Source organism: Chiroxiphia lanceolata, chromosome 16, assembly GCF_009829145.1.
Source record: "Chiroxiphia lanceolata isolate bChiLan1 chromosome 16, bChiLan1.pri, whole genome shotgun sequence".
Lineage (NCBI taxonomy): Eukaryota > Metazoa > Chordata > Aves > Passeriformes > Pipridae > Chiroxiphia > Chiroxiphia lanceolata.
Genome location: NC_045652.1, coordinates 2,349,703 through 2,837,289, shown reverse-complemented (window position 1 = coordinate 2,837,289; position 487,587 = coordinate 2,349,703). Strand labels below are relative to the sequence as shown.

The 487,587-nt window shown below is 50.9% G+C and overlaps 23 protein-coding genes and 1 long non-coding RNA gene across 59 annotated transcripts; 10 read left to right on the top strand and 14 right to left on the bottom strand.

Moving 5' to 3' along the window:
* The first annotated feature begins 857 nt into the window (after positions 1 to 857).
* Positions 858 to 78,364, top strand: AXIN1 (axin 1). Of its 4 annotated transcripts, none has more exons than XM_032703916.1 (10): positions 858 to 984; positions 9,055 to 10,026; positions 47,176 to 47,316; positions 54,134 to 54,230; positions 61,570 to 61,707; positions 66,603 to 67,156; positions 69,379 to 69,555; positions 70,199 to 70,444; positions 75,651 to 75,821; positions 76,582 to 78,364. In XM_032703916.1, the coding sequence occupies exons 2-10, from the start codon at positions 9,149 to 9,151 to the stop codon at positions 76,706 to 76,708; spliced, it is 2,529 nt and encodes an 842-aa protein (XP_032559807.1). In that variant the 5' UTR covers positions 858 to 984; positions 9,055 to 9,148; the 3' UTR covers positions 76,709 to 78,364. The 4 variants fall into 4 exon arrangements, with proteins under 4 accessions (XP_032559807.1, XP_032559810.1, XP_032559809.1 ...); XM_032703919.1 differs by lacking the exon at positions 858 to 984 and adding an exon at positions 6,910 to 7,060 and having other exon boundaries at positions 75,654 to 75,821; XM_032703918.1 differs by lacking the exon at positions 858 to 984 and adding an exon at positions 7,040 to 7,060.
* A 664-nt stretch (positions 78,365 to 79,028) lies between these two features.
* PDIA2 (protein disulfide isomerase family A member 2) lies at positions 79,029 to 82,363 on the bottom strand. The gene is made up of 11 exons (XM_032704131.1): positions 82,129 to 82,363; positions 81,501 to 81,707; positions 81,102 to 81,235; positions 80,886 to 81,023; positions 80,696 to 80,812; positions 80,494 to 80,619; positions 80,222 to 80,416; positions 79,748 to 79,868; positions 79,440 to 79,621; positions 79,262 to 79,345; positions 79,029 to 79,109 (listed from the first exon to the last, which is right to left on the bottom strand). The coding sequence occupies exons 1-11, from the start codon at positions 82,361 to 82,363 to the stop codon at positions 79,029 to 79,031; spliced, it is 1,620 nt and encodes a 539-aa protein (XP_032560022.1).
* A 259-nt stretch (positions 82,364 to 82,622) lies between these two features.
* Positions 82,623 to 86,857, bottom strand: ARHGDIG (Rho GDP dissociation inhibitor gamma). Its single transcript, XM_032704437.1, has 6 exons — positions 86,553 to 86,857; positions 85,315 to 85,500; positions 84,247 to 84,330; positions 84,094 to 84,170; positions 83,252 to 83,315; positions 82,623 to 83,157 (listed from the first exon to the last, which is right to left on the bottom strand). Exons 1-6 carry the CDS (start codon positions 86,623 to 86,625, stop codon positions 82,958 to 82,960), a joined length of 684 nt encoding a protein of 227 aa, XP_032560328.1. The 5' UTR covers positions 86,626 to 86,857; the 3' UTR covers positions 82,623 to 82,957.
* An 818-nt stretch (positions 86,858 to 87,675) lies between these two features.
* RGS11 (regulator of G protein signaling 11) lies at positions 87,676 to 92,850 on the top strand. 2 transcript variants are annotated; one of them, XM_032704052.1, is made up of 17 exons: positions 87,676 to 87,761; positions 88,541 to 88,637; positions 88,964 to 89,014; positions 89,101 to 89,207; positions 89,311 to 89,362; positions 89,444 to 89,502; positions 89,692 to 89,768; positions 89,876 to 89,957; positions 90,104 to 90,172; positions 90,821 to 90,844; positions 90,928 to 90,989; positions 91,214 to 91,327; positions 91,434 to 91,549; positions 91,925 to 92,012; positions 92,104 to 92,242; positions 92,307 to 92,389; positions 92,460 to 92,850. In XM_032704052.1, the coding sequence occupies exons 1-17, from the start codon at positions 87,702 to 87,704 to the stop codon at positions 92,584 to 92,586; spliced, it is 1,407 nt and encodes a 468-aa protein (XP_032559943.1). In that variant the 5' UTR covers positions 87,676 to 87,701; the 3' UTR covers positions 92,587 to 92,850. The 2 variants fall into 2 exon arrangements, with proteins under 2 accessions (XP_032559943.1, XP_032559942.1); XM_032704051.1 differs by having other exon boundaries at positions 87,679 to 87,761; positions 90,815 to 90,844; positions 92,460 to 92,586.
* Positions 92,851 to 93,955: 1,105 nt separating this feature from the next.
* Positions 93,956 to 113,433, bottom strand: FAM234A (family with sequence similarity 234 member A). 5 transcript variants are annotated; one of them, XM_032703660.1, is made up of 13 exons: positions 109,923 to 110,900; positions 108,422 to 108,525; positions 108,031 to 108,339; positions 106,835 to 106,951; positions 106,451 to 106,639; positions 102,838 to 102,968; positions 99,795 to 99,924; positions 99,193 to 99,331; positions 98,770 to 98,910; positions 98,345 to 98,423; positions 97,770 to 97,922; positions 96,802 to 96,904; positions 93,956 to 96,660 (listed from the first exon to the last, which is right to left on the bottom strand). In XM_032703660.1, exons 3-13 carry the CDS (start codon positions 108,293 to 108,295, stop codon positions 96,449 to 96,451), a joined length of 1,659 nt encoding a protein of 552 aa, XP_032559551.1. In that variant the 5' UTR covers positions 108,296 to 108,339; positions 108,422 to 108,525; positions 109,923 to 110,900; the 3' UTR covers positions 93,956 to 96,448. The 5 variants fall into 5 exon arrangements, with proteins under 5 accessions (XP_032559551.1, XP_032559550.1, XP_032559553.1 ...); XM_032703659.1 differs by lacking the exons at positions 108,422 to 108,525; positions 109,923 to 110,900 and adding an exon at positions 113,395 to 113,433; XM_032703662.1 differs by lacking the exons at positions 108,422 to 108,525; positions 109,923 to 110,900 and adding an exon at positions 112,096 to 112,213.
* Positions 113,434 to 113,548: 115 nt separating this feature from the next.
* Positions 113,549 to 132,377, bottom strand: LUC7L (LUC7 like). Of its 5 annotated transcripts, XM_032703664.1 has the most exons (11): positions 132,173 to 132,309; positions 130,313 to 130,407; positions 125,558 to 125,656; positions 124,739 to 124,849; positions 124,112 to 124,255; positions 123,529 to 123,705; positions 122,759 to 122,847; positions 118,387 to 118,416; positions 117,347 to 117,511; positions 116,283 to 116,344; positions 114,894 to 115,005 (listed from the first exon to the last, which is right to left on the bottom strand). In XM_032703664.1, the coding sequence occupies exons 1-10, from the start codon at positions 132,231 to 132,233 to the stop codon at positions 116,317 to 116,319; spliced, it is 999 nt and encodes a 332-aa protein (XP_032559555.1). In that variant the 5' UTR covers positions 132,234 to 132,309; the 3' UTR covers positions 114,894 to 115,005; positions 116,283 to 116,316. The 5 variants fall into 5 exon arrangements, with proteins under 5 accessions (XP_032559556.1, XP_032559554.1, XP_032559557.1 ...); XM_032703665.1 differs by lacking the exon at positions 116,283 to 116,344 and having other exon boundaries at positions 113,549 to 115,005; positions 130,313 to 131,592; positions 132,173 to 132,377; XM_032703663.1 differs by lacking the exon at positions 116,283 to 116,344 and having other exon boundaries at positions 113,549 to 115,005.
* Positions 132,378 to 135,185: 2,808 nt separating this feature from the next.
* On the top strand, positions 135,186 to 137,552 carry PERCC1 (proline and glutamate rich with coiled coil 1). Of its 2 annotated transcripts, none has more exons than XM_032704126.1 (2): positions 135,186 to 135,379; positions 136,717 to 137,552. In XM_032704126.1, the coding sequence occupies exons 1-2, from the start codon at positions 135,358 to 135,360 to the stop codon at positions 137,406 to 137,408; spliced, it is 714 nt and encodes a 237-aa protein (XP_032560017.1). In that variant the 5' UTR covers positions 135,186 to 135,357; the 3' UTR covers positions 137,409 to 137,552. The 2 variants fall into 2 exon arrangements, with proteins under 2 accessions (XP_032560017.1, XP_032560018.1); XM_032704127.1 differs by having other exon boundaries at positions 136,670 to 137,552.
* A 633-nt stretch (positions 137,553 to 138,185) lies between these two features.
* Positions 138,186 to 157,968, bottom strand: CLCN7 (chloride voltage-gated channel 7). Its single transcript, XM_032704322.1, is given in 25 exon segments — positions 138,186 to 139,345; positions 139,463 to 139,543; positions 139,647 to 139,823; positions 140,183 to 140,242; positions 140,353 to 140,485; positions 140,956 to 141,041; positions 141,205 to 141,332; positions 141,634 to 141,685; positions 142,020 to 142,189; positions 143,483 to 143,576; positions 143,835 to 143,973; positions 144,507 to 144,567; positions 145,060 to 145,114; positions 145,285 to 145,401; positions 145,846 to 145,910; positions 146,337 to 146,430; positions 146,598 to 146,681; positions 147,363 to 147,425; positions 147,779 to 147,859; positions 148,578 to 148,687; positions 149,047 to 149,179; positions 149,723 to 149,788; positions 150,029 to 150,100; positions 150,735 to 150,806; positions 157,783 to 157,968. Coding segments are annotated over 25 exon segments (2,409 nt in total). The 5' UTR covers positions 157,912 to 157,968; the 3' UTR covers positions 138,186 to 139,258.
* An 899-nt stretch (positions 157,969 to 158,867) lies between these two features.
* PTX4 (pentraxin 4) lies at positions 158,868 to 160,384 on the bottom strand. The gene is made up of 2 exons (XM_032704302.1): positions 160,250 to 160,384; positions 158,868 to 160,124 (listed from the first exon to the last, which is right to left on the bottom strand). The coding sequence occupies exons 1-2, from the start codon at positions 160,382 to 160,384 to the stop codon at positions 158,868 to 158,870; spliced, it is 1,392 nt and encodes a 463-aa protein (XP_032560193.1).
* A 919-nt stretch (positions 160,385 to 161,303) lies between these two features.
* Positions 161,304 to 167,398, top strand: ECI1 (enoyl-CoA delta isomerase 1). The gene is made up of 7 exons (XM_032704420.1): positions 161,304 to 161,378; positions 161,768 to 161,896; positions 162,784 to 162,911; positions 163,443 to 163,589; positions 164,458 to 164,579; positions 165,294 to 165,472; positions 166,884 to 167,398. The coding sequence occupies exons 1-7, from the start codon at positions 161,336 to 161,338 to the stop codon at positions 167,048 to 167,050; spliced, it is 915 nt and encodes a 304-aa protein (XP_032560311.1). The 5' UTR covers positions 161,304 to 161,335; the 3' UTR covers positions 167,051 to 167,398.
* Positions 167,399 to 167,656: 258 nt separating this feature from the next.
* Positions 167,657 to 176,370, bottom strand: LOC116795012. The gene is given in 18 exon segments (XM_032704300.1): positions 167,657 to 167,707; positions 168,221 to 168,317; positions 168,446 to 168,600; positions 168,835 to 168,945; positions 168,977 to 169,121; positions 169,238 to 169,321; positions 170,328 to 170,416; positions 170,759 to 170,906; positions 171,019 to 171,086; positions 172,636 to 172,680; positions 172,943 to 173,039; positions 173,115 to 173,269; positions 173,547 to 173,659; positions 174,447 to 174,562; positions 174,703 to 174,786; positions 174,946 to 175,040; positions 175,639 to 175,786; positions 176,333 to 176,370. Coding segments are annotated over 17 exon segments (1,800 nt in total). The 5' UTR covers position 175,786; positions 176,333 to 176,370.
* A 2,558-nt stretch (positions 176,371 to 178,928) lies between these two features.
* C16H7orf26 (chromosome 16 C7orf26 homolog) lies at positions 178,929 to 187,262 on the top strand. The gene is made up of 6 exons (XM_032703623.1): positions 178,929 to 179,191; positions 180,309 to 180,530; positions 181,845 to 182,010; positions 183,734 to 184,261; positions 185,946 to 185,985; positions 186,523 to 187,262. The coding sequence occupies exons 1-6, from the start codon at positions 179,000 to 179,002 to the stop codon at positions 186,728 to 186,730; spliced, it is 1,356 nt and encodes a 451-aa protein (XP_032559514.1). The 5' UTR covers positions 178,929 to 178,999; the 3' UTR covers positions 186,731 to 187,262.
* Positions 187,263 to 188,447: 1,185 nt separating this feature from the next.
* On the top strand, positions 188,448 to 207,371 carry NAA60 (N-alpha-acetyltransferase 60, NatF catalytic subunit). Of its 2 annotated transcripts, none has more exons than XM_032703627.1 (7): positions 188,448 to 188,574; positions 200,293 to 200,408; positions 201,562 to 201,691; positions 202,970 to 203,066; positions 205,186 to 205,420; positions 206,176 to 206,368; positions 206,781 to 207,371. In XM_032703627.1, the coding sequence occupies exons 2-6, from the start codon at positions 200,299 to 200,301 to the stop codon at positions 206,330 to 206,332; spliced, it is 729 nt and encodes a 242-aa protein (XP_032559518.1). In that variant the 5' UTR covers positions 188,448 to 188,574; positions 200,293 to 200,298; the 3' UTR covers positions 206,333 to 206,368; positions 206,781 to 207,371. The 2 variants fall into 2 exon arrangements, with proteins under 2 accessions (XP_032559518.1, XP_032559519.1); XM_032703628.1 differs by lacking the exon at positions 188,448 to 188,574 and adding an exon at positions 188,834 to 188,994.
* A 2,064-nt stretch (positions 207,372 to 209,435) lies between these two features.
* NUDT16L1 (nudix hydrolase 16 like 1) lies at positions 209,436 to 212,315 on the bottom strand. Of its 2 annotated transcripts, XM_032703624.1 has the most exons (3): positions 212,064 to 212,315; positions 211,382 to 211,642; positions 209,436 to 210,431 (listed from the first exon to the last, which is right to left on the bottom strand). In XM_032703624.1, exons 1-3 carry the CDS (start codon positions 212,286 to 212,288, stop codon positions 209,988 to 209,990), a joined length of 930 nt encoding a protein of 309 aa, XP_032559515.1. In that variant the 5' UTR covers positions 212,289 to 212,315; the 3' UTR covers positions 209,436 to 209,987. The 2 variants fall into 2 exon arrangements, with proteins under 2 accessions (XP_032559515.1, XP_032559516.1); XM_032703625.1 differs by lacking the exon at positions 211,382 to 211,642 and having other exon boundaries at positions 212,064 to 212,302.
* Positions 212,316 to 212,780: 465 nt separating this feature from the next.
* MGRN1 (mahogunin ring finger 1) lies at positions 212,781 to 265,844 on the bottom strand. 4 transcript variants are annotated; one of them, XM_032703620.1, is made up of 17 exons: positions 265,670 to 265,823; positions 257,644 to 257,762; positions 254,235 to 254,323; positions 247,007 to 247,153; positions 237,340 to 237,457; positions 233,132 to 233,198; positions 230,879 to 230,931; positions 228,580 to 228,627; positions 224,542 to 224,610; positions 222,319 to 222,478; positions 220,581 to 220,690; positions 216,987 to 217,210; positions 215,846 to 215,969; positions 215,344 to 215,389; positions 214,409 to 214,519; positions 213,800 to 213,844; positions 212,781 to 213,327 (listed from the first exon to the last, which is right to left on the bottom strand). In XM_032703620.1, the coding sequence occupies exons 1-16, from the start codon at positions 265,755 to 265,757 to the stop codon at positions 213,804 to 213,806; spliced, it is 1,614 nt and encodes a 537-aa protein (XP_032559511.1). In that variant the 5' UTR covers positions 265,758 to 265,823; the 3' UTR covers positions 212,781 to 213,327; positions 213,800 to 213,803. The 4 variants fall into 4 exon arrangements, with proteins under 4 accessions (XP_032559511.1, XP_032559513.1, XP_032559510.1 ...); XM_032703622.1 differs by lacking the exon at positions 213,800 to 213,844 and adding an exon at positions 219,638 to 219,709 and having other exon boundaries at positions 265,670 to 265,811; XM_032703621.1 differs by having other exon boundaries at positions 213,227 to 213,327; positions 213,800 to 213,811; positions 265,670 to 265,807.
* A 5,250-nt stretch (positions 265,845 to 271,094) lies between these two features.
* UBALD1 (UBA like domain containing 1) lies at positions 271,095 to 278,992 on the top strand. Of its 2 annotated transcripts, none has more exons than XM_032704403.1 (3): positions 271,095 to 271,365; positions 276,815 to 276,874; positions 277,855 to 278,992. In XM_032704403.1, exons 1-3 carry the CDS (start codon positions 271,258 to 271,260, stop codon positions 278,173 to 278,175), a joined length of 489 nt encoding a protein of 162 aa, XP_032560294.1. In that variant the 5' UTR covers positions 271,095 to 271,257; the 3' UTR covers positions 278,176 to 278,992. The 2 variants fall into 2 exon arrangements, with proteins under 2 accessions (XP_032560294.1, XP_032560295.1); XM_032704404.1 differs by lacking the exon at positions 271,095 to 271,365 and adding an exon at positions 272,487 to 272,670.
* A 22,296-nt stretch (positions 278,993 to 301,288) lies between these two features.
* Positions 301,289 to 304,751, top strand: CDIP1 (cell death inducing p53 target 1). Of its 2 annotated transcripts, none has more exons than XM_032703480.1 (5): positions 301,289 to 301,388; positions 301,986 to 302,084; positions 302,531 to 302,677; positions 302,968 to 303,229; positions 303,473 to 304,751. In XM_032703480.1, exons 2-5 carry the CDS (start codon positions 302,000 to 302,002, stop codon positions 303,582 to 303,584), a joined length of 606 nt encoding a protein of 201 aa, XP_032559371.1. In that variant the 5' UTR covers positions 301,289 to 301,388; positions 301,986 to 301,999; the 3' UTR covers positions 303,585 to 304,751. The 2 variants fall into 2 exon arrangements, with proteins under 2 accessions (XP_032559371.1, XP_032559370.1); XM_032703479.1 differs by having other exon boundaries at positions 302,965 to 303,229.
* Positions 304,752 to 305,040: 289 nt separating this feature from the next.
* HMOX2 (heme oxygenase 2) lies at positions 305,041 to 314,145 on the bottom strand. 2 transcript variants are annotated; one of them, XM_032703476.1, is made up of 6 exons: positions 314,069 to 314,145; positions 308,876 to 308,982; positions 307,694 to 307,811; positions 306,931 to 307,422; positions 305,884 to 306,004; positions 305,041 to 305,805 (listed from the first exon to the last, which is right to left on the bottom strand). In XM_032703476.1, exons 2-6 carry the CDS (start codon positions 308,956 to 308,958, stop codon positions 305,681 to 305,683), a joined length of 939 nt encoding a protein of 312 aa, XP_032559367.1. In that variant the 5' UTR covers positions 308,959 to 308,982; positions 314,069 to 314,145; the 3' UTR covers positions 305,041 to 305,680. The 2 variants fall into 2 exon arrangements, with proteins under 2 accessions (XP_032559367.1, XP_032559366.1); XM_032703475.1 differs by lacking the exon at positions 314,069 to 314,145 and adding an exon at positions 313,007 to 313,104.
* LOC116794657 (zinc finger protein 239-like) lies at positions 313,292 to 318,796 on the bottom strand. Its single transcript, XM_032703474.1, has 4 exons — positions 318,673 to 318,796; positions 318,227 to 318,345; positions 314,286 to 315,005; positions 313,292 to 313,949 (listed from the first exon to the last, which is right to left on the bottom strand). Exons 2-4 carry the CDS (start codon positions 318,321 to 318,323, stop codon positions 313,726 to 313,728), a joined length of 1,041 nt encoding a protein of 346 aa, XP_032559365.1. The 5' UTR covers positions 318,324 to 318,345; positions 318,673 to 318,796; the 3' UTR covers positions 313,292 to 313,725.
* LOC116794659 lies at positions 318,775 to 321,848 on the top strand. Of its 2 annotated transcripts, XM_032703477.1 has the most exons (3): positions 318,775 to 318,919; positions 319,911 to 320,014; positions 321,251 to 321,848. In XM_032703477.1, the coding sequence occupies exons 1-3, from the start codon at positions 318,776 to 318,778 to the stop codon at positions 321,792 to 321,794; spliced, it is 792 nt and encodes a 263-aa protein (XP_032559368.1). In that variant the 5' UTR covers position 318,775; the 3' UTR covers positions 321,795 to 321,848. The 2 variants fall into 2 exon arrangements, with proteins under 2 accessions (XP_032559368.1, XP_032559369.1); XM_032703478.1 differs by lacking the exon at positions 319,911 to 320,014.
* SLX4 (SLX4 structure-specific endonuclease subunit) lies at positions 321,764 to 352,413 on the bottom strand. Of its 7 annotated transcripts, none has more exons than XM_032703466.1 (16): positions 352,299 to 352,386; positions 345,939 to 346,041; positions 343,519 to 344,220; positions 342,420 to 342,683; positions 341,454 to 341,628; positions 339,591 to 339,806; positions 338,432 to 338,646; positions 337,063 to 337,376; positions 335,348 to 335,630; positions 333,983 to 334,071; positions 331,219 to 331,365; positions 329,430 to 329,599; positions 325,788 to 328,228; positions 324,574 to 324,676; positions 323,893 to 324,360; positions 321,764 to 323,298 (listed from the first exon to the last, which is right to left on the bottom strand). In XM_032703466.1, the coding sequence occupies exons 3-16, from the start codon at positions 343,886 to 343,888 to the stop codon at positions 322,938 to 322,940; spliced, it is 5,616 nt and encodes a 1,871-aa protein (XP_032559357.1). In that variant the 5' UTR covers positions 343,889 to 344,220; positions 345,939 to 346,041; positions 352,299 to 352,386; the 3' UTR covers positions 321,764 to 322,937. The 7 variants fall into 7 exon arrangements, with proteins under 7 accessions (XP_032559357.1, XP_032559364.1, XP_032559362.1 ...); XM_032703473.1 differs by having other exon boundaries at positions 333,983 to 334,065; XM_032703471.1 differs by lacking the exon at positions 352,299 to 352,386 and adding an exon at positions 352,023 to 352,041.
* A 96-nt stretch (positions 352,414 to 352,509) lies between these two features.
* LOC116794662 lies at positions 352,510 to 354,693 on the top strand. 2 transcript variants are annotated; one of them, XR_004359843.1, is made up of 4 exons: positions 352,510 to 353,020; positions 353,110 to 353,246; positions 353,359 to 353,512; positions 353,795 to 354,693. It is a non-coding gene; the product is annotated as an uncharacterized LOC116794662 (long non-coding RNA). The 2 variants fall into 2 exon arrangements; XR_004359842.1 differs by having other exon boundaries at positions 352,511 to 353,246.
* A 5,151-nt stretch (positions 354,694 to 359,844) lies between these two features.
* TRAP1 (TNF receptor associated protein 1) lies at positions 359,845 to 384,091 on the bottom strand. The gene is made up of 18 exons (XM_032704121.1): positions 383,987 to 384,091; positions 379,176 to 379,343; positions 377,695 to 377,777; positions 377,156 to 377,296; positions 370,085 to 370,156; positions 369,528 to 369,688; positions 368,599 to 368,708; positions 368,349 to 368,422; positions 365,872 to 366,027; positions 365,380 to 365,500; positions 365,197 to 365,266; positions 364,381 to 364,528; positions 363,676 to 363,861; positions 362,514 to 362,652; positions 361,956 to 362,041; positions 361,309 to 361,454; positions 360,945 to 361,017; positions 359,845 to 360,667 (listed from the first exon to the last, which is right to left on the bottom strand). Exons 1-18 carry the CDS (start codon positions 384,009 to 384,011, stop codon positions 360,566 to 360,568), a joined length of 2,061 nt encoding a protein of 686 aa, XP_032560012.1. The 5' UTR covers positions 384,012 to 384,091; the 3' UTR covers positions 359,845 to 360,565.
* A 2,888-nt stretch (positions 384,092 to 386,979) lies between these two features.
* Positions 386,980 to 481,968, bottom strand: CREBBP (CREB binding protein). 7 transcript variants are annotated; one of them, XM_032703897.1, is made up of 32 exons: positions 481,551 to 481,967; positions 467,173 to 467,708; positions 466,996 to 467,046; positions 444,062 to 444,238; positions 433,732 to 433,981; positions 432,964 to 433,077; positions 426,627 to 426,869; positions 425,941 to 426,040; positions 425,351 to 425,497; positions 424,784 to 424,901; positions 421,992 to 422,184; positions 421,836 to 421,889; positions 420,513 to 420,637; positions 419,741 to 419,929; positions 417,889 to 418,302; positions 417,116 to 417,295; positions 416,700 to 416,886; positions 412,706 to 412,824; positions 412,330 to 412,569; positions 411,774 to 411,862; positions 406,648 to 406,758; positions 405,902 to 405,958; positions 404,576 to 404,653; positions 404,004 to 404,071; positions 399,742 to 399,892; positions 398,797 to 398,943; positions 398,296 to 398,409; positions 397,679 to 397,844; positions 396,632 to 396,799; positions 393,646 to 393,807; positions 393,096 to 393,377; positions 386,980 to 391,386 (listed from the first exon to the last, which is right to left on the bottom strand). In XM_032703897.1, the coding sequence occupies exons 1-32, from the start codon at positions 481,633 to 481,635 to the stop codon at positions 389,215 to 389,217; spliced, it is 7,287 nt and encodes a 2,428-aa protein (XP_032559788.1). In that variant the 5' UTR covers positions 481,636 to 481,967; the 3' UTR covers positions 386,980 to 389,214. The 7 variants fall into 7 exon arrangements, with proteins under 7 accessions (XP_032559788.1, XP_032559782.1, XP_032559783.1 ...); XM_032703891.1 differs by having other exon boundaries at positions 466,996 to 467,708; positions 481,551 to 481,968; XM_032703892.1 differs by having other exon boundaries at positions 417,889 to 418,299; positions 466,996 to 467,708; positions 481,551 to 481,968.
* Between the last annotated feature and the right edge of the window lie 5,619 nt (positions 481,969 to 487,587).

Here is a 487,587-nt window from a genome sequence, read left to right as displayed (position 1 = left end):
GGAGAGCTGACCCTCCAGGCGGGGTTGAGCCAGGAGTGTGGGGACCAGCACTTGCTTTCCAAGCTGATAGGATGGTATTCAAACAGTCAGGCTGGAAGTCTGTGGGGCTGCAGGACAGAGCAGGCACTGCTGAGCACTGAGCTGGCAAGATGTTCACCAGCCAGGCTGGTGAACACATCTGAGCCAGGAGACATAGTCCAGAGTTGCAAAACAGACCTGTGAGAGCAAACCAGCTGATATTTCTGCATTGCACCAGCCTTCCCCTCCCTCCCAGTAGCCTGGGTCGGGGTCACACACGGCTGGATAAAGGAGATCCACTTCTCCTAGCAGAACCAAGCAGGTTGAATCGTCATAGGCTGCTCTGGGATAACCCTGCCACAGGAACCAGCTGTTTCCATGCAGCTGTCAATGATGTGAGGCACCAGTCAGATCCTGTGTTCCAACCCAGGGATGATACCCACCACGCAGCCAACCTCGTCCTGTCCTGCTGTGGGGACACCAGAGAACAGGGTGAGCAAGGAATGGCCTGGGCAGGGGGGTGGGTCCTGGCTCTGCAGCGGGGCTCAGGAACCAGGGACAGGGATGTCCCCCTGACACTGCTGCTCCCCACCAGGACCATTTCAGTAGGGATAACCACTCCAGAACCCCCACATTCAGAGCAGATCAGAGCCCACTCCAGACATCTCCATCTCATGGAGGGCCAATATATGAAGTGTGTCCTTCAGGACCATGGGAGTAGGACCCCCTCCTGTGAGTGGGGGGACAAAAGGGTGTCTCTGCCTGGCCAGGCTCTCCTGCAAACATCTCCTGGGCAGGTGGCCCCAGCAGGGACGAGCTGACATCTCTTTTCTCTGCAGAGTGGCACTGCTGGGACGTGCATGGACAGCATCCCACCCCTGGTCCCTGGAGAAGAGCAGCGAGCCTGGTGGTCCAGAGAATGGAGAGACAGGATTGTGGGGCACAGACCCAGGGCAGACCCCAAAGGTGGGTGCAGGAAGGTGTGTGGGGTGTCACCAAGGGGGGTTCGCCTTCACTGGCTGGGGATGAAGAACATGGAGTATGGACAGTGCTGGTTGAGTGTGTGTGCAGTGGCTTTTGGCAGTCGAAAAGAGGGCTGGTCAAAACCAGGGGAGTCGTGGGGTCTTGGGTGCAGGAGGGTCTCAGATTTTGCAGGGGTCTGGCAGGGTCTCTTTGTTCTGCCAGACGTGGGAACCTTTCCCCAAAAGCAGCTCAGGGGCCAGGTGGGGAGGGCTGGGGGACACAGTGAGGTCCTGGCACCCATGTCAGGTCATACTCTTCTCTTCTGTGCCACAGCCCGGGGCTGGGATGGGGCCCCAGGGGTTATCTGGGGTGGCTGGGACAGAAGGAGTGAGAAGAGAAGCCTGTGTAACAAACTGGGCTCTGCTCAGCCAGGGCAGAGGAACACTGGCTGACATGGTTATTGGCTGGTACTGGTGTTACAGACAGTGCAAGGCAAGCAGAGGAGAGTGGCCATGGACTGCTGTGACTCTCCCTGCCTGGTCAGACAGGAGGAGAAGGAGGATGGGGAAAGCTTTGACCAAAACTCCAGTCCTGAGCCCAAAATATGATGCTAGAGGTGGCTGATAGCCAGGAGAGGAGCTGGGGATGGTCTAAGGGCTGGTGGCAGGAGGGCCACAGGGTGCTGGGAGCGCATCCAGAGCAGCCTCCCAAGGCATGGCATGAGCTTATCCATACTCTTTTTTGGGGGAAACATCAAGTTTGGGGGCTCTGTAACCCACCAAGGAAAGGCAAAGCAGAGCTGGAGGAAGGAGGCTGATGCCAGGGCAGGCACAAGGAGAAACACCAAGTGGGAATGCTCCCAGAGCTGAAGGTAGAACAAGTCCCTAGGCCAGGATGCCAGGACACTGCAGGGGCTCATGGTTATGTGCAGGGGCTTCCCTCTGCCACTTGGACATTTGCAACACTATGGGAAAATGCTGGCAGCTGCAAAAACCAGTTCAGACTGCTGCCTTAACTGATCCAGGCCCTCCTGCCCTTACATTCCTGGAAGGAGGCCACCCCAGCCAAGGGCTGGAGTTTTTGTTATTTTTGATGTGAGCAGCAAAGCCTATGTCCCATCCACTTGATCCAGCCCTGTACCTGGAGGGGTAGAGCAGGGACCCCCAGCACATGCCAGCGAATTGCAAGCAAGCACCCACATGGGAACAGGAGTGAACTGGGAAAATGGGATGCTTTTTCTGGAGGTGAGGGACCTGAGCAGCCACAGCAGCCAGGCCCTGCAGCCTTCCCACTGCCTGGAACAGCAGGCTCCATTGTGGACTTTATTAAAGAGCAGGATCTGAGCAAAAAGACATAAGCTTGGTGTCCAAACAGTGCTTCATCCTTTTTGGCCAGCATTAGAAGCAGATCCAAGGCAAACTGACACGTCTGGGTGTGTTTGTCCCTTGGAGGTGGGGAATCCAAAGAAGGAGGCACACTCAGGCCTCCTGCAGGACCTGCACCACAGGGACTCAGAGAGCTGCTCCTGCTGCTCCGTGGATGCTTTGTGGGGCTGACATAGCCAGGGTGGGGACATATCTTTAGACCTGCAAGAAGGGATGCTGTGATGGTTGAAATCAGCATCACCCACTTCTACTCTTGTCCCAGCCCCTGGCACAGCTGTCTCTGGGCATCCTCACTGCCCACACAGGGATGTGCTCTATCCATCCCTCCTGGTGAGGCAGGAGCTGTCTTCCAGTTCCCAGCCTGGATGTACCCATGACCACTTCTCTGCTTTGTTCTCCTGCCAGCCATGTCCTGTGGCTCTACTTGCTCATTCTCTTGGCAGCAGTGCCATTGAGCTGTGGGTGCCTCATCCCAGCTGAGCCCTTCAAGGATGCCCTTGGTTCCTGGCACCACAACATCAACACTTTTATCATGATTGCTAATACACTTTCTTCCTCCTGTTCTGCAACCATCGTCTTGCCAGCAGTCCAAAAGAGAGCTGTCAGCCTCCTCTTCCACCCTGGGACATTTTTTTCTTGGCAGCCCCTTTGGCCACCGCCGGTCATGTAGTCAAACCCCAGCTCCTGCCTCAGAACTGAGAGTGCTCCCTGTCCAAGGTGGTTGGTGACATGTGTCCCTCTGAGGTGAGATGCCCTTTTCCACCACTGGTGATTGGTGTAGGATCTCATACTTTAGGATATTTCTATTTGTCCTCCTGTTCCAAAAAGGTTTTTGAATATAAAACCCACCAAATTTCAGCACCGCTTATGACCTTGCAGGAGCCTTTTAAATGGCTGCCAAAGGTTGAACAGCACCATCTAGTGCACTCTGTCCTGAATTCACCCATGCTGGAGGGACACTGGCTCACACCCACACATCCCTGCCATTGGAACAGATGCTGACAGCCCACCAGTGGTCACACCTCAACACTGGGTCAGGCCCATCTTGCCTTGGGGGAGTCTGTGAGTCACTACAAAGAGGAGAATTCATTTGGGATGACCATTGTCAGTGCTGAAGCTGATCCAAGTTCTTGCAGCCTCTGCAGAAGTGATCCTGGAAGTCTTGTGGCTCCCAAGCCAACCTGGCAGGGAGCTAATGGTGCTACAGAAAACTCCCCTTTGCAGGGAGGCTCTGGAATTGCACCACACCAGTGCTGCCTGGATGCAGCCCAGACCTTCAGCCCAGAGGCTGAGAGCAGTTCCTCTATCTCCAGCGTTTGCTGGCTCTTCCAGGCAGAAAAGAAGAGTACAGGATCCCATGGGACCACCCTCAGCTGCAGGGTGACACCAGCAGTGCACCAAAACACTGCTGCCATTTCAGCTGTGGGAGTTTTGCGAAGGCTTAAGGCAGGGCCACGTGATTAGCTGATGAAGAAGGGAGAAAGGACCAGGTGAAGAGAGAAATGACCAGGTTTGGTTCACTGGCCTCTATCCTTTGTGTAAAGATCTCACAGGTTTATTCCTCTCCCACAGGCCAGGGGCGCTCAGTTTAGTTTCTAACCTGTTTGATGTCCTTAGGTAAATCTGGAAGTAACTGATGTTGGTCCCTGTGCTTTGCCAAGCTCCTTGCCATGGGGAAACTGATGTGTAAAAGGCAGGGAAAGGGCTCCAGAGGGAGCCAGCCCGCGGTTCTCCCATCCCCAAGCAGCCCTGCTAGAGGACCAGAAAACAGTGAGGCACTGGGAAGGCTTGGAATCGTCCTGCAGGAATTCATCTCTTCCAGCCTACAAGGGGCAGCTGCCTGGCTGCTTTTGCTGGAGCAGGGCAGCACTGGCTCTGCTTTCTCTGGGAGCATGCACAGAGCAATCCTGTGCTACTGGAAGACCCTGTCAGCTGGTCTGGAGCCCCTCTGCCTCCCCAGTGTGCCCGCGGGTGGGATGAGTGCTGGCTACTCACCCTGGGCTGTGTCTCCTGAGCTGGGGGGGTCCAAGAGAGCCCCAGGCACTTTTCCCACTCCCCAGGTCCAGCCTAACCTAAGGAGCAGTAAGGAGAGGTTACAGGGAAGGATGTCAGCATGAGGGAGGGCATGTCAAGCCCAGCCCTTCAGCCACCTGCATCCTGGTGGACCCAAACTCATCACCCACCCCCTCGGTTTCCCCTTTGCCACAGAGAAATCTGGCTCTGGTTTCTCATGTGATCTCAGTTTGGGGTGTGAATCTCGCTGGGCCTTTCTCTGGGAGATGAAAAGCTCTCTAATACCTGATGGTCTCTCACCCATGAAGCGACTGAAGCGCTATAATGTCTCCAGGGCTCCTTTGAACTTGCTGGGGAGGTTGTGGGCCTCAGCCACCCCCCTGAAAAGCAGGGCTCACTTTTAACTCTCCTCCACCTTCTCCTAATTTCTCAGCATTCTCTTCAAAACGCAGATTCTGGAATCCTTCTGCTGTAGCACCCAGCCCTGTCCCAGCCAGACATTCCCTGTGGGGAGCCCGCTGCTCCCGCCTCCTACACTCCCCCCAGTCCATCCTTGCCAGATCCCGGGTTTCCAGCAGAAGGGCCCTGTGCTCAGTGGACAGACTCTTTCACAGCTGCTCGCATTCAACCATGTTTTATTTGCCGGCGACTCAGCCTGTGAAGTTTTCTACAGCTGCCTTGACCTCGTCCGTGTCTCCTGCCCCTCTCATTTCCCTCACCCCCGCGTTTTTCTCAGCAGGGCTTTTTAATCTATTTCTAGACCATTGATGGAAATACTGAATAGCACTGGGCTTCCCATCCAAGCCCGGACACCCACTGAGCGCGCTCCCATTCTGCAGGGATTCCCCATTGATGGCTGTCGGTTTGCCAGCTCCCAGCCCCTTTAAGGTGTCCCTCTTGATGTTGTATTGTGCTAATTTTTAATCAGAATAGTATATGGATTAAGTCACATGCCTGAACAGAGCCCAGGTCTATTATTTCTATGCCATAACCTTTATCAGCCAAACTTGTAATCTCTTCAAAGGATGACATCAGAGTTTGACAAGAGCTATTTTCTGGAAACTAGGCTGATTGCATTAATTATATTCCCATCCTTTAATTCTTTACCAGCTGAATCCCACATCAGCTTTTCTATTATTACGCTTGAGATCAGTATTGCACTGCTACATGTAAATCAGCTCCCACCATCGTTCACATGAAAGGGTGTAAGGAGCCACATCGGCCTGCCGGGCTCTCTACCGGCTTGGGATGGGGAGTGCCACTGCCCAGGGTGGATTTCTGTGCGTTTCAGAAAGCTGGAAAAAAAAAAAGTTACGTTTCCAAAAGCGTTCTCTAAATGCATAGAGGCAGGCACGTGCAACAGTGTAATTGCATAAGAAAGCAGAAACCATCCCTGTTGGAAATCATTCTGAGTAATTTCTGATTTTTAAAGGACTGTCTTGTGGCTTGTTTGCATGTTCAGCTTTTGAGATGGTACCTAGGGTCTGCCTGGCTTGGAGTCTATCGCTGCTTTCCAGGGAGGAAGCAGGCTTTGCGCTTCCCTGTTACTCTACTCTCGTTTGATCTCTGCATCTGGTAATCGCCTTCTTCTCCCTGCAGTGTCCCCCATCACTCTGGGACAGCACCCTCAGAGCTGGGGCACCCTGCTCCCCATAACCAACCACCTCAGGGTGTGACATGCTCCCCAGTGCCGATGTGGGGAGTCTCCACATTGCGTGACCCGTTCCAGTCCATGCAGTGCCACCTCTTGGACAGTCCCTGATTTCTCCCTGCCGCGGAATTGCCCAGCTCAGAGAAGCAGGACACACTTTGCAGGTTTCAAACCAGCTGTAGTGGTTGGTGGAGGCAAGAGTGGCCGGTGGACCGGCCACCACGCTCCTCCATTCCCAGGCCCGTGATGTGCTCTCCAAACCGGGCAGAGCTCGGGTGTGCCATGCCGTTCAACACGGGCAGAGCAGTGGAGACTGGTGGTGCTTTGAGGGCTGCTGCCTTTCCTGGGCCGAGCCCCTCGGCCAGGCCCCGGGGGTCTCCCGAGTGTGACCCTCTCCGGGGCCATCCCTGCCCGGGATGCTCGCGGGGGCTCTGCGGGCTCCCCTCGGCCAGGGCCAGCAAGAGCTCTGGAGCCGCTCAGCCCTTGGGGTGCCCGCCCAGCCGGAGCTCTGCGGGTCCCCAGCGCCCTGCCCGGCCTCTCGGCCATGTGCCGCGCTCTGTCCGGAGCCCAGCCCGGCCCCTCGGCCATGTGCTGCGGCTCCCGGGGCCCGGGGCCTCCCCGGGCCGGCACCTCCGTGCGGCTGCAGCGAGTGCGGGACCCGCAGCCCCCCCGGGCCCCGCGCGTCCCTGCACCGCCTCCCCGGGCCGGGCCGGGCCCGCTCCGCCCCGCTCCGGCCGCCGGTCCCGCAGTACCGGGTGGGGGCGCGGGGGGCGCGGCTGAGCCGCCGTGCCGGGCTGGGAGGCAGCGGCGCAGGCGGAGCGGAGCGGGGCTCGGCTCGGCTGCTGCTGCCGCCGCCGCCGCTGTTGCTGCTCCCGATCGCTCCCCGCCGCCGCCAACCCGCCCGCGGCCGCGGCCATGGGCGTCCCGAGCCGCCCGCTTTGTGCCGCCGCAGCCCCGCCGGGCCGCCGCCGCCGCTGAGCCGCATGGGCCGGGCCCCGCCGCCCCGGGCCGCCGCCGCCGCTCCGCGCGGGTGAGTGAGGCGGCCCCGGCCCAGGCCCTGCGCCGAGGCCGCGCCGAGGCCGCCGCGGGCGGGAGCGCGGGGCCGCGCCGGGGCCGCCGGGCCGGGCTAGGCCGCCCCGGGCGCGGGGGACGGGCGGGCCGGGAGGGCGAGCGCGGCCGGGGGCGGTGGCGGCGGAGGCGCGGGGAGAGGCGCGGGCCGGGTCCCGCGAAGTTGCCCGGGGGGCGGCGGGGGCCCCGCGCGGCGCCCTGACAGCGGCGGGGCCGCCCCGCAGCGCGCCCGGCCCGGCGGCTGCCGCGGGGCGAACGGGGGGTCCCCGCCGGGAGCCGGGAGAGCGGCTCGGCCGGGCGTTCTCCGGGAGGCTCCGCGGGGCTGCCCCGGCCGGGGTGAGGAGCCAGCGCGGCCCCGCCGCAACAATGCCCGGCGTGGCCGTGGGGCTGCGGGGCCGCTGCCCCGGGGGTCCTCGCCGCCCGGCCGGGGGTCACCGGGGACCTGCGGCGCAGAGGTGGGGGCGAGCCCAGCGCTCGCCTCCAGAAACGGGGTGAAAACCATCCGACCCCGCGGCGTGGGGCCGGAGCCCACCGCGTCCCGCGGTGCCAGGGCAGGGGTTTCGTGCTGGGGGGGCTCGGGCCGGGGGCTCGGACGGCGCTGGCTCGTTGCCGCGCTCCACACGGGGCCCAGCCGTCCTCACTGGCCGCCCCTGGGCTCGCTGGGTCGTTTCACGATGGACAGGTGGGCTGTAAGGGCTGGCACGGCATCGTCGGCGGTTCTCGGTTCAGCAGGGATGAGAAAATGGGGGGAAAATGGTATAGCATCCCAAAGACATGTTCCTTGAGGTGGGGTGAGCTTTGAGAGGGAGGGCGAGCTAAAATGTGTCTTTCTTGGTGTGTTTTCACATGCAATTGAGTTAATGCAGCGCAAGGAGTAGTAATTTGTTAGGCAGCTGGTGCTCTGCAGTACTTGGGGCTTCGACTGTTCTGCAGGACAAGAATTTTGCTGCTGCCTTTAAATGATGAAGTTACCTTGTCGAGCAGCAGAAGTAGCAACCCAGGGGTTGCCCTTCCCTGCCTTCCCCTCCTTCCCCACACCTCCCATCCTCCATATTGACTCGTTGCTTTTCTTTAAAAACCTCGTACTTGATCAGGTTTCCTTCTCAAGGTGGTTTTCTCATCTTCCTTTGATGACCTGAAATTTTCCCAGGCTCGTAGAGTGCAATTTTGTTGGCGTTAAATGAACCTTTTCTCAACGGCTTGCCTACAAAAAGCAGTGCCAGAACTGCACTCCTGTGCTAACATGCCCATCTGAAGCAAGAATGCAGTCCAGATGCCCAAAATATTAGGGTCAGCGATGCATCTGGATTCCCCTAGAGCTACTCGAGGCGACGCGGCGTATTTCTGAAACGCAGAGATTTGTGAGGAATGTGGCGCTGGTATGTCACTTGAGCGTACGAAAGCCACCTGTGTTTGATTAAGGTGCAGTCCCGCTTCCAGGACTAGCTGGGTATTCTTTCCAAATAATTTTCACAAGCCTTAAATTCCTGTTTGGGGATGAGAATTTCCTAGATTTATAGCCGGATAAAAACTGCGTTGCCTTAGCGTCACCTGGTGCGTGTGCTGTGCAGAGGACTTGGTGGCAGTGCAGAAAGTGACGTGTGTCCTGTGATACCTGAGTATGGATCTCTTGGGTGTGGGGACTGCCACATCTCAGGGTCTAGTAAAACCATCGGTCTTGGGTAATGGGATTCTGTTTTAGGAGAGCATCAGCTGTATCACTGATGCTGAATTCTGGATGTACGGTTTTGGATGTTCTGTAACTGTCATTTTTAGCCTGTGCCTGGTTTGAGCCCAGTTCTGCGCTCTTGGAAGTCACCAAGAGCTTTGCTGTTGATTCTGCTGAAAAAAAAGAGGTGTTAGTACAGTAATGGTGCAGAGCAAAGCCAGTGGTTTGTAATCTTAGAGTGTTTATTTCCAGTGATACTCGCTTATTTTTTTTCTCCTCTGTTTCAGCCGAACAAACTTGTTTACCTTGGAGCTACAAATAGTGGTGATTTGAGATTTGAGCTCGTCCCCCACTGCTCCCGCGCAAGCAAGGACCAGAAAAATGAATATCCAGGGGAAAGGCTTCCCCTTGGACCTCGGAGGAAGCTTCACTGAAGATGCTCCAAGACCACCAGTTCCTGGCGAGGAGGGGGAACTCGTGTCCACGGATCCAAGGCCAGTTAGCCATGGTTTCTACTCCGGTAAAAGTGACGTGGTTAGAAATGAGATGTCCACAGCAACACCGAGGCGCTCCGATTTGGATTTGGGGTACGAGCCCGAGGGGAGTGCTTCGCCAACTCCACCCTACCTGAAGTGGGCCGAGTCGCTGCACTCCTTGCTGGATGATCAAGATGGAATCAACCTCTTCAGGACTTTCCTGAAACAGGAGGACTGTGCGGATCTGCTGGACTTCTGGTTTGCCTGCAGCGGCTTCAGGAAGCTGGAGCCGTGTGTGTCTAACGAGGAAAAAAGACTCAAGCTGGCAAAAGCCATTTACAAAAAATACATCCTCGACAACAATGGCATTGTGTCCCGGCAGATCAAACCAGCCACAAAGAGCTTCATCAAAGACTGTGTTGTGAAACTGCAGATTGACCCCGACATGTTTGACCAGGCCCAAACGGAGATTCAGTGCATGATAGAAGACAATACCTACCCTTTGTTCCTTAAGTCAGATATTTATTTGGAATACACAAGGACAGGTGGGGAAAGTCCAAAAATTTATAGCGATCCGAGCTCGGGGTCTGGGACAGGTAAAGGACTACCTGGTTATCTGCCGACTCTGAACGAGGACGAGGAGTGGAAGTGTGACCAAGAGGCCGAGCCCGAGGCCAGCCGGGACTCGGCGCCTTCCAGCAGGCTCACGCAGAAGCTGCTCCTGGAGACGGCCACGCAACGCGCGGCCTCGGCTCGGCGCTACAGCGAGGGCAGGGAGTTCAGGTGGGTGAGCGCCGGGGCAGCTCGTGAACGGATTGGGGAGCCACCACGGGGGTGGTGGGAAGCTTTGGAGGACCAGTGGTTGTGGGGAGCATCCGCGTCGGTGCGGGTTGGCGTTGCCGGGTGGTTCGATGGTGTGCAAAGCTTTGTTTGGAAAGCAGTCGCAGGTTGTTTTAAAGGTGTCTCTGGCTGTTCCTGTCTGGTTGCGCCAGATCATCCCTGCAGCACTTTCCTCACCTGGAGGAACTGCTGCTGGATGTGGGCTGGAGGCAGGTAGTGCAGAGCCATGGGCAGCCCCCGTGCACACACAGGCAGCTGAGCCCTTACCTGCACAAGCAGAAGGTCAGTGCTCAGGTACTGTGATGTGGACAGGTACACCTGTGGTAACACTGCTCTGTGTAGAAATTGTTGTCATGAGCTTGCAGGAGATCCCTTGGTACCGTGGACAGGAGTTCACGGTGCATTCACGATGCTCCCTGATAATGGTACTGCTTTGCAAATGGGATTCCCAGCACTGAATTATAGCAGTGTCAAACACAGAATCCCCAAATCCAGTTAAAACCATTCCCTGCTGCAGCTTTTTTCCCTTCATGAAAGTAATTGGTGGGTTTTTTTCAACTAGAGGACTTGCAGTTTTGCAGCCTATTTTTTTTCTGGGTCCCCCACCCACTTCCAGCCAACATGGATTTTGAAACTTGCTGAGAGCTCAGTTAAAATTCCAGACAATTAACTTAGCAGGGAGCTCTCTGGGATCAATAAGCGTGTGTGTGTCTAACCCTTGCTGAATCAACAGAACCCGGCCAGAACACATTCCTACTTTCTTTTTTTTTTTCCCCCCCTTTTTTTAAATAAAATCTCCTTGTTTTAAGACCTGCTTAGGCTAAAATCTGACGCTTTGTGAAGATTATGAAATGAAGTAGTTGAACTGTCCTCTTCAAAGCCTCCTGCCTTATGAAAAGCATTTCTGTGTTTAATCTCCCCCAGCCATCCCTTTAGGCTGGCAGCTGGAAGCGCATCCCGCCCTGCGCGAGGTCTCGGTGCCTTTCAGCTGGAGAAATGTTCTCGGCTTGGTTCTTGTTTCCTTACAGATTTTGAGGAGGGTATGTTACATGTGAAACTCTTTGGGAGCAGGGGGGAGAAAAAAAAAAAAAAAGGAATTCACGTGGACTCCTGCTGTTTTAATCAGTCAGAAAAAGATATCCCAGTGTCTTGGGACTTTCCCATGGAGTTAATAAAAACTTCAGCATGTAGTGAAGTGTGTTTTCACTGAGTGGTTGGGTGCTCACCATAAATGAAGGATTAGAAAAGGCTACAACTTCAGTATCTTTTTATTTAAGCAGTAATGGTGTTAAGATTGAAAATAACTTACTTGAGGGTCAGCGGTTTTTAGTTTCCTTATTACACCAGGTAGCAAATCCTGCATGCGACAGGATTTTAGCTCCAACTTAAGGCAGAAAGTGCACTTTACCCATTACCATTATCTGTGCCAGACTGTAAAATGGTTTAAGGAAGGTGCTGTGAAGTAGAGTAGAGTTCATTGGTCCTGGGCATTTTCATACCAGATTGGAACAACACAAAACATAAATCTTTACCTGGGGGATGGAGGTCAGAGAAAATGTGTGGCTATTAATTTGTAGTGTCGGACAGCCTGTCATTGTGGCTGCTGACACTCTGCTGACCTGTGGGGTAGGGAGGCAAGGAAATGTTTACCATTCTCACCAGAGCAGAAGCATTTCTCAGCTTGGAATATCTGAAGATAAGGGATTTATTTTATTTTTTAAATGTTGGTCTGTCAGCTCCAGTAGCATCCAGAGCATCGCCATGGAAGGTGCTGCTGAACTGCATAATCTCTGCCTTTTTTATTCTAAAAACTGCTGAGATACTAATTAATGAGGTGATTGTTCCTCCTTGTGCAAGACCTTGTGGTTGAATTAACCTTCTTCCTGGATGTTGTATAGCAATAATTGCCTTGAATAAGCTCATTTTTAAGCTGTAGCTTCTCTATCCTGCAGACTTCTTGTTCATTTACTTTCTCACCTGAGGAACTGTGTTGGAAGCCAGTGGAGCTGCTTGCAGCAGGAAGTGATGGTTGTGAGCAGCATTTGAAAAGCTGGGTCCCAATTTATTTTGAAAATTTCCACAAACCTCCTTTTTTTTTTTTTTTTTTTTTTTTGGCATATGTGTGGAAGAATTTCTCATTTCTGCTCTTTGGGGAATGTTGAAATAAGCTGTTTTGCATTATATCTCAGGGCCTGTTTAATCTTCCCAAGACTGAACTTCTATTCCTTGGCTTCCATGGAAACCCTAAATAAAGAGGAATCTAAGCAAATGCAGTAGAAGTATTTCCCTGTTAGCAAATGAGCATCTTGAATCAGCTCCAATTTTTTTTTTTTTTTTTTGCAGCAGAAAGTTCATAAATCTTGATGCGGTAGCTCTGCTCTCGGGAGAGCAAATGCAAAAAAATTCCTCAAAGGGCAGAAAGACAACCCGTTATTAGCGCTGGGTATTCCGAAGGTGTGCAAACGTGCAGGCACATTTGGGAACATCCCGAAGCCAAAAGCATCGCCCGCTGCCCACTGTGTTTTTGTGCGCGTCGGAAAAGGCCAATAGTCATTATAGTTCGGCTCCTGCAAATTAATTGGACATTGGTTATGGATCAGTGAACTTCAAAGAGAGTAACCCCCGAAGATCTCGGGCATTAACTCGCAGCTTCCGAAAGTGACACTAACGTGGTTGTGAGGGCGGCTAAATCGTTCATTAACCTTCTTCCGACGCGCCGGGACAGCGTTCCTCGGAGCTGCAGAGCAGAAATTAAACCTGTGCCTGAGAACTGCCCTGCAGCCTGGTTTTTGACTGCTCCAGGAAAAACACACGCGTCTTAAAGAGTTGGAAATTGGGTGTTTTGTGGTGAACGGTTGTGTCTTTTGCTGGGGTGGGTTTCTTCTGCTGTCTCTTTAGCTCTGCGTGGGAAGGCGCTCCCCTCCCACTCCCAAATTATTGGAGAGCAGCTCTCACAGCCATTGCCTTTGCTTTCCTCCCGTGGTGGGAAGTGAGAAGAGCGTATGGTGTTACCTGCCGGCAGCTCTGTCTCCATCTCTCCTGAAAACAAAGAAAACTGGGAGATTTGAGTTGGTTCTGCCAGTTGTTTTGGGGTTTGACCCATTTCATGAAGCACACGATGCACTGAAAAGGAAACCTGGGCAATGGTGATGAGAGGACACAGTGGTGGTGGGTGAAGTCTGCAGTCGCTTGGTTTTGAGGAGTGTTGTGGTCGAGCTGCTGGGCACGGACGGAGAAATTTCTCAACGGGGTCTTTGATATACACAGGGGGTTGGTTTTTTTAAAGGAAGCTGGCTCCAAGCTCTAATTTCCACAGTGCTGAGCTGACTAAGCTCACGGCATTTCACAAGCGTTGGTGGTTCAAATGGAAAGGGTGGGTGATGTGGTTCTCCACCAGGCCGGTAGAAATCACCAGGAGAGCCCTTGTGCCTGTGCCCACGCACTGGCAGCCTCTCCGGACGTGTGGGAGGGCAGCTCTCCCCAGAACACAGGGCCAGCAATTCTTCATAACAGAGTATGAAGAGGAGGCCAGTGGAGAAGAGCTGATGGAGCTTTAGAGGGACATGACAGCCTCTGATCTGGGAGGACGCAGCCACAAACAGCCGGAGAGGATCGGTGTAGGCTGGCTCAGGGAAGGCGCAGGATCTCCCCATGGCTTAGGCAGCACAAACGGTCCAGCGGTCAGAAGCTGGGGCTGCATCAGGAAGGAGCTGGCTGAAGTTTAGCTAATTTTGAGGTTGGCTGCTTCGTTCATAATTAAATATTAAATTGCACACCTCTGACTCAAGACTGTGCGGTGAAGGAATTGGCGTTAATTGTACCGACCGGTTGGAAAACCGGGGATGCAAAACCAGGAATGCTGGTGCAGGAGCAGTCATGTTTAGAAAGTTTAAAGATGTGTTAATGGTCTTACTGATGCTTCTTTTAGCTGGAGAGGCAGCACGTGCATCTTGGAGTTAGGCTGTTGGAGCTTCACCAGAGCTCGTTTGCAGGAAAAAAGCATCTTCGGAATGTTAGACCCATATGCAAAGGCAGGAAGAAAAGTTTTGGATGCTTATCTTGAATTAAAATTGCTGGGCCTAGAGTATTATTTGTAATCAGTACAGCTCTGTTTGGAATCCATGTAGAGCAGTGGCTATTTCCAATTTTAAAGAAAATAAGTTGCAGAAGAGTAGTTTGGGTTCTGCATTGTTCTTGGAGAAATCAGTGAGTCCAGCAAGGAGGGGGTCTGATGCCAATAGCTCTAAGTGGTAATTTAGTGGCTGGATCACTGTAAGATATACAGGACAGAGACTGATGGTGGTTTTGCACAGAAGTTAAGCCAGCTTTTTTAAATATATTGTTAAGCTGATGAAACTTCTGTGTGGAAGTGCTTACATTACACTAACAGCGTAAAGTATTTATACTGATGGTTGCCAAGTTTTAAAATGGATTTTATTTGAAGAATACCTTTTGTGCCCATAGCTTTGCCTTCACACAAATCAAGATGAAGAAGTGGTGTGTTTGTTGGTTGGTTATGGATCAGTGCTTTGGCTTCTTTTTAAAGACAGGTAGTTAAGCTTTTAGCACTCTCATTTGATAAATGAATAGTGTTTTCTCCCCTCCTCCAGCAAACAAAACCTTGTTTTGTTGTGATTTTTATTTGAGTTACAGAATATTTCCTCTTAAAAGCACAGAAGGGGGATTATATCCCCCTCCTTTTGGTGCTGGGGGGATTCAGGTTGGACATGGGGGAAAAAAGTCTTGGGAGCGTGATGCAGTCCAGGAACGCATCACCAGAGGGAAGGGAATCTCTGTCCTTAGAAGGTTGAGTGAGTTGGACTGAGCCACAGCCTGACTGGTCCAGTGCTGGCAATGGTCCTGTTTTGTTGTGCACTTACAATAATGGCACAGATCATGAAATACTGTATTTTGAGTCTGACTGGTTTGGGTTCTGCCCAGTTTCAGAAGGAATTGGGTGCTAAAAGGCTGAGTGGGAGCTGAACTGCTCCCAGGCCGCTGAGAAGTGCACCCAGGAGGTGGGCCACGGGGTGGGAATACCTTGGGTTTGATCTGCCGTTCAACTTGGCTTTATGTTTTAAGAGTTTCTTTGTTGTTACTATAATGGACTAATCCCTTGAATAATTAGTTGCCATTGGACGTTTTAAAAATGACTGCCTCTTGGATGTTTTCCTTTAATAGTCTGTTGGATCCTGGATTTATTAACTGTTGAGACAGACTGTGAAATCCTGTTATGCCAGACTTTCTTGGTGGAAAAGGGACTGAGAAGGGTGTGGGGGTGCTGGGGAAACACACGCTGGCCCCATGTGAGGGTAGAGCTGTTGACTTCTCTGCCTTCCCAAGCCATGCAAGAAGTCCTTGTTGCCCACTGGGATGGGTCATTGGCTGCCACAGCGTGTTGAGGTCATGGGTCATCCCTAAATCTGGGGCTTCAGAAGGTACTTCAAGAAGTTCAGCACTGTGGCTGCATGGTGCAAGGCCAGTCATGCCATCACCACCCGTTTGAAATAAATCATGGACCTGATTTTATTAAAACTGATGGAAAAACCTGGTTTCAGAAGTGACTGTGTGTAGTGAAGAAACTACTGTGCTTAAAAAAAATCAGAAGAGAGGTGCTGATATCCTAAATCAGTTCCTGGATATATCATTGGATTATTAGGCTCATCCTTAAATCCATTAAGCAAATTACAGTTAATCAGTCAAATAAAAGAAGAAAGATCTTTTGCGAGGCCCCGTCTTTTGAGCTGTGCAGAAGCTGTAGTAATATTTTAATTTTCCATCTGTCAGTGAATGTATTCAGTCACTTTGCTTCCTTATGTGGAGGATTTGAAATTAGAAACTGAGGTTAATTATCTGCATTAAATGAAATATGTGAAGACCACAAAAGCAAAAACCTTCACGATTTGGTATGGTCTGTTAAGCCAGGCAGGCTTCCTTCAGAAGGAGAGGGGTTATTTTTCCCCCGGTTTTGTTCCGATTGAAGGGTTTTAGTCACAGTAATTGAAATGATTAAAAAGTCAAATTGCTGGTGAATATAATTCTGAGCATCTCTCTGAGAAGATTTGACACTTGGTCGAGAGCAGGGGTTTGCTCAGCCTGGCCTTGCTGGGCCGTGTGGAGCACCTCGTGTTGTGCCATCCCGGCGTGGGTGAGGCCGGGTGACCTTGGTGCCACCTTACCCACCTCTGCCATGGCGGTGGGATGGCTGAGCTCTGCTGCAGGGTTAGTGGACGTGATTTGGAAGTGGAACAGTACCAGATGAGAGCTACACTTTTGAGCTTATCAGGTACAAAGTATGTCTGACACCACCCATCCTAATGCCAGAAATCAGCTAATTGATGCCTGCTTCACCTGGAAGTGCAGCTTCGGACTATGCAAAGATGACACACTTGGAAATACAAATTCCCACAGCAGTCAGCTGGGTTTGAGGTGAATTGTGTGTTAAAAGGCTCATTTTTTCCCCATTTTGCAGTACACATGCGGCTCAGGTGTGAGCTGCTCTGAGGACTGCAGCGTCTCTGCTTGTGGGGGGCAAAGCTGCCCCTTCCTTCACTGGTGTAGCCCTGAATGCCCAGCTCAGGCAACTTCGGGAAAGGTCTGACTCTTCTGGACACTCCTCTCATTCCCCTCATGTGTGCCAGAGCGAGCTGCTTTGCCTGAAGTCACGCTCAGAAATTAAATTGTAGCAGGTCACACTTGCGTGTAAAAGCAAAACCATTGCTACTCGTAGCCCTGGTCTGGATCCCTCACTGTTGTAAGGCAGTGATGAATTTAAGTAGAACCGTTGCAGTTTTAAGTCAGATTATCCGAATTCTATAAAACCCACGTGGAAATTGGATTTTACCTTTGAAGACTCCAGAGTACCCTTCTGTGGTAAGACCTGGAGTTTTTTGGTCCCCTGGCTCCCGAGATACAACCTGTCCTTAAAGTATCAGCTTTTTGAAGGTCTTCATCTGATCTAAGTAGCTAATAGATGAAGAGCTTTCATCTATCCTGATGAAAAGCAGTGGAGGGAGGGAAAGCTATAGCTAGAGGAAAAAACCTCTTTGAAATACCCCAGTGAGACCTACTGGTTAGCAGCAGGGCCTCATGTTAGTCCTTGGATCTCCAGAGCTAACGACCAGAACCTACTGGGTTTTATCTGTCAGCCCTCCAACTCCCATGTATTCCCTGTCCTGTTATAGACCAGAAAGTCAATCCCCTCCCTCTCTCCATCTTCACTGTCCTGTTTTTTCCTGGGGGTTTGGTTTTCTGACCTTTGTATCCAGCATGTGTTCAGAGAAATCCTTGTGCTGGAAGGAGGAGAGCAGTAGGCTTGGGGAGGTGGGATTGCCCTTTTTTCGAACACTGCATGTTTAGGGTGGGTTAGCTCTGCTGGAAAACCATACCTTTAGTGTTTAACAGATTTACCCTTTTCAGTCATAAATTTTGGTCTTTTTCTTGGCTGGCAGTCAGCCTCTTGGACTGGGTGAGATTTATGTGAAAGACCTCTGTGGGATTGATTGTTTGGTAGTCAAGGATCAGAGAAGCTGTGGCTGTCCCATCCCCGAAGTGTCCAAGGCCAGGTTGGACAGGGCTTGGAGCAACCTGCTGTGGTGGCAGATGTCCCTGCCCATGGCAGGGGATTGGAACAAGCTAAGCTTTAAGGTCCCTTCCAATCTCAGACCATTCTGTGAATCTATGACCTCTCCAAGCTTTCACAAGCAAAATATGAATCAGAGCCAAGTTGCTGGAGAGCTTCTGGAAATTACAGGTAGGATCCGTGGAGAGAGGTGTGGGGCCTCAGTATCCAGCTGTAGCTACTGCATTTGATTAGCTTTGTCCTGGCCCTGTTCCGTGCCAGTAAAAGCTGTAAAACCATTTGGCACCAGACATGCAAATGAGAGCTGGGATGAAGCGACTGTTACCCTCGAGGATACCAAAAGAGGAGTCAACAAACAGAAATTATTCTATTAGCAGGGGCAAAGTTCACAGGTTAACCATCATGTCAAATCAATGAAATACAGCCTTGATCTCCTGCACAAGGCCTTTATTGTGTATAAATAAGAGTGCCCGGGCAAAGACAGCAAGTTCTTGCACTGTGACATTTGCAGTGTGCTGGAGAAAGGGAAGGTCTGTACAGATGGTGCATGAAATGCCTTCTTCAGACAGAGGCATCATTCCTGCTTCAAAAGATTGTAAAACATGACCTTGGAACCTTCTTGCTCTCCTTATGGCCCTACTCAGATTGGATTTCCAAGGGCATGTATTTTTTATTTGTTTAATAAAATTTGAGGTCTTTGGCTAAGAAGTCTGGTCTTTGTACTTTTAATTCAGTCCATGTGACTGTCATAACATTTATTTCTTAGGAAATGAAAAATGTTCCGTCTTGAGCAAAGCCACAGAAGGAAGTGGTTGGGTAGGCTGGCAACCTCAGGTGTGTGCAGCATGTGTCTTCTGCTGATCCACTGCTGAATGAAGACCATCATCACAAGTCCTTTGTTGCTTGGTCCATGGCTGTACCAGCAAAAGAAACGGCAGAAGCTGCCTTCTTTGTTGTGGAAATACTGATATTTAATGTGTCTCTGAACATCTGCACTTCCAGGGGAACTTGGCTTTCCTCTCTTGGGAAAAGCTACTTTGAAGGGGCTCCTTGAGCCTCTTTTCCTCAAGGCAGGCCAGTGCTGGCAGAACGAGATGGAAATGGGCAGCAAAGGATGTGTGGATGTGTCACTGCAGTGTAGGATTTGTCACATTGTAAAACAGCACAGCAGTTTTCCCCTCCGGATATATCCAGTGAAGTTTGTGACCCAGGGGATTTGAGTGCTGGGGAAATCGGCCCAGCTGGAGGATTTGAGAAGGCAGAGCATCCTCCTGTCCCCAGGAGGATTGGGCCTTCCCCAGATGGGGCTGGCACAGCCTGCTAAAACTGATCCATAAACCTTCCTCCTGAAGAGAGGAAACTTTCCAGATGGGCATGGGAAAAACTTTCCTTTGATAATCCTGGAGATAACAGGTCACACAGCTTCACCCAGTGATTCTTGCACAATAACGTGTGGTCAGGCTGAAGTGTCTATTTTAGAAAGGCATCCAAGTGATGGGAGGGAGGTCATGCAGCATTTTTGTTATCTCTTCCCGTGGTTAGTTACTCACTGTTCCCAGTGTGTTTCTTACTGCTCGCTGCAGTTTTTTCCAGCTTCTGTTTCTAGCTGCTGGGTTTTGGTGTGTTTTTGCTCGCTTTGGAGGCTCCAAATACCTCTGCACGTTTGAAAAAAGCCCTGCTGAATGGGTGTGAATGTTCTCCTTAAGTGGCAGCAGCTTTGTTATGGAAGGCCCTTTGGTTTTATTAGACTTTTCAACCCTCCGGTCGACTGTTAAACAAGCTGGAGCTTGTCATGGTTGACAAACCTTCACTCTGGTCTCAGACCTAACCTACCAGTTTAAAGGCAGTATTCTTTTGTGTGCAGGTTTCTGGGTGGGGACCATCGGGCTTCGAAGGGAAATTAACTTGCGGCCTCTCTTTCCCCCCCCCTCCCCACCTCAAATAAATTAAGTTTTGTACTAACTGTTCTGTCACTTCCAAAGGCCAGAAGGAAATGTCAGCCTTTAGGTTTTCTGCTACCTGAGGTACTCGGCTGCACACTGAGAGTGCAAGTAGGTGGGAATGTGTAATTACATTATAAACAAAACAGCTGCACGATCAGTGTCAGCAGCTGAAGATAAAATGTAGGAAGTTTTTTCAGGTGATTCATCCATAATTATTTAAAAACATGTTGAATTTATTCTTGAGCTTTGGAGGAGAATTCTTGCAAGGCTGGCGTTTGCCGCCCATGATGTTTATACACCTGAGTAAATGCCTGTCTCAGCAGTTTGTCGGTGTTGAGTGCTCCAGATCTAAATCCCTTCAAAGGTAAACCCAGCACACCTTTGTCTCTGCTGCCCTTCCTGTCTCCAGAGCTTTCACTGATGAGGTGGAATCAGTTGTAGCAGTGGCTGGCACTAGGACGGGCTGGGAGACAAGGCTCACACCATTGCAATAACTGTTTGGTGCAGATTTATTCTCTGTAGGCTTAGGTGATGGCAAAGGCTGGATGACACAGTCTGATGGGACTGGTTGGAGAGGTGGTGAGGGAGCAGCTTTGTGTGCCTACAGCCATGACAGCCAGGCTGAGGGCTGCATCTGCTCCCCTCTTGTTGCATCCTTCCAGCAGTACCTCTTGTATGGATTGTAGGGCTCCAGGGAAGAAGGGAGGGAAGTTCCTTTGGACTGTCCCTCTCGGATGCAGCAGGCTGGCCACACCTGGGTTTAGAGGTGCTGGAAGTCGTGGTGCTTTTCCTGTAGTTCATGTCATTGCAGGTGCTGGTGCTTTCTGCCCAGCTGGGCAAAACCGAGTATTTTTTTGGGGGGGAGAGGGGCATTTGTCACGTGCTCCTCTCTCCACGATTGCCAAGAAGTCGGAAGTGTGCTGCCCTGAGCTGGCTGGAAGCTGCTGGGGGCTGTTGTTGTTGTTTTTTTGCTAAGCCAGCACTCTGCCCAGATAACATCCACACAGGGCAGGGCTCGTGCCCGCATGGCCGGGAGGGCACCGGCACCCACAGCAACCAACGCCTTGCCATTTCACAAGGTTCAGAGTGCGCTTTCCTCCAGCAAGAGTCACGGCACGGGTGCCTGCTCCACCACAGCAGAGCAGGGGAAGGGTCTCTGAGACCAGCAGCTTGACTTGTGTCTCTGCTCCAGACATTAGCAGGGCTCCCTCGGTCCCTGGGACACTTTGTCGGTCCCTGGGACACTTCACCACTCCAGCTCCACTGCTCCATCACACTGCTTGCTGGGGGAGATGAGCAAATTTGAGGAAGGCACAGACTCCAGTGCTTGTTCTCGCCCCTCTCCTGCCGAGCCCTGCTGCCAGCAGCTCCAGCTTTAGCTCCAGAAGGCTTTTCTGCTCCTGCAGCATTGGCAGAAAAGTCAGCTGGCCCCATGTTGGTCTGTCTCCTTGACAGTCATCCAAGTCTCCTCTCCTTGAGACCTGACTGTCCCTTCCAAGTATCATAGGCTTGGGCACTCCCTGCCTGGGAGAGGTGGCTTGTTGGAGCTGTAGCGAGCGAGCTGGTATCCCACTGGTTTTATGGTGAAAATGCTGACCCTGCAGTGCCTGCCCGCAGCTCTTCCACGTGCTCAGAAGGGTAGATGCATCCTGCAGCTCACTGGATATGCCTTCCCAGTGGTAGGATACACTTGGGAGGCAGCAGTTGCTTGGACTCAGCGAGGTCATCTGGGTTTGGTCCCTGATGGTGACGCCCTGAGTCAGCTCCGTGTGAATTGCTGTCTTTCTCACCTCCTGTAGTTCCTTTGTCCAGAGCCATCAACCACACTGCCGGCAGCCAAGCTACGAGCAACCCTTTTTCTTTGTTAATTGCCACCTGTGGCTTGGCACCAGCAGTGTCAGAAACCCTCCCAGGTAGCCCATCTTGGGCTGTGGACTTGGGTGTAGTATGTTGCCTCAGGTGGTATGGAGTGGCATCATCCTCTCACTTCCCAGCTTTGGAAATCATCCTGGAAGCCTGAGCTGAAGAAAGAGGGTGGGACTGGAGCCAAACCTCTCGTTCCAGATGGGACAGTAGTGGCAGGAACACCTATTGTCCACAAAGGTGTTGCCAAGCCACAGAAGGCAATTAGCAGGCAAGAAAAATGTGGTTCCTTTAAAATTTGAATTTTAAAAACTGTTTTCCTTTTTAAATTGAACGAACACACATTGATATGCCAAGTAGGCAAAAATCCGGGTTGTAAGAAAATCTGAAATTATCTAACCAGTGTAGTTAGTGACTTAATAAACCAGGCAAACAGGAGTATATTCTGTCCTGAGCGATAGCTGAGTGTGAACAGGATGTATAACGTTGAGTTACTCTGCCTTCAGCACAGAGGACAAGGAAAACAGTCCTGGACTATGGCTGGGAGGTCTCTTTCTAACCATACTGTTACCAAACCAGTTGTGGTGGAGGTAAAGGCTTGAAAATAACTTTTCCTTATTTTTAGGGTCACCTAATAGTGTTGCAGATGTAAACTTTGTACTAAACACTCAACCTCTTTGTGCCATAAAAAGATGTTCACAAGCTCTCCCTTTCCTACAGGGGACCCTTCTGCACCAGGCCCCCTCCATGATTTATGTTTGTCCCAGGCTCTTCAAAGCACATTGTCAGCTTTCCTTGCATTAATCCTTCCTCCTTGCTCTTCCCATGGTCCCTATGATGCAAGATCAGAAAAGGCTGTTTCAGTATCTGGCCACAGCTAATCAGGATTTTACCTCCCTCACATGATTTCTTAAAATACTCTTGCTCTCAGTAAGGACCTCAGCTGTGGCCACCTTACCTGGTGTTGACACTTCAGGCTGGAGGTTGAACTACTCTGCTCCTCCAAAGGTCCTTTCCAACCAACACCTCTGTGATTTTAGTCCTTAATTAATTGCCAAGCGGATCCTCAGGAACTTCATCAGCTTTTATACAGCAACAAGCCCTCCAGAAATTCATGTGCTCATATGGTTGAAGTAATGTCACTAACAGCTGGACTGGTGGCCAGGAGACAGGGAGACTGTAAAGAATTGTGAAATACAATACCAGAGCTCTGCTCTGAGGTGAAACTCCAGTTCCAGCAACCCAAGGCCTGGGTAAGTAAGGAAAAGCATTTTCCCCCCTCCCCCCAAAAAAGGGAGGGATGAAATTGCTGTACTCCATCAGCCACTACACTGGATCATGTCCTTGTCCATCTCTCTCTTCTGCTCCTCTCAGGTTGCTTTTAAACCTCCTGTCTAAAAGGTTGAGCTTTAGAAATGAAAAAGGCATGATTCCTTTGCTCTCAATCATTTAGTGATTTTTAATTTGCTGCTTGATCCTCTTGTATTGACTGTGTGCAAGCTACAGAATTGGCTTGCAAATAAAGCAGGTGACTCAAATGACTGTTCCTTTAAAAACTATAGGGTTTAAATCAAATTATGCACTATTAAAATCAAGAATATTTTTCAAATAACAGAAATAGAAGGAGTAGGTATTTTGTGGGTTTGTTTAGATTTGGTATGCACGCATCCTCCCATTTTTTTAAATACCTGAGCTAAAATGTGTTGTCCTGGCAGTGAATTTCTCCTTGCCCTACGGTGTCCAGAGTCCTGCATCTCACCTTCGAGGCCAGTGAAGGTGGAAATGGGTGAGGACCTGCTTTTAGAAATCATCAGTGATACATTCCGGGAACTCCTGCGGTATTTTTCAGAACTGAGTTTGAAAGTTTTGAGCACAGATAGGGAAATATGTCATCTGTGTAAATTGCTCTAAATTGCCTACAATTTGTTGGGAGTTGCCATTTTTAAGTACTTATTGCAACTCTAGATATTTGAGGAAGCTTTTGATTATCCTGCGCTTGTAAAATGTAATTGGCTATTTCTTAATTGTTGTCCTCTGTGAAGTATAATTACCTGTAATGTAGAGCTTTTTATTTGTCAATGCCGCGAACAGGAAATCAAGAGTGTCTGATTGAGATAAGTCTGGGGACTCCACCATGACTTGTAATTGCATCAGGTGACCTGTTTGTACTGAGACCGGTCTCTCCTGTAAAGTCCTTGAGGCCTTCAAAGAATCTAGAAACCTTAAATATTGTCTTTATGTGCAGAAGTCTGACTTGTACTTTCCTAAAACTCTCTTCAGACAGCTGCTGTCTTCTTAACAAGTTAGTGGCATCTCTTTTTTCAGTCATATTGCATCAAGTTTCAGGAGGAATAGGCGGATTTAGAGTTAATTGCTTAAATGCAGTTAATCAGAAGACATTGTAGAGCTTGCTGACGTTCATGAATACCGTAGAGAAGTCAGTTAATTAAAGCTTAGCAGCCTGAAGGAAGCCAGTAGAGACAGAAAATCCCAATTCTCGTTGGTGTGTGATGGTCCCTGGGAATCCCAGTTCTTGTGGGTGTGTGGTGGTCCCCGGGAATCCCAGTTCTCCTTGGTGTGTGATGGTACTTGGATGTAGAGAATAGGATGATACTGAACTTGGATCTGCTGCAGACTAAAAGCATATCTTATCCCAGTCTGACATCTCTGCACAGGGAGTTGGTCCTCGGGTCCCATCAGCTTCTCAGCCACCCAACCATGCTGGCACTCCTCTAGGACCAGAGCATGTGTGGGAAGGTCTGGGATGCTGGGGTGACTTGACTAGGGGGTATGTTGCATGGCCAAGGTCTAAACTCATGTCTCGTTGGGTCTGTTATGCTCAGTCGTGCTGAAGCTTTTGCTGTTGTCATCTTCTCAAGATGCATGTGTCCTTGGTGGGACATTAAACTTACTACTTAATTGAGCTTAGATATTACCAGGAAATTCTGTGTAGTTCTGGTTGGGGTTTGTGTTTTACAGCAGCAATAGAAGTGTCGGGCCGGGTATGTTCACCTCTCTACCTCCACCCAGGCTTGGCTGTGCTGACCTTGGGAGCGATGGAGGAAGATGTAACAGAGAGTGGCATGGCCAGTCTGGGGCTTTACATTCTGTGTCAGGGGTGGAGAGACGCAAAGGCAAAATGAAAAGCCCTCTAACTGCCCACTTCAGCGCTGGGAGGTGCTGTGCCGAGGCAGGCTGGTTTATGAACAGCTCTGCTTCCATACCTGGGGTTTCCAGAGCTTTTGTGTACGTGTATTTTCCTTACACGCAGTCTGTGGGTTTCAGTATCCTCCTCACTGTACCTTTGGAGCATGACTTAGAAGCAAAAACCACTTGAGCGTGTCCTCCAGGAGCTCCTGGCCAGTTCTGCAGCAGCACAAGCTTTCTTTGGAGGAACCTCCTCAAAACAAAACCTCAGAATAAAACCCCTCTTCTTGCTAAAGTAACTCTCCGCAAACATGGAATTATTCAGTTTTATTTTTGCCCTTTTGATGGCGAACCGGTGCCGAACAGTTCTCAGGGAAAGGGGTGAGTCAGCTCACCCAACAGTGACTCTATTGATAGATGGAAGGAGTGGCACTGAAGTCTGTCTAGTCATTGTTGGTGCTTGGCTGGAGCGCCAGGGGCTCCGAGGGCAGGCTCAAACACCTCTCGCCAGCCCTGGGAGATCAAACACTATGAGTCAGGCCACAGAAAGTCATGATAGGGCCCAAATTAATTAAACTTTTTTTTTTTTTTTTTTTTGGGAACCCTGTTCTGGGAATGGGAAGGGAAGGAAAGGACACACACGCACCAGGGTGTGTGGGACCCACCAGCTCATGTGTCATTGCAAGCTGACTTTTCTTGTGCCTCCCAAGCTGCTCTAATGGAAACTCTGCCTAGTCCCTGCTCTGCTTTGGAGCGATGGGATCTGCCAACTTTCTCCTCTCTTGATAGCCTCTCATTTCTCACCTCTCTGTGTAAGGCCATGAAGCAGAGCTGGAAAATAAACACTGAGCACCAACACACCACTCTTAGGTATCCCAGCTTCTGGTTATTTTTCGATTCAAAATGCACACAAGCCAGAAAATGTTTTAAGAGAGGCTTTAATTAGTTTTATTTTTTTGTGTCATTTTGGTCAAGGTGGGAGAGGCAGGAGATGGCCAGATGGTGGGAAGTGCAGCTGTGCTTCAGACCCACCAACTCCTTTCCCCGGAGTTTTCCCATCTCCTTTCCCAAGCATGTCTTGGTGTCAGAGGTGGGGAACCACATCCATGAAGCCCACAGCTTCCAAGAGAACTTCACCTATAAACCAAACCTTAAAGGTTATGGGCAAGAAGGACCCCATATCCTCTTAATGTCCCAGCTATCCCGTGCCATGCCTTGAGTTGGTGCCATCCCGTGGGTAACAGAAGGTTAAAATGGACACCAACAGCCTCAAACTTCACTTTGGGCTACTAAATGCAAGTGCCACACAGTTTGATACCTCAGGCCACGCTGCCCCGAGCTCTCTTCAGGTGCTCTGAACATGCAGTGTTCGCCTCCCATCTCACAGGCACCAGGAGCAGGCCAATTTTCAGCATAACGCACAATCTCAACTATTTTATTGCTTAATTTAGGCCATAAAGTCCCTTTGATGTGTTGTGTAATGCAACGTTCATTCTGAAAAAGTGGGTGGAGTAGCTTTATGGTATTATAAAAATAAATAAAATGCCTGGCAGGATTTTGAAACCACATGGTCATTCCTCCTCTCTCTGCAGATAAGTTGATTGTTGAGAGAGAAATCTTGCTTAATATCTAACTTTGGGTGATTTATTTCTCCAGAGTCCTTTCATCTCCAGCATGTATTGGGTTATCTGTGACTTCTAATCTGATTGTTTTAAGCGTGATCAAAGAAACCAAGAGAATGCACTTTATTTTCCCACTGTATGAACAGAATGCTGTTTGTACAGTGCATTACATCACCTGTTCCTGCTGCTCCTGAGTCCTGCACCAAATGGCTGCGGTATAAATAGAAAACAGAATGGACTTGTAGGGGGTGATGAAATTTGTTCCACTTGCCGAGTAAAACAGAGTTAACTCAACGAGCGATTTCTTCATGCCCAACTTTACCTCAGCACACAACAACACGGGCTGAAAATGTTTAAAATAACTCACTCCTGTGGGGTATGGAGCTGGCATTCGTGCTGAAAATCCAGGGGAGATGGCGGGCAGGGAGACTGCCATTGTTGACATTGCTGGGATTCTTTCCAGGCTATGCAAAGAAGGAGTTGGGCCTTTCATCGTGTGGTTCTAGCTGGGATGGTCCCCAGGCAGGGTCTGTGGGGAGAGGTGGTCACCGTCCTTGCCCAGGCTTGGTGCTGTAGGATCCCTTCAGGCGGAGGGCTTTGCCATCCCAAAGAAACCCCTCTGTGGAAAGCAGCTTGCTTTTGGAAGGTCTGTAGGAGGAGAGCACAGGCACCAACCCGGCTGTTGCTCCAGAATGCAAACTGTGCATTTCTGGGGGACCAGTGCTAAGGAGCAGCTCTGTTCACATGGAGGCTCTGGAGATGGGCCTGGGAGCTGCATTGGCTTGATCCTAAAAATCCCAAATTCAAGAGAAGATGTTTATTTTCTGGCGTGTCTAAATGTTCACCACCACATAACCTCAGTGCCTCGTGGAGGACAGCTGTCCTCTCTGCAGCTTTGCCATGTCTCTCCCCACTAACCTCTCCCGGCCTCTTCGGGAGCACTGAGCAGCATTTTTACTGCAATTATCTAATTGATTAACGTATTTAACTTGGAACATTTGTTCTCAGCCTGTGTTTGACTTTCAGTTTCTTGCTTCTCTTGTAGACCAGGAGGGTAATCTGAGGGCTTGGAAGTTTCCTTGCAAGCTTTTCCAAGCTGTAGCTGTTGGCCCTAAAAAAAAAATAAATCGAAATTAAAGAAAGCACCCATCCCCTTACTGACCTTGCCTTGACACACCTACAGCCCTCATGAAAATCCCACCCTGGGTAAATAGCTCACGTTTTTATTCAGAGGAGAACTGCCCTGCATCAAAGGGTCAGGGAAATCATTTGGGAGATAAGGGGGTGTTTTATCTTAAGCAATTAGTCCTTAGCACTGGGTTGTTTTTTGAATTTTCTTATTGATTTGGAAGCTGTTCTTGTGCAGCGTGTGGTCACTGTAGGAGTACTGAACTTGAAAAAATGCTTAAAACTTGTGTTCTGCCGCCATATTTGATGGGAAGCAGAAAGCCAGGGGCATTTCTGATGTGCCATTCCAGCAGGATGAGCTCAGGGCCACTATCTCCCCATCAGCCTTGGGGTGGTGATCGTCTGATACACATCAAGGTTTTGCCCATCCATCGCTGAGCTGCCCATGGTTTTCTCTGTCTGTAGGCCCCAGGTTGAAGGAGCAGGAAGCAGGGAGAGGATGGAAGCATGGAGATTTCCCTTGGGATGTTGTCGTGGCTGAGTTAGGGCCATCTGGATGGCCTTGGCAGTGCCAACTGCTTGGCACGACCGGGTCTCCTCCTTGCTGCGTTGGGGAATTGTCCTTCTCCAAGCAAACCAAGCCACTTTGCAGCTTCTTTCTAGTGAATTATAGGAACATTACTTTGTCATTGCACCAGCAGGGGATTGACCAAATCTTTCCCAGTTTCCCTGTGGGGAATGACTGCACAGTTACCTGGCCTTGCCCTGCTGATGGGTCTGTCACCTCTGGCTGAAGCAGCGATGCCAAGCTCGCTCTCCGCAGATCTGCTGGCAGCGGTGTGTTCCTTGCCTCAAGGTCACACTGCAAAGGTTGCCATAGCCAAAGCACTTCTAACACTTCTCATTTATTGTTTGCACAGTGGTGGTGTTTGGAGGTCCTTGGCTTGGTAGTGGAAATGTTAGGACTTGTGTCAGAATCGGGGATTTTCCAGCCCTCAAGGAACGGCATCTTCCTTGGTGACATTTCAGCTTTTCTTTGGTGTGGCTGGATGGTGGGCAGGGATGTCCCTCAGCAGCAGCTGGGAAGCTCCTGTGTCTCCAAGCCTTTCTGGGGGACAAGGACTGAATTCTAAGGTCCAAACTGATGAAATGATGAGCTGAGATCTCCTTATGGCTGTTACATTGCTGCTGTTGCAGATCTAAGAGGTGTCAGATTGGACTCTTTGAGTTGATAGACAGGGATGTGTGCTGAAACAAACCTTGTCTACTTGAATTCACCAGTTGGGATATCAGGGTTTAATCTGTGTAGTATTCCTTTTGCAACAGAAATCTTTAGTTCAGTGTGATACACTACTAGATATTTTTTTTTCCTCAACTGCCTTATGCAAAAGAACTTAACGAGTAGCTTCAAACTCGTCCAGAGGTGTGAATTACAGCTGATGTAATTAATTTGTGTTTGTGGGCCTGGCCCCCTGCAGTCTAGTGGAGCTAGGCTGGCAGTTAAGGGGAACAAAAATCTAATCTTGGAGAAGATTAGGAATTCTATGACAAAGGTTAAACCAGGGCGATGCTGCCTTATCATTTGTACTGGTGTCCTGTGGCAAATCTGTAATTTAAGATAGGAACAAACAGTAAGGCTGGCTGTTCCTAAACCAGCAGCATCTCTGCTCACCTACCTTGTTGTTTTGCAGAGCACAGGTCTTAATAAATGGTTAGGCATAAAACCCAGACCAAGGCATCTCCAGATCCTGAAGGCACTGCAGGGGTGCCCATCGCAAGGACAGCCAGAGCCGGAGCCTGCTGCGTGACTTCTGAAGTCTCTCCTTCTCAAACCCATCTCCAGGCTGCCCCAGCTCTTCTCATTCCACCCACCCTGGGGTGAGTGAGCAGCACAAATACCATGAATCGAGTGGGCAGTGCAAGGAGAGCTGGAGGATGAGCAGGGAGGGAGGCAGACGGGCCAGCAGGCAGCTCCGAACGGGGAAGCCAGCCCTGCCTTTCCTGCAGGCTCCCTTGGTGTGCTGAGCCCCAGCCCGGCTGCAGCAGGATTTAGTCCCAGCACACTTCCAGCCAGCATGTCATGGCAAGCTTCCCCAAGCAGCAGTTTCCACTTTTCCTCTTTGGTGTCTATTGTTTTGTTATTTGGGGAACTGGAATCCATGATCGAATTTGAAACGTGGTTAGCATTAGCCCGCTGACGCAAGGGGGTGGGTTTTTTTCCCTTTCAGAGCACATCTTCCTGAGCACATCTTCCCCTGGACAACTCGAGGGGTGCACAGCTCTCCTCTGACCCACACACTTGGGCAGTGTTCAGTGCTGAAAGACAATCCTATTTAGTCTCAGGAGAGCTGCAAAGTGCTGGTTTGGGCTAAATCGGGCAAATAGTCACTTGGTCACAAGTGAGTTTCCAAAAGGAGGAGGCTGACTGAGTGCTGCTGGTTTAGATTTAGTCATTTAATGAACAGCATCAGGAATAGGTTACATTCTCCATTATTTTGATTTTAATCTAATGTGTTAATAACGTGAGTCTCTTCGGATGAACATGTATTTCCAAGTTGCTCTAAGTATTTGCTAGCGCAGTAAGTTGAAGACATATGTGAAAGAAAGGGCCATCTGATGAACTGCTATTGTTCTCTTAATTCAACCCACCCCATTTGGGCCACTCTGCATGAATGGCTTTGTGTTGGCTAATAAAATCATGCTATGTTCCCTGCAACACATGTTCTGCATGTCCCAGCTAGTCAGCAGCAGTAAAACCTTATTTTTATAGGTCTATAATGTTACTTTTTCGACTGTGGCTTCTTTTAGAGACAGCAGCCAGTGAGTGTGTGTACCTCCTCACCTGAAGGGTGCTGTGGTAGCAGTGGTTGGAAGAGAAATTGGAATGTGCTCCTTGAACTGCATCCTCTTCTCCCCAAAATGTTTGGAGGAGCCTGAGTTGCTTCTCAGACTGTCTCAGGGAGGGTCCAAGAGTGGCTGCAGGCTCCACAGCCTTTTTATCTGCTGGGCTTAGGAGACCCAGAAGTGATGTGGGAAGAGCTCTGCTGCTGATCCTAGGAGAGCTGCAGCCAGCCCCAAGGTTTCTTTGGGCACTCCCTGAGACAGAGGGTTGAAAAGCAACCTCTGCCTTAGCACAGCAGCTCAGAGGGGGCTGCTCTTAGCCGTTGGCTGGCAGTGGTCCTCCACGAGCCACATCCAAGCTGGGGGGAATCAGTATGCATAGCAGTTACTCCCTTTCCTTGGCACATTGTTTTTTAAGGACTCTAGGGTAGAGGGGATTAGACCAAGTTCTTAGGGGAGGAGAATAGCCAGCAGGGGATGGCTGGTCATTTTTGTTCCTTTTGTGGCACAAACAATCTCTCCCTTACTACTCATAGGGGCTCATGAGCCTTTGTGATGTTTATTTGGCTGAAAGATTTGGAGACCTCTGGTCTAGATAGCTCTCCAACTGAGAAGGGGAATTTAGGCACTTGTGATAGTGTGGCCAAAGAAATTACAATAAATATTTGGGAGATTTTAGTGTTTGGCATTCGTCAAGAATGGTTTAGCAGAATGAAATCTTTAGTGGAAAGGATGGAAGTCCAGCTGAAATGACAAAGATGTGCCTGGGTTGGCGTTGGCACATCTTCCACACTTCAGGGATTAGAAGGAATTGTGTAATAGCAACATAATGATCTGCAGAATTGGCTCATTTAAACTTCAGCTGCTTTTGTTTAGGAGATGGACTTAAAATCTGAAACTGGGTCAAAATCTTTACTTGCTCTAGAACTAACAGTTCCACACGTTTCAGACTTCTGTTTGAAGAGCCCTGTCTCTTACCACTGTTCAGTCATCCCTCCTGGGCTGCATTTCAGCCAGGCAGGTGACCTTGGCCTGCTAGTTCTTGTCACTTGGGAAAGTGGTGTTGATCAGGATCAGAAGGGATTTTCTAGTGATCCCCAGCACATCCTCTCCTGCTGATTGAATCATGGCCCTTGGTGTCCTCTTTAGGACTGATAGAAATGTCTCCTCTCTAAGACTTGCAGGCACCATTCTGGGGGTATATTCACCAGTGGGGATTCTTACCACATTTTCACTGAAAGGTCAGTGTCAGAGTTTTATCACTTAGTGAACTTGCCCTAAACTACCAGGGGGACAGAAGGCTTCCTCAGCAACGGTGTTCTCCCCAAAAATGAAGTCCAAGTCTTTCTGAGCAGTGTCCTGAGAACTGTTGTGTCCCTGTATCTCTTCTGTTTGCAGTAGAAAATAAAATCCCCAAACCCTTTTTTTTTTGGGTGCAGCTGCATTTGCAACATGAGGATTCTTCTTGCTGGTCCCAGGACAGCTTCTTGCAGACATTCATGGCCTCCTGATCTCCTGGGGTTGGCCCCAGTCAAGGAATTGTGCAGATACTTTTTTGTCTTAATCTGTTCTCTAACTTTTCCTGGATAATACACCCTCTGAGGTGGTGGGGGGATTTGCAAGGTTAGTGTTGGGAAGTAGCTGCTTGGGAAAGCCCTCTTCCTTACTTCTGGAGAAAACAGCCTGATTAATTGATTGCTCACCTGGACTGAGGTAGACTTCCAGTGGTGAGCCTGAGGAGTTGTGAGGTTGAAGACTTGGAGGTCGGGCATTATCGCCCTTCAGCAGGCAATCCCACAGGCAAGGAACAGAGTGATCCTGCACGTGGAGAGTCCATGTCACCAAGTCACCAGCAGTAAAATTCCTAAATTCCTTTATTATTTGCTTAAAGCTGCAAACACATCTGCAGAATACATAGACATCTGTTCTTATCTTGGGCAAGAAGAGGATGCCATTGAGCATTAGCAACATGCACACACACAACAGAGGAGTCTCCTCACTGCCTTACTCAGAGTGTGAGTTTTACATCACACTGGTGGATGTACACATAGCCCAGAAAGATCACTCCCAGAATAAGAACTGCTGGCAAATACTGTTCTCTCTTCCCTGGATGTGGCAAGGTACCGGCAGCAAAGCTTGGCAGCCAAGTCTCTCTGCTGTCACATCGTGTCACACAGGAGTCTCACCACTGCAGCTGCAGATGTGCAGGCTCAGGCATTGGTGTCACAAGCTCCTGCGTGTTTTGATTAATTCATCCACAGTTTTCACACACGGGTTCAGGGACGGGTGCTTTCATCAACTCCGCGATCAAAATGTGTGCCAAGGATATTATGAGTCATGTTACAGACTCGCTCAGAGTTTTGGAGAGGGGGTTAGCAGAGTGTTAAAACACTGCTCATTTACTCTATAGGCAGAGCTGGCAGAGGTGGCTGTAGTCATGGTTGCCCAACATTTCCCATTATATAAGACTTTGTTGTAGTTGCTCATATCCTTATCAGACTGTGTTGTTTGGTGTTCTTCCACGCTGAGATTCTGCCTAAGGCTGAATTATTTTGGCAAATTTTAGTAAAAACAGAGGGGGAGGAAATTACATTGTTTTGCTCATGTCAGAGTCTTACAATTTACTTTATGTTGATAACCTTCCAGTTTTCCCACTTTGAAGCAGGGATGTATCATTTGGCAAGTCGGTTGCTGGAGGTGGGAGGGATGTTGGCAGCTTGAACATACATTTTGCTGTCCGTGTGAGAATCCATCCAATATGATTGAGTTATAAGCTTGTGACAACAGCACAGGCTCTATAGTGGATGGTTTAAAATTTTGGCAGTTACAGTATCTGAAAAGTGTATTTGTTCTGATGGTGCTCACGGCTAAGACTTCGGGAACTGGAAACTGCAATTCCTGTTGCTGCTGCTTCTGTCTGTGGAGTCTCCACCACTCATGGTTAGGTGAGCCAGCTCTCTCCTCTCATCCTCCAGAAAAGGCATTCAGCAAAAAAAAAAAGAGGTTTTGGGCAGAGACAGGGTAGGAGGTGAGGAGGGTGAGCTCCTCCAACGGTGACAGGTAGTGTTGGGAGCTAGCAAGAGATGAGGCTTGTGAGAGACTGGATTTGTGTCTCACTGGATTGTTTGACTGTTGTGTTGAATCAAAGCTTTACAAGGCTGTACAGGATTTGGAAACTGGAAAGGTGTTTTCCAGTGCTTCCTGGAGTTTTCAGGTGCTGTAGCTGAAAACTTCCTTAGTTCGGCCTTAGTTCAAGCCTGTTAGGCTGGAGGAAGTTACTTCTGACCCACATAGCTCAGCTAGTTCTGGTAACAGGGTAAAATTCCCTTTTGTACACAAAAATGGCAGGTTGGAGAAGAAAACCCCTGTTTGCCTCCGAGGTGACCCTGACTATGGTGACCCCACAATGCTGATCTGAGAGAGGGGCTGGGGACTTTGCCCATGTAGACACAGAATAGTGTGATCTGATGCACGGTGCTATCATGTGGCATTTCATAACTTTCTCTACTCTTGTTGATGTATGAACACAGAGCCTTTTCCTCAGCCCTCTTGCTTGTCCAGTGCATGGGTGGTTCATGCTGGAGGAGCCAACAGAGCAGGTAGGAAGGGAAGGGCACAGGGCACCTGCATTACCCCTTGCAACATTAAAAGGCCTTGCAGTGGAAGAGGCAGAAGGTGCAGACAGGAAAACAGAGGTGCTTCTGTGCTGGTTTCTGCTGAAGCCAAGCTGGGAGGCAGCTCTTCTCCCTGGGAGAGAGTCGTCCTCAGCTTTCTGTCTGCTACTTAAGACCCAGATCAGACTTGCTGATGTGCTGAGCATGCATCAAGGCAGAAGTCTTTAAAAAATGCTGAGTATTAGGCCCAGAGCATTTCAAATTGAGCACCCACGTTTTGAGAGTTCTGACAATTTCAGCATTGCAGTTGGCTTTTTGTGCATAAGAGGATAATGGGTTTTCCTTCCTCTAGAATAGCAACACAAATAAATATAAGATTCACTCATGGGAATCTCCAACAAAGTGAATAATGCTGCATTCAACATGAGATTTGGGTGATGGAAAACTATAAGGGGGGGGGAGGGAGAATAAGGATATCAATCTATTTATCCTGTACCCTGAACAGATGAAGTTCTGCAGAGGACTGCAGGGTCAGTAACAGAGAGTGTGTGATACGTGAGCACTGGAGAGGTGACTGGAAGATAATTTTTTTTCAAAATTGTAAATTGCTTTTCTGTGCTGTCTCAAGGAGGAAACATCTAAAGCACTGAGGCATTTTTGTAGTACCTACTTGGTCACTGCAATCCTGTCTGCGTGGTATGGCCCAGATGCACCCTGTAACAGATGGTGTGTTTGTGTCACACAGATGGGCTCTGGTGTTTCACAGCTCTTGTGCTCCAGGCCATACACAGAAAACAGCCTTTTCCTTCATCCATGGGACTTCATTTCTCGTTGGGATGATTACAGGGTGTGGCAGTGGGTCAGACTAGCTCTAGTGCTCTGCTGTGCTATAGAAGAAGAAAATGGTAGCAGCAGCACATTGTGTCAACTGGAGGTGATTTCAGGCTCACCCACTGCCATCCAAAATGCAGAATAAAACCAGTTCTCCACCACTGGGGCTCCCAAAACACGGCTTTTGCAATGGGCCTGTGCTGTATTCAGTGTCAGGGAAGCTGTGAGCTGGAGCTGGAGCGTTTGAGGTGCTTGTAAGATCTTCTCTCCATGTAGGTTTGCCACTGAGATCTGTTGTTCAGAGCACTTAAGAGTCTCTCCTCACCTCCCCAGTTTCACTAATTATCACAGTGTCTTTGGGGCCTCCCTCCCCTGTTGAATTTACTTGGGTGTCAGCAAGTACCTTGTACTCAGAATTTCTGGAGTAAAGAGATATCAACAGAAACACCCAGAGTTTGGTCACCTAGCCTTCTGTCTTTAAGAAACTGAGGGGAAAAAACTAAATACCAATCTTTTATCTGAACAGTGGATAATTTATTTAGAACAAAAAGCACATTGCTTGCATTTTCACTTATTTTTCCTATGTGTGGAGCTGTCACCCGGGTTTAATTGTATAAAGATACATAGGGATGGAACAAGAGTTCAAACAGCTCCTTTATAGCACTTTAAATGGACATGGTACTTCATATGCATGCCCTCAGTAATGCATACCAGATGAAAAGATACTGGGGAATTTGCGTAATAAAGGTGAAAGCCCATATATCTGCCTGTCCTAATGGATGAGAACCAAACCAGAAGAAATCTACGAGGCAAAAATAACAGCAAACCCCAGCACAGTCCTTGAAGTCAAGTTTCACTTGCTGTGAAGTGCCCCAAGAAAAATCAAGCACAGGATTTGCCTGAGTGATGGTCAAACCTGGTAGTGGTAATGACATATATAAGCCTCCCAAACACTGCCCTAATGTTCTTATGCCACAGTAAAAAGTGTTTCATCCTTCTGGTCTGGAGTTCTGGAAGCTGGACCTTCTGGTATTGCCATGTCCCAGGAACAGCCTTGTGAGTTCCTGTGCAATTTGTCTGTGAGGTACTCGTTGTTTTTTTTTTTTCCCCTTCCTTACCTCCTTTAGCTGTTTTTCTCTACATTTTTCTCTGCCTGTTTCAATGAGGTGAACTGGTTCTTGCCCTTTGGACTGTTTAGTGAGTGCCTCTGGAGATGTGTCACCCTCAGGAGCAGAGGATGCCCAGCGTGATCCTTCTAGTCACAGTCAAGGTGTTTGCAGTAAACAGGGATTGCTGACCCACCTGCCTTCAGATGCTGGTCTCCATCTTTCTTACTGCTGAATTCTTTGCTCTTTGTTTGCCAGTCAGCCACCAAATTTAGATCCATTTGTAAAGGAACAGCCACAAGAAATGGGAAACTGAATCCGCTGATTTCATTCATCCTTTTTAAATATGACTTTATGTGACCTCAATGCAGCGATTGATGGTTTGACTTCCAGGTCTGGCTGGAGATGCAAGGTTTGGTAAGTGTCCCAAAACTAGGATTGTGAAAGAATACTTCATTCTCACCATCTAAGGAAAAGTTACTTTAATCTTTATTTAAAAGGAGGGCTGTCTGTAGCAGCTTCACAAGACTGACTTCCCTCTGTATGCCTATTTTCTGAGGACAGCAGCAAGTTACTTCCTTTTAATCTTCTAAACTCCTAAAAGAGGAAGAAAATAAGTATCTCTAGAAAAGGAAAGATCAGGTGTCTGCCTCCCTCAGACGCATTTTCTGCGTTTTACATTCCTTCTGGTGGTTGTTATTACAGTTCTTCTGAGGATTTGTCATTGCTGTCAACCTCTAATGGACCTTGTCAGGACAACATGACTCAGTCCACCCTCCTCTTGCCCCAACCCCTGCATTGTATTGGCCAGGTCGGCTTGAGCTGAGAAGGGAATGTCGGATTATGAGCTCCCAGTAGAGACCAGGAGACTGAGTTAGGATTTGTACTTCTGCTGTGATGCTGACATCTCTTCAGAGCTGAGCAATAAATAATAGAGCAAGTTTAAAAGCTTTTTGCAGCTTGCCAGTATGTTGTTGTTGATACAGCCTGCCGTTTGTTAACATGATCCAACAAGTATCCTTTAATGACCCCATTTGGGGAGCCTGTGAGACTCCAGAGGACTGCTAGAGAAGCTCTGTTTCATGGTGCTGTACTTCTGAGACCTACTTATCTGTCATGGTTGCAGTCAGCTGATGCTTATGAACTCCTGCTCATTATAAAGTACTGATTGGAGACAGAAGTCTTCTGCAGAGGCACTTCTTTTCTGTCCTGATCTAATGGTCTCTTGACTTCAAACTTGAGTGTGTTCCCTAGATAGAGGTAAAGTTAAATAAGGCTTTGCAGGAATTTTTAATGCGAAGGTATGAAACGTCTTTGTGAAGGTCTTTTGCTCAACTGGGTTGTTTTTTCATGTGCTGCCAATATCTGATCCCACTTCTTGACCTTTAATATACACAGAGACAGAAGATTAGGATGTTTCTAATCAGCTGAATCTCCCCTCTGGGAGCACTATTAAATCCTGACTATCAGCTTTATCTCTGCCAGGTCTTGCCAGCCCTCCATGTTTTTGGTTTTGTTACCAGCTGAGGTCGGAGTTCATTCACCTCAAAGGTTTTTGTTCAATGGGGGAAATTTCTTGGATCATTTCTGTAGGAATTAAGACACCTGCGAGGGTCTCTGCTTGGAGGCAGACCTCTTCTCTTCATGTACCTTGTGAGCCAGACCTTAATCAGTGAAATAAAGTCTTCTATTTTGTGCAGGATTACTGCTAATTCTGCCCACCTCATCATTAGTTGGGCTTCGTCAAAGGTCTTCCTGAGCAAACCTGAGTCGTTTTGAGGCGCTAAGTCAGGTGCCTCATAGGTGTTCAAAATAATACATCAACTGGTTTCTTCTGCCACCCAAATTTGTAATTTCATTAAAATACCAAGTTTGTTGGCAGTAAGTTGGTAACGAGTATCGAGTTTCATACCATTGTTTCAAAGGGGATTTAAGCAAGACTAGCGAGTCCGTGGTCATGCAGCTCAGCTTATGTTACACGGCCCAGTGGTGCAGGCAAGTGGTCTCATGTCAAAGCTGCAAGTAGTTTTTGTAAAACACAGCCCCCCCTGAGTTGCATATCTTCCCCTTCCAGGCATCAGCAACACCACTGTTGTGATTTAACTGTTAGGAAATTTATCCCTGAGAGCAATGCAGGAGTGGGTTGAGGTGCTGGGTTGGTGCCCTTTGGTGATATAAGGAAGGACTGATCCCCTATTGTCTTATTTAGCCCTTGGATTCCAGTGGCTCTCATTCCCCAGTGTGACTCAAGTACCTGTAGCACCCTGTCCCACGTTTTTGAACACTCCAGAGGCTCTGTAGGTATTTAGGAAGGAAGGGAATGATCTGGAGTCGTTGGCCAAAGCTGGATGCTTTGTTTCCGTCCAAAAACTTACTCATTATGCAGGCCCTGGTCTTAAGTTACTGAGCTTGCAGAGAAATCTGCTCGTAATTTCTTTCTTGTAAGCCCTTTCTTGTAGAGCAGAAATTTTGGCAAAGAAGAGGCGAGTCACTGGAGAATCCCCAGTTCTGCCTGGTTATACCAGGCCTCCTCAGATCTTTCCTTGGAACGAAGCAGGCAAGAGGAAATACTTTCCATTTCAGAGAAGCGTGGACAAACAACGTTGCTTCAGACAGAGAAGAAAAGCGGCAGACGGGAGTTACAGCGCTGAGTCCTGCTGGCCAAAAGCATGCTCTTGCCTTTATTCAGTCATTCCTGGAACACAGTGTTCTTATTGTATTCCTCCTCACCCCGCTCAGCGCCTCTCCTCGGGCTCAGGGCTCGGAGATGCCCCGACCACGGTGCTGGCAGGTTTGGGGGAGTTAAAAAAAGCATCAAACGCATCTCGGCAGCAGAGCCTCTCCCTCGCCTGACGTCAGGTAAACGTGTGTTCTGAAAACCTGGATCCCGTTAGAAACGTTCCTGCCGTCTGGAAAACAAAGTACTCGCTCGCCTGGTTTAGTCATTAAGTAAATTTGTGGTTTGGTTGAGACAAAAAATAATGAAGAAAAGCTGTTGAAATCCTGGGATTAATTTGATAGTTTGCAGGCAGTGGTGTTTTTAAGTGGAGCTGCTGCCTCCTTCTTAAGGTTGTGAGCAGACCCAGGTACAAACCTGGGCTTCCCTCTCTCCCTGTGCCTCCGAGCCAGGCATTTGGAAGTAATTTGTTCCACGAAGGCCCTCTCCGTGCGGGCGAGGGGGTTGCTCCGGGCTGGGAGCCGTGTTGTGTGGGTGTCGGCAGGGCCGGCCCGCGGCTGGAACGCCGGGACATGCTTTTGGCTGCGTGTGTCATCCCCCTGGGCCGCGGGCAGGGACGGATGGTCCCTCGCTCGGCGTGACATGGAAGGCTCTGAACTGTCAGGAGGGTGACTGGTGTTACTCCATCTGTGACATGGAAGTTGGATATGACTCCTTCTGGGAAGAACCGTTTCCTCTGGGCCTCCTTTATGCTCCCGGCTGTCCTGCCTGCCTTCCCAGGGAAGGCAGACCATGGGGCAGAGAAGCCCATGTGGAGACCCACATTTTGCAAAGTGTTTTCCCTCTCCATCAACCCAAATTCACTTGGGCCAGTCACCAAGGAAAGCAGAGGACTGGGAGCTGGCACTGCTACGTGCTGTCTGAAATGGCTACTCCGTGTGTTCGTCCACTTAACCACACACATATATATGTATATATATATAAAATCACTTCTATTAAACATAGATGTCATTTCAGTCTGAGAAGCCAATTAGCAGAGTGGAAAGCTCTTGCCAATCAGCCTCTTGCTGAATTTTCCCCAGCATTCAGTTTAAGCAGGGGAAGGAGACTGCGTTATCAGCCCTCTGTACCTGTGTCCATGCTGGCAATCCCAGTGCCTGAGGGAGAGCACATTTGGAGGGTCAGAGAGTCAGGGATGAGAACATGGATCCCACTCATTTCGAGGGTTAACATGTGTGGATGTTCAGCACATCCCTGCACAAGCTTGATTCTGTCCCTTCCAATAAAATATTAAAAATAGGTCTCCTATGGCCTATCGTCTGACAGAGGCCAGGACGTGGAGGCAAATGTGGCTTATGGATGGGAGCAGTGTGCCCTGGATATCCCAAATGCACACAGGCTGCTGGGTTTGCCCTGGTCTTGGAGCTTCTTAAGTCACTACAGCAGCTTTTGGATGGCTGATGGAGCCTGGCAGTGCCAGAGCAGTGACATTCAGTCACAATGAATGCAACCAAATATCATGTGTATTTTATAGAAAATGTCCCTATTTAATGTCAGCCTTTCATGATGGATAAGGATTAATATGATTGGTGTCATCATTTAAAAAAACAAACAAAACCTACTATATTATGGTATAAATTCAGTCTAATGAATTGAAATTAACGTAGGCTGATACCTGTTATTCTTAGATATGCAACAAAATGTTGTGCAACATTCATTTGACTTCAGGAAAATGATCCAAGTGTCCTGTTAATTGATGTGCAGACATTGTGTTGCCCACATTTTCTTTTTTATTTTAATTAATTTCTTGTGCTTTGAGCTATTAAATAAATGAGGTTTGTGGTCTTATTCTAGGGAAGATGTGCATTGTTTTTAGGAAGAACTTGACTTTATTGTTGGTCAGATTTTTGCAGTTTTGATTTTAAACCTGTAACTAGTGGGCAAAATCCAGTGTTACACTGGGGCTGTGAGTGAGCACGGCCTCGCCTCCGTTGGGAAGGAGGAGCCGGGAGGGCTGGTTTGGAGATCCACAGTGAGATCAAATCTTGAGGGACTTGTTCTGCAGTTTCCTTGGAACACAGTGGTTTCATCCTGTTGTCTGAAAGCCTTTCTTGAGAAGTGTAGGGTGGTGATAGGGCAATACAGCCACAATATTTAGCCTATCTAGTCTTTATTTGCCTCCTAAGGCAAACATTTTATTTCCTGTATTTCAACTTCCTTCCTAGATTTTCTCCCCCACCTTGCTGTATCCTGTGATCTAAATTACTGGTTGCAATTAAAGCGTCCTCTGTACCTTAGTCCTGCCTGAGAAGTAGCATGTCCTTGGTAAATGCAAAGGAGTGAGAAACTGGAAACTCAGACTGGTAAATCTTGGATTTGGCTTTTGTAACTGTACTTTAATACTTCACAATAATTGCTGAAGCTCCCCATAAAATAATCTCTGCATAGTCCCTAAAATGGAATTGAATGCCTTAGAAGAAAAGAGAAGAAGAGCCCTTATCTGTACTTTTAGTTACATTTTTATTTATTTCCCTTCTTCCCCTGGCGTGGGAGGATGAATATGCAGGGAAGAAGATACAGATTTGCAAAGGCAAGGAGTGCTAAAGAGCGTCGTTTTTTTCATCAGCTTTTAAAAGCCAGACTGTAATCATAAATTCCCTGATAGCTGGAGCATGCAGAAGTCGTCTTTAAGCCTACAAGTGACAGGCTGCTGTTGCTTTTCAAACTTCAGATTTCATTTTTTTGTAAGACACAACTTTGATCTGGTTCCTTTGTAATGCTCTGCAGAGCGCCGGGGCCGCTGCGCTCGCTGGCTGCAGGGCTGGAAGTGAACTTTCTTGGCAAGAGCCATCTGGAGACCTCAAAGAACAGATTAAGTTGTCCAGAATTGATGTGATCTTTGAAGAAGCTGCCCTTGCCTAGAACACATGTGATTAGCCTGACACTGGCAGTGATAAAGTTGAGATACACAGCAGCGTCTGAGTACCCAGAGTAATTGGGAAGAGTTTTAAGTGGAGCAACCCCAACGATCTGCAATCAAATTATCAGCTAAATCCCTAATTTTATCCTCTTGAGCAGATTTTGCATCTTTAGTGCAGGTTAAATCCAGTCAGGAGTAAAGATTTTCAGCTTTGCATCTTCTTAGGCTTTCTGTTCTTAGCTCCAAAACGTTCCCATGATGATGGATTGGGGAACGCTGTGCATGCTTTTGGACATTTCTAACAAGTTTTATGCTCAGTGTGGTGCAACTTCTGTGATGGTTGTTGGCACCATGGACTGGAAACAGAGACTTTTCTGTTCAGGTGGTGGATTAATGTAATCTTGTAAGTCAGACTCTGTGGTGGATGCTGTTGTAATCCCTCGTTTAAAGGTGACCCTGCCTCTTGGACACTCTTGTCAGCTCGTGCTGTTTAGATATGCTGAAGGGGTTTGCTTTGGCTCATACATCATAAGCTTAACATGTGCAGCTTTTAATTTGATTGACTGGTTGTGATCGTGAAATGTGGAATTGCGTGAAGGATGTGACAGTCACCTGCTTGTTGGTGGGTGTAAGTTTGGGGAGGAAGAGAGCGCTGATTGTGTCTGTCCAGCTGGAGGCTCAGTGACCTGTCATTCTGGAAGGATTTTTTATTTCTTGGATGAAAGAATGTGACTTTTTAAATGGAAAAAATTATTTTTTTCACACTGAATAAGTGAGACATGTCAAAATAATGAACTGGAAGGATGTCTCAGCATTAGACTGTGTCCTTCCAATCACGAAGGCAAAATAACCGGAGACACCAAATAAGATAGTGCTTAGTGCTGATTTCTTGGATATAGCCATCTTCAGAAACACAGAACTGTAAAAGTTTGAACTTTGTCAGAAGTTGGTGTGAAAAAGCAGAGTGGAAGCACAGAGACTGAGTAACTGTGTCCTGTTGAGTTGCAGCCCTGATCTGTGGTCTCTGGGTACCATCCCTCAGCCCAAACACCACCCATCAAAAGAGGAAGGAAGGAATTGTGTCCTGCAGTGCAGGAGGGAGGGCACTGCAGCTGCTCCACCTGCCATCGGCTGTGCTGAGAGACCTGGAGTTTCTGCAGAGCCCATTTTGGGGTGTCCTTCCCTGGGACTTGCCAACATCCCCACAACTCCTGCAGCTTGAAGAGCTTGGAGCTTTCTGAGGCAACTCATGAAGTTGGGGTGATTATCAGCTGCCTCATGGCTCCAGGTGTCTAGAAAATGGGATTTCTCCCATGTTAAAAACGAGCTGCACACTGAAACACTGGTGACCAAAGGTTCAGGCAATGTCATGGGAGGAACGTATTGGGTTTTGTGGTTGTCAGTTTATGAGTCTTCTATCTCTTGAGTCTTGACCTGGTGTCTCAAACAGGTGCTTCCTTGGTAGTGCAGGAGTTTGGAGGTGCCCCCCATGCCATCGGGGAGTTTGGAGATGTCCTTATCTCAGGGTCATGCAGGTGAGGGACCCTCACAAGAGGAGGACTTCCAGCCTGCCTGGATTCTATCACAGCTTCAATTCTTTGGAGTAAAAGTTTTCTTCCAGAAAATGTCAGTGTCATAAAAATTCAGTGCTGGAGCTGGAGGAGACAGTAGCAATGAAAACTGATGGATTGATCAGCTTCCATATTAAACTGGGAGCTGTTCCAGCCACACTGGAACTGCGAGCAGGCTTGGGAAGACCATGTCTCTCAGACCTGCCAACAGAGGGTTGTGCAACTTATTCCCTCCAGTGGAAATTTAAATTCTACAGAAATTAGTTGCCTAGAGGCCTTTGCATCTTCAAGGAAGTTTCCTTCTTGCCTTAGTGGGTTTCTTTCCCATGCCTGATGAAGAGCATCAGTGAAGGAGGTATGTAACTGGTGAGAACCAAAGGGAGTGCCGTGTGGATTTGGCTTTGCAGGCAGGATCAGTGAGATCTTCCTCCCACTGTGGATGCTGAAGGTGATGCAATTCTTCCCCAGAGCGTGCCAGCCCTGTGGGGTTTTTTTTGCATAGAGCAAATAGTAGCATGTGTGGCAAAAGTGGGGGACTTTGCATCTTTGATTTAAAATCGAAATAGCCATCAGGGGAAGTTGTGTGAGGGAGACTGTGGATCTCAGGCTGGAAGAAAAAAGGATGCCCTTAGGGATTCACGATGCAGTGGGAACTCCAGGTAGGGTAAGAGGACTGAAGAGGGGCCTCACCTCTCTTCTCATTCATGTTGAAGCTCCAAAATCTGACAGTGCTGATGTCCAAAGTGCTGCATGCTGGTCTTGGTTGCAGGAGTGAGAGATTTAGGAATGGGGTGCAGCCAAGACAACATGCAAAATAAACCCAAAACAGGCAGAAGGAAGCCCTAAGAGATACCTGTTGGTCTTCTGCAGCAGTTTTGGCCCTTGTCAGCATTACCAGAATGTACAGTGATCAGTGGAGGGCTTTATGCAAAGAAAAGGCAGCTGGTCAGGCTGACTTACTCGGGTCGCTGTGATCTCTGTTATAATTGTTCCCTATGTGATTATTTTGAGGGTTGAGCAACTGAGAGCTGCAGAAGAGACGTGCAGCTTTATTTCTGTGAGGTGTGAAATGTTCTGTGTTCATTTCAAAAACGTTCATTACTCTTTCTGTCTTAAAAAATAAAATAAAATTCCAGAAGTCTGCAGGAATTTTTGTGAAGTGTAACTTTAAATATTCACCTTTCCTTTTATCGCCCTTATCAGTGCACAGAGCTCGGTATGTGAGGTTTTTAGCTGACATTTCAAATCGCTCTGAGTGTGCCTGAATCCCTTTTAAAGCAGCCTCCCCTCCCAGATCAGAAGTGACCAGGTTTTTTTTTTGTTAGACTCCATGTTCCTTTAATGTTTTCCTCCTAATAGATGTTGAAAGCGTTCTTCAGAGGCACGGCACAAAACATTCAAATAGTGATACGAGCCAGCTGAAGAGAGTTGTCAGGGAGAGGGAACATTAGGAGAAGGATTGAATACAGATGGATTCCTCAAAAGTAATGTAACCTGTTATGATTGCTTTGAAATCCTATACCCTTTCCATCTCCTTATGCTTACCAAAAGTTTACATTTGCATTGATGTATTAGAGGCAGAGCTAAAATGGAAGTAATCCCTGTTGTATACATGCTTAAGTGTGTAATTTTAGCTAAATAAAACAGTTGTGACCAAACCTGCATCGTCAGTGGGAAGCCCACAGCCCTGGATTGCTGCAGGAGAGCCAATCCATCCTGACTTTTCTGGAGGGGCCAGGGACCACCCAGCACCCATCTGCTTGCTCTCAGTTCCTTCAGCCAGCCCACTTCCACACCCAGCAACCTCTTCAGATGCTTTCTGCTGTTCTCTCTCTGTATCAGCAGATACAAAGCAGAAGTGGATTGAGCTGTGCATTTTATTCTCTATACTGTAGTTCTTTCTTAATATGCTGCTGCAATAATCCATGCCTCTTCCAGAGAGTCCTGACAGAAGGTCCACTAGAAGAAGTTGGTGCTGTATTTTAATTGGGTTGTCCAAAAAGCATCCTTCTCTTTGCCCTCAGGGAAGGCCTGAGCTATCCATCATTCCTGCCTCAATTTAAGAGGCTGTCTCAGCCTCCATCATGCAGCTGTCATGTCGGATTTGACAGGAGGGTTGCACTGCTCAGAACTGACCGTTCTGCAGGGGGAGAGCTGGTGAAGGGGCCTGGTTGGGTTTTCACTTATTATACCTTACTTTTTAGGTTGAACTTGTTCAAATTATTTCCAGTATTTGCCCTAGAAAGCCTTTCTGAAATCTGATGGAATATAGTAATAAGTTTGCTCCGGTGCACATTGGCAGTGACAGGCAGAAAGTTTGTGTGCTGGAGGTTCTGTGGTGACTCACCATCCCAAGGCAGCTGTAAACGTTCATCCCTGACTGACTCTGTGTTGCACCCGAGCATGGACAACCCTCACAAGGCTCTCTTTTCCTCAAACAGCCATGAATGCTCTTTGCACCAGGCAGCTGTGCTGAGCTTCATCATCCAAGGAGAGATAGCTTGGAGTTTTGTTTGATATGTGGCAAACAAAATACTAGTTTTCTCTTTGTGAGAATAGGAGAGTAATTTGTTTCTAACTGATCCCATAATGGACCTGAAATAATATGATTCTTCTTAGTGGCCAGTGAGCATCCATGACTCCTTGAATTACAAGGAAAACAGGTTGTGTGTCGAGGAGCCGAAGGGCAGGCGAATAGGAGCTGAGTGAGCAGTGTGTTGGCTGAAGGCTGTAGCCCTGTCCAGTTCAGGTTTTGAAATACTTTGGTATTGCTTCCCTCTTGCTACACTGTGTGCCATATTATACATCCAGCTTTCCAAACACCTCCACCTTAAATTGGTTCTCCACCAGTCCCAGTTCATGTAGTGGCTGTCCTGCGTTTATACTCCGTACAAAGAGGCACAGGCTGCCAGCTTTTCCCTTTGATGGTGTCTTCCTCACCTCTGGGCCCTCCATCTGTGCCTTTCTCATGGCTTTCTTTGCCTTATCTAAATGTAAACTCATCAGGGCAGGGGCTGTTTTCTGTTGTCTGTAGGACTTTGACCACTGCAGTTCAGCCAGAACCGCTGTTCACGGCAGAACGGGGAAGCACATGTTGCGTGATGTGCCCTCCATGGAGATGTTTGCTCAGGGCCCATTGCAAACCACATCAACCAGATGCCAGTTACTGAGTTACTAAATAAAAGATCATGCTGATGAGCTTTGTGATCTGAATTAAAACAGGACACTGATTTTCAGAGCTTGGAAAACCCAGGAATTCATCAACTCTTAAGATACCTTACAAATGCTGCTCTTCATGCAGAGGGGCAGGCAGGGAGAACAGGGGATTAAGTGACATTTGGTTGGTGTAAACATTTCAGCTTGTTCCTCCTTCTGGCAAATTGCAAAATGACTTGCAGTGAGAACAAGTTGCCTGCATGGCCTGTCAGTCCTGCAGGGTAGCAGAGCTGCCAGAGTTGGCAGCAGTAGCTTTTCTGTGCCAGTGTCAGAGTCAGTGTGAAGGAGTTCGTGCCTGCTTGGTTCACAGGCTGCTTCACAATCAATGCAAGTCTCCTCCTGAGCAAGGAACTGAGGAAGGCAGCCTCTCTTCCTGACATTTTGCTGAAGAGGAGTCTGGCCTGAATGTGTGCTTGAGTAACAAGGTTGTGTACAAACTAACCTCTGTAGATCCAACAAGCAGATTGTCCAGTTGGAAAAGTCAGTGTGATTACATGGTCCTTCCTGATGGAATTTGCAAGTATGTGGTGTGCCTGAATGTGGGATTGGAGGTCAGCTTTAGGTGCTGTGTTGTTAGCAACAGCTTTTCCTTGCATCACCTCCCTCCCTCGGCAAACATGTTGGAGTAAAGAGGGATGTTAAAGTAAGCATGGAATGGGTGATCTGTGCTACACATCCCTCCCTGTTGGAAGAGTCGAAGCCTGTTCTGACTGAGAAAAATGCTGTCTTATTACCTAGATATTGCTTTTAGATACTCATGTAATGACAATGCTAAACAGCTAGCCCATGTACACTGTAAATCTGTAAATCCACTGTGATGGAAACTGGAGTTCTTTCATGCAGTCTTGTTGCCTCCCTTCTTTATCTCTACCAGTATCATCTTCATTACACTATGAATTCCCTTTTTCTTCCATTAAGAGTCAAATTTTTCATCGTTCTATCAGTGTAACTTAGTTGTGAACACAGCCTGTTCTGTAGCCCGTCTCCAACGCTGGTTGTGCCCTTCTAATGTGACTCTGGTTTTTTTGCAGGCATGGGTCGTGGAGAGAGCCTGTTAACCCTTACTATGTCAACACGGGCTACGCTTTGGCCCCGGCGACCAGTGCCAACGACAGCGAGCAGCAGAGCATGTCCAGCGACGCCGACACCATGTCACTGACAGACAGCAGCGTGTGAGTACCTCCAGCCTGCTGGGACGGGGGCATGTCTGTGTCTTCAGCGGTGTTGTGTTGGTCTGGGATAGGCCTTGCCACAGCTGGGGTTGAGGGGACTGTCTGAACAGACCACGGTCATGACCATTCTCACTTCCTCTTCAGTTGTTTTGTCGCTGCGGAGGCTGCAACACAAAATGCTCGGAGTGAACTGAAATAAATGATGCTCGGTGGGAGTTTCTGCAATGTTTCTTGCCAGATGCAAGAAGAATTGGCTTTGTAGTAAGTGATTTGAGCTACAGTGTCTTCTGAATGTCAGACAGAGCTTTCTAATTGCCTGGGTACTTCTCCTGAGGTTTTGTGCTGCCAAACTCGCAGAATCACAGGATGGGTAAGGTTGGAAGAGACTACAATGGGTCAACCTCCCTGCTCAAGCAGGGTCATTCCAGAGCACATGGCACCAGATTGTGTCCAGACAGTTCTTGAATATCTACATTGAGGAGACTCCACACCCTTTCTGGACAATCTGTTCAGTGCTTGGTCACCCACACGGTACAGAAGTTCTTCCTCATGTTCAAGTGGAACTTCTGTGCATCAGTTTCTGCCAATTGCCTCTTGTCCTATTGCTCAGCACCACAGAGCAGAGCCTGGTCTACCCTCTGACACCTCCCTGCAGACACTGACAGACATGGATGAGGTCCCCTCTCAGTGTCTGTTCTCAAGGCTGAGCAGCCCCAGCTCCCTCAGCTTTTTCTCATGAGAGAGATGTTCCAGTCCCTTCATCATCTTTGTTGCCCTCCACTGGACTGGCTCCAGGAGCTCCACATCTCCAGAGGAGACCAGAACTGGACACAGATATTAACTCTGCTCAGTCTGCAATTGCTCTTCAGTAGGATTGGTGACTGACCAGTTCTAGTTTGTCTGGTGGCCACTGTGCTTTAACACAACTTGTGCCAATAAGCCCCAGACAAATCTTTTCTGCTTTTTTCTCTTTCTGCCCCTCATGACAGCACTCTGTATCTCACCCACGAGAAGCCTGCCTTAAAGATGGTCTGCAAAGGGAGAAAAAAGAGGTTTTGAGATTTCATTGTGACTGCATCTCTGTGATAGAAAAAAAAAGATTTGGGGGAAAATATTCGCTGTTTGGTCTGTTTTTTAGTAGTGCAAATGCAAAGTGTCTTTCTGTAGAGTAGAAACCCTTTGATTCTTCAGGCGAAAGATGACAGGTTTACAGAATTAGGAGAGGGTTTTATTAATGGCAGTGCTGTAAACACAGAGTCCTCCAAGAGGCTCGTTTAGTGTCACTGTGAATGTCAGGAGCTGTCAGACCTTGTTGGAGAAACTTTCCAGCCTGTGCCATAGAAGTTGTTAATGGGTGTTGCAACAGTTCCCCACCTGCCCTCAGTTCATACCCTGGGACAGTGGTGAGGGGGTTTCTGTGTTTGGGGTGGTGAGTCAGGAATGTCTGTTTTTTCTCTGACTCCACAGAGGCTTGGGACTGTGTAGGAGTAGCTGTGAGTCCATTCTGCGCCCTGACGCCAGCCCCTCGCTCCTTATCCATGTCATGCTGCAAAATGGAGGAGGCAGACCTTGTCCAAAGGGGCCTGGGAAGAGGAGGATGCCCCCAGGACAGAACACTGTAGAGGGCCACTAATTAAAGGCTCCATTTGATACAAATCCAGCTGCTCTGCCACATCGTTCTGCAATTCTTCATATTCATCAATTTATATGGAGGAGTGCTCTGAAACTATCAGGGGTCTTGTAACTTCTTGCTATCAGGAGAGACAGATGTAAGAACTCTTCAAAATTAATTAGCTTTTAGCACTTCCTTTTCCACTTGTCCAGCAGGCTCATGGGGCTGCTCTGATGGTTATACCTGCGATAAGTTGTGATCATTTATGCCAGAGTTCTTCACTCTCCTAATTTTTATTTCAGTAGCCATAGTTTGTTTCTTTTACAGGCAGAATAATTTCTGATTGGCCATCCTATGCTCCTTTTTCCTTTAGGCATTTTATTCCTCCTATGCCCTCCGTAGTCTGCTTCTAGGACTTTAATTACCACCACTACACATGCTGCCTTCTGCTACTAATTAACCCAGTCTTAATGGTTCATTTTAAGTAAGACTTGAACACCACAAGGGTAAACCTGTGATCTTTCTTTCGATGCATCTCAGACTGGATGCTTGCAGAATGATCCCCAAATTGGGATTCTGGATGTACAGCCTTGACCTTTGGCTTACAAAGGCTCTGCCTGTTTTCAGAGCACTTGCTCTTCATTACATGCTTTAAAACTCCAGTACCAGATTTTATTCGGTTCTTACATGGCATTGCTGAACCTATCTGCCTCCCGAGTTTCAAAGGAATTTTTGCAGAACTGCTCAAGGCAGCAAAAATGAAGAACAACCAGATGAAGTTAAAGAAGGGACTCCTGCTGCTTGACAAGACTTACATGTCTCCGTGCTTTGAATTTAGGCCTCCTCTGAGGAAAATGGCAATAAAAGCCTCGTTTGCTGATGAGTGAGGTTCTTCCCTCTGTGTGCTGTTTACATACAGCAGTCATGCTTAATAGTGAAGAAATCTGGCTTGTGCTTCAAGGCAGCACATGAGTGGGGTGTGATCCCAAGGCAAAGACCTGAGCGATGCTCTGCCTGTCTGGGCTCCTGAGCTGGGGCGAAGGGAGGCAGGCACAGACTTTTTGGGAGTACCCAGCCCACCAAAGGGGTTGTAAAGCTGTGATACCAGCTACAAACCTGAAAGACCAGCTTTCAACAGCATGTCTTTCTGGAAAATATTACTGGAATGGGTTGAATTTATATAACGAATGTGTTATCAGTCCCCGTCGGAGTACTTGGCTTTTTGAGTGGCTTAAAAAACATTGCTCTTAAATGCCTGCGTTCCACTGATTATTCTCAGTCTTCCGGTGTCATAGGAATTCCTCTACCCTGGCAGGCAACACAGCTCCGGTCCTCTCTGCTGAAACCTGTTTTTACAATCATCAGGGCAGCTGTGTTGTTTTAGCTGGTCTGTGTGGAGGCAAGGTCTGGGGAGGACACGGCGAGAGGCTCCGGCGAGCTCTGGCCCAGCAGCTGGGGCCGAGCCGTTCACTGTTCACTGCTGCTGTTCAGTGGAGGGTCTTTGGGGCTCTGCCTCCCCCTGGGCTGCTCAGAGCCTGCCCCAGTCTTGCAGCAGCATTTCCAGCACGGTCCTAAACTGCTCTTGCTGTCTCAGATAACCCTGCATGGGGATAGCATCTCTCCCGAGTGGAGGAGGCAGCCTGTGGGTAGAAGGGGATGTCACAACAGAGATGCTTGAGGCAAATTAAGGCAACTGTAGGTAGGAAGGCAACAGGAAGCAGCTGAAATGCATTAAACTGCCATATGATGTTCCAATTCAGATGCAGAAATGCCTTAGATCCATATCTGTCTTGATTTCTGCAAGACCTTACAGTGGTAAACAGGAGGTAATATCTCCTCTTTAGCCCTTTGTTGTGCTCCAGCTAAACAATACTCCTTCCTCTGGGTCTTATCATGTGTCCTGGCTTATCTTGGTTGGGAGACAGCTTTGTCTTCCCCCAGGGCACTTGGGAAGCCCTTAGTGCCTATGGGCTTGGCCAGAGGGATGCTCCTTCCCCACTTCCAGTCAAACCTGCTCCAGAGGGAGGATGGCCATTCCCCAGAGCAAAGGGGTTTAGGACAGTAGTTATTCCTTCAAAAGCCTTGCAAATTAACTGTTATTCCTTGGATGACTGGCTTCTGGCCAAAATGCCTGGTGATTTTCCCATGGGGCTACTTTCATGTGAGAAAGGTCTCTGGGGTGACTGGAGGTGCTTTGGTAAGAGTAGTTGGTAGAAAATACCAGTTTCACTGTGGATTTGTTTCCTGTCTGTCCTGTGGCCAGTGGTCCAGAATTAAGCTGTATTTTAACAAGTTTAACAGCTTTTTAATTTAAAAGATCCCAAGTGATGATTTCCAATGTTAGGTGTAATGGTTGGGTTTGGAGGGTGTCTACAGAGGAGCAAAGGCAGCTCTTCTTAGAAGAGTCCAGCTGCAGAGCCACAGCCAGACTTCTCTGCTGACCAGAGGCTCTTGCCAGGTCAGTTTGGAGAGGGGAGGAAGCCTCCACATTTCCCCAACAGCAAACCAATTGCATTATCATTAAATAAACGATAGAAATACTCTTCTTCCCCCCTTGCACTTCAGCACTGAGTTTTCTGGTCCTAAAGAAAATCACGTGGTGAAACAAGGAAAAACAGTTTGAGAAAGTTTTATTTTAAAAGTAGATGTGCTCTAAAAAAGTTTTGATTTTTTTTTATATATATATATATATTATTTCTCTCTATCTATTGAAAATATCTCAAAGCAAGCTACCTGACAAAAGGAAAACAAAAGTACGGTATTGGTTTTCCTTGCTTTCCCCCCATCTATTGAATACGGTTTTGTTGGGATAAAATTAAAGTGCTTATCTTTGAATTTGCTTCCTCTGGTTGAGTTGGCACAGTACATTGAACGAAGGAATGTTCCAAGTTCAGAGGTGGCATTGGGGAATCTAGTTAAAATGACATCAAAGGCAGCACAGCGGGGCTGAACATGTGTTTGAAGCCGGATAGATTAGAGGCCATTATCAGCCTTTCGCTACTGTGCTGGGAACAAAAGTCGCTCTTTCCGCTGGGACTGCTGCTGGGGAGAATTAAAAAAAAAAAGGGAGGGAGAGAAAGAAAGAAAAATTGCACTTTCTAACATAATGCCGCTTTCCCCGCGAATGGCCGCACGGCTTTAGCGTGCGAGTTGTGTTCTGGCGCCCGGGTTTTGTGCAGTGGTTAAGCTGAAATGTTGTCTATTGATGCCGACCAGCGATGGCTAAAATAATCCCCCTGGCTTTTGTTTCTCCTCTAAAAACCACCAGTTGTTTTGTTGCCATTAATCCAGAAAAAGCCGCTTCGCGGCGCGGTGAAACTCTGTAACCGTTGTGAGTCTTAAGTTCAGATGGAACTTTGTCATTAAGGAAAATGAGGCCTAATGAACACTGCAGTAACCCCTGTTGGTACAGCAGCATGTGGAGAAATCGCCCTGCTCCTGAGCCATGTCACTCTGGGCACAGGGAAGGTGGTGCTCCCAACACGCTCTTCCTCCTCTCGCATTACCTGCAGCCACTCTCCAGAGCTGTAATTAGCCTGGCTCATTTTCTGTTCCCTCGTTTGTCTTCCTACTAAAAAGCAGTTGTCATTAATCACGGGTTTTATTTTGTTTTAATGGTGTTTCATTTTGAATGCCTTGGTTGCTGCATGGAAATATGTTCTGCTCATGTAATTTGGTGGCGACTCTGCCCGCACCAACATTTCCAGGGAGCCAGCACGATGGGAATGGGAATGAGAGCTGATGGTGGCCATCCTCACACAGGCTGCTGCTTGAAACTCAGTAGGTTTGCAGGCAAAACACCGCAGTAGATTGTGTTTCTCTTGCCAAATGGCATCTTGGCTTTAAAAATGTGCTGGTGAAACTGTTTGGTTTTTTTGGAGAAGCAGCTGGGCAGGGGGGTAGGTGCTAAGGACATTTGGCTTGTTCAAACATCTTGTTGTTGTGAGATGTGTGGGGACTGGCTGGTTTGCACAGCTCAGAGGGGTGCAGGGTTGGCAGGAGACGATGCCTGTACATGGAAGTTATTTGGTACTTGGGACTTACCAAATCCCTCCATCCGTTTCCACCCACTTCTGTGGCACTACACTGCCGTTTCAGGCAGTTTCTTCTACTGAATCAGAGATGTGAAAAATAAAAAAGGAAAGCTCCAAATTGCCAAGCTCCAGGCTGGCATTTGGTTTTGCATTTGTTGATTTTTCCCCAAATAGCCCAATGTCACCAAGGATGGGTCTTGTGTCCTCTCATAACTGGGGTCCACTCACATTTTTGTCCCGGGGTGTGAGCAGAGCGGTGTCAATGGTGAGAATAAAAATGTGTTTCTTTCCTTTGCCTGAAGTCACACTCACCAGTGATGCTTTGCCTTTTGGGTTGCTTAGCAAAGCCTGGTGCCTCTGACCTGCTGACACCCTGTTGCTGGGACCCTTGTGTACCCAGGCTCATGGCAGAGCCATGGACCACACTCCCAGTCTGTCAGGACCGAGGACTGTGGCCACCAGTGTCTCCTTCCCCTGCAGAGACCTCCCTCACCTGTTTTTTCAGCACAGGCACAACCCCAAACGGAGGTGGTTCAGTTGGGCATCCCTTCCTAACCTTGTCCAGCCTCCTCTGGGGAGAGGGCTGGGTTCTTCCCTACAGTAACTTCAGTATCAAGCCCATAATTTCAGACTGAGCTAGAGCTTGCCTTGGGAGCAGTGGAGCCTACCCTTTTGCTTTGATAAGCCATTTGAGAAGCTGTCACACTCTGTTAAAAATATATACCTTGTTCCCTGACCAAGTTCCCCTTGGAGTAGATGCTCACTGAGCTCCCACTCCTCCTTCTCCCCCCTCTCCTAGCCTGCCCTGTGGTTTAATGTGTACATTACAGGCTCTTTATAGAAAGCAACCAACTATAAAAGGTACCAGGATGCAGTCCAAGTCCTTCTCCCTGCCCTCTGCCTTGGGCAGCAGTTGCAGGAGTTCTGCCTTGCTCTGCTCCTGGTGGATGCCATGTAAGTGCCCTCAGCCCCCAGGGCCAGAGTGTCGTTGGTGGGGGCATCTGGACAAGCATCGTTCCCCACACAGATTCCTCTTGCTCTGGGCATGCAAAGCCTTCCTCAAACATAAAGGGGTTTCCTACCTGCCACTCTGTGTCAGCGAGGTGTGAGTGACAGAAATGTGTTGGAGAAAGGCACTAAAGCAGGGCCTGTTGTTGTTTTGTTCTGGCAGAGATGGGATCCCACCGTACAGACTCCGAAAGCAGCATCGCAGAGAGATGCAAGAAAGTGCCAAAGCAAATGGACGTGTGCCACTACCTCACATTCCTGTAAGTAGCACTATCTCCTTCCCAGAGGTAAATATGCAAAATATGTGAGATCTGGAGTGGGCAGTTGCTCTGCTTGTGCTGGAGTTTAACCCCCTTTAGCACTGCATTAATTTTAAGATGGACAAACAATGTGCTAAGAAAGGACTTTGGGAGCCTTCTGCCAAACTCACCTTGCAGGGCTGCCCAAAACACAGCCTTTTTCTTCACCATTCAGGCAGTAGCTGGCTGTTTCTCCTGGATGAGAATGGCAGCACTGGCTGGCATTTACCTGCAAGCAGGGTACGTGCCCTCGGGTGGGCTGGAGGTGTTCGTGGAAGGTGTAGGAAGGAGGCTGTTGGCCATGGAGGCTGATGTAGGTCTCAGCCAAGGTCAGCTGGGGAGAAATGCAACAGTCCCCAGCAGTATTTCTGCACTGAGCAGCCAAAGGGAGCTGTAACCTGTTCTCAGGGACTCAGGGAAGCTCACCTGGGGTTACAAGGCAGGAGAGCAAAGAAGGTGCAGGCCTAAGTATCTCATTTGTCTGACACTTGGTTGCTCCAGGTAAGCAAACAGCTTTTGGAAGATGAGCACGACTGCCAGGGCTCTGCATCCCCATCTCTGTTTGTTACTGCTTTCTTTCTGTGAGAAGTTACAGGTGACATTTAATATCTAGTAGGGAATAGAGGTGCTTCTTTCCCCTTTGGACAGCTGGACTCCAGCACAAATCAAACAGGGAGAAAAAAAGCCTCCATCTGCTTTTTCCAGAAGTGCCTTCAAACTTGACGCAGCTGTTCTCATCCTGCCTGCTCAAAGCAGCACAATACCAGCAGAAATACACCCTTGTTTTAATCTGATTTAAAAAAAAAAAAACACCACACCAAAACCACCACTCTTTGTTTTGCCTTTTAAATTAGATTATTTTCCTTAGATTTAAGAGGGTCTCCTGTGCTTTGATCACTGGGTTGACAATAAAAGCCCTGGCTGTGGACGCTCGTAGCCATCCTTGCTCAGTCACCTCTCTTTTCACACAGTTGCTTTCACAGTGTGGTTGCTGTTGAAAAGGCTGGCTGGGTGCCTTTTTATTTCACTTGATGCCATTTTTACTGTAAGCATGGCTTTGTTAGAGTTGAAGTTTGAAAGCTTGGCCTTTATTTTTTGTTGTTATTGTTGTTGCTGTTCCCCAACAGTGGGAACTACTGAGTGAATATTCTCCGACTTCAAAGCTTGTCAGTGGCTTTACCTTTTGGATAAAAATAATAGTGGCTTTCTGTTGATGGTGTGCACTGGGAATGCCTCGATGAACTGCAGGTTATAAACTCAGAGTTTGGAGCATTAAATATGTATAGTGAGCTCTGCTTTAACGAACTTCCATCTGCCAAACATTTCTTTTGTTGAACTGAATAAGTGTCATTCCAGCAGCAGTTCCTTGCAGGCTAATTAGTTTTAGTTAGCATTAAATTTTATCGACCTTTTTGGAAACCAGTTTAAAAAGGGAGGGGGGGGAAACAAGGTTTAAATTGGCCACCTGCTGCTTATAAATTTTCATATTATCCTATTTACCTACACAGTCTTTTAGAATTACATATTCTTCCTAAACTACACACAGATGCTTCAACAAGGATTTTTCTGTGAAACATCCACTGTTCCCATTAGGTTCTGCACTGTAATTTTAAGTCCCAGGGAAAAAGGCATCTTGACACATATTTATATGGGAGCAGAGGACTGAGAAGTCGAGTTAGTTCTAGTCTTTCTCCAGGGAATAAAAGTTTACTTCAGACACTCTGGCACCTCCTGCCAGCCAATTACTGACACAGAATTGGCATCGACTTCAGAGAGGCACTGCTCTGCCCTTGCTTATCAATCAGCCAAGAAAGGAGAAGGTAATTAGACAATGTGTTTTGACAACACCAGTGTGAAATGTTATAAAGTTACTCTTTAAAATTCACCTCTAACTACACGCTGATTGAATTAAAGGGCCCCAATTAGGAAGGAGCCATGCAAATGTTCCTTCAAGTGTTGCTTTCCGAAGCCGGTGGTTGGGCTGTCTCACAGCCCGTGGCTAAAGCAGGCTGGACCCAGGGCTTAACTGCTTTTTAACGTGTGGCAGTGACGAAATCACAACCTTTGAGTGAAGGTCTTTATGGACTCATATCTACCCAGTGTAGCCAGAGTCCATGCTGATAGTGCCTGCAGAATGCACGGCATGTTTTCCTACTGATAATAGAGAACCTCCTACTTCCGAAAGTCATTTCAGGAGTCCTTACAGACCTTACTGTTCCCTGACAAATGAGTTACGGGGCTATTATGCAAAATTCTGAAAGGACTTCTCTTGCTTTTAATAGCAGCCCTTGTAGTGAGGTCCAGCAGCTATAAACTGCAGTGATTACATGTTCATAGGAGACTGCTCACCAGTTCCAGCAGCCGTGCTGCCTCCAAGTAACGACAGCATGTGCTGGGTATGTAGGATGCCCTGCTCTGCAGCAGGAGTTGTGTGGATGGCTGTGATCTGCATCTTCCACACTTAGCAGCTCACATCTTCCACACTTACCAACTCACCAGTGCTCTAAGTTTGGAAAAGTTGTGTTCTGTGAAGTGGCACTCTGCCCAGGAATGCAGTGGGTGCCTGTTTTGTGCCTCTGGCAGGAACCCATTACGCAGTGAGTGAGTGTTGCTTTCATGTGGTTTTCCATCTCTTGGATTTAAGCAGAGTCTTGGAGCACCAAGGAAGGAAAGAGCAAGCAAATTCTCAAAGGAAGGGAGAAAGCCCAGAGAATGCAGGGCTGTACCTGTAAATACCCTGTATTTACCCCGGCTCTGGCATTCATCCATTCCCAGGAGAGGATGGGAGATCCTCCTTTTCAACAGCAAACTCAGAAAATCCATCCTCAAGCATTAAGACTTAGGATTTGGTTGGTTTGACTGCAAGAAGAAGCCATTTTGTGATGCTATTGCTGTAGCTTGATCATCGGGCGGGAGCTCTTCTGTCCTGCCCCACAATCAAGGGTCCTGCAAGGTGGCTTCTGTGGTGTTCTTGAGAAGGTTGTGAGTGACCACTCTGCTGTGCTGCACAAGTGGGGAGCACACAGGAGGAGCCTGGTCTCGTGCTGCCTGGATAACTACAGCTAAATGAGATTTCTGCTCCTGCGAGTTGGGAACCTGCTTGGAATTCTCACTGGCTGTTTCATGCCATTTCCCTCAAATGCCTTGCAGCAGTGGGACTCCTTGCTAATCCCTGAATGCTGCTAAAGTGGATGCTGAAATCTGGGTAACCATGAGCTCTACCACAAGTGTTTCTGGTATGGGAACACCATTTATCCCTTAAAAACTTACGTCACAGAGGAATGTATCAATCTAAGAGATAAGGAGGTTCAGAAGTTCTTTGCTTGTGTCTTCTTTACCCTGCTGTCTTTTCATTTCCAAGACTGACTTGTGATCTAACATCAGCCCCTCAGGCATCATGGAGGTATCAAACCTCCTGTAGAAGAGGGAGATTTACCAGCACAGAATTCCTTGGCCTGTTCAGATCTGTAAGAAATGGTTCAGCCCAATCCGTGGATCCTGGGGGTGGTGAGGGACCTCTACCCAATATAATTTTGGAAGTCTGCCTGTTCTATCTCAGAGCAGTTGAGGTTGACTCTTCCCGAAGGGAACCTGCAAACCACAGTGAGATTCTTCCCTTTCAGCCTTTTCACATAGAGATCATGGCAGAGCCACACATTTGGGATACCGGTGTGTTCTGATGTGCAACTTGGTCCTCAAACCTCAGTTTCTCAGGGAGGGTGAAATCCATCAAAACCCAGACCTGCACCTACCTCATGGAGCAAAATCCATGCAATTCCCACTCCATCAGCTCCAAGAAAAGAAGGAGAAAATGTGAGAGCTAAGTGGAACTACTGGAGGCCTGGGGTCTCTCACATGTTCTTAACAGGCTACTTCTTCCCTAAGGTACCAGAGAGAGCTTCAGGCACTTCATGTGTCAAGGACGTTGTTCTGGTGATAGGTACCCCAAGAACTCCTTCTTCAGATCTGTCACAAGGAAAGGTTGCTCCATCCAGACCAGTTCAAGCAATTTGGTTTTTTTGGCAGTCCATTTGACATTCAGCCTCCCATCTGTTGTCCTCTGCAGCCTCCCCATCTCAGTGTGTTTTGGTTCTGGACAGTGGCATTAAATAGAAGTGGGTAGGTCATTAAATAAAACAATAGGGGAAACAGCTGTAAATAAGCACTTCTTTAAAACTGAGTATTTCCTTTCTGAATTGTTGATTCAGAATGTCCAGAGATCTCATTCTGGTGCAGACTGGAGGGCTTGATCCTCCCAAGCCTTGCTGCATCCTTGACTTGGAACAAAAGCATTTGGAGCCCTTCTGATTTCAGAAGAATAAACAGCCTATTTACGACTCCCTTGGCAGGACTCTGTATGCCCATGGGAATCTGGAGGCAGGTTCAAAATCCTGAAGCCCTGGAAGATCCTGCTCTGGGCACATGCTCAGCCTGGCTGGTTGTTGATGGAGCGTGTCTCCCATGTCTCCCTTCTGAAGTCAGGCCTGTCATTTGATAAAAGTTTCAAGCACTTTGTTGTCTTTTTGAACCAGGTCAGTGCAATCCATATTTGCTGTCCAGGGAGACAGAGAGAGCACTCAGCAATTTTCTGTATTGTTTCAGCGCAGGGAATTTGCATCCATTATTCTGCAATACTGTTAGTTTTGGGGAAGTCTGTGTGGCTCATCCTTAGAGCTTCCTGCTTCCCAGCTCTCTGAGCCACCCTTAAGGGTACCCACCAGGACAATGTAGGGCACATACAACTGGTATCTCGGGGGTGAAGTGAGGTTCATTCCAGCTGCACTGAACTTGGATGAGACCCTCGCAGAGATGGCTGCACAGAGGGGGCTGCATTTGCACCCTCCAACAGGCTGCTGAGGCCCTCTGCAAGCTGTTGTGCTGAGTGGGAAGCTCCAAGGACAGGGCAGTGGGTTTTGCAGGTGCTGCAGCTTTTTTGAAGACAGAGGGAAATTAGTTCATCCTAAAGATTCTTGGGTTCGATTATTGTAATTTCTGTAGTTGAGCTTCAGTCATCTCCAGACTTTGAGTTCCCTGGATACAACAGTGATTCCAGATGTCTTCAGATCCTCATCAGAGACAGAGCTGTGGTCCTTAAGCATTGCTGGGCCTGCAGGGAAGCATCCTCCTGTGACAGGACTTGCATACTCAGGTTTCCAAACAGCCTTTGCACCCACTCTTGCCGGAGGCTCAGGAGAGACTCTGGTTTGGGATGCTGCATTGCATCAGGGGCAATGAAATTAAAGAGGAATCCTTTCCCAGTTGTGTCTCTCTGTGGTAGCTGCAACAGGGAGACCTGAGACTGTAACTGCTGAGCTCCAAGCTACCTCTCATTAGGCTCATTAAGTGTCTAACGGAGCAGGGCTTGGTGCTGCTGTCGTATAAACAACCGCAGGGAGAGTTGGCATGTCTGAGGTGGCAGGAGGGAAGGAGCACGTCACCCCACAGGCTGTGACTTGTCAGGCAAGAGAGGGATTTCCCTCCTTGGGAACTGCTGGTGCAGCCTCACAAGGTGGATGGAGGTGGTCATGGGTTTGGGGTTTCTGAAGAAAGCAAATCCCTTAGCGCTCCCCTGGGCTGTGCCGGGGAACAGAGACACATCACTTGGATCCTGGAAGCTCCTCAGGGAGTAACAGAGCAGGAACCAGCTCTGCCACATCTTCCCCCGTGCTGGGCCATATCTGGGGCCCATTTCTGGACAACACAAAGATGAAGCGTGCTGCTTTAGCCCCTGTGCCAGCATTTCAAGGCTGAACATTTTTGTTGGTGAAAATCTTTATCTGCGATTTTGGGGTTTTTTTTTTTATTTGATTTGCAGGACTGGAGGTCCTGGTGGCAGCAAAGATGTCATCCTGGAGTGGGAGCACCTGGTAGCTCACACATGCTGTGCCCTCTCCAGTGGCTCCATACATGGATGAAGGGATGGCTGGTGGAGGCTGCTCCCAGCTCGGATGGTTCACTGGGATTGAGATTTGCTGGGCAGGGTCAGGAAGACCAATTCCTCTTGGCAAACAAAACAAGCAGTGCTTTAATTGGGACCTCTGCAACCCAGCTGTGGTGTCATGAAAGATGCCTTCAGCTCCTTGGTGCCATCAGTGGGTACTTACTGCTGCTGGTTTTCTTCCCTGCCTTCCACTCAGCCGCTGGCAGAGACAGCAAAACCAAGAAGATTTGCATACTTCTGTCAGGTTTTGAGGCAAAGCAGTATTTTAGTCTTTTGCTTTGATCTTTTGGCTGGTCTGGGATAAATTCAGGTGGTCTCTCATCCTCCTTTAAAGTTTTCAAGCTCCATGTCTGCTTCTGATACTGCATTTGTTCTTTTGCTGTGAATTATGTCTTCACGTTTAGTTTTATCTCTGGTCCTATAGAGTGTATATTTCTCTCATGTTGGTATTGAAACATTTGAATGCAGGGTTTTGTGCTGCTGAATTTTCCAACTATTTTTCCTCCAAATTAAATTTTTATCTCTGCTGTGTCATTTCATTGTTTCTAATATTTTAACAAAATAGTGCAGAAGGGATGAAAACGAGGGGGGAAATACAGCAGCTGATAGCTTCATACTTCACAAACTTCTTATCCCAGAGCTCAGGAATTTCGGGACGAAGTAACTCAGCATAAGGAATTGAAAATGCCCTTGAACTGCCATAAATATTCATTTATTCACCCAGAGCAAGCAGTAAAATGGCATCTGTGCTTGTAATGGTGCTGTATTGATAAAGCCAGCAGGGAATCGTTGCATGGCTCTGAAGAGCTGAGATGCAATCCTGCAGGATCCTGCAGGAGGAGAGGATGCTTTGTGGGAATAGGGGCTGTTTGGCAGAGGTTGACTGGCATACACTGATCCTCCTGGGATAAGCTGAGTAAGTGTGCACCAGAGTCCTCCTTTCTATCCAAGTGAAAGCATAACTGCTGTGAACAGGATTTTTGAGTGGTTGAGAGGTCTGTACATCTTTTTCCCACCCTTTGAGACCAGGATATTCCTGTTGACCCTGTGTGCATTGGGAGAAAACCAAGCACATCGATCCCTAAGTGGAATTTGGTGCCAAAAAAACTTGTTGAATTGTGGCTCCAGAAAACCTTTCCCTTACGTGGGGAGGTGTGTGGAGCTGGTGCCAGCCAGGGAGTTCGTGGAGGTGGCTCAGCTTCCAGCCCCCAGGTCCTGGGCTGCACCTCGGTGCCTGCCAGCCTGTCCTCCCTCTGCTCCCCACCGGAACGACCGGCATTTCCAGTTATCAAAGCCTTCCAAATAAACGTGTGATTTTTCAGGCATCTTGTGCTAACCCCTGGTGTACTCTCCCTGCAGCGTACGTACCGAATGCCAAAGGATATCCACGTGGAACCAGAGAAGTTTGCTGCAGAACTGATCAATCGTCTGGAGGAAGTACAGAAGGAACGTGAAGCGGAGGAGAAATTAGAGGAGCGCCTGAAACGCGTTCGAGCGGTCAGTAACCTTCCTGCCTCCTCTGCCAGCCTGGGAGGCTACTTTGTACCACAGGGAGCTTTCAGCTGCTGTGGAAGCAACTTGAGTGACCAGTTCCCTGCTCCACTGCCATGGTCAGCACTTGCACGGGGCTCTTGGAGGCTCCTGTTGCCCCAGGAGCTTTCACGGTGCTGTCCCTCCATCCATGCAGGGCTCTGTGAGCTCCAGTGCTCCCTCCCCGTGTAAGATACAGCCATGGCACAGCAGTGCCCACTTCTGCCATAAGTTAGGGGCTATGGATGCTCTCCATCACCTTCTTTGGCACCCTGACTCTCCTGACTTTGTGAGCAGTCCCTCCCATGCGAGGATGGGGACTGTGTAACAGGGGTTCACCTTTCCCTGGGAGGTCTCGTGTGATCCCTGGGAGGTCTTGTGTGATCCCTATTTCCTCCACAAATGGTAACCAGAAGGCAGGTGAATGTTGTGTTTGGAGGTGTTTGTGTCTGCTGTCAGGCTGTTTCTACCACAACCAAAAGGGTTCTGCCTCTCAGTGTCTAACACATCCCTAGAAAACTTGGAAATGATCAGATGTGTCTCCTGGGCAGAGAAACCCATTGACTGCACAGGGGTGGCTGGGGATACCCAACCAGTGGCACTGAATGCTGTGAGCCCTGCTACTGCTGGGGCCCTTCAGAGCCTGAGGACTTGTTAGGTGAACCATGGGAAGTGTGCAAGACCTTAAGCTCCACAACAAGCTCCAAAAGGTGAAGAGCGAGGTGCTGGTCATGTGGTATTACCTGTGTGAGACCCCTGTTCAGCAGTATTCACACCATATTTTTTCTTCTGAGACACTCCATCTTGTGCTGGGGATACAGGAGATTTCAGAGGACACTGTGGTGTTACTGAATGTCACTGGTGTCAGTGTAACTGCAGCCCTGTGTGATGAAATTGTGGGTCTCTGCAGTTAATAGCTGCCATGGCCCTGAGGCAAAGGTTCTATGCTCAGTAACCTGCAGCTCTCCCTTAAAGCAGAGGTGTTGGTGCCTGGCTTGGTTGGCTCTGTGCTTTCAGGGAAGTTGAGCCCCTGGGACTCCAGGAAAGAACCTTCAGCCCCACTGGAGTATGTTAAAATGTTCATCTAGTAGCTCTTTAAACAGAAAAGAGCTGTAGGTTGTGGTGTTCTCTTTAAATCCCATCTGCATTTCAAATGCAGAGAACTGAGGAAGGCAGAAGGATCTGTAAGGGCCCCTCCAGCTCCAGGCATCTCCCCATCCAACAAGCTCCCCATCCAGTAAGAACAGGCCATAGAGGTGCTGTTTTGTGATTAGATTCCTGTTCTTCTGGAATTGCACTGTTGTCCTGTCTGGTGACTGTTGCTTTCTAGACAAAGCCAATGTAACCAGCAGCATTTTCTGCTAAGTCCTAGAGCTCTCTTTCTCTTCGTCCCGTGGCTCTGTTGCAGCCCCCACCTGTACTGAACTACAATATTCCAGCCCTCTGCCTCCTTCAAGAAGCTGCCAGTAGCAATACCATAAAATCAGCAAATACCTATGTGCCAGAGAATATATTTAAGTCTGTTTAAACACATTTTCGTGTGACTTAATCTATTTGTAAGCCCAGGACTCCCACTAATGCTATATATTAAACCTCTTTGCTGTCTCCAGAACGTATTTCATTGACTGGCTGGCATCTGGCATTAGCCATTCAGGAAAAACCCAGAGTAAGCAATTGTAGCTTTTTTAGGTCAGCACTTAAGGTGCAGGAGCTGCTGGTATCAGCAAGAGGGAGAGCTGGAATCCTGATAGATCACGGGGCTTTTTTCTGTGACCTGAACACCAGACTACAGGGTAACCTCTTCATGGGTCTGCATGGCTCACTGCACAGCAGCACAGGGAAAACCATGAGTGTTAGTCACACCAGGTAGTTATCAGCTTAGCAGAGAGGCTGGAAATATTTTGCAAAAGCTAGGAAGAAAGAATTTTTCTCCTTCATACTGAGCTGCCTGCAGGTTCCCTTTCAAAGCCACATCATGCAGTAACATCGAGAGGAGGCATCTGATTTGAAACCAAATGCCTTTTACTGAAAAGACTGACAGATTTCTGTTTTACCAAAAAAACAAACTCTGAATTAATTAATTACTCCGAGCAGTGTGAGAGAGAATTAGAGGATATTGTTTTTTCCCATATTATTGAGGCACTTCAGCCTCGAGTCCATGCAGGGAAGCTGCAGTATCATGTACAGATCAGTATCAGATCATGCTCTGTCTGAACTGAGCACATGGAAAACAAGCCAGGGGAAGCAAAGCCACTGCTTAGATTCTCACTATTTGAATATAAAACATTGCCTGGCTAGAGAGGGAAATGGTTTGCATGATGATGGAACAGGCACTGGTGCTTAGCAGAGCTGCTTTGCCTTCCCAGCCAGCAGCAGGTTGGGAATGGGTGGGACTGGGAGAAGGCAGAGGAGGTTTGCAGCGAGGTATTGCTTGCCCATAGCTCATCAGTGCAGCTCTCAGCCTCCTAATTCAAAGGGAAGGGCACCCCCAGCCTTGCTGGAGAGTAAAAACAGCTCAGCAGACAGTCAGCAAAGTTGGAGCTGCGTCTCTGGCTGCTGCTGCCTTGGGAGCTGGTGGAAGAGCTTTCTGGCAATATTATGTCAACAAAGCACCATCTAGTGGTTATGGGACCGGGGGTTCCCCACCCTCCCAGAGGCTCTGCTCACTGCCAGGCTGTGCCCAGCTCACCTCCAAGCTTTGCCCAGCTCTGTTCCAGGCTCTGCCCAGCTCACTACAGTGAGATGCCAAAACACAGCTCCAGAGCCCACACCACACATGTAGTTTTTTCACTGCAGACCGAGCAGGTGAAAAGATTTCAGCACAACTGATACCTGTGGCCTTGACTGGAACCTTTGCCCAGCTCAAGGAGACATGACAGCTCGGGATAGGCACCCCAACTCCTTCATTACTGCCATTGTCTCACTGTTGGGGCTCTCCTACCTGATGTGAGGCTGAGGCCAGTGCTGGGGGTGGTCCCCAGGGCCTGCCTGCACATCACCCACCCCAGCACCACCTGCTCCTGCCTGTGGTCCTGCTTGGGGTCCAGATCTGCTCAGTGACACAAGTGAGCCGAGCGAAGGTGAACTGAGAGAGCCAAGGCATCCCTTTCCTCCCCTTAGTCCACCCTGAACTCAGTCTTGACACAAAAGTCCACATGGAGAATGCAGTTCCAGGCAGCCAGAGGATTTCCCAAATTCCAGACACCCATTTGGCTGGACCACCCTCATGCCACCCTGCTTTGGTGTGCCAGCAGTACCAGAGCTCTGGCTCTGAGCAGAAAGGTCATGCTGCTGGTCCTCAGGGAATGTTAGTTGGTGTTTAAAACCTGAGAGGTACCAGCCCCAAAAGCCTCCCAAGTGCTGAGCATATATTTGGGTTATCATAAACTGCTAACAAATGCTCACCCCAGTGGCAGGGGTTTAGTCAGGACAGGCTTCTTCATTTCTTGTTCTGAGCTCAGTGCCCAGGGCAGGCTGCAGTGGCTGTAGATGAAAGGGGCCTCTGAAGTTCTTCAAAGTGATCTGTTAGAAGGTGGTGTGTCCCCTCCAGACACCAGCATCATGTCACACCCCAGGCTTGTAGCACCCACACCTTTGGCACTTTCAAAGCCTGGCATTGTCCCTGCTCCAGGTCTGAACCCCCAGGTGTGACACTGGGAGGAAGTCTGTTATTTGCTTTCTTGTGTGGTTGGCAGCTGAAACTTTGAAGCTGGTTAGCAAGTGATGGATGATGGCATCTGACAGGCAAAGCTGATGGGAGTCAGTGTTTTCCAGCAGATGCATTTATCTGGCAGGGCAGAGATACCCTGTGCTGCAACTGACTTCTTTACTGTGCCAAAGGAGGAAAAGAGAGCAGGATTAAAGGGCTCGCTGGAATCCTGCTTATGTAATTAAAACAAATAGGAATCCTGACTTCCAATAAAGAAACTTCATAAATATCTGAGTTTATGTTGGAGCGTAAAGTAGTTCGTCAGCATCAAAACTGTGGCTGTCAGCATGGAGGAGTTTAATTCTTCCTGGCAAGGACTTAAGAGTCGCTAACAGCGTGTCCTAGACCAGCATGAGCTGCAAGAGCAAGCAGTTACTTCCAACCCATTTCTTTATCTGCGTGAAGTGTTTCACTCCAGCCTTAGCATGCCCGGGAGAAATCAATGTTTGATTTTCAAAACCGTTCATGCAGCTGTCGACCTTCACTTGCCCCCTCCTGTTGCAGCCCACTCTTGGCTTTGCCTTGTGAAATAGTCATTTGGGTGAGAACCCCCCCCAGTCTCACCTGACTCAGAACTGATTTGCCACATATCCTGTAGCTCTGGGTTTATCTGATGTGCTTTGAAGCGGTGCCTTACCAAAGGCACGTGGGAAGTCACAAGTGCAGTGCAGTAACTTGTGTTTCTGCTGCTGGTTGTTACAGAACCACCTTCAGGGGACTTGAAGAGGTTTTTAGTAAGGTTCTGCCTGCTCTTGTGCCTGATTGAGTTGTTAGGCTGGTCAGAAGGCTGTGTCTGTATGCCTGGTTGTGATGTGTGGGCTGCCTGTCAGAGCTCACCTCAGTCTCCTTGGGGAGTGCGTGAAGAATGTTGCTAATGATGGTTCAGAAGGCAGGTACAGAGACCTGAGCTGCTCTGCTCAGTGACAGCCAGACTGCAGAGGCTTGGCTTTGAGCACTGGAAGTTTTCTGTCAGTCTGGGACAGGTCTCCAGAGGGGTGGTGGATCTCCATCTTGAAGGTTTTCAAGATCTGGCTGGATTAAACCAGGCCTAACCCGAGGGTTGGCAGCAGTCCTGCTCCGAGTAGAAGGTGGGACTAGAGACCCCTTCCACCACGCTGCTGTCATTCTCTGATTGTCCCTGTGTTTCTTGCAGGAGGAAGAGGGTGAGGATGCAGATATCTCTTCTGGTCCCTCGGTCATTAGCCACAAGATGCCTTCCGCCCAAGCCTTCCATCACTTTGCTCCTCGTTACGCTGAGATGGGCTGTGCTGGGATGCAGATGAGAGATGCCCACGAGGAAAACCCCGAAAGCATCCTGGATGAACACGTACAGCGTGTGATGAAAACACCAGGCTGCCAGTCCCCAGGACCCGGCCGTCACTCTCCTAAACCACGGTCCCCCGAAAGCGGCCACTTAGGAAAGGTGTCAGGGACACTGGGAACAATTCCTCCAGGGCATGGCAAGCACGCAACAAAATCAGGAATGAAACAGGATGCAGCTAACTTGTACCACCATAAACATGTCTACCACCACATCCATCACCACAGCATGATGAAACCAAAAGAGCAGATCGAGGCCGAGGCCACGCAGCGAGTGCAGAACAGCTTTGCTTGGAATGTAGATTCACATAACTATGCAACAAAGTCAAGAAACTACAGTGAAAACTTGGGCATGGCCCCTGTCCCCATGGACTCTTTAGGCTACAGGTGAGTCAAGGAACATCCAACGGGATTCCCAAAGCCATGGCTTGTCTAGGGAGGCTGTAGCATGTAGATGAAACAGTGTTTGAACCACATTTTCTTGGGAAACCTTATGCTGGGACATGGTTTGAGGGCCTTCCACTGCTCCTACCCTTCAGAAATGTATATGCCCTGATAACCCTTATGAGACCCCTTTTTATCTCTGTGATCTCGTGCTGAAAGACACCTTCTAACCAGGATTTTTAGTGCCCTGGTTATAAAGTAGGTTTTCTGGTCCTTAAAAGCAGTGGAGGTGCTTAGAAATTGCAGGTGCTGGTCTGCTTCTCCATGGACCGGGAGCTGCATGTTAGGGCTGTGTCTCGAGGTTTGGGTGACAGAAACAGGTTTCTTAAGGTGTTTATGAGAGGACAACCCCCCCTCCTTATTTCAAGGCCTAACCCCTTCCCCAGAAGGGCCCCCTTCTCCTCCCAACAAAGCACTGGGTGCTGCAGTGCTGCCGTGGCAGCCTGTCCCAAGGGGATGTTCTCCAGGGTAGGGCAACCTCTGCCCAGAAAAGCCATTTTGCTGCTTTATGGACTGCTGTCCATCTTCCCTTGACTGTTTGAATTCCTCCATCCCCTCCATGCTGCAGGGAGAGGGCAAAGCTCCTCTGCTGCAGCAGATTTTGCTGGTCCTGTTACTGGATGACTGCAAAGGTGGGAGTGAAGCTCGGGGCTGCCCGGGATGAGGGATGGGGATGGAGCAGCCACAGGGGAAAGCTGTGCTCACCCTGAGTGTGTTTGGCTCCCCAAAGCTATGGGTTTGGGGTGTTATGAAGGCAGGAGGCTGGGTCTGCAGCAGACAGGACCAGCTTTCCAGGCTGGCAGGAGGGAGGCAGAGTGCAGAGGCTCTCCAGGAGGGAGAAGCAGTTAAATCTGCCCTGTTTCAGTGGGGAAAGGGTTGTTGCTTCATCAGAGTTGAACATGGCCATGCTGGACCAAAGCAAAGCCCCATCTAGGCACAGGACTTCCTCCTAGCAGCAACTACAGCATATATTTAATGGGATTGTAATAGGACGCACTCAGAGTTGTCCTTCCTCTGGCACAAACTCCCAGTTCCTGGCAGTCCTTAGATTAGGAGCTTCACAGGACCAGGATTTGCATCCAAATGGTCTTGTTTGGCAGCCTGCAGTCTCTTGTGATTTCTCTGGCTCCTTGTTGAACCCATCTGGGTTGCTGTCCCCCCAGCCCCTCACGATTGTGTCTGTGGATTGATGACAACCTGCAGAAAAAGGCTTATTTTTTTGGTTTGCGCTGAACCTGCTGCTGCAGAGTTTCATTTGATACCCACTAATCCTTGTGTGGGGAGAAGCAGAGATGATGTCAGCTTGCCCTGCCTTTTTAGATCTGCAGCAACCCCTCTCCAGGCTTTTTCCCAAAAAAATCAGCAAAGCTGTGTAAGGGCCTGTTTCTCCTCTCTGGTGGTTAGGTTATTTTTCTTATATGTGCAGAAGGAGAGAGGTCCTATGGGTGGGTGGTTAGGACAGTGGGGGTCCCATGAAATTGCAGGCTGTGCCAGTGCCAGGCCAGCACGGGGGAATTCTGCACAGCCTCCTGAGCCTGGGGCTGCTCAGCTGGGCACATGGCCATGCATGTGTGGGCAAGGGGCCACGGGGTTCCTGTAGGAGCCTTTGCTGCAGCCAAAGGTGTAGTCAGAGTGTGGGCTGCTGCCTGGCATCCCTCTGGCTACAGTGTGCGAGGTGGCAGGGCTTGCCCATGGCAGGCAGCCCACCCTGCTGGGACGTGATCTTCCACCACGATGAGAAGCCTCGGTTCAGATCAGGGTGAGGAGCAAATGCTGTGCATGGCAAGTCAGAGTTTGGGGTATCAGTGAATCTGGGGGGCGATAGGAAGGACCCAGGTTTCAAGCAGTGCTCAGGCATAGAGAGGCAGCTAACAGATTGCAGGATGAACCTCCTGCCCTGAGCAAAGAACTGGGGGTTTAACACAACCCTTCTTGTGGCTTGTTTGTCCAGAGGAGAAGATCCCCCAAGTGACTGGGCAGAGAAGTTGCTGTGCCCAGGTCTAGCCAGTCTTGCTCTTAGGCTAAACTGCAGCGTGGTTGGTTTGAGCCTTGGTAGAGCAGGGGGCTGTGGGAGGTGTCTGGAGACAGACATGTCCATCCTCTGCCCCAGCCCACGGTGGTTTGGCTCAGGCAAAGCACTGATGTCTCAAGCTTTGTTCTTGCAGTGGGAAAGCGAGTCTGCTCTCCAAAAGGAATGTTAAGAAGACTGATTCAGGGAAAAGTGATGGTGCCAACTATGAGATGCCAGGATCTCCTGAAGACGTGGAGAGAAACCAGAAGATCCTTCAGTGGATCATAGAAGGAGAGAAGGAGATCAGCAGGCATAAGAAAACAAACCATGGGTAAGGGCTGGCAGAGAGAGGGGTCTTCATGCTGTTGTATTGCATCCCCTGCACAAGGCATGCCAGCCTTGCTCCTGCACATCCTGGGAAGGCAAGAATCCACAACACCAAGGGTTTAGAGCCTCTGAAGGATGACAGCAGAAGCCAGGGCAGGTTGCACTCCTGGCAGCTGGGGCTGAGTGCCAGGGCCATGGGCAGTGCCAGGCCACCAGGAAGTCAGGCAGCAAGTTCTGCCCCTGGAGCTGGAGAAGGATCCTCCTTCCCTGGGGATGCTGACCAGTGTACGGTAGCACAGGGCATCTTCTGGGGGAATGTCACAAACCGTGGAACTGCCTTTTGCTGGGTTTATTTTTATGTATTGTGGATTGATGAGAGCCCTTACACACAACTGTGAGGTTTGTGTCAGGGTTGGGCTGCTCACCCTGATGTCTCAGGACTTTCTGTCCTCAAATCTTCTCTAGACTTTGATGTTGCTCCCCTCTCCCTCAGAAGCTGTGCTGTGAGGAGCTTCCCCAGTTGTGCTGTGAGGAGTTGTCCCCAGTTGCTGGACCCAGCTGTGTCCAGCAGCAGGTCCATCTGGGAATGGCTGTGTCCCTGTTTGGAGTGTCCTGGTGGTCCATGTAAAACCTTTGTGTTTGTGCAGCTCTTCAGGTGCTAAGAAGCAGCAGTCCCATGACATGGTCCGGCCCCTCTCCATCGAGCGACCCGTCGCGGTGCATCCGTGGGTCAGTGCCCAGCTCCGGAACGTCGTCCAGCCTTCTCACCCCTTCATCCAAGATCCTACCATGCCGCCCAACCCGGCCCCCAACCCTCTCACCCAGCTGGAAGAAGCTCGCAGGAGGTTGGAGGAAGAGGAAAAAAGGGCTGGAAAACTCCCCCTTAAACAAAGGTACGACAAGAGGGTCTGACTGTGCATGGGAGGGACAGGACAGACTGCCCTGAAGGTGGGCAGCTGAGGGATGTCCTTCTCTTCTGCTCTAGTCTCCAGCTCCAGCTGGGTGGAGGCACATGCAGAGAGGTCAGAGAAACCTGCCTCAGTCCCTCTGATGTAGTGGTGCAAATGGCAAAAACCCACCTTGAGGGCCTGGGCTTGTGGATTGTGGAGGGAGAGGCTGGAAATGCTCCTGGCAGGGTGGGAAGGGGCTGGGCAGGGGGAGCGTGTCTGGAATGGGCCTGGCATGGCAGAGCTCTCTCCCCTGGTACTCAGTGGCTCTCTGCTTGTTCACGCCCCCACCATGACTTCAGAGGCTGGTGCAGGAGCAGGATTCATCAGGATGCAGCAGAATTAAGTGCAGAAGACAAATATATGTGTTTGCTCTTTATCTACATCTTGCACAAGCTTCCAGCAGTGGCTGCTCGTGGCTCTGGAGGAGAGAGCACTGTGCTGTAGCCCTGCTGCAGCAGCTCTGCCTCCTGCCTGGCCATATCCAAGTCACTGCATCTTTCTGTGACTCAGCTTATTGCCTGTTGCAGAGCTCATTCTCCTGCTCTGTGTTATCTGTCAGGGAACATTATTTAAGAGGCACATGGAGCTCTCCAGTGAAAAGCATTCTGGAAGTGCTGGATAATTACTGTTAACGGCTAACAGCACTTTGTCCATTAGAAACCTTTCACAGCTTTACAGCTGTCCTCTGAAAACTCTGCGGTCTGACTCTTAGAAACACAAACGGAATTTAAAAAAGAAGCTCTTAATTGCCAGGCTCCAGTGTTTTGCTTGCAGTGACCACATGGCAGACTTCTGTGTATTCATGTCAGAGCATTGATTGAAAGCCAGGTAATTAGAGGGCTCTCCCAAGCCAGGTTAAGCCAAGTTTGTGTGATCTACCTTTCAGCTGGTGTAATTGGATAGGGTTTATTAGTAGAGTCATTTATAGTTGTACTAAATTCATGCACCTTCCCCAGAAATGTCTCTACGCCATCCTGGGCTATATGTGTATGCCATTAATACTCTAACAATAATTTGGTGTGTATTTTAAGAGTGGCTTTCACAGGAACCCCATGGCATGTGGGAAATGCCGTGCAGGCCAGCGGGAGGACGGTCTGAGCAGTCCCAGTGCTGGGCTGCTCTGCTTCCACTGCCTCCCCATGAGTCTGGCTCTTGTCCCAGTGATGCAGGGATCTCCCAGCCCTGCCCTGTGTGTGGAATACCAGGGAGACATGGTTGGGAACCATGTGGGCTCCACCAGTGGAGAACTGCTCATGAATAGCAAATGTGTCTGTGCCCAGTAGCAAGAATGGATGCAGTGGTCCCCAGGGAGCCAAAGATTTCTGGATGTTGAAATCTCTCTGCTGGATTTTGGCAGGATTGGGTGCCCCAGCTGAAGCACACCTGAGCTGGCAGCTTTTTAGAGAGCTCCTGCTCTGGTTAGCACAGGAGCCTGCCTGGAAATAGATCCCATGGCTCAGTGAGAACAAAGGAGAAAATGAGAGGGAATTCACATGAAAACACCATTTACTTCAGTCAGGAGCTCTGAAGAGCTCTGGGAAATTGGAGCCAGTGTCCCAGGTTTGTCAGCAGCCTTGGGGAAGCACGGAAAGGTGGAGGTGAGCCCAGAGGTGTCCTTGAGGCACTGCTTGATCGGGCTGTGGGAGGAGAGCATGCTGTGCCAGCTTTGTACAGCCAGGCTGGCCTTGCCAGCACGGTTATCCAGCTCTCCAGAGCTCTCCCCTCCACACAGCCCTTCAGGAGCAGTGGGATTCCCCAGCCAACTTCCCACTGCCCTGGCTGAGGGTGCTGACAGCCCCACTCCCACCCCAGCACTGCCCTGCTGGAAATCAAGGAGGCACCTGCAGTTCCTGTGCTGGGAATTGTAAATATTCTTCCAGAAATTGTACTCATACTGCAGAAAGAGCCTTTCTCTCCCTACTCCACAGCATTTGGAATGACCTCATCTCCAAGATAACTACCTGACTGCTGCTGGCAGGCATTGCAGGATTAACTGTCTGGTACTGAGTGACCTGCAGATCAGCAGCACAGCAGTGCCCAGCACTGGTGTCCCAGTAACCACCAGGTTTCTTCCCTGTACAGACAGGTTTTGAGCCATTTTCTGTAGCTCAGTCTCACAGTTCACAGCTGAATTGAAGTAATTAATACCAGCTCTTCAGAGAAAGGATTTTTTCAAGCAGGGAGAACATTAGCATGATCTGTCTGGAGTTAATTGGGTTGGGCCAAGCTTAGAAGAGGAGCAGATCTGGTGACTGTGACACTCCCCAAGGTAACATCTGCTGGGTGCATTTGGGGCTTCTCAAAGCTCTCCAGCCCCAGGGCTGAGTTGGAGCAAGATGGGCACCTCACCTCTGTGTCACAGTGAGGTTGGATTGGTGCTGTAAGCCAGACTTAGATTCCCTGTCAGAACACCAGTGGGTTACACAGCTCAGGAGTCAGGACTGGAATGCAGTTGCAGTGAGTTGGATGAATGCTGTCGTTTCCATACCAGATAATGTTTTGTGCTTGTGACAAACGCAGCAACAGGAGGTGATTCCAGAAGGGGCAGGGCAGTGGTGCCTGTTTCTGGTCACACTGCCACCCAGGAGATGGGTACAGGTGGAAGATTTAATGAAGCAGGGCTTGGAGATGGTCTGGTGGCCTTTATGTGCAAGACGAGGTCTCAGGAGATGTCTTGGCAATGACGAAAGTGGAGACGGTTGTGTTGCCTCATTCTCCTGAGAGGAGCTCTTGGAAAATTACATTTTCAGTGATTCCATATTCATCAGCTCTGCTTTAGCCTGCTAGAGGTCTGTGGCTGCGGTTTGGGATGTGTGTCAACTCTGCTGATAGAATTAAAGCAACAAGAAAAGCTTCTCTAGGCACACTGGTTATGAAAGGAAGACCGGGAAAAATGTGGACCCTCTCTGGAAGGAAATGGGAGAGCTGGTTACGTGGGGCATGCAGAAGGTGTTTTTTTGGCTTGGTCTTTCTTGCCTTGGTCTTCACTGGCGAGTGCTCCAGGCAGAGCACCCGAGTCACAGCAGGCAAAGGCAGGGACTGGGAGAATAAAGAACCACCTGCAGTAGGAGATAAGTTTTGAGACCATGTAAGGAACCTGAAGGTGGGACCTGATGAGATCCACCACAGATCTGAGGGCACTGGGGGATGAAGTGTCTTAGCCACTATCCGTTGTGTTAGAGAAGTCACAGCATAAGTTTCCACTGACTGGAAAAGGGGAAACATGGTTCCTATTTTTAAAAAGGGGGAAAAAGGAAGGCTTGGCAGACTAAAGGCAAGTCTGTCTCTTCTCTTTGCCTGGCAAGATCATGGAGCAGCCCACTTCTGGGCATCATTTCAGGCGTTATTTTGGGGCACATCTCTGCTCTGGAAAGAGCTGGAGCCAGGCTGAGCACGTTCAGAAATGGCCTTTCGGGTGTGAAGTGCATGGCAGGAGGAAGGAGGCTCCCAGTCACTGGCACGGTCCCCTCTTGCTTCTGCCACGGCAGAGCTCAGGGATGTCCTGTCCTCTCCACCTCCCCAGGCAAGGGAGAACAGCAGCCCTGAGGAGCCAGCTTTGCTGCCTGTGCCAGGCACTTCACTGTGTCCCCAGGTCCCCAGGCACACATCTCTTAGTCATGACTTGTCTCTAGCAGGATTAAGAGAAGCTTAGGGACTTTGAGGTTTTCCAAACCCCTTCAATTAACTTCTGGCTCACAGGGTTCACAGAATTTGCCTGAATTTATGACCCATTTTCCCTTTAAATGCTTTGTATTTTTTTTTCCAAGGATGACTCAATTCCTTAATGTTTTTCTAGCTAAAGGGCATCCTGTGCTTTGATACAGGGATGGGAGAGGCTCCGAGAGCTCTGCTGGCACCAGGAGCAGACCCTTTCCTCTCAGGATGCTGCATCTTCTCCAAAGGTCTCGCAGGCAGAGCAGGCACCCGGACGGTTGTTCAGTTGAACTTTAGACCTCTCATGCCTGTAGGAGGAGGTGAAAAAGCTCTGTCTGGTGTTGGTTTGCAGTGCCAGTGTTTATGTGGGCACGCCATGAAAAGGTGCTCTGCCCGCCAGCCAGTGTTTAAAGGTTAAGGTCAGAGTCATTTCCAAAACTGCGATTACCTCATGTGCTTGGCAAATTCTGTTTCTTTACAGCAACTTTCCAGTCATGTAAATACAAAGTCATCTTTTTTTATCCAGCGTGCTTTTAAAATAATTTTTTTTTTTTTTAAAGCTGCCAAATGTGCTTTATGTGCCTTTGAAAGGGAAGGCTGCCTCTGGCTCAGACCACGCATGCCAAGGTACCGATTTGTGTAGGCTGCTCCAATGTTTGTGCAGCGTCCTCGGCACCCCAGATGAAAGGCTCTGCAGAAGGGCAAAGTACCCTGAGTTTTGTTATTGCTGCCTTTGTCTGTCTCTGAAAATGGGGTGAGGACTGGGCTGATGTTTTTGGTCTAGTGATGGCGCCACGTAGCTGAACCCCGTTGTGTGGGCTGGAAACAGAGACCAGACCAGCATTCTCAGAGCGGGAAAAACACAGGAGGTATAAAGTCACTGAGGTTTTGGGGATGGCAGCTGCCTTGGCACCCTGCTGGGAGCTCCATCCCCTCTGACCTCATCTGCACTGGGAGAGGTGTCCGGGGGAGCCATGGGGCAGCCCTGTCTGCAGATGCAGCTCAGTGGAAAGCCATGCTGAGCTCTTTTGGCCATGGTGGCAATAATCCCGAGCACTCTGATCATGCCCTGCAGGATGACACTCCAGCCCTGCGTGGGTGCGCACCAGGAGCGTGGTGAGATGGTGATGATGGGTGACCTGGATCTGCTGCCACGGGCCTGGGGTGCTCTGCCTGGCCCAGAGCTTACCAGTGACTCCCCAAACCGTGCTATGAGCAGGGCCGTGCCCTCTCAAAGCCTGAGGACAGGTTTCTTCAGGATTGAGCTAGAACTGTGTTCTGGGCACCATCCAGCCTTCCCAAGTGCTGTTTGCTCCTTCACCAGCCTCTGTTCAGCTGGATGCCGGGAGAGCTGGTGGTCAGAGCAGGGCATGCTCAGGGACTGCACTGCACTTCCTTCAGCCCATCTGGTGGGACCTGACCCACACCTCTCCCAACACAACAGTGCTGAGCACCATGGGCTGATACTCAGCAGGTCCCTTGTGTCTTGGCATGGCAGGTTGAAGCCCCAGAAGAGGCCGGGCAGTGGCGCGTCCCAGCCGTGCGAGAACATCGTGGTCGCTTATTACTTCTGTGGAGAGCCCATCCCCTACCGCACCCTGGTCAAGGGGCGCGTGGTCACCCTGGGACAGTTCAAGGAGCTGCTGACCAAGAAAGGGAACTACAGGTAAGGGCTGCTCCCCACCTGTGGCGTGGTGCCAGCAGCTGCCAGCGATCCCCGGCAGATGCCACTGTGGTGTTGCCCCCACCAAGGTGAAGGAGCTTGGTGGAGGTCGGTCAGGAGGGCTCCCTCTCGGAATGCTGTGGTAGGGATGTGGCTGCTGAAGAGGCAGGTTACAGGGATGAGGGAGGTCGGGTTTTATAGCAGAAATGTCCTGTATCATTGTTTGCAGCTCCAGCAGAAGCTGCTGAGCTGCCCTGCGGTGTCCTGGGCTGGTAAGCAGCAGCATCAGCCAATGCTCAGTGATGCTGTGGGGACCCTCTGACTTCAGAGCTGTTTTGGCTCCTCCCAGAGTTTATTTTGGTGAGGACAGGGAGGTTGGGTCCTGCCAGAGTCCCAAAGCAGCCAAGTGAGAGGCATGTAACTCTCCAAGTTGTCCCTTCCAAGAAGGAGTGGCCATGGGAAAACCTGCCTGGAAATGCTCCACCAACACAGGTGCCTCGGCCACTATTTTTAGGAGAGGTGTGAACGGACTTGGATTCGGGGCTGGAGCTCCTGACTGTGCTAGCATGGATCCTGACCACTGTGTGTGCTCACTGGGTGAGGGCAGGGGCGTTTGCCTCCAGGTCTGGGGGAGCAGCTTCCCATGCACCACGAGCTCAGGGCCATGGAAGGGCTGTACCCAGGTTTGAGGACCGTGATGCCCCAAGACCCTTCAGCTGCATTTTTTTTTTCCCTCTCCCCCACCACGTTCCTGTTTTCTCAGGTATTACTTTAAGAAGGTGAGTGACGAGTTCGACTGTGGTGTGGTCTTCGAGGAGGTGCGGGAGGACGACACCATCCTGCCCATCTTCGAGGAGAAGATCATTGGGAAGGTGGAGAAGATTGACTAAGGCTCCAGGGCAGCCGAGGCGTGAGGACAGGACTGTGAAGGACTCTGGGACCGGAGGAGAAGGCCTGGGGCAGACACTGGTGGTGCTGCTGCCACGGGCACCGGGCAAGCCCAGGGCGGAGAGCAGCAGCCCTGCTCTCCAGCACGGACCTGGGCAAGCTCCAGGATGCCAGTGGATGCTGTTTCACCCCATGAACCTGCCAGTGGGAGCCTGGGCTCCCTCTCCATACCGAATATAAGTGTAATGTAGCATTGTACAGTGCATTAGAAAGTGTAATATGACCTTGTTTACTAAAGCTGCATATTTTTGATATATTGTAATAAAAGGAAAATATTTCCAATGTCACAGTGCTCTTATGTAAATGTAAAACATACAGGTACTGCAGAACTCGCCCAAAGTGTACAGCCACCCGTCAGGCTCCGGCTGCTCCGTGCTTTCCCGGCACCCTGCCCCGTTCTCCCGGCGTGGATGGCTCTGGAGCACCGTGGGGCAGATCAGCTGTCACCCCACGTGGAAGGGTCCCAAGGGGCTGTGAAGATTTTTGAGCCATTTGGAAGGAGTCAGTCTCTGGCCTCCTTGGCAGGCTCAGCTGCTGGATATGGTAGGATGGGTCTTTTTTTTTTCCTCCTGAGCTTCCTTGCGACCGAGTAAATCCCCGAGGGATAAAAGGGTCAGTGCTCCCTGCAGAGCAAGGACCAGCTGGGAGCTGGGGTGGCAGGCTGGGTGCTGGCATCCCATGGCCTGCATGCTCATGTGTGTATCCCCTGTGTGCCCCTGGAGAAGGTGCTGGCACCCATGTGCCTGGTGCAGATGCACCCACACCCCTGGGCCAAGCTCTGGCATTGGGCAGGGAACTCTTTAGGAGAACCATAATAGGGAGGGAACTGTGAGACAGTAAAGCTGAGGAGAAAATACGTTTTTTTATGAGTCCTGCATCTTTTTTCAGCTTGTGTGTCTCAGGGGAGGCAGCAGGAGGGCACTGCACTGGGGGGGTTATTGATGCCAGTTTATGAGGCTCACGTAGGGCCAGATCACCCAGTTGGCAGCCAGAACCCTGGGAAGCCTCCTGGGAAGCCTCCTGGGCTTACTCAGTTGCAAGGAAGCCTGGGTTGTGCCGGTGCTCCCACCACTCTGCCTGTCCCCAGCCCGGGCCCTGCTGCTCTGGCATGGCCATGACTGTACCAGCTCCTTCGGAGACCAGCCCTCGCCCACCCACAGAAACGGGGGTGGCCCCAAAGCCGGGGGGTTTCCACATCAGTGCTCTCAGCCACAGCAGTGTTGGGGCTGCCGGGCACCCCATGGCACCGCCCCGGGACGCGACTCAGCCTGTTGTTTATGTCACCGAGTGCCTTTAAAACACAGTCCTGGGACTTGCCTAAAATGCTACGTGAGGTCCATCAAAATCTGCAGATGTTTTCAGCCCGGGAACAGCATTTCAAGGGGGGTTTGCTCCCTGTTTTTTGAAGTTCTGATGGTGGTGTGTCTGGTGAGGTTGTTAACGTGCCCGGGATTTCCGTCTCCCCCTTTTTTCTCGGGGGTCCCTGTAAATATGTACAGCGGCCGCGCAGCCCCGGCGACGTTTCCTCTGCATTCTCATGTGCTGACTTGTACAATGATCTTTTCAAAGGTACTTGGATAAAATGAAATAAAACCCCACATCCCACTGCCTGCTGCTTTCTTCCTTCCCCACGGAGCTACTCCCGAGCCCCCAGCAGCCTCTGGGATGGACAGAGGATGGCGCAGGTCTGGCGAAGGGTCTGGGCACGTGGTGGGGCTGAGGCTGCTCTGGAAGGGTGGCTGGGCAGGTCCTGGCCCCAGGGGACCAACATGTTGCCCCTGGAGGAATAGCCCAGGGGAGAGGGGATGGTGCTGGGTTTTGGAGGGGATGCTGGGTGTCCAAGAAGCTGAGTCAGACTTGAGGGGAGCATGTGACAGCAGCTCCTGGGGATCCCCTGGGGCTGGCAGGCCGTGAAGGAGAGACCCTGGCTGGTCCCCCATCACCTGAACCCCAACAGCCCAGCACAAGGGCCAGCATGGAGAGCGCTGGGCTGCCCCTACAGCCCTGTTCTTGGCCAACCTGTGTCACCGTGGGGCTGCCAGGATGAGTGTTATGGCACAGCTGCTCCAGGGAGGCAGAGGGCCCCTGGCAGCACCCCCTCCTGGGGGACCCAGGGCTGAGCAGTAGTGGGGGCCCTGCCCATTGTCAGCCCTGCTGTGCCCCCAAGACACGTGGATGCTCCCCAAGACATGGAGCCGCAAACAGACCAGAGCCCAGATGGTTTCCAGGTGGTTTATAGCACGTGCCTGAGCGGGACAGGGCTCACAGCTCATCCCGGGTTTCATCTGTCCCCAGCACACTTGGATCCTCCTTGCCTGTGCTGTTCCCAGGGGTCTTAGTCACCTGGAAAAGGCAACAGTGAGGCATGGATGGACACACAGTCCCTGCCTGCCCCTGTCCCCATCACCATCCCACAGGATCCGTCCCCTTGCCCAGCAGGGGCTGGGGGCTGCCCTGGGATGGGGGGGGAGGCGGTCCCTGACTTCACTCACCACAGGAGGCTCCACGGGCAGCACCCCCCCATTATCCAGGAACTTGGAGAAAGTTTCCACATCTCGTGCGCTCTTGTACTCAACCATCTGGAGCCATGGGATGGGAGGGTGACGAGGGGTGACTCCATTCCCCGTGTGCTGGCAGAGCCGGGGTGACCCCAGGGGTGTTCCCCCCACGTACCTTCCTGCCTGGCCCTGCGGGGAAGTAGTGCAGGGTGGGGAAGCCGTGGATGGTGATGTTCTCCAGCTCGTTGGCCGTGGCATCCATCTCGGCGATGACGATGTCCTCGCGGTCCTTGTAGCGCTCGCCCAGCTCCTCCCAGGCGGGTGCCATGGCCTGGCAGTGGGAGCACCACGGAGCATCTGCGGGACAGGCACAGTGCCAGGGGATGGACTGGGGCAATGGGGCTCTGCAGCATCCCCCAGGTGAGGGTCTGTGACAGGGCTGGGGGCTGCTGTGGAGGGGCTGAGCCCGGCCCCAGCACTTACAGAACTTGACAAAGACGTTCTTGGTCTCATCGAACGCCACCTGCTCAAAGGTCTTCCCCACCAGGACTTTGACGGGCCGCGTGTCCCAGTCCTCGGGGGGCTCCTCGCTCAGCAGGTGGGGCTGTGGGGACAGTCGGGGCAGCCACAGCTGGGCTGGGCAGTGCCAGGGCCCCAAGGGGCACAGTGAGGGCAGGGGTGCCCCAGCACACAGTCAGGGGTGCACTTGTGCTGCCTGTTGGACCACATCTGCCCCTCTGCTGCCATCCCAGCTCTGTGTGTCTCCACATCAGCAGTATCCTGCCTCCTTTCCCCTGCCAACCCCCCAAATCCTCAAGCCTGGCAGCAGAAGGATCAGCAAGCAGGGGGCTGGTGTTCACAGCACATCTGCCATCATTAGGCCTCTGAGTCACCAGCCCACCGCTCACCATGGGGAAGAATCCTCAGGTGCTGGCTGGCACCTGCTGCCTCCCTCACCTTCACCTTGCCATCCAGCACCGCCTGGATGAAGGTGCGGATGGCCGTGTCCGAGAAGGAGTCCTGCTCCATCTGGTACTTGCGGTTGTTCTCCATCTTGACGAGGCGCAGGGTGGGGGCGTCGGCGGGGGTCATGCCGAAGAAGGACAGGACGTCGGCGCCGTACCCGTTCACATCCACCACCACGAAGAGCACCTGGGCGGGGATGGGGGACCCTGAGGATGGGGTGCCTCGCAGCCACCCCCCTTGTCCCTGCCATGGGACCACCTCACCTCGCCCCGGAAGGTGCCGGCGGCTGCCTCGAAGCCGTCCTGCAGGGACAGCTGCTCCGATGATGACTTGTTGAGGAAGAGCAGCATGTGATGGGGGATCTTGGCACCGAAGATCTGGTTGGATGTCTGAGGAGGAGAAGGAGGGTGAGGGCAGGGGACTATGGCACTCACAGGCAGAGATGGGGATGGACACGGGCTGTACCTCACTGTTGAACTCCGTCACCAGCCTCAGGCTGTGGACGCGGAGCAGCCGCGTGAGCTCGTCTGTGTCCAGCCCCCGCGCCGGGTCCACGGGGAAGTTTGTCTGTCTCTCATCAAACTGCCAGGGCAGGGGCTGGTGAGGGCTGGGGTGTGGACCAAGATGGCCCCACCACCCTCTGCCACTCCCTCACCTTCTTGAAGAGACAGACGGTGTCGGCCGACAGCCCATAGGCCTGGAAGAGCTCGGCCGCCTCCGCCACACCAAAGGGCATGTCCACCATCTCAGCAGCCACATCGTAGAACGCCTGGGCTGCCTGGCCCTTCAGGTCCTGCACAGTCCCCACATCAGTGACACGGCCACGGCCATGGCTGCGGCCCCAGTCCAGCCCCCACCCTCCCCAGCCCACCTTGAAGAAGCCAATGACCACCAAGTCCTGGGAGTTGGCGAAGGCGTTGGCGGTGTCGGTGTCGTGCAGCAGCGTGGCACTGGGGCCGGCCCGGCGCTGCATCCAGCGCACAATGCCCCGCGTGTCCATGAGTCCTGCCATGCCGAGCAGAACCAGTACTGTCACCCTGACACCCCTCACCAGGCTGCCACCCCTCCCCGTGCCACCAGCCTTGGCCACCTGACACCACCACCACGGCACTGCCCGGCATCACCCGCCTCATGCACCATCACCACACTGTCACCCACTGTCACCATGCTGCAAAACCCACCAGGACGTTGCCACCCATCTCACCATCACCACCCTGCCACCCTCCCCAACCCCATGGCAGTGTCCCCTCGTTTGGTGCCACAGCCCTACCGGTGTAGGGGAGGGGGTGGGTGCGGTTGCCATTGCGGAAGAGCTTGAGCGTGGGGTAGGAGGTGATGTTGAACTCGTTAGCAAGGGCTGTCTGTGCCATGGCATCCACCTTGCCCAGCCGTGCTGGACTGGACTCATTCCTCAGCTCGGTGGCCGCCTGGGTGTAGGCAGGGGCCAACTGCTGGCAGTGCCCACACCACGGTGCATCTGCAGGCAGGGGTTGGCATTGGCAGGGGGGACAGTTTTGGGGTGTCCCCTGTCCCCAAGGTGGGCTTGTAATGGCTGCATGGGCCCATTGGGCCCCAGCTCATGCCCCTGTTCCAGGGCCCACGTCCCCCACCCTCACCATGTGTCCCTGTCCTGTGTGCCATACCCCTGCTACTTGTTCCCCAGCCCATGCCTCTGCCGGTGTCCCTGCTCCATGTCTCTGTCCCCATCCCATGCCCTGTCACATGTCCTGTGCTTCTACCCCTCTGGCCCACAGCCTTGCCTGCCTGTCCTCCCCTCCACCCCAATGCCCATATGTCTGTTCTGCCCACACTCACAGCCACAGCCAATATCCCCTGCCCATATTCCCTGCCCGACATCTGCCCCTGCCCACACCCCTGCCCGCAGTGGGGACACTCACAGAACTCCACCAGCAGCAGCTGGTGCTCGCTCAAGGCACGGGCAAAGTTGTGCTCATGGAGCACCAGGACATTGTCCTCCTCCTTGATCTCATCTGAGAACACTTCATCCTCTTCCTTCTCCTTTTCCTCCTCTGCCACCACCTCCCCATCCTTCTCCTCGTCCCCCAGCACCGGGCCCAGCCAGGCCAGCGACAGAACCAGCAGCCAAACCAGCCTGGACCTGCAGCCCCGCATGGTGCCGGTGCAGAAGACGTTGTGCAGGGGGCAGGACGCAGATAAGAGCCCTGGGGCGGGAGGTGCCGGTCCCCTGGGGCTCGTGGCCCTCCGCTACTGGCTGCCCAGTGTGGCCGATAAGGCAGCGGGACCAGGTGGCTGTTTTCCAGCCACTCGTCACCGCAGGGAGACCTGGCCCTGCCAGTGGGATGGGGACGGGGACAGGGGGAGACAGGAAGCAGGGGGACGGGCAGAGGTGACGGGGGCACAGACACACCAGTAAGAGACCAGTCTGTAGGGTTTAATGGCGATGGAAGAGCACAGCCTGCGACCGGGCGGGTACCGGGCACGGCACCACCACGGCGGGGTCACAGCCCCGGCCCCAGCAATGGGGACGCCGTGAGGACCAGGCGGGCGTTGAGATTTAAAAAAAAAGAGCAATTAAAAATAACTTTGGTTGCGAAGACCACGACCACGGGCGCCCACTCGCTAAGGGACCCCCCCTCAACCCTTCACGCGACTGGGGCAAGCGCGGCGGTGCCGGCGAGGGGTCCCCGGGATGGCGGCACCGCGTCCCCGAGCTGGCGGGAAGAACCGGGGTGCGGAGGGGGGGGGTCAGTCCTCCCAGTCCTTCTTTATGCAGAGCCCCCACTCCCAGGAGAGGTGCTCCGTCTTGTCGTCGTCGGTGACGAGGGAGCGGACGCGGTAGGAGCCCCGTGCCAGCCATCCCCGCGGCGCCTCCTCCGCCGGCGTCACCACCTCGTACTCCTCGGCCCGCGGTGCGTAGCTGCCCACCATGAAGACGTCGCGATCCACTGGGCGAGAAGGGGAGAGGAGGGACGGGTGAGTGGGGCCAGGATGGCACTGGCCCCCCCAACCCGGCCCCCGCAGCCCCCCGGCCCCACTCACCGGGCCGGCCCCGGCGGTAGGTGAGGTGCAGGCACCGCAGCCCGCAGACGATCTCCCTGTTCACCTGCGGGCAGAGGGCAGGGCTGCCACGGGTGCTGCCCCAGAACGTGGGGCCCTCACCACTCTTGGGCATCCATCCTGACATCCACCACTTCCAAGATCCAGCTCCTTGTCAGGACTGGGCACTGAGGAGCATCGGGAGGGGGGGGGGGGGCAGGTACCCCCAAGAGAGGCAGGGACTTGGAGGGGGCAGGGACCTCCAGGGACCACTGGGTTAGGCAGGGACCCAAATCGGTGGGACCTCTGGGAGGAGCAGGGACTCTGGGTTGGCAGGAACCCTCAAGAGGGGCAAGGACCCAGGGGTGGCAGTCACACTGGGGACAGCAAGGATTCCAAGGGTGGCAGGGACCCAGGAGGGCAGGAACATCAGAGGGGCACAGACTCTGTGGGTAAGGGGTGGGAAGCAGACACCCCAAGGCAGCAGGGACCTCAAATGGTAGGGACCCTGGGGCAGGCAGGGACACATGGGCAGCAGGAGGAACCCTGTGGGGCAGGAATGTGTGGGAAAAGGGACCCATGGAGAGTAGGGACCCCTTGGGGTAGGGAATCCAGGGTGGGAGGGCAGGGGCCCCAGATAACCAGGGTCCTTTGGGGCAGGGACATGTGGGAAAAGGGACCCATGGGGATCATGGACCTCATGAAGGACCTCATCAGGCAGGGTCCTTGGGGTGTGGGGGCAGGCACCCACGGCACAGGGACCCCTTGGGGCAGGGACCTTTGAGTGTGAGGGCATCAGGGCTATGCCCAGCCAGCAGGCACAGGGCACCACACCCCCGGCTCACCTTGAAGGACACCTTCACCCTGTAGTCCACCCCTTCCTTCAGCACAAAGGCCCTGCCCTGCAGCCCCTCCAGGTCTCCTGTGTGGGGAGATGGTCCATCAGCCTGATACCCCTTCCTCTTTCTCCTCCTCTCACAGGTGTCCCCACAGCTCACCTGTCAGGTCCATGGTGATGGGCCCTGGCGCCTGCTCACACATCAGGGTCAGCCTTGTCACCTGCACGTTGGGCACACTGGCATCTAGGGACAAACAGCGGGGCCCAGGCCTTACCACCATGCCCAGCCCACTGAAACCTCCACCCCAGTGAGCTGAGGGGCTGCTCATGCCCCTGTAACAGCAGGAAGGGCTGAAGTGTTTCTGGTGGGGTGTTAGAACCAGGAGAGCCGGGCAGCCAGGCAGGGCACAGGAGAACAGGGCATCTCGGGTCACCCCAACATCGGCATCAGTGCCGTTGGGGTAAAATCATGTTTAAAGGACCCAGACACGGGTATGTCCCTGGGTGCACCATTCCCTGTCTCAGGAGCAGGACAGAGGCAGAGGAGGAGGATGCAGCATGTGGAGCAAAGGCATCCCTTGGAGTGGGGACTGATCTGAGTTATCCCACCAGCCCAATCTGCACCCCACCAGCCTGCACACCCCCCAGCTTGCACACACACCATCGTGCACCCCTCACACACCCCACTGGTTTGCACGGACCTCCCCCCCAGCCTGCAGCCCCCCCATGCACCCACGGGTGCCCACCGGGGTGGTGGGCCCATGGAGCCCCCCCAGACCAGGCCAGCACCAGGCTGGGGGGCTGCCGTGGGTGCCATGGAGAGTGGGGGGCACCGTCTGGGCACCGGCAGCCGTGCTACCCCGGCCCCCCGCTGCTCGTTCCTCTCCGTCATCGCCATGAATTTCCCGGTTCCCTGTAGCCGTTCCTATGGAAACTGCGGCGGTGATCCCGTAACCAAGGCAACCGGGGTCCCCGGGCACCGGTACCCTGTCGGCAGGGGATGCCGGGGTCTCTGCGCGGGTGGGGGGCGCAGGCAGCGCCCACGGGCGATGCCAGCCGGGATGTGTCCTCCCTGCCGGGGATGCCCCGCGGGTGCTGGGCATTCCCGAGCTCCCTGCAGCCACCGAAGCTGCATCACCCAGCCGGGGTGCCGGGCTGCTGGGGTGCCGGGCTGTTGGGGACCCGGAGTGCCAGGGTGCACATCCCCAGGAGCAGCCCCCTGCCTTACCCACGGCGGCAGGGATGGCACCCAGCAGCGCCTGCTTGTACTTCCGCAGGCTCTCATCCCCTGGGTCCAGCTCCTGGATCTCCCGCAGGCTCTTCTTCTCCGGCGTCTTGTACGCCAGGGCCGCGTCGGCATCCTCCTCCTCCTCCTCCAGCGACAGCGTCACCCCCTCCTTGTCAGCCATGATGTCTGCGGGGGACAGGCAGTGGCAGCCCTGGGGACACCCCGGGGGACACCCCCCATGCCCTGACACAAAGGCGCTGGCGGGCAGGGGGTGGCTGAGCTGTGACACGCCATGGATGGATGTGGGCAATCCCCGTGGGGCAGATGAGCTGTTCCCCTGCCCGGAGCAGTGGGGACAGCACCATGCTCCGTGTCCCCAGGGCCTGGTGGCACAGCTGAGACCAGAGGTGTTGCCGCCGGCTGCATTTCCGCACGGTCATGGAGCAAAACGAGCTGGTGCCTACGTGGTGTGCTTAGTGCAGGGGGTGCCTGCAGACCCTTGCAGCCCACAGGCCCCTTCGGTGTCACACAGAGAGGTCCTTGTCACCACCCTACAGCCCCCTCCAACCCTGCTGGGCAGCCACCAGCCCCATCTCCCACCCCAAACCCAAACCACCAGCAGCTGCAGGGCAAAAAGGCATCTCTGGGGGAAACAGTGGCTCCGGTGCTGCCAGGTTGCTGGGGGGCACAAGGGTGGGGGATGTCCCCACAGCCCCTGACTTTCCCTGCCCACTGCATCGCCTCCACTCCTCGTGTTTGCAAGCACTGAGCTCCCCAAAGCCTCTAGAACGCCATCCCTGGGGACATGCTAGGGACACAACATGGGGCAGGGGCCACCGTGCTCAGCCCTGGGGCCACAGGGCTGCAGGTCCCCAGTGCAGCGACAGTGACCGGGACACAGAGCAGCGGCCCTGCTGCACTTCTGGGCCCCCCACCACGGCTGCCCCCGACTGTCGCGGCAGCGTGCGGGGGCTCCCAGCCCAGGGATGAACCCACGCGGGGGCTGGCCGGCCCCCCACGGGTGGCAGGGCAGGGTGGCATGCGGGGGGTGCCACAGGCAGGAGGACAGCGGGGGGCTCCCCCGTGGGACTCTCCGGTCCCCCCGGGCCCGGGGTGATGCACCTGGTGCCCGGGGGATGCTCACCTGTTGGGGGGACCCGAAGTGATGCTCTCCCGCCCTCCCCGGGGCAATGCCCCCCGCCGCCCCCGGGCGCTGCCCCCCGGCCGCCGCCGCTCACCTCGGTAGCACAGCGCCAGCCAGAGCAGCTCCAGCAGCTGCCCGCCGGCCTCGCACACGTCCAGGCCGAGCATGGCCGGGCCGGGCCGGGCCCGCCGCCCCCGGGGCCAGGCGGGGCGGCCGCTGGCGGGGCCCGGGGCGCGGCTGTGCCGGTGCCGGCGGCTCCTCCCGCCCGCTGCCGCCGCGCTCGGCGGTGCCGCTGCTCCCCCGCGCTCCCCGCTGCGCTCCCCGGCGCTGCCCGGCGCGGCCGGCGGGGCGGCGGCGGCGGCTCCCGCAGACGCGGCGGCTCCGCTGCCCGCCCCCGCCCGCCCCCGCCCCTCGGCGGCTCCAGCCCCGCCGCTCGTGGGCGGCGAGACTGCAGTGAGCTCATCGCCGGGCGCGCCCGCCCCGCGCTGCCCGCACCCCGCGAGCATCCCGCCTGCTCCCTGAGTGCGCTGCCCGCGCCCCGCCGCAACCCGGGAGCATCCTGTTTGTACCCCCAGTGCACCGCCTGCACCCTACCAGCACCCCGCGAGCATCCTGCCTGTGCCCTCAGTGCACTGCCCGCACCCCGCCATCATCCTGTTTGTACCCTCAGTGCACTGCCCGCGCCCTCCCGCAACCCGCGACCATCCTGCCTGTACCCTCAGCGCCCTGCCCGCACCCTGCCCGCACTGTCCGCATCCTGCGAGCACCATGTCCACAGCGTTCACCACCTGCCCGCCCTGCCCGCAGCCCCGCACGCCGCCAGCACATTGTCCGCGCTGCCCGCACCCCGCGAGCATCCTGCCCGCACTCTCGCTGCGCTGCCCGCGCCCTGCCCGCACCGCCATCCCAACAGCCGCAGGGATGTGTTCCCCATCTCGCCAGCGCCGGGTCAGCCGGGGCACCCCCGGGGCACCGGCGCAGACCGGGCCGGCAGAGCCGCGGCGCGGGAGGTGCGCGGGGGTCAGGCCCCGCAGGTCGGGCTGGGGGTTCCACGGGCAGGGCGGGGACCGGTCCCAGGCGTCGGGGACAGGGCTCCGGGTGCGCCCCGGACCGGGGTGCCCGTCGGGGTGCCCGGTGCAGGCGGCGGCAGCCGCGGGGGGGCAGCGGGGCGGGACCGGGCGGGGCCGGGCGGGACCGGGGCGGGCTCGGGCGGAGCGGTGAGGGCGCGGGGCGCGCACCCGCGATGACCATCGGCGGCCCCCGCGGCCGGCACCCCCGCCTCCAGATGCCCTGTCTGCGCAAGGTGAGCGACACCGGCACCGGTACCAGTACAGGCACCCGCCCCGAGGGGAGCGGGCACCGCGCCCAGGCAGGGCACCGGCACGGCGAGAACCGGGCACTGGCATCGCGGGGAGCGGGTACCGCGGGCACGGGGCGCTGGGACTGTGGGGATCGGGCACTGAGACCGTGCGGAGCGGGTACCGGGCACAGGCACCGTGCGAACCGGGGACCCGCGGGGACCGGGCGCTGGGACCGGGGGGACCGGACACTGACAGTGCGCTGGGCAACGCGTGTGTCGGGGACCGGGGCACAGCATTTCCCAGTGCATGGCGGGACAGCGGGCGCAACCCTGGCCCCAGCACCGCCACGGGGCACCGGGCACCGCCCCGCGCAGGGGCACCCACGGGAAGGGTCCCGGTGCTGCGTGTTCTGCTCCCCTCCGCAGGGCCGGGGTGCTGCCACAGCCTCGGCAGAGCTCACTCCCCAAAACCGGGGGTCCCCTGGCCAGGGATGTTCGGATTGGTGCCTGCACCTGCGGCATCGCACACTCGCCTGGGTGCTGGGTGCTTTGGTCTGGCTGTGGCGTGCCAGCCTGTCCCCAAGCTGGGCACAGGTGCCCCGGGGAATTGCGGGGTGCCAGGCTGACCCCAGGCTGAGCACAGGGTGCCCGTGTCCGGTTGTGGGGAGCCAGGCTGTGACCAGGTCACAGGGTGCCCCGGGTCAGGGTGTGGGGGAGCCAGGCTGTGCCCAGGCCCGGTGCCCCCGTCGGGAGGCTGAGCACGGCGGGTGCTTTCCTGGCAGATGGAGAGGATGATCGTCAGCATGCAGGACCCCGACATGGGCATCAAGATGAGGAACCAGCGCTTGCTCATCACCGTCATCCCCCATGCCATGACAGGTGGGTCCCCCCATGGGGTGCCCCGCGAGGCGCGTGGGGTGGGGGAGGCGTGTGGGTGCTCCCCAGGTGTCCCCAGCACTGCACCCAGCACCCACCCCCCGGCACCCCGCACCGCTCCCCGCCCCGCACCCGCGGGAGCTCGGCGCTGCAGCTGGGATCAATTATGCATCGGCTGCGCGGGGCGGGCGCTCGTCCTTGGCAGGGCCCCCGTCACCCCGCGTGACCCCTGGCACTGCCATGGTGTGCCAAGCGCCCCAGCCGGGAACCTCCCCATGCCCAGCTTGGGGGACCCCATTGCACCCCACTAACGCTGCCTCGGTCCCCAGGGAACGACATCGTGGAGTGGCTCATCCAGAAGTACGGCATCTCCGAGGAGGGTGAGTGCCCTGGCACGGGTAGCTGGCACTGCGGGGGCAACTGGGGCTGCCGAGCTGCCCTGCAGCCCCCACTCTTGCTCCCCCAGAGGCGCTGCACCTCGGCAACCTCATCGTGAAGCACGGTTACATCTACCCGCTCAGAGACCCCCGCAGCCTGGTGCTGCGGGCGGACGAGTCTCCCTACCGCTTCCAGGTACAGCCCCGCCCGGCACGGGCACTGCCCCGGGTCGGGGCTCCCCCGGCTCGGCTCCGTGGCACCCCATGGCATGTGACTCAGCCTCTCCCTCCCCCCTCAGACCCCCTATTTCTGGACCAGCACGAAGTGGCCGGCCACGGAGCTGGACTACGGTAAGTGCCACCGTGCTGCTGGCACCACACGGGTAGCAGCCCCTTCCCCGCCCCTCTGAGGTGCCGTCGTTCCTCTTGCAGCCATTTACCTGGCCAAGAAGAACATCCGCAAGCAGGGCGACCTGATCGAGCACGAGAAGGTGAGCAGTGCCCTCCTGTGATGAGCTGGGGGGTCTCAGCTCACCCAGGAGCAGGGGCTCCCCTGTGGTGGGGGCACCGGCACCGCGGGGAGTTGTGAGTGCCCTTGGGCCAACGGGACGCGGAGCCGGGCAAGGGGACAGGTACCACACCGTGCCCACCCGGGTGACACCGCCGCTGCCGCTCCCCAGGACAACTACAACCTCCTGCACAAGCGGATCAACCACACGTGGGACTTCGTGGTGATGCAGGCGCGGGAGCAGCTGCGGTGAGTGCGGGCACGGCCCCGGGGAGCGGCCGGGACGGAGCCCTCGCGGGTGCGGGGCAGGCGGGGTGCGGGGTGCCAGCGCTCCCCCGATGCCTCTGCACGGGCAGGGCGGCCAAGCAGCGGCGGAAGGGCGACCGCATCGTCATCGACTGCCAGGAGCAGGCGTTCTGGCTCGTCAACCGGCCCCCGGTGAGCACCGTGGGGGGCGAGGGGTGCCGTGCTGGCGGGTGCAGCCCTGGGAAATGCCCTGGCACCACACACAGCCCCAGCCTGGGGAGCGGGGCTGGGGGGCACAGAGGGTCCCCCCAGCCTCCAGCACGATGCTCTCTTTGCAGCCTGGAGCCCCCAATGTGCTGGAGCAGGGCCCCGAGCGCAGGAACTGCCACACCACCCGTGTCCAGCTGGTGAGTGGAGGGGTCCAGGCACCCCTGGGGCTGCCAGTGGGCAAAGGGCACAGCCATGTGCCTGTGACAGAGTGTTCAGCTGCCCCAGTGGGTGCCCATCCATCCCACCACAGGCTCTGTCCACATTTTGGGGAGGGAGGGGGGTGGTGAGCCCCAGCTCTGCTAACATCTGTGTGTCCACCCTGTGCCCTGCCCCTGCTGAGCCAGGGGGTCTGTGTGTTTGTCCATGTACCCACCATCCCCCTGTGCCAGCACCTCTAATCCCTGCAGGGCACTGCCTTGCCAGGAGCTCTAACCCTAACTCTAACCCTCTCTGTGTCGTGACCCCACTAATGCTGCCCCAGTACCCCCAGTCTGTCCTCACTAACCACCCACTTTCTCTTCTCTGCGCCCTGCGCCGTGTCCTCTGCCCACGTAAGTGTCACTAACCTAGGGCTGGTGTCACACTGGGGTGGGGGGTCACACCCCATGGGCTGTGCTGGCTGAGCCAGGAGGGCTGAGAGGATGAGACTGGAGGCCACGGGGATGGGCTATGGGGTCCTGGGGTGGGGAACTGGATGCCTGGATTGCCAGGGTGGTGATGGCAGGACACCATGTCCTGGCCCTGCCCTGCCCTCACCCAGCCCTGCCTGTCTCTTGCAGACCAAGAACATGGATTACTACAAGCGGGAGGTGAGTATGGCAAGGGCTGGGGGTGGCTCCTGGGGGTCACGAGCTGCCAGGCACCCCAATATCTCCCCTGCATCTGGTCCCAGATTGAGTACTGCAGGAAGGCCATGGCCAGGACCAGGGTGAAGTCCTCCATCTGCCTCGAGGGGTGAGTGGCAGTGGCTGCCCCTGCCGCGGGCCAGGTCCCTGTTGGGGTGACAGGGGCACCCACATTGCTGCAGCTGGCAGGCAGCACCACAGCACCATAACCCTCAGCAGGGAGTGGAGCTGAGGCTCTGCAGAGCCCAGGCATGTCCCCACCACATCCCCGTGGCATCCCTGCAGTGCCTGGGGTCAGTGGCCCTGGCCACCTCCAGCCACCGCTCCCGGCAGGTACATCAAGTTCAACGAGCAGTACGTGCCCCACGACCCCATCATGTCTGGCTGCCTGCCCAGCAACCCCTGGATCACGGATGACACCACGTACTGGGTCATGAACGCCCCCACGTAAGCACCCCTGCCCCACAGCCCCCAGTAGCCCAACCCAAGGACGGGGTGTGGGGTCACACAGGCAGCCATGGGCTGCCAGCCCCAGTGCTGGTGCTGCCTGCAGGGTGACAACCCCCACGAAACTGCGCGTGGAGCGCTGGGGCTTCAACTTCAGCGAGCTCATCATGGATCCCCTGGGCCGGGCACAGCTCCTCGAATTCCTCAAGAAGGAGTTCAGTGGTGAGCGGCCCCAGCCCCATACCCTCAAACCCACTGTTGTGTCCTGGCACCCCCAGACCCATCACTCTGTCCCACTACCTCAAACCCACCATGGTGTCCCAGTAGTGCTTAACCCACTGGCCAGTCCCAACACCACCAAACCAACCCATGGCCTTGTCCTGGCATCGCACAACCCACCTCCCCATGCTGGCATTCCAAATCTGCCACCCCATCCCAGTACCTCCTGACTAACCTGCCCCATGCTCCCCTGGACCCACTGCCCCATACCATCCCAGCTGGCTCCATCCCAGGGGGACTGCAGGGCCACGTGCCCAGCCACAATGGCCTTGGGGGGTTGCCCATGGGGGGTGCCCAGTGCCACGTCCCCCTCCCCAGCCGAGAACCTGAGCTTCTGGGAGGCGTGTGAGGAGCTGCGCTACGGGGAGCAGTCCCGCATCGCCGAGATCGTGGACTCCATCTACCAGTGAGTGCCAGCGGGGCCAGGGTTTGGGGGGCAAAGTCTGGGGGAGGGTCCCACTGCGGGGCCGGGCTCAGCACTGTTTGTGATTCCCCAGACAATTCCTGGCTCCCGGGGCCACGCGCTGGGTGAACATCGACAGCAAGACGATGGAGCGGACGCTGGAGGGCATCAAGACGCCCCATCGATACGTGATGGACGACGCCCAGATGCACATTTACATGCTGATGAAGAAGGTGGGTGAGGGCAGGGCTTGGGTGGGCAGGGCTGGGCAGGATCCTGACGCCTCTGCTCGCCCAGGACTCCTACCCGCGGTTCCTCAAGTCGGACCTCTACAAAAACCTCTTGGCCGAGGCCATCATCCCCCCGGAGACCAAGAAGCGGTGAGGGCAGGGACCGTCCCCCTGGGGCGCTGGGTGGTCCCTCCTGGTTCTGACCCCGCTCTGCCCGCAGGGTCTTCCCCTTCATGCGCAAACAGCGGCACTCCAGCCCCAGCCCGGCCCTGCTCCTGCCCGCGGGTGATGCCGAGGAGAGGGGCAGGAGCCCCTCGACTGCCCCCGTCCCCGAGGAGGAGAGCTGAGGCTGCAGCCCCCCGCCAACATGAGAGCCCCCTGACCCAGCACACCCCAGCCCCGCCGCAGGACCCTGCCGGCAGTAGCACTGAAGGAGAGAAGCCATATCTCCCCCAGCAACCCCCCGGGGCCAGGCTGGCCCCGCTGCAGCCCCCGCTCACATCCCCACACCCTCCCCTCCCTCGGGGAACCCGCACCCAGCCGGCCTGGTGCGGGGTCACCCCCTCCTCCCGCCCCCACCCCGGGCACAGGACAATAAAGCCTCCAATAAAACACTGAGGCTCCCGCGGTTTTTGGGGAAGGGGGACAAGGGAAGCCATAGCAGGGTGCGAGGTGCACAAGGTGCTGGCCACCTCTCCAGGCTGGATTCTGTCCTGTACCCCCCGTGCTGGCAGCAACCCCCTCCCGTGCCTGCAGCACCCAGCAAGTGCAGACCCCAGGCCAGGAGGACCATCTTGGGAGCAGGGTTGGAGATGCCAGGGGCCAGCAAACCCGGGCTGCCAGGGCCCTGTGGGCTGGCAGGGAGCAGGGCTGGCAGCTGAGCCACTCTCCCTGCCCATGGACTGATAATCTGAGCAGAGGGCGAGGATCTCACGGCAGGATTATTCCCTTCCTGGGAGCCGAGCCCCAGCTGTGGGGGATTATCAGTGATGGTTACATAAAGGAGAGGGGGGCTGGTGCCCACCAGTTCTCACCCTTGGAGCCCAGCCCGCCCCACATGTACCCAGGGACCCACAGAGAGGAGCAGGCTGGGGGTGTTCCCAGCCCATATCCCGGCTAACGAACACCGTGGTCCATGGGATGCTGGGCATTACGGTATCCTTCCCTGCCACAGAGCCTGGGATCCCTGGAGTGGAGCAGGGGGCATCCTGAGCTCAGTGCTGGGGCAGACAGAGGAGCCCGGGGGCAGTGGAAGCTGCTGGAGCCTCGGTCACAGGATGGGGCTCGGGGCCCTGGGCTGGCAGGCACCGGGCAGCGACAGATGGTCCCACACTCCCGGAGACAGCGCCTGCCACGCGTCTCCCTCCGGCTTGATCCAAATCCAAGCCCCGGCATGAGATTTCCCTGCTGATGGACTGCAGCGGGAATCTGGGGTGTAAAACCAGGTCACGGAGCCCCGGGTGGGGGGCAGGGATGGGCTGGCCCAGCCTGGTTATCTAACTCCAGCCTCCTTCCACACGCTCCCTTCTCCTGGCCCATCGCTGCCCGCAGTGAGGCCGGGCAGCAGGCAGCGCCTCAGCCATCCAAGCATCACCGGGACACCTGGATCCCTCCCGAAAAGTGGGGGGAGGTTCTGCCTTCAGGAGCCACCCAAAGGGCTGCCAAAATCCCAGAGGTCTCGTGTAACCTCCACTGCAGCACCAAAGCAGGGCACCGTTTACAAACAATGCAAAAGAGCGTTTATTGAAACCATTCCGGTTAGAGCAAGTCCTGTACGGCACAATCTGCAATAAGTTAAAGAACCAAACCAAACAGTCTCAGTGTTAAAAATCACGCTAACACAGAACACAGTGATAATACGCCACCGCCACCCAGCTGGGTCATTGAATCAAGGCACGAAGTCATTCAGGAAATACCGCAAAAAAACCCAATTACACAGGAAAATAAGCTGGAGAAAGGACTGGTTTTGTTAAGAAGGTGCTGGTTTGGCACTGATGCGTTTAGTTGAGCTGCCACAGGGAAATCTGCGTTTCCAAAGTACCTGGAAACGTTAATGGACGACTTAAAGCCAGAAAAGCTCCCCAAAGCTGAAAATCCAGCTCCCCTGAAAGAACATTCAGTGTGCCTATGGGAAAGGGATCAGAGGAGGGAGAGCATGAAGAGAATACAGCCCAGGCACCTCACTCCCTGCCAGGGGAATCTCAGTGGGATACAATCCACATCCAGCACTCGGGCTGGACTAATATGCAAGCCTGGGGTTTCCCTGCCCAGCACCTGCAGCCACACTCCTGCTCTGCCCCAGGTGGCTGAAGGACCTTGGAGCCTCTTATGGCTGCAATACTGGCACGGGGACCTGTGGGGCTGCCAGGCCTCAGGTGCTGAGAAAAGAGGCAACCCAGGCTGGGGGATACAGCAGGGGAACCTCCCTGCAATCCCAGACTCCCTCAGAAAACAGCCTTTGAAGAGAGGAAGAGAGGGAAACTCACCATTTTGAGCCCAGGGTGCTCTGAAGGTTGTGGTGTGCTCACCAGGGAGCATCCCTGGCTTCCTGGCACAGCCTGGATGCCCCAGGACTGGCTCCCTTGACTGCCTGGGATATTGGTCACTGGGCAGAGGGAGCCAGGGCATCCTTTAGGCAGCCACCAGGCCAGCTGGAAGCAGGAGGTGTGTGTCCAGCAGCCCAGTTCATCGTGCTTTCAGACTGGGAAGGCTGAAGCTGTGCCAAGAGCCTGGTGACAGCAGCTGCCCTGTGGCACACTCAGACTCAGCTGAAGGGAAGAGCCAGTGCCCGACCCTGCACAGCCTGGCATTGTTTCCCATCCTACAGTGTTTCTACACATCCCCCAGTGTGAGACTCAGCAGGGGAGGGAGGCACTGGCCAAACCCCCTCCAGGCAGAGGGGGCAGAGCCTGTGAGAGGTTATTTTTAGGGTTAATTTTTATCTTCAGGACTGAGCAGGCAGTTCAATCCCTTTTCCAGGCTTTGCACCTTGTTTCTACAGCCTGCACTGGCACCCACCAGGACAGGGCAGAGCAAACACCCCCTGATGCTACACAGATCTCCAGGAGGAACACATCATCTCCTCACAGCAACCTGTCCCATCCCTCAGGAAGGATACTGGGCTGGGCAGAGAGGCACCCGAGGATCCCTACCCAGCATCACTTCAATTCCAAGGGTAAGGAAGCAGCATGGAGCTCCTGCCCACCTCCTGGCAGAGGGGACAGTGCTTGGAGAAGGCTCCTCAGCAGCTGCAAGGCTGAATGAGCAGGGAGCTGGCACTGCCACTCGGGTACAGGGCTTCCCAGAGCAGCAATCCCAGCTCCCAGGAAAGGTTAAAGTGCAATTCTACTCTGAAAAAAAAATGTCCTAGATCCTCTGGCTCCTTTAAATCAGGAGAGGTGGTGTTGGTACCACCAGGGACCAGCCACCCTGGGCTCATCACCTATAATGAGAGAGGGTAGGGAGGAACATGGAGACCAGCTCCCTTTCGGTGTCACCAACACTGCACAGCCTGCTTGGGAAGGAAGCAGCAGGGGAGACAGACACAGGCAGGCTGGTGACTGCAGAGTAGGGCATGTGGGGCTGTTCTTAATAGAAAAGGCCATTTTCTAAGTAGAACAACACTTTAACCTGTGCTCTGCTGGCCCAGGTGACCCCCAGCCCCATGGACAGGCACGGAGGGGGTCTGGCACTACACACACCCACCACTACTGAAGCAGGGCCCAAATCCAGGAGAGGGTGATTGCAAACCAACCTGTAGCCAAGCACCTCTCCCCCAGCCAGGAGAGCTGACTCAGAAAGGAAATCTAACATCACACATTGAGCTCCAAGCACCCCAGAAATCATCCACTCCAGCATCCCCAGCAAGCACATGTTTTCCTCCAGACACGCTCCCGAGTCAGCACAGTTCTGCGGGCACAGAGGGATGGAGGGGAGGGCCCTCTTCCCCGAGCTGACAACACTTCAGTGGTGGCCAAGAACCGAAGTCCCATCAGCTCCGAGGATGGATGCACTGGCAGCTGCCCCCACAGCCTGGGTGTCCCCAGACACTGGGGGCGCTTCCCTGTCAGCCACGCTTTGGTTTGCAGGTCGAGAAAGGCAGCTTCCCATCTGAATCCATGATCTGGGCTTGTTGAGAGCACGGCTGCAGAGCAGAGGCAGCCTGGAGATGCCTGGCCCTGGGCAGCCTCTCCCCCTCCCTGGGCAGGCTCAGTCCCGGCTGTGGAATCGCATCCTGTAGAGGCGGTTCCGGATGTACTCCTCACTGTCCACAGCCACCTGGTTCAGCCAGATCACTTTGCTCTCTGACACATCCTCCTTCAGCTTCCTCTTCATCAGTGACACGGGCCCTGGCTCCTGGCTGGGCCGGGGGCCCCTCAGCAGCACGTAGCAGGCGTGACGGCTCCGCTCGAACAGCGCGGCTGCAAGGCACAGGAACGCCCAGCCTAAGCCCTCTGTGCTCGGCCTGGCCACCAGACCCAACACCACACACCCAGGGAGGCCAGGAGGGACCAGTGTCCTCCCACAGCTCCCTGCTGGAGGGCTGGAGGGAGAGGACTTACCGCTGAATGCAAGTATTTGGTCTGTGTTATTGCGGAGCTCCAAGAGGACGTTATTGTAGGAAGGATGGAAAAGGTACAGCTTCTGGAGGGGAGCTGTGGATCTCTGCAACAGGACACGATCAGGACACAGACCCACACGTTATCCCAGAGACAACACCAGCACCTGGCTCAGCTATTACTCATGCTGGACTGATTTCATCCAGTCAGACACTTGTCCATGTCAGCCCAACTCATCGTGACTGATGTCACCAGGAACTAGTGCTGGGATTTTGCTTTCTGCTCAGTGCTCTCCTCCTCACCCCAAGCTTCCTGAAAATAGCTGGCCTGCCTGCTGCAGGCAGGAGACAGATTTTTACCTCAGGGCTGGCAGAGTGAGCGAGGAAAGCAGAGGAGGCTCAGCTGTGCTTCAGCACCCTCTGAGACACAACCTGTCACCAACACTGCCTGTCACTGCCCCGGAGGTCTCTGCAGCAGCTGAGCTGTGCACTGAGGCTGCCAGAGGCTGCCTGGGGCAGAGAGAGGATATTCACATGGCCACGGGAGATCACTGCATGCAGTGCTGCCATGGGAGGCTCCCAGAGAAACAGCAGCACCTCCAAAGGTACCAGGGCAGCAGCCTCTCACCTCACTCACAGTGCCACACCAAGGCAGGGCTCTGGGCACCCAGTGACTTTGCTCATAGAGCCACCAAGTTCCTTTTCTCTACATAATCAGCCTGAGGATGACAAAAGCTGTTGGTGCCACCACCTGCTAGCAGGGACACTGCTATGGACATTGTGGACCCAGTAGAGACCAGATCACACACAAGGCTCTAGGTGCTTTCAGCAGAGACCCCGCACACATCCAGTGTGGAGGCTGCAGCGTCAGTGGCACAGACAGATGAGAATGTCATCTGGGAGAAGGGAGTAGCTCCACCCAATTCTGGCTCTATGTCTGGAGCACAGCAGCCCCTCAGCAGCAGGACTCACTGTCTCGTTGCCTGGCTCCTCGTAGTCCCCCCAGATGAGGAAGGTGGACCGGTGATCCGCAGTGGAAAGTGTGGCTGGCTCAGGACTCTCTGCTCCTGAGTTCAGATTCAGGTCCCACTGGACTGCTCCAGATGCACTCTCAACAATCATCACCTAGCAGGGAAGAAAGGAAAGGAACTCGTAACAAAGGGATCTAACAAGCCATGAGAGACAAGTCAGGTCAGCTGTCTCTCCCTACACTGTCTATGGGAACAAGTATCTGACAGATAGGAAGATGAGGAAATACTTGAAGTGGAGCATCACAGAGCTGTGAGACCTGGGGTGGGCCACGTTCAAGTCACAAGTTTTGCAGCTATTTCAAGGGGTTCAAAGTTCTGTCATTGAAGTCTCTTGCTGACAAGAGAATTAAAGTGCCTGAGCTGGCTTCAATAACCTGTTGAAAGAGATCCTTTCCTAGCTTAAAGCCTCCTAAAATCAGCCAGAGAGAACACATCCCACCAGCTGTCCTTGACTCAATGCCTGCTTGAGCTGTGAAATACAGAGAAAAGTGAAGTTAAAAGGAAGAGATTTCAAACCTTCTTCTTGTTGGGTCCAACTTCACTCTCCAGGACAATACCAGGAACATCAGGTTTGTAGTAACCGAGCAATGGCTTACTGAGGGAGAGGAAGAGAAAAGAGAGATCAGAACCCACGCCAATGGCTTGGGCATACCTTGCTCTTTCCAAGCAGCCTCTATCCTCCCACAACTGCCCTGGTAAGAGACTCGACTGCTACAGTGTTGGGTCAGCCTGGTACCACCCCAACTCTGAGCCCAGCCACGTCACAGCAGGCACAGGATGAGGGATCAGAGCTCTGGGCTCCTCCGTTCTGAAGCAGCCCCTGACATTTGGTAACAGAGGGCACACGACACAATAAGCACAAACAAAACCAGCATCTGCCAGGACGCTGCTGTTGCTGGGAACCTGGAAATGCCACATCCAGCCCACACTGGGAACAGTACCTCAAAGCACGGGACACATTGAGGGTCCACAAAGTCTGGAGATTCTTTCCATTGATCAGCGTGGCCATCTCTGAGTCTACAACCAAGATGTTCTCCCGTGACTGCCCAGGAATTTTTGCCAGGTAGCGAAAGTCTCCAGAGCTGAACAAGGACACAGAAATCATTAATCATCCTGGAGGATTCCACTCTGAGGTTCTGGGTTTTTTCCTTGCGCAGTAAATGCAAACAGGAAACCCCAACCTGCTTTCCCTGTTTTTCTGTGAACCCCTGACAAGGCCATTAACACCAGCCCTCTTCCTGAGCTTTGGATGTGCTCCTAGTCCAAAAGCCATGTAGTCAGGAGAGAACAAAGCCCCAGCAGCCCATCCTGACAGCAACACCAGCACCCTCCACTCCACCAGCCCCCAAGACATAACCTCACACCTGAGAAGGGATACACGGTGCGTGGGGCTGTCAATGTTCTTCTCCCACTGAGGATCTTGCTGGAGGCTGGGAAGCTTAGTTTCCATTCCAGTTGCTGCATTGTACAGATCTTTCAGAGAATATGCATAGAGAGAGTTTTCTGTGCAAAAAAAAAAAAAAAATAAATGCAAGAATGAGAGAGATAAGTTAACCTGCCCCTGCTCTGAACTCTATGATTTTTCCAGATCTGGCAGATAAACTATATTTTTAGGGCTTGCATCATAGAGTTGTAGTGGTATTTTGAGATTCAAGCCTGCTATTGAATGCCTTTAACATCTTATCTGTTCATAATCCAAGTGCTCCACAGTAATCATTTGCTATAAATGACTGTGTAATCCTTACATGCCTGACATTTGTTAAATAAAATCACTACAGTATGTAACGAACCACAGTTTAAGCAGAAGCCCCCCCTTCTCTTGGCCCTGAACAGCTCTTTGGCCAGGTGGAAGCACCACATGGCTTTCAGGAATGCAAAACACTCTCTCAGCCAAAAAAATGTTTAGTAATCCCGATCTCACAGTTACAATCACTCTTCCAGACTGATTTCCCAAGCAGAACTGTACCTGTATAGAAAAGGAAGTAGGGGGAGGAGCCCAGGTTCAGCCTGATGTAGCGAGCGCTCCCATCCACGGCCAGGCTGCCAGTGGAGCCAATCTGCTTGCCATTCTTTCCTGAATGGATGAAGCTCTTAATCTACACAGGGAAGGGATTAAAATAACCAAAAACCAACAAGGTTAAAACTGATACTGAACAGCAGCTGAATGGGAGCAGCACAGGCTCGGATGGGAAGTCTCTCCCTGGTTTTGGAGGAGTGGGCACAAGTTTGGTGACCCCTCTGCTGTGAATACTTTTGCAAGTTTGAAAACCAATTCCAGCACAGCCACTTACCCTGAGATTTTGCTACCTCTGCCACCCACCTTCCCTGCAGACCAGGACTGCTGAACAGCAGCCCCAGCTCTGCCAGGGACAGAGCCTGGATCTTGAATGGATCTGAGCAGGGACAACGACAGAGAGCAGCTAAAGGCAGAAACAAAGCACCATATGGACACAAGGGAAACTTGGCTTCACATGGCAGCTCTGCTAAATGTTTTAAGTGCCCTAATCTACTCCTCCTAAGTCTGATGTAAAGTCCAAGGGGATAAAAGAGCTGATGGGTTTCTTTCTCTTTCTATTCTTTGTGCAGGGTAACAGGATCCACTAAAAACATTTCACCCAGGGGAATAAAGGTTAAAATCAGGATCAAATTCAAATGTCTGGGCAACAGTCACAGTCTGGAGAGAGCGATGCACATTAGGGAAAAGAGAAACATCAGACTCAGAGAGACAGCATCCACAGAGATGCTGAGTCAGGCAGGAACCCTTCCTTCTTCCTTCAAAGGGATGCACTGGGGAAGCGAAGGAAATCTGCTGCTCCTGAAGTGAATCTGGAGAGTCTGGCAGGTGAATAAGGGACAAAGATTGCTGAGGAGAATGAGAACACAACTGGAGAGGGAGAGCAGCTGTTCCCAGCCTCCTGCACTGGGAGGAGACACAAACCAGCTCTTGTAGACAGGATCACCTTTACTGGCAAGCACCGGTCCAGCAGCTGCCCTGGGACAGTGACAGCCAAACATATTCACACAGGGAGAGAGAACACACACCACCTCACCCTCTGCACTGCTCAACCCCTCTGTGTGCTGCCAGAGGTCACAGACCCTGAAAACTGGATTTTCTGGGATGTATTGGTGCTGAAGTTTGCAGCAGGTAGGGGGTCAATGAGGGTCTCTGAAAAAGCTGCCACCTAAACCCCCTGCACACAGACCCTTCCCCACAGATTGCTCACAGCTCTGCCCTTTCAGGAACATTCAGCTTCAGCCCCTGATAGCAGCAAAGCTGCTTCACTTGAGTTCTGAATCTCTCTTCTGACCAGACTGCCCTTTCCAAGCTGCACAGCTCCACTCAAGCTCCCTACAGTTTGTGTGATTTCTCAAAAAAGAACATACTTTTCCTTAAGTTGACAGAATGCTTGCCAAGTCCGGAGGGAGGAAGGGATTTCATACCAAGATAGCTAGAGAGCTTAAATGGAAAACAGATCAAAAGGCAGTCTTGCAGAACAGAGGCTACATTCAAACATTTCTTGGCTGGCTAAGATTAAAAAAAACAAAAGTCTTGAGATAACTGGGATAGCAAAAGCAAGGAGGAAAAGGAACAGAAGAGAACCATAGGAGTCAGAGAGGATAGAATTTCTGATGACTCTGGCAACAACAATGCCTCGGACAGCAAAACCCTATTTTCTTATGGAAGACATTGGCCAAGAAGGCCAATGGCACCTGGCTTATATCAGCCCCAGTGTGGCCAGCAGGACCAGGGCAGTGACTGTACCCCTGTACTTGGCACTGCTGAGGTCAAACCTTGAGTCCTGTGTCCAGTTCTAGGCCCCTCATGACAAGAAGGACATTGAGGAGCTGGAGCATGTCCAGAGAAGGGAATGGTGCTTGGAAGGGTCTGGAGCACCAGGAGCAGCTGAGGGAGCTGGGGGGGCTCAGCCTGGAGAAAAAGAGGCTTAGGAGTGACCTTTCTACTCTCTGCAACATCCTGACAAGAGGGAAGAGCCGGGGGGGGGTGGGGGTCGGGCTCTGCTCCCAGAGAACAAGTGACAGGATGAGAGGAAACTGCCTCTGGGGAGGTCCAGGCTATTAGGAGGAATTTCTTCACTGAAAGGGTTGTTAAACATTGGAAGGGGCTGCCCAGGGAGGTGGTGGAGTCACCATCCCTGGAGGTGTCCAAGAAATGACTGGACGTGGCACTCAGTGCTCTGGTGTGGGTGACAAGGTGGGTTTGAGAACAGGTTGGACTTGGTGATCTTGGAGGTCTTTTCCATCTGTGATTCTGTGACTGATATGAGGACATGGGGCTCCCATGGCTCCCATGAGACTTGCAGGGAGCTGTAACTTGTGTGCTTTGAGTGGGACAGACCAGGCATGCAGACAGTGCTGTGCCACTCAATCACAGATGCAAGTATTTTAGTACAAAACCAGTTTCAGCTCCATGACTTTCCCCCTCTCAGAAATGGGAAAAGCAATACTGGGACAGAGATAACAGAACCAGCAGCTCTTTCACTGAATGAACCCAGGTCAGAATTAACCAGCACAGTGACACTGGCAAGAGAGCAGTGCAAAAGCAGACCACAGGCAGAGAGAGGGGAGGGATCAGAAAAGGGCAGTGGTGGTACAAAAGCACTGTCTGTGAGCTGTGCTTTGATCTAAGAGCCAAAGCTGTCAGGGTTTGTTCACTTCCACTTCTCTGAGCAGAGAAGTAGAAAACTGCAAGCTCATCTTGCCCAGGCTCTCTCCACAGGCAGCCCAGGAACACACAGTGAGGAGAGCAGACTGAACAGAGGGAGGGATTCCTGGCCAGCTCTTTGATTTATTTTATTTTTTTAAACCATAAAACACTTGCATTGATTTGCAAGTACATCCCTGGAGGGTGAGAAAGAACCCACCCCAAACCCACAGAAATCAGAGGCTTCTGGACACTTCCTGTTGGACCACAAGGTGGTAATAAACAGCATTCCTGCCCTGCCCTGTGGTCCAGCCACTGGGGTTATCAGAGTTTCAGGAGGACATACCTTCTTTCCTGTAGCAATAAAGATTATCAGGTCCTGAACTCCATCACTATCCACATCTGGAATCACTGACACAGGAGTCAGCAGAGTGTAATTAGCTCCAAAGTCACTGGACTGTCTCCACTGAATCTCCCCTAGAAGACAGTGTGAAACAGTCACTAAGAGGCACTTCAGGTTGAATGCTCCTGTTCCAGCCCAGCAGCACCACAAACCAGCCACATTTATGCTCATCATGGGGTACTTCCTCACATTTCTGCATTCCCAATGGATCCCAGTACCCACAATTTCATCTTCCACTGGAAAGTAACCCTAGCTGCCTGCAGGAATGCACCCAAAACCCTGGCACAAAGAACACCTTGCCTTCCTTTTGCCTTAGGTTAACAAGCTTCTCAGCACGTTCATGGCATGGAGAATCCTTTGTTGGGGTCTAAATCCCTGCTTCTCTGCACCTGAATCTGCACAGACATTTTGAGACCATAAAGCAGCTGAATTCTGACCACAGTGTTGCAGCTCCTCCTGGCAAAACCTTTTTTCCTGCAACTTGCCTCCTGCAGAATGTTCCTGCAGATGTTCCATGCTGACATGACCAGCCACATCTCTGGCCACATCCCACCTCTCCCCCGTTTGAAGAACGCAAACTTGTTTGTAAACTGAGGTAGAAAAGCTTTGTTTTTTTAAAAAATATGGTGGGGGGTGTTTCTCTTCAACAGCTCCAGAAAGTTGAGTGGCTCCACTCCATCCACTCTGTCCAAGGCTTTTGGCCACTTTCCAGTCATTGCCCAGTGGAATCTCCAGTGGAATCTGGTGGGGAGGACACTGCTGGGGGGTTTTAAGGAACACTCCAGTCTCTTACAAAGTGCCCAGAGGGGAAATGCTGACCCTCCCTTTACACAGCAATTATCATGTCAGGAATGCAAAGTAATCATCTGCTCTTTGTCAGGAAGGCAGCTGGACTGAAGGCCAAGGAATTACTACCTGATGCTGTCTGCAATAATTTAAGGCAGGATGTATTTCCAGTAGGATTCCTCCAAAGCTTTTACTGCAACACCGAAAAAAACCACTTGGATTTGTTACTATGACAACAGATGTGAAGTAGAAGAGAGCAGATTTCCTAGTTTCTCTAGGAAATCATGGGAAGGCAAAGAATTTTGCCCCTGAAGACACTAAGCAGGCAGAGGAAGGAGAGAACTGGAGTTTTAAATTACAACATCCTGGCTTCAGCACAGTCCAAAGGTACCAAAGACAGACCAGGCTGATGAAATTCACTGCTAATGTAAAAAGCTCTAATCTCTGCTGGTCAGAGAGCAGTTTGGGAGAAAGCACCTCAGTCTCTTAAAAGAACAGTCTGACTTAACAGAAACAGGTAACAGTGAGACAGAGTCAGCACCAAGCACTTGAGAAGCTTTTCCTGCTCTAACCCAACCCCCAAAGAGCAGGAACTGTGAAACCAGTCCCCTCCTGCTCCATCACCAGGAGATGGGACAATTCTGTCTGACACTTTGAGTGCTGTGGTGCTTCCTCAGAGCCCGGGGTCACAGCAGAGGCACAGCAAGAGGAGCCAAGATGGAAATTAGACAAGTGCCTAGACTGCAAATCTAACCTGGGTGAAAGGGTTGGGGTTTTTTTTTGTCTGGAAGGAGTAATAAAATTGGAACTTAGATGACTGAGTTCAGCTCTCACTTCAAGCAGCTGCAGAGGACACAGAGACTTTCCTCCCTGACAGACATTCTCCAGGTTGCAGTTCTGGTTTATTTAGTGATTCCTCACACAGAAGCAATTCCACACACCTGATCATCATGCTGCTTTTTCTGCCAGATCCCTCAGGAGACCAGAGCTAACCAGAGGGTTCACAGTGCAGGCTGCTGTAGGATCAGGTGAAGGGAGAAGGTGTAACAAAACACTTACTCCCATTCTCTTCCTCAAGACTCTGCTCCTGGCCCTGGCAGAGAGAGAATACTCAGCTACAAAGACTTTTGCTTTGACCTGGAACAGTTAATCTTAAGCTCTTGTGTCCCAGTTTGCTGGCAAGATAAACATGCAAGAATGTTAGATGTCCCACACAAACAGCAGCTTGCACTCCTACACTTCCCTTCTTGTTTGCTCAGGTCACTTCTTCTGGCAGTGAAGAAAGCAGCACTTAACACAACTTGAATTGACAGAAAAACACTAACTTTATCAGCATTTAATGATCAAAACCACATCAGACACTTTCAGATGATAATCTGCCTATCTCTACTTCAATCTTCCTACAGGCAGGGGCTAGACAGCCTGAGAGCCCTGGAATCTCATCAAATCCTCCATGATGATGAATCATTAACAGCTAAAGATTGTGCTGGCTACTGTTTTTAGCACACAGTGATGTAAGTCAGACTTTGCCTCTTTGAATACATTTAGCCTATTTAAACACATTTTATTCTACTCTGCCCTCCTAACCCCCAGTAAAAGTCAACCACGCTCAGAAACTGCTTTTAACCTACTTAACAGCAAAAAGGCATCAAACATGTAAACTTCTGGGTTATCCACTTTTCTATCTGAAGCATGTTTTTCTCTCTTGCTTTTAAGTTATCTATGGAATGTTTTCTTTACTGTATTGCTGTGACCTGTAGCTTAGCCTGGGTCCTTCTCTCCATGCTTGTGCTACTTCTTTATGGCTGTCTTTAGTTACAAGCCTTTGGCTCAGCAGCCAACTTTCTACACTTTGACCTGAAAGCAACTACTTCATTAATAGTCTAAAAATAACCTGTGCTAAGGCCTACACATGAGAGAAATAGTGCTAAGATATCTCCATTGCTACAGAAACTTTCGAGCTGCGTGCACCTACACTTCCATCTACACTGGAAATTAAAAGCTACTCTAGATTTTCCTCAGGTTCTTTAGAGCTGTACCTCTTGCATTTTCTCTCTCAGAATTTTTGGAAAACAGCGTGTGAGGGTTTCAATACCAGATACAGAAAATGGGATCCTAGGGAGAACATGCATTGTTCTGACCTCTGAAACAGTGATCCCCAAAATGGAAATGTATTTTAGGCTTTGTCAGCAAGGAAGGTTCAAGGTGCAGCAGATGATCGTTGCTCCCAGAGCAGTACAGGCACTCCTTACCCCACCCCGTGCTGGGCAAGATCATGAGGAATTTCTTCATCTCTAGGCTCAGAAAGGAAGAAACCTTTCCAGGTAAAATCCTGGACTATTGAAACAGGCTGGCAAGTACTTATCTAAGTGCTCTCCTTGATGACTTGAAAATCATAAACCCCTAGAACTCCCACTCCTCTTCCCACTTGCAGGAGGTTCTGGCATGCACATGCAAATAACTGGGAAACACTGCAGGTGGAGGTGTGTTTCCAGGCCCTGAGAGTGTAACATTCACAGCTACTGACTGCTCCTCCTGTTTAGAAAGCTCTTGGAAGGCTGGTCTTATGAAACACTGCTTGGCACAAACCCCCAGCACAGAGCCCAGCCTTCGGAACAGCGAGGGTGAGAGAGCTCCTCGACACCTGGCAAATGGCTCTGGAGAGGTTTTCAAGCCAATGAACACTCAGTGCCCTTTGTTCATGTACCAGTCATGTCACACTGCCAGGGCCCTGTCCCCTGGCTGGCAGCAGGACCCTGCCCACACTCACCTGTCCGCAGGTCAAGGGCTGTCAGGGCCACTGGCTTCCCCACCACCAGGCAGCCCGGGGCCCCCGCCCCGCCGAGCTGCTGGATGCCACACTCCAGCCACTCCACATCCTCGGCTGCAGGACTCTCCCAGAGAGCCCTGCCGTTCGTGCCAGACACAGCAGCAACAAAGGCACAGGGAGAAGGCAGCCCTGAGGAGAAGAGATGTCAGAGGGAGCTCTACCTGCACCACCTTTGCTGCCCCGCACCACCGCCGGGAGCTGGGACTCACCCAGCTCCTCTCCCCACCCACCTCACCCAGTTTTATCTCCCAGTCCCTCACTACTTAGAACTAAAAGAGAAAGGACAGCCCTCAGTACAAGGCTTTCTGTCCCTGAGTCAGCTACCTTCATCCAGGCAGGAGCTGTTGAAGCTGCTGCTGCCGTTGCTGGCTTTGAAAACAAAGAGGACATCTTGCACTTTGTCTTCGTTCACATCTTCCAAAGCAAGGAACTGGTAGGCCACTGTAAGAGACCACAAGCCAGGCTCTGGTGAGGATTTCCTCAGCCTACAGCAGAGCTGGCTGGAGCAAAAAACAAATTCCTAGAGACCTACTCACTGCCTCCATCTCGGACAGTGTAACGTTAGGACAAATCGGATTTTGTATTAAAAAATGCCACGTACATGAGTACCAAGGGACAGGAAGTTATTGCCAAAGGATTTTTTAAATTTGCTATCCCCCCCCGTGGATTTGTCTATTTTTATAGCCAAGCAGCCAGAATTTGAACCACGATGAACTAAGAACAACTCTGGTCTTGGTGTGGGGCTGCTATTCTTGAAGCATAAAAAACCCACCCAAAACCCACCCAGAAAACCCAGATATTCCATCTTTCTCCCTCTCAGCTAAAAGCAGCCTTCTTGAGCTCAGAGCAGCAGCACCTGGGATGCCTGCAGTACCACACACAGCTCAGTCCCTGCTGTGAGCACTGTCTCTGCATTTCCAGCACTTCCTGCACACAAGATTAAAGAACAGCTCTCCCAGAAGCCAGTGCTGAGCCACTGGGGAGCAGGACCCAGGCTGAAGAGCCAACCAAAGCAACTAGAATAAAAATAGCAATAGCAACTATAAAGCAATTTATAAAAACAACAAGATGGAATTCTTCTTCTCCCCTTTCCTGCTGGTCATGGGGAAAAGGGAGAAAGTCATAGGGACGGAGTTAAAAATGCCTTATTGCCTCCACACTCAGCTCAAACTTCAAGGGAACATTTTACAGAGCAAGCTTCAACAGAGATTCATTCCCAGATACCCTTCCCCATTTTTTATTTTTTTTTAACAAATGAGGCCAGCCTGCTACCTTGTCAATGCTTCAGAGCAGCATGTAATTTCTCCACTAGCTCCTGTAAACACCTCCTGGAAGGCCACTCCAATTATGCCAGGCCACTGCTTATCCAGGTCAGGTATTCAGAGCTCAGGCTCCCAAGGGCAGCACTCCTGCAGGTCTGGCTCCACGTCGTGCTTAGGTGGAGGTCCAACAACCCAAATTCATGGCACAGAAAGCAAAAGGACTCTTGGTAAGTACTTACTGGGCTACAGCAAACTCACCTGCGTTGTTGTAGTTTTGGAACCACGTTTTTTCTGACACTGGTCTCTCTGGGCAAGGGATGATAAAGGAGAAAGAAAACACAATGACCAGGCAGAGGAACAAGGAGACGAAGAAGGCGGCCGTGCGCCAGCGGGACAGCCGGGACAGCCCCGCCGTCTGCTTGCTGATGATCCTCCTCTCCACGGAGTTCTCATGGTTCTCCTGAGCTTTGGCATCCTCAGTCTTCAGAGGGTGGATCTCAGCTTCTGAATCTTTGTTATCCATCACAGCTCATTCGTGGGTATTCAGACACCCTTCTCCCCCTTCACCTGCAGCAACGGACAGAGAAGTTAAAATACATTTCGGAATGTATTAAAAAAAAAAAATCCATTAAAATATTCTTGTTACTACCTGATAAGTCACGCTGGAAACATTTAATGGGAGGTGAGCAAACCAGTGTATTATCTCAGAGCTGCCGGTGCTGGAGGTCTCCCACACGGAGCAATGAGGAGAGACTGTGGGATGCAGGAATAGCACTAATTCTTCTTCAGAGGAGGGAATCAGCTGTGCCAGAGCTGGACAAAGAAGGCTACAGACCCCACGCAGAAAGGACTGACTGGTCTATAGGTCTCCCTCAAGAAAAACACCCCAAAAGCTCCTTTTGCTGCAAAGACTTCTTGCCACCTCCCGTGCATGTCAGCCTGACTCCCGGCTGGAGAGGTGAAAGGAAAGACTTGTGACCTTTATATCCCAACACAGGACTGTTCCCTACTGTAACGTGCACTTGAGCCACTCCAGGAGAGAGAGAAAGAAACAAACACCAGCATATTCTGTATAGGAACAAACCAAAGCTATTCAATACCTTCTCAGATGACAAAACACTGGATAAGTTCAGCAACCCAGCCCTGCAGAAGGCAAGAGAGTGATGATTTCCCTCCCCGGAGGTAAAACAAGGCAGGAATTGAGACTAAAGTCAGGCAAATTTGATTTTATCAGACTGGAAGAGCTAACAACTGCTATTTTAGTTTCTCCTGCTATAAATCATAATCTTGAGCTACAGCTACAAGAAACAGAGGAGTTCTGTGCTAATGTGCCATAAAAGGGGGAAAAAAAGAGCACTAGTCAGTTAGAGAAGGTTGTACCTCATTACCCACAACAATAATAAAAATCAATGCTACACACAGATTCTCTGACAGTGCTTCTTCAAAAAAACAGCAGAAGGGAAGAAATAAAGAATAATACATTCCAGTGGGCTTGGAAAAAGCTGCATGACAGTGTTATGAAAAGTTATATCAGAGCAAATAAACATGACAACCGAGCCAATTTTCCATGACCGTGCCCAGCAGTCACGTGCCTGGATTGTCCACTGGAGCCTTTTACTTCCCCAGCAGAAAAGAGCTTAAACTCAGCACTAACACAGCACAGAGAGCTTGGGCTTTCAACTCCAACAGCAACTGGGCTTGTTGCATCTCATGTTTCATGCCCAAGTTCATTTACAGGTCCAGTGAAACACAAGATGAGTCACCCTGGGAGGCCAAGCTCCTTCAGGCAGCTGCAGCTCCCCAGGTTGCCCCTGTCCCACACAGAGGCCTCTTCTCTTCTGGGTACAAATCCCGGAGGAGACAGACCTATGGCAATGCAGGGGGTGAGGTACAGGATCAGTGGGACAGCTCGACACCACTGTCAACCCTTTAACAAACCCCAGAGCCTGACAGACTTATAAGGTCAGTTACAAAGCACTTACTCCAACCTGAGCACTCTGGCATTTATTCCATGACATCAAGTACAGGATCACACTACAGATAACTTAATCCAGCCTGCACAATACCATGCAAATGAATCAATAATGCAGAAGTTGTATCTCATTCCAAAGATCTGCCCTTCTCATCAGCACCAGCCACACCAGGGATACCTTCACGAGGCTGTTTCCAGACCAACTGCAGGCACCTGACAGGGGTAGGAAGGCTCCAGATGGAAAGGGGAAGAACACAGAGCCATGCAATCAGCCTTTGCAGAGCTGAGCACAGCTCTGTTCCTGCACCAGACCTTCAGCAGGTTCAAGGTACAAGGCTGCAGGCAGAGGCTGAGCAAATGATTTACCACCACAGAGCGGCCGTAGCCAAGGGGGCGGAGGCAGGAGCGGGTTCCGTGACCTCCCGTGGGATGAGGCAGATGGCTCGTGTCCCTCTGGGTGTCCCTCTAGGTGGATCTTCTCAAAACCAGTGCCCACAGCATGGGCTGCAACAGGGCTCCAGCACAACCCTGCTGGCCTCTCCAGCAGAGCCCTCCACAGCCCCCCCCAGTATGGAGCTGGGAAAGCCCCAGGGCACAGCCGAGTGCCTCCAGCACCTACCAGACTTCCCAAGAAGAACAAAAACCAGGCTTCTCCCCCCTCAGCCAAAAGGGAAGACACAAGCTTAAGGCTGCATGGAAGGCCTATTTTTATGACTCACTACAAATCACACCATTGTCATCTAGAGTGGGATGAGAACAATGAAAAAGCAGTAATTATCCCAAAACCCCAGCAATTCCCCTCCTTTTGCACCAATGACCCCAGGAGCCACCGAGCACAAAGAGCCCTCAATGCCTTTAAAGCAATTCTTTCTCTTTCCTTTCAGGCTTTCAATAATGCCCTTTGCACCCCTGCCAGAGCAGAGGCAGTGCCAGAACAAGGACCACGAAGGTCAGCGGCAAAGATTCAAACAATGCAGGAAATCCCATCGCCCGCCGCTGCCAAAGTACGCGCTGGCAGCATGTGAGACGGCCTGAGCGCTGAGCAACAAAGAGGGCTGGTAATCAGCTTAATTGAAGACAAGCAGAAAATGATAGTGTGCATTTGAGATGGTTTCGCTGTCCTCCAGCAGCCGACATTTTGTCTCCCGCTGATAAAAGGACGCGAAATAACTCCCTGGGAAGTTGAACGCGTCCAGGCACCTCGCGAGGGAACAGGCAGTGACAGGACCCCGTGCTGCTGCTGGGGAACACACACCACGTGCAGCAGATCTCACAGCCAGCACCAGCCCCCTGCCCAGGGATGGCAGGAAGACTTTGCAGAAAAGGAAATAATTAGAAAGCACACGGGACGGACCTGAACTGAACCGAGGGAGCACAGCCAGGATCTGCATCTCAGACAGGGCTCCAGCCCTCCACAAACTCTAAAGGCTGCTTATCCCAGCCATGGGATGAGCTAGGAGCAAACCCTGACCAAAGCTGAGGGGAACAAACACCCTTTCCTGTCCCACAATAACACCACCATGCTCAGGACAAACACAGCTTTACTCACCTTCATGAGGGACTGACCAACTTCTTCTGCTGAAGCCACAGCACAGATTTACAGATCTGATCTGAACCAAACCAGTGACACTTGTGCAGCTAAACCACCATTACCAGTCAGGCAGAACTGCTGCCTGTGACAGAACTGTGCCTGACGAGCACAGAGAACCACACACAGTCAGGTGGGTGAAGGCTGGTGACAGAAACCATTTAAAAATCAGTGTGATGGAAGGTTGAACTCATTTTCCACCCATAAAACACCAAACCACAGCATTTGTAATGTCACCAGGCAGCACTTCTTCCTGGAAAACTCCTAGCAGTATATCCTAACTTAGATTTGATATTCAACACGTCTCTGTCTTTCACAGAATGATGAAATCAGGTTTTGACTGGCCATTTTAGGAACACAAACACAGCATTTGGCTGGTTTTGTTCTGTTTGTTTGTTTTAAGCACCTTGCAGGTTCCCTTCCTGTCAACCTGAAACTGCTGCAAGCCCCGAGCTGCAATCAATAATGACAGAACAGCCAAGTTTTGCTCTGAGTAAGAACCAACATCCCCATCACAGCTGTCTTCCACAAGCTGACTATTGGGTTTTGATCCCACGCACAGCGTGGCACTGCAGCAAACTCGCCAGGCAGTCACCTGCTGTGACACTCAGTCTTGGGTCATTCGTCCCCTTTCCTGCAGTCCCACTTAGATCAGGGTTCAGACAAGAGGAAATAACACATAAGATTCCCCCATACGAGATTTTCCTTCCCAAAGACACTCATGCTGTCCCCTGCACTCGAGCTCATTGCTTTGCTGAGTCACCTGCACCATCTGACTCCAGGGGATTCTGTTCCTGTCGCGTCTCTGCAGCCTTTGTAAGGACCCAAACCCCATCAAAGAGGGTTAGGAGGCCCTGGCACAGGTTGCCCAGAGAAGCTGTGGCTGTCCCATCCCTGGAAGTGTTCCAGGCCAGGCTGGACGGGGCTTGGAACAACCTGGGATGGTGGAAGGTGTCCCTGCCCATGGCAGGGAGTGGAACTGGATGGTCTTTAAGGTCCCTCCCAACCCAAACCAGTCTGTGATTCTATGAAAAAACATCTTTCTCCCAACCCTGTTGTCCTTGTCAGCCACTTCCAAGAGAAACCTCTTTCCCCCCGCCCCCAAGAAAAGGAATTTTCCCTTTCCTCTCTTGCACACATACACAGAGCAAAGCTCACTCGAGGCCATTCCACCCCACTCCCGATATCCATCCCTAGGGAGCCTCCACAGCCCCTCCAACAGGGCCCAGTTCTGCCCTGGTGCTGGGCAGGGCTGGTTCCCCCCCCCCACTGCAGGACAGGCAGCCCCCTCACTCCCAGCAGTTACACAAGAGGCTCCTGCCTTACAAAATAAGGGAAAAAAAGGCTGGAAATGAGGTCAGAGTTGAACACACTAAAGCATTTTTCTTTCTGCAGACCAGGTTCGTGGGGTGCTGAGGGAGGGAGGAACAGGAGTTTAACCCTCTGAGGCTCTGAGTGCACTGAGCCCTGCAGAGCTGAGCTGTCTCTCGTATCTGTTTGACTGAAGCACAGCCCCGGCTGCTGCACAAGCACCTCCCCGGGCTGCCCCGCAGCCGACAAACACAGGGTAAACGGGTCAGACAACCTCGGCAGGGCCTGGGCTTGGGAAGAAGGGATTAAATTCTGTCCCAGGCTTCTCACTGTGCTTCTGGGAAACTTCTTGAGCTGGAAATCCCTCCGGGTAAACGGGGAAGGCACCAGGGCTGGGCCAAGCGCTGCTGGAGGCATTGACACTCGCGGGGTCCCGCCGGCCCGGCCGTGTCACTGACACTCGCGGGGTCCCCCCGGCCCGGCCCCGCGGCTGCCCCTCGCCCCGCGCTGTCACAGCCGCTCCGCGTTCCCAGAGGCGGCGGCCCCGCGCGGGCAGCGGAGACACCGTGGGAGCCCGCTCCCCTCCCCTCCCAGCGCGGAGTCGCGGCCCGGGCACGCGGGGCAGCGGGAGGACGCCCGCACGGAGCTCCCCTTGCCCAGGGGGCGGCTCGGTGCCCCCCCGCCGCCCGGGGGGGCTCAGCCCACCCCGGTGCCCCCGGGCCCGGCCCGTCCCCGCCCCGCTCTCACTCACCCGCCGCCGCCGTCACTTCCGCCTCCATCGCCCGCCGCACGGCGGAAGTGACGTCACGCCGCAGGGCGGCCTTTCCGCCCGGCCGCGGTGGCGGGGCCGGGGCCGGGGCCGGCGCGGACCCCGCGACAACAAACGAGTCCGGGCAGCACCGGGGAGCCACAAACACACATCTTTAATGCGCTCAGAACCGCGGCGGGAACAGCGACAGGCGCGTACACAGGGCAGCCCCGAGCGCCCGCCCGCCGCCCGCCCCTCCCTTCCCCCCCCCCCCCCCCGCGAGCGCAGGTTACAAAAAACAACACGTGAAACCGCGGAATTCGGTGTAAAAACGGACCCGGGAGAGAGAGAGGGAGGGGTGAGGGAGGGGCGCGGGAGGGGCGCATGCACAGGGGACTGACACCGGGGAGCCGCGGATGGAGGAGGAGGGATGGGGGAATGCTGGGCGGACCCGCACAGCATCGACAGACCCCCCGGGAACGGTAATTAACGGCCGTAATTAACCGCCCCGTCCGGCTAATGAGCAGCGCCCGGCTCGGCGGGACACAAGGGCTTCACTCACACAACTCCCACAAAACGCCGACCCTGGATGGCGACCAAGGGCTGGCACAGCCGGGCTCCTTCCTGCCCTCCAGGGACACAGACCCGGTTACAGATCAGCGGGCGCTGGGACACCTCCAGCCGAGGCACCTCTGCCCCCTTCTGCCTCCCTGGCCTTGGGAACACACCAACGCTTTTGGCTGCAGGTCAGAAAGTCCCCCAGGGGAAGCTCTGGCTGCAGAGTGCACAGTAAACAGCCAGATGAAACCAGCCTCGGTCTCCCACTGCTTTGCTCACACCCACTGTCTGACCTGTAAAGGGACTAAAATCAGACCTGAGCCCATTTTAGAAACGTGCTCCAGCTGATCTGGTCCCCCTCACAGCTTTCAGAATAAATCAGGGCCAAATTTTACCTGTCTCGCCTCAGCTGGACAACTGAGGCAACTCAAGTGCTGGAGACATGAAAATGAGGTGGCTAAGCACTAAAAGGGATTAAAAAAAAAATTCATGATTTTCTTTTGACATACATAAACAAAAGTAAAAACAGAATAAAGTGAGGACCAGCACTACTGGTGTGCTCACAGAGGGTCAGGGAGGGCTTTTGGGAAGGGCTGAAGCGTTACAAAGGTCAGGGCAGCTCAGGGCTCCAGGCACAGCACGGCCCCAACCACTGTCAGGACAAACACAGGGTGTCCACACTGGCCTGGGCTCAAAACCATCCATCCAGGTTTATTTATTCCTACTAAAACAAAACCCTGTTAAACAGTACGTAACTCTTGTGTTCTCTACAAACTCACAGCTATCTGCCAAACAATAAAAACCCCAAACTACAAAAGATGAGTTGTATTCAGTAAATATAAATGGGAAAATTTAGGCTTTTGTGTAGAATGTTTATCAGACTATTTACAGTGCAACACAGATCGTTTTTGAGTTCAGATCTCTCCAGCTTCTCTCTCTTCTGACCTCTTGGAACGAGATTTGCCGTTTGTGCTCTCGTGCCGCCTCTCAGAAGAGCTCTTGTCTTTCCTCTCTCTGTCTCGGGACTTTTCTCTCGAAGACCGATCTCTGGAAGATCTGAAGCACAAATGAAACCATCTCTCTCAGCTTCACAGCTCAAAACTGTCAGTCACCCACAAAGTGACACCACCACCTTTCCCTCTCAGGGCCGTGGGGCAGCACAGGAATGTGCCTACGGGTCCCCACGGTGGCAGCTCTGGGCTCTGTGGGGTTTCCATGAGGGAACGCTGGCTCTGGACCCTCTGTCACTCCTTCCTCACAGTGATCCTTTCAAGCTGTGGCCCCAGGGGCTCTCTCAGGTCTTCCCTGGGCCCCTTATTAGTTTTCTGGACCACACTAAAGCACCTGCAATTTTTTCCTCATCTCTGACTCAGCTCTGCCCGTGCCTTCCAGAGCAGTTTTTCATTTTGCCCTAAGCTTTCTGTTCACCTGCTTTAAATACCAACTGGATTCTTTGCTCCCTCAGCCCTGGGCTTTTCATTTTGCATCCTGACAAACACTGGCCTTGGCAGCATCCCGGGTTCAGAATCAGGATGACACAGATTTATATTGTACATCTTTTCATGGCCCTGCCCGAGTGACAGCTACACATTTTCAGCAGCTCTTCCCCGTGTCAGCCCACACAGAATTAAGTAGGAGGCTTCATATTGGGTCCAGTCTGAAAGGCTGTGTCTTGTGTGATTCATGTCAGCTTATGGAATAGCAGAATTCCAAGGGAGCTGATCCTGAGGGAGCTCTAACAGCCCATACCCCTTGGCAAAGGTGCCCACATTTTACTCCAAGGCTCAGTACACAGGTTTTTTCCTTACAGACACAAGAAGAGGCCCTGGCAGGTACCTCAGAGGTTCCAGCTTTCATTCTTGTTGATTGTAAGGTTTGAAAATACTTCACAATTGATAAATCAAAACCTTACAGCCCTTTGGTGTCACAAGAGCCATTTCATTGTCATTAAACTCTGTCACTTAACCAGAACATATCACTCTGATGAGATTAACTCTCTACCTGTTCCCACAAGAGCACCTGCTGCCTGCAATCCTCCTACCCCGAGACCTCCAGATCCTGTGACACTCTCTCTTTCTTTCTGCAAGTGAGACCTCAGACCAGCAGAACCTGAGGGCTGGTTCCGTTAATTCTCACAGTGAAAAGAGAAACTACACCTTTTTCAGGAAAAGGGATTTTCCTGTTTGTTCTCTTGTTTTTGCTTTATTTTCTTAAGCTGATCCTGGCCTGTCCCCAGTTCTCAGCAATTTTGTGCAGGTGTGTCAGTGCCAATCCCCCTGCAACTTCGATGGGCTGGTTTGGATGTGACCAAGGGTTCTGAAGTAATCCCTTACCTGCTCTTTAGTAAAAGTTATTACAGGATCTTCCTCACTTCCTAATTGTCCAAACTTCTTTTCTTTATTTTTCATGTTCAAGACAGATTTAAAAAAGCACTTTAGTATCTCAGCCATTGGAGAATCAACAGTATTTACACCCCCCCTCAATTATTAACAGGCTTATTTTTCAGACCATTATTTCCCTCCCCTTCAACAGGTACCTTTAAAAGCTAAAGTGACACAAGACACACAACAATAGGTTTGTTTCTGGAGTTGTAGTCCAGTGGCCTAATCAGGTGAGACAGTGCTAAAGCACTCCTCTATTAACCAAGAGTATTTAAAAACAGCCAGTCTAACTTCAGCAAGCACCTGGAGACAGACTTGCTGCTGGGCTAAGAAGGGCTGTAAGGAGATGCAGTGATTCCATTCAGTGTTTCTAATACTCCTACACCCTTGTCTCATCCTTCCTCTAACACAGAGGCTGTTTTGCTGAGCTTCACAGGAGACTTAAAGCCCTTCTTTGAACTATAGTGCTTCTCCTCAGCAACAGGAGACTTGTATACTCCTCCTGGATTCCTTTTTCCCTCCCTCTAGCGCTGATTCCTAAAGAATTATGTCTCTCTCTCTCAAGCAGCCTTCTAACAGACTTGCCTGAGACCCCAAATCATACACTTCCCTCCCCATGCCAGCACTGAGAGGAGGAATCTGGGAAGCAGAAGGTAACAACAGAAATGTAACTCAAAACTGCCTCTCAGTCACTTGGCTTTTGCAGTCCTAGGGAGGCTCAGTTAGCTCAGACAGACCTTGGTGCTGCTTCTCATACAAGAAAACCAGGAGTGTCTCAAGGCTCAGCACTGCAATCAGGGAACCAATTCTGCCTGCTGGACTCTCCTCTCAGCTGGGATCTTGCTTTAGAGTTACTGCCCTCACGTGAGGCCACTGGGAAATCCTGCTCTGGCCCAGGAGCTGGCCCAGGCCCCAGCACAGGCCCCTGCAGCTGCTGCTGAGAGCCACGGGATGGGGAGTCTCTCTGTGAGCCAAGGGCTCCCCTCTCCAGAAGCACTCCTGCCAGGAATACATACTTGTGTTTTGAGCTCCTGTCTCTGGAGCCCCGGCGGTGCCCTCGGCTGTGGCTGCGGGAGCGGCTCCGGTGGCGCCGGTGCCGGTCCCGGGACCGAGAGCGGGACTTCCGCCGTTCCCGGGACGCCGAGCGGGAGCGCCTTCGCCGCCTCTCCCGGGACCGTGACCTGCAGGGGACACAGGCTGGCTCAGGCTCAGGACACAGGCAGTGCCTGGGATCTGCACACCTGAGCCCACCCCTCCGACACTCCCGAGTCACACATACCCAGAGCATCAGCACTCACCCCTCCCCAGCCACATCCCTGCCAGCACCCACACCCTCTCCTCCTGCACCCACCAACAAACTGCCAATGGATAATACAGTTTTCTGGGAAGTTTATATAAAAAAGCTCCCACCGTTATCATAAGCACATGCCAAGGGCCAGGGCAGAGCTTACAACACTCAAAGTGTAAAAGCAGAAAAGAGGCCAAAGTCAGTAGCCTGTTTATTTATTTTAAATTACCATAACCCTAAGAGAAGCCTCCCTTGTGAAAGCCCTGCACTTTAGAAGCAGATTTGTTTCAACCTGCTCTAAAAGCAAGAAGGATGCCAGAGGGAGATCTCCAGGTCCATGATCACACAGAATGCTATCATACAATTCAGACACACTCTTCCAGAGATGTGGGGGGTTTAATCTTGCATCAGTATTTTCACATCTGAGGTATTACACATGTAACAGATATTTCAGACATTAAAACTATGCAAGTATATCAGTATATGCCTTGGAAGAGGCACCGAGGACATTCCTGGACTCACTCTGGAGCACACAGACCCCGTCCTGACCAGGCTGCACAGCCCCTGCTGTACACTCAACAAGGGACACCAAGCTGAGCAGCACCACTTGAGGTACCCACGCTGTAGTTCCCATTTTTTTCAGGAGTAAACCAAAGAGACTGAGGCACTGAGTGAACTCCATTTGTGAGACCCAGGAAAAACCTCAGCAGTTAAGACATAAACACAAACAGGCATTTATTTGGGAGAACTGTAGAAGTGGGCACTCACCTTCGACGATCTCTATTTCTTGATCCAGACCTAGAGGGAAGAGGAGAGTTAAGTGAGAGAAGTTATGATAAAGCCAGTGGGTTTTCAATAGAAAAACTCATCCACACTGGCAGCTCTTCACAGGAACACAGCAATACCCCAAGTGATGTGTCAGTTTAAAAAAAGCTTGCCATTAAAACATTTAATTAGCTTCAATTTTGTGGGCAGTGAGAATTTGTCAAAAACTGAAGAACTCTGTGGAAACACCAGTTTCTGCTTGCAGAGCTTCCTGTCACAACAGAAAAGGTCTAGAAACCAGTTCAGTCTCTGATAAAGCATCACAATGAACCTTTCTAGGTTTACTGTGCACATTTGTTATATATCCTTTACCCCCTGCAGTCTAACATCAGCTGGTTCAACTCTAGATTTTCAAGAAGTGCCACTCTCCAGTCAGAAAGACACTTGACAGATTTTTGGTTTTGGTTCTTTTGAGGCAGTTGTAATTTGAAAAGGTTTTACTAAAGAGAAAACAACACTTCCTACCTCATTGTATTTGTTTAACAAATATTAGAGGGAAATGCATCAATATTTTATCCCTGTCTGGGAAACGTGAACTAGAAAAAAAGAAGGGACACAGCCAAAAGGGAAGAGCTGAGAAGTGACAGATATAAACTTGAAAATCCCTTCATCCCTGACTTAAAAAGCACTTGAGAAGAATAATCCAGGCCTCACTATTCTTTCTCACATTTCCATGGCTTCGGAGCTCATGTGTGGCACTCCCAGCTTACTGCTGTCAGCTTTTGACATAAACAATGTCACAATTCTCTCAACTTCTGCAGCACCATTACTCAGCACCACTTAAAATACCACAGCACGTGCAAGACCAGCCCTCCCTCTTCCTCTGTGGCCACATCTCAGAGCCAGCTCATATCAAACTGTCACGTGCTGTCTGCACAGTCTCGTTTTGCTTTAATTAAGAAGTGGCTGATCTCCCTGTTCAGTGACTTAGAGACTCACTCTTGTAACTGCTCCCCACTGCACAGACTTACAGGGGTGTTGCATTCACACCCCTGGCACTGTAGCAGATGTGGCTGAAAGCTACACGCAAATATTTAAGAAGCAATAGAGAAGCATCTGTTTTAATAACATCATTTTAAAACCACACCTGGGTAAGACACGACTGTGCAAACCAATGTGCACCGAACATTTCTTCACAATGAAATGGGGTTCTTCAGTCATGGTAGAAAGCCAAAGAACCCCCAAATTTAGAGGGCAATTCAGGTAGGACTGTAAACAAGGTGGAGCTGAACTTGGGAGTCTGCAAACGAGCCATGCACTGAGGCAACACACAGGACAAGGTGAAGGAAAAGCTGATAAACCAGGAGAGCAAGGCAGTAACCACACACCTATAACAAAACCTGACAGAGCAGCAGGACCTCCTGGAGGTGGCCTGGCAGGCAGATGAATTGTTTTGGTGGTTGCAATTACTCCAAGTTCTTAATGTTCTTTTCACCCTGATCACTTTATTCTGAACCACCAGTGCACACATCCTCACAAAGCCCTTCCACGGCCCCTGAAAAGCCTGGCTGCCCTCCCCTGCCTATGATCTGAGCAGGAACATGCACAAAAAATTCCTGATAATCATTCCCCAGAGTCACACTTCAGATTTCAGGAAGCATCCAACAAAACAGCTCTTTTCTTACTAGCCTGAATCACCAGGAGACAAAAGAAGACTGCTGTCCAGAGGAGCAAGAGGCTGAGCATGTCTATTTTCTTTATTTTTTCCTCTTTCTGGTCTCTGTATCACAGGCTTTGTGCTGAATTTCATAATCTGTCTTTTGTGCAGCCTAACACAAAGGAAATCCATTTGGCAACTCCCCTGGACTTGTTTGCTGGTGTAGCCTGGAGGCAAACACTGAGGGCTGCACTTCCAAGCATGCCACCTCTCCACAGAATTCCAGTCTTCCAAGATTACTGGGTACCCAACAGCCACCAGCAACACCAAACAAACGACTTGTGTTTATTTACCACTAAGTGTGACAACCCAGTTCACTCATTCCTATGTGGAATGACAGTTTATCGACAAATTAATAAACAGTTGAGAGAGGCAGAGTTTCACAAGGGAACCCACAGGTTCCCAGAGTATGTCACAGTGCCTGTCAGTCACCAAAGACTCCCAAAGTCAAGTCACACTCTCTCTTACTGAGTAACACTGCGAGGATGCTGCACATGAGGATATGACAAGAAGAGTTCTGCAGGAAACATGTTTCCTCTGGCTCCTTAAAGTATCGGGCTCTGGATAAGAGGCAGTTTGAAAAGTGGTAGAAGTCACCAGTCAGTTTTTGATGGAGAAGTGCCCCTGTGAGCACGGTGTGCACAGCTCCCAGCGGGTAAGGGGCTGGGAAATCTGGGATGTAACCTCAGTTCTGACACTGGGAAAACTATTGTCCTCCTTTGGGTCAAGGTCTCATTTTGGAAAGGCAATTAATTTGACCTCCTCTGTATGGCACTCCTGGCTCCTTCATAACAAGTTTTCCCATGGTATCTGAGCAGGGGAGCACACAGGTGCCTCCACACAGAGCCAGCCATGGTCTCTAAGCAGTGTCACACAGGGAAGCAGCCAGAACTCAGACTTTAGGTCAACTCAATGCAGTTCTTAAGCCCTTCATATTTAAAGCCATAAATAAACATTCAAAAGCCATCTTCAAACCCCCTCATCAGGTGCATCCATACATGAACTACCTACGAACACAAAAGGCTCCTCAATGTTCAAGAACTGAGGGTTTGGGGATTTTTTAAAAACCACAAAAACCCCAGACACACCACAGGAAGAAGAAAGGCAGCGTTTTTGGGGAGATGTGGATCAACTAAGAGATCCAGAGGATTCTTCCTGAAGGCAACTCTGTTGAGCAATTTCCACACAGAAATGACCTCCAGGAAGAAGAGGCACCATGGAGACAAACTGAGTCCAGACCAGGTACAGTCCTGCTGTGGGTCTGAAAGAGCCTGTCATGAAACAGCTGCATGGGAAGACGCTTCCCATTTCACTTCCACCTCTCTGACCACTGCAGCAGCCACAGCAGTCCCTTCTGATGAACTCCTGCACTCATCAGCTAATTCCAGATTCTGCATCTCCCAAATTTAACTGGATTACTGACAGTCTTGCATGGATACCAGAAAGTTGAGAGGCTCTCCAGAAGGTGCTGTTCAGCAGAATGCTGCAGCATAAACTGGCACTTCATATCCTACCAGGCAACCCAGAGAGAGAAAACCCATATAAAACACCCTAACTGATATAATAATATGTATAATACATAACAATTTGGGGTTTACATCTTTCACATTCCATCAAAATCACCAAGCCGCTTCATTCCGGTGTTTATTTGTCAGCACTTCCACTAATTATAGCCAGAAGCCAGCACCATCTTAGAGCACAACTCAGTTACAAATCTCATCTGCCTCAGATAAACTCACTCTTCAGCTGACACCAAAGGTCAAAAGGAGCTCTCCACAAGCAGGAAGGTTGGGGTTTTTTTGATGCAAGAAGTACAAGAAGAGAAACACATGCGGTAACTGAGGAGATGTTGCAACAATGAGAACAGCATTCCCACCCTGCCACTTCCTCTGCCTGAGCCCTGCAAATAACCACCCTCCCCACACAGGCTGTTTAACTGAGCTGTTTACACATAAGGTGCCTCTTCAAGTACAGAAGAAATTGTTTTTCCAGTTCAGCTGGCAGGAAGCAGAAAAGCTTGTCCTGAGAATACCAACGTTCCAGCCACTCCCACTGCTCAGGAATTACAGACATCTGAGCAGAAGGTGACACACATGGCCACAACCACCAAAAGCAGTCACACCTTGGGATCTCCTGGATACCAAAGCCGTGCTAAAAGCACCTCACTGTTACTGTAGAAAAGTTCTGGAGCAAGACAGGCAGCCCCCCATTTAGCTCATGGATACCAGCTCCACACTGTTGTCACCTACGAGACTAGAAGTGAGGAGGGCTTTCCAGGGAATTTCTGCATGACCCTTTCGAGCAGACCTAGTCCTCACTCATCTTGAACTTTCCCACTCAGATGCACTGGATGAGGGTATTTTATCCATATTCAGATTCCCAAGGACAGGGACTAGACCAATATAAGCCTGAAGACTGCAGGGAGCTCCCATCTTTCAGACACAATGGAAGTTGAGGCAATACACATACAATCACTCTGTGGTGGGGGTTTGTGCACGTGTTTCCATCTTTAACTGAATCCCAAGGTGCTCACTCAGTACCCAGAGCTCATCCAACAGCTACTCCAGCAGCAGATGCTGTGTTCCTACAATGCTAAGGTACGAAAAATCAGACTATTTAAAACCCAACTTCACAAGCCAGCTGTCAGGTCCCACTTACCGTCTGCCCATCCTCTCCTCTCGTTCTCTCTCCTCCCTCCGTCTCAAACGATCCTGGTTTCTCTTCTCTTGCTTTTCTGCCACTGTTTTCTAGAAAAAAAAAACCAGTCCACATCATATTTCAGCCATACAGTCACAGGTCAGAGATCTGCAGGGAGACCCTTCCCAGAGCAAGACAAAGAACCATTTCACTGCATTTTATGTGCTACTCAAGATCTCTATCAAGGTTTTCATTTTCCTCAGTCAAGGCACTGACCTCAATATACTGAGGGAGGCACAGGAATCACAGCTCTTACTAGAGCAGGCTACAGGTCTCTGTTTGCAAGCAAGGCCCATGCCACAACCCATTACAAACCTCTTCAGAAAACTCCTAATGGCTTCAGCTACTCAAGACCTTTTATGCTGATGTGAGACTTCAGTTCACACACTATGTGAAACTGCAGTTCCAACATCTCATTAGGAGGCCTCAGAGTGACAAATTTCAGCCATATCAACCAGAAAAATACAGGTGACTGTACCAATGCTCTAAGGAATAAATGACAGCCACGGTCTGGTTTGACTGATTCCAAGGGTAGATATTTAGTTACCCAGAAAATACAAAACAGAACCCAAGACGAGGCTAAAAAAGGCTCCATTTGAAGTTTCAGGGATTCTGCAATTGGAAGATTCTGAGCTTTTACAAGCACTCTGCCAAGAATTCTGTATTAATTTAATAGAAGCATTCAATGTCTTCGAAACTACAAAGAGAAGGTTTAAAACAGAGAGGATTACCCTCAGCTGATCCAGTTTCTCACGAATCTGAATGAAACCCAAGTGTAATTTGCCTCCAAAGTGGTCAGCAAGACGCCGGTCGTTGTCATGGAGACCCAGATATGCTGAACAGACTTCACACACACGCAGCTTCTGCTGCTGGAAACTGGATGCAGGCATTGAATTTCGGTATTCCTCCTAAAGGGAGGCAAGAAAACCCACACAAGTGTCAGGGAAGCCTTGCATTGTCACAACCCTCCAGGGAAACCCCTGCAAAGAATGGCTTTCAAGAATGAAAACCCACCCCCACACAAAGGAGGTGCCACACAAACGCTCTGTGGGCACAGCTCAGCCCGACAGTCTGTCCCTGCACAGGAACAGTGACCAAATATTCCAGAGGACAAAGCCCTCCCTGCCCCAGTCAGCTCTCTGCACTAGAGAAAAGTTTCTAAAAAGCTTTTCATCCACTGCCAACTGCTTGCTGGCACATGGCTGAAACTGGGAAAGGAGGTACTGGCAACACAGGGGCAGAGGTGGGAAGTGCTCAGCTGTGACATGTACTCAGCCCAGGCCCCTGTTCCAATCCACAGAACCAATGCCATACCTCTGCCTCTTTCTTTTTTGCCCGGACTTTCTCCACTTCCATCAGGATCTTCTGAGACTCATCAACATTTCCTTCAGCTCCCAGCTGTTCAGCTTTAGCTAGGAGTTTTCCAATGTCTTCATTCAGCTCGTGTACTTTCTCTGCCTAAAGAGAACAGTTAGTTTTTAGTAAGACAAAAACGCGATAAAGCTTGCAGGAAAACTTCTCCCTTCTCTTTAAAAAATACTGTTTAACTAAATCAGTTGCTGCAAGATGACCATAAATCTCCAAAAGACAAGAGGCCCAACAAAAGGGATTGGTGGGCCAATCACAACAGTCACCAACACCTGGCAAAGAGAGAAACTGGGCATGGAGAGGACATCATCAGTTCTGCTGCAAACAGCAGCACGTTTCTGGCTTACAGGACAGTACAGAGTCCACAAAAGCAGCTTCAGAAATGTCCTGTATTGGCCCAGTGAAGCAAGTTCCCAAAGAGGAAACTCCATGAGCATTTGCTAAGTAAAGAGATAACAACCATGGGATGGATTTGCTATTCTAAACCATCAATTATCAGTGGTGTCAGAGACAACAGAGTACCAGAGCTCCCACACAGACTTTCAGAACCAATGTTTAATGAGAGGCCAATACCTTTGCAGAAACTTCAGCACTGATCTCTTCCTGTGTCTCAGCCAGGCGTTTCTTGGCCAGTTCTGTTCTCCTATCACACTCTGCAATGAAGGATTCCAGGTGATCCATGGCCTGCATGATCAGACAAAGAATTAGGAATAAAGATGCTCTCCATGCCAGATATACCTTTGACAGCCAACAGCCATCTGGTGCAGTGCCTCTGTAATGCATAAACAATCTCAAGAACAGATGCTTTGGGGAAAAAAAAAAAACAACAAATGACACTTTGCAGAACAAGTAACATTTGACCCGTGCCTGGAACCTGACCCAGTTCCTTGACTCTGACACATCACAGGATGCTCACATCAACACTGCTTTGCACTGGAACTTCCAGAGCAGGAGCAACAGGTGCACAGACAAAAGCACCGGAATAACAGGAAAAGGGAAGACAGAATTGTTCTTCCCCTTGATCTGTTCCATCACAGAAAGCTAAATCTGCCAAAAGTAAAACCACTGAGCAGAAGGGTTTTAATGTTAAATCCTCTTCTGGGACAGGGTACCAGGTTATAATGACCTGGTACAGAGCAGCAGGTGTGGGATGCAAGGAATGCCAGAGGAGCCTCCCAGCTAGTTGAGCTAATGGGGGATGGCAAGTGCCATAATTACTTGTACAGTTCCAAGTCAGCGATCAAGCCCACAGTCAGGAAGGGGCTGCACATCCTGCACTGGTCACACATCAAACACCATGATGAGCTGAAATGGTCACCGAGTTCTACTGTTCAGCTCAGTAACTTCAAGAAGCATTTCCCACAAAAGTAACTAAAACTTCTCCATACTCACATCCAGCTCAAAAAAGAGGTCTCTCTCTTTACTTGCAATCTCATAATCTGCTCGCAGTGCCAAGTCATGGATCTTTGTACATTCGCCCAGGTCCATTCGCTGTGGAAGAGAAAAAGGAAGACTCATGTAAAAACCCTCCATTGTGGCAACAAGCAGCAGATCCTTAGCTCTTGCCAACTGCATCATATCAAAATAAAGTCTTTTTAGGAAGAGCTTCCTTCTAACCTATCAGTAATACAACTAGCCAGAAGAACCACACGCTTGCCAGAACCCCTTTTCTAGGTGTTCCTGGAACAACATTAACACACCCCAAATGTTATAAGACCAGCCCTACTCCTGCTTTAGGTCATAGCACAGCCTTAGAAACTGCTGTGAGGGAGCTGGGTCTCCTTCAACAGGCACCAACTGCAAATGTCTCCTCTCATGGAGCCACAGCAAAGCAAAGCATACCTGCACCCTGTTTAAAGCTCACCTGGAAATGCACATCTGTGAAAGGACAAGCCCTAACAACATATTGAAAGATACAAAACTGTAGGACAGAAACAATGCTTCCTATCAACAACAAATGGACTTAAAGGAATAAGGGTTACAGCCAGTGGAAATGCACAACCCCCTGCTCAGCAACAACAGACTCTTAATTCTACAGCCAGCCCCTTCCCGCACCCAGCTGCAGCCTGGCATTTTAAAGCCTGCCCAGCAAAGCTAAGTCCTACAAATAAGCCCATTTAATGAGAGATTTAAGAGCATCTCCCTTCCCAGAAAGCTCTGACCTGCATGCTGCCCTTCCCTCCCACTGCAGTCAATGCTATTTAAATTTATTTTTCCCCAACCCAGTAGTTAACAGCCACATGAACCCAAGCTGATTATGCTCTCGAAACAGAAATGGCATTTCAACATTATCAATTTGTAACAAAGAACATTTCTCTTATAGTAGAGAAAGAATATGACATTTTGAAAGCCAAAATAACAAAATCCCTAACTGTGAGCCACAGTAAGAATGGCAGGGTACATGTCAAGGAACACCCCAGCCCTCCATCCTCTTCTCTCCCAGTCACCACCAGTTCCAAGGAGCCCAAACCTGCACACAACAAGTGTCAACTCACTGAACTGCAGGAAAGAGCTAAAGTGGAATAACACAGAATCCCCGTGGAACATCACAAACTAAAGCTTATGGGGACACTTATGTGAAACAATGCACTTGAACAGCAGTGTTTACCAAAGAAAGCAAACTCCACCAGGTAAGACTCAGGTTTGCAGCAGTTCTCTCTTATTAGCTTTTCTTCAGACAAAAATAAACCAATTAGACAAAAATAAACCAATTCTGGATGACTTGCCACTATTTAGCCTTCCTCATTTTGCTCAGATTTACCAGAATAAGGAGGCCACAGGCTACAGAAACAGACACTGCATCCAGAATAGTCCTGCTGAGCTCGAATGGTGGAAATTTAATGCCTACAAAAAAATCCCCATGCTGGTACTTTCAGAGCTTGATCATGTTCATCTTCAGGCAAGCCTCTTCAAAGAATGCTGGAGAGCTACTGTTATTTTACCACAAAAATAACTCTTTCTATGATGTGACATATCTTTTATTCTCATGGTCATTCGACTGAGATCACTTTCCAAAACAGGGAGAAATTAATGGTATTAGATGTGATTGCCACAGATCACAAATATTCTTATCTGAACTTTTCTTGCAAGCTGAGCCACTTAACCCCATTTCAGAGAAGGGTCTCCAACCCAAAACTTCAGAAAAGTCAACAATGTGCACCTGTTTGTTAACTGGGGAGCACATTCAGGTCTCACCAGCTTACAAACCTCCAGTCTTCCTCCACGTCGTTTGGGATGTTCTAAGGCAAGGAGATTTTCACAGGTATTGCTCACATGAGGTAAGACCAGCAGCCCTTCTGCCTCAAAGCATCCTCTCATCCCAGGGAGGGCTGTCATCACTCAGCCTTTCCACAGACATCACAACTTGCTCCAGCCAGCACTGGCTGGTTTGTAACACAGGTGACCAGCAGAGCCTGAGTGAAGATTTAACCCCCCCATACACACAGACTGCAGACATTTAGATGTCACTGGTTAGTCCTGCTCACATCTCCTGAGCAATCCACATTCTGAGGTATCTCTTATGTTCTCTGCTGAACTGCTACCTCACCACAGAGTGAAATTTCCACAAAGAAGGCTCTTTAATAGTGATCAGAGCTGCAGAGTTTCACCCAAGTGAAAAAGGAAAGCACAGACACCCCCCCCCCCCCAAACAATTCTAAAACCTACAGATTTCAGCTCACTCACATTCCCCTGTCAGGGACACAATGTAACTCCCAAGCTATGTTAAACCTGGGCAGCTTTCAGACTCATCTGTCCAGTTCTTAGTGGAGCTGAAATTCAGGAGGATTACCAGCTGTAAATAAGCTACAGTGGTTTTCTTTGGACTCTGTGGGTAAGGAGGAAAATTTTGGGAGAAGTTAGTTTAGTAAGCCCACAGGCTTTTAGAGAACCTCTGTAGCTTATTTAGTGACGGGTTTAAACAAATTTCTGGAGCCAAAAAGAGAATAATCACAGGAACAATGACAGCTCTTATGACCAGGAACGCTGGTGCACCTGAACAAAGCAACATCAACAGGCCTCCTGCAGCTCTCAGGAATATTCCAGAGCTTTACTGGCAGCCTGGACTCCTTCTCTTAACTCTGCACCTGAAGGTCAGTGAATGGGACTCATTTCAGTGAGCACAGCTACCCAAGAGATCAGCTTCCTGCTCGCCTCCAATCAGCCTCCCACCAAGGAATGTCTGCACACACAAAGGATGCAGCAGGAACAATGCCTTCAGGGGGAGGATGCAACACAGCCAGCACCAGAAGGCTTGGAGCATCTGTTGGAAGTTTCCAAGAGATCCAAGGCCCTGATTTCTGCAGCAATACACCTAGAGATGGGTGTTACCCCACCCAGCTGAGGCACTTGCTCACACAGCCCTTCCTTAGCAGAACACCACAAGGTGCCAATGGAGCTGCCCAGGATCACAAGGAGAGCCTGCACATTCCAGCTCGATTTCATTCCATGCTGCTAGTGCTGACAGCTGAAATGTTGTTCCTGTTCTGGACATCACATGTGCTTTCAACACAGATCTGGGGCACCAGCACTTTTTCTTGCCCCTAGGAAATGGCTGAGAGCAATGCAGAGCTCCACAGTCACTTCAAGGCCACCACAAGATCACCTGAGTGATCCAGAAGATCACTTGTGCAGGAGCAGTTTTATTCCATCCTGTTCTTGCAATTTCTGAGCACAAACTCCACAGCAAGAGGGAAAGGACAACTCCATCAAGACAAGTAACACCAGAAGCAAGAGAAATAGATTCCTCAAGGTGCTTCCCTGCCCTGGGAAACTCATAATCCACCCGAACACCTCAGACTTTGGCACCAGCTCCCACAGTCACACACATCACATAGTTCAACCCCTTCAATTCACCATTTACCCTCTCCCTGGAAACCTGCCAGAAGAGGCAGAAGGCAGCCTGCCCCTTCGAAGCACCCTCTGGGCCCCAAAAAACTGTTCTAGAATCTTGTGTCAAAATATACACAGTGACCTATGTGAAGGATGGAGGTTTAAAATTCTGAAATGGAAGTGACATGGAGGCTGATGGAGCAATCACTGAAAAACATTATCTGAGGTTCAAACGAATAAAAAATAAATACACAGAGACTGGTATTCAGCTCCTCCAATCTTATTCAGAGGCAGCCACTGAGAAGCTGAAGTTTGAGCAGTCAGAACAGTGGCAGCTTTGGCTCTTTCTAGCAGTGCTGCCACAGTCCTGCTACGGCAGTGACACAAACAGAGCAGCAGTGCCAGCCCGCCCTTTGCTGGAGATCCACAGTGTCCAGCCAGCTCCCAAAACAGCAGCAGGAAGGGCTATAAATAACCACAGCATCTTTAAACAACCTGGGTAAGTGGATGGGCACTGGGAACACCACAGCATTTCATGCAAACGCTGAGGGTGAGGGTGGATTTCAAACACCCCTATTCACCTCCGTCCTGGAATTCTGTAACACAGCAACGGGGACAAGACATGCAGTGTTTTCTTTCCCAAGTCCCAGCTTTCATCTGGGAGCCCAAACTGAATACTCACCTCACTGTTAAAAGCCCACATCACCTTGTGCTCTCAGAGGGAGCACGTGAGCCAAACCTTTGAACACTGGCCAGCCCTGTTCCCACAGGGAGCAGTGAAGGAGCAGAGAGAACTGTGTGAGACCAGTGGGGCAGAGAGACACAAAAAACAACCAGCTCAAACAACCCACCTTCGGCTGGAGCTGTGACCTGCCGTGGCCAACCCACCAGGAATGATGGAATAGCTGCTGTTCCATCAGGAAACATCACATTTTTGGAGAGAGGAGACTGACAACCTCCAAGGACTAGTGCAGCTGCTAAGAAAACACCTGCTAAGCTGAAGATGCAACAGTGAACTAGAGCACCCAGGGCGGCAGCCAACCTACAGTCTGGCAACCACCACAGGACAAGTTTTAGGCTCTGACCACCTCAAACTGCTAAAAGAGAAAGAATTTTACAACTTCACATGGGATTGTGAGGGGAAAAGCATTTCAAGTGTATTTTAAGAGCTCCTGACTTCAGCAGTTTCCATACACAGTTCACAAAAGCTGGAATTAGGATTGTGACTGCTCTCTCCTAGAAGTCACCCACTCTGCCCAGACGAGATGTACCAACATCCTCCCCACCAGAATTCCTTATGACAGAGGCCATACTTACTGTTCCAGCCAGGATATCATGGGGACAGCAATCCAGGAGGTGGCTCTTGCAAACACGATCGTCTGTAAACTTCACCCTTTGTCTGGTTTCATCTCCTGCAATTCATGTGTGGTTTAAATAAGGAGACATTAGAACACCAAGGGAACACAGGCGTGGGCACGAGCATTTCACCTCAAAATGCAGATTAAAATACTTGGTGCTCCTGCTCCCCAAATTTACTCAAAAAAAAAAAAAAAAACAAACCAAAAAAACCAAACCAGCTTAGAGTGCAACAGGATATTCTGGAACACTTATAATTGGCAACAAACACTATTTTAGCATTTATTCATCCAGGACACCATGTTAAACACAGTGCTGGCGAGCCAAGCAACGTCCAAGGCCTGTCATCCATATAAAGAGGCAGCACAGCCAGAAGAGAGAAAAGGAGACAGACAGGCTGGCTCCCAGCCAAAAACTGCTAATTTTTTTCCACCCCCTTTTTTTTTTGTTTTGCTGTGAGGAAGGGGCAGGAGATACCAAACCCCACGGATCAGCAAACAGGGCTGTGCTGGGCAGTTTTTACAGGCAGCTGCTCTTTGCTCACGTGGTAACCAAGCCACCAGTCCTTTTGGTGTGGAACCCAACTATGCAGTGTGCTCTTCCCAGGCCGTGCAAAGGTGATCTTGGCCTGGAACACACCCACCCTCAGCCCACCCTCAGAGGAACATTTTACACTCAGGAGCCACTTAAAACGACACAATATCAGAAAAGCAAAAAAAAAAAAAAAATAGAAAAAAAAAAAAAAGAAACAAAGTTAGTCAATACACACTGCGAGCTCCAACACATACTATACCCATCTGCATTCTTCAAGACCTCAGCTGCAGAATTTTATGCCCATTGTTGAAAAGTTTTAAAGGAAAAGCTTTCTTGCCCACACCTGCAGTAAGGAAGTCAGGGGAATGATACATAAAAGTAAAGGCAAAGTGGTAATGGTATGTGACAATTTTAAAGCTCATCTGTGCATATGACACAGGTATGTGTAATACTAAAGTATGGGAATAGTAAAGTATTAGGATTCACAAGCATCCAGGAATAATGTTGTGTCTACTGAATTTTTTTTTTTTTAATTTTTCTTTTCTTTCTAAGCTACACTTTTAAAGTTACTTGTGAAAAAAAAGCAAACACTTTTTTTTTTTGTTATAACAGCTTTAAAAATTGGTTGTGACTCACGGCTCGATGAACATGAGGCTTTTCTGCAACTCCCTTGCAGATTGATGTAGGCAGGCAAAGATACACTGAACCTTTATAAATAAAATAGAGGGGCCACAATTGTTCAGTTTGTATGAAATAAAAATATGGGAAGCAATTCAATAGCAACTCAATACACAGAGAAAAGAAAAGCACTTATTCACTTACGAAACAAAGTGCAAAGTGCCTGGACAGCCCTGCTAACGTGCCAAAGGGGATTTAAGTACCCAGCGAGTCGCAGAAGGGAGAACACAAACCGCAGCGGGGCCGTATTTTGCACGGGCTGTCACATTTCTGGTGCCGGACCGCACCCGGCGCTGCAGGCACACCTACCTAGTGCCTCTGGATGCGCGGGCACGGAGCCGGCCCTGGGCCTGCCCGCTCGGCCGGGCCCGGGGCGGCGGGGCTGGGCCGCGCCAGGCGCTCCCTGGGGCCGGGGCGCGGCTGGACCCCCATGCCGGGCAGGCCCGGGCCCGCCTCGCCGCCACGGGGCTGGGGCCGGGCGGGCGGGGGCGGATCGCGCCGCAGGTCCGGAGCGAGCGGAGGCAGCGGCCGGGGCGGGCCGGGCCCCGCGCGGTGAGGCGGCCGCCGAGGCCGCGGCGTTTCCTGCAGGCCCCGCCCGCCCCTACTCACCGTCCCGGGCCGTGCCCATGAGCTGGTCCAGCAGGGCCCGCATCTGCGCCTGGGCCGACATGGCGAGGCCGGGCCGGGCCGGGGGCGGCGGCTCCGACCGGGCGGGGCAGAGACTGGCACCGAGAGCGGTCCCGGGGCCTGGGGCGGCGGCGGCGGCTCCGCGGCGGCGACGGCGGCGGGCGCTGGGCGGAAACAGCCACACCCTGCGCCGCGCGGCACGACGGGAACGGTAGTCCGCCGGGGGCGGGGCATGGGTGGGGCTTGAGGGGAGGGGAGGGCGGGGCCGGAGCGAAGGGGCGGGGGCGAATTGAAAGGGGCGGGGCCGAGGCGAAGGGACCCGGAGGGGCGGGGAATGGATGAGGGGCGGACGGAGGGGCGTGGTTCTGGTAGGGGGCGTGGTCGCGTCAAGGGGCGGGGCCTGTCGATGGGGCGGGGCTGGGCGGGGCACTCACGGCTCCCCCAGCCCGGGTACGCCCCGCCGGGATCGGGCCCGTCACCGGCGCTGCCCCGGGACATGCCCCGGGACCTGCCCTGGGGCTGGGCGGGTGTGGTGGGCACAGTAGCCGGGCCGCGGCGGGGCTAGGCTGCGCTGGCTGCCGTCCGACCCCATGGCACTGTGACAGCGGGGAACCACCGTAGGGAAGGTGGGGAGGGGGACTAGGGGGTAAGGAAAGCCCCTGCTGGGGGCTGGTGGTGATGGGATGCATGGCTGGGGCAGGCGGGAGCAGCGGGAGGCAGGATAGATGCACGGACAAGGGGATACAGTGACGAGGGGATGAGGACGGGACAGCACAACCCAGGACAGCACAACACAGGACAGAACAGCCCAGGCTGCGGGAGGGGGATAAGGCCGTGGGTTTGCAGCGGAGCTTGGGCTGTTGCAGAGCTTTGCCGGGCTCTGGGTGCCCTGTCCAGCTTTCTGAGCTCCATCTGCAGCTCCCAACACCCCGCGGGATTCACCTCCATCCCTTCACCACGAGCTCCCCGCCCCAGCTACACTCCCACCGCCCCTTTGTGCTACCACAGGGCTACAAAGGCAGCGAGGGCTGGTGACGGAGCCCTGCCTTACAGGCCACTCTGTTCTGCCATAATCATGCCTGCTTTTCCCCATCTTAAAGCTTCAAAGCTCCGTTGGCTTTAAGGGACCAGCAGCGTGTGCCAGCCCCGAGCAAGGGGTGCAGGATCAGCCCTCGAGTGAGGGCTGTGAACACCCTACTTGTCTGTGGGGTCTCTGGAGACAGGAGACCCTTTCCCTGTGCAATGGGAGCTCCTCATGCCTGGCCCTGGCAAAGCCTGGATGGCCAACTTGGGCCCTCAAATGGGTGCAAAACCACGTGCCCAAGCCTGCTGCATGGGCAGTGGCATTGCCTCTCCCTCTGGCTCACCCCAGAATGGTCCTGCTGAGCCTTGGGTGCTCCCTAAATGCGTGTTATTCCTTCCCACAGAGGATGGACACCTCATCACTCCCAAATCTGTGAGCCAAGCCTTGTGCTCCCCACACCCTGCCCCACCCCTGGAGCCCCTCGCCAGCACGACCAGACCCGTCCCACCCAGACAAAGGGCTGGTGCAGCCCTTATCTCCCAGCCAGGCTGAGCCAGAGGCTCTGTGAGCTCTCCCCAGCTCCTGCACTGCAGGAAGATGGTCTGGGGCAGCAGTGGCTGGGAACACCAGAGGAAGCTCCCCTTCCCTGTGGACCCCGGTGGTGGGATCAGGCTCCCCAGGGATGCAGCTGGTGGCCACGTCAAGCCATGCCGGGCGGGTGGGTGACAAAGAGTGATGTCAGGGAGTGGCCCGGAGGGTGCCCGAGACTTATCAGCCCCCACCCGCCGTGTTTGCCCAGCGGGGCCCGGGCAGGATGGCTGATGCCTGATGCCTGATGGCTGCTCCCTCCGGGCTCTGCTAGTGGGAGTGTTTGGAGAGAGGAGAGGGAGTTCTAGGGAGCCGGTGCTCCCGCAGGGTGTCCCGAGGCTGCCGGCCCGGGGAGGGGGGGGGTACAGCCAGTGCTGCACCGTGCCGGGGGCTGGGGACCCCACCTCGGCACCCGGGGACAGCTCAGCACGGGGTGCTCGGGGCAGGGGGCAGGAAGGGCTCCGAGGGAGCTGTGGTCACCCCAAGAACAGGAGAGCAGGGCAGCTCTGTAGCAGGGCTGTGCCTGTCCCCAACCCCCACAGCCTTTGTCCCCACTCCCTGTGTGTCCCCAGCACTGGTGGCAGAGTCCAGGCACTGTGTCAGGCCCATCCTGCTGTCGTGGGCAGGCTGCCCTGTGTCCTCTGGCCATCCCATGTCCCCAGGCACCCTGCATCCCCCAGCTATCCATGTCCCCTGGCCGTGTTCTGTGCTGCCGCAGACAGCCCTGTTGGCACATCCCACTGCCAAAGCAAAACCAGGACCTCTGGCACAGCCTCCTTGTGGTCTGAGCTGATTCCCATCATCGCCATCCTCAGCCCCTCGGGTGCTATGTGGACCAGCAGGGCCACAGGCCATGAGCAGAGACACGGGGCACCCCAGTGCCCCATTCACAGTGACAGTGCTGCCATCCAAGTGCTGTGGGGCTGGCCCAGCCATTCTCCGCACAGCATGTTCACCTTTGTATGCACAGGTTCCAAAACCCCTCCTGAGGCTGGTCAGGGAGCCCGACATCCACCTCGGGGGGGGCATAAGGATTGAGATGGGGGGTCTGAACCTGCAGCACATGGGTGGACCCCACAGAGAGGCTTTGCCCACTGCAGCGGCAGCCCCTGTTTGCAGAGGCATCGCTCCATACACAGTATGTTCTTCAGAAGATCCCTACTCCAGGAGTCAAAATAGCATGAAATTTAATTTTACGCCTATTTGACAAAGCTTGATTTCGCCTCCAATCAGCGGGGAGATAAGAGCCCTCGGCACAAGTGTGCGGGCAGTTTGGCAGCTGGGGCTGCCGATTTAATAGGTGAATTTACAGGGACAACACTTGAAAATCCCCTGGCTAGTGAACCATTAAGGTGAGCCCTGCCTTCCGTCCCCGCGTCCCTCCCCGCGCCGCTCTCCCGTTGCTGGGTGCTAAAGCAAACCCCAGCTCTGTTTACCGAGTCTACTATTACAATACGGCTACCAAATATTTGCCAGCCGCCAGCTCCCGCTCCGCTATAAATACTTCAGGCCCAGGTGGAGGGACGGGCAGGGGGAGCGGCGCGGGAGCCTTTGCATGGCCGGGCGGCAGCGCCAAGGTGAGTGTGAGCCGCGGCCCCCCCGGGTGATGCCCTCCGGCACCGCGGTGTTTTCCCGGCTGAGGGTGGCAGTGGGGTGGCCTGACTCTGTCACTGGGGTGGCCCCACTCTGCTCTACCCACAGTCTGGAGAGTGCCTGGGGTGTCTGAGCCCCCCACAGCCCACCCCAGGGCAGCACAGAGGCAGGGCCGGGGGGCCCGCAGTGGGGACGGCACTAAGAGGGGCGCATGGTGACCCCAGAGATGGCAAGGACAATCTCCTAGGCTGGGTATATGGCCCAGCACCACCTTTGGGGTGGCTGGAGCAGTACTGGTCCCCCAGGATTTGTGCCCTGCCAGGGCTGGGGCTGGAGTGATGGCAGTGCCAGGCTGGTGACAGGGGTGCCCTGTAACAAGGTAGGGCTGGGGGCTCCTCAGCACAGGTAGCATGAACTACAGAGGGGTCTCATCCAGCTCAGCAAGACTCAGCCGTGGCTCGAGCCCACCAGGGTGGTGTGGGGAGGTGACGAGTTCACCACATCACAGGGGAACCCATGAGACCATTCTGTGAGCAGGACACGGGGCTCAATGTCCCTGGTGCTGAGCCTGGGATGGCAGGGTGGGTGCTGAGTGCAGGGTGGGTGCTGAGCACAGGGTGGTGGGATGGGTGCTGAGATGAGCCCCATTCGCCTCTATGCACAGCCCCGGGCTGAAGGGGAACATCCCACTGCCCAGCACCTCTGGGAGATGTCCCCACTGCCCCCTGGCCCAAGGCTCAGGGCAACATTCCCATTGCCCTACATCCCATGACTTTATGGGAACATCCCTGCTGCCCCATGTGTCATGACCCAGGGACGTTCCTATTGTCCCACATCCCATGGATTCAGGTGGACATCCCTGCTCCCCCACATCCCATGGCTTGATGGGGACATCTCTGTTGGCTGTTGGGGTTCAGTTAGGATATCCCCACTGCCCCATGTCCCATGGCTTGGGGAGGGGTGGCATCCCTGCTGCCTCATATCCCATGTCTTGGTGGGGACATCCCTGCTGCCTGCTGTCTCAGTGCTCAGTGGGGATGTCCCTGCTGCCCCATGTGCCAGGGGGAACATCTCCACTCCCCTGTATCCCATGGCTTGGTGGGGATATCCCCAAAGCCCCACATCCTGCTGCTCTTGCGGGAGACGATCCCACTGCCCTGCAGCCCCACCCTGGCCATGGCGTGGCACAATCTGCTGCCAACTCAGGGCTGCAGGGCCGAGGTTTGGGGAGGATGCCACGGTGTGTCACCCTCACCCCGCTGTCCTGCCCGCAGAGTGAGCCCAGGCCCCGGGGTGGCCCTGAGCACTGACATGGCTGCAGGTGTCATCCAGCCCCTGGCCGAGCTGCGCCTGCCCTCGCCCTTCCCACACGGCCTCCTGCTGCCCACACACCCTGAGCCTGACTTCCACAACCTCTCTGAGGAGGAGGAGGAAGAAGAGGAGGAAGAGGAGGAGGAGGAGGAAGTGGAGGCAGCAGAGGAGAACGTGAGGCCAGAGCCAGCCATCTCCAGCACTGCCGAGACCACCCTGCGGCTCCTCAAGTTCTCGGAGCTCATCAGCTGTGACATCCAGCGGTACTTCGGGCGGAGGGGCAGGGAGGAGGCCGCCGGCACCCAGCCCGTGCCCAAGGACTGCGAGTCACCCCAGAGCACCGGGGCCCAGCCCGAGGCCCCGCGGGGCAGCCCGGGGGCCGCGCACAGGCTGGGGCCGCTGGCCGAGCTCTTCGAGTACGGCGTGCACCGCTGCCTGTCCCCGCGCGCGGCCGGCGGCCGGACACAGCGGCTGGAGAGGAAGTACGGCCACATCACCCCCATGCACCGCAGGAAGCTGCCGCCCTCCTTCTGGAAGGAGCCAGGCCCCGCCAGCCTTCTCCACACCGGCACCCCCGACTTCAGTGACCTCCTGGCCAACTGGACCGTGGAGCCAGGGCCGGAGCTGCCGTGCGCCGTGCGGGAGCTGCCGCTGGAGCTGGGTCGCCCGGGGCTGGAGGCCGAGCCCTTCACCGGGCTGTGACCCCATGGCCTCGGGGGCCCCTGGTCCCGCCACGTGCCACTCGGTTAATGATAAATCTTGTCGCCCCAGTGCCAGCGCTGGGGCACCTGGAGCTGCCGGGTTGGAGCCGGTGGTGGGACGAGTGAATAAATGACTCCCACCAGGCACCAGCGCATGTGGTGTCCTTTGCCACCCACCACTGTGGTGTCGTTGCTGTCTGTGACAAAGGGCCATGGCTTGGCACAGCCCCCCAGGCCAGCGGAGAGCGTGGTGCCGGCAGGAGCCAGCAGCCCGTGTTTACTCTGCGGCACAAGCCGGTGGATCCCATCCCTTATCTCGGCCACGCCGGGACAAAGGGCAGCGTGGGGCCTCATAAAGCACCCGGCTGCCAGCACCCAGTGGGGACTCATCACTGCCTCGGGGACCCACTGCACCCCACGGCAGGGCCAAGGATCCAAAGCCACATGGGAGAGCAGAGCTGGTCCTTCCCCACGACCCCACTACCAGACCTGGCTGTTACCAGGGCTCAGCACAGGCATCCTCTGCTTTGTGATGGCTCTTTGTTGGCCTTGAAAGGGGAAAGCACCCGGGAAGGGGCAGCCAACCCCTGCTTTGAGCACTGCAGTGCTGCTGAGGGGCAGCCCCCAGTATGCAGCCCTCCCCCAGCTTGTGCTCTCGCAGTAGAAGGAGTGGGGACAGGGCTCAGCTCAGCCCCCAGAGGGCACCGACAGAGGTGGCACCGAGCCTGGGCAGTGGTCCCAGGGGAAGAAGGGAAGCAAGAGACAGGCAGTACCACAATAAAAGTACAAACAGACTTTATTTCAGCACAGATCCCACAGTTGAAAGCCCCTCCAGACACGAGGTTGCCCTGCCCAAGTGAGGAGTGGGCAATCCCCAGGCAGGGGGCAATGCCAAGGAGAGGAGGAAGGATGGGGGGAGTGAGGTGCCAGAGCTGGAGCTTTCCTCATCACCCACGGGAGTGCAGGCTTTGCTCCCTACCCCTGGCCAGATCCAGGTCTGGTGATGGGTTTTGGGATGCCTGGGAGGGTCCAGACCGCTGGAAAGGGCCAGAATAAGCCCCAAGAGTGACTCTGGACACCAATGTGGGAGGAGGGGAGAGGCAGCAGCAGTGGTGGCAGGAGAGGCAGGCTGCAGGACCAACATGGCCCCAGGGGAGGCAGTTCTTCCCTTCCCATCCCTGCCCTGAACCCCAGGGGTGTCTCCCCGCCCATGGGTTGGGGTCAGAGTGGCTGAGGGAGCCAAGAAAGAGCCAGAGGCAGCAGCTGCAAAACCATGGGAGCCCTTTTATTGCACAGCCAAGCAGGGCATGGCCCCCTCCTCTGGCACAAGGGGCAAGGGAGGCAAGAACCTACCCCAGAGCTCAGCCTGACCCAGCCAGCACAGGGCAGGGGTCAAAGGGGGCCTGGGGGCAGGAGGGGGCCCCATCATGTCCCCTCTGCTCCCACACAGAACCTGCAGCTGGGGCTAGGGCAGGGCTAGGTCCCAGACAGTCCAGGCTGGGTGGATGAGGCAACAGAGGCCACATGCCATGGCAGAGGACCATGCCCAGCTCAGCAGGGCACTTCTGCTCCCCGTGGAACACTCCAGCCTTCACCTAACCCTCAGGGAGAGCCTATCCCAGCAACTAACGGAGCCAAGGGTGCATTTTGATCCCTTGGAGAAGCAGAGGAAGGGGTGAGGAGGCAGTAGACATAGGAAGGCAGCAACGGGCAGGAGAGCCAGGGCAGCACGGCCGTGCCGGTGCTGCAGGCACTGCCTGCATAGCCTGGCTCAGTTCTCTCCCCACCTCCTGCCAAAGGGGGTCCCCAGCCCCAAGGGGCCAGGGCCTGTCTCTGCTGGGCAGCTCTGCATCACGTCTGTGCCAGCGACAGCTCCTCCAGGCCCTCCTTCCCCAGCCGGTACCTGGCGAGGTCCTTGCGGGTGACCATTCCCACCACCTGCCAGGGAAGGGACAGGGCATGGCCTGAGCTGGGCACACAGAGCCTGGGGACAAGGGCAGCGTGTCCCTGTCTCCCTGAGGAGCTCAGGCTGCTCTGACACAGCGAGGGACTCACCTCGTTACGATTGTCCACGACCACCAAGTGCCGCAGCCCCAGGGCTCGGAAGAGCTTGAACACCCGTGGCAGAGATGCCTCCTGCAGGGCAGAGCAGGGCTGTGGGGGCTGCAGCTCCCCCAGCCAGCACCCATCGCCCTCCCAGGACCCCCGGGGTGCTGGGCAGAGGGGTTCTGGCCATTACCTGGGGCACAGTGTAGGGAGAGGGGTTCATGAACTCGCTGAGGTCGATCATGCACTCGCGCTCGTCCTGGGAGACGTGGATGGACTGGATGGGGGGGAAGCGGGGGTAGGCATCCCGAAAATCCTTCAGCTTCAGCCGCCGCTGCACCAGGCTCAGGTTGGCCCTTTCCACAAACACCTTGGGAGGAACGAGATGGTTGAGGACTGTCCTGCAGAGCTCACAGGCACCAGGACAACGCATAGGGTCCGGGAGGGAAGAGGGCAGGAGCATGGGGCAAATGGACCATTTGCAGCAGCACAGCCTGTTTCCCACTCACTCAGGGTTGGTGAGGCCAGTGGGGTGCAGGATGATGCTGGAATAACTCCAGCACGGCATGGCAGCCCCCACCATCTCCTGAGGTGAGCTGAGGGAGATGACAAGAACCCTCTTCCAGCTCCTCCCAAGCAAGGCAGGACACAAGGGGTCTGAGGCACCAGTGGGACATGGGCAGCAGGGCTCAGACATGACCCAAACGGCCTCCACGCAGCATCACCCACCTTGTGCTTCAGCAGGACGATGAGCTGGGAACGCAGGATCAGACCCCGCAGTCCGGCCACCTGCGACACAGCACCGTGTGTGAGATGGGCTGGGAAGGTGAGGATCCCACACTGCCCCCTGTGTGGCCACCCCACAGCCGTGCCCCCTTCCCAAGTGGCACCCAGCCCACCTGTGTGGTGTCAGGGTTGCTCTCCACCACGGGGAAGCCGTTGTGGTTGGAGGAGGTGTCACTGAGGATGTCCACGACGGTGCCCACCCGCTCGATCCTCCGCAGGCAGGTGACAGGAGTGCTCATGACCTCCCTGCAGGGAAGGCTCCAGGTGAAACGCAGCCCCAGGGCAGTACACATAGAACCATGGAATTACAGAATGGTTTGGGTTGGAAGGGACCTTAAAGGTCATTTCATTCCATCCCCTGCCATGAGACACCTTCCACTATCCCAGGTTGCTCCAAGTCCCATCCAACCTGGCCTTGGACGCTTCCAGGGATGGGGCAGCCACAGCTTCTCTGGGCAACCTGCGCCAGGGCCTCATGACCCTCACACCCTAAATATCCCTCCCAACACACACTAAACTCAGCACTGATGTCTCCTCTGTCCCCAAAACCTGACAAGGAGAGGGGAAGGAATGCACTGCAGGCCACAGCCCTGCTGGGGAAGGAGCTGAGCTGATGGCACCAGGCTCCCAGGACCACCTCCATTCCCAGCTCAGGCCAACAGTGTGGTCCAAAAGCTGCTGCCACAGGAGTGACAAGCATCCCCCATCCCACCTACCTGGCTGTGAGGGAGTGGGACGTCACCGGGGCCTCCCAGTGCAGGAAGGGGACACTCTGCAGCTGGATGTGCATGTCATAGAGCCCCTGCAATGAGAGCCAAGCCATCAGGAGAAGCCTGGTGAGATGCCAAGGGGCACAGCCAGGCAGCAGCTCATCCCTCAGAGCAAGCCTGTCCTGGCCCCCCATGGCCCCCCAGCATCACCAAACCTGACCCACAGCCACGTCCTGTGAGGACACCAGCCCTCACCTCCACGAAATAGTCTCCCACAATCTTTGCAGTCATCAGCACCAGCATGATGGGGAAGCCATAGGTGACGTTGCCTGTTGCCTCCATCATGATGACCGTGAGGCTCAGTGTCATCCGCACGATCCCACCTGCCAGAGGCACCCAGGGGGGTTGGGGTTTAGGAGGGCAGGGAAACATAGAGCAAGGGGACAGCAGAACACCTGAGGCCCCTGAATCCTGGTGATCCAGGACTGCCCACACAGCCAGGGGTGCCCTGGACAAGCCCAGTCCTCTCTGGTGCCCCAGCACTGCCTGTGCTTGGCAGGGGCATTAAGAAGCTGACAGCCAGGCTGGGGCTTCAGCGGGGGAAGAAGCTGTGCCAGGGAAGCAGGGATTGCTTTTTCCCACACCACCTTCACCCCAGACAAGACCATGCCATGGGGAACTCACCCAGCTGTGCAGCAGCTCCCATCAGGGCGTACTTCCCGGGGTCAGCCCAGATCTGAGCACAGGAGAGAGGAGACCAATCACCTGCTGGCTCCAGGGCACTGAGATAATGAGCAGTGCCCTGGCCCTCAAACTCTCCTCTGAAGTGGGGAGAGGTGCCTGAGGCTGTCTGCACAGTCCATCTCCATCAGGGCTCCATCAGGATATGGGAAAGCCCAGACCCAGCTCATGAAGGCATCAAATGAGGAGCCAGCCCACCTCAGAGCCGTGCCGAGCTCTTGGTCAGCTCCATGCCCTCTGTGTGCACATGCCACCTGCCCAGAGGCCAGGGAGGAGGGCTGGGTGACACAGCTCACGCCCCCCAACACCCCTGTACCCCCAGGACTCACCGAGCCCTTGGTCAGGTAGGACAGGGAGATGCCAAAGAGCCTCCCCCAGGCCGCGCCGATCAGCAGGGAGGGGATGAACACCCCTGCAGACACTGTCAGGCCGTAGGTCCAGCAGGCCAGGAAGAAATACATCAGTGTGAACATGCCCAGAGTCATGGGGTTGTAGGAACCTGGGGTGGGGACAGAATGGGGAGTCAGTGCTGGTCCTGCAGCCCAGAGAACCCTGAGATGGTCTGTGGCCGCGGGAGGACAGATAGAGCAGCCTCATGGCATACTCCAAGCAGTGAGAGTCCCTCTCACTGGGTTGTACCTTCTGCCCTGGCAGCACAAGCCTTTCAAACTGGCTCTTCAGGTTATTTCTGTCCCCTCCAGGGCCTCAGCACCAGCTGGGGCCATGCCAAGCCCTCCCATCCCATTCCTCCATCTCTTGACCCATGATGACCCATCCCCTCCCAGCCCGGAGGTTCCCAGCCACCCATGAGGCAGCTTGACAAACTTCAGAGCCCTGAGGGACCATCAGTGCTGGAAGATGAGGTCAGGAAGACAGAGGTCCCACTGCCAGCTTTGGGATCAACTCCAGAGAGCAGGTCCTGCAAACCCCCCCGTCCTGCAGCTCCCACGGCTGCTCCAGCCAGTCCCAGGCTGCCCCACAGAACAGGCTGTGCCATCACAGTGAGACCCTGCTGACCCCACAGCTTGGCCAGCTGCTATTTTAGGATTGCTGAGCAGCTCAGTCTAGTTTAAACAAGTATTTTGCAACCCCTCCTTCACAGAGAAGTCAACAGACTGAAGCCTTGAGCCAGGGACGACCCAGCCCTGCAGGGAGCAGCCCCAAGACAAAGGATGGTCATCTCTTGGCTTCAGGTGGCCAAGCTGCACCCTCTGGGCTGAGGATCTCTCTGTCCCCTGCCCATATGCAGCTGGGCACAGAACTCAGAGCAGCAGGCAGAGGGCACACTGTGTTTACATCAGGTCCAAGGAAAATGGAGCTGGAACCTGAGAACCAAACTGCATTTCTCAAGCAAATCCAAACCCCAAGATCCACCTCCGCAACCTGCCCAGAAGGTAAAGTCATTCTGGGGCAAGAGGCCCTGCTAATTAAGAAAACAGCCAGCAACATTTCCAGAACGGACTTCAGATGGCCAGAGAGGGTCAGACATGCTCCCAGGCAACTCAGGAGCAACAGCCTGCAAACATGCATGAGCAAAAACAGGGCCTTGTCCAGTCTCCTGAGGCCACAGCCCTTTGGCCAAGCTTCTAGGTGCCACCAGGAGTGACATCCATCCCTCCTCCTTCCATTGCTGCAGGAAAGGAGCAGGCACAGTGTTTTGGGAAGCCCTCGTGGGGCCATGCTGATCACCCTCTGCCTCATCCCAGGAGCAGCCAGGGAACAGGTCAGCCACCTTGCACAAACCGGTCCCTCCCTGCCCACGGTCAAGGACCCCCTGGCTGGGCATACAGACCTGGAGGGTCATGGAAGAGGTTGACAACACTTTTCTCAGGTGTGTTGAAGAAGGCAGTGGCCATGGAGTTGTACTCGCCATCGGCACAGAAAAGCTGAAAAGGTAAGGTAAGAGAGTTAGAAGTGGCTGCCCTGTGGCAGGGAGGGCTGCTCAGGGGAACGTGTGCCAGCTCTGGACAGTGAGGACACCTACACTACAGCACCTAAACCATCTCTGGGTCTCCAGCTCTGCCTGCAGTGGAGGGCATCATCTGCGAGGTCCAACGCCCCAAAACCCAGCAGGGTCTTGTCTCCCTGCTCAGCCCAGGCTCAGGGTGCCCCCCCCCCGGATGCTGTTCTCCCACATATTCTACCTGTAGGGGATATGCCACAGAGCTCCCCTGGATGGGCTGGCAGTCTCTTGAGCAGTAAATCATGACAAACCCCACGGTGGCTGTCACTGCTGCCACCAGCATGGCCTCGACCACCTGGAGGCAGGGCCGGTGGATGTACCTGCAAAGGGGACAGAGGAGTGAGGGTGGCACCCAGGGGTGTGGGCAGGATCACCCCCAGCCTGGCTTGGCACATCACATCAGGCATAGGGACAGGCTCTGCTCCCTTCCCAGAGCCTGCCAGCCTGTCCCGGGGTTTGGAAAGCTGGTGACAGGTATTGGCTGTGCCAGGCTGGGCTCAGGTGGCTTTATCAGCTCCTTCCATTCTCTTGTTCCTCTTAGAGCACATGATAGACAGGTCTGCACAATGTCTGCACCTCTCTGGGCCCTCCAGTCACTGGAGAAAAACCCTTGGCAGGGTTAGAGCAGTGGTGGGATGCTGTGGGTCACAGCCCCAGCTGCAGACAGTGAGAGGCACGTGGCATTTTCTAGGGCTGCTGTTGCTCATATTGTGAGAAATTACAGCCTTTGCTCCAGCTGTAACCCCGGGGCTGAGGGGCATGGGTGTTTGATCCTGCTCCAATTTTTCCCTGCTTCTGTGCTTTGAGAGAGCACAGAAGGCATCAACCAACCCACACCAATCCCCTTCATTACCTGATCCGGAACATCGTCAACCAGTAATTGAGGGCATTGAACAGGGCCCCAAGGATCCCACCTGCACATGTGAGAGAGGAAAAGCTCAGCATGCAGGGCCCAGGCTGCCCACAACACAGGGAACCTGTGAAGGTCATCTACAACCCACCCAGTGTGACCAGCAACCCTGGGACACACGGACACTGTCCTGCAGACAGCCAGGACCTGCCACCAAGAGCAGCCTGGCTGGGGACCAGTGTCACAGCAGTGGCACCAGGCAGGTGAGGGACAGGCCAACTCCATGGGGACAAGGGCAGCTCACATGAGAGCAAGGGGCTGCCCACAACTGCAATGCACTGACCCTGCTCAACACGGGTTAAAGGGGCTGGACTTTCAGGGTTGGGCCAGGATCCAGCTCTCACCCCTGCATAAGCCCCACAAGCAACTTCTACTCCAGAATTTAATGGATTCCCCATTCTCCCCAGGAAACTGGATGCCAAAGCTTTTTAGACCCAGACAGAGAACAGAGGAAATTATTCAGACTAATCAAATTGAAACGGCAGCACTGTCTTACCAACCACTCCCATAAAGATGAAGATAGGAATTTCCTAGATTGTGTATCCCATTTTCTGCAAGCAGGAAAGAAGTGGGTTTCAGATCTCCTGGCCCATCTGCAGTCCCACAGCCAGTCACTGACTGCTGGGACACCACAAGTCTGTGCCAGCAAGAGGCTTCCAGAGCTGCCCCAAAGTCTCCTTGGACATCCCACAGCCCTGCATAGGGAACTCCTGTGCCCTACCTCGCTGTCAAACCTGCCGAAGTTGATGAGCCCAGGGCTGGAGAGATCCCAGGCATTGCCATGGTAAACGCTCAGGACAGAGTTCAAGGTGAACGTGGAGATCATGGAGGCAAAGAACTGGAAGGAGATGCAGCCCAGAGTCACTGCCAGATGCCCCCAGCCCCACTCCCTCACTACGTGCCCCCCAAACCACCCCCCAAGGCCCTTGAGCAAGGCTTGGTGCCCATGGTGTGGTGGGGACAAGAGGCCACATTCCCTAAGGCAGCACTTTGGGCAGCTGACCAGGGGCTCACTCCTTTTGCCTCTCTGTTGCCCTGTGGCACAGCCCAAGGCAGCTCCCTTGGAAAGGAGTTGGTAGCAAGATGGAGCTCAGACAGGTCCAAATTCAGCCCCTGAGGACCAGGACAGAGAAGGGGAGCTGGGATGCTGTTCCCTGGCATGTGTTACACACAGTTGCCTTGCTGGGGCAGGGATGAGAGGAGGCCTGGGGCTGCAGGGCACTGGGAAAAGGTAACACCTCACACCAGAGCCAGCAGTCCTCCATTGCTTCCCAGCACTTACAATTCTCCAAGTCAGGAACTGGTTCCAGAAGGAAGCTCCTTCCTCCAAGCTGAACAGGACACCCCCTGCAAGTACAAGACAACACCTTCACAAGGGGTACATGACACCCTTGGCTCAGAGCACCAGCCAAGGCACCCAAATTCACCCCATCCCATGTGCACCACACTGCCCAGACCTCCCAGGCTCCAGCAAAGGCTCAGGCAAGCCCACCAAGCCATCAGAGATGTACTGATCACAGTGAAGCCCCCCACTGCCTTCCTCCATCCCAAGGAGGCAACATTTGGGATCCAAGACCCCCTACTCTCTGGAGGCATGGTAGGCAGGCACGGCATGGCACAGCAGGAAAACTTGGAGCAGGTCAGACACTTCACACAAGGGCTCCTGCAGTGCTCTTTGCAGATCCTGGTAGCTGTCTCCAAGCAAGTGGGAGCAATATCCTGAGGAAATCCATGTCCAGGTAGCGCTCAGTGCCAGGGAGCCAAGATACACACCCACAGGGGCACCAAAAGCAGCTGAGACACCAGCAGCAGCTCCAGCTGAGACAAAGTCCCTCTTTTCCGTGTCTCTGCGGAAGTACTCGAAGATCTGAAACACCAGAGCAAAGGCAGGTTTAGGGCTGCGCACAGGCATGAGTTCAGGGGAGACATGGGGTATACCCTGTATGATCCCAACCCCCAGTGTGACCCAAGGAACAGCCTGGTCTGGCACAGGAGGGGTACCTGCAGCACAGCCCCTCGGACCCCAACACCAACCTTGAAGTCTCGCTTTAGAGATGTGGATCTTCCCTGGGAGATCCCAGCAGCAATCACAGCTCCAGAGTGAATCATGGGTCCTTCCTACGGGCCAGAGAGCAGAGTCAGATGGGAGAAGGAAGAACAGGGATGGTTGGATATGGCTCACCAGCTCGCAGTCCTGAAGGTGGATGGGAGGATTTCTCTTGGGGAAATACAGAACTTGACATTTTCCCCCTTCCCATCCCTGGAAGTGTCCAAGGCCAGGTTGGGCAGTGCTCTGAGCAACCTGGTAAAGAGGAAGGTGTCCCTGCCTATGGCAGGGGGGTGGAACGAGATGAGCTGTAAGGTCCCTTCCAACCCAGACCATTCCATGATTCTATGAAATTCTTATTCTAGCAAATGGCTCCCACGGCCACCTCTTGTTCCCTTGAGCTGAGGAGATACATTTCCCTTGTCTGCCTTAGATCCCAGCAAGCCAGAAAGGTCCTAATGAAGCACCCAAGTCTTCTGCCCCATCTAATATTTGCAGGGACAACCACCAATGAACACACAGGCTGCTGCTCTCCTGCCCTCAGCTGAGCCACACACAGGCTGGTGTGGTGGCACCATGTGCCCCAGGGGCTCCCCAAGCCTGGCCACACCAGGCACCTTGGTGCCAGCAGACACCAGGGAATACACTGGGAATTATTACAGGGCCCCCAGTGCCCCATTCCCAGCACAGGAACAGGCCAGCAGTGGGTACCACCATGGCAGCAGTGTCAGAGAGCACTTTGTGCACATCACCTTCCCAACGGCCAGGCCGCCAACCACCGAGAGGATGACCCCGCAGACTTTGATCACCAGGGTCTGCAAAACAGAGACAGGCACAGCTCATCACAGGGATGGCACAAGAATCACAACCCCAGCAGCCTCGGGGGATACAGACCCAGCCAGCCCTGGGGGAACTTGTGATTCTCAGCCCCCCACTGTGGCAACGAGGTTGGTGAATTTTCTTCTTGGCCAGAGCAAAAAATTACCCAGAGCTGCTCTTCCCAGCACCAGCTGCTGATGCCAGGGCAGGAGGTTTAACCCTTGGCACTGGGGGGAACAGTCACAGAGCTGGGCGCTCGTGCCAGCTCCTCCTCTGCCACAACGTGGGCAGGGACCACCCCATGAGGACACAACATGCCCAGGCCATCCCACCACCTCCCGCTTCCTACCTTGAGGCGGACAACGTGTGGAATCTTCACCCCGTTGAGATAGCACTTGATCTGGGGAATGCCACTGCCGGCTGCCACGGGCTGCAGGGAGCAGGGAGAGCGTGAGTGGCTGTCACACACAGGATGGGGACACACTGGCCACCTCACCCTGCCTCTCAGGGCAGGGTGCACCCAGCACATCCTCAGGGAGGCTCTGAGATGAGGTCAAAGCTTATCTACAGGCTCTGGAGGTAGGTTTGAGGGAGGTACCCACTTCCTAAGGGAAAACGTGCCAGGGAGAAGGAACTGGCTGGTTTCTTGGGGACGGTCCTGTGTTCCCCCATTGTGTCATGCCAAGAGGCCTGGTGCTGCAGAAGGTTCATACTTGGTGGCCAGGGAGAACAAGGGCAAAGCCACAAGGAAGACACTACAGATTAGAGTGGTCCATAGGGAGTCACAGTCTCCAGCTGGTCCTCCAGAGTGTGACCCTGAGGCACCCAGCCAGATTGATCTCTGTCAGGGTTCATGTACATCCAACAAGGAGAGGCTGAGCTGGGGCCAAGGCTTGGGAGAGCTGCACCCACACCCAAGGCTGGAGCACACCCTCTGCCCCAGGCTGCCAGCAAAGGGCAGCACGTCCCAGCAGTCTGACAGCCCAAGGGAAACTCGACAGCACAGCTGGAGCCAACACCGAGGAGCTGGGGCTACCAGGAGCCAGTGTGGCAGAAGCACATTTGCTGTTACATAAATTTGAATGTTTTCTGGAGACATGACCCTGCTTCGCCCATTTAAAGAACCCAGAGCAGTTCCAAACTCTTACCTCTATGAAAGCAACGATCACAGAGCCCACCATCACCACGCTGGCATTCAGGGTGGCCCAGAGCAACAGGGAGAAAGACAGGCCCCCCTTGGCTGTGAACTTGTCGATGTCTGGGGCAGCAGCTCAAGGAAAGACCAGCATTGCTTGGGTACCACCCCTCCCACCACAGAATGGTTTGGGTTGGAAGGGACCTTAAAGATCATCTAGTTCCAACCCCCTGCCATGGGCAGGGATAACACTCACTAGAGCAGGTTGCTCAGGGCCCCTGTGCACTTAGAGAGGAGCCTCATCTGCTAGGGCAGTGCCCAGCCACAGCTCAGCCTGGCAGCACGTTGGGCAGCAGGGGCTGTGCCACCAAACCCAGTCAGGGAAGCACTGCTCTCTTGCCCCCAGCATCCTTCTCACGGCTTCCAAGAGCAGAGATCCTGCAGTTCCCAGCTAGCTGGTGGCCGCTGCTCCATGAGGATACTGTCCTTCACCACCCTGTACTTGAGCCCAGCCAGGTTCTCCACCACGATGTCGATGAAGCAGGCGACGAGGCCGGTGAGGATCCCGATCATGGCGCAGATCACCCAGCGCTTGATCTCCACCGTCCGGAATGCCTGAGGGGCAGACAGCAGTCAGATCCTGCTGCCATCCAGCCCAGCCCCTGTCAGCTTCCAGGAGACCCCAACCCACCCCAACACAGCCCCAAGGCTGGGCAGCTCAGAGGAGAGCCAGGGAACACTGATGCGGGCTGATCCAACTTACTTATTTTATTTATTTTAAGCCAGTGCCCTTGCCCCTCTGTGGGATCCCTAAGGTGCTTTTCCAGCTTGCCTGCCTCTGTTAGGCCACTCCTGCTGGGATTCTTGCTGCCCCCAGGGCAGATGCTTCATGTGACTCTAGAAGTCCCTCTGCTCAGGGACCTGCCCCATGACACCATACGGACCCAGATTAGCTCTCATTCCAACCACCCCATGCTGGGTTCTTGCTCCCGAGATTTTATGGCTTATCATAAATTGCTCAGTGTCTATAAACCCATCCCAGCTCACACACTGAGCACAACCGCCCCTGGCATGGAGAAGCCCCCCTCAGCAGCCTGGCAGGGGGAACAGCTTCCATGGGCTGGGGAGAGCAGGCAGCTGGGTCACGGCAAGACTCACCGCGTGGTTTATCCTCCTCTCCTCCTCCAGGAATAGCTGGTTTTCACTGTTGTCATAGTCCAAGCTCTAGTTCAGGAAAGGGAGATGCTGTTACCATCCAGTGCAGGGGAGGAGACCCCCATGCTGGGGAGCACTGCCCTCAGCCCCTCACATTGCTCCTCCACACCCTTGTATCACTTTCCTCCCTCAATTCCACTTCTTCCCCACTGAAACCCCCCTAAGCAAGCAGCCATGAGCCCTTGCCCCTCATACCTCACCTGCAGCATCCCAGAGGGCAGAGCAGAGATGGGGGAGATGGCCACTCACCTCGTACTTGAGCGACAGGAGCTTCTCATTGTGGGGGATCTCGTTGGGACGCTGCCGAGGGAGCTCTGTCTGCTGCGGGATGTGATGCACACATTAGGATGGTGAAGTCTGAGTCCAACCCTCCCCTGTGCTGTGCAACTGCTGGTTTAACTTGTTTTTATGCTCAGGGAGGCCTGTAGGTGCAAGCTGGCTGGCAGGCCGGGATCTTGGATGATTTTCCACCAGTTTAATGCAGCTGGACCAGCTGTCAGGTGTGCACCCTCACCCAGCACCTCTCCACCCCCAGGGCAGGATGTCTCTCCAGGAGCAGGTGGAGGGCTTGCCCAGCCATGTTGACCCAGCACTGCCTCTGAGCAGCTCTGTGCCCTGAGGGAGAGCAACCTTTCACCTCGGCAGGAAATTCCTTTGGCCAAAGGCAAGGAGCTATTTCAAGCATGTCCATGTTTTTGGGCAGAAATCAAACTCCCTTTCCCAAACGCCTTTGACTGTGCAAGCTGTTCCCAGCTCCGAATTAGAGCATTTACTGAGGATGCCAGAGGGGCCCCCGGGGCAGCAGGAGCTGCCCATGCCATGAAGGTCGCCCAGCTCAGGAAGAAGCACCAGAGTCCTCATGGAACAAGCAGGATGTGAGGGGGGAATAACAGCAGCTGTTAGTGGAAGAAGGGAAGGTGTCTAAGTAAGAGTGGACCCTCCCTGTGCCACTCACCAGCTCATGGATGTCCTCGTTGAGGTCCACATTGCTCAGCTGCCCGATGCGCAGGAAGGAGGAAGAAGTGAGCTGAGGACAGAAGGGAAAATGAGGTCAATTCCTGAATGCACTGCAAGTCTCAGCAGGAGGAAGGAGCAGGCCTGCAAGATGCTCCTGCTCTACCTCCTACTGAGCTCTGCCTGTCTGCCCACCACCAGAGCCCCCCAAAACACAGCACCCTGCTCTCAGAGCACACACTGAGGAGGTGGGACCCACCATCCCAGAGGGAACCAGAGCCAGCAGCAGCTTGCTGGGATTTGGGTGAGCTGCTCCAACCTGTCAGCTGGCAGAGCCAGCTCACCTGGGGAAGGTGCCAGCCAGGAGCAGCTCATTCAGGGCTGGCCACCACAAACCTCCAGCCACAGAGCACAGTGCCCAGCGACACGTTCCACGCTGCCCTGGGGCTGGGGAGGGACAGAGCCTCTGGACAAAGCACCACCTCCACAGCCACAAGCCCAGCCAGCAGTGAGGGATGGCTGAGGGCACATCTGGCTCTGCCATCTGCTCCAGGGCAGCGGTTCCCAGCCGGGGAGATGAGCACGTCAGCGTGTTTGCCACCCTTGGAGCAGCCGGGCGTGGAGTGACAGCCGTGCTGGCTGCCAGCCAGCAGACACCAGAGGAAGTGGGCAGAGCCTCGGGGACATCAGTGCCTTCCTGAGTCGGCCCCAGTGCAATGCTGGGAAGGAGCATCTGCATCTCCCTCCGAAGAGCAGGTTCTCCTTTCGCTGGTGACCACTCGGGCTGGTTACTGGCAGCGTGGTTGCATAACGCAGGAGTTTTTGGACTATTTGAGGCAACTCCGTCTCCTGGTTGAGACAGGCAGGGGCTCAGGATGCAGCTGAGCCAGCCCCCAGCTGGGCAGTGCCATGAGGGGACCCGGGGGGAGCAGGCAGCTGCTGTCCCTGCTCACTGTGAAACACAGGGGTGCACGAGGGTGCGAGCAGCACCGTCACTGAGCACAGCCCAAACACCATTCCTCAGCACTAAGATGTTCCCCTCCAGAGCCTCACCCCTCCCCAGCTGCCAGGTTAAAGGACTGCAAGAATGGCAAGCGACAGTGGGGCCCTGGCATGTTGGTCCCTCCCTGCTGGCAGGTCCCAAATCGAGCCCCCGCTGCTTTAATCCCCACCGATCCTGTCTGGAACGTGCAGACCAGAGCAGTTGGGAGCCATGCACGTCACTGCAGACAAAGAATATCCCTTTGTGTCTGCAGCCTGACCTATTTTCCCATTTCTCCGTCTGCTCCACATTCTCATTCACTCCCTGACCTGCAGATGGGTTCTGCTCCAGCTTCTCAAACATCTTTGGTGCCCTTTAGTCCCAGCAGCCCGAGCCCAAAGTGCTCCATAAAGCTGTTTTCAGGCACTGGTTTGGCAAGATCAGCCTGGGCTTTGGTTCTGGTCTGTGATGGGGCTCCACAATCCCCGTGGAAAGGATCCAGGTAGATCCTTTTCCTGGCTGTCACAGCAGACCACTGTGGACTCCTGCAAGTGGGCACACACAAAGCTGTCACCTCCCTGGGTGGGAACTTAGGTAGAGTCACGAGCTGGAGGCAGGAACTGCCTGTTTCAGTGCCCAGCTGTTCTGGTGGCAGGCAGAGGTCCCAGCCAGGCCCTCACCATCCTGAGGAGAGGGGAAGGACATGGTGCTCACCCTGAAGCCTGGGAGGGACAAAGCTGAGACCTTGCAAAGAAACCCACCTCAACCTGGCTTCAGGAAGCGCAAAGATTTAGAGCTCCTGTTAGAGGCCACGTGTCCAGGGCAAGATCAAGGACATGGGATGGAAAAGGTCACTCATACCATGTTCCCTCCTCAGGCCTGGGCTCAGACCTCGGACAGTATCAGCCCTTCAGGGAAAATTCTCCTTCTGTTAGCTACAAGGTTCCATGGAAAGACCAAATGTGGGTGAACCAGTGACACCACACCACATCCCCCACTTCCCTGTGGGAGCAAGCAGCCAGGGTACAGCAGCTCAACTCCCAATGGATCAAGCACCAGCAGGACCCAGATGAAAGGAAAGGAGCAGCAGCTGAACCTGAAGCTGAGCTTTGTTAGACAAGCAGTGTATTTTTAACGTGTCCCACCCCCCAAGCCTTGGCATCCCTCTGGTATCTGCGAGCAGAGGGCTGGCTCTTGTCTCAGGAATCACATGCCAGGAGGGCAGGAAAAGGCTACTTCCATCAGCACTCAATTCTGGTAAGAGGAAAAGGAAGGATTCAGGCAGCCAGGAGCCAAGACAGAAAGTTATTTGTGCACAGCTCAAAGATTCACCAAGCAATGCCCTCCTTGGGATGTTTTCAAACTCAGGCCAAGGCAGCTGCTGATCCCGGGTACGTGTGATGTTGGTGTGACCATGGCACACAGAGATATCTCCACATAACAATATGCACTGCTGCCAAAACCCAGAGAACATGGATGGGTTAACAGCTCTCCTGTCCCAGGAGAGGCCTTGGGATCAGCTGAGCCTGACTGCAACAGCAGCACATGAGATGGCACCCAGCCCTTGGCACTTGCCCCATTTGGGTGGTAAAGTTAATTCCTTACCCACTTTGAGCTCTGCAGAGAGGTGCCTGGAGCCTTGAACTGAACCAAAGCTGCTTAACATGTGTCAGTGGGGCAGTAGGAACAGTGGCAGGCAGGGCTGCTCCTCAGAGGGACCTCACCAGGCTGCAAGGAAGCCCCCAAAATTCAACAGAGGCAAATACAAAGCCCTGCACCTGGGATGGACGAGCCCTAGTGGTCAGAAAGCAGCTTTGCTGAAAAAGTCTTGCAGCAACCTGGTGGGTGAGTGGAGTAGTGGCACAAATCTGCAGTGGAGATGGTCAAACACCTCCTGTGTGGTGCAAGGTCACAGCCAGAAGGTCTGGGGAAGGGATCCCACAGCTCCACCTGGCACTGCAGCAGCACACCTGGGAGTTGGTGTTCACATTGGGGTCCCCAGGAAAGAAAGGCACAGAGTCACAGGAGTCCAGCAAGACAGTCAGGGGCTGGAGCACATGGTAAGACATACAAGGAGAAGCTGGTGCCTCTCAGGGAGATCCTTATGCCAACTCCAGACACCCAACAAGAGGTTATACAGAGGAAAGAGCCGGACTTTCCTCAAAGTTTTGCACTGATGGGACAAGAAGCACTGGACAATCTGCAGTAAAAGAACTTCTGCCTTAGTTATTAGAGCCAAACATTCACCCTGTGGGTGATGACACCCTGAACATGGGGCCAAAGAGGGTGGAAAGTAGATAGCCAAATCTCCACTGGATGTGGCCCTAAATGACCTGGTCTAAGGGACCTGCTCTTAGCAGGTGCTGGGCTAGAGACTTTCCTTTCCCCTTCATCATGCTGGCTGTTCCCTGCAGGACATCACCCACCCCCAGGGGCCCAGCATGAAGAGTGCCCCCATACACTGCACAGGGCTGTTGTCTGAGTGAAGTTAAAGAACCGATTCAGACCCTGAGTATTTGCATTTCATCTTTTAGGGCCACCCCTACTCACCATCCCGTGCTCAGTAACAAACTGGAAGCACGTGTCTCTCCCTTACCGATGAGATAAAGCACAGCACAGACCACAGCAGGAGCCCACAGCTGTATTACAGAAGCTGTGGGAGGGAAGGAAGAGGATTTCCAGCCCCCAGGGCCCTCTTGGCCCTGGCACACTCTGCCAAGAAGCCCCTGATACCAGCTTGGGTGAAAAGACAGCTGCAGGCTGTCATCAGGTCCCTGTCACAGGAAACCCCCTCACTGGTTATGGCATCGAATAGGGGAGATGAGCTGAAAGGCTTTTGAAATCCCCCTCCTCTGACACACAACCAGGCTTCAAACCAACTCAGCATCATCCCCAAAATGCTCCACAGCAGGAGAGAAGAGGCTCATAACAGGGGAGAGGGGCTCACCTCCAGGGAGGTGACGGGGCAGAAAGTGTCAGGACTCTCCCCGAGGTGTCACCACTCAGCTACAATTTTGCTTCCAGCCTCCCACTGCCACTCCAGGGCACAGCTGCTCCTTGACCCTCACCTGCACGAGGCTGGGAGATGCCATTATTGCCCTGGCCTTTCTCCAGGCACCTTGTCCCATATTTCCCCTCTGCAGAGGAGCAGCACAAGGAAAAAGCGCTGCCACAGTCCCTGACCATGTGAGCAGAAAACTTCCCAAAACTCCTCTGCTTGGAGAAGCTCCTGCTACCACCTGAAGGCAGTGGCTCTACAGGGAGGTCACCTCCAGACTCCCAACAGCAGGGACAAGCAGCCTCTCTGCTGGTACCCTGGGGTGTAATATCTGCAGCCAATCTGCCAGGAATCAGGGCTCACCCAGCACACTTCTCTTCTTCCCCTCCTCCCACCAAGTTTTTTTGATTGCAGCCCAGTCACTAAGGCTGCATTTTGCATCCTGTTACTAGAGAGTAACGAGACCAAGAAAACAAGACCAACAACACCCAGAGATGCAGAATAAACACACAGGGGTTAAGAAGGACGAGCTGCTCAGCAGCAGCAGCCTGTTCAAGGCACCCTCTGGAGCAAGAGCATTGTACCAATGCCAAAGTCAAGGCATTTCAGCACAAATACCTTTGATGGTAGTGAAGAAGAAGAGTTCTTTGTCAAAAAAGGCCTAATGACAGAAATTGGCTGCTCTTACTAAAATTGTCCATCCACTTTCCAGCCTGAGAACTGACACAAATGGCTTGAGAACACAGGTAAAGGACAGCACAGCAGGAGTGATGCTCAGCTGTACAGGCAGACTCTCAGTTCTTGATATGCTCAAGGGACTGGAAAGTCCTGGTGAGAGGATGAAGGCTTAGTCAGGTCTGGAACTGGCCCCAAAACCAGAGAAGACCTCAAGCACAGCCCTGTAGCATCCCCTCCATGGTCATAGGTGTGTTTATCCACCCCCTCCTCACCTCCTGCCCTCGAGCAGGTCTCTCTCAGCTGTTCAGCTGGGGAGCTGCAGACCCGTGTTTCCTTTGGCTGCCTTAAGATCACTTTCATTTTCATTAAATGAGCACATGAGGAAGGGAAGAAGCTCCACTGGGGACATTTTATTGTATTACCACAACCCAAGTTTTAGTCTCCCCTGAGCTAAGCAGCTCCAGCCTCTCATTGTTCCTCTGCCAAGGCTGTCCTGCCCTCCCTCCCACTTCAATCCATGACTCCACAGCATCTGGGGCAAAGGGAGAAGCAGCTGCCCTACATTGAAATGCAACCCCAGTGCTATAGTGACAACCCAGCCAGGTCAGTGCCACTGCCGGGCACAGCTCCAGCCAGGGATTCACTCTCCTCCTTTGCCAAGGAAAATGCCAAGCAGTGCCTTGTCACCAGCTGGGACTTGAGCTGCCCATGCTGTGAAGGGACACAGTGATGATAAATCACATTGTCCGGGCTGAGCCTTCACCTCCAGCTGCCCCTGCTGCAGAGGAGCTGAGGCAGTTCTTCCAAGCCAACAGGAAAACTTTTTCCTAACTGACCCGCAGCCACGGGATCTGGTTAATCCCTATTTCAACACCCTGCAGACCTGCAGGATTCCACACATGCTGTGAATACACAGGGTCCTGTTGTGCTGCCCAGGAGGATTACTTTTATTTTCGCTCCAGAACAGCTGCCATGGCACACGTGTCTCCTTCCAGACTCCATTCCCCACTCCCACAGCACTCCACGAGGCTCTTCCAGCCTAACGAGCCCTAAATCTTCCTCTAATTAGCTGGCTGTTGTGACTTGCCCAGGAGCAGGGCAGCACGGAATCATGCTGAGTGAGACATCCCTGCCAACAGCTGCCAAAAGCTGGCACTGCTCCTCCCTATCTAAGCTCAAGTCTCTCAGAAAACTTCACAGAAAATCCAAGGACATCATCCTGAGACAGTCTCCCTCCCACCTGGTGTTCCATGGACCCAGCCTGACATCCCACCCACATCACAGCCCAGCACAGCCTGCCCAGCCTCAGCTTTGCTCTGTAACATGTGCCAAGAGCCTTGGTGTTCTTCACTGAGTGGCACGTGGAGGGGAGACTGCCAGGCAGGCGGCTCGAGTGGGTACACTGGAGAGAAGTTCTCCTCGCTTAATTACCCAAAATCTATTTGCCTGAAAGTCCAGACCCACCCTGGGCTTGCTTTCTGCCAGTGTAGCCTGACAAATCCTGCACGATGCCCTCCACAGCAGTGTCAGATGCTCTCGTGTCTGAGCCCAACCTGTTGATCTGGGCAGCAGCATGTCAGGCAAGGGGCTCTCACAGAATGATGCTTTTGGCAGAAATGAATTTAGTAGTGATGAATTTTACATGGGCAGACAGACATAGGACAAGGGGGAATGGCTTTAAAGATGAGAGATTTAGATTGGATATTGGGGAGAAATTCTTCCCTGTGAGGGTGGTGAGGCCCTGGCACAGGCTGCCCAGAGAAGCTGTGGCTGCCCCATCTCTGGAAGTGTCCAAGGGCAGGTTGGACGGGGCTTGGAGCAACCTGGGATAGCGGAAGGTGTCCCTGCCCGTGGCAGGGGGTGAAACGAGATCATCTTTAAGGTCCCTTCCAGCCCAGTCCAAGCTGTGATTTCATGAATGACGAGAGCAGCCCCAGCGGGCAGGAGCAGGGCCCTGCTGTCAGGGACCATCCCCCGGCAGAGGAGGGGGCAGAGCCGGCCCTGCAGAGCCGGGGGGGTCCCGGCCCGGCCCCGCCGTGCGCGGACACCCCGTGACGGGCCCTGCCCGCGGCTCGCCACTGACTCGGTGCCGCGCTCAGTTTTTCCCCCAGGAGTGCTCCGAGCGCCCCGGCCATGTCTCCCTCCCCGCCGGTCCCCGCCAGGCTCTGCTTTCCCACCCTTGGGGGAGCCTCCACCGCCCCCGGGGCTGCTCGGGCAGCCGAGCCCCGACACCCCCACCCAGCCTCAGGGCGACGAACATGGTTAAACCCCACCGAGGACGGAGAGGGGCGCGGACACGACCCCGACCCGCGGCCCCAGCCCCAACTCCAACCCCAACCCAGTCCCTGCGCGGGACGACGCAGACCCCCCACCCCCGCTCCCGGTACCCACCTGCCGGGCGCCGCCCGCCGCCCCGGGGCCGGTACCGTTGAGCAGCGGGGTGGTCTCGCCCGCACGCCCGTCCTCGTCGTCGTCGCGGTCGCGGCCGGACCAGGACACCTTCTTGGCGACGTTGGCCATGCGGGGCGGTGGCGACAGCGGCTCCCCCACCGGCCCCGGCCCTGCCCCGCCGCCCGCTCATGTGACCGCCGCCATCACGTGACCGCCGCCGCGGCGGCCGGGGGCGCCCCGGGGCACCATGGGAGTTGTAGTCCCGCTGCCCCCTTCCCGAGGGACTGCCTGGGGGCTGGCGGGACGGATCGGGACGGGATGAGACGAGACAAGACGGGCCAGGCTGGGCCGCCCAGGGGCCGGGTGACGGCGGCCCGGGAAGCCGCAAGTCCGCCGCGAGACTTTGCCCCAGCGAACACAGCCGCCCCGCCGCCCCCGGGAACTCGAGGCTGCGGGAACGCGGGGCTCCGGGAGCGCCCGGAGCCGGCGCTGCCCCAGCTCTCTGGACACAGAATTCCTCAGAGCGGCTGTTTGGGAGCGTGTGTGCTTCGCCCGAGCCCCCCCCGGAGCAGCACAGCCCAGCCCAAAGCCCTGCCCGGCCAAGGAGCCCCGCGGGCAGGGGCAGCACTCGGGACCGGCGGCAGCGGCTCCGGCCCCGCCGGCTCACCCCGGTCACGGGCTGTCCCGTGCTCCGCTTCCCCTGCTCTGACTCAGGGGCAGGGGATGAGCGGGGTCACCCGCGCGTGACCCAGCCTGGGCTCCGGCTCCTGCCGGGCTCTGAGTGGCACCGAGCGCTACAATGAAGACCAGGGCAGAAATAAGTGAGGTTTCTCCACTGTCTGGAGCATTTTAATAGGAAGGATGGGTCGTACGTCCTCTGGGAGCAGGCGACCTCTGGCTTTGGTCCCACCTGTGCCATACGGGCTGCCAAGGCCCCTTTCCCTTTGCCCCACCTCCGGTGGTCCCGATCCTGGGATGTCCTCTCTGCCGGGCGTCCCATCACCCCAGAAGGATCCAGCTCGGCATCAGCACCGTGAGCCAGCCGTGACCGCTGGGAGCCGGCACCATTCCTGCTGCCGGGCTGGTCACAGGCAGTGCTGGAGGCAGGGACACGCCACCCTCCGCACCCCGCCCTGCAGTGAGGCATCGCCCAGCGTGAGGAGGGGGCCGCGGGGCAGCCCCTGCCCGGTCGCCATCCTGGCCACCTCCCCGGGCAGGAGAGCCCGTCTCCAGAGAGCGAAACCAGCCAGGTGACCCATAAAAGCTCCTGCACTGCCCAAGTCCCTGCTGGGGCCGTCTTGCTCCCAGCCCAGCACCAGTGAGCCCCCAGCGGGAATTTCGTAGCCCTGCTGGAAGCCGGAGCCGGCGGCCAGCAGCCGTCTGTCCAGGTAGAAGCGGTACCGGCCCTGGCCGGAGGACCAGGTGAGGCACAGGTGGTGCCACTCGCCATCCAGGAGCGGCTGCACCGGGAGCTCCCGGAACTGCCCGTCCCCCAGGATGAAGCGTGCGGAGCCGGGGAGATCCCCCCCATGGCCACGCACGGCCAGCTCGCTGCGGCCGAACTGGGTGGAGTAGGAGAGGAAGGCACCGAGGCGGGGGGCTGAGATGGCCAGCCAGGAGCAGAGTGACAGTGCCCGCAGCCCCCGGTGTGGCCCCAGCGCCAGGACAGCCCCGTGCCCGGCGGAGGTGTTGGGGAAGAGCAGCACGGCACCGGTGCAGCAGGCGGGGGAGGTTGGCACCGAGGAAAGGGGGCCGTACCTGCCCTCCCCTGGCTGCTCTCGGGCTGGGGGCTGCTCTCGGGGGACCGTGGTCACGGTGGGGAGCACCGGTGCCGTGGGCTGGGGTGCTAGTGCTGCATCACGAGGAGTCTCTGCATGTTCCGCGGGTGCTCCACCAGGCCTGGCATTATCCGGCAGCCAGTGCCCTTCCTCCTGCCGGCGCTGCTGCCACCGCCTTGTCTTTGGGCGCCGAGGGCTGGGGGTGCTGGGGACAGCCTGGTGCCATGGCTCCTGCTCCAGGTGGCTGTCCCGGCTCCGGGCAGTGTCCAGAAGGCCGTGTGGCTTAGTGCCAGCCTCCACCGGTGCAGCCGGTGGGTGGGTGGCCGGGCGGTGCAGGGGGCTCAGGGCACCCACTGTCCCCTCCAACCGCTTCAGCCGGCGGTGCAGCCGCCGGCCTGTGGTGGCCAGCCGGGCCAGCTCAGCACCCAGGGCTGCCCGGGCAGCGACAGCCGCCTCCGCCTGCTCCGCCAGCGCCTGGAAGCGCCCATCGATGTTGTAGGAGATGTTGTAGTTGCTGGCGATGCTCTGGAGATGGCTCAGCGTCACCTCCTGGAGCCGGAGAAACTGCAAGGGAGTGGGATGAGGTGGGGTGAGCCCACATCCCAGTGCCGGGTCCCCGCCCAACCCAAAATGGTGAGTGGCCCCCTGGCACAGGCTGGGCAGCACCACCTCCCCTCCCCTGCACCCACCTGCTCCTCCAGGCGCCGCAGCCGCAGGATCAGGGGGCCGGGGCCGGGGCGGGCCAGGGGTCCTGGTGCTTGGGTCAGGCCACCCTGCAGGGTGACAGCGAGGATCAGGCAGAGGGGCAGTGCCATCCCCGCCATCCCGCTGCCGGATGCTTTCTGCCTGCCCGGCACGGCCGGCCTTGGCCCCCGTGGTGCCCCCCCGAGGCAGCCCCCACCATGATGAGATCTGCAGCCACCGCTGGCACGGCCCAGCACCGGGACTCCCAGCCCCCGGCCCCGGGCCAGCGCTCTGCGGGGGCGGCTGGCCCCGGCCCAGAGCTGCCGGGGCTCCGGCGTCCCGGGCAGAGGACAGGCAGGGGCTACTCGACTGTGGGGTGAAGGAAGGTGTGTAGGGACCCTGGGCACATGGCTGGATGCAGGGTAGGGGGGACAGGCAGGCAGGACAGAGGTAGAATGGTGCAGGCAGTGCTGGCACGGTAGGGCAGTGCAGGCAGAGCAGTGAAAACAGTGTGGGCAGGGCAGGCAAGACAAGGCAGGCAGGCAGGACAGTGCGGGCAGGCAGGGTAGGACAGAACAGTGTAGGCAGAGCAATGCACGCAGTGCAATCTGGGCAGACAGGGCAGTGCAGGCAGTGCAGTCAGTCAGTGCAGCCAGTATAGGTAGCGCAGGCAGGGCAATGGTGTCTGTGCAGTCTGTATGGGCAGTACAGGCAGGGCGAGCAGCACAGTCAGTCAGTACAGGCAGGGTGGGCAGTGCAGTCAGTGCAGGCAGTACAGGCAGGGCACTGGTATCTGTACTGTCTGTATGGGCAGTGCAGGCAGCATAGGCAGTGCAGGCAGTACAAGAAGCGCAGGCAGTGCGGGCAGTACGGGCAGGGCCACCACGGGGCGGCAGCACGCGCGCGCAGCAGCACTGACCGTGGGCGGGGCTTTCCACCAATGGGCGGAGCTTTCCACCAATGGGCGGGGCCTTCAGCCAATGGGCGGGTCCTCTCGAGCGCGGCCCCGCCGGGCCGTGTCCCGCGGGCGGGGCGGCCCCGCCCCTTGCCCCGCCTTTGCCCCGCCCCGTACCCTTGAGCCGCGGCAGAAGATGGCGGCGGCGCCGATCCTGGCCCGGCGGATCGCCCGCTCAGGTGCGCCCGGACCGCGCCCCACCCGGGCCCTGCCTCGGGCTCGGCCTGGCCCCGACACCCCCCTGTTCGCCCCCGCGCTGCCGGGGTATCCTCTGCTGTCACTCCGTGGGTGCCCCACGTGTCCCCTTCCGCGGGTTTGGGGTGTCCCCACACCCTCCTTCAATGGGCCAGGGTGTCCCACGTGTCCCCTGCTCGGGGTTGGGGTGCTCCTACATCCTCCTTCAGTGGGTCAGGGTGTTCCCCATATCCCCCATCACGGGATGGGGTGTCCCTGTATCCTCCCTCAGTGTGCCAGGGTGTCCCCTTGTCCATGCAGAGTGGTTTTGGGGAGCACTCCCCACACCCTGGGGGCTGTGCCCTGCCTGTCCCTACCTTTTTGTGTCCCCCAGGTGTGCTGCCCCTGTGCTGCCGGCCCCCATCATGGAACAGGGCCCCCCGGCAGCCCCACGGGCTCCCACTCGCCTCGTGTCGTGCCTTCAGCAACAACAAGATCCAGGTGGAGCTGGACGAGAGCTCAGGTACGGTGGTGTGTCACCCTTGACCCATGGGCATCGTGGGGCACAGGCAGGGGCACTTCCATCCCTGTCCCGTGTGGCCCTGGGCATGGAAGGCCACCAAAGCCCCAGGTGTTCCAGCTGCAGCTGCTTGGGACCCTTGGAGTCAAGTGTTTGGGGTCAGGAGCCTTGCTGGTCGTGGGCACTTCAGGTGGCTGGTGCTACTGGGGTGCCACAGGCCAGCCCTGGCTGTCACTGTCCCCTCTGTGGGGTTCCTGCTTTGGGCACCTGGTAGAGTGGCAGTGCTTCTTCAGGGAACAGCTGTTGGGAATTTCTGCTACCAGGAATAGCTGTCACGAGACCACAGTCCCTGCTCTGAACAAAGGTGCCTCTTCTTGTGGCTTCACAGCTCCTGCCTTCAGGCCTCTGGGTGTGTCCTCCTGGGAATGGCTACAACACCCAAACTAAGCATTTGGGGAGGACCTTTTGGGGCAGGGTAGGGCTCTTTGGGAGGGGACAAGGGCTCAGACCCCTTCCCGTGGTGCTGGCAGGCTCAGTCAGGGGTGTGATCCCCTGGGCAAGGCTGTTTGCTGGGACAAACATGCAGGTTCAACTTTATCTGTTGAGCCAAGAGAGAAGGGAAGTGTTGAGCAGCATGACCCCAAAGGTGGCTGGTCTTTGGAACATGTGAGTTGTCACCACACGTGTCCTGGTGTGTGCTCCAGGTCCATCACTGGCTGAGTGAGCCTGGCTCACTGGGCAAAAGCAGGACCTTACCCTTGGCCCTGCAGCTCTGGGAGCTTTTTAAAGAGCTGGGGGTGGGAAACAGGGAGGCAGGCGAAGCTGCCCTGGGCAGGGCAGTGTGTGCTGCTGTGGTGGGGAGTCTGATATCTGTGTTTACCCTGGCACAGGCGTTGCTATGATGAAGTTCAAGAGCCCCCCGGTGAACAGCCTGAGCCTGGACTTCCTCACTGAGTTTTCCATAAGCCTGGAGAAGCTGGAGAACGACCGTGCCTGCCGGGGTGTGATCATTACATCCGTAGGTGTTGTCCCTTGCTCATGTTTGGTCTCTTGGGTCACTGGTCACTTGGATGGGAGGGCCCAGAGACAGCTTTGATTGGCTCTTGGAAGGGCTGTGATCTTCCTTCTGTGCCCTTTTCTGGCAGAACAACAACAACCAAGTGTTGTCATTTGTCATGCAAATCAAATCTGCTTATCTGCCAACCTGATACATCCTGTGAGATCTCCTGGAGGAGATGCCAGTGTTTATTTTCAGGCATGGTGTGGGGATAAGGTGGTACCTGGGAATGGGACAGGGCAGGTTTTGTGCTCTGTGGCTGATTGTACCCACACAGGCACCCTGACAGTGAGAAATCATGCTACAGGCAGAGTCCCAGCACTGCAGGCCATGGTGGTGGGATGATCCAGGCTGTGGGAGCACTGGGGAGATATTTTCAGAACCCCAAAAGACCCTCGTATTGCATATAATTATCACTTTCCTCAGGCTGCCACGCCGAGGGCTAAAGGGTGACAGTGACTCTAAGTGATATCAGTATTTTCCCAACTCCAGGCTATCCCCAAAATATTCTCCTCTGGCCTGGACATCATGGAAATGTGTGGGAAGAACGTGGAGCACTATGGAGAGTTCTGGAGAGCTGTGCAGGAGATGTGGCTGCGGCTCTACGGCTCCAATATGGTCACGGTCGCTGCGGTCAATGTATGTCCTTTGGACCCACCTCCCTTGTCACCTGTCACCTGCTGTGGCTTATTTGCGCCGTGTGGGCAGGGACAGCCGAAAAATCAGGCTGAAACAAATCCAAATAATGTGTTTGTTGGGGTGTTTGGGCGAAATTCGTGTCTGTCAGCGTGTGGGGTGTGGGAAGGTGTGGAACCGTGGGATGCTGCAGGCACCGTGTAAGCTGCAGACACTGCTGGGGTATAGCAGCATTTCAGCACTTCCACCAGGTTTTGCTCCTCCAGCTGTGGTTCTTGGCCAACAGGGAAGTGCTGTTGGAATCTCCATGTCCGTGGATGGGTTGTCACATGTTTGGTGTCTTCTTTTCATTTTCCAGTGCGGTGCTGCCCTGGCAGCTCCCGGTGGTGTCTGTCCACAGCCCATCTTTGAAGGCAGCTGGGTCTTCCCACGGGCATCCTGAGCAGGGCTGAGCAGCACCAAGCCATGGCAAAGATGGTCACAAATGGAAGGGAATCCTCCCCTGGGAGGGTGGTGAGGCCCTGGCACAGGTTGCTCAGAGAGGTTTGGGCTACCCCATCCCTGGAAGTGTCCAAGGCCAGGTTGGATGGAGCTCTGAGCAACCTGGTCTAGTGGAACGTGTCCCTGCCCATGGCAGGGGGATTGGAACGAGATGGGCTTTAAGATCCCTTCCAATCAAACCATTCTGTGATTCAATGAAACCCTGATAACCTCTCAGAGATCTTCTTTAGGGCTGTTTCAGATCAGGCGATCAGAAATTTGGGTGACATCTGCTCTGTCACCCCGTGTCTTCCCTACTCTGGAGGGATCAGTGAAGCTGGGGGATATTTGTAACCATGTCTTAGACTCACTCCATCCTTCTGTCTGCCAGGGGTCCAGCCCAGCAGGAGGCTGCCTCATCGCCCTGTCGTGTGACTACAGGATCATGGCAGAGAACCCCAAATTCAGCATCGGCCTGAACGAAGCCCAGCTGGGCATTGTGGCTCCCTTCTGGTAGGCCAGTGCCTCCTGCTTCTAGGGCCATGTGTAGGTCTCTAAAAAGAATTCATCTTCAAGGAGTTAATTAGGCAGTTTAACAGGTCATGGAGGTGTAGGTTGTGTGTCAGTGATCAGGTAGATGCAGCTGCAGGAGATAGTACCTCATTTCTGTCCTATCCTGCAGGTATCTGAAAAGCTTTCAGGTTGCAGAATGTCCTCATGTCCTTAACCAGCAAGGACCTCAGTTCTGAGCCTGCAGTCAACTCTAAAACTGGTGCTGGGGGTTCTCACTGGTCAGGCTCAGTCTGGGAATATGCTTTTCTCAGGATATGTGGTGTGTACCTGCAAAATCCCACGGTGTGGAGATCTCTGAAAGCATAGGGACAGTAACATACTGAGGCCCTTGGTTGCCCTCAGAGCATGTAAATGTACTGTTGGAAAGGAGCTTTCACACCAAGTTTGCCCATGTCACAGCAAGTGGGTACAGCTGGGACCTGTGCATTGAGGGGCAAGTGAGAAGCTCTCATGGAAGGGAGAGTGAACTCTGTTGGGGTACTGCCAAAAATGGCTCTTCTCACACGATTTTCTTGGTGTGGCTGAGCCTGCAGCTGCTGTTCAGAGCCCTGAGCCTGGGGAGCGGGACCAGGGTGCTCTCAGCTCCAGTGTCTGGGTGAGCTGCCCCTGGGTGTTTCTTTCCCTCACTGTGGCTTTCCCTCCCATCTTCTCCAGGTTTAAGGACACGTTTGTGAATGTTGTGGGACACCGGATCGCTGAGCGCTCCCTCCAGCTGGGCTCCCTCCACCCTGCACCCGAGGCCCTCAAGCTTGGCCTCGTGGATGAACTGGTGCCAGAGGAGAAGCTCCTGGAAAAGGCTTCGGCCGTCATGGCCCTGTGGCTGGCCCTTCCTGGTAAACCTCTGGCAGGGGAGGAAGGGATCTGATCCGAGTGGGAAGGACAGATGCCAGGGCTGGTACCTGGGAGCTGTGTAACAGTTTCCATTGAAAGGGAAGGCATGGATGGCTGGGAAGTGGGAGAGCTGAGCACAGCAGTCCTGGAAGCCTTGGACACTCTGCTGGGTGTGCAGGGCACGTGGCTCCAGCTCAGCTTGCCCTGCCAGCCCTGCTGAGTCAATCTGGAGGTGCCTGAGCTCCAGATACAAACTGAATGTGTCTGTCAGTGGAGGTGTTAGCCCAGAAAAGCTGCCACGGAGTTGAGGGAACAGGCTGGGTGAGAGCAACTGGATGGCTGCCAGTCTGCTTTCATTGTCTGGATCAACTCTTGGCACTCTGCTGAGCTGGGGATGGCAGTGATGGGGGTGTGAGGACAGACAGACAGCACAGACATCCTGTGTGTTTGGGCTGCTCCACGACTGCAGCACATGGTTCCTGAGCTGGGAGAGGGCTCTCTGCCAGCCAGGACCAGATCTGAGCTGTCCCATCCCATCCCAGACCACTTCTGTCCCCTGCTATCCTGGTGGCAGAGTGACACCTCACCCCTCAGTGAGCATGTCTCAGCTGTGCCCTCCCCTGACTTGTAGGAGGCACTTCTCCTGAATCAGAGCCAGGAGTCTGTGCAGGAGGAGGTGTCTGTAGCACACAGGCACTGGAGCAATTTGGGCTTCCCAGTGTACTGGGGGATCAGTCATCATTTCACCATCACAGCTGAACTAAACTGAGGGTGTGCATAAAACATCTGTTGCACAGATGTGCTGCCACATCACTGCATCTGGCTGTGTGTGTGTGAGGTGCTTGAGGCCTCAGTCAGCTCCAGCAGCCCTTGCTGCTCCAGCAGCATCCACATATCCATGTGGAATGGCACAGGCCCAGGGATGAGCTCGAGGGGACAGTGCTGCTGGCTTTTTTTACAATGTGTTTGGGAGGAGCAGACTGTCTTGCCACAGGTTGAAGGGGTTGGTTTGGGGAAGCTTAGAGCCAGAGCAGTTTCAAATAACAAGGAATTTTGTTCGGTTACTGCTGTCCTGAGCCTGGGGGTGTGTATTGGGAGGGGGTATTGGGAAGAGGCTGGGCTCTGGAGGGCACAAAGAGGAGGAAGTGCACAAAGAGGAGGAAGTGCACTTCATCTGTGCCAGTAGATAAGTCATTTCCCCACAGAGCAGTACAGTCATAATTTATTGTATGAGAATTTATCCAGTTCAGCTTCCAGACAGTGGGATTTTCCTTCACCTTTCCCTGCTGGTTCAAAGAACCCTTTGCTGTGGGATCCCTCTCCTTTGCACCTGCACGTGGTGGTGGCAGCAGCTGGGAGCTGGTCAGGGCTGAGGACAGGGCGTGCTCCTCATCCTCACTGTCCTCTCCACAGACCACGCCCGCCAGCTCACCAAGTCCATGATGAGGAAGGCGGTGCTGGACCGCCTGGTCGCTCACCGGGAGGAAGACATCAAGTACTTCATCAACTTCATCTCAAAAGAGTCCATCCAGAAGTCACTTCGCACGTACATGGAGATGCTGAAGAAGAAGAAGAGCTGAGGATCCAACCACCCTGGGGCAGGTCCTGGGAGGTCGAGTCGCCCTCCGAAACGCTGCAGTGGCTGTAGGATTTCACAGCAAAGCCGTCTGCAGTGCCAGCAGTTGGTGGCGTGCCACTGCTCCCATGGCTGCCCCAGCGCTTCCCTTTGTCCTGTAGAGTGCCTGACACCACTGCTGCCTTCCCTGAGAGCAGGGGAAGCCTGCTCAGCCCCCCCGAGGGATGGACAGGGAGAGGGGCTCCACACGCTGTGGCCTGAGCCCACCAGTCCTTGGATGTCCTCCCTCCTCTCCAACAGTTAATCATGAAATGAGATGTGTCAATAAATCTTCAGTGAGGTAGGAGATGGATGCTTCATTCCCCGTAGTCTCAGTGTCCTGGCTGGTGGCCTGTCCCCAGGCTCTGCTTTGTGGTGGGCTGGGGGAGCTCTGCCCTGAGCTGTGTGTCCTGGGGATTCTGGGCATGGCCGGCTGTCACCCTTCTCCAGACCAGGATCCAGAACAGCCCACACACAGGGCTCGTGGATAGGGCTGCAGGGGGTGCCTTCACAGGGGTTGGTGGTGGTGGGAGCTGGAGCTGGAATCGTGGTCTGCAGCTGCAGGAGGAGCTCAGGCCGTGAGCTTCACCTCGACCGGGTAGTGGTCACTGACTGCCAGGGCCTGGAGGAGGGCGAGAGGGGGGGAGATGTGAGTCCCTCACCCCTCACCGTGCCAGTGGAGCTGCAGGGCAGTCCATGGCTCTGCCAGAACCTTCTGCCTCCTGGAGGGGATCACAATGTTCTGAACCCTGAGATACTCGACACACAGGGCTTGAGTTTTGCCACCTCTCATGGAGAGGCCCAAGCATGGCCTGTGGTGGGCAATGGCAGGAGGGCACCTGCCCTCTGAGACCCTCATGTCTCACTTGAGGGCTCTGTGCCAGCATTGCCTCTTACTCTGGAGTCTTGCCTGCACCTGCCCATGGAAGACCATGAAAAACCCCATGCATCTCTTCTCATCCCCATGGGGACAAATCCCAAATCTGAGACAGTGACCCCAGATCCCCCCTTCCTGTTTCCCCCCCTTGGGTTCCTTGTCACCCTGAGCCCCCTGAACAGATGATGGCAGCCCTGCAGCCTGGGCCAGCTCGGCTTTGGTGCCTGTTAGATCCCTGGGTTTGTGGTCCTGGCTCACCTCCTCCTGGTCCAGCTGGAAAGCACGCTGGAAATTGTAGGTAGCAGCTGAATTTGACACGATGCTTCTCTTCAGCTTCGCCCCACACACCACGATCCTGCCAGGGAGATGTGGATGGCGGGTCCAACTCCTGCCCCTGCACTCAGCCACTGGTAGGGCAGGGCTGGCAGGGGGTCCCTGGAGTGCTAGGGAGGGGGGTGGCAGTGCCATGGGGGTGGTGCTCACCTGTCATAGGCACAGTCTGACTTGCCCACGGTGGTGTCGGTGCTGTCGGGGATCAGCCACTTGAAGACGTCGCTGGTGCGCAGGCGGATGGACGACCAGTCACTGGGCTGGACGTAGGCACAGTCGGCATTAAAGTCACCCAGGAACATGATGTTCTGCAGTAGGGTAGATGGAGAGGCTCATGGTCTGGGAATGAGGCTGTCTCTGACACCAGCCCTCCGGTGGGGGTCAGTCCTGGGTGCCTGGGAATCCCTTGTGACAGGGCAGGAACAAGGTCTCCATCCCACCAGCCCTGCACCAGCTGCACTTGCCTTGAAGCAGGAACCCAATGGGGGTCAAACAGTCTCAGTGCCCACCCCTGGTGCCACCCCCAGTGCTGTGACACTCACGTCAGTCCCCCACTTGTTGACGATGTCCAGGTAGACGTCGTAGAGAGCGTCGATCTCGGCGACGGCATCGTGTGGGGCTGAGTGCAGGGGCACCAGCACAAACTCCTCTACCTCTGCCAGGGGAGAGGAACGTCAGCCCCACAGCCACCCAATGCCACCACCCAGGGCCACTTTTCCCCTGCTCACTGGTGCGGGGCGCTGAGACCCTCAGGATGAACGGCTCCCGGCTGAAGACGTCCTGGCGGTCCTTGTACTGGTAGGTGTTCACCACAGACACGACATCTGTCCTGTGGGAGCAAAGGGATGGTTACCCTGGGGCTCAGCACGGCCTCTGTGTCCCCTCCATGGTGCTGGTGGCCCTGTGGTGCTGTGGCACAGGCAGCAGCACCCCCAGCCCTGTTACCTGTAGATGAAGAGGTACATCTCCTTGTAGTTCTCCCGTCCCAGGGGGCCACTGATCTCGTAGTCATATGGGGACTTGGACGCACTGTGGAGATGCAGAGGCAGGATGGTGACGTGGCTGCCACCAGTGACATGGCTGGTACCATCCTGGGTTAGCCCTGACATGTCCAGGAGCTGGGCAGCTGTGGCGTTGGCACCACCAGTCCTGCTCTGCTGTCCCTGTGGGTCACTGTGCTCTGGCCGTGAAGCGACATGGGGTGTGGTGGCTCTGAACACCCCGTGTCCCACCCTGGGGTGGCTCCTTGAGCACAGCAGGACGCGGGGTGGCTCCTACCACCCCTTTCTCTGCAGGGACGCTCCTCACCTCCCTTTGCAGCAGGGCTGAATTAGGTCAGTGAGCAGCCTGGGGCCCTGCAGCGCCCGGCGTCACCCTCCCTGCCCCGGCTGCTTTGTGGCCGTGCTGGAGGGGACACCGAAGGGGCGAGGACACGGGCTGGGCGGAGCTGCTCGGGAGCACTCCCAGCTTTCAACACAGTGGCAGCAGCTTCCTCCTAGTCCTGAGCCGTGCCCTTTCCCAAAATGGGGTCAGCACTCAGACGGTGGAGGGGCTGCTGCCCTGCTGTGGCCAGTTTTAGCCCACCTCAGCAGCCCCTCTTCCTCCTGGGGTGCCAGAGCCACTCACCTCAGAGTATCATCCACCACTGGGTCAGTCCCAGGGTCCTTTTGCCACTCACAGGGTCTTGGGGTGCAGGGTCTGCCTGTCCCCACTCACTTCATCCCCCCTCTCACCTTTGCCCTGTTCTGTTGGATTTTGGAGATGGAGCTTGCCAGAGCTATAGTTCCTTTCCATCCTGCATGCTCGGGTGGCGTTACAGCTTTCAGAAGGGATTTGTACCACTTGTATCCCTATTCCCCCCACCAGATCATTTAGAGCGGCTTTTTTTGCTCAGCGCCCCAGCACTTTTCTCCTATTCCCCTTCCCAAAAACAGCCTCTCTGCCAATGGCTGACCTTTTTTTTTTGCCTTTTATTACTCAGGCAGCTTGGCTTTCCCTGCTCATGCTGCTGTCCCAGCCCCAGCCCCGCTCGTACCTGTTGAGCTGCTCCATGAGCTCGGTGACGGCGCTGAGGTCGGAGTCGCGCACCTCCTGCACCAGCACCACGTCGTAGCGGCGCAGGATCTGCGAGGCCAAGGGGGACAGTGATGCTGGGAGGGAACCTGCTGCCAGCTCAGGGCCAGTCTCCCACCCACCTCCCAGCCAGGCACCCTGGCATGGTGCTGGATACACCGTGGGGACCCACATGTCCCTCTGTCCCGGGGCAGATGTCCCCATGGGGGGCTCACAGGGACTTGTGGCTGTGTCCGATGCCCTACCATGGTCCCCACCAAGCCTTCATCCACTCAGGGCATCACCAGCACTGGGATGCCATCCCATCCTCAGCCACATGTCCTTGGCACAGGAGCCACGTTTGTGGCTGTCCCAGTGCCCAGCCTGTCCCCACGTTGTGCTGGCTGCACTCACGTTGATGATGATCTCTGCCACCTCCTTGTTGGACATCTTGGTGTCACCGAAGGCCTGGATGTTGAAGGCACCGACGCGCAGGGTGGCAGTGGCCGGGCACAGGAGAGCCACAGCCAGCAGGGACAATGCCAGAGTCACAGTCCCCATCCTGCAGGGAGGGATGCTGAGTCACGGAGATGGGAGCTGAACTTGGAAAACTCCTTTGGATTTGGGGTAGAAAAATAAAAGGACATGCAGCTCCTTCCTCGGTCCTGCTGTACAACAGCGTGTCATGACGGGCACTGCCTCGAGCAGCCTGTGGAGCTGGCACAGGCAGTTTGACAGCTCGCTGGTCCCAGAGAAGACAAATCCCATCCCAACACAGTGAATCCACCTCCTCCAGCTCCCAGGATCACCCAGCTCCACTCCTTGCCAGAATTTCTCCATCAGCCACCAGCCCCAGCCACCACTGCCAGCACCCCAGGCTGTTCCATGTCCTTAAACTTTGCCACAGCCTCCACTGTTAGGGTAAGGAGCAGCTCCTCATCCCAGCTGGTTGCAGCTGATCTCGGTCCCTCCCGGTTCACAGCTGAAGGTGCTGAGCCTGGATCTGTCCTTACCTTGCCAAGTGTGCAGCACCTCTGCCCTCCCGGCAGCAGGATGGGCGGCTTTATTGCCAGTGGAGTTGCCGGCAAAGCAGGATGAGTCGGACACCCCCGTGGGGGTTTTGGCATGACTGTGGGCTCCTTCCCACATTGGGAAACCAGAAATCCCACAGGATGACAGGGTGGGGCCAGCACAGCCTCCCCTGTGCTGATACAGCAAAGGGCAGCCCTGGAGGCTTGACAGGGCTGGAGCATCCCAGTGGGAATGGGTGGGCACGTGGGACTCAGGGGGGCTGCAGCCAACAGGGGTGGCCTCCTAGATCACAGAGTAGGCACAGTGGCCAGGCAGGAGGTGAAGGGCACTGACCTTAATTGGGTGATTCAGACGGTGTAATTAGAGGGAAGAGGAGGAAATGGCCTGTGTTTGGGTCAGGCAGGTGAGCACCACGTGAGCACCGCCAGCCCCAGCTGCACACCCCTGCAGCAGCCCTGGTAGTCACTCACAACAGCCCCACTGGTGACCCAAAGCAGCCCCATCGGTGACCCAAAGCAACCCAGGAGGAGTGGCATTCCCCATGCCAGCCCACAGCATCACCCCCAGGGTGATGAAGGATCAGGAGGCTCTGACAGGCAGAGAGACAGCGGCAGCCCATGCCGGGACTTGCCGGGCTCTCACATGTGACACCAGGTTTTGCATCCTCACACCCAGTCTCGGGATGAGTCCAGTGTCCCTCAGTGCTGTGTCAGCACCGAAACCCCGAAAGTCCCCCGGGAAGCACCAAACCCCCTGGGAACTGACTCACATCCTCCACTTCCCCCCACTCTCACCGTCAGTGTCCTGTCAGCTGTCCCGCAGCCAGGCGGGCTCTGTCAGGATGCATGGCAAGAGCATCCTGTGCCCTGGAAAGCCTGGAGCCTCCCAGGCTCTTCCTGGTGTCCCTGCTTTTGCTGCAGAAAGGGAAGTAGTACTTGCCACCCCGTGGGTCCAGGTGTCTCCATGGCAGGAGGGTCCCCCTGCCCTGGAAACCTCCCTGGCAGGGGATGGGAGACTTGGACGCCAGGGGCTGCTGGGGAGACTAAAGGGACCTTCCCTCCAGAGTTGTAAAGGCTGGAAGAGGCTCATTTTTAATGGAAGCAGAGAGCACCCCAATCCCACAAGATCCAAAAGAGTGGCTCCTTGCAGAGATAGTGGGCAGCTTGGCTGGCACTGGTGGCATGTGGGCTTCCACGAAGGCTGCAGGTGCACGCCGGGATGTCCTGGTAGCCACTGGCACAGGGACGGGCTCAGCGGGCTTTCAGGGTCACCTCCACAGGGAAATGGTCACTGACGGCCAAAGCCTGGGTGTGGGAGAGAGCAGAGAGGGCCTGAGCTCATCCAGACACTGGGATGGCTGGCTGAGACCCCAACACTCCTCTCCAACCCCCAAATTTAGACCATATCCCAAACTGCTCAGTCTGGGGGGTTGATTCAGTGCAAGACTTGGGGTCGGGCCACCCTGGGGCACACCTCGAGGAACAAGGAGCCCACCCACACTCCCAGGAGGTATGGTGGGGTGGATCCCAGTGCTGGTGGGCCCATGTGCCCTGGCCCCTCACTCACATCCTTGCGCTGGAGGTGGAATTTCTGCTCGAAGTTGTTGACGGTGGCGGAGCCGGGATCGATGTCTTGGCGCAGGGCGGTGCCGCAGGCAACGATGCTGCCGGGGCAGCATGAGGGTGTAAGTGCCTGCCAGCCCCCCGTGCCAGCCACTGCCCCCCGCCACGGCACCCACCGGTCGTAGGCACAGTCGGTGTCGGCCACGGTGGTGTCGGCGCTGTCGGGGATGAGCCACTCACAGGCGCGCAGGGAGCGCAGGCGGATGGACGGCCACTGTGAGCTGGTCACGTAGGCACAGTCGGCGTTGAAGTCACCCAGGAAGATCATGTCCTGCAGGGCAGCGTGTTGTGTCCCTGCCCATGGACCTTACAAGTCAGCAGGGGCTCCCTAATTTCTTAAGAGGTGGCAGCAAACCCCCCTGGGGCACTATAGCGCACGGGGACAAGCCCCCTGTGAAGGCAGCGGAGACACCCTGCAGCTCCCTGCCTGGAGATTGCTGGGGTGGCACCCGCTCTAATGGGTACAAGAGGCCTCCCATGGGACAAGTCCATCCACTTGCCCACTCAGCTGCCCTCAGAGAGGAGCTGAGCTCACTGCCATTGCTTACATTAGTCCCCCACTTGTTGATGACATCGGTGTAGACGTCGTAGAGCGCGTCGATCTCTTCTGCTGCATGGCTGGGCTCGGAATGCAGGGGCACCAACACCAGCTCCTGAACCTCTGCCACACAGGTGATTGTCAGCCCCCACCTCAGCTGCACCAACTGAGAAGGGAGCAGGAACCCCCAGGGACCACCCCAGGCCAAGCCCCAGCTACCGGCTGGGAAAAGCTGCTGCAGGGAAAGGGTGTCTGTGGTGGTGTGTGTGTCCTCCAGACTGGAATTTCCTGTGGGGAACTGCATCCTTTTGCACAGGGTTTGCTGCTTGTTTCCTGTCACCTTTTCCAAGCCACCATGGTTTTGGGAAGGAGATGGAGGCGGTAGAGATGGGAGAGTGTATGTGCCCTGAGGAGGTTCTAAGGAGGTGGAAGTGATGGCATGGGGTAGGTGATGGAACAAGGTGGGAAATGGGACATGATGGGAGACGGCAGGGATGAGGGATGGCAGGCAATGGGAGGTGGTACATACAGGAGATGGAACCCAAGAGGAGGAAGCAGATGGCAGAATATGGCACAAGATGGGAGGTAGCAAATAATGGTATGCAGGACACGATGGGAAGCAGCTGGAGATGTGAAATGGTACACAACTGAAAAGAACACATGGTGGGAGATGACAGACAACGGGATGTGATGGGAATTGACAGGAGATGGCACACGGCGGGAAAGAGCAGGCAGTGCCAGCCATGCTGGGCAGGTACTTAGGACTCCTGGGCACCCACGAGTGGGAGATGGTCCCACTGCACTAAAGGACCCTTGTGGAGCCCTGCTGGCAGGCATAGCTCTGGGCTTAGCCCTCTGTGGAGGGGACCCTGTGCCAGGTCTGGCATCCCCCAACAGCAGCTCTGCTCACGTGTGGTGGGCGAGGAGAACTTCACAATGAAGGGCTCCCTGCTGAAGGTGTCGTTCCCACAGGACTCACAGCCATCGTCGTAGTAGTAACTTCCCAGCACGGAGACCATGTCTGACCTGAGGGAGGAGAGCAGGGCAGCCCCCAGCACAGCTCCTGGCACAGACAGGACCCCTGAAGGTACCCATTGCCCTTTGGGGGTTGCTGGGGAGGGCAGCAGGTGACACAGGGGACGCTGGACCCTGGTGACCTCCCTTACCTGTAGATGAAGAGGTACTGCTCCTTGTAGCTGGTCCGACCCAGGGGGATGCTGACCAAAAAGCTGTAGGGCTGCCCCGAAGCACTGGGGGGGAGATGTGGAGAGGGTGAGAGGAGGCTCCTGGTGCTCCCCAGCACCCATCAGGCTCTCTCCAGCTGAGCCAAGGTGCCTTGTCATGGTGAGATGCCAGCTGGGATCCAGCCCAGCATCCCATTTGCAGTCACCCCCACACTGTGCCATCACGGTCACCTGTTGAGCTGGTCCATGAGCTTGTCCACGGCGCTCAGGTCGGCATCCCGGACCTCCTGCACCAGGATGATGTCGTACTCCGACAGGATCTGGGGGGACAAGCTCAGAGCTACTCTCCCCTGGCCAAGAGCTGCTCATGGGACACCCACGGGTGCCTCAGCTGGGCTGCAAAGGCTCCCAGACTGGCAATGGGAGGCCAGCAGGGCCTTTCCCACCCCTTCCTGGGTCTGCACCAGAGACCCCAAAGACCCTACAGCAGCTGTGCTGGATCAGAGCAAGGCATGGATTCCCCCTGACACCCCTCCCCACCTCCCTCACTGTCCCAGGGAGGGGGCTTCTCTGCTGGTCTTCTCTGCCTTGGAAGGACCCTGGGATCACATAGATCCATCTGTCTGCTACCATCATCCCAGCAGCTGCTCCAAGGGAGGAACCTGGGCAGCACCAAGCATTGCCCATCCTGGGTTGGGCATCAGCAAGAGTGGAGATGGCCTGAGGTGGGAGATGGTGATGAGGGATGAGCAGATGGGTGAGTGAGGGGAGGTTTGGATGGAGAGATGGATGGAGGTGTGGATGGATGGATGGATGGATGGATGGATGCCTACAGAAAGCTGGTGTCCCACTGTCCCAGGGTCACTGCATCCCAGAGAGGAGAGAGCATCCAGGCCTGCTCCTCTCCCCTGCACTCACAGAGACGATGATGTTTGCCACGGTCTGGTTGGACATCTTGGTGTCCCCAAAGGCCTTGATGTTGAAGGCTCCGACCTTCAGCGCAGTGGCCAAGTGCAGCAGGAGAGCTGCAGCCAGCAGGGACAGCACCAGCTGGGAGGTTGCCATCCTGTGTGCAGAGGGACAGGGCGGGTCTCAGCCCTCCTGGCCGGGATAGGATTTTGGCACAGGTGGTAGAGGTGACCAGAGTAATCCCACTGGCCATACTGGTTTCACTGGGAGGCATCTGTTTTCCAGTGAACCACCAGGATCCAGGGATTGTGTACATCCATCATGTGGGGCCTCATCCTGCCTGTCCCTCCTGGAGGCAGGCCAGACCACTCACAAGGCCAGAGAGGAAAATTCACTGGCAAAAAAGTAAATGCCATTTCATGGTGACACAGAGCAGTCGCTTCCTCATTCACCACGCTCAGCCCGGACACCTCTCCCAGTCTGGGGTGGGTGGCAGTGGCCAAGGACACCAAGGTCCCTTGGCTTGTGCCTCTCCCACCCCTCCCTGCATCTGTGCCAGAGACCCCAGAGACCCTTCAGCAGCTGTGCTAGGACAGAGGAAGGGATGGATCCCCCCAACACTCCTCCCCATCTCCCTTCCCGCCTGGAACATCCTCACTGGAGGTATCCTGCCCCCCATTTCCCAGCACTGCCCCATCCTCACCCACGCTGTCATCCCTCTGGACCCCTCACCAAGGCAGCACAGCAGCTCCCATCCACAGGGGAAGGCTTTTGGGAAGTATTTCCCGTGGTACTCCGCTCCCCAGGGTAATATTTCGCCAGTGTGTGGGATCTGAGCCCTGCCCAAGCCCAGGTGCCCCAAGCAGGAACCTGATAAGACGGGCTGAGAGGACAGGCAAACACACCAGCTTTTGGCACAACAAATTCCAGCCCCAGGAAGGTTTTGCTGCCTCAGGGTTTGCTTTTCCTTCTGGGGAAGCTGCTCCAGCTAAACCCTCGCCTTTCCCACTTGCACCCTTACTGTGGCTGCAAACACTTCCCTCCAACACCACAGTCACACAGAGATTCACGTGGTAACGCAGAGATTCAGTAATGCCACAATTTGGTCATGCCAAAAATTGCCCAAAGCCCCACAAATCCTCCCCACTCCCCAGGGGGCACAGCAGCCTCTGCACCTCCCAGGTAGAGACACCTACAAGGACCCTGAGCTGTGCCCAGGCTCAGCCCCGGCAGAGCGTCGCGGCAAAATCAGGCTGAGCTGGAGAAGGTGGCACTGGGGAGCTCCTGTGGTGAGGGAGGAGAGGGGAGCAGGACATACCTTTGATGTTATCCAAGGACTCTGGAAGGGGAAGGATCTGCACCTGCATTTATGGGGAGGGACGTGCTCACCTTGCCAAGTGGTTGCCCGGCCAAGGAACATGTGAGGCCGCAGGCTCCATATGGTATTTTTCACGGAAATAAAGGTCTGCTCAGTGCAAAAAGAGTCCTTTCAGCCACTGCCAATACCTCCTGTCACAGGTAAGGCTGAGAACGTGCTGGAGTGGATTAAAATGTCAAGAGATCCCAGAGACCACTCCTGGAGAGTGGCAGCTCCCCGATGTGGGGCGTGGGCAGCTCTCACTCACCAACAGACACAATTTCTCTTAAAAAATGTTTATTTCACAAACATGAATTGTTCCCACCCAGCACATTTCCACCCCTACATTTCCAACAAGGTGGGTGTTCCAGGGCTAGCAGGAACCCAGTGCCAGGGGCTGAGGGCACCCAGTGCATCCCAGGGTGGTGCTGCCACCCTGGTCTCTGGGTGGGAAGCCAAGCTGGAACTGCCAAAAAGCACCACATCCCTGGCATGGTGCCTGTCCCCAGAGCCTCCCCAGGCGGTCACACAGCTCAGCCCCATCCCTGGGAGGGCTGTGAGGTGCCAAGGGGTGGCAGCCCACCCCCCCACACACACTCTCCCTACTTGCCCCAGCCCTGCCCCAGTGGCCTTGGCCAATGTCCTGGTGTTCCCGGTGTTCCCGGTGCTCCCAGCCTCCAAAGGCAGATGTTGGGTTTCCCAGGAGGGCCATGCCAGCCCCCTAGAAGTGTGCAGTGATCCTGAGGGGCTGGGGGGGCCCCTGCCAGCCCCCTCCCCTGGAGCCAGGCACACCCCAGAGAAGGGAGGCTTCCCATAGAGGGATTAGGGCTCGGCCTAGACCCCCCCAACAGGCTCTCCAGTTTGGGCCCAGGGTCAGGCTCCCCCAGCCAAGACCCTCCATGGCCAGTCCCTCTTCAGGTCAAGACCCTCTCAAGAACCAGACCCAGGACCAAGAACCCCCTGGGCCAAGATCCCCCCAGGGCCAGTTCCCTCCTGCATCAACATCCCCTGAGTCAGCCCCAGGCCCAGCCCTCCAGGTCCAAGATCTCCCCAGGTCTAGGCTCCCCCCCAGGTCAAGCCCCCCTGGCTCAGCCCCAAGATCTCTCCAGGGCCAAGACCTTTCCCAGGGCCAGTTCCATCCTGAGTCAAGACCCTGTCAGTCAGGCCCAGCACTCCAGGGACAACACACCCCCAGGTCCTACCCCCCCGAAATTAAGATCCCTTGGGTGAGCCCCTCAGGACCAAGACCCTTCCAGAGCCAAGATCCCTCCAGGTTCAGTTCCCTCCCAAGTCAAGACTCTCTGAATGAGTCCCAGCTCCAGGCCCCCTGCTGAAGCCAATATCCCCCCTGGCTCATCCCTCAGGGCCAAAATGCCCCCAGGGCCATTTCTCTCCCAATTTAAGACACCTCCCGAGTCAGCCCCAGGCCCAGCCCCGAGGGCAAATATCCCCCAGGGACAATATCCCCCCAGGTCCAGGTTGAGACCTCCTGGCTCGGCCCCAGGCCCAGCCCCCCCCCGGGGCCAATATCCCCCCTGGCTCAGCCCCAGGGCTCATCTCTCCAGGGCTAAGATGTCCCCAGGGCTAGTTCCCTCCCAGTTTAAGAGAATTCCTAAGTCAGCCCAAGAAGCAGCCCCTCGGGCCGATATTCCCCCCCCCAGGTCCCCCCAGGTCGAGATTCCATGGTTCAGCCCCAAGACCAGGCCCCCGGGCCAAGATCCCTCGAGAGCCAAGATCCTTCCAGGCCCAGGCTCTCCCAGGTCGAGCCTCCCCGGCTCAGACCCCGAGCCGAGACCCCCCCAAGGGCCGGGTCTGTCGCGGCCGAGCCCCCCCCCAGCCCCAGCCCCCCCCCGTCCCGCCAGGGGGCGCTGCCGGCGGCGCCCGCGCGTGGCCCTTTTGTCCTTTGCGGGCCGCCGTAGCGCCCGCCCGCCCGTCCGCGCCGCCGAGGGGAGGCCGCGCCGGGGCCGGGCCGGGAACGGGACCGGGAGCGGGAACGGGACCGGGAGCGGGGCCATGAGCGACATCCGGCACTCGCTGCTGCGGCGGGACGCGCTGAGCGCCGCCAAGGAGGTGCTGTACCACCTGGACATCTACTTCAGCAGCCAGCTGCAGAACGCGCCGCTGCCGCTCGTGGACAAGGGCCCCACCGAGCTGCTCGAGGAGTTCCTCTTCCAGGTCCCCAAGGAGCGCGGGGCGCCGCCCAAGGTGCGACACGGGCACCCCGGCACACCCCGGGGCTGAGGGCGGACACAGCCCCGGGCAGTGGGTGTGGAGGGGAGGCCCCCTGGACAGGGTTCCCTGGGGCTGCCGCTGCACCATGAGGGTCCCAGGGGCGGGGGCTGCTGCTGGAGACCGAGGGATTGGAAGGGCAAGGTGGGAGCCCTGAAGAGCTGCTGCTGGAGGCCAAAGCCTTGGAAGGGCAGGATGAGGTCCCCGAGGGGCTGTTGCTGGAAACCAGGGGCTTGGAAGGGCAGGATGGGGTCCCTGAAGAGCTGCTGCTGAAGATCGAGGGCTTGGAAGAGCAGGATGAGGTCCCTGAGGAACTGCTGCTGGAGACCAAAGCCTTGGAAGGGCAGGATTAGGTCCCTGGGGGGCTGTTGCTGGAGACTAAGGCTTTGGAAGAAAGGGATAGAGTCCCTGAGGAGCTGCTGCTGAAGACAGGCCCCAAAAGGACAGCACAGGCTCCCTGGGGTGCCGGTGACTGAGGGGTTTTTGGCAGGGAGGGGGCTGGCTGACAAGACCCCCATGGGCTGGCCAGGATTCAAGGCTCTCAGGAGATGTGGTGGGCTTTCAGGGCCTGGGGACACCCACAGCCCCCCAGTGCTGCAGCTGGGCCCTACCAGACTTTTTGGATGGGTGTGGGATGGAGCTGGGATGGGGGTCTCAGAGATGAGCAGTGAGAAACCATAGCTGCTGGTGAGTGTTGGGGTGCATGGACCTGGGGCCTAGTGGGCTCCTGGGCCCAGCTGTGTCCCTGCCAGCTGCCCAGCAGCGTCCTCAGAGCTGTTATTTGCAGAGGGAGGGAATATTTTTCACCCCAGCAACGTCAGTCTCATCTCCCAGTCCATGGGCAGCACTTGCAGGTGCAGCAGGCACCAGTCTTGTGTATCCAGTTGTTCAAATACAACCTAAAGCTTTTCAGTGTCACCAGGTAAATGCAGTGGTGGCTCAGAAAGCCTGAATGTGTGTGCTGTGCTTGAAGACTGGGTCCCTCACACCTGAGGGAGGCTCCCAGCCTTTACTGCCCCTGTCTTTTCCACTTGTTTCTTGCTTTTTCAAGACCCCCAGTGTATTTTGCAGCTTTGCTTTTGTTTTCTTTCAGAGACTGAACTCCCTTCAGGAACTCCAGCTCCTTGAGATCATGTGCAATTATTTCCAAGAGCAGACCAAGGACTCAGTCCGGCAGATCATCTTTTCATCTCTGTTCAGCCCCCAAGGGAACAAGGCAGATGACAGCAGGATGGCCCTGCTGGGGAAGCTGGTGTCCATGGCAGTGGCTGTGTGCAGGGTTCCTGTGCTGGAGTGTGCTGCCTTCTGGCTGCAGGTACAGCTCCTGTGCAGGCAGGGATGGCTCAGGGAGGGGGTGAGGGAGTGTTCCAGGATGGATACAGTGACTGGGCACAGTCAGCTGCTCCTCTGTGCTGGTTTCAGATGACAAAACAGCTGCCCCCCTGTCTGTGCTCATGTTCATTCCTATGCTCCAGCATCAGGAAGAGCTTTTGCCAATTCATTCATAGAAGAAAAACAAGTGGGTGTTTATTTTTTTACTGTCAGTGAAAGTTTTATTAATTCCCCCCAACCCCGTGCATGTTGAAAGGGCTCAGTGAGGGTTTGACCAACACAGGGAACAAACCTTGGCAGTTCATGGTCACCTTGCTTGAAGAAGCCAAGGAGTTTGGGAAAGAAACCCTGCCTGATGTGCAGGTCTGTGCATGGAAGAGGCATCTCTCTTGAGACTTGGGCACAAAATACCTGTGTCTGTCTTCCATGATTGTGGTATGTCAGGGATCTCCTCTGTCTCCCCCTTTTCCTGTTGAGATTTCCCACTGTAAACCTTGGATAGTGCACCTTTGTTCCTGCTGCTTTGATGGGATGTGCAGAAGTCACCTGGTTTTGATGGAAGGGGAAGAGCAGAAAGAATGTGCTGGGAGGGAAAGGTGGGAGAAGCAGGACCAGCAATTTTTCCTTGGGGTCACTTTTCCCACCTGGTGAGCCTTGGGACAGGATGGGATGTAACCTGGATAGCAGGAGAAGGTGTATTTTTTTGCAGATTGCAGCTTTTAAAAGGCCTGAGGATTGCACAGAATTTTTTCCACATTAAAAATATCATGTGTGACTGGGAGGTCACTGAACTAGTTGAACCAATTGAACTCCAGAACTGTGTTAGAATTGTGGAGTCACAGAATAGTTTGGGCTGGAAGGGACCCTAAAGCTCATCCAGTCCACCCCCTGCCACAGGCAGGGACATCTTCCACTAGCCCAGGTTGCTCCAAGCCCCGTCCAACCTGGCCTTGGACACTTCCAGGGCTGGGGCAGCCACAGCTTCTCTGGGCAACCTGTGCCAGGGCCTCACCACCCTCACAGGGAAGAAATGTTGCTTAAGTAGTAAAAAAAGAAAAAATCTCCAAGTCACAATATTGATTCGAAAGGTTTTAATTTTAAGCCACAGATACTTTAAGCATGAATTATCACTGCTTATTTTTATATTGAGATATAGTGATTTTACTTCTGGCCGAGTGGATGTTTGATATCCTGAGAGAGAGAAAGCACACTGCTCTTTTGGGAAAGTGGGGACACAGATGTTGGAGCAGCCCTGTGACAGGGTTTAATCTGCTTTCCTCATGTGCCACCCCCTCAGAGAACCCCTGCTGTGTTCTGTGTGAGGTTGGCCCGGGCACTGGTTGACGACTACTGCAACTTGGTGCCAGGCTCCATCCAGACCCTGAAGCAGATCTTCAGTGCCAGCCCTCGCTTCTGCTGCCAGTTCATCACATCTGTCACAGCTCTCTACGACCTCTCTTCAGGTAAGTGTTTCCCAGCTGTGTCTTTCCAAGTAAGAGGTGCGACATAACACAAATTAACTGTTGCAAGAGAATTAACTGCTCGGATGCTAAAGAGGTGTTACCAATAATTATTGCCAGAAGCAGCTCAGGGGTGTGGCTGTTGCCTCATCTGGCACTGGGGTAAGAATAAAAATAACCACTCCATGGCTGAGTCATAGAATCCAAGAACAGTTTGAGTTGGAAGGGATCTTAAATCTCATCTCATTCCACCCCCTGCCATGGGCAGGGACACCTTCCACTAGCCCAGGTTGCTCCAAGCCCCGTCCAACCTGGCCTTGGACACTTCCAGGGATGGGGCAACCACAGCTTCTCTGGGTAAAAGGGAAGGTGTTTGCTGGAGAAGCAGCCAGGTAACACCTGACACAAAGGGCACTGTCCCCCAGAAAGGGCAAAGGACACAGGGACTTTATTGACTGAGCAGCTCTGGGAGTGAAAGCTGATCTGTCTGGGCTGGGCAGTCGGACCTGAGATAGACTCAGGGCTGCCTGTCAGCCTGATTCCTTCCAAAAAGGGGAGAAACACAAATTCTGAATGTTTGCAAGGCAGAGCAGGATTTCTGTGGAGCAGTGACAAGAAATACATAATCAACAGCATATCTCCAGTGCACTCTTTAACTGTGTGACTGCCAGTGATACAACCTGTCTGAGGTTGTTGTTGATCAGACACGAGGTTGTCTAAAATAAGTTTGATTTAGCTTTACTCAGTAACAGAGAGCTCATGGTAGACCAGGGAACAACCATACACTAAATACCAACATCACCTATAATCCAGAAAAGCAAATGCTGTTTGTTATCAATAAAGGAAAAGTTTTGCATGGTCTCCTCCAGATAAACAGTTTGGCATTACTGAGGGTGAGGGAGAGGCTTAGACTTCATGGTGGTTTTTTAAAAAAGTATTTGGTAGAGCTCAAAGTATATTTTATATCTCAGTATTTTTATATCTGTTTTGTGCAACCACTTGAAAGTTCATCTAGGTAATTAAAAGACATGTCAGAAAGGACATAACGTGAGTTATAGGAAGTAATTTTTTAATTCCTTCATTTATTTGAGATGTTTTTGGTCACACGAGAAAAGGGAGCTTGCTCTTCAAATCCAGCAGCCTGTGACAGGATGGTTACTGGCAAGTCAGGGTTTCTCTTGTCTGTAGTCAAGTTCATGAGCACCTTTCACTTCTTACTTGAAGCTTTACATAATCTTATAATCCTGTACATGTCATGTGATCATGTTATTAAGTTGTGTTTTACCTAAACACGTTTGTTTAGGTAAGTCTTAAAGGAAATGAGTTGAATGATTGGCACTTCCTTCTCTTCACCCAACAAGTTTTTCCTATTTCCCTTGCCCCTTGTACTTCCTGTGGCAAGGGATAAAGGGAGACTGAATTTAGGGAAGAAATGAGCAGGTGATGGGTGGGAGAGAAGAAAACGACAAAAGAAGCTTTGCTGGGAGAGAGGATGAATGTTGGCATTTGGTGGTGTCTTTGGAATAGGTGGAGAAGGTGAAGTTGGCAGGAACATGGTTGTATCTTCTCTGTGTCTTGAGAAAAGGAGCAGAATTGGGAAGGCTCTGAAATCATCATTGTGACAGTGCAGGAAGGGTGTGTGTGAGAGACTAATTAAAGACTAAATTAAAGTCCCGTGCTTCAGCGCAAGGCTCAGCTTACCCAACACCAACTTTCCTCTCTGCAGATGACCTCATCCCTCCTTCAGACCTGCTGGAGCTGATCGTTTCCTGGATCTTTGAGGACCCCCGTTTGATCCTCATCACCTTCCTGAACACTCCCATTGCAGCCAACCTGCCCATAGGGTTTTTGGAGCTCACCCCGCTGACCGGACTGATCCGCTGGTGCGTGAAGGCCCCCCTGGCCTACAAGAGGAAGAAGAAAGCCTCTCTCTCCAATGGACACGCTCCCAGCAAAATTGCCAAGGACTCAGCTTCAGGAGAAGACAAAGATTGCCACCAGCTGTACTCAAAGCTGCACCTGAGTGTCCTGCAGGTTCTTATGATGCTTCAGGGGCACTTGACGGAGAAGAACCTTTACGGGCGCCTGGGGCTGGTGCCCTTTGACCACGTGGTTCCTCTGGTTGAGGAAATCAACAGACTGTCTGATGAACTCAATCCTCTCAATGCATCCAAAGAGATTGAACTGGCTCTGGACAGGCTGGCCCAGGCTTTGCAAGTGGCCATGGCATCGGGAGCACTCCTGTGCACTAGAGGTGAGTTGGTGGTGGGGCTGGCACAGACCCCAGCACAGGATTCTTTTCCTCCACTGTGCAGAAGTTGTAAGAGGGAGTTTTGGAGTGAGGGGAGTGAAGATCAACGTGCTCACAGCAGGATTAGTAGTTTGCCCCTCTTGGAAAGCGATAGTGCAGGAAATAGTTCAGGGAAAACAGCTGGATGGAGAATAAGAGAGATCACTGATGTAGTGATGTAGGTGACATGCATTGCTTTGAACTGATCCTCAACCCTGCAGTGTGCACAAGGGGGTTAAACCTGGGTGTCTGGCACAGGGACAAATTTGTTCCCCTCAGAATTGCTTGTAGCTATTTAAAAAGCACTGTCTAGTTGTGGCTCAGTTTGACATCTCTGAGTTTGCCTGATGGAGGAGAGTCCATGAAGCACATAAACCCACAGGGTGGGTGTGCTAGACAAAGAATTTGTAAAGCAAACAAACACACTTCATCTGGAACTTCTGGGCATTCAGCTCACCTGTAATGAGACCCCATTTCAGTGTGTGCAATTTCAGTTAAACTTGATAAAAAAAGTCTGCTAATGTGGGTTTTTTTGTCTGGCTTTCCTGTCTCCAAAGCCAGTTCTTTCCAGAAGACCTGCAGAGATGAAAAAGGGAAGTGCCTCAACATAGCACAGGGTCAGCCAGAAAGGCTGTTTTCTTGTTATATTCTAGTGAAAACAGAGAATTTTGGGGGTGACCAGAAGGCTTAAGGCTCCCCAACCACTGGGACAGTTGGTGCAGACCCCAACTGCTGAGAGTGGCCTCTGCCTAAGCAGGTGCCTGAGGCTTTAGCCCTGGCTGAACCAGTGCTGCTGGTCAAATTTCAGTGTTCTTCTTCCTAATCTTTTATAAAGTAGCTCCAAATGTAATGAGAACAAGCAGAAATTGGAGTTTTTTGAGCTGATGGCTTATTTCAGCTGTGTTGGTTCTTAGTTGTTCACCTGGAACATTCTGAGCACTTGCACTGAAGGTAGTTCAGTGTAAGGTGCTGCTGAAATATCAGATATCTCAGTATTTTGGGAGTGGTTTTATCTACAAAGGCAGGTTTGTTCTCCAGCTATTCCTGAAAGCACTCTATCAACAGGGTATCTTGTTAAATTCCTTGGTTCTAGTTATTCTGCTTTAGCAGAAGTTTGGAGATGGTAAAAAAGCTGCAATTTCTAGTTGATAGATCTCAGCAAAAAAAAACAACCAACCCAACCCTTTCTTTACACTGTCAGTGTTTCAAAAACACCAAACCAAGACAGAACAGGCATTGGGTAATCTTTGCCTTGCTTTGACCTGATGCCTTTCTCCTCATAAATGCTATATTCAGTGGGCAGAGTCATGCCTTGTGTTTCCTGTGTCTCAGTTACTCCTTGTTGGTATATTGGCATTGCAAAGTCCATCCTAAGGCTTGGTCTGCCTTAAATGTCAAACATACAGTAAAGTGGCTGGTGTGGAAAGCTGTGAGATGGAGAACATATTCTCCCCTGTGGAGGTTTTGGGGCCTGAGAATGGGATTCTGGATGTGTTGATGACTGGTGATGATGACAGATTGCTGATTATTCAGTAATTACTCAGTAAAATTACTGATTATTCAGTAGTCTGACCTTCCTAGAAAGGACAGTGAAGAGGAAAATCACTCTAATTTCTGCTTTATCCTTATGTGTTCTGTCCTCTTTCAGATGACTTGAGGACTGTGTGCTCCAGGCTACCACATAACAAGTAAGAGGCCTTTCTGCAGCTGTGTTGTTTTTGATGCTTGTTCCAGGACATTGAGGGCTGTTGAGACAAAATCTCCTCTAAAAATTTGTCTTCCTGGAATCTGGCCTTTGCTCACATAGGGCTAAAGGTGACATAATGCTGATTACTTCTTCCCTGGACTCCTGACTGAAGGGGATTTCAGTGGCTCCCACCTTATATCTGCTCTTGCCCAGCCTGTGTTAAAACAAATACACAGAAAGGGAAATGAAATTCCAGCCGGGAACCTGCCCCTCAGTTGTCCCATCCCCAGCTCCCTGCCTGTATTACCTGACCCTAAGCTTAATTGCTTCTTGCCTCTTTGCAAAGAGTGACTTGAGTTTAAAAAAAAGAGAGGGGAAAAGGGAAAAAAAAAAAGAGTCTTCTGGAAGCTGCAAAGAGCATAATCGAGTCCCTGTCCTCGCCCCTCAGCTGTGCTGTGCGTCGGGTGCGAGTCGCCCTTGGATTCACCACAGAAGCTGCTCTAACAATCCTCCCTCCTGTCTGGATTTCTCTCCACAGCCTGCTCCAGCTGGTGATCTCGGGTCCAGTGCAGCAGCCCACCCACGGGGCCCTGCCACCAGGATTTTACCCCCACATCCACACCCCTCCGCTGGGATACCCCGCGCACGCCGCTCACCCCGCGCTCCCGGCGCACCCCGCGCTCCCGGCACACCCCGTGCAGACCTTCATTCCAGGAATGACATTCCCATACCGGCCCATCCGCTAGGACCGAGGCTGCACGGTGTCCCAGCTCCCCTGGAGCCTGGGGAAGCCTCGGAGATAAAACCAAACTGTCCTGGGAACCACATTTTCCTCTCTGGAGTGAAGCCGAGCGTGAGGGATCGGCCCTTTGGCAGCAGGCGTGGAAGGTTTGGACGTGGGATGCAGATACTAAGGGACAAAACAGGGGGTGGGAATATGCAACAGAAACTCCAAACCTCTGCTGTGTGTGGAAATCCTTTTGCTCCAAGGGTCTGATATTCCTCAGTCGTGCATTTTTCACCTGGATGTGTTCACGGCACACTGAGCCCAGCTGCTCTGGCTCTGGGGGGGCCAGGAGAAAAGGCCCTGTGTGATTTTTGGGTTTTTCCAAGCTATTCCACCCCAGCCTGCTTGTTTCTTTGTAAATGTTTGTATCTATAGCTACAGAGGATGTGTACACTGTATATTTTTGGAACACAGACGTTTGTTTGGGAAGCACAAGGGTAGAGTTAAAGCAGCACTTCCTATTAAAGGAACCAATTTAAGAAGCATTGAAACAAATCTGCCATTTCTCTGTCAAACAATTAGAAGAATGAGAATTAAAACAATTAAGATTTTTTTTATCTTTCAGTTGGTTAGAAGGTCCAACTCATTAGGCCTGTGCTGGGGAGGGGACAAAACTCAGTGACCCATCGACCTGCCAGCTGGGGAAATGCCCTTTCCAGACACCTCAGTCAATGATTCTTAAAAATTTGGTGTGAGAACTGGCGTGTTTTGTTAATGCTGGCTGGAAAACTGGCCAAAGGCTGGCTGTGGTGTTCAGGCCAGCTCTGAGTGGGGCACAGGGATGCATGGAATCATCTGGGAAGGGCGGCAGAACGTGCTGCTCTTGGCACAACAACCAAATGTGGTGTCCAGCCCCTTTCTTGTCGTGCTGTCCTTCTCTGAGCCCCCTCCAAGGGGTGAAAAAGAAGGAAAAAAGGGTTCTTTCTACACATCAGTGGCTGTGACAAGGACCTCTGCTGCTCTGGTCCTTGTGTGAAGTGATGTGGGGGCTCTGGTTCCACACTGGCTGCAAAATAAGGACAAATTAGATGGAAGATGGGAAAGCCTGATTTGAATGAAACAGCTGGAAAGGGAACTGTGGCTGTCCTTCTCTGGAAAGGGAAGGTTAATAATAATAATAATAATATAATAATAATAATAATAATAATAATGGAATAGTTAGAGTTGGAAGGCACCTCTGGATTTCATCTAGTCCAACCCCCACATTATCTAATCGAAATAACAATAATAGTAATAATAACAACAATAACAATAATAATTTGTATTTCTGCTTATTAATTACAATTATTATTGTTATTATTAAAAATAAATAAACATGCTCTAAATTTTGCTCAGCCAGTTGGACTTGGTAAGCGTTGTAGGTCCTTTTCGACTAAAATATCCTGTCTCAACTCACTTTGTAGAGCTTCGACAACAAGGAAAAACCCTTAAACACTCCTAATTTCCCTGCACTGTGAGAAATCTCCTGGGTCCTTCTCCACTGTAGGACGGAGGGAAAACTTCCGGCCAGGTGACACAGGGGTGTGACGCAACCCCACCTCCCATTTCGCAAGTGCCTGCGCTCACGGATGCCCCGTTAATTAACAGCCCCTTTAATTACGAGCAGCGCCCGGCGCCGCCCGCGTGGCTCTGCCCCGCTCTGCGCGTGCGCGGCCCCAGCGGTCACGCGCGGCGGCGGCAGCCAATGGGGAGGCGCGTTACTGCGCGGTGCCCCGGTTGAGGAAGTGGCCGCCGTGTCCCCCCCGGTCCCAAGTCCGGCCTCGCTCCGGGATGTGCTGAGGGCGCGCCCGCCGCCCCTCCCAGGTGAGCCAGGAGCGATTTGGGGGGGGTCTCCGTGGCAGGGCGGCCGGGACCGGGTTGTCATGGCGGCTGCACCCGGGACGGGCCCATCCGGTCGCCATGGCAACCCCGCCCCTTCCCCGCCACTAGGCCGCGGGGCCCGCGGGATGCGCTCCCGCCCGGCCTAGTAACGGAGAGCCCCTCGCCTGTGGCCCGCCCCATTTCCTCCTCCCCCGCGGCCGAATTCCCCGCGGGAGAGCCGGGAATGTGTCGCGTACGGCGGGATCCGGCTGCTTCCCCGCGGGGAGGAAGTTGTTTCTCGGGTTTGTTTGGACGCGGGCTGACGGCCGGGGGTTTTGCGGAGCGTGCGTCGAGGTTTTTTAAGTGTAACTGGACAAGCTGAGCCTTTAGCGTTGCCCCAGAGTCTTCACGGCACGGCGGCAGGTGCGTTTCCAGCGGTGCGCCAGCGGCTGTGCCCGTGCCCTCGGGCTCTGCGGGGCGGGATGTACCTGCCCTGTGTACGTGATGAAAACAGCACCCCCATTCTGGAGACTGCTGGTGCTGGAAGTGCTGCTGTTCCCATATCCTGTCACTGACCGGGGCCGGTTCTTCCCTGCCGACTTTGCCGTGTCCAGCCGGGAGCCAAAGCACGTGTCTCAGACATCCACAGGCATCAGATTATTGTCATATCGCACTGCGAGCCGTTCAGATGTTTAATTATGTTAACTGTGTTGTGTCTGAGCTCGGCCTGCTCTGGCCCTGTTGTAGTTTATCCCGGTTGTGTTGTGCTGCAGCCGCTCCCAGCCCGTGCTGGGTGATCTTGGGGATCTTTCCCCTCCCGAGAACGCGTCTCAGTGCCTGGCTTTTTACTGACAGATACATAGAGGCATTAAATCTCTGTCCCCAGCTCACACCAGACTTTCTAGACGCGTGTTTTCCCGTCTCTGTTTGTTTTGATAGTTCCCATTATCCTCCTTTGCTGCCAAGCAACAAATGTTCTCAGGGAACTCGCTGTGAGAAGGTGGATGTTTTTCCCCCTTGCAGTGGTTCACACAAATTGGAAATGTTTGCCTCTCTCCCTTCTCTTTATCTACCAATTTACAGATTTATCTGTCTCTGGGCATTGCGAGAGCTTTCTACACCTGTCAACATCTTAAATGTTACCATCCTGGAAATCTGTGCCTTATCCCAAAGGATCATCAGTCAGTTTTGTTTCATATCTGTTACTCTCTTCTTCCATCTAGTTATGAATTTGCTGAATAGATCATAGCTGGAATCTCTTTTCAGTGTGGATTCATGCTGGATTTGTTTAATGTAATTAATTATCTTAATTAACTTCTTTAATCTGCCACAGACTCCCCTTAGCCCAGCTTAGTTTCCTCAGAAGCCTTTTTGAAGGACTGTTCTGGGAGTGTTTTGGGAGCACTAGTGTGTGTTGTTTTCAGATAAACCAGTTGTCTGTATGAATAAACTCCAGCAGGTGTCTCACAAGGGAAGTGGAAAAAAAACCCAAAAAAACCAACAAAACCCCCCCAACTGGTGGCTCTGTCCCAGTGTGTTATAACTCCAGTGTGAACTCCTCATTTATTTACAACATAAGACTGAGCAGCCTCGCCCCCTCTTAGAAGCAGGGGCAGGTACCAGGCTTGTAAAGTAGGAGGGTTTATCTTGCAGCTTAAAAAGTAGTTCTGTTGTGTCTTGTAAACTGCCTTAATTAGTGTTTCTGTGCCTGGTGGTAGATGAAGAAACATTCAGTAGTGTGTAAGTGTTGCTCTGATGGGTCATTTTGCTCTTTGAAGTCGCTGCTGTTTCTCTCAGCTTGTTGCTGGGTGTCCTTAAAGCAAATTGACTTATGTCTGACTGGTTGGTAGGTGGCTGGCCTGTGAATGCCTCTTGAAACCTGTGCCACTCTTAATTTTCACTTCTTTTCCTAAACCAGTGTGAATCATCCTGATTCCAGGTATCTGGGCTGGCCTTGGATGTGATGAATTCAGTGGAATTCAGAAACTGGTCTTTAGCCAAAGAGCCTTTAACAGAACACGTGCATTTATTTTTGTTAACAAAGTCTGGTGCTTCTCTCCTGCCTGGTGTTTTCTCCCCTACTAAGGATGATCTTTATTTACATGTGGGGGTGTTTGTTGCTTCATGGAGGGCTTTTTGGGGGGTGTTATGAATACAGGGGTTGGGCCAGTGTAGTCTGTCAGTCAGTGAGTCAGTGCTGCTCTTGTAGCCCATCAGTTGATGGGAACTGGTCCTGCCACCCCAAAAGCCATTCCCTCATTTCCTGTCCATTTTCCACCCCTATGCCCCCCACCCTGGCCACTCCCAGCATAATTTTTGGAGTGAGCAGGAGCAGGGGAAACTGTGGTTGCAAAGGCTGACTGTGGATGACAGTGCTGTTGTAAATACCTGAGGAATTACAGGTGCAGACCCAGGGACTTCCTGGCAGAGCTGATTCAGAAATCCAGGAGGCTCAGCCTCCCTGCTCATCACAGGTTGCTGTGGGTCATGGCCAGGAATTCCCTCCAGTGACATCTTAAGATGCTTTTAAGGAACCATCTGGGCTTAGGCTGTTCAGAGTAACAGCAGAGAAAGTTCTGTCTTGGCTGAGCACCTTGTCTACAAACGTGGAAGTCAAGCAGCATCCAAAATCATTCTCAGAGTAGGATCATTTCCATCTTCCTGCCTTTTTTTCTTTTTTTAACCAAAGTGTGTCTGATTGCTTCAATACAGAGTGCTGCAAAAAGAATTAGAGCTTCATGTCTCACACTGTGTCCCTCCCCACACTTTCCTCCTTTGCAGAAAGGTGGGAACAGGAGCTTCTCAGTTTTCCAACATTAGCTTTTAATTAAGTTTTTAATTTCTCCTTTTCAACTTACTATATGGCTGTCAGAGCAGACACCTCTGCCAGAATCCATTTTAAATGTTACTGGCTTAAAACAGCAGTGGGGTTTTTGAGCTCAACCTGAGTGTCTCATGCTGGAAAAGTCACTGAGAAAGGAAAGGAAAAGGAGCCATTTTGGCTCAGATTTTAAATTCGGGATCTTGGAGAGGTGCGAGCTCTGGGCACTTGTCTGCCAACTGGGAAAGGAATGTTCTTGCCAAGCATTTTTAAAGTTTATTTTATTTGAAAGCACCTTGTTTGCAGTAACATCTGAAAAGTTCTGTGTTGGTGTCCCCTGTAAGGTGGAGGGACTGGGTTTTGTGTTGCTGCTCCGTAATGAGGACGGTGTGTAGGAAATGGGGGCAGCCTCCAATTCCCCTCTCCCGGGTTTTGTACCACACCAGGCTGAATTCCTGGCTTGTTTTTCAGGCACTAACATACATTTTCTGCGTGGCTGTTTATTCTAATTTAGAAATGGCAGCGGTGTGATGAATTGGGGGGGGTTTGTTTTTGTTTTCTGAAAGAACTTGTGTATTAAATCTCCCCTCCAGCGAGGTTCCTGTTGCCAGCGTGCCTCTCCTGTGACCCTTGGGTTTGAACTCCCCACAGTGCCACTGTCACAAAGCAGATTTTCTCTTCCCCCGTCTTAACAAGAAAAGATTTAACAGCAAAACCCTCTTAGAGATTCTTGTTTGCCATTCCCGGGAGGAATTGCTGTATCTGGGGCAGCAGGAAGCCATGCCTTGTGCACTGTGCTTCAGAGACACTTTACTCGGGGAGCAGCTCCCGTGAAATCCACGGCTCCAGCAATGTTTCCAGAGCTGTAGGGAGAAAGAGCAGCCTGGAAGGCAGCTCGCAGGCAAAACATTAACATTTTGTGCTGCCGGGAGTCTGACGAGTCCAGCTCCAAGTGGGCGAAGGATCAGGAATACGAGTGTCAGAGGATTGCACTAACAGTGAGTGTTTTCGTCTCAAATAAATAACCGCTGCTTGCTGCGCAGGTAGAACTGTATTTCGCCTTCTCACTTCCTAATATCCTTTTAGGGACTGTTTCAGACGCTGAGCCTTCGTGGCGGGAGGCCAGAGTGTTAATTACGGTGATTCAGTGTGTTGGGCTTCCAGGCTTTTAGTGCCTTGCTGTGCTGTGCACTCCCCGGTCCGGGCGGAGCGGGGAGTGAAGTACGGAGCTGGAGTCAAGGTGCAAACGTGTTCCTTAGAACCGTGTTTTCAGAACTTCAGAGCTGAGGAGAAACTGTCTGAGCAGCGTGGGGTGAGCCTCTGGGAGCAGGGCTGGATGCCAGGAGGGTTTTCCCGGGCTGTGTGTGACAGTGTTGCCTCCCTGACTATCCAGTGTGCTCTGGCCAAGTCTTGTAGCTGTTCCAAACGAGGGGGGCTTGATATCAGAGTGACTTGTTTGGTGTGTTTGGTGAGATTCTGATTTAGCAGGGTGATCTTCAAGGTGTGGCAGTCTGGGAGGCTGTGCAGGGGCAGGTGGTTGGGGAGAGCAGTTTTCTGCACAGAAAGAAGCTCCTGCTGAAGGAACTTAAATAATGAGGAGCTCCAAGTGCATGTCCCTGAGTGACCCAGGGTCCACAAGGGCTTTGAGGCTCAGTGCTTGTGATTCTGGTAGAAATGACAGGAAAACACGGATCAAAAAGTGTCATGGAGTGTTGTAAAGTCACATAATTAGCATCAGAGCCTGCTCTCAGCCACGTTATTACGTTGTTTTCAGACCACGGCACAGAATCAGTCATTTTGTCCTAGATTTCTCATTAAGAATCTCACTCATTCCGTGCATCCCCTTCTGCTAATGTAGGGAATGAAGTGATGGCAGCTTTGGGCAGCACTCCTGTGGGATGTGATGAAGGTACAGGGATGGAGGTGAAACCACCACTGTTCTGGTTATGTCTGTGAATTCCAAGCCCTGCTGGTTTCCATAACATTCTGGGAATGAGGAGAGCTGTGTCTTCTGGGGTTTGTGTGCTGCTTGTCCCAGATGAACCCCTGTGGGATTCCTAGAAGGAGCAGGAGCATTAAATGGGATAAACAGAGTGTAACAAGTCACCTGTAGAGGTGTGATGGCGTTGCTCACATAGCACAGGGGGGCTCTTGGTGTAGGCAGCACATTGAATACCCCACCTTCCAGTTGCACCTTTAGATCCAAAGGAACTGGTGTGATCCCAAGAGATTTGCTCCTCATTGACATTGTGTGGGCCTGAGCAACCTGACCTAAGTTGGGTTAAACCCCAAAAGATCTTTGCAACCTAATTTTTTTTGTTCTGTGACCACACTTGAAGTAGTACCTTGAAACTGTCATTTAAATACTGTCAGTATTTAAATATCTTTAAAAATTTGCCTCCTATTGCTTTAATAATGTTGCCCTAAGTCCTGGAATCGCCTCTTTGAGATTCTTAGTAATGAATTCATGATGTTTTCAAATCCAGTTGCACTTTCATTGTATTAAATGAAAGGAGCTTGGTGACAGGGGTTGTCTGTGTAGAACATTCCCTGCGAGACCAGTAACCTAAAAACACAGTAAGCTGAAAATGAAATGCAGCAGGGAAATCTTTACTGCTTTGGGGAATTAGACTGGTTCACATTGAATGGTTTAATGTAAATCAAGTCCCCAGAGCCAGATGGCACAAGGTAGAAAGACTTCTAGCTGTGAAAACTCCTGCTGGCATTCTGGAAGTGACAGTCCCCAGGCAACAGCAGAGTTTGTGGCTGTTTTGGGTGCTGTGTTGCATTTTGGGGAGCTTTTAAAATTCTGCCTGGGCTTTGTTTGGTCCTATTTCTTTACAAGTGAGAGAGGACACCAGGTGGCATTAGAATTTGTTTCCTGGAAGTCTTGCCTTACTGGGATTTGAGGATTGTCCACACGGGAGTCACAAACAAGGATTTGGTGGCAGTGCTGGAGCAGCTCCTCTGGTGAGGGTTCCAGGCATGAGGAATCCATCTCTGTCCTGCTGTGTGTGCATGTACACCTTCCAGGGAGTATCTGCAAAGTAAAATACAGCCACTGTGACATGTGTGTGGCTGCAGTGCTGGGCACAGGCACACAGGGAAGGGCCAGCTCACATCCTGCCTGTGCCCAGCAGATTGTCCGGTGTCTCTGGGATTCCTCCGGCCTGGCCTGTGCCTGGTGTGTACTCGGGAGGCGCCTGCGGGAGCTCAGCCTTTTCCCTCTGTGGAACAACAGCAGATAATCCTTACTAATCCAGCAGGAGTGTGCTCCAAGTAAATGCTTTGAATTCCAGGAGGTGAAAATCTTCATCCCTGTGAGGATCCATGCTGGAGGTGCTGGGAATACCGGGGTGGTTGGGTGTGTGTGTCCGTGGGGACAGTGCTGCCTGAATCATGGGATCACTTTAGAGACACCCACAGGCTGCCAGGGATTGTTTTTCTTTACTGTTTCCTGCAGATTTGCTTCTTTCTGTTCAGGATTAATTGATTTCAATTAGCTGTTAAGTAATAGTAAAAGGCTTTTGATGACCTTCAGTCTTAGCTTTGTTTCTGCAAGTGAAGACGATTCCCTCCCGTTGGTTTTTGTGTGAACACTAAATTTGAAACCAATACATCCCTTATTGGGAGTTATAGATGTAAACAACCCTAGTTACTATTTGTTTAACTTTAGTCTTAGATTACCTGGCTTTTATTCTGCCAGAAAATTCGGTGATGTTTGTTGCTAGATAATAAAATTTTTATTTGGGAATTTCATGAGTTCATCTGCATGGAAGCTGAAATCCAAATAAAAATTAATGAAACCAGTGTCTTGTGACAGTTCATTGTCCCACTCATTTTTACAGGCTGCACAAGGCAGAAATGTTGTTAAAACATGTCTAACAGTGCTAAACAAGGGAAATCTTAACTTGCAGAACCGCTTGGCCACGTTTTTGTGGGTATGGAAGTGCTCGAGGGATTTTCAAGCACATTTAAGCAGCTACCTGCAAAGTCTAGCCAGCATCAGGCTTTATCCTGCATTTGAACACCCTGTAGGATTAAGAGTGCTGGTTCTGTGTGGCTGCCTGTTTCTCTAGAAATGGGGTCTGATGTAGACTTTTTTGTTGTTGTTGTTGTTTAAATACAAGAACTTCAAGAGGGAAAGAAAACTTCCTGCTCTCGAGAAAAGCCTGGGTTGAGGTTTCTAATCTGTGAAGCATCTGGTTCAAATAAAGAAACTGTCCCTGCACCTGACTGAAAATGAGAACTGCCTGGAAATGCTGGTGGTAGAAATGTGTCGGTGCCTGTACTCAGCTCTTTGTGCTCAGTGAACAGGGATAAATAATTCCTGGAGCCTCAGCCATTGCTTGGGCTGATGCTGGGAGCCAAAGGCTCTGCTGCCTTTTAGACAGAATTGTGAAATGCTGTCCTTTAGCTCATTAAAGCCAGAGCTTATTGATGCCAAAGATTATTTTTAGATAGTAAGTTTAGGCCTTACAACGTGCTTTAATTTAAAACTATATGTCAAATTGGCTAATTTAGTAACGTGCTTACTATTTCTGTTCATCCAACTTCCATTACTGCTAAATGTTTGTCAGAAGAATTTGACAGGTTCCTCTGTGCTGCCCATTACACCTAAGGCCAAAACATTTTGTAAGATTTGTTTCAACAGAGCAAGGCAGAAGGGTAGCAGAAATGCTCAAAACCTTTATGCTTTCCTGTATTTTTGAAATGAATTTGCTGTGTGTTAATATCTGCAGGTTTTAGGTAGGAAAGGGAATTCAATGCTGAGTACTAACCTGCAGTATTTTGGAAAAGGGTGTCCTCAGAGCTTTTTCAAAAGTTTAGCTGCACAATCCCTTCATAAGCATGAGATATTAAATAAAATATGAAATGTTGGCTCGTTTACAGCCCTCCTCAGTGTTTTCCGTTTAACAGCGGGTGAGGTCACTGTGCTCCCCTGGGAGCAGAGGCAGTGGGTGATGTTAACCACGCCCCTCCCAGACCGTGCCCGTCATGTGAACAAAGATATTAAAAGAAATAAGATAACTTCATTTTGGCTTTTCCAAAATGGCCGTGGACCTCCTTCAGTTAACCACATGTCCCTGGAGCCTCTGTTTGGCTTCGCAGCAGCCACCACTTGATCTCAAAGGTCAGAACTTGGGTTGTCAGTGTTGCTACCTCCAAACCCCTAATGGCCCTTTTAACTTTCATCAAGCTTAGAGTTGTATTTTACACCGATACTGGGGGTTTGTTTGTTTGTTTTTGTGCTTCCAAACATATATTTTTGTCCTCTAAAACTAAGCTGACCGTAAAAGTGATGCTCTGGTCACTGTGCTGGCTGAGGGTTTTGCTCAGGACTTTGGCTGTGCCCAGGGGCAGGACCTGGTCTTGGGTGTTTCCCAAGTATCCATGGAGAGCTGTCACCTGGGTATGAAGGGGATTGACTTGCCTGGGATTTCTTCTCTCCTGGTCATAGCAGCCTCTGTTACGACCCACCCCAGAGAAAGGGGAGAGGGGTAACCCAGGTTCTTAACAGTAATTCCCTTGGGGTGGATTAGAGTGAAACGACACTGAATAATCGGTGTCTGAAAACATACATTGGTAAGGTTTACAATTTTGTATCAACAGCTATGCTAGCATTGTGGGGGTTGTCATATAACAATGTGACAGAGATAACCTTTGGGGGGTGTGAGAAAATGCATAGGGGAGAGAAAGACAGGATAAGAGTAAGGGAGAGTAAGGAAAAAGAAAAGATGAGAGTGGGAAAAACGTATCTAGTCACCGCCCACGGGGTCCAGCGATGACACCTGGGAGTTGCCGCTTCCATGTCTGTCAGTTGAAGTGGTGACCTTGATCTGCTGGGGGTGAAGGAGGGAAGCCCCCACACGCCAAGAAGTTATGAGTTATTATACCCATGGTTGGTGTCACGGGCCGTGCCTCGAGCCTCCAAAGAGCCTCCAGACTCTCCCTGGGCCTGCACAGAGTTTCTGTGTCTGGCCTGGTTCCCCCCTTTCCAGATTGGCAGAGGGGGGGATGGGCTTTGATGGGCCATCAGAGGTGTAAATTCGGCTCTTTCTGCCTTTTCAGGGCTTGACACCTTCAGCGCTGGAGGGAGGGATGGGCCCAACTGCCCATCAGAAGTCAAAAGCCTGCAAAAGTCTCCTAGAATGCATAAATCATTAACCCTTTCAGTCTGTGACAGCCTCTTACTGCTGCAAGGCCTGGCCAGAGAGGAAGGGGCACGGCTCTGCTCTCCTAAAACCCTGTGGCAGGACATACTGCCAGACAGATGTCCTGAATGTTCCTTAAATGTGCTGCAGCATCCAGATCAGGTCATGGAGTGAGTCCCTGCAAACACAACCAGTCCTGGTGTCTGAATTTGAGGGGAGGGGAATTACCCGGTTCAACAAAACAGTCATGGATTACTTTTTTAAGGCTGGCTTCAGCTCCAGGATAATGTGTAATGCTTGCCCAGCTCTTTGAGAATGTAGTGTTAGATACACATGGACTAATCCTCACAGGAATGTGTCCTGTGCTGGCTCTGCCTCTCCCGAAGCGGCTGCTGGCTCACTCTGCTCCTGGGCCCTGCCTTTTGTACTCATTAGGAAAAATAATGGCTCTGGCATGGTGGTTTCATTTCTCTCTGATTTATTAATGCTGAGAGCATTGCCTGAGAAGGGGTGTTGCCTTACAGGAGCATTAAAACTTGTCAAGAAAAGTGATCCTGTGGCGTGTCGCTGCTCTGAAATGGCTCAGCAAAGGGTCTGGCAAGGGGGGGAGGAGTGGGAGGGTGGGCCTGGGGTCCACATCATCAGGCAGGAGTGATGTGGACCAGATCAGCCACAGCCAGTGAACGTGCCCTTTTTTTCCTTCAGGGTCCCACGGGGTAAAGCTGAGGCTTCTTAAAAGGTCACCAGGGGTTGGTGGAGAGCGTGTGCTCTGCCATGACAGGGTTGCAAGTCCAGCCTCGGGGGACTTGAGGCAATTCTAGGAGTGTAAAATGAGTTCTAAAGGCAGCAAGAAGTACCGTTTTTGTAGGTGCTTAAGCTGTTCTGAAACTGGCATCTGGACTGATGGTGAACGCTGTAGGCTGCTCAGTAAATATGCAGCCACAGTCCTAGAATAGGCTGGGAAATAGCTGTGATTCTTTTTAAGGAATTCTTTGGAGGAGAACAAGTGATCCACATCACTATTACGGATCCCTTTCTTCAGGAAATATGTAGAAGCAGTCATGGGGAGGAAAGCTGTGTCTGGGAGGGATCCCTTGGTTGAAGGAACCCACCTTATTTCACCTTTTTCAAGAGCTGTTGGAGCTCTCTCAGCACTGATATTGAGTTCCAAGGGCCCCGAATATCCTCGTGTTGTGCTAACTGGGAATTGCTCTCTACCCTCTCATCCAGTGGAGCTGCAGAAAAAACCCGGTTTATGTGCCTTAAAAGAGAAATTTGGGGACCGAATGTGGGTTCTGTGGCTTAACCTGTTTTTTTTCTGAGGGATACAGTGGAAAGGGGGTGTTCAATATTTTTAGGAGAGCGATCACACACTGCTGTGTGCTGTCAAAACACATCAAATGGGGTTCACTGCTGTGCCTGCTCCTTTTGTGCATCTTTGCCAGTCACAGAGCAACTGTATCTGACAAAGTAAGTGTAATTACTTACAGTTAATTGCCAGATTGTAAGTTTTGAAAATTTACAATTGCCAAAACTGGCAATTGTAACTTTGCCAGTTACAACTTTTGTGTAGAAGCTGCTCAAATGGCACATCCAGTCCAGTGAGGAGTGTGTTTAAATCTGTTCCTTCTCGAGCTCTGAGCTCTAAATCAAGAGGATTGGAAAGCTGAGCATCCCTTTCACCAGGAGGGCACAGACAAACACTGCTGTGTGCATCATTTCCCTTATAACTTGGCATTTTGAAACCAAGATTTGAGACTCTTAAAATTGCGAAAAGTAAAAATGTCAAGTCATTTGTTTTTGTTAAGGGTGGTGGGTTTGGCTTTTCTTTCCTTTGCATCCTGGTCTGGTTCTTCGACCTGGGAGGGCTGGAGCAAGAGACAAGGGAACTGACTCTTGGAGTTGCTGTGCCTTGTCGATCTCATGCGGGGCTTTGTCCTGCCTGTCATCTGTGCATCAGTGCTGCAAATGCTTTTACAACCACTTCAGTTATCACTTGCTGCTTTCCCTCTGGTGCCTTGTTAAAAAAGGCTGAAGACATTGCAGCCAGTGCCCTGAACGTGGTTAGCGGATCGTGGCAGTGCTGTGGAGAAAAGGTGTCCTGGGATTTCTGTATTTGACTGGTCTGTGCCGGGCTGGAAAGCCAGCCCTTGAGGAATTGTGCCACGGGGGAACGAGGGGAGTGAAACTAGGTCTCATTTCCCCAGCATAGGTTAAACGAAATGAACATTTTAAAGGGTTGAAATCCTCTGCATATGTACTCACTGGAGATGGCAGGTTTGTGCAAGGAGACTTTCTAAATGCTCTTCTAGCAGTGCTTCCTTTTTAAGCTGTTTGTTCAGTTTTGTTTTAACCAAATGTTGGTCCTGCACAGACATTTGAAGAGCTCCATACAACATAAGGTACACTTGGCACGTTGTTGGCTCATTTAATGCAGCACCCTGAGCTCTTTTTGGAAGGGTTTGTGGCCATGTGCACACCATACTGTGCTCACAGGGAGTGGGATGGGCATGGATGCAGGGCTGGAGGGGTGGGTCAGGCTGAGCAGCGAGCTGGGCTTATCCTGTGGGCAACGTGGCTTCAAGTTATTTCTCGAATGAATGTTGCCACGTTTTGCTTCATCTCTCCTGAAAATTCGTTTTGCTGGGGAAAAACAGTTTTATCAATGCCAAGATCCTCCCGGTGCTTGGAGGTGGGGTCAGACCCTGTCCTCCATCGTTGCTCACGTGCCTCCTGTCCTTGCAGGCGTGAATGACAGAGGAGGTGCCCCCGACTGCACTGACCGACGTGAACCTGCGCCTGCTGTGCCACGATGACATAGACACAGTGAAACAGCTCTGTGGAGACTGGTTCCCAATAGAGTACGTCACTGGCTCGGGGGGGGATCTGAAACAAAGGCTGGGAGCCTGCACTGGTCCACTTTGGAGCTGACTCCAAAGGCTCTGCAGCCATCTGGGCTGTTGCCCGGACAGCAGCAGGTTCGGAATATTCTGTGCACTGTGCTGGTGTTGCTGTAACGGCCCTTTGCTGCCTGTCCTGGAGGGGCCTGGAGGCATCAGAAAGTTCCTGTGTGCAGACTGTGGCAGGAAAATGGGCTTTGGGAAAGACTGTGAATGAGGTGGGGAAAGGGGCACACCTCCAGGAAAAAGGACAGCATCCCTGTGAAAGGAAGTTGTGTCCTGGAGCGTGTGCTGAGGAAACGCCCTCAGAGCCAAACCAAACCCACAGGGAGCAGCTGTTCCTGAGGGATTGGCCTTCTGAATGTCCCAGGGGAAATGAGCAGTACTTCCCTGTGCCCTCAGCATCACTGTTGCTCCCAAAGGTCTGGCTTAAAGCTGATCTCAGCCTGTCCCAGGTCAGTTCCCCAGGCCCCCATTTGGTAAATGCCCATGGCTGCAAAAGCACAGGAATGAGGAGCTTTTCTGGGGGACAGTGACAGATTTCTGGCCTAAAGCACCCAAGGAAACCACAGCTGTAGGCTTCAACTGGGTTTTTTTCTTTAGTTTTGTTGAGAAGGCTTATAGAAGATCTAAGCAGATTATAAATAAGATTGTATAAAATATAACAAATCAGCAAAAGCATTCATAATATTTTGAGTTTGTAGATTTCTTTTAAATGCGAGGCTGAACTCTCATTTTGAAATAAATGAGTACCCCAGTCTCCCTTTTGTATCTGCAGAAGGAGGAGGAGAGTTGGAGGCTGGTGGTGTGATTTTTTTTATTTTTTTTTTGTTCCAATATGCAGTATTTTTTTTACACATGTATCAAATTAATGAGATCCTTACGCTTTTAGATGAGGGCAGATGGATCTTGCATTTAAAAATAACTTGCTAAAGATGGAATTGAAAGCTCTGGGCAGTGAGTGTAAACCAAAAATGTGGCTCTCTTAGCAAGGCAAGGAGGCCATTATATGATGCCATTGTACCAAAGGGGGTGCAACAGCTGTTTCCAGTTGAGCATCTCAGCCATGTGGGTTTTGCATCCTGAAACATTCCTGGTTGTCCTTCCTTCCCAGGTACCCTGACTCATGGTACCGAGATATCACTTCCAACAAGAAGTTCTTTTCCCTCGCAGCCACGTACAGAGGCTCCATCGTGGGCATGATAGTGGCAGAGATCAAGAGCAGAACGAAGGTGCACAAGGAGGTAGGTCCCTACACTGAGCTCCAGTGACATAATCCACCTCTTGCTGTGGTTAACAGGGGTGGGACCTGCTTAGGGTATTTTTTTTTCCCCCTTCTATTCAGACACTTGACCCTGAGTTAATTTAGGGAGTGAAGCGTGTGCTGATTTCCAGCTAAGGGAGCCTGGGTGGGGGGATGTGTCTGAACACATGAGCCTGGTGCCACAGAGTCTCTTCCTGCTGCAGCCCATGGCCTGATGGGAAGCTGAGGGATCAGATCATGCAGGTGTAATCCCAAATACCTGTGCAGGAGGCATTTAACTGTTGCCTGGCTGTGTTCAGTGTCCCTGGTGACTGCAAGATGTGTAGCTGTGGGAGAAGAAACCTCTACCTTTCTTACTTAAGAGCTTTCTCAGCTATACTGGAAGAGTCACTCTGGTGACTTCCTGCAGAAACCCCTCCATTTTCACAGTCCCTGTCTCAAACCTAGAGGGGAGGTAACCAGCCTGCAAAGAGCTTGAGCTTCAGAGATAATACAGCTTGGAGGCCAGGAGAAACAACACAGTACAGCAGAGAGGGAGAGAAGTGGTGGTCACTGAGCACAGTGTGGAAAAAGACCGCTAAAAAAAATCAGGGGCAGTGCAGAGGGTGCATAACCCCTGAAAGGCCATCAGTGTTGTGATTAAACAATAATCCCAACATTCACAGGAGCTGAGAGCACTGAGCAGCATGGGTCTCTTCACTTCAGCTATCTGGCTTCACCTCAAAGCTCATCAAAGTCAGAAGCTGCACCTTCAGCAACTCTAACAAAAGGCTCTTGTCCCAGCCAAGCTGGAAGCCAAGGGCTTATTCAGCCACTGCTCCAGCAGTTGGGCTTGTGGAACATGCTCCTTGTGCTCTGCAGCAGTGCAGGGATGTCCAGCTCAGGTGGAGCTTGCAGGCCATGAGGACCTGCTGGGTTGATTTAGACACTGATGGGTGACTCCAGAACTGGCACTTTGAATCTTTCCTGGTAAAGAAAGCCAATATGTTCTGTCCCTAAGGCCACAGGTAATGTCTATAGTCAGGAAGCACCATGATTTGTGTTCTGTGTCTGGGAAGATGATACGAAAGTAGGAGTAGCCCCAAAGGAACCATGCTTGGATTTTTGAACTTCCTTTCCAAATATTTCAGCTAAGACTGTTCAGTGAAGAGAAGATTCCTGCTTTAGCCTTGTTTTCAGGTGTTCCAGTACAGGATTTCTGCTTTCTCATGTGCCTCCCCAGGTACACTACTAAATAACTTGTCTTATCTCTACTCAGGATGGAGACATCCTAGCTTCCAATTTTCCTGTGGACACTCAAGTTGCTTACATCCTAAGTCTTGGAGTGGTGAAGGAGTTCAGAAAACATGGAATAGGTAAGATGCTGCCCAGTGACAACTGTTGCTCTCGTTTGCCACGTGTGGCCAGTGGGTGTGACTGAAGGAGCTCCAGCATATCCCTGTAGGAAAGGCTTACCCCTGCCTGATACCAGCAGCTGGGAAGGTGATGCACCTACATCTCCTGCCTGGTGTCAGTGCAGCTGCACTGAGAGCTTTTTACTGGTGTGGACACAACACAATATGCAAATATTTCCAAAGAGCAGAGGGCTTTGTCCATCTTGTTCCTGGGGGCCAGCTGAGCACACCAAAAACTCGCAGCCCTGCTGCTGAGACTGACTGGAAGTGTGAGAACTTCACCCTGGAGCAGGGTTTGAAATGATTTTCTCTTATGGGTATCAGCAGCCTGATCCCTGAGGCAGAAAATAGAGCTGCTTTTAAGCTTTCAGCTTCAACAGATAGAACAAACAGTTAGAAAATGACAAAGGGAACTGGAAAAAGAGTGTAACTTGGACCTGGTTAGATCTCAAATGCCTGGACAAGTCAGCTCTGAATGTCTGCTGCCACATGCAGCGTTCCTGCAGCCATTTGGAATCCTGCAGTTCAGAAAGGCTTTACCTCTGCCTAGAGCAGGGTGTGCTCTGTCACCAAATGCTGCCCTTCTGGGGTGATTTCAGGCGGGATCTGTATCTTTGATCTGCAAAAGGGAACAGGCCGGGTTTGGCAGCATGATCCTGGGTTGCACACCTGGGATCTCTTCGGTGGATGCAGGTATAACTCATTATCTCCAACTCCTCCCTTCTCCCCCAGCCGTGTTTGGAAAGGGACAAACTGATAGGATGCACAAAGAAATGACCAGAGAGTCCTCAGAGAGAGCACTGTGTTTAAAGCTTGCATTGAAATGCCACAGAATGATGTTCAGAGAGGGTGGTAAAGGGATATTCTGTAAAACTGTGGTGGTTTTGAGTCTCCTTTCAGTTTCCAAGTCCTAATTTTTTTTCCCAGCTCCATCTTGCTGGAATTTTCTCCCATCAGAGTCAGTATTTCCTGCATCCATTTCATCTACACAGCATGTTACCATCCTCTCTCAAAACCTTTGAACTTGTACCTGTAGCAACACAGCCTAAAGAGGCTGCTGCTGCTTTTTCTGAGACCTTTCTTTTGAGAGTTTTTCTGCTGGTGTTTAAAGCTGAAGCCTTTCATGCAGGAGGCTCTTCACCCCAGGCATGCTGCTGAGCACTAAAGCTCTGATTTTTCCCTGGAAGACAGTAAAAGGTTTTGGTTTCTAGTTCTCTGCTATTCTTAAACCAGAGGACAGCTGGATTTCTGTGAGGTTTCAAGACTGGAATATGTCGTAACTAAACTGAACTGCTCTATTGTTGATGTCTCTCGATATATTTTGGGTTTGCAGGTCCTGGGGATTGTGAAAGAGCAGCAGCCACCTCACCTGTGTGTATTAGTCAGGCTGATCCTTTAGCCTGGTGTTACCACACCTGATGGGAGAAGTTCCCATGCAGGTTCTGCTGGGTCCACCATGCCATGTTGAGGTGGTGTGGATGAACCTCCAGGTCTTGTCTCTTGGTGCTGGAGTATCCTCTGTGCCCTCCTCTGGTTTTTCCTGCTGGCTGCACCAAATCCAGGTTGAGTGAGACTGTGCCTCTGCTCTCTTCCTTAGAAGGGATCTTCAAAACCCACCAGTTGTTAGATTTTGAGTTTGGCAGACACAGGGCAATAACCTGCTTGTGAAGCTTTGTTTTGACACTCTGCTGTTTAAAATGACTCTAAAATAAATAAATGTATGGGGTGGAACTGATACCATTGAAAATGACTCAGTGACCTTCCCCACAGCTGGGAGCTGCTCCACTGGGGATGGGTGACACTGTCATGATAAGTCCCATGTCTGGCTCATCCCTGTGGTTATTGAGTCAGAGATCTGTGTCTTTAAAATCTCTGTTTTTTGAAACCATGCTTATAGGTGAGATGAGATTCATATTAAAACCATCTAGCATGGTCCTCTGAGAACTGTGTGGGATTTGGGGCCCTCAGGGATGTGCAGCAATCCCTGCTCAGACACTGGTGCAGGACTCAGCTGAGCCCCACGAGCCCTCATGCTGAGGAAGGCTCCACACTGTGATCCTGCTGCTCTTCCCTTCCACAGGTTCACTCTTGCTGGAGAGTTTGAAGGACCACATCTCCACCACTGCTCAGGACCACTGCAAAGCCATCTACCTGCACGTCCTCACCACCAACAACACAGCAATAAACTTCTATGAAAACAGAGACTTTAAACAGCACCACTATCTCCCCTATTACTATTCCATCAGAGGGGTCCTCAAAGATGGCTTCACCTACGTCCTCTACATCAACGGGGGGCACCCACCCTGGACAATCTTATATCCTTTACCTGCTGAGCACAGACCAAGCCATGTTTGGGGTTAACAACAGCAACCCACCAAAGTGTGGGGACTGCTGCCTGCTCAGATGTGGGTTTAACCTGAAGCTGGAAGGAAGGTGATGATAGAGGGATTTGACAGTGATCCATGTGTCCCCAGGCTCCCCCAGCTCCTCTGGGAACAGGTCAGGGAGTCAGCCTAGGATTTCTGGAGCAAGCTTGATGTGAGTGATAGTGAATGCTGGTGTTAGGCCAAAGTGCTGGGCATGCTTTGGCTTGTGGTGTGCAGGATTTGGCCTGCATGGAACATGGCAGAGAAGCTATTGGTCTTGCTTCCTGTAACTTGGGATCCCCTGTGAGCCTGGCCTGGATCTCAGCAGGCTGCTCTCACACTGACTTAGAGAGTTTGTTTCAGGTCACCAAATCATGGAAAGAAAACCCTCTTTCCTAAGTGTAACTGGTCAATCCCAACCTCCTGGGGCAGGGGGATGGATTGCCATCCCCACAGGAACTTGCCGTGGAATGCAAAGAGAACGGGCAGCTGCTTAGAGGAGGTATTTCCCACACAATTGGAGCCAGCATTCCCAAATTGCCATCTTTTACAGGGGAGAACAGACCTGCTTTTGACAGACAGGTGATGGCAATGAATGCAAGGAGCAGATCTGAGTGAGCAGAGCAGCTTCCACTGTGCACCGAGCGATTTCACGTGTTTCTTTAGTCACAGTGTAACTGTTTTTGTCCTTAACTGGTGGCCACTGACTACCTACAGCACATTGGATCCACACTAGCCAGCCTGAGCCCGTGCTCCATTCCCCAGAGGATATACCGGCAAGCCCAGAGCCTCCTGTGCAGCCTCCTGCCCTGGTCTGGCATCTCTGCCAAGAGCGGCATCGAGTACAGCCGGACGATGTGACCGCAGATGTGACCGCAGGGTGTGCGGGAAGCCCAGGTGGGTACTGGGGACAGCCCCTTCCCTGCCCCACGGCCACAGTCCTGGAGTGGGAGCATCCTGCTGCTGTGGAGTGCCTGGGCAGCTCTGTGCTCTGGCCTCCAGCCAGTGGCTGAACTCCTGCTGGTTTCATTTGAAGGGAATTCGCACTCTGATCTTGTTTACTTGAGCCCAGAGCCCAACAGAAGGTGGAATGAGCTGTCCCTCTCCTTTTCCCAGATATTGGAGCAGTGTGCAAGACCCACAGTGACTGAGCCCTCAGTGTCCCAGCCCAGGAACTGGAAGGCCATTTGCTGCCAGTGCCATTGCACGTCTCTGACATTCCCAACACTGTGGCTCCCCTGCACGCTTGGAGAGACCTGTCATTAACACCTGGCTTCCCTACAACACCTGCCCTCTTTTCTTTCCATAGGATCTTTCCTCCTTCCACGTGACCCACCCGGCTCTGCGCTGATTCCAGTGATGACAGCTCTTGGCCAGTGACCCAGCCCCTGTTCACAGGGACTGACATTTGGCAGACTTCACCCTGGGGCTCAGCCCCGACCCCCGTGGGCTGGGGCGGGCCTGGGTGTCCGTCACCACTCCGTGTGCATGTTGCACTGTCCCCATCACCTCCCTCGCCTCCGGTTTGCTCCTTCCATACACGTGGGTTCAGCTGCTGCTCCCACTGCTCCCAGAGCAGCTGAGGGAGGGTCAGGAATGTGCACTGAGGAACCACTGAACGGCTGGCAGGGGACAGTTGGAGAGTTGTGCTGGGGAAAGGGGAGCCGGGTGAGGGGAAAGGGGGAGTGAGAATCATGGTTTGGTCCTCCCACATCAGCTGCTCCTGCTTCCTGTGGGTAACTTGCAGGGAGAGTAACTGCCTCGCATGAGAAACTACCCAGCCCCACCAGCCCTCTGGAGTGATGTACAAAGAAGCGTAGAATTCAGGATGCATCGAGTAGAAGGCAGGGAATGAAATTGCTATTTCATAGTGAAATATATATGTATTATAGTGTATAGATCTTTCTGCCTCTGTCCAAGTTGGAATGTAGCAGGGGAGGGGAGCTGGGGGGGGGTAGAGTCTGGTCCAGAGCCTGTCTCCTCCCCTGTATGTGCCCTCCCTTGGCACTGGGCTCTTGCAGGCTCTGGAGTGATGGAATCTGTGCACAGATCACAACAGCTTTTCCTTGCTGAGGAAGGTGCCTCAGCTGCTCACTGTCGTGTTCTGGGCTGTGCTCTGACCCCTCGGCGCTGTGCTGGGCAGTGTCCTGGCTGCAGGACACCTCTGGCTGGGCCAGCTGGGCCTGAGTCTCTGCTCACTGGCAGCTCGTGTCCAGCCTGTGTGGAGGCCCCAGAGCTGCAGCCAGGCCATGGGCCCTGCTACATTCCCATGGCAAATCCTCCTTCCCTGGCTGAGGCTCTTCCCATGCTCAGCACCATGTTCCTCATTCCCCTCCCATCGTGTCACTGGAGCAGAGGGGTCCAAGCTCCATCTGGTGCAGGGCCTGGATGTGCTGGCAATGCCAGCTCTGGCAGGGGCTGGGCAGGACCTGGGGGTGACACTACAGGTCAGGCTGGGTCTTAGAAGACCTTGCAAACTGGATGGCCACAGAAAGCCCTGTCAGTGTGTGAGCCCCAGGGCTGGGAGGCACAGGAGGGGAGGGTGCTGTGTGTGACAAGTGCCACCCTGGAGAGCAGGAAGCCCCAGGGACTGGCATGGACCTTCTGGAAGCAGCATAAGGCTCTTCTGCGAGGTGCTGGTCCTTCTGGGGCTCGGAGGCATAGCTCAATGACTGACACAAGGTAAAGAAGGAAGAGTCAAGCTGGTGCTGGTGGAAAGGCCATCCTTTGAGACCTCTGAGCCCCAAGATGCCAGGGCTGCCCTTGGAATGGGCCTCTTTCACCACATCTGTCTCTGGTTCCTCTCCAGTTCAGCAGTGCCAGTGGCACTGGGCAGGCAGCTCCTGCCCCAGCCCAGCTGCCCCTTCCCATCCCAGTGCTTTCCCAGGGCCCCTGACACACCTTCCAGCCTCAGTTCCACAACACTCTCAGTTAGGTTACCACTTTTCAGTCTGGGGCATTTTTGCTTATCCACTTTTTACTTAAACACATCTGTTAGTTTAGAGGTTCTTTAGCAGCCCAAGCCCTTGGTTTTCCTCAGCACTTGCTTTCTCTGGACCAGAATGAAGCTCTTTCTCTCCCGAGTGTCTGGCACTGATGTGTGTGTGTGTGTGTGTGTCCCCTTTCTCTCCTCCCCTTACACAACCCCACTCCACTGCTGCAGCACTGGAGCACATCCCCAGGGGAGCTGTGACTGGTCTGTGCCCTCCTGCCACCCTGTCCTGAGGCATTAGTCCTGCCCCACTTTGCAGCCCGTTATTTATTGAAATGCCTCTTGCTAAATGTCTTCAATTAAACCAAACCTCTTTTCTGACTTGTCTGTCCCTGCACAGGAACCAACTGACTGCTCTGGCCCTGACCTTGTGCTGGGGGGTGCCCACAGACCCTCCTCAGGGGGGCTGGAGGAATCCTGGGGTTGCTGCTGCCAGGCCAAGCCAGGGATCAGCTTGGAGCAGGCAGAGAGGGGGGGACAGAGCAGAGGGAGCAGCTCCTCCAGCACTGAGCCTGCCCTTCCAATGGTGGGTGGAGGATTTTCCTGAGCCCCACAGGGACTGGGGCTCCTTGCTGGCTGCCCCACATTTCAGCCAGGACAAAGGCCCCTCAGGCACAGCCAGTGCCCACGAGGTGCTTCAGCATCCGCAGCAGCACAAATGGCTGCTCCCAGGCTCCTGCCTGGAGCCCTGGGGTGCATGAGCCAGTCTGGACTAACCCAAAACCTCAAGACCTGCAGCGGGGCAGCACCTGAGCCACCCCACAGCCCCCCTGCCCCAAGGGGCTGCCACCAGCAGCCTTGGCCTTGTCCCTTGCCTCTGGCCCCATCCTTCACCTCTGGCTCTGGCACAGTCCAGAGGACAAACCCTTGTGGCAGCAGGAACTGATGGGTGCTGTTCCCTCCCAGCCCTACCTTCCCCCAGCTCTGGGTCCCGCAGGCTCAGCCTCAACCTTCAAGAACGATCCCAACTGCTAAACTTTCAGCAAAGCCATTTATTCCACTTTTCTGCTCCCACAGATCTCCAGGTAGGGCCCCACATGAGCACCCCTAACGCCCCAGAGGGAATTCATGGCACAGCTGCCCTGTTGCACCAGCACCCCAAGCAGGGGTCTGGTCACTGACACGGGCAGACGTGCTCGACCAGCAGCCCCCGTCCCTCTGCTGTGCCCATTGCCAACACAGCCAAGTCAACACGGGGCATTTAAAAAATTCGTATGTTTTGTTTCTTAAAAATGGAAGGGGGACCTGACAGCAGCAGTGCGTCCCTGAAATCAAAGCATAATTCTAAGGCTCTGGCGCCCTCACGTAAGCACATGAACTCTCTGCAGGGGCTGTGCAGGTTGATCTGGGAAGCTCGCTAAGAGTTTAATGGCCATAAAAATAAATCGCTTTTCCCTGCTTCAGACAAACCCAGACCCTCCCGGCTGGGCAGTGGGGTCGCGTGGGCAGCCACTGCAGCCCCAGGTCGGAAAGGTAGAAGTCTCTTGGCTCACCCACTTTTACTGGAGCGCACACAGGGTGGGGTCACTCCATCGCCTCGGCCAACGGCTGCTCTGCCACCGCGTCGGCCCCCAGCCCCGCAGGCTGCTCCAGCGCCTCGGCCCCCGCCAGCTGCTCCGCCAGGGCCTGGCCCTCCAGCCCCGCCAGCTGCTCGGCCCCCGCCTGCGCCATGCCCGGGTGCTCTGCCCGCTCCGCCAGCTCGTTGCCCGCTTTGCCCAGCTCGTTGCCCGCCTTGTGGCCGTGCAGGTGTCCCGCTGCCCCTCCCGCGTGGTCGATGGCCGCCTTCTTCGGCTTCTGCGTGGCGGCCACCGCCTCGGCCAGCTTCTCCTCCGGCACCATGTTCAGGATCTTCAGGGCGAACAGCAGCTGGAACTTGGCAGTTCCAACGAAGGAGTTGGCCAGGAAGTTGGGCAGCCCGCCCATGCGGTCCTTCTGGGTGTAGAGGGGGACCCGGACCATGCCCATCACCTGCAAATGCACAGGGCACAGCTCAGCAGGGCCACGGCAACACCAGCCCCCCTCCCCACACCCCCCTGTCCCCACACCCTCACCCCGTGCCCGCCAGCCCACAGCCCAGGCCCGCCCTGCCCCGCTGCCAGGTCCTGCCTTCCCTCCACACTGGCCCCTGCTCTTCCCTGCCCTCAGCCCAGCTCAGCCCCAGTGCTGCCCCTTCCCGAGCTCCCCCAGCCAAGCCCCTGCTCTCCCTGCCCAGCCCTGGCTCTGTTCCCCCATCCTGCCCCTTTGGGGGGGATCCCGCTGCCCCAAGCCACTATGGGGAGTGTCCCTTCCCCCTCAAGCCCCTGCCCCGTGTGGGGACACCACAGCTGCCCCCGTGTCCCCCTCACCCAGGCCACAACCCAGCGCCCACTGCCTCTGCTCACGCGGCTGCGACACCCACCGAGCGCCCAGAGGGCGCAGGGGGAGGCCCTGGGTCTCTCTCACAATGCCCCGGGGCTTCAGCCACATTCAGCTGCCCGGGAGGAGGAGGAGGAGGAGGAGGAGGAAGGTGCCCCCGCACGACCCCCATGCAGGCCGGGGAGGACTCGGGTCACAGCGACATCACCACACCGCGGTCACGGTCCGGTCCAGGGCACTCAGCCCAGGGCAGGGGGGGATCCCCCCCAGCAGCAAACGGCCCTCGGCCACATCCCTTGGCCGAGGGATACACGGGCTCATCCTTGCGCAGGCAGACGCCAGGAAAGGCTGGAGCTGGAGCTCCCTGTGCTCCGGAGCCCGCGGTGCAACCCCAGCCGGCTCCTATCGCCGATGCCTCGGGCGGTGCTCGCACCAGCCGCCGGCAGCTCTACCTGCGGTGCATTCCCCGGCCGGGCTGGCCAGGGCCGCCCGGCAGACCCAGGAGGAAGCGGCGCCTTCCCTGGGCTAAGTGAGAGCTCGCACACCCCTCCCGGGTGTCCCACCTCCATCCCGTGGTCTCGGGAATGCACCGCGCTGATCTCGATGGTGTGCAGCTCCTCCAGGGTGAGCTGCCTGGCGTAGAAGTGTGCGACCACGCGGTGTGGCCCCTCTGTCAGGTGCGAGCACAGATAGTCAGCTTCCGTCAGGCGCACACAGCCCAAACCCAAGCCCAGCACCCGATTCAGACCGTCCTCCAGGGACCAGTAACGGCGATCCACGAACCCCCCGGGAAAGCCCAGCAGTCCGTCAAACCGCATCTGCATCTGCAATAGAGGCGCAGGGTGTTAATGGGGCACGGCGGGGCCCCCGCCGGGGGGCGAGGGGGGGCCACGGAGCCTCCGGAGGAGCCGGAGGAGCGCAGGGGGCGCCGCGGCCGCTCCGGCGCGGCCCTTCCAGCTCCAGCGCATCCAGGACCGCTCAGCGACGCCGGCCCGGCCGCCGGGGCTCTCCGCACCGCCCGCGGGCCCGGGGGCTCCCCTGGGCTCGGGCCCAGCCTGACGCTACCGCCCTGCTCGGATCTCCCGCGGAGCCGCCCCCTCACCCACCGCCCCCGCACCCGCGGCCCGGCCCAGCCCCGTCCGCCCCGACGCCCTCCCGCCCCGCCCCAGCCCCAGCCCCGGCCCCGGCCCCGGCTCCGCTCCCGGCTCCGCTCCCGCTCCCGGCGCGGCCCCGCCCGGCCCTCACCAGCACCGCGTAGCGCAGCGGGATGCGGCCGAACAGCATGCCCGGGTTGGGCGCGTACAGCATCGCGTGGCACGAGTGGCTCCAGCCGGGCCCGAGCCGCATGGCCTCGTAGCGCGTGAGCGGCTTCAGCTCGGGCACGCCGGGCACGCCGAGCGTGGGCAGCGGCGGCAGCGCGCCCATGGCGGGCAGGGGGCCCATGGCCGCCATCGTCCCCACGGCCGCCATCGCCTCGCGCCACCGCCACCCGCTCCGCGCACGCGCTGCGCCCACGGCACCGCGGGGGGCGGGACCGCCGCTCGCGCCCGGCCAATGGCGGCGCGCCGCGCGCCGCAGGGCCAATGGGCGCCCGGCGGGGCCCGCCAATCGCCGCGCGCGCCCGGGGCGGGGCGGGCGGCGCGCGGGCACCGGGCTGCGCGCGCCGAGCGCCACAGAGAGCCAATCGCAGCCCAGAGCGGGGGGGAAGGGACGGGGCGGCGAAGGGCACGACGGGAAGGTGGCGGGGGACGGAACGGAGAACCCCGCCCACAGCGCCTTGGCCCCGCCCCAAGACATGGACACGCCCCTCAGCGCAAAGGTCCCGCCCCCTCAACCACTGCCCCCGCCCCTCGGTCCTTGGCCCCGCCTCCGCAGCCCCCGCTCCCTCCCGTCCTCCCCGGAGCCCCCCCAGTCCCCCGCCCGTGTCCCCTCCCTGTCCCCCCGGTGCACTCGGACTCTGGCGGGGCTGCTCCACGTGTTTATTCCTACAAACATAGACGGGGAGGTGGGGGGGACGCGCCCCGGGCCCCCCCGCAGAAGCAGAACAAGGCACACGGCGTGGGCAGCGCCGGGCTCTGCGGGACGGGCCGGGGGTGACCCCCGCGGACCCCCCTCCCCGCGGAGCCCCGCGGCCCGGCACGGCGGGGAGGCCACGGCTCTGTACAGGGGCAGTGACAGCAAAGGGCTGTGCTCGGTGTGTACAAAATATACATCGGTAGTGTCCGTCCTTCATCTGCCCATCGGAACCCGAACCCCCGCTCGGCCCCACGGACACCGCCCACGGGAAACACGGCCCAGCCCCGACCCACCGCCAGGGAACATGCACGGGCTGTGCCGGGACCGTGTCCGGAGGGGCGCGGGCAGGGCCGGGGGGCTCCGGCAGGGCCCGGCCCCGCTCACGGGAGGCTCTGCTCGTCCTCCAGGTGCAGATGAGTCTGCTCGAAGAGAAGGGGCTGCGTGGGGCTGCCGGTGCCGCGGACGGGGAGCGTCTTGGTGTAGTCGGATGAGCCTGGGAGAGGAGAAGGGGGTTCAGCCTCGGAAACGGGAGCCCTGGGGGCAGAGGAAGGGCCTGGCAGGGGGATCGGCCAAACCCTCCTGCCCTGGGCTGGCCAAGGGAGACAGGGCTGGAGCCAAGTGCTCCATCTCCGATGCAGGTTCAGCATCAAGAGTGGGACACAGGACACTAAGGGGACAACACACCCTCTGTCACCAGCCTGGGGACACCAGCAGGGTGTTCACGGTGCCCACGAGGCAGCAGAAGCCAGTGGGAAGGGCAGGGGGTTCTGCTGCCCTGCCTGGGGTCCTGGCACACAGGGACAGCAGGGATGCTGGTGCCAGGAAAGGGAATGGACCCAGGACAGAGCCTGGATGGTTTGCTGCCCCTTCCTTCCCTGCTCCATGGCCAGGACCAGCCCCATTCCACATTCCCAGGAGGGCTCCTGCTGCCCCTCACAACAGTAAAGAAGAATGAGAAGACGTACCAGCTTACTCCTCTATACCAACAGAGCAGGAATCAGGACCCAGTGCTGCCCAAGACAGGAGGGAGGAAGGCAGACAGAGAGGGAAGGAGACATTAGAGAGGTAACTCAGAACAGACTGCGACTCTACAGAAGACAACAGGCTGCAACGACAACAGTCAGAGGTGAGGACAGCGCAGGGCCCCCCCCGGCACATGGGGCCCCTCCCCGCCGGGACAACACTGCCCCACCCCCCAGGAACTGGCCCAGATGCTTCCCCTCCCTTGCCCAAAAGCAGGAGCACATTTGGGAGCGCACAGGAGGCCTCTGTCACACAAAACTGCCAGGGAGCGGCTGCAGCCCAGAGAGGAGAAAGGACGGGAAGGACAGAGACACAAGGGTGAGGGAGGAGGAGAGAGAAGGCGGGGCAAGTTACCTCTGTGTTACCCCCCCTCGCCCACAGCTCTGCCCAGGGGGAGGGAGCAGCAGCCCGTGCTCCGGGGAGCTCTTTCCTGCCCCATCTCAAGGCAGCAGCTGGGGCTGCCCGTGGGCAGGAACACACTCCCCAAACCCCCCAGGCCCTGGAGCCACGGGCACAGCCCCGCAGCTCCACCCCAACGGCACGGCCGTTACCTGGCAGGAACACGTCCACAGGGGGGTCGCTCTCGGACCGTGTCAGGCTCCGGCTCTCGCCACAGCCGCCGTCCTGCAGCACGTCCTCCACCGAGGGCGGGCGGCCACCACCTGCGGTTAACCAGCCACAGTACAGACCCTCAGCCCCCAGCACTGCCCCTCAGCCCCCAGCACTGCCCCTCAGCCCCCAGCACTGCCCCTCAGCCCCCAGCACTGCCCCTCAGCCCCCAGCTCAGCCCCTCAGCCCTCAACACTGCCACTCGTTCCCAGCTCAGACCCTCAGCTCCCAACACTGCCCCTCAGCCCCCAACACTGCCCCTCAGTCCCCAGCTCAGCCCCTCAGTCCCCAGCACAGCCCCTCAGCCCCCAGCCCAACCCTGGGGGGGGTCTCCTGGCCAGCACGGGTGGAGATCTTCCATGTGAGGAAGCTCCCTGGGTCCCCCCAGCTCCACAGAGGTCCCAAGAGAGCCATTTCAGACTGGCCCAGGTCACAGTGCCAAAGGGCCACCTCTTCACAGGCTCATGGCCCAAAATGTGCCCATCACCCCTCTCTCATCCCATCCCTGTGCCCTCTGGATGCTGGCTGAGCACTAGAGATCCATCCCAAAGACATGGGGCATGCCCAGTACTGTGACTGTGCTCTCACCAGGACCCCAGTGGTGCAAGGAAACAGCCCATGGCATGAAAAGCTCCACTTGTGTAGAGCTTAGAGCAAGGTGAGATGCTTGGCAAATAAACCAGGGAGATCAGTGGATTTTCTTCCCCCACTTCCCAGAAGAGACCCTGGCACCTTTCCCTGGTGAAGCACAGAGGCTCAGAGATGGACTTTGGGGACTGGATGTTTCTGTTCATTCCCTAATTGTCCCCATCCCACCACAACAGCACTGGACACCAAGCCAAGGTCTGGCTGCACCCACAGCCAGGTTCACACCTACCCTGCTGCACAGGTGAGGCCTCCTCCATCTCTTCCCCTGCCACACTCTGTAAGGAGGGACAGCACAGGTTATTTCTGCAGCTGGAGGCCTTTGCTGTGCGATTCTCCTGATCTGGCTTTCTCCAGGGAGGTGCACTTGGGGCCAGGACTTGTTCCAGGGCAGGAACAAGGGGCCACCCCCCAATGCTGTGGCACCATGGGCTGGGATAGAGGGGTTTTATGTCCCAGCAAGGTCCAGCTCCCATCCCTGCCCCAAACACTGCTCAGGACACCGGGGAAGGTCAGCTCTGACATGGCTCCAAAGGAGTGGTTATCCAATGCCTCTGCTCCCAAAGAGGGGTCAGGGGCACAGAGAGTGGCTACATCCTTCCCCATGGAGCCCCAGGGGTAAATAAAGCAGCCAAGGCTCTGGGCAATGGCCCTTCACGAGACACCTCCCCCATCCCAGAAGCCCCCCAGAAGAGCTCTGGCTCAGGGCAGCTCCCAGCAGAGCACACACTCACCTCTGGAGAGCTGGTCTCCCTCAGGACCAGCTCACCCCCGCTCAGCGCCAGCTGCGAGTCGGAGTCCTCGGAGAGCTTCTCCTCATCCTCCTCGTGGATTGGGGACGAGGGGGACCGTAGTGTGCTGTGTGGCAAGAGAAACTCCATTTGCAAGGAGCCACCAGCACCACAGCTCCTGGAGGACCTGGGGCAGCACAAGCCCACAAGCAGGAGCTCCCTGAATTCGCCAGGGCCTCCTGTATTGGCTCCATGGGGAGCGGCAGCACAGCAGGACAGAGCCAAGGAGTGCCGAGCTTTGGCACAGCAACACAGCCTGGACAAACCTGCCTTTGCATGGAAAGCAAGAGGCTCAGGTCCCACACTGCTCCTCACACCTTCTGGACTCCCTTCCCGGGGGAAAACTGGGCTGGAGCACAGGGAGGAGTGCCAGGAACAAACCCAGGCTGATCCTATCTCTACAGCCCTGCATCCTCACCTACACCCTCCATCCCAAAGCCAACACAGGAGCCTTCAGACAACAACTACAGGATCTCAACTGAGCTCTTTGTGCTCTGAAATTCAGGTCACTTCTCTCCCCATTCTTTCGCCCCGGTGGAGCTCCATGGAAAGCTGAAATCCAACAAGGTTTGGATGTCAAATGCAAATTGAGGGACTAAGTGCATTGGGAAGGAGACATTTCCATCCAAAGTCTTCCTTGTGAGAGTGGTGAGGCCCTGGCACAGGTTGCCCAGAGAAGCTGTTGCTGCCCCATCCCTGGAAGTGTCCAAGGCCAGGTTGGACGGGGCTTGGAACAACCTGGGCTAGTGGAAGGTGTCCCTGCCCATGGCAGGGGGATGGAATGAGATGAACTTTAAGACCACTTCCAACCGACACCACTCCATGATTCTAAGATTAAATTCTCCTTGCTAAAAATACTATTTCTTTTGGTGGCACAGGCAGCCTTTAGGAGACACAAGCTGTAACCTCAGGCTGAACAGAGGGATGATGTCCCAGTTCTCTCTCTGGCACCAGTACCTGCTGGCCTCCTAAAATCCCGAGTCAGCAGCGAGGGGACCAGCCAGAGCCCTCTCCTGGCTTGAAGTGTATGTGGCCACAAGCCCTCAGGGCTTGCAGGAGGAGTGTCCCTTGTCCCCATGCTGACCTGTCTGGAGACTTGCTGCGCTTGCCCTTCTGGTGGCCGCTCTCCAGGGCTCTGTCCATGCCCACGAGCGGGCGGCTGGCGGGAGGGATCCCATCCACCACCCCGGAGTAGCTGATCTCATCGTAGAGAGGAGCAGAGGGGATGGAGGGGGAAACGGAGCGGAGCCCATTCAGCGCTTCCAGCAAGGAGATGGGCTCATAGCCAGGAGGGATGTTGTCAGAGCTCTGTGGGCAAGAGAGAGAGGGGACGTTGGGAAAACATCACCAGGAGGGAACCCCCCTGGAAAAGGGAGGCCCTGCTGCCACCCAGCCCTGCCCTGCCAGGCAGCCCATCCCCACAGCCACCTCTCCACAGCACCTCAGCCCCTTCCCCTGCAACAGCCACTCATTCCCTCAGGGCTGTAAGGCTGATGGTGCTCCAGGCAAGTTTCCAGAGCACTGCCCAGAGACTGGGCATCCCAGTGAGCTGGATGGTGGCTGGGCAGCCCTCTGATGTACTTTCAAGAGCTGGGCAAGGAGGGTGAGAAAGCGGGTTCCCAAAAAGCTGCTATAAAATACACTTGGATTTTTTCTCCCAGAAGTTCCTCCAATGGTTCAGAGACCCTTCCAGCTCAATGAACACCTCACTTGTGCTTCCAGCCAAGGAACATGCAGCTGTTTCACACCATCACCAGTGCCACCAAGACAGAGTTGAAGGAGGGAACATGTGCACCAGCTGATGGTTCTCAGAGCCTACACCACTTCCACTTCTCCCATGTCCTCCCAGCTGCTAATGGTGGCTCCCTGCACAGTCACCTCTGCTAAAGGGCAGGAAAGGGATCACAGAACCACTGAACCCATAAGGGAGGAGGGAAAGCCACACCAATTCCCATTCCCTCTGTAACTCATGAAGCTGCCAGTCAAAGGAACCCTTGCAAAGCCATTAAAACAACACTGGTTAAAAACCCTCCTGATCATAAAGATCCTGTGGACTCAGAGACAAATGGGGTTTATGCTGCAACCCAGGAGGCCATAAAGAGATCAGCCCAGCCTGATGCAAACAAAGAGGCAACACTGCAGCAGTCCAGACTGCATTACACTGAGCTGTTCCAGCCCTGTATCCTCAGGGAGGTGGTTCTAAGTTATGCCTAAGATGGCACACTGCTGCTAAGCCTGGCCATGAACTCCTGTGGCCACTCTGTGCCTGATGTCCCCGTCACACAGCGGCACATGAGCCTGCCCAGCAGCCTGTTCCAGCACAGCCACTAATCTGGTGTGGGTTCAGTGCTGAACTGACTCACACGTGGTCAGAGGAGGAATTAGGTCTCATAGGAAGGGTCAATCATCGACCCTCACCTCAGTATTGGTCCTGTGCTGGTTTGAAGAGAACCAGCTCAGCTCAGCTGAACAAGGAATCGGCTCCCAGCTGCTGCCAGCTGTAGGTGGTGGGGCCAAAAACCACCTTCAAAAGACCTTTCATCTCCAGACAGCAGTTCAGAGGTGCTATTTTGTCGACAGAGAAGTCATGGAGACAAACTCCCCTGGCTCATGTTTGGGACATTTTTTCCTGCCTGTGCAGACTGGAGCCTGAGGGTTCAAAGGCTGCTCATTTTGAGTTGTTGTAGTGAAAGCTCAGGTTCCAGGGCACAGCTCAGAGGCTGGAGGAGGATTTCTCAGCCAATGGCTACAACACCCTCACTGCAAGTTACTGAGCTTTCAAACAACTCTAAGAGACACTGCTCTCTTCTGGGACACTTACCCCACCGAGGAGCACTGCTGGACACTGGAGGAGGCTTGCAGAGAGCCAGGTTGTGCCAAAATTGCAAAAGCCTCATTACCTGAACCCTGCCTGGTTTTCTCCAGACCTGACAAGCCCATCAAGGCACGTTCCTCATAACACGGAGCATCTAGGCTGGCTTGAGCAAAAGAAAACCTCCTTGATATCAACAACAGCCATAGCTGTATCTGATGGCAATACACAGAAGGCACAAACAGAACCTTCCTGACCTGGGGCCTCCTTCACCTTTCCCTTTCCCAGCTCCTGGTCCCCCACAGTTGCCATTCATCCTGTTCCCAGCACAGTGTTACAGTTACTCAATCCCACACCAACTCAGAGAGTCCCCAGACAAGACAAGCTCCATCCCTCCTGTTTCTGTGAAAGCAAATCAGCCCCTTGCAGCCAGTGTTCCTGAAGGCAAGACCTGCTCCAGCTGTGCCTCTTTGTCTACCCCTACATCCCAGCACCGGGCTGGAAACCACACCAGGATGTGCCCACACCAAACTGCCGAGGGGATGAGACAAGTGCAAGGAAGCTTTTGGGTGAGCCAAGGGGACAGCAGTTTGCCCACAGTCCTATGAAACTGTGAAAATATCTTGGTCAGGGACCATAAATCATCCAGGCTCAGGACCTGGGGACAGCCCCTGAGAGCCAGTGTCAGACCCTCGTGACAAGCTGCTTCCATCTCGCTTGTTGTCCACAGGCAAACCAGGGAGGTCAGTGATGGTCCGTGCAGGTTGTGAGTGTCTCACTGCCATGGTGGAGGCAGGAGGTGGAGTGTCATAGCCCAGGCAGGGTCACAGGTCAGACCCAGCGTGTCAGCAAGCCCTGTGTGTGTGACTGCCTCGTGCAGGTGACGCCGCAGGAGCCCAGTGCAACCACCCGAGGCCACTTACTGTTCTTATTCCCCTCCTAGGCTTCCTGCTGGGCAGGGAGACAGAGCTCACCTTAAGGGGCTTAAAGGGACGCTGTCAAGAGAAAACCATGTTTTAAAGAAGTTGTTTCTTGAGGTTAGTGACAGGAAGAGACACTCAGCATCTTCTTGCCTCGCTGCAGGGGACAGCACCTGCTTCCTCCACACACCATACTCTGCTTCACAGAAACCCTCAGGCTTTCTACCCTGCCCTGTTCCTCAGCCCCAGCTGAAGGCAGCAGGGCTAAAGCACTGCAGAGGGCAGCCTTTTCCTGTGACAGCATCTGTTCCCACAGAAAGCCTGTAAGATGATCTACATGTGGTTCTCCTTCTCACTCTGATCTCATGTGTCCCACCAGAGCCAGCTGTTCAACAGCGCTGCTCAGGCAAAGAGCTGCTGCCCTCACCACACTGGGGACATGCAGCTGGGCCCCGAGGCCACCAGTGCCACACTACCCATCCCTCAGCTGTCTCCCAGCACACTCAGGGAGGCTGTAAAAAAGAGGCCTTTCTGAGAACCCCAGTGCCAAGGGCATTTCATTGGTGTGATGCCACACAGATGTGTGGGCAAGTCAAACTGTAACCCCCCTGCCCTGTTTTCCCAGCCCCAACCCTGTCATGCCCAGAGTCTGCCACTCTTCTGCTGGGACAGGCTCCAAGAAATCTTATCAGCCTGAGGTTTCTATGGATTTGTTTCCTCCAATCTAGTTGTATCACTAATCCAGGACCCCACAGTCTTGCAGGTTGACAAGAAAGGCTGCACTGCTCAGGAAGCCCTCGGTGCAGGGTCTGAGCCAACCTCCCAAGGTCCCTGGAACACCAGGAAGTGTCACCAACCATCAGGCCAAGCTTGATGCACCCACCAGCTGCCTGCTGAGGCCGAGACCAGCACCCAGGCTTTGTCCCCGGGGTCCCAAGGTACTTACAGAGTGCTCGTCATGGTCAACACTCTGTGCCAAGACAGGGCTGAACGACACCGGCGACAGAGCCCCCGGCTTCTTCCTCACCGCCCGGATCTGCAGCAGGGCACGGAAGGCTAGGAGGGAACACGAGGCAGGTGACTGCACAGCCCAGCAGGACCAGGCCATGCCAGAGCTCCCTGCCTTGCCACAGAAACACTGTTGGCATGGGGCAGCTCCCCTGTGCACCCTGAGCACCCCAAAGCTAAGCGCTGTGGTTGGGCTTCCAGTCAATTCAGCTAGAGAGGGAAGAGATCTGCTGGCTGAAAGAGTCTGGGCACACAGAGTCCTGGTGGAGAACAGGCACAGTCATGGACATCCTTCAGGCCTGATACTGTACAAGTGTAGAGGCCCAGAGAAGTTGCCCTTAAGGGTGGGTCATTCCAATGACACAGTAAGAAAAACATGAGCTTGGCCTTGGGAGTGCACTGCAATCTACAGGATGGGGGGGGCTCATGTAAAACCACTCTGGGCTCATTCAGACCCCACAAAGCTCAGCCCTGGGGCCCAGCTGGCACTGGAAGCACTGTGCCTGCCATGGGCTGTGGTGGTGAGAGGCTCTGTACTGGCTGCAAACCCAGCTGGGGGGTTGGTGCTGTACTCCTGCCTCCAGCACAGAGATCCCTTGGTCCTCCCACCACCACAGCTCTGATCTCCACCCCTGCCCACAGCCCCATTTTCTATCTGCAGATCTTTAATATTGTTAGTTCCTCTGTGCCAAGGGCGCACACGAATGAGCCTGACATCTGTTCTGATGCAGCTGAGAGGACTTGCCAGGCATTTCCCTGGTCTTGTTGCACCCAGCCACTGCAAGATCAGCCTAGAGACAGAGGACAGAGGTACAAATACAACCTGCTCCCCTGCAGATGAGATAACTCTGTAACTGTTTTCAGTTGTGCCACTTATAGCCAAAGCTGTCTGGCACTTCTTCTGGTAAGATCTTGCTTTTGTTTACTGCATCTTTGCCATGTTTGAACTGTTTAGACTTAGTTTCTCAGGCCAAACATCTGTCTTAGCCTCTTTTTTTCTTTTCCTCAGAATTATCAGTTAGGAACAATCAAATACATCAGAGACCAGGCAGGGGGTAAAATACATGATCTGCCTATTCCAGCAAAAACATGGGCATTTTCTCAGGAGATTCCTATGTCTCTGTGCTTTTGAGAAAAGATGTGCAGTTCAGCAAATGCTGACTGAGTGTAGAAACAGGTATTTAATTTTTTCCATCTTTTGGGAACTGAGCAATGCAAGGGTTAAGCAGATCCTCCTAACTCCTGGCAAAGGACTCCAATTTGACTTATCTCATCTCTGCCTCCTGGTGAAAGCAAAGTTATCAGAAGAAAAAAAAAAATCACAGAAAGTACTTGGACAGCCCTCCAGTAGGGCTGGCTGTTATCTGGGCCAGATACCCTCAGGATAAAGCTTCTGCATCCCCTCCTTTGGGGGATTTTCCATTTTCCACACAAGAACTGCCAACATGGCACAGCTCAGAGCACCTTCACCTTCAGGTCCATCCCAGGGAGAGGACGAGTGGCCAGGGAGGCACTGGGCAAAGAGCCATTCTCACATCCAGGTGGGAGCAGCAGCAGTGGGATGCAGAGCCTTGGGGTGGGGTGTGTAAAACATGCTCCCTCTCACAGCCTGCACTGCCCTAAGAGGGGTCTGGGAGGGAGGAGGTGCCCGTGTCTCCGGGCACACAGGGACTCACGGAGCCTGCAGATGGGGCAGTTGTTGGCCTGGTAGCGCAGGGTGTCAGCACAGGAGTTGCACAGGCAGAGGTGTCTGCAGGGCAGGATGAGGGTGTCCCGCAGGTCCGACAGGCAAACCACACACTCGTTGCTGTTGTCGCTGTTCTCGTCGTCTGAAGGCTGCAAGGAGAGGGAAAATGTTGGCATGGAATGGTCAGGGGTATGCCAAACTGCCAAGGGACTCTGGAGCCTGGGGAAATTTCCCACCCAAAAGTCTGTGGTAGAGCTGGCATTCTCTTTTGTCAGCTCTCAGTGGGGGTTTCTGAAGGACAGCAAACTCCAGCCCACACAGCCCTGCTTGGACACTCCTTCATCCCAGGGCTCTGCTCCGAGCTCCCTGAAGGCCAGAGGCCAGGGCACTGCACTGGGAATTCTGGGCAGAGCTGTCCTTCCCCAGAGCCCCTTCGGGGAAGGGATCCTCTTAGCTGAAGGGTACCAGGAACCAGCTCCTGCCTTCCAGCCTGGTGGCTCCAGGGTCAGCAGGGAAGCAAGTTCTTTGGCACTCCAGCCTTTCTTCCCACACTGAGAGCATCTCCACAAGCAGCTGGACAGGCAGCAGGTCAGGCTGCCCCCAGGCTGGACAGGAGGAGGCACACCAGCCATGCCCAGCCCAGCTTCCACAGGTGCTCTGAACAAGTGAGGGAGTCAGTGGTTCTTCTGCACCTTCACCAGCTCCCGTGCTGGCACAAGCTTTGATGCAGCCTCAGGAGAACCAGCCTGGGATGTTCACCTGCCCACAACTACCCTGGTAAAAAGGCCTGTGTGCACCCATTCAACAGGAACATGCACCACACTCGTGTCTCAGTCACTCAGAGCCCCACAAACTGGATTACAGACACTGATCAAACTGTTGGTGGGAGGAGAAATGCACTTTCCAACCACAAGACTGACAGCAGAAAACTCCACTGTCTCCCCACCCATGTCACAGAAGTTGTGTCAGAATCACAATGACCCAGCATGGGGCACCTTCACCTGGTCCCACTTCACGAGGTCCCTTTGGTCACCAGGGCTAGAACATGCCACACCTTGGGCAACCTCAGTGTAAACAGCAACTGTGCTGCTGCCACATCCTCACCCAGCCTGCTGCCTGCCTGCACAGGGCTGTCTGTCCCATCACACCTGCCCCTCAGGTATTTGGGGAGGGAGGCTCTTTGCTGCCCCATTCACACAGTTTGCTGAGTACACCAGGAAGAACAAAATGGTCCCAGGCCACTTGTCTGATTGGGTCACAAATGTGTGATTGCTGGATCAAGAGAATCATTACAAGACCCTGGAGGACCCAAAAAGAAGCCTTCAATCCTCTTAAACAGATCCTGTGGAAGAAAAATCTTGGAAAAGACTTCTCCCTCCTGCCTCTCCAGGTACTGCTTGTTGGCACAGGGAGATCACAGGACACTCTGGGAAGGACACTGCATTGCCTGGAGAGGAAATCCTGCTTGTCTTGCTCTGTGGCTACTGCTCTGTTTACAAATCATGGACTACACGCCCTGGAGCTGTGTGATCCTGAGACCAGCAGTGGGGACACTCCACAGCCCAGGTGGCAGCAAAGGGCAGCTCTAAAAAGGCTAAAGGAAGCACAAAGCAGGCACGGATCCAGCAGCTGGGATCCAGCAGCAGCTCCTGCCTCAAGATGGGAATGTTTCTGGTTACGGCATTTGCATACACATCCCTTAGGGATGCTGTGCTCCCTCTTGCTGGGGAATGCAGGCTGCTCTCTGGCAAGCCCTAGAGAGCTCAGTTTTCTGAAACACTACAGGAACATGCAGAACTCCCAACCAGGAGAATGTGAAGGAGCCACGGGAGCAGAGAACAGACACCAGACACGACTGCCTTGATGCAGGGAGGCAGCAACAAACACACACAGCTTTCTACAAACCCTAAAATCCAGTGCTCTGAAACATCCATGGGGCACTGAGGCCCTTCTCTCGCAGCAATCCCAGCCCCAACGAACATCCTCAAGAGCCTCATGCTGCCTAAAATTATCTGAGCACAACTCCACTGACTGTTTAGGCCCTACACCAGTGAGGACCTGTCATCCCTGGTCCTCTTTGGTGCCTGCAGGAACGACACAGACTTTACAGTCACACTGGGAAGCACGTCCACATTGCCCTGACAATCCCCACAGTTAAGCTCCAAAGCAGAAGGTGCAGGCTGGAAACCCACAGCTCAGGAAGCATCTGTACCTTGGTCTCCTGGTTGTTTTTGTTCTCGATGCCGTAGATCTCCTGAAGCAGGTAGCTCACCCGGTCAACCTGGGGCAGAAGACAATAGTTGGAGTGCCAGCTGCTCTGTCATTGCTGTTCTGTGACCACCTTCCCTCCCTCCCCGTGTCAAAATGTCCACGTTACACCCACAGCTTCCCTACAGCAACATGGAAGAAAACAAACATCGCCAAGGACAGAGAATGAGAGTGGAGAGTGAGTCTCTCCTTGCTCAAAAAGTGCTGCCCACCCCACCTGGTGCAGGTAGGGAGCAACAACAGTGGCCAGCTGGGCTGTCAAAATAATCTAAAAAACAAGTACTCTGCTTGTCTCAGAGTATACACACCCATAGCTCAAATAATCCAGAGGCAATCAGCCTTCCACAGTCCTCTGTGGCAGTACTGCTTAACTTTAACCAAGATGAACTTCCACCCATTTCTGCAACCTCAGCAGAGAGAGGCTGTGCCAACAGCTCCTTACTGGCACACCAATGGTGGCACATCACCTCCCTGTTCACCCCCTGGGAGCACAAGGTCAAGCTTCTAAGGACAGACAAACCATTTCCCTTAGCATGAGAAGCACTCGACGTGTCCTGACTGCCATCCCCAGGCCCTTGGTGGCACCTGTAAATGGGAGGTGTGGTGGCAGAAAGTGCTCTAGGCACAGCTGGAAGTTACTCAGAGGGACACACTCCTCCAGGCCACGACTTCTGCAAACTGGCAGCTGCCTGCAAACCCCCCTGGGCAGCTGAACCACAGCACTGAGACAAGGAGGGCTGATGGGTCAAGTCCCTCTGCACTGGGGGTTCTCCTCTGTTCTCCAGCTTAGCCCTCCAGTACAGCACGAGACTCTCACAGCTGTGAGGAGCAGCCTCTACAAGGAAGCACAGAGATACTGGTCCCCCAGGATTCAGTCCTGTTTAACATCTTTATTTATGAGGGGACAGAGTGTACCCTCAGTAAGTTCACAGACAACACTAAGTTGGGTGGGAGTGTTGATCTGCTGGAGGGTAGGAAGGCTCTGCAGAGGGATCTGTAACAGCAGTGGAGGCTCAGGTTGGACATCAGGAAGAATTTCTCACAGAAAGGGTTGTTAAACACTGGAATGGGCTGCACAGAGAGGTGGTGGCGTCGCCATCCTTGGAGGTGTTCAGGGAATGACTGGACATGGCACTCAGTGCTCTGGTCTGGTTGGTCAAAGGTTGGACTCGATGATCTTGGAGGTCTTTTCCAACCTAAATAATCCTGGGATTCTGTGATCTGGTGCTACACAGCAGCTTCCCCAGAGCAGGTGTGTTGCTTTGCCTGCACAAAACCTTGCAACAGGTAAAAGTGTTGCCAGGTACCAAACAGACACATGTCACAAGCAGGGGAAGGACACACTTTCCTGCCATCTCCATGTCCAGCTGACAACATGCAGTGAAGCCGAGCCCCCAGGGCCCCAGTGCTACAACAGCTGTCAATCCCAGGGCTCCTGGCATTTCCACGTGTAACTGGCCTCTCTCCTCTCCTCTAGTCAAGCCAGGTGCTCAGTGAGCAGTGGCTTTTCCACAGGACTCCAGTGCTGCAGAAGGTGACACATGCCAAGAGGGGGGCAGGAGGGAGCTGTATCCAGCCCATCTGCCAGTTCAGAAATGCTCTGAGCTGGGACATGGCAGTGTTAACACACTAATTCCAGAGTCTCCCCGTGTAACTCAGTGTGCAGCTCACAGACAATCTGTTCTAGGCCTGCATTTCATGGCAATGAGATCAGCTGTTGGACTGCTGAGCAAAACCCTCTGCAGCAGCTCACAGCTCACCCAGGAAGTCTGGGGACAATTATGTGGGAAACATCCTTTTGTAAGATGGCATTTCAAAGAGAGCCTTGTTACAGCATCCTGACTCCTTGGAGGATCACAGTGAGCGACAGTGTGTGCAGGAGTGGTCAGCTCAAAGCAAAGAAGAGGTCAGGGAGGGAGAGACCAAAGTCTCTGCAGGAGCCTGTGTTCCTTTTAACTGCTTTCCTCTAAAAATCCTGAGAAACTCATGTCCCAGCAGGGAAAGGGTGAGCAGTGCAACAGCTCTTACTAGAAAGAACTCTAGGTTTTAAAAGAGTAGGAGTAATTAAGAAGTAGGAGATTGCAGACAATGCAGTCCTTCACCTTCACCCTTCTCCAACCTATCCCACACCACGTCATCCTTCCAAAGGCTTCTGTTGCTATTTCCAGCCTCACTGGATGCACACAGGAACCACAGGAACCAGGTTATGTTTTTCTGCCGATCCATCTGTTTGTATTCATCCAGACTGAATTTCTGTAAACAGGTTGGTACTTACACTATAACTGAACACAGCACAAAGCAGTTCAGCCCAGGGGCTGCTGCTTCCTGCTCCCAAAGTGCTTTAGAGATTGATGCCCACAAAAGGTACCCACAATCCTGGCAAGGGCAGGGAGGGGAAGACATAAGAAAAGCAGGGATGGCAAAGAATGTACAATGTTATAACATGGTTTACTCCAGACACAGACTCTACACCTCTGCTCTATGCTTTTAAGGGTGCAGATGCCATCTCAGTTTCAGTGGTACTGTGTGTTCTTTAACAAGAGCTTCCTTCTATTCCAAAAGCCACAGGAGAGAACTTAGAAACGTTACATTTTACTAACTGCCAACAAAAAAAAAAAGTACCCACAACTAAACACTGAGTGGGAAGGTTACACGCTCTGCCAGTAAAGACAGACAAGCACTCAGTGTTCCACTGCAGGAGTCAGCTAACCAAACCGTGGTAGGGTGGGAACTTCCCTGCAGAGCATTTCCAGCAAGACAGCCCTCCATGTGGGGAGTCTGCAGTGCTGAATGGAGAAGGATGCACACACTGCCTCAGTGTGCACAGTAACCCAGCAATGAGAGAGCTCACACCATGGAAGCACCGGTTTAGAGATAAAAACATTAAACCCCCTCCCTCAAAAAAGCCACAAGCAGGATAAATGAGAGGCTTTTCATCAACTGACAAACACTCTGATCTGAAAAATATGTGAGAAAGAGGCACTGTTGGCATCACATCGCTCTGCTCCATCTTCCAGCCGAGGCACAGCTCTCCTGGATGTTCCCACGACAAACCTGCCCTCACACACTCGACAGACTCCCTTCCAAAACAGGCTCTGATTCTATTAGAAATACTTGTGAGACCAGATTGATCAACCAGCCAGGAGACTGTGCTGCAACACAGCCAAGGGGAGCATCAAGGAAGATAAGGGAGCACAGATCAGTCTGGGACACACAGGGCTCAGAACGGATATCAGGCTGGAGTGGCAACTCCCACACCACTGGCACTGGGATAAAGCTCTGGGGGAGAGGGCCAATATTGCTGTCAGATGTCCAGTATGGACAGGCCATGAGTCTCTGCACAGAGCTGGGGAGCTAGACAGTGAATTACCAAATGCCATTTTCATATATGATTACTGACACTGTTTGTGGCTCTCTTCTGATCTGGGGACTGGAAGGTACATCTCAAAGCAAGAAGTGTCTTATTAAGGTACTTAATGACCTTCTTGGTAGTAAAAGGCTTTTTAATTCAGATCAGTAAACCTTAACCATCCATCATGAGCAGTCAAACATTTAAAGCAGAAACACAGCACACACCTAAGGGTGAAGGGATCAACCTCCAAAATCTCATCTCTTTCTCCATTTCAAGCTGATCTTTGCAGCAGGATCACTACCAGAGTTCTTCTCAGAAGCTGAAATCCTTGGCACTCTTAGCAGTTTGTAGTTGTTTATGTATTTTTGTCTATGCAGGACTGAATGCAATTTCAATCCTGATGAGGCACTACCCAGCTTCTGCACATCACACTGGGATGGGATACCAAAGGGCAACATTTAGGGCAGCCAGCAGCTCACTGCCTTTGCTTGTGATGTCTGAGCTAAAGAGGTGGGATCTCAGGCTCTCAGAGAACACCAAACATTCCCACTGGGTACAGTCAGGGAAGGGGGACAGACTTGGGACACCAGCAAGTCTGTAACCAAGAGTAGACAGAAAACAGGTACTTACGATCTGCTTCTGTTTTAAGGGCTTCACAGAAAAACTGCCATCAACGTGCTAGCAGGGCAAAAAAAGGAAACACATTAAATAGCTGAAAAATTAAATAAAATAAAAATTTGATTAAATAAAGTAATTAAAGCAGACTCGTGCTCAGGGTTGGTGTGTGCTAGCTATGGGGAGGGGAGGGGAGGGGATGTATAACCAGGACAGCCTGGATGGCAATCCCTCCCAGCAGAGTTAGTGGAACAGGGTATTGGAGCACGCCTTGTCTGCTCCAGCGCAGAGTCAGACAGACTTGGCTCAAGTTAAACCTTGCTGAAGTGGTCAGAGCACACACAAAACTCCCCTGGCACACTGGGTGCTTTCAGGTTGCAAGCAATCCAACTGGGTGCAGACACTTCTGCAGTCAGTCCAGCAGGACTTGGCAGGGGATATTTGTTAACACCCGAAATAACATCCAGCGACAGAGCCACTCTTGAGGCCAAAGCTCTGACAGAGCAAGAGGCTGAGAACAAGGTTTGTCCACTGGACAGAGTCAGAAACAAGTCACACGTGCTCCACATCCTCAGAGCTGTGAGCCTTTCACATCCTCAGTGGCAGCAGGTACAGGTGGAACAATTCTGTAAACCCTGGTGCCAGAACTAGTGATGCCAGTTCTACTTTCCCCATCATCCACAAGGGCCACTAAAAAGAAAGAAATCAACCCCCCTGCCATAGTCTAGAGAGCACCAAAGGAGACTCAGGGGATGCTCCAGCAGGTCCTGCTGCTGTGAACAGCTGCAGATGTGCATCTGTTTGCTGAAGGAGTTTCAGAAGGAAGGGACAACAACATCACACCAAAGACAAAACAGTCCTGTTTTCAGGCAAACAAGTTTCTGCCTTTGGAAGAGCTGCAAGGTCAAACTACACAAAGGATCAAGGTTGTTATTCTGATCTTAAAGATACATATAAATAGCAAGTTACCAGGTCCTGCTGGTCTGTCTGTCCTCTGGGGGATCAGCAGTGCTTATTAACAGGGACCTCCCCTGGATTTATGGACCTACACTTCAAAAGCTGCAATTATTCTAAGGATGGGGAACATATTTTAATCAAACAGGGAGGATGAACTCAACATGTACTCTGCCCTATGACTTTTTATTAAAAGTGAGATTTTAATCTTGTTCTAAGCATTCAGTGGAAGATGAGAAGTAAGAAGTGGCTGAACTATGACTATGAGGCTGAACTATGAGGGATTCCAGTGTGTTTTGGTTTTCCACATCAGCCAGAAGAGGAAACTAGAATAACATCCCTGCCCTAATCCCAGGGGTGCTGCAGCTGCCCATCTCTAATTGCCAGGAGTAAAACCACCTACAGAGTCAGTGCTCAGAACAACCTTTCTAACACTGGAAAACTCATTTTCTTCACAGATCAAGTCCAACAAAAAGCAACCTAGAACACTTAAAGCATCTTCCAGCCCCATGGCTTCCTTAGGACTGACTGTGCTTCCCATGCCCTCTGACTCAGCTCTTCACTATCCACATTATCCACCTGGGAGGAAGAGAAGTAAGACCTGGCAACTTGCACAGGGATGCGACAGGAACTGAGTGGATTGAGATACCAAGGTCAGCCACGTGCCAGCCTGTAAGTGGGGAATTTCCAATGGCACAGCACTGATGCTGCTCCCCTCTACATGCCCAGCTCTGCTCCAGCATCTCTTGCCTCACCTTAGCATGTCACCACAAGAATCACCTGCCCAGGGAAGGTGTGTGCAGTGTTACCACAGCCAGACACATTATGGTGTAGTTATGGATCTTGCAACTCTTTTGAGGGTCCAGTTATCGTGGGAAGAGAGTTTGTTATCAAGGCTTGTGCACAAAGTTTGGCTTGGCCTTACCATGCAGGCAGTGGTCACTACATCAAACACACCACCCAAGAGCAGTGAAGCTCACAGTCTTTATGCAGGATGTGTCCTAATTCTTCCAAAGGGCTTGGCCCTGTGTGTAAGCTAAGGCCAAACAATGGTGCAACAGGGTCTGGACACGGCAGATCCAGTTCTGCCCTGGAAAACTGCATGGTAGCAGCCATGGACAACATTTTCCACCCTCTCCCCACACACAGGAAACAGCAGCTGCAATTACCTGAGTGACCAGCTCAGGTACAAATGATAATTACAGGCTGCACAGGAGCTGCTGCAAGAGATTCCTTGTACTACACCACCACCCAGGAACGAGCCAGGACTCTGTTGGGCTAAGTGTTATATAAATACAAACTAATGACCCGTGGAAATGTTTACATACACAAGGACAAAGGGAAAAAAGAACTCATTTACCTTTTCAAATGCAGCCAGGAGAACATGGGCGTGACCAGTGACCTCAACCACCACTGCAAAAAGGGAAAGAGCAGATCTGGTTAAACCTTGTAAACAGCACGAGCATAAAAATACCCTGAGAGTTGCATTGTAGTCCACTGACATTTCTGAACTGCTATCTGTACTATTTTCATCTCTCCTGCATTTAAAACTTATCCTGTCAGGTTGATTCATCTCACTGGGCTCTGTGGTGGGCCCTACACAGCCATGCCTTCCTGGGTGCTCCAAACTATCCCACTTGGTTTTCAGAGGTTGTAAAGGGAAAGTAAAACAAAGCACTCAGTGGGATTCTGCTCTCCCCTCAAATTCCAGGGTTTAATTACCTGGATTTATCGCAGATCCATCTGGTTTAACAGCAACTGGCAGCACTTCCAGCCCTTATCACTTTATTTCACTCTAGTCAGACATGCTTATAAAACATTTATTTCTCATACCAGCTCCAGCCACTGAAATATTTCTGCCCAGTTCTCTGACTTTCTCCCCCAAAGATAAACATCACATCTTCCCTCCTCCAAACTCAAGGGTTCCTTCTGAGAAGGGGCTGTCAGAGGTTTTAGCAGTACATTCCTGGCCCCCTCAGCAAATAGAGAACAGGGGAGGTGAGGTACAATCCAAGTCTCTCTCACTCAGGACTCTGCAGTTCTGTTCAGCTCCAACTGGTTGGGCCCTTTTGCTTAATTCTGTTCAGACTCATCATATGGAAGTGGGAGGCAGAAGTGGTGGAGGAGTCACAGAGGGAAGGGAAGGCATGGAACCACCATTTAATTTTACTAAACACAAGCAGTTACAGGCCAGCTGTAATTTTCCAGGTGCTCCAGACACACAAGGCCAGCTCCTTCCAGGTCCACCACTTTAAAATGCACAACAATTTCCTTAAATCTTGCTCAAGTGTCACATATTTTTGTGCTGATATTCTTTCCAGGAGAGGATTTAAAAGCAATTCCCTTTCCAGGTTATTAAAATAGATGAGAGTACATTATTGGCTAAGACTGGGCATGGTATGTGCATAAATGTATGCTTCCCATGCTGCCTCCTGTTCTATTTTTGATCCTTCTAGACATGCCCAACATTAGAGAGCATAAATACCTTGCCAAAAGTTCCATAAACAGAGGAAGGTGTTTTATATTATGGTAAAGAAATATACATATATGTGGATTTTACTAACAGTGCATGAAATCACTAAAAATAGATGCACTTTACAAGTAATTTCCTTTATGTTGCACTGTGCTTTGTTAGTCACACTTTAAATTGGTTCATCCAGTTCTATTTCAGTCTGCTTGGAAGACTGTAAAATAATGTAATGAGTTTCTGGCCTTTTCCACATCTACAGCATAAGAAACTGTGCAAGTGACTGACCTGAACAATGTGATCAACAATGGATTTTTTCCTTCTTAATTATCTTAAATTTTGTAAAAAATGTCACAGAAGTGAAATGCTGGTCCTGCTGACCACAACACACCCCCAGTTTCAAAGAAAATGTGACTTCCTTGTGCTCTTTTCATTGCTGACAATTCATGTGAGTGCAAACACATGGAGCCCAAAAGCACACACCCCACTAAGGGAAATACTGTGCAAGGTGAGTAACAATCTAAATATTTACTGGACTTCCCTCTCCAAAGCAGCAATCCACTTTAAAAATAATCAGAAAATAATCATAATTATTAATTATTTTAAAATAATCAGGAATTATTTCTGCTCAGAGGTTACACTCTTTTATTGCAACCATTCATCACCTTCAGAAAAAAACAGGAGAATTTCAAACTGCTGAATGAAACTACATTTGGTTGAAGAGTGGTCTGAGCATTTTAAAGCCATTTCCTTTTCTCTGCCCATTTCTAGGTTTTTATGAGGACATCTTACCCCTCAACGAGGGAGAAAATACTCCCTCCCTCCTTCTCTTACAAACTGCAAAAGTAAAAACCAAACAATAAAGAAGTAATTTGCTCCGATTTGTGCCTGGTATTGGTGGCAGAGCCAGGAGCTCTCCTAAACACCCCTCCAACACTAAATACCTGGCCATTTTTCCTGTTAAAAATGCAGGCTAATTTTAGAAGTATGTTTTCATGCAAGAACTCATGGTTAGCCAGGCCCTTTTAATAAAGGGAAGTTAAGGCGAGCTCCTGAAATATTTTTATCCTGGAAAGGCTCTCCAAGGAGCCACATAAGCTCAGAGGGAGACAGGAGAATTCCAAGGGAGCAGAGCACCGTGCTTACCATCCCCTTCATCCACCACTGCTCGGATGACCACAGGGAACACACCACGATCCAAGTCAAAGTTCAGCTGGGGGGGAACAGAAACGAGCTCAGGTTACACAAGACACACCAGGCTTGGTGAAGACAACACTTGAGATCATGTAAGATCAGAGCAATGAAGGTCCCTTCTGACAGGCCCCCAGCCCCTGGTCTCAAATGCTATTTAATTCTCACTAATCCACATATCCCAGAAGTCTCCTGAGTGATTTGTAGTAGGACAAGTTTGTTGGAATATATCCAATGCCACAATTTTGCCTGTGTATGGCAGGACAGGTAAGGCTTTAGCACAGCAGTACATTGTGCTCCCAACACCACTAAACAGACCCTGACTCTTGTATGAAGCTCCTGAAGAGAAAAATCTGTCAACCTTCAAGTTCACATAACACCTTAAGGAAACACCAGACTGATTTCCATCTCTTGGCATGTTATGAAATTCAGGTCCTTGACCTTCTAATGGGCGAGAGTGAAAATTTAAGATCTCACTTGAGTGCAAGGAAAACAGACTCAACTTCTCCCTTTGCCCTGCACTTCATTAAAGCACTTCAAAAGCTCTGTGTCATCTTAGAAACACAAGGAAAAGGCAACCTTACAGACACTGTCCTATGCCAGGAACGGAAGTGGCTCAGAGACTGGATTTCTGGTGGTTTTTTTAATTACTGACTTGGAGATTTTTGTCTCATCTCTTGCCAAGACTAAAAAAAAAAGATGTCATTTCACCATGGTGCTCCAGGTAGTCTGTTTTCAGTTTTCCCATGAAAACTGAGACCCAATTCCAATCCAGGTAGTGCTTTGGGGCTCCTCTAAGTTTCCTGCAGCCCCAATGTCATTTGCAGCGTGACTCGCTCCAGCTGGTCCCTCAAAAGGTTAATTATCAAGGCAGCCACTGGCACAAATGGCCACCCAAACCACCCAGACTGCAGGGAAGGTGACCCTCAGTGCAAGCCTAATAGTTGAAAATTAATTACCATCTAAATGCTCATCCTGAAAGGAGTGACACCTGTACACTGGGATACCTGGTCAGCCACCAGCCCATGAGCCACGTGGCTGTGCCTCTGCCAAGAGCTCCCACGGGAGGTGTGAGGATTCCAAACAGAAAGCATGTGCTGGAAGACCCTTATGATGTGACCAAACCTTCTAACCTTGAGGAATGTCGATTTTCATCCTCTGTATGATGGTTTTATATTTTACTACTCCTTTAACTACCAGAATCTATTCCTCTTTCCAAAACAGCAGAGTAACAGAGCAAACACAAAAATCTCATTTAACCTCTCAGGGTTTGTTACAGAACAGACTCCTTGAGCCACTATTTTCCAGCTTGCATTTTTGAACTGTTCTGGCACGGCACAGAGGAAAAATTCATTGAGGACAATGGATTAAAATAGCTGAAAGAGCTTATGGTTTTGCTTTGCTTCCTGCTTTGATTTATTACTGCATGACAGAAATTGTTCTTTGGCTGTTTGAAGGGAAAGTCATATCACAGAACTGAGGTTGCTTTACCTTGTAAACTTCGGAGTTCTCAAACAAAAGGCCTCTTTAAGGGACCATTTCACATTAATTTGTATGGCCCTGAGCACAACTGGCTCAACACAAGCCATACTCTGTAACTTCCAAGCAAACCAGTGTATTGGGAAGACAAAGCAAACTTTTATAGAGCTTTCCACAGAACAACCCAACATAACATTACTGTCCTTTCTGTGGGCCAGCCAAGAACCACGTCACATCCGAGTATTACGCTGAGCAAAAATATGAAGCAAATCTGGGGTTTTTGGACAAAGCTGGAAAGAAATCTGAAATGTGCAACTGTGCACAGCTGAGTGTACACACTGTCAGCTCTCCCAGATAAAAGGGCTGCATTTTGGTGGGCAGTTAAGAAGATTTAGGACCAAGACTGATAAGTACAGAGAGCTGAAATGGGAGGAGAAACACTTCCAAATCATAGTGCTCATTCCATATTTTCTCCAGCTCCAGTAACACCAATGAAAAAAGAAAAATAGGAGGATGCAGCAGAACAAGCAAAGGAAGCTGGAAGCTCATTTTTCTACAGCATCTCTCCCTTTAAGCTGTCAAAGGGACATGACTTTAGTACTTGAGTTAAAACCTTGCTGACAGGAACAAAAGTGAAAATTAAGCTCCACAATTCTTTAAGAAGAAAGGGATCTGAGCTCCTGCTTTCCAGCTCTCTCAGACAACAGAAGGGATTGAAAAGCAGCTCTTCCAGGCTTTTGTAGGCTGAACTTGTGAAATCATCTATTGGCAGAGAAGCCAAGACATCAGGAGACCAGACTCCGCAGGCTCTTGGTAACCACCACAGCATTTTTTAAGGCACGGGACTGATTATAGTTATAGCTGTAACTTCAAGACAATAGCTATTCAATCTTTCAAAATACATGAAAGATCACTTTTTCCTTTTTTTTTTTTTCCTTTTTTTTTTTTTTTTAAATTTTTCTTTTAAATAGGTAGTTATCTACCAGGGTTCACACACACGATACTCTTGCACAGGTTTGGGTCAGGAATTGAACACTCTATCAGTGTTGATTTCCTGGGAGAGGGGTCCACAGGAACAAAATATATTATCAGCAGCTACAGACCAACTCCTCTGCTTTAGAAATCTCTTATGACAATTCTGCACAGAGCAGGGGAAAGCCCAAGGCCTCCCTGCTCTGGTCACATGCAGGGGTGTCCTAGTTAGAACAGATGGGACCGATTCATCACTGTATGGGTGTAACCCAAAACTGTGTATTCTATAGCCTTCCATGCCATTTCCCAGAAACTGTTATCAATGAACCATTTACACCCTCTGCCCATAGAGCCTGACTCCTCAGGCTATAAACTGGGTGTTAAGAGGCCTGCGAGATAGGAGGATGCTCCTGTCCTCACACCCTTTGTGGAGTTCCCCGCCCTGAGGCACTGGGCATTCCTGCCTGAACTGGAGGATATATAATCTTGGAGTCTTGGGACTTTTTTAACCACTCGTGGGATCCAGAGGAAGACTGCAGACCACCACTCTCAACCAGACTGAGACCACCACTCTCGACTGGACTGCAACCACCACTTTTCAACCAGACTGCAACCATCGCTCTTGACTGGACTGCAATCACCACCCTTGACCAGACTGCACCAGCACTCTCACCAACAGGTTTTCCCCTCTCCTTTTACTTTGGACTCAGGGGGCCCAACAAACACCACTCTGTTCATGCCCCAGGGTGCTGGGTTATACATTTGGGTTTTGTGGGTTAAAACCAATTGTTTGTCTGTATAATCGTACTTATTGTATTATTTTATTAAATTGTTATTCTGACTTATAATCTCTCCTTTGAGTTGAGTTCATTTCCCCTGCTGGTTTACCTTTAAACCAACACAAGGGGAAGCAAGAAGCAGAAACTTACTTGGAATTTTGCAAAGATACCAAAGATACCAAAATTAACAGCACTCCCAAATTTTGCCATGTAGGAATAGCCACAGAGCTTAATTAAAACCAAGCCCTTGTCTGTTTGCAGTTATGGGTTAAACTAAGAGGAGGACACCATTCCTTTATTCAGCACTGATGCACCAGTGTGAATCTGCCCCAGGAGGAGAATATCCCCTCACAGCACTGTACTGCTGCAGTTAATAGTGCAGGATGTGGCCCTTAAACACCACTAGAGCAGTGTACTCCAAACTACTCTGATCATTCATCCCACCATGAGCACATATTCCCAATATATGTGTGTTTATAATTTATGAGATATATACATGTATTACTGAAGTTCTTCCTGCACCCCAGTGAATTGCCTTGTATGCACCTCACTTTGGAGAACATTGTTCTAGAGGACCAGCCAAAAACCCCAAAATCTTAGACCTAAAACCCACCAAAACAGAGACTGAAAAAAATATTTGTTCCCACAAGCTCTTTGGCTGGCAGGGAGAGGAAGGCTGAGGAGTGGCAGGTTCCTCCAGGAAAAGCTCCAGTGCCAATCTCTGCTGCCTCTCTCCTAAACCAGCTGATCAGTGATATCAGAAGTTTCCTCCCTGTTGGCCTGATTTACCTGCCAAGTTCCCAAGTACCCACAAAACACACTGTGGCAGCTGGGAGAGTGTCTTCCAGCCATAACTTCATGGCACTAAATGGAGACCAGTGCTTCTGGGACAACAGGGGTGTGGACAGAAGGGGACACTGAGAAGAGACTTACCTCATCATCCTTCCACTCTGAGAAATCAATCTTGAAGGAAGGCAGGGAGAATTGCTGGCTTACCCCTCTCTTGTAATGAACCGTCTCCGACTGCAGAGAGGGATTCTTTGTGCTGTATCTGAAGAAAGGGGGGGAAAAGAAAACTTGCTGTAACAAATGACTGCTCTCTGCCAAGCTCTCACTCACTCTGCCTTTCAGGAATCACAAGTGGCAGCTCTAAGGGCAGAGCTGGCAGGGGCTGGCAGCCATTCAGTGGGGACACAAAGAGGGAAGGGAAAGGTCAAAGCGAGAAGGTGAGCACAGGGAAGGGAAAGCAGCGCAGACAGGCAAGGTCTGATCGTGTCCATACTGACCTGCCTGGAAACACTAGGTGTCAGGAGTACAGTGGGGTGCAGCAGCTTGGCAAAGCCTAGCTCCCTAAATCCAGGGCCTGGCTTTCAGCCCAGCACAGTCCTATTTTCTGCAGGAAACCCAGGAAGAACCAGCAGTGACCTAACACACAACCCAGCAGCTCTCCCGTGCCTTGTGGAGTAGCTCTGCAGTGGAAAATGCTGCTTGGCTCCACCATCCTGGTAAGCAAGAGCCATTGCAATCCACCCCTCTGTTCCTCATGTGCTTCCCCAAGGTGCTGCAGGGCTACCAATGCCACGTGAGAGACACCAACCATCCTGCATGCAGGCCACACAGACAGGAGCCACGATTCTTCCACTGCCTCAAGGCTGGGATGAACATCTGGAACGGGACCACAGCTACCATCCACCATCTTCTGCATCCAGAACCCATCCAGTGCTTTCTGCCCCAAGAGAGATGTCTCCTTGCCCACTACCCCTGTCCAGAGGGTGATGCCTGAGCTGGATGTGCACAACCTCTCTCTGTGCCACTTCTGGCACAGGAGAGGAGGCAGCAAACCCCAAAGCAGGGTGGGAACATCTGAAGCTGGTTTTACCACCAAAGCCTTTCTTGTCCAACTACCAACTGTGTGCTCAGAGCACGTTTGCAAACCAGAGTGAATGTGAGAGATCCCTTGCCCAGGAGACTTACAGTGCAACAACAGGCTCCCTCAGCACGGTGACGAGACGCACAGCACAGTGATTGGGACGCATTTTCAAGCTGAAAGTATAAGAACCTGGATACCAGGAGATGATGAATATTTATTAATTCCTCTCAAACTCGAGGAGGAAAAACCAGGCTCCCCACTGGCATGAACTGCTGCCTTTCTCTGGAAAGCCAGAATTGTTCCTGTACCCTCTTGAGGGTCCAGAAGGCTTATCAAGTGTCACAAGATCAACGTTAAATTCTGGAAGGCCGTGACAAAGGGCAGGTTCAACATGTGCACTCTGCTCTTCCTGCCAAGGCAGGTGCATTATGTTATCTATGACAACACCCTCAAAGCCCATTTTGTACTGTGCTGAAATTATGCTGCTTTACTAGAAGGTCTCACTCCATCCTTTGCATTTCAAGCATGGTGTGGGAGAGATCAGAATGACAGGTCTTTTATATGTGAATTACAGAGCGAGCAATTGAGTGAAGTTTTATTTACTGAGTTGTCAAGCACAATGAATAGAGCAAGCCTGTATCTGGCTCCCTTTGTGGCACTCTCAAAGCTCCTCAGCTCTGCAGAGAGGCACAATTCTCCCTCCACAGCTGGGAAAGCAGAGGATGGAAAACTGACTTATCTGAAGTGACAGCAAGTCAGGAGCTTACTGGAAATAAAGTGCAGAGGAGAGAGTGGAGCTCGGAAAGGGGTGTAAAGAAGCTGCTGCTGAGTGCCAGGAAGGCTGGAGGATCTGCACTTACAGCACTAGAAGCTCAAACCAATCTACAACAGGAAAACAAATAACACTATTCCAAGGAGGACAGGGAATAACAATACTCACATTGATTTGCTGCTCTCACTATCCCTGGGAAGAGGAAACCAGGCACACAGATCTTCTGAGCTCAAGAGTATGACCAAGTTATTAAGGAGGCCTCCCCAAGTGAACCAAGTGAGCTTTATGCCTTGGACTGTGTGACTGCCTAACACACATCAGACTTGATCTGAACCCCCCGAGACAACTCTGGACACCTCCAGTCAGCAGCCAGAGCTGAGGCTGCTGAGCACCAGTGGGCTGGTGAATTCCCTGGAAGTCTGGTGAGCCCAGACTGTCCCAGAGATCGATCAGCTTTCCAAGGTGATGCACAGGTTCCATGCACAAGCACACACTCCCTGTGCTGCACAGGAGGACAACCTGGCAAGCTGTTACAAAGCAAGTGTCCTGCACAGCAGGGTCTAAGTGGCATCTGCCCATCCCCAGCCCCTTTGGTTGGCATCTGCTGTTTTTATAATCTTCTATTCCATACCTGATCTGCTGGGGGCTCACAGCAAACAGTAGCAGAGAAGCTCTGCAGAAGTGTTACAGAAACAGAAAGCATGTATTAAAGAATAAAGGACAGCAGAGGAGTAACACACTGCCTCTCCTTGCATAAAGACTGAGAAAGCTGAATGTCTGAGCTGCTATTGCTCAGACTGCACCGGGCCAGGCTTCCATCTAGAGAGACTTCCAAAAAGAAACCCCTTGGGATCACTGGAAGGTCAGGGTAGTGGAGAAGTGAGTGGGATCTGTCCTATTAGGTCAGGACCAAACAAAAATCCTTGGTCACAGTATTTTAAACCTGTTTGTTTGTTCAGGTACCCCTGACAGCACGAGAACCACCAGCAACACAAGGTACATGTGCTGACTGCAGCAGCAGCCCCCAGCTCTGTCCTCAGGGCTCATGCAGCCCATCTCCTCCTGTGAGCTGTGTGACACACACAAAGCAAAGTTTACACTCTGTACTGACTCCTTCCTCCCCCATGTCAAACCCTTCCACCCCCAAAACCAGCTGTGTATCAGAGAACCAGCAGATGAGAGGCCCTGTGACCACACCTCAGTGATTTTTGAGAGAACAAGAACAAACTAAAATTACTCCTCAGCCTCTCTCCTCCAGCACCAGCTGAGCAGCACTCGCTGCCTGCACGGAGAGACTCAGCCTGTGGCTTCTCCCTGTGCCCAGTCCAGACCTGCAGACCCTCAGTAGCTCCCAAGCCTTGTTACAGTTTGGGAACCTCTGGCTAAACAGAGTTAAACTTCTGTTGCTACATGTTCACCAGAGACCCAGCATGAATTTGGAAGGGGTTTCCCCCTCTCCCTCATCCTTGATCAGCACCTGGAGAAGTTCTCAGCAGGGCACTGGTCCAGACCCCTCACTGCTGTGCTCCTCATGCTCAGCTCTGCCTGGCACTGGGGCTGCCTTGGGCAGTCAAAAGGCAGTTCCTGCTCTCACAGGCACACCAGGACCTCAATGAGAAGCACCACGTGAGGATCCTTGCCAGCCTGCAAGCCTGAGTTGCACAGAGCACTGTCCAGGCTCTGCTCCTCAGGGAAAGCAGGATGTATGGAGCAATGCTGCCTCAAGGTAACACTTCTGACTAGAAACATCTGAGGGAGTCTGTGCTTTGAAGAGCCTGTGGACAAGAGTCCTCTTTCTTTAGCAGCAGCTCTGCATGTTCCATGGCAATTTCCAGTGAAGAGAGGACAAGGCAGGGTTACATGAGAGCCTAAGAGGGTACTCAGGAACCAATTCTTCCACTGCCACTTCCACTGCCTGTCAGGCTCCATGTCCTCTTACAGGTGGTGAGGTATGAGCCAGTCATGTTCTGCTGGTGTTCTAAGGGACCAGAAGTTAATGAGGAACAACCACACTCGTCCTCCTCTCTTCTACCTGCTCACTCCCCTTTCATTTTGGGCCAGGATCTCACAGGTTGCTTTTGGAGAAAAGGAAGCTGAACAAATGTCTCAACTCAAAGTGATTTTTATTGATAAAAGAAACACTACCAAACTACAAGAAGGCCATAGCCCTGGGTCTCAGTCAGAGTCAGACAAGATCCACTCCAAAGAGGCTCTCACAAGGAGTTTGGAGGTTAACCAGGTGCTAAGATGCTGCACTGCAGTCCCTGGCAGCCTTCTCCTCCCCTCCTGCTTCCTCCAGGACTGAGTTTCCGCTCTGAGCCAGGAAAAACCAAACACCTCCCCATGCAGCTGAAACCCTTCTGCCCATACCCCACTCCAGCCCCTGCAGAGTTCTGCCCTGAGCTGCTGGGAGCACAACACTTCAAAGCTCACACAACAGTACACAGAAAGGCACAAAGGCCACAACTCCTATTACTGGCAGAGGGTTTGTCTGCTCCGTGAAATCTATAGAATTTGGCTCTCCAGCCTGTGAACTTTGCACACCACAGTGTTCCCTTGGGGACTGGTGTGGGTCTGGATCAAAGCTGTAAAGGCTTGTGACGAGCACAAAAAAACCAGCACTCGCCTCTGACTTCTCCACACAGAAGAAATCTCTTCACAAAGAATTCATATTAATCACCACAGCCCACGGCCAAAAGCAGCAAGAGCACCTTTCAAAGGCCCTGAACAGACAGAGGCTATTAAATAACCAAAGGAATATCTGAGTCCCTCTGTGTCTCCTACGCAAGCCTGAATCAAAACAGCCTTGCACTGAGCTGGATTTCATTTTGTGACCCAGCTCTTCAAACTTCCACACGCAGAGAGAACAGGGAATCACTGCAGTGTCCGTGCACTGCAGTGATCGTGGGAGGATGTTTGGGATGAGTGTAGTGGGCACTGCAACACAAACAAGGAAATGGGATTTCTTTTTTTAATACATCCATTTGCCCATCAGCATCACAAACAGCACAGCCCTGAAAAGGGCAGGGATTGCAGAGCTGGACCGACCTATTTTCATTCTGTTTTCTCTTCATAACAAGAAAATAGAGGTTGGCAACATTACTGGGATATGGGAGAGAACCTTTTCTGTCCAAAAAGGAAGATCTTTTTCAGAAGAACAGGCTGCAAGACTCAAACCTCTCACGTCATATTTATCATGAGCTGCTGATCTGCCTGGATGGCTCATGCCTTTAGAACTGGCTCTTTTAAGTGCTTCCAGCTACAAGGGTTGGTTTGACTTCTTCCCCCGAGGAAACAACCACTGCTGTCATGTTTGAACTATGCAATCCTTCCTGCCAGTCAGCAGGATACCTGCAGCTGGAAGAGTCCCAGGGGCCCTCCCAGGAACAGGCTAACAGTGTGCACATCAAGGCTTTTGCCAGAGAAGGAAGGGATGCATTCACAGAGCACTCACAAAAAGAAAATACGAACATCTCTGAGCCTGCTCCAAAAACACACTTGTCTCCTAACCCAAAGACATCTCGGGGTATGAGCACATGAACCAGATACTGCAGAAGGCAGGCTATGAACTGGGAGTCCTTTCATTATTCTCTACAAGCCCTGCAATGGAAATGCAATGCAGAGTCCCCTCTCCTCTAGAAAGAAATCACATGCTTGGGGCAATCACTAGCAAGTAGTCAATGTACAGTTCACACACCTCCATGTTTTTACCAAATCCCAAAACCAAAGAAAATGGACACAATTGGAAAAATAAATAAAACTGAAGGTATTGAGGGCCTTGAGCTGTTCAGAGGCAGGTCAGTGCTAATTCCATGCCATTAAAGGGACTCTGGACATAGGTAGATCTCTGTTATCCTTGGGGTGATGAACCAGCTGGTCCTCTGAGAACTCGTGTTTTACTCTTTAAATTCTGACCACAAAGGAATCAAGCAAAAGATATTTTAAAGGTGAGAGCAACAGTCCCCTCTACATATAAACAAATTCCCATTTCACCCAAGAGGCTTTTACAGATACCTGCACTAGCACCCGAAAGCGCAAGGGACCTTCCCCTGGGCACAGGGCTGGAGAGGTGAACACACCTCTATGATCACCAACACCACACATTCATCTTCACCAGACTCTACTGGTCACCTGTGGTCCCACAGAAGTGATGACACAGCTCCCTGTGAAACTCAGAGTTCAACAGTTCAGGACTAGAGGCAGCAGCTGTTGGGAGCTACGTGTTCCCAAGATCTCGGCTGGGAAACAGCAGAGTGGAGCAAAGTTACCTGGGAAAGTCTGCTGGACACTCCTCTGGGACAGGTTAGCACAGGCAGCACAGACTGATAAAGCCACCAGCTTTTAAACAGAGCCCAAATAACTCCAGGAGGAAGCTCCCTGGCTTGCAGAAAGGATTCCCTTTGGCCAAGGACACCAGCTGATCCCAAAGGCACAGCTTTGTGGCTCTCAGGTGAGCAGAAGCTCCACAGCAAGCAAAGCCTCTGCTCAGGGAGAGCCACCTCCCCTCCCTCCTCTCCCCCCAAACTGCATGACACGTTCCCAGCAGGAGTTTCTAAGGAAGGATCGCTGATACTATCAGGATCAGTGGTTGTTCCAGCAGAGAAGCAGGAATAACTTGTTTAGCACTTCTAAGGAGCCATGCTGCAGGATGGGAGAAAATTCCTGCTTTTCACAAGGGTCCAGAAAGTTTCTCCCATTTTAGGATTTAGCATCGATTTAGGAGAGTGGAAAAAAAAAAAAAGTACTTTGTTTTAAAGAGCATCTTCATCCCAATCGAGTGCAATAGAAAAAGTTTCGAATTTATACGCAGTACAGCTTTTGCACATGCCTGTTCCTTGAATGTAGCACCAAAAGAAATTGAGGAAAAGGAAGATCTACCAGCCCAGGCAGGGAAAGCTGCATTCCTGTTAGTGCACTGAAAATGCACTCGCTCCACTCAGAGCTCTAAGAATGCAGCCCGGATTTTTTTTTTTCCACCAGAATTTGAAAAGAGTAAATCAAAGTAATTATAGCACTGCCCTTACAGAATTGCTTTGCAAAGCTGAAATCAGAGCTTCAAAAGGTTTTTACTAGCAGCCAGCAAATCCAGAGAAGCAGAGATGCCTACTTGGGCAGCTGCACTAGCCCCAAGACGTGCTTCAGGAGCCACTTCCACTGGGAAAATAGCCTGGGTTGAATTAAAGCAGCTTATAAAGTCTATATTTGTATCTCACTTCCCCCAGCCCTTATTACCTACACATCTGCATGAAATCAGGATCATGCCTTCCAAAAGGTTCCCTGGCTTCTGCACCCCACACTTGTGTAACATTTATTGTCTGAGAACTCCAGAGCAGAGACAGACAGTTCATCACTCCTGTACTATGGGGAAATGAAAGTATGATTTAATAAACAAAGGGCCAACAGTGGAAGCAAGAGCTGAGTGTGGGTGCTTTGGCTTTTGAGAAGGTTTAGTGCACCAGGGGCTGCTGCCACCTCAGCAGGGCAGCACAGAACCATCAGCCCCACACTGTTAGTGGGGAAATAACTGCTGATCCTGGTTTCATGCAGAGGGCTCATTAACACAGGCTTCTCCTCTGCCATCTAACAGAGCTCCCTCTCTCAGTGAACCATGGACAGGGTGGATTAACAATTCGTACTTAAAAAAAATTCTTTGAAGTTGACAGATGTGTTACCTTTCAGAAACTCTACCTAGGAATTGTCCAAATTTCATTTAAAAGCCATTGGGTAGCTCGTGTTTGCTGCACAAGCTTTAAAGAGCAGAGTGGTGACAGTCACTGGCTCAGTGTATGGCACTAAATTTCAGGAAAACGTGTTCTTAAGTGAACCAGAAACTGTGTTTTCTCCCTCCAACCAACCAACCAAGTTCTGAGGGGAGAGCTACTACAGAGGACTGAAAACACACTCTGTTCAGAAACAGTTATATTTGGTAACTAAAATACTTCCATCAAGCAATTATTATCCAAGGCACAACTTGACAAGACAGTCTCTTAAGAGTCCAGCACGAGCAGTTTAACCAACAAGAGCAAAAACTGCTGGTCTTGGGTGATTCAGCTGCAATTCCAGCCCAACACTGCCTGGTTCAAGACACAGGTTAAAAAAGAATAGAAGATGTTTCTTTTCAGAATAACTTTGGGGTTTTGCCATTTTGACGTAAAATGAAAAAGTATAAGCCTGAAAAAACAGATTTTAAACTACATGGATATTCTGTAGCACAAAAAATGTAGCACAAGGTTTGACATGAAGCTGACACCGAGCTGTAAATGCAGATGTTTCATTGCTAATGACCAGTGACAAATTCTCCTTCGAGGTGAACCAACAGGTGAATATGCAAAACAAGATTAAAATCAATGATTTAAGCCAAGCCTTGCTGATTTGAGTCGTGGCTGAAGTCTGGTAATGTAAATACATCCACCCTGGCCATAGAGACCCTCAGTTCTCCCCATTAGCCCATGGATTGTTTCCCTCTAAGGTCAAAAAACAAGGAGCACTGCAGGGCAGCACAAGGGACACTGGCCACCTCTCCACGTTGTACCTGTGTTAGGAAAAGAGGACTTCAATCTCCAAGGCTGCCATTCCAACACCTTCACTAGCACTAAATTCACAGGAAACCTAAGGACCTAAGAGACAGAACACGGAAACTTCATCAGGATTTCTAAGGCATCCTGCTGCATTCAGCTCTGCTCAGGAAAAGCTGGATCTAAACAGAAAGTGTTTTCAGAGTTTGTCAAGAGATATTTTTCAAGCACTTTAAAAGGAGCTCATTTATTACCTCCCCAAAACAGAGGTAGCCATAGGCTTCAACAGAAGAAGGGAAGGGAACATTCTGGATCAGGATATCCTCCAGTTTGAAGGAATGCATATGTGAATTGGAGAATTCAGCTTGTCTCACTTCTAAAAATACACTATTCATTGAACATTAGTGGGATATTTATACTTTGCATGAAACATATAAGCCATTTTATGGCCTGCTATACATATTTCTCCCTGCTGGAACCTCTGCAGATCCCTTCAGTCGAGGATAAGTTCAGCCCCAGCTCCAGAGCATCACTGCAGAAGCCATCAGCACTACGTCCAAGAGCCGCTGCTCAGCCAAAAGCCTCTACCAGAGGAAGCCAAGAGCTTCTGCAGCCTGAACCTTCCTTTGCCCATGGAGCAAATGGAATCCCTTGTCCCATGGCCACTGGAAGTCTGCCATTCCATACCAGCAGCTCACGTGTACCCAACTCACACCAGACAGAGCACATCCAGCCACCTCTGCTCTTAACATAGAGAGGAAGTTTTTCATGGGATATGATGTTGACTGGAATGGTTTAAATGTGCTGATTTAGATTAAAAGGGTTTAAAATCTGTAGGGATGTACTACCAGGATATGAGAAAGACCCCACAGATGACATTTTGACCATTCTTTTCACAGCTAACCCAAAGCGTACTTGGCAGGAAACAGAGGGTTTCAGGGAGTAAATCCTCTCCCATCTCCCAACAGCTCGCGTTGAGGTGGCCATTTATCCCAGAAGGGGCTTTGGGAGGGTTTCAATTCTACAGACTCACTCTGTAAATGTCAGACTGAACTTTACTTTGGTGGCCCACATGCAGAAATGCAGTGAATTAGGTGATCTGGGGAAAAAAACAGGCGGTATTTGAAGGGAAGGGATGGTTTTTTTTAATTTCATAGAACATCCTGCTGACAGAACACACAGTTATGAGTTCCTCTCCTTTGCTGCACACAGAATACTTTCCCTACACCCTAAAACCAAATCAAAAAGGGAACGAGACAAGGTATTGTCTGTGTGAGGGAAGTGAAAGTAATAAGTTATCAGAATATATAAAACCAAACAGAAAAAGAGGAGATTTCCCTCCCCACCATCTGTGGCAGCACAGCCTCAGGGGTGACTAATGTCTGACAGCTCATTCACCAGAGCTCCTGTGCCCCTCCACATGCCCACAAGCCCAAGACTTACACTGCCATGCCACCCACAAACTCCTCTGTGGCCTGGCAGTAGATTGTGATGGCAACACGGGCATCTGCATCAAAGGTGAACTCCAGGCTGTACAGGACCTTCTGCTTCCCGTTCTCCTCCGTAGGACTGTCAACATCATCTTTATACCTGAAAGACAGTGCCAGAGGATTAGAATAAACATTTATGAGATATCACCAAGATCACTCTGGAAATCAGGACAAGAGTACTCCAGACTAGGTGTTTGGGGCAGGCAAGCCACCCTGGGCTTCCACCTCAGGCTTCCCAGGAGATCTCCATTCCTTCCCCTGAGGAAGGTTCTTCCAAGATTTCACTGAAGTAACTGAATTGTAGCAATTGAGGGATCTCACCCAGCCTTACAGTGCCAGGACACAGAATGAGACAAGAAAGGGAAATCTTGAATGTCAAACCCTGAGAAGAAACATTCTCCTTCCATTTAAGTCTTCATATTAGGCTCAGTATTTGGGCTAAAGAAGTCCTGTACGGGCATGAGAAATCTAAAACCTAATTCTTTTAACACTGTAAATGAAATGGTGCCTGACAGAAAAAAAACAACCAAGGTTTCTGTAACACAAAGAACTCCTGAAGCTCAACAAAAGGTACCTGCAGTATCACACAGAAGATGATTTTCAGCCTGGAAAGCATCTGAATATAGGAACTTCAAATACCTTTAAATGTACAAATGATCAGCTAAAGCTCTGACGCTGTGAAGGACTGGAGCTTGCAAGTATTTACTGTCTGAACAAAAAATTAACCCATCCAACTGCACAACAGACACACAATAACCAATACAAGAATGAGTTTAGAAGTTATTTCAATTAACACAAAAGTGAGCCATGACTTGGCTGTGGGCTACTGCAAACTGGACCCCATGGTGTGATCACCACTGCCCAGGGTTACTCCTCCCTGCTGCAGGAAAAGGCAGGTCACAAAGCTGGTGAAGAAGGAGGTTTGAAGCAAGATCCAGGGCAGTGAGCTATGGCCACAGGCCAGTGGTGAGTTACAGTGTGCCAGGAGTGGCCAGGGAGACCAGAGATTCTGGAACAAACAGCCAACACAACACACCATGAGAAGATCACAGAATGATAGAATAACCTGAGCTGGGAGGGACCCACAAGGATCACAAGTCCAACTCCTGGCCCTGCACAGGACACCCCAACAATCCCACCCTGTCCCTGAGAGCATTGTCCAAACACTCCTGGAGCTCTGGCAGCCTTGGAGCCATGACAACTGCCCTGGGGAGCCTGATCAGTGCCCAACCACCCTCTGGTGAAGAACTTTTTCCTGAGATCCAGCCTAACCCTCCCCTGACACAGCTCCAGCCAGTCCCTTGGGTCCTGTTTCTGCTCACACAGAGCAGAGATCGGAGCTGCCCCTCTGCTGCCCCTCAGGAGGAGCTGCAGACTCCAATGAGGTCTGACCTCGGCCTCCTCCAGCTAAAAGCACCAAAATCTCCCTGCCTCGAAAAGCAAAGCAAGAGACAAATGGATGTGATTCACTGGCAGGGCAGCACCACATTCTTACACATACATTCAAATCCCAGTGTAACCCCAGGACCACAGGTACCACAGTGAGCTCAGGCACCGTGTGGGAAGGGTGGAGGCAGCAGGTTGACTCTGAGAGGTTTAACAGCACTCAATTCGTCACCCAGCTCCAGCTCCACTTGTTTATTAGTGTACCTTAATTGCCACGATTCCTGGGTCAAAGCCAAGCAGCCAAACTATTCAGGAAAAGCTTGGCACTATTTCTGACTTCACAGTATCAGTCAGACTCTCCCCTCATCAAACAGCCTGGATGAATAGGCTGTACTGTCAAAAATACTCAGAAATGTGCCAGGCATACCTCCATAATTCAATCTAAAAATTGTCAAGGGAATTGTTATTTACTGAGTTCACTGACATATAATAACTGATGCCTAATTAAGAGGGTTCCAGCATGAATTTTACTTAACACCACACAGAACAAGAATGAAATGTTCAGCTTCAGCAATTTAACATAAAAGGTGCAAAATAAAATTTAAGAGCGATATAATCAAATACCCAACACATGTACTTGCACTAATGTAACCCCAGTGAACCACTATAGCTCACACAGCATTCCTGTCTGAAGGGCTTGGAGAGCTCCAAACAAGACTTTTGCCAGAGGTTCACCTAGGTCAGAACAGCAAATCAGGCTAAATACACCCAACATGCCAGTATAAAAAAGACATATCCCCAAAACTGAGAGTTTGAACACCTGCAGCAGCCTGGACAAAATACACAGTACAGAGCAAAATGGTATTTTCACACAAGCTGGTTGCATTCAAAGAATGAAATCATGGCCCTTGAAGGCTGTAAAGAAGAAACAGTCTGGGCAGCAGGGCAGGTTTGCCTGGAAAACACACAGGGGAGCATCAACATTTTGCGCTGGACTGACCCAAGAACACAGATGGCAACAATTCACTCACGTGTTATATGTGTCAAGAAAGCAGCACAAGTTTCTGTGAGTTATCTCTTGCTGCTCTCTCTTGATCTGAGGTTGGCAGAGGAGGATCCAGGCTATGACAGACTTGCCACTTCTTCCAGAAAAAGCAGGGAGGGAGAACCAGTGCCCTTGCAGGAAAGCACTGAGGAAAGTGCTTCACAGACCCACCGCGTGCACAGGGAGGTTTTAAACAGAGATGCCCAGCACACATGTGAGCTACAGATGGACAACACAGACCAAGGTACCTGTAACAGCCCCAGGTAACAAGGTGGGAGACCTGGGGTGGGGGCAGAAGCAACATGTCATTAGTACAACCACTGCCTGTTTCATCTTCTCAGGAAGTCACAAAAAGCATCCCAGATCACCCTCCTGATCCCAACTCTGCACTCAGAATGTGCTTCCATCCTTCCAAGAAGAAAAGGGGTTAAACCCAGACTAGAATAGATCTGTTGCCCTGGGAAACCACTGAGAGGCCACTACCAACTGCAGTGCCTGGAGAGAAGGTTCCTGGTGGATACGTGAGAAGTCGGAGAGCCCGAGTCCTGTCTGCCTGGAACAGCATCAGTGGAACAGGGGACAAGGCACACGTCCCTAAATGGTGACAGTCACAGCAGGGCTGTGTTTGTATCTTCCTACCCAACGTCCTGGTGCTGGAGGGTAAGAAAATCATTCACAGCCTTCCAGGACATGAAGAGAGCCCACAGAAAAAGATGGAGAGAGACTATTTACAAGAGCCTGTAATGACAGGACAAGGGGGAATGGCTTCACACTGACAGAGAATAGGTTTCGATGGGATATTAGGAAAAAATTCTTCCCTGTGAGGGTGGTGAGGCCCTGGCACAGGTTGCCCAGAGAAGCTGTGGCTGCCCCATCCCTGGAAGTGTCAAAGGTCAGGTTGGATGGGGTTTGGAGCAACCTGGTTTAGTGGAAGGTGTCCCTGCTCATGGCAGGGGATGAGTTTTAAGGTCCTTCCCAACCCAAACCATTCTAGGATTCTATGACCTGCCACAGAACAAAGAGTTCAGGTGAGAAAAGACTGCACAGGCAGCTCTGCCAGCTGGTAACTGGCTCAAGGAACAAGCAAAGGCTACTTTGGTGCATACTGTGAGAGGCAGAGACATCTCATGTCCCACCTTAAGGTGTAGGAATGGTGGGATGTAACATCAGGGGAGTAACATGACAAAAAACACACATTCTGCATTCCTTCTTTCTTTGCAAGGGATGTGGGGGTGGCTCAGGAGTGGTTCAGGTGCTTCAAGAGCTCTTCTGTCTCCACCTGCACTTGAAGATTACAGTGGACATCGGGCCAAGCCCTACAGACAGTGTTGATGTGAGGTGGTCACAGATGCATGCACAGTTAGGAACCAGTGACTTTGCTGGGTGTGCCTTTGGGTCATGCACAGAGGTGCATCACAGAGCCTTCACAATCACGTGTACAGAGCAAAGAGACTGACCACCTTTGGGAACAAAGAGCTGATCCAACGCTTTGATGGAAAAGGCAAAGCAGGATGACCAAGGGAGCCGAGGCCACTTGGTCTGACATCACTCCTGGATAAAACAATGGAAATGCTGGAACTTTTTGTTTGTCTGTTAAAGAATTAAAACATAAACATATCATTAACAGCAGCCACGACAATTTTTTAGAACTACGTTGAGTCGAACACAATTCCATCCTTGGAGGAGATTAAAAAGTTTGGCCAACAACTTAGTAGACATGCAGGATAAACATTAAGTATTGCTTGAGTTAGTACTGTGAGATCTGCATCACCCAGTGTTAGAGCAGGGATTAAATAAAGGGAGAACTAGTGACACCCCTATAGCACTGACTTTCACAGGGGAGATCATCATTAAACTGAGGCTTTGCTATTTGAGGGTTCTGCAGAGCTCTGTCCACTTTAACACCCTCCAGGGCTGCAGAGCAGGCAGTCCCAGCCCCTTACCTCCACCATGGGATGAATGGTTCCAAGGATCAATGTTATCTCTGCTCTGCTGGAGAGGGAAGAGAAGGGATTTCCTTTCTCTCTCTCACAGCAACTCACCTGTCTCCCCTTGGCCACCTCTCAAGCCACACTCAGTGGTTTCATTACTCTCCACGATGTTCCTGCTGCTTCAGACACATTTCCCAAACCACTACAGCTGCTGATTCCTTCAACACTTTTGTTCCATGATGCTATACAAATCCCAGAGCCCACACTGAAGCAGAGAGGCTGTCCCACAGCGCAACTTTTCCACAAAACACATTGTGCAATGAGTTGATCTTCCTCCTGCAACTGGAAGTGCTTCCAGGGAAACAGTGAACAGCCAGTACCAGTCCCTCAGGTACTGCAGCTCTGAAATAAAGCTTCTGATCTAAGGCTAAACATGGGACACAAGACAGTCACAAGGAAGTCTTTCTCTGTTAATGCTTAACAGCAAAATTCCCACTAACCTTCTCCAAAGACAGAAAACACATGAGATGTCAAAGACTCAGAACTTCAACACCAATACCCACAGGTTTACTGCTTCTCTCCAAAGCTACTGTAAATGTTCAGGATTCAGCAAAGCTCGGAATTTTGTCTGGTCAGAGCTTGGCAGGAAGTCCAGAGTGAACGTTTCCCCATGTTCCTCCATGGCACCTCTCCTATGAGGACAGGTCAAGAGAGTTGGGGTTGTTTAACCTGGAGAAGAGAAGGCTCCAGGGAGACATTAGAGCCCCTTCCAGTGCCTAAAGGGGCTCCAGGAGAGCTGGAGAGGGACTTTGGACAAGGGTCTGGAGTGCCAGGACAAGGGGGAATGGCTTCAAACTGACAGAGAACAGGTTTAGATGGGATATTAGGAAAAAATTCTTCCCTGTGAGGGTGGTGAGGCCCTGGCACAGGTTGTCCAGAGAAGCTGTGGCTGCCCCAGCCCTGGAAGTGTTCAAGGCCAGGTTGGACGGGGCTTGGAGCAACTTGGGATAGTGGAAGGTGTCCCTGCCCATGGCAGGGAGTTGAAATGAGATGATCTTTAAGGTCCTTTTCAACCCAAATCATGCTGAGATTCTATGGAAAACCAAAACCTTGTGAGGACTTTACCATCAGACCCTACCTTACACCTGGACATTCAGCTCAGCATCATTTTATTGGGTGGAAGATGTGGTAAATTAAATAGTTCTGGAAAGAATGTGCAAACCTCAACCACTGGTTGTGAAGAAGCCAAGCTGGAGAGGGCACAAAGTGTCCTTACGTGCAGAGAGAGGGGAAGGAAAAGCCTCTAGCCCAGAACAGGAGAAAAGCACAAGACAGAATGTACCCTTGGGGACTGGCAATTAAAATCCCATTTTGGGTCTACATCAGTGCAAAATTAAATCGAGTCATGCTGGCAGTGTCATTGTCAGCACTGACAGAGCAGCAGCACCACAAGGGCCTGTGAGAGCCTGTGAGGCAGAAAAAGAACTGATAGTGCCAGGAATTAGATGGATGCAAACCTGGACACTGTCAAGGTGCATGTTCATTACATTCCAAATAGTCCAGAGCTGCTTGGGAGAATGGGACGTGCGACCACAGAAAGCAGAAAGGCAGGACTACATGTCATAAACCTCAACAACTGCTCCTTTCACAGCAAGGCCACTCCCAGGGAAAAAGCCACTTCCCATTTGGCTTCTGAGAGATGTTACACTGCTAATGTGGATGCCTGCAGGGAGAACCAAAGAGCCTTTCCATTGCAAGTGTGTGAGGAAAGCAACTTCTTCCTAGAGAAGTACTTCACTCCTCAACTGAAAAACCAGACAACATTCAGAGCTGTTTATCAACGGTTACTTTTTTGGAAGTTCTTCCCTCTTTTCCTGTTCAATCAGTTTTGGAACTACAGGTTCTGCTCATTAAAAAAAAACAAACTAACAAACAAACAAAAAAACCCAAACAAACCCAAAAAACCAAAACAAAACCATCCTTCAGTTTTCACATAAAACCAAGTTGAGGGGTTTGTGTGGTTATGACTCAAACTGCTCACGTTACATCCACGCTCCCAGAGCCACCTTGGCCGGGAGCTGCAGCTGGAGCCCTGCCAGAGCTCCAGCCCTGAGCCTGGAACACACAATCCAGTGCGACTCCAGGATCGTTGGGAAATGCTCTGCCTGGACATGTGCCCAGTGCTCAGACCCAAACAAAGCACTGTGTGCTGGGCCCTGCACCTCAGCCATCTGTTGGAAAGGGGGCAGCTGCAGATCCCAGCATGAGCCAGCGTTTAATCCAGCTATGCTGGTTTGGATCTCGGTGTGGAGCAGTGAGAGGTAACAGATTTCCATGACTTATCCAGACCTCCTCCCCCTGTGCAAGGGACACAAGCCACCTAAACAACACTGGGACCAAACTTTATCTTGGCAGCAGGAGAAACCTGAGGAAGTTTCACTCTAGACCAATCAATCTTCCTGGCCTGTGGCTCGCTCCAGAACCAGCTCCTTTCTGTCTTCTTCTTGCACAGGAATGTAGGAAGTAATCTGTCTGTAAGGTTTATTGACCTGACTAATATCTTCTGTTCGGATTTCAGGGCTTTGTTTACCACTCCAGTCTGTCCTGCAAAGACAGACACCTCACTGGTCCTGTTTGGAAACACAGATTGTTTGGATAAGGAGCATATAAACCACTTGAAAGCTCCAATCACAACGGAATGCAGGAACCTCTGGACATATCCAGCAACAAGGATCAGGAAATCAGCTATTCTCCAAAATCTTATCAATACATTTTGGCTCTGGGTTGAGTAAAGTGAAGGGTTCGGGCAATGTTGGTACCTCACAAGTCGGAGAGAGTCCTTGCGGATATTCACCAAACTCCTCAGCGTCTTCACTGGCTCATGTGGAGCTGGAGTTACATAGGGAAACTGGAACAAAAAGGCAAATAATTCTCCTGTTACTATACTATAAAAGGTAGCAGCACGTTGCCTGGCATGCAATTTACCCAAATCAAGAAGCGTCCAGCTTTCAGGGTACTCGGTACAGCAGAAGGAATAGCAATAGCAAATTCTATTTACAGATTGCAGTGGGTTTCTGTGGCTGGGTTTTGGTAGCGGGGGGGGGCTACAGGGGTTGCTTCTTTTAGGAGCTGCTGGAAACTTCCCCTGTCCCGTGGAGCCAATGCCAGCCGGCTACAGGATGGATTTCCTGCCGCTGGCCAAGGCTGAGCCAGTCAGGAGCAACAGTAACACCTCTGGGATAACATATTTAAGAACAGAAGGTTGTTGCACAGAAAGAATTCCAGCCAGGGAAGAGCAGAGCGAGAACATGGGAACAACAACGTAGACACCAAGGTCAGTGCAGAAGGAAGGGCAGGAGGTGCTCCAGGCACCAGAGCTGTAGCCCCTGTGGCCTGTGGTGCAGAGCAGGGAGGGGCAGCTGTGCCCCTGCAGCCCCTGGGGGAGCATCGGGGTGCAGAGACCCCCCTGCAGCCCCGGGGGAGCATCGGGGTGCAGAGACCCCCCTGCAGCCCATGGAGGCTCCTATGCTGGAGCAGGTGGATGCAGAAAGGAGGCTGTGACCCTGTGGGAAGCCCAGGCTGGAGCAGGGTCCTGACAGGGACCTGCAGCCCATGGAGAGGGAAGCCCAGGCTGGAGCAGGTTTTTCCCAGGTAAGACTCGTGGCCCCTGTGGGGGACCCACATCAGTACAGCTCATCCGTGAGGGACTGACCCCATGGAGTTTGGGAAGAACTGCTGCCCGAGGGATGGACTCATGGCAGAGAGGTCCATCCAGGACTGTCCCATGGGAGCAGGGGAAGGAATCCTCTCCCTGAGCAGCGGCAGAAACAACAACTGACCATAACCCCCATTCCCCATCCCCTGCACCTCTGGGGGGGAGGAGGGAGAACATGGAAGGAAGGAGGGGTGGGGGGAAGGTGTTTTTAAGACTGTTGTATTTCTCACTCTTTGCCTCTTATCCTGTTAGGAATAAATTTAAGTACTATCCCCACTTGGAGTCTGTTTTGCCCGTGAAGGTGATCAGTCACTGACCTCTCCCAGCTCTCATCTCTACTCATGAATCCTTAGCTGTATTTTTTTCTCTCCCCTCTGTCCAGTTGCAAAGGCAGAGGGAGAGAGCAGCTTTAGTGGGTACCTGGCATCTGGCCAGGGTCAACTCACTACACAGATAAATCAAGCATTTTTTCAGGATGAAAATTCTGCCCTGGTACACATTTTAAGAAGGAGCATTTTCACAAGCTCTTGTTCTGCACCCTGAATTCCCAGTCAGGAAAGCACTGCCCTCACAAGCTTTTGTTTCCACTAAAGAAACCACCTGCAGCTTGAGCAGAAGAAATGCAGCTCTTTCATGTGTGTTACAGCATGCAAACAGTGATCTGACTGCTAATCAGCATGGAGAAGCCCTGGATTACTGGGGGAAACTCTTTTTATTCTGAAACAATGGGGCAAATGTTCTGGAAAAGAAAAGAGACAGGGATAGGGGGCCTCTTTCCATTCTACAGTCAAGAAACCTTCTCTCACAGATTGTCCTTTAAATAGGGACATTATTGCTTCAGACTGTAATTCTCCCTACTGGGCACAGAATCTCTGGTGGGAAATGCAATGGAACTGCTTGTTGTGATGATCACAACCTGTACAGCTCCAGACCTGCCTGCTGGGGCCCAGGGACCACCAACACACGTTTCTTTAGAAACGAGGAGGCAAGGCCTCCCTCACTCCAAAGCAAGAACTGGGCCCACGTCCAGAAAACAGTTTTGCTGCTCTGTGTTCAAGTGTGGGGTTTTTTTCTTGAAGATTAATCGGAGCTGCCAAAGGGCTTTAACTTTACATAGGCAAACTATATTCCACAACAGGCTCCTCCTAAACCTACTTGGCAAACATCCCATGGTGTTAATGGCATCTCACACACTCCCCTCTGGAGAAGTGATGAAATTCAGTGCTGGGATGTCAGCAAGGAAACCCACGTTGAGACATGCAGGTAATTTAACCCTGCAGGGTCAGTCCTTGCAGCCACAGGCAGTGCACAGGGGATGTGTGAGCACTCCCAGGCCTGCATGGCAATGATACATCCAAAACAATTTCCAGCCTCAATTTCCCTCCTTCCTAATTCTCTTGCCCAACTACACTTCCTGCTTGAACAATGACTTTTCCAGGTTCTTCCTTGTCCTGCCCTGCAGAGTCCTGTTAACTGCCTGTGGTGCTGAGAAGACCAATGGCACAGCCTGAAGGGGAACTCAGAAAGCAGAATGTTCTTGTCACTGTTCCAATTCAAACTCTGAGTCATCTTGCCTCAGTTTCCCCCACCTGTAAAGCCAGGGTGACCCCAAACTGCCTCCGAGCACTACAAACATAAACTAAACAATGGTCACAGCTTTTCTGAGGAGAACCACAACTTCAACTTTTCATTTCCATGTTTTGAAGTTGCAGAAACAACTAGGGAAACAGCTGGCAAAGCAAGCAGGTCTTTTCCCTTTCCTCTCCAGCACTCTGCAAACAACTCCAAACTGCTCCTACTCTGTTACCTTCTGGTTCTTTTTAAGCAGTTCTGAGAGGCAAGAGAAATCCAAAACATAACACTTGCATGAACTCCTATCTGTCCCTCACAATGATGCTATGCCTTGTTCAAGAACAAGCACTTCAGCAAGCAGCTTTTCACAGTCTCACAGACACCTGTGGACACAGAAATACCTCTGTGTTCCACCCGGGAAAACCAAAGGAGAGAAGGAGAGACTTTCTGAGCTGCCCACTGAGGTTACAAAGCAAACTAAAACACACCAAATATCAAGATTTGTCTTAACCCTGCCCTGTGCCCAGTCAGGCCACTCATTTAGAAAAAGAACAGCACATGTTGAACACTGGCTGCAAGCCATCCAATATGCCCAGGGGCTTTGGGAAGTTCGGGCTCTGAGAGTGGATCTGCTTCCCAGCCTCCTCTACAGCATGTTTTACACTTGCTCAGGCAGGCAGGCAGAATTAGACTCAAATTCTGTGCTCCTGAGTCCCTGTCCTTCTTCCCCCACTTGCTAATTCCTTCTGTCCTAAGTGAAAATAAGCCTAGAAGGGGAATACTGCTTAGGAAAACACAGCTTGGATCTGAACAGACTGGAATGACACTCCCCAAGCAGCATGGTCCCCCTTAGGTCTGTGCCATCCTCCTCTACAAGCCCTACACAAGGTTTTCCAAAACAGGTAGAAAACAGAAGAGTAAAACAGAACACAGGGACTTGCCTGAACAGGTCTATTCCCAAGGAAGTTCAGATCCATGTTCTCACCAAAAAGGTAGCCCTCAGGGTGAGGGGTGTCAAACTTCTCACCTCCCATAAAGAAGTGACTTGCAAAGTAGTTTCCTAGAAAAAAACAAAACACAAGGAAATTAAAACAACAACAACAACAAAACAAACAAACAAAAAAACCCCAAAACTTAAAATGAGTGGTGCTTCCCAAATAAGTCTGTGCAGTTTTAATTCACAAGTATAAAAGAGCACAAGACACAGAAAATACTTGCTAATTCAGTCTTTCCCTGCACTACTGAGGGCCACTGCCAACAGTAGGAGCAGGGGAATAAACAAAACAAACTAAAAACCTGGAATGAATCATTACAGTGGAGAGAATTCCATTTTAACTTGTTTTCCAGAGAAGGGACAGGGAGCAGTAAAAGTCAGCTCTTTCCAATATTGCTCCATTCTGATGAATTCTTCCTGTTTTCTCCACTTTCCAGTGTAAAGCCCAGTCTCACAAACACCATCAACCTGCTCAGAGAAGGATGAGGGTTCTTCCCACTGCAAAGCCTGGCACAGCCAGTGGGGCTCCTTCCCTCTTTCACTGCCATATCCCAGGCAAGAACCACACAAAACCTTCACACCTTGATGCTGAATTTAATTAATAACACTGTCAGCTCTAAATGCAGAAACATGAATTTCTGGAAGAGATATACAGGGACTGACTAAAGGGAACTTCAGCTCTGAAAGTTTCACCACAAATTCGTTTCATTCATCTTTAAGGTGATGCACTAAGGTTCAAATTTCAGGAGATGAAGTGTGTGCAAGGTCACTGGGATTCCAGAGCACTGGATTAACTCCAAAGCCAACAGAATCAACTCAGGTGCATGAGAGCACCACAAATGCAGCTTCCTCCTAGAAAGACTGCAGGAAAGCACTCTCAAACATGAACTTCACAGGGTTACAATTTCAGAGACATGAGTATCAGGAGAGAACTAAAATAAAAGCCTGCATCCAAGTCACTTCCCTTCAAGTTTCAGAGCGGGGGAATAAGAGAACTGAGCCACATGTACATTCACTTCCCTGGGTGCAGTGCACAGACAGCTTAAATTTGTGCTCAAATGAGCCATTCCAGAAGCAGCAACTAATCATCTGAGTGGCTGTGGAGGCACTCTGGGGGGATTTGCAGTCCCTCTAGGCAGGAGCAAGCATGATTACTCTGAAATGGAAGTGTTTCCATGAATGGCTCTGTTTTTTCCATTAAGGCTTTTTTTCCTTTATGCTTCAAGAAAGGCTCTTCTTACTCGGCACAGATGGCAGGGTTTTAATGACGACAGCAGCGCTCAGCTTTGCTGAGCTCAGCTTACAAGCATCCAGATGTTTGTAGTGCTGAAACTCCTCCTTCTTTCTAGTACAACAATCACCTTCAGCACAGGTCCACAACCCACTTAGAATCAGACCTACAGAGTCGGAATAACAATATCACAGAATCACTGAGCTTGGAAAAGACTTCTAAGGATCATCGAGTCCAACCTTTGACCGATCACCACCTTGTCATCCAGACCAGAGCACTGAGTGCCACATCTGGTCATTCCTTGAACACAAATGCAGGTGTTTCAAATCACAGGGAATCTTTTCCCACCCCTCACAGAATCAACAAATTAAAAAGCTGATCTGCATATAATCTCCAAGCACAGCCAGCCTGACACAGCCTCTCCAGCTGAGATACACCACAGTGGTTTATGCTCACACCGGTTCTGAAGAGCACGAGGAACGCTGGGGGTCAGGAACAGATTTCACATTTTATGTGGGTCAAGTAGCATTATGTTTTGGAACATTTTATTTGATCAACTGTGAGGACAATGCTTGTGCAGGATGTCTCAGTACCACAGCAGCTGGTTATCTGGGATCAGACTTGGAGAACTCCCTCATATCCAGTGAATGAGACAGAAACACAGAATCACAGGAGGGCCTGGGTTGGTAGGGACCATAAAGCTCATCTTGTTCCACCTCCTGCCATGGGCAGGGACACCTTCCACTAGCCCAGATTGCACCAAGCCCCGTCCAACCTGGCCTTGGACACTTCCAGGGATGGGGCAGCCACAGCTTCTCTGGGCAACCTGTGCCAGGGCCTCCCAACCCTCACAGGGAGGAATTTTTCCCAAATATCTAATCTAAACCTACTCTCCGTCAGTGTGAAGCCCTTTCCCCTTGTCCAGTCACTCCAGGCTCTTGCAAAAAGTTCCTCTCCATCTTTCCCATAGGCTCCCTTCAGGTCCTGGAAGGCCTCAATTAGGTCACCCTGGAGCCTTCTCTTCTCCAGGCTGAACAATCCCAATTTTCCCAGCCTTTCCTCTCAACAGAGCTGCTCCATCCCCCTGATCATCTTGGTGCCTCCTCTGGACTCACTCCAACAGCTCCACGTCCTCCCTGTGCTGGAACCCCAGAGCTGGAGCAGCACTGCAGGTGGGGTCTCACCTGAGCAGGGCAAAGGGGCAGAATCTGCCCACACTGTGGGCTGAGCCCAGGATATGGTTTCAGAGCATCTCCAGGCAGCCTCTCCAGCACCTTGGGATGAAAAGGTCTCTCCTGTATAACTGGAACAACATCCAGACACAAAACTAGCATGTTTAAGTCACCTGCCACACTGTCATTTTTCCACTAAGAACTACTTTAGGGATCTCTAACAAATAGTTAGGATTTTTCACAAATAACACTCTCCAACACAGCAACTGGAAACCACAGCTGCAGTTCCACGTTCAGACTGAACCTCTTTTCATCTTCTAAGTCACCTCCTTCAACGTGAAGGATGTTTTGTTTTTTTTTTCCCCAGAGGCACTTCCCTCAAAAGCAAACAAGAAATGCAGTCAGTGCCAGCCACAGAGAGCACAGGGAAAAATCACTCTGAGGAGTTCCTGGTGAGCAGAACAACCCCTGGGCTCTGCCAGGGCTGCTGTACAACACAAAACCTGCCACGAGCTCAAGGTCTCAACAGCCAGACTAACAGACCAGAATGGCAGCAAACTGTCTCCACAAATTTATAACACCAGTTTTCAGCAGCTAAAAAAAGATATTCTATTGCAAGCTTTCAGAAACCAGTTGCTACAACAAGAAATGAAGTTCAGAGCTCTTAAGGTAAGTCCAAAGTTAGGCATTAATCCTCCCAACCACTGTCACAAACAACTCACAGTTTGCCCAAGTTGAAGACAAAACGCTTTAAGGAAGCATTTCTGTAAATATCACACCAAGAACTAAAAGGAAAAGGAAATTTTGAGACAGAAAATATGAGGCATCCTCTTTTCCAGTCACTGAGACATCCACACATTTAGGATTTTTAGTGCCTCTAAAAAGCTTGTATGTATTTTCTATGAATTAGAATCCTGCTGCAGCTCCACCTCTAGGTTCCATTTCCAAATCCATTACAAAGACAGCTTTAGGATTTTAGCCAGGCTGCCACACCTCTTGAACCCTGTTCTCACATGTCCCCCCAGCCTATAAAACCACCTTGACCTACCTTAGGCAGGTGTTGCAAGGCCAGCTTTACACAGAGCTCTGTAGCTATGGGCAGAAGGGGGATGCAAAGTGCCATCCTCTTCGGCAGGAAAAAAAGAAAAGCAAAAAATCCTCGGATTAACCCTCCACAGAATTGCTACAAACAGAAATCCTCCAGGAAAATGCAGCGACACACTTACCAGGAGAAGAATCATACATAAATAAACAAGGATGGAATAGGATAAAAATGCCAGAGCAAAAAATAACTGTGGCTTTAGTTCCCCAGAGTAAATCAGGACAGAACACGAGAGAGCATCAGATGAAAGAGAACAGGAATGGGTGACACTGCTGAGGTCCAAGCAGTGGTTTTAAGAGAAATTATGATGGAAAACTTTACAGCGGCTGGAAAAACAGCACTGGGACACCCAGAATGGCCAAGTCTGACTCAGTAGTTTGTCCCATGCAAAACCAAACTGGAACCCAAGGCTCCTCCTTGGTGCCCATCAAATGACACCAAAATAGTTAATATTTTTTACAACATAGTGGTGGGGTTTTATTATCATAAAGGCACCAGCATTAAGCACCAGACTGCTCCAGTCACAATTACCTCTCCCTAACCCAGCATCCTAATCCCACGTTCATGCAACCCCAACACATGGCTGTGATACAGGAGGGACACAACACCCTACAAGAACCAGGAGCATGGAGTCGACAGCACAACTGTAACCTCAGCAAAACACGGGCTGAGTCGCACAACGTTCATTAAGAGAAAGCAATTAATGTCCATTTAGGCTTCTCACCATGAATACAATTAACAGTGAAGTGACAGAAATTGAGTTCCTTTTAATTACTCAGCCAGACACTCCACCGCAGCACGCCGAGGGAGGGACAGTCAGCACAGTCCCAGGCACAGCCTGAACCAAGATCCTGGCTGGATGAGGCCATCCCACCTTCCCCACCACCCATCCCTGCTGGGCCACCAAAAGCCACCACGTAGCAAACAGGAACGTGGCTCTGAGCTGAGATAAATATCATCCAGCAACAAACTTGTAGCAAAATCAACTGGCTCTGGTCCACGAGCACTTCAGTGTGGTGCTCAGGAGGAGCTGGGGAGAAGGCAGGAGGGAATGTCCCGGTCAGTGGCAGGTGGTGGTGGCTGTCACCAGCTCCAGGACACAGCAGGAGTAATGGAGAGACTACTCCACATGCTCTGGGGAGAGAGTGAGGAACAACAGCTCTGTGTGAAATACAGGGACGTGTTCCTGTTGTGACAACGTCACAGCACACACGGCTCATGAGCCAGGAACAAGGTGATGGACTCTGTGTACTCCTCTCCTATTTAAAATTGCTCCTTCTTTGATTAAAGCCTCATTCCCAAACAACACACCAGTTCAGCTTCAGAGAGGAGTAATCTCCTTTTTTCCCCTCCCAAAAATCTCCAGGGAGCACTCTTCCAAGAGCTTACTCCAGAGGAGAAGAGGCATCCCAAGGGCAGATGCTCCTTGTCCCGCTCCACGCTGCAGAGGAGCTCAGTGGAACAGGGGTGGAGCTCTTGAAGGAGCTGTGGGAAGCACTGGTGCATTGCTCACTGGTTCTAAAGGCATCTGAGACCATATGCACCAACATGGATCCTTTCACTGCCTCAAGCACAGAAGCACGATGGAGATCATGACTGTTCCTTGCTAAACAGGCAAAAAATTACCCATTTTTAGCCCGTTTCATGAAGGCACTTACTCTTCTGTACAAACTGAGCCCTTCTCCCAAAAGGTCAGGCAGGCACAATGCCAGCACAGGCTCCACAAAGCAAGAAATTCTGGTTAAAAGGTACCAGAAAAGAGGGCTCAGAGAAGGGCCAAGCAGCCTCAGCCATCCTGATGCAAGAGGGAAAATGCTGATGATCCACGCCCAGAGCCTTGGAGGAATAAGCAAGGGCATTTTCAGAGGATTTTTGACTATAGAACTGTATCCAACTTGCAACAAAGCTGTCACACGACCTGTGGATGCCTCACTGGGGACTCTGGTTCATACAGACCAAAGTGGATTCCACATCAACCTGCTCAGTCCTCCCCAGAGCACGTGACTGACCCGGCAACAACCACATCAAAAGTCAATAAAGGAGAAGTGAACGTTCACCTCTGCCTTTGCCACCAGCTGTGACTCAACAAGGTGCCGTCACTCGGAACGAGCTGGTACAGTCACCGTGTTCCTTTCCACAGGCAGGTTGGCAGAATTACAGCCAGAATACCTGTGTTTAGGGTTTATTTCCTTGTACAACGCGTTCTTCTTGCGAGGGGGTGTGTTTGCACCCAGCAGCTGATCAGACATTCACGATAAGTCAGGATCTGCTCAAACCAGAGACTTGGAGAGACACAACGGGAAAGGTGAGGGACAACCCTCGGTGATGCACAGGGCTCCAGAGGATGGGTGACCTCAGGGAATGCTCTCTCACCACACCTTCCAGCTTTCCAGAGGTAATCTCGAAGCCAGGAGTGTGTGCCAGGCAATGGAAAACTGGCTTCTTCCCGTCAGGGCTCACAGCGACAGTGTCAAGCTAGAAATCATTAGCAACCATTTGGCCTGAGAACATTTTGTACCACTTCCAGCTTGCTTCCCAAAATCAAACAGAACCATACTCGCTCACTCCCAGTCATCCTCACTGTCAGGCTTTGCACCAGCCATAACCAACCTTTCCAGCTCCAAGACAAACACACTCAGGACCAGAAGGGACAGTATCCTTCTGAGGAAGGGAGGGGACCTGCCATCCTCACAGCCCTCACTGTTCCGGGCTTTGAATCTCCACTCTGGAAGTGTTCACAACCTCTTCCTCTGCCTAGAACCATCCTGAGCTTGAACAGCTCTTCTCCCTCCCCAAAGTCAAGAGGATCCTTGTTAGATAAACCTGAAGAAGGCAAAGAGAGAGAAAGCCCTGGCTTAACACCAGCTTTCAGAGGGAGCATGACTAAGTGCCACAGAGAATTAATTAACAAGCCTCTAATTGTATCCAGAGCCTTTGAATGAAATACCAATATTTTTATTGAATCAGCTGCTTGAAAGCATTGGCTGTTCCGTGTTACAAGGGAGGTATCACACGTGGAACAGTTTTTGGCAGCATTACAGTCAACAGAACCCTTCCAGGATGCACAGGAACATAAAACCCAAACTCAGGTGTGTGATGGGGTTACCCTGACAAGCCCAACATATCATTAACTTCTAGTCCAGGTAAATACAACAGCACAGAAACAACAGGAAGATGATGTGAAAGAAGCAGTTTAATGTCCATTGCATATGGTGGTTATAACTAATCCACTCTGTATCTAAAATTCTGTCACATGAAGATCCTGCTGCAGCCAAACAGCCAAACGACATTTGCCTTTCCCTGCAGCCCAAAAAACTAGTTCCCAACCCCCCAAAAAAACAGGTCGTATTTTCTAAGAGATACAACACAGCTGCAGGATTTTTTCTGGGCAGGTTTCCCCCTTCCATGTCCTCGACACCACCATTCCTGCTGCAGGCAGCAACCTGCCACAAAACAAGGTGTAACGATGGCAGGACTCTGAGATGACCCTGCACCCCCTCGAAAGCAAGCAGGGGTCCTGGCTGTGTCCATCACACAGCCCTGAGGATGTCACAGCCAGCAAGTCCTGGGACACACGCAGGACTCGAACCTCTGGGCAAAAAGTCTTTGTACCTGTGAGTGAGGGGACCCAAAATGCTGCTCTGTAAATCCTCCAGCCTGCCTGGTAAAGCCCTAGCAGAATAGAAACTTAGAATAATTCATAAGTAAATAAACACCGTAAGGGGAAAAAGCATCGCAATTTCCCTGATGACTCATTTAGTGAGAAGTAAAACTCTTCAAACAAGTTAAATCTGGCCAATTTCAAAAGCCATCCCCATACAAGGTGGATCACGGGCCCACCAGTGGCACTGAGAACTCTCCAAGCTTTCAGGACAATTCCCTTTGGAAAACAGACACCCACTAGGCCGTGTCATCCCAGGTCTCTCCCAGGCGAGAGCCACTGCCATTCTAAGGAGTTAAAGGGGGTTGTCATGCGGGAATTTGCCATCCTATGTTCCACCAGACCCAGTTTTGTTCCGTGTCCTCATCGAGCTCGCTTCCCCTTCACCAGCAGCAGCTGCCGCGCTCGCCACTGACCGACAACCTGCTCCAGCCGCATTCCCAGCGAATTCCCAGCGTGGGGAGCAGAGCCTTGTGCACCCCCAGTGACGCCCCAGCACCACGGGGGACCCCAGGGCTGCGCCGGGCGGGCACGGGCAGAGGGACGGGCACTGCTGACCCCGAGTCGGGGGCACGGGGCCCTCCCGCCCCTCACGCCGACCCGCACCGGGCACACGCGGCCCCGTCCCACCGCTCCGGCCCACGGAGCTCCATCCACGGCCTCGCCGCCGGGGAGGTCCCGCAGGGCCCGGGGCAGAGTCAGAGCCGGAGCCGGAGCCATCCCCGGCCGGTGACAGCCGCTCCCGCAGCCCCTTCCGCGGCCGTCCCGCCCGGCCCGGCCCCCATCCCCGGCCCCCGCGGCCCTCACCGGACTTGGGCGGGTAGCGATAGGCCGAGTTGGCCTGGATGTCGATGTCCTCCACGCCCGCGATGCGGCGGCTGAGCAGGGAGCCCATGGCGGCCGCAGCGCGGGGGCGCAGAGCGGCGGCACCGGGGGCGGCACCGGGACCCGCACCGGGACCCGCACCGGGACCCGCACCCACGGCGGCGGCGCGGGGCACGCCGGGACTGCGAGTCCAACCGCGCCCGGACTACAGCTCCCGGCAGGCACCGCGCCGGAGGGACCAACCGCGGGGGGGGACGAACCGCGGAACGTACCAAGGGCGTGCCCCGCTGGGAGGGGGCCCTAAGGAGGCACCGGGATGGGAGGGGAGGGGATGGAATGGGACGGGATGCAAAGGAGAGGGGAGGGGATGAGGAAGGGATGGGGAGGGGATGGGGTGGGATGAGAAGGGGCTGAGGATGGGCTGGGGGTGGGAATGGGGGTGGGAATGGGATGGGATGGGATAGGGATGGGAATGGGGGTGAGAATGGGGGTGAGATGGGAACAGGAGTGGGCCTGGGGATGAGCACAGGGCACCCTGGATGGGGATGGGCACAGAGAATACCAGGGACACACCTGGGATGGGGAAGCCCTTGGGAGCTTGGCCAGGGATGCACAGGGAGGATGCTCAAGGACACATTCTGTACAGGGATGCACAGGGAAGATGGATGCTCAGGGAGCTTGCACAGGGATACACGGGGGGATGCCCATGGGAGATGCCCAGGGACACATCCTGCACATGGAGGATGCCCAGGGAGACACACCTTGCAGAGGGATGCCCAGGGACACACCCTGCGCAGGGATACACAGAGTGTCCGTACTGGGATGGAGGTGTGCATGGAGCCTGCAGATCCTGTGGGCCAGCTGGGGTAGCCATGTTCCTCCTGGGAAATTTGGCATGGGAATCCGTTATCCAGGCCAGTTCCCAGAGGTGGGACCTGCTCCTGGCTGAAGCTCAAAGCCAGCAGGAGAAGAGGCGATTGGCGTCCCAAGCTGCAAGACCTTGTGACATTCCCATGGGGAAACCTCTCCTGTGTTCCTCCTCTCACAGATAATCCATGCAGGAAAGAAAACAGAGGTGTCTGAGGCTTGGATGTGAGAGCAGGGGATGACTGGGCTGACACACCATCCCGGAGGATGGCATGGAGGAAGAGGCACAAAAGAGCCACCAATGTCCCAACACTGAGTCCTGTCCCCTGTGGCACTGGGGAGCAGGGATAAGCTCAGCTTGTGAAGACAGGCACCTTCCTGCACAGGTTCTGCAAAGAACTGGGGACCCAAATTCTAAATCCCAGGGAGACGTGAAGGAGCAGGGATGGTACATGTGAAATGTCTTCAACTGGCCTCAGGACCAAGGGAATAGGAGAGGGCTGGGACACAGGAAGAGGGGACAGGTCAGGGAGCAGAGCCTGCCAGCACGGGAGCATTTTGTGATAGCGAGTGAGCAGGCGGTGGGTGGAATTTGCTGGCTGTAAACACAAACTAAAACACACCCAGTGGGAATAAGCAAACAACCCTGAAGGGAAACGTGCTTCCAGACAGTTATTACCCTTGCAGCTGCTGTGGCCACCCCGAGTATGGCCAGTACAAGGAGCCATACGGGGCACAGGATGTCAGGGGAATGGGCACTGGTGGTGAGCACAGAGCAGGACCAGACCTCACTCTGCTGCATCCTGTTGTGCAGTAGGGTTGGCAAGGACAGGGAAAAGCACGGAATTAGCAACCAGTCCTGCTGGCCAGTCATGAAAGCTGGGTACCTCGCACCTGGTACAGGGGAGCCTTGGCAGTAACTGTGCTGGGGTGCTGCCTGCTGTGTCCCCCAGGATCCTGCTGGCACCCAGAGCGACAGCGCCTCTTGCTCAACCAGCCTCTCCCTGCAAGGGTTTCTCGTGACAGAAGTTGCACAGAGAGGGAGGGGAGGGATGGAGTGAAGGGTGGAGTCTGCTGACCCACATGGTGACATTCAGCCTGTGTGTGCTGGCCTGGAGCTGTCTGGCTGCTCTGTGCCTGCACAGCCACCAGTGATGCTCCTCGGGGATGGGAACAAGCCCCCTGGCAGCAGTGGGGTGACAGGAACAGCTTGTGTGCCACCAGCAGCCCCAACCCAGAAGGGTGAATCCATAACCCCCCACGGCCTCACTCTGCAGCTTATCTGGGGCTCAGTGCTGGAGCAGATCTGGCACAGCAAGGACCTCCATCTCCCCATGCCATGCTGGGGTCTGTTTGCCAGCTGGCAGCCAGCTGGCCACGAGCCTGGGGGCAAAGCTGAGTCATGTTTGCACCATGAGGCAAGGCAAGGATGGGAATTTGCACAGGGACAGAAGATGAGGGTCCTTCGCCCTTCCCTCCCACATCCTGAGCACCAAGAGCATCCTGCTCTTCCCCAGCTCAGTGAGGCATCCAAAGGGAACTGCTCCAAGGCTCTTCCCTGAGCTTTTTGGGGGACAGAATCACAGAATCTTAGAACGTTTTGGGTTGGAAGGGACCTCAAAGACCACTTAGTTCCAACCCTCAGCCCTGTTCTCTCTGCAGCTGCTCACCAGAAGCCATATGGGTGAAGCAGGGAAGCCAAGACCAGAGCCAGGTCCCGCAGCACTGGGCTGTGGGGTGTCAGCTCTGCCCGGGAAGCTGCGGCAGGAGGGTTTTGTTCGTGTGAAACCTCCACCAGCGGGAAGGTCCCTCCCGGGCCACTCCGAGAAAGCCCTAGGGCCCCGAGGGCGTTGCTACCATCTGGGAGGGCAGGGGCTTTCACTGGAGAATATCCCCCGCGGGGCCCTGCTCTGTGAGATGTGTGTGAGAGACAACGACAATAGCAGCGCTGTACCAGGGCCGGGCCAGCCCTTCCGCCCCAAATCCCGGAGCGAGCGGAGCTGAAGGGCAGCACCTCCACAGCCGCAGCTCCTTTGCCCCAGCCCGGCCCACGGGCACACACAAAGGCAGGATATTGCACCACTGCCTCCTCTGTCCCTCGCAGGGGCCACTGCCAGCAGCAGGGGGAAGGAGAGAGGGAGTCTTGGGGCCGGGAGCGGGGATGTCCTCTCAGACCTCTCCTGGAGTCCCGCAGCACCACGGGTGGGTCCTGTGGGATGGAGGAGCAGCAGCCCCCCAGCCCGGGGTGCTGTGGCAGCTGCAAGAAGCAGCAATAGCTCCACAAACCCTGGTGATGCCACCTCAGTGGGTTTTGCACCTTCAACTCTTGGGTCCCCGAGACTGTATTTGTCCTTGCTTTGGTGCTGCCAGCCCCAGGTTCTGCCTGCTCCATGCTGAGGATGGAGAGGGAGGAAGGCCATGAAGGTGGGAGGCCCTCCAGGATAGAAGGATGAAAAGACTTCCACAAGGTACAAGGTAGCCTGAGACTCCAGGTGCCATCATGCTGTGGGGTGAGAGTGGTCAAGCTGGGGAGGACCAGGGTGAAACTGGGCCAGGGCTCCTTCCCCTGGGACCCTGCAGAGCCCCGGGGGGGGGGAGGAGACCTCAGCTCCTGCACTGCCTTCCAGCTCAGCAAAATCCATCCAGGAAAAGGTGAGCCTGGAGACACTCTCCAGTACAACCTGGAGAAGAGCAGGAGGATAGAGGAGGGATCCTTCAAACCTTTCCACAGAGCCTGGTGAGGAAGCAGAGGGGCCGGAGGGACACCCACCCTTGCACTGCCACAGGTTTCTCCAGCCACCACCACCTGCCCTTGAGGAGTCTCCTTGGACATCTCTGCTACAAGCACACTTGTGTAAACAGGGAAATCTGTTTCCCTGCAAACCTCCCAGTCACCGGAGCAGCTCATCCAAAGTCCAGCTGCTCAGGGGTTTATTACCCAGCGAAGCAAATTGCTTCGTATCAGTTGTCCCCTGCCCAGAGCTGTCACTCGCTTTGTTTGTCAGGTATAACAAGGTTCAGGAGCCCTGGAGACTACACGCAGTTCTTCCTCACCAGGAGTGGTGAGCCCATGAACTTTGCCTCCCTAAACACTGCCCTGCTCCAAAGGGCTTCCAACCCTCTCCCAGAAGCCCTGCTGGGCCAGGCCCAGCCTTTCTCCCTTCAAACACCCAACTGCAAGGTTTCTAAAAGTTTCTGGTTCTTTCTGATTAAAATAATCCTTCAGATTTGTTTTTCCAGCTGTATTTACACCGTGCTGGCTACAGATCTCCCCTTGCTGCTTCTCTCTGGGGGTTGTCTCCTTGGAAAAAATGACCTGTCACCTCTTGCTGTGTCCCACTGCCACCACTGTACAGCTGAGCTCTCACTTGGATTTAGGCAGTGACACACACAGGCGGAGGAGGAAAACCCCTCGGCCCCAGAATTCTCCAATTCTCCAAGCCCTGGAGTGCTCTGGTTACTAAAGGACACGTGGAAGATGGTGACCAGCTTTGGACAATACCAGAGCAATTCCTGCCTGGCCAGTGGAGGCTGGAAAGCCTGAGCTTCAGCGGTTTAATCCTCACGACTCAGAAACACCTGTGGCCAGAGGTGTCGGTGAACAAACCCCTCGTGGTGAGGATAAACCCCTCCAAACCGCAGGAGACGGCCTCAGGAAACACGGAGGGGGTTGGAGGTCTTAAGGAGTCTTGCGAAGCCAGCGCTTCCCTGTGTGTCTTCCCTTGCTCTTCCCTGGCTTTCCTCCCCACAGCCGCGTGTCTGTGCCTGCTGATCCCTAGCAACACCATTGTCCGCCCGCCAGGGCCCCGAGCTTTCATCTGCCGCGGCAACTCCGCGCTCTCAAAGGAGCCTTTCACGGGGCCGGGAGCCCCCCGGCACCTTCCAGAACCTTCTCCGGCTGCCGCCTCTCACTTCCAAGAATCAGTGGGGTGCACGGACACGCTGCGGCTGAGGGAAAAACGGGACCAGCAGGGGCTGGATCAGCCCCCCCGTGGTTTACTGGCGCTGCGGGAGGGCGCGGGGCCAAGGGGCCGCTGCTGCTGCTCCACCATCTCAGGCCCCGCTGGGGGCTGTGCGGAAGCTGGGAGACAAGGGGGCTCCCGGCAGAGCCGCGCAGGCTGCGGGGACATCGCGGGGGCCACACGTTACCGGTGCGGGGCAGAAGGGGCAGCACAGGGGCAGCACCGGCGGCCCCGCTCCCGCAGCCCTGCCCAGCCCGCCCGGCCCGGCCCGGCCCCGCCGCTCCCGCACGTCAACAGGAAACCGCACGCGGCCCGACTGTAAACACCGCCCGCGCCCACGTGACTGCCAGGCCCCGCCCCCCGCCTCGCGCGCGGCCCCGCCCCCGCCGCCCTCCCATTGGGCGCTGCGCCGTTGTTGACCATATACGGTCAGGTACTACGGAGCCGCGGGAGCCGATTGGCTGGCCTCGCGCGTCACTCAGCGCGCGCCGGCGGCTCGGCAAACAAAGCGGGGCCTGCCGGGAGTTGTGGTCCGCATGGGGAGAGGGCGGTGCGGTGGGAGGGGGGCGTGGACTACAAGCCCCAGGCGGCGCCGCGCGGGCCGGGCCGCGCCGGCCCCGCCCCCCGGCGGCCGTGGGCGGGGCCGGGGCGGGCGCCGTGAGTCAGTGCCCGGTAAACATTGGCGTGAGCCGCCGGCTCCGCCGTGCTGGCGGCGCCCTGAGGGCGGCGGGGGCCGCGGCCATGGACGAGCTCAAGCACCAGGTGATGATCAACCAGTTCGTGCTGGCGGCCGGCTGCGCCGCCGACCAGGCCAAGCAGCTGCTGCAAGCGGCCCACTGGCAGTTCGAGGTGAGGCCGCCGCCCCGGTGCCGGTCCCGGGCGGGGCCCCCGCGTGGGGCGGCCGCGATGGTGGGGGCGGAATTCGGGCAGCGTGGGCCCTGCGGACACGCTGCTTCTCCCCCTCTCCGCTCGCCCACGCGCGGCGGGGCCGGGCCGGGTCCCCCGTGGGCGCCACGCGGGGCGGGGGGAGCGGGGCCACGTTGCGCGGGGGGAGGCTGGGGGGGGGCAGCCCCGCCGGACCGGGGGAGCAGAACCCTCCTCCTGTCCCCCCCCGCAGCCCGCACAGACCCTCCCGTGTGGCCGTGGGCTGTAAGAGCCCCGCGCAGCCTTTCCCACGGCCCTGCCCCGGGGAGTTTTGAGTACCTCGGGCGGCCGTGGGAGAGGAGACTTTGTAGGTCAAAGCTTTTCTGGCTCCCAGACGCCTTTATTCCCCTCGCCCGCGGGCGGGATACTCCGTGACATTGACAGGGGTGAACGCCGGGCGGGGGGCGCGGGGGGGACTCTTTCGGGGCGCTCTGAGCCCCCGGAGCTGAAGTGCAAAGGAGCAAAGAGGTGTGCGGTGGCTCTCGCCGGCAAATTGCTTTCTAGACGCGATTTTTCCTCTCCTCCCGCGGCCCCGGCAGCACCCCGGGCTGGAGCTGATGGTTTTGACGCTAATGGCACCTCAGTAATTGAGGTGTCTGCGCTGCGATGCGGGAGCAGGTCTGAGCCAGGCCGGGGAGCTGGAGGCTCCGTCTGTGCCATCCCTGCGGCTGGAGCCCCTCTCCCCCCGCCCGGGTGAGCGCCGGGCTCCTCGGCGGCGTCCGGGGGCTGTTCCCTAAGGGAAGGGCTGCCGGATGGATCGTGAACGGTCTCGGGGTTCCCAGGTGCTCAGTCAGGCGTTCCGAGCCGAGCCGTGCGTGTCCGGGGAGCGCGGGGTGGGTTCGCAGGGATGTTGGGGAGGCCGAGCCGCGTTGCCCTCCACCGCGTCCCACTGCCGGGAGCACCGTGGCGTGGGATGTGCTGCATGTGTAGCGTGCTCTGGGGTTTGTTTACTAACACAGCCTGGCTGTGTGGCCCTCTGGGACAGGCGGGAGCCGCTTCCACCACCTCCGTGCGTTGTCGCAGAAGAGCTGGGGAGGGGATGACAAAAGTTTAACTTCTCTATCAAAAGGCTTTTTTTTGCAGAACTTTGCCACCGTTTGGCGAGTTGCACAAGTACAAACAGCCGTCTCCTGCCGGCTGGGCACTCACATGACTCAGAGGAAGCTGGGCTGTAAACAAACGCTGCGACGACGAGCCGTTACCATGTTCCCACTCACTTTTGGTGCAACGGTCAGATAATTCCCTTTGCAAAATGGCCGCTGGGCACGGCTCCTTCTGGGAGCCACGCTGGGGAGGGAGCACCTCCCGACCACTCCTGCCTGCTCCCACCTCTTTCCCGGGTTGCTTTTGTTATTCTGGTGCAGCACCCGTTTGCTGGCTGGTGTGTGCCTGCAGTGGGTGTGAATTGGTGGAGTTCAGGCGAGTTCAGTGGTGTAAGTTAATAGTGCCCTGCGAGCCAAAGTGCTGCTTCAGGGGCACGGCGTGAATTGGATCAGCCTGCTTGTACCTTGAGGGTGTTGATTCTGCCTGTAAGACCATCATGGGCAGAGGTGTTCTGCACAGGGGGGATGAGGGGAGCTGAGTGGCCCAGCAGCACAACAGCAGGAGTTGGGTTCTCCCAGCTCTGTGCCTCTGTCCTGGCCAGGGCACTCCTGGCACCCATCTGCCCTGCCCAGGACCTTCCCTGCCTGTGGCAGCCCCTGGGTGTCGGTCATGGGCAGGAGGGAGAGGGAGGCTGCTGTGAAACACGGACAGCTTCAGGATGCTGGTATTTTGGGACCACTTTGCTGGGCTCGTGCTGCTTTGGGGCTGCTCAGGGGCCCTTGTATGTGGAGGAGGATGCAATGGGGGCTGCAGAGGGGTTTTGCTGCATGGAGTGGGGCGAAGGAACATCATCCAGTGAGCAGGGTGGGAGATCAGGAGAACATTTGGGATACAGCCACGTTCTGTGTGGTGTGAGCTGATCGGAGCCTGTACCGAGTTCAGGGGCTTGACCAGGGAGCCGTTTGTTTTGCATCCCATCCATCCCTGGGGAATGGGGCAGCAGTGTGTGGATCACCTCTCCCACTCACTGTGACTCCATTCCTGTTTCCTGGGGACGGTGGGCAGGGGTTTTCCTGTCATGCCTGGTGTAGTTTGCAGCCCTTGCAGCACCATGAGCCCTCCCAGGGACGGCTGCTGTGGGTGCCAGCCAGAATGGCAGTGCCAGCCCAGCCCTCCAGCAGCTGGAGCAGTGCCATGACTGGTCGCAGGGGGAGGTTTACAGTTCAGAGGAAGCAGCTTGGAGTGTCTCTGGCCCCTCCAGGGTCGCAGGTGCTGGCTTTTTGGGAGAAACCAGAGAGAGCAGCAGGTACCTCCTCCATGGCTGGAACCCAGCAGGCTGCCAGGCAGAGTTTGCAGAGTCTCACATGGGGCTGAGCAGTGGATCAGGCAGAAAGGTGGTGTTCAGCTTTGTTATGTGTTCATGTCCCCTGGGGCTGCTTGGGAAGGATAAGATGAAATCTGCTTTTATAAAAGCACCCTTTCCTTCCTTTTCCTGGTGCTAAGTGTGTCTCTTCAGTGTAGTGAGCCTGTGTGTGGGGAACAAGAGAAGGCGCAGGTGTCTGGCTCTGCTCGTTGTGCCCATGGTTGGATTTCCACTTCCTCTTATGTATTTATGTCTTATGAAGCCCCTTCCTTTGTGGCTCAAGGACAGGTTGCTCCCGGGGCTTCTGGGTCCCCTGTGCTGGCAGCAGGTACAGCACACACCTTCAGCCACCCTCTCTCTGACTGGGTCACCACTCTTGGCACCCTGGCAGGGTCCCTGTGTGATCCACCTCCTGTGAAGCTCCTGGGTTTGCATCCTGGGGGGGATACAGTGGCCTGGTCACCTGCTGAGTGTGACAGGAGACAGGGGCTGAGCTGGGCTCGGGCTCCTCAAGCAGAGAAGCCTTAATTGGCTTTGCTGTTGCACCAGTCACCACAGCGCTTGTGATGCTGGCTGGAGACCAGGTGGCACAGGCAGCTTTGGTTACATATGTGTCCCTGGCACACTCCAAGGGGGTGGGAGCAGGTCCCTCGCCTGCAGGGCTGGGGCTCTGCAGGTCCTGGGTCCCTTGGGAGGTGGGCATTGTGCTGAGCAGAGGGGTTGCTCCTGCCATGCTTGGAAGGGGGCAGATGGAGGGGAGGGGACACTCTTTTAGGCAGAGGGGCCTGCACTGGTGGAGTGTTTCCTCTGCCCGGTCCCAGCTGCCATCCCAGCACTGGCAGGGATCAATGGGCAGCTCGGGGGGACAGCAGGGACCTGCTCAGCCCCTGTCTGCCAGTGGCACAGTCCAAGATATGAGGCCACTTGGAAAACAGGAGCACAGAGCAGATTTAATCAGCTTATGGTATCTGGCTGCACCCACACCTCTGCCTGTACTTCCCGTTCGCTGTTCCCCCCTTTCTTATCAGGATCTGTGGGAGCGATAGGGCCTGTGGATGTTGACATCAGACCTCACCCAGGACGAAGGGTAGCGCAGTGATGGGGGTGTCTCTGCCTCAGAAGTGTCTGTTGGACATTTCCTTGATTCTTGGACGTGTGCTGGCCTGTTCAGAGCTCTCTCTGGGCCCACAGACCCTATTTCTGCTGTATGGCCACTGTTTAGATCCGGCAGGTCCTGCCTGCGGGTGCTGAGGGCTCTGAGTTCCCAGCCTGGCTGGGTGCAGGGTTCGGGTGTGTGTTATTAAATGCAGCTATTGCAGGGAAGAGCCTTGCCAGCCCAGCTATTGCACACTCCCCCCAAGGTTTGGGAGCTGCCAGACTGTGCAGCAGGAATTGCTTCCCCCACCCAGATCTGGATCATTGTTTGCAGATACTGCTCTGGCTGCCACCTGGTCGTGCCAATAGTTTTCTGCTGTGTAGCCAGGAAACCATAAAACCCTTTGCCTTCCCAGGGCCTGCCAGCCTGGATGTTTGGGGCAGAATTAGTTTTCCATTGGATCAATGAGCTGAGCTGACTCACTGTCATTTATCCCAGCCCTGGGAATGACACAGGAGCATGTGGGCACCAGGATGAAGAGCATGTGTGGTGGTAGGACTGTGGCTGCTGCAGTTGGGTAGGGTTTGGTACAACCTCCCTCTCCTTTTTCCAGGCTTTTCTGCTTTTTTTTTTTTTTTTACCCAGCAGCTTGGGTAACCCCAGTCTCTGGCTTGTAGGAAGGGAGCAAAGTCTGGGGTGGTGTGGCAGCACCCAGCCCCAGCCCTGCTCCTCACACCCTGCCTTACAGAGCTGCAGGCCCTGGAGAGAGGGCTGAATGGGACACATGGGGGCTTTTCCTCCAACCAGAACCGAATCCAAACCAGCTCTCCAACGTTTCCATCAAGTCTGATCTGCAACTGAATCAAAACATTGTTTTCTAGCCCTGACTTGGTTAAAGCCTGGCACAGAACAGGGGTCAGCTTCACTAACATGGAATCACAGAATAGTTTGGGTTGGAAGGGACCTTGAAGATTATCTTGTTCTAACCCCCTGCTGTGGGCAGGGACACCTTCCACTAGACCATGTTGTTCCAAGCCCCATCCTGGCCTTGAACGCTCCCAGGGATGGGGCAGCCACAGCTTCCCTGGGCAACCCATGCCAGGGCCTCACCACCCTCACAGGGAAGAACTTCTCCCACTATTCCTGTATCAGTTCAGTCCTGTGCACCCCCAAAGCTCCTGATGGCTCTGCTCCTCCCAGACCTGGGCTGGGTGTCTGCCCTCCTGGCCATGCTGTTCCTCCAGCCTTCTATCCCTGCAACCCTCCTTGTTCTCTCACGTGCCTGTGGCATGTGACATTTACCAGACTGTTACTGGTTTTAACTGGAAGCCAACCAGGACAATGTCAGTCATCACCATGCCCCGCCTGCGACCGAGTTGGAAATGCTCTGGTGTGTGAGGCAGGCACTTGCTGCATCCCTGGGGGTGTCCTGGTGGGAATACAGTGACCATGATCACGTTCTGTTAAGGACACACATTTGACTGGTTCCTGCTGAGGTTGGGTTTGGTTTCCCTCCTCTCCCTGCACACAGTGATTGCAGAGCATGGCTGTGAGTTGTGAAATGCGTGCCAGGTTCTGCTCCAGCAGTAGCTGCTCCTCAGTGAGGATGGTGGTCCCAAATACACGTGGCTGTCACCTGCCCTGGTGCAAGCAGATGGCAGGCATGGGTCCCTGCCTGGGGACAGGGAGCAGCTGTGCCCAGCACCCCCCTGTGCAGGCAGGGGCTGTGGGTATGGTCAGCCCCCCAGGGCCTGTTTTTGGATCATCTGTGGGGTCTGTCAAAGCCCTGCCGCTGTGTGCAGGGATGAGGTGGGTGCCGAGTTTGCGTGCTGGTGGTAACACCATCTTCCCTTTTTTCTTCTTGCTTTCAGACTGCTCTCAGTGCTTTTTTCCAAGAAACAAACATCCCCTACAGCCACCACCATCAGATGGTAAGTGCTTTCACAGCTCCCCAGGGCACAGCACCAGCTGGCGGGCACTTCAGCCTGGTGCTGATGTCCAGCTTGCTGCTTCCCCAGCCCTAGGAGTGCAGGCAGGGAAGTCTGACCGGGCACTGCCAGAGCTGCCTGCCAAGGGAGGTTTTCCTGGAGAGCAGCTGGTGCTACACAGTGGGACAGCAGGGCTGGGAGTGCCCCCAGAGCCCTGCGGAGAGGTTGGGGCTGCATCTCCAAGAGGGACGGTCTGATGGAGGATGTTTTGGGCATGGGAGAGAGAGCGTGGAGGAGCCTGAAGCACTGACCTGTGTAAACACACACATCAGATACGTGGTGTTTCTCACCGAGCAGCAGCCACACACACAAGTCCTTGTGTGCTCCCTGGAGCGTGCAAATCCCTGGAGCCTCACCAGAGCGTGCCTCTGGAAGTGTGTAAACACAGGAGAGCATGGGTGCTGCCTGCCTCTGTGCTCTTCCAGCTGTCCCCAGACTCAGTCCCTCAGCTCTCGTGCCCCGGCAGCCTGTAATCTGCTTGGGCAGATGTGTCTTAGGGATTTACTGGCTGCTGTGGCCTCATTTGACTCTCCAGGACAATTGGGGATTTGGGGCGTGCAGAGCAAGTGCCCGGCAGGGCCAGAGCGTGCCCAGTCTCCTGTGGGGTGGGAGCTGGGCCTGAGCCTGGTGCCCACCAACCCAGAAAGCTGCAGGCCCAGGGTAGCACCAGTGGGTTGTGGAGCAGAGGAGTCCTCAAGTTGGGTGGGTACAGGAGTGGGCACAGGGGGTCCTGTCTGGGCCCTCTGACAAGAGCTCTCACCACAGCATCAGTTTAGACCCTTAAATAACAGTATGGTCAGCAGAGCGTGGGTCTGGGGGGGCTCCCTGTGCCACAGCAGTGGGGGCAGAGGGGTCTGTGTGCCCCAGTGGGAGGCAGAAGATAGAGACTCCCCCCCGCCTGACCCCGTGTCTCCTTCCCGCAGATGTGCACTCCCGCCAACACGCCGGCCACGCCGCCCAACTTCCCCGACGCCCTCACCATGTTCTCCCGCCTCAAGGCTTCTGAGAGCTTCAACAGCAGTAGCCCTGTGGCCTCCATGGCGACCTCCCCACCGCCCCCGGCCCCGCCGCTGCCCCAGCACGGGGCCTTCAACCCCGCCTGGCCCACGGCTTCTCCCCCTGGCCAGCAGCAGAGCATGTGGACTCCGGCCGCGCCGGCGCAGCCCGCGGGCTGGCCCGCCGCTGTCTCCCAGCAGGCCACCGCTGAACAGAAGGCCAACGTGACCATGGAGGCAGAGAGATGAGGCCGCGGCCAAGAGCGAACGCGGCGGGGAGGGACCCCTGCATATAAATATTTTTTTTTTTTTTTTTCCTCCCCCCCCTCTCCAAAGAGGAGAGGAACTCTGCTGCCAGGGCGTCTGGCAGCTGCCGAGACACACGAGAGAAATAGCTGCCTTGCATGGGTTTGGTTTGAAGTAGTTTTTACTTGTTCTCGAGCTGAATGGAGCTCCCCAGAGACAGCGGGAGGCTGCGTGGGACCGGTGCCGGCCTCTGCGTGGGACCCCGCCGCTGCCAGACTCTCCGGGAGGGAGCACCCCCTCCTCTCTTGGGACACCGGAGTTTGCATGCCAGTGACATTTACAGAGGAGGTCCCTTCTTCAGGGTCCCCTGGGCCACCCCACTAGGCCAAGTGGGTTGTGCCTGAGTGTTTCCCCCTATCCCTTGGCCCCGCTCGACTGGGTGGGGGCAGATACCCCATGAGGCTTGTTTTTTGTAAGGGGTGAAGAGAGCAAGGGCTGTTCCTGCTCCACCACAGCCTCCACCCTGCACACATCATCCTTGCTGGTGAGCAGGACTGGGGGACACCGGCTCTTGGGGAGGCATCTGGCCCCTCGCCCAGCCCCCAATGGGGAGCAGGGGGTGAGCCACAGTGGCCCGGCTGGGCCAGCACACCCTCCCCTCCACCCCCTGGGATGGGGTTCTCCCCAGGGCTCTTTTGCATGACACAGTGTAACCCTAGAGACTGGGATCGTTTTTAAGCCCTCTGTTCTTTTTCCCGGCGGCTGGAAGTCTCTCCGGATGCGCCGCAGCCGCTTGCAATACACGCTCTTCTGCTTTGAACCCAGTGTCTTTGCTTTGCTCCAGCAGGGGAAGGCTGCCCTGGCCCAGAGTGTTTCAGATCCCCTCTCCCAGTGGCTCTTGTGTCCGAGGTGGGGCTGGCTTGCACTTGCAGCTGCTCCAAACACCCCGTTCCAGCAGCACAGTGACACCAACTGCCTTTGGCCAAGTGCATCCAGGGCCCAGCCCCAGCAGGAGCCTGCCCAGCTCTGGCTGCAGAGACCCCCCCAGGCCAATGGCAGGGCTGTGCTGAGCCCTCGGCTCCCCGTGTGACACCCACAGGTCCTGGTGCCTTGCTGTGACCTGTCCCCTCTTTGCTAGGTCCCTCGGAGGTCGCTGTCCCTGCGGGGCCCTCTCCCAGCAAGGCTGTGCCCCTGCATCTCTGCGCTCACCAGTCAATAATTAATTTGAATCTCTTATTTGTGTTGCTAAAATAAACAGTGTAGGAGTGATGGTTTCATCCTGGCTGCCTCTTGGGACAGCCTTGGCAGAGCCTGGGAGTGAGGGCTGGAGCTGGGGCTGGCTCTTGTGAGCTTCCTTGTGTGGAGCTGTGCTGGAGCTGCTGCCTGCAGTCCTGCCCCACTGAACGGAATGGGCCAAGCTGGTGGCATCTGGAAGGAGCCAGGGCTGTGCACCTTGTGTCCCAGCTGTGGTGACCTGAGCACGTCAAGGCCAGGGTGGAGTCCTACTGGGAGTGGGGATGGTCTGTGAGGCAGGGGGTGTGCACAGAGCCCACCCAGAGGACGAAGAGAAGGGAGACAACTGCCTGTGAAACACAGGTGAAGCCACATGGAGACCTGGGTGGTGGGGAGGGGAAGCTGCATGTGACTGTTCCAGGGCCACCAGGAGCCATAGGATTAGAAAATCAAGTGCTAGAGCAGAGACCTGGACATCTGAGCAGAGAGAGCTCATGGGGACATGGCATAGCCCAAAAGTGTCAGACTCTGGTTGCTGAGTCCCCAGGGATGGCACAGGAGAGGCAACACAGGAGAGAGTGTCTCTACGGTCCCTAGTGTTAGCCCATGACAGTGAGTGGCTTCCAGGGCAGTGTGACTTCAATTCCACCAGTCCTCCGAGGCCTGGCAGCACAGCCCTGGTGCACTTGTCCCTCCCCAGCCCCCCATGACGTTTTACAGCCCTGTAAAATGGGGAGGGCTCACGGTGCTGCAGGGGCTGCAAACTACACCAGGCATGACACCTGGGTGCCAGCCCAGACACCTGTGCAGTTTGCCACCAGCCCTCGAGGAGCCTGTCTTTGTCCACATGGCAGTAATGCAGAAGGACAAACAGCCCTTACATGGGGCATGACATCCCTGGGAGCCCTTCAAGGAGTGCTTACAAGCAGGCTGAGCCCACATGGCAGGGCTGGTGGCCCAGGGCACACCCAGGACAGACATTCTCATGAGAATGGGAAAATGTAGTTGCTGTTGTGTTTGAGGATGTGCCAGGAGCAGGGCTGGAGGGCCTTCATTGCTCAGTGTGAGAAGCAGAGACACTTAGCACAGGGAGTCATCCATCCCCTGCAGAGCCCCAGCCCTGCCACCACCCCATGTGCCTTTCCTTGTTCACAACACCCAAGCCCTGCTCCAGCAGCACCTTGTTCATGGCTGGGTGCTCCACCATCCCACGCAGGCTCCACGTGTTCCCCCAGCCCTCCCCTTTGCCTCCTTGGAGCCGCCCACCATTGTTCATCCCCAGCTCTGTCGGCATGGCATGGCCACAAAATCGGGCATGCTGAGCTGCTTTAGAGTGGGGATGTGCCAAGTCTGGGCAAGCCTGTACTGAGCCTGGTTCAGGCACCAGCCATGGCACAAGTGTCTCCTGAGCTGAGCCTGGGGCTGTGCTCACCTGGGTGTCCTTGGTGTCACCCCACAGCTTCCTGCAGCCTCGTGCACTGCTCCTGCAGCTGGCCCAGCACCTCCCTGCCCAAACCCAGCCCCTGGGGAGGACACGTAGCCCTGGGTGAAACAGGGAGGCTGCAGGACCCGGGCAAGGCAGGGAGGTGAGCTTATGGGTGGCCCCAGAGAGTGGCTAGTGAGGACATCCTGAGAGATGCCCCCGTGTGTCCCCGGCAAGTGGGACGTGGGGTTGCAGCCCCCAGGCACTTGGGCATGGGATGGGCACCTTCTCCATCCTGCAGGTGCTTCATCTCACACAGCACCTTGTCCAGACAGGCAGCCACATCCTCCAAAGTCCCTGAGACAGCTAAAAACACACACCAAAGCTTTGCTCCAGACAGTGCTCACTCCTGCAGGCCCCCAGCACAGCGCTGTCCCAAACCCAGGCAGCTTTACTACTGTGGAGACCCCCTGGCACTGCTGACAGGCCCTGGGCACAGCCATGCCAGGGCACGGGGCAGAGGGACAAGGGGGCTGCAGTGGCTTGGGGACCTGGATGGGCTGGCTGAGTGTGGCCCTGCCATTCACCTGGCAAAGGTCTGGTGGCACAGCCTGGCATGGCAGCCTGGTGTGACAGAGATGTCAGTGCTCATGGTGGCTGACACAGGTCCCTGTGGCCTCGTGCTCCTCCAGCAGCCAGCCCAGCCTGCCTGGGGCTCTGTGGGCCAGTACCTGTGAGGCCTCAGGACCGAGCTCCCAACTAGAGAGTTTCTGAAACTAAACAGCCCCTGAGGTTTTGGGGAGAGAGAAGAGCCCCAGCCACTCCAGGGCATTGCCAGCAAAAGAGCCTGGCACCCGGGAGCCTGCAGCACCTTACCAGTGGGCATCCCACAGAGAGGGTTCCAGTGCAGCTCCTGATGCACCTCCTCCTGTGCCTGGGAGAGGAATCAGCCCTTCCACCCTGGTCCAGGAGGGGAGAGCCTGGGCAGCCCCTGGGATGGGTAGGGAGACTGCAAACCTTGCCACCACGATGCCATTTCCAGCCCTGTGGGTCTCCCAGGACCTCAAAATCTAGAGGGCAAAATCCTCCTGGCATTGCAGGAGCAACAAAAGCAGTGGGGTAACTGGGACAGTGGGATACCCAGGGATGGATGTCTGCTCCAGTGGCTGGGAGAGTGACATGGACCCTGCAAGAAGAACCTTGCAAGTCCAATTGCTCACCCAGGCAGGTCACTGCAGCCAGGGCAGCCCCTGAGAGGCTTCAGTGCATTTTCCATAAGGATTTGGCAAAGTTCCTCATTTCTATTACCCCATGCACCCTTACTATCCATGCAGGTCCCCAGGGAGCCCAACCACTCTGCAAACAGCCCTACAGTAACTGTCCCAGCTCTGTGCATGTACCTCCTGGAAATTATCCTTCAGGAGCTGCAGCTGGAAGCCTTCAACAGTGTTTTTCAGGGAGCAGATGGTGGTGGTCATCTCCTGCAGCATGTCTGTGACCTGAGGAATATGGGTTTGATTGGTGATGCTGGGTCCCCACAGGCAGGGGGACATGGAAAGAAGGGAAGCTAAGCACTTGCAGAGAAGATTGGAGCTTGAGGATGTTTCTCGGGGAGCCACAGGGCTGCCACAGCATCAGCCACATCTGCCCAGCCCATGGCCATGCCCGTGGAGCTCCCCCAAACTGAAGTGAAAGATATGCGAAAGGGACAAATGTCCCAGAAGAGCTGTCGCCTTTTCCCTTTGCTTGTGGTTGTACTCAAAGCCGAGGTCACAACATGTGAGATGAGACTGGCCTGGGGCTGTCAGGTCTCCTAAGGGGTGAAGAAGTGCTGGGTTTGCTGTGGGCCAGTCCCATGTTGTCTGTGGAGAAGATAGCAGGGCACAAGGCCACCACAACTCATTCTTGCACTGCAGCGTGCGAGCAAGGCAGATATTTCTGATGTTACCTACAGCATTTCCCATTCAGAGCCTAAACTTGAACTTGTGCTGTGGCAATGTCTTCTACAGGATCCTACCTTGACATGGGGACAGCCTGCCTGAGAGGCAGCACCACTGTCACCTGCAGCTCAGCCATGCGGTGCACAGGGAAGGGAGGAGAAGAGGAGCCTGCCAGGGATGCTGCTGTCCCTGCCAGGGAACTAGGGGCTGTTTGCTCCAGCCCAGGGTGACCCCAGCCCCCAGGCATAGCTGCCAGGGCAGGATGGGACTCAACAGACCTAAATCTCAGAGCTGGAGCTGCAGGGGCAGGTGAAAAGTGACTGAGACCACCTGTGGCTGGTGTTAAAATATTGCTCTTTAATTATTCTCCAACCTGAAGCTGGGGCCCATGGATCCAGAAAGGTGCCTCTGCACTTCCCCAGGCTCCCAGGTCCTGGAGTAGCAGGTGCCATGGCATGGACATATCACTGTGTAGGGCAGGACACGGTGTGGCACCACGGGGGACAGGTGGGACACTGTAGGGCACAACCCAACGGGGCAGGTCAGTGCGTGAGCAGGACCCTGTGAGGGGTGGGATGGCACCAGAGCAGGGCATCGTGTGGGGCAGTTCGGGGCATGAGCTGAGACACCTTGTAGGGCAGGAGGTGTGTGCAGGACAGGGCTGTTCAGCCTGGAGAAGGTCTCTCTGGGGAGACCTCAGAGCCTTTCCAGTGCCTAAAGGGGCTCCAAGAGAGCTGGGGAGTGACTTTGGACAAGGCCCTGGAGTGAGAGGAGAAGGGGGAACGGCTTCGAGCTGAAAGGGGAAATTTAGGTTAAGATATATGGAAAAAATTCCCCCCTGTGAGGGTGGTGAGGTCCTGGCACAGGTTGCCCAGAGAAGCTGTGGCTGCCCCATCCCTGGAAGTGTTCCAGGCCAAGTTGGACGGGGCTTGAAGCAACCTGGTCTAGTGGAAGGTGTCCCTGCCCGTGGCAGGGGGTGGAACAAGATGATCTTTAAGGTCCATGCTTTAAACCATGCAGTGACTCCCCGCAGCTACCCGGGGAGCGGCCCCGGCCCCGGGCCCTGCCTGGCGCGGCCGGCGGGGGCTGCAGGCCCTGCCCGTCCCCCGGCCGGCCCAGCGCGGCCCGGGCCCGCCCCGCCGCCCGCCCCGCCCCGCCCGCCGCCGGCAGGTGCCGGAGCCGCCGCCGGGAGCCGGAGGCCGGTAGGTGCCTGCGGGAGAGGCCCCGCTGGGGGCCCGGGGGGCGGTGGGGCCGGGGGGCGGCGGGAGGGCGGCCCGGGGACCCCCCAGCCCCGGACAGGTCGCGGCGGCCTCACGGCAGCGGGGGGACACACCGAGGACAAGGGGGACACGCCGAGCAGTGGGGAGGACACTGAGCCGTGGAGGGACGCTGAGCACCGCGGGGGACACGGGCGCCGCTGGGAAGGGAAGGGCTGGGAACGAATCCCGGGTTAACTCTGCGAGGAGGGACCGGGGCTCGGTGCCGGGCCGTATCTGGAGCGTCTGCGGCGGAGCCGCGGGGAAGAGGCACGGCTGGATGGGGACACGGGCCGGGAGAGGAGGAGGAGGCGGCCCCGGCTTCGGACGGGCCTTTAACGCTGACCAAGTGCCGCAGGGCGCTGCTAAAATCTTACAAAGCTTCAGCTCGGTGCCCTCGGCAGGGCCGGGGAGGGTTGGGACGGGAGGGCTGGAGGGGTGAAATTTAATCAGACGGAAAGCGAGGTCGTGTACTCGGGAAAAGACTCCGCGGTGTAAGGCGAGCGCCGGTGCCCGGCCGAGGTCATGAGCTCGCCGGGAGGATGAGGAGGACTGCGGGCAGGGCACGGCTGTGAGAGGAGAAGACGGGATCCCGGGAGAGCAGGAGCCAGGCCTGGGGACCAGTGTGTGCCTTTGCAGTCATCCCTGCTCGGGAGAGACGATCTCGGGCTGGAACTGCCTGTCCAGTGATTCCTGAGGAATGATGAGCCCATTTTAGAGGAGCTGAAAGAAGCTTGACAAGCGGGAGGAGAAATGATGATGGTGAGGATGATGATGTGCATCAGCACATTGGCGGTATGAAATAAGAGCTCCTTCAGCTAACGTGCAGCACGGCACAGCAACAAATACCAAGGAATTAATGTTAGTAGGAAGCTGAGAGGTCTTTGACCATTCAAATGATGATATCTTGGTTCTGCCTCCCAAGGGGACTGGAGAGGCAAAGGGTAGGACTTGAGAGGCAGCGTTCAGTTGCTTTAGGAAAAAGCACAGGGGGTTCTGGTTCCTGCTGAACAGAGGAATGGGGTTGGGATCCTGGGGAGAGCTCCAGGGCTGTGCAGGGAAGTGGGAACAGGCAGGCTGGGATGGTCCCCTGGATCATCCACACGAGCCATGCTCAAGGTTAACGTTCTCCAGGTCACTGCAAGTGTAGGTGTGTGTGTCCCTTGGCCCAAGGCATCACTGGAAAAGCTGTTCAGAGATGGTCTCCTTGCACCAGTGAGAACTGGTGAGGGGACTGGCAGTTGTCACATTCCAGGCTGAGCCTAAAATATCAGGTGGTAGAGACAAGGTCAGGCACAACAATTTGAAGTAGCAGTATTTTAAATTATAATTATAGTGGGTTTGGAATGTATGTAAAACTCTCTGAGAAAAACTTTGGGATTATGCACAAGAGCCTCCTGTTTGTTCCCTTCACCCAACGGGCTTGAAACGGGGCTTTGATTTTGGCAGAGGCCCCGCTGCTTTCAGAGTGTGACCGCAGTAGGCAGCAGGGGAAACCAGAGTGAGTATTACATAGTGTAGTATATAATCACAGTATGTCATTCATTCATGTTTAGGAACTAAATAAACTCGTCTCGGTGTGGAAAGCACAAGCTGAAAACTTCCCTTTCCCGAAGGCTTCTCTGTCTCAGTGTCGTAACAACGTCCACGTGCCCCAGGAAATCCCCGGAAGCATTTAGTGATGTCCCTGCTGTATTCTCCTTAGGTGTTACGTGAGGAGCTAATTCCTACTTGGAGGTAGGGAGGCAATGACTTTATGGCTGTTAACAAGGGCAGGTGATGGAGACACGTCCCCAGATGTCCCCTGAGTGATGCCACATGGAGCAAGCGTGGTCAGTCCTGCCCAGCTGCTGTTTCAGGGGTGGTGGGGCTGCAGTGGCTGCTCAGGGAGGTGCTGGGAAAGGGGATGTGTGTGTTCATATGCAGAGTACCAAAAGATCTTGCCACAGGTGTGATGGGGACAGGTAACAGTGAGGGAGCTTCTCTTTCAGAACCTGAGCCCTTCCTAAGAAGACGGACCATGATGAGTTTCTTGTGTTCCCTCAACAGATGCTGCACCTCAGATTTGGTTCTGAAACTCAGGTGCTCTTGTTTCTGTTCTGCCTGTGGCTCTGTCTCAGCTGCTGTTATGGAAGGAGGGAGGGTGTCTCTGTCAGATACTCTCTTTTGGTTTTTGAGCATGTTTTTAAAGATCATTTCCTAATCAGCCACTTCTGTGCGTGGGAAGTAACGCAGTGGCCACTGCTTTCCTTCTGGATGAGGCACAAGTGGCAAACATGCTCTGGGAGCACAGATAATGCACTCCTGTAGCAGAGGGATGCTCAGTCAGGGGCCAGACAGTACACAACACCCACGCTGTCTGTGTTTCGGGGGATTTGGGTTCTTGGCACGGTGTTGTCACCTGCAGAAATGTTGCCATTGCCACTCTTACTAACATAGCAAAAAAAGGGATGGAAGTAACTTTATTATGTGAAAGAGTATCTTTTTTTCCTCTTCAGATGTGAATTTAGCAGATAAATACATGTGTTTAAAGGATGTGGTTGATGTGGAGATCTTTCAGTAAGAGGATGAGTGGTTTTGGAAGGAGATACACAGACTTCTTCACATCTGCTCTGATCCAAGACTTGTTTTTTGCTTCTGAGTAAAGAGAAGTATGAAATTCAGAGTTCTACAAATGTTTGTGGTACATTGTAAAACCCTACATTTGGTTTCTTATAATTGCTTTAATCAGGAAAAGATATCCTGGGTTGAAAGGAACTTAATTTTTTTTTAAAATAAGGGGGTTTTTTTGGTCTGCAGTGGGGCTGTGCTTCACTTTTGCTGGTATTACCAGGGCTCTGTGCATGTGCTGCACGTACCATGTGACAGTTTTCCTATGTGCAGGGTCACATTTACTCAGCTTTGCACCAAGCAAAGGGGAAGGCTGATGGCTGCCAGGTGAGCCAGGGAGGCAACAGTGTCTGCATAATATGGAGATTAAAATAACAGAGGCAGCAGGACTGAATACACCTTCAGACTTCTAAACAGGTGTGCCAGCTTCTCCAAACTGATCTGTGCAAAGCACCTGAAAACAGGGAGACAGGAGAGTTAGGAAACAACAGACAGGTGCTGATATGCCTTGTGGCTCTTAATAGGAACGTTCTAAAAGGAAAGATTTTAACTGCGCAGTACCTTCCCTTCTCCCTGATACAGGAACAGTGATGGTTTGTGGTGGGAAGTTCAGTTGTTCTGCAAGGTTTTTGGTTGGTTTTGCTTCCAAGGACCTGATTTTGCAGCTGTTATGCAGGCAAAGGACTCCAGCCTGGAGCCAGTTGACTCTCCTGAAGGTTTCGGAGCAAGGCACCTGAGCACACAAGTGTGCAAACACAGATGTGCACGTACTTTTTTTCCTCCAAAAAGCACGTGATGAGCAACTTCTGCCTTGGGATGTGATCCTCACCTGGCTGTTCTCCTGCTGTTCCCGACTGGCACTCGGTATCCGTCTCACAGCTGGGGAGAAGCAGTGCCACTTTCATAGGCAGTGAAAGATCTCTGCATGCTCTGCACAGGACCCATCTCCTTCTCTGATCAAAGGGAACACAATTAGAACAGGTGCTGTAGGAAGCCACGATCCATTTTCTCCCAGAATAAAGTCCCTGAGGCAGGGGGAGCACAGGTTTTATTTCTGGCGTGAAACGCTCAGGGAAACTCTGGGTTGCTGTTACAGTTTTTACTTTGGGCCCATTCATTCTGAGCTGCCTCCAGGCTGCAGTTTAAAGTTTGTGTATTTGTGGTGGTGAAAAAGGGGCTGTTTGAGAGCAGCCCTGTGCTGGTCATCGATCTGGGTAGAGGATGGAGGCAGGAGCAAAGTACTTTGTGCTGCACATCTCCTGTGTGAGGCCCCACTTCAGTGCAGACTCTCTTAGCAGGCCTGAATTTAGAATATCCCCAAAAGATGGCAATGTAATTAGCATCCTAGGAACTGTGAGGAACAGCTGCTGGCTGTGCATGTTTGACTTTGTACCTCTTGGCATGGTGGAACCTGAGATGATCAGAGAACGAAGAGATGAGCTGGGGTTTTCTGTGCAAGTTAAGTAATATATTTCTCTATTACTTACTGTGATTAGTAGGGTATCTCTGAATTAGTTATATCCTTTGCCTCTTTTATACATAAGAAAATGAGGTAATACCCAGTGTTCTTATAGATTTTAAGATGAAGCATTTGTGCTGAGGTGGTGCCCTGACCATTCCCTCTTGTGTGTGTTGCTGAACCTTCTTTGATATCCAATCTCTGCATTTCAAAAGAAAACCTTCCCTACTTGTCCTAACAGCCTGTCTCCCTATTAACAGTTCTGGAAGGTGTTTTTAGAAGGATTATTCTCACTCTAAGTTACAGACTTACTGTTCCATCTTGCATTCCGTCTTACAATTCTAAATTCCCTCCATCACATCTTTCTGGGATACATGCACAGCACATACTGTAGCTGTATTTCATCCTTATTTACTCCTTGCGTTGAGTGATCACAGAGAAGAGGAATTTTACTCACAATTTGAACCATAAGAGCCTGTTTGCTTTGGGACAGTTTGCTTGAACTCTCATATTTGGAGTTAATGTCAAGGTTAGGTCTGTGTGTGAAGATGTTGTGGTTATCCCAGCCATTCCCAGAGCTGGGAAGAGGTGAGGTCTGTGGGAGCTGCTTTCTCAGCAGGATGAATTCCCCTTCCTGCCTGGGACCAGGGACCTGTGTGGGCTGCAGGGAGAGATACTTTGATTGCTCAGAGGGGTGGGTTGAGGTCTCTGAGCTTTAACTTGTTCCTTGAGAAAAACCCCACAGAAGTACAGCCCACTCTCAGACTGAGAGGACTTTATAAAAAGGAAAAGCACAGACACTTGCTCTCTCTTGCTGTTGGGCTGTGTGTGCAGACACAGTTCCTGCCTCTCCGCAGACCTCAGCCTGGAGGCTGAGGAGTTTTTGTCAGCGCTGACGTCCCAAAATGGGATCTGCTGCTCATAGCAGGAAGCCCTGACTTACATCATTTGACAGCTGAACCTTTCACCAAGACAAAGGTGGTGGCTGAGACATGGTTACACCTGAGCACAGGTGATCTGCCAGACTCTGCACAGGCAGCTCTCTCCCCCCAGGGACTGACTCTGAGGGTCTTCCCACTTATCACCTTTGCAACTTCAATCTGACAGTACCTCATGGTACAAGATCAAATGAACCGGAGGGGATTTTTTCCAAACATGTTTTCAAGCACAGTTATTTGATTGAAAAGATACACACACCCCCTCCCTAATTCATGAGGGATCATCAAGGAATTGTATTAAAAATAAGCCCCTCATTGCTCAGAAATCCCTTGAGCTTCCTCCCAGAGCCCCACAGCTGGAGAGCAGGTATAATCTTTTAGATGATGGGTGAGTGAACAAGATTAGTGTCCTGGGGAGAACTGTTGTAAAATTGATTTCATTTAGGTCATTGAACAAAGACTGTCCTGTGGGAAGACCTGAGCAAAACCTGAGTGCAGCCTGGCCTTCCTGGGGGCCACATGGGCAGTGCTGAGGCTGGATGGGAGATGGGAGCACTTGGCTTCTGCTGGCCCGTTCACAGAGTCACAGGAAACCTCTCCAAGTCATGTCTGATCTTGTGCCCTTCCAGGGCTCCTCACCCTCAGCTAATAACATCCCTTAGACTGACTGTGCTTTCCTTTTGGGAAAGCACTTGTCCAGCCTGTAAGTCTTTGTGATATTTGGATGCTGATGTTGTGGAGGAACAAAAACCAGGGCATAAACAGGGAGCAATTTTGTGTCCTGGCAGCCGTGCACAGCCAAGGGGGTGTTGCATCAAGGGGCTGGTGCCGGGAAGCACCAGCAACTTTTCCTGGTACAACCAGAGCTAAATTTGCTTCCCAGGAACAGGGGGAGGGTCAACTGCTTTTTATGGCAGTACCACCGTGTTTGCAGAGCTTTTGAAAATAAAGATTGGCTAATATGTTCTGGATTGACTTACTCATATCTCCAAGACCCAGAACAGCTGCTGTCCCATGTTTTCTCTCCTTCCCTTTTGGGTTGTTTTGTTGTGGGTTGGGGTTTTTTTTTTTCCAAATGGCCATGACTCAGCCCTTCCCTGCTGCTCTCTGAGTTTCCTGGTTTCTGAATAGGCTATTCTTGGGACAGCAATTCCTGACAGATAGGAACAAGGGGAGTGTTGTGTTGTTTTTTTCTTTATCTCTCCTGTGGCCTGTGCTAATGCTCTGTTTCCCCCTGATTTTTGCCTTGTTCCCACATTACTCAATTGTCCTAAATTGTTGGATGTCATCTGAGGCATGTTGTCCTTGTAGCAAAGGAGCCCTCTCAGGCATGATTCGGGCTGTGATCCTTGCACAGCATCAGCTTTTCTTTCCCAGCAGCATGGTGGTGACAATCCTGAGTGTGGAGGGTTAGACTGGTATGACTCTGTCTGTTGTAAAGCTTAAATCTGCCTTTCTTAGCCCCTCTGACTCCCAGGGGCTGTGCTTGGCCCTCCTGTGGAAGGAGCAGACCCAGGTGAGGACCTTGCCAGGGTGAGGACCAGCACCAGATGCCGTGTCTGTACATCACAGGTGATCTGCAGACTCCGTGCAGGGCTGAGGCAGCACCACGGATCAGATGGCTCAGCCTGACTGTGTCTGTCACAAATGAGGGGAAAATATCACCTAGAATTTAAAAACAATGAAAAAAACCCTCTCTGATTGCTTATTTATTGCCCTCCCTCAGATTGCAGAGGCTGACAATCTGTAGGATACTCTGAAACGCTTCATGGGGCAGCTTTTTTATACAAACAGCTTTTGGATTTCTTCTGAAGTTCATTCCTCTCTGATGTGGGCTGGGGAAAGTCACCTGCCATGGCAGGTAGCACACCCCAGGCCAGGTGTGCTGGTGGCTGCTCTTGATATGCAGTTGGAAATGACTGTAGTGTCTAATATTAAACAATCCTTGCTGGGTTTTAGTTTTATTAAGAGCACAGCTCTTTCTGTGAAGACACAGTTGTATGAGGAGGGGAAATAGACTGTTGTATATTTAGTCTGGAAAATACGGTTGGCTTTTTAAAAAACCCAGAGGCACTCTATGTTTTCTCAGAGCCTGTGGTTACCAAGAGAAATTTCTCAGACTAGAGGACTTGAAACACAAGGGTAGTGTTCTTCCTTAGCATCCCTCCACGGTTTTGGATATGCTGTATTGTTGTTAAGCCAACCAAGATAAAAGCTTTTCTGTGTGAGGAGGCTTTGAGAACATTCACTTCCAGATTAAATTAGCCTTTCTGAGAATAAATTAGTCGTTGTGATGTAGGCAGCCCCGGTCTCTGCAGCTGTAAAACCCGCACGTGCTGGTACCCGCAGGAGATAAATGAGAGATGTGGTAGCTGTGTTCAGGCCTGTGCTGGTAACAGGAGATTAGATTTCTGGCTGGGGATGAATGAAAAGCAGCCTGTTGGATTTTATTGATCATTTCTCCAAGTGAGAAGCAGGCCACCCTTTTAAGAGAGGGAAAGGAACCCCTGGGATTTTCAGCACGGTTTCGTTTTGGGAGGAAATCATGGACTAGAGCCAAGGCTGTACCCCTGCTGCAGTGACTCCAACCTGGGATGCTTTTGAGGTCCTCAAGGGTCCCAGTCACCGAACACATGGCAGAAGGGGAGCGTTGGAGCTTTGTGCTGGAGGAGAACTGGGAGTGGAGGAGGGCAGTGGGGATGGCATTTCCATGCACTGCTGATTGCTTTGTGTTTGTATTTTTAACTGCCCACTGGATAAGTAGCTGCTGCTGGGGTGTGTGGGCTGCCCTTTTCTTAGAGGTGTGTTCACTGTGTCTTCTAATTAACTTAATTCTGCTTTGTGCTATATCAGGAGGTGCTCCCAGGAAGCTGGGTCTGTGCTGAAGGCTGTTTGCCCTTCCCACCTGCTTTGCTGGGACCAAAAATCTCCTCCAAAATCTTAACATAGCCTTTGAGCACAAGAGTGAAGCTGCAACTGGGCACCGTTTCCAGTGCTGTTAAACATCAGCTCTTCCTCTGGGCTTGCTGCAGCTCTTCCACAGAGATGTCACCTGGAGCATATTTGTGTTTTGGGAATGGAGTTCCCCCAAAGTCCATGGTGTTATTTTGCTTTTCAGACTCCCTCCTTGCCATGATTTGGGAGGGTGGGAGCTCAGTTTGGAGCTGCCTGCTGGGCTATTCCAGTGAGAGAGAAAATAGTTCCCAGCTTGTTCAGTGTTGTAACTGTGGCAGCCGCTCCGTCTTCCTTGGGCTCAGGAGAGGATTTCAGCCCTGAATCCTCTGGAGCAGCTGAGCTGTTTACCTGCCCTGAGGGCATCCTGGTATTACGGGCTTGAATCCCATTCCCATCCCCTGCTGTGAGAACAGTGATCCAGCCTCGGGGCTGCTCCAAACCCTCTGACCAGCTGTGCTTTCCATGGAACGGCAAAGCAGAGAGGTGTTGCCTCACAGAGAAAGGGTTTGGAAAAGCCTAGAGCAGGGACTTGAGGAGGTGTGTTGATGTGTGTTAGGGGTGCTTTGAGTCCAGCTGCTGTGGTAGATTTTCAATGAGAGGTCTCCTGGCTTTGTCCACGTTCTGGAGTCAGAATGCCTCATATCCAGGTGATGTCCCTCGCACGCCAGAACTGGGATGGTGCCTGGAGAGGCACGAGGACACCACCTCTCTTCCTTCCCCCTTGTTTTCAAAGGGAATACAGCTCTGTGTGCCCAGTTGCAGGTCTGGCTGTGTCCTGTTCAATGTTCTGGTCAGACCTGCTCACATTTCAGATGAGAGGTGTGGCTTTGCGTGTCCCCACCGTCCCCCTGGCAGGGTGGCTGTGCTGCCTCCAGCGAGCAGTGGTGGCAAATCAGGCTCAGGTGGAACAGCTTTTGGGTGACCTGAGGGGCAGATACGTAGCAGGTCGTTACGTGGGAGTTCTGGGAAAGGGGCTACAGAGCAGTTGGCAGGAACTGGTGCTGCAAACTGAAACCACAGTCCTGAAATGCCTTGGAGGCAAAATGACTTTCCTGGACTGGGAAGTCAGTGTGGACTGGCCAAGTCTGGTGGGAACTGGAGGGAGAACTGGGAATGGCAGGAGCCGTGTGTGACTCAGGGGTGCCCAGCGCTGGGCACACTCAGTGCCTACTGATTAATCCAGGGGTTTTCCCCTCTGTGAGCTGGGACATTGTCATCTGTCTTTGAGAAGCCCAAATGGGCTGGGCTTGGGAGCAGGGGAGTGCAGAGCACCCTCCTCCTGTGCTACAGGACAAGCCAGTCCCATGCTGGTGGCCCTGGGCCACCCTGAGAGTGGTCCCAGTCTGGAAATGGAAAGCTCTGTGGGAGCTAAATGTGAGTGTGGTTACACAAGTGGCCTCAGCAGGAAAAGTTCCTCCAGTGCACGTGTCTCTGGATGTACATGGGTCCTCCTTGTTGGCAGTAGGACTCAGGAGAGATCCCAGACCTTCCATACACGCTCCTGCTTAACCCCAAACCATGTTCTGTTGCAAAGACTGAGCCAGGGCTTTACATAAAACAGAGTGACACAGAGCACTTCACACTAGTCCTCAGAGAAAAAGTGCAAGGTGACACTGTACCTGTTAAATCTGAATGTCAGCAGATTCCCTGGCGCCAGGGCAGGGGGATCTGTGAGGATGGGAAATGCTAATGTTGTTGGAGACTGGAGTTAGTCCTACAGTGAGCTGGTGCTCTCCTTGGATAAAAAAACATCAGTTCCATGACATATGTTCTGTTCGTCACTTGAAAGGAAAACGGGTCTGGAATCACCACCAATGTATTCAAAATTATTTGTGCTGCAAAATCTGCAAGGGAATTCTGAATAGGCTCTTGGGCTCTGATTAATTCTGAAGCTGAAATGCAAAAGTGCTGATCCTCTCTGACTCTAATTTCCTCCTCCCTTGGAGCTCACTGTTATTTAATGGGAGTCACACATCTACTCAACTTGATTCAGCAATGATGTGGCTGTGTGATTTGACTTTCTCTAAAAAAAATTCTATAGAAGGGGCAGAAATGCAAAAATGAGTGCATAAAGAAATAAAATATTTTTAGTTTAGTTTTGGGAAGGAAATCTCTAAAATGCTGAGCTGAGCTGTGGGACGTAGTGGGTAATCACTGTGGGTTCACCTTCTCTGTGCAGAGCTGGGAGGTGCTCCTGGAAGGGGGGGGCAGCAGACTCTGACAGCAGGAGATGATTTTTGTGTAGATAACTGAAGAGCAGAACTTGCCACTGCCATGAGCTGGAGGGCTGGGAAGGATTTGGGGTGATCCATGGAGAAACTCCAGGTTGCCCAATCTCCAAAACCCTGAGTGCTGGGAGTGGGAGGGACTGGCTGGGAGGTCATTCTGCCTTTGCTTCCTTCCTAACTCATCCTTAAGCCTCTGTTACAGGCTGCCATCAGAGGTGAGCTCAGATCTGTGACTGTCCTTAATGCAAGGAACTGCAGAGCTTCTTCCCAACCTCCTGCTTGCCTTAAGCTCCTTGAGCTGGGGTATTTTTGTTTGCTTGTTTAAATGAACAGCTACTCTTGTGCCACATGTAAGTTTGGTGTTATGTTAAGACGGCAGCGTTGGAGTAGATCTTGGGTTTAGTTGCTCTATATTCTGGCAGGTTGTGTTATTACCATTATTAACCAGATATCAAAGGGATGATGTAATGCAGGATGTGTCCTCTCAGGGGGAATATTAAGGACTGGAGGCAACAGCTGCTGATATCACTGGGTGCTTTCCCATGGATGTTATCGAGTGTTAGCTTGGATTCTTTGTGAACTCCAGGGAAAGTCTCATGGAAAAACTCTCTGGTTCCTCAGGGATTTGGCTTGCATCACCCTTCTTTTCTCATCTCTCTGGAGCGGATTTCTAGGATGCAGAGGCTTTAATGTTGTTTTTAATCACATCCATGAGAACACCTGGCATATTGCAGCCTGTCTTCTTCCATGCAGGCAGGTCACTGGCAGCTGGAAGGGTCTGAACAGTTAGAACTCCTGAGTGAGACAGTGTGTGTTCCAGGGCCAGGAGAATGCTCCCAGCTTGTTCTGTGTTCAGGAAACCATCTCTGGGAGCCAAGTTCAGCTGCCCTGGTGGTGCAGAGAGTTCTGTGCACAACTGAGCCTTCCCCAGTGCCTCTGCATGTGTCAGCTTTGAAGAGTAGGGTCATGGTTTAGTGGTTTAAGGGATACAGTGGTAGTGCTGAGTGCATGATTGGACTGGATCATCTTAGAGATCTCTTCCAGCCTTGACAATTCTATGATTCTGTGATTCTATGGCCTCTCCTCATTGATCACAAGGCTCCCTGTTGGGATGTCTTGGCTCCTTTGGGATGTCTCTGCTGGCATGTGGCATCTCCCACAGCCGGGTGCCACGGCTTGGGAGCCCACAAGAGAGAGAAAGAACTACCCCAGTTGTTCATTTCATTTTGGCTGGTTTTTCTTTAAATGTTCAGGTGAACCAGGTCCTGGCAAGGCTGTTTCTGCAGCCCCACTATGGAGTTGCCAACAGCTCTTGGTCAGCCCATCCAGAGGGGAATAGCCCTGGAGAGAATCCCAGAGGCAGCAGCAGGTCCTGCAGACACTCCTCCTGCACGTAACCCTTTGTGGGTGTTGCAGATAAACCCTCCTTGTCTTAAGCAGGGGGGATTTTGGGTCAGGTTTTCCTGATGCTGATGCAGAGGAGCTATGTGAGGGAGCAGTAATTTGAATCTCTGGCCGAGGGCGGCTGAGCCGGGGCTGCGCCGTGGAGATTATCTGATTGTGCTTTGGATTTAATGCCCTGAGAAGTCTTGCTTTGGATACAGCACCTGGCTTCCAGCGAGGATCCTGCTCTGAGGTGATTTGCCTGCTGGGTGGTGGTGGCACACAGAAGGTCAAACATGTCCAAGGTTCCCAGGTAAACGACTGCAATGGGGATGCTCCTCCGGAGGTTCACATACTGGAGAGCAGAGCAGGGAGCTTTGGTTGTTTGACATACCTGGATTGAATGGTGAATAACCTTCTCCTCCAGCAGCCCTTTGTTTTAAAGGACTACTGCTGTCCTGCCTTGCCAGGACAAGAGCTGAGCTCTCCATCCCTGCAGGAAGGAACAGCCTGAGCCTCCTGGAAGCAGCAGTTTTCCACAGCTGAAATCTTAGTGCAGAAGTGTGGGAGAAATCTGGGAGCAGCCTGGCTGTTCCTGCACAGTGGGTTTGCACTCCCTGGCAAGTGGCTTGGACTTGGGAAAACACAGCTGAGTTGCTCAGAAAAAGAACAGACCTTCCCTGTAGTCCTTCGCTCAGGTTTCCGTTTCCATCGCGCCTTGCGGAGCGTTGCAGGCATGTGCCCTCCTGCTGCTGTGCCCAGGACCAGGAGGAGGAGTTGAGGAGGTGCTGCCAGGGTTAATGGTGGGGTAAAGGAGCGGGTACATGGTCAGGGATTGCCAGGGCACCCTCTTTCTGAAGGCGGCTGAAGCTCTGTGTGCTGTTCATTCCTTCCCTCCTGGCTCCGGTGCAGCCTGGAGGCAGCAAATGCGCATGGGAAGAGGCAGGGCTGAGGGGGAAGTTTGGCTCCCTGACAGGGAAAACATCTTTTTGCTGTTCCACATAAAAACCAGGCAGAAGTAACCACTGATACTGCTTGTTCAGCAGGGGTTGTTGCTGTCTTTCCCTTGAAGGTAAGAGCTGTCCGGTGGGATTGTGTGTGGTGTGTTCAGGAGCAGTGGGAGCTGAACCACATCCCGGTGAGCTGTGTGGGAACTGGCACACGCAGGGAGAGGGAACATCCTGGTGTGCCCTGGGCACAGGTAACACAGGGAATGGGGCATGAAAAAGGGAACATCCTGGTGTGCCCTGGGCACAGGTAACACAGGGAATGGGGTGTGGAAAAGGGAACATCCTGGTGTGCTCTGGGCACAGGTAACACAGGGAATGGGGCGTGGAAAAGGGAACATCCTGGTGTGCTCTGGGCACAGGTAACACAGGGAATGGGACGTGGAAAAGGGAACATCCTGGTGTGCTCTGGGCACAGGTAACACAGGGAATGGGGCATGAAAAAGGGAACATCCTGGTGTGCCCTGGGCACAGGTAACACAGGGAATGGGGCATGGAAAAGGGAACATCCTGGTGTGCTTTGGGCACAGGTAACACAGGGAACACACAGCTCCAGGCTGGCTTTGGAGGTGCTGCTCAGAAATGCCGTTGTGGAGGAAGGAGGCTGAGATTGCCAGGATCAGGGTTCTCTCTCCTTTCTACCTCTAAAGCCACTTTGAAGGATAACTGGCTTTCATCAAATGAAATTTTGCCAGCATCCTGCTCTGCCTTTTGTGCTCATACCTCGCACACCTCTCTGCCTTCCTAGTCTCAGTATTTCCCAATTTCTGGAGCTGATAGCCTGTGGCACACAGGTAGCTTTTCCTGGGGCCAGGAAAGCTGGGATAGTGTTGGGCACAATGCTGTTCCTGTTTCTAAAGGAAGGAGGCTGGGCTCAGTGAGGGAGCCCATCATCTTCAGAACTCTTGGCTTTTTAAAGCTGTATTTACAAAAGCCTGGAAGCTGGAATCTGTGTCTGCTTGATGTGCCATGAAGCTGAAAGTGCTCATATCCTTTATTCATTGAATTTTAGTGTGTTTTTTTCCTTTCCTAAATACCAGAAGTTATTTTTTGGTGGTGGGGGGGTGGGAGGAAGAGCTCCAAAAATGAGCAGCAGCAGCTTTTGAAATGGCAACGTCACTGAACGTGGTCGAGGATGAACAAACGCTGCTTCCTGTCTCGGTGGCTGGAGACACTGCTCCTGGTGGGAAAACACAGCCAAATCACTGTGGGGCTGAGTTAGCAAGTGCAGGAGGAGCAGGGACAGCACTGAGTGTCTGTGCTCGTGGGAGGGGATCTCAGCTGTGAGGCTGACTCAGAGCTGCACCATCAGGGCTCGCACGTGAGTTAGACCTGCCGGCATCTGCTCTGTCCTTGGCAGGTCTGTCTCACCCGGGGACATTTCGGCAGCCTGAAGCACAAACAGCTGCTGCCTGGCAAGAATGGTGTTACCAGACCAAATCTTTGGGTCTCCAAGCAGTGCAGGAATGATCTGTGGGTGTCCTCTTCGTGGCATTGTCTATTTTATGGTGCTAGGACCTGTTCTGGTGGCGCAGTGTGCCCTGGTCCCACTGCACACCACTTGGTTTTGGGAAGTTTGCCCATTGTACCTGTCTGGAGACCAAGTCAGATGGACAGACCTTTCCTCTTGTCATGTTTGGATCCCAGACTGTTTCCACAGCGATGTAACAGAGGGAAGTGCAGCCAGCAGGGGACACTGGACCCTGACACACCAGCTCCTCTCATCACTGCTGGAAGCAGAAGGGAGAGCTTTGTGTCACCAAAGGATGTGTCAGTAATGGGAACCAGGAGCTTTGGGGCATCAATCAGTGCCCTTTGGACAAGGGCCTGGAGTGACAGGACACAGGGAATGGCTTCACACTGACAGAGAGTGGGTTTAGATTAAATATTTGGGAAAAAATTCTTCCCTGTGAGGGTTGTGAGGCCCTGGCACAGGTTGCCCAGAGAAGCTGTGGCTGCCCCATCCCTGGAAATGTTCAAGGCCAGGTTGGACAGGGTTTGGAGCAGCCTGGGCTAGTGGAAGGTGTCCCTGTCCATGGCAGGGGTTGGAATGAGATGAGCTCTAAGATCCCTACCAACCCAAACCATTCTAGGATTCTGTAATCCCTCATTAACTAGATTCAGAGTTGCTGTGCACAGGAAGAAGCTGATTAGAAAGCCTCATGTTTCCTCACCAGCTTTTTGACTGTGCTCACTATGTAGAGAAAGCTCAGACACATCTTTTGGGGTTGGGAATTGTGCCCCAGTCTGGGGGGATCTAGAGATTTGTTCTTCTCCTCACCCAAAAGCTGCCTGGAACGAGACCCTAGGTTGATTAGGGAGCCCAGAGCCAGGGGAGGACACAGAGTTCGAGGCCACAGCCAGGTGGGACAAGCCCTTTCTGCTCTCTGGCCTTGATGGAGCTGTGCTGTCCTGGCTGTGTCTGTCAGTGCTGTGCCCCAGCAGGTTAATGGGAATCCTTTCTCTTTCATTTTCTGTAGCAAATCTGCAGCCTGTGGGGGCCCTTTGTGTGTCTTCTGCATTTAGCAGGAGCTGTGTTTCCAGTGATAACATGGTGGATTTATCCCCTGTTTGCAGTAGAGGAGCCAGTGAAAGCTGCTCTTGCAGCTGAGAAGAGCTAATCTGTATTTTTAGCTGGAAACAGCATCTTCCCTCTCCATCCTCCTACTGGTAACCAACTCCTTTTGAGTTTTAGGATCTCGCAGAGTGTCCTTGCTCTGAAGGACCTGCTCTAGACGTTGGTGATTTCATCAGATCTTGAACTTAAGGCTGGTAATCTTGGAATGCTGCGGGGCTGTCCGTGCCAGGGTGGTGAGGGATGCCCTGGGGAAGCCGTGTGCCCTCCGGTTTCCCACGGAGCTCTCCATCGGAAATGGGCTGGGTTTGTGCTGCTCGCATTAAGATGAAAGAAAGCACAGGAGAAACAGCTTCTAAGAGGCTTAAAAGCAACAGGCTTTTCTTTTCCTCCTGGGAAGGGCACACAGCCAACATCTTGCTCTTTACAGATCTCTTTTAATAAGCAGAATATTGCAGAGTAGGAGCGACTGAGCCTGCCAAGAATGAGCAGAACAGCCCTGCATCCCACAGCTTCCTTCATCCCAGTGCACGTGTAGCTCTGGGATCCATAGGCCATTGCCCTTGTGGATGCCATTCCCTGCTGGTCAGGGTGGCAGGATTAATGGCTGGCTTGGTCTGGGGCTGCTGCTTCCTCTGAAGGGTGTTTTTAGAGTGGCTGGTGGAGCATGTGGGTGGGTCTCCTCCTCTCTTGTGTTTTCTTTCCAGCTCTTTGGTGGGGGGACCCAGGCTGGGGAGTGTTGAAAGATGTTACATTATGGGAAAGCAGCATCCGAGCAGGAATGGGAGGAGATCTGTTAGGTTAGAAAAGCTGTGGGCTCAGCTGGCCTGTGGGGGCCAGGAAAGCTCCTCAGCAGGCTGGTGTCCCCAGGTAAGGCCTCATCCAGGACCCCTGCAGGCACAGGGACAGGAAGGTCTGGGTGTGCAGGGTGGGGTGTTTGGCTACTTTCAGAAGACTAAGTCCTTGTCATCTTCCCATCCCCTGTGAGCTAAAAGGAGCACGGCCCAGTTTGCAGCTTTGTAGGTCACTGAAGGAGAAGGGAGGCTCTGCAGTGTGCCGGGAAGCGCCCTGTGCTGTGGCAGCTCTCCTTCCCCGGGCTTCTGAGGAAGAAATTGGAGAGAGGAGCAGGATGGAAGATGACCCCCAGCTGCCCTGCTGTTACACTTTGAAACTGCCTGGTTGCAACACACAGTTTCAGACCTCGGGGGAGAAATACCAGTCAGTAAATGTGGACATCCAGGGCACACCCTGTGCCTGTCGGGAATTTGCTCAGCTCCTGGGGGCATCAGTGTGCTCCTCCTGAGCAGTAACTGGTGATGGTGCTCCATAGACTGGTGACCTGATAGATTTTCTGCTGCCTTGCAGGAGGCTGCTGGGGGCAGGGAATGTGAACTAGGAAGGAGTGGAATAGAGCAAAGCCAAGCAGGTGAGGGAGGGATGGATCTCCCTTCTGTGCTTGCCAGGGCCTTGGCTCCATTAGACCCGGGAGCTGCAGGGGGAGGTGGCTGTGCCCCACAGGCTCCTCTCTGGGCACCCCTGCAATGCAGGGCTGGGGCAGCACTGGCTGCCTGGCCTGGTGCCCGGGGAGGTTGTGCCGTGCTGTGCCGTGCCGGGGAGGTTGGCGCGCTCCGGGCGGGCTGCCCAGCACGTGGCACTGGTGCCAGCAAACAGGACAAGCAGGGTCACATTTGCTTCTGGCCTGTTGGGGTGAAGGATGGAGGGCTCAGGGAGGGCTCAGCCCACAAGGGGAGCTCCCGGCTCTGCTCCTGGGCACTGACAGCAGTGTCACCCTGTCCCATCCTGATGGCAGCCAGCCCAAGCACTGAGGGGGCAGCCTCTCATTTGTATTTCCCAATTTACTCACGTTATAAGTGAACCAGAGAAAACAGGGAAATTGGGTTTCTTGATGTTGTTGCTCTTCCTTGGATCTCAGGGTGCGTTGGTGGGGCTTTGCCACGTGCTGAGGACACAGAGCCTCGTACCTGCCATCGAGGGGGCACATGGGGAGGTACCTGCACCGGGGACAGGAGGGGGTTTGGTGTGGTGGCCAGGGCAGCACTGCAGCTGTGACTCCTCTCCATCTCTGTAACTCCTCTCCTTTTGCACAGGTTTGGTGGGAGAAGCCGGCTCCCAAACTACACCACTCAGAGGAATTGCTTCTCTCAGCTCTGTTGAGGCCTCTGAGCTCTCACTGCGAGGGAGAGGACAGGTGAATAGTACCCCATGTAAAACAGTGGCCCCAACTGTTGAAGCTGGTCTTACCTTAGCTCACTGGATTTGTTTACAGATTTACTTAGAGCTGCTCTGTGAGTTTGCAGCCTCTGCCTTGGCATTTACACTTCAGGCTTGGGGGTCCTGCCACCCTCGGGGCACAGCGTCGTGTGTCACTGTGGGTGGAGTTGGGGGGCTGTGGGCAGCGTTGGCAGCTCTTCCCCACCTTTGGTACCCCAACACCACAGCCAAGGCACTTGGCAGAGCAGGTTCCAGCCCAGCACTGCCCTGGACTGTGGCCACACAGCCCAGAGGTGCCCTGATGAGCTGCAGTTCATCAGGTGTGGGCCATGCAGGGAAGCCCTGCAGAGCCAGCAGGAAGGGGTTACCCCTTGGATTTGCTGCCTGGTCACAGCCTGTCCATTTTGGGGGCTGCACCCCTGGTTCTGCCCAGGGTGGGTGCTGAGGCGAGTGCAGTGGTGGCACCAGCCCTGTCCCCTTCTGTTGTCACCTCTTTCCCCAAATGCTGTGCAGCTCTGGGCAGGTGCCTGTGGCACCAAAGGCTGGTGTTTTCTAAAGGTTTCTGTCCCTGCAGGGCCACCCTGAGCCATGTCCAACGACCCACCGCCACCCTACCCGGGGGGCCCCTCGGCACCGCTGATAGAGGAGAAGCACGGCCCCCCCTCTGCACCAGGTACGGGGGGTGGTCCTGGCTGCTCGGGGGTGTTGTGCTGACATTGTCCAGCAGACACGAGCCAAGCAAGTGTGGATTCCCTGGGAGTGCCCTGGCTGTGGCTTTTGCTGGCAGCTCTGCCCTGCCATGCACGGTGTGCTGGGGAGGGTGGTGCAATGCCCAGCTCCATCTATCCCCATGTCACCCTCAGAGAAGGCAGGGGAGGTCATGGGGGCAGCAACGAGAGCAGGAAGCACTCCCAGCTCAAAGCGTGGCTCTGCTCGCTGCTGTGGGTGAGGTGGGGTGAATTTGGGCTTCATGTGGCCCAGAGGATGAGGCTTAAGGCAGTGCCCCCCACCTCATGTGTTCCCCTTCCCTGGGACCACCCCTCTAACCACACAGCCAAGCCACCATCTCCCCATCAGCTCTGCTGCCTCCCTGGCTGCTGACTCTGTGTTTCCTTTCAGAGGGTGTCACCCCAGTCGTGGGACAGCCCCAGGGGGTTCCTATCCCCCCTCCCGAGTTCGGGCCCCCCCCATATGAGCCACCCTCTCAGCCGGGGTTCGTGCCCCCCCACATGCCCACGGATGGCTCCGGGCCCTACGTGCCGCCGGGTGAGTCCTGTGAGGGGCTGGGGATGCAGGGGGTGGGGATGCGTGGCAGCACATGGCTCCTGGTGCCCTGGGGAATGGGGGGACACAAGGAGGGGCTGGAGCTGCCATTTGGGGCTTGCAGTGAGGCTCCTGGGGATGGGGTGGGGGACACAGTGCCTGCAGCAGGGTTGGCCCTAAGTCTGTACCCCCGGTGGTGGTGCAGCAGCAGGATGGGGACCTCCCCAGTGAGGATCTGCCTCTCCAGCCACATATAAAGATGCTCACCTGTGCATGTTTCTCATTCACAGCAGGGTTCTACCCACCCCCAGGCCCTCACCCCCCCATGGGCTACTACCCTGCCCCAGGCCACTACCCCTCTCCTGGCGGCCACACGGCGACGGTGCTCGTCCCACCGGGAGCTGCCACCACAGTGACGGTGCTGCAGGGAGAGATCTTCCAGGGTGCCCCTGTGCAGACAGTGTGTCCCCACTGCCAGCAAGCCATCACCACCAAGATCTCCTACGAGATTGGGCTCATGAGCTTCCTCCTTGGCTTCTTCTGCTGCTTCATGGGGTAGGTGCTGCAGGGGGAGCTGGGGCCTCGCAGTGGACGCTCAGTCCTGGTCCTGGTGGCCCCAGTGCTGTGGGCCTTGGCTGAGCTGCTGGGCAGGACTGGGGTCTCAACATGGAACTGGGGCAGCAGAGAGGTTCTGGGGGTGACAGCCCCTACACATACTCATGTCTCTTGCCAGTGCCCCTGGTGTCCAGGGGCTGCCTGAGCTCACCGCTCTCTGCCTCTTCCCGTCCTGTGCTCCAGGTGTGATCTCTGCTGCTGCCTGATCCCCTGCCTGTTCGATGACTTCAAGGATGTGACCCACACGTGTCCCAACTGCAAGGCCTATATCTACACGTACAAGCGCATGTGCTAACAGCGCCCTGGGAGCCACTGGAATGACACCGGCCCCTTCCCGCTGCCGTCCGAGTCTCCGCGTGTGCATCCCTCCATCCCTCCTTCGCTTCCCGCCGGTGGTGTGTGTGTGTTATCCCCGGCTCCCTCCCGCTCAGAGCTGCCACCACCTGCCCCGAGCTCTGGTCCTCACTGGGAACAGCTGGATTGGCGATGCTGGCGCACAGGGGAGGTGGGCCCAGGCCCCAGATGCTGTGGGGGGTGCCCTGCAGGAGCGGGGGCATCGCTCTGCACCCCATTACGCTCCGGGGTGTGAGCAAGGCCCCTCTCCCCTGGAGTAACCCCAGTGCTGGAGGGGCTCACCCCTGTCCCACAGCACAGGGGGTGCCTGGCTGCTGGGATGTGCTGCAGCTGCAGGGAGCCCAGGAGGGAAGGGGGGGACCTGAGCAGCCCACGGCACACTCAGGGGACACAGCACAGCCCTGGTGGCACTTTTAGGAAGGGGCTCAGAGGGTAGTGCCACACACCGTGTTTCAGGGTGGTTCTCGGCCCCCTCCAGCCTGTCGGCAAAGCCCCTTCCCAAGGAGAGGCAGAGCTGCCTTTGAGCACGGAGAGGGGACCGGCAGCAGCACTGCACCCTTGATCAGCACCTCCGTCCTGTCCCCGTGGCCGCTCCAGCTGCATGTGCCCCCTCCCAGCCCCGCCGGCTCCGGGGCAGGGACAGCTCCCGGCAGCCCCGATAGCCAAAACCACACCCGGCATGTCGCTGCCTGCCCGGCACGTAGAGTAGAGGAGTTTGTTACCAGGCCGCAGCTCCGGAGCCCCGCCCTGAGCCCGGCGGGGTCTGCGGGCCCCACCCCGCACTGCCCTGCGGGGTCCTCCTTGCATGTGGGTGTAGGGGGTATTTTTAGCTCACTTCACTGGGGCAGAAGGAAGGGGGCAAGCAGGCAGCGACAGGAGCTGCCAGCAGCACCCTCACAGGCACGGGCAAGAGGACCTGGGAGCCGTGGTCAGCCTCTGGGGGCTGCTCCTGCCCTGCCCCTGCCGCCCCCCGAGCAGTGTAGGGGCAGGTCTCTTGGTACCCAGGTCTGCAAACACGGCCCAGCCTGCACAGGCAGCTGCTGTTTGCCCAGGGGTGGAACTGTGGCAATAGTCAGTGTTTTTATGTAAATAAATAACAGACCCTGAACTCGTGTACATCTTTTCTTCTCTCCTGATCAAAATCCAGAGCAGATCTGCCTGCAGGGGAGCTGAGGATGAGGAAGAAGAGCAGCAGCTTCCCTACCCCACCAGGAACCCTCTCACCAGGAACTGGGGGAAAACCCAGGGGAGGCAGCAGGGACAGTGGGGTGCAAGAGCAAGAGTTTCTCAGGGACTGCCTGAGAAAGAGACAAGTACAACAGTGCTCCCATCTCCCCCTTAAACCCCTCCCCAGCCTCTCCTTTTCTCCCAGTGACTTGATTCTGGCTTTCCCCAGCTATAGCATTGCAACTTTTTATTTTAGTCAAGGCTTCAGGAAAAATAACCAACAACCAACCCTCAACCCCAAAGTTGCACAATACACATCTGTCACCTCCATACCCCCTCACAGTCCTGCCCCCATCCCCAGGGTGCTCCCTCCAACAGGAGTCAGATGGGGTCCTTGGGACAGCACACCCAACAGGACACTGCTTTGAGGTAAAAGCCCCACAGCACAGCTGCAGCTTCTCAGGGTGGGAAGGCAAGTGCTCTTTGCTGAAGAGGCTGATGACACATTCTGGGGATGCAGCCCAGGGCAGGAAACCCCCTCCGGACACTGCTCTGGGGATGGAGACGAAAAGCCAAGCACGTGAAGCCTTTGCCAGGACAGGACAGGACATCTTAAGCCTTAAAAGCTGCCCCAGCCTGGGCAGGGCAGGGCAGTGCTGCAGTGGAATCCTCACCCCCTCACACCGACCAGTCCTGGGCACTAGTCAGCTAAAGACATCACATTACAGTGGTGTGCAAGGAGGCTTGGACAGTCCCGCAGGATTCCCGTTTACTTCCTCACTCCAACTCTGCAGCCAACTCACCACCAGCAAGGGAAGGGTCTGAAAACGGACAGGGCACGTCTCTCTCCTTGCCCCCACGCCGTGCCAGTCACAGGATGTACCAGGCTGCAGCTCCTGCTGCCACTGCCACGCAGGCTGCCAGCACCAGCTGCACGAGGGGCTGCCTGGCCAGACCCACCGCGGCGTGGAAGGGGCAGCCGGGCCCTGCCGTGCCTGCCAGGACACAGAAGGCACCGTTAGTGCTGCCAGGCTCGTGCCACACGTGTGGCAGCTCTCCCTGCCCCCACCTACCCAGTTTGTCTGCGTAGTAGGGGCATTTGCGGATGTCTCCTTTTCCGTCGTGCACTGGGAACCCTCCGTCTTGGGCTTCTTCTGGGAGTGACCTGCCGATCTTGTCCAGCTCATCAAACACCTGCAAGTGGCCACAGCGAGCACGTGAGGCAGGCACAGCTCATCCAGAGCCCTGGAATCATCTGGAGAACAGGCAAGCACCACTCCTGCCTCCCTCCCTCCCCCCGGGACTCCTTTGGGAGCACCTCGCTGCAAACCTGTGGTGGCACCTGGCACATGTTACAGCTCCAGGAAGGAACAGCCCATCCCAAAAGCATCCAGTCAGAGCCAGGACCACCCTGCTGCTCCTCTCCCATCCTGCTGCAGGTGGGAGTGTGAGCCAACTGCACACTGTCAGAGGATCCCTGCTCCTGCAGTGGCCAGGCAGTCCCTCCAGCTCTGTTGCCAGAGGATTCCATAAGAATCCTGATGAAGGAGTCAACCACATCCCAACACATTCCTGACCAGTTTAAACCACACCAACCAGCTACAAGCACAGATTAAAGCTCCCATCCAGTAGCTAAATCTGTGTTCATCCCCCTGGGGCAAGTGACAGCTCAGTCAGGTTTGATGAAAGGCAAATGCTATGGGAGGAACAAGAGGCTCCAGACATTTCTGGCCATAGGGCAACATGTCAGACCTGAGACAGGAGATGACTGTGACCAGGGTGGTGTAACACACTCAAACTGCTTGAGGCTGTCTCAGAGTAACAGCTCTGTTCCCCCTACTGCTTCAGAGCCACACAGCCCACAGGAATCTTGAAGTCATATTAATTTTGCCCCAGTCAAAGGCCCAGCCTGTGGTGTTGGAGCACGGGAAGAATTCCTGCCCAACACCAGCTCCAGAAGTTAATGGAGAAGCTATTTAGAGTAGAATCCCAAACCCACAAGACAGAGGGGCTATGGTGGTCTCAGCCCCAAACCACTGCCTGGGTGAGCAGTCTGACTGGATCAGACCCAAAAGCAGCAGCATCTGCATACACAGGAGCTCAAGGGATTTGTTTAGTACCTGCATGTTAAATCTGAAGGCTCTGTTGGCCTCTTCCACGATCCTTTCCTTGGTGTTCTTGTCCAAGTCCAGAGCATTCATCCTTGCTCTGTAAAGCTGCTTGAACTGCTGTGCATTGGAAACGTTCTCAAACACGTAGAACTGGATCCCTTCCTCAGTACTGGGCAACTTTAGGGCCCTCTGGGCCACCTTCTTCAGCACCTGGCCACCTGAGAGGTCCCCCATGTAGCGGGTGTAAGCGTGAGCCACCAGCAGCTCTGGCTCGTGCTGTCCCACATGATGGATTCTGTCCACATATTGCTGAGTTGCCTCTGAACACTGGATCTTCTCTTTCCAGTCTTCTCCATAGAAATATTTAAGGTCTTTAGCCAGTGCTTCCCTCCGGTGAAGCTCCACGGGGAAATAGAGAGGAGCAAAGACTGGGTTGTCCTTGTTGCGATCCATCTCCTCCTCCAGGGCAGAGTAGGTGAAGTGCAGGGCCACTGTGGCCAGCTATGGACAAAGCACAGCTCACCTGAGAAGCCAGTCCCTGGATCAGCACATCACACCTCAGGACTGCTCCTCCCTGCTTGGAATTGGGGTAAACAAGGAGGAAACCCCCTGGCTCAACACAAAACCCGCCTGGAGAGCTCATACTAGGCAGGTATTGCTTGAAGGAGCAGAGGCTCTGCTCTATCTACCCCCATAACACCCCCCAGGGCTGTGGGGCTCTGCCTCCAAGTCTGCATCACATCAAAGAGATCGGGAGCAGAGCAACACCCACCTTGAAGAGCTCCTTCCTGATCCGTCCTTTCAGGAAGTCCTTGACAAACTGGGTGTTCTCGGCACGGTCGTGGGATTCCTTAGTGCCCTCCTTCAGCAGCTCTGACAGGTCTGTGGGGCTGCAGGGGACAGGGAGAGCTCCTTTTACCCCACGCCCACACACAGCTATGAGTTTGTCCCTGCTGTGTTTGCAGGGATCCCCTTCAATCCCTAACATCCCAGGCCCAGATTGGAGAAGGTACAAGGTGGGACCCTCAGGCCACTCCCCAGGTTGAACTGGCACCAGCAGGAGGAAGCAGGGCAAGAATACCCTTAAAAAGTTTATTTCTCCTGAATTACACTGGTTTTGCAGGTTTCCACATGGTGAATTTCTAAAAAAAAACCTCATTAAAATCTATAATTTGTAGTTACAGCCACTGCTCTTACCTGGAGGGTGGTACAGTATCAACACTACACTCACTCAAATCATGCCAAAGTGCACTTTGTGTTTTTTATCACTAGTTTGCTACAGGTAGCACGTTCCTGCTAGCTGGAAGAGAGACTTTGGACACCCCAGACCCACTGAGTGTGCCAGGAGAGCCAGGAAACATTAACTTCTTATGAAGCTGAGCCTGTCAAGTCAAAGAAGTCAACCAGCCTATCTAGGTCTTCTGGGAAGCACCCTATTCTCCCTTCCCATTTTCCAGGTCTGAATCCTTGGGTTTTAGAGCATGTTTGTGAATTTGGTTTTGGAACTAACCTCCTAAAAAATGTTCTTGCCTGGACCTGTGGGTATTCTGCAAAGCAAGAAAGGCAGCTGTCCAGAGTGGAGTTCACCTCTAGAGTCACCTTTCAAAACAAGAAGCTGCTATCACATGAGCCTGCCCAGCGAGCCATGGAAAACCAGCTTCCTTGGCCAGGAAGGCAGAAACACAACCACCAAGTGGTCAAAGTGTTTGTGGAATGTCAGTTTGATAGTGGCAGCTAAAAAAAAAACAAACTGTGTTGTCAGCCCTGCCAGATTGCTCCTTCCCATCCCTTCCAGTAGGTTTGATTAAACAGATTTTACTGCACATGTAGTTGATTAGTCATCTACTGGTGTCTCTCACTTCTTTCAGATGAGGAGAAGGATCACTCCTTGACCTGGCAGGTCTCCTGCCTCGCCCAGGGCTGTGTCTGTGCCATAGTGTAGGACAGGACTCACCTGACATTGTTGTCTTCTGTTTCCTCGTAGCGCGAGACATCCGCGTCTTCTCCCGCCTCCGGGCCCTCCATGGCCGATGGCATTGCTGGTCAGTGCTGGGGATCGGTCTGAAAGGCAAAATCAGGAAGGGGCTTTTGGGGGAAGCTGCCTTAGCAAAGGGATGGGTGTGAAATGTTGTCTAGCAAGGAGCCTCTGGGCTGCCCCCCAGGCAGGGGGTGAGGAACAGCCGCCGGCCGTTTCCACCGAGCACATTTGTTTGTTCAGTTCAGCCCCCCCAGGAGAACCTCAACACTGACACCCAGCTCACTAAATATCAACCTCAGAGACCTACAACACAGCAAGCAGCCTGCATTTGGCTTCCCACTCCAGGGTGGCTCCTGGCTGAGGGTGAGAGCTCCGAGCTGGGAACCTGCACTGAAATCGTGAGCAAGCAGCTCTCCCCTGGTGCCACCAAATATTTCACCCAATGTGCTGCTCAGAGCAGAGTCACAGGAAAGGGAAGCACCTCCCCTTCACTCAGGAAGAAGAACAAGCTCCATTTCCACAGCAGCACAGAGCTTCCCTGGAAGAAAGCAGTGGGGAATTAGGCCAGCTGAGCTCTGAAGCCAGGCAGCTCACAGGGGAAGTAAGAACATTCCCTGAGACACAATATAGGAACTTCCAAAGCAAGGGCAGATTTCACTGCTCCTGTTCCCACTCACAGCCTCCTCTCCTGCCTGCCAGGGTTTACTTCAAACCCCACAAGCAGCTGGGTTTCCCCTCCTCTTTTGCAAAAGGAAACAGAATCTCCTTGGACGTACCAGGATGCACAAGACTTACCCAGAAGCAGGAACAATGGCTCACTCATTGGATCAGCACATCACACCTCGTAACTACTCCCTCCCCCACGCAGTTGGGGTAAACAAGGAGGAAACCCCCAGGCTCGACACAAAACCAGCCTGGAGAGCCCATACCAGGCAGGTATCCCTTACACTGGCTGAGCACAGAAATCCAGGCACCTCATTTACAAAGTGGGCCTGTAATCAGCTTTGTGCAGAGCAGCACCACCACCTTAGAGGCAGCCTTGGCAGCGGAGCAAGGAGCTAAGCTGCTGCTGGCCCTTTGGAAAGCCTCACTCCAAGAGAGCCATCCTCGTGCTCCCCCACTTCAGTCCAGCCCCCTCAGGGGGCTGCATCCTGCAGGACCTGGCAGGGTGAAGTCTCCCCATCCCAGGAGGGGGAAGGGCAGGGCAGGTGGGAACACCAGCACATGGGCTCAAGATAGGTGAGGAAACCACCTTCAGGTGCTGTCCTGTCCATGTGATCACTCCCTAGACAGCACATGTGCTCACATCAGCTCAGCACACTGGACTCATCTTTGTTCCTCACACAGCTCCACCTTCAAACATTGGGAGATGCCCACTGTGAGGAAGGGAAACCAAAGCAGAGGCAAATCACCCACCTGAGCTCAACTAGGAGCCTGTCATGGACACAGGGGCACAGCCCACTCACCTCTGCCAGTGCAGACCATCTCTCCTGCTCGGCTTATGGCAGGCCAGACCTTCTCAAGAGATGCATATTCCAAAATGAAACTGGACAAACAAGTTCCAGCTTATCTTACAGCCCCAGAAAGCCAGAGGCCTGGAGGTAGGGTGTGCTGTCCCCACACACCTGCAACAGCCCCCGGTACAAAGCAGCAGGTGAGAGCAGAGCTACAGAGCACTTCAGCACCACTCATCCCTTGGGAGAGGCCTGAAGGCTGACATCAAATCCAGCCTAAAGGAACACACCACATCTGGCTCAGAAAACCATGGTTAACAGCAGCAGTGGCTGAAGGCTCCCAGTGGCCACGTGCACATGGCCCTGAGATCATCGTTGTACAAGACACCTCTGCTCACTCCTCAGAGCCTCCTCTCCCGCGCCTCGGGCACACTCGTGTTCGGCAGCACTCACCCACATGGGAACTCTGCTCCCCACATCACACAGGGGGAGCTGCTGGGGTCTCAGAAGCCTTTACCCAACCCTGTTAGCGGTGCTGCAGCAGCACAGCTGATGAGAACAGGGAATGGCTGCCCCAGGAGCACTGCCTGCTGACGGGAGCAGGGTTCAGCACACAAACAGGCATTTAAGGTCTTTGATGCACTCTGGGACTTGTATCTGCAACTGTGCAGCAGAGGCTCAGTGTGACACGTTCCTCTCCATGGCAATAGGGCAGCCAGTGATGACAGCAGTCCCTGTAGCCTGAGGCAAGGGCAGAACACGTGCAGGAAATAGGGAAGCTCAGATTTTTCTGATACAGTTTCTAGTACAGACACCTCCCCGATGAGCCATGAATTCAAGAGACATGTCAGCACAAACCAGCCCCATCCTTTCCACTGCTGGGCTACTGCACAAGAACTGGGAGGAAGGAAAGTCAGAATCATTGTGTCTCTTATCACTACACATTGTTGCTTTTACTCAAAAACTGGCAACTCCAGTCCCTGGTCACAGCCCTGGTTTCTCAGGGTGCTCTGCTCCTCTGGAAAGGAGGATGTGTCCCACATGCCAAGGAGGCGGCTCAGGCAGCTGCCCACCTCCTCTGCAGAGGCTGGAATGTCATTCCATTTGCTGCAGGAGCTCAGCTCATCCAGGACCTGGCTGATGTTCAGTGTAAACACATATCTTTGCAGTGCCCGGACAGCAGCCTGCCTGGGAGAAATCCAACTCAAATCAAAGCCATGAGCTGGGATAGCAGGGCTGGAGAGTGGGGAGGAGGTTTGCTACAGGACACCTCAGCCTTCTAAACATTTCCTTCCCAATGACAGCGTTCAAACCCTCTGAGAAAACATCCCACTTCATCCAGCCAGCAATTACTTTGCCCCCATGCACATCTCCCCAGCAAGCCTCACACCCCAGATGCACAGCTGCTCTCCTAGGGTAGGAAGACACTTAATCCCAATAATCCTGTGCCTTTTGAAGGAAGCAGGCACCACTGCTGCAGGAAGCAGGACTGGAAGCCCCAGAGTTGCTTGGGCACCCTGGGAGAAGTTCAATAGCTCAGGAACACCCAGGCAGTACAGAGTTCACCTTTGCTGTTTGACCTCCACGTAATTTCAAGGCATTTCCCCATACACAGAGCTCAGAGTGTGGCTGGACCTACCTGAGCATCACTGTGCTGGAGACAAACCCCACAACTCCACTCTAGGGGCTGGAATCATCTCAGAGGTTACCTGGCAATCCCAGCAGGAGAGACTTGTGTCTCCTCCTCCCTCTGGGGAGGAATTTGGCACCGGCTGCTGCTGGAAATGGAGCCTCACAGAATAAATTACCACATTACCTGATCCCAGGTATGCTTAGGCTTCATCGGGACACAGCCAAAATTTAAACAATAATTCAGTCTAAGACACTTCTAGCAGTGCCCACACAAATGCTACTTCTATCCCCCAGAGCTGCAGCCCAGCACCTCAGCAACCTGACCGAGGGAAGCTCCTGGTGAGCTCACAGACCTTCAGAGTGCTGTCCTTTGGTGGTGGCCTTTGTGACAGGCAGCACATCAGAAACCTATTTTTCTCACCTTGGCTATGAGAACAGCCAAGGGACAAGTCAGTCAGGGCTGGATCTGGGATAAGAAAGACACACATGGCTATATCAAAGAGCTCTTGCTCTGGGGAGAGCCAGTGCTCGCCCTGCCTGTCCCAGCACGCTGACAGCTGTGCCTGGGACGCGCCGAGCGGGGCCAGTGACTGGCACTCAGGGTGTAATGCACTGCTGGGGGTAAGTGCTGAGCCTTGAATAGGACAGTTCTTTCACCCAGCAACGGAAAGGCAGGGACAGCGAGAGGCCTCGGAGGCCTTCGCCCTCCAAGCTGTTCTCTGAACTCAGCGGGATCAAGGAGAGCCAAGTGCCCCTCTCGCACGGCTCCCGACCCGAAGCCCCGGGCACCCGTAACGAGCCGCCGCAGAGTCACCGCGGGGCTCTGAGGCCGCCGTGTCCCGGAGCGGGGACACAGGGCAAGGATCCGGGAGGGCTGACGACTGCGGGCCTGGCCCGGCAGACAGCTCGGCCGCCACAGCTCCGGGCCCGCCGTCCCAGAGTCCTCCCCTCGCCGCCGCAGGGTGCGGGACCAGCCCCGCGGAGCAGGGCCCGGAGCCCCCCCGTTGCCACGGAGACTCACCGGAGCCGCCTCCACCCTCCGCCCGCGGCGCGAAACAAAGACCCCGCACGGCCGGCCGGGATTTATTAATGAGGGGGGTCACGGTGCGGCCAATCAGGACACACGGACGGCACGCGCCGGCGCCGCTGATTGGTGGGAGCGGCTGGGAAGTCACGCCGCGGCCCTGGCCCCGCCCCCTCACCTGGACGGTGCCGCGCAAGGCCCCGCCCCCGGGCGACGTCGGCTACCGCGCATGCGCAGCGGGCACGAGCGGCGGCGGAGAAGGAAAAATGGCGGCGACGGCGCTTCGGTACCCGCGGCTTTATTGGCTGTGGCAGCAACGACACCTAGCGCGGCTCCCGCCCCACGGCCCCTGCGGGGCCGGCGGCACACTCGGACAGCCCTCGCAAGGCGGCTGAGGACACCAGGCCTGGGGCTTCTCTGTGCTACAGCCCAACCCGTGGGCTGAGGGGGGAGCCCGGTGTCTCTGAACACAGGAATCAAGAGCGTTTGAGATGGTCCGTTTGGTTCACTATTAATAGTCCATAACGCATGAGGAGTCATTTACCTCCCTCTGAAATAGACCAGGTACATTCCAGCCTTTTCAAACCACTTCCTCTCTCCCAAGAGCTTCCCCTCCGACCACCAGCGCCTCCCCTGCTGAGCCCACGCTCCTCCTCAAACCTCCAGCTGCTCGCACTGCCTCCCTTTCTTCTCTCTCTCCTTTAGGGCTTGTTCTCCTAAAATAAACTGCCTTCCCCCTCCAGGAGCAGGGCTGTCAGTGAAGCACAGACGCCAGGCTCGCTGCGATCAGCCCCGCTGCCCACGCCGCCCTGGGGCTGCCCGGCCCCGTGGGTGCGGCGGTGCCGCAGCAGCGCGGAGCTGACGGCGAAGCCCCTGCCGCAGTCGGCGCAGGCGAAGGGGCGCTCCCCGGTGTGTGTGCGGCGGTGCTGGGTGAGGTGGGCGCTCTGCCGAAAGCTGTCCCCGCAGTCGGCACAGGCGTACGGGCGCTCCCCCGTGTGCACCCGCCGGTGCCGCAGCAGCGCCGACCTCCACAGGAAGCTCTTCCCGCACTCCACGCACCTGAAGGGGCGCTCCCCGGTGTGGAAGCGGCGGTGCTGGATGAGGTGCGAGCTCACCGTGAAGCTCTTCCCGCACTCGGAGCACCCGTACGGGCGCTCGCCCGTGTGGAACCGCCGGTGCTGGATGAGGGCGGAGCTCACGGTGAAGCTCTTCCCGCACTCGGAGCACCCGTACGGCTTCTCCCCGGTGTGGACCCGCTGGTGTTTCATGAGCTCGGAGCTCTGGCTGAAGTTCTTCCCGCACTCGGAGCAGCCGTAGGGCTTCTCGCCGGTGTGGACGCGCCGGTGCCGCGCCAGTGCCGAGCTCACGCTGAAGCTCCTCCCGCAGCTGCCGCACTCGTAGGGCCTCTCCCCCGTGTGCACCCGCCGGTGCTGCACGAGCTGGGCATTCCCGGAGAAGCTCTTCCCGCACTCGGAACACCTGTAGGGCTTCTCCCCGGTGTGGGTCACCTGGTGCCGGAGCAGCTTGGAGCTCACGCTGAAGGTCTTCCCGCAGTCGGAGCACTCGTAGGGCCTCTCCCCCGTGTGGGTTCTCTGGTGCTGGATGAGATGAGAGCGTTGCCGGAAGCTGCCCCCACACTCGGCACAGCCGAAGGGTTTCTCTCCGGTGTGGATCCTCCGGTGCTGGACGAGGTTGGAGCTCACCCGGAAGCCCTTCCCGCAGTCCCCACACACCATCAGTCTCCCCACAGATGGATTTCTCTGCTGGGTAATGTCTGTCGGCCTCCTGAGACTCTTCCCACGCAGCATCACTCGGCTTTGCCTCTTCCCCAGAGGTCTCTGAACTCTTTCTGACCTGTGTGGGACGACTGGGTCCTGTGCTGGATTCTGGGAATTGTTCTCCTTGGAGAGTCCTGAGAGTAAAGCCTCGGGCTCTGCTGGCCCAGGGATGCCTTGGTGGGCATTCTCCTCTTTCTTGCTCACAATCCCATCTTCAGCTGCAAAAAAAGGAGAATCCAGAGAGAAGTCGCAGGCAGGACAGAAAACATTGGAGAGGGGAAATCAGAAGGGGCCAAAGTCCAAAAACTCACCAGATTAAGTATAAAAAGTTTCGATATTTCCCTCCAAACTCTACAGTGGATTTCTCAAGAGTGTTCACAGGAAGAAAACCTGGAAATAGATGGCCCTGGGTGCTCTGCCAGAACCTGGATCCACTGAAATTACTGGCTTATTAGAGGTGAAAGTTTAGTGCTTGAATGGGAAAGATGGCTGCTCTTCCAGGATATCTGAAAACATTATTAAAAGCTGAGCTGGGAGTCATGGAAGGGCCACAAAGAACTGCCCTGCTCAGAACAGATGCAGCATCTGTGCTGCTGGTGTTGCAGAGAGAGAAAAGATGCCCAAAGGAGACATTGGCCCTAAGGGATGAGACATGGAGACCACCTGGAGCCTGGCTGATGCCAGTCTTAGAGCAGAAGAAAGGCAATTTTGTGCTCCAGGGGTGCAAAGCAAACCTGGTGTGGGAGGTGGTTGGTGAATTGAAGATCCTCTGCGGGCAATTCCAGATAATTCACTGAGGAAACCCAATATAAACACAGAAGACGAAGGCAATGCAAGTCCATGGAAGTAATGCCAACTGAACAGTACAACCAGCTCCTGGGACACAGGCAGTGAACAAATCCCTGCCCTCTGATTCCCACCAAGTCTTGCAGAAACACAAGTGGGATGAATCTGTGCTGCACAGACTCAGGGTCACCTGAAAGCCTTTCCAGACAAGGGGCTGCACAAATTCCTCAGGTATCTACACAGAACACTGCCTCCTTCCCTCTATCCTCTAGGATAGAGGATGCTCCTCAATCCTCTAACATGGATTGAGGAGCATCCCAGCAGGTCCAGAAGCACAGATCCCAGCAGTGCTCTGGTTTCTGCTGTCAGTGGGGCCGTGGAGCTCTCTGCAGACTCACTGAGGGCTCATGTGCTAAACTGGCAAGACAGGATGTGTGGCACAGCCCCATCTGCTGCCAGGGAAGGGCCAGTGGATGTCAGAGGGATGTACATGGGATGTAGAAATGGCAGCGTGCATCTCTGAGGAGAGGCATCACATCCAGGGTTAGGACAGGTCAGTCAAGGGAAGAGATTCCAGATCATCGTGTACAGACCTGCTGTTGACTACACATAGACCCAAAACATGGCACAGGCTGAGGACTGAAGCTGCAAACACACAGAGCCCCAGATCTGCCCATGGAAAAACTCAGTGGCTCCTCCTGGATCTCTGAAAACCCCTGTGGAATGAACTGGTAACATACCAGTCACGTGGGGCTGATGGACAGACCACAGGCACTGCTGGTGCTCTGGCAGAGCTGGGCTGAGGAAGTGCTCACCTTGAAACAGGAGAGTCACTGCTGAACCAAGAAAGGAAGGAGAGTCCAGAATTACAACCCAGATGATACAAGTACATATTTGATCTTCCTCTTTCTAGTCACTGTAAGAAAATCATAACAATACCATTTCACTTTGAGCTCCTGAGATGCCTTTTGTGGCAGTTTGGTGTGGCATTGATGCTACTTTTCCCTCACATAGTTTCCCTTAAAATCATTCCTTGAGAGGAACAGAAACTGGAATTTTGCTATCCACTTCCATCTGTCTGCAGCCACTCCATCTAGGCCTGTAGGAGAAGAGGGATATCCAAAGGCAGGATAAGGACATTTCTGTCAGTCCAGCATGAAACTCCTGACCTGTAGGTCTGACTTTCTGAGCAGTGGAGCTTGGGAAGTTGTTCTGTTGCTGTTGTCTGTAAAGGGTTTGATCAAAATCATGAACACAGGACCTCAGCAGAGGAATTCATACTGGAAGCATTAGGGCTGAACTGGCAAAAATGAATAAGCAAGAGAAAAAGGAAGAGTGTGGCTCCTTGTCAGCCCAGGCCAATTTGGGTTATGCTCAGGCCTCTGATATGGCCAAGATTGCCAGGGCTAAGCTACAAGGAAAGCTCCAGGTAAGCAGAGTGAGTGTAAACATTGAGAGAGAACCTAAATATCACCTTAATGTACCCTTGGATCTCTCTTTCTCAGGAGAAGCCACCTGGAGCTCCTCAGAGATGTCACCAATTTTAGCAAAAGAGGTCTGGAGTGCAAAGGTGTTCCCAAAGACATTCATCCTTCACCAAACTGGTAAGGAAACTGAGTTGCCATGGGATGGATGACCCTCACAAGGTGGGAAGGAAGGGAAAAGAAGATCAATGATTCTGTTATTCAGGGGTAGGATACAAAGGCTGACTATAAACTGTGTCAGATCCTTATGACCAGCCAGGTGACAGGGGACATTCACTGCAGGTAAACACAAAGAACTGCAGAGGTGAACAGCATCTATACCTTGCACTTTTATCAGAATGGGCCCAGGATGTTCTTGGTATTATTCAGGAATAGCACCATGGAGTTAGAGCAGATGGATGAAAACTGCAGCTCCCAGGCAGACAAAACAGCTCATCAAATGCTAATGATTGTTTGGGAAAAACAATCAAACCCCACATCCTGAGTGTGTGCAAGGAGGAGATGGATCCCCCCTTTCAGAGAAATTCCAACAGAGCTGAGGCAGATACATGAAGGACCTATACTGCTGTACAGATTCTGTACAGATGACTCAGCTGCCCATTCTGTTGTGAAAAGGCACAGCTGACAGGGCTATTGCAGAGGACTATAAAACCACAAGTGGCCCACGGGTGGGGATCTCTGACATCAAGTGAGCTCCTAGAGGGCAGTGTCAAAGCAAACCAAAGGAGGCAGCGACTCACGAAGCAGCTGAATACGCTGTGGAACTGCTGGATGAGAGCTGTCACTGATGCTAAACCACACACAGCTTCAGATAGCAAGAAATTACAGACAGGGCTGTGAGATCAGGGAGACATGGTGTGTCTAGTTCAGGACTTTCTGAAGCCACAGAGTGCCAGGGCCTGTGAAAGCCCATGGCACAGCACTGCCTGTCTGCCTTCTCTGGGATCCAGCCCCAGCCTCTGCCAGGAACAGCAGCAGTGCTGGGAGGACTGTGTTCCATCCTGGTACCACCAATCCTGCGCATTCTGGTGTGGTTTGGGGATCCTGGAGAAGTTTTTCTCACCGCCAGGTTCACAGATGACTTGGCAGTGCTGGGTTAATGGTGGCACTCGATGACCTTAAACAGCTTTTCCAAGTTTAATGATTCTGTGACCGTACCATCCCCTCACCTGCACAGGTGTCGCTCAGAACCATCTTGGTCTTCACTTGGAAGGTGCAGAGGTGGGAGAACCACAGTTCCTCCTTACGATCCATGTGGGAGATCATCTCCAGCTCCACTCTGGGGGTCCTGCTCCGTGGGGGAGACACGGGGTGGGTCAGACGGGCCGGGTGGGGACCCCGGGCATGGACCCCGGGGTGCACCGGGCCCTCTGCACCGCTATGGGCCCGCGGGAGCCCGGAGGGGCTGTGGGGGCTGCCCAGGCGTGGGGGGCGGCTGGGCATGGACCCCGGTAAAAAAAGCCCGTCCCAGACCCGCCGGTGCCCGCGTCCCGTCCCGGGGGTCCCGTCCCAGCCCCGAGGGTCCCGTCCCTGGGGGTCCCGTCCCAGTCCCGCTGTGCCCCCGTCCGGTCCCGGGGGTCCCGTCTCAGCCCCGGAGGTCCCGTTCTGGGGGTACCGTTCCGTCCCGGGGGTCCCGTCCCAGCCCCTCACTCCTCTCGGTCCCGCTCGGTGGCTCCGCGGCCGCTGAGGCGCCGTCACGTGACGGGCACTGGTGGCCAATGGTGGCGGCGCGCTCGGCGCTGAGGGCCACCCAAAATGGCGGCGGCGATGGCGGCAGTCCCGTCTCCCCTGAGGGCCCGTTACCCGCTGCCCGCTCCGCTCCGAGCCCTCCCCGCAGCCGCGGGGCCCCTCCCGTGTGCTGGGTGAGCCGCCGCGGCTGCCGGAGGGTCTCACCCCAGGCGGAGGGTTTCTCTTGGGGTGCCTCAACAGCGCTTCAGGGGGGAAGCGAGTGCCCACCCCGGGGGCAATACAGACCCTTTGCGCCAGAGGCTCAGTGAACAAGACACGGTCGAAAGAGCGCTTTCTAAGGAGAGGAAAGTATCCAGAGAACACCCGAGCAGAGCTCTGGAAATCTGTACGTGGGCTCAGTGCCCTTCCAGGAGTTGGGGACCCAACCTGGGCACTCTCAGGGGCTGAGGCCGCCCAGGTCCCGACTGTTTCGAAAGAAGCAGCGGGATTGGTCTGAGTTTAGGCACGAGCTTAAATTCTTAGTAATCACACATGGTTTGGGTTAGAAGGGACCTTAGATCCCATCTCAATCCCATCCCACCCCCTGCCATGTGCAGGGACACCTTCTACTAGCCCAGGTTGCTCCACGCCCTGTCCAACCTGGCCTTGGACACTTCCAGGGGCAGGGAGTCCACAGCCTCTCAGGGTGATCACAGGGATGTGTCACCTCTCCCTGGCACTTTGTGTTTCATTAACCAGCTGACGTGCAATGCCTCTGGAAGAAATCTTATGCTGGGATAATAAAGAAGCAAACCAGCAGATTTGAAATGCTCTCCCAGAACAGCTCCAGCTCCAGCTCTCCCCTTGAAGAGCTTCCATATCTAAACACTGACACCCTTAGCATGACTCTGTTAGCCCAGTAGAAGGGGAAGGCACAGCAGTCTATGTTCTGTGCTTTACAGAACATATTTTGTACTTATTTTGTATATTTTGTACTTAAAACCTCTGAGGGTCTCAGCCGTGTCAGAGACAAGGTGCTGTGTAACAACCACTCAGAAAATGCCATTAAACAGGGTGAGTGTACACAGAGAACTCTGCCTGTGTAAGAAAACTCTCAGAATTATTTCACAGAAATCTGCAGCACAGCTTTGCTCAGAATAAACCTGTTAAAGCCATTTTTTCCAGGCAGGAAATGTGGCAATACACAAACCAACATGGAATATCCTAAATCAGTCCCACCGATCCTTTGATTATCACAGCAAATTTAGAAGCTCACATGGTGCATCTTGGTAAGACAGAGGCTTTGTGCAATGCCAATAACATATCTGCTCCTTCTTTAACTTAACAACTAATATTCTAGTTGAAAAGGTTTGGGGTTTTTTTGCAGCATTGGAAGTGTTAAAAAAAAGGAGGTATCAAACTATTTTTGATAACTGTTACTACAGAGCTGGAAATAAAAAATTATGACAATTTATCTTTCAAGGCAAATGAGCCTGCATTAGGAAGGTAAAAACTACAGAAATATCTACAAATTGAATTATTTGGCAACACATAATCACTGGCAGATGGCAACACCAGCCTTAGATCAGGCAGGCCTGCGTTGCTCATGGATTAATGAAGCAGGAAAATGAATAATTGCTTTCAGATAATTTGCAGTGTATGTCAGATGAATCCTTGTGGTCTTGAAGGATGCAAAAGATTTCAAATCCTTTTCTCATCATCTAACAAAAGTTTTAGAATTACATTTTGTCAAGTTCAGCAACAAGGAGGTATCAAGGGAAGTCTCTGCAAAGTGGTCACCTCCAAACACTGACAGCACAGATGTGGTATGAAAATACAGCTTTTTTTCCTGCTAAACAGTGCTTTATGACATGATGTGAGTGATTATAACTTGCATCCACTGAACTGTGATGCTGTATTCAATGAAGGTAACATGTAATAAAAGAATTGATCACAAAATCTTTGACTGTAGATGTAAGCCTTACCCAAAAACAGAACAAAAAAATCCTGGGACAGGATATTTATTTTCCCATACTACGACTGGTAAGTAGGACTGAAGCTTTTCCATGTGTGAGGTGCAGACTTGAGAAATACAAGTACACTGAGGGAGCAGCACTCACTGGAAGGCCAGTTAAGGCAAGCCTTGTCTTTTTCCCATAACACAGTCACTGCTGGGAGCTCTTGAACTGAGCGGGAGTGGCCACCCATTTTCCCTTCCCCAGCAGCCCCCCAGGGAGGAGGAAAGCTGGGCAGGTCTCAAGGCTCCTGGGCCTCTTTCTTGCCAGTCCTTTGGCCAAGGCCCCGAGGCAGAGGTGGGGCTCAACCCCTGGGCAGGAATTGGGCACGGGCTGAGCCCCAGGGACACCAGACACAGGCGGGCTGAGCTTTTCTTCCTGCAGCGTCTGCCTGGGGCAGCCCAGCCAGGCCTGAGTCTCTCCAGGAGAGGCCAAGCCCAGCCAGAGAGGGGTCAGCCCCCTGAGGCCCCTCAGCCCCTTTCATCTGACTCCCTGTCCTGTGTCTTCCAGGAGAAAGGGCCACACAGCCTCGGCCATACAAGGGACCTGCTGCCAGGGGCAGGGCTGCTCCGAGGAGTTGATCCTTTTGCTGAAGGAGAACCAAGACCTGATGAGGATGTGCCTGGGCCTCTGCTCTCTGCAGAGGGCATTGCTGAGAGAGAAGGAAACGGATGACTCGGAAGAGGAGGAGACTCCACTCCTCCACTTGACCATGGATCCCCAGCTCCAGCAAGGCCCTTCCCTGCAGAGCCCCACACCCACCACCCCAGAGGAACCAGGCAGCTCATCCTCATCTCACTCCAGGCAGCAGATCCTCAGTTCCTCAGCCATTGCTGGGGATCTTTCCACCTCTCCCTGCTGCTGGGTGGCCCTGGCAACTCCTTTTCCTCCAGTTCTCTGCTCCAGATTTCAGCCAGTCCCAGCACAGACTGTGAACCCCCCTGCCCTCAGCCAGACCCAACACTGCTGTTCAGACCCTTCCCTTAAATCTCTTCTAGGTTGTTACTTAGAGTTTAGAATTAGGACCTTATACATTGTTTATTGTGTAGAATAGAAATCAAAATTGAAGATAATACTTTATCAAAAATAAAAAATAAAAATTTTACATTCCAAGTCTATAAATACCTTTAGAAATCTGGCTTCTTTTTGTGAAGTGTTGTGTCCATTCTGTTCAGTGACTCTTTGCACACTCCGAAGTGCCAGAACAGAAAGAAATCAGAAGATGTGAAAACTGATACACAGAATAAGACAATTTAGGGTCCAAGACCTCCCCAAGAGTCCCAGACAGTTTCCAAGTGGGATCAGTCCAGTTTGTAAATGGGACTGATCAGAAAAGCAGTTTTATTTCAGGGTGTAAGAAGTGCTGAAGAGATCCAGTGGGCACTGTAATCTTGCATTCAAGACATCCCTGCCAGGGACACACCCAGGCCACACCAACAAGGTCAAAGGGCATTAAGGAGATGTAGCAGAAGGGATTTTAACACAGATCCACCTTGGAAATGGACACACCCCACTGAATTTTCCAATCTAAAGGGCTTTCTCATGACACTGGGTGTCAGGGGTGCTTTTGGGAGCCATGCCAAAGAGACCAAAGAAGGACACCTCCACTGCTCTGCAACTGTTCTAGAAGCACAGATTGAGAAAGTTTACTAAAGACTGGAAAGTGAACCAAGGACAGAAAAAAGGCCTTGTATGTATTTCTACATACATGTCCTACTTCACAATCAGCAGGACAAAGTGTGCTGAAGAAAGGAAGGTGGAAGTCCCCAGTCCAAACAAGCACCGCTTTCCATAGTGGATTGAATACTGGAAGGTGAAGGGGGACGCATTTCCCGGCCCAAAGCCAGGGAAAAGGTCATGAAAAGTGTCACTGAGGGAAGCACCACCATGAAGAAAAGTTGGGGACCTAAAACCTATTAGAAAAATGGAAAGAAAAGGCACAAAAGTAAAACTGGGGGGGAAAGAGGGTCCAGGGGAGCTGTGTGCTGAAGGCAGGCCAGCAATGGAAGGGTTTGTGCCATGGGAGCAGAGGCTCCCATGGCTCTGGAACGGGAGCACGGCTCAGCCCTGTTCTCTGGGATGTGCTCTGGGAGCAGGGCACGAGGAGGAGCTGTGCTCCCACCCAGCACCCACCACTGGAGCTCCACCTGGGACGGGGGTTTCCAGCTCAGCAGCGAGGCCTCCACGCCCAGGACTGTCAGGGTGGAGGAGTGGCCTTCACTCGGCGTCGCTTTCTCTGTTTTTTGTTCTCTTTTCTTTTCTGTCCCTGCTCTTTCCGGGCTCCGGCCATGGTACATGTGATACACTGAGAATCCAGGAAGTCCAGCAGCTTTGCCTTGGAAATTTTGATGCCGTTTTGTTTGAGCTCTGCGTGCAGATCCACCAGCTCGAGTGGCTCATAGAAGAGAATCCTGTTGTACAGGGCTGTGTTTGAGCGGATGTAGCACCTCACTGCCTCCAGCTTTTCTTCTTCCCGAGCTGCTGCTTGAGATGCTGGAAACTCCTCTTCCTCCTCCTCAGATGCAAAAGCACAAGCTTCAAATCCATTCACAAAAGAACTAAAAGCAAGATCAAATAGATCAGAGGTCAAGGACGGGAGGCTATCAAGGACGGGACCAGAGTTCCCCAAAACCCCTGATGGTGAACCCCTGGGACTTCCCTCTACAGGGTTGCAGACTCTCCCCTACTGGCACCCACAAAATGAGTGAGGCAGAACATGGCAGGGGGTCTGCAAACTTCCCCATCCCAGCTGTGACAGCACTGATCTGGAGCTGTCTGGCATTCCAGGCTCCTGACCCATACGCGTCAGGCTCTGCCCAGGGTGCTGTGCCAAGCTCTCCCAGCTCCAGCTGCAGGTTCCCATGAAACATGGAGTGCTCCTTGTCACTAACTCGCAGACCAGATGTGCCAGTTCTGGGCCTTGCCCACACACAGCCACAATCCCTTTTATGTTCTGAGAATAGCTCAGTGGGAATTAGACTGAAAATCCAAAGCCTGTTCCTTTTGGAGTAGCGTGCTGAGCTCCAAATGACACACCCAAGGAGGTGGCAGGGCCATTGTAGCCACACAGACACTCACCTCTCTTTTCCTCATTCCTACCTCATCTCTGTCCTGCACCACTGAGTGTTTTGGTTGGGATTTTGCTGCCTTACCTCTGTGATCCAAAGGAGATGTCGCTTCCATCCCCTGAAGAAGCCGCCGACTCCTGAGATGCCGAGAGTGCCGGTTCCTCACCATCAGCTGCCAGAGGCCCTGAAAAAACAGAGGGCTTTTCCTGCTCTTTGGCTCCTTCTGGGTGAGGTGTCACTTTAGTTCTCTCCTTGGGTGCTGCACAGCCCTTCCCATAGGATCCATCATCAGCCTTATCCATAGGGAGCCCTGAAGAAGCCATGACCACCTGCTTCCTCTTGCCCCCAGCCTTGGAGGCACCAGTGCCCTTCCCTCCTCCAGCCCGGCCTGCCTTCGGCTGCCTCGGCCGCCTGGCCGGGGACTCCTGTGGGAGAGGCTGGGAATAGGGGATGTCATCCTCAAAGTCAGAGTCCCCATCCCGGTGAGTGTACTGGAATATCTCCTTCAGCTTCAACACCATCTGGCGTTTTGGGAGAGCACGAACTCCGAATCTGGAAGAGAAAGGTGGGAGTTTGGGTTACAGTAACGCTGCACCTTCCACTGTCACAGCTCAGGGCAAGGCTCAGGCTGGGAAGTGCAGCTGGAAAAGTGGGATGTCACCTCAAAAAGCACTGGCTGGAGCTTCACCATGGTTCACCTTCTTCCACACTACCTGCCAGCAAGTTCCTGCTCTGAAGAGCTGCATTGGTGGAGGTAACACTTACCTGCTCAACTCCTTCTTCAGCTGCGGGGTCTCCATGATGGAATAAGCTGGCATGGGGGTCACTGGAGTGCTGGGACACCTGCTGTGCTCCTGACAGGAAGGTTCTGCAGCAGAATGAAATTATCATGATCAGAATTAGTAGAGAAAGAACTTAAAATGGCTGGTAACCTCCCCTCTAAGTGGCAGAAAGCTAATATTATAGAGTAATTGTTTAATAGCAACTACTTTCTTCTAAGCTATTTTAGTTATTACTTAGCTTCATATTGGACTGAACGGACAACACTTTTTTTTTTCTCTAAACCAGGATACTTGGGTTTTATTGATTTTACATCAGAAAACAGCTTAAATTGGGACCTACGTCACATCTGAAAATGAAGCCCATTCAGGGCTTTGTTAGAGCAGGGAATGTTTACACAGCAGTTAAAAGCCATGTTTACTGAATTCTGGGCAGTGGCTCTTCTCCCAGGAAAGAAATTTCATAATAGAAACTTGATGCAGAAAAAATTGAGCAAATCAAGCTACTGGGGTCCGGAATTAGATGCTGATTTAATGACACCAGTTTACTGATACCATGAAGCACAGTCAGTCCCACACATCGTGTTCTAAACACCCCTTAACTAATCACTTAGTATGGCATAATTAATAATACATTTCATTAGATACTGTGACATCAATTACTGGTCTTACATGGAAAGAACCATGCAAGGACGTGTGCTGGGCACGCAGAGCTCTCTCACAAGGGCCCAGATCCAGCAAGGAGAAGGCAGCAGGAGGCAGCAGTGCACCCACGGAGCTTTGCAGGATGCAAGAGCTTTGCTTTGCTGCATGGATGTGTGAAAAGCAAGAGTGCACGGAGCAGCCACTTCTACAGGGAGCAAATACCCACTGGCATGCAGGCTGAAGGCTGTGTTTTGTTCTGTTTTGGTTGTTTTTTTCTCTCCAGGTACCCACAAGCTGCTGTGAGGAGTACTGACACTCTAAAGGACTGGTGTGAACAAAATACAAGTGGCTATGCTCCAGGAATCCCACATTTATTCAGGCTCTCTCCCACAGCAAATGCCTGCATCTTCTTTGTGCCTGGCCCTGCCAACTGCTTCAGATCAGAAGGCCCAAAGACCCTTTTAATATATCAAGGGTACCACAGGTGAGATAAGCACTTAAAATAAACACAATTTTAACTAGTCCAATAAATCTAGTAGGAATACAAGTTCTCACCAGGAGTCTTGACAGGATCTATCTGACAGGCACCAGCTGCAGCTGCCAACCTCTGAGACAGCGGAAGAATCTCTGGAAACTCATCTTCCTTCTCTTCTCCATTCCAGTCGTCCCAGATTTTGGAGTTGAGGTAACTGGGTCTGCTGCCCAACGATGCAGATGCCTCAATAGGGCTCTTTTCAGGGCAGAGCAAAGTTGTTCTCCTGCCAGCAGGACTTCCTTGGAGAGGGGTGCTGCCCTTAATTCCAGGCGTGTGGACTGGGCTCTCCCACTGGTCCTGCCAAGAGCCAGGGCTGGGGCTGCTGATCTTGGCACAGCTGACCTGGCTGGAGTCCTGGCTGTCACCTCTGACTGGTGACAGGTACTCAACGTGCCAACAGTCATCAGTGGGGAGCGGGGGCTCCTCACAGAGCAGGACACTGCTGCCCAGAGAAGGCAAACTGACTTCCCTTTCACCGTCCTCGACCTCAACCACGCTGATGTTTGGTCCATCTTCCAGGGGCTGCTCATGGCACGGAGGTTTGGATAAACCTGAGACATCGGCACATTTACTTTTCGTGTTGGTGTGGCCAGGGGAAAGGAGAACTGGATCCACTGGAAGAACTGGTGGGGAGCTCTTGGAAAGGGAGCCTGCTGCTGGGCTGCTGGACACACTCCTTTCAGTGGCTGAGCTCTCCATAGGCAAATCTTTATCTGACAGTGTTGTTTCATGGACTTTTTTTAAATTTCCAGTAAGTTCATGGTTACTACTATCTGCTGATAACTTCTTTGTGCTGAGTTTAGATCTTGGGCTCTTTAAAGAATTAATACTTGTGACGTGAGTCTGTGTTGAGAAGCTTCTGTTTTTGCTCAGAACTGGTGTGCCTGGCACGAGCCAGGAGCTGTCTGTGCCCGAGGACATTTCATGACTGAGCCTCTTCTCAGGGCTCGGGTTTGGACTCCTTTTGCTCTCTGTACAAGCACCTGTTTCTCTGCTGAGGGGCAGTTCAGGGGACACCTCTACATCTTTACCTACGTGCACTGAGTCTGTATTGCCACATGAGACCTGGGCTGATCTCTGCTCTGCTTCAGGAACTGATGAAGTATGTCCAGGTTTTGGTACCTCAGGACCTTGTTCTATGTCTGTACACTTCAGCTGCCCAGGGATTTCCATTTCCTTCAGAGCAGGGCTGGACTCTGTTGACTTCTTGTCTTGTTGTAACTCCATTTCATCATCAGAAGATAAAACAATAACATCACCCTCCTTGTTCCCCTGAGCTGCAGCATCCTGAGTCCTGCCTGGTGATGACAACACTGGGACATGTGTGTGCTTGTTTAAATCACTGTGGGGAAGCTCTGCTGGAGAAACTATGTTCTCATTTCTCAATGCAGCATCCAGCTCCTTGGCTTTCTGGGAGTGTATTTCATCACATGGAAATGATTTTTCCTTTTTGTTTTGCTTTGGTGTTGACACATGCTCTCTGGCAAACTTTCCCTCTGATTTTGGAGATGCAGGTGAAGAGCCAACAGCAGGAAAAAGGAGCATATAAGGTTTAGGAGCTGGACTCCCACAAAAACCATTCCTACATGGTGAGTGGTCTTTCTGTGACTTGCTGAACAGAAATGAGTCATTAAGATCAACATGTTTTTCATTAGGGGACTCTCCTGATTCTTTGATAACTTCTTTCTTCGGGGAAGGCTCCCAGTGATCCCCCTGAGAGGCAGAAAACGAGCGCTCACAACCATCATTTACATCAGTAGCACCCTGGGAACCAGGAAGCTGTTCCTCACAGTGATCTGCCTTGTCGTGTGAGATCCAAGATGACTTGGAATCCTCCACACCTTCACATCCACTGACAGCCTCCCCTTCATTAGCACCATGGGATGCTCCATCCCATTTTTGAGGTTCACTGTGGTGAGGCACAGTAGTGGTCTGTGGATGGTTCATGCTCTTGCATCCATTTATATTCTGCATTTTCTCTTCTCGTGCAGACGAGTCACATTTAGATCTTTCCACATCGTTGCCATCCCTCGGAACTTTGAAGCTGTTGCTTATTGAAGCAGATTCAGGTCTCTTTGCCTCTTCCCCCTCAGGTGGCTGGTCTGTACCTTGAGCTGTCTCAGTGTCACTGCAGATGCTGCAGTCTGTTCCCTCGCTCACCTCTCCTTCACCTTTAGCCATCTTCCTCTGAGTGGCAGCGAACTCATAGATCTCCTCCAGGTCCCGTTCACTCACCCCACAGTCATCTTCCTTCTGGCATTCAGGGGTCAGCATAGCTTCTTCCTCCTCATCTTCGCCCACCCACACTGAGTTCAAGAGATCTTGGAAGTTCTCAGCTCTGTCCTCACAATCTTTGTCATCCCTCACAGAGAGAAGATCATCTTCTGAATCCACTCCAGAAGACACTTGACTCTCTCCGGTGTTGTTTTCACACTCTGCCATCAGTTCCCTGACAGCAAACCTGTGAGGATACAATAGTAACATTAGTATTTCCTCCTCCAGTATTTCTTCACCATTTGCCTACCTGATCACTCTTGTGAGCCTTGTAAGGAATTTGCAAGAGGATGCTTGTTTCCTAAGATGTACAAAGTTCCAGGATACTCCTGAAATTCATAATCCCCCTTTCCAGGTGTCACTCACATTAAAGCATCAGGCACATTCTTCTTTTTTGTGTTTGAGACTGATCAGCTACACGACTACACTAAAAAAATCCCTTTGCCACTGGCAATGGAAGAGACCTGTGGAATGGCTGGGGCTGGATAATGTCTGCCACGTGCAAATTCCATGGCTTTCTGGAGTGACAGGGCACCTCTACATATATTTGGGTAAGACCCAACCATTTCCTCCCCCATATCTCAGCAACTGCTTCTGTTTCAAGCTCTTTACTTAGTGTGTGCCTTGGACCACGACTGAGAGCGTGACTGACACAACACATTAAAGTTCTGAGCATCCAGTACATTCTGCAAGTGTTGTTCAGATGAAGTGAAAATCACTTATAGAAGATATGATCATCATGGTCAACATGAGCTGCCAATGCACCTCCTGAGACAAAACCCCTGGGCAAACTCTGCTGAGCACATACTGAACATAGAAACTCTCACACAGGTACAACTTAAAGAGAGACTTGTAGAAAAGATGAGGGCAGGATGTTCTTATGTGTAAGCTTCATTTAAGATGTAGCAGAGGACTATGGAACTTGTAAGCCACTAAAACTGCAAAATATCAAACTCAGCCTGGAGAAGAGGAGACTGAGGGGAGACGTTGCAGTTACAACTTCCTTGTGAGGGGCAGAGGAGGGGCAGGCACCGAGCTCTGCTCTGTGGGGACCAGAGACAGCACCCAGGGAATGGCCTGAAGTTGTGTCAGGGCAGGGTTAAGTTGGATATTAGAAAAAGGTTCTTCCCCCAGAGGGTGGTTGGGCACTGAACAGGCTCCCCAGGGCAGTGGGCACGGCCCCAAGGCTGACAGAGCTCAAGGAGTGTTTGGATGATCCTCTCAGGCACACGGTGTGACTCTTGGGGATGGTCCTGGGCAGGGCCAGGAGCTGGACTCGATGATCCTCGTGGGTCCCTTCCAACTCGGGAGATTCTGTGATTCTGTGAAACTGGGGTCTGTGTGGCTGACAGCACGAGGGGATCCCAAAACATGCTCGTGACACAAACCTGGCAGCCAGGGCGCCGAGCTGGGGCCGCAGCCCCGCGGGGACGTGGGTGTCAGCGGCGTAGAGGTAGCGCAGGAAGGCGCCCGCGGCCTCGGCCGTCACGTCGCTCAGCAGCACACGACGCGTCGGCGCCGCCCCGTCCTCCTCCACCACGAACCCCTGGCTGTGAACCTGGGGCACAGCAAAGCAAAGTCTGTTTGCTACGAAAGGAACGGCAACACCAACATTCAGCCTCGTTCCTCTCACCTTAGTGCTTCTGTTCACACGTGTCCTGCCCTGGGGTCAGGGCCCGACGCCCCAGAGGGAAGGCAAGATGAGCAGTTATACAGAGCTCCCCACATCCTTCCTGGCCCCATGGATGTCAGCTGTGATGGAGTTTAATTACTCATTTTAGTCACACATATAAAAGGTGGTCTTAGAGTTCTGCACTTAGTTTTGGAATCAAATTACTTCCCAGAGCAGAATTTCCAGAGTTATCTACACCTCCCTACAGCTGAGCTTCATCTGGTCCATTTTGAATTTACCCACCCCCATGATGCACTGCCCAAACTCTGGTTCTCACAGGAAAACAGATACCACACAAAAAACTACTCCACTGACTGGACCATTATCTTTGTGGGTCCAGCCTGATCTCAGGTTTTGGCCAAAATGCATCTCCAGCTCAGTAAGGTCTCACTCCCTTGGCAGCCAAATCACATATTGTGTTATCCAAAACTCTCTCCAAAGTTAGGGGACCCCACACAACAGAAAACACAAGCTCCAAAGTTATCTCTGATTAATTACTGCCTCCTTGTTAATCAAAATCTCCATCAAAGAGGAGCACTTCCTCATCTATCCAGAAAATAAACATGAAATGCTGCTCTGCAGGTGTCAAAACTACAGGTCAGGGCAAATCCCACAACTCTACCCACACAAATGATTCCTGCTCATGAAATCAGTGGATGGGAATGCTGAGTAGCAGGAAATAGTAAGAGAACGTGGCTAACCCAGTAGTTTTGTTTTGTGGGCACGCACACATTTGCTAATAGCTGTGAAGATCCCCTAAAAAATTCCTATGAAGACTGCTGGGTGGCAAATATGAACTTGCTTCCCGACCCTGAACTTTCATAGAGCCCTTAGAAATGGCCTGAGTCACCTTGGGGGGATGCTATGGCCAACACACATGAGGACAGAACCAAAGTTTCCTAAGGGCAGCTTTAAGGAATGCTCCTTTTGCCAGGGAGCTGCTGTATGGACTGGAGGCAGCTTCCTGAAAGGGCAGAACTCAAATGTCAGCCTCTCCATCCTGTCTGCACAGGAGCAGGCTTGGAGCTATTCAACCTAAAATGCTCTGGCAACATAAGAACTCCTTCACTAGCCTTGCAAAAAGCACAGTCAATGCAGATACCTCCAAAGCAAGAGTGACAAAACCTCTGTGTAGGTTAAAGTTCTTCCCAGAATCTTCCTACTCCCTGCTCACACTTCCCAGCCTGGGTGCCAGGCAGGACACATCAAAACGGACAAGGCAGTCTGAGATTGCACAGGTACAAAAATTCAAGGGCAAAAACCACTTGTGCAGCTTCCTCCCTTGCTCAGGGGTGGAATGCAAGGAAGGATCCTTGGCTCCTCACAGACGAAGCACCACATATTTCACCACTTTGTCAGGATTTGTTCTGGTTCTCTGAGCTGAAGAACCACTGCTGGTCCCGAGGCCATTATGCCCAGCAGTGCTCTGTGCTGGTCCCAGAGGACTGAGTGGCCGTGGGTGACATTCCCAGTGACATTCCCGAAGGAATGTCAGCAGCACTTACAGCCTGCGCGGCCGGCGGGCACCGCGCGTACAGCACGAACAGGTGGGCGTAGAGGACCTCCCCAGAGTCCACCTGGAACTGCACATCACTCAGGTGGGGGTTGTTGACCATTGCCCCGAAATCTTCAGCCAGCAGCCTGAGGGAGGACTGGGACACAGAAGGAACACAAAGACAGGTGTTAGGTGACAGCTGTCAAACGCTTCCCTGGAAAAACAGAAGGAATAATAGAGTTTATCAGCACTGTTGTACCTGAACACACCACCTCTGCCTCCTGAAGGTAATCATCGGGTTTATGAACTTCAGGTCTTCCATGGGACAAACAGACATTCCTGGTTTTGTTTTCCTCCACTTTTTCCCAATCTGTCCATTGTGAAGGGCAAGCAGGTGTTGTACTCTGCTGTACTCGTATCACAGCACATTATCACCCTCAGATCCTCACCACACCATTTCCTGGTGTGGTCTAGCCACAGCCTGTAGCTGCCTCTTAATCTACTGCCTCCCACCACAGTTTTAGGAAACTGTAATTTCCACTTTAACAGACTTAAACTCAATTTGCTATAATTAGGGTAAGAGGAAAGAGGATGACTCAGGGCTGGGGAAACGAGCCTTTCCCTCTCTGGCAGTGACAGCTGAGAAGAGCAGCTCTGCACCAAAGGGCCCCCATGGAATAAAACTAATGTAGGCATCCAGTTCAAAGGAATTTATGAGCATGTTACTGAAACACCTTTTGAAAATTCCACTCAATTTAAAAAAAAACAAACATAACTTCTACTATCATTCTAGAACCCCTTGCTGGAACTTTGGGGAGGGCTGGTTGACTGAGCTTCCTCAGTCTGGTTATGGTGATGGTAAGGTCAAGCCTGGGATGTGCTGCCAAAGACAGCCAGGATGAATGCTCTGGAGCTGCTCCCAGTAAAAACCCCAGGAAACCACCTAAAGACTCAGATCCCTCCAAGTGTTGCAGCTCTGGAAGTGGCCAGTCTTTCAGGGAAGTGTGAAACACCCTCAGCTCACGGCTGGGTTGAGAGGCTGGCTGACTGTAAGCAGAAACCAGTTGATGGTTAACACCCTAATCATTGATTTTGTGCTCTTCAAACGTACTGCAGAGCTGAGGAGGTGCAAGTTTTATTCCAGGGAAAATCTGCAGCAGATGCGGTTCCACCTGGAACAACACAGCTCTTTATTTTATTACCAGGTTTCTACATTAGCAGTGGGCTGTGGAAGCCCAACCTTTCTCCTTTCTCCAGCCAACAGTAATTAGCAGCACACACGGGAGCAGCTCCTCCAGCCTTCATGGGTGGTCTGGGGAAGACTCTGCACGTCGTGGCAGTGGTGGGGACTGATCTCCGGAGGGAAGACAGGAAACTCAGTCTGGAAACTAATCTGATGTTTCTTGCTTTTCTTATTCTTGGCAGGTGGGACACCTGCAAGGCGGTTCTGGGGAAGTCAGAAGCAAACACAGCCTCCTGATGGTCCGTCCCAGGCAGAGAGCCCAGAACAGCTTTCCTGCTGAGGCTAAAATTATCAGTCAAGAGTGGGGAAATCAAACAAGGCCAGAAACCTCCTGGCTGCTGCATTCTCTGTGCAAGGCCCAAAGACAGCTCTGAGTGGAGATGTGCTGCTGTTGGAGAACACACCAGAGCATTCTCTCCTGCTGAGGAGGTTGGCAAGACTGGACCCCACCGATGTGACCAAGGGCCTTCAGCACGGGGGGATGTGTTACCAGTGCAAGGGGTGCATCTGCTCTCATGGTTACACTCTGTCTGTGCTCATATAAAGCACAAATCTCTCCCACTGGCAAGCCAGCTCTTCAGCAACACTTCATTTGCTCAGGAAAACTACCATGGAATCAAACTGTATCTGAAAAAATGGTCATACAGGTTTTGCATCCTGGGTGCAACTAAAGAATGTCAGAACAGTTTCTGTATTGCTAAAGGCCTCTGGTTTAATAGGCTCAGAAAACAAAACAAGACTTTTCTCCTGCTAAGGATTTTTTTTTTTTAATAGTCTCAAAGCACACCGAGAGTTTCTGTACCAAGCAGCTGGGATGCTCAAGTTTAATACTGATTCCCACCTCAAAGACTTGTCTCCTTTTAGAAGTATCTTAATCCTATAAGCATAATAGGAAAGTACGTTCTCAAGGCATCAAAATTTATCTAGCACCAAAATGTACCAGCTTTCATGGCATGACTATTTATTATCGAACCAAAGACAGTGAGTTTCACCAGATAAAGTAGATAACCTTGGTAAGAAAATGAATTATTTTATAGACACTTCAGTTGAAGAAAACTGATAATACAGTCATGAAGGATTACACATCCACTGGTGCATCCAGGGTAAGGTGGGCTCTACAGAACACTACAGGCTTGATAAGAAAATCCTCACCTCTGTCTCTCCTGGGCTGCAGCCAGTTTTCTCTTGGATAACCTGGGCATTAAAGCAGAGTCCTGCCTAACATGCTGCAAACACTCTCAGTGCTATAACATAACTCTTTAACCTGCACAGCTTGGCCTCCTGTTACCTGGAATCCTAAATCATCACTCGTCAGGCAGGATAGGTACTGAAAAACCCACAGGATGCTTGTGGGCATCAGTGAAACACCCCCAGGTGTCCTCAATCACTGTGAACCTTAAGCACCCCTTGGTTTCCACAGAAAGGAATGGGAAATATTCCACACTTGTAAGAATTGCACAAATGCAATAGCTTCCCTTTTATTGTTATAAACAAATACATAAAAAGTGGGAAAAAAAAGGCTTGTCCTTACTCTTTTACTGCTGCTCCTGGGGAGGCTCCTCTCTTTGGATGGGGGCACAAAGCCACTCTGTGGAGGATCACTGGGACTCAGTTCTTCTCCTCAGGGAAGAAAATGCACATCACAAATCACATACAACTTCTTTGTGAGCCAGAGTGACCTAAGAACTCCTAACAGGATCCTTGCTGTGACAGCTGCTATAACCAGCCTGGCTATGTTGAAGGCTCAGCCTCTCCCTCGTGCCTTTTTGGAGGGTTTGGCTCTGGGCTGTGATGGGCTGTGGGTACTCAAGCACCATTCAGCTGTTATTTATATACATTATAGGACCAGGGATCATTTGCTGCAGTTTAGCAGGGGAAGTGAGGAATATTATATCCAAGTGCAAATGCAGACAAGTGAGCTGAGGAACCATGTTCTCTTTCACAGGTGAACAGGACACACAACACATTCTGCTGAACAGCCAGACCACTTCAAGGGGTACTAGTGACCTTGAAATGTGCAGCTGGGCACCACATGCAACTGTGACTGGGGACACTAGAGAGCTGCCCAGAGAGGAATTCCAGATGTTGGTGCTTTTTTCAACCCTGTATAGGTACAGATAAACTCCAGGTTTGGATAATCCATGTCCAACATAAAATCACCCCTCTTGTGCCTCTCTCATCCGATTGTCTCAAGACCTGAAAAGACAGTGCACACAACAGAAAGGCTGTCCAGATACAATCATGGAATCAGGGAATGGTTTGGATTGGAAGGGATCTTAAAGCCCATCTCATTCCACCCGCTGCCATGGGCAGGGACACCTTCCACTGGCCCAGGTTGCTCCAAGCCCCGTCCAACCTGGCCTTGGACACTTCCAGGGATGGGGAAGCCACAGCTTCTCTGGGCAACCTGTGCCAGGGCCTTACCACCTTCACAGGGAAGAATTTCTTCCCAATATCTAATCTAAATATACCCTCCTTCAGTGTGAAGCCAATTCCCCCTGTCCTATCACTGCATGCCCTTGTACAAAGTCCCTCTCCATCTCTCTTGTAGGCCCAAGATAAGCAGGGATGAGGATTTTGTTCCAGCTGTTGAACACATCCAGACTCCCTCCTGGCAGAAAATACTTGTTATCTTTAAGGGAATTCAAAAATAAAATTTAGCACCTGCTGTCCAGAAGTTCTCTTAAATGCTGGGATTTATGAATCATTTCAGAAATGTCAGGTTGATTGCATCTAAAGCTTATTGTAGGAAAATGTGCCCCCACAAAAACACCTCTTGGATCAACACCATCAACCTGTGGGTGATGTCATGGCTCTCTGACTTAGCCCAGTGTAAGTGTGGCTCTGTGAGGCTGAAGGAACCAGGGACAGGGCTCACAAGGCTGCCAGAACTCACCTGGCTGCTCTGCTGCCTGAACGTGGCCAACATCAAGGTTCCATTGAGTAAGGGTAAGTCCTTCCCTGGCCAAGTCTACCAGGTCCTGCAGAGTCTGAACATCCTTCTGGCTGGGAGATAAAAACTGCCCATCTCCTTCGGGGCCTGGCTTGGATTCATCAGAAGTTTGGCCTCCAGTTTCTGTGCAAGTGAGTTCCTGAGAACTGAGGTGAGGCTGAATTTGCTGGGATACTTCTGGCTGATGAGATCCCACCGATGGCACAAGGTTCTCTGGCTTATCATTCTGATCAAAAGAGGAGGGAAAAAAAGACACCAATAAATTAGGTCCTGTTTTATATATTTGCAGAGCTCGGAGTATGGTCTCTACTTCTTACTTTTGAAACATCTACGAAGGATCACAGAGCATTCCCCAGGTACAGGGGCTTCTGAGGAACAGCTCTCTGCAGTTTTATGAAGGACTCTCCAGAGATAAGACAGCTCTGAACAGAAGAAAGAAAACTACAACAGAAAAGTTGGTTTCTCCAGGAAGTTGGTTTCTCTTTGCAGGCAACTGCCAAGCAGAGAGAAAGGATGGAGGAGATGCTCCCAGTCCATCATCTAAATATTTTATTACAGCTGGAGTGCCTGCAACAGTCCCAGCTGAAGCTCTCCAGGTGCTTCTGTTCTGAGTTCTGAAATGCTTTTGCAGTTACATGTAACTAAATCAAACTTTCACCTTGGAGCAGATATTTTCCAGGTTTGGACTCTGTTTCCCAATAAAAAGAGTTTGTTTATTTTTAAGAAAAATGGTTTAGCCATTTCTCTGAATGGAAAGAATCAGAGGGAAAACACACTCTTGCCATGATTTTAAAGACCTTCCTACTTTTTATTTTTAAACTTCTGTGGCAGTTTTTGGCTTGAATGAAGGTCAAAACTCTTCATAGAATGAAGTCCCTCCACCCACTCCAGCTCCAACCTGCAACAATCCAGAGAAACACTGGGCTTTGACTAGGGAAGAAGTATTAAACAAAGCACCTAAATATATGCACAGTAGTTTTTGAACAGAAGCACCAAATAATTCAAGGGAAGAAAGAGAGAAGGAAGGGAAGTGATATCCTTCTTCTTGGGGAGACTGAAAGAGCTTTGTCTGTTCCTGTGGGCACTTTTTATAAAAATACAGAGCACTGAAAGAGGCAGATCCAGGTGAACCCAGAATGAAACACTGGAACTGAAAACTGGATCAAAGCTCACACACACCAAGAGGCAGTGGGATGCATAAGGAAAGCCTGAAGTGCAAATGCTTTACTTTACAACTCCAGGCACTCATACCTCTCTGTGCTAGAAAATATCAGCCTTCAGTTCAATATTTTCACCCAGATCCTTGCTTAGTGCAACACAGGGGCAAAGCTCACACTAGGATTGACCAGAGAAAAGTGCCAAGAAGGAAAATAAAAATCAGGCTGCTGTAAACATGGACAAACTAGGGGCACAATGAGCAGGATGGGGTCCCTTTACTCAATACTCTCTGTTCCCATCAGTTTTGTTTTCTGAAAGCTCAAGGAATAGTGTGGTAACGTGAGCCTTGGTCTCCTCCCCGAAGGGGAGAACAGGGCACGAGCAGTGAGTGTGCAGAGCAGGGATCACTTGTTTAAATCCCAAATGAGAAAACAGAAGGGATACAGGGCAAGAGAACTAGTGCACACACATATCAAAGCAAGGACAACAGAGCATCCCACCTGCACAGGCTTCCAAGGTACAACTGGAGGGGTCAGTGCAGCAGTGTAGAATGATTCGGGGTCACAGGGTCCTGTCAGAGCACTGATATTCCATAAAAAGCACTCCTTGCCTTTGGACAATGGCAAGAGCCAGGCTGCTTTCCCAGATTCACCCTCCAAAATCTTGCTAATGGGAAGCTGGGGGGTGGGAGGGAATTCCACCTCCTCTGCAAGCAGCATAGCCACCCTCTCCTGGATCCTCCTGCGCACCTTCTCGGGGTCCTGCAGCAGCAGCGGTGGAGGGGCAGCTGGGCCTCTCTTACGCCTCTTCTTCTCTTTAAAAAGAAGAGGAACCCAAGTAAACAAACAGCTGAACACACAGGGCAGGGGAGATCAACACAACAGCTCCTTCAGCTGTACTCAGTGATGACCCAAAGGCAGCTAAAAGCTGAACACGGCAAGATTTCTGCAGGTCTGGAGCCACACATCACCCTTACAGGAGAAATGAACTGTGGAGAAGGGTGACTCCTCCTCACACTGCTCTGCTGCATGTTGAGGGCTTTCACATTTCTGCAAAATCTGATCCTTATGGAAGCCATTGATAGCCATGCAGTCCATCTCCCAGACCCATGGGATGTTGCCTGTATGGCAGTCCTGCATAAAAAGGGAGGGAAAACCACCAACAAATCCATGAAGGACTCCTTTTCTTGTGTTCTGCTCATGGATATCAAACCACAGTTCACACACATGCTGAGCAGCTTCCATCTGGAAATCCTGTGTCTTATTGGCCAACCCCAAATCCAACTGGGAATACTTATTGGCAGGAGGAGACCTGAGCAGGGTCATGAAATCTCCCCTCTCTACAGCTTTCAATACTCTCCCCTGCCATTTTTCTGCCTTTCTAAACCCTTCTGCATGCTGACACAGTGAGGCACATGCTCAACAAAATGTAGTGTACACATATGTCCACTGCAGAAAGGACACAGAGATAAGAGAGAACGCTGAAAAAACTGCATTAATCCAGGCTGCAGCAGGAGGAATAGCAAAAAATCTACTGGAATAGCAAAAAATGACCTTTTCATGTTATTCCTTCTCACAGTTTAAGAAAAACAACAGCTTATCTTAAGAATACTTAAGGATTCAAAACAACCAATCCATGGAAAAAAGCACAAGATTCCCCAGGGATTTCACTGAAACCCAGGGACATCCTGCTGCTGTTCCTGACTGCGTGTGGATACTGCATATTGTGGAAGCTCTGACAGCTTCAATAAAACAGAAGCAGGGCTGTCATCCCTCCTGCACCCAACAGGAAGGTTTTGGTGGAGAGCAGGTTGTGGCAGTTACTCCTGCAATAGCACAGCCTCTGACACTAACTCACCGTAACACATACCTGATCCTGGCTTCCACTTGATTGGGAAAGCAGCCACTGGTTTCACATTTGTAACTGATTTTGCTTGCTCCTTCTTTTCCTGCTCCAACAGAGAGCGTGACATTGCCATGGCAACCTGCAAATCTTCATCCTTAGGCTCCATTTTGGCCCTCTTCTGTGTTTTCTTTGAGTCCTCGTTGGAGGAGCCTTTTCGCTTTGCCCTGCTCGGCTGATTGCTGAAATCCAAGAATGCAGCAGGAAGCCCCAGTTAATGGGACTGGATCAGAGACAAGAAACACTCCAGACCAGCTGCTCTACTTGCTCAGAGAGATTCCCATATCAAGCACAATAAAAACCATTCAGTACTTTCTTTCCTAGCAGAGAGCAAAGGATTTCTTATCATTCATGCAATTTAAGAGTAATTTAGAGAAAGTATTATTTTGGAAAGGTAAGCACAAGGCCACAGCACTGATGTAACATTGCTATCTCCACCTGGAATGGGTTTTTGTACCAAAGAGGAACAAACAAATTGAAGCAGGGCAAAACCAAGATCCCTAGAAAATGCTTCCCCACTCCTCTGCTTCCGCAGGGAACAGGCAATCCCTCCTCTGCACAAAGGGACTTACGAGCCCCTCTACTCAGGCCCCACTTGCTGCACTCTGAAGGTTCTGCTCAAATCCAAATGAGCAGATGCAGCTCTGTACCAAAACACATGTTCAAATTCCAAAGCATCACGTCTGCTTCCTCTCTGGCTCAGGGTGAAAGCACATTCCCGGGACAGCCACGAGCCAAGGAGCTGAGGCAGAGGCACCGCAGATCTCAGGAGAGCCTGCACACTTGTACCCTGTGGTTTGCTCAATCAGCTCAAACACACCATTCAGCTCTACTGAGGAATTGCCTCAGAGAGCACAAATAATTCTGACAAACCAGTGTAAGGTCATTTACTCCCCATTTTGCTCCTGCCTGCTGGCTTTTAAAGTCATCCACCACCTGACCTCCTCTGGGGGAAAGCAAGATGATTTCTCCCAACTAACCACCATATCTTCCTCACCTGGTACTGGGTGACCTTCTTTGGGCTTCTTTGGGCTCAGGGCTCACCCAGCATGTGACTCAGCCTGGCATTTACTGTTCTCCCCAGGCCAAAGGAAGTAACCAGCACCTTTTATTTCTACCAGCTTACCTGGGACAGTGAAGAGGTGCATCACCAAGCGTGGACACCTGCAACTGCACTGCCTGAAGAAGCAGATTAGGAGGAACATCCATCTCCACAGCACAGCGTTTCAGGTGGCTGACTCTGCTCTGTGGGGTTTGGAACTGCTTCCCACAGATGGGACATTCAGGGACCACTGGTTTGCTGGAGGATGACACCTGTGCTTCCTCCATCTCATCCAGACACCTGTGAGACCATGGCAAAGCTTACCTATGGAGACTTTAAAGCTGTCCACACTAAGATTTAAACCATATTAAAGGAAGCACAATCATGTGTAACAGCCAGAAACATCCCCTAAAGAAACAAGAGTCACCTCTGTGATGAACATGACATGTAACAGTCACATGGAGATTATGACCTCACAGGCATATTAAAAATATATTGCTTAAAGGCAAGTGCAGGTAATAACCTCAGAATCACAGAACCCCAGATTGGTTTGGGCTGGAAGGGACCTTAAAGATCACCCAGTTCCACCCCCTGCCACAGACAGGGACACCTTCCACTAGATCAGGTTGCTCCAAGCCCTGTCCAGCCTGTTCTTGAACACCTCTAGGAATAGGGAGTCCAGAACCTTTCTGGGCAACACACTCCGCTGTGTGTCCATCACCTAATCCCTCTCTGCACTCATTCTAACATTTCAGCTAACTTAAAAACCCCTCTTAACAGAGAAGGGAGCAGTTGAATTAACACCACACTCCAGAGTGCAGCATGATCAACTTCTAATAATTTCTGTAGGCCAAAACTATGTAAAAATTGTACTTCTTCTGTCCTCTCCAAAGACATTCAGGGTGTGAAATCCTGGGTCTGCAGGACCTATTACAAAAGTAACTCCCTGATTAGGTAATGACACACACAGGGCTGTGCTAAGAGACCATCCATCTGAGGTACTAGCACTGGTGATTACTGGTTTGCCAGTACCTTTGTCCATCTACAGCTTCACCTCTTGTGATGAAGACTGCTATCAAAAAATCCATGGCTAATATAAGCTTGTAACCTCAACATGCTTAATAGTTCAGAAAGCAGATCAACTTCCCAAAAAGCATTTCTGACACACTGTCGCTGTTTTAGAGCCTCTGTCCTCTCAAGCTGTCTCCTTTCTGGAGACAGAAACAGCAATAACACCTCAAAAGCTGCAGGAGCAAACAACCCTGAAGAACGGGAGCCACTCAGTAACGTGATACAGGACTGGACAATTTACATCACTCCTGCCTTCTGAAAGTGCTCAAATTAGGAATTTACAATCATTCAAATGTGCTGTTTCTGATGCTTTCACAACAGAGAAGCAGAGTTTTAATTTCCAAAGAGCTGTCTGTACATAATATATTAATTGTGTTTGATATTTACCACTAAGGAAACTGTAAAATTAAGGGCAGTAATTTCAATTTAGTCACCTCTCTGAATAGTATCACCTTTCCCTCAGCAAACAGCTCAGATACACAGTGACATACCAGAATGTCCTTAGACAAATTTTAGCAAAATGGAGCAAATGTGACTTTGTTACTGAAATTGGGAGATCTCAAAATCTGCATTAGGGGGGTCCTCATTAATAGAATTATTAGGGTTGAAAAGAGCTTTAAGATCCCCAAGTTCATTTATAATGGCAGCTCCTCTGCCACACTGCTGATGAAAGCAGCATTGGCCTGGCTGATACAGAAGCCCTGCAGGGCAACACAATCAAGCCTCTGCTTTCAGATCAAAAGGACTTGTTAATTCAGGCCATGAAGGTCAAGGCCATTTTACAGAATCCCAGCCCCTGTGTTCTTTCATGGCTGAGCTGAGTGAGGAGTGTGTGGGGACTGCATGTGGACAGGACACCTCGTGCTGGTGTTTCACCTGTTGACGTGTTGCTCCCGTCGTGTCGTGTTCATGGCTGAGAGATCCTTCTGGCAGATCTGGCAAAAGAACAACCCTGCATCCTCCAGGCTTGCCATGGCTTCCTCTTTGCTTTCCTGCTGAAGAGCCAAAGCCAGAGCACTGTCATGTTCCATGGATGGGAGCTGGTGGGTATCTGGCAAAGAAGGGAGAGATGGTCTAAGAGAGAAAGCTAAGAATCCTGTCTGAAAGGTGAGGAGCCATTATACTCATGATTATTAGCTTATTGAACTAGACACACAGAGATTAATTACAATCTTTCTCTTGCATCTTCACACCTCACCTCTGACAAAGGAAGGTACAACTTGCACCCTTCAAACACTCCAGGACTGCACTGGCCCAGGGGCAGGAGGGGGCAATTTGCTGCAGTGTCAGAGCCAGTGAAGGGTCAGTTTGGGCTGAAATTTCTGGGGAGAACATGGGATCTTATACATCACATGTATAACACAGCAGACTTTCATGTCCATACAGAGGCAAGAAGGACTTGATCTATGAAGAACCAAACAGGGTAAAACTGCCGTGAATTCAATTCACCTGCATAGAACACATCGTCTTGCAGAGTGCCTGGAGATCTACCAAAGATGGGGCTACCCAGGAGCCACATTTACCTAACAGCTGCCTAATACTGTCCCAAGGGGAGGATGACCAACTCCACTGATCCTGTTGGAATTTCAGCCTGTTTCCAAGAAGATCCCTCCAGAATCTACATGAGGTTAATTCAGCCTTAAAGAAGATCTGGGGAGAAAAGTATGGATAGTCCTTTAATAACAAAGTTCTCTCAGGGATCTGGAGTGATTTATTCAGTGCTGCACACCAAGCCACTAAGCTAGCAAGGAACAAAGCCCAGGAATGCAGGACTGCTCCTCATGCAACCACTCTCACCAGCCACTCATTCCACACACAGCAGAGCTAAGAGGAGAAACGCACCATCCTCTGGAGGGTTCTGCTCCTGGCTTCCATCAGGGAAATCCCCACTGGCTGCAGCCCTTGGCACACTCCCATCTGTGCTGAGTTTCAGCTGCTCAGGTGCCACCCTCTTGAACTGCTGCATTCTCTCCACCACCAGCTCTGCCACCCGCACCTTCGGCCCCGCCAGCAGCTGCACCTTTGAGGTGGGTGAGGAGCAGGTTCCTGGCTGTGTGGCAGGAAGGAAGGGTAATGTAGTCTGGGAACAGCCACTCGGGGTATTTACTAGAGGGGGAGAAAACACCAGTTTTACCAGTCAGTCTTCAACACACGCTGAGAGCTGCTGGGAAGCCCTTCCCTGATGGCAGCCTGGGCCAGGTCAGGTTCTGCAACAGCCATTCTTAGAGAAGAAGTGAACAATTTACTGACTTTACACTTGATAACCACAGTAACATCATCAGGCTTCTGTGCTTCAGGGGAGTTTGGATACCTCTATATCCCTTTTAGAGAGAGGAATATTAAGGAGGACCTTGTCTGAAGGTTACTGGTAAGAACAAGGAAGGCAGTCCCACAGCCCCGCTCTCCCCAGTGCTCCCCGTGCACAATGTCCTGTTCCTGATCTAATTTTTCAGTTTAAGGTGACTGCATTCTGGCCATCATGTTTAATAACTACTGAAGGATCAATCCTTCATGTATTAATCCAATGCCTCTCAACTGATTCATATTTTTGCCCTTGACAACTTCCAGTGGCAGTGTATTTCACCATACCACGATGCACTGAGTGAAAAAGCACTTCAATATATTCTAAGCTTGCTTTGAGAAGATTTTAGGGTGTTTTTCTCAATTCTGACACTGTAAAAACCAGTGAATAATGACTGCCCAACACATCACTTTGTACCAAGGCTTCACCTTACTGAGGGACATCTTCTGCCTGCAGCACAGAGCACACTCCTAGGCTAAACCCCAAGATGAACCTAAGTGGGTAAACACAGGTGGAAAGACAAGGTGCAAACCTGCTTCCATCAGTGCTGCTGTGTGTCCCCTCCAGCTGGACTTCTCAAGACCTCTACTGAATCAGAGAGTCTTTTCAGTCAAAACTGAGCTGTCTTGGTTCACTCACCTGTCAGAGGCCTCTGGCTACACTCAGAGGTCCCTGTGCTCAGCTGGCTGGCAGGGAAAGGGCTTCTCCTTCCATCCCCTTGTGCAGTCCCACCACTACAGGCTGCAGCATCACCCTCTTCTTTGGGCACCAATGTTTGTTCCTGTGGACCTGAATCTCGAGGCAAGTTTGTCTCCTTCACTGCTGGTAAGTGATGATGGGTTTGGCTCTGAGCAGCAGCTTTGCCTCTTCTTAATTTGCTCCGTGCTGTGGTGGTGCTCTTTGACCTGTTCTGAGCCCTCTTTGCTGTTTCAGCATCCCCAGCCTTTTTCTTTGCCCTACTCAAAATATTTGCCCACAACTCTTTAAAATCACTGTCCTGTTCATCCATTGGTTTGCAGCTCCCAGTAACACCGTGGCCTAATGACACTGTGAGGAGTGGAGGGCAGGGTCAGTTCAGGTTTGCAATCAGCCCTTCCAGCACCTCAGGGATGTCCTTTCTCCAGAATCCAACGAGGTCACCAGGCAGAGTGGGCACTTCTGACAGTTCATTCTTCCACACTTAATTCACAGCCATTCAGTAGAGCACGTTCTCTCTCCAAAGACCTCACCTTCTTTCATGAGCTGTTCTTTAGAGCACTCCAGACGTGAGTTAAACACCTCAGTTAGTGCAGAGGATCACCATGATTTGCTACAGACCTTCAGAAGACACTTATTAAAGCCCTTAAACAAAGAAACAAACCCAGTGGTTATGCAGGATGGCATGTGCAGATACAGTGTGGGACAGAACTTTGAAGACTAAGAGAATTTGTATGAAATAGTAAGATCAGAAAAAGCACATACTGACCCCAAACACTGCCCCTATAATTGTACTGCAGACATGCCCAAGCCACATTAGCAAAGGAGAGGAAAGCTTTTAAAGCAGGTATCTGATACAAGATAGGCTTTTGTTTTGGAGATCAGGATTTGAGACATTCCTACTTGTATTTATGTAACACAAGACCAGTGAAAGCAGCAGAGGAGGAAAAAAAACAAACCCTTTTTCAGCTCAAGCAGTGATTCTGGAGTGTGAAACTCTGCTTTGAGACACTGCAGTTCCAGAGAGGAGAGCCCAACCTCATTTTGAGAAATAAATAAATGGAGCTTCTGGCATTTCAGAAGGACAAGTCAGAGAACAACTGTATCAAACATGTTCACCCTTTTTCTCTTTTTACTTCCTCAGCTGCTCACTTAGGATTAGCTCTCCTGCTCATACTGGATTCTTCTCTTAAGTACTCAGTAAACCATGGCACTGACCATGTTTCACAAACTGTTGTCACATAAACAAATGACTAAACAAATGACTTTTAAATGACTTTCTTAACCTTTTCAGCTACAGCAAGAACAGCAGTAGTAGGCAGGGATTACTTGGAACAGCACTGGGTACAATGTCCAGATGGAAATGCCATCAACTCCCAGGCAACATTAAAACTAGAGCTCTATTCTTAGACATTTTGATTGTCCTCTTCTTCCTAGTCCTGAGTTCATGATGGTTCTGGCTATTTGACCAGAGGTTTTATATTGCTCCCAAAACCTCCTTCTTTCAAGCCTAAACTGGAGTGTTTCACTTGGAATGGCAGCAGCTCTGGTTCAGTTTCTCCACTAAAACTCTGGGCACAGAAGGACTCAAAAAGCAGGAAAAACACACACTAAATTGTTTTCTCAAATGGTCTGGCTGCAGCCATGAGAGGCTGAGGAATGCTGGTTACACACTTTCATGGGTCAGCCCTTCCTGTGAGCAATTACAGATGTTAATGGATTTATTTATTTTAAACTCAGGCTCCCAAACCAGCAGAGGATTTTGCTGTGAATCTTGGAGTCATTTCCTGTCAGAGAGAAACTGAAGTTTTATGTAGCCAGTTCATAAATTTACTTTTCCTGGACAGAGTCTTGGTGTAGTTACCACTGTAAATTGACCATTTTCTTCTAAGGAGGAGACAGCATGTGGAGAAATCCCAAATCTCACATCCTCCATGGCTTTAAATACCTCTCACAGACATCTGTACTGACACAGTACATCTGTACTGTCGGATTATTTATGGTGAGTTCCTGATATTAAACTTTGAAACAGATCAGTGCTTTCGCATTTGCAATCAATTTTCAGTGCCCCAGGTAGATAAGATCAGACATACAAATGATAGAAAACTAACTAAGAATTTATCTGTATTACTCCTCCCTTTCCAGACCTGCATTTACAGGCTCCTGCTCTGTTCAACATCTCAGTATTTCTGATGTTCTGCTATTGCTGCCCCTAACAGCCACCTTTGGCACCAGTTTGGAAGGCTCAAAAAGTAATGACTTTGAAAATAATTTCTTTCAGAATAGTATTGAATTCATTTTGGAAGATTCTAGGACTCAACAAATCACAAAAGTGGTCAAATAAAATAATCAGCAGCACTTACCCATCCACTGAGATTCTGAATCTATAGCCCAGCTGTGCTCTTCAAGTAAACGTGGGTCAGCAAAGTGGCACAAAGCAGGACAAGTAAGAATGAAAGATGGAACCTGGAAAATGGAAGGAAAATGTTGGATTTAGTGCATTTTGTGCTGACTGCTCTTTTTGCTGGAGTTCCAAGGTGCAGGGGGAAGGTGACAGTGATGATGCTCTGCCAGTTCCACTGACCTGCACACCTGAGCTGTGCAGGTGAGGCGGGTGCATTGCTCAGGACCTGCTCAGCTCAGCTCTGCAGGACGAGATGCTATCAGGTTAAAAACATAAAAGGACAGACATCTAAAAATAACTTGATGGTCACTTCAACCAGTTCAACAGGTAACTTGAAGGGAGCCTGCAGAAAAGATGGACTACAAGAACATGTAGTGACAGCACAAGGGGGAATGGCTTCAAACTGCCAGAGGGCAGGGTTAGATGGGATATTGGGGAGAAATTGTTCCCTGTGAGGGTGGGGAGGCCCTGGCACAGGTTGCCCAGAGAAGCTGTGGCTTCCCCATCCCTGGAAGTGTCCAAGGCCAGGTTGGACAGGGCTTGGAGCAACTTGGGCTAGTGGAAGGTGTCCCTGCCCATGGCAGGGGGTGGAACTGGATGGGCTTTAGGGTCTCTTCCAACCTGAACCATTCTGTGATTCTATGATATGAAAGTATGTACCTATTACATGCCTTGTATTTACTGCCTTGTAATTACTTAGTTAAATCATAGAACCCTTAAAAAAACCCCAAACAACAGGTAAAACATCTGCTTAAAAAAACCCCGAACCGGTAAAACATCTGCTCCCTCCTTCCAGAGCAGCTTCTCTTTTAACACTTGAAAGAGTATTTCCACCAGCAGTCCAACCACTTGACACAAATACACAACATCTGGGCCTGCTCATTTGCTGCTTTAAACTGCCTGTCTGTTCCAGGAACAATTCTCCTGCCATTTCAGCCTCCAAGAATATGTCATCAGCGTGGCTACAACGTGTACATCAATGCTAGACAGGCCTCAGAAACTTGTAGCCAGCAGACACCTCCTCCCCTCCCAAGCCCTGCAGTGGTGCCTCAGTATCTCTCCTTAATTCCTCATCTTTAAAGAAAAATTGACTTTATAATTCCAAAAAAGGAAAGTACCCTGGGAGCAATTTCTTGTATTTCACAAGAAATAGTAAGGGAAAATGGATTATTTAACATTAAAGTAATCTGAATTATTGACTGGGGTCCCCAGCACAGGAAGAACATGGACTTGTTGGAGCGAGTCCAAAAGTGGCCACCAGGATGAGCACCTCTGGCATGGCTGGTATACCAGGTATTCCTGGTATACCAGGAAAGGCTGAGAACTGGGATTGTTCAGCCTGGAAGAGAGAAGGCTTTGGGTGACCTAACTGTGATCTTCAGTACCTGAAGGGGCTGACAAGAAACATGGAGAGAGACTTTACAAGGGCCTGGAGTGCCAGGACAAGGGGTATGGCTTCCCACTGCCAGAGGGCAGGGTTAGATGGGATATTGAGAAGGAATTCTTCCCTGTGAGGGTGGGGAGGCCCTGGCACAGGTTGCCCAGAGAAGCTGTGGCTGCCCCATCCCTGGAAGTGTCCAAGGCCAGGTTGGACAGGGCTTGGAGCAACCTGGGCTAGTGGAAGGTGTCCCTGCCCATGGCAGGGGGTGGAATGAGATGGGCTTTAACATCCCTTCCAACCCAAACCAGTCTGTGATTCCATGATTTCCATACATACCATTTCCCTGTGGTGAGAGTACAAACTGCCCTGTCCTGTAGTCAGACCCTCTCCCAGCTCCACCAGTGAAACAGCCCAGCTGGATTCATTCCCAACTGGGAGTCTGCAGGTATCCAGCTCCAGCAGGCAGGAAGCACAGAGTGGGCTATCCCTGTGTGCCAGGCACAGTGGGCTGCTGCAGGAAAGGTGGCACTCTGCTCATCAGGACCACCTTCTCCTGCTTCCACACCAGCAAACCAACATAGGAGTGGTCCTACCAGTCCTGAAAAGCTGGCCAGGACTGGATGGAGAGTCAAGGAATGGGATCAAAGTGACTGATATCACCTCAGCCTTCAGAAATTACCCAATTGCCACAGCCTATATGACCCCAGGCTGCTAATTAGGGAGAGCTAACAGCAGCAGGATGATAGGATGCACCATGCTGGGTTGGCACTGGAAGCTTTATCCCCCCCTTCTCCTTTTGTGGAAGCTGCAGCCCAAAGATCTGAAGGCTGGTGCAAAACTTCCAATCAAGCCAGACCAAAAACAGCACAGGGAAAGAATTTCTGCAGTGTTTGCTCTGGCAACCACACCAGAAGGAGGTCCCTGGAGATTCTTCCAGACCAAATCCTGTAACAAAAGTCTTCCTACAGGTTACTGATGGAGAAGAACTGACATGCCAACAGTGTAACTTCTGAAAAAGCACATTATCCTCCACCCTTTTAGGGACTCTTCAGTAGAGCCTGTTTTCTGCATTAACCAACACCTTTATCACGACTTTCTAAAGACATGAAACTGCATCTGTACAGTGCAGGGGTTCTGTGGATGTGGAAGTGCAAATAAATTAACACTGAGGACAGCAGAGCTTGTTCTATGAGGAGAGAACAAATATAAGTGCAAAACAGGAATCCAGAGTCAGGTACAACCCTCTTGTCCAGGTCTCTGCCAGCTTTCCTGTGCCAGAACAGGATAACAAAACCAGATGTGGAAAACAGGGAATCAGAAATTAACTCAAGTCTCTACAAGCAAGGAAATGACAGGTAGGAAAATCATAATCAGATTCCAAGGAGCAATTTCAGCAATGACCAGGATCTCTGCCTACCTGGCACCACCCACTTCCAGACCTGTTATCCCATCAGTGCCACGCTCACATTCCTGCTCGAGGCTGCACCTCCCCCTGCCAGCACCTTGTACCAACGGCAAAGCATTTCACAGTCACTACGAAATCTGTCACATCCCAGACATGAATTTAAATCACTACTTACACAACGAAGTGTCCCTCGACCAGCACGTCCCCAAAATGGGAAATTCACTTTACACCCTCCCCTGGAAGGACAAAGGGGAAGTGAATATAAAAATAAACAATAACGGTCACTCAGGTGCCAACGCTCGTGGTTGTATGCAAACACAGCAGCACCCAAATCACCCAGAGGGGCAGCTGGTGATGCAAAAACCAAATTGATTTGACTGAAAACAACAAGTTATTAATTTTAACAAAAAAAAAAATACAGTTGAGATTAAGGACCCGATAAAAACATTTCGGTAGAGGTCCCCAAAAATAAAGGAAGAGAATGATACTTATTAAACACTAACCTGGTTTTCAAGGGAAGAAAAGGAATCAGAGTAATAATAAAAAGAAAGATGTAAAATAATATCATGGTGATGGAATTGGATTGCACTGATTAAAAACAATGAAAATAAACAATGAATATAAACAATCAAGTGTATTAAAGCCAGGAGGTAAAATTACCTGGCCAGAAAAGTTAAGGACTTTCAAAAAAGATCTTTCTGATGTCCGTCAAAACCCAAAAGAAAAACGTATCAGGGCCACTAAATCAAACTGTGGAACTGTTAATCCTGTGAATATTCCTATAATATCCATCCCCTGGTGTTGCTGCAAACAGCCTTTTCTAGGAGCAATCCAAAACACACCAAAAAGCAGATGCTGAAGGTGTTTCTGTCACAGGAATTGGATCCTTTGCAAGCAGAAGTCACTGTGATTTTTCAAAAAGGACAATTAGGGAAGTAAACACTCATCTTGCACACAGAGCTCTATGCCAGGCTGTTAAAGAAATGGCTTAGGTGGGAACTGATGAATAAAGATGGATAATAAAATTAAGACCAGCCAACACAGTTTATGAAAAGCCAGAGCTCCCACACTCAGCTAATACCTTCTTAACGAGAGCTCTGTGTTATCAGGGGGGTAATTCTTCTGTAAACCATTAGAGAAGTATCAAGGGACAAAATGATTAATTAAAATCCCACAAAATCAATAAAATGCATTTAAAATTATTAAAATGCAGCTGCAAACAGCTGTCATTGAGCATGTGTGTTTCTATTACCATCCCACAGAGATTAACTCTCTGCCTGTCCTGTTTTTCTGTATTTTAGATTAGGAAATGAGTTGGGAGAGACACCAACCACCAGGCTTGAGCTGTCTGATGATCCAGAGAAGGGAACTCTTGGGCAGCCCATCATTTTTCCAAACCAACCACATTGTGGCCTTGTCCCAGGTGTCTGACTCCACTCCAACACTGATAACTGTGACCATGTCAATCACTTCTGTCATTTTTTCAGATCAAGAACGGAGCAATCCATGATATGGATGTCTGTAGCAGGAAAATGTCAAAGCTTATTGTCACAAGAGCCAAATATAAAGTGAAATTCAACACAGTATCTTGATTTCCCTATTTGCTTTAAAAACACGACCAAACTCATCACAGATTTCTACAAATGATCTAATGAAGTATCTTTTAGAATAATGTTTCATTAATCTATACCAATGACTTACTTGCTCTCTCCTCATCTAAAATCACATATAAAAGCCACAGTGAACCACACAACACTCTGCTTCGTGCATGTGTAGCTTTATGATGTCTCCATGCTCTCATTCCTGTTCTCCATCCTCTGGTGTCCATCACAAACAGGCTTGGTTTAGTCTTGTGAAAATACAATTTTACACCTTCTCCTTTTATTCACTTAGTTCCTTCACCTTCTCCATATCCAGACATGAGGCTACCTTGATGTGAGTGATCTGGGAAGCTCTGGCATCACCCCAGTGATCTCAGGAATGTGTAAATACTGCTCCAGTAACAGCAGGGGATCAGCTCTCAGACCACCATGGCAGTTCCTCTGTGTTTGGCTTTCAGGAAAATTCCTTCTAGAAACTCTGGGCAAGAGCCTTGTCCACAGCCAAGGACCCAAAGCACAGTCTGAGCCTCAACAGCACACAGTAATCTCAAACATCCTATTTAAATTCCTATTTTCTACTGTTTGACAGTTTCTTTGAAAAAAACATGTAATTAAAATTGACCCAGTGGGAAAAGCAAAGGCTCAAAAGAACTCAAGGCCCAAAGTTTCCAAATGTAAAGCTGATGGCAACAATTCTTTCACTTTCTGCCTCTGACACTGGCACCCAGAAAGCTGTTTTAATCCAAACACCAAAATCTAAAGGGAGGGGAGGGACCAGGAGGGAGATGAAGAAGAGGATTTTAAGCAGATACAAAAGCCAACCACACAAGGGTCTTTTCTGTCATCAAAAAGGGCTGTACCCAGTCTGTGATTTTTGAGAGTTTATACAGAGACAATGGACTGAGCTTTGGGCTTTACTGGAGTCACACTGGGCAGTAAAAATGATAAATGGTTTTGCTCAGCTGTAATTAGAGCTTTATTTAAAACCAGAAGGGTGAAAAGGAGTACCTTGTGTGTCTGCAGAGTCAGGGACAAAGTGTTGTCAGGAAAGTAGCTGAAACTGTCTCCCTTCAAGGTAGGCCCATATCACAATACCATAAAATGGTTTGGGGTGGAAGGGACCTTGAGATCATCTCATTTCCACCCCTGCCATGGGCAGGGACACCTTCCACTGTCCCAGGTTGCTCCAAGACCCGTCCAACCTGGCTTTGGACACTTCCAGGGATGCCACAGGAAGACACAGCTTCTCTGGGCAACCTGTGCCAGGGCCTCCCCACCCTCACAGGGAAGAATTCCTTCCCAATATCCCATCTGACCCTGCCCTCTGTCAGTGTGAAGCCATTCCCCCTTGTCCTATCACTCCAGGCCCTTGTCCAAAGTCCCTCTCCAGCCTCCTGGATACGCAGTTCCTTGTGTCCCTGAGCCTGGAAGCAAAAGATGAAATTCCACGTTGCTTCAGACCCCCAGAACTGCTTTCCCTGGTAACACTGCTTGAAAGAAATTTGTTTCGAGGCTGGACACGTTAAACTACGTTTTCAGTGAACCCTGCCAGCTGCCAGTGCCCGCTAGCATCCCCTGACACGCAGGTCTCCTTGTGCTTAACGGCTCTGCCTCTGCTCTATCCCTGAATTTTGGCCTTCAATGCCACGTTAACACCTGGTACGGAGCCTCCTCCCAAGGTCCGGGCTCGTCATCCCCCTGAACCAGCACGGGGTGACGCCACGCAGGTGACGTCATGCAGTTGACGTCACACGGCTGACGTCAGCCCAGGGCCATGCCAGTCCCGCGGCGCCGCCTCCCCGCCGCCAGGTGGCGCCACGCCGCGCTGACGGCGCCGGCGTCATGACGTCACCCCACCCGCCCGCGCTCCGCTCTGAGCGCTCCCCGCCCGCCCGTCCCGTCCCTTTCCGTCCCTCCCCGCAGCCGACCGACCTGTCCGCCTCGCCCTGGGGCTGCCGGCCCTTCCCGCACCCTGCCGCCAGGGCCCGGGGAGCCCCCGGTGCGCCGCAGCGCATGCGCGGGGGCGCCAACCGTGTCGGTAGTCCCGCCGCGCGCGCGGCGCGCATGCGCAGGCCCGGCCGGAGGGGCGCTGACAGGGCCTCACCCTGCCCGCGCGTGCGCACGGGCTTCCCGCCAGCGGTTGCTATGGAGACCGCCTCCCCTCCCCACACGCTTCTGTCTTCCCACTCCCCTCTTCTCGTTCCCCTCAGGAGGCCGGCGGTGGCTTCTCCCGTCCCGTCCCCATCCCGCTCTCGCCCTCCGGGAGAACGGCCCGGCGCCTGCTGAGGCGAATCCGGCCCGGCGGCCACCGGGGGCAGCCGCGCGCCGCGGAAAGCGGCGGCGGCCCGGCCGCCTCACGGCCCCGGCCTAGGGCGGGGATGTCCAGTCAAACCGGGGGGCGGCTGGTTATGGCCTCGGCTCCGGCTGTCACCGAGGTGAATGGCCAGTCCGGGATGAACAGCGGCGAAAGGGGAAAGCACACGGCTTAGTACTCCTTGTCCGTGTTTTTAAAGAATTCTAATATATGAAGTCTTCACATGTAAAACGTCAGGCACACCTATGCAGCTGCAGCCCGTTACAACTGTGATGTTTTGGGGTTATGATGGCTATTGTGCTGCTCATACGGAAATTTATGGAAATACTGAAATTTCAAGGTGAGCAGTCATGTAGCTCAAGCTTTTCCCAAGCTTATCAGTCAAAAGAATGACCATTGCCTTTTTATTTTGTACTTTAATCCCTGGAGTTGGACAGGAAAACTTGAGCCTTTTTCCCACTACGTTCAGCTCTGGCTCAAAGTCCTCATACTGAGTCTTACCTTGGAGTCAGGATCAACAATAACTTCCTCCAGATCATCAGTTAATTGTGGCCAAAGGTCTGCAGGTATAAAATCACCCGAGGTGCAGTGGGGGTTGGGGTGTTCATACACTGGATTTGCATTTTGAATGTGTGATTTGTGTTGAAATCCGAATTTCTTTCTCAATGCTTGGTCTAGCTGTGGCAAGAACCAAAATCCCTCCTGGGCAACGCTTCTCAACAGGCCAAGATGCAGCAGCAGAGGGAAGAGGTTTAGTGGCACATGGAACACACCAGAGCTTCATAAACATCAAGGCAGACACTTCACTAACAACTACAAATCAGTTCTAATGGTGAGCAATAGAATGTCTCCTTTACACATAAACATTTTCCCATAGTTATAGCTCTGTCTGTAATTTAACATTACTGAAAGAAACGGACACACTTTTTTTGAAACATTGCCTGTTCATTCATTTTAAAAGCTGTAGATAATTTTTTTTACTATAAGGTTTCCAAGCTCCTGAGGCACTTGTGAGTTTTCACTTCCAGCAAAGAAATTTAATTTTTAACCCATTCAAACAATTTTAGCTGGAAACCCTTGAATTTTAAGCAAAAAAAAATGGCTGTTTTGGCAGGACTGAGGGGTGTATTTTCTACAGGGAATTCCATCAGGAGATTTACCCCTGTCAGTACAAGAACTCGAAACTGATGTGAAGAAATCCTTTGGTTTGTGTCTTTCAACACTTCTGCTGGTTTATTCAAGTTCTTTCTCAAGTTGCTGCACTGATGGGAATTAGGAACCCTCTGAAGAAAATCCTGCAAGGACTTGCAAGTGCCCATTGCACAAACAGAGTGAAAATACTCCAGTTACGTACTGAGACACGACTAAGCCCAGGCACAGGAGCATCTGGCTGCACAAGGCCCTAAACTGAACTCAGAAGCACTCAAAAGCCAAAGGAATTGTGGCATTCCCAATGAAGGGGGATCCAAAAGCACCAACACTTACTGGTTCACCCTGGCTGCCAAACAGGTATCTCTTTCACGGGGCATCTCAAGGCCTCTGACCGTTCCTAAAGACAACAAGGGTGTGGTTTTCCAGTCACTGTTTGTTCCCAACATCAGAGGACACAGCCACAGTGACAGGCACAGAGAGGAGAAGCAGCCCTCCCAAAATCAGGCAGCTGATCAGAGGCAGACTGTCTGGCTCTCCACGTAGACCTACTGGACTTCCACAAGCAATTTTTGACTAATTCTCGTTCTCTCCCCAGCAGGGAACTGCTCTGTGTCTGATGTGGCTCAGGGCCCCAGTGCTTCAGACTCCCAGCAGGAAAATCTCGGCTTAATTTAAAGCGTACTCACCCCTGAATTACAACTGTGTGGGTGCAGGCAGGTCCCTGAAGCAGCAACACTTGGGATCCACGCTGTGAGAGGCAGGAAATTTACTGTCACGCTGTGGTTTTGGGTTGTCTCTGCAGAAAACAACGATTATGGGACTTGTGAACACGATTAGGTGACATTAAAAGGTTTTTAAAGTGACTGCTTGGATTCACCATGCCATGGGATTTATAGTAAATGTGATTATCTGCAGATCTATGAATACACAAATTATGTGTTCTGTATAATGTTCATATTTATCCCCAGTGTGCTGCAGTCAGCATTGCTCAACATTTGTGTTTCACTTTCTCTTTGCTCTGTCTCAGGGCAGACCCCCTGGTCTCTGTTAGGACTTGTAGCACTGGTGGCTCTTTGGCAGCTCCAGCTTAATTTTTAAAGCTTTTCCATACAAATTGATCAATCCAGGTCAGCAGTGATCAGAGAAGCAGCCACAGAGGCCAATTCCAGTGAGGAGAGTTTGGGTTTGCATTAATTTATTGTCTTAATTTCCTTCTCATGGACTTTGGCCATGCTGGATGACAGAGCTCAGCACAATACTCAGAACAGTGTCTTGAAAGAGCCAAACAAGCAAGAAGGCAGCATTTTCCTGAAAAGTGCTTTACTGTAAAGTAGGAATTTTGGGATGGTACAGGCCACTATATTCATCTCCTCTTGTAAGCATGTTCCCATTCAGTAAGTCACAGGGCACAAGTTCGAGTGGTATAAACCAAAATTCATCTTGTTCTCCTGGGCAGTGAATTCTCATTTCCAAGGAGAATCAGCATCATTCAGTAAGGACACTGGGCATTGAAGAATCTCTAAACGCGGTAAAAATACAATTCCCCAACTGAAAAACCTAATCCCTGTCCTTTGATTTCTTGCAGCACGCTGCAAGGCAGCTTTGAACACTTGTTTTTTAAACTATCTGCTAAACCACTTGAGACAGAACAGGTCCAGTGATCAAGATGCATCAGTGAGACAAAACTCCAGTTGAATCTCCCTCTTGTCTCCTGACAGCTCCAACTTCTTGATTTTCTAAGGATTTAATGTGGGACAGTTCCATGAAGGATTGACTTGCTGATTTACTTCTGGTCTGGGTTTTAGACCCAGTTACCTCTTGTTTACTTGGGTTGCAAAAGGAGAACAAGCTTTGTTTGGCTCCTCAGACTGCTTTGTTAACTGATCCCAAATCCCCTGCAGGTCGTGTCGTGACATTTGGAATAACATTGGATGGATGTTTAACAGACAATTCATTACAACACCTTTTGCCACTTACATTTAAGAAGCAGGGGAAACTCTGCTTTTTTGCCCAATTTTTCATCCTTCCTGCTGCTGTGAATAGATTAACAATGAGACCATCAGGAGTCCTTACAAATTTACTTACCGAAGCTTTTGGTCCTTGTGCTCCTGCCAGCTCTTCCATTTCAGCCAGGACTTATGGCAGACCTCACCCATTCCCACCTGTTCACGTGCCAGACTGATTCCAGGAGGAGTGCAATGGGAAGGGCCTTGTGATTTGAGATGGAATTCTTGCTAGAAGGAGCTCCAGCAACAAGGAGCACCTTTCTGTCCTGGGAGAATGGGAAAATGAGTGTCCAGGCAGAGAAACTTCCCTCCTGGCCTGGGCTGTGTTGAATCACAACACTGGCCACAAAATGTCCCAGAGAAGATGGAGGTGAAGTGTAAAGGGGGAGGTGAAGGAGAAACAAAAGATGGTTCTGAGAGCAGGTGGAGAATAAATGACTTTTTTTTTTCCTGGAAGAAAAGCTTCCTGCTGATGAAAGAAAAGGAAAACCCATGTTTAATCCACTCCAGAAGCATCAGGAGGTGAGCAGTTCTGGGCAGATGGCAAGATAGGTTTAGCATGGCATCCTCTTCTTCCCAAACAATATGGAGACAAACAGCTGGAAAGGACTTTGTACAGGATAATTACAGTAAACAGCCAAACTTCCAGGGATTCTCTGAAATCCCAAGAATTTTTATCCCTAGGGATAAGGTTTGGGCAGAGCCAGAACTGCCTGGGTAAGAATCTTCTGATGAAAGGCAGAGAGTCCCTCGAAGGTGCTCTAAGTTTATGTTTACTGCCTCATCCAAACCCAGCAGGTACTTGTCTTTATGCCTCTGTTTCAGTTTGTGCTGGGGTTCTGGAGTCCTGAGCTGTCTCCTTAATGCAGATTCACTGTGTCTCTTAAAGGAAATTTATTTCAGCTCCATGCAGACCTTATTTGTACAGTAAGAATAATTCTGACTCACTTCACAGGGAGAGCAGGAGGATTAATCAACAATTGTGAGGGACCACAGAAGTGCTAAATATTATTAATGGCTCCCAAGTCTTCTTCTTTTGGAAACAGTGGCCATTTCTTCCCATAATGTTTTTAGCAGTTGCTGCTCAAGGAGCTTAGATTGCAGATTCCTGGCTTGTGGTTTGTCCATAAATCACAGACCTGGAGCCTGCCCAAGACACTCTCGATGGTCTCAGCAGGAAGTCTGGACGAGAGAAAACTTTGTTTTCAGTCTGGCCCCGTGAACCACTTTATGGCCAGTCCAGTTTCAAGGTCCCAAGCCAGACGTGAGAGGGATTCTGTCCAAGTTTAAAAGCACGAGGTCTCTGGAATGTCCTTTCAAACTGGTTTCACTGCCTGTAAATATTTTCCATCTTCTGCCCTGGAGGATATAGGTTTGACTCCGCAGCTGATGAGCCTGGGCAGACCAGGAGAGGAGGCCACGCTGTTTATCACCAAGTTTGTCAGCACACATGGTTTAATTTGTAGAAAAATGAACAAAAAAAATCCCCCAAACCTCAAAAACCAACCACAAGAAAAGGAGTCAGGCAGCAGTTAATAAGGTCCCAGTACAAACCAAACCCAATAGATCCGTTTTCTACACCAGGCAGGGTTCAGCATTGCTTTACAAGCCAGGACATGAAACAAGCTCCATGAGATTCCTCCAGGTTGGAGATCCCTGATTCCCTTCCTGGTAGAGCAAACGCTGAAGGACACAACTAGCCCGTTCTGGGCACTTCCCAGCACCATTCCCACATGCTGCATTCTCTGGGTTCACCACAATATGCTGCAGACACCAGGGGCACTCTGGCTGCAGGAAGAGCACAGGCCAGATGGAAGCTGCTTGGTGATACAACACGTGTGAGGGTGAGTAATGTAATGTCCAAGTGGAGACCACGGGAGCTGGGAGAGACCAGGAGCTGGAAGAGCACAACTGCAGCTTCACCACCACAAAGTGCTGCAGTTCTGATGCAAGATCCATACAAACCTCCTCTGCTTGCACAGCATATTTTGAGGTTGTGCAGAAAGTGAAAACCCAGGTTCTAATGAGCTTCCTACACCTCCATTTTGCCATCATGTTTGGAACAACTCATCCTTTTCACTGCTGTTTTCACCAAAGAGCCTCTGTTGCCCTTTCAGACACAGAGTCATCACAGAAGACCAGCTTCCACCTGTGTTCCTGTCAGCACTTCAATACATCCCCCTTTCCCACTAGGATCTGCCCTGTCAGCCAGGCTCATCATCCTCACACCAGCCCTCCCTGCAGGTCTTTGCAGAACAAAAGGGAAAGCTGAGCCTGAGGTGAGGACCCAGAGCCTGCTGGTGTGTGCAGTGATGAAGCTTAGACAAAACAGTGTGATAAAGTGTGTATGAGATTTGGGCCAAAGTACCCTCCTTATCCTGCTGCTACTGCTCCTTCTTGCATCCCAGGACCATCACCACCTCTCACTGTGTCTGATGGGCACAGGGACACAGGGCAGGTGTGCACTCCAGGAACAGTAGTCTTATTTGATATTTTAATCACAAATCTCTCATGGCAAAAAAATTAGCACCTCAAGGGCTGCTGGAATTCCTGGAGGATTCCCATGATGGGGAAGTTAAAGATGTTTCAGTTTATGGCCATGTCACAACCAAGCACGCTCTGCTTCTCACTGTAGCAAAGGTTACAAACCAGCATCCAGCTGTATGAACAGCTGCTATTTTTAGGCACTTTAACAGGTGAGCAGCTTGCAGGATACCACACTCACCTGCTGTGCTGCTTAGGAATCACCAAAGGTTGAAATTCCTTCAGTCTGTGTTAGAATGACAGGATTGTTTAGGTCGGAAAAGCCCTCAAAGATCCTCAAGGCCAACTATGAACCCAGCACTGCCATGGCCACCACTAACCCATGTCCCCAGGTGCCATATTCCATGGCTTTTGAATCCCTCCAGGGATGGGGACTCCACCTCTGCCCTGGGCAGCTGTGCCAGTGCCTGATCACCCTGTCAGTGAAGAAATTCCCCCAGTATCCAAACTAAACCTCCCCTGGCACAACTTGAGGCCGTTTCCTCTTGTCCTGTCCCTTGTTCCCTGGGAGCAGATCCCAACACCCTCCCAGCTCCCCCCTCCTGTCAGGGGGTTGCAGAGCCAGAAGGTCTCCCCTGAGCCTCCTTTTCTCCATGCTGAGCCCCCCTGGTGCTCCCTCAGCTCCCTCAGCCCCTCCTGGTGCTCCAGCCCCTTCCCCAGCTCCGTTCCCTCTCTGGACCTGCTCCAGCCCTTCAATGTCTCTCTTGTTTTGAGGGGCCCAAAAGTGACCCCAGGATTCAAGGTGAGGCCTCAGCAGTGCCCAGCACAGGGAGACTTTGTCCTGCTGCCACACCATTCTTGATGATACATTAGCAGGGATGCAGGAGGTGGCTCCTTGTTCTTCTCAACACCATCTAAACTGTCACGTTAGTTCCTCTTCTGCATCTGAACAAAAATGAAATTTTAAGTGATGTTGATAAACTTCTCAAGTGGTCCCCTGTGCAGCAGGACCCTTTTTAACTCCTCTGAGCACAGCCAGGCTTCCTGTAGCTTAAAGAGCTGGAGGCTGTCCTGTCCAGCACAGCATCCAAACAGTTAACCAAATCCAGTTCCTGCATCTTAATCTGGCAATTTAGAGATAATCTAAACAAATATCAGGGCTGCTCAGATCCCCACTGAGCAGGAGAAAGGATTCCTATAAACCAGTTTGCATGGTGTAAAACAGACACACAGAGGGAATCCAGTGTGGCATTTCTGTCTGAACAGCCACTGCTCCTTAGAAATGATTCAAAGGGGCAAATTCCATTTCCACAGACAAGGCTGACAGGATTCATAGCTACAGATTCTCCTGCTTTCCCTCCACACTTCCTGCTACTACTGTTGTTTTCACAGCCCTCTCTTCCCACCACTGTCCAGTGCTTGATACCCTGAAGAACCAAACAGCATCTGAAGAGAGAAGAACCAACAAATCACCAGCTGGAGGACACAAAGGCCAACAATGTAATGGGAAGGGAGAAGTGGAGAGGGTCTGGAAAATAAGTGTTTATTTATCATAAATACAGATCAGCTAGGCGTGCAGTTTATCCCACAGATGAGACAAAAACCCTGGAGACTCTCCAGAAAGCCATATGCTGGAAGGCTGTTTCCCAGTTACTTCCCTTTTTCCACAAGACCACGATGAACTCAGTTATCCAGCAGCTGGGAGATCTTTTCTACCATGGGATTGCACTGACATGTTCCTCCAACAGTGTCCATGTCTGCCAAGGGCAGCAATCTATCCATGCCAGCAAACTCCTCCTGCTTGGTCAGAGCTGGAGGTTTCTTAATTAATTAACTCATTTTGCCAGTGCTTATTCAGAGCACAGTGGTGCACAGGGATTCAGTGGATGGGGGGTGTATTCACAGACCTAACTGGGAATCTTGCTGCCAACATCTGTTTTGGGAAAGGCCATTTCTAGAAACAGTATGAAAAGAGGCTCTTCAGGCTTGGGCACAGTATAGAAGCAGCAACCTCTGGATTTTGTCCCCACTAAGAACGCTGCACTTTGAACAGGCTGATGACATATGAGCTGATAATTACAGGTGGCTCCTCCCTGTGCAGGGAGGGCTGGATGTCCCTGGCATTGTCCCTGCCCTCTGCCCTGTGAATCCCACGCTGGACACTGCCTACAAGCTGCTGAGAGAGTGGCTGCACTTGAGGCAAGAGAGATCAGCACAGAGTTCATCCTTCAGTCCTTGGGGGCTCAGTTCTTCTCCAGGATTCTGGTGAGGAGTTCGTTCAGCCGGCTCACCATTGGCCTGGGATCCTCATTCAGTCCTGCTGCAATCATGGCATTCTCATAAATCTGAAAAAGAGAAGAAAGCACTAAATAAGCAGCAAGAGCAACCTGCATGAGGGAGGAAGGGAATGTCACTCTCCAGGACTTGCATTCTCAGACCAGGCCTGTCTTCATGGCCCCATGATAGGGAAACATACTGCCCACGAGTCCTGGAAATACCAGGGACCACGGAAAGATGCGACTCTTGCCCACTGTAAAGGTTCACCCCATTCCCTGCCATGCGTGGTCTGCAAGCTGGCTTTGGGGAGGATGGTGCTGCTTCTGGAGAAGGTCTGGCTCTCACCTGGTCAAGCAACATCTGGGCCAGATCAGGCTGACTGTCCTTCAGCTCGTTGAGCTTCTTAATCAGAGCATGTCTGTAAGAGAGAGAGATCAACGCTGAGACTTGGTGATTTTGTACACATTGAGAAGTTTATTTCCCGAACGAGCAGCTAAGCCAAGGTGGGTCACAAAAGGCAACTTTCTTTCTCCTGTTCTGGGGGCTTCTCTCTTCTATCCCATCTGTTCCTATAACCCCCCTGGTCCCCAGAGGGCTGGACACAATGTGTGTGTGTGGGTGGGTCATGTCGATGGTGCCACACAGCCTCACAGATTAAGGCACTGTAGCACAGGCTGCACTTAATAGTGCTGGTGTTGTCCCCCCTTACCCAGTGTTGATCTCCAGGGTGGGCTGCAGGAGCTGGGCTCTCTCCTCCTGGGTCTTGGCCAGCTGCTGCATGCGCAGGAAGTGGCGGGCGGCGCCCATCTCCAGCACGGTGATCATGGCAGGGTGGGTGTCCAGCCGGGGCGTCACCTGTGGCACAGACACAGTGCACGTGCTGCAGGAGGGCCAGGGCTGAGCACTCCGAGTCTCCTCAGCACAGACTCACACCAAGCCTCCACACGATTCACCCCCATCCCACAGGCACTGCCTAAACCAGCAGGAAAGCTGGGGGCCCAAATGGCAGGGGGTTGCAGCCAGACCCAAAGCACTCCCTGCTAACACACCTTTCTAGTCCACAGGCAAGAAAGTTACCAAAAAAGCCTGTTCTGGTAACATGAGCATCAACTACGAACATGGGCTTTGCTCATTACACATTAGGATGTGGTTCTTCTGCTCCCACACTGGCCATCCAAATGACAAGTGCCCTCATCCACAGCAGTTACAGACAGGAGGCATGGAGAAGAACGACTTCCCTCAGGGCCCAAAGAAAAATCTGTGGCAGAAGATCGCCAAGCAACCACCACCTTTTTTCCCTGGATCACTACCTCCCTGGATCTCCTGTACTCAGTCACCCAAACACAGAATACCCACCTTCACTCCAGTGACTCGAGAGCCCAAGGCATTCCTCATCCAGGCCATCAGATCCTCAGCCTCCTTCTCTGTCAGACGTTCTCCAGCTGGCAGGGAGAGAGGGCACATCTGAGTGTGCATCTATAGCGTGCAGTGGACAGTGAGCTGAGCTGAGCTGAGCCCATTTCACACTTTCATTTATCAATTCTCTTGTGGGAATGAGAAGGCAGCACTGCTCAGCACACACCTACACACCTTCATCCCAGACCATGCCATACCCAGGGAGGGTGGGTTCATGCCCTGCCAGGGCCTACCTGCCTCTATCAGGGCACCAGATTTACATTGTGGGGTTAAAATCAAATCATGGCAACGCCACACATGACATTCCATCTGTTCAAATTTGCTTAAACTTCGATCATGTGGGACGAAAAGGATCTGCAAGAATTCCAAGTTGCCTCAGAGCACAAGAATGGCAGGGTGGAAAGGAGGGCTCTTGCTCAGGAGCTACAGGAGCAGGGGAGGAGGTGTCCCCTCACTGGTGGCACAGGGTGGCTGCAGGATGGGCCAAGGGAGCCTCACCTGGGCGGCTCTCCTCAAACTTCTCTTCCTTATAGTGATCAACAACAATGTCTGTCTCCACAGAGATCAGTTTCTTCTTGTCAAACTCACGGAGGTGCAAGAGTGTCAGCTCATCAAACTGCTCATAGCAGAACAGCACCTGTGCCAAAAAAGGGACAGTAACACGTTGTTTGGGATGTAACAGCATTCCCTCCTTCCCAAGGCAACTCTGCACCAAACAGCAGGAACTTCACATGGGAAACTCACAGTTCAACTCCATGGTGATTATCACTCAGGGCCCCCCATGAAAGCAAACCCTTGGAGGGATTTATTAATATGGGTGGCAGGTCTGCACCTGAACAAGTCCAGAACCACCACTGACCCCAGTCCTAAAAGGGCCATGTGCCCACAGAGGTCACCTGAAACACCATTACAGCCCTGCACAGCAGCTCCTGGGCTCCTGCTCTGGGATTCAGCAAAGGTATGAAACAGGTGTCAGAACTAGATGTTTGTACAAGTACTAAATCAGAGAATATGCTGAGTTGGAAAGGACTCATCAGGATCATGGAGTCCAACTCCTGGCCCTGCACAGGACACCCCAAGAATCCCACAAATGTGCCTGAGAGCATTGTCCAAATGCTTCTTGAACTCAGACAGGCTTGGTGCTGTGATCACTGCCCTGGGGAGCCTGTTCCAGTGCTCAACCACCCTCTGGGTGAAAAACCTTTTCCTGATTTCCAACCTAAACCTCCTGACACAGCTTCATGCTGTTTCCTTCAGTCCTGTCAATGGCCAGGAGAGTGAAGAGATTGGTGCTGCCCCTCAGGAGGATGTTGAAGACACCAGTGAGGTCTGACCTGTCTCCTCCAGGCTGAACAAACCAAGCGCCCTCAGCTGCTCCTCATATGGCTTCCCCTCCAGACCCTTCACCATCCTCGTGGCCTCCTCTGGATGCTCCCTAAGACCTTAATGTCTTTTCTGTATTGTGGTTAGAGTGTATGACAGGTCCCTCCTGGCCTCACACCACGGTCTGAGCAGAGACAGTGGGCACTCTGCAAAGGCCCCGCACTGGCAGGGCTCCATCACCGGCCTCACTGCCCTGCTCAGCTCCGAGCTCCAGCCCTGACCACTGCTGCAGCAGCTCAGTGGTGTTCCCCTGGCCATGGCACCTCTGCTCACCCACCTCCATGTCCTTCTTCTTCATGGCCTCAAAGTAGGGGGAGTGCTCGGCCAGGTGGCGGTTGGGGGCACACAGGTAGTAGATGTTCCTGCTCCCGGCCTTCATGCGCGAGGCGTAGTCGGCCAGGCCGGTCAGCTGCCCCGCGGGCAGCGCCGACGACTCGTAACGCAGCAGCTTGGCTATGTCCTCCTGCAGGAAACATGCTCCTGTGAGCTCAGGGCACCTCACTGGACCTCCACCTGACCGCTCCCAGCCCCAGGAACTCCTGTTGTAGCACACAGGCCTCTTTTGCAGCTCTGCAAAAAGGCTCGGGGGGATTCTGAATCTCTCCCTTCCTGCTCCAGATATTAAGGAGGCACGAGAGTGACCTAGACAGGATGTAGGTCAAACTCTCCTAAAAATGGGAATGCAGGCAGAGGACAACAGGAGGGGAAAGCCCTGCTTTTCTTGCTGTAGTTCATATTGTATCAGGGAGGGCTGACAACAGTGTAGGTACAGAGACTCCGCAGGGTCTCGAAGTGGGAAGCAGCGCCCAGTGAGAAAAAAGGAGAGTTTGGGCACTACAGAATCAGTATGTCTGGGTAGACCCAGGAACACAAGTCATAGGCATGCAAGTTTCATGGAGAAGTAGCAGTCCCCCTCATCCCAGCTCACAGTAGGAACCAGCAATCTTTCCCATCAGCTGTGGTGCTTCAGGACTCCTGGTACCTTGACATCCTGCTCTGCTATCGTGACAATCCCCTCTCTCATGAATACCCCGTACTCCTCAAAGAATTTGGCATATTTCTCAGGGTCCTTCTTGCTCTGGTCAATGAAGAACTTGATCACCCTCTTCTGCAAAACATCACGGAGCTTCCTGCAGCAGGAACAAGCCTTTTTAAAGACAGCTGCTAGAGCAAGACAAGAGGTTTTAGGTGACTGTCTGTCTGTGCAGGGTTGTAGTGGGTCCACCATCTCCTCCCCCTCATAGCTCTATACCTATTCTTTGATCTCAGGCAGGAGCAGCTCTTGAGCTGCAAATAGACAGAGCTGTGTACAAATGTTCTGCTGAAGCTCCAGTCCTCATGACCTGTGACTCAGTGATGCTGCAGCACATAACCAGCTGTGCCCAGGGTATCTGTCTCTCTCCCACAACCATGGGACAGGGGTGGCTATACAGGGGTGGTTGGTTACACTTGGAGGAACTCTTTCTGAAGGCCTCAAAATCCACTGTGAAGTGACATTGTATTTTACAGCTGGTGAAGTGCCTCTGCCTTCACTGTAGTCAGCAAATAACAAAGTCAGCCATCAAACCCAACAAGGTAACAAACTCTGGTGTCAAGGAGGAAGAACCTGCTCTTATACTCCAACAATGTTAGCTGTCTGAGAAACAACTCACTTTGTAGACTACAGAAATTCTCAAGGATGCTGCAGTTTACATGCCAGGTCCCTCCAAGTCCCTCTAACTATTGCATCGTGTTCTCTTCTCAGCTAGCAAGAAGCTGAAAGAGCCTCAGCAGTCCACAGGATCTACCTCTGGCTTACCTGATAAGGGCACTCTCCTGCAGGAGCTCCCTGCTGAGGTTCAGAGGTATATCCTCACTGTCCACAACACCTGGAACACAGAGCAACCCTTGAACAGTGAGGCAGACACGAGTGCCAGGCTCAGGAATGCACCCCTCAGGAAGCCATGGGCCACAGCCCACTGTTCCTGGTCCCAGCACACACCTCTAAGAAAACGCAGCCACTTAGGCAGGATGTCTGCAGCTTTGGTTTGGATGAGGATTTTGCGGCTGTAGAGGGCAACACTGGAGCCCATTTCCCTGCTGATGTCAAACATGGATGGTTTCTGCAGGAACAAGAGACAGGAGGTAATGCCAGCACTGTGCAGGGCACCCAGCTGCACACTACCAGGTCACCCTGTGGTCTTCCCTACAGTGCTGAACCCAATAAGAGCTGAAATCTTGGCTGGTTTTCCTGGGGACCTACCTGAGCCATTCCCCTGTGGCTCAACATCCCCACAACCACCCTGTGGCCCCCAGCCCACCGCAGAGATGCCACAGGAGATACTCCTTCCTCCCTGACATTCTGCAGCCTCAGCTGCCTCCTTTCCCTAAGGAGCTGTCCTGTTCTCCCATTCTCCCCTTTCAGAGCAGCTGGGCAGATGTCCCACGTTCCCTGGGCAGATGTCCCACGTTCCCTGGGCAGGAGGACACGTACTTGCTCGGGCACGTAGAAGATGCTGCGGATGTTGAGGGGAGCGTCGGTCCTGTAGTGCAGGACGTAGCGGGGCTTGTCGTACGCCTGCGCTATGAAGCGGTAGAACTCCTCGTGCTGCCACTCTCCAATGTCCTTGGGGTCCAGCATCCAGAGAGCCTGTGGAGGAGCAGCAGGGAGAGGACTTCCCATCAGCTCTGAAGACTTATGGCCTCATGGCACAGGGCTCTCCTTGAGTTGCACTTTCCCTCCAGGATGATGGAGCAAGGAAATAAGATCTTTCAAACGGACTCCTCTGCATAACCCAGGGGCACTGACTAAAAATTACTGCCCCTCAGCCGACCTCAGAGGTAACTCTTGCCCTGTAGCATACATAAGGCAGCTTTGTGTAGCCCCCAAAAAAAGGGATTTGGCTAATCTCCATTGCCTCACACTTGCCCATGGCCAAGAGTATCTTGGACAGATCCCTCAGCTCGGCTGACTGGCAGTACTGGTCAAATATCTCAAGGCCTGACCAGCAAAGGAAAAGTGAAAGTTCAAGTGAGGCTGTTGCACTCAGCCTGCCTCTGTGATGGAGGTCACTAGCCCAGCTGAAAACTTGTGAAGAACTCCTGCACTGCCTGTTTTCTGCTGCTTTGTTCTGGAGCAGTTTAGGAGATGCTTTGTGAACCACTGAGCCATCCCTGCTGCAGGGTCACAAAGTGTTCCCACACTTAACACACATATCAACACGTGTGTTCAAGCCACAGGGTCCAGAGCAGGCCCTGCCTCATGGCCACGTCTTCCACCTGCTGCTGCTGCTCTAACCCCTCCAATGCTTCCTGGAGCACTCAGCCCATGCTCACATCACATCTCAGTTTTCAGTACCTCAGCAAAAGACTCCCCTCTAGCAAAGATGTGGCACTCAACTAAGAACCTCATGTTTCCAGCGGGGTGAAGCCAACCTCACCCACTGCCACTCTGTGCCACCCAAGCCCTACATGTCGACAAGAGCGATTTCCGGGGGCAATACAAACATCCAGCCCACCCCACCGACCAGAGTCCAAGGGATTCAGGGCCCTGGCAGCCTTGCCATGCTGCCTTAAGGATTCCTCTGCCTCAGAGCCTTGTTCCACAGGTGGCTTCCTAACATTTCCAGCACACACAAGTGTCCTGGCGGGTTTGCAGGATCACAGGTAGGATTAGGGACTCACTGGGAACTCAGGTGCTTTACAGCAGCTGTGTTGGGTAAAGTGCTGCGTTCCCAGAGGCTCACTTGTAGCTACAGTTATCCCAGTTAGATTGGAAAAGCCTCCAGCTCCATACTGTGAGATACATGGCAAGCATTCAGGAACTCATCTAGGAGAATCCCCACCAGGGAACTAACTGTGGCTCTGTTTGCAGTGAACTGACACTGACGTGTGGAAAAACACAAAGCCAAGATCCTGGATAAAGAAAAAGCACGAAATGGGAGCATAATGAATAAAGCTGTTGCTGTATCTCAAGGGAAAACAGACTTTCTGATGAGGAGATAAAAGTCCATGACTCTATTAAGGGCATTTCACCCCTTGCTCTACTGCTGCTCTTCTCCAGGGAGCCTGTTCTATTGATTGTCAGGTAGAGAGAGCAAACAGCTGTCTAATTAAGGGGCACAGCTAGAAAGCCTTTGGAAGAGAAACACTATTATGCAGGAATCCAAATAAATAATCAGTGACTAATAACAGCAATTACAGAATCTTAGATAAATTAACATGATAAAATGTTTAAGTACAGTCTTGAAAGTTTGTTCAGTCAGTGCCACATTCCAGGAAACAAAAGAAGCCACACACATGCTCCCTACCTGCTGTCTTACACAGGAGGAAGCTTTAAACAATCAGAGAAGGAGATGCTGGAGGAAAACGATTCATCGATTTTTGTTTTAAAGATAATTAATTTCTCCCAGGTGATGCCTGCAATTGGGCCAAGAACATCTGACTAAAATGGATCTGGCTGCAATATCACTTAAGTGGTCAGAAAATGCCAGCACCAAGCAGTGCTCAGCTAGGAGAGGGGAATAAATCGGGTTGTGAGCTGAGCTGCTAAAAAAGCCCAGCCAATCCCTGGCACTGGCTATCCCATGCTGAAGGACAGGAACTGCAGGGAGAGGTGTCAGCACACCAGTGATATGAGCAATCCCTACAGCACTAACATGTCACCTGGCTTAAACAGTTAAAATAAGCATTATAAAGCACTGAAATAATAATTCAGGTTAAGGGAAGACCCAGATCTTGCCAATCTGCAAGAATACTCTACAATAAATGCAAACAAGCAGCTCCAGGCACAACTTCTGCTGGATTGTCTCCTTTTGTTCTAATCAACTGATCACTACAAGGTCTGTGATATGCTGGACAATCCTCCCCTGATTTCGAGGGACAGCAGCAGCTTTATCCTGTTTCCTGTCTCCACTGAAGGATTAACATGGTTCATCTCCACGAGTGACCTGCCTGTGGCCTCCTGCTCACCTGCAACGTGTTAATTCTTTTCCCATTGAGGTACAGGGGGAAGCTGATGAAGTTGCTGTATTTTGTCACCACCTCTGGAATGGAAAGAAGACACAGAAGAGTCACCTTTGTGAAAACAACACAGTAAGAATTCCCTCAGTAACTGCAGGTGAAAGGAGCTGCAGGAGGGGAAAAACACTGTAAAATCACCTCCCACTCACAGGCACCAACAGCCTCCAAAGAGCCCCCAGCATCGCCCTCCTCCACTCACCCTTCACTCGGTCTTCGTTTGCAAACTCCTTGCAGTCTTCTTTGAGATGGATAATAATCTTAGTCCCAGTCCTGACCCCAGATGCTTCTGCAATCTCAAACATTCCTGAACTAGGATTAGAAACAAACCCTGAGTCAGCTTGTGCCTCAGATACATCCATGACAGGACAGAAAAATGGTTCATTAAACTAAGAGCATGCACAACACTTCAGTGCCAAGAGGAAAAGGTAAAAACTCTTGGATGCCTGAATGCTCCCTGTGGCTCTGAGAAACCCTCCAAAACATGTGGCTGTTTGTATGTGGCTGTTTTCCCTGCAGAGCCAGACCCAGGACACACTGCTCTGCAAAGACACCAGCTACTGAAAACCCAATAGAGTCTGACATCTCCATTAACAGATGTTCCCTAATAATTTAAATAACTTAGTACATTCTTTATTCTGAGGAGATTTTAAGGGGATGCTGAGCTTGTCACCTGCAGAAGCTCCAATTTCACCCTGGTCCCACAGCCCACAGCTTTGCCATGACAAAAAAAAGCGAAGGATGAGCGCAAAGATCTGACCTAGAGAAAAGATGTTCCTACAGACCCCAGCACTGCAAAAGCTCTGCTCACTGGGGGTGCCCTCAAGCCAAATCCCAGGGGAAGATAAGACCCAAGAGGTTAAATTTGTCCCTGCAGCCTGGGGCCCCCCTAAGCTGATTGCCTGGTACTCTCTTTGTCCACAACACACCTGCTCTGATGCAGCAAGTTTGTCCTTGGGGTTTCCACCCTGGCACATTTGGCCACACTTTGCTACCATGTACAACCTGAGCAGGACCTAAACCAGTCAGCCAGGTCCTGAAAGGCCACACAAGCCTGTCTTTGCACAGTTTTCAGTCTGTGCCTGGTCTGGACACAGCCCCCCAAGCTGCCACCCCCTTCTCCAGCCTTACCCATCGGAAGACCAGTGGTAGCCCAGGCTGCCTGGCTCTGCAGACTGGGAGAACACCTCCACTTTATCAGCTACCATGAAGGCTGAGTAGAAACCCACTCCAAACTGGCCAATGATTTTACTGCTGGCTTCAGCTTGGCTCTGCAGAGCATCTAGAAAAGCCTGGAGGAACAAAGGAGACACGAACCAGCACACAGTGACTTCAGGTATCGCTGGGAGGCTGCAATCCATCCCCCAGCCAGGCTCCTCAGGCACTGCAGCTTGGCATTCCAGCACCCTCATCCCACACTTCTGCATCAGTGCTCTGAGGAGGATGCCCAAGGAAAAGGGCTTCTCCAAAGGGACTGCACTTCTGGAAGAGGGGAGCATTGCTTAGAGCAACTCTGGCAGTAAAGAAAAACAAGCAGAGACCATTAAGAGCCAGAAGACTCCACAGGTAGGGTGTAATTTCACAGCTGGGCTGGGGGCCAAGGGAAAAGATGGAATGAGAAATTACTGGGAGAATAAAAGTGGCTGTAATTGGAGAAGAGTTTTCTAGGGGAGGGAGAAGGGTGTTACCTTTGAGCCTGATCGAGCAATGGTTCCGAGATTAGAAACCAGCTCCTCCTGGGTCATCCCAATACCTGTGTCCTGAAAAGAAACAGCAATTGCAGCTGAAATAACAGTAGGGAAGCATTGCTTTAGCACACAGCACCCCAGCAACTTCTGCCCCTATCTCCCACTCTCTCCTTTCCCTCTGAGCAGTAAATCCAACAACAGACTTCCAGCTGTGACCCCACCTGCACATGGTCAGGAACACAGACTCAAAGGGCACAGAGCTCTGGGGGCAGCCACAGCTGTCCTTTGCCTATAAACCTCCAGAAAGGTCAGAGACTCCGACCATTCCTCAAGGAAAGACAAAACAGGACAGGCTGGATTCTACATCCCTCCAAAAAGCACAGGATGACAGGGCAGGAAGGAGATCTCACCCAGCCATGGCCTTGCCGTGCCAGGTGCCGTGCACAGACACCTTCCATTCCTGAACTGGTCCAGAGGGGAGTTGAGGAGGAGTGAGAAGCAGTTTATTTCCATTTGGCAGATGTGGAACCGATGCCCTCACACCAGGAATCAGTGGCAGAGCAGTGAATCCCTGAACTCTCAGGTAGTGCAAACCCTTGTCTACAAGCTCCACATGCACTGATCTCCATCTCTGTCTTTTCCTCCCTCCTCTCCCCCTCATTCTGTGCTCCACGAATATGAAACTGTTGATATCCAGGTACCAGAGAGCTGGGAATTGCATTCCCATGGGAATTGCTAACTCCAGTGTACTGGCCACACCTCATGGTGCTCTGTCCAGGCAGAGGCACATGGCTCCTTGTCATCCTCAGTTTATCCCAGATTTGCATTGCTGCATGCAGATAAACATCTCCCTGCTGCTGGCTCACACCTCTCAGGCAGCAGAGCCTGCAGCAGCACCACCCAGCAAAGGCTGCAGCAAGTCTCAGACCTGGCTGCAGCTTCAATTTGCATGGACCCCAAGGCAACATGGGTAACAGCAAACCCCAGCTAGGAATGGCCACCCTCTCACACAGGATCCCAGCAAAAATCTTTCCCACTCTATTGTCCAATGTATTTTCAGCCTTGCTCCATGTGCATTTTCCACAGGAGCAAAGGGCAGGCTCCTGCCCTCCAGGATGCCACTTCTGAGAACCCAGTGCCCTCTCCCCTTCCCAAATCTCAGCAGCTTCTCTACCTGTCAAGAAACATCCCGAGAAGCCACTTTTACAGGTTCTCTGAGCCACTCCTGAGGTGGAAGCAGGATGAAAATTAACCAAGTGACATGAAGAGCTCAGCTCTACCTGTGAGCACAGTTATCGCAGCTGACAGCAGCTGGCACATCTGGAGCAGGCTGACACATTCCCAGTGCCGGAAGCAGGGCTGGGATTCAGCATGCAGGGTCAGCAAAACCAGCTGCAGCAGAGCTGGCTGCTGCTCCACAGCTCAGAGGTGAGGGTCCAGAGTGACTTCTGGCCCAGCACAGCTCTGCCATCCATTTACTGGGCTTATTTCTAGCAAGGTACATGAATGTCAGTACATATTTCTTAATGAAGGATTGATTGAACTGTTCAGCTTGTGAGGTGTCATGAGGGTAAGACATTCTCCTGCATCCCCACAAGTCACTGCACAGCAACACCTTTCCCTTGATTAAATACATTAAGGCTAGTCAGTCCACTTGGCTGAGAGGAGGGATGATGCCCAGTAAGATCTCAACAGTGAGAGATGAAAAGCCAGGAAAAATAAACAGTGTATGGCAAAATCTCAGGAATCTGACATGGTCCCTTCCCCCAGGGAAGAAAAAGCCAGAAAGAGCAGCTTTCAGCATCTGGTTCAGTTTTTGTTCATGCCAGACCCTGAACAGAACTCTTAACTCCTCTGATCCACTCCTATTTATAGTACAGCATGTCATTCCCAAATTCCAGCATGTTAAAAAAAAAAATACATCCCTACCCCATGAATTTATTTGGCTCTTGAATTCTGAACGCTCTGCCAAACTTACTGCAAAATGCTTAATGACAATTCCTGGAAACCAGTTTGGTGAGGGGGAATTGCAAGGAACAAAGAGAGCACGACTCAAACCAGGCTGTCTCCACAACAGGGCTGGGACACCGACAGGGAGAGCGGGAAGTGAAGATCCTGGCAAAGCAGGCATTCCCTACTGCAGGAGAACACCTGGGCAGTTTGGATGAAGATGACATCAAGATCCAACCTGCCTCTGCTGTGCCCAGATTTCCTGCAGCTGCCCTATGGGCTCCCTTCACCACGTGGTGCAGGTCGGGGGAATGGGGAATGAAGCAGCAGCGGAGAGATGGGAGCTCAGCTCTGCAGAACAGGAGCTCCCCAGGGATGGGAATCAGCTGAACGTGCCCATGAACAGCCTCAGGCTGAGCCAACACAAGCACTGGCAGCTCCAGCTCCATGAAATCCAAGGAAGGAGCTGGCAGGACTTGCACTGCCCTTCTGTGTTCTGCGCTGCACCAGCCACTGCTCAGCCTCTGAGGCAGGAACCACCCATCACACAACACCTGCAAACACCTTCTACCCACCACCAGCCAGCCACTGCTCCTCCATCAACAGGACAACTTTTCTTCCCCTGCAGACAGTTTCAAGCCCTCCCTTCAGCCTGCAAGAAATCTTTTATCAGGCTGACAACAGCCAGAGCAGAGCTACTGATAACAGCACAAAGCAATTTGTTCATGGGGCTTCACAAAATCCAAGACGTGAGGGATATGCTCAGAGTTCCAAGGGCCAAACGTTTCTCCCCAGCTCGGAGAAACCAAGATGCAGAGTTCAGTAAGCTGAAGGTTAATTACAGAAGTCCTGCTGTTACTCCACCTCCTCACCTGGTTGAATTTTCCTTCTGGGACTTCTTAGGGTGCAGAGTAAAGAGCTTCCCCCAAACCATCCTCTCTACAAGACAACACAACAGGCTGCAGACCTTCACCCCATCTGCTGAGGGACTTGTGAAGGGCTTGTGGCCACAGCTGCTGAACTAAGCTCAGTAACATTAACCCCAAAGAGACACCAGCTGAACATTGCTTTTAGCATCTTTTTATGTGTGGAGACCTCCCAGGTACCAAACCTGCTGCTGAACTGCACAGGACCTTTGTGCCTTCTGTGCCCTTTGTTCTCTCCCTCTGGTGTGAGTGCTGGATGTTTGCAGAGACCATTCTGGTAAACAAGAACTTGGGCAATGTAAGAGCTTTGCTCATTACCTGAGTCCAATTTAAAGTATTGCAGAACTTTGTTACACCAAATAACCCATTAACTAACCAGTAACTGCTGCCTTTGCCACCCTGCGTCTGAAAGAACACTCCCAGTCAGAGGTACCTGGCTGAGCTACAATGTCTTTCATTTCACTTTGTTGCAAAGCAAATGTTCATTTCACAGTAAAACCTCAACGGGGCATCAGAAGAGCACTGACTATGTTATAAAATAAGGACATGCTGCTTTCACCATCTGACAAGGTAAAAAAATCCCCAAATGTCTGATTGTGTGTGCCCCCTGTTATTGAAATACCTTGATTAAAGAAACTTAAAATTCACAAGACCAGGACAGCAGCTGTACTAGAGCAATGTTCTGGTTTAGAACCAATATGGCATCTGCAGCAGCAGCATCCAGCAGAAGAAAAGCCACAATAAAACTGATGCACATGGACACAAGGTGATCTTGGCCTAGTACACAGAAGCTGTCCAAAGCAGGGAGCCTGCGTTTGCCTTTCCAATATCAGTCTCAGTCTCCACCCATCCAAGTCTAAATACCTGCTGTCCAGAAAATGTACTTCATTTCATCCACTTTGACCTTCCCATTTTTAAATGTGACAGGCTCTTATTCTGGCATGAAGAGAACTAAAAGATTCTGCACTTCCTTCCCTAGGCCGCAGGTTATTTGAGATGTGTTTGCATTTCTGGTTCCCTGGCTTATTTGTTAAAGATGATGCAACCACTGGAAGCTGTAACCCATCCCTGCAATGTGGCACGTTCCTGTAAGCTTAATTCCAAGGCTTGCCAAAGTGCAGCCAGATTCACCCCTCCCAATCCACTTGTCCATCCTCTGCCCAAGTGGCACACGGAGGCTGCAGTGCTGCATGCAGGGAAGGGGGACCTGCTCCCCACCTGCCCCAAGCTTTGCTGGACATGCAGGTGCATCTGCACTGAACTGCTACAGCCCAAACATCCCAGTCCTTACAGCTCAAACTTCCCAATCCTTACTGGAGCCCCTCGACAGCCCAGTCCTTTTTACAGGCTGTTTGTAACTGGTAAGGCAGGAGAGATCTGCTCAGTGATACAGGGAGCTGTTGCAAGGAGGAGTGGATTTTGCAGTAATTTTAACTCCTCCCCAACACAGCAAACTGGTTATTTTGTGGCTTCACAGACACGGATTTTGGATGACTGCAACAGCGAGATGAAAGCCCGGCAAAGGGAACTGAGCAGCCCAAGCTCTGGCAGCGACTGCGCTGCTTTCCCATGTTAAAGCAGCAGTCGCACTCCCTCCCTTCCCCAGCAGCAGCCATCAGCTCTGTAAACATTTCAAACCATTTCCTCTAAACAGTCCTAGCCCTAAATTAAGCACCAGCAAGGAGCAGGGCTGCAGCCCCGAGCTCACACAGCACAGCAGAACTGAGCAGCCCTGCCACCACTACAGCACAGCCTGTCACCTCCTGCAGCTGCTGAAGGTGAGCTCTGTGCTCACAGGGCCCTGGGATCTGTAAGGGGTTCTCTGTTCCCACCTCAAAGGGTCCAAAAACGCGTCTGTAAAGCCTTAGCATGCGGAACTGCAGAGCTCTGCAGAGCTGTCCTCATTGAAAACACACCCCACACATTTTCAAATAGATTTTCTTAAGAGCTCTGACCTTGCAGGCTGTGGCTGCTACAGATGGAGCTGTCCTAGAAATACGAGGCAGGTTGCAAAGGGATGGAGGAAACAGTGGAATTTGCTAAAACAACGTGACTTTGGTGAAGGGACAGAGGTGGTGGAATCCAGTGAACACACTCCTTTTAGCAGATACAACACTGCAGTGCTTAGATGGGGTACCCCTGAATGAGGACATCGTATCAAAATTCTGAGACTTGCTGTGCTTGTGACTGGAATTCAGTCCTGGCAGAGAAGTAAGCAGTCACTGAACAGAGATGAATGTAATCCTTTACCAGAGCTACATAATCCCCCCAGAAACATGCCTGTAATGGCCATCACACATTACAGACCCGCCTTTTCTCAACTGTGAGACACAAAGAGATGCTACAGGGCTTGGAAGGAGAGAGATTCAGCAGGTTCAGAGGCCAAGAGCAGCATGAAGACCTGAAAAGGATCCAGGGTGAGACAGTGGGACCTTTCTAGGAAAAACAAAAGAAGTGATCACTGCTACAGGTCATATAGGAGGGACCTGCTGCCTCTGTTTAGGTGGGCCCTAGTGAATACAGAGAACACACAGCAGCTAAGGGACAGATCCACCTCTGCCTCAATCATTGCAGTAAGTGTTCCTGCACCTTTGCCTTCTGAAAGGTAGGGAGATGTTCTGAATGAGGCTCGTTCACAGCAATCATTGTAAGCAGTTTGCTTCTTCAGGAGGTTATAAATAACCCCCTGACTGGAGGTAAGGAGCTTTCAGCACTCCGGAGAAGGCAAAGCTATTAAGAGATTGGAGCAGTGCTGTTCTTGCTGCTCCTCACAGCCCAGGGCTGCTGCAGTTAAAAGCCTCCTAGTTAAGACTCATTTAATGGCATTAGAGAGGCACAGGCAGGCAGGGGGTTATAAAAAGCCCAGTCCCTGACACATCCAACTGGGATGGCAAACAGGTCTCCAACCAGACTGCCAAAGAAGCGGACAGCTTCCACAGGGAATGTCTCAGTGGAGTCTGAGGCTTGGTGTCCACTGTGGTCTCCAAAGGGAAAGACAAGAGCAAGGCAGGAATGACACCCTGCCTGGGGCTAAGTGAGGGCTCATTAAACAAGGGGTGTTACACAGGAGTCAGAAAACTGCAACAGTCAGGTGTGAGAGGAATAGCAAAGCCCCTGCACTAGGGTTTGAGAAGCTCTGGTTGATGATTGTGTTGCCCACTGACGAGCATTAACTTCCCCATGGCAACCACAGCGCTTGTTCTGCAGAGAAACAGAAATATAAAATAACTACGCAGCTCTAACAGCCCCTGCTTTGTCCCACGTAAAAATGTCAGCCCCTGTGCTTTGTCTGTGCCACATCTCCCCTGGACCTGCTTCAGTCAGCTTTCACTCCCTCACTGCTCTCTGCCTCCTCCTCCACTCTCTTGAGAACACCCACAGCTGCACCCACAGCTGACACAGCTCCATGAGCAAAGTGACCAGTGTGCCTTCTCTGCATCAAGAATATTGCTAAGAAAACACCAAAGCTAAGGCTCAGCTGTCCACCCTGGACAGAGCCACAAACAAGAGCAGCCAAAGCAGAGAGAGAAGGCCCAGCTCCACTCCCCTCCCCATGCTGAGTCCCACATTCACACTGACTGTCCCCCTCCCAGTCAGCACTGTGTCACCAGTAGGGAACAACCACAGCCTGGGCACAGGGAAGTGCTGTGGTACTGCCCAAATCTACTGTCCCACCTGTACCTTAAGGCAGAACCTCAGCATCAGCTGGACTTGGCCTGTCCTTGAGCAGCAGGAGATAGAGACAGTCAGCAGTGGGAGGTTCTTCTCACCACCTCTGCGCCTCCCCATGACCCAGGTGAGAGGGAGGGTCTGCAAGCTACCAGGTAACACCTTGGACTTAAGGAGGTGTGGGAAATCCTCCCCAAACATCAGGATGAAACCAGACTCACAACTTAACCACTAGTGAGAAACACACACACGACCTGGGAAGTGCAGGGGTGAGAGAAAAGCCACTGGTAGTTCCCAACAGGGAAAGAAGGAGCAGTAAATTTTCCTATGGGGACAAGTGAGGAGCAGATAAATTGATGGTTTTTCATCACATCCTCAGGTTACAGCCTCGTGAACCAGAGCCCAGCTGAGGACACCACACTTCAATGGAACTGTGCTGCTGCTCAGCTTCCACTGATCCTTCATGGGACAAAGGCCAGCGACGCGAGCAGCAAGGAACAACACTCCTGTTACCAAAGGGACATACCTGGATAGTGATGGTTCCCTTTCCACTGTCTGTCTGCAGATGGATCTCCATCTCTGGCAAGGCCTTCCCCTCTGTCATCAGCCGATGGCGCAGCTTCTCCAGCGCGTCGCTGCCATTGGAGATCAGCTCCCGGATAAACACCTGGGGACGAGACACAGCCTCGCACTGCAGCCTGGCCTCGCCCCCTGCACGGCACTCCCAGAGACACAGGAGCTCACTGGCTGCCCACAGACTAATTCCCAGCTCCCCAAACTGTGTTTCCCCATTATCTGCCAGGAGAACTGTTTGTCTGAACTCAGCATGAGAGTGCAGAGGCTCTGAGACTCACAGAGTCCTATGGCTGTACCTAAAAATTGTTTTAAAAACGCATTTTCAAGGTCTCTTACGAAAACATCATTCGAAGAAGCCTGACATGAACAGCACAGGACTTGCTGGAACTGAGCAGTTCACTCTCCCAGCTGAACTGTTTGAGCTGTACCCCTTGACAGAGACAGAGCTTTGCCAACAGAAAATCTCCCAGCAAACAGTGGGTGTCTCACCTCCTTCTCCGAGTACAGGGAACGGGCAACAATGTCCAGCAGTTTCTTTGTTTCAGCCTGAAACTCATGTTTAGAGGCTGTACCTGGAATAAAACATTAGAGTTGGGGTTGCTCAGCCTGGAGAAGAGAAGGCTCCAGGGAGACATTAGAGCCCCTTCCAGTGCCTAAAGGGGCTCCAAGAGAGCTGGAGAAGGACTTTGGGAAAGGGTCTGGAGTGACAGGACAAGGGGCACTGGCTTCCCACTGACAGGAGGGCAGGATTAGATGGGATATTAGGAAGAAATCCTTCCTTGTGAGTGTGGTGCGGTTGCCCAGAGAAGCTGTTGCTGCCCCATCCCTGGAAGTGTTCAAGGCCAGGTTGGACGGGGCTTGGAACAACCTGGGCTAGTGGAAGGTGTCCCTGCCCATGGCAGGGGGTGGAACAGGATGAGCTTTAATGTCCCTTCCAACCCAAACCATTCCATGATTCTATGAGGGTCACAGACACACCTTTAAGGCACTTCACCAGGGCCCTGTCGGGAAGGAAGGCAAAACCACAGTCTTACCATGTGCTTCAGCTTCCCAGGAGTGACAGCCTGAAGCAGGATGGGACACAGGCAGCTGTGGCCTCCAACAAGGACAACAAAGGTGCTGTTTACACCCCCCTATGAGGCAACTTTGCCAACAGATACTTGGCTTCTGCACCTAAACGAGCACATACCTACAGCCACCTCTGCAGGGGGGAGCTGTGCCCAGTAGGAGACATTTCCTCAGAGAGAGTAACACTACAAAAATCTCAGCTGAGAGACCTTGGCCTCTTAAAAATAGCATCCGTCCTGCAAGAGGCATTAGAGAACCCTGAGGCAACATGGGCAAAGCCACAGGTCCCACATCACCTCTGCTGTGCCCTGCTGGGGAACCTGCATCCCCCAGGGATGGAGTGAATCCCGGGTGTGGGCAGCAGCTGGAGCAGCACATCAACCCCACTGGGGGGTTCAAAGCCTTGTAGTCTCAAAAGTACCTCCCAGAAAAACCATGGAGGCACAGAGTTTAGACATTATTTCTGTGCTGGAATAATTCACGTGACTTTGCTTTAGAGCACCTCTCCCTGGAGATGCGCAAAGCAATTCATTCTAACTGAAGGGCTGATGACAGGATTCTCATTAGACCTCCAAGATTCACAGCAATGACCTGGGCAGGCACAGCTTGCTTCTGGGACAAAAAAAAATCTCTTTTTAGCCAATTCTAGTGCCTGTGGAGTCTCCACGCACACACATGGCCATCAATAGCCTGGCTAAGCCCATGGATGCAGCCTTGATGGCCTTGTTTCTCAGGAAAGGCCATTCTGACCTCCACGTCCCAGTTCTGGGAGGTGATGGTGCAGTTCAGATTCAAAGGATGTGAGGACCAAACCTGCACCAGAGGAGGGGTCACCTGCACCCACAGCTTGTCCCAGGCACACCCCCAGAGTGTCCCCACAGGACCTGTGTGTCCGTGCCCACCTTTCACGTTCTCCGTGTTGCTGATGATGGTGTGCAGGGGCTCCTCCTCCTTGTTCTCCGCCGTCTGGGTGCTGTATGTCCGCACAGCGGGAATGCTGGTGGTGGGAATGTTGTTCCGGAGGCTCCAGCGATGGAGTGCTTGTCTTTGCAAACATGCTGCTCCTTTTGCTAAAGACACAAGTGAAGATATTTCGCTACACACCACAAGTCCAGCAGCAACAAGAGCAGTCCTTAAAGGTCCCACCTAAGCAATCCTGTGGGAGTTACACTGTGCAAGCAAGACTGAAGTTCCCTCACAATCCAAAAGCCACTATTCCCCTCTGGCATTGCCTTTACTCTTCTGAATTAAAATTCTATCCAGAAGATGACAATTAGCAGCCTTCCCAATGAATTAAGCAGTGAGGAAGAGGCAGTTTGCAGCTTCTATTGCTGTTACCTGGCCAGGCTGAAGACAACTCCCATATCCCTGCCTGTGAAAACGTAAACTGGCAATAAATACTTGGCCCTTGACTGTCCAAGCACAGGGATTACATCTCCCAACAAAGCTGGCTCCAGGGCGAGCAGCACATGCAGCAGCAAAACCACCAGTCAGCAAAATCAGTGGGGAACACAAGATCAGTTGGGAAATGTCACCAGCCCTGTTAAGGTCAGGGATTCCCAATTCTCCTCCTTCCATTGAGCCCAGGTGAACCCAACAGTCTTCTTTTTGGTAGGGGATGAACCAAAGCCAAACCTGGCCACAAAATGACCATTTTCAGCACTACAGAGCTCTGCCCAAAGCCCTTTCCTTGGTGTGATCTCTGCACTGTTGGGAGAATGGCCACAGCAGGGTCCTGGAGGGTTTGGATCTGACCTGGGACAGGCAGTGCCTTGGCCTCCTCCAGCCCCACCATGAATATAAACAGACAGAGCTGTTCTGGGAAGCAGAGAAGGGACCAGCACAGCCTGGGCAGAGCAGGGAGAACCTGGATAAGCAGCAGAAGTGGCTGGAAGCAGTGACAAGCCCAGGCTTTTCTTACAGCTCACTCTGTGCCTGCAGGCTGTTTCATCCAGCAAGGGAAGGAGGCAAACCCTACACCCTACATCTTCAAGGTGTCCTTTCTTTAGATGACTGGGTACAAAAACACTGAAAAACGCTGAACCAAAAACCATTAGCACAGTGAGAGTCCCAAAGTGCACCTGTGACCCCTCTGGAAACAGCTTCTGTGGCCATCCTCTGCCCCAGGCCAGCTGAGAGAGCTTGGCTCCCTCCTGAACCTTCCTCCACCCTGCCACAGCCCTCAAGTGAACTCTCCATCCCAGCCCTTTCACCAACATCCCTTGTCAGCCTCAAGCTCACCTTGGGAAGTCTCAACCTCCCTCCACAAGTGCTCTGCAAACCTCCTGACACCCGTAGCAGGTCCTACAGCTGGTGTGGTCACTGAGAACAGGTCTTGCTGCTCCAGACCCTCATGTTGGGCTCTGACTCGCTCCAGATCAGGAGAACACAAACCCCTGAGCTTTGACAGCACTCCTGGCTCCTGCCTCTTCCCCAAGAGCTGATGGAGGAGGCTGTCAGTCCTCATTCTTCCTTCTCCTCCTCCTCATAGAAAGCTTTGAATCAAGATCCACTTGCAGCCAGAAGCTTGAATTACTCCCCAGTCATTCTGCCCTTAAAGAAAAGAGCCCACAAATAGTTCTTAATGCATCTGAACACCTCCTACACACATAACTGTGCTCTCTGCGTCACAAACAGCTCTGCTGCATTATCACAGGACATGTTCTGTAACTTCCATTCAACTGCCTTTGCTGGGATCATCTGGGAAAGCAGCAAGGAAAACAGCCTGGGTGACCACAGTGGAAAGCAGGGGAGCACTCACTGTCCAGCCCGTCGAGCTTCAGAGGGGAAGGGCTTGCAGCCCAGGGTTACATATTTTATTTATATATATAATATATTTATATCCTATATTTATGTATATTTTATATATTTATACATATTTACCCAGGGTGCACTTATTTCATGCTCCTGTTATGCTGGGTGCTGTAGGATACTGCAGTTGTACATATGCACACACACACACACACACATTTCCCAACCAGCAGAAACAAAAGAGGGAATTTTGCTCCCTCCCTGACTCCAGGATCCAGAAAGGACACACACCAGCAGCAGCTCCCTGGTAACCTTAAGGCCACTTCTATCATCCAGGCAGCAATGCCCCACAGCCACCAAAACAACTCATAAACACCAGCTGACTCTAGAAACTACAGCTATCTACAATTTTATTTCTAGCTATTTATAATTTTCCATGTATTCATGTTTTTTGCCTCCCTACCTCTAAAGCACAATGACAGATCACCAACCATCAATTTGGAAGTTACTTCTGGATTTGTGCAATGTTTGGTCTTATCCTCCTTAATTAACAGTGCCAGGGAGAGACACAGCTCATTAAATACGAGCTGCACCATCTTCAGACCATTTGCCTCTTGGCAAGTCCTTGCCTGGAGCACGGGAACAGGAAAAGCTTGTGGCTGTTCTGGGTATAAACCCACAATTATCAGCACACAAGAACTGTGGAGAAAGTACCTGCAGAGTTAACAGGTTACGTGACACTTGGAAGGAGCCCAAATTCCAAGGACCAAGAGATGAAGAAGGAACAGCTCTTGCCCCAGATGAGTGCTGTGATGTGCTGGGGCAAATCAGGTCTTTTGATAATGAGTTACTCAAATGTGGAGCTTTATCACAGCCCATGTAAATTTCTGTGCCCATCACTGCCCCACCTGCACCAGGAGAGAAGGAGAAACCCACACTACTCCCCAGCTTCCAGCTCTCCGTGATCCCAAGTGATCCTGTGCCTACGGCCACAGAGCCACCTCTGGGGGGAACACAAGGCAAACACAAGGACCCTCATCCCCACGGGCTCCTTTCAATCCAGACACCAGGATGCCTCAGTGATTCCCAAAGCCAACCAGTCCCCCAGGAAACACAGCCTCTTCCTGGACAAGGACTGCAGTGAGCCGAGCCCAGCGAGCCGAGCCCAGCGCCAGTTAGAGATTTAGGGTGGGAAATCCAGCACAAAGCAGTCTGTGGCTCAAAACAAAAGAGGAGAATTTGGGTCAGCAGAAATTACCATAACAGCTCCGTGCAGGGCAGCCCTGGGCCCAGGGAGGCTCGTGCAGACAATAAACACTCCCAGCTCAGATCTCATCAGACAAAAAGGCTCCCTAGCTGGGCACCAGATCCACGTGAACCTGGGGACAAGAGATTCTCTGACTGACCTGCTCCCACCAACACATCTCCCAAAAACCTCTGCAGCAGCTTCAGCCCTCAGCATTGTGAGAGCAAACACTGCCAGTTCTGCATGGCTGAAGGGAGGGGACAGCTGTCCCTGCAGCCTTGTATCCAACTGAAAGGACACAACCTCCTGCTCCTCCCTCTTTATTCTCACCCCACACAGCTTCTGCTCACTATTTTTTCCCCTGAAGGACCTGAATGACAGGTTAAGGAATAAACTCTGGCTCTGCTGGAGTACATCTAACCCACCAGAGGCACATGGCTTCGTTCCCAGACACAGATACCAACAAGCCACTGGGGATTTCCGTAGAGGAAGAGCTGGATTGCCCAGAAACACTGAAGTGGCACTCAGTGGCACAATTAATCTGACACCCGACCCCGACAGTGACCCTATTTGTCATACAATTTCCTCTGTCACATTCTCTCTTCATAACCCACAGGGAAACCACAGACCACAGTGACAACCTACCAGTTGGACCGGGGGCCAGACAACAGAGAAGGAAACACAGAGCACAGCATGGGCTGCTCGCAGGAGACACATGGGAAGCTCATCACTGTGCCTCGGTTAATGACAACTCCAGCCTGTGCATGATGGCCTTGATAAGAGAGCACATCCCACAATCAAGGCCTCAGAGTTTGGATTTTCTTAGCACTCACTCCTGCCAGCTGTCTGAGGTGAAACCTCGAGTTGCACCTCGAGTGGGACAAGCAAACCCTTCAGGCTCATATGTAAAGTCCCCTGGTACTGACATGGCCAGAGAACAGACCACTGCTGCCTTCTGCCCTCACCCAGGTACCCATGGATGTGCTGGACACCCTGTATGAGCCAGGGCAGGAACTGGGACATGATACACAATCTGAACAGTCTACCCAGCCTGTATGAGCCAGCTGAGAAACCTGGACATGCTGGACACCCTGTATGAGCCAGGGCAGGAACTGGGACATGCTGCATGATGTGAACGTGCTGTATGAGCTGGGACATGAACCAGGACACCACACACGATCTGAACGTGCCGCACAGCCTACATGAGCCAGCAGATAAACCCGGACATGCCACAACCCTCTATGAGCCAGCAGACGAACTGGGACATGCTGCACACCCTGTGTGAACCAGGGCATGAGCTGGCACATGCTGCATGTCCTGAACATGCTGTGCGAGCCAAAAGATTAATTTGGATATGCTACAAACCCTGTCTGAGCCAGGACATGAACCTGGACACGCTGGTTGCCCTGACCGTGCTCTCTGCCCGACACGAGACATCAGAAGCACCCGAGCTGTGCTCTGTTCCCTGTACAATCCCAGAGGAACTCGCCCTCGCGCAGGAAGGAGCGCTAGGCGTTCTCAGGTCTATTCCCGCCGAGCGGCCACGGCGGAACCAGCCGAGACCGACGGGGCACTGCCGGTGAGACTCGGGCCCTGCGCCCCTGCCGAAGGACACCGCGGGGCCGAGCGCGGCTCCGCGCAGGCGAAGGAGCGCGCCCGCCGGGCCGAGCCGAGGAGGACCGGCCGCCCCCTCACGCCGCCCGCTCTCCCGCTCACCTGCGGGTGGGCGCGGCCCGGGCATGGCCCCGAGGGGCCGCAGGGCCGGGAGGAGCCCCCGCGCCCCCCGCGCTCCCCTCACCGCCGCTACCGCCGCCGCCGCCATGGCCGCGCTGCCCTCGCGCGGCGCCCCGAGATGACGTCACGGGGAGCCGGGGCGCGAGGCATCCCCCGCGCGCGGGCGGCGCGAGATGGCGTCACTCGGCCCCTCAGCCCGCGCGCGCTCGGCAATTCGGGGCTCCCCCCGAGTCCGCGCCGAGACCCCGGGCCGAGCGCCCTCAGGGCTCCTCCCCAGTGCCCTCAGAGACCACGGGCCGAGCGCCCTCAGGGCTCCTCCCCAGTGCCCTCAGAGACCACGGGCCGAGCGCCCTCAGGGCTCCTCCCCAGTGCCCTCAGAGACCCCGGGCCGAGCGCCCTCAGGGCTCCTCCCCAGTGCCCTCAGAGACCCCGGGCCGAGCACCCTCAGGGATCCCCCCGAGTGACCTCAGAGACCCCGGGCCGAGCACCCTCAGGGCTCCTCCCCAGTGCGCTCAGAGACCCCCGACCTCAGGGCACCTCCCGACTCCCCCTGACAGCCCCGCCTGGGTCCCCTCACGGCCGTGCCCGAGTGCCCTCACGGCCCCAGGTTGGGTGCCCCCCATCACGGTCTCGGGCCCTGTCCCCTCACGGCCCCGAGTGCCTTTCACGGCCCTCGGGCTGAGTCCCCTCCCAGCCCTGCCCGGGTCCCCTCACGGCGGGATTCCAGGGCTCTGCCAGGAGGTTGGATGCCAAGCCCAGGACGCCACTTCCAAACCGTTTGATGGTAAAAATTCCGGTCCATGTTTCTGAGGACTCGTTAGGAACAGGGAGCCAGATGCAGGTTACAAACCGCACAGACGGCCCTGCGGGTGTGTCACCGCTGGTGACCTAAGGGAGCCCGTTCCAGGGACAGGCTGTGGCAGGAGCTCGGCAGTCGGAGGTGGCACAGCTTGGTGCACAGCAGCTCTCCCAGTTTCCCCACGGAGGGAGCTGAGGGCCAAGGAAGGGCTGTGCTGGGCAGGGGGCAGCCCTCAGGAGGCCCCTGTGTGCCGCACCTGGGCTGGGCTGGGCTCCCCTGCTCGACTCTGGGTAAATTGCTTAACACCTCATTTTTCTGCTGCTCTGAAACTCCTCATCTCCCGGGGCTCCTGGAGCATAGATCATCGAGATCTAAAGGGCCGAGGAACTGGAGAAAGGCTTTGGAAGGGGTGCAGGTGAGAGTGGAAATGAACTGCTCCAGTGAGAGCCAAATTTGGAACGTGTGTGAGGGCAGAGCCCGGCCGTGCTGAACACCACAGCCAAACACAAAGGATGGAGCAGGGCTCCTTTCAGGGAGCACTAACCACTTCCAGACCGAGGAACCTTCAGCAGGGAACCGTGCCCGCTGAACAGAGCCAGCTTTGTAATCCCAGGCCCAGGGGAGCTCCCTGGAAAGCTCCGTGTGCAATTCACTCATGTCTGCAACGATCCTTGGGACTACACGTGTTGTTTTGGAGGTTTACATCCAAGAAGCACTTGCACAGAGCGGGCTTTGTGTGGCACTGGATCTTATGGATTAGGTGCAACAAACCCAGCATGAGCCTTTGCACCACTGCTGCACCCTTCCAGCAGCTGCATTCCCACCCGGAACCAACTCCAGCCCTTCATCGAGATTCCCTGTGCTGCAGCCAAAACCAAAATGACTTCTGAGCCCGTCAAATGCTTCCCTCTCCTGCTGTGCTCACTGCTACCTCCAGCTGACCCCACAGCATTCCTCAGAGCGACACCTTAACGACACCTTAACGGAGCTCTTGTACCTGCTGTGAAACACTCGGATCTTCCCCCTGCCTCACCTTGGGTGTGCTCTGACCATTGGCCATGAAGTGTTCTCCTGGAGGGATTGCAGGGGATCTGGTGCAGATCCTTCCCTCTATCCAGGCTCGTTTCAATTATCTGGGGGCTGGCACCAGCTGGCTTTAACCACTGCCCTGGCAGCATCCTGCTCCACATTTTAAATTCCTGACTGTGGAGAAGCACAGGGAAGGAGAGATTACCCCACACCTGTGTGCTCTGCAGTGCTCCCCCAGCTCCACAGTGGCTGCTTGATCTTCCCTGCCCTGGGACTGTCCCAGCCTGCTTGGCTTCTGTTCCTCCCCCCTGCTTTAACATCTGGGGGGAAGCCCAGAGCAGGCTGTGCTCACACGGGTGCTGTGGGCAGCTCTGTGTCCCGGGGGGAATGCCACACTCCCGGCCTGCAGGAGCAGCGGTGGTGGGAGGCAGCAGAGCCAGTGGAGCGTGGTGGGCAGCCCAGGAAAGGAGCAGAGAACTGTCCTTGCAGCTCAGCGTTCAGATTTAAGCACCTTCTTCCCCTCCAGAATTCGGGGGGGAAGGGCTCACCCACCCTCTCCGGTGGTGAAGATCCTGCACCGAGCTCCAGTGCGCTCTTGCCTTATAAAATCCCAGGTTTCTAGGATGCTGTTCCTTAGTGCCAGTACCTCCCCCATCAAACACAGGCAAGGACTGGAAAAATCCATGCCCATCCAGTCTTCAGACATGCTGACTTTCCTATCAACGCTCACAGGAGACTGGAGTGAAGCCTCCCCGAGGCTGCAGCCCCTGCTCAGGTTTGCTTTCAGCTCTGCACCTCCCTTCTCTCCCTGCTCTTCCCTAACACACCTACTCCAGAGAGCTCCAGTTACTGGATCCACACCGATCCCTTGGCTCTGTGATCTCACCACACTTCGGGTTGTACTGAAAAATATTCCGGTACTTGCTTTTTTTCCACTCTTGCCCAGGAAGGGGCACCCGAGCGAGCTGCAGCCTGAGCCACACCAACCAGGGCTCAGCTTATCCAAATCCGGAAGCGGTGCCGATGCCTTTAAAATGGAGGCTACTTAGAGGAATTAGTGGGATTGAGTGCAGTTATCTTAACCTCGGGCGTCAGGCTCCGCTGATCCTCGCGGGCACCAGCCAAGTGGAACCATCCTTCAATCCAAGCAGTTTTACCAGCTTTTATTAGAAACACCAGCACATTTCAAGTTTCCTCTTTTTGATCACAAATATAGTATTTTTCCTCTTTTTAAGTACACAGCATGAGACACAGCATCAGGGCTTTCCATCTTTTTTTTTTTTTTTTTCCTGTTTACTTTTTTTCTTTTACAGCAATTTCTTTTGGACAAGCTTTGGGTTAGTGTTCACTGACCTCACCCCAGCCCCAAATTTTGACATCTTGAATTGCTGAAGACAATTGCGTGGGCAGATGAATCCGATGGTGGTGAAAAAGGTACAATAGTTAAAAGTTTGCAAGAAAAGTTGAAGCAGAGACCCTCTCCAGTTAAAAAGGCGCCGCCGGGCGCTGTTTTCACAGTACGGGGATAAAAGTTGAGATAAATACTTGCTCTTCTCCCCCCCATCCTCCCCCGACAGCGCTCCAAGAAAAACATTAAGGCTGGAGGAAGCACTAACTGGATGTGAAAAGCCACGTGTGCCTGGTGCTCCCGCTGCCGGGCGGGATTCCCTGCTGGAATCGCTGCAAATCCCATGCCAGGCGCATGGAATGGAGGAGCCTTGAGGTCTGAGGGATGGTGGCGTGGTTTGAGCTCACACCTACGCTGGGAAAGCTTCCCTGGACGTTCTAACTCCAAGAGAGCAATTCACTGAGGGGAGGAGGGGTGACTATCCCAGGGACATGAGGGCATGTGACAGGATATTAAAGGGAACATGTACATGATTTGTTATTTTTTATTCCACAGAAAACCCTCAAATCTAGACTCAGAGTTAACAGCAGAAAAATAGTGTTAAAGTCAATAGGTTCATATTTTACTGTAGACTAAATAAATTAGCCTAGAATTAACTCAATACTCTCTATTTTCCTTTCATTGGTGATCCTTCTCTAAATTAATGCAGTTTTTAAAAAGCAACGGCTATTAATAATTTATTCCAGTTAACCCTTATGGATGAACACCTGCAAAGAGTCGATGGCTGGGAACCATTCCCCTCTCCTCTCCCTCCCCAAAATGGAAACAATCACTAAAGGTGTTGTAAAACAGACATTGCTACCTACAATATCCATGGATCGTGCCACTCCTACCGCTGCCTCTGGCTGCTCCGGGTCATGAGTGAATCGTCATAGCTATGTCTTACAAAGAACATGATCAAAAAAAAATATATAAATAAATAAAAACCTTAAACATTCTTACATGGATTTTAAAGAACAGAATACATGTTAAAAACTTCAGTAATTTATATCAATTTTAAGCAATACTTTATATACAATGGAAAAAAGACATGCATAGTCCAAATACAATGTTGAAAACAGCATTTTCATAACAAAAAACCCAAACACTAAGTGTTAATACCATGTACATGGATTCAAGAAGGACCACCCTTTTTGTCTGTTGCACACAGTTTATTTAACAATATGATATTATAAGTAAGAAATGAGTTTTTTTTTCTTTTTACCATTCTATACAGTGATTGAATCTTCTTGGATTTTCTTATTTATAGTAATTATAGCGCTTGCATGATTTACACTAGAATTGCTTTCCTCGTTTCAAGTTTCACACAGAAGAAAGAAAGAAAAGAATGTTTCTTCTCTATCCAGATCAGCACGGCCTAAGAGTGATCATCCCTATTTTCATCTAAGACCAGTTTTATCAGAGAAACAAAGCAACAATTTCTACATCTGCAAGACAAGGATTTTGGCGTTGGCCAATGTGTGCAAGAGTCAATTCCTATCTTCCCAGGGGTAATACTTCAAACGCCTGCAGAGTTCACTATAGAAAACAAAAATCTTCCCGCCATGTGTCAAAGTTACCGGGATACGCTATAATGTTGCATTATTTCAGGAAACAGTTTCTGAATATTATTTTTTTTTTCTTCTTTTAAACGCAAATGTTTAAAGTCTTGAAAATACAAATAAAAAATATGAATATAATGAACTTGTTTTCCCCGTTAAAAAAAAGGTATGAGTCAACAGCAACAAAAAAAATAAAAACCAAAAAAACCCACAAAAGAGACCAGATATTTTAACCGCCTGGCTTTAACAAAAAAATATATTCTTTGTATTGTTTTTTTTTTCTTTTTATTTTTAAACAGCAATTAATTCTTCCATCTGTAGGAAGCAGCAGTTCCATCTAGGATTCAAAACAACCCAGATGTCTGAATTTTTCAGTACAAAATATCCAAGAACACGAAAGGAAAGAAGAAACAAAAGTGATGCTCCCATAATGCTACAAACCCTCCACAAATTTCTCTAATGTGTCCCCGGTGGTGTCACCAACCAGAGACAATTCGTTAGACAACGCGCTCCGGTTGGGGGTGTTTAGTTGGGGAAGCATTGCACTCTGTTCTGGGTTGCCCAAGTGTCCCTGATCCATGGAACTAGCCATAGTGACTGCGAGTCCTGGGTGGGGGGAACCAGTCTGGGGAGAGACGTGGTGCGGTGACGGTTGGGGCTGTATCCGGGGTGACGGGCTGGAATGTGGTGGCTGGGACTGGGGACGGGGAGACTGAACGGGTGCTGGGGACCGCACCTGGTTGCTGAGGGAGGTGGCGATCTGCTGGCCAGGGAGATGAGACGCCTGCGCTTGTCCTGAGAGCATGTGCTGCTGTGGGCTCATGGGGTTGGGCTGCCCGGGGGACCCTATCTGCTGCTTCATCTGCTGCTGCTGCAGGATGCGCTGCTGCAGGGCCTGCTGGATGTTGGGAGCGCCGTCCGCCCCCAGGCCGGGCTGGCCCATCTGGTTCAGCTGTCCCATCTGAGCCATCTGTCCCATGGAACTGCCCTGTATGGATAGGTGCTGCTGCATCCGCTGCTGCTGCATGGCTTGGGGGTAACCTCCTGGCCCTTGAGGCTGCTGGAACTGGTTGTGTGCTGCCATCCCTCCTGCCATGCCGGCCCCTCCCTGCTGCTGCTGCTGCTGCTGTTGCTGCTGCTGCAGTAGCTGCCGCCTCAGGATCTCTCGGTACTGCGGGCTCATGTTGGCCATGCTGGGGTTGTGGCCGGGGTTCATGATGCCGATCGCCTGTCCCTGGGGATTCATCGCTCCGATCCCTTGCTGCTGCGGCGGGACGCTGGGTCTCTGCACTCCTGCTTGCATGGCGTTCATGTTCTGCAGTCCCGCCTGCGCGTGCATGCCTGGCTGCTGCATCCCGGTCTGCGGCTGCTGCATCCCGGGCTGGGGCTGGATCCCTGCTTGCGGCTGCATCCCGGGCTGGTTCGCCACGTATTTGGCTGTTCTTTGCTTTATAAAAGCTGCCATAAGCTGAGGGTTGGATTTAAGGATATTAAGAACCTGCTGTTGCTGCTGCGGAGAACTCGGCGATTTCAAGGTCCTCAGCAAGTCCTGAAGTGCGTTCGGGGTGATGCTGCGCGGCGGCTGCTGCACGCCCGGCATCCTGGGCCCGGCCACGGCCTGCGGCGTCGCCATCGGCATCACCGGCCTGGCCATCCCCGGCTGCATCGGCTGCTGCTGCGGCATCGGCGGCGACTGCCACTGCCCGGGCTGCATGTTGGACATCACGGGGCCGCTCACGGGGTTGGGGCGCGGTACATTCATGTTGACTTGCGGCATCTGGTTCACCGAACCCACCGCGGGGTTCACGAGTCCCGGGCGGCCGGGAGGCAAACCATTGTTCATGTTGTTGACCCTGTAGAGCTGCTGCTGCTGCTGCGCAGCCTCTCTCTCGATCTGCCGAGCCGCTTCCACGGCGGCCGGCGGGGGCTGAGCCGGAGGCGGAGGCGCGGAAACCGGGTTTGCGGGTTTTCCTGTCGAGACAGTGGTGGGGGGCTGAGTTCTGGACACACTGGGAAAGCCGGCCGGTGACATACTTACAGGGGAGGGCTGGGGCTGGGGAGCAGGCTGCGGTGTCTGCGGTGTACTTGGCTGCTGTGTGGGGGTACCAGGCGTTGCTGAGGTAGGAGAAGGCAAACTTTGCTGAGGCACGTTTCGGGTGTTCATGGTCGCCATCCTTCTGCGCATGAGCTGAGCCTGCTGCAGGCGATGCTGGATCTGCTGCTGTCGGAGCTTGTGTTTGATATTGAGACAGAATGGCACGGGGCATTTGTTCTCTTGGCAGTGTTTGGCATGGTAGCAGCAAAGAGCGATGAGCTGTTTGCACACCGGACAGCCACCGTTGGTCTTGCGCTTGCAGCCCTTGGTGTGCTGGACGACCCGTTTCATCTTCTGGCAGGATGGCAGGGAGCAGTTTGCGTTGCGGCACTGGCAGGCGTGGACGAGGGACTGGATGCAGCGCTGGATGCTCAGCCGCCGCGACTCCTGGGGGCTCTTGGACTGCTGCTCTCCTTGGCTGTTGCTCTCGTCATCCAGACCCAGGCCCCACTTAACCATCTTGTGGTCATGGCTCTTAGTGTTGTAGCAGTTGATGCAGAGGTCGTAGTCCTGCAAGAAAAGAACACCCAGAGCTCAGCTGTTGAGGGAGCACGAACCACGCTGAACAGGAGAGCAGAGTGGTGCCAGGTGAGCAGCACCAGCCCCCCGTGCAGGAACACTTTGGGTGTCCGTGGGTACAACCATATAGAGCACAAGCAGAACAAAGCCACACTCTCCCAACAGCCGCCACCTCGATTTACACCCGTTTCCATTTACACCAGGCAGGGAAGCAGCTGTACAGGCAATGGGAGCAGGGCTTTGGGGCAGGGAGGGCAGCAGCCCCAGCAAAGCCAGCCTGCAATCACAGCTCCTGACCACAGTGGGTAACAATGCAATCAGGGGCTGACATTTTATTACATGAAAATGTCTTGCAGGAATCATTTTTTTTTAATTTTTCCCTTTTGGTGACAGGAACTATTTATTTTTCTGATACCTATTTGGGTACCAAAACCTCCAACTAGTCAGATAAACCTAAGGTCACTGCCTGAAAGGCAGGGTTAGCTCTCCATTTAGCTATTCTTAGTGTAATTACTGACTAATAATTACTGCCCTGAAATATGTATTTTTTAAAATCCCTAAAATAACCCTCAAATGAAGTGCAAGTTTCATGCTAAGATAGACACTTACCTGAAAGCCTCCTTACCCTCAGATTTTCACTGCCCTGTCTCTTTTTTGCTGCAGGAAGGGCACTCCCTTACACAGGGTTACCCAGAGGCAGCCTAAAGGTCATAACTCCTTCCACCACCTGGATCCCCCTGTGTGGGGGATCCATCTCCTGCAGCCTTGTCTCCAGAAGCCCTGCTCAATGCCTTCCTCCGAGGGATTAATTAAGACTCTTCCACCACAAACCTGGCAGCAACTTTTGGTGTAAAAACTAGGCTGCACTTATTCAAATTTCTTTTGTTCAGCTACAGCCAGAGGTCAACACAAGCCCTCAGGAAGCCACTGGTGCAGCCCCATGGATAACTGCTCCCTAACACAGCTAACACGGAAGCGATCCATGCTGTAAAAGGGCAGGACCTTGAAAGCACTGAGCCAGGTTAGCAGCAATTATTTGGTCTGATGTGAAGGGCAGGGAGCCACTAGTGTTGGACCAAAGGGACAACAATGGGGAGCTGTGGCAGCCTCCTCACCCAGCTCTGGGACACGTGCCCAGCTCTGCTCCATACAGCACAAGCACCATGTGCACAGCAGAAGGAACGTGACCCTGCAGGAGGGTAAGTCAACTGCTCTCGTGGACATCCACCAAATGTGGATGAGTCAGTGCCCTGCAGATTGTGACCAGTCTGACACAGTGCCACCACCCCACCACCCAGTCCTAAAGTTTGAGCAGCCTGGTCTAAGGGGAGGTGTCCCTGCCCCTGGCAGGGGGTGGAAGGAGACGGTCTTTGAGGTCCCTTCCCACCCAAACCATTCTAAGATTCGTGATTCTTTGAAACTTAGTTAAAAACTTGTCTATGCAGAGGAGTCACAGAGGAATAAATGATGTAGCAGGAGCCATTCCAGAGTTTTCCATGTCGAGAACCTAAAGTCAATTCTAGAAGAAGAGGTACCCACCTCTCCTACCCACCTGATAATCACCTTCCCTTAAGGCTTATCACCCTTTCATCGGGATAGGCTTAATTTGGAGGAACTTTTGGGCAATATCAAAAAAAAAAACCCCTGAAGCTCAGCTGTAGGGCAAGAGGGAGCCGAGTTCTGGGGTGCCCCCCACGTACCTCACAGACAGTGCAATGCCACCTCGTCTCCACGTGATGCTTGCACTCGTTGCACGTGTAGACGAAGCGATCCTGCCCCTGGGTGTGCAGCTCCACCAGCATGCACAGCGTGGACCACTTGGAGCGGCGCAGGGAGGAGAACTCCCAGTGCTTGTCCCTGGCCAGGGTGAGGAAGGCGTCTCGCCCGTCCATCAGGTCACAGCTCAGCAGCGGGTCCGGGTCCACGATGGGATGCAGGGTGTTGATCACGGGCCCGGCGTGTAAGTGAATCACAAAAAAGACCTGTGGGTAAACGGGGAAGGGGGGAAAAGTCAGCGGGGTCAGGTAACCTTGTGGGAGGAGGCTTGTGCTCTCTGCAGCAATGGTGTGCTACAAACCTTATCTAATTAACTTAGCTGAAGCTAATCTCTTCCAGTATGTTGTTATGCAACAGAAACATTTCTAACCCAACCAGGAGCTTTGCTCCTCCTGAGTTTTCAGTTCTGAGTATCACCGTGCCTGGGCTGACCGGCACGAACCCTTCTCTTTGCACTGCACGTTTTGACAGTACCTCTTTATGCTTCTCCATGGTGGCATAGAGCTTCTGAGACAGGTCATTGGACACGTTGGGCATGCTGGGCTTCTTCTTGTTGGCTCTGCTGATGCTGCTCTTATTCTTGTTGGTTTTTTTGTTGTTCTTTTTCTTGGCATTCTTGCTGTCGCCCTGGCTCCCCTGCAGTAAAGGCACGGGAAAGATGTTACACTTTACAGAGCTCTCTCCCATTCACTGAGCTCACACTGACACACTTCTGCTGTCAGGAATAGAACTTTGTTCCAATGCCTGCAAATCAGCCCTGCTGTGTTAAATATATCCTATCTTCCAGGAAAAATCAAAAGCCAAACTGGCAGGCAAACAAATCCAAACACTGATTAAAAACAGACTTTTAAAGTACGTATATACGTTAAATAATTCCCATCTTACTCTGAATTTTTTTCCCCTCTCAAACACTGTACTTCAGCTTCCACTGCTTGCTTTATAAGATCTTATAGACATCTGATGACAAAATCAGCTACAAATAAAATGGACTTCAAAACAACTCCAGGATTGCAGTATCTTGCTTTGCTGTGCATTTGGGATTTCACACACTTGATCGAGCTCTGATTTAAGGTTTGTCTGTATTTACTGAACAAATTTAGGGTGAGGACACAGAGAAGAACATGAAGGATTTGAACTGAAACCAACAAACCATGTTATTCTCCATCCTGCAGACTTCCAGCTGCACGTGCAACTCCAAAAAATAACCTCCAAAACCTTTACTTGTGCCCAAGTTATAACACAGACCACAGTGGCCATACACTGAATACTGGATGTAAGTAAAGAGAGTAAAAAATAGCAGATGATGTTATTTAGATGACCTGGGAAAACAGAAATAACTTCTAGGAGTTCTCATGTCCTTGAAAAAATCAAACCCCAAGCCCTCAGCAGGGAGCTCACTCAGTCAAACCCCCTCTCTAACTGCGAGAACATTGGTCATCATAAAATTAAAAATAATCTACTGAAATACTCTGATATATATAAATATATATATATATATACACACATATGCAAGAAAGTTCCATGAACAGCATGTACAAGCAAACACAGGGTTTATCCACAGGCATATTTATTCACGGAAAACAAAAATATTCCAATTGCAGAAAGCAATTCTATTTATAGACTGCTGCCATCCTTCCATTCCATTAATTAGGGTTGGACAGGAATTCCCTGGCCACTCCTGGGTTCTCTGTAACTAATTTTATGGACTTTTTGGCCAAATCTGTTTGGAAATTAAAATGAGACTATTTTATGGGAAACCAGACAGGGCTCTAAGTGATCTGAAGGGATTCAGAAGTGAGCTATTGTATGTTCCCACCTCGACTTCCCCCTAATTTTCCACCACCATAATGGAACTGGGGCCTGTCCTCCTTTGCCTGCACATCCTGGAGCATCAACAGAGACTTTAAAATTTAAACACCAAAAGGAAGGACAGATTGAAACTTATCCAACAGGACAAGTCTAAGCTTTCTTTCTATTCCACCTTCACCAAGTTTATATTTGGTCACCTGTACAAAGCATTCCAAATTGTTTTAAGAAGTTGTAAGACTTTGTTTGTACCACTTAATTTTGATATTCAGCCAGGTCACCCAGAGATATGTGAGCCTTGCCCCTTCAGAATGTTCCAAGAATTCTGAATATTTCCCACTTCTTTAGACTCTCTTTATCTGATACCTGCAGCACACGTTGACTTTTAAGAAGCTTTCTCTCCACATATACAAAGTTCAGGATGAAGAATTCAAGAAAAGACAGACAGATTCTGTGCCATTTCAATCCCAAGACCCATCTCATGGTTCCACCCACGGAGATCCCCATTGCTGGGCAGTTTCCTCCATGAAGTGACCCAAGTTCAGGTCTCTGCACTGGAGAAGTTCTCACATTTTTAAAACTACTCCTCTTCCTGAGCCAAGTGGCAAAGACCACACTGTTCCATTCCTTGTTGTGTTCTTGGCTGACATCTCAGCAACCTGGATGCAGAGTTTGTCCCCTTCCTGCCCCAAAACAGCATCAGTGGCATCAAGTGAAAGCTGTTAACCTTTTGGTTCCATAAAAACACAGCAACAAACTGTATTAGCCTTGAAGGAGCTGCTAAAGTTTAACAGAAGGAACTTCCTGACACAATGAAATCGATGGATGAAGGTCCATCCCTCCACATCAATCCCATGCAACACCCTGTAAGCAAACAGTCATGGTATCCAAGCTGAAGGCAGGTTTTCCCCATGTAAAGCTTTTGGTTCCACCTCAGTCTTGTTAGACTTCAGATTTTCCTACAATATTTATTTTAAAAACATCTTGCTGTGAATCACAAGTCAAAGGGTCAGCACAAAAGTGCTGAGGCCATTTGGTTACAGACAAAATTGACACAAAACCAAAAATGAATGATGAAATTCTGGCCAGGACCCTGAAAAACTTGGTTGTTGGGGTTTTGTTTGGTTTTTTATAGGCAGAGGGAGAATGGTGGTGAAGGAACAGCACCATCAGGATCAACGTTTCCCACCAACACAAAGCTTGCAATAAATACTTTTAAATATCAGCGCCTTGGTGTTGCAAAGGACAACAAGTACTTGTGCTTAAATAACAGCCACACTACATTCAGCTTTGGAAAATCCAGCACCTTTCAAAATGCAAATACTGAAGGTGCTTTGCAAAGGTGTGAACCAGCTCAGCCAAATGACTGTGAGCAAATGCAGTGATGCAAAAGCAGCTTAACACATTTCTCTGAGAATGGAGATGCTGAACTGACACAGCTGACTTCTGAGTCTGTTAAAAAAAACCCAAACCAAGCCACCAGTGTATTTGTTAACCATGAAGAAAACCAGAAATGCAGTAAAGGGACCCCTGATTTCGTGGCTGATGTGAATGACCTTTTCTAGTTTACTGGATGTGAATTCTCTCATTGTTTAAAACATTGACTGTCAGCTTTGTGAGCCAGGAGCAAATACAGCACATAAAGTTAACCCACCTCTGTTGTTTCACTTGCTGCAGTGCTTTCTTCCTTCTTCCTCTCCTCCTCCTCCTGCTCCAACTCCTTAATGCTTTCTTCCAGCACATTGGGCCAGAAATCACCCTCAAAGTAAGGCAGCTCCTTGGCACTGGTCAGCCTGTCCTCAGTCGCTTGTTTGAAGATGTCCTGTTGAGCACATCACACAATCCCAGGAATAAATGAATGAAGATCACTCAGGGGAGAGAGAACCAGAGACATGGCCCCAAAGCCCTTGGCCTGCTCCTGCCAGGTCTCCTTCTCTGGGTGCAGCTCCAAACCCAGCCTGGCAATCCTGATAACAGCCCACTCCCTGTTTTATCTTAGAGAGACACTGCTGAGCCTCTCCTGAACCCCCATCATGCCACCAGTTCATGTTCCTGACCTGATGGGAGACACCAAGAGACCCCTGGAAAACGTAACAAAGCCCTCCTTGGTTTCAAGACCACTTTTTATTAGGAGGCACAGATTTTGCAGCTCTTTGCTACACTAAATCCCATGGCAAGGCTTGTTAGAGGCTGTTCTACTCCACACATTTAGTAACTGTCACTTGCCATCAAAACATCGATTTTTTGCCGGCACTGTCACTGCCACGAAGGAATTCTTGTAAATTTTAGCATATAAGGAGTGGCAAATGCTCCCTTTGCCACCTTCAACATATTTCCTTGGGTACATGTGTGATGTTCTCTAATTAAGAAAATCATCCTTTCTATAAGGAAGTGTTTTTTTTTTATTTCACACTAGTGGGGCCCTGAGTTCCACCTCCAGAACTACCAAAGCAAACAGTTTCTTAACAAGCTCCATATTTCCTTGCCTAAAAACTGCAGTGAAAGACAAGTACACAAAGGCAGGTTCTTGCAGATTTCTCTTTGTTCAGACACCAAACCTAAGGAATTTTCAGCCTGAAAGGCAGAGCCTCAAGAAAACCTAAGAAAATGAAGACACTGGCTGAGAATAAACCCCTTGTAGGATATCACCCCAGTTTGAAAAGCCCATAAAAATTAAATCAGGAATTAAACAGTAGCAAACCTTGTAGTCATGAATGATTCTCTCAGCAAATGCCTTGTCCAGCATCTTCTTATACCACTCTTGCAAACGTTTGGGTTTGGGTATTTTCTGGTCAGGGGGGTGGCAATGGAAGATATAATCATCTCCTTCACTGGGGGGACAGGCCCAGATGTGCCCTGTCACATACCTGGTGTGACACACAACAAACAAAATCTGTGACTACCATCACAAAACTAACTCCAACTGAGGTATAAATTCAGAGCTCTGGCTTTATTTTTTTCTAATATTTTTCTATTTTTATTTTGTAGCAAAGTTGCCAGGGCAATAACTTCTGTTTAGACAAGGGATGAGGTCTGGGATATAACAACAAAGCTTAAATATCAAGTGAACCTCTGACCCAGTCAATGATGTGCTGTCAGTTTAAAGAATCCTGACAACAAACCACCACTTTAATGACAGAAATCCCAATTTCTCTGTCCAGTGCAAATGAGGTGTGTGTTCCACAGAACTTGGAGAGGACAGAGGGAAACAGAGACTACCCCAAACGAAAAGCTACATGGCACCCTGGGTTAAAAAAAACAACAAACTACCCACACTAAAAAAACCCAGATTCCTTTCTTCACAAAGATCTGACTTACCCGAGTTTCTTCACGTATTCCAAATATCCAATGAGGATTTCATGATAAACTGCAGTTCGGAGGCAGCGGGGGCGGAAGAAGTGGATACTGTCTAGGTAGGATATGTACACACGCCTGCAGCAACGACAACACAGCCAGAGTCACCTGGGGCTGCTCTGGCTACTGAGAGCTGACTTTTACCCCAGACACGTACACAGAAAGAAAAATTAACGATGGTGATATTTTAATGCATATTCAATCATCTCAACGTGGTGCAAACAGTTCTCAAAAGCCAAAAATGGGCAGAATTTTTTTTTTTTTTTAGGCAGCAAGAGTACACATTGAGAGGCAAAGTGAAAAGCAGAATGCAAAGTGATGGTTTTTGTTGCCACGTCTTCCCCTTCAAAGTCACCTGCAGCCCTACAGTAGGACTGCAGTGCCACAGAACTGAGACACACGGCCCAGTTCTCTGTGTTTGACAGGGGCTTTAGCAATTTGCCTCTGTGCAGAGAGGGGGGGTACCTGGTGTTGGGAGGGGGGCAATCCGAGCCGTATTCCTGCACGTGCATCCCGAAGAAACACACGTCCACCCCGTCGATCTCCTCAAACGCAAACAGAGCTTTGGTTCGGTAAGGGAAGGATTCTGACATCTCACCAGAGTCCACAAATCTGCAGGGAAGGGCGGGAGGGAAGGATAAAAAAAGAACAACAAAAAGCCAGCTATTAAACCGGTGTCCTACCAGAATGAGGAAATTATTTTCAACCTTATTTTTAACCCATTAGGAACATTTACAGAGAAGTTAAAGGGGGGTCAGATCAGAGCTGTAGTAAAACAGGGAGTCCCATCACTGTAAATTCATGGAAAGACTGTTTCCATACAGAACACAGGACTGAACAGGCCAGCATTGAGTATGTGAATATCCTCAGAGACCACAAGCCTTTAAATAGGTTGCAGAGCAGAAAACCTGATGCATTATGAGGAGGTGATGTCACATAAACACTCTCTTTATGAATTAAAGCCAAAATGCGCCACAGAATAAACCTTTTAAGCTTTTCATTTATAATGAAGTAAATTAAAAATCCCTCCTGAAAGCCAAAGTGTTTATAAAAACACAACAAACCAGTAAGGAACAGTGAGGAACAGAATCTCAGCAACTGCTCCAAACTAAACTATGAATTCTGAAACACCAACCAAAATGGGGTCAGACTCTTAAGATTTAGCAACACAAGGTCACAGTATTATAACCAAACCCAGGATGCCCCCCCATTGCCCCCCAAACAGTCAAAATACAATTGTCACCTCCTCTGCTTTTTTGTACCTTTCATGATCTTACTCATGCCAAAGTTCCAAAAATGCGTAAATGGATTAAGGTGCAAATTGTCAAAGTTTTGCAATATCTACACAAGGAGACTTCAAAATAAAATCAATTAAAAAAAATTGCATTTATCAGAATTAATAGAACTAACCTGGATTTCATTCCTGGTTTGACTTCTACTGTCTTATCTGAACTTGCTACTACTCTGACAAAAACCTCTCCAGCTTCAGGATGATTCTGTCGCCGCAGAAATTTGTTCACTCTGTCTTCCAAATGGTTTCCTAAACGTGTTGTCTGCAGCCCTGGAAGTGAAGGGGGAGAACATGACAATGGAAACTTAACTCTGGAGGAATCATTTAAGTTTGGGGTGTTACTGTGCTTTTTAAACTCTTTCAGCTCGTTTCTCTGGATGGAAGTAGGGTTTTTTTCCCCTTTGTTTTACCTCCATATGAAAATCTGATGGTTTTATTTACGCAGCCAAAAATGAAAAAAAGCAAACCCATCCATGCTTTCCCCCAAGCCTGAAGGTGTTCACACCCTATTGTGGAAGCTTAAAACCACTACAGTGGGAAAATTACCCTGTAAGTGAACCAACAAAGGCGGCTTTACGTAGCATTTTTCAATTTGCAGGCTTATTTTATGAACACTGCAAATGTTTTCTCCTGCCAAACCCACTCTCTGGCTGCTTGACAGAGATTACATCACTTTATAGATCTGGCTCCATGCCACACCTTTTCAAGCAAAGCAAAGCAAATCACCAGAAATGAAAAGCCTTTTGACTTCAACGGAGATTTCATTGCTTTTGCTTTTCTTTTCAAGAGAGCTTTTAGACTGCAGCCACAGTAATCTGCACACCAAGGTTAAATAGTTCCTGCACAGGGATAGAGGTCTTGGAAAGTTCAAGTCCACAGATTGTCCAGATCCCCTCTCTTGGTCTTTACATTCACAATTGGCTTTTGTGGTCTTACAGGATGTGATGGTTTTCAAATAAATCCACAACAAATTACAGAAATCACAATGAAGATTTTGGTTAAAATTAAGAAAACAGAAGGAGCCCACTGTTCTGACTTGAAGATTTATGACCACTTCTCTTACCCTGCTGTACTTATTTTACTAGCCAGTATTCCTATTTCATTTTATGGTCAATCTGCTATCTTTTCCAAAGTGATGGTGTAATCTACAGATGTTCATTTTACTAGAATACATTTAATTTTCTGCTCTCCATTGCTTCATTTTTCAGTTGTTATTTGGCTCCTGACACAAGGCTCTTGGTTCTTTCTCCTGACATCCAGAAAGCTGCAGTGGAATATCTACACTAAAATTCCTTAGGCTCCAATACTGGGGAAAACCCCCACATACCCTCAAAGGATGATCTCACTTTCTAAGGGATTTATATATTTAAAATTATTATATAAAATCATAGAATTGTTTTGACTTTAAAGGACCTTAAAACTCATTTAATTCCACCCCCTGCCATGGGCAGGAACACCTTCCACCAGCCCAGGTTGCTCCAAGCCCTGTCCAACCTGGCCTCGAACATTTTCAGGGATGGAGCAGCCACAGCTTCTCTGGGCAACCTGTGCCAGGTCCTCACCACCCTCACAGGGAGGAATTTTTTCTCAATATCCCATCTAACCCTGACCTCTGTCAGCTTAATCACAATCAGTTGATAGAAATTCCCAAAAGCAGCAGCCTTGATTTATATCTTTCAGCCTGTCCCCCTTGTCCAGTGAGATTCTGTGGTTATAACCAGCACAACACAGTCTAAATATCATTTACTTGGGAGCCAATAACTAAATTCAAAGGCAGGTTAAAATAAAAATACACCAAGCCCTTTTAAATTCCAACACCTTGGCCTTTCCAGTGTTTCCCGGACCAATACACTACATTGGGCTTTCCATATATAATATGAGGGGATTTTAAAGGAAATTCACAAATTCTTTATGAGGACATTTTTTGTTTCGTTGATTTCTCTGACTACAAACAGAAAAAGAGGAAAGGGCTCCATCTCAGCTGATGAGTTAGGAAGCCACTAGAATTAAACTCCACTGTCTTGTGTTTTCATCTCATCATCTTCCCAATGCTAAGCAACCAAGGGATATCTGCTTCCTTCCTTATGCTGCTGTGCATTAGGGCTCAGAAACCAACAAACACAAAAAGACCAGATTAGAAGACAAAAGAAACAGGTAGCACTAAGATCACAGGTACTGTAAGGAAAGGATCTAAAACTTGCGTTTTTTGATTTATTGGAACGTGCAAGTTCCTTTAGAAAGCAACCAGGGTTTGGTTCTTGGACACCTCTCACACCCAGATAATAAAGGCTCAGGGCTCAGTGAAAACTGCAGTGCAAACTTGAACAAAAGACACCCAAACTGTTAACGAGGAACATTCAGCACAGCAGGTTTGTGGCAGCAGCAGTGGCCAGACATTTGTGAGGGGATGAGTAATGGGACACATAGGAAGAAAGTCAGACTCCTGGCTCACTGTGACTTTTTGTCAGGAAGCTACTGTTGGTGACTTATTTGTCAGGATATCTTTTGTCTTTGAGCGTCTCTGCATTGGGGAAGTGATATTTGTAGATTTTCTTAGGCAAATAAATACTTGAAAAGTTTGGGGTCTCACAGCTGCATACTTGTTGTATTTGGCAGGCTATCAGTCAATTAGCCAATTTTACTTAACATACATTAATGTTCCACAACACCTGAAGGACCTGCTGTCTCGGTTATTTATTAGCAGTTGTGCCACTATGCTTGAAAGAGTGTAGAAATATTGATGGCAATTAAAACATGATTGTATTACTTGATTGTAATATTTTATAAGTAAAAGTTTTTATGGGGAGAGGGAACATGTTAATGTTTCAATCTTTCACTGCTCAGGTTTGTTTTCAGGTCAGCAGTGAGACCAAGATTTGGACAAGAGCAGGCCTTCCTTTTCCTTCCCTGTTCTTCCATTTCCAGCAGAGCACTGTTAGAGCAGCTGATCTCCAGAGCTGAGCCCACCACCAGATTATAGCAGGACTCAAATCATGGGAAAAGGAAAAGACAGTCAAACAGCAGGGAAAGAAAAAGGAGGAAAGGGAAAAAGCACCATTATTGCCCTGTCCAGAACAGAATGGTCACCTTGAACTCAATGGCTGGTTTACACAAACCTTAAACATCTGCAGGTATCTGGGGAGTCACACACTTGTTTCAGACAATTTACATCAATATCTGCTCTAAAGTCAGCATATAACAGAAAAGGCATCCATTTAAAATGGTTATCTGAAACTACATTTTGATTTCATCATTTTATTAATGTTCTCTTACAACTTTAATCTGTCTTTAATGAGACTAATTTAGATCTCTCTAACAATACTGTCTTGCATGCGTCAGGTTCCTCCAGAGACCGTTTTGATTACTGTAACCTAATAATGCCTCACACAGCTTTATCATCTCCACATCAGCCCCCTTCACAGCTCCTGTTATGCAATCAACCACACACCAAGTTAGCAAGAAGTCACATTTAATGCAAAACCTTGCCTTTATCACAGTGTGGAAGAGTCAGGCTTGTGCAGGCACAGTGTGACACAGGAATGCCCAGAACTTCCAAGGACCAACAAACAAGGCAGGAATCAAGTGCACCTGCAAGTTCTAGTTGTTCAAGTGGCTGAATCACCCTCTTGGTTTCTACAGTCACTTTATTTTTCTGCTCTGTGCACTGACACTGCATTTCCAATACCAGTGCCTTCTCTTCTGCCCTCCCTCCAAACGTGTGTGAGTGGAAATTACTGAATTATGTTCTCTGAGGTGAAATGCTTGCAGAGTCCTGTGCAAGGATTACTGATACAACCTGACCTGGCCATCTTCTGGCCCTCTCTTTAGTGCCCATTTCAACAAGACCATGGCAGTGGTTACTGCCAAGGGAATCCAGACTCACAATGGAATGGGTCACTCATTCCAGTGGACAGTCCTTGTCCCACCACCCGCTCTGCAGGCAAGAAAAGCTCTTCACTTTTGTGTTTGGCAGCAGCACCTGAACTGCAGAACAACTTGTTACTACATGTTATTGGAAGGGCACAGAGGTGACAGTCATTTACTACAGTTTCAGCACTACATGGAAACACAGCTAAATATAGCCAGTGAAGTGCACACAGCCCCATGCTTTTCCTGTTCTCTTTGCACCCCTTTCTGCTTTCTAATCCTAGAAAAATAAGGACAAAGACACCAGACACCTCAAGGCTGACCACAAACACATAGAGAGCAGGGCTTTAAAATGTTGATTAAAATTCTGACAGCCTCAGGCTACACTACGCCCCATTTTGCAGATGTTCCAGTGCTGTCCATTATAACAACACAAAGTCTCAATCAAAGAGCTATTAGGGCTGGCAGGGGGAAGATGAATATTGGGAGATAAAAACAGAAATATCAAACTCACTTTTAGCACTGAATTTGTTTTCTTTGCGTGTTCTACCGGTTTTCTTCAGACAATTATCACAGACAAACCTATTGAGAAAAAAAAAAGCCAAGGATTTAGCATAAGGCCATTACTGGTGAGCTTAAACCCAATGTCTGAACCTGTAATTTAAATGTCAGAGTACGATATATTTTTCTCTGGATTTGAACAGTTTGTATCACTTCATTTTTGAGGGACTTAAAGCCTTTGTGAGCTGGTTTAGTTCTGCCAAGTGGTTACACCTGCATTTGTGTTCTGTGCACACAGACTCACCTCCAACCAGCTGCCCTTGTCTAGGAGTTAGCAAGAAACCCCAGAAAGCTGAGTGTATGAAAAGTTGGGTTTCATGCACATTTTTATCTATGGAGACTGAAATAAGACCCCAAACACCAAAAAATGTAATTTATTAAGAAACACTTTGTCCTTCTGTACTCAGTTCCTAGAAGGCAAAGGAAGTGGCCACATATTAAAGAACAAGGCAGAAAGTCTTTATTATATAAACTATATCGATGTTATTATACAAGGGGTAAAAAAAACTAACAAACATCTCTTACCCTGAAGGCCAAATAATATCATAATGTAACACACAGATCTGGTGCATCTTCCGACCACATTCTTTGCAGTCAACAAACCTGAGGAGAAAAAACAGCAGCCAATCACTTCTGGTGTTAGGTAAGTAATTTTCCAGAATTCAGCAGGAAAGGAGGACTTGCCAATCATCTGGTAAGATCTGAACCAACTTCAACAGGCCCAATTTATGTGTCAGTTTAAAAAATACTCAAAATAGATTCAGATGTAGCATCTATCAATCCATGAGCGAATTACATATATATATATACACACATATATATATAACAAGGTGTTCTAGTTTAAAAATCTGAAATGGGCTGTCATGCACAACTTTTTCTGGATCTTTTTTATCCTTTTCTAAGCAGAGTCCTGAGTCTTCCCAGCTTCACAGAATCCTGCTCAACAATACCTCCACAGATTTAACTTCCAGTTGCTGCAACAACCACAAACTGATTAAATGGTTGCTCAACTTACTGTAAACGTAAAAACTAGTCAGTCGTGAATCACCCTACCAAGAAAACATGTATTAACTTGTCTTTGCCTGCATGTCTCTGCTGTAGTCTTCTTTTTTCCTGGTCACAATAGTATGTCAAAATCCTTTTTTTGGATGGGAAAACTGTTAGAGGTTTTCCCAGACCAGGCTCTGGGATTGCTTATGAAGCCAAATGCACTGGGGTCTATCCCAGTCCACCTTTACAGGCCTGGGGAGGAGCTCTATTTAGTATTTGCAAAGATAAGATTAGGAATCAAAATGTGCTGTGTATCAAACTGCCAGACAACATAGTAAAAGTAAGATAAAATCTCTTTGCAGCCAGTTAAGGGCTGTAGGAAGAGCAGCACATGCTCCTAAAGGAAGTTCAGCTGGGCTTTCTCTCAACCTCCCAGAGGTAGCACAAGTGAGGGAGCAGGGTGGTCCTTTTGGTGGGCTGAGCACTCAGTGGAGAGAAAAATGTGGTTTAGAACCAAAAGAGGAAAAAGCAGAAGTGCCCCAGGAATGCAGGGCTGGGTGTGAAAGGCTCTGTGTGAGAGAGGGCCATTCCCAGCCCTGTGCAGAGCCTGGCTGATTCCTGGAATCACCCATATAACAGCACTAGGAACTGCCTGAGGAACAGGCTCATGCTCCCTTTTGGGAATCAGAGTCAGACATCAACTTTGAATGCAGTGCCATAAACTTTAGGGAAAGATTCTACAGCCTGTTTGGGCAGAGATGGGGGAAAAGGAAGAGTTCTTTACTCCCTGCCCCATTTCTGGCTAAAGGACAAGTGGAAGTGATGGGATTATCTCAGGAAAACCAACAGCTGGGTACTTACGGCTCTGGATCTAGGGTATCGTTTTTCTTCTTTTCAAACTGATCCTTAGAGATGGTTCTAGAGACAAAGAGTTAACATGAAAACTCAGTAGCACTTTTATACCAGAGGCTGAGACAATATAATTTTTTGCTGAATTGCAGCAAACCTCAAGTCTGAAGAAAGCACCTCAGTATTTATTTTCTAGTCAGAGCAAGCAATTCAGTTCATTTTAGCTTAAGCTACAGAAAATATTTTTCTCATTTTACTTTCTGCATAAATTAAATGCAAAATAAGAGACACCCAAGCACCCAGATAAATTTAAATTCAAAGAAGGACAAGGGAAGCTATTGTCAGTAAAACAGTAGCTTGTATTCCTCAAATCTGATTTTTTTGGCCAGGTTAAAGGCAAGCCATTGGTCTTATAAATATAGGCTGCACTTCAAAAGGTGAGACATCAGAATTAGATGAAGTCTTTCATTAGAAGGTGACATTTATTGACACAGTTCCCATTGCCCCCCTCCAAGCACATTATCCGGGGTCTGCAGCCCCCTGGAAAGGGCAGCTCAACTGGACACTGCTGGGCAGACCTACAGCCCCAACACAGCGACAGCTGTTAGTCCTGTCACTGTAAAATCTCCTGCTAGGAAGGAATAAGGCACTTCCCCCCAAAAACACCACCAAAGGGGTTTGGGTTTTACTCCCAACCCAGGACAAACACCACCCCTCCCAGTCCAAGAGGCAGCATGCAGAGGAAAGGAAGGACTTACGTTTGAGGCTGGGAAGGGTCATCACCCAGGGTGACATTCTCCCCCTGGATTTCAGTGAAACACTTCTCACAGAAGTGATACCTGTCAGCAAGAAGGCCATATTTGGGTGAGCTGGTCCAGCACAAACACAGCCACCCAAGCACGGAGCCACCAACCAGGGCAGGGCAGATCAGCACGACCACGACGGAAGGGGGGACGTTGTTGGTTGATTGATGGGTCAGTGTGGACAATGAGGAGGAACAGAGGGAGGGGAGGGCAGGATTAGAGAACAGGGGAGGGAACAAACAGCACAGACGTAAGAGGTAAGACGCAAACACCAAGACAACACAGAGCAGAAAGCCAAGGCAAAGCACAGATTAGCATTCGGTCTCATTTCAAACATCGCTAACAAGTCGTCGGGCGTCAAATTCAAAATTTGGGGAGGATTAATGGAGTAGCCGCCAAGAGCTACCTTTGTATAGGCTTCAAATTTAAGAATTTGGATTTGATTTGCATTGCTCAGGAAAAAAAAAATGCTCTTTGATTCCAGGCTTGCGACTGATCGAGTTTGCTTTGGGTGAAAAACAGCCTGTCAAAAAGCTTTAGGAACATGTTTATTATGGATTTAAATAATTAGGAAACATGTTGAAAGCATTTACTGATTGTGAGTCAGAACTGCAAAAGCAGAAACACTTGGTATTGTAAAAAAAAAAAAAATCTATAAAAATATTAAATTGAAAATTTGACTGTAAGATTAAATGTTATAAAAATATTAAATTCAAAATTTGAGTATAAGATTAAATGTGACCAATTGCTCAGCTAATATTCTTTTATATAAATGAAACCAAATCCATACTCTAGACAAACATTTAACAGAAATGCAATTATGGGTCAGAGTTTCCAGCCATTTTATCTCTCTATATATACAATATATGTATATATGTGAACAACATGAAATATTGTACATACATACAATATATTTATCAGGTACATTAAGGATGTGGAATTAATTAAGCTTTAAAAATTGAATATGAGGCAGGTACAATTTTTGGTCACCAGACCAAGAGCCAATCCAAGTCATACTCAGCAAAACCAATTCTGCAGTTTACCAAACCAGGCTGAGTAAACTGGAATACAACTCTATGAAAATACAATCTGCATTTGAAAAAAATAAAATAAAATCAAGGTTACATGGATTTTTGGGGGGTTTTTTGGTGGTTTTGTTTGTTTGTTTCAGATGAACTGGAACCAAAGTTGTCAGGGTCATAAAAAAATAAATAAAAAAAAAAAAATAAAAAAAGGAGGCTAAATGTTTGGAAAGGATATGAATTCACACATGAACAAAGGCAACAGAGAGGCCACAGCTGTAAAATGCGGGAAGGCCACAAAGGATCATCAAAATAAAGGAGCTTTATGGAGGATCGAGAGTGAGAGGGTTTAAGCAGCGATGGCAGCACAGTACGACGCAGGTGCAGAACTCAAACACCGACTGTGGGATGGGGAGCGCAAAGGCACCGAACGAGACTCAGCGTCACAATGAACCAACAACTGAAGGGATGGAGACTGATCAGTGTGGCAGCTCTGCCCCTGCCAACACACCCTCACACACCTAAACTACTGCAATCCCGGTGACAGCTCCAAGGCTGTGCTTTCCTGGAGACAACAAAAGGCATTTACAGGCACTTATTGCAATGGATGGATCAGAATTTCCCCCTGGACACACACACTGGCCGTGCTGAGCGGGAGCGGCTCCTCCGGCAGAGCCCTCCCGGGCTGGAGCCAGCTCCGAGTTACCACAGCACAATTCACAGAGCCAGAAAACTTTTCCAAGCTCTGCCAGCTGGCTCTGGATAAGGAGCTGCTCTGCCAGCCCAGAGCCACTGAACTGCAGCAGAGCAACTGAGTCCTGCCCGTAGTGTGGGACCGACTCCGAGGGTGTTTTATTCTGGTTAACAGAACCCACAGTGACATTTCCACGCAGGGCAGCTGCTCTTTGATAGCAACCACTCCCTGTCCTGAGGGGGGATTCCCAGCCCACCACCAGTTAAACTGCACCCAACTCCTCCTGGGTCAGCCCCACTGGGATTGAACACATCGCCCTCCCAAGGAAAACCAGGCTTTTGGGGCTGAGAATGCAGCACAGCAAGGCCAGGAAAAAAGCAAATGTATTCCAATAATTTGTAATCATTTGGAATGGTAAATATAATGTGGTTATTAAAGAGGAACACCACAGGAGACTTTCAGGAGTGGGGACTGACACTGCACATCTCATTTCCACTGACCTCCCTCGCCCCTCACTCCACACCCCTAAACTGATACCAAAACATGTACTTTTTTTTACAACTCAAATATAAGAGATTCAGAATTTTATATCCTTTTACACGTTGTCCATGTCCTTTTTTTTCCCCCTAGAATGTGCTTCTTTAAATTTTTCTTTAATTAAACCCCCCCACTAATTATTTTCCTTACTGACAAGGTTACTCATCATTTTAACAGTCAGATTGGGAAGGACTGAAACTCAGGAGGACCCAAACACAGGAGCTTGTAGCCAGGAAAATCCATGGTCAAGGCTCCTATTAATACTTTGCTACAGTTAAACAATCTCAGAAAAGGTTAATTCTGATCCATTTTCAGAATAATTTATGGGCTTTCAAAGCACTCCAAGCCTTAACCCATGGTATTAAAATGAGGAAACAAAAACTGAAGTACAGTGAAAATGAATCACCGAAAGATCATGAACATTTGTCCATAAAATAACCATGGTGAAGCAATAGCTATAATTGATTATGGATATGGACCCTCAGAAACAAAGACCTGCCTTTTGCTTGCCCCCACAAATATTCAGCAAAACCCATAGAAAACATACAATATTCTAGTTACAACAGCCATAGAAAACCCAAAGAACATACTTATTGCAACACATCAAACATGAAAAGCTTTTCAAATGCAGACTGTTCAGGTGACTGACTCCCGTTTATCAAAGAGCAACATTATGGTTCAATACCAAAGTCCAGAAAATGCTCAATTTCTGCATTAACAGGAGAATTGCCAACTGTAATTGAGTGTATTCAAAGGACATTCTAAATTAATAATTGTATGAAACACTGATCAGTTTTCTCGACTGGGTATTCACACATGAAGCACATTTTCTGAACACTTTAACCTAAATTTCTGCCTTATTAGGGAATCTAAACAGTTCCATACCAAATAATTAACTTTTAATCACTGAACTGTAGTGCCAGAGTTCATTTTAATTCAATGGTGCCTAAATATTCTTAGTTGTAATTTAGCTGTGCGATATGCTGGACTTTAGGTGCATTCAATTTTGCCTGTTCTGTACATAGAAAATTCAAGAGCATTGACCAATTAAAGATCTGCTGGAAGCACAGAATTTGCTTTTCACTTATTTTCTACATCTTTAAGAACACCTAAAATTTAAAGATCACTGTCACAGAAAATGTGATTGTTTTGTAGCAACACAGCTGATGAACAAGGGCTTTCTATGATCTGACAGTCCAAATGCACACTTAAAAATATGGTGAAAAATCTTTAGAAATGCTTTCTTTAAAAGCCCCATTTATCACTCAATTTAGTTGGCCTGAAACAGAAAGCTTCACATTTCCCCTGAACTCAAACCCACCACAAACCCCCAACCCTTTCTCAAGGCATCTGGATGAACAGAAACCTACAACTTAAAGGGACTCTCACACTTAAAATGGGCAGAAAACCGAAATATTGCAACACCCAGTGCAGAGGAACCCACTGCCCCACCAACCCTGGCCTTCTTGCCTTCCATGGAATAACCCAAATGATTTAACATGAATTTAAACAGGGAAGGATAACTGAAAGAAAAATGAGCTCTTCTTCAATTAATTTTGAAGTTACTGTGCTTTTCAAATGCAGAACTACCTGGGTGCATAACATGGAAAGTAATTCAGATTTTACCTACAGTGATGGTATTTAAGGGTTATTTTTCCCTGATTCCAGTAATGAAGTACTGACTTTTTAAATGCACTTCAGTGGCTTTATTTCTCTTCAGCCTGACTTTTTTCAGAGTCCACAGTGGCTGTGTAAAATCTTTTAATGAGAGGTCATGAATTCATTCCTCCCTGTCAATACTTTCTGCCTCTCAAAGGCCACCCAACACATGAGGTGGGACACACATTTTCACCTGCCACACTTCAGTGTGGTGGTGCCTGACAGGCTTAAACCACCTCAGAGCCTGTTTGGTGAGCAGGGGTGGCCCTAAAAGGTGAAATGCTCAATGTCTGAATTGGTTCTTTAACTTCACTCAGACAACAGCCCCATGCACCTCACAACTGGCAAGGCTTAGAGACTGCCAAGCCTCTGGAAGGCAGTTCATAACTTCCTTTTCCTTGTTTAAAACAAAAGCTTGTGTCTTAGCCCATTTATATTCTGCATTTTTTTTTTTTTTTGGTGAGGGACAACACACACCATCTAAGAACCCAAAACAAAAGCCAAGTTTTGAGTTTGCTTTGTTATTATAACACTGGAGATTTAAGCATTAAATAGAAAATTAGTATTATAATCTAACGATTGTTTAATAATCATACAAATACCAAGTCCTAATATTAATTAAAGATTAAGAGAAACTATAATTTTCACAGCTTCTCATGGAGTCTCTGGGTAGTTTTAAATGCTATTTCCAAGCTAATTTAAATAGAATTAAGCACTGGCTAGGAAGGGAGAATGTAAGTCTGGCAATTAATCACTGTATCCTTTACTTGGCAAATTCTGGCACTAATTTGAAAACAAACCTGCATATTTTCACAATTCTCCCAGAACAAGGCAACAGGATTTCCCAGTGCCTTTTTGCAGTTCTGCTCCTCTCCCTCCAGCAAGCCCTGCTCCTCTTGTATGGAAAACACGGACAACTTCCCCTGCACTTAGGCAGTGCATGGGGCAGCCTAACTAACAGCATTAAAGCACAGTGTGTACCAAACTGCAGGAAAGAGTCACCTGCAAAAGGACAGCATGGAAAGGCAAAGAAAATAAATTTTCCCTGACTTAGCTGACAAAGAAAAGCAAAAATTAATAAACCTCCTCCTCCTCCTCTACTTGTGCAGGGAAGTCAAAGGAGATCTCACTTCCTGAATAAGGAAAAAAACCTGAATTGAAGGACTTACCTATTCTGGTAACTGTAGTAGGCAGCGTCCCGGGGAATGGTGCACAGTTGCTTCCCATAGCAGCACAAGGTCTGTGGAGAGAACTCATACTGCAAAACAAGGGAGAAAAGCAGCTTTACAATGGGATCTTCTGTTCAGCAGGGATCTATTATGCAAACGTGACGCTTATGGGTATCAGATTGTCAGGTTTATCACGCTTTTCTGAGCTGTTGTAAATATATTAGCACAGCCCTCTCAATTTGATGACAATCATTAACTCTAAAAGCTGACCCTCCAACCTGCTGCTTTACTGCAATTGACACCAGAAAGAAGGGAAGTATTTTAATATTGCTTATGACCAAGACAGCTGTCCTCTGAGGGTGCAAAATACAACACCACAAGAGCAGAGAGAAGGATGCTATTGACCTTCTTTCTCTCTCAACACGCCTGTAACAAAGCCAAACTTCTAGCAACCCTTCCGTTTTTGAAAAAAAGAGTGTGCCAAGCTAAAGTTCTGTCTGATCAACCAAGCTGAGCTCTTCAGAAGAACACAACTGCCCCAGGAATGCACACACACCTTGCGCCCACAGCAGTAGCCGAGCGATTGCATGACGGGATCGATCTCTTGCTCAAACACCTCCGCCAGTTTAGTGCAAAACTTGTAGACCCGGGAAGTCTTGCGATTGTACAGCCACGCGTTGTTAAACATCAGCCACACGTCGTCCACATACTGCCACGGCTCCTGGTACTGCCCCGTGTCCAGCTTACGCTTAATGGTGGAAAGATCCATGGGGTTCTTCACGATGTCGAAATAGTCCTTCAAAGACACAAAAACCCCGCTTTATTTTTAGGATGTCGACCGCTCGCGGCGTGCTGAGCGTGAAAAATAAATGTTGAAACGGGGAAAGACAAAGCAGAAGAATGTTTTGTAGGTTTTCTTCAGGCCAACTCACCGGAATCCCTAAAAGCTGGGGATCCACAGGCTGTCTGAAAGGTAGAGACTCTGGGTCCTGCCGGTACAACGCTTCGAGGGTGGGCATGAGAGCCTGGCGCAGCTCCTCGGGCTTGAAAACTGGAAATGAGAGTCACAAAGGTTAGAAAACTGCTTTCCACATTTCCTAACCTCTTGATTCCCCTAAGAAAAGCAAAGAACTATGTTGACACAGAACTCTGAAGAGGGATTTCCTGATCAGGGGCAAAACCTCACTTACAATCAAGAGGCAAGCACACAGCTTTTCTATTGACTCCCATCACAGCAGGTGTTAATCCCACAATAAGGGGATGGGAACAACTCTAGCCCGTAATGATACATACTCTAGAACATAAAAAAACCCCTCAAAACTTACACAGAATCAAATTAAATCAATTGTTTCAACATGGATGAACCTTTTCTCTTCAGAGAAGAGACTGAGCATATTTTTCTCTCCCTCCCTTCTAACCTTGTTCGCTGTTTCCAAGCCAAGATTCTTCCAGCAAAACCCACTGCAGCGGACAGAGATGAAGAGCCAGCTCTACAGAGAGTGACCAGATGTCCTGAGAGCTGGCACAGGAATTTTTCTGGCCACAGTGTGCAAACAGTCCTGGTCTGATGGATTGTTAATTGATTTTGAAAGTGTTAATACTTCCAGATTTCTATGGCACCACTTGGCAACAGTGACATGGCAACAGCCACAGTTCTTTCAGTAGTGGATGACAAGGACAAAAAAAAAGGCAATACATTTTCTGAAAAATAATGATAACTTGGAGAGCTCTTTGAACATCTCAGCAGTGTAATTACATTTATTTCCTTAGGAACGTGACTTTACATAGGGAAGAATGCCTATTATTGAGAAAAAAAGACAACTAAGGAAAGCAGGATGGCATCTAATATTTATCTACCTGGATGAAATGTGAACAACACCAGTAAAATGGAGCAATTAGTCCTCTCAAAAGCTCTTCAATCCACAGGGCTCAGTGACCCCTTCGAGTTACGATCATTGCTTTTCTCACTCAAATGGTATTTTGGTAAGACATAAATTGCTTTTTGGGACATCTAGTTCATAGTCTATGATTTTAAAAAGTACACACAAAAATAAAGCACGACAAGGAATTAAGCTGACACAACTACATTGGCTGTATGATCATTTCAGTTGTTCCACAGTCTCAGTCCCAGTAAAATGGTAACTCTTTTCCATACTTATCAATACCATATCCACAGGCACTTTCTTATGCAAGGAACCCTACTATAGACTCTCAACATTTTATAAACAACTATTAAATTATATTCTGGGATTCTCAAGAACAGAAGGAAACATTAAATTCCATTAATGAGGAACAGTACTCTCTAACTGCTCTGATTCAGGTAGTTCATAACGTGACAATCTCAATTATTTCATTTCATGAAACTTAAAGGTCAAAAAGAACCTTCTGGTTACCTGCTTGACATTGCTTTTAGAACTTTCTCTTATAATAACACACCTCGAAGCTACAGTATCTTTCAAAATAAATCCAATCTTAATTTAAACCCAAACTACAGAGACACAGCCTGACTTTTGCCAAGTTCCTTAAAGCCCAATTACGTTTGTTGATGAAGTTTATAACCTACTTTCATTTTGAAGTTTGAAGAAAATCAAACCCAAAATCCAGTCATCATTTCAATTTATTACTTTACCTAAAAACGTAAAGAAAAGTTGCCTTCATCTTTAGCTGCTCTGCCTCTAAGGAATATGACTAATACCAGCATATTTGAACATAGGATCTCCCTATTCGCTGATTTTACAAGGAAGTTTTGTTCTGCCCTCTCTCCTTTTTCCAAAATGAAACGCTCTCGGTTCTCCTCCATTAGATAGAAGACCTTTGTAAGGAGCTGGCACCCAGTTATCCCATTTTGTCTTGGATACGTGGGTGGTAAAAAGAAAATGGGATCTTTGCCTGACTCATGATGACGTATTATCTGCCAAAGGAAAGTACAATGCTACCTTTTTTACTTTCTTAAATTTTTCACTTGTTTCAAACAGAGGCGAGCCTGCTTATGATTACTAAGGGGAAAATTCCTAAAGGAAGAATAGCCACCTTCAAAGTTATTAGGACAATACACCTGAATAACCCCCAAACCCAAGCCCTTGCAGGTTTTGCAGTATTATTCCCTTACAAAGAAGGGAAGAAACCAGTAAAACTCATCTTCAAGGTCAAACTAAAGAAGTCACCCACAAGGAGAGAGGAGCTGCCCAAATTAATATTATGCCAAGTTTTTTAAGCCTGCAAGGGAAGAGGTAAAGGAACCACCTTTCTTGCTTACATTGGATTTGCAGAAATAAAGCCAAACAAGGCTGTGACTTGCTAAGTTATAACATACATTCCATGGCACTGCTGCTACATTCCAGGTGCTGTGGGATGCACCTCAGGAGTCTGCTGCACAGCAAGGAAGAAGTTCCCAATACTTTTGTAACCCATGAGATTTGAGAACTCCTGGTCAGCCTCTCCAGTGATTTTAAAACACCTCATAACCCCTGAGCACACTTTGCAGTATTTACCCTCCAGCACCTCGTGGTTCATTCAGCATTTTAATACCAAGGCTGGGTTAAAGTCGAGCAAACTCCTCGGTGAGAAAATGTCACCACTTAAACTCGTGTCTCTGGCTGTACCTGCCCACGCTGCACATGCCTTACACTCCACAGTTACTTAGTGACAACACTTCCAAGGGAAAACTGTGTTACTAAAGGAGGTATTGGGATATGTAGTAACCCAGGGCAGCTTCCACCGACTGATTCTGCGAGAACCTTCCTCCAGCCGCTCGCCTCCATTTATTGCCAGCGCATTCCTAACAGGAAGCAGTGATTCCTTCCACTGGGAATATCACTGCTTCATAAATGCTAATAAGCTTTCCACTCCCTGTGCTACATTTTGGTCAGAACAGGCTCTGCCAGTTGGTTCTGCAGTGAGCTCTCGTTTGCTGGCCCACTCTGCTGCAAACTGAAAATATCAATCTGCAGCAAAATGTGTTCTACAGTGCTTTATTACAGAAAGATTATGTTTAGTCACCAAATGCAATCCCAAGCACAACCAGGAGATCTAGATTTTTTGACATCTGCAGAGTGTTGAAAGCTTACCTTTGGTCAAAAACGAAAAACTAACCACAAAAGACACTATCTCAAAAAAGCAGATGCCAAAAGACAGAGGGCTTGGAACTGCTAAGAGTTTTGAGTCCAAAAACTTAAATCTTGCAGCCTCCCACAAAGCCTGCACTGCAAGTGTAGTCTTTTATTTCTGTTTTAATAATCTTATTCATTTATTTCTTACTAACCCAAGGCACTCAATCATTTATATAATCCATAATGCCATCAAGTTTCCTTGAGTACAGATACAGTCACACCTCAACCTATGCACCTTAAGAGACTGCTGAGCTGTTTCTGAGGAGAAAGCTTCCAGATGAACATTACACTGAAAACTTTAAAGTCCTGAAAACACAGAACTTCAAAATAAAATATAAGCCTATTGCAGCAGTCCAGCTTAGGAGGAATCCAGGTTCAGAAGAGGAGTTCAGGTGCTTAATTCTCAGAGAAGTGACTGACAAAACTCAGTATGAAGGCGGGTGTGCAGCCTCTAACAGGAAAATAAAAGCAGTGGATATTCTTGTTACTGAAATCATTTATCTACACTGAACTCCCTTGAAAGAGCACCAAGATGTACAGGGAGGGATTTATGTGTTCAATTCCTCCAGCAATCCCTGCCTTACTGCCTTGGTCCTTCTGGGCAGACACTGCTGGGATCAAGAGCACAATGCTTTTCTCACCTGCGATTCACGTAACATTAAAAGAATCCTACTTTCAAAATTAAGTTACAGAGTACTGATCTCCCAGAGTTCCACATACTGGAACACAAGTGCAAAACAGGTCTTCCAGCAGGAGTTGGAAAACAAATGTTAGTGAAACCAAAGTACACAAGGAAACTCAGTTTTCATACACATACTTTTCTTGCGGGGCTGAGATGGTGATGTGGACTGGGAAGTGGTTCCATTAGTGCTGCTCTCCTCCTCCTCTTTAACTTCTACTTTCATTTCAGGCTTCTTTTCTTCTATTTCCATTGGTTCCTGCTTCAGCTCTGTTCCATCTGTTTCTTCTTTTATTTGTGAAGATCCTTGTAAATCCTCCTCCACCTTAAGAAAGGACGCAACGAGATGCACTATTACATCTACAACCCAAACTTCAGCCATCAAAATATTAGTTTGAGATTGTTGAAGCACTTTCCATCCATGGCTTTCCTCAGGACAGTTACTTTTCAGTAACGACCCTCCTCTCGCCCCTTAGCTCACCGATTCAGACACATCATTAAGTGCTTTTATATCTATCACTGCTTTCAGTTAAGCTGTAGAGAATCTCATTTACCTCAGTCTTAGCTTCCACTTGTGTCTCACTAGTCTCTGGCTCAGTTTCTTCAGTTTTAACTTCTGATTTGCTTTCTAGCATTGGTGCATCTGGTCCTAGTTGCTGGGAATTCGTATCAGCACTAGCAACTGAGGCAGGGGTGGGGACCCTGTTATCAATACTAGCTGCTGCCTGGGATAGCTGTTGTAAAAACAGTACAAAAGAAAGACACTGCATATATAGAAATATTTTCCTTTACTAAAAATGAACAGCACAAAAGAGACATGAGATGATATTCTAAAACAGTGCAGAACATGGATACAGGTCACTGTAGCCAAGTTTTGATACCACACATTTAATAACTCTGCTTTACAGAGGAGAAGCCGAGGAAGAATTCTGCCCCAAAGTGGCTTCTTTTACAGAGAAAACACCTGCCCAGTAAAACACTCTACATTCCTTGAAACGTGCATTTGCCTGACTGTATCTTAAAAAAAATTATGCAAATCTCAGGCTCAGAAAAGATTCTGATTATGGCCAAAGATAATATTAGGCCCGTTACACCTCATCTTTCTGCACACTGCTGCCAATTTTACTGTGAGCAGTTCAGCCATTCAATCCCCCCCCTCCTTCAGACAACGCTGAGAACATCTGAACACACACATTTTACACATTCTAATGAACCCTCTGGTCTAAAGTAGAAGCTGCTATTGACAACTACGGGCTCTACGGTGCTACACACAGGGAGACTCATGGAATGTCACTACACAAGGAAAACGGGACCGGCCGGTACTTACTGGAGTGCCAGGTGGCTGTGCCTGCACAGAGGTTGGCTGCTGCTGGGCTGGCTGTGGGGTTGGCACAGACTGGGGCTGGACTGGGGTCTGGGGCTGTGGTGTGACCTGGGCCTGGGCCGCAGTCTGCCCCGTGGGTGTGCTTTGGGTCTGGGTCGCGTTGGGAACAGAACCCGGCGTCGGGGTCGGAGTTTGTCCCGAGGATGAGACCGGTGTCGATGGCTGGGTGGGTGCTGCTGGCTGGGGAGGGGTCATTCCCGTCGGGTGCTGGATGGGTGGCATCCCAGCAGCGGTGGACACGGGAGGCGTGGTCTGGTGTAGAGGTGGCTGGGTCACCGGGGGACACGGTAACTGCCCCCCCTGCGGGCCCAGCATGTTCATGGAGTTAGGAAGAGCAGCACTGGGAACCTGCCCCTGCTAGGAAGAGAGAGTCTCTTACACACGTGTGACTGCCAAAACCCTGGGAATCACATTAGCCTTTAAATCACAGCACTGAAGCCTTCTCTGACAGAATGCTATCCAGGAGATCAGCCACAAACAAACGCTGCTGTTGCGAGTAACCGTGCTCTGATTTTTGTCATCGCTCTCATTAGCTCTCAAAGACCTTTCTCCCAGACCCAGATGTGCCATGCTTGTCCTGCATTAATTTTGGCATACAGAGGGAATCTCCATCCCAGTAACACAGAAACCCACAGGCACAGAGCCTCTAAATCGTGCCATTAGCTGGGCAAAGGTCAGGCTTTGACACAAAACGGTTTCGAGCAAATACCCATTTTAGGCCAGGACTCTGGAGCAGCTCTGCTTTAGAGGGCAGGTCAACACATTTAATGCTGCCCCGTTGCACAGAGCAAGACTTAAGAGGAGGTTTTTTTGTTTTCTTTTTAATTAGAGTGCTCCAGATGCTTCAGAAAACTGTGGATTTGTTTTTCAGAGCAGCAACACAATAACATATTCTGGATGTACTTAAACCTTCAAACTGTACATTTTACTGAAGATTGCATCAGATAACTGGTGATAAAATAAGAATGTGCTATCCTCAGATGTAACTGTTACTCTTAGAAATCCAAATCAGTTAACAATTTCCTGCAGATGAGGTTTCAAATTTAAAACATACTTCTATATTGCCAGTACACAGTCAGTTTTATTGAACTAAGTGCATTAGGAAGAAAATGTTCACCACAAAAGCAGTCAAACAACTGAGCCAGGGCCCAAGAAACTGTAGATGCTCACCCTGAAGATATTCCAAGCGCTTGACAGAGCCCTTCATAACCTGATCTAAGTCATCTCTCATTTGAGGACAGGGCTGGACTAGAGAACTCTGGAGGTCTCAACCAGCCTAAATTACTTGGATTCTGAGTTAAACACTTTGTGGAAGAGCACACACTTTGGCATCATAAGCACAGCTGCTACTAACACTGACCACTAATGCAACAGAAAAATGTCACAGGAAAAAACCAACCATCAGAAGCACAAAGGTTAAAACAAACTTTACAAGATCTTCCCTAACCACTTTATTATAAATTCGGATTTAAAGTTAGCTACTTGGGTCCACACAGAGAGGAAACATATGTTCCTAAACATCCCACAAATTAATTTCTGATATTCCCCCTAAAAATCTCATCAGCATGCATTTTAAGGAATTTAAATCAGGAATTACGGGGCGTTGCGCCCCCGTTAACAGATGTCGATGGGTTATGTAAGAGCTTCTGAAAAAGGCAGATGTAACCCAGGATCCCCCAAAGTTGGGGTGGCTGTGCTGAACAGTGGATACAAAAATACAAACAAGCAAACATATTGAATAAATTAGAGCAAAATAATTAAGAGTAAATAACTCTAGTTAGAAAATCCATCTTACCTGTGCCACCCCAGCCTGAGCTGTTGACTGACCCATGCCCACATTGTTCACATTCATTGTCCCAGTGGATGCAGGGAACTGATTCTGGGGCAGGAATTGGTTCTGGGTGGGAGCCTGACCCATCATGTTGTTGGAATGAGCTCCCATCATGTTCTGTGGCTGAGGCATTCGGGAAGGAGACATTGCCATCTGAAAATTAACACCCAAATGAACTCATTACCATTTCATATTATGGAGCAAGACAAAGGAAAATACCCTCAATGTAATCAACCAAAAGATAGGACAAAAAATAAAAGGAAAATTGGCTTCAGTAAACCAAATGGAAGTGGGGATATGCACAGAACTTCAGCATTTGTTCCCCAGCATTCACAAGGGAATTATTTTTAAATAGGTAATATTCCAAACTCTACTGAGAGTGTTTGTTCTCTGAGATAACAGAGAGAATCCAGTGAAACTGAAAATATTTTTGTTTTTCTAAAGAAAAAAACATGTTTTCACAGAGGAATAAAGAAGGTGTATATACTGCCAAGCCAGCTCCTGAAAGAACGATGCTCTTCCACAGACAGCTGGGAATTACTGCACCTCTGGCACGCACGTCTCTAAAGGCCCGGTTGGCTTCTTCAGAACAGGTAAATACCGAAAACAAACGCCTCAATAAAAGCCTTTCCATGAAATTATCCTACAATTTACAGCCCTGCTCTGTGACGTGGCCTTTTCAGAGGAGCAGTGGCTGCTGAGTGGGCTCAGTGCCGAGCAGAAGGAGGGTACGAACCGCGGGGACGGCGCCCATGTTGTTCATCTGCACCGGGTGGTTCATCGGAGACGCCGCCCGGGGTCCCATGGGGGCTTGTGGCATCTGTACATTCCCTATGGACATGGGGTTAAACTGATTCATTCCTGCAAATGCACCCCCAAAACAAGTCATTAGGAACAAGTCATAGAATTTGTGTATGTTTATTCTACTATAAAATTAACTAACAAATTATTACAGCTGAAATTTGACCGCCCTACGCTTTGTCTCTCAATTTTGTTCAAATTACTTTGACTTCACAGACAAATCAGGATGTGAGAAGTATTTAGAAGAATACCAGTTAGGATGCCTAAAGAAAAAAGTTAAATGCAAAAGATGAAGAGTGTGGATGATCTGCAGAGACACAATGCTATTTATAAATAATACCTTGGGATGGTTTCTTAAAATCAGGCATTTGCTTTGCAACAGCAATGTCTTATTTAGGGTTCACTGAAATGGCTGAAGTAAATATGATAAAAATACTTATTGTATATAGGAAGGCAACTCTGAGCCTCAAATCAGGACAAAACCCAGCAAAATTCTTAAACAGGGGTTGTGCTTTTTATACAAAACATTTAACCCCTCCAAAAACCCCAAACTTGTCTAAAGGTGTGATTATGGAGCTATATTTGCTATCAATTTTTCTCCTATTGAAATGAGTTTAAAAGGATTTAACTTCCCAAGGACATTTCAACACAAGTTTTGACTTAGTACTAACTCTGAACCATGAAATAAAATAACTGGGGACACTTTTTTGAGGGAAGCTGAAGCACCTAGAACTCATGGGTTTATATTTTTCAGAAAAAAACCACCAATGAGCTCACAGCAGCTTCAATCAATGATGGCAAGTGCTATGAACAAGTTATGAACACCTTTTTAAATGCACTTTGCATCAGAAACCAAGAAAGGATATCATTAGTTACAAACATTCTAGGATTCATACACCTAGCTGTGTTTCCAGCTATAGGTATATTTTTTGCTAATTAACTGATGAAAAAATGCCAACATACTACCCCCTTTACAGCAATTTAAATGAGATTATCCACAGTATTCTTGTTTGAACTGTCCTCTTTGGAAGGACTGAACCAATTCCCAACTGCTAGGAAAGTGCTGGGTACATATTGTTGGTTCTTAAGACTGCACTTGGGACAGTTCCTGCCACACAGCAACAAGAATGATGCTGCAAAAAGGAAGACCCTGTAGTTCCTCCATCCCAACTCCAAAAAACCCGACATAAGATCAGCTTCCCCCCCCCCAAATTATTTTAAACCCACAAATTGCAATTAGAGAGGAAAACATAAATACCTTGAGAAACCTGCATACGACTTATAGGCACGGTTGGCATGGACATTGGCCCATCTGCAACACAACAGAAGAAAGGTCAGAAAACCAGCTTAAAATACAACCTGAAGATTACCAGGAGAGCCCGTGGAATGCAGAGGCACCTCCAGCAGTACTTACTGGGTGGCCTGACGGGCTGTGCCTGGCCCATGGCAGCAGCCACCTGGGGGATCCCGGGGGGCTGTGGCCCTGGGGTCTGTAAGGCTGGTTGGTTCCCCAACATCCCTTGTTTGTGGAGACGAGACCTCCGTTTCTCTTCCAGCTCCTTTTGTATCTTATAGATTTTCTCTGCTAATAAATGATAGTATTCATCCTATAAAGGAGGGGAAAAAAAAAAAACCCAGAGTGCTCAGCATCAAGTGTAAAGAAGCGGCAGCAGAACTCATTTAGTCTCATTTACTACCTGAATGTCATCACCTGGTTTTTCATTCTTAATATCTATTTGAAAAAGAAATATTTCTTTTCAGAATTATCACTGCTTTAATGCAGAAAAGGAAACACAAAGATTATAGAAAACACACTTGCTTTTTTATGGCTAATCCTTCATACCTACTCTGAGTAGATTAGCAAAGGAGAAGGCTGGAGGTTCTCTCTTGCTTTGACAAAAGCCAGGAAGTTGAGGTTTAGTTTTTAAATGTGAATGATTTCTAAATGTTATTTTCATTATAAACATTTTTACTAATCCACAGACAAAAGAAAAAGATATTCCCAGCACACAGTTACACTGAATAAACTTCAGGAGACAGATGTTAAGAACAGATCAATTTTTACATAAAAGAACTGCTCTTTTCCTAAAGAGTCTGACTATCAACAACCATGGTAAAGGATAAACAAAACCAGGAAAACCTCAAAGGAATGGAGGAAATTCACTGAAAAAAATATTCCACAGGCACAGACAATTGAACACTACATCTGCAGAAGATGAAAAATCCATTTTACTCAACCCACAACAACAACAACAGATCCAATACGACAGTCACAGTGCACACCAGGTAGACAATTTTGCTTGTCAGTAATTGCCAAGTGCATGAGATTATGCACCTGTTAAAGGCAAAAAAACCCCCATAAACCCTCAACACCACATTTCTTTTTTGGGGTCACCTATGCTCTCAAAATCCAGTGTTACACAGAGTACAGGTTGAGTGATGCTTGTCCCACAGTCATTATGTCTTTATTCAATTTTCATCACAACCGTGACTTATTATTACAGCAGGATTGAGTTCACTTCAGAAAACTTAATAGGAGATAGGTATTCCTCAGCAGCCTCGTTAAGGAAGTCCAGTGATGCAATATAAAGCTTTGATTTTAGGTAATTTCCTTCCTCCAAATGTCTCAAAAGTCAGTGCAGACACTTTCTGCTGTCCAGTACAAAAGCTCTACAGCCCTTTCTCTCCTCCTGCTCAAGCCACTTCACCTCTAACTTCCTACTTGTAAATTTATTATTGTGCTACTTTCCCACTGCAAAGATTCCTGAAAAGGCTGTGTTCATAAGGAGCACACACTACTAGAACAGTGTCAAACTGCTTCCAATGATGCCTCTTATTAATATGGTTTTCAATGTCAAAGTAGAACGGAAGCTCCTCAAAAAGAAGGATGCAATTCCTCACGGCATCATCAATAAATTCTGAATTACTCCCTTCTTCCAAGTTTGCTGCTTGGAGCCAAAAACATCAGATGAATTCCAATAACAGCAACTTCTGGCAATGAGGCTCTGACAGCTGTTTTGAGGGGTGAAGAGGAGACACTTCTGGGTGTTTGTCTGTCAGAAGACATTTAATTTTATAACCAGCAGTTTACTATGTTCATCCTTACTGAGAAGATATTTAGATTCCCATGTATGAATCCTCCTTCTCCCTAAAATTGGTCTCTAAAGCTGCCAGGGTGACCAAGGGTGATCACACTCAAGTGTTCCTTGTAAACAACCTCTTAGTAGCTACAAGGAGGATACAACATGGTTACTGACCAACACTGACACAGCAGCAGCACTACAAGTATGGCCAGTATATTTATCTCTAGGAAATAAAACTTGCCTTCCACCTTCAGCTCTTCTGTGAAATGGGCTGAAAGAGATGAAGGAAGTGTCTTACTGAATAACTGTCACCTGAAATGCCACTAACTACTCTCTTCAGATACTCCTCCCTCACTTAAGAAAGGATCTCAGGATTCTGATCTGCTAAGATCTCACTGGCTGTTGTTACTGGCACTACTGAGGATGTCTGTTCCCAGTGAAAACTTTCAGGGAGTGGTTCCTTTAGGGTAGAATCAGCACAGTGTCATATCCTCAGCCTGTCAATCAGCAGGGGTTTGCTCCCTCTCAGTAGGAGAGATTGGAACTGGTACCTCTTTGCAGACAGAGTGAGAATCATGAACAAGAACAGGAATTGTCTTGTTTCCACTCACAGGAACAAAGGCAGGCAAACTGATTTCCTATGTCTTTGCCAAACCACTTTTGGTGCTGTTGAGTAGAGCAGAACTAATTCCAGCAGCACAGGCAGAAGGTAAGCAGTGGAACAGCACTGGGCCCTACAGAAAACCTCCAATGGTAAAGAAACATGAAGGAAGTTTTAAAAGTACTGTTCACACAGACTTCCAAAAAGGGAGGAAGCCAGTAAGGGGAACACCAAGAACTGCAAGCTGTGCTCCAAGCTTTGTGCACGTCAGTCACATCAGGAGGAATGCAGGTTGGGCTGGGATGAGATGCTGTCTAGTTTTCATGGAGCTGAGGGAGCTGAATTAGCTCAGAGTGACATTAATCATCTGTCTTGGGACTACACAAACACTGTCATAGACAGAAAACATGACTTTCCTCATCAAGGGAGCAGTGAAATGATTCCCTGTGGTTTTCATTACACTTGTAAGATTAGTGATCCTACAGTTTTTTAACAACTACTGAATGGACTCAGGCAACATACCCTACTATTAGCAGACTCATACATATCTCCTTCCACTTTCCTGGCATAAGCCACCAGGTTCTCCATGCGTCGATCCTTCAGTGCTGCTGGATCAGGAGTGGGGAAGATGGCTTGGACACTACAAGGAAGGAGGAAGAACAAAAGAAAAATTCTTCAGGAAAAAATCAAAATTCGATACAGCTTTAAGACAATCACCCTGGACATTGCCTTATACACCAGGTATGTAAAAACATATCAAACTTGCTAAAAAAAAAAAAAAAATCAATATTTTATTATTTCTCACCAGATTAAAGCAATGATGAAAATAAAGTGAGGTTTAACAGTTTGGAGTTTAAATACCTGTTCAGTAGAGCAGAGCAAATTTACTGGCAATATAAACTAATTTCATGCCCACTCCTTAACGAGCATGAAGAACTGAAGAGGAGGATTAAAGGTAACAGCTCATCCTCAGTGGCCCAGCACCAGAGGACCATTACTGACAACTTTTTTTTCAGCTTAATAGTAGAACTACTGTATTGCAATTCTTTAAAAACATTCAGGAAAAAGGCAGCCTTGGTGAATACTTACAGTTTATGCACTAAATGATTGCGCAGGTCCTGAGTGACATGTTCATGCCATGCTTTCCTTACCCCGGTACTCGAAGGAGGTGCAGCCGTTGGCATTGAGCTGAGGTTTCCAACATTGCCAGAATTTGTGCCATCATTCATTAGTGGGCTAAAACAAAGCCAGAAGGGACTGTTACAGAAATGCAGAGTTTTGTCGTAGGTTTGATGCCTGAAGTTATTTTTCATCATTATTTTTTTTTAGCTATTGTGTCAAACACTCCTTAAGTGAAATTTTGGTATCAACAAAACTGCAGCAAACAAAGCAGCAAAGCTCAGGAATTTACAAGAGACAGGGTGAATCATAAAGAATCACAACTGCTAAGGTATTTGTACACTTAAAACCACAAAATATTCTTCCTTTGGGAAATCGTTTAAAACTACTAAATATTGTGGGGCTCCCAGGAGGCACAAAGTGGCAGCTCTAAAATTGAGCATATCTGCAGATGTCACTGACCATTCCCATGCCAATACAATCAGTTTTTAAAGCAGTTCCTTATTTATAAGCATGTAAATAAATGTTTAATTGAGTAAGAATGAAAATATGTGCATTACTTATTTGTCCCAAGGGATGTTGGAAGAGCAGTTTCAGAAATTAGACCGGGTTGCTGGTCTGTTGTTATTCCTCCTGCAGGAAGGTTCATCTGGTTGGCTCCTTTGGGACAAAATTAAACATCATTGGTAGAGAGTTCACAATTTTGACAATAATATGACAAAACTATACTTTACTGGCCCAAGTGGTTTAATGGAAGAAGTATATCAGTGTATCAGGTATTTTTATAATAATATCTGCTGTGGTGCATATACATAGCTATTTATGGAGTAAAGTTACTTTCAGTGTTAACTACAAAACAGAGTCTATTCAAATTTTAAATTCATAAACTCTTAATATTAGGTCAATAAGCTAAAAAGAAGATAATACTAACAATTAAGCTCCAGAAAGAAAGTAGCATTTGAGACAGAATTGTCTGTTAGAACAGGTGACAACTGTTAAAGCAAAATTCTTCAGCAATTCTGTCTCATCACCTCAGGCAACATCAAGCTCTGAGCTATATTTTAAAACTAAAACTCCTGCTATTTGGTAAAAGCATTATATTCAAAACTTTCTACTATTCAAACATAAATGATCAGTAGGGAATACAAACAGTGTCACTGCTCTGACCAAGTGAAATACCAGGCTACTCTAAAAATTCCACAGAAATTATTTTAACACCCGGTTTCTTGGTGTTTTCTCCACCTACCCAGTGCATTAATGGTCCTCATTTGCTGGTGAGCCTGGGGCTGTGCTGGCTGCTGGCCTTGTACCTGGGGCTGCAGCTGGGTTTGGGGCTGGTTTCCATAGGGCAGCCCCAGGGCAGCGTAGGCTCGTTGCATGGAGCTGGGGTCGATCGGATTGGGATTGCTTAGTGATGGGGTGTTCTGCTGGCCTGTGCCAACAGAACCAATGGAATTCTGGATTCCACCAGCTGGAGACCCTAAGAGGGCTATAAAAATAAAAAAAAAGGATGAGAGAATATTGAAAATCGATGAGGATAAATAATAAAACTAATCATGCCAAGAATCACCAGACATGCATATACTTCTATGTTGTGTATCTTTTCCTGCCAGAGGACAGAATGACACCTGAGATCCCAAGTGGGGAAACTCAGCCTTGGATTCTACAGGACAGAAACCACCCTAACTATTAATCCATGCAGTCTAAAGAGGAGGGCTGTGTATTTCAGGCAGATAAGTCCATAATTACTGTAACAGATACAAAGATAAGGCTCCTATATGAGGCTAAATAGGATTTTCATGCTTGGGACAGTAGGCTAAGGTGAAAAAAAAATTTAATTCCTCTACTTCCCTCTTTCCCATCAATCCCATTTTAGGTCAAAATATTTGGCTCCAGAACAGAGATCCTGAGTTCAGCAGAAATAACTGTGTCCTTGGACACAAAGGTAATACTGAAGATCTGCTGGTAGAAATTTTCATGGCAAGCAGTCACTGCATGAACCCTCTGAAGGCCAAACTACCCTAAAGCCCAGTTATTCAGAGATATGAAAAACCCTGATGGGTTTCAGTTTGTACTGACCTATGTGACCACCACAACCAACCAACCCCTCTCACCACACAGATGTATGGAAGAGTCATTTCCATTGTAGACAGGTAATGGAAACAACAGGGGGAAAAGCAGTATTTACTCAACCCAGAAGCGAATAAAATTCTGCTTTCTGGACCTCATTTTAGCTGCCATTCTAAGTAATAACATGTTCCACTGTGACTGACCCATGGAATATTATATCCTTCAGTACAGAGACACTGCATTTTGATAAGTGAGACTCTGGTAGAAGTAACTCATCCTTCACATTTTCCCCCTCAAGTAATTAAATACGTAATGTGCATTACAAATTTGTGAGCTAAACATAGCAACAGTAATGGCTTTTAATATAGGCAACAATAACTGTTTTATTGAAATATTAGGAGGGGCACGTGGTTAGATAAAAAACTCAGGAAAACAAGCCTTCTGAGACATTAACAGCATTATCCAGGCTTTTTTAAATCCTTACCCACTATGGAAACTGAGAGAATCACTGAAAGAGATACACAGGCTTTCAGCTTCCACCCAAGAGAAAACACACACATTAGAGTCCAGACTTCTCTCTCTACAGATGAGAATTCAATTTGATCTCATTTGCCAAAGAACTACAAATAAATATAGTCAGAGATCTCCCTCTCCAGAATAAGCAGCCCCACAGAAAACATCCTTTTTTTTCCCAAAGGACAATCCACAGTATTTTTAACTCTGGGATTACCATGGAAATTAGGCTTACACATACTTACACTCTCTGGACACATTCACAGTAACTTTTGAACTTAATGATCATTTCCAAGAGACTTTAAAAACAAAGTCAGAAGCTGATTAAGATCCTATCAGCTTAATTAAAAAAAAAAAAAGACATAATAAAGAGTAACTACATGAATTCCTTGTTGGACTTGCACACAGCACTCTGGAATTACACCATCTAAGAGAAAATGCCTTAGACAAGTGCAAGCCAAGGAATAGGAAGTCTTCAGGAAGGTTAAATACCACAAAACTTGTGGCACCTTGAAATTCAAAAGGCTTCAGAGGCTGCTGCGACAGCATGGATTGATTCAGGAGCTAATAAGAATTTCAGCTTATGTTAGAGGAAGAGGATGATGTTCCTCTGGAAAAGTTACAACCAAACACCCCTGGTGCTTTCAGTGTTGGCTGTAAATGTGGGGAGGGCAGAACGACCAGAGCACAAGTTCAGCCCTTGTGCTAGAACAGCTTTAGACTATTTGGCCTCAGCTTTTCTACACTTCACTACTCTATTAATAGGACACTATGCTGAGCATTTCCTGACATCAGGAATCTGATTTTGAAGAGGGTTTTTTGTCTGTTTGTTCACTGATTTTATAGGAAGGCATGCCATTATTTCGATCTGTCAAACAAGAAGATGGAGGCAGAGAGTATTACACTTCCATTCTGGACAGACCAAGTCAAATGCTGTCCCCTCTGAGGCAGATACTGCAGGAAATACAGTAAATTAAAATAAATATAGCCCTGGAACAAACAGGAGTTATCACATTAGGCTACTGCTACATGAAACAACGTCTACTGCAATTTATTTTTATGAATTGATGCTTCAGACATTGATGAGCTCATGACAGAAGCTACAAGTGTGAAGCACTCATGTCTTTTAGAGGGGAATCCCTCCAGCTAATTAAAATTTATCTTAAACACAGACTCCTAATTCTATTTTAAGCACAGATGCCCAGCACTTCTCTAACCTGACCAGTCCAGTGAACACGTTAATCCATTTTTGAAAAGCGTGGTTTAAATTTTTCATTTTGTTTCTGAATTCTGTAACCGAGACTTGCTCTGTCCTGCAGCTCCTCACTCTGCTCCTTACATCCATCTCAGCTCAAAGGGGCTGGAGCAAAAATTCTGCTGGTGACTCTGACTCACCTCAGCACAAGCCTGTCCTGCACCCAGAATTAGGCAGGTACACAAAGGTAAATGTACACCATCATTTAATTAAAGGTTGTATCTTGACTCAAATCACGGGGTAAAGATTTTACGAGGAACTTGAAGGTAGGAAGTGTCAATATTAAAGTTGACCACCAATGCCATGTTAATGCTTATTTAAGTTAAGCATTAAACCAAAAGCCTCACAGTACAGCACCATATTAATCTATGAATGGAACTCCTTAATCCATAATGGCTCCATGGGGTAACTGATAGGTCACCATTATATATATATATGATTTCCAGCAATTGAACAAACAAGAAACACGTTTTGTTTGTCAGAGCTACTGACAGTGAGACTTGAGTGAGCTGGATTTCATTCCTAGTTTTCACAGGAAACAGGCTCTACTGAAGAAGTTGAGGCCTCCTCCTCCTGGATACAATTCCCTGTGCACCAATGCACTCCTTCCTTCTCTGCAAAGGTTGGTTCCCAAATGCTCCACATCCAGGCCTTCTTCTATTTTCTGCCCATACTCTTAGCTCCTGGTCCCTATTTCCATTTCCCTCATCAGATTCCCACTCTTCATCCCCAAGTCCACATACTCCAGAATTTCTGGCTCAGAGTCTTCTTTAAAATCACATTTTTGACTGAAAATCAGTGGTTTCAAATTTAATTTTTCTTAATCAAGCTTTCTCCTTGCTGCATTTTATTTAAAAATTTCCTGCAAGGAAAACTACAGAGGAAACCAGTTCCATGTTCACAACTCCACCTTCCAGTCTCAGCTGAGCAGGGGATCTCTGGTGTCCCCTGATCCTGGAATGAAGCACAGAGAGCACAAGGATGGCCCAGGACACGAGCACAGCACACACATCACCACCTGCACAGTTGTGAGAGGAACAAAGCCCAGGAGCTGAGGCACAACACACCTGCCCAGGTCAGGAATGGAAGAACTAAGGAGTTCAAGCATGTGCATGAGAAGATGAATCTTCAAAAAAAAAAAACCCCAAAACTGTTATGACACAGCTACAGAACTAGGAAACATATCAACAACTGTTTGCAAGAGTCCAGAACTCAAATTGTGGTGGGCTCAGCAGGGAGCAGGTACTTCCCAACAAAAACAACCCCCCAGCCCCATAACATTTCAAGCCATTAATTCAAAACAGAGGAGTCACTTGCTCATTCAAAAGAAAAGCTTAATGTTTCAGCATGTGCAAAATAACACTTGTTTTTCCATTTCCTCAGCCCCCTCAGAGGTACAAGGGACACACAACAAGAACCACGTGGAACAGAAAGAATTTTCAACTTGTCCCAATATGTCCTATTTACAAGTCAGGTCACTATCAACCATTGTAATAAAATACAGCTCAAGATTGCTTAAAAAAAAAAATAAAAAAAGCTACACAAAAGAAACCTGGTACAGATGTTCTTTGCAAAAAAATCTACACACTAAAAGACGTGTACAGAAACAGCTCCATGGCAATAACCCAAACCCCAGGACTTTGTGCAGCACACAGATCCCCAAGGAGTGGGAACAGAAAGCCACAAAGGCACAGGAATGGCTGCACATGGAAAGGTGGAAGTGAGGTACCACAGTGCAGTGGTTCAGCAGGGCTCAACTGCAGAACTTTCTAAAAGATGGGCAACCTTTGAAGGAGCTGCTTGAAAACCCAGGACAGACACACCAGGACTAAAATAATACGGCAAAACAGGGCAGAGCACAGGAAGGAGGGTTCCAGACTCTCTGTAAGGAAGGCAGCCTGACAAAAGAATGAGGGTCTCTACACTTCTCATTTCTTTTTCCCTTTCTAAATGTTCTGATCATATTATGCCAAATGCAGACCCCCTCTTCCCTCCAATTTAGTAGATTCTGTGATTATTTATTCCTAAAACAGCCCACATTTTCTTCCAGTCTTAAACTAATGCAACTTAGATTAGTTTTCACCTGAGCAGGCACAGTGTTTTCACCATTTGCACATATTGATGTGAATCACTTCACAAACCTTTCTGATTGCCCAAAAAGGGGTATCCTTTATAATAGATCTAAACAAGTATTTTAGTGTTCCTCTTTCACCTTCAACCAAACCATGAGCTGTTCCATGTATGACTCAGAGACATAATCCAGGACAAAGAATCCTGTACCACTGGGTTATTGATTCACTGACTGGAAGGATATTTCATATTTATCTCCCTCCATATGCAACAACAGAGCCAAATTCTACACTTACCCATTATAATTCTGTTGCAGCCAAACAACATCTCATAACAAAATTATTTTTGAGGACTGCCTGTGTTCAAGATTTTGTTCTCTTTTGATAAGCTGCATGAGCAATAAAAACACTGCACAAACTACTTTACTATAGCAGCTTGCATTGAAAAAACACAATTCTGTTGTGCTAGATGTTGTTAGCACTTTGATAACAACTGTCTAATAAGGATGTTATGCACAAATTAAAAAGCAAAGCTTTCAACACATTTTTTGAGGACCAAACAACTAATCACTTGCCACAAATTACTATTTTCAACACACAAGACTTATCTTGTTTACCAAGAAGTTTGGTAAAACACAGACAAAATCCTGACCTTCAAGTACCTCTATAGCTGTAATTTTTTCTGTTTTGGAGGGGAAAAACCCCTCCTGAAACTATAAAGAGAGCAATGCTCAATGGATAATTTTGACAGCCTTTCCAGCTACTCTCTCCTCTGTCTTAATCCCATCTAATTTAGGACCAGTTCTCCATCCTCCAAGGTTTACTGGTGCTCCTCACTGCAGACTCAGCTTAACTGGAAATTAGTAGAATGCTTCCAACCCAATTCCAATGTACAAGCTTTACAAGTTCTCCAGCTATTTTCCACTTCCTAACCCTCATTTAAATATACTCAGGCATAACATTACTTAAGACTCCTAGAACTGCAGTGTCGATGCTGTAAAATGTTCCATCCTGGCATCTTTTCAAAGGATTTGATGAGAGGCAAGCCTACCAACATAAGCTCAGTATTTTCTGTTTCAGAGCAGGAGGGAAATAAAAACACACTAGAAATGGACTTGCCCCAAGCATCAGTAACAGCTCAGCTATTATAAAAACCAGGCATGGGCACTGTGATTTGCAGGGTTTTAGCTAATCTACAGCAGCAATAAATACACTTAATGATTAAGACATCCAGACCAGATCTTTTTGTATGCAAGTTGTTTTTTTTTTCCAAACATTTTTGGTTATTTTGAATCACTAGCATGTTAATTTGTTCCTAGCAGCAAGAAAAACAATCAAGTAGCTTATCTCCTTCCCCAAACTGTACCTATATCCAAAACTTTAGGCCTCATAACTGCAATCTATTGACCTGCCCCACAATGAAGCACCAGTTAGAAGCTGCCACACCCTTTAAAATAAGATGGGTGCTTGAGCTCAGGCTTTCCCAATTATTATGTTTTTCAGTAGTAAATTGCCTTCAATGATCAGAAAGGAGATTTCACTAGTAAATTTATCCCTCTACAAGTTAACCAGCTACTAAGTTTGTTAGGACACTCCCAAAGTTTATTCCTACACTGCACAGTTGATGAGCTTTGCTAGTATCATTCAGTGGTGACAGCAGTAAGAGAACTACTCACGTTGTTGGTTTCTTTTGTCACTGGCATTTTTCAGAGGAAGGCACACAGGACAGTCGTGCCGAGTACAATTCTTCCAGTGGGAGATGATTTGTCTCGAAGATGCACAATGAGCAACTGCAGCAAGGAAAAGCAATGGAGTTAAGGTCACTGTTAACCAGGTTAACTCGTTTTCAATTAACTCAATCTCATTTTTAAGAGCAATTCTATTCTTTCTCCTTCATGAGTTGTAATTTTTCCTGTTTTGGAGGGGAAAACCCCCTCCTGAAACTATAAAGAGAGCAATGCTCAATGGATAATTTTGACAGTCTTTCCAGCTACTCTCTCCTCTGTCTTAATCCCACCTAATTTAGGACCAGTTCTCCATCCTCCAAGGTTTACTGTGCATATAAGTAAACACAGCTCAACACAACTAAAATTTTTTGGGACGAGTCAAGAAAACAATGAAAGAAACTAGTACTAAAATCTAAGACAAAGATGTGGTGAATAGTACACCCTCTTTATACAACAGAGGAGATGAAAAAGATGCTTGCAAGTCTACCCTGGTACTATCCCCTCCTTGAAAAGGCAAATATTGCACTGTGTTTTTTTAAACTGAGGTGGGAAGTGGAAACCAGGCAAAGGGAACAGCCGTTTAATTGCAGAACCAGCGCTGACACTCGTTTGTGCCAGGTATGGGACTGTTCTTGACAAGAAGAGGAACGCTGGTTACAAACACCCCAGCAACCTTCCAGAGCTCGTGTGCCGAGCGGCCCCAGCCCCTGCCCTCACCTTGGCAGGCCTTGCCGGCCTGGCAGTGCGTCATGTGGTTGAGGACGTTCTTCATGGTGCGGCAGTGCGGGAGGGCGCAGGCCCGCACCTCGCCGTTGGCCTGCTCGCGCCGCTGACACTTGTGGGCGTGGAGCAGCAAAACCAGCTGCTGCTGGATCAGTTTGCGCTTCTCCGGGTCCGCCGTCGGCCCAGTGGCCATGGCCTGCGTCGGGACGATCCCCACCTGCTGCACCTGGGTTTGCATCTGGGACTGAGAGAGCAGAGAGGGGAGGTCAGCGGCACGTCTGAGAGTCGCGGTTCTGACCCTAAACCTGCGTAAGAATTGTGGTCTACAGCTTCCTCCTGAGCGGGGGAGAGGGGCAGGCACTGACCTGTGGGACCAGGGACGGGACCCCAGGGTACTGAAGTTGTCTCAGAGGAGGGTTACGTTGGATATCAGGGAAAGGTTCTTCCCCCAGAGGGTGGTTGGGCACTGAACAGGCTCCCCAGGGCAGTGGGCACGGCCCCAAGGCTGAAAGACCTCGAGGAGCAGTTGGACAACGCCCTCAGGCACATGGTGTGACTCTTGGGGATGGTCTTGTGCAGTTGGATTTGATGACCCTTGTGGATCCCTTCCAACTCAACATATTCTGTGTTTCTGTGAGTATCACAAGACTGTTCACCAGGCTACCAGGATTATTACACCACTCCCTCAGCATTCTCAAACTTTTCTATTCTAATCTCGGAACAACGTATTGAGAGGTTCCTCTGTTAAAACATTTACAAACAAGAGTTTAAAACACAAGCCACTCAAAACCTTCTGTTTATTGGAGAGACCATAATTCCAACAGAAATAAGCTCTTACCACACCCAGAGGTGGAATTCTTTAAGGTCCTTGCAACCCAAACCATTTCATGATTCTATGAATTCAAGCCTGTTTCGTATTATATTTTCATATTACAGGTTTTATACACTTAAATCTTTGTTTCTCATCCCTAACAGAAAGAGGAGTCCAAAGGGAGAAAACAGAATTCTATGACTGTCTCTATATATTACAACAAAAGGCAGAGTTGATTTTCTAAGCATAAATTAGTCTTTTGTCTCACAAGTGAGTGCTGATATTCCCTTCAAAGAGAAAATTCCCTGGGTAAGCTGTATATGGTTTTCTTCCAGAAAGGGCCACCTAAATCTGGTTGCATTATGGCTACTGAAGTGAATCAGAGTTAACTACAGGGTGATGCTGGGATGTATCAGCTTGTAAAATCCAATGTTTTACTTCCAGCATCCATTCTTTATGGACACACTTCTGCACCAAGGCCTGAGCTCTGCCTGACAGCTGCAAACCCACAGAGATCTTTAGTCTAAGGCACAGCTCATAACACTGCAGAAGAGAACAGCCTCCTTAACACGTCATTTCTCCAGCACAGATTCAGCACCTTTTTCTGCCTTTCTGGACAAATGTAGAAACCTAATTTTCAAAATAAAGCACATCCACAGTCTGTAATGTCTCCCCTAGCAGGGGTAGATATGGGACTGCAAAAGCACTTGAATCCCTGTGATTTGCAGCCTGAATTAATCTCATGGACAAACATAAAACTGTCCCAAGAATCACTTTGATTATGCCCTGTGAAAATAGGTTAACACAGAAAAGCTACCTAAGGAAAATCAGCCACTAAAAGCACTTATAAATAGAATACAGGAAGAATAGGATTATACTGGGGAGATAACAGAGGAAATAGTTCAGTGCTGACCACTACTGACCAAAGCCTATGTACTACATTTAAGGAAAATCAGTTTAAAGTGACAGAATACACCATTTGTAGCCCCTTCTACTTCTGACCTTTGAGAAGGAACTCCCCAGAAAATTCCACAGCCTAATAACAGCAACCTTATTTTTGTTTGGTGAACAAAAGGTTCCCTGGCAAGAGTTGTCACTACTCCAGCAACAAGCTTTGTCCCTGCACATCAGCTTTTTGAAGAGCTTGGCTTTTCTTCTGGAGAATGAAGCACAAAAGATCAAGTAGAAAACACCATGGCTGGTATTTGATGGAGGAGGATGGGGACTCTGCCACTTGATAATGATTATAGTAAGTCTTAAAAACAAAGAGGAATTGCTGAATCTGTTTGTCTTGGCCTTGCCAAGACAAGAAAAAGAGCAATAAAAGGAAAAAGGGTGAATGAAGGAAACCCAGCCACTTCTGCTTCCAGTGCACACAGCTGCAATTCAGTCTTCCATTTCTCCTGTGAACATATCCACAGAGCAGACAGGTTTTGCTGAAACAATTCTTGGGTCGCAAATAGGAAACAATTAGTTCAGCCAATCTTCAAAAAAATACAGAGACCATGCCAAAGAAAATCTTGTTGGAAGTGGTGTTTTCATCCCAGTCAAAGAATTGTTTCCCAAGCCAAGTTCTCCTTTTGTTACTACCCCACCAGTTAACAGACACAGCTACAGCTGTATCAGCACAGATGCCCTGACCCAAAAGGGTTTCTTGAAGAGTGAGTAAGGAAAAAGCAGAATTACAGAGTATCAGTGGGTTGAAAAACAAGCAGTCTGAGTGCAGATGAGAGCAGAGTGTCTGCAGGTAGGCACAACCCCCCCCTCAGAATATTGCCTGCCTTACTTCCCAGGACTGCTGACTGTTTGAAGAAGTTGATCTCTTCCCTGCTACTCTGCCTTCCAAGAACAGTGGTCTGCAGGACCAGTTCATAAGTGAAGACCTGCCAGTGCACCACAGTCACACCAAAGGGACAGGAATTATCCCACTCCAGAACGAGCAGGAGGCTTCTTTTTGCTTCACCTGAACGACCAACAGTTTTCTTGCTGAAGCAGCAAGTTCAGACACTTCTGCTCCCACAATTAAAATAAATCTTTCAATGGTCAGATACATGAGATAAAAAAGATGGTTCTGTTTTTCTTGCCACTTGCTGAGCTCCACCATCAACAGAACAAATGGATCAGGGGTTGTCAGTCTGCTAAAACCTCTGACAGAGACGGGAGGTTCATTAACCAATTTTCTAGAAACAGAGCAATACCCATTTCTATAGGGTAAACCAGTCATTAATACCCTTCAAAATTATGGACACTCTGTATTCCCATAGGAAGATGGTTCTGCCCTGTCCCTATCCTGAAGGGCAAAACCATCCTGCACGTCTGGGCAGCACAGATGCATGAGTATCTCATTGTCAAGAGCTTGGATGGACACAAAGTTCCCTGGTATTTTACTTTGCTGAGGTGACCAATTCTCTACATTTTGATGTATGTATATTCAAAACCACTCCACATTGTCAAGATGGAACACTATGTACCTCTTCTTATAAAAGCAGGCACCAATTTCAGCAGCAGTGGCAATCTTAGAGTAGGTAAACGATGTGATACAGAACTCTGCGTCAGCCCAGCTTCCATACAGCACTATGTTTTTAAAAATACATTTCCTCTTCTGTAATTTCTTTTTACTTCCATGTTTTTTTCCTTCTCCCTGGTAGGAGAACATGACTGTCTGGAATCACTGTATTAGGACAAATCATGCGTTTAAAAAACGTCTTTTATTTCTTTTAGACAGGTTTGTAATCAACAGTGGATCTTAGTGAAGTAATTAAAAATCCACTGCCACAAATCCCACCTTCAGGCACCCACAAGTACATGAGGTGAAACACACCCAAACCTCTTCAGTTCCCCTTCAACCACAGGCTAAAAGTGTGATCCTGAGGGTCCCCTCCAGAGAAGGGATAGTGGGCATAAGGTGGATACACACGTGAACTGTAAATCTCAAAGAACATTTCTAATCAGCAACACTTCTATCTGAATTCAGTGTTCACAGTGTGATCACCTCCAGTCATGTACCCAAATACACTTTCATTAAGATTCAAAGAAGTCCTTCCTGCACACAAGAATTGCAGAAATGCTCTAATAATTGTTGAACCAGCTCTGAAAACCCAGGAATTCTGTCCCAAAACTGAAGGAGAGCTCAAGCAGTAGCTGTCAGATGGCATCAGGAATGAGGCAGTCCCCAGAGCAGTCACCAGATGAACCCAGGCTTTGTCCAGTGACGACCAGAGCTCCACTGGGAAAGTGGCACAGAACCAAGTTACACTTCTCCATGTGGATGGTGGCTTCTCTGGTTCCACCAGTTACTCTGAACAGGTATGGTCTGAACAGCCTGATCCTATCCAAAAAGGAAGAATCCTTCTGACACCAGGAATCCCAAGGTTTGCTTTGACCCCAGAGGCTGGAGGCTCACACGTGCACAAACCAGGCTGAGATGGGCACCAGTACTACAAGCACAAGCCTTTGCATTTGTGCCCAAAAACCCTGCAGTGCTGCATTTCCTCATCCAAGGAGCTGGAGGAATCAGAATCTGAGGCTGGATCATGGGCAGAAGACTTCAGAGGAAAGGAGAAAAGGTTTCCTGAACTGGATAGGGCCTTGGAAGGTGGTCATGGTCTCTGGAGGGAGAATGACTCAAGTGTCAAGAAATTATATCAGCCTGTTAATAGCACAGACCTGAACCCTGGTACTGCTCCAGCAAATGAGGAGGTAGGAGATACTCAGCTCCTGAATACAAAGCCAGCATGATCCTAGAATCCCAGAATCATTCAGGTTGGAAAAGACCTCCAAGATCAAGTCCAACCTGTGACTGATCACCACCTTGTCAACCAGACCAGAGCGCTGAGTGCCATGTCCAGCCATTCCTTGAACACCTCCAGGAACAGGGACACCACCACCCCCCCCCTGGGCAGCCCACTCCAATGCCTGAGAACCCTTTCCATGAAGAAATTCCTCCTGATCTCAAACCTGAACCTCACCTGGAGCAGCTTGAGGCTACGATCTTAACATGAAGAACATGTTCGGAGCCCAAGATTTATTTCAAAGCTTTGGCATTGACATGGATACAAGCAGAGTTTTCATGTCAAGAGTGAACAGGAATATTTTAATTTTCCAGTTTTCACCTACCACTGCAGAGAGTAACTTCCACTCTGAGGGTGGTGCTGGGGAGTGACCCTGCAAGCCCATGACAACCACAGAGGTGAGAAGGTTCCCACGGTCAGGCCATGGAAGGAACCTGAATAGCTGGTCCTGAAGAGCTCCCTCAGTGCACTGGGCTTTTAATTGCTAAAGGAATTTTCTTTTAAAACCAAGCAAAGGTCTCAATACTATGCAGTTGACTCTGCTGGGAAGCAAGGCTGGATCAGCATCTTTCTTAAGGATACACTTGTGGAATTCTATCCCCTCAACTTTCTGATTTGAAGGACCAGCAAATGCCAAGAAATACACACTGAAGAAGTGTTTCAAAGTAGCAAACAGGGACAAAATACAGCAATCTTTAGACAGAGCTCAGCTCTCACATACAGGAAATTACCTGAATGAAATATTGAGGGGTTTATACATCCTACATAAATCTTAATATTTTACTGTGGGATAAAACAGACTAAGGAATGATGAACATTAAAAATCCCAAATAGCAAATCCCAAATAGAAAAAGGGATAAGAGGCAAATGAGAAGTTTGTAAGGGAGGGAAAGTCATGTTGACTATGCAGTACTTCAACTCCTGGAACAGAGAAAGAAACAGCAATGGATATTCTCTACCACGTGTATTTGCATATGGGGGATGGGAGAGTAGAACATGGACAAGAGTGCTGTGGAAAGACTAAATCCTCTTTGTCAGCTTTTGCCAGCCTGGCACTGTATTTATGGATGGTGCAAAAACTAAAATGTTCCACCATTCAAAGCAAACCACAGTCCCAGGATGAACTCCTGCACAAAGGCAGAAAACAGATGCCTTCTCTGCTCCCCAAACAGCGTTGTTCCTCCAGCACCCAACACTATCTGTTGGATTTGTTTCCAGGCTATTAAGATCCTCTCCTTTAAGAGCCCATGGCTAAGCAACATGGACAAGAGCTTTTCCCAGCTGTTCACTGCTGTACATCAGGAGGGATTTTCTTGAGGAAGAGAAGGAGTGAACACGCCTGTGAACGAAAAACTTTCAGAGAGGAGGTCAGGGCAGGCACAGGGAAGGTGAGCACAGCTAACAGCAAGCCCACCAGAGACTGGGAGACTGCTGGAGAGAACAGCAAGCAGACACACAGCATGACTCTGGGGCAACAGCCACAGACCTTTCCCACAGTGAAAGAGAAGAGTGACTGTGCTGCAAGAGAGGAAAAACCACAGAGAGGTTAAGAACGCAGGCCTTCCTCCCTGGAAGGGCACAAGAGTTAAGTAATTTTTCACAAAGCCTTTTATTTCTAGTCTCTAGAATAAAATACCAGCTGTCTATTTTAAGTAGCTTCAGTTCTACTTGTTCTAATTAAACCTGGCCTCCCAGTTTAAGACCTTTCTTCCTCTCTCTCAGAGGTCCATAGCAAGGCACATCCTCACCCCCAGTCACTTTTCCTCTCTTTTGATCAAAATCTGTTACGACAAAAATCCTAAAGGACATAAAAGGAAACAAAGAACTCAACACAAAGCTCCCGATGTAGTTTAGTAAGAGATGGGGGAAAAAACCAGGAGAAGATGTGCTGCTCCATTTCTAAGTCAAGAACCAAGGAGAAATGATTTCCTTTGCTTCCAAAAAGTAACATTCTCTCAACTCCATCTGCTGGTCATAGGGATAACTGTGAAACCAAGCTGGTGTCTGAAAGCCAAACTTCACCCATTGTGTTCTTAATTCATGTAGAAATGCTAGATTTACTGGTATGTCCACGAAGGAACCATCCATCACCACCCCTGGAACAGGCAGCACTGGGGGGAGCGCAAAGCCTCAGTGAGCGTGATGGAAAAGTCTAACAGGGTTCTCTCCACTGACAGCTCATTCTGGAGCCTGCACATTCCAAAACCAGGAGCCTGCTGGCTCCTGAACAGGCTGCACACTGTGCTGAGTGCCCAAGAGCAGAGCGTGGCTCCCTTCCCCAGCCCAGGGATTCTGCATGATCTCACAGCAGCAGAGCGCTGCCAGTCCTGCATCGAACCATTTAAGTGACCCTGAATCTCAATAACGTGTCACCAAAACTTCCAACAACATGAGAAGCAACATTTCTCCTTTGGAAACAAGCCTTTCACTCAAGATTTCAAGCTGCCCATCCTGTAAAGAGAACTGATTCTGTAGCAGTCATACTAATTAAGTGCTAATATGCTGTTCGGATCCACCACTGAAACAAAACAAACAGAAAAATCAATCCATCCTGCTGGCGCTGAAAATTAATACCTTAATGCTGACCTTTTAATCATTTTAATACCATAAGGTTTGTTCTTCTTTTCTAATTAAAGAGATTAATCCAAATGTGCTTCTCAGGGTGTAGTGTAAGGTCATGCTTGGAATACAGGCTGCAACGAACTAACACTTCTGAGACCCACTTTATTGGGAAGGGAAGAGAGTGCTGTTCTCAGGAGAGTGGTAGCCTGAATTTGGATTAAAAAAACCCAAATCCACAGCTGCAGCACATTTGTCCTGGCTGCCAGGGTCATGCCTGGCAGTGGTAAAGCTCCTGGTTAGTGTTGTGGACAGGGGTGTCACACAACAATTAGAATAAAGTGGGTTAAGAAACTCACTCGTCTTTCACTTTTGCAGCCCACATGTAAAGTGTAAGGCTGAAGACTGAAAGGAGCATTTAAAAAATATCACTTTTCAGGACTTTGGGGTCTTCAGATAATGGCTGCACCTTTCTATTTCCTCTTTCCTTATTTAAATACTTTTCTTATTTAAATATTATTTCATGGTAAGCAGTGTTCAATGCCATGTTGCAATCTGGTTTCCTGCCACAGATATGCCACATATCACCAGTGTTTGCATTCACATGGGCTTGTCTCTCACATGGAATAGTACTTTTGGGGCCCTTTTATGATAAGAATAGTACAGAGGGCTGGTTTAGCAAGATATGTGGTTTCAATCATCCCACAAAAGACCCTAGAGGTTTTTATTTTTAAAATATGTAGTTGGTCTTTCACTTGCTGTAGTAGATGGAGTCTGAGCTGATCCTCCATGGGTTCATTTTTGATAGATGTTAACATAACAGTCCTGCCTCCCTCAGGGTACAGGACAGGCCGTGTCTCCAGCAGATCACGCACAAGGCCAAATACATTAAATAAACCATCATCTCCAGGGTCCTGAAACACCCCAGGACACAGAAATGGCAAAGGGATTGTGGCAAGAAAGCATGGCATGATTGCTCCACCATTGCAGCTCTGCTCTGGGGACCTGCCTCTGTCACAAGCTGCTTTTCACAAGTGCCACTCGGGTCACATCTTAGTTGCCCAATGTGAGAGACAGACGTCACTTTGATGTGTGCTCCTATAACTCAGTGAATGCCATGAATGTTATTTTACCCTCAGATAACGTCTTAACATATGAAATAAGGTTTAGGAACTCAGAACCTACAAACCCCAGGCTCTGAGTCAGCAGATTCTTCCAGTCTTACTGTGTTTAAAACTAGGGCAACACATCTTTATCTCAGAGAGGAGCTGTGAAAATTAACTAATCCTAAATGTTAGGCCTGCTCCAGTGCTGGCTGCCACGGGAAGGACCATTCGGAAAAGACTCGAGCGAAATAAGTTCCAACACACACCCAACAATGCCCACAGCCACACACCAAGCAGCAAAAACAGAACTAAATGTTGACTATGTGCTCTTTCCAAGGGCTCTGTTCATATTGTTCACTGAGTAAAGCAAAGTCCCTGTGGAAGGAACAGCATATGGCCATGGATGTGCTATTACCAAATAATTGCACTGCCTTACACACTGCTGCCAAATAAAGGTTAAATTTTAACAAGTGTGACATTTCCTTTTAAATTCTTGGCTTTACAATAAAAACGTTTGGATGGAAACTTCAGTTTTTACAGTTCCACCCCTGTCAGGACCATCATCCCTCTAAGCCACACGTGAGCCGTGAGCTGAGACCTTTTGGCCCGACAGCACCACTGCCTTTTGGCTGAAATGGCCATTACTCTCCATATATTGGACACATGAAGCTTTTGACACCTGAGAAACAAAGAAAGATGGTTCTGACTGTTCTCTCAGCTGGTGTTTTTGACATTTTAAAGAAACTGCAATTGATAGTACTGGGAAAGTTTCCCTTATTTTCCTCTGTCTCTCGGACAAGATGGGAGAAAGGAAACAGCTTTTTCTTTTATTTCTCTCCCACCACGAAGCAAACCTTGATGGCAAATGCCCTTTTTACTCCACCTGAATATCTGCCACTGTATCTTATACTAATAAGTGAGTATATTAAAATTTAGGCTTCCCAAAACCTGATATTTAAAATGAGCACAAAATTGGGCTTCAAGATCACCCAGTCCCTGAGATGAATACAGCACTTTGGGGAGACCTGCAGGTTCCTTGCAGGATCAGGACAATAATTCACTTGCTTCACACCTGATCCAAAATTTTTAAAAACAAATTTAGAGTAGTCATGCAGCAAATTGTCTTTTACAAATATCCTGCACGAGTGCAAGTGGTATTTCAAACATGGTTTTAAATACGAGTCACCAGCTCCCTTCCATAATCATAAGCAGTAAATGACAGATGATATTAAACAACGATCTCACAGACTGACTACAGAAAAATTAGAAGTGATCCTTTAAAATCAGGAGAAAAGGGGAAGTTTCTTACATCCTGTTGCCTCTCATACAGAGCCAATTGGTGACAGGCAGGTAGCAAACTCACTGATGGAAGGACAAGCATTGGTTGTGCCAAAAAATAGTTGCCTTTTTGATTTAAATTAAAAAATAGGTAATTTGCATCTTATGGAAGGTTTAACAAGTTTCTATAGTAACTGCTATCATGTATAAGAATATAAAATGCAACATGCTGGGGTTTCCATAGAAACAACACAAGCAGTTTGATTAATACGCAACATCCTGAGACAAATGGGAATATTTAATTTCACTTTATAAAGAAAACTCGAGTAAACAGAATACTACAAACTCGTAAGGTATCCTAATAAGAACTGTTCTCATAGGCTTGTGAGCTGCAAGTTGTGCACAATATGAAGTGAGAAGCATGTGGGGTGTTTACTACAACAGGCTAAAAGGATATGAGGTTCTCTTCAGTTCAGGAAGGTGATGATGCATCCAACACATTCTAATTGACAAACAGAACTTAAAGAAGACATTTTTATCTGGTTTGAAACTAAATGTACCAGACAAAACAGAAGGATGCAATGCAATTCTTGTAACAGAACGCTGTGACTGTTCAGAAAGTTAAACTACAGCATAATAACGTACACGAAGGAACCACGGGGCAACGCTGGTGCTTAAACGGGAAGTGATTTGATAATGTTGCAGAAGCTGGATCACCCAAGAATTCAGAAAGCACCATGAAGAGGTAAAAAATGCTGGAAGCAGCAGGTCCAACTCACCATGTTTGGCACACTGGTGACGGGAGTACTCTTGATGTCGGCAGGAAAGGGAGACAGACTATTGGCCATGCCTGGCTTGTTCGGTAACTGAGGGTTCACTCCTGTAGCTCCCATCTGCTGCCCTCCAGTTTGACTGAAAGGCTGCCCAAAGGGACTAGTGTTACCTGTCATTCCCATCTGGAAAAGAATGAATGAAAGGATTAGAATTGCTGTGATTCCAAAGGGACATTAAAAAAAAACCCAAAAAACAAAAACATACATTAAATATCCGTCTTTGCATTCACAGAGACCAAATTCTAGTTTAAGTTGCTCAATATTAAATTCTCAATAGTAAATTCATAATTTCACAACTTTAATCAAGTTAAAATATATTTTAAAAAGATGTTTTACAAATATATACAGCTGTGTGGGGCTGAAGTCTTGCAATTCAACTTACAAAACCAAAGGCAAATACTAGATTATCCTTCCCAGTCTGCACTGACAGAAATTACATTTTCCAACACTACAAAAGCTCTTGAAGACCCAACAAACCTCAACTCCTGTGATACTTTGTGCATTCTGTGCACAAAGCATGACTTTGTACATAGTTTAGATGAGAAGGGAGGGGAATACACAGAGGCATCGAGCAAATGGTTATCAGCTTATGTTTTGGTGCTTGAGAAGTGTCTGAGCAAAAGGACATCTATCCAAGGCTGACATCCTTGACAAATGACACCCCAAAACTCCTTGAGATTACCAAGTAGAAACACAACTACCCCTGAATAAACAATCCCTGTTCATCCAAAGAGTCCCCTGGCCTGCAGGAGTCTCCCCAGTGGTGAAATCTCTGTTGCTGGAGCTACTTGATATCACATTAGACAAAAGGTCCTGAAGACATTTTAGCAGGAATTTACTTCTTCCAAAGAGGATGACTAAGACTAGGATCCTTCTTGCTCACCTCAAAATAAAGAGGAAATTTCAGTCACAGAACCATTCAGGTTAGAAAAGACCTACAGAACCATCAAGTCCAATCTGTGACCAATCACCACCTTGTCAACCAGACCAGTTGTTTCTTAAACACTTCCAAGGGATGGTGATTCCATCACCTCCCTGGGCAGCCTGTGCCAGTGCCTGACAACCCTTTCTGTGAAGAAATTCTTCCTGATATCCAACCTAAACCTCCCCTGGTACAACTTGAAGCCATTTCCTCTTGTCCTGTCCCTTCTTCTCTGGGAGCAGAGCCCGACCCCCACCTGGCTCCCCCCTCCTGTCAGGGAGTTTTAGAGAGTGAGAAGGTCCCCCCTGAGCCTCCTTTTCTCCAGGCTGAGCCCCCCCAGCTCCCTCAGCTGCTCCTCACAGGACATGCTCAACAGATCCCATTTGTTCTTCCCCCTGCCCCGCACTGGGAAGATTTCTAGGTGACTTTATCACCCATCAGAATGTCCTAAATATAAATCCAACCCCTGAGCAAAGTCTTTACTTGAAATATTAAACTGTATTTTCCTCTTCCCTTGAGCTCCCCAGCCTTTCCTTACACAACACAGTAGTTTTCTACGTCCTGCTCTCTTCTCTTCCCTTCCCAGCAGGGATTCAGGAGGACTATTCCCGTAGCTGGAAGAAGGACCGAACACATCAGCTTATCACTGCAACAGCCTCATAATAAGGGATTACTCAGTGGGTGCTTTTCATGCTTACAGGAGTCAGACTGAACGAGAGTTGATGAAGCCCCAGTCATGAGCAGTAAATTCCACTGGGGCAGAGTCCAATAAACACAGTTTGACTGGGCCTTGTCCCTTTGGCCATGTACTTTGTACCCTCAGGTTTCAGACAGCTGGCCCAGCTGCCCTCCGAGCAGCTTCACGTGAGGAAACACTCCCTCTCCCTGCATCCTGCCCAGCGACTGTTGCCAGATTTGGGCCTTTCTTCACTGTACAAGACGTTCTATCTTCACACATTAAAAAGAATCCCAAAAGCTGTCACTTGGCAATGTAAGAGGTTATCAAGTACGGGTTCCAGAGTAAAGCTGAATAATTCAAATAGCGTATAAGACCAAAAAAACAGCATCTAAAGTTTAATCCTAAGACTGCTCTTAAAGAGAAGTGGTATTGGCTACTATCACATGGCACAATTATCAAGAATTTATTTTCTGTATTTGTGTTTGTTTTGTTGACTGCATGCTCAAAGAAATTAGTTTAATTATTATTTATTACACTATGGGTTTTGGTAGCTCTTATCTGAAGAATTAATAGCAAAGCATTTAATAAAATTCCCCACTAATTCAGACAAGGTATGAGAAAGGATCGACTGATAACTACAGCTGTCCATTAATGCTCTGAGGGTCTATCAGATTAAGAGTGAGGAAAATTTCTGAAACTAAAAGGGAGATTCTAAGAAAGATTATGACCAACTACTGAAACCTTTCAGAGGCCAGAAATAGGAACAGTAACTGCTGGGCTGTTATTCAGCTTCCCCCTGTCTAATTCCCAACTACAAACTTCATCTGTCTGTGGAAGGATTTGGCCCTTCCAGTCTTCTTTGATCTTGCTTTGAAGTTTGGTGGAGTTTTTTTTGAATGGAATAACATACTGACTACTCTGGCAACCACCACTGTGCTACAACTTCCTACGAGCCCTTGGAGCCACCACCAGCACTGTAAGAGCCGTGGTGAGCCCAGACTGGGAGACAGGAATGCTGCATATACAGCATTATTTCCAAGGCTTCCATGGCCCTACTCAGGCCAGTGCAAGCAGAGCCCTCCTTGGATCTGGCAGCTCATGGGTGGAGCAGACTCAGGCACCAAGCAGGAGATAGAAAAGGCTCAGTGCGGGCAACAAAGATGCCCAACATGGATGTGCTGAGCTTGGCAGCCTGGTGTGGAAAGATACTGGCAGAATCTTTACAGTTGAATTTTCAAAATGCAGGAGAGAGATTTTCTTTAGGCGGTGAGAATGCTGAGCAAGTTTTACATCAAATTTAAGTCTGGCTCCAAAAGGAACAGAGAAGAGTAACACTTTCATATTAAAGTGTTTAAAAATAGATTTTTTGAAAAAGTATTACAAATATTTTGGTCTCAGAAGACAAAGAACAGAAATATTAATTTTAATTTTGTTAAAGCTCTAAACCTCTAGCACGCCCCCAAAGCACCGAGGACCTGAAATCCTAACAGGTACCACCACATGGGTGCTTCATTTTATTTTAACATTTCCTTTTCGACAGATCTTGTTATTAAACATATCACAACTCAGTATGACAACAAAGCAATCTTTCAAGTCTTCCAAACTGAGTGCTTAATAGGATGAGGATAATTTTTCCTACTCTAGGTGGTCATTAAGTCATAAATACTTGTTTGAAATTTTAAGAAGTGTCTTGCTGTTCTTTGAAACCCAGCTGGAAGCGGAATAGCTTCAATTGAAACTTTGTATTTTGGTAAACCTGCTCTCGGCCACATTGTATTTCAGTGTCCAAAGTTGTGCTTCCATAAGGAAAGGGAACCTAAGGCTAAAAGTTATACCAGTCCATAACTTTAATAAAATAGCATAGCTTGATAACATGTTAAAACATTAGACATGCCTTTTAACCTATGCTTCATTTTTGTAAATTAATGCCAACTGCCAAAGAAAAAATAAACTGCCAAAGACTTTTTTTTGTTTGAAGTCCATTTACGAAAAATAATCTGAAAAGGTGGAAAGACCTTTTTTATGTGGCAATCCCTGAAGTAAATCGAGAGACAAAAACTCATCACAAGATGAGTTCATTAAAACTGATGGATGCTTGTTTCAGGGGGTTTTAAACTCAGTTATTCCTGGAGTTAAGATTAACAGGACTGTGATTTCCAGAGACTAGGAGTGCACAATACAATGCAAGACCTACTCTAATGAACTCTTATCTATTTATAAGAGCTTCCAACCAAGTTGGGATCGATGAGTTTTAGTGGCAGAACAACCTGCTGCCAAACAGCATCAAGATCCACAGTGTTCCAGAGCTGTTACTGGTGCCCTGAGGGGTAGCTTGGAATGTATTCCAGCAGCAGTCACCTCCAAACACAGCCAGGTAGGGACTCCAGCAAAGCAAACCTCTGTCAGCTCCTCCCTGGTGGGAAGGCAGCAAACAGGAGGTGGAAGGAAAGGAAGAATTAGGAAATCACACGCTGAAAGACACCCAGTGAGCGAGGAATTAACCGCAATTCCTGGTTAATTATCGGAACTCTGAGCTCAGTGACTTCTGTGGAACTTTAAACCATGGCTGACTGAAATCTCAAAAGATAACTGGTAAATATAAGCAGAGGATTGAGTCTGTAAGCAGTAAAGATTTTAGCCTGCTTGTTCATTCTGCAAACTGAAACCTGCAGCTCCGAAGCAAAGGACTGGCAAGGCTCAAACGCCGCAGCTCCAGCCTCTGCCCCCGGGTTTTTTCCCCTGTGAAATGAGGGGGCAGGTGGGGGGAAGAAGATACTCAGAGACTTTTGTTTTTATATTTCTGAAACAGAACTGCCATCCCAAAATAAGGGAAGATTACCAGGTAATTACAAGCCATCAAAGAAGATAAACCGGCAAGAACATGGAGTTAACAGCCTGCTAAGAACGGTCGTTTTCCCGTGGAACTCTGAGCCATCACAAAGATTTGTATTTGGCTTAAAGTTTGTTAAATTCCCTTTCCTGAAAGGAACTAAAGCGAAAAGCAATTCAGTGTGAGTTGTTTCTTTTTGCACGTGCAATGAATGGGCTGGGACGTGCCTGCCTGGGCTACTTCAGCTTCCACAGGCAGCCAGTGCATCTCCACTGCAAGAACTGAAAGCTTCTCTGAAAACCTGGGTGATGCTGCTGTTCACTCCCAATTTGTTCTAAGCTTAAGGATATTCCCTTCCTGTTGCCTTCTCCTCTTCCCTCTCAGTTCATGTCCCTGTTGCAGCCACCATTTTTGGCAGCCACGTTCCCTGCGCTCCATCCCTTTTCATCCCCCTTCATCCTCCACAGCTCACGTTTTCTACTTCTGTTTCTGTGTTACAGTTCTGGGCAACTCTTGCTTCTTGCCCAGCTCTTTGTGGTCACAACTCCAAGACTTCTATCCATCAGATCAAAAGCAGACTTTTTCCCACACAAGGTGTTTTCTAGGCAGCTGTTCCACCAGCTGCAGGCAGAGAGATGCAGAGGTGCATCCCAAGCACAAGTCAAGGCTAGAGGTGCCTGAAGAAGGAACACAATTAATGCAGGACATCAGCTTAAAACACATTATTTCTGCTCTAAAACAGTTCTTCTCAGAAATATGATAATGAGACGCTCTTTTAATGGAAGAGAAGCATTTAATTTAATAATTCTGCTATCCCAGAAAGACAAGCAGATTCTGTTCCCTTTTTTATCACTATGGCAACTCTCTAAGATCCTGGAATCTATTACCCAGCATGGATAGGAAATGGGGTACTGCACTCTACTCTCACAAGACAAGGAATGTACAAAATTCCAAGCTGAAAAGAACCCCCAACACTTAAAACCTTTGTTCAGCTGACTTGGACCACCCAAGCCACCACCCTGCAGCCTGCTCTGAGCAGCAGGTGTTGGAGGCACTTCTCTTGTTTTGCTTTTTAGGTCTTTTCAGAGCAGAAGAGTAGTTCTGTTTCCTCTAATTCCTGGAGTTTCATAGATATTATAGAGCAAGGCTGTGATCAAATCTGAACCTCATCCAAGGGTACAACTTGGACGTGGTATGACAGAGGTAAGAAGTTCACCAATCCAGTTTCCAAGATACCTCAGGAGCAGCCTGAATCTCCACACTTGCTGTTTCTTCTGCTTTTCAGGTTTTTTTCCTCCCTCCTTCAGCACCACCGACACACTCCAGTACCTCTTCCTCCAGCCCAGCATCAAGGAGCTACTACCTCTTGTACACCAACTGTTCAGGCTGCAAATAAATCCTGTCCTTTCCTCCTCTGCTAAGTTTTTATTAGCTGTCCCCTCATCTCCAGCACCACAGCCCATTCTCTCACTCCAGCAGTCCAGGTTACTCCATTATCACATTCCTCTGGGGTTCCCAGGGCATGCAGTGAATACACCAGGCTGCAAACCCCATTGCCTGTTACAAGCACATCATTTCCTACTCACAATCCCTTTTTTAGCTCCCTCTCCAACCGGCTGTGATAAACCACACAACTGTACACAGTTCTGCTCCTTGCTACCCCTCTCCCTTTGGGGAATTCTGCTCTCTTCTGTCACCCCAACCCACCTTTCACTCCAACATTTCCAAATTTAACAAAAGGTCTGACAGGACAGACTGAATTCACTTTCAGCTTTCCTGTGAGAGAGAAAGCACCTGCATTTGCAGGCACGTGCCAAGGAGCAGCACTCACCTCTGCCACACTCCTGGGTTTGTATCTTGCACCACCACTGCCTACATAAAGTTAATGCTACAAATTGTTATTATTTCTTTAATTAGCTGGTCCGGTCAGATTCGTCCAAAAAATAAAAACGAAACAAAAACTCAAACCAACAAACTTATCTCCAAACTAAATGTTGATTTTCATTAAGTTTTGAAGCACTGACTCTGTACAAAAATGGAAGAAGGTTATTCTGGCCAAGTATTTAAAATCAAAATATTACCATTGGATTTGGACTAGCCTCACAGTAGAAAAGATACTGAAAGGCTGATATGAGAATCAAAGCACTCAAAGCAGCACGGGCTCAGTGGAAAATAAGCCTGGCTGAAGTAATCTGATTATGATCCAATCCTGTAAACTAAAAATAGTTATCATTAATATTCATTTCAGTATCTGCTGAGTATCTAACTAGAAAAGAAGCCTGGAAAGAAAGGAAGGAAGCTAGATAAGCTTGGCTGGACTTGGAGAGCCATGAATCGGCAAAATGCTTGAAGAACAAATCCGAGCTCTCAATATGCCAACAGGAGGGATGAAAACTCGACTGGGTAAGGGGAAAGCAACATCATCACGTGTTTGGAGTGACGTGAATGCTGCTGCAAAAACGACCAACATGCTCTATGAGTACTTCAAGAGTGAGAGGTAAAAATTACAGGACCCAGAGATGCTTAAAGAACTATTCAAAGGACTAAAAGGCATGGCTAAAGACAGGCTAATTGCAATCTAATAGCCTAATTTATTTAGCTTACTATTTAAGCTTATTAATTTGCTTATCTTATTAAGGCAAGGATTGAAGTGATCCCAAAGTACTGATTTCGGGAATAAAAAGGTGATCTCACAAATATTTCTTATTTAGCAAAGACATATAAACAGGTAAGAGTTGAAGTTCTGCAGCTTCAAAGAAAAAATTAGAAAAAAATGGAAGTGACCAAATACCACTGAAATTGTTAAGGTTATATTAATGTTTTATTTAAATAAGGGGTGCTTCTATTCATCAACAAGAATTAGTTCACAAAAATCATAAGGTCTCTAATCAGAGGTATCCTGATTTTGTATCACTTTCATTTTCATATGCTTAATTCTTTATAAAATGGAACCTGCTACTAGAAAGATTACAAGTTCCCTTCTGCTTGTCTAAAGACAACACAGAAAGGTGAGATGAAAAAGTTAACTTGGGAAGCAAAAATATTCTGAGACCTTGACCAAAGTCCATTAATCAAACCCAGGGACAAGTAGCAAAGGCCAGGAAAGCTGAGGTGCAGAAGAGAAGCCAAAACCTGAATCAAACTATTGCATCCCCTGTGCCCCACAGGGCCGTGGTACTGAGCAAGGCTGAGCAAAGCCTCAGGTGGCTGCTCTTCCAGTGCCATGGGATCACAGACACGATGGAACTGCAGCACAGAATTCCACCCATTCACCCAATCCAGCAGCAATTCAGTCACCTCTTCAGGTTGACACTGACTGCAGGATCACAAACCAGTTCTGTTGTCAGTTAGGCATCCTCAGGAAACTGTGCTTAAACAACAGAGCCGTGACAATCAGTGCCCCATCTCCCCTCCCTTCCTCAGATCAATTTTTCTCTAATCACTTTGGAAATCTCTGGTCAGTTTGACCCATTTTTGTTAATGGTCTCACAGATAATTAAGTTCCCAAGATTGCTGAGCAGAGAGATGGACAGGTAGATTATGACACTGTCCTGATTCCAGCCAGTGCTTCCAAGTGAGCACTCGACTCTGGCAATATGATCACCTTTTTTCCTCCCTGCTAACCTGCACCTCGGCTGTGCAAAGATTTCCAAGGCTGTGGACAGGTTTGAAAGTCTTAAGCAAACTAGAGAGGAAATGTCCCATGTCCTGCCAGTATGGACCAGAGCCTCTGCTACTGGGAGCAAGTGCCCCCTGCTCGAGAGAGAGGACACACACCACGAGGTAACAAGGTTTTACCTGCATGACCATGGAAAGGACATGAGGAGGTGGGATGCAGCACAGATATGTGAGTTGAGAAGAACAACAACCCCCACAGGAAATTGTTCAAGGATAAATGCTGCTCCAGTTCCCAGTGGGCAGGTCCTAGGACAGAACAGGAGGGATGATGGCAATTCTGAGCCTCTTGAAGGGACCTGTGGTTCATATTTATATCCATATTTACATATAGCATTTATATTCATATTTATATAGCACTGAGTTCTATGACCAGAACCAGAGAGGCTGTGCCTCCAGCTGGGGAGAGGAAAAGGACAATTGGAGCTATCAGACTGTGTGGATCCAATGGCACATCAGACCCACAAGAGTACAAGGCTTTAGCTGATACCAGCACACAGTGTACCCTGATGCCATCGAGATAGGTAGGGGCAGAACCCATCTCTATTTCTGGGGTGACAGAGGGATCCCACGAGCTGACTGTACTGGAAGCTGAGGGGAGCCTGACTGGGAATGAATGGCAAACCCACCCCACTGTGACTGGCCTAGAGGCCCTGGGCATCCTTGGCACAGCTCACCTCAAGAGAGAGTATTTCAAGGACCCAAAAGGGCATTGCTGGGCTTTTGGGATAGCTGCTGTGGAGACAGAGGGAATTAGACAGCTGAATACCTTGCCTGGCCTCTCAGAGGACCCCTCTGCTGTGGGACTGCTGAGCGATGATGGACAACAAGCACTGATCTCTGCCACAACAGTGCAGTGTCAGCAGCAACCACAGCAGCCAGGACTCTGTGACCCCCAGCCAGGAGATGATTCATGGAGTGGAAGCCAGGGAGAGCTCAGCAAGGCTCACTCCCTCTTTAATAGTCCCACATGGCCAGTGTGTAAGCCCAGTGCAGAGTGGAGACTGACAGGGGACTACCTTGGCCTGACCACAGTCACAGCACCACTGACTCCCAGAGCCCCAGGCCAGGGAGCAGGGGATGGAGTGGGGGGATCACATCCCTTGTCCTGCACCAGCCTCTGGGAAAGGTGAATGGTGCAAAAGACTGTTCAAAACCACACTGAAAGCAATGGGGGTGGGACCTTCAAACACCAGGATCTACATTTAGCAAAGGCCATCTTGTTAGTCAGAACTAGAGGTTCCACCACCCGAGCTGGCCCTGCCCAATCTGAACCTCCAGGTACTACAGAAGGGGACAAACCCCCTCTGGTGCACATGAGGAATGTGTTAGGAAAGACAGTTTGGATCAGTCCTGCCTCAAGCAGGGGCAAACCCACCCATGGGATTAGTTTGGCTCAAGGACCTGGGTGCACTTGGTGGGTGATGCAGAGGGACAGAGAAACACGTTTTTTTCCTCAAGGGGATTTTGGGTGAGAACAGTCTGTAATGTTGCACTGTATGATATTGGTTGCTGAATGACACTGCCACTGTGTGCCAGAACTGCCATGGACAATGAGGATGGACTGCTCCAGATACACCAGTCCTGAGCTCCTTTTGCACATCACCTCTCCTGCCCTGGGAGACATTTAGGACAGATGGAACCCACAGTCCTGGACTAAATGAACTCAACAGGCATCCTGGAGGGATGGCCATTGACTGTGGAAATGATACCTGTGCTTGTGTATATACAGATAAACATTAACATATATCATATATAGTTAGAAGGTGTAGGATCTGGGCATGACAGAGATGGTACAGAATAAGGGGTGGATAATGTCCTGGTTCCAGCCAGGACAGGGTTCATTTTTGCAGTAGCTGGGAGGGGGCATGGCCAGGGCAGGGAGGACCAGCACTAAACTGGGGAATACCATTCCTAAACCAGGACAGACACTCAGATTAACATCTCCATGAAGAAAAGCACAGACCTCTGCCATCACCCACTGCATGGAGCAGCAGATCCAGTACCCAGGGCTCTGCAGGAGCCACCATCATCGCCAGTTTTGTCCTGTCAGCACCTCAGGGATTATCTGAGGACATGGGAGGGAGCTGAAAGCTTGATAGGAAACAGTTCAGAAGACCCCTGAGGAGAGGTACTGTGAAGAACTGCAGCTTCAATAGTGGCAGTGAGGACACACAGACAATCTACTGATTATGCTACTCTCTGCCCTGTTTTGGCAATAGAAAAATAAGAAGGTCAGAGCCTTTTTTCCCCCCACCAAACTGTTCCTCCACCTCTGAATCTGACAAGGAGGAACTCAAAAAGTCAGCCTTTTACTGAGCCACCACTACCCCTGTATTATTCTCAGCTTAGTCTATGGTATAAAAGCTAAAAATCAATTTAACTGCAAGCCCCAGATTAATAATTTAAATTATTTCAGAGAACAGAACATGCATGTCATAATTAAAGAAAAGAGAGAGAGCAGAGGCATTTTAGATCTGATCTCTTTTGATAAGAGGCCAGATCTTCACAAACTAATAGCAGTGGTGAAGAGTCACATACATGAGAGCTCGGCTGTTCAGCAGTGTAAATTGCTCTAGTAAAACACATCTTCTGCTCATCACTGCTTTCTTCTAAATCCCTGGATTTACAAGGAAGGATGTTCTCCCTGCTTCCTCCAACACTTCCTTCCAGTGTTGAACAAATGAAACAAGCCTGGTGATACAACATATAAGTGCTGAGGACACACTAACTGCTTCCACCTTTCAAGAGCTGCTATAAACTCTGCTGCTGCTTCCTAAACGCCTCAGCTGGAACTTCAGGGTCACACAGAATCAACACCTTTAGGCTGACAGAGCAGATGTGCACAAACACTCCAACCCTGAGTAACCCCCCGGCTACTCAGCATCATCCCAAACCCCCAGTTATGCCACCAAGATGTCAGGGACACTTTTCTACTCTCTCTCTCTTTTTCTTCTATAAAATAGAGCAAGCTGGCATGAAATGGGAATTCTGCACTTCCCACTATGACCCACAGATCCAAGCTACAGGACAGGGATGACTCAGAACTTCTGGACATGCCATGTACCCTTTACTTCCCTCTTAACAACAAAACCAGCCACTTAACATCCATTATTAGATTAACCCTTCAAGTCATTTGTCATCGAATTACCACACCTACCTCAAACCAGGGCTTTCAACATGTAACTTGGTTAAAGAGTTCAGCATTTTGTTCCCTCTTTCTCTCTTCCCATCCACTGAAATGCTTTTGCTAACAAGCAGCACGTCACCTTGCTTGGCTTAAATAATTTTAACTTCCTTCTTTGGTGCTTTCCTCTCTCTCTCTCAAGACAAGGAAATCAGGCAGTCGGGTGTCTGAGGTGCTCAGAAGTTACAACTGAAGTACACAAAGCACTGTGAATGAAAGAGGACCTTAGAAATTCAGACTGACAGATAATTCAGCTGCTCTTCAGGCTGTTAGTGACAGTGAAAGAGGACAGAAGGGCTTATTTCTGCTTTCCAGAGCGGTAACTCAATGAGACAGGACCTGTGCCATCTGCACCACTTCACTGCCGGGTCCCAGGTGAGTGTAACACGAGTTCCAGAGCTACTACAATCTGGCACCAACCCCCTGGAGTTCCCCCCTGCTCCGTGCCTTGTGCTGCTGCCACGACTCCCACCGGCGCTCTGCGGGACCAAAGAGCAGCTTTCCAGCCGAGGACTTCACTCTTTGGACTCTTATCTCCCTCTGGAATGCAGCACAGCTCTCCAGCAGGAAGCAAGGTCCACCTCCCCGACCACGGCTCTCGGAGAAGCCTAAGAGACAGGTCCATCAGGAACTGAGGCTCGTTTGTGAAGGGGGCAGCCAGGCTTGCTTTACTACACTGGCATCATCTTGCATCTGTTTACTGACAAAAAAAAGTAAGTCTCTACTAATTACTATTTCATCCTATAGTAACGTGTTCCAAGAGAAAGTCACCACGGCACTTGGAATGTATATGCCAGAGGGACAGATGGAGAGGCAAGGAAAAGATTAATCATTTTATGGCAGAAAGCCAGTGGTGGTACCAAAAAAAAAAAAAAAGAAAAAAAAAAGAAAAAAAAAGTGAGTTCAGGTTCAGTGCAAGAATGGGGGCAATGCTGGTATCTGAGCTGAGGTGAGAGCTCACCTAAACCAACCTGCAGGTTTGGCAGTTGGACAAAATACTCAGTTAAAAATACTCACTTTTAAAGTCAGTAACAAGAATGCCTTATAAAAAGTAACATTTCAAGAATCAGTTCTGAGAAATAAATCATGATCTGGCTCCCAGCGTTCGGAGGAAGTCGAGCCTGTGCTCCAAGTCTCCACTCTCCCTCCTCTCTAATCTAACTTCTATAACCAAAGCCCCAACAAATCCATGAAGCAATTATTGTCCTGTTCTTCAGTAGTAAGCTAACTCAGAAGAATACTCAAATGCCCAGGAATAACTAATTTACATCGTCCTTTACTACAAAAGATTAGGTAAAACGAAAAATAAAATTTTAGAAATCCCATTAAGAGGAAGACTGGTGTTTTATGACCAGTTGTAATAAGATTTGAAATTCTCTTCCAAGCATTTCACAGAGGTCAAAGACAAACTTAAGTACTCAAAGACCATTAAATAAATGAACAAATGTTTCCCCATAATTACTGAAACACAAAAGACAAAATTTCGTGGGAAAACACTCTTTACAAATGACTGAATTTTTTATATTTAAACATTGAAATACATAGAGAATAAACTCTTAATACATTTAACTAGAAACCAACCTTTTCCAGGAAAAGAAAATGAAATAATCATGTGCTTGCACTGTTAGATGCCTAGAGAAAGAAAATGTCTCCAAAATTCTGCACGAGCCTGAGTACAAACACAATGGAGTATTCTACAACTCCAGCACTCAGCAGCACTGTCATACTTATGAATAAAGAACAAAGCTCAGAAGATTTACTCTGTAAGGAGTGTCACCTCTGCAAATAACAACTTCAAAGCTCTAATGGATAATTAGCCACAATTGATCAATGTATTTCAATTGCTTCAAGAGCTTTTATGAGTGCCAAGCAGAACAAGTGGTTTTCTTCAGATAAACAAGAACTACTCTTGGTACACAGGAATAGAAACTTTACCAGAACCACAAAATCAACTAAAGATGTTTCGAAGGTTTGTTTCATCAAGAAAATCTGGTTTGGACACAAAGAGTAATTCAACAACAGTTTAGAGGATCCCAAAAGACTGAAATTCAGTGAAGATACGCCTCGACAGACACTTGATTGTATATTCACAGGTCAAAATCTTTTATGAGTTACTTCTAGAAAATGCCTCAGTGTGAACTAAACCATGTTACAGTCACACAAAAGCAGAATTTTATAAAACAGGTTCTTAACTGAGTATCCCTGTCCTCCCCCAGTTCCTATACCTCATCAGCATTAAGCCAAACAAAAAACAAGTTTAGGAATTAGACAAGGGGCAATGGTTTCCCATTGACACAGGGCAGGGTTAGATGGGATACTGGGAAGAAATTCTTGGCTGTGAGGGTGGGGAGGCCCTGGCACAGGTTGCCCATAGAAGCTGTGGCTGCCCCTGGATCCCTGGAAGTGTCCAAGGCCAGGCTGGATGGGGCTTGGAGCAACCTGGGCTAGTGGAAGGTGTCCCTGCCCATGGCAGGGGGTGGAATGAGTTGGACTTTAAGGTCCCTTCCAACCCAAACCAGTCTGGAATTCTATAAATGCAGGCTTCTAAATCAACAGGAAATTCAAACCGTGTCCATGCTCCTTCCTTTATTTCCTGATATTGGATATGAGCATTTCAAAAAGTACCCAAAAGGCCCCAAAAGCATTGACAGCTGTGTCTGGCAGCACCTCAGCAATTCAGGAGTGCCTATAGCTGGCTGGAGACAGCCAAGTAAAAGGAGAGCACGTCATGCTCCAAAAATTTAGTTATTATAAGGAATAAGTTGTTTTGGTAAGAAAAAGCAGCAGCACTATTTAAGAGATTCTTTCCCCATTTATCTCCCAGAAGCTGGCCAAGGATACATTATCCAGCATTCCCTGTGATGTGATATTCCATAGGGAGGGGAAAGACAATCATAGCTCTGCAGAGTAAGAGCAACTGGAAAAGTATCTCAAAAATATAATGAAAAGAGCTATTCTGTGTCATTGCTTTACAATGTATACTCTCCTTGAGAGACGTGAATCCTAAAGGGAAAGCAGGCACACTGAAGGGAGAGACTATGCCTCTAAAAGAAGTAACTATTCAATCCAGGAGGAAAATCAAATAAGACAAGAAACAAACTCACACTACAGGTTACATTAAATGCATTAAAAGAAAACAAAAAATCAATAGTGCTTCCTCAAAACAACCACTTAGCACAAATATCACAGCCTGACATTAACAGCAACTATGGAGAAACGTAACTATAAATAATTTACGCCGTTAAAATAATTTTTAAATATCTTTAAGAGCAAAATATGCTTGTTTTGAAACACCACACTGACTTCAAGAGCTACTGTGACATTTCCAGTCCTTCTATAAAAGGTGCTCTCCTTGAAGATTTAACAATTCCCATGAAACCATCAAGAGGCAATTCCTAACAGGTTTTTAAGCAAGGCAAGATCTGATGGTTGTCTTTAAACACATGATTAAAATAGAGCAGTGCAAACAAACCAGGCCTGTGCACACACTCCTTACTGACAGCAACTGCACACAGGATGATCCAGAAATGTATTTTTTAACCCAAGATGCCCCATATCAGACCAGGGAAGCAATGACAGCTCATTCCAGAGTGAAATCCCATTTTTGACCCATGGTGTTCCAACACTTGTCCACTTCCAGAGTACGAAGATCCTCCCACCCTAAAGGCAGTTATTTAATTAAGTCAGTTTGCCAAAAGTTTCAAAGGGCACTTGTTTAGTGTTTGTTTCTAAAAATCCCCTTAAAAGAGCAGCCATGCAGCCAGGACAGCAAAATGCTGCTGTCACTTCGAGAACTCAAAACCTTTCCACCCCCCAACACAGCAGCATCTCAGACTGCTAAATAATCTATTTACTATTATCTTTTAGAAATATATTTCATAGTTTTTTTTTTTGGCAAAGATGTCCCTATATTTAAGGTGCTGTATTTTCATTATGATTCATTCTAAAAATGTTTGTTTCCCAAACCTAAAGTAGATTTGGACACACAGATACCAAAGAACAAAAGAGTCACTTTGGGGCTTGAGCATCTTCAGAACTCGTAAGCACAGACATTTCCAGGTGTTACTTACACAGTTTTTGTAGCACCAGGAGTTCAACAATCATCTCAAGTTCTCATTCATCTAACTCTCAGTTCTGCAAAGTATTTCTGGCCTTAGAATTAAAGCCACTGCATGGGTGACATACAAACAGTTCAAACACAAGCAGTAAGCTTAGTGTGCCACTTCCCTTCACAGCCACAGTAATTTCTGGGGTAAATAAAAATACTCTTCATTGTAGTAGCAGAAGGAGGAGGATGAGGAGGAGAAACGAGCACAGCTACAGCAAACTGTCTACTGATGTCACACACAACCAGACTTCAGCTTCCAAACAAAAACCAACAGGTATTTCCTCCAAACATCCACAAGAAGAAAGAAAAATGCCATTTTATTTTGCCATTCCTTATACTCAGCCCTGCAGAGTAAACTAGCAGCTGTGGCAATAAGAATTCAGGATTATTTTTTGAAATGTGGGGGAAAGTATGTATTAAAACACTTTTTCTAGTTTAAAAATCAATCAATATGAATAACCTGCCCACTACAAAGTAGATCTGGGCGTGCTCTGTGGAACCTCTTGGATTGAAATTTTAGCCCCCTGTGAAAGTGAGGGAATTTCAAAATTCCAAAGTGCAACTTTCCAACATAATGTTATTTTCTGCCTGATGGTTGAAGTGTCCCATTTCCTTCAACAAAGTGTTTTTCACTGGTGGAATGGCCTCCTTTCACTGCTTCCACTCCTGATCCACTTCTCAGGAAGGCTGACACAGTTTATCAAGCTCTACGTAATTTTTCAAGTTTCCTGCATTGCCTTTTTTCTAAACAAACAGACCACCAGCATTTCATTTTCAGACCTTGATATCACCTGCTTTGATACATTTCGGTATGTCCTTCCAATTACAGGATCCCCAATAAAATCACAGCTCCCTGTAAGCACAAATATTAAATTTATCTTTTAAGTAAGGGCAAGTTCTGAGACCTGCTAAAAGGTCCTGTCATCAGAAAGGCTCCTGTGAAATCATATCTACATGCATGATTAGAGTCTGTTAAGAAAATTACTATGACAAAGACATTTCCCTCTGACTGAAGTAACCAGGCATTTCGTAACTTCCACACACCGACGTTTCAGTTGGCAGGTTTTCCTCCCTCTCAACATCTGAGTCATTTTTTACCTGTGTATTAAAACCACCAAACTATGAACAGCAGCAGGAAGGTACGTGAAAGCAGGCTAAAAATTAGAAAGAAGTCATTTCAGTCAGAGAGAACTTGGAAGTTTTTGTTACTTTGATAAACCTGAAACAACACTGTAAACCTCGCTGTTAACCTGTGGCTTCTGAAAGAACTGGTAGATCTCTCAGTTTCACTTCCAAAACCTTCTTTCAGATACACTTGTCGGGAATAAACCCCATTCCAGCAACAAAACCTGAAGAATTACAAGACTGTAATAATACAATTTATGGTTAATGACAAAATCCTTAATGTTTGTGCCGTGTTACCCCAGCCAAAGATAACAGCCCAGTTCTACTCTGAAAAGATCCCGTAATATGTCATTTTTGTCAGCTGGATGATAAGCCAGTTCACAGAGAGGCTTTTTAACTGCCCGGGTTTGAAGCAGGAGGGGAAACCAGGCTGTGGTTTGTCCCCACTCAGTCTGAGTGTTGTGTTTCTTGCAGCCCCGGAGCCAAAGTGAACCTTGGTACCTGCCTGAGCCAAGTGACTATCGCTGCGAAGATCTGCAGTGACATTGCACAACTGCAAACCAGGTTTAACTCCTGTACTACACATAGGAAACAACAACTCCATTTCAGGTGCCAGCAGTAATAGTTGTGGTAAGTGAGCTTTTTAAGTCACCAAATCTCCTCCGTGTATCAGCAAACTCATCTGTGGAGCAGTGCTTTGCACGGTCATGTTTCAAAACAAAACTGCCTCGGAGACTTTCATTTTACTACGAGTCAGTGAGTTTTGCTGTTGTGTGTTTCTCTGCATTCATATCCTTCTTCTGTTTGTGTTATTGTGAAAGCACATATGTCTCTCCTCAGCAAAAAACCCTGTTCCGGTGCTTGTTATTCAACACAGAACCGAGCGACCACGGTCAAGTCTGTAACGTTATTAAGAGTGCCCTGGAACTGGGAAGCAGCACTGTTTGGAATATGCCTTGGATGCCTGCTCGTGTTTGCCAGAGGCATGGTCTGCTAGGAGACAGGCAGCTTGGCAGCAGAGCACGGACAACTCCGTGGATGAGAAGCAAATTAACTGCAAGTCATGTTAAAATAATTCAGGCAGATTCAGACAGATTGAGAGTCACCAGAGAAACAAACTGCACCAGCAGTTTGCTAAAACACACAGAGCTGCAGAGGAATGAGAACATCTTCAGCTGACTTAATTCACAACCAGCAAGCGTGTCTAAATCTGGTACTCAGACCTGATCCCCCCATCTGTACCGGGGGATCTGTTTAAATAAATAGTTTGCTTCGTTATTTCTCATCACACATTTTCCTCACCACAGATTCCTCACAGCACCGAGACAAGCAACATAACTACATACACCATGTAAGTCTTGTACCAGAGCTCTTCCTCTTTAACACAGTTAATTATCTTATTAAATTGATTCAAGATTAATACCCAACACCAAAACATCACTCAGTGAACAACTGAATGTGCTTGTCCAAAGCAGGTGTATTATACAGACACTAAGCCTCAAAACAACAATAACAGAATGCACTCCTTTTATAGCTCAATAGTAAAAAAAGAACATGAGACAACTGGTTATTCTCTTGGTAGAACTAAAAGATGGTCTTGTTGCTTTCTGAAGTTCACTTCTGTAAGAGTTCCTCCTCCTCTCTAATCTGAACCTTCTCCTACTGCAACGTGCCACTGCCATGTGGTTACTCTGACTAAAACTGAGTTGAAAACATGCACTGTTCAAACAAATTAGGCCAATATAGTTTAGAGAAAAAACTCTTCTGAACTCATAGGCAAAAACCCAGCAGAACAGTTCTGGTTTTCCCATGCTAGTGACTGTTTTGAACCCGTTCAGATCTTGTATGTCAATCCTACTACTGGTACCAATTTCAGTGGGGCTTAAATAGATACACACAGGTAACAGAACTCACCACTTGCAAAGAGCACTTGAACTCTGTGTCTAAACTCACTGCTCCCAGACCATCTCCTGAAATACTACACTGGAAGATCTGACAGCCAGATAAGCTTTTCTATCGGTCTCTCCCTGCCAGGCAGGTTCTAGTTTATATCAGTAAAAATATTTTCCTTTAGAGTTTTCAAAAAGGTTACTCAAAATGTACAATCTTCAAAGGGCATCCCCAAAAAACCCCCCAAACAACCAAGTGATCATGCTGTAACCCTCATAACCTGGTATGAAAATAAACAACCATTCTCTCCTGATCTGTTTATAGATTCAGACTAAGATCTGACCAAATGATTTAATCTTTTTCTGGGGCATACAGAACTCAATAACATTTGATTAAACTGCACCTTTCAGAAAGAAAAGTGAACTTGAGGTAGGTTCATTAGTTCTATAAAGAAAAAGACTTTGAAACAAGCCCCCAGCAAGCAATGGTTTCGTTGCAGTTCAACAGCAACGGCTTCTGTAGATCAGCCACACACAGCTGCAGGATTTTTCCCTAAATTCCTGCTGCTGGGTACCAGCATATCCTTATTGGAGTGCTACAGCTCTGAGGTTACTGCAGAAAAGTGATTCCTTTTACAGAACTGCATAAGGAGGCATTATAGCTTGGAAACACATGGAGAGAGAGCCCTCTCATCTGAATGGGACTTCACTACTTCTCAAGGGAAAGAGCAGAAGTACCAATTAGGTGAATCACTGTCCAGAACTCTTAACAGAGTGCACAAAGGGAGTCTGAGAACCAGACAAAATAAAGGGGAACTTTCCAATGTTTTCTTCTGGCTTTCCACAGGCTTTGATAGCAGTACTAGGACAAGGGGAATGCACCTCAGCAAGAGACTATCCAACAACTCAGCTACAGAAACACAGCTCCAAGCTCTTGCCAGCCACAATGAACAATAGGAAGGCTTCAAATCCCTCCCTTGGAAAAGAAGAGCTCCCACAGCAACAGGAGAATATTAGGCACAAGCACTTCCAATGAAGTGCTCATTCCTATGGAAGTAATGACCATCTGCTTAGCTTTGCTGCTGCTTCTCATGTTCGACAGCCAACAATCTTAAAACAATCCTGACAAGATTCTCTAGATGGTTTGAACACATTTTCTGGACTTAATGGACTTAACAAAAGCATGCTCCAACACAAAAGGACAATTCATTACTACTGGAAATGACTGTGACAAGATGATCTGTTCCTCTGCCCCCATCAAGTGATAATCATTGAAGGAAGAATCCTTCTGCTCTTTAAAGCTGATTTCTTCAAGAACTTCAACCCAGTCAAACGAAAACTATCCTTGTAGTGTCATCCAAGAAAACAGGGCCACAGCTCCACAGTTGCAAGCAAAATTGTTACAGGAAAGAAGTCTGGCAGTGAAGGGAGCAGAAATATTCACAGCAGCACGAAAGAGAAGGTTCCTCAGAGGTTTCCAGGTGATCTCAGTAGCATAAAGTCACCAATCTCTGGGAGGATCATATAAAGTCTACTAAATCCTTTGCTTACACCTTTACAGATTGAGAAAGTATTTTACTTTAACCTCTCCAAAACATTTGTCATGATGGCAGCACCTTCTGGCCCTGTGACATTGGGAATTGGTTATTTTCCACTCCCTTTTTTAGGTTAGGGGCAAGGTTTATCCCCACCTCGGGCTCATGCAAGCACATGAACATGAGTTTCAGTTACCATGCTCAGTTCTGCCTTAAAATGGCAAGTCCAGCCCAAAATTAACAATATAGGCTCATGATGACCCAGATGAAATGAATCCCAGTTACTTCTGAGAGCAGGTGCTCAGATTCTGGATATTTTTCTTCTTTTTCTCTTACTAGAAAGAATGCTTACAAAAACATATCACAAGGAAGAAAAAGAGAAAAAGCAATGGACTTTCCTTGATTAGTCTTTTACTAAAAAAGAATTAGAACGAACCACCACAGAACAAGGTCTTGTCCAACAAAACTGGTCCCAAACTATGAAGGGTCAATGAGTCCCACACATTGCATATAAACACACTGAATTGAGGAAAATGGGCCACTGAGCTGTACTTGATACTTGGGTGAGGTTAGTCAGTGGTGCACATCACTTACTCTAAATGTAAGGAGAAAATTTTGGTTTTAAAAGTGCTTTAAGATTTTGTTTTTCTGCATTTGTATTTCACACCTCTTTCCTTCCCTTAGGATATTGCTACAGTCACAACCTGGAGAGTTTCCTTCCAGCCTTGATACAGTTTTTCGAGCAGGACTGCAGCTACATTTTAAGCCCTTCACTCAAGTTGGGCACCTTCACTATGAGGCAGATCAGCTCTCTCACCACTTTTATTACAGCCTTTCAAATCTTTTAAGCTGTACACATTAAGTGGTAAACACCAGGGAACAGGAGGTGAAAAAACAAACCAACCCACATTCTCCTCCAGCAGAAATTTCAGTTTCAGAAGAACAGACAAACTCACTGAAGTGCTTTTCTTAAAAGCTTTTCTCACAACTGGAGCATCAGTAAGAAAAAGCTGAACACACAATCATGGTTGATAATCCTATTAGGACAAGAAACTGGGGGATGGGAAGAAAATGGAAAAGGGTACCAATCCTCCAATGTCTACTAAGGAAAATGGTAAAACCAGAGAAAGCTGCTGCTTGGCAGAAGAAAATTCAGGGAGTAAGCGCTTGTTCCAAAATGTAACCCCTAAATCTTTGTGTAAAAAGACTGAGCTCACCTGCTCTCTTACTAAGAGAAAATTAGATGTGAATAAAGTAAAACTTGCCTAAGGAAACACAATGTTTTTAAGCTTCATCTTGTTCAGCAAGAGATGGAGCCCTGGAAAACACCAACCTTCCTATTTTTTGTAAGTTGGCCAAGTTTTTAAAATCGTTTTCTCTTAAGTGCAGCTTCACAGCACCATCATTTTATCACCCTTTCACTACTCTTTTCCAGTGTATTCCTTGTTCAAACTAACTCTACTTTGCTTCTTGAACATATGTTAACTGAGAAAGTCTCGATTAACCTCCTGAACTGATGAATCCATTTGCAGCTGGAATCAGGCTGAGCCTGAATTCCTTCAAATATGGAATTTGTCTGAGTGTTGGCCCATTCCCTACCAGAGTGGGTTTGTTTGAAATACATCAGGACCCCACAGAACCTTTCCCACCAGGCTCAGACAGACTCTGTCACATGAAGACCTTAAGCAAGTCCTTTTGCTTTGGGGTAATTCTACTTGAGTTGCTTCACACAGAAAATCAGTAGTTTCACCACAAAGCTGTGCAGTGGCTAGGAGAAGTCTACTCCCAAGAACTTAGATTTCTGTAAGTTTATAGAAATAAGCCACACAATCAGAACTTGTCACTCTTCCCACAAATTTCAAAGAAAAACCAAATGAAAGATAAGCTGACTCTCTTTCTGTGCAAACCAATCTGCTCCACCCAGCAAAATTAGTTGTTTTGGAGGCTGGAGACAGCTACATCCACTTTCAGATGCTCTGACCTCCACAGAGACCACAAGCATCTCTTCCTTAAGCAAAGGGGGCTCCTTCACTGCAGAGAGAATGCTTTTTATGTTTTTAATTTAAAAAGAAAAAAAAGATTAACTGTACAGAACTCTACAGTGATGTCAACACCTCTTCAGGACACACACTCCCATGTCAAGCAACACAATTTTTTCCATGAATTAACATTAACATGTTAATAATTTCCAGTAATAACAACTAGTGATGCAGGAAAAGATAAAAGATCAGAGATAAATTTTTTATATTTTTCTACATATCAGAATGTGGTGGGTTTGCCATCAGCATTTCAAGAAGGAACTGTACCAAAGCAACCCAGACATGAGATAAGACACAAGGCAGGAGGAACAGCAGTCAAAACACTGCTCTAAGCAATGGCCACTGAATTAGACTTCTGCCCTTCCCAAGTTTGCATTAGCTTGGCAATCCTGAAATTTGATGTTTCCAGATCAGTTCCTCCATATTTAAAAAACATTTGCTGCACAGCTGCTGACAGTGGTCCTTGACAAGAGGAGCAATTGCTACACCTCTCCCTTCAATCCACAAGTGTTTCTCACAATGCTCACACTGCTTTAGAAGATGCTGTTGTCTGGCAGCTAAATTGAGATCCTGCACACCAGAAATCATCTGCTGCTCCTTTTCTGCAGGATTACACTACTCTTTTCTAATTCACCCTGCTAAGATACTCTCCAACTTTTAACTCCAAGGATGCCTTTTTCAATGAGTGCTTTCATTTCTGATTACATGAGTAGTACTCCTTCAATTATCTTGCTTTCACCCTATCACTGGTGACTGAAACGGATAGCTACAGGCTCAAAAAAGCACATCCTTTAGTTCTGTTCCAGAAAAGGATCTACTACGTTTCCTAAACACCTGTATGGAGAAAAAACAAGTGCAGTAAATAGAATATATGAAATGACATGTACATACTTTAGTCATTGCTCCTGTCTGTGCTGCGTTCAGCCCGGTGTGCCCAGCCATCTGTGGAGATACTTGGGTTAAAGTCTCTGCCAGCACACTGCCTGCATTCCCCTGCATGGCAGGGGCAGAATATTGCATTCCTGCTCCCCTTCCTCTTCCAGCTGCCCCAAGAGATCCATTCATTACCTGCCCTTGTCCTTGTTGAGGCTGATTCATTAAAGTGTGACCAGAATTACTGTTGAGAAGGCTCTGGTGTGTCTGACTGAAATTAGTATTCATACATATCCCAGGTCCAGTCTGTGATGTTGCAGGGCTGCTCGTCACCATCCCCACTTGTTTTTGTGCTTGAGAGTTCAGGGTTTGGGAGGCAGGGGTGGTAGGTCCAGAGGTGCTGGCTGCCTGCTTGGCCAGGCCCGGAGCAGACGAGTCTCCCGGGTTCAGAGGGCTCTTACCCATCGCACCCAGATTCCCGATGTTCGCGCTGTTCGGCTGCCCCTGGACTTGCCCACCAACTCCCTGCTGCACGGGGCTGCTGGAGTTCACATTGCCAATTCCTGGGGTTAAGGAAGAGCCGCTGCTTCCCCTCAGGAGTTCAGAAAGTTGTTTGTGTTTGGAAGCCGCATCTGGAACGAGGTTCCCACTGCTGTTTAAAAGGCCCAACTCGCCATTGGGGATCAGCTCATCAGGAAGATCATTTTCCAAGTCAAACAAAGATCCAAAATCTACAAGTTAAAACAGAAACATGAGTGAGAAAACATGACAAACAAGTAGCTAAAATACTTATCTTCACTACTTTGTACCAGTGCTAACAACAACAGGCATTCAGGTACGTCTTCACCCACGACCCAAGTTGCCGGGAAGCGAGTGAGGGTCCCTGGGACACGAACTCCAGAGCCTTTCAGAGCAGTTGTTGGTACACACTGTGCACACACAACCACACAGGGAAGAAAGAGCACTGGCCAACAAGCAGGTTTTTTGGCAAGACTTGACAAAACAAAGCTTAAGAAAACTAAGGTGGTAAGAATACAACGATCTAATCTTAACTCCTAATTCCCCTTGTTTTGGCTAAAAGACGACAGCGGAAACAAGAGGTTTTTTTCCTATTGATTTACTCTCCCAAAAGAGCCATTACATCACCTCTTCTGACCTCCTCTGTAATCCCAAGCCACTGAATTTCACCCAGCAATCCTCCCTCAACCCTGCCCTTCATGTGTGCACATGGCCAAAGAACATCTTCCAGCTCGGCTTCAAAGCTTCGCCAAAACACAACCACCACTCCTTCAGCAGTTTGATCCCGGCCTCACGCTTCAGATCACTTCCTGCTCATTGATTTCTACCCTGATCCACTACTCCAGAGGATCCCAAAATGCACTCAGCATTTCCTCCTTGTAATGCCTCTTGAATCAAGGCACTGCTTGATTCCTGAATGGCTCAAATAATTCAAATTGCTCTGTAAGTGCCCAGCCTTCATTTATCATGCCCAGTATTGACAGAGGTAATCCACACACTCTCCAGATGAGCAAAATAAATCAATCAAATCTTCATTGAGCCACTTGAAGGAACAGCTCTGCCTGGCTGGAGCACCCAGACTAATAAAAAAGTGGTGGGGCTTTTTTTTTTTTTTTTACTCCTTTAAGGAGCAACTCAGGTTCACTAAAATATTTTTTTGCACATCATAAGCTGCACCTGTGCAACAAGGTTATTTTGGCACGTAACTAAAAAATAGAAAGTTACTTCACTGTATATAGGTACTTCCATATAAAAATAAAAAAATTATATATTTGAAGACATAAAGACAAGCACAAGCAATACTAATAAACATCTACACAGACCAGCCACAGTTCACCAGAGCAGCTGTTCAGACATACAGCTCATCTCAGAAGATTTTTCCAGTCCAGGGATGTGATCTAAAACAACCACTTCCCACTGTAACATAAATATGTGAAACTTCTGTTTTGCCCCCCAAACCAGCCCTGACAAACTCCTGTCCCTCACAGTGAGTAAGAGACAAACCACATTTTTTCCAGGTTAGAGCAAAGAAAAGATCTTTACTAAAGAAGGGCATCCAAAAAGCTTTATTGTTTTAAAGTTTAACTCACTCTTCAACCACAAGAAGACCCAGGTTGCAAAAATGACATAAGATGGTACATGGAAAAGAAACAACAAACCCCAGACAACACATAACCTGTATCACAAAGCAGGGATGCAAAACAACAAATCTCAGTACACTTAAATCCCACACATTTCATCAGCATGTGAATTTCCAATTACACCTAATTGAAGGAAAATGAGCAAAAATGTTCAGATTTACAATGACCACTGAGTTACATCAACAGTCACAGCAAAAATGTTAAACTCTGCCTATTCTGAAGGCTCACAGCAGCCCATCCTTCGGGGGCCCACACCTTGCCATCAGCACCTACTGAAGTCAGTAATCCCTCCAGGACTGCACCAAGTTGGCTGTGACAAGACACACCCCTGGCTCAGAACAGCCCCCCTGCTCCCTTCCAAGCTGGCAAGTAACGAGGTAATATTTTTGTCAGCAAGGTTCATTAAGGTATTTTTAATTTCTCTTACTTGCTGCCTTTCCTTTCAGGTGTTTAGTTCACTTTTTCAGCTTGCCTTCTACAGAAACTCCTGCTGTACCTTCAACTCCCTTCCAGCCTGTGATTGCTTCAGCCCTCCTCTCTCCCACACCACCACTGCACACTGACTGTGCTGCAGTTTGTCTCTCCCTACACATTTGGCTTCTACTTTCCTTCTTCCAAGATTTCCCTGTTTTTAACCATCCCTCACCCTTCCTGATGAAAAACCCATGGGCTGTTTGGGGCCCAGCCCACTTTGTCCACAGGTGAGTCCCGGGTGGGTGCCGGGGCCCTGCGGCACAGCCTGGAACGTCGGGAGGCTCTGCCAGCCTGGAATGCTGAGAGGCTCTGCCAGCCTGGAGTACTGAGAGGCTCTGCCATCCTGGAGTACTGAGAGGCTCTGCCATCCTGGAATGCCAGGAGGCTCTGCCACTGCAGCTGGAGCTGGAGCTCCACCACAGCCATCTGCCCGTGTGTCACCGAGGGTGGGACACAAGGCCACGGCTGAGGCTCTGCCTTTGTTAAACTGCTCTCGTCATCCCACCCCGCTGTAAGTTCAGGTGTTATAGCACTCCTTCAGATAACTTCCCTAAATCCCACAAAAAGGTGTTTTTCCAAGCTTCTGCACCAAAATTGTTAGTATTTCATCAACAAGAGATGTGTGTGCGTGCTGGGACAGGGGTAGAGGGGTGACAAAATGTAGAGGGGGAAGATGCTGCTGTTACTTAAAGGGTAGTATTTTCCAGCTGTATTTCCAAATGGGATGCTGGAGCATAAATGCTCCAGCTTGGCTGGCTGGACTCAGTCTTGCCAGAGCCAAGGACTGGAAATGTTTTTGCAGTTTACAAAAAGAGTGAAGAAAGCATTTGGGAACACAGCCTCTTAAAACCTGAAATAACCCACCGCTCCTAAGCTCCTGTAAGAAGGCTGTACATTAAGGTTAGGCATGGAAAACATACAGCTCTGCCAGCAGGAAAATAAAATGCAGGTAAACAACTTAGCACAGTGGTTGTGTAAAAATTCACCGAGAATTCAAATGTTCACACAATGATTAATCATCATCTTTTATATTTAATCAGTCATGTACATTAAAAAACCCAACACGAGGCACATTTTACAACAGTTATAAAATACAACAGAAAACAAAAAATCTGCCTGAGCATGTCTGCAACAAATCCATAAAGATAAGAGATTGTCTAGGCAGTTATAAAAAGAATAAATATATTTACACACATATAAAAATCTGCCATAATAAGAACACGGCCTATTTCTACTGACAGAAAAACGAAAAGCAACTGCAGTCCCTCCATCCTCACAAGAAGAACATAATTGATCCCATTGTCAATGCTTCAACTATTTCTCAAAGTCAAAAGCAGCTACCAAGAGCCTAAAAATCGAGGGATGCCTTTGCCTTCCATCCAGTTACCTGAAGCAGTGCCCAGGAAACTCCTCTGCTGAGGGGTCCCACTGCAACCACCGAGCTCTGGAGCTGCTCCATCCCTCCCAACTGCTGCTCTCCGAGCACACATCAGAGTGGGAAAAGTGATCTGGATTTTAAAGGAGAACAGATTCCCTGAACTCATAAGGCACATACCTCTAATTCAGTGCTCAGGACGCAGCAGAGCTGACTAAGGCTGTGCAGAATCACCTCACAGCGTCTTGTCTCCTAACACAGTACTTCTGATCCTAAACCTCGTGCCTTTCATTACCTCTGTTACATAAAACCAAGCATCCTCACCAAAAAACAGAGATGACATGTTTTTTGGAAGGCATGGAAAAGCACTAGGCAACTACCACCCCCCCACTCCTTCCAAAAGGCTCCTTCTCCAATTTGAGCATCCTGCCTTCCTTGAGCAGCTATTTTCACACATGGAAGATAACCACACTTGAGACACTTTCTCTCCTAATTTCAGTTTTATGAGCTTAAATGTCACAGTTTTCTGCCTTCCTGGACAACACTTTCAGAAACCAGAATAAAAAAAGATGTTCTGTTTCCTTCTAAGTCTTTTCAGAAGAAAAAAAAGTCCAAACTGTGTGGCATCCTCAAGGCAGAACATTCTCATCTGTGTGACTGCTTTTGACTGTTATTGGGAGACTTTCTTAATATACATATTCAGTCAATTAAATTGTTTCAATGTCACCATTTTTTCCCCTTTAGCTGACCCTAGAGAGGTGACAAACATCCTAAGGTGTTTCATTATGTGACTTATTATCTCACACAGCGAGCAGGAAGAGAACTACCAAATTCAGTTTCGTTTTTTGCTGCACAATCTCTGCTTGAAAGGTGACTGGGAGTTTTCCTGTCACAACCTGACTGCCCGTGCACGGAGCAGGCACTGGAGTCACACTGCAGTCCAGCACACAGGCAGTATTTTCACCGTGCCTTTCTTTCATGCCAACATAGCTGTTACATTTCAGTGAGCCCAATTTTGTTTTGTAAGGCCTCTTTCAATCACGCCAGACCCCAGCAGACAAAGCCTCAACAGTTCAGAGCTCCAGCCATTCCCTAAAATTCGCTGTCAGGTAGCTCCCCTCAATAGCCACACTGTTTGGTGCAGTCAGCAATTACCACCTCCATTCCAACCTCCTTTCAAGGTCTGAGGATTCTGTAATTTATTGTTTCATAAAAGAAAATTACAGCATTTAATGTTTTAGAGCAATTAAACAACGAGTTCATGGAAAATATAAAATTTCCAGTACGGAAACTTTACATTAGTGTCTTTACCTAACAAGACACAGAAAGATTGTGATGCATCTGACCTTGACTGTCAGCAGAGCAGCAACACTTCTTCAAAACAAGATGTTTAACAACCTGGTTGAAAATGATGGTGATGAGGGACCTGGCTGGGTCAAGGACACCCAGCTGGGTGGAGGGTGGTAAGGGGGAATGAGAGATCCAGCAGCAGGGAGCTGGGTGAGTCCCAACAACTGATGGCTTGCATAATAAGAGATCTGAATATTTAACTTCTTAATTTCTTCCTGCCTGATTGATTGAACTACTTGCATTTGGGATGAGAAAGGAATATGGTCTGGTTTGCTCATTCCTAAGTCAGTGGACTGGTCAAAATTCAAGGATGTCGATATGTGGAAATGAGCCTGACCTTTTGGAATTCTTGGTACTTGCCTCTAGGAAACTCATTGGAATCATTATCACAGCACTCTCTCGCTCACAGACCCACAGGCACTGGGGTTGGAAAGGTTGTCAGGAGGTCTGTCTGCAGCCCAGCCCCTCAGGCTCCTATCAGAAGGCACTTGCTCCAGCCCTCAACCTCCTTGTTAGTCCTTCACTAAACTGACTGCAGCTCCTTCATGACCTTCCCAGTGATGGAAGGAGCTGACCAGTCTGCAGTTGCCTGTATTGTCCTTCTAGCTCTTCTTGAAAACTGGTGTAACATGTGCCTTCTGCTTTCCTGTGGCTGGGATTTTAGGGATGGGGGGATTGTGAAGGAAACATTCATTCAACCACACTTCCTTTGCAACTTGTTTTCTGGCACAGCGTGACTCTCCTTCATAAGATGAATCCCATTCAGGGTACAGACATGTAACTAAACAGCAAAGTTCCTAAAATCAATTAAATTAGCTCCATTTTGTGCATCCCAATAAGCCAAAGGGACACTATCACCTTAGAATCTTGTTAATCTGAAGTTAAAGCAGCTTCACACTTCTAAAAATCTCCCCCAGTTCATTTTTGTAAGACTTCAGCAACTAAGTGACTTTTCAAAAGTGAAGCTCATTAGACAGAGCAAACAAATCTCAAAACTAATGAAAAAGCATCCCTTCTCTTCTAATCTCTACTGCAATACTACCAGTATGACTGACTTATTTTAAAAATGGTCCTGACACCAGCCCCAACACCAGACACATGAGTCAGGATGGGGAAAATGCAGGTATCTATAACCTTTATACCATGGCTAATGTGTGTGATTACAAGCACCACCTGATACAGGAAAGGTCATTTGTTCTGTCCCTGGCTTCTTTCTCACCTCCATGAAAATGTTATAAACAGAGATCCTTCCTTGGTTACACCAGGTTTAGTTCCCAGCCTCTTTCCACTTGCGCTTTGTGTGTCATGTCATAACCTCTGCTGTACTCATCCAAACTGTCTCCACCATCTCTCTTTTGTTGTGCTCATAATGAAAACACAGTCTGTGTTAAAAGCCTAGAAAAACCTAAGATACTGGCTTCTTTCAGGAATTATCCCTGTTTTCAGATCTACCCTTCCATAAAAATTGGATTGCTTGACTGTTTCCCTATCAATTACAAAGTAGTACAAAAGGGCACATTAAATGCACCTGGCACTGAAGTTTATATAAAGAAAAAAACAGGAAAAATAATCAGATAAGAAGCCAGTCTCTTGAGACCAGAGGGGGATAAAACCAAAATAACCCCCAAAATATGTAGCAGAAGCAGCCCAACAAGAGCATTCGCTCTCCTCTGTTCTTGAAATCATTGGATGGCAAACAGTGGTTTGACTTTACCCTTCTCAAGTCCTACAGAGCCTCTCCAAACCCTTGCTTCCTCTCTTCCTGAGGTGCCTTCACTATTTTGACACTGTTGCTGTGTTTGCTCTTGTAACTTTAAATGCCACCCAGCAGCATCCACCACAGACACGGTGTAACAGTGCAGGTGGCAATGGGGCAAGCACTGTCACTGACCAAAACACTCCAGGACATTTCTGTGCCACAGGAAGAGAAACCTGGACAGAAGGAAAAGGAGGTAAACAATCTGCCTATGGACTGGGAGACACCACACTGGGAACATCAGCTTCCCATTCACAAGACCATCCTGAAGAAGATTAAATATTTTAAGGTTCTTGGAGCACGTTAACAGCAGCAGGATTGCCTTCTCATCCTATCACAAACACACACATCTGGTCTGTTGCCCTAATTTTATAGTTGACAGAACCTTTAAGTTGGGGATGACCCTTTAAAGAGGACTCATCTGAGAATCTGGTAATTAACAGCTGGCACTTGCTTCAGGCAGCGTGAAATGCAGGGTCTGCACCAAACCAGTGTCTGCACACAAATGCCTCGAGCTGACAGAGCCACTGCTGCCCTCGCTGTGCCACCCTCCCTGCCCAGCTGGAAAAGGAATCAGCAGATAACGTGCAAGGACATGAATTACCCTGACAAGCAAACTTTAACTGTGACATTCCCTGGCCACAGACTTCTTAGTAAATATATTGTCAACAAAGGTGGTTCAGACTTGGAAGTGTTCAGTCCCCATCCTCCCCACAATGACTGACAGTGATGAGAACTCAAGCTCGGTTCTGGCTCAGGCAGCTCCCAATATTCCCTTCAGCTACATGAGTCCTCCTCCTAAAGTTCCCACCTTAATGCACCTTCTCCAACAGAACCACAGAACAGGCTTATTCTGTGAAAACTAAACCAGATAAATACGTACTTGAAGTAACATTATTAAAACAAACAAACAAACAAAAAGGCTAAGCAAGACTACCAGGAAACAGGCAAGTTTGGGGTCTCCTTTATGATGCACAATAGCTGCAAAAACTGTGTTTCTGTTCTTTTTAATGCCACTTTTCCCTCCCTACTTTTGATACCAAACTTAAGTGAAGTGTCTTTTGCTTGGCAACTCAAATTCAGCTGTGCAAGAACATACATACCAAAACAAACCAAATACACATAAGGAAGCAACAGCAGATGTGTGCTTAAAACTAATGATTTTTGCATATTTCTGTCTAAAAAACCTTCCAACCGCAACTGACAATCCAAAAAACCCCAATTCCCTCACAAATGTATTTCACTTTAAAGCACTGATTTCAGTGAGATGAGGCTGTTTTGAATCATTCTCATTAAGACTTTCCTTTAGGGAGTTTATGAACCTTAGGAAAAAAAACTTCACAGCTCCTCCAAACCAGACTTACACTCATCACTTACTGAATTCAAGCCTCTTGGTAATTTCCCCAGTTCTTTTCTCTGTGAGATGATACTACACAGAAGTGATGTCATCACCAACACCCACTAAATCAGCCAGCCCAGTACCCGTGGTGGCAAAGCTGGGCAGAGCAGGAGCAGTTCTTCGGGTGACGCACACAAGGACAGGGGTTGGAATCTAATATTCCATTTTGCTTCTCACCCTGCAACCAAAAGGATCCAGCTCCGATGCCTGGCTCAGCCACATCCAACTGCAGCAGGGACATGTCTGTCTGTGGGACTGGGAGGGGGATCACCCAGGGAGAACAACTCCTCTGGACAGCACTGTCTAACCGAGGCAGCTCCCGCAGCATTAACTGTGATTGGCAGGGAAGGAGATTATTTTACAGACCTACAGATATATAAATGAAGTTTTTGCAAACCAAGGATACTGTATTTATCCAGCGTCACAAATAAGATCCTTATTTCTCAATGGTGGTGAATAAGAAAGGAGGAAAGGAAAAATGAAGCTTTTGAAGAGTATATGTTAAGGGGTTTAGATTCCGAGCTATAATTATCAGTGCTAATAGAATTTTCAGTTTTCTTTTCATTCACACTTTGATTGTGCACAATACCTAACAGTGTTTCTTGAGGCATCTCTATTAAAAGAGTTTCTAAATAAACGATTTAGGTTCTCTCTGTATCTCAGACATCTGAGAAGACAGATGGAAAACGTAACATATGTTAAAAGGAAGATTTACAAAGCAAAAATTCTTTAAAGTGTAAACCAAATTAGGGTGGAAGTGTCAGATTTCTAAGCTAACCCACATGCTTTTCCACTGTATAAGAACAAACCCTAGAATTTTTCAAATTGTGTTTTTCAACTACCCCCTCCACCCTGATTTCACATTGACTTGCAGTATTTTGCTAACAGAGTGAGGGGTTTTGTTCATGTTCTTTTCTATTAGCACGTAACAACAGAGAGTAAAATATCTAATAAAGGTAAACACTAAGAACATGGGGATTTTTTTTTAATGTGAAGCTGCAGGTATAATAACAAAACACTGCACGTTGCTGTAGAAATAATTAATGGCACTGGATCACGATGCCAAGGAACGTCCAGCCAGAACAGAAAGTGAATCATCTGCAGCAGAAAACTGGAAATCATTCACAAGCTACCAAGAGATCTCTGGAGTACAGCAAAGACTGACCCCCGAGCACAGCCTCTATTCCTGCCTGCTGCTGGCAGGGCTTCTCCAGGAGCTCGAAGCCACTGCACAAGACAGCATTTACTGAGTTAATTTTAAGTCATAAGAGGGAAGGAATCAGTTTGATAAACTCCCCAGTACATGTGCAATTATCACTCAAAATATGACTTCCAAAAAAAAAAGATTGTGGACTGCCACACATGATCAGAGTGGTAGATCACCTGCTCAACTTTTCATCCCACACACACAGATGTGAGCATCAAACTCCCTGGGAAAAAAAATCTATAAAAGTCTCCAAACACTAAGAAAGTACACAATATCCTGCTATCAGCAATGCTCTAGGAATTGGTAAGAATTAGCTGCACTAGACTCTCTAAATGAGCCCATTTCTAATCTTACAAATCTCCTGTTCCAGATCACAACTGCTGGCAACAAGTTATGAGGGTCAGTCACTTCGGGTGGAAAAGAAAATAATCAGCTTGTATCAAATCTCACAGCTCAAAGTAAACATTCTTGCTTGGCATCCTCCTTTCCCATCCACCACCCACATTGTTACACCTAAATACTAGGTCTTATGAAACAATATAGCCATGAAATACCCTTTAAGAAACAATATAGCCATAAAATATCCCACCTCCCACCCCAGATACTTATGGTGCAAGTTCCACAAAATAGAGGACTTTCCGGTGGAATAATTACAACTGCACACACTCCTTCACCTGCAGCTTTTCAGAAGATGCATTTCTTCCCCAGATTGTCTGCTTATAAATCCAAGTCTGGTCATTTAATGGAATTACCCTTTTCCTTGTTCCAGGGAGAGATGGAGGAAGCACGTGTGTAACTGCAGTTCTTACTGCCACAGCACACAAATGACACTGAAGGTTTGCACATATCCTACAGAACAAGAGCAGACCGATTACACAGGCTTGCATGGAGCTTTTCAGCCACGCAGCAATGAACCCTTTAAAACATCCATACTAATGCTTCCACGTGCCCAAACAAAATCTGGTTTTAGATCACTGAGACATCACTCCACCTGAAGTCCCAGCTAAGAACACGAACACAAGCTTACAAAACCTTGCTGGCTCTCCTTAAGCTACTTTGGTTTTGTCCACCTCTTTTAGAACTAAAACCTAAATCGACTGCAATACACCTCTCTGGTTTTTGGCAGGGGAGCAGGATCAAATCAGGCTGCGCATCGACACGAACTCCCTTCTGCGAAGTTCTGCAGCTGGCTGGGAGTCAGCCAGAGATCTGCTTATCACGGCACGTAGGAAGGCACGTGCGGCAGGGCCAGCCTTCCCCGGCACGAAATCCGGGTCCTGGATGCCAGCACGAGGCTGTGAGGAGAAGGTGAGTTACCGGGGGTGTCAGCCCGCGGACTCTGCAGCCGCAGCTCTGCCGCTTCAGCTGGGGAAAAAAAAAATCAACAACCGCCCCCCCCCCCCCCAAGAAATTCTGAGGTGAAAATCCAGCTCTAAGGGGTTTCCGAAGCCGCTCATCTCACCTTCTTCCCAACTTCACCTACTTTAGGAATTCGTTAAGTCCTGCCACCGTCAGGGACACCCTCTGCCCTGGCCCAGATTACGCGGTGTCGTTTCTGGAACTGGCGCAGCTCCACAGCAGCACAAGCTGCAGGGAACGGGACGAATGCAGACAGAGGCAGGACTTCAGTGCAACCCAGACCCCACCGAGCCACCTGTAGAAGGGACCATGGTCCAGGAGCACTGAACACCTCCAGCTTTGCTGCTGCTCCACACAGTTGTATTTTTCCCAACGTGTGGTGTGCAGCATTCAGCCCTAGACCAGCTCAAGAACAACGTGGGCTCTCTGTATATTCTGCTGGAGGACCAATGCCAGCAACGTACCAAATAATCACGACACTCAACGTTAAAATAACACACTGCCATAAGCAAAGTTACTGTATTTCTACTTTTCGTAGGAGTCCCTTGTTTATTCTGCCCCATACTGGATGAGAATGTCTCACAACAGACACAGAGAAGAGAAATGTTTAAGTATGAAAACGACTGTGTATCTAATAAAGCAGTAATTAGACAAAAGCACTACTCCTACTTGGCTAGACAAGGAAAAATCTTTCCCACGGACATTTTAGCACAGGAGTCAGCTTGTTCAATACAGCACAGACACCAGTCTTAACCTTTCTTATTCATACAAAGAGCAGCGGGGCAACTGCAAAATGGGACTATCGTGAAATTTAACGATGGTCACAGCACCCATTTCTGTTACCCTTCATCTCTGCTCCCTTCTCCAGATCAGACATTAGATTCAGCTGCTTGGGTTTAACAGGAAAGGTTGTATTTTCAGAATGTTAGCAGACCAATTTCAACGGCACAAACTTCGCCCTGGTAAGCTGAGGAGTTATTTTTATCAGAAAGATTAAAGGCAGCTAAAACTTACCCTGACAAAAGGAGTTGCTTAACATCACCGCATCAAAGCATCGAGAGAAATATAAACAAGGAGGAGCAGTTGCTTTCTGCCGAGCGTTCAGGGCTGCCACCAGACCCTCGGGTACCGGCATTTGCAGGCTGGGAGCTGAACTGCTCAGCAGCAGAACGGCCCAGCCGGGCCCGCCGCGGTGGCTGTGAAAGCACGTCCCCGCCGCGGCAGCCGCAGCACCCACCGGCACGGGGTGACCACTGCAATTACAGTGCTGTCCACCCACACACAACTCGCTGCTCATCCAGGCAACGAGGCTCAAACCCACCTCCCCAGGCTCCTCCGGTCACAAAAGCCCCTTTCCAGGCTGCAGCAGAACTTTTTCATTTAAGCCTCGGCACCAGGGAGCAGCCTGGTTTAGGTCCAGGGCAGGTTTTTGACAGCAGTCACTATTCAAACTATGTGTATCATACAACGCACAGAAACCACCAGAGATGCTTCAACAAGCAGCACTAAGTGCTGGCAACAAACCTAGAAGTGCTTTTCCTAAAAAAAAAAAAAAAAATCTCTGAGCGAACAAACATGACCCACGCTGTCGGCAGAGAGAGATTTTTGCCTGTGGAACACGAGGGTGACAACAGAACTCCATGGACACACTTGTCCAAAATACAGCTTGGGGTTTGCCATCCCAGTGCCCAGAGGCCCCCTCAGCCCTGCAGAACTTTCTGCAGATGCTGGAGTTCACACATCCAGCACTGCACAGAGCTCACCGAGATGCACAAGAACTTGCTGAACAGGACGTAATTAAGACTGAAGCATTCCAGAACAGACCAAGTGAACTTCAAAAAAGAAAGAAAAAAAAAAAAATCCAAGACACCTCTTCAAACACCTTTCACTGGCTACCTAAGATGTCTAGCAGAAGCCTTAAAGAAAAACTGTATTTAACCTGAGTTACTGTGTAGCGTTTCACAGCAACTTGTGTATCAGCCTCCCGTATATTCCACTGCTTCCACGAAAGGGATTAACACGGTTCAATCACAAGACCTCACCTAGACATTACCTTACAAGTCTTACTCTCAATACTCTTTCTTTCTCACTTGTTTCATTTATTTGTAGGCTGAAAAGAAAAGGATACCATAAAAAACCCTAAAGGACACCTAAAAGCTATTGCCAAACGCAGATTGAGCAAGCCGAAAAAAACCACAGGATTTATCAGCTCAATTATAGTAATTTTTTTCAGTGTATGAAAACACAGCAGGCATAGCACGATTAACTTATCACTGTCCCTTTCACGAGATTCATTAATCTCTGAAAGCAGAAATGCAAGTCCAACACACTTCATGTTCCTCAGAAACCAGTGTTTCAGTGATTGAAACAGTGGGAACACCGGGAGATGTCGGTCCACACACACATGCTCTTGTGCACACACGTGTGTATTTACAACAGGCAGGCGCTTGCTGGAAATGAAACATTTTGATGCACCTTATTATCTACAAACCCATCACAACTGAAGAACAAGGCACGCCAGAGAGACTACACACAGCCCGACTGCCAGGCTGCCGGGCATTTCGTCACACAACCAACCCCACAACTTCAATTATCATCTACAAATCGTTCGGGTTTTAAAGGAAAAACGCTCGGGACTGTTTGAGCCAAGAGCCTTAAACCTGAGTCACAGGTGGGGAGGCAAGGAAAAAAAAAAAGCAAAAGTATTAACTGGGGCGTGGAATTAGATGGTCTTTAAGGTCCTTTCCAACCCAAACCATTCCTTGATTAAGAAGCTGTTAGGGAGTTTTTATTCCGTAGTGTGTTGCATGTAGGGGCACAGTGGAAGAGCCTGTACAGGGCTGTTAGCTGTGGGTAAGATGTGGGTTTTCAGGAGTATATAAAAACCTTGACCACCTTTCCATGAAGCCACGTTCAGCTTAGATTTAGATTAGATATCAGAAAGAAATTCTTCTCTGTGAGGGTGGTGAGGCCCTGGCACAGGTTGCCCAGAGAAGCTGTGGCTGCCCCATCCCTGGAAGTGTCCAAGACCAGGTTGGACGAGGCTTGGAGCAACCTGGTCTTGTGGAAGGTGTCCCTGCCCATGACAGGGCGCCGGAACGAGATGAGCTTTAATGTCCCTTCCAACCCAAACCCCATTCCACGATTCTACAGTAAGCAGGATGGTCAGCCCTTCTCCTTCCCTACGCGCACCCCACTCACCTGCGCACCTCCATCATCCGAACTAGGGAGCTAAAAACGAGGACGACGGAGGAAAAGAAGGGGAAACCCGACTCAAAAAAACGCCTTTTCCAACCGCTATTTATAGCCGGGACGGTACTTGGCGTACGGGTCCCGCCCGGTAACTTCGACTGCAGGAGGCCCAACCCACCCCCGCCGGGAACCGCGGCAGGGCGGGCGGTCCCCCCAGCCCCCCCTCCGGCGGGGCGGTCGAGTGTGTGTGTGGGGGGGGGAACCGCCGTGGAGCCCCGCCCGAGCCACCCCCGCGGCCTTACCTGTGCTATCGCTGGCGGAGAAGCCCGGCGAGTTGAGCTTGGCTCGCTTGGGGTTGGGCGGCCCGTCGAGTAAGTTCTCCGCCATGGTGGCCGAGGCGGCGGAGCCGGTGATCGTTGTCGGGGGGTGCCCCGGGGGGGGGGGCCGAGCTCGCTGTCCCCGCTCCTCCGCCGCTCGGGAACCCAACAGCGCCGCTCAGTGCCCGGCCGGCCGCCCCCGCTCCCCCATGCCGGGCCGCCGCAGGCCGCAGGGAGGAGGGCTCGGGGCGGGGAGCGAAGGGCCCAGCGCCCCCTCCCTGCCGGCCGCGCTCCTCCCGGGCGCTCCCCCCGCCGCGGTGCCCGGATGGCGGCTCAGGCCGTCACTCGGGGCGCATTCCGCCCCCCCACACGCTCCCCTCGCCTCGCCCCGTCCCCTCCCCTCCGCGGCGGCGGCTTCGCCCCGGCCCCCGCCCGCCGCCCGCCCGCGGCCGAGGTAGGGGAGGGAGGAGGGAGGAGGGGGGGGCGAGAAGAGAAGGGGGGGGGGCGGCAAAAATTAAAAAAAAAAAAAAAAAAAGGAGAAAAAAATCGTCAGAAAGCGGAAAAAACCGCGCCGACACCCCCACAAAAAAAACCGCCCCAAAACAATGAGCGCGGCGCGGCGGCGGCCGCGGCGGCGGCGGCTCCCCCCGGTCGCGGCGGCGGCGGCGGTCGGTTGGCTCTGGGCGGCTGCGCCCCTTGCTCGGCTCGAGCCGCCCCCCCCCCCCCACCGCTGTGCGCGTCGGCGGCGCTCGGCGCGGCTGCCCCGTGCGGCGGCGGGGCGGCCCCGCTGCCCCCGGCCCGGCCCGGCCCGGCCCGCTCCGCCCGCGCCGCGCTCCGGCTCCGCGACAAGATGGCGGCTGTTGATTCCTCAATTAAAAAAAAAAGTTTTTTTTTCTCTTCTCTTTTCCAGAGCCCTCGGGGGCGGGGCGGGGGCGGGGCCTGCGCGCTGCGTCAGCGCGCTCGCGGGCGCGGCCCCGCCTTTCCCCCCCCCTTCGTCCCTTCCCTCATCCGCCCCCCCCGCCGGAAAGGCGCGCGCGCGGCGGCGGAAGCGCCCGGCGCCGTCCTCAGTTGCTCCGCTGAGGGGATCGGGGATGGAAGGGGAGGTATGGGGGGGGTAAAGGGTCTCCGGTGGCGACCCCGCCCCCCCAGACCGCGCCCTCGTTGTGCGCGGCGGTGGCCCCCTCAACCTGTCCAAAGGGTCCTGCCTCGATCTGTCCTGCTTGGATCCTGTCGGGGCTCCTCACGCAGTACCCCAGAACTGCCCCCTCACAGCGTCCCCTCTTCGTCCCTCACAGCGGCCCCTCGGATGCCTCAGGGCCGCCCTTACAGTGTCCCCTCTCAGTCTCACCTCAGTCCCCCTCAGAGTGGCTCCCCAAGTCGCTCGCCTCGGTCTCTCCTTGCTCCTGTCAGGGCTCCCCCCACAGCTGCCCTCTCATAATGTCACCTCTCCGTCTCCCCTCAGATGTCTCAGTGCCCTCCTTAGTGTCCCCTCTTCATGTCCCCTCAGATATCTCAGAGGCCCCCTCACAGCATCCTCGCTCAGTCTCCCCACGGTCCCCTCTTCCCTCCTCAGTCCCCTCACAGTCAGCCCCACAACTCCCCCTCCCAGGTGGTTCAACATGCTCGTACAGTGCCTGTTCCCTCTCAGTCTCCCCTCAGTTCTCTCAGATTCACCCCCCAAGTCACTTGCCTCGGTCTCTCCTTGCTCCTGTCAGGGCTCCCCCCTCAGCGCCCCACAGCTGCCCCCTCATGGCGTCCCCTCTCCACCTCAGTGCCCCTCAAATATCTCAGTGCCCCCCTCACAGTGTCCCCTCCAAGTCTCCCCACAGTCCCTCCTTCCGCTCTTAGTCCCCTCGCAGTCACCCTCCAAATCTCTCCTCTCATTTCCCCCACAGATGGCTCAATGCCCCCTCAAAATCTCCCCTCTCAGTCTCAACTCAGTTCCCTCAGAGTGCCTCCCCCCAGGTCACTTGCTCAGTCTCTCCTGCTTGCTCCTGTCAGGTGCTCCCCCCTCAGCAGCCCACAGCTGCCCCCTCAGTCTCCCCTCTTCTCAGTAATCCCCTCACAGTGTCCCCTTTCCATCTCCCCTGAGATGTCTCAGTACCCCCCTCACAGTGTCCCCTTCAAGTCTCCCCACATTCTCCCTTCCCCTCTCAGTCTCCTCACAGTCACCCCCAACAAACTCCCCTCTCAGTCCCACTGCAAATGGCTCAAAACCTCTTCACAATCCCCCTTCCCAGTCTCCTCTCTCAGTCCCACCATGGACATCCCTTCTCAATGTCTCCCTCACAGCCACACCCCTCACAGCATCTCCTCTCAGTCACCCCTAGTCCTCCCAGTTTCCCCTCTCAGTCCTCCTACAAATGTCCCCTCTTGGTCTCCTCTCACTGCAACTCCCCTCACAGTCTCCCGTCTCAGTTTCCCCTCAGTTCCCTCTCTCAGTCAGCCCTCACAGTCCCACCACAAATGTCCCCTCTCAATGTCCCCTCACAACCTCCCTTGCCAAGCTCCCCTCTCAGTGCCCCCATTTCCCCCCGTGCCCTCAGAGCAGCCCCACATGAGGGCAAATCTCCAGTGGGAGCTGACCCACTCTCACAACAAACCCAGCCTCACTTTACAAACACCTTATGCTCTGTCTAGACAGACCTCCCCAGCCCAAAACAAGTTTAGAAGACTGGTGCTCATACACTTCCATGGATTTCCATACTGGTTCCCAACCTGAGAAGCAGGTCATATAAGTCCTGGTGACGTGTGTGGCAGCAGAGCTACTTGTACCCAAACTGGTTGCTTGGGGCTGTTTTCATCACCTTCATGTTGGAATGTCCTCGAAGGGCAGCCTCAGTGGGATGAGAGGCTGGAGAAGGGCACTGAGACAATCCCGAGGATGTGTTGATGAGCTCCATAAGCCGAGGTGGATTCGTCAGCAATAATGTATTGGTTTAAAGGAGATCCATAATGACATCTTCTTTTGCAAAGACTAAGTCTGCCTTTTGTTTACTGCAAAACTAGAATTCATTACATTTACTTCTACATTTACATGCATTTCATTACATTTACTTGCAAATTCTGTATTTATTTACATGGTGCCTGTCCTTGCTAAGGTCTGGCTGTAATCACATGGAGGTCTCTCACAGGCCTCTGCTTCTATCACTGTATTACTCATTAGTTACCCAAGTAAGGGCTCCCTGGTGCTGCCTGCTTTAATTGCCTTCAAAACCAGCGAGTTCCCATCTATTTCAGGATGTCTCAGTGTGGGACAGGGTTCAGTGTCCCACAGTGGCTCCAGACATGAGAGCAACAGCTCTCGTCCAGCAGTGTTTTACTGTGATAGAAGGCATTTATCCCACTTTAGGTGAAGGGAATACATTTTGCTGTTGGAGGTGAGGGGTGGGAGTCAGGTCAGATGTCAGGCACAGCTGAGGACAGCAGTGCCCTTTGCTGGCTGCTGCTTCGACTTTTTAACAAGTTTGGTTGGTGTATTTTGAACTGGAGCTTGGATCACTCCTTGTGTTTGCCTTGCCCTTTACAACCTGGAGCAGTGAAAGCTGTCCCTGCCCAGGGCAGGAGGGTGGAATGAGGTGGGCTTTAAGGTCCCTCCAACCCAAACCAGTGTGTGATTCTATGATTACATCACTTGTGGAATTGCTGGAGCAGCTGACACCAGGAGCCCCCATAACACTTAGCTCCCCTTCCCTGCGGCTGCTCTAACTCTGCAGCTCTGGCATGAAGTCAGGATGGAGATTTACCACTGGGGACAGATCCTGAGTGGTCCCACAGCTACCTCCTGGCTCCAGGAGGTTCATGCTGCCTGGTGCTGGGCAACACCCCGATGTCGCACCAGCACTGTGACTCTGACCACACAGCCACTGAGCAAGGGACTCTGACAGCCCCAGTGCTGTGACAGGAGCCGCTGTGTTGGTGCCTGAGAGGGAAATGCCATGTGCTCAGCATTGGGAACGGGGAGCAGACCAGAGGAGCAGACATGGAGGGTGTGCTTCCTCTTCCATTAGTTGGGAGAACTCCTCCATCTTCACAGCAAGCGCCAGGCTTGCCACGTTGGGGAAATCAGAGCGGGGCTGTGAGTCCCAGGAACAGAGTGGAAGGGCAAGGAGGTGCTTTGGAGAGAGGGAATCCTTTCCCCCAGGCAGTGGGGGCAGAGGAGGAGGATCCTATTGCTGCTGGGTCCTGCAGCTTCTCCGTGACATGATGTCCCTTCAGGATGGCCTCAATTGCCCCCTGCCATGAGATCCGAACAGCACCGGGTTGATGGCAGGAGGGAGAGGAAGACTTTGCCTGTTATCCATTGCCCCCAGAAACAGGGCTATGATTAAATACCCCAAAAATCTAAGAGTTCTGCAGCGCCCAGGGTACCACAGCCCTCTGGTATCAGTATTGCAGGAGTCAGATGAGCTGAACCACTGGCAAATGCCAAACACGGGAATGAGCTCAAACAGAGTAGGAGGATCTTGTGAAAAGAAACTCTTTGAAAGACACCACATAACAAGCACACCAGGATTCCCAGTTTGGACCCCAGTGCATGGCTCCCTGCTGCCCCAGCTGATGGCTAAGCCCTTGCTTGGATTCCTGCAGCCTTCATCCACGGTGCTTGGGAGGCAGGGTGAAGCAGGTGCTTAATGGATAACTCCTTTATTCAGGGACTAGTTCCAAGAGAAATTGCATAATAAAATCTGCACTGCTGCAGCCCATTGCTAGACTTCCTGTCTCCAGAACTAAGCTGCTTAAAGACACAGCTCCTGAGATCCTACCCTCCTTCCCCACCCAAAACATGGAAGTATCATTTCTATAGCTTGTGACCTCAAAACCTTACAGCCAAACAATTAGCACTGTTTGAGTAACTTCTGAGGAGCTCTGCCCTGTAACTTGTAGTCACTGTGGCATCATCAGAGCAGTTCTCAATGGGAATGGGAGTCTGTTTTTCCTGGTAGTATTATGTCCCAGCACCTGGATGCATTACCATCCCCGTGTGCTGCCAGAGCTGTCCCAGGGAAAAGAGAAGCCCAGAGCCTGTTGTCTCCTCTCCCCTCGGCCGCCGCAGAAGGTGCTGCCTATTCTTTCTCCAAGCACGTCTGGTTACACACACCCTGCACTCATGGGATTGTGGAGCAACTTTCTGTGAAATAACTGTTGTTTCTGGCTTCTGATTTTCGTTGTATGTGTGAATTCCGTGGTGTTCAGGAAGTGGTGGTGACCCGGGACCGCAATCACAGCGCTGTTCTGTGTTTAGCCCTATGTCTGTGCACTTCTGCAAACCCTCAGCTCCTTGGGCTGCGGAGCTTAACGCACAGCCCAAAGGGTCTCCTTGCTTCATTTGATGCAAAAAAAGTGGTTTTCGCAGGTGGCTAAACATGTTCTGTAAGTGCCATCCTGCCATCTAATGCTATCAGGCACTGATTCTGATTCTGCTCTGCTTTTCAGTATGTATTCATTAATTCAAAGCCTTTTCCTACCTACTTGTTGAAAGAGTCTAGTGGGGACTGGATGCAGACTTGGACATTACTGTGAACTGCTCAAATTCCTGTCTATCAGCTGGCAAGCCCATCCTCCCTACAGGCACAACTCAGATGCAGAGGAATCTCCCATGTAACAAGTAAGGCTGTTTCACAGAAGTGAGAATAACAGTTCAGGAAAAACATGTAGTCTTCTGTCATCAGCATAATCAAATCTATCACTCAGAGGTGTCCTTCTTTCCTATGTCCCAACTGTGAAGCCTTTTTGCTGGAGTTGGCCTGTATTTTTGCCATGACCAAAAAACTATTAAGAAAAATCTGTATAAATCTGTCTTTGCACTCTCACTCTGGGTTGTTGCTTGATAAATCATAGTTTGCACTTTGTCTGAGAGACGACAGTCCATTTGCTTTATTTTTAAGGTCAAACTGCTCTGAAAAATGTCTGTCTTTGGGCTGTGCTACGTTATGGTTTCTCGTCCATCTGATACCAGCTCGCACCCTGCCCCAGAGTCAGTTTAAAAATCATATTTCTAGCCATAAAATAGTGAGTTCAC

Coding starts and splice junctions, on each gene's coding strand:
- SLX4 (XM_032703472.1), bottom strand. CDS start 343,888: ATGGATGAACAGGACAGTGATTTTAAAGAGTTGTGGGCAAATATTTTG. Junction 334,072..335,347: donor TCAGGCAGCAGAGCAGCCAG/GTGAGTTCTGGC, acceptor TTCTTCCCTGAG/GAGAAGAACTGAGTCCCAGT. Junction 324,677..325,787: donor AGATCCTGTCAAGACTCCTG/GTGAGAACTTGT, acceptor ATTCTGCTGCAG/AACCTTCCTGTCAGGAGCAC.
- PTX4 (XM_032704302.1), bottom strand. CDS start 160,384: ATGGCGGGGATGGCACTGCCCCTCTGCCTGATCCTCGCTGTCACCCTG. Junction 160,125..160,249: donor TGCGGCGCCTGGAGGAGCAG/GTGGGTGCAGGG, acceptor ACTCCCTTGCAG/TTTCTCCGGCTCCAGGAGGT.
- RGS11 (XM_032704051.1), top strand. CDS start 87,702: ATGACCATCGGCGGCCCCCGCGGCCGGCACCCCCGCCTCCAGATGCCC. Junction 89,208..89,310: donor AGTCTCCCTACCGCTTCCAG/GTACAGCCCCGC, acceptor CTCCCCCCTCAG/ACCCCCTATTTCTGGACCAG. Junction 89,958..90,103: donor GGCTCGTCAACCGGCCCCCG/GTGAGCACCGTG, acceptor CTCTCTTTGCAG/CCTGGAGCCCCCAATGTGCT.
- ARHGDIG (XM_032704437.1), bottom strand. CDS start 86,625: ATGCTCGGCCTGGACGTGTGCGAGGCCGGCGGGCAGCTGCTGGAGCTG. Junction 84,171..84,246: donor CATCACCATGGACCTGACAG/GTGAGCTGTGGG, acceptor CTCCCCACACAG/GAGACCTGGAGGGGCTGCAG. Junction 83,158..83,251: donor CTACCGCCGGGGCCGGCCCG/GTGAGTGGGGCC, acceptor CTTCTCGCCCAG/TGGATCGCGACGTCTTCATG.
- LOC116794657 (XM_032703474.1), bottom strand. CDS start 318,323: ATGATCTCCCACATGGATCGTAAGGAGGAACTGTGGTTCTCCCACCTC. Junction 315,006..318,226: donor TCTGAGCGACACCTGTGCAG/GTGAGGGGATGG, acceptor CTTTTTTTGCAG/CTGAAGATGGGATTGTGAGC. Junction 313,950..314,285: donor GAAGAACTTCAGCCAGAGCT/CCGAGCTCATGA, acceptor TTCGGCAGAGCG/CCCACCTCACCCAGCACCGC.
- C16H7orf26 (XM_032703623.1), top strand. CDS start 179,000: ATGAGCGACATCCGGCACTCGCTGCTGCGGCGGGACGCGCTGAGCGCC. Junction 180,531..181,844: donor GTGCTGCCTTCTGGCTGCAG/GTACAGCTCCTG, acceptor CCACCCCCTCAG/AGAACCCCTGCTGTGTTCTG. Junction 182,011..183,733: donor TCTCTACGACCTCTCTTCAG/GTAAGTGTTTCC, acceptor TCCTCTCTGCAG/ATGACCTCATCCCTCCTTCA.
- CDIP1 (XM_032703479.1), top strand. CDS start 302,000: ATGTCCAACGACCCACCGCCACCCTACCCGGGGGGCCCCTCGGCACCG. Junction 302,085..302,530: donor CGGCCCCCCCTCTGCACCAG/GTACGGGGGGTG, acceptor GTTTCCTTTCAG/AGGGTGTCACCCCAGTCGTG. Junction 303,230..303,472: donor TTCTTCTGCTGCTTCATGGG/GTAGGTGCTGCA, acceptor CCTGTGCTCCAG/GTGTGATCTCTGCTGCTGCC.
- LOC116794659 (XM_032703477.1), top strand. CDS start 318,776: ATGGTGGCGGCGCGCTCGGCGCTGAGGGCCACCCAAAATGGCGGCGGC. Junction 318,920..319,910: donor GGGCCCCTCCCGTGTGCTGG/GTGAGCCGCCGC, acceptor CATTTTTTCCAG/GCAGGAAATGTGGCAATACA. Junction 320,015..321,250: donor AGCTCACATGGTGCATCTTG/GTAAGACAGAGG, acceptor TGTGTCTTCCAG/GAGAAAGGGCCACACAGCCT.
- LUC7L (XM_032703663.1), bottom strand. CDS start 132,233: ATGTCGGCCCAGGCGCAGATGCGGGCCCTGCTGGACCAGCTCATGGGC. Junction 123,706..124,111: donor CAAAAAAGAAAGAGGCAGAG/GTATGGCATTGG, acceptor GCCTCCCTTTAG/GAGGAATACCGAAATTCAAT. Junction 115,006..117,346: donor GACAGGAGCTCAAAACACAA/GTATGTATTCCT, acceptor TTTGTGCTTCAG/ATCTTCCAGAGATCGGTCTT.
- PDIA2 (XM_032704131.1), bottom strand. CDS start 82,363: ATGCGGGGCTGCAGGTCCAGGCTGGTTTGGCTGCTGGTTCTGTCGCTG. Junction 81,024..81,101: donor TGGTCATTGGCTTCTTCAAG/GTGGGCTGGGGA, acceptor GGGACTGTGCAG/GACCTGAAGGGCCAGGCAGC. Junction 80,620..80,695: donor TGACGGAGTTCAACAGTGAG/GTACAGCCCGTG, acceptor TCTCCTCCTCAG/ACATCCAACCAGATCTTCGG.
- UBALD1 (XM_032704403.1), top strand. CDS start 271,258: ATGGACGAGCTCAAGCACCAGGTGATGATCAACCAGTTCGTGCTGGCG. Junction 271,366..276,814: donor CGGCCCACTGGCAGTTCGAG/GTGAGGCCGCCG, acceptor TCTTGCTTTCAG/ACTGCTCTCAGTGCTTTTTT. Junction 276,875..277,854: donor ACAGCCACCACCATCAGATG/GTAAGTGCTTTC, acceptor TCCTTCCCGCAG/ATGTGCACTCCCGCCAACAC.
- HMOX2 (XM_032703476.1), bottom strand. CDS start 308,958: ATGCCATCGGCCATGGAGGGCCCGGAGGCGGGAGAAGACGCGGATGTC. Junction 307,812..308,875: donor ACAGAAGACAACAATGTCAG/GTGAGTCCTGTC, acceptor TGTCCCCTGCAG/CCCCACAGACCTGTCAGAGC. Junction 307,423..307,693: donor TCAGGAAGGAGCTCTTCAAG/GTGGGTGTTGCT, acceptor CTTTGTCCATAG/CTGGCCACAGTGGCCCTGCA.
- PERCC1 (XM_032704126.1), top strand. CDS start 135,358: ATGGCCGGGCGGCAGCGCCAAG. Junction 135,380..136,716: donor GGCCGGGCGGCAGCGCCAAG/GTGAGTGTGAGC, acceptor ACATGGCTGCAG/GTGTCATCCAGCCCCTGGCC.
- NUDT16L1 (XM_032703624.1), bottom strand. CDS start 212,288: ATGGCGGCCGTGGGGACGATGGCGGCCATGGGCCCCCTGCCCGCCATG. Junction 211,643..212,063: donor CGCTGCGCTACGCGGTGCTG/GTGAGGGCCGGG, acceptor CCTCTATTGCAG/ATGCAGATGCGGTTTGACGG. Junction 210,432..211,381: donor CCCGAGACCACGGGATGGAG/GTGGGACACCCG, acceptor GTGCATTTGCAG/GTGATGGGCATGGTCCGGGT.
- ECI1 (XM_032704420.1), top strand. CDS start 161,336: ATGGCGGCGGCGCCGATCCTGGCCCGGCGGATCGCCCGCTCAG. Junction 161,897..162,783: donor GGAGCTGGACGAGAGCTCAG/GTACGGTGGTGT, acceptor ACCCTGGCACAG/GCGTTGCTATGATGAAGTTC. Junction 162,912..163,442: donor GGGGTGTGATCATTACATCC/GTAGGTGTTGTC, acceptor TCCCAACTCCAG/GCTATCCCCAAAATATTCTC.
- AXIN1 (XM_032703916.1), top strand. CDS start 9,149: ATGAATATCCAGGGGAAAGGCTTCCCCTTGGACCTCGGAGGAAGCTTC. Junction 61,708..66,602: donor GCCTGAAACGCGTTCGAGCG/GTCAGTAACCTT, acceptor TGTTTCTTGCAG/GAGGAAGAGGGTGAGGATGC. Junction 70,445..75,650: donor AAACTCCCCCTTAAACAAAG/GTACGACAAGAG, acceptor GTCTTGGCATGG/CAGGTTGAAGCCCCAGAAGA.
- TRAP1 (XM_032704121.1), bottom strand. CDS start 384,011: ATGCCCGGGCCGCGCCCACCCGCAG. Junction 361,018..361,308: donor ACCCTGGAGATCAACACTGG/GTAAGGGGGGAC, acceptor TCTCTCTTACAG/ACATGCTCTGATTAAGAAGC. Junction 360,668..360,944: donor CCCAGATGTTGCTTGACCAG/GTGAGAGCCAGA, acceptor TCTCTTTTTCAG/ATTTATGAGAATGCCATGAT.
- MGRN1 (XM_032703622.1), bottom strand. CDS start 265,757: ATGGGCTCCCTGCTCAGCCGCCGCATCGCGGGCGTGGAGGACATCGAC. Junction 237,458..247,006: donor TTTGTGGGTGGCATGGCAGT/GTAAGTCTTGGG, acceptor CCCTTTCTTCAG/ATACAGCACAAAGAATCCCT. Junction 233,199..237,339: donor CAGAGTGGAAGGATGATGAG/GTAAGTCTCTTC, acceptor GTTCCCCCCCAG/CTGAACTTTGACTTGGATCG.
- CREBBP (XM_032703891.1), bottom strand. CDS start 481,635: ATGGCGGAGAACTTACTCGACGGGCCGCCCAACCCCAAGCGAGCCAAG. Junction 418,303..419,740: donor CTCAGGCTGGGGTGGCACAG/GTAAGATGGATT, acceptor CTCTCTTCCTAG/CAGGGGCAGGTTCCCAGTGC. Junction 404,072..404,575: donor GATATTATTTGGCCTTCAGG/GTAAGAGATGTT, acceptor TTTTCTCAATAG/GTTTGTCTGTGATAATTGTC.
- FAM234A (XM_032703659.1), bottom strand. CDS start 108,295: ATGGATAACAAAGATTCAGAAGCTGAGATCCACCCTCTGAAGACTGAG. Junction 106,640..106,834: donor CAGCTCCTGCCTGGATGAAG/GTAGCTGACTCA, acceptor TCTTCTCCTCAG/GGCTGCCTTCTCCCTGTGCC. Junction 102,969..106,450: donor AGCCCTTGACCTGCGGACAG/GTGAGTGTGGGC, acceptor ACTGTCTTCTAG/GGGAGATTCAGTGGAGACAG.
- NAA60 (XM_032703627.1), top strand. CDS start 200,299: ATGACAGAGGAGGTGCCCCCGACTGCACTGACCGACGTGAACCTGCGC. Junction 201,692..202,969: donor GAACGAAGGTGCACAAGGAG/GTAGGTCCCTAC, acceptor ATCTCTACTCAG/GATGGAGACATCCTAGCTTC. Junction 205,421..206,175: donor CACCCACCCTGGACAATCTT/ATATCCTTTACC, acceptor ACTGGTGGCCAC/TGACTACCTACAGCACATTG.